General features: G+C 43.3%; 4 protein-coding genes, 1 long non-coding RNA gene, 4 other non-coding genes and 1 pseudogene across 21 annotated transcripts; 9 read left to right on the top strand and 1 right to left on the bottom strand.

The window, feature by feature from the left end:
• Positions 1–32880: 32880 nt before the first annotated feature.
• On the bottom strand, positions 32881–262781 carry PREX1 (phosphatidylinositol-3,4,5-trisphosphate dependent Rac exchange factor 1). Of its 2 annotated transcripts, none has more exons than XM_019484535.2 (40): positions 262537–262781; positions 169920–169991; positions 164578–164700; positions 155557–155661; positions 151332–151433; positions 134895–135056; positions 127905–128038; positions 123899–124014; positions 122559–122708; positions 114978–115125; positions 109013–109113; positions 105497–105600; positions 104676–104725; positions 100078–100153; positions 92768–92840; positions 89495–89637; positions 78897–78989; positions 70960–71108; positions 68953–69038; positions 67243–67376; positions 66183–66354; positions 64519–64706; positions 63865–64026; positions 63072–63282; positions 61360–61639; positions 59479–59685; positions 54795–54883; positions 54211–54293; positions 53479–53569; positions 51183–51311; positions 50382–50423; positions 48303–48520; positions 47163–47262; positions 45835–45978; positions 44971–45085; positions 43750–43816; positions 42941–43128; positions 42187–42289; positions 41476–41543; positions 32881–39069 (listed from the first exon to the last, which is right to left on the bottom strand). In XM_019484535.2, exons 1-40 carry the CDS (start codon positions 262675–262677, stop codon positions 39027–39029), a joined length of 4962 nt encoding a protein of 1653 aa, XP_019340080.1. In that variant the 5' UTR covers positions 262678–262781; the 3' UTR covers positions 32881–39026. The 2 variants fall into 2 exon arrangements, with proteins under 2 accessions (XP_019340080.1, XP_014465005.1); XM_014609519.3 differs by having other exon boundaries at positions 61360–61636.
• Positions 132296–132375, top strand: LOC132243428 (U4 spliceosomal RNA; annotated as a pseudogene).
• A 64219-nt stretch (positions 262782–327000) lies between the features above and the next one.
• Positions 327001–383896, top strand: ARFGEF2 (ADP ribosylation factor guanine nucleotide exchange factor 2). Of its 4 annotated transcripts, XM_019484534.2 has the most exons (40): positions 327004–327271; positions 342000–342030; positions 343999–344122; positions 345349–345495; positions 346360–346539; positions 346978–347197; positions 348042–348113; positions 348458–348606; positions 348800–348930; positions 349536–349770; positions 350059–350158; positions 351717–351856; positions 353154–353262; positions 354676–354877; positions 355483–355594; positions 356254–356459; positions 357534–357618; positions 357705–357873; positions 359125–359276; positions 359675–359803; positions 361801–361959; positions 363507–363654; positions 365376–365475; positions 366600–366640; positions 366728–366897; positions 367541–367692; positions 367848–368020; positions 370478–370638; positions 371487–371617; positions 371719–371848; positions 372943–373078; positions 374017–374155; positions 374241–374295; positions 374578–374692; positions 375056–375186; positions 376771–376939; positions 377737–377875; positions 378475–378592; positions 380043–380268; positions 382536–383896. In XM_019484534.2, the coding sequence occupies exons 1-39, from the start codon at positions 327133–327135 to the stop codon at positions 380217–380219; spliced, it is 5376 nt and encodes a 1791-aa protein (XP_019340079.1). In that variant the 5' UTR covers positions 327004–327132; the 3' UTR covers positions 380220–380268; positions 382536–383896. The 4 variants fall into 4 exon arrangements, with proteins under 4 accessions (XP_014465151.1, XP_019340079.1, XP_014465150.1 ...); XM_014609664.3 differs by having other exon boundaries at positions 357705–357864; positions 380043–383896; XM_014609663.3 differs by having other exon boundaries at positions 380043–383896.
• A 3439-nt stretch (positions 383897–387335) lies between these two features.
• On the top strand, positions 387336–421700 carry CSE1L (chromosome segregation 1 like). Its single transcript, XM_006275905.4, has 25 exons — positions 387336–387441; positions 394183–394278; positions 394932–395074; positions 396978–397079; positions 397734–397879; positions 398174–398264; positions 398521–398628; positions 399585–399677; positions 404794–404961; positions 405048–405177; positions 405916–405981; positions 406851–407053; positions 407645–407729; positions 408889–408950; positions 410724–410860; positions 411031–411134; positions 411877–411974; positions 413909–414059; positions 416147–416355; positions 416917–417014; positions 417248–417333; positions 417909–417990; positions 418910–419056; positions 420008–420239; positions 421142–421700. The coding sequence occupies exons 2-25, from the start codon at positions 394194–394196 to the stop codon at positions 421229–421231; spliced, it is 2916 nt and encodes a 971-aa protein (XP_006275967.2). The 5' UTR covers positions 387336–387441; positions 394183–394193; the 3' UTR covers positions 421232–421700.
• Positions 421701–431197: 9497 nt separating this feature from the next.
• Positions 431198–474021, top strand: STAU1 (staufen double-stranded RNA binding protein 1). 6 transcript variants are annotated; one of them, XM_059733164.1, is made up of 16 exons: positions 431199–431333; positions 437873–437939; positions 448078–448354; positions 449742–449866; positions 452004–452160; positions 453149–453287; positions 454016–454181; positions 458875–458973; positions 460424–460636; positions 461218–461361; positions 462236–462382; positions 464336–464408; positions 468886–469205; positions 469867–469989; positions 472204–472289; positions 472973–474021. In XM_059733164.1, exons 3-16 carry the CDS (start codon positions 448162–448164, stop codon positions 473058–473060), a joined length of 2073 nt encoding a protein of 690 aa, XP_059589147.1. In that variant the 5' UTR covers positions 431199–431333; positions 437873–437939; positions 448078–448161; the 3' UTR covers positions 473061–474021. The 6 variants fall into 6 exon arrangements, with proteins under 6 accessions (XP_059589150.1, XP_059589147.1, XP_059589145.1 ...); XM_059733162.1 differs by having other exon boundaries at positions 460406–460636; XM_059733167.1 differs by lacking the exon at positions 461218–461361 and having other exon boundaries at positions 431198–431333; positions 460406–460636.
• A 17265-nt stretch (positions 474022–491286) lies between these two features.
• LOC106738387 (uncharacterized) lies at positions 491287–496603 on the top strand. 4 transcript variants are annotated; one of them, XR_001373734.3, is made up of 7 exons: positions 491287–491427; positions 491708–491811; positions 492455–492498; positions 493479–493595; positions 494090–494204; positions 494964–495007; positions 496326–496603. It is a non-coding gene; the product is annotated as an uncharacterized LOC106738387 (long non-coding RNA). The 4 variants fall into 4 exon arrangements; XR_001373733.3 differs by having other exon boundaries at positions 491288–491427; positions 493499–493595; XR_009464319.1 differs by lacking the exon at positions 493479–493595.
• Positions 491512–491608, top strand: LOC132243437 (small nucleolar SNORD12/SNORD106). Its single transcript, XR_009455011.1, has one exon. It is a non-coding gene; the product is annotated as a small nucleolar SNORD12/SNORD106 (small nucleolar RNA).
• On the top strand, positions 492551–492640 carry LOC132243434 (small nucleolar SNORD12/SNORD106). Its single transcript, XR_009455008.1, has one exon. It is a non-coding gene; the product is annotated as a small nucleolar SNORD12/SNORD106 (small nucleolar RNA).
• LOC132243436 (small nucleolar SNORD12/SNORD106) lies at positions 493885–493979 on the top strand. Its single transcript, XR_009455010.1, has one exon. It is a non-coding gene; the product is annotated as a small nucleolar SNORD12/SNORD106 (small nucleolar RNA).
• LOC132243435 (small nucleolar SNORD12/SNORD106) lies at positions 495063–495152 on the top strand. Its single transcript, XR_009455009.1, has one exon. It is a non-coding gene; the product is annotated as a small nucleolar SNORD12/SNORD106 (small nucleolar RNA).
• Positions 496604–500776: the final 4173 nt, after the last annotated feature.

Here is a 500776-nt window from a genome sequence, read left to right as displayed (position 1 = left end):
ACAAAGGACTGGATGTATTCAGGTACACAGGCAGACATCAGAAGTTTGAGACATACAAGTGGATCTGGCCTCCACCCCTGTACTAGTTGGTCCTTTCATCTTCTGTCATTTCCTCGGAGAATCAGGAACAAAAAGGAAAAATGAAGTCCAGAGGTGCATCTGGGGAGTAATTATACCATTATTAGAAGGTGACATTGAGTGTGACTGCAAAGTTTAACCAAGTTACTGAAGGGATCGGGGAAGAAAGCAGGCTGGGTGGAAAAAGCAGAGGGACGAAAGAGGTTGTGAATAAGGAGTGATCAAAGAGAAGGGAGAATGAAAGCTCTGTGGTTATAAACGGCTTGAAAGAGCATAGATGATTATCAGAAATAGAACCAGGTACAATAGTTTGATTTAAAATATTAAATTCAAAGGTAAATCCAGAATATGTCTATTGCAGAGGACTTGAAAATGATATTTTAAAAATGCTTTATTCCTGCTTCCCCAAATGTCTGGCTTGCCAAACATAAGTGGAATTGCATACGTTATCTCTGCATGCAATTTTATGGATTGTATATACAAAATAGTTTTTTGCAGGAACAAAAGGCTGATTAGATATCCAGTTTTTGTGTGTTCAGTCATAATTATGTGCATAATTAGTTATGCATTTGCATGATCAATTTCTTGCTTCATTCTGTGAAAAAAGGCCCAGTGGCCAGGGAATTCCCAAGTGGTTCAAAGACAGCTTGCATCTCTGAAGCATCTGCCCCTTCCCTGATATGGGATGCATCAGGGAACACTGAAGAAAGAGGAGGGGTTTTTCTTGGGACCACTCCTACAATATTACCTAGAACTGCTTTATGTTACATCAGGGACAGAATAGATTCAAGATTAAGAGGAGCAGAAGAATGGCTTAGAGCAGTAGTTTTCAACCTTTTTTAGTCTAAATACCCGGTGGCCAGATGCTGAGCTGTGGGGGAGGGAGTAGCATGCGGCCGAACACCAAGCAGTGTGGGGGTAGGGGGGTAGCGCATGGCCAGACACGGAGCAGGGAGGCAGGGATGGCACGCGGGCAGGTGGGGACAGAGCGCCTCTACCTCCGAGGAGCAGGGCCAGGGCAGGGCAGGGAAGCTCACCAGGCTGGTGTGTGGCCGTACCGGTGCTGCCCTCGCCCCACCCCGGCCCTGTTCCTGGGAGGTGGTGGCACTCCATCCCCACCTGCCCATGCCCCCTAGGACCCCCAGGTGTACGCAGACCTCCCGTTGACAACCCCTGGCTTAGAGTCCCCTTCCAGTTCCCCCACTGAGTGGAGGTCTGGGATCTGGCACAGAATTTTCCATTCTCTAGCATCACTTACGAAATCTGTATGGATGTGTAAGAGAGAGGAAGAACCTCATAGTCATATATATGGCGTATGTATATAGTCCAGTAATGTTTTCTAATATCTGGAGTAGGATATTTGAAGTTTGGACTCCTGAATGCTATCCTTGGATCTGCCACTGAAGCAAGTGTGACATCGGACAAGTCATTTTCAGGACAGTAATTGTCAGCCAGCTTACATACAGACACATTTGAAGTGATCAGAATTTTTCCTGTACTTTGAAGAGGAGACAGAGACAGATCCTTAAATAAAAGGAACTATAACCGTTCTACTATTGTTCTAATTCTTCTTCTAATGAAATCAGCGGAAGTTTCTATATTGATTCTGGTAGCAAACAAAATTGGACCTTCTATTTCTTTCTTTCCCTCTCTCTCTGTCCAGCTATAATACATACTGTTCTACTAAAAGCTTATTTTTATACAATGGGAACTGGCCATTGTAACTTTTGCTGATATCAGATTCTTAAATGATGTTGTATTTTTAAAGCTTGCTTTTACCTAGGCTTGGTATTTTTTACACTGAAGCACCATCTGCCTTTACTTTACTAGGCTGTGCAATATCACAAAAGTAATAAATCATTCCATCCTATAAAAAAATCATAATCTTTAATGATAGTGGCAGAAAGAAGAGCGGTGCTTTGAGAACTGTAGGAACACACTAAAGGGATCTCAATAGCCAATCCATTTACAGTGAAATATATGGCGGGTGGTAACGATGGATCATCACATTCTTGTGGCTCATAAATGATAATGGCAGACATGGGCCATCAACTGCAAGGCCTTGGAGTAAGCCTATTTTTATTCTGCATGACTGGACTAAGCCTGGGAAATCTAGCTTTTCAAATTCTGTTTCTTCTCAATTTCATATACTTTGCGGGGAGGGGCAGAAAAAGTGTTTTTATCTGCTCTTTTTGGTTAGAAATTCCAGAAGCGTGTTGCCTAGTATTTGACCTTCCTCTGCCTGGCTACCCAAAGATAATATGAGTTGTGCCTGTAGTGAGTAATTACTCAACCTGTGTGGCTGTACCCAATCTAGCAACTGAACCACTGCATGAGGTTTCTCTTTCAGATGCGTTTAGTTGACTAACAACTAAAACAGGGTATGGGGAACAATATCCCTGTCTTTTAAAAATATTGTTTATACTTAGACCTGCCCCAAAAGTCAGGTTTCATAGATTCATAAATTCATAGATGTTAGGGTCGGAAGGGGCCTCAATAGATCATCGAGTCTGACCCCCTGCATAGGCAGGAAAGAGTGCTGGGTCTAGATGATCCCAGCTAGATACTCATCTAACCTCCTCTTGAAGACCCCCAGGGTAGGGGAGAGCACCACCTCCCTTGGGAGCCCGTTCCAGACCTTGGCCACTCGAACTGTGAAGAAGTTCTTCCTAACGTCCAATCTAAATCTCCTCTCTGCTAGCTTGTGGCTATTATTTCTTGTAACCCCCGGGGGCGCCTTGGTGAATAAAACCTCACCAATTCCCTTCTGTGCCCCCATGATGAACTTATAGGCAGCCACAAGGTCGCCTCTCAACCTTCTCTTGCGGAGGCTGAAAAGGTCCAGGTTCTCTAGTCTCTCCTCGTAGGGCTTGGTCTGTAGGCCCTTAACCATGCGAGTGGCCCTTCTCTGGACCCTCTCCAGGTTATCCACATCCCTCTTGAAGTGCGGTGCCCAGAATTGCACGCAGTACTCCAACAGCGGTCTGACCAGCGCCCGATAGAGGGGAAGTATCACCTCCCTGGACCTATTCGTCATGCATCTGCTGATGCATGATAAAGTGCCATTGGCTTTTCTGATGGCTTCGTCACACTGCCGACTCATGTTCATCTTGGAGTCCACTAGGACTCCAAGATCCCTTTCCACTTCTGTGCCACCCAGCAGGTCATTCCCTAGGCTGTAGGTGTGCTGGACATTTTTCCTCCCTAGGTGCAGCACTTTGCATTTCTCCTTGTTGAACTGCATTCTGTTGTTTTCTGCCCACTTGTCCAACCTGTCCAGGTCTGCTTGCAGCTGTTCCCTGCCCTCCGGCGTGTCCACATCTCCCCATAGCTTTGTGTCATCTGCAAACTTGGACAGAGTACATTTCACTCCCTCGTCCAAGTCGCTGATGAAGACATTAAAGAGTATTGGTCCAAGGACCAAGCCCTGCGGGACCCCACTGCTCACACCCCTCCAGGCCGAAACCGACCCATCCACCACGACTCTCTGGGTGCGACCCTCCAGCCAATTCACCACCCACCGGACTGTGTAGTCATCCAAGTCACAGCCTCTTAACTTGTTCACCAGTATGGGGTGGGATACCATATCGAAGGCCTTCCTGAAGTCTAAGTATACGACTCAACCCCTACTCCTGTGTCCAGGCATTTCATAACCTGGTCATAAAAAGAGACTAGATTAGTCAGGCACGATCTGCCCGCCACAAACCCATGCTGGTTTCCCCTCAGCATAATTTGTCCTGCCAGGCTCTCGCAAATGTGAGCCTTGATAATTTTTTCAAAGACTTTACCAAGGATGGAGGTGAGACTGACTGGCCTATAGTTGCCCAGGTCCTCCTTCCTCCCCTTCTTGAAAATGGGGACCACATTGGCCCTTTTCCAGTCCTCCAGGACCTGGCCCGTGTGCCACGAGTGTTCAGATATTCCTGCCAGTGGCTCTGCAATGACATCAGCCAGTGCCTTCAGCACCCTCGGATGGAGCTCATCCGGGCCTGCCGACTTAAAGGCATCCAGTTCTTCCAAGTGACTCTGCACCATCTCAGGATCTATGTATGGAAGTCTGGCGCCTTGCTGCTGCCTCTCCACAACCCCAGTGAGAGACTTGTCTTGCCCCTCGCTTAGGAACACTGAGGCAAAGAACTCGTTGAGGAGTTCAGCCTTATCCCCCCTGTCCATCACCAATTGCTTCTGCCCATTTAGTAGGGGTCCTATTCCTTCCTGGGCCTTCCTTTTACTCCCTATATATCTAAAAAACAATTTCTTGTTGTCCTTTACTTGGGTTGCCATCCTCAGCTCCGTGGTAGCTTTGGCCCGTCTAACTGCCTCCCTACAAGCACGAGCAGAGGAGGTATATTTGTCTTTGGTGATCTCTCCCTGTTTCCACTTTTTATGTGCTCCCCTTTTGGCCCGTAGGCTGCCCTGGATTTCTCTGGTCAGCCAGGGAAGCCTCCTGGCCCCTTTCCCTCTTTTTCCTCGCATCGGGATTGTCTCCCTTTGTGCCCTTAGGATCATTTCCTTAAGGCACAGCCACCCTTCTTCACCCTTCAGTGATGCTCCCATCACTTCAAAACTCCTACTCTGCAGTGCATCCTTGACTAATCGCCTGAATTCATTGAAATCAGCTTTCCTAAAGTCTAGCACTTTCACCTTACTAGTTACCTTACCCACTCAACATCTTATGAAGAATTCTATTATTACTAATATTATTATTTCCTATGATTAAACAAAAGCAACAGTTTTGATTTAGCTCAAAATGCTTCACTTTTTGTTTTTAATCTAAATGTTATCAAAATATGACTTTTGTAAATTTCCTTTCTTTTTTAATTTTTAGAAATATTTATATTTAAGTCTTCAGGAAATTGTTTCTGTTACTTTTCACTTTTTACTTTTTCCATTTTTAAAACACTTTCCTAGTTTTCTGAGGGAAAAGAGAGAAAAAACTATAAAACAGCTCAAAGCAAATTATTTTTCAGCAAAGAATTATCCTTGTCTGACTTTAAAAAAATAGAATTTTACCGGTTGTATAACTTGCTGTAAAAGGACAAAAGTAAACTCCTGTAATCGTTCACATAACAATGATATTCCAGACCCCGTTCACTAGAGAGTTGGGAGCTATTCCACAGAGTGCTCAATCTTGGTCTTACTGAACTCTATTGATTTTGATGAAACCATGTGTTGTATATTCTTCAGGGCACTCTTGTTCCAGTTGTGAGCGTCTTATTAGGGGTTTTGTCTGTCACCATGAGACACACATCTAAATATATTGATACAAGTGCTGCTGCTAGGGTTGTACTGAAGTGTGCATGCAGCTTGCATTAACATCATCAGGGCATATCCCAAGGAACTACTCAGATATGCACAAAACAATAAATACAGAAATATTCAACTGAACAGAAATCTTCTGATAACAGGCAAGGGTTTCAGACCAGTGACTAATGTGTGTTTGTGGATGAACAACATGGGTATAAACATTTACGTGCTGGTCATGTGGGTCAGATATTGAATGCACAGCCATGGATGTATGAGCTCAGGTCCATGGCTCAGGGGTGAGTGGCCTTGGGTGCTGACCATCACAGCAGGATTTAACTTTTGGGGATGGGGCATGAAGGGATTTTGTAGATCCGCCAGCAAGGTTTACCTAAGATCCAGATGATTTCAATATGACTCTTTAATAAATCATGGCTGTGATAAATAGGTGGTTTATACAGGTTTTTCTTTGATGATCTTGTAGCTGATGTCTTAAGCTAGGATAAGATCTAGCACCTTGTCATTCAGTATTCAGTTATTTCAATTATTTCAGTTATTCTCGCACCCTCAACACCTTCAGTGCTCATAGGCTTTACTTTGCTTCTATTCAGAATGCAGGGCAGGATGGCACCTTAGAAACTAATTGTTTCAAAGAGGTGCATGAATGTTCATAAGCAACAACCTACTTTGTCAGATGTCTGTTCCTAGCATATTCAAATAATACAATGCATATGCAATTAAAGACTCAAACCCCTGTCAGCAAAGGCTGAAATGACCTTAAGTACATATGTCTGGCATGTTCATGTCACTTGTTCTTTGTCCTCAAAGGTTTACTGGCTCCAAATTCTTCTGTTTCCATGGCCAAGCTTGCAAGCAATTAAAATAGTGGCAGACATCATTTTTAACTACATGGGTAATGAGACCAAATCAGGTCATAAGTCATTTGAGACTACATTGATATATATGGTTAGCCATGTGTGAACTACTGCTTCATTAATTTATAAACCCTTTTGACAGAGCATACAGTGTGGTGGGATACAGAGCATACTGAGGACCTGTGGTCAATAATATAGCCCAGGCATCTGTTATATGCCCCTCAAAATCAGATGACTGAAGTCAGTGCACTAACTACAAATATAGGGGGGCATCTCTTTCTTCAATGAATACATTGGTTTAAAACTATGATTAGAACAAGGGGAAAAAAAGAGTAATTTTTTTCATATTTGAAAATTACATTTTCCACTACTTTAGACAATCCAGGGATAATCTATAGCTCTGCTGATGTTTTAGTATCCAAAGTCTGACGTGCAAATAATTTTAGATACGGTATATGATTAAGAGTCTATCTATCTATCTATCTATCTATCTATCTATCTATCTATCTATCTATCTATCTATCTATCTATCTATCTATCTACTTCAAATTTGTCTCCAAATACCTTTGAAGAAAACAATTTATTGAGAAAAATAGCCTTGTCCTTGACTAGGATCAAAGCCCTCTACCTCTTACTGACACTGCCTTTCCCATTTCACGGAGATGTTGATCACTTCTGCATTGCACCATTACGATGTCATCCAAAGAGACAACACATATCACAGAGTAATCCTGCCAAAACTGAAGTAATTACTCTCTGAAAAATGACAGGCGTGTTATTAAGGCCATATGGCATTACACATAGTTGGTATAATCACTAATCGGAAACAGCAGCATTTCTAGGACATGAATGTTTGGCAACATATACCTGACTAATAGCTGTTGCATTGTAAATATATGCATTCATTGCCAGGAAACCAAGGAAACCATCTATTCTTAGGAGAATAAGTGCATCTTCTGGGTAGCAACACAAATTATTTGTGGGACTCAAGATAAAAATGACACTTGCCATCTATTTTCTGGTCAATTAGGATTGAGGATAACCCTTAGGGCAGGCTGGCTAATCTATTTCATTAGCATTTTTGGTGTGGGTGTTGATAGCAAATGCACTTAGTACATAGGCAATACAAAGTTTTCCTTTATTATATCTGATCTCCTGTGTGGCTACTGATGCTCCCCTTGCCGCCCTGCTGCTGCTGCGAACAAATTAGTAAAAAAACTAAAAGGATGGTACCAGTTTCTGCTAGGGGATCCTGCCTGCAGTACAATTGTTTTCTTACTGTGGATCTAGGAGACGTGGAATCTATATAAGATAACATTTGAGAGTCTCATTTGGCTCTGATGGATCTTGCATTATTTTAAATAGGCTGTTGGTTCGGAGAGTGCTTTGTTGCCACCATAATGCTGGGCGTGCAGTAGAGCAGCAGTTTTTCCTTTCTCAGTGCTGCAAATCTGATTAACATTAGGCAGGGTCTGCTAGAGCTAAGGAGAGCACATCTGAATTTGGTTTTACAAAGCAGCTTTACAAAGCAATTCTTTACTCAGGGCTCAGCATCCTATTGTCCATAAGAGTCTTCCCTGCAACAGGGTAGAAACCTGATTTATTTAGCATCTGCTTAGCATCTGACGAAGTAGGCTGTTGCCTACTAAAACTTATGCTGAATAAGTTAGTCCTTAAGGTACACCCTACCCCACCTTCAGCCTATTAACAGAAGAAAACTTGTATATAAACTTAAGACCTATATCCTCTCCACTGATCGTATTTGACCTTCATCCTGAGAGATTCACTGTGACATGATAGCTTTCATGGCACACGTGAAAGACTGGCCTGGGCCAAATTCATCCCTAGAGCAATTCTGTTAACTTAAGTAGAATTGATCAGGAATGAATTGGGTTCTCTGTATTAAAATAGATAGGTAGTGCAAGAGTGATGTTGTTGCTGTGATAGTCCAGAAATGATGCAAGAAGCAAGGATTTCTTAGGGTCATATCTTTTATTGGACCAACTGTGGAGTTGGGATAAAGTTAGACAAACTTTCGAATGTAAGACATTCATCATCAGGTCTCTGACCACAGGAAACCAAGCACAGCACTGTGAAAAAAAAGCAGAGGGGAGGGACTAAGAAACGTCCCCCACCCAAAACGTGCTTTATGGAAGAAGAAATGTGTTACCTCAACCTGGCTCTGCAGTGTCTGTAAAGATCAGGTACTTCGGCAGGGCTTTTTGTCATTTTTAGTTAAATTAGCTAATTTTCCAATTAGCTATTAGTTAAGAATGCCAAAAAAGCCGCACTAAAACAACTAATCTTTACAGACGTCAGGCAACCTGGGTTGAAGTAATGCACTGCCTCTTCTGGGCATGCGCAAGGCTTGGGGCAGGAAGTTTAAAGTGCTGGATTTGGGGGGGGGGGGGGTTTCACATCTGCAAGCACCCATAATTAACAATAGTTCTGGTAATGACAGTTACAATCTGCACAATAGCATCATTCCGAAAACTGAAATTCATCTACCACAAAATGCTAGTTGTGGATGCTCAGTGCCAGCTCTAGGTGTGTCAAGCTGGGCACCTTAAATCAGTAAACACTTTTTTGAAGATGTTGGCCTTAGTCTTTGTATGCCTCTATTTCACCATTAATAACACAGAGCTAGTAAGTTCCCAGGGGAGCTGTGAGGATCATTTACTTAGTATAGTAAAGGAGAGTTAAGTAGTACCATGAATATAGCGTGAACTGTATGTTCATGGGACGCATAAACTTTCCATTCTCCTCTTTAACCCCATAAATTGCTTCCCTGGAGCTGATGGCACTTAGCCTTTGATTAATTTTTCTTTTTCTTTTGGTCTCTCAGAAATGCCACGATGAAAAGCCTCTGATGTTGTTTTGATATTTGCCTCATGGTGCTCGTATTTTATGCTTTTCAGGTGCAGAACATTTTCTGTATTTTCTCATGCTTGGAACATACATTGTTGTCAGAATCTTCTTAATTGGCATGCAGGCTTTTAAAACGCGGATTGCCCTGGTTTTTTTTTAAGTCCAGGAAATGGGAACAAAATGTATTTGCCATGGTCAAAGTGTGACAGAAGGCCAGATTAATAACTAGAGTTGCTGTAGTACTTCCATGATGCATCAGAGATGCATCTGACCCAGAATAATTATTATTATTTTACTTCTCATAACACATCCCAAGCATGAGAATTATCCTTTATCTGAGAAGAAAGCAAGCACTCTGGTTGGGACAATCTAGGGATGTAATTCTGTCTTTTTCAGTTTAGAAGAAAGGAGGTCAGAGAGGATAGCAAGTTTTCTGCTCTTGAGGGCTAGGGATAGAAGTTACACACAAACCAGTTTAAGTGATCAGGAACTGGTTTAAACCTGTAACAGAACAGAAGTTCAGTGCACTGAAACCACTTTCAAAATCAAAACTGGTCTAAGATAAACCTTGATGGATGTAGTATCAGACTGAACTGATTTAAGTCAAACTGGTTTATGGAACGTCTCTCCCACATCCCCTCCCGATCAGCTCACAGCATCCCAGGAAGCTATGAAGCCCTGGACTGTGCTCTCTACTCCAGTGGAGCAGGGCTGGTCCCACCTCAGCTGTCATTGGGGGCTTTTCCATCTCCCACATCCAGGAGCTGGGCCAATTCTCCCAGGCCTGCCCCCTCCTCGGCCTGGTGATCGACCTGGCTCCCAACTCAGACGTGGGGAATAATTCCCCCCACTCCCTCCCTCAGCTAGTCCGCCAGCCAAGGAGGGGGTATGGCTAGGGTACTCACCTAGCTCCCGGCTCTGGGTGGGCTGGAGGGGAGAGAGGTAGAAACACCCCTCTGTGGGCTTCCCCCCTTTCCTCTGCACCAGGGAAACCCCGGCTGGTGGTACAGTGCAGGGAGGTTTCCCCCCATGCCCACTCCTCAGCCTGTCGGAAGCTGAGGGCAGGCATGGCTGGGAGAAATCTCTGGGCTCCCAGCTCTCAGCAGCGATCAGCAGGCTGGGAGGTAGGCTCTAGTGCCCCCAGCTACTGGTATGGGCCACTTCAGGGGTCTGGCTGCCTTTCCGGTTTGAAAGGTGAAGATCAGTTCACTTGCTTATCGGTTCAATTTAGGCAGTTTATAGAAAGCTGCAAAGACCGAATCAAAGCCTTGGGCTTTTTGATTATTTGTACTTAGCCAAGAGGTGCAGAAGTAGGAAAAGTAGGTTCCTTTTGGAGGTCTCAACTCTGGGGTAGAACTTTTAGTTTTTTGTGAAAGGGGTTAACACTGCTGTTGTGCTTGAGTGAGCTGTCAGGTTAAATATGCTTCTGGAATGAAGCCCCTGGCACAGCCTGTTTAATGCATAAGTAATATATGCATTCAATGGAAATAAAATGAAATTATATGTGCATTAAGTGCGTGAGCTGCAAAACCCTTATGCCATTTTTATTGCTAAGGTTGATGAGCTTGTGCATGAAGCAGTGTTCCTCCAATACAGGGCACAAGTCCTTAGGTGTTTAGAGTTGCAGTGCATCAGCACTGTATGTCAGTGATTCTGGTTCTGGGAGAAAATACGACATGAATTGTACCACTTCCTTGGAGACAAGAGGCTAAGTGGCAGATGTGCTGTAACTCTCACAATAACAGGGTAAGGTTTTATACGTGGCAAACTTTCTGCAATTGCAGGCATTCCCATACAAATCAAAAGCAGTCATAAATGAAAAGGCATGTATTATGGGCCTGACCCACTAAAGACAATAGGGAGATTCCTAGTGATGTCTGTGGGTTGTGGAGTCTGCTGTATATGTGGAGTCTGCTGTGGGTTGTGGAGCTTGCTCAGAGAGGTCTGCCATGGTGTTTAGGTCCTGATTTCAGCAGTTGATTATTTTAACTTCCCTGGTACGTCCTCTCTGTAGATGAGAAAGCTGGAATTTGCAGTGTTTACCTTGGCTGCAGACAAAGAAAGCTCCTTCATAGAAATTATGTCTTTTGCTTTCTATAACTGCTATCTCTGGGTTGCTGACACTGGGTGCAATCCCCATTTCATATAACACCATATAGCTGTAGTTCATAAAGGAAAAAACATCCAGATAACATCCCCAGCCTCTGGATCTAGAGAGGTCTGGAAAATTCCTGAATAAGTCAGACAAGCTGCTGTCACTGCCTGGCAAGTGAATATTTTCTGTGCTGAAGGGCATGACAAAGCAGAGGAGAGAAGGAAAAAAACATCAAACAAGATTGCAAAAGTGAGGACATCTGCTGTTTAAAGACAAATCTGGTGTAATTGGAGTAACTGAAACATGGCCAAATCAGGAAATAGCCTGTAATATTGCATTACCCTGATACAGAGTTTACAGACCAGCCAAGTTCAATGAGAGGGTGAGGAAGAGATGTGACAATATAAATGAGGAGGGACACTGAAGAAAGAAATGGCATTCACATGGATGGCAAAGCAGAGGCACCTTGAACTCGAGGCTAGACTGAAATGGTAAAACAATGATAATAGAAAACAATTACTGATCTTCCAGGGCAAGGTGAGAAGAGAGATCAGGAAATATTTATGCAGATAGAGGACTGGAACATTGATCATAGCAGACTGCAATTACTTTGACATTGACTAGAATGAGAATTATGGAGGGATTTAGGAAACAGAGGATATATTTATTGACAGATTTCCTTAGCCTGTGTTGTTGGCAGCCAACAAAATCAAAGGTAATTTTGAAAGAGCTGAAATAGTTAAGAGAAGGAAATCATCTGCTGACAGCAGTCACCGGTCTGGAATTATGCTAGAATATTAAGACAAAAGGGATCTGGTGTAAAATCAAGAGTCTGCTTCTGACTTACAAAAACAAGAAGCTCCAGAGAACACTTTTTTGTATTGTAGTGGCAACTTCTGAATGAGATGAGCATCATTTCATGGGATAATACATCCCCTTTCTAGGCTTTCCTGCCTTTGATGGGAAAAAGACCCAATCCCAATTCTGTCTTAAAAAAGACAGACTCAAGTGCGTCTTTTTGGTTTCTAATTTTTAAAATCTTGTTCCAGAACCAGTATGAATGCCAATACTGGGTGACAAATGATCTATAAGGTTGAAGTCACAGTGGAGTGTATAGTCAAGGGCCTCATTTACAAAGACAGCCAGACACAAAGGCCTATATGTCCTCACTGACATCCATTCTTTGCCCAGGCCCCACCCCTTCCACCCTTGCAAGTCAGGAAATACAGGCACATACAGGTACTCCTCACTTATCATCATCCCGGTTAACATTGTTCTCTTATTATGTTGCTGATCTATTAGAGAACATACTTGTTTAAAGTCGCTCAATGTTGGGTTATAACGTTGTTCGGCCGCTGCCTATTAGTAGGTAACTACTGTGACATAATTGAATTCCCTTAACATTGTTTCACTTAAAGTCGTATTTTTCAAGAAGGTAACTACGATGTTAAGCAAGGAGTAGCTGTATATTTTAAGAATGACCACTCCTATAAGATAAGTTAAGCGAGGAGTAGCTGTATATTTTAAGACTGACCACTCCTATCAGATTTCTAATGCATAGTGTTTTTTAGCTTATCTTTTTCTACGTGTAGGTTCTACTGAGACAGAGAATACAACATGTAACAAATTTACACTAGAGTAATTTGACTTTAATATGGGGTAAATGTGGAATGGACACATACTATATAGCCTTAAACCATTCAAAGCCATTGGTATATTATTCCACTCTCAGATAAAGTTACTTCACAGATAATGTGAGAAGCTATACACCAGTGTAAGTTGCCCTGATATACTGGCCATGTGTGTTCCTAGTTCTAGTTAGTTTTATTCTAAGGTAGCTGTTTGCTGAATGCAAACAAGTTATTATTGGTTCACCAGCTGTCTAGTAGTGAGGTATTATAATAGCACCTTCTGTAGACAACTACAGTGATCTGGCCATGGCTGCTTTAGACCCTGGTGTACCTTTTCTTCTAGGGTAGACATGTTGACTATCTGCACTGAAGCCCACTGACATCACAGTCACTGCTGAGCACCTATATGAAGATGTATAAGATCTAAGAAGTTCTTTAAGGCAATCATTTCTTTAGTTTACATATTAAATGAAGCAACTGTTTGAGTCCTGGTGTGACGGCCACCATCTTGGTCAACGCATGAGCCAGGCATTTCTACAGCTGAAAGCACAAGCTGGTTCACCTTAAGCTGTAGTTTTCTAAACAGGGCTGTAAGCCTCTGCAGACTGTAACACATGCTCACTGGTTGAATACACCAGCACTTCCATTTGTGAGAGTGTTACTGTGCATGAGGAAAAAGAAGCACTAGTGACCTGCTATCCAAGTACTTTTAGACATATAAAGCAGTGATAAAAAAGACCATATTTCACTTTATATAAATACTACAGTATTACCAACTTCTTTGCATTCCCATCCCATGCTCTTTTATTGTGACCTCTCAGACTTAAAAAAATATGAAGTGATCTAAAGAAAATTACATGGATTCAGTCAGGATGCAGAAGGGTTTAAAAGAAAAACCAAGAAAGAAAAAAATCTATGTTTGTGCCAACAAAATTAAATTGTCAAAATGACAACAAAAGCCCAGTGGGATTCAGTAAATAAGCAAGAAACAGTATTGCATATATATATAAAAGAATAGAAAAGCTGTTTAAAGAAACTCCCTGAAAACAGTAGGTAAATACAGGCTAGTGGAAGAAAAAATATGAGCTCTATATATTTACCAAATAATATGCAATGTTTAACAGTAACACTTTTTAAACTGCATAGAGTACACTATAAAGCAGATAAATATTAATGCAACCTCTGGCATTTCTCTCTCTGAATTCTAATGAGACGGGAGGATAAATATCCAGCAGAGAGATAATGTGGTCTCCCTCCATGCTGTTTTCAGTAAAATCTGGTAGCACGTTTAAAGTTAGGTAACACACACGGAGGTGCTTGACCCAGGGGTGCATTTTCAACTCAGCAGGGGACTGGGGGCTGCCTCTAATTTGCATATTGCCTCTGCTACCATCATCATTAAAGGCCAGATTGTACAAAATGTAGGACATATTGACCCAGACTTATACACAAGCAAAGTCTAACTGAAGACAAGGGAATCACTTGAATGCTCACTACTCTAAGGGTTGCCCAGTGGGACCCTTAACATCTAATCAAATTCCCATTGGAGTCAACAGAGACTCGTTATTCACTTAATGGGAAGCTGAAAGGTTGCCTTAGCACCAAGGTGCCAGCCTGCTCATCTGAAGGGAGATCTGCTGGCCCTGCAGGCTTCTACAACCTTCATAGCTAGGGTGTGGGCAGCCATTGTCAAACTCTGTTGGCCCCAGCTACAAAGGCAGCATCTGATATATTCTGATCAGTGATACAAAAAAGAAGGGGTACAAATACAGCCCCAGTCCTGCTGCCCTTGCCCAGTGACCTGAGTCACTGAAAATATTGCCAAAGAACAACTTAGAAAAAGAGTTGTTGTGCCCTTTCTTCCATTTGCACATTATTGTTGGACATCTCATAGGTTCCAAGTCTGTGTTTGAAAGCCCAATGTTTGCTGCAAAAAACACTTCATCTAGAAATATTTAATAAAGGGCTTCTTATGAGCTGTTTTCTTGGAGTGCTCACTATTCACCATTTAAACTTTTAACTTTTACGACCAGCGGGACACACAGGCCATGTTATAGTTTTCCATTTATTGGGCAAGATTCTCAGTTGGTGCATATCAATGTAAGTCTTATTGGCTGGAGGATCTGTTTCTGTGACACTTATATTTCTAGTACAGATTTCAGTTGAAATTTGAAATGAATTAAAATGAACACTCTCTACTGTTCACCCAGAATACACTGTTTCTGTGGAGAACCCTGGCTGGTTACTCATTCAGTAGAATATCTGTGGAAACTAATCTAAAAAGAGGGGGAAACACACAGCATCAAAAGAATTTTCATATTTTTTTTTCCTAGCTTTTGCTCCATGAGTAAGGATGGCTGCAACTTTCTCAGTGTTTCTTGTATGAGATACAAGAAAAACTCTTGTTGGAGTACTGGGTCCAGTTCTGGGCGCTGCACTTCAAGAGGGATGCAGCTAGCATGGAGAGGGTCCAGAGGAGGGCCACTTGCATGGTCAAGGTGCAGCAGGGCAGGCCCTATGAAGAGAGGCTAAAGGGCTTGAATTTATTCAATCTCCACAAGAGAAGGCTGAGAAGGGATCTGGTGGCTGTTTACAAACTCACCGGGGGGACCAGCAGAAACTGGGTGAGGCTCTGTACCACCGGGGTTACTAGGAATAATGGCCACAAATTGTTAGAGAGAAGGTTCAGACTGGACATCAGGAGATTTTACTTTACAGTTAGGGATGCCAGGCTCTGCAATGGACTCTCAAGGGAGGTGGTGCTCTCTCCTACCTTGGGGGTCTTCAAGAGGAGGCTGGACAGATATTTGGCTGGGGTGTTATGACCCCAGCATTCGCTCCTGCCTGGGGCAGGGGGTCAGACCTGATGATCTGTTTAGGTCCCTTTCAACCCTAAGCACTATGAAACTATGAAACTATAATACATTCTGGAGAGTTTTAAGGACAAAAGGATAAGCAACTCCAAGTCAGGAAAAAAGCGTATCAAAGACAGTTATCCAACATACAGAACCAATGTGTTCCAGGGATTGTGCAATGAGGGAGAAGAGGAGGGGAGGGGGTTACTACCGAGGTAAGGAACTTGGCACTTCCATTCTAAGTTACCACCTCTCATCAGGTTTGAGATGGACAAAATCAGCCCTCTTGGCTTTCCTAAAGGCATTTATGTGCAGACGCAGAGGATCATCACAATCCAGCTACTGAGAAGTCTGGAACCAGACGTCATGTACTACAAATTGACCTGTTTTATTCCATGAAGAAAAGGAAAAGCAACCACTGAAAAATGTCAAGCCAGGGAAAATAAATTCATGTTTAATTAAAAACTAAGCAATATTTATTAGGTCAAAGCACTTCCACTATGAGAATACCAAATGAATTTCAGTTAACAGTGTAGGTCCACCCACAGGGAGGAGCTGTCATTTTTATATATCTCTATGGACTTAGGCAAGTAGATTGATTCATCTTTCCAACGCACGCCCTTTATAATACGTATCCATCCTTACATGCTGTATTACTGAACAGCCACTTCCAGACATAATCACAATGCGAAGGTCATTTGCTCTTTCTGCAATGTGTACACATGAATAGTGTTTACTAGAGAGTTTTTATTTGCAGTCCTGTATCTATTTGTCAGTTTTTCTCTCTCCCTAACTAAAAAGATGGTGAAAAAAATCACAACAATAAGAAAAAAGCTCGGCTCTGTTCCTCTAATTGCATGGAATTTAATTTTCTTAATGTCGCTCGAATATGCCATATTTTTTGCTTCCCCCACAAGTAACATGACTTGATTCCATTACTAATGGCCATAGTTCAAGATGCTTTCAAATGCAAAGGGAATTAGCACCATCTACTGGCCACATGAAATCTGTCCATTCATCTGAATTGCAGCTTCACAAGCTGCTACGGGATGAAGAGCTCCTCTGCAGGGTTCCTGTTTGTCACGCTGCAGGCCATTCAGAAAATGTGACCAGCGATTATATTGTATTATATGTTCCCTGCACAGCCTTTCACAGTATCTGATAAAGTGGACTCTATCCCATGATAGCTTGTGCTAGCTATATATATATATATATATATATATATATATAGTATCTAGCTATCTATCTAGCTATCTATCTATCTATCTACTTGAGTAACCCACAATAGCTTGAATAGCACAAACTATCATGGGCTATGCAAGTAGATATATATATATACACATTTCTACAGTTGTAGATAGATCAATAGATCGATCGAACAAGCTATTGTGGGCTAGAGCCCTAGGATCAATCAATTGATCTATCGCTACAGAAGTGTGTGTGTGTGTGTGTGTGTGTGTATCTACTGGATTTAGTCTATAAGGTGCAAATCTACCCAACCCTCTAGCTATGGTATCAGCCACTTGTTTTGATATGTGGATACCAAAATGATACCCAGCCTATAGACAGCAGATGGCATGGTCCAGTGGACATGGCCCACCCGGAAACTTTGAATTCTTTACCTGGCCTTAACACTGTCTCAGTGCATGACTGTGAGAAAATCATTCAGTCTCTGTCTACCCTTTTTATAAAATGAGGACATTGATACTTATGCATCTTTGTAAAGCACATTGAAATGCATGTATGGAAAGTTTAATTTAGAAGCTAATTATTATTATGTGCCTAACAGATGACTAGAAATGCCCTTTACCAGCTAATTCAGATGTCACCCCTACCTTTCAGTACAGTCTGTCCAGATTCTGTTCACAATGTGCACTTCTGCATTTTACTTCCATTTCCAGCAATCACCACTTCAGCACTATGCATCCTAAGGCTCATGGACCAGCAGGGGTTAACAACTGGAGGAGCAGCTGAGTACCATCAGCTAGTCATTTATTGCCAGTAAATGCCTTATGCTATCATTATTGCTTAAATAATACTTCTGCTGCTGCAAGTGAATGGGGGCAAAGAGATTGGCCTTGATTTATGAGGGACGTACATTTCTGTAAGGTATTTATGTTTCCCTTAAGAGTCTAATCTCTGGTGCAATTAATTCTTCTGTGTTCTTTCTTTATTCTAGTAGAATGGTGTAGGTTGTAGGGAGCAAGTTGACTTTATTATTAACTTGGTTTCGAATATGTTTGAAATTTTTGTTTTAGTTATTGTGATCTCAAAGCACTTATACACCAGACATTTCACCAACCAGTTACATGCAGCCACTTCTTAGGTAGAATGTGCCAGCTGCTAATTAAAAGTGGATCTTCTGCAGTGCAGATGTGAACTGCATATTGAAACACCAGGAAATGAGTACTGGCAAGACAAGGAAATGCAGGAAACCCAGTTTTGCTTTTATGAGAAAGTGGTTTTTGACTCACAACAAGAATGAACCTGAGGGTAACATATTGCCATGTATCATGTTGGCATATGCTTATTTTTAAGTCTGCATCTACTTAGATGCATTAATTCTGAGCCCAAATTTTTATCCACCACATATGTAATAATATACCAGCTATACCAGGGTTTATCACTTAGGTACAAACACAAGCAGGGGCTAAGTGAAACAGTCCCTTGCTCTCTGTTATAAATTGTGCCAGGTCTTGCAGGCTAGGGGACATCATGGTTGATATTTTGTCATGCCCATAGCTCTTTGAAAGCAATGAATAATTACTGGGGGTTCTTTCATGTACTTGATAGCCCTCCAGAACATCTTACTTCTTGAACTTTGTAGCCGCTGGTAGGCTTAATCCAGAGCTTTTGCGTTTCACTAGGTCAGCTGCACAGACCACAGATGTATTATGTTTGCAGCATCCCACAGAGGAAGAAGTAACTTGTGTGCAAGCCCAAGGACATATAGGATGACAGCAGACTAGAAAAAGAAGAAGAAAGATACAATGAGAAAGGTCTGTTTTATTATCAACTCACATTTCCTATGGAAACCCCAGGATGGGTGACAGTCAAGTCGTGAACACACAGGCAGCATTCTATCCTTTTCCCACGTTGGGGTTCCTAGGATGCCTTTATGTATCCTTGATATCACAAAGTTCATTAGCATAAGCTATGATGCCCTTGTTAGTAGTCTCTCATCCTCATATCTTAGAGTTCATACATTGGTAAATTCTTTACTCTTAATATCGGCTACTGGTTAGTATTACTATCACATTAACATGTGCTTACTGCTGTGGAGAAATACACTTAGCATTTCTTGGCCACAGCCTTGCTTTTACTTATTCCAAAAATTTTCTATCTTAAACAATTCACCTATTCTGTGCATGTGCCTGGCTGACTCTATCACCTGGTCACTACTTTACATGTTGTCCTGTGGCTATGAATTAAATACTGGTCATCTATTTTTTGGTATCTTGATGCTGTTTTTTGCAAACTTAGATTACCCTCTTCACCTGCAGGTCTTTGGCTCTGTGCATCTCCTAATTACATTACAGCGCTGCCATTTCTTACAATGACAGGTTGCTTCTTCTGTAAGCAGATGGCTCTTATCACTGAACTGTGTTTTCTTAGGTGCAAAGCCTGATAATAATAAATAGATAAACAAAAATGATAATGAAGTTGATCATGGACTTGTGTTCAGAACAGCCTGAAAAGGCCAGGAGGACAATTGGCTCAAAAATAAGCTTTCTGGCATCATTATTATTATTATTTCCACTGTGTGAAATCCTCCTTCTACTTCCTAGTTCACCAGAGGCTTTCAAGAATGTGATATTATGCAAAACCAGAGGCATAAAGAACTCTCATTGAAACTCACAGCATCAGGGAGGGTCACAAAAGGTTTTGTTTTAACTCTGTAGTTCACCTCCAAACTCTTCACAAAACCACAAGCTGGCCTGTCTCAGGCTGGAAGCCATGAAGGATGATTCCTGTTGATTGCATATTCCATTTTAAAGCACCCTGCTTCTGTTGGTCATTGGATGGAGCCAATAAAAACAGCATGACTTTTTCACCCTTCAGATTTACTGCCAGTGCTATACTTATCTGAATCTCAATACAGCATGGGAGCTACAGAGCAAAATAATATGAGCCTTTCTGCTGAAAAATATTGCTGTTATTATTTTTATAAAGGATCCTTCATAGACATCATAGGTAGCTGAGAAAAAACCTGAGACAGAGAAAAATTAAGGCTAGCCCCAACAGTTCAGCAGGTGAGGTCTCTACCTTGGTGATAAAGACAAGGTATCTAAAGACTTAAATAGGTGCTTAATGGGAGTTACCAAGGCATTTGATTTAGGTGCCTAACCTGCCTAAATTTACATTTAAGCACATGCTGTGCCTTAGAGGCTATAAAAATGAACTAAAGTAAGATTTTTCAAGAGTTGTAAGTGATTAGACAAACATACAATACTCAGTCAACTTGATGACAGTTTTACCTGTAGAAAAAGTGAGCAAAACCTTCTTTATTAATGCCTACCCCAAAAATCCCAAAACTGCATCAACAGCATGGATGATGGTCAGCCCCTAGAGCTATTATTGCTAAAGAAGCAACAGTGTGTGTACAATACACTGCTTTTATTTATCAAAAACATTGCTGATTAAATGAACTATCACTTCTGGAGTGGCAGACTGTGGAGGAAAAAGAAAACAGGAAAAAAGGAAATAGATTATTTTGAAAATGTGAAAAATTTTCTCCTTTGTGTTAAACTGTGCTTAGCCTTCGCTGCCTGACTGAAAACAGACCTGTGCCGTGTAACTGCAGTACAGAGGACCAAGTTCTGCTTTCAGTGACACAGATGAAACTCCTGCCGGCTTCAGGAGAGATGTAAAGGATTGAAGGACAGAGCCCAAGATCTTTTAGATCCAAAAAGCCCTGGGTGAAGTGCATCTGCAAGATCCAGTGCTCATCCTTAAGCAGCAGTACTAAAGGAGGTTGGATTAAACAGGCAAGGAGAGCACCTGAGAGAAACCAGCAAAGCAAGCACCACTTGCACTGTTTTCAAACAGGAAATGAAAGAATCGCTCATCTACGTGCAATTGCAGGGAAGAAAAGAGTCCAAGATGATTAAAACATAGCGTGCCCTTTTAAACCCAGTTCTTGCTGAAGCTTTTAACGTTCCTGTTTTTTTATTACAAGGACTGATGAACTGTTAGTGACTGGTAAGAGAGAGGATGGATTATGCACTTAGCTTACCATCTGACTAGGTTAATCTTCCAAGATGCAATTTATTCTGAGTGCTAACTATAGTGGATTTAATAGAACACAGTTAGTGAGAAACCTGAAAGCAAATACTTTCTTTTGAGAAGCCTCTCAATAGTTGAGCAAATCTCACAATTCCAGGCCTTTGCCATCCTAATGCAACCGGGGTATATGGAAAAGACATTAGATTCCAGTGGCTACTAGTGTCAGCTTCTGTTATTGGTGCCACTGCTTTGGATATGTACAAGCCACGGTTGTTGCAATATTGTGAAAGGAGAGTGAGAGTGGTGGTTTGTGCAGTGTATTTTAAATCTGTTTTGAGTGATGTTGTGGTTCTTTCAAAGAACGCACTTTGCTCTGTGTATTGGTTCTGGGGCACATATGGGACTTCTTAGTTTGTCTGAAGATTTTTATGGACTGCCATCTGTCTGAAGCTGGCAAGGCTGAACATCTTTGAAACCAGTTCCTGGGCATCTCAATAGCAGTCCATCATCCACAGGTCCCCCCAGATGAGCAAATAAAGTATTCTCACTAGCAGGGTATTACTGTATATAACAAATCACATGGATGACATCACATGCATGTATAGTGAAATTAATTTTTAATAAGTACTCTTAATAGTAATCATTCAGTTTTATCGATCCAAAAAAATACTTTCCAAAAAGCCATTTCCTGTGAATACTGATGTTTGCTCCCTGCTCATACTCATTTAGAAGCAGCAAATTCCAAGAGATCACCTTGATTTTGTTTGACTTTTGAAGGCAAGAAATAATTTCACACCTGTTTGAGTGTTATTCAACCACAGATAAAAGTGATCACAGTTTGTGGGAAAGCCATTTTAAAGCAGCTGCAATTAACTCCTCTATTTTAGCATTAAATACCCCTCACATCTTGTTCCACCCTTGCTAAATAGAGATTTTTCTTCTGTGTGTGTGTTCAGTTGGGGAAATTAATTCTCTTATCACTCTGGAGGTGGCTGTGTATGCGATGCCACTGAATATAAATGGGCCAGCTCCAGCTAGGTGTAAACTGGCTTTGCTCTATTGAAAGCAAGAGCTGATTTATAGCAGCTGAGTTGCCCTGGTGTTTACTTTATGTATTTCTGTTTTTGAAGGCCTATTAAAATTAAATGGAATTGGAAATTCAAATCACTTGGGCTGTGTTGAAAATCAAAGCCAGCCTTTCTAATGCACTTTCCTTTCAGTGTTGTATGGAGGCCCCATCATCGTGAAGATAATTCCATACATATTTTTCAGGAGGGACTGTAAATTGCTTGCTGAGTAGGTTTTTAGGTTCTTTTTTTCCCCTCCGGGGTTTGCAGCTCAGAATGTGTATTTTTAGATAAAGGATTAGCCCAGGACAATACCCATGTCCTCTCGTTATTTTCCTTGAAGATGAATCCGGTAGTATAATTTCAAGAGCAATGAAAACTTAGAAAAAGAAGAATGTTCAGGTGCAAGAGACAAAGCCCCGGCAGCAGACAGTGTGACAGAAAACACGGGAGCTCTGGGGAGGTGGCGTCGGCTGGTGAATAGCACGCCACACTGAGAAGAGGAATTGGCTCTAATCGCGTCCTGCCATTGGCCTGGTAAAATCACTTAACTTTACTACATACTGCAGTTTTGCTTTACATAAAATATAATGAAGTTTACCAGCCTGCAGATGCTAAGCTCTCTGCGGTTGCTAAGGATTATTAATGCAGAGTTATAATGAAATTATAGCTGTGCATCTGTTACTAAATGGCAAGTAGGAAGTTTTCAGCAACCTGAATTGAGAAGAGATAATAATAAATTGGATTGAGCCTGTGCAAGTGATGGCTACTTGTCACAAATTCCTTCCACCTGCCTGCTTTAATGGCTGGAAAAAGCCTGTCATTTAACTTGAAACCAGCAGGATTATTACTTACTGCTGCTAAACACTGGTTTTTCCAGGAGATTTCTTTAACATATTTTACAGTTTTATTATAGCCCACATGTAAAACTCTGGCTAGAAGAAGCAAAGCTAAATAAATATGCACCCATTATGAAAATGTTCTGTGACTCCAAAGCTATTGATAACAGTGTCTGATTCTGAGCATTACTTCTGAGGTTTCTTAATGAGAGGAGACAAAGGAAGCACACTTGAAAGAGAAAGAAGGACAGAGCTTCCCCATGACAGGGAAGGAAAAGCACTGGAGGACAACCAGTAGGGTCAGGTTGATTAGATCTGAAAAAGAAGGGAGGCATACTGGTTAGTGCTAGCATAGGATTAAGAGTTGGGTTCAAATCCTGCCCATCACAAATTTCTGATGTAGCCTTGGCAAGTCACTGAGGCCTAGACCCCCAAAGATATCAAGGGCCTAACTCCAACTGATTTCAGTGTTAGTTGCTTATATAGCTTTGAGGATCTGGGCCTCACCTCTCAATCGGAGGGATACGGGGGGAGGAATAGTACGAGGACAGCAACACTTCTGTACCTCCCATGCTGTATCGAATGCATTCTCTGTCAGGGCCACAGGAAAAGGTGTTGAAAGTCAAGACATGAAATGATGAGAGCTGGGATAAGATTTCTAGATGTGTGAATGGAGAGGGAAAGCCGGTTGTTAGATTGTACAGAAGACTGGGTGAAATTAAGGCAGAGGGGTGGTGGTGTCCTCATCAACTGAGAAAGGAGGTAATCTGTGGAACCGCCCAAGACAAAGACGGTGCACCAATAGTCCCCAAACTGTGCTGGCTCATGAACAAGACTGAGCAAGTAACATCCTGCTAACAATGTCATAGCCTGCTCTCCTTGTCAAGCTCATTTTTAAATGTTAATTTCCTGTGGCTGTGAGCACCAGAGCTAAGTTTTAGAAAAGGAAGGTGCAGAGCCGGGCAGAACAGAGTGGGGCCTGCACACTGGTGCCAGAGGATGTGGCCAAGTTAGTTAACCCTTCTCAGGCTCTGCAGCCACCACAATTTTCTATAGTGAGTGGAGATCAAAAGCCTTTAATTCAGTGGCAGCTGCAGAGTCAGGGGAGGCTTAACTTGGCTCTTGGTGGTAACACATCCTCTCACTGCAGTGTCCTGCCCTTACTCTGCTCTACCCTGCTATGTTTTGCCACTGGGGGGAGGAATCAAAGACGAGGTGGGGTGCTCCATGCACCCCCTGGATCCACCCCTGGCGTGAGCAATTTTGGAAGGTCTCCCAGGAAACGTTGCCTCTGAACCACTGGTTAGGGGCCACTGCTGTTGAATGCATAGGAGCATAGGTAGAACCCTGTAATAGTAAGGTTATGTGGATTAGGACCAAATTCTAAATGCATTATTCAGGTCAAAATAGAATTGCAGTTGAAGGCAAAGATAAAAGCAGAAAGCCCTGGCTCTCACATTCACACTTTGACCAGTAACTTGTATTCTCCTCTTTGCAAAGTCTTCCTCATTATCTAGGACGACACCATTCATCTTAGAACAAAAATGACTCGCTTAATAAAAATGCCACTTTAATGCCCTGCAGACTCTGCAAAGAAAAAGGGGAAAAAAAAAGGTCTGTTTTTTAATGAATTAGGATGAAAATTAGTAATTAAGGTTTGGATCAAGTGATTATTTTCCTGATCCTTCTTAAAATTAAATTTGGTTAGAAGCACTTTGAGGGCAATGAGCGGAGAATCATTATTATTTAATCAGCTTTAAATTACTTAAATAATTACTTACATGGGTAATGCATTTTCGTCTTCAGATAATTAAAAACAATTATCGTGGTTTTATCACAGTTTTAATGTGGAAAAATCAAATTCATATTATTAACAGTGCTTGAAAACTTGCTTTTTTGGAAGGAATTTTTCTGCAAATTATTGCATGAGAATTAATGAAGCCACCCCATGAACACCAGGCTCAGAAATGAAGGATTTGGAAATAATGTATCATTTATCCCATATCCCATAAGAACTCGGGCTTATTTTATTTTTCAATTTATTTTTATTACAGTTTTGTGAAATAATAAGCAACTTTATAGTCAGCACGAGACCTAATGTGTCTTGTTATGGGAGATAACACAGACCTGGGGCTTTATTTCTTTTTGCTTACCCTGGTGTAAATGAAGAGCATGTCTGCTGAATTCAGTGGGGTTGCAGTGTCATAAATAATGTCTAGCCCGGGCCTGGCAGCACAGCTGGGTATGGACAGGACAGGAGCACTGTATTGAAACTTTTTGAATAGTGCAGACCACACTTCAGTATAGATATTGGCTGGGGAAGCACCTGCCTTTCAGTTTACAGATACACAAATCACCTTATTTCCCATTTATAATAGCACAAAATCATCCCCATGCAAACTGCTTATTTGCAATAGGAAGGTTAGTGGGAAAGTGTACAGTATTTGTTAACCTATCTTTTAATGCAATTTAATAACTGGCAATAAGGAGGGGAAGCCAGCAACCTGTGACCAGTCAGCTTTCCACCGATCACCAGAATGAGCTCCATGGACTACATTTCTTTCATTTTCTACTTAGAAATCAGTTTATCAGGGGCGTGAAGTGCAATTCATGTCCACAGCTTTGGCTAGGCCCTTAGTACAGATAGGAGCTAATTCCTATCACAGTTCAGATGTCCAAAAAGGAAGGGAAGGGGGTTGTTTCAAATTCATTACACTTTACAAGCAATCCTTCCGTTCTCTAACGTGTCTTTGGTGTAAGACTCCATAGGCTTTTCATCTGCATCTGCCTCCACTGGCCAATCAACACAGCACATTCTCACACCCCTAGACACTCATCTCCTGAGCTCAGGTCTTGTCTCCTATTGTGGATTCTCTTGACCCTTTCTCCGTCCACTAAAGATGCTCCTTTATCCCCATCTCTGACTTCCATGAACAGAATTTCTTCCCCTTACCTGTTCCCTAGGATATTACCTATCTTCACTGAATCATAGAATCGCAGAAGTAGGGTCGGAAGGGACCTTGTAGATCTTCAAGTCCAACCCCCTGCCTGGGCAGGAGGAAAACTGGGCTCAGATGACCCCAGCCAGGTAGGCATCGAGCTGCTTCTTAAAGACCCCTGGGGTAGGAGCCAGCACCACTTCCCTTGGAAGTTGGTTCCAGATCCTAGCCTCCCTGACTGTGAAGTTGTTCTTATGGATGTCTAATCTAAACCTACTCTCCAACAACTTGTGGCCATTATTCCTTGTTATCCTGGGGGGCGCTAGGGGAAACAAGGTCTCAACCAAACCCTTCTGGTCCCCACCTAGTGAGTTTATAGATGGTCACCAGGTCCTCCCTCAGCCTTCTCTTGTGAAGTCTGAACAGGTTCAGGTCCCATAGCCTCTCATTGTAGGGTCTGCCCTGCTGTCCCCGGATCATGCGGGTGGCCCTCCTCTGGACCCTCTCAATGTTGTCCACATCCCTCTTGAAGTGGGGTGCCCAGAACTGAACACAGTACTCCAGCTGTGGCCTGACCAATGTCACGTAGAGGGGGAGGATCACCTCCTTGGCCCTACTTAAGATGCACTTGTGGATGCACGATAGGGTCCGGTTAGCCCTGCCAACAGTGACCTTGCATTGTCGGCCCATGTTCATCTTGGAGTCAATGATGACTCCAAGATCTCTTTCTGCCTCCGTGCTCTCAAAAAGGGATTTTCTCATCTTATAAGTGTGCTGCCGGTTACTACTGCCCAAGTGCAGCACCCTGCACTTGTCAGTATTGAAACGCATCCTGTTTTTGTTAGCCCACCCCTGCAACCTATCCAGGTCTTTCTGCAGTCTTTCCCTCCCTCCCTGAATCTCCTTTTTAAAATGTGCCCTTTCTGCAAGACCCAAGAGCATTGCCTTTTAAATAAAAACAACATGGTCCTTCTCATTTCTGGGTTTCCCAATGAGTCCCTTTGTCTTTGTACTTCCATTTTGGACTGTCAAGTCTCTTTGTTTCCTAACTAGAAGGTCCATAGGATAATGGAACAAGCTGCTTAGGGAAGTTGTGTAGGTTTTCAAGAAGAAATTGGGTAGTCATCTGTCTAGTTCAGGGATATCCAACTGGCAGCCCAGGGGTTATACTGCCGCCCCTGAGTGCCAGCCTCCACCACTCCTCCCATTGCTCCAGCTGCAACAGCAGCCACAGTGTCTGGGTTCCCCTCAACTCCTCCAGCTGCTGCTTCCTGCCTCTGCCCCAGACTTTATGTAATAGTATATAATGTAAGAGGTTCCATATGAAAATTGCTTATAAGCGACAGGGGTATAGGTTGTAGCTGTGTTGGTCTAAGGACATAGGCAGACAAGGTTCTTTGGGTGAATCGGATATCTTTTATTAGACCAACTTAAATAGTTGGACAAAAATTCGTAAGTGGCAAGCACACTTCCTTGGACCAAGCAGCACAAAAATATTTCTAAGCCTGTTCTAAGGAGGTAGTCTCCTATCAATCTATAGTACTTAAATATGCCCCCTATTATGGTAGTATCTGGGTACCTCACAATAACTTTTCGTGTGTGTGTATCTCCTTGCAGCACTGCTGCTACAAGGAGCATTTTTCTAGCTTGCCACTTTTACCATATTGCTCTTCTTTTTGTGTCCTTCCACACACGCCATTCTCTATTACATTAAGCATAGCTGCTTATCTTCGCTTACAAGGCCTTTCAGCAGTTATTCTCCTCCACACCCCGTTACAGTTCCTACCGCTGATAATTTTCATAAAATGTTATAAATTTTTATAAAAGCACCTTTGTGCTTCCTTGCATGCTGTTACTCTTACTTGGAAGGATCTCCCTGGAAACGTCCACAAAGCTACTTCATTATCCTCCTTCAAATCTCTCCTGAAAATTCACCTCAGCTATAATGCTTACAAAAAACTTCCAGAATGTCACATTGGCAAGTTTTTCCCAACATGCAGCCTGAATCATCTCACTTGTTAAGTTTCTTCCTTTCCTCTGTCTTCACATTAAACAGAGAAAGAGCAGTATGAAGCTTCGTATATTGGACGTTTGGTGAACTGCACATTTCATGCGGGATTATTTGAATTGTAATAGAAGATAAGTAGGATGGCAATATTGTTCATTTTGCTTTGCACACAAGAAATTCTTGCATTCATCCAAAATCTGTACTTTAAGACCCTGAAACAAGGGGCATGTCTGAAAGTAGAAACTGGCAACTCAGCAGTATTAGTTTCATAGTTCATACATAGCCTTTCTGGGCATAAACATAATGGCAGGAAATAAAGGGTTTTTATTGGAACTCTATAGACACCAGTAATACTCAGCCAGGACTCTAGCCTAATTGGAAACTGGTATTTTGGGGAGAAAAAAAATATAGTGTGTTAATTAAATGGCCACTATAAAATGGAGCTTCCCACACAAAACAGCCAGCCATTAAGTTTAATGAGAAACAACTTGTAAGAAGAGGAAATTAATTGAGTGAAGGGGATTGCCAGTCTTTTTAAAGAAATTCAAGCACAGCACTAGGAGAGGAGGAAGCAAAACTGAAAAATAAGCCTTTGTCTTTGCTATGGAAGAAGGATGGACAGGCCAAGGTGGGCCTGGGGGAGAGAAGGTGGCCTTGGACTGCCTTGAATCTAGACCGGTGGGATGGCAGGCTGGTCCTCTGTTATAAAGCAGAGCTGTTGAGACCGAGAGTGGGCAGGTGCATGACAACCAGACCCAGACTGAACCAAGGTCTACAAACCAGCATGGAGTCCTTCCATCATCCTGCCCTGTGGGTCCCACCAGTTGCTGTGGGCCTGGATAAACTACTGCCTCTTTTGTGTAGGTGGAGATGATGGGAGGGGTATTATCATACATGTCCTTGCTACTGTGTACTAGATTTATTGTGTGAAAAGCTTAGTTATTCCTTACCTCCAGCCCTTGGGGCATGCCTCAATCATTTGTTTATAGTGGGGCATTCCTGTTTTGCAGATTTAGTGTGCAGGACTAGGACCATGTATATAGTGGGAGACACTGCTGATGGCACTGATTTCTAGGGCTGTGAGAAGCTTCAGGTGGTGATTTGATTTGGAGGAGATAGAAGGAAATTCAGTGGCTGAATCTCTGAACCCAAATCAAATCAAGGGACCAATTTAAAGGTCTGAATCGATTCAAAGCTCTCTGAATCTTTAGCAAAGATTCGGAGAGCTTTGACGATCCAATCAGTCCCCGGTGGCTGCAGCAGGGAGCTGCAGCCACTCCGAGCTGGTAAGTACTAGGGTCGGGAGAGGGGAGAGGAGACCATGGGAGGACCCCTGACAGCCCCCCTGACCCCCACCCACTCCTCCAGGCCCCCTCACCCCCCATGGCTGCCCCTGCCCGCCCCAGCTCTGTACTTTAAAAAAAAGCCCTGGTGCTCCCTGGGTGCTGCTGGGCAGAAGGGCGATCCCCGATGCCCTCCACTGTCCCATACTGCATGGGGGGCCTCTGCATGAGCCCCCTCACTCCCGCCCACCCCGCTCCCCCCACGGCTGCCCCGCCTGCTGGGGCTCTGGCCCTTTAAGAAAAAAAAAAAGCCGAGAAAAGCCCTGGGACTCACCGCTCCTGGTGCAGCTTCAGGGCTTTGGGGGCTCATGCAGAGCCCCCACATGGCGTGGGGCAGCAGGGATCGCCCCGCGCCAGCAGGAGTGATGAGTCCGGGGGTTTCTTCAGGTTTTTTTTTTAAAGGGCCGGAGCTGGCCCGTGCAGAGCACCTGAGAGGGGGCTAGGGGACCGGGGGGGAGGGTGTGGTTCAGGGGCTTGTGCAGAGCCCCCCATGCAGTGGGGGGCAGTGGGGATCGCCCCCCACCCAGCAGCACCTGCTGAGCTGGGGCTTTTTTTTCCCCGAAGTGCTGGGAGCTGGGGTGGTGGATGGGCCTGGCCTGGCTGATTCGGCGATTCGACTGCTGCCAAATCTCCGAATTGGATTTGGCTAAACCGAATCAGGACAGTGATTCGAATCACTAAATTGAATCACTGTCCCCTGAATCAGCCGAATCTGAAGCAAATGCTAGCCGCTTTGCACAGGCCTACTGATTTCCCTTCCAATCTGCCCAGTTCCAGTGGGTTTATGGCTTTCTTCACACTCCAGAGCAAAGAGGAACAAACTGTGTGTAAGCAATTAGAAATCACTGATAAAGCCTGAAATGTAATTAAGAGAAGGGGCTTATCAGAGCTGGATGGATGGGGCACTTGGCTTCACCAGCTGCTTGTGCAAGACAGGGCATGGTCTAGAATTCAACAAGAGGTGAAGCTGGTCCAAGGCACGTTCATTCAGTATGTGGTACTATCTCAGATGCAGACATCAAAGACCATAAACGGAGAAGGCAGCTGAGCAAGGAGAAGACACCTACTAAATAGCTGTATAATTGACATACTAGAAAACCAGCCCCTAGGAAGTGAGACTGAAATCTACCCCAGGGGCCCTGAAAAATGTGTGAGAACTATCAAGAAGGAAGCTACATCTCCCTGGAGACTTGAATGAAACCATTAGATATTGGTTCACAACATATAGCAGGTGAGAGAGAGTCTGTGTTGATGTCTGTGTACATGCTGGATACACAGACAAGTTTTTTTTTTTTCTTTTCCCTGGTGCCCTAGGTCTCAGGCAAGCTAAAACACTAGTAAGCTCTCCAGAAAAACACAGACAGAATTGTTTCCTAATAACCCAGCTAAACTGTTTCCTAGAACTAAATAAGGCAGAGGACTAACTTCAGAATAACATGGCTACCTACCACTCTCTAGAAATAAATAAAAGCCTCATAACAATCCCAGTATCTTGCAGTAGTCTGGTTATGCCCGCATACAATGCAAACAACTGATAAATTTTCTTTTTTTCTCTGGTAAAAGGGAATATTATTTTCTATCACATTCCCCATCCTGGCTTCAGCCCACAATTGGGTAATACATTGCTTTATTAGTACAAGTTCTTCAGTCTAGAGTTGCATTGCATGGGTACTTGTCCTCATATACTGTCATTTAGAGATATCATTGTCTACCTTCTAGCAGCTGATGTGCTGGACCTTTGCTAGATTGGGGCTAAGGATGCAGCTGGCTTGGTCACAGTCTAGCTCTTAGCTTTGAAGACCAATGTGACAAGATGCAGAGATCTTAACTAATTTCCAGCAAGTAAGGGGTTAACTTCCCCTACTTAATTGCTAGCTCCCTGCTCAGGTGATGATCAGGAGGATGCAATTAGGTAGGGCTGGGAAGAAAGGGCCAATCAGGTTCTCTAGATAAGGGGGAGGGGGTGGGGAGACAGAGGGGAAAAGATTCAATAAAAGTAGCTGCTGAGGAGGCAGCTGGAGATTGCTTAGAAGGAAGGGACTCTTTGCTATGGGGCTAGATTGTGGGAGAAATTTGGTTTGCTTCTACATACCTAGTCTTGGGGGCTTCTGATCACCTATGTGGTAGGGATACTTGAGACCAAAGCTTGTGAGGGGATCTTTGCTAGCTGACTTTTCTGTAGCTGAACCTAAATGCCTGAGCACCTGATAATGCTTCATTTTCAACTGCTTTCCCAACCTAGCATGTTGGCAGGAAAGGTGAAGGGGCCCTCCTGCTGAAGGGTCCCCTTATTTCAGACTGCTGCCTATGGCAAGTTAGTATCAGATGCACCCAGGCAGATGTGCTCCTTTTGTGATTTTATTTCATTTTTTAAATAGAATAAAACAATAGAAAACTTGAGGGGGTTTAAAGGTTAAAACAAGTTGTTTGGGAGTAGAGACGATGTGGAGTCAGCAAACAGTGACTCAGGCTTGTTCCTTATGGATCCCACTGAATGAATGATGCTGGTGGTAACCCTTTATTTACACATTTCAGTTCACCATAAGTAGGGTAGGGAACTTTTAAAAAGAAATAAACCAACATTAAGATCTGAACCCTCTCCCTGATGCAATAATTTCAGACTATTTCAGTTTGGGACCCAAATATCTTGATTGCATGGACTGCAGTAAAACTAACCTCCTTCCTGATGTGCTGGTGGCCATAATGGGATAGAGCAGGATTTATCCTCTACTTTTAAAAGGAATGGCAAATGTAGCTACACTGAGAGCTGTACCTCCTTCTGCACAGTATTTCTCTTTACTCCTATAAACAGATAGGAGTGCAAACTGCTAGAGCTTAAGCAGAGGCCTGGAGGAAATGAGAGGACCCATCATCTCATACTGTCCCCTCTCCTTTCCTGAGAGCTTGCAGAAGCTAACCCAGAGGGGTGTGCTCAGGATCTGAATAATTACCTTGTCAACAGGGTCTTTCACTGGATCATCTCAATCCCTCAATGCTGTAATTAAACCTGTGAAGCCCTCTGGGAGAGAGGAAAATGCAAAAGCCAAGGGGTATTGCCCAAGGAAGTTGTAGATGCTTATGTAGACTAGAAAAACCCAGAGTGGGGGACCAGCAATGTTGCCTTTTACTGTGGATCTGCTTCACTCCTCACTCAAGGCATGACTTGAGAACAATTCTTATGCACAGGTGGGGAGCCCCACCTTAATCATGAGGAACAGTCTGTATTCATGGAGGGGACTCTACCAGGAGTGGTACACAACGGCCTGAGAGCATGGGGCAGACCAAGAAAGCTGTATTTGCTCTAACATCACATTATCTTTCAGCTGTAGCATTTCTCCATCCATTTCCATTTCCCTTCTCATTTCTCAGATATGCAGGCCTTTGCTGGGTTTCCTGGGGTGCTTGTTCCATGATGAGAGAGGCTTGAGGTGATCTGGCAGGGGACACGGAAAATTCTACTTTCATCCTCCCCATAAAACAATAAGGATTTGGGCTCCAAGTGCCAACGTTTCTTTGCAAGAAACTTTGGTGCCACAATTAGCTCTGCTTTAGTGGGGACTGGCCCCAGCGGTTTTAACAGCCTGGCACTAAGGGCTGGGAGCTAAAGTCAGTTCCTTCTGGGGGCTATGCCTATCACTCCCTGACCCCCCTTCAGCCCTGGAAGAACATCTCATAGTAGAGGATCCATCCTTCTATGTATATAATCATTCCTGAATGGCTCTACAGAGTTTAAATAAAATTGAGCAAATGCACTGAACTGACAGTAAACCCAAAATGGACGCATGTGGATTAGACATTACAGCAACACAAAGTTGAAGATCAAGGTATATTAAGACTTGCCATCCCAAGGTAGGAGACACATGCTCAATTCAAAATACAAAACATCAAGGAAAAGGTAGCACTATTGATACAACTAATAAGAATCCCAGAGTTACTTAGGGAAAAAACCTCACGGATTATGTACAGAATTTTTACAAAATGTTTGATAATGCCAGTTCTAAAAATTTTCTATAAAAATATCATCTCTGGACTTTTTTTCCCTAAAACATGAGAAGTTTTGTTGCATGCAAAAATATACAGTACAGTTTGTATCATTTCGGCATCCCCTCTGAAAAGGTAACTGTTCTTAGGTGCAAAATAATCTTGAAATGCAGCAATAGGAGAGTAAGCAAGCATACTTGAGACTGAATGGCTGATCTTCCATGCTAGGGACTCTTAAACTTGGTTCAACCAGTGACTGTACTGGTCACTGCCAGAACACAAAGCCCATACCTCCTCTGCTTAAAAGGGAGCAGAGTACAGCATCCTCTGAAACAAGTTTTTATTTTAGTGGCATCATATCAGTGTAAACGTAGAAGCAGGGTGAAGAGCCAGGTGCTTTAGTGCTCCATCCAAATGACGAAGACAAGGGTTGATTTTCTTCAGCTTTTTGGACACAACCAGCATATAATATAGGACCTGATTCCCCTCTCACTTACACTGGTATGAATCTGGAAGCCCCTGAAATAAGTAGCATCACACTGGTGTCGTACTAAGACGGAAGAAGAATCAGGCTTCAGATAGGAAATGTGCGTTGGTTGGCTTTCTCAAGCTTGTTGCTGCCAGTTCTATATTTATGGGAATTAAAAGTGGATTTTTTTTTTTTTATGATTCAGTGGGCACATCTACACGTGCACATTTACTGTGCAGGAACCAAAATTACTGCACAGTATGGGTGTGCATCTACGTGTGCATGCCTGTACTGTGCAGTAAATATGGCAACTTACACTGACTTCAGTGTAAATTTGATACCTGCATCATGCAGAGAAACTAACTGCACAATACACTTAAGCCAGAATAAATGCAAGTGTAGACATGCCCAGTATGTTGCTTGTCCCCTTTGTATGCAGACGGTCATTTTTCAGATGAGTTAGAGAACAAGAATAATGCCACTTGTGGCACTGTCAGTCTTCAAATCAGTTCACAAGCATTAGCTACTGAATCCTCCAAACTCCCTTAGGATGTAAACTGGTACTCTCATTCCTATTTTATAGGTAAGGAACCAGGGTAGGGGAGGATAAATGATTTGCTCAAGGTTATAGAGAGCAAGAGTCAATGAGATTCAGTTCTCTAGAATTCTGGTCCTAGGCTCGTAGTCAGGCCACTAGCACTTTCTGTTTGCATTTCTATTTTAAACAGGAAGGTAGCACTAGCATGAGTTCTAGTGATGTTACAGTAAGGATGATCCAATTGCTAATATACAATGCTAAGCAGGGGACAAGTCTCTTGGCCCTGTTTAGCATGGTTTTGCATTAGACAGTATCAATGGAACAGAACTTGAGATTGCAGGATAATGGACAGAGTCAAGGCCATCTTTTCCGAACACTGGCCCTGAAACCTTCCCTCTGCCCTTCAGAGCATTTATTTCCGTTAAGCTAAATGACTACTGTAGATCTCCCTTGATGAGTAACAGAGTGACAGCTTCTCATTTGAACACTTAACTGCTACTAATTTAGAGATAAGCTGTACCAGGTATTTTGACTAAACCAAGACCACCTATCTATAAATCAACATCCTTTGCTTTTGTGAGTAAGCTGGTTCTGATTAGCTGAAGTTTTAATTTTACCAGTGAATAATAGTCAGGTGTCTAGGAGCTCATTGGCTGCCTCAGACACCATTAAAGATGATTTATCACACCAGACATTATGACTATTTACTGTCTTAAAAGCAGGTATCTTCCAAGTGGTATTTTCTTTACATTGAAATGCTGATTGTTAGCATTTAGTGTTGTAAACCTTCCAACCACATTACACATGACATAATTAATCCTCACAACAGCCCTGTGAGGTAGGCACATGAACAGTTCCTTGTTCTTGATGAGGAATTCAAACAGGCAGGTTAAGGAACCTACCAAAGTGTCAACAGGCTTAGAATTTGGGACTTTGGGATCCCAGTCCTCTGGTAAGACCTGCTCTAAGTATGTGTTGATAAAGATATTTTCTGCCAGCAGAACACATATGTTACTGGTGACTTGTTTTTTCAAAATTTCTGAATCTCTGGTTATCTCCTCTTAGCCCTTCTCTCTGGGGCCTTCTTGCATTTTCGTAGGAGAATGGGAAGGCATTTGATCCTGAAGGTGTCTCTACATTAGGGCTAGGGACAGCAGTTACACATACACTGGTTTAAGTCATCAGAAACTGGTTTAAACCTGTAACAGAACAGAAGTTCAGGGCACATAAACTGGTTTCAAGATGGCTGAAACTGGCTTAAGGTAAACCAGACTTAACTGGACAGACTTAACTGATTTGGGTCAAATTGGTTTATGAAACTTCTGTCCCAGACCCCTTCCTGGTTCAAATTAAATCATAGTCCTCCAGCATCCCAACATGCTCTGCAGCTGTGGGTGGGGCTGTGCTGTCTGTTCCAGCAGAGAAGGGTTAGAGGGACGGGGAGGCAGGGACTGCCCTCCCACCCAGGCAAACCCCAGCTGGGGTTTGGGGCTTGGGAGGGGGGTTAAACTTCCCTTCCCCTGAGTACAGAGCTACACTGCCCTGCCCTACTAAAAGTTTACTGATGGCTGTGACTGTGGACTATAAATCCCAGAGGCACCTGGAAGCAGGAAGAGGAAGTGATGAGCAAGCCTGCAGAGTTCTGCTGCTCTGAGTCTGAATTGCAAACCCCAGAGACCTGTGTGTTCGCTTCCCAGGAAGAGGAAGTGGACACACAGCCTATACTACATGCCAGGGAACTTCTAGCACCCTCTGGCTTCTGGCCTGAGACACTGCAGGTATGTGGCTGTATTTCCTGAATCAAAAGTGAATGTCTGTCCAGTTGTTTCTCAGTTTAATCTCTGCAACTCACACTAACATACAAAATCTGGATAAAATTCAGCCTCAGGCTTTTTGACTGTACTTTAGCCTTTGAGATAGAAGAATACCAGTGTACTACATCAGCTCATGGTATGGACACAGCTACACCAGTAAAACTGTGTTTTGCAACAGGACAGTAAAACATCTCCTCATAAGCAAAACTAGCTATAGCTCACATCTATACACATCTTTGCTAATACAACTCCAACAGCACCGATCAACACAGCTATGGCGGAAGTCTGTAGTGTACAGCTGACCTGATCTACAGAAGTTCCAAACCAGGGAAAGTCCACTGGGCAGATTGGGGACTGACAAACTATCTTCACTTCCCTTCTGCATACAATGAGCAATTTTCTGTGGTGTACCATGGAGAAGTGAGGGCATGGTAGGGTGATGGCCAGTGCTTTCACTCAGTATACAAATCAGAGGACAAAAACTTGGAGGCAGGGCTTTTCTCTACTCCCCTCACAGCCAGCTATAGTAGATATGCCCCACTTGCAGGGATGCCCTGAGTCTCTATCTAACTCTACTTTACCCCTGGAGATTCTGTGGCCCTGCTCTGCTGTCTTCTTTTGTAGTCTGTTCAGCTGGGCTTACTTGTGCAGGATCGCATGCAAACTCTGCATTTACACAGCATCAGAACAACAGATCTGTCCTGGCTCAGTAAGAACTCTGAACTGAAACCACATCTGTAGGTAGCACTGCACAAACAGGAAGAGCTCAGCACCACCCAGTTTGATTAGATCTCAAATGCAACTTCAACTTTTGACCCTTCCTAGCTCCAAATTCTGTTGAACAGCTGAAGAACTAAAAGGGTATGACTTAGAAAAATAAAATCATATCCTCTTGTAATATAAACAACACTTTAATAATAAAAGTTCTATCATGTCTGCAATGAGAATACCATATACATTTCTATGTAAAACAGTGCATGGTGCAAATGCCCTCAGATCATCCTCTATGCACCTTAATGTGTAGGACTGAAAAAATGTGGGTCAGGTGCCTCAGCTGGCAGTACGTATTGGCATAGCTTCACTGAAGTCAGTAGAGTGTTATGCTGTTTTATGTTATGAGGATCCCAGCTCATGCTTTTTTTCTATTTACCGAGTGCGTCTATTAGCCTTTCCTTTTAAGTAGCTAGTTTTGTAAAGAACCAGCACTTTTTTCCACCTCGCATGGCAAAATTAGCTTGTCCAAGATTGCCAAGAAGTACAACAAGTCCTCTGAAATACTTTTCTTGCTGATCTGACTGTAGTGCAAAATGGATGCTACAATAATGAACCCCTGTCTGGGACTTGGGACTTCCACTAACCTCTGCTATTTGTGTGCTCAGAAGGAATAGGTACAAGTAAAGAAAACAAACAAAAGGTCTTCCTCTCACAAAAAAATTATTTTGATGCAAGGGGGATGGAAACACAAATGATAAAACCATTTTAAGAACTCAGGCAGCTTAAAACAACCCTTTATCCCCATCTCATGATCACTGTTTTGTGGTTAATTTGTAGAAATCAAATTTAAAAACAGTTTCATAGCCTAGTGGGAGGCCTAATACTTGGGCTGGATTGGATTTGTTAATTGAATACATGTAAGTCCATTAATGCCCTGCTCGGAAAAAGGAAAACCCCACAGATACTACTACTACTACTACCACTACTACTACTACTACTATTAAAAAACCCTTCTTTTTCATAGAACACACCTCACTTTAGAGGGCTTCTGGACTTTCCCAACATTCAGTTGTTCTATATAAGACTGGGGTTGCTTTATAGTGAGAGAGAGGAATGTTAGGTCTCTCCACTATGGAAAGTGGTTAGCAATGGTGAATCATATTAAGGCACTCACACCCAAAAAACATTATTTCTGGCCTGAGCCCACTGACATTTCCGATTAGTTTCAGCCAGTAATTTGGAGAAAATTACTGCACAAATGATAATACTGAGAGACTGGAGACCATTTTTGAAATAGAAAAAAATAAAGTTCATTATATACACAATTCCTTTTTTTCCTTTTAACTTAAAAGATTTCCTAAAACATCTTAGCTATATTAAAGACTACTTAAATAATGAAAGACTTTAAATAATGTAGATTTTTTTTTTTTCCAGTAAACTAGGATGGGCTGTATAATTGCCAGCATAATGGTCCCATTTTAAACAATATATTTTTTATTTAAATCTTGTATGTATAATAACATGTACCAAAACATATTCCACTCCACATAAATAAGTATAGTTTTCTGACCTGGTTTTAAAAACTACATCTGTTCAAATAATCAGATTATAAGACAGCATTTTTTTCCTTTGTAATGTTTCCTTTAAAATCCTTCATTTCCCATGTCGCCTGTAAAATATTACTGTATTTCCAGAATACATCATTGATCATTAGTAAGAAAAAGTGTTAAGCCCAAACCTGAAAGCTGCAGTAAGTTAAAGGAAGTAAATGTTAAAGAAGTATTATGGAATGTATACTCGGCAGCATAGAGAGATTGGTTCTTACTGGGACAAAATGGAAAATGACTCCAGAAGAAATATTTTATGTTCACATTTGAATAAACCAGACTTGTGCTATTCATTGTTCAAATGTGCAGGTCAGGATATTAAAAAGTGGTATTTGTGATGCTGTTACTCAAGGCCACTGACCAAAATTATGCTGGCAATTAAATGGATGCCAGATGCATTATTGTGTGGACAGATGCTCTCTGTCTTGGATTGTTTTTACCACTGATCTGTAACTTGAAGTTCACGACGTTCAGCCAGCTGCACAACTAAGTCATTAGTAAAGCTGCAGTTCCTTGACATGTAATTGCCAACTTGCTAGGCATCTGGCAGAAGGGAGTTCTTCTGACTCAGCTCTAGGAGGTTTTAATTTGAGAACTTCGCCAACAAGCCCAGGAGCCATCAGGATCCCTGCCCGGATCCTGCGGGAGTAGAAATGCAGTTTCTTCGTGTACGGGTCCAGGCGTTCATCTCTCTTTACCAAAAGGGCAAGACACCCAGCACCATTTCCCTGTCTCTTGAGTCAGTGCCACCAGTGTCAGTTGTCATAGATTTGCAGGCAGGGTTGCACTCTGCTGAATACTTTAATGACTCCAGAATGTGGGTGTCTTTTCATTCTTATAAATCCCCATCTACAGGTGGCTGGCATAGCCTGTAGAGCCTATCAAGACAGATTAATAGTCAGTATTATAAATGTCAGACTAATAAAAAGTTATTGGCATTAGCATGCAACACTCAACTCCTCCTTTGTCAGGCTTCAGTAACACTCACTGATAATCTGATGGCAAAGATACAGCAAGTTCTGACTAGCAGGTTTGCAAACTAAAAGTGCCAGTAGCAAATAATTAATTAAATCACTTTACAGCTATTATTTTAAGAAAATATATCTTTTTAAATTATATTGGTTCTTCCTAATTCTTCTGTGAAATTCTAGTCAGATTTTGGCTCTTCAGTGGAAGGCAATCCTTTTTTTTTTTTACCAGTTTTTCCTGGACATATTTAACTAATACAGAAATCTCATTCATTGCTTATTGATGTGGTTGCATTAACCTTAATTGCTAACCTTGTTTGCAGAGACACTTAAAAATAACAAACTGGAGATGAGGAGAAAACCCACTTTGATCATCCTGTCTATATTTCCCTTGTGTGCAAGTGTTCCCTATAGTATATTCTCTAGAGTTTTGTCCAGCTTGGATTAAATTAACTCAGAGGATGGGACTTCTATGACTTGCTTTCTAAGATCATTACACTGGCTTGCAAGTCTCGTATCTAGGAAATATATTTCCTAATAATTAACCTAAATTTAGTTTAACTGACAGTAATCTAATCTACTTCTGCTTATTTTCATTCCATTTAGTCTTATGTACAACAGTGATGAAATAAGCAGATACCAGCGTATCCAGGCTTTCAAATATTGTTTTAAATCAGTCCTTTAACCCATAAGATATATTACTTTCTCTGCTCCGCTACACATTGTAAATCACAACTACAGACTCTACTACTTTTTTATCTTAAAATATGTAAGGTGCGTTACAGCCTTAGGACCATAAAATTAGATCTTAGGGTAATGAATGTTCATGACAAGGGAAAATATCACCACTCCTACAAATCTCATTTCTTGACATTTGGGAAATGGCAGAACCTAGCATAGAGTGCATATTCATCCCTTATTGAGATGGCAATCACAATTCAAGAGCTGGAGAGAGGGAGAAAATAGCAGGTCCCAACTATTGTTCCCTCTGAAAGGCCTCTGGGAAAGCAAAACAAAGTCGAGCTTGGCTACAGGGCACTTCATCTGAATCTCCAGCCTCTAATTCTGTGTTGCATGCTTGGAATAATCTCCAACACATCTGAAAGGGTGCAAGTGCCAGAGATGGAGGAGTGTTGTGCAGGTGCTCCACCAGCATTTAACTAGAGTAATGGGATGAAGAGAAAAAAATTGGCTACCAGCAAAAACTTCTTGACACTGAAGTACGCTGAATTCCTATCTGTTTCAAAAGGGGACCACATAAAACATTAGAGCAGGGATGTACTACATACATCCCACCAGTATAATATCAATGGTCCAGCAACTTGGAGTCAGCCAAACTGCAAGTGTGCAGAGGCACCTTCCGCTGGAAACTATAACTTATAAGTGGCGCTCAGTGAGTTTGAGTCTTGCACTAGAGAATAAGCCTACACTTACCCAGGGGGATAGTGTAGAGTGACCCCCTAACCCAGGGGGATAGTGTAGACTGAACTGCTTACTTCTATTCTAGGTGACTAAATTGGCTTGCCTTACACATGTAGCCTTTACAGCTGGTTCACTGACGTCTAGCATAGACCAGTGTGATTTGGCTTTTGTATGGTATGAATGTTTAATGACACTATAATGGAACAAAATTAACTTTCCCTCTTAGGAATGTGGAGAGGTAGGAAATAGTCAAATACCACTCTTAATATTAGACTATTTTATATTATTTTAAATTATATTTCTCAGGAAGAGACCGAGCATCTCCCATTCCTATTAGAATCAGGGGACTTGCAGGCCTACATGGCCCTCTGACCCTGATATGGATATAACCTTGGGCAGCTGAACCTTCTAGGTTGCATTAATACACAGGCCCAAATTGCTTACTCTTAAACCCATTCTGCAATAAATCATTTGACACTGCAGCTATTCTGAACACTTTATTTGGCTCTAGCCAAAGTATGAGTGCATGCATTATTGCTGCATATTTGTAGTCAGATTTGTCATTCAAGAATCTCTGCAGAGAAAGCTGTCAGTCACCAAGGTTTATCAACTCACTGAAAGTGGCACAAACCAGTAGAAGTGTTTTTTTTTTAGACAATGCAAGAATCCTAAAAGTCAAGGGTGACTGGCAAATGAGCTTGGAACAAAATTTTTAAAATATAAATGCACTTGGTTTAGACTAGTGATGTTTGGGACAGTTTTCCATATTGCTGCTGATTGGTTTTTTTTATTCTCTTTTTTATAAGGAATTTCAGCACTAGTGTAATGAGGCAACAGCAATTTGGATAATATGTTATACCACTTGGATAATATGTACCATACATAATAAGCTACCTGGGTGCTGATGGCGGCATCTGATCCATCACTTTGAGGTTTTTAGCAGAGATTTCAACCCGTGGTCCCTAAGGAAACACAGAATTTATGTCGTTGGCAATATCAATAAAACATTTGAACCCTAAGGGAAAAATACTGTAACAGGAATATTTCTATTTGAGAACCCATTAACTACTTTTAGAAGCTCTGGAATCTACTGGGTATGTGCATTAGTCATCTGTGTTTATGCAAGATGAAAGCTGTCCCAAAGCACTTAACAAGCAATCCCGTAAGAGTTCGACAAAGTAATGTTGTACGATAACATCTTTACTGTATATACTGGATGTTAATAAATACATTATACAACCTACATTTTCAAGGGACAGTCTCATGTTTTAGATGTTTGTGCATGTAATTTGCAGAAGCATGTCTGCATATTCCATATGTTTTTTTTAACATCCATGCAAACACTTCAAATAATGTACATTCATGCATGCACTTCAAATAACCTAATGGCTGGCTACAAGATTCAAATCCTAGCACTTTTCTTCTGGCAAGTTTGCATGCAGTTGCTTGAATTTTAGTGTCTAGATGTGGGTCAAGATATGAACAAAACTCAGCTCCTCAAAGCAATGGATTGGTATTTTAACAAAGAGGCCAGAAGAATGAAAATGTGTGGCCTGCCAGGAATCCAGCTAAGAAAATGATCATACCAGGGGTCTAAGTACTCACTTGCTTTCTCATGATGTCTGTAGCCTGCATGATGCACTTGGGTAAAAGTCCATGGCTTCTAGCCAGGATGACTGCTTGTTCCAGGGACACATTCAATGTACTTCTGGACATGGGAGACAAGGGATGTTAAATTCACAAATCAGAGGCACCTGGTTAAAAATTATTTCTCTTGTAACAATCTTATCTTTTTTGTTTCTGATTTTTAACAAAAGTGCCTAATTAGTTAGTGCACGTGAACTTGGCAACTGCACAATTTTAATGTTTACTTTCTAGGTTTTCATTTGAAAACAACTGTATAAGCCAGTTCAGTCACCCACCTCTAGCCTTGCAACATCTAAGTCAAACTGCATTTCCTTCTGATCTCTGATGGAGCTATCACATAGTTATGTCTCATTTGTGGTTCTACATTGGCTCATGTCAACTATGAGCTAAACTGTTCCTCAATTGAGCCACTGGGGCCATTCAAAGAATGGTACTGTTAGTATCCACATTAATACTCCAAAATATTTTAAAACCCTTTATTTGACATGGATTAGCCTCTATTTTATGACTGAAAACCATATACATTCAAGATCCGTCACAGTACACAGCTCCTCAAAGTCACAACCTAACCTGAAATAGGAAATGCCAACGTCTTTTCATTCCTATTTGCAGTGGTTGCAGCGTTCTAATTCCTTGAAACTGGCTTAAATAGGCACCTTGCTGCCATATACAGGAAAACAAAGCTCTTACCACAACAATCCCAAAATCTCACCTCTGCATTCCTGTGCCACACATGGTAATCTGACATGCTCCAAGCCGATAGCAGAGCTCTGAGGATATAGGCAGCAGACCAGCTCCTGATATGTTACTGCTGGAATATCCTGGTTGGGTGGGTTTTGTGTTAATAAAAGACTTCATCAGTCTGCAAAGCTCATCCATTGCGTTAATGGGGCGAATAAGCTACACAAGAACAATAAACAAATGCATCAGTGGCATATTCACTTCTTTGCTTAAACAGTTATTTGGAAGGATATTTTCTCCCATGTCTAAAGATAATGTCTGAGATCTATAGCAGAGCCAGTACCATAGAGTAACAATTATTTACGTTGTACAAAAAAATGCACAAGCAGAAAATAAGTGTTGGGGCAGTTCACTGCAAGTGATCACAAAACATGATATAGTCTGTTTCTGCAGTAACTTGCTCCGACTGCTTTTTATTAAAATAATGCCTTTCCATCCCTTTGCTTCTCTATGTGCAAAAGATAAAAGAAAACCATGTGTCTGACAACACTTACTACTGAATTTATCTTTATTTGTTATTTTACTGTAGATGATAAAACATTCTCACATACAAATTAATTGTTTTTTCCTTTTCTGAATTCATCTTAGGCCTCATCTCTCTGAAGTTCAGTTTCAGGTTCAGTTTTCCAGAAATAAGCTTAAGCTGCTTGGGGCAGGAACTGATTTTTTGGGTATATATATGGGGGGGTTGCAGGGGGGAAGTTGTACTCTACCTATATAACAAACTCCCAGTCCATGGTTGGGCTACCCTATCATATAAATAGTAAAACTGAATAATACCTGGTCAATTTTCACTGCCGTAGTATTGGAATCAGTGGGCAGATTGGATCTCTCAAGGTAAAATGTCCTGCAGTTAGACATTAAGAATTGGATTATCTCATTTCAGGCACATATACATGCATCACTACCTACTGCATACTACATGCCATCTCTGATTGTCTCAGAAAGAGAACTGCTGTCAATAAAAATAATGTTTCTTATTGAGGCCCTGAATTACTTGTTTTTATAGCAACTGAGTTTAAACGCAACATTTTTAGCTCCAGTCAAAAATCTGAACTCCAATTAGATGGAAATTGCTTCTGGCACAGTCCAGTAATCCAGAAGGACTTTAAGCCTCCCTCCCCCCCCCCCCCCCCCCAAATAATTTAACGTTTCCAACCAAAAATGAAACCCCCTCCTACTTCATTTCTAAGAAGAAAAAAAATATAAAACAAAAAAAGAATATCTCTTTTGCCAAAAATCTCCTTTACACCAAAGACTCCCTGGGAGTATCTGCACGTGCTTATTAATGCGCAGCAATAAGCTCCAGAGCCAATTACTGTCAAGCGTGCATCTGTACATGCATCTGCCAGGTACGCATCTGCATGTGCACCCAGCATATTGAGCCAGGGTGGAAGAGCTCCGGCTGGCAGGGAGCCCTGGGGATCAGTCTGCCAACCTAAGGCTGCTCCTCCCAGTTCCACATGCTGCAGAGGGGCTGGCTAGGGCATGAGGGTGCTTCAGTGTGGGGCTAGCTGGCAGGCAGCCTCTGCAGTGAAGCACCCTCATGCACCAGCCAGTCCCTCCAGTGTATCTACAGGTACATAGCTGTGGAGTTTTTTACTTGTATTTGCAAGTACTTATATTTACAAGTACTATCCTGCTGCAGAGTAAAAAAATTAAACTAATTAGCTGCACAATAAATATCTTAACATCTACACATGCACCCCTATTAGGCTCGAGTAAATCAATTTACTCCACAGCAGGATAGTACTTGTAAATACAAATACAAATACTGTCCTAATTCAGAGTAAATTAGTTTACTTTAGCCTAATAGGGGTGCATGTATAGACACTGAGATGTTTACTGCACAGCTAATTAGTCTATCACAGTAAATATCTTGTGTAGACATGCCCACTATGTACTAGATATGGAAATACTGGCAAAGAAAAATGTAACTTAAAGGTTCTCAGTAAGCAGCACCCTTTTAGCTTTTTTTCCTGGGAAGGGAACATGAGATACCTGAGTTTACGGTAGTACTGTTGCACTTTTTCAAGTGAGGTGCCATTAACCTGTTGCTGAAGTTCTTCTACAGACAAGCCTCCTAGTTGTAAATGGCTCTCCAGGCTTTCAAGAGCTGCAAAAATAAAGGGTTTTTTTTTCCATTTTTTAGTGTTTTTGGTTTTGTTTTTCTATTTGGCTATTTGTCTTTCATTTCCTTCCTTAAGTATGTGGCTGTCAATTCACATTAGATACCAAGCTTGTAAAAAGGAAAACTAAATGCCTGTATGCCCAGTGAAAGGTGCGTCTTTTAATGAACCATTTTGCTATCCTAAAAGGTCAGGGCTCCTATGGTACCAGATCACTGTAATATCCTAGTAGTAACTCTCTGAAGGAGGTATCCTAGACTAGATGCTACAATGCGGATCAGTGAGTCCTGCAGAGGTCCCTTCTTTTACAGCCCAGATTCTATGAACCAACATAGCAGTATATGCACACATGCCTGTTTTAGCACTTTTGGTCTGTGGTGTAGGAATATGGGAATTTCCATGCTAAATTAGACAGGTCTCTTTAATCCAGCATCTCATCTGACAGTGACCTGGAGTTTCAGCGAGGCTCAAGAGAATCAACATCAGGCAGATGTGGGGAATAATCAGGTTCCTCTGCATGGCTCATGTTAATCGCTATATCCTATGAATTCCCCAAATATGTTAGAGCGATTTCTCCTCAGCATGACAATTTCCAACTAACTTCTTTATGTTGTCAGTTTTGCTACAGTGACAACTCTAGGGTCATTCCTAGAGGGTCATTCAATAAACCCCTGGATATGGAGTAACTAGCTGTATCTGCCATCACATCTGTCTTTATAAGGAGTCTCACAGGCACCTCTTGTAAAGAGCACTGCATGTAGCTTCAAGCTTCCCCCATTCTGAAACCGGGAAGGCAGTTTGGAGAAGTAGTAGCTGTCAAGATACAAGATAACCTTCAAGGCCTGCCGACTTCCTTCAATGTGGTAGAAGATGTGAGTATCTGGAGAAACAAAGATGGGATGGTTGTTGTGTTACCAAAACAAGAACAATACTTCAGTGTACCATTTAAGAGCATTTCACCATGGAACGTGAGAAAAATGACAAGGAAGTTACTGTTTTTTAGAGAAACAAAATATATTTAGAAATGACTGATGTGATAGTTATCAGTGCTGATTATTTTTTTCCTCTGGTGTGTCTGTCTCGCTATTAGATGGTAAACTCTTTGGAGCAGTTCTCAAATGGAGCAATTGTGGGATGATCTGCTATTCTGTACTTGCACAGCCCTTAGCCCTGTTCTTCATTGCTTCCTAGACATTATTGTAATAAACACAGATTTATAATTTTAAATCAATAGGTTCCATGACAGCCAGTGTTGGATGAGAAGGGGTGGGAAACACTTTGAATTCACTAAACTTGCTCTTACAATCACCATCAAATATCTGCCTGGGTCCTATTGTGATTAGTGACTAAAGTGTAACAGGAGTTACAGACTTCATCACGGTGCTTCCCACACTGCATGTACCTTCCAGCTAAATATACGAAAGGCCTTGGAGGAGGGGGTAATCAAATAAAGATGACAGGCTGAACATTGGAACAAAAGGGGAATTTCTTGGCCTCAGAGGTAAATCACTTTCAATACCGTCATGGAAACTGCCATAGGATCTTTGAAACCACTTTGGTTTTTCAGGTCTTATTTAACTAATTATGCACAGAAAATATGATGGTGCTTAATATGCAACTTTGGAAGGATTAAAAAAAACTAAGTAGATGCTGGTTTGATTTAAACCTGCAGTTATAGAGTCCACAAGGTCCAGAATGGATGCTTAACCAGACAGTACTTGACAAGAAATGCTTATCTAGCTGTCTGCTCTCAGTTTCCCTTGCATACGTGTAGTGTAAGGCCCAGCAGCAGGCAAGGGTCATGGCTGTGAAAATAAGCTCACCAGCAACATGCATTTCCCTTCTGCTACAGAAATGTAGAAATCTGAGTGACACATTGGGCTGAGGTCTTGAGCGCCTTCAGCTTTCATTACATTCAATGTAAGTTAAGGAAATGTAGCACATCATAGAAGACATGCAACAAATCCCAGGACTGAGCACTTCTCAGAGACTTAAAACTAGGCTGGAAACTAATCAGAAATGTAAGTAAGAAAGAAGAATTTCATAGCAACTTAAAATTCTCACTTGCTACAAGGCTTTCATCCAGCTGCTTGAAATAAAAGGCAACCTTGTCCAGCTCTGACAGGGTCACCTGGATGTCTTCCAGCATTGTGTGCTCCTCTTTCTGCAGAGAGGAGAAAGGGCTTATTTATTTCTATCTATGAAGCAGAGAAATACAGACATGAGAGGCATGAATATGGGATGGGTCAATGGATGGAGGATGAATTGTGAAGCCAGGCTTGGTGGAAGTGACAGAAGGCCGTTTTCACCTGACAACAGCATGAAGCCTGCTTTGGTTGCTTCCGCCCCAATCTCAGTGGATAGGGGTTCATCTCCTAGAAGCCCCAGAAATATCAGTCCTGCTCCTGCAGCCTCAGAAGAGAGCTAAGGACTGAACAGGTCCTGGAGACTGAACTGTATCCTACACCTGACTTTGGAAGCAGGCTTACTCCACAGCTCCCACTTGTTAAACCCAATTTCTCCCCCCAGTTTTACATTGCTTTTCAATTTATAATTATGAGTCTAGCTTGGTTGGTGGTATCAGTTGATGGCCTTTGCCTAAGAGTTTCCTACTCGTAGTAGGCAAGTGGATTGTATAAGACCTGCTCCTTCAGTGTGGTGCTTCCAGGTCAGGCTTGAAACGCACGGTCAGGGCAGGTGAAAAAGCTTTTCATGCCACTCCCTGAACCAAACCCAGGTTTGTGACTGCTCTCAGCAAATGCAGAAAAGCTCATATCTATACTTCGCCCTTAGCTGCTGGAACGGTGAGAACCACTTTTGGCTGCTGCTTGAAATGCATCTTCTGACCAGCAACCAGCAGAGGGCAACCCTCACACATTAGTAGTGCAGTCCGCAGTACACAGAGCAGCATTACTCCAGATACTAAAACCATCACTCAAGTATCTCTCTATGACTTTTCTGCACATTAAATTTCAGCAGTAAAATGTGCTCCCCTGGCCAGGCCAGCAGTCTAGTGTTGGTGTGGGGCCAGTGCCTGATGGGTGGCACACTAGGAGCAAGATGAAAGCAGGCACTTTGCAGGTGTTGGAGATGGTTCCTAATGTAGATAAAATAAGGGGCTCTGGCCAGGTGGTGAGTGGGAGGGAAGTGTAGTTGGCTCTGACAAAGACAAAAGAGGCAGAGCTAGGAAACCCAGGCACTTACCACTGTGGGGGACAGCAGGGACTGGTAGTTGAGCAAAACCCCAGTGGCTGCTATCTGCTCCAGCCACTTCTTGCTGGCATCCCTGCTGCTCTCCTCATACTCCCCATTGTTGTTGTATCTGTAGTTGAGAGCAGCCAGCAGCTGCTCAGAGAAAGTGCAAATTGCAGCCACGAGGGACTGGCAGAAAATGGCATCTCGTCGCAACTGCAGCGCCGTGTCTGCCAAGGAGAGAAGGGAAAGAGGCACAACGAAGTCAAGCGGATTTTGCCTTTCATGCACCGTTGAAGCCCACCTCCCCATCTGACATTTGGCTTGTGCTGTAACCTGGCATCGATTTGATGGAGAACTTCCTTCTGTTGTCTAAGGGGCACAGGGTGCATGTGTGCTTTAAGGATTTCCCTCTCCCCTAAATCCTTGTCAACACCCACAGTCCCTGCACTCCCTTGCCCCTCCTTACTTTAATGATTTTTCTCAAAACAGTGCTCAAGAAGAAGAGGAGGTGGCATCTCTACTTCCATCCTTGGCCTTTAGTGATTCCACTGCTCTAACCCATCTGCCTTTAAACCTTCCTCTTTGCTCAGGGCATTAAATGGCATCATGTGGTTCATATTTCCCTGGGCGAATCTCAACAGTGTTAACTCTCTGCTTCCACTCAGCCTGCCCGTGAGTCATCCACTGGCTAAATAAATCCTGTCATGCTTAAGGGGATTGTAGCAAAGAGTGGCACATGAATAAATGAAGAGCTATTTTCAGGCACTCCCTGGTTTCTCTAGTATTCACTAGGGCTTCTCTTGTTCCCCCAGGAGTGTTTTTTGGAGAAAGCAGCCAAGTATTTCACACAGAGGCTTTGAAGATACAGATGATTTTTATAATGAAGCAGGAAAGGAACTAAGACAGAAAAGACTCAGGGCTGTATCTGTAGACCAAGGCAAATCCTCCATGCACTATTGATGGTAAAGCAAAGAAAGTTTAAAGTTATTCTAAAGGCAAGAGAACCCTTCAGTGAAGTAAGGCCAGTATAGCCAGTGTTGCCACCTGCTCCTCCTCATAGGGGGCTTGAAAATGCTGTCCAAGAGAGGTGTAGTCAGAGACCTAAGGAATCGGGGTTCACAAAAGCAGACTTTGTGGGTGCCCTACCTAACACCATGGGCTAGTTTAAATTAACGTAAACTAAATCATGACTCTGGGACATGGGAAAGAAGTGTAAAGCCACGTCTGCTTCAGTCTGTGGAGCTGAGAATCAAGGCCCAAATTATCAGCCTAAAACCTTTAAAAATAATCCAGCAAATGTTTCAGCTTGTTGTTTGTTACTTAATACATCTTCTATAGACCCAGATAAACCAAACGTATGCTTAAATGTAGAAACCAAGTAACTGCACAAGTAAAATGGGAAGTCAATCACCTGAAAATATGTCAACCGCTTGCTTTTTTTTGGCTAACACAGAGACTGGGCCTGTAATGTACTTAGATTCTAGCTTCAAATTTAGGGTCTTAACCTGTTTCCCTGAAATAACACCGTTCCCCTTTGCTCATTGGCTTCAATGATAAGCCCATGTGGCTGTTGTTTGCACTGTAGAGATTTACGTGAGTTGGTTAAAAAGCAAAGTGCACCCTAAAAAGCAGAGCAAACCCCTTACTCAAGGTCTGCTCAGGCTGTTGAGAAAGCATGGTAAATTTGAAAGTAAACTGCAATAGCTTCTCATTTTTGCTGCCTCTCCCCACCACATTCAGAAGCAGCAGAGGTCACCTGGACTGAGGCTTACGAAAGAGGAAGATGACGAAAGGACAAAAGAAACGGTGCTCAAGTGACATTAACAACTGAGCAGGTGACACCAGAGTGACCTATGCCAAGTCAAACCAAAACTAAGCTATGACATTATTGAGATATAAAGGACTGCCCAGAATGAGTTCAAGGGACGACACAATGTCATCAGCAAGCCAGCTACACTCGATATGCAAAGATAACAATAGCTGGGTGATGGAAAAACTTAAATGCATGTGTGGGTACAGACCTGCCAGCTCAGGACATCAGTAATGCTGACAACATTTTGCACAATGCACTAAATCAAAGGCCCTTACCTGTGCATTTTAGCAAGGCCAGAAGCAGTTGATTCTTTCCATCTAGAAAAGTAAAGACAAGAAAAGCCCAAATAAAAACAGTACCAAGCCCAAATAAAAACAATATGATTTGCACCCAACTAACAGCACCCCATTCCTGTTTAGCACAGACCATAATCTGCAGTCACACAGATGTTTGATACAACAGGAAGTGAAGCATAAATCAAGCCCTGTAATAGGTTAAATGCTACACCAGCTACCAGGAATTCCTGGGGAAAAATTTGTACATGTGGAGGAATACTTATGAAAATGACTCTGACCAGGGCCTTTAATTTGAGAGTTAGATCTGTTCAGACTCAATCAGCCTATTTCAATTCTACCAGTGTTTTAGTCTGAAGCAATGGTCGCAATGGTTCAGATATTACAACAGCTAATTAAATCCACCACCTTCACTCCATTCATTTCAGGTTCTGCCTCTCCCTCACTTTCATTTGCTTTAAATGTTTTTAAAGAAGACCGAGGCAAGCTGGTCAGCCTGACAGCATTCTGTCCAGACAGACTAACAAAGCAGAGTACAAGAGGCAGAACAAGTTCCTTCTGATCATGCAATCCAAAGTAGTGGTGCTGCAACATCTCATCACTGAAAAGACTACAGAACCTACCAACCACCTGCTCTCCTCACTCCCCCCTCAAGTCCCAGTAACCAAGAGGTGATTTTTCAAATAACCTCATTAGACTTATGTGACAAAAGGAGGTTTACCCTTTTAACCCTGAAACTGAGGGTCCAGTTTCTCTCCCCGCCCATTCTCCCATTTCACAGACCTTCCACGTGTTTTTGTATAGTTTCGACAAGGTTCTTGATGCACTGTGGAAGGTTCCAGGGATCTTCTTGGATGCTGACTTGGATATTATTCCGACACTTCATTGTTGTTTCTTCCTTTTGTTTAAATTCTGTAACAAAACAGAGTCTAGGTCCAGCAGTGGAAAATGCTACAAAGCTCAGAGTTGCACATTAGCTATGTTACCTGCATACAGGTTCAATCAACTGGATACAAATATAATATATAACCCCCACCAGCGAGGGAGGTAAATGACTAATTCCTATAGCCATATAACAAGCAGTCCCAGCTGATTATATGCTAAGTACCATGCTCCAAGTGGTATGCACACAGTTCATATGCACAATACATGGGAAGTGTGTGCTAAGTTCCTTCTGCAGCATGTTACAATTGTATCTTGAGAACGAAAGTTGCAGTGCATTCCTTTTTGTAATCTCTGTTTTTTTATAATGGGTAGCCAGATACATCTGTGTCCCTTATGTCCTCTTTTGGATGGAAGTAGACCAACACTGTAATGCTGACTGTCACAGTCCCTTGCAGCTTCATGGAAGTTATGAGCTACTTTGCCAGATAGAAGCCTAACTTTTAACTGAAGAGGATGAGTTCTATTGCTCGTGATGCAGTTATTCAATTTATCAGAACTGCCTGAACTCAGTGATAAAACATATGCCTACACACATACATTGGCGATGCGTAGGGGGTGCATGCAGGTGCACGTGCCCCCCCTCCGATTGGTGGTGCACCCCCTGAGAGAAGCGCTGCTGATGGCATCTGCAGGCAGTCACCGCTCGCCACCTTCCCCATGCTCACCACCGACGGTGTCTGCAGGTGGTTGCTGACCACTGGTTGGCAATTGCCACCCCCCTAGCCACCTCCCCCCACCATGGCCGTCTGCAGGAGTTCCCCACTCGCCACTGCCACTGCCCCCTCAGCCTCCGGGGACATGTCGTTCATGCACACATACATATATGGCACGTCTACCTGCATACATACATTGGCAGTGCACCATGGCGGTGTATACTACATGGGACGCTACTGCACAGTCGTTTCTGTGCGTTTGTTTAGTACTTATATTAGCAAGTACTAAATAAATGCACAGTGACCAAAGTTACTGCACAGTAGTGCTGTAAAACGTCTTTTAGGTGACACTACTGCACAGTAGCCTAATACTACTGTGTAGCAGTGTATTAGCACTGTCTGTACTGTGATTGTCTTTGTAAGAGATGAGTGTTTTAAATTTAAACAAACAAACTTAATACTATAAGAAAAATTATGCAGGGTGGCCGCCTTTTCCTCACTGCATTCAAAGAGTGTGTGCAAGGCCAAACAGGTTTCTACATTTGTTAAGTGTAACATGAACACAGCTTTTCCAAACACTTCCCAAGCCTTCCCAAAAAACATCTGTTGTCTCTGAAAAAGTGACATCTGCTGCTTCTAATATGGCTGATGTTTTTTGGGAGGAAAAGCAAAACCAAATAACACCACAGCACCTGAAGTGCAGAAAAGATCATAAAAGTTTTCAAGTTTCAAGAGGGGAAGGAAGGACAGCAAAACTTCAGGACATAATAAAGTTCTATCTCAGAAGGGAAGAAACTGCATCCAGGGCCCTAAACCCTTAAGACCAAAGTCCCATCTTCCTCTTTTAGAACAAGAAACACAGTATTGTTTGCTTGCTCACCATGAAATCCAGTTACTCAGGTGTCTAAATGAGCATCTGTGTCATTTGAGGATGAGTTTATGCTGGCAACTACCCATCCCTTGAAAGAAGCAGAGTAATTCCTTAAGCAGGCTCATGCAGGCCTTGTTGGTACCACTTGTAGGTTCCAGTAACTGATACTGTATCAGCTTGGCAGAATGCCCCTTTCCTGTGAGCCTGACCCATCCCTATTTCATGTCTTCTAAGATGTACACCTCTGTACTGCATCATACAGAGGAGTTGGGGCACTTAACAAAATCTCTGGGCCATTCAGAAAAGCATGTTGCAGGGAAGTGCTGCACTCTGCCCAATGTGAAAATGATCAGTGAACAGTAAATCACACCAATGGTCACCCATGTTTGTGTCCCATTATTGTGACATCTAACTCACTAAAATATGGACTAAATTAGTCCCATTATTATAACTATGTATAAAGTTTTGGTAACTGTGCAAGTAACTTGTGTGCTGATTTGCTGCTTGCAGTTGCACATGCTGACGTCTGAACTTCTGTCCCAAAAAGATAAGATTTCTCTGTGTCCTGGGAAATTACAATACTCAATATAGCCAACCCTGTTTTGTTTACCTTGCAAATTGTGATCCATTGGAAAGTGCTTGGTTTCTTCAAAGGCCTTTGTTATCACTGGTCCTTTGAGGAGTGCATTGATAGCATCAACCTGCAGTAGGAATTTTTGGTTGGTCAGTGCCACTTACAGAAGAGTTTTTGCACAGGTCATTCATGGAAAAGTGCCGAAGCAGTAACATTTGCTGTATTTTTTAAACTAACTTAGAATAATTGAGCTGGATGCTTCCACACTATTGTCCATATCTGCTAATCTTAATGGAATCTTACCCATAGCAAATAACATTAAACTATCCAACTCTTCCCAGCTGCCTGATAGTACATATGGGTTAGGCAACATGCGCAGAAGAGTAATAATCTAGTGCTGGACTAGAGACTAAGGGGGATAAAAAAAACCAAAGGGGTTAAACAATATAATTCAATTTATAAATTTCATAAAGACATGCCTTGGTTACATTCTTTTCCAAAGTTCCATACATGAGGTCCATTTTGATCATTCTTATTAGAAAAAATATTGCTTTTTTGTCATTTTTCCCAAACCTTTTGTGATGATTCTGAAACTGCAGGACAACCCTGTCTCAATCACAAGGTGACCTGAATGTTGGTTGAGATAAAACTGCTTTCTCAAACTCTCCCATACACAGTTCTCCATATCTTATTCCACATCCTTGACAGATTGGTTTCCTCCAAAATTTGGTGTCTCAGTCTCAGATAGCTAATAGCTAGCACATGTACCTGGTTAAAAAGATGTTCCAGGCAACCATGCAGCTTGTCCTGTTTGTCTGAAGGAATCCTCATGTCATTGGGAAGCTCATCACCTAATTAAAAGAAAGACAGATGGTTTCTATAAATCATGTAACAGCTTCAGACTTCTCGCATTTTTGTGATGTGGTTACAGCCAGACCAAAAAAGGGGGGAAATCCCTTGTGACATGAGTTTAACTGTAAAGAATAGTAGTCGTCACTGTGGTCGTTCTGTTCCAGTAACAGAGCAGCGAAACAGCTCCGGTCCATAGACCATAATAATTGTGACCTTTAGGACGTGCAAGTAACCTGTTTGCAAAGAGCCTCTAGCTTATTTTCTCCGCCACACCCCATGATTTCAGTGGTACACTGAGAAAATGACAGATCTCTCGCTCTTTCATTATCGTGGGATTTAGTTTGGTGCTTTGACAAAACCATTTTTCCAGCAGCGCATCCAAGAAAGCACAACCAGCAGAGCCACACCGATGCACGGCCTTATGTGTTCTCTGATATTGGAGAGCCTCTTATATATGTATATATACATATAATATATATGTGCCTCCGGCACACACTCACCTGATCCCATCTCATCGCTGCCGAGGTAAGAGCTGTTGCTCCGTACGCTGGTGTAGGACAGCACCGAGTCCCGATTACTGTTACACTCACTGGAAAGAGAAGGAAATTGCCTCATAAACTGGCCTTACCCTGGGCATTTACTCAGGTTTTTTTCCAAAATCTACTCCACATACCCTAAGAAAAAATCCTTTAGTCATTTAATAGGGATGTTAATATTAATACTCAAGTAAGGGCTGAATAAATAATTCAGTCCCAAGGATCTTGGTGAAGCTTTGATTTGTGAGCAAGTACATTACAAAGAAGGAAGACTGATTTGCCCGCTGGGTTTCTCGTTACACTCAGGGCACAGGGGGTCCACTACAGATGCTCCAGGAATGTGGTAAAGGAGACGCTACCATATAATGATTAAATCTCCCTGATCCTGATGGAAACGACCCAGATCTCAGTCATCCTTCCCTAGTGTAAGCTAATGCTACAGAGGCACAGCTGTTAAGGTTGGATAAGAAGAGTGTAGGTACATTATATAGGTGGAAAAGCGGGCATTGTGGAACTTTATGCTGTCATGCTACTTTCCTGCCCACCCATTTCTACACCTTCCGTCTCCTCACTGTGTCTCTAAGCTGAATAAAAATACTGCAAACCTAACCAGAAGGCTTCTGTTATTTTGCTAGTCTAAGAATGAAAATAGTCACCCTATCCCACTAAAGGCATCAGCAAAGTGTTGAGTAGCACGCTACACCTCTAGAAGTTCTCCATTAAAATCTAAAGGGTGATAGCAATACATAGAGCATCACTACTGCAACACGAATCTCTACAAACCCTTACAGGAAAAACTCTGTGTCAGATCTGTGGCTTCTAACTGTCAGTGAGAGAGGAATATAACTAATGCAAACAAGGTATTTTCTTATCTGTAATGTTCTCATTCTTATAGCTGCTCAGTATCCATTTTGTGGATCAGAAACTATCAAAATATGTTTGATTTCCCCCTTGAGTAACTATTAGATCAATTACGTGTACTTTAATTGTCTGCTTCTGTCTTGTAAAGATAGGACACAATAATCTTTTTCATCTTACATTTCTGTTTAAAATTTTGGAGCAAATGACAGCCCAACAGAGACTTTGCCTTTGATCTCACTACATTCCCCAGAACAGATTAGGTTCAATTACAGAATCCTTTTAAACAAAACAGAGTGCAATAGTGGACTTTCTATTAAACGAAGAAGAAAATTCTTTGTATTGCATTAATATAGTGCCAAGGCACCTAGACAAGTTTTCATTTTAGGATGGACAAATGCCTATTAGTGACAAAGCTAAACACACCAAAGTCACCCTACCTGGCACCTAGACCTGGGTGTGACCTAAGAGAAAGCATTTTTCTCTGCATGTTAAAAATAAAGGAAAACAGTTGCAGAAGAAATATGAATATGAATGCTTCTGAATCAGACTTTAGAGTTGATGACATCAGTGTTTTCAAATAAGAAAGGAAAAAGAAAATGGCACTTAAAATCAAATTGTTATGGTCTATTTTTATCATGAATACATGAACACAGCCAACATAGCCTGAGGTTTTCACGTAAATGTGAACATTTGCCAGTTTTTTTAAAGTTTTGCGGTATTTGTTTAATAAATTGTCAGCAGTCAAGGATGGTATCAGATTCATGCAACATTTTCCATTACTGATGATGCAGTGAGCTTATTTACAAGCCATCTACATGCTGAAAATGTACCACAGCACATAAAGTATGACGAGATCACACGGGCTAGCATGAGTGACTGGTGCCTCCTGAATCTGGGGGGGCACCCGCAGAACCCGTCAACGGCGGCAGCCCGGGGGGGAGGGGGCACCAGCTCTACCGACAGCATGAGTGTCAGCCGTCAAGGAGGACACCGGCCCCTTCAGGGGAGGCACGTGCACCCCTACCAGTCGCCTATGTGGGCTAGTGAAGAATTCCAGATGCTCATCAAAAAAAAGTGTTTTATCAAATACAGTCAGGTCTTTTGCAGTCTAGAGTCAATGCTCAGGTATAGCCAAAGAAATCTGGAAAAATGACTGGCTTCATTAGAAGACTTGCAATATCAGAATTTAGATCTTTGCTCCAGAATCAGGAGCAACCAAACAGGACCTAGCTCTCACTTGGGGCCATCCATGGTCAGCCCCTGCTCCTGAGGGATTATTCCAACCCAAAACATTCAAACATGGGTTCTGATTCTTCACTGCTTTGCAACTTGGGTTTACACAGTCCAGACAGAGTGCAGAAACAGCAGTGCCAGCTGCAAAGCGGTAGGGAATCAGACCTGTAACGTGGAAGCTTCTGTGATGTGTGCTTAATTACTCTAATCATTGTAACTCTCTCTAGAGAAATTGTCTTTGTTCCTTTGTGGAGGACCAAGCCCACAAATGCACATTCTTCTCCATTAGAAAATGAAAGGGGCAACTTGTTTCATCTCTTCTCGGGCCTGCTTTTAATATGTCCTCTCCCATCAACAACGTTTTGTGGAGTGTGAGATTTCAGCAGCAAATATTCCAGGAGAAGCAGCAAGTCAGTCATGTCTCAAAAACACAATTTTGAGACACCTGAATAAATATTTGGGTTTGTGGTTTCAAAGACCCATTAAAATAAAAGGCTGGATGTCCATTTCTGTTTCTCAATATTCTAGGCTTCTGGGAAAATTGTTCACAGACTTGAATGGAAAAATCCTCATACAATAGCAGCTATTATAAGATCAAGCTGTCTGCAAACTGCTGAGCTTCTGTGGTTCACAGTTACATGGCATAGGAGGAGAAAGAGTCACACTAGACTTATTGATGCACAAAGAGAATTTAATTTTCTAAAAGTCTTGGTTTTGCGGGGTTGTTATGGGGAAGGAATTGTTGCTCTGCTTTATCTCCACGGTAATAAATGCCATGAGATTTACAGCTGGATGTCTGCTTAATAAAGAGCTTTATTTTTACTACAAAATAAAGGACCAGCTTGGAAATAATGTTTTTATACATCATAAAATCCAAGCCCAGAAAAGCCAGCTCTAATCTGGAGCTGGGTTTACAGCTGGGCAAGGATTTTCAAAGGACACATGGGGGTTTGGTGCCTAACTTCTTCAGTTTGCACTGAAAATCCCGTTTGTGGTGGGCACTGCTGTGTTCCTCAAGAGGTGGGCAGCAGCACTAGCAATTATACCGGGCTGTGTGCCTGAGACCAGAAGCTAGTCCAGAGTGCTAGCACAAAGAAAATTCACCTTCTTTTAGCCTCTCCTGAAAATTTCAACTAAAACTTCCAAGAGTGGCCAGAGGCTACACAGGACCCCGTACAAGAAGTAATATTAGAGCCACTGTATCTCCCCAAGATCATGAGAAACGCACCACTTTAAGACCTGCTTCCATTAAGGACCTCTGCAGGGTCTGCTGGAGCCCATGATAATAGGTCACCTGCTACACTACAGCTTGAAGTGCACATGCAAACCCCAGCTGGTTAGCACTGGAAATCTAGCAAAGTCTTGTTGGAAGATCATATATGTTAGTGGAGGATCATATGTTATGGTATCATTTAACACACCACACTTACAAGGGTATGGTCTTATAATGTTTCCAGGAAAACAAACTCCCCCTGCCAGAATCATCCTTGGTGTAATTCCGCCAATGTGAACAAAGACACCAAGGGTAAATCTCTACCTCAGTGTTTGCCATGGAGAGTCGCATGGCAGTTGATCAGCCCATGGTGCGTAACCACCCAGAGAGTGGTTATCCTTTCAGCAGAGCATCACATGCATATTTACATCAAGACCTACAATCCAGTACATGCCTTTCCTTTTCTTCTTTTCTGATGTATTGGATGGGACCTAAAACCACAAAGCCCAGCACAGCTTCATTGCAATCCTCCTGGTGAGCTCTTCTGAGAATAGGCACCACATTAAAACACTCTACCCTGGAAACCTCAGACTGATGCCTGCCTATTTCAGTCATACAAGAGAGAACCACTGGTGTAATTACTACCAAAGTCTAATCTTATTTTCTGTGGACAATGCATCTGAGGTGATAACTCTGATTCAGATACAAAAACTGCTAGTGGATCTAAGAAACAGGCTAGTTTGCCTGAAACCTGGGGTGAATTCCTCCAGCCCATGCTCTGTCTGCTGCACTGGAGAACAGAGAGCTCTTCTTTGTGACCTTACATGACTATCTGATCTTTGGACCTCGCTGTAAATGGATCCTGTGATAGCCTGTGACACGTGAACCATGTCAAATTGTTGAAGTTGTGAATCCTGTAGTGGATACACTTAAATGCAAACCATATGAGCAGCAATTTGGGTTCATTTCTATAGTCGCTTACATCCAAAAGAGTCTGTCACAGGCTTCTCAGAGAACAGATTGAGATCTTGAGTATACAGGACTAGAGCCATTAATTACTGGATACATTTAATAAGCTCAAAATGACTTCACAGGAGTTTTGCCTGTATAAAGAGTCAAGCTTTTAGAATGCAGCCCAATGTTTGTACAGGGCTTTTAGAGGATAAGCTAAATAAATGTATACTTTCTAATGCTCAGCATTTGATTTCAACAGCATTCATCTATGGATCAATACCTGATTTTTCTATTACTGACCCAGCCTCAAAGAGTGAGCCCCAATACCTAAATTAATATCTTAAAAATACTGTGCGAGTGGGGAAACCTATATATTTTCAAACCTACCTGTAGGAGTCTCTGAAACTCATTGTGTCGTGTCCGGAGTCTTCTTGATCCTCCTCGGAAACTTTGAAACAAACCTTCTTAATGCCACCATGCTCAGCTTTGTCAGTGTCACTCTCTTCTGCCCCCAGAGAAGGTGGCGATGTCTCATCAGTGGATGGAGGTTCACATCCACTAGTTTCTGTAGGTTCTGTTATGGAGGACAAAAGCCTGAAAGGTAAAATGCATCACTCAGTGTTGGGGTAAATGACTGAATCATGCATCCATTACTGTGATCTCAACCTAACCACATCTAAAATCAAAAGCAACATTCTATGATTTGAGCTGTATGTAAACTGAAGCTATGTGAAGTCAGCAAGTTTGATTTACAGGAGTTCATGAACATCTTTTTGGGTTCTGAGTCATGTGATTTCACAATAGCTAATTTTTGTATTTATACAAATCCTTTGATGCAATGTTTCACTTAGCTAAAAATGACCATGTCCTTATTGAGGCAGGGTAAAAAAAGCACAAAGTTGTCCATAACTCACTGAAAAAACCCCCCAAAATTACCCACGTTTACCAATCTACAGAATCAAGTTAGAGCTACTTTCCTTATTAAGCTTTCATTTTGAAAGTTTTCTATTACTTCAGATAAGACCTTTCTCTAATGCAGTGATTTGATGAAAAATTAGCAACACGAGTCTGTAGCTCATAAATGGAATAGGAATCCTTCTAGTCTGATGCAAAATATAGAGATGCTGGGCACATGTAAAAGTGAAATTATTTGCTGAAATAAATTCTCCCATAGAAATAGTCTGCCTGCCACCAAGACTAAATGAAATATCCCCTTGTCTGCATCCGTTCCCTAACTAACACATGGTGTTTTCATTAGACACTAACTGGCACTCCAAAAGCTACAGGGTATATATCATAAATCTGCCTGTCACTGGCCGAAAGAGGGTGGTTTTTAGTCCCTATTTACTAACTTGTTGAGGAGATTTTGTTCTGCTGATACTGGCTTGACTCTTGCAGATTTTTGCAAATGCCCTGTCTGCCAAGCTGTGATCATATTTATAGAGACTTCTTTCACTTGCCATACTAGCCTGACTCCAGCGGTTAAAACCCAGACAAATAGGGATGGAAGGCAAAGACTGAGCCCCTGCTGTTGTTCATCTGGGAATCAGAAAACATCTCCTGCTACCCAAGCAGGGTGGGTTTCATCACAGTGCATAGCATCACACATAGTCGGGAGCTAAATTCACACAGCTGACACATAAGCCTTGGCCTGTGTCATTGATTTCACTGCTTAGCATATCCCACCATCTTTATACTGAGCTAATGCCAGCCTCACTATTTCTTCCACTTTTCTACCTATGCTTTCATCACTGTGCCTTACCTATCCTAAAGGGCCTTTTAATCCCAACTGGCCCAGCCAAAATCTCAGGGAAAGGGATTTTCTTTATATAGCTCCAAGCTTGTTGCTGGAACTTAATATATAATAGGAATCTGAACCAAGATAGGCAAACTTTGGCTCTCACTGGGCGCATCTACACAAGACACTATGGCACAGTACCAACAACAGTAATAACGGCGCAGTCCACCGCACGTGTAGATGCGACCACTGACTTCTATTCAGTGGGTGGAAAGAATGGCTATACTCTCTCATTACACAGGTGGAGCTGACAAGCGTTTAAGGGATGGTTCAGCACATGAGCAGGTCTGGCCTTTTCCACCCTGAGAGGCAGTGTAGGGAGCATATATATGTCTATATAGAGTGTTTCACAATGTGTGCTGAAAACGCACGATATTTTCAGATGTTTCATGCTCCAATTTTTCAGGAGGATGCCTCCCTTCTTTAGGGAGCGCTCTCTGAAACACACACACACAGGTTTCCTTACTCACTTATTTATCTGAAAAACATATTGCTTCATCTCCTTCACTGCAATGTCCAGTTTGTTAAAAAGCTGCAGGTAAGCGTCTTGTATCTCCCGGTCTTCTTGTTTCAGCAGAAAGCTGAGTCCCCGTTCCTCCTGGCTTGCTCCCCCATTCTGTTGGCCAAAACCACCATCATATTGTCCATGGGGGTTGACATAGTCATCTTCTGGGATGAGACATCTCCACGATGGTGCAGCCATGGTGGTGATGCAGTGTTGAGTATATAAGACTGGATTTAAGGTACCTACTGAACATTGAAGGAACTAGTTAGTAGGGCTCTGAAATGCTGAACCCTTTCCCAGTACTGATGATTTTCACTCAAAGGAAGTTCCTGAGGAATATAATAGGAAGTAAAGCAATAGGCTCACACAGAAATTTCTGTATAATACTCTACTGTTAGAGTATTATAGAGTGCCATAATACCCTACAAGTGTATAGCTTTTAATAAGAGAAAGTGGTCTTCCCTATGGGACTTCTTTAACTTCTTAGAAATTCTATAGCGAACATACTTAGCTTTTTGAAGTAACTACAGTTCAGGAGAAATTATGTAACTAATAATGGCCCATCCACATCTGTGTGGCCATAATTTTAGCTTTGGCTCTTTCTACTTCTTTCCCAGACCTGAAGAAGGCTATTTTGTGCCTGACAGCTTCTAACATCTCTCTCAACTAAAAGATGTTACAAAAGAAATCTCACTTTTTATCACAAAACATTTTGTACATGCTAATGAATTCAGAAGCACAGCAAAACCGGTACTACTGAATGTTATTATTCTGGCTTTATGGAAACCAATGAGAGAGAGAATAACTATCATTTTTGTGAGGAAAAGTGAAGAATATTTTCATCTGGAAAGTCTGGCAAGAAGAATGCCAAGAGCAGAACTGGAATGTGACTCTGTTTTTGGGAATAATTCTGCCAGCTCTCATGAAAAGTGCTGCAAAATCTCACACAGCTGCAAATGGACATGGTATTTCTTGACCCCATTTGAAGAAGGTCACCCAGCCTTCCTTAAATTGGACAAATTAGGTTTGCAGAGATCTGTCACAAGCTCTTCTGCATGCTCCTTTTGCTGGGCAATGATAGTGTCCAAAGTGCGTTCGGTGAGATTATAATCATGAAATACTGCAACACAAATAGTTGCCTTTCTGGGCAAATACCATGTAGCAGCCGTATGTTAAAAGAGGACTATTCCAATAGCAAAGAACCTCCTGGCACCAATGTGTAGGATTACTCTATGCATAAAATTACCTCTGAAGTTACTTTAGTAGTAACTCTACAATACTATAATCATATTGGCTATTTAAGATTTCCTGACCATTCTGATTATGGTTCATCTGTACAGTGTAGCACCACTTAGCCTCATTGCTTTTCTTGAAGTCAGTAAGTCAAGTCTTCTAAATAGAAACAACACCCTAAGGATTTAGTTGCCATGTGATTAATCCTGCTGTTTGCCTGTTAAAAACACTTTGACCTAGGACCCCACTATGTGCCTGACACATTCTATTATTTAACACTAATCACACAGCCTGCATGTCATTTTACTGTGCACATTCTGCAGGAAAAAACATTTGTATCGCCAAGGTTGCTTGTCTTTGGGTCTGGACTCAAACTGAGAAGTAGGAAGGACAACTCATCTTTCATTAGATAACATCAGTGAGGCTCTAGGAGTTAATTAGCACCTTGTTCTGGATCAAGACCAATTATAGAGGGCTTCCGTCCAATGCGAATGCTGAACGACCTTCCTGCTGAGGTAGTGTTTTTGGGGTATGACACCTCCATGAGGTTAATGTGGCAGTTGGTAGGGCAGAAGTCCATGCTGCTGAGGGGATGGGGCTTCATGATGGCTTGCTTGAAGGCTGGGCTCACCTTTGTTTTCAGTTCATCTGCAAACTGGGGAATTGAGAAAGCCTGCATGATTCGATTTGCAAAAAATGATGGTTCAGCATAGATGCTTGCTTTCCCCAGACAGCCCCACTTTGCAACAGTCCTTTAAGCTCTGCCATCCCTGATGTAGCTATTTGAAAATGAGCACTAAAGAGATATGTAGAATTGTTTTAAAGTCTTTAGTGCCAAATTTTCAAACAATTCAGGTAACCAGACAGAAAGGAGGCTTAGCTTCTGTATATAATTCCTGTAACTGGGCAATCAAATGAGCTTCTGTATATAATTCCTGTAACTGGGCAATCAAATGAGGCCCATGACAGCTCTCGGCTGTCTCGGCTACTCATTTCCATAGGCTGGCATACATTCTAGCCAACAGCAGCAGCAGTGTGAGAGCAGCTTTATAAACAAGTGTCTACTCCATATTGCTTGTACGCTAAGCGACTCCCAGTCCTGTGTTCAGAGCACTAGAACATTTCCCTTCAAAGCAGTTAATGATGAATAAACACACAGCACTGAATACTCAAGCATCTATTATTTTGATAGTTTAGTATTGTCCCAAGATATTACCAAGATCTAGGAGTACTGTACCTTTGTGTAGCTGGTGAACCTTTGGCTGATACTTTCCAGCTTAAAGTCACACATTTGCCGAAATTCATACTGGGGCATGGTGGTCATTGCATTGCTTAAGGAGATGAGCCTCTTGCAGTTCTTTACAAAATGATTGTCATCTGCAGCAAAGGCCTCTAAAATCTGCACGAGGAGACAGAATTCCAGGGGTGCAACACTGAGAGCAAGGTACATGGCAAGATTCTTCTAGTGACTAAACCGTGGACACCCCCATGTCAGTATGTTTGAGGAAAATGGCATGTAGACCAGGTAAAGCCCTCTCAATTGTCCCCAGGAAGATGATCATGCTTAATCTTAAAACTTCCAAGCTCTTTGGCAGAAATTTTCAGAATAAACGATATGCTCAAGAAATGTTTCCGAGTCATTTTGTACTTGGGAATGTTTTGTGTGCCTCTCTTGCTGTTTCTGCTACATTGTACCGTGGGTGATACCAATAGCAATACCAATAGCAATATCATGTTTTATACACTCATTCTAAACAGTGCGTTCTAGCTAATAGTTCAAAGTCTGCTAACAGTATAACATGCTAACAAGGGCACCCAGCCAAACACAACTAGCATGACTGACCCAGTGATTCTGCTTAGAGGAAAGCTTGCAATACACAGTAGCTGGTACCTTTGCAGTTAGATCGAAACAACCCTTTGGCTCTACAATTTTCTCCAGGACAAAGCATTTGATCCCTGCACTGCTGACATATTCGTACACCACCCCATGCTCCAAATGGGTGTTGTCCACAGTCAGGCTAATGAGGGGAGTGTCTTCACTGAAGATCAAAGGAGAACTGAGGGGCGACGGTGTCAGGACTGGAACCAAAAACAAAGGCAAGTCACTTGCTGATACACTGACATGCAAAAGTGCATGCAAGCATGTGTGCATGTGCACACCCACCCACTCACCAAGAAAAGACATTACATTGAGTTCTGTTCAAGCTACAAACACCTGACACCTGGCAGGGAATATCAAATGGGAGGTCAAGTACATTTGTTCTGTGTCCTTCAGGAAACATTTTGCAGCTATTGTTCCAACTTGCAGTTCATGCCCAGATTCCTCCTGACAGGTGCAGCTGGACCAGTAGGGATTTCTCTACCATCCTGCCAGAGGACAGCTTTACACTCCAGTCAAAATGAGTCTCACCAGAGAACTGGTGAGGAGCATCTCCTGGTGGCCTGTTCTTATCCTTTTACTGGACCACAAGGAGGAAGGGAGGGAGATATTCCAATATATTTTCATTTTACATAAAGAAACAGACAGTATGTGGTAGAAATGAATGGTGGGGGGTCTGATTCATGCTTAGAACATAGCCCTGTGGATGCTTGTGTATATCAGGCACAGGAAGAGTCCTGCTGATGTGAACGTGTAATAAAGTGTAACTCTACATGGACCAGGGTATCTGAATCTTCCCCTGAAGGGTTAAACTTCGCCATCCCAAAAAATCAGGCCTATGGCTTTGTTAAGCTTTGCTTAAGTGTTCTGGTAAGAATAAATGGTGTATTTGTCCTAGGCAAAACAAACACAGTAAATTAGATGGGGCCCACAAAACCAAAACATCAAATGGTGCCAGGATGTCTCAGATGAAGAACCTCTCTCCTCATCTTTTAGCCTGTTGTTTGCATCTCAGCGCTGCAGCTTACTCTTGAGTGCCAGGAAATCACATCCTGTGGTCCCTAGCTCCAGTCTGTATCCCTTGCAGGCCCCGTTGAGTACCCACAGCCCAAAAGTATGTCACTCACTACACATGGCACAGGAGATGGTTCGTTCCATGAAAAGTCTTTTCGAGTGTGATGGATGTTGATTCAAGTCTCACATGATGTGTAATTAGGCTGGTTTGTGGCTTGACGTCACAGTTACCAGCTGAACAACACCACTTAGAACATGCTTTTACAGTGTGTGACTCCCCAGTCATTTATTGTAGAGCACAGCAGTCAGTAGACAATAAAAAGCAGATGTATGTAGAGTGTGTTTTCCCCACTTACCTAGTTGTGCGACACTGATACTTAGAGAGATTCCCTATGGCACCCACAATAAGCCCACAATTATTTACTCTTATCTTCTGTCCACAGTGGAAGACATTCCTTTCTGTCAAGGGCCACAGCTGTTTGGTTTCACATCCCAGTTTTATGGTCCTTGTGCAAGTATCCCTGGGAGGCCTTAGTTTGTTAGAGTGCTTACTGCTATTCCTATAGCAATAAATATATTTCACAGGTCTGTTGCCTTTTGTCCTTCTTTGGAATCAAAGTGTACTGGCTCTCCTACCTTCACAAAAACAGACTTTTCTTTACCTGATTCCTGATGGCTTTTATGAAGGGGATCCAGTTCTGCACTCTCTTCCAATAAGAGGTCTCCCTTAGTGGATTCAAAGGGGCTGCCGTTCACATATGCACTACCTGCTGATTGCTGAATTCTGTCTTCTTCAGCATCTTCATGTGTCCTGTAAACCCACTGGTACAGTCCCTGTCAAGAGAGCAGGAATGATAAGAAGCACTACCCTCAGGCACAGGGTTAGGGTTTTGCACATTCCCACTCTGCATTGCTTTTAGCCTTCTGGTGATACAACAAGCTACTGTGGAATATTTTTAGGTCCTAGTGGCTATTGTTGCATATATGGTGTTTGAGGGCTGAATTTAGTCTACTGACAATTAAAGCCTTGATGCATTCACATCCTGAAGAGCCAGGGGCTTGAGCTAAACACCGAGATAAAAACACCTAAACTCACTGGGGGAAGAGGGTGGGACTTTGAATCCAGATGTGAATCTTCTAGTTGATCCCTGTCTCCAAAATGGACAGAAGTAGACTTCCAAATATAACCCTCCCTCATCCTCACATTGGGAGTGTATACAATCTGGATCTAGGTTGGGGTTCAAATTTGTAGCTACAGCCTATTCAGCTACTGAGGGAAAGACTACAGTTGATGCTTATTTGCAGCAATACCTGGTAAGTGAACAACCTCTTACCAGCAACATTTCCCTTGGGAATATTTTCTTTACCATGAAATCAGATGAAATTCCATGTAACATCAGTAGTCACTTCGGAGCAACAGAGCACTGGGGCACTAACCTGTTACTACTAAAAGGGATTGACTGTATTTAGTTGTGTCCACTTGTGATTCGTAGGCTAGGACACTTGTGATTTGTAGACATTTCACAATTATTGGCTACATTCTGCTCTTGCTTTCAGCCTGCAGTTTTTTTACTTACACTAGATTTGGTGTGAATCAAACAGATTGTTTCAAAGGTTTGGTTTTCGATATTTGAAGGGCATAAGAACATATTATTAACTTCCTCCTCCCCCCACCCCACTGCCCTTAAAAAATGTTTTAAATTTCCATATTCATGCTCTTACCAGTGACTCCTGCCTGTTTCTGTATGCTGTAAAGTGATCCAGAACATCCATGTAACTTTGATTCATGACATTATTCCCATTAACTTTCAAAATACACTGTCCTGGGTGGAGTCCTACTGCCGCAGCCTCCGAACCTGAAAAAGAATCCGGCGAGAGTTGTTCGGACAGCACAGCGATTGTGAACTATGGAGAAGATCCAGAGAACCGAGTGAAAAGAGGAGCGGGGGGACAACAGGGAGCACTCACGTGGTCTTACTACTACTTGACTTAGAGAAGTTTGAGGAAGAGGTTATAAAATAGTTTGTATGTAACAAAAAGCACTGGGAACAAGAGAGTTTGCCTAAACCTAGATACAGTTGCTACCAAAAGCAATTGAAAATCTCATGGGGAAAGCTATCTTTCAAGAATGTTAGTCTTTCCTTTCTGAGCTTGTGCTCACATTGACTAGGGTAAATTTGTACAGCAATACAGTTTGCAGCTTGTTGCTTGTTAATTAAAATAATCTGAATATTTACCCACCAGGCAATTTGCAAGAGCCTACATACCAGACCGGGGTGTTAATTCCACCAGCACAAGACCAGAGTCTGGCTAAAGTCCACACTCGCACCACTGAGATTTAGAACAGAATCTCACTTCTACGTGTCTATATTTAACACAATTATTAGTTACTTTTTAAGCAAAGTTATCCAAGAGTTACCACTATTCAAAGTATAAATGGCACTTTTTCTGGTAAAAGTCTAAGAAATGAAAAGCTTTCTAAGTAAGGACATTGCAGAGATGCTGCAGCATTTTAGTTCTTACTAATAATGATTATTTGTGCTAGTAGGAAGGTAAGGAAGAAAAAATGCCCTGTTTCAGGGAGCCATGGGATGAGGAGGCTTTACATGCTTTTCCTGAATGCAATGTACATGCACATACTAGCACTGAAGGAAGGAAGTGGTGTACAACTGAAAAGGCTTGCTCTTTACTTACACCAAAAATAAAAGCAAACGCAAAACTTTGTTTGTGGCTTAGATCAAATTTCCTGTACAGCACTAACAAACACGTCTCTTGCCCTCTTTATATCCCCCTTTCAAAAGAATGAGGGGGTCCAGCTTCCCTTTCATTGATCCTGGTGTAATTCAGGAATGATTCCACTAAAGCCTGCAGCGCAACCTGTTCTGAAGGAAAAAGCAGCTCTCCCTGGCCTGCCTCAGTCTGTTGAGTTATTGTCAAGTTCATAAAGATGACTTGGTCCATCAACCTGAGAAGACAGGAGTGGCCCCTAAACTCCAACCTATAATAGCTCAAACAATGATGGTGCTTCCTTCAACAGCCCTTTGACAGACAACAGCCTGCAATGTTAACAGACTTCTCCTGGCTCTGACCAAAGTAACTTCTTGCTTCCTTTGGGTGGGGGCAGCCACGCAATGCCTAGCTTTTAGAATGAAGCAATACTTAAGCGGTACGTTAGACCAGAAACTCTGTGGGGCGGTGGCTGTCTTTGCACTCCGTGCTTAGACAATACTCAGCACAACTGACTTCTGGTGCGTGACTGTGGTGTGCAGGCACTACAGCAATTCTGATAATAGATAATAAGCAGAAACTAATTCAAATGTAATGTGCGGTGTTTTTAAGGCCTCCAGATGGACGATAATATAATATGGCGCCATCGCTGTCCTTAGTTGGTTGTATGTTGAGCCATAGCTATACCGCACTCTCTTTGCATACCTCTGCCAACAGCACGGACGTATGGTGGTTCTGCTCCCCGTAGCTGGAAGCAAAGTGCTTCGTGGCAGTCTGGGATCTTAATAATCCTGTAGAAAGGCACGAAAGAAAGGAAAACAGCATCTCAATTCAGACCTCTAGAACCACGTGCATGGCGATCAATGTGAAAGATCTTTCCTCTGAGTTTTATCCCAGATTGTTTTAAACAACTTTGAAATAGACTTTAAAAAGGGATGAGTTAACCACATAAAGTAGCCTCTGACCTACCAGAAATTTATTTTGCTGCCTCAGCCATATTTCTGTGGAATTATATTTTAAGGAGATTTCCTGCAGGTTTAAACCTTGGAGAATAGTGTTCTGCATATCCACAGGACTGGTATGGCACAGGCAACTGTAGCACAAGCTTCCTTCAGACTTTCCAACCTGTTCAGCTGCCTCTAGACTGAGGGAATAGATCAGCTGGCAAATCCACTCACCCCCTGGCCTCCATGTTACAGCGACAATGTGAATTTCAATTAGTATCAACTGAGGTATTGAATTATATGATATGGACATCTGTTTCCTAGGAACTGGACTGAGATTCACCATTCATGTGAAATACCACCAAACTAACACCTGCTGGAAACATCCTCTGGCCTTGGGCTGGATTGGAATAGGTGGCCAAGTGATAAAATGCACCATCTGCAACAACCAGACTGCTGAACTATCCGGCTGTCAGGTTCACAATCTTGTTTTGTTGATTAGGTTAACTGCAGAAGTGTGCGCCTTACAGGATGTGGCAGGAATATAACATAACACACCATCATCTGTATTTCCCTTTTCAACTAATGTAAAATGTAAGGCAAAAACAAACAGTGAAGCACACAATATTTAAGCTCTCATTAACACAGAGCTGACTTCTTACACTAGGCGGTTTTCCAAACTGTGTTTTCTCTCTGGAATGTCATCGCAGTTTATGAAAATTAAAAACTAAGGACAGTTGCAGCATACGTCTCAATGCTGAGTACAGGAAAACTGAGAATATGGTGGGTTGCCTGGAGAAAGACTACAAAGCCAGATTTAGTGAAACAACAGCACAGTGTTTTGTGGATAGGAGGCCAACAGGACAAAACTCCTGTAATTCTCAACTTAAAAGGAATTATTTCTGCTGAGGTTTCTCAAGGCTCCAGAGACCCACATATCTTGCTGGCTTGCTTCCTTAGCATTCAGAGTGAAACTGCAGGTTGTATACCACGGGGAACAAAGACCAGTAGTGTTATCAACTGTATGAATTAGCTGAACCAAACTCCAGCCTTGATATTTTTGGGGCACTCTGGTGCAACTGATGGGATATTCTGAGTCAATTAAAGCCGGATACATCTTTTAAGTACATCCAGCCTGTAAATTAAAAATAATTGATGCAGGAAATTCCTAGTTGCTCATTTCTACAAATAAATTATCTTCCAGGCTGACATAAAGGCAGCTGTGCTTCTTAACATCAGGATCTGGCCCATGCTTTTAAAACGAATGTTTAGATTATGGACTACAGTTTTATGATGGCAGAGGGTTTAAGTCTATGACAAATTCTTGGCTTCATAGTTGGATAATACATGAAGTCTTAATGGGACCCAAATGTATTATGGACCAAATATACTAATAAGCACTGAGATGGAAACCAGTCCAATAAGCAGAAGTACCCTGCATTATTTTCTTTCAAGCAGACCTAGTGCTGGGTAGTCATCTGCTGCTGACAAATTTACATTCCTTGTAATTTGATTTTATTTGTGCACAGGAAAACTAAGAGTTAATTCCTAATTTACACATAATACTTCCCATCTTTTTTGCAGAGATGCAAGGATCATTAACAAGCATGATTCGTGACTTTCTAAATCTATTTTAGAGGCCACATTTGTTCTCTAATTGAATTGCAGCATCCATTGTGTAAAATGTTTATGCGGTTTTTATCATTACAGGCAGTAATTAAATTAATGTCTCCAGAAAATCACTTCTGCCTGTCCCTCAGGCACTTACTCTTTAGTCTTAGTGGCCACCAGTAGCCTAAGTGGCCTCCGAGAGCAGAAACACTGGTTTAAGATGGTCTCGACCTCTGGAAACGGGCGCAGGAATACCAAGTCCTCGTTAATGGAGTAAATCTTCCTTCCTATCTGCAGGCCAGCCATCTGCAAATGGAACATGAACACAGGTCTATGAGTTCAGGAAGCAGACTGCTAGATGCAACCTGCTACAATGACTGACCTCCAGTACTGTATACAAAGCTTTTCTTTCATTGCCTGGGTCACCAAATCACTTGTCAGCTACACTTAGCACTTCAGTGTGTCCACAACTACAAAATAATCAGTGATGCCACTTACGTTCTAACAACACTTTACATTTCTGCTGCACTTTTGAACAGAGGATCCCAGACTTGCCTCCCTAGCCCCTGTGAGGTAGGGAAGTATTACAGCCTACAGCTTAGTAAGCTGAGGCACAGAGGCAGAGAACACAACTTTTAAATGATTAAACTTAGACACATAAAACACAGTTAGCCAGTTAGCGGGGCCCAATTTACATGGTTTATGTAGGTGACTTGGCAAGTGATGTTAAGAGAAATTACATCCATTTGACAAGATCTGTTGTCTTGGGCTATGTATGTTTGAGCTCATCCTAAACTTGCCCTGAAGTTTTGGAAATTGGAGTTCAAAATACAGTCCAGAGTCCCAAGAATTATTTAAAAAAAAAAAAATCAAAAGTAAGGAAATACAAATATCTGGTTTTTGTTCTTTGCAGCACAAAGACAATAGGAGCTGGTCCACTAAAAATGTGTAATTTTTTCTGGCAAATCAACTACTAAAGAGAAAAAGCGTCAAATGCTCCCTTTGGTTAATTATTTATATAAGTTCAAAACAGCACACAAACAAAACTTCCTTCTCTTCTGCTCTTCTATCTTTGTACCTGGCAAACCTTGATTCATCCTAATCCTATACCTCCTATATCTAACATACCTAAAATTAGCATAGCTCTTTTTAGCCCTTGGTAACTGGTGGTTTCTCCTTCTCAACTGCAATAAATTCTGGGAATAAGCCTGCTAAATGAACTCCGGACAAATAAATACACTCCACTGGGCTGCAAAGAACTGCAAACGTATTTTTGCAGGTTAATTTGTCTGCCACAGTGTATAATTGGTCTTTTAAAAAGTCCTTTTTTATTAATCATGAATAATATATAAAATGGGTAATGCGAAAATGCATACAAGTGCTTTTGTTTTCATTTAGAATAGTCTTTTTAATATTTTGGTTTATAATTACTTGTAGCTTTGTAGCCAAGTGGCCATTTCTTGGACATGGTTTGTTCAAGTACTAGACACATGCTTGTCGTTTGTTTGTTCAAATAAAATAGTAAACACGCCTCCCAGAAAAGTAATCACAGAATCATAGAAAATTAGGGTTGGAAGGGACCTCAGGAGTCATCTAGTCCAACCCCCTGCTCAAAGCAGCAGTAGTATCCCCAACTATATAATCCCAGCCAAGGCTTTATCTAGCCAGGTCTTAAAAACCTCCAAAGACAGGAGATTTCCACAACCTCTCTGGATAACCTGTTCCAGTGCTTTACTACCCTCCTGCTGAGAGAGAGTTTTTCCTACTATCTAACCCAAACTTCCTTCACTGCAACTTGAGACCATTGCTCCTTGTTCTGTCATCTGCCACCACTGAGAACAGCCCAGCTCCATCCTCTTTGTAACCATTCTTCAGGTAGGTGAAGGCTGCTATTAAATCCCCCCTCAGTCTTCTCTTCTCCAGACTAAATAAGCCCGGTTCCCTCAGCCTTTCCTCAGAAGTCATGTCCCCCAGCCCCTAACCATTTTCACTGCCCTCAACTTGACTCTCACCAATTTGTCCACATCCTTGCTGTAGTGGGGGGCCCAAAACTGGACACAGTACTCCAGATGTGGCCTCACTAGTACCAAATAGAAGGGAAGAATCACTTCCTTTGATCTGCTGGCAATGCTCCTACCAACGCAGCCCAGTAAGCCATTAGCCTTCTTTGCAACAAGGGCACACTGGCTCATATTCAGTTTATTGCCCACGGTAAGCCCCAGGTCCTTTTCTGCAGAGCTGCTGCCCAGCCAGTCAGCCCCCAGACTGTACTTGTGCATGGGATTGTTCTGTCCTAAGTGCAGGACTTTGCACTTGTCCTTGTTGAACCTCATGAGATTTCTTTTGGCCCAATCCTCCAATTTGTCTACGTTTCTCTGAATCCCCTCCCTACCCTCCAGTGTATCTCCCCAGCTTGGTGTCATCTGCAAACTTGCTGAGGGTGCACTCCATTTCATCTTCCAGGTTGCTGATGAAGATATTGAACAAAACCAGCTCCAATCTTTTTCACTATAGTTACCTTCTGATGCATTTGTGTGCACCATTCCCAAGCCATTTCCAAGATCAAAATGTGGAAATCTGCACAGCTATAAATATCCTAAATATGAAAGGGTTCAATAAAGCGCCCAGGTGATATGGTTTTGTTTTTCTTGGTTTCTATGAAGATGACAACATTTCTGGGCAAGGATTTAGATGTGGTCTCAAGATGTATGCTGGGCTAGTCATATGACTCTTACGCAGGCTGATCCCTGATATGAAATTCCATGCAACCGCTCTCATGATCATGGCCTTTTGATGATGGGTGTGTGGAGAAAGGAAAATCTCTTCAAATGAAAGTATTTCAAACTGACACTTGATACTTATTCTTGGTCAGAAGAAGAAGAGTTTATTACAAGAATCTCACTGCTATGAATCCAAGGGCAAAAATCTGTAAAGATGAACATACACCAAAGGTCAAGAGTACCCAAACTGCGGTATATTTACCATTGGTGTACTAGAGAAAATATACTGGATCCTCAAATACTTTCCAGTTGTATTAATCTAAAGTAATTCCACTAAAATTACTGGAGTTATCCAATCCCCAGAGTCTCTGAAATCCTAATCTGGATTGAAGACTGACAGTCCATCTGAAATTCAGTGCACTATGTTTGGGCGCTATAAAACAAAGTTCCCTGCCCTGTTTTTTCCTTGGGACGTGTGAAAGCAGGCAGAGGATTTCAAAATGGGCTACAGCTGCTGAGCTGGCACAAGACCATATGCTTGCATAGCTTTGTAATATCAAAAACTAATTAAAGAGCCCAGAAATGTAATGCAGGGCTTTAGTTCTGAGCTTCAAATCTTGGTGAGCTGACCTGACAGAGCTCCACTTCAGAAAAATCTGGATTTGGTTCCTTTCTGCGGTAATACTTTAAGGTCAAGTTGAAACGACGGGCAGCTGGTCACAGCTAGTTTGTCTTGGAAGGTCAAGAAAAAGATTCTTTAGAAAACTATGCTTCTGTTGTCTCAAAACACAAACAGATTTTCAGTGCAGGATGTTCTATAGGCAGCTGGCCAACGGGAGGACGAAGGGATTATCTGTCAGGCAATGGTTTACTGCAGAGGTTTACATTTATGAAGTCTCTGGCCAATTGATGTTGATTTTGAGCAAGAGCTGGAGCATAGGCTTGGCGTCTGACTACCACAAGGAGAATACAAAGGTCATCTAATTATACTATTTAACTTGTAACTTAAAATTCCTATTCATGGTTCTCCATTGTGTCTAAATCAATCTGCTTATTCCCTCTGTTTGCATCTGCTTAGTCACTACAGAACCATAAAGAACAAAAGCAATGAATATCCAAGCAACCTGCAGGACAGACAGGAAAGACAAGCTAATGGCTAGAATGCTAGTCTGGGAATTGTTTTTTCTGTCACAAGCTTCCTGTGTGACCCTGGGCAAGTCACTTAGATCCAGTTTCTCAAAGGTATTGAGGTTCCCATCACACTGATTTCAATAGGAGTTAGAGGCACTATTGTGTTATCACATAATAACAACCGGAAAAGCCCAGAAGCATGGGAAATGCCCATGGTAGAAAACAGGCATAGTTATGCCTAGATCATGCCCAACCAGTGGCTACCCAACCTCCTCTTGAACACCTCCAGTGATGGAAAGTCCACAACTTCCCTAGGCAGTCTATTCCAATGCCTCACTATTTTCACAGTGAAGGAGTATTTCCAGGCATCCGATATAAATTTACTTTGCTGCAACTTGAAGCCATTGGTTTCTGTCCTCCTCTTTGCAGCAAGAAATAAATGGTACTTTCTGTCTTCTTTCCAGCAGCCCTTCAAGCCTTTGAAAACTGCTGTCATGTCCCTTATTTAAGCACCTTTGCTGCAAGCTGAACATGCCAACTGCTTCAGCATCTCCTAATATGACTTGCCTTCCAAGCCCTTGATTATCTTTGTTCCCCCACTCTGGACCCTCTCTAACTTACCCATGTCCTTTTTACAATGCAGAGTCCAGAACTGCACACTGTACTCCAGATGAGGCCTAACCAGTGTGAATTAGAGAGGCATTATCACCTCCTGTATCTTGTACCTAGTGCTTCTACTGATGCAGCCCAAAACAGCATTGGCCTTTTGTGCAGCTGTATCACACTGCAGACTCGTATCGAGTCTGCGGTCTACCAAGATTCCCAAGTCATTTTCGGGAGACCTATGATCCAGCCAGGTATCTCCCACTTTGTATTTATGTTTTTGATTATTCCTCCCGAGGTGTAGCACCTTGCATTTGTCTGCATTGAACTTCATCCTGTTAGCTCTAGCCCAACTTCCCAATCTGCTGAGATCCTTCTGAATTGCACTCAAATCCTCCGATGTGTTCACAATCTTTCCCAGTTTCATGCTGTCCACAAACTTGCTCAAGAAGCTTTCTATGGCACCATCCAAATTAATAAACACATTGAACAGCACCAGGGCCAGGACAGACTCCTGTGGGACTGACTCCACTTGAAACCTGCCATTCTGACATGGAACCATTAATAATTACCCTTTGCTTATGGCTAATGAGCCAATTATACACCTTGCAGTAGTTTTATCCAGCCCACATTTTTCCAATTTGTTTATGAGAAGATCATGTGGGACCTTATCAAAGGCCTCGCTGAAGTTCAGATACGCTATATCTACAGCATTCCCTCATCCACCCAAGCAGTCACTTTGTCAAAGAAGATCAGGTTTGTTTGACACCATTTGTTTTTCATAAATCCATGCTGCTGCTTGTGATCAACCTTTTCTCCTTCAGATGCTTGCAAATGGCCTTCCTTAGGATATGCTCTAATAACTTCCCAAGTATTGAGGTGAGGCTAACAAGTCAGTAGCTTCCCAGGTCCTCCTTCTTGCCTTTTTTAAAGAGGGAGACTACACTGGCCCTTCTCCAGTCCTCTGGTACCTGGCCTGACTTCATGGAGATCATTGCCAAGTGTTCTGAAATCTCTTCTGCCAGTTCCTTCATGACCCTGGGATCCGCTCATCCAACCCTGCTGACTTGAATTCATTCAGACCCAATAAAAGCTCCCTGTGCCTTTTGTTATCTTTTCTCTCAGCTCACCCCTTTACCTTATCCAGATAATTCTTATTGGGTGTCTGGCAGCTTAATATTTTTGTGAAGACTGAGGCAAAGTCGCTGCTGAGTAGCTCTGCTTTCTTTGTATCTTTGGTTAGGAGTCCCCCTGGCTTGTTAACAGAGGACCCACAGCTTCCTTGGTCCTTTGTTTCTGGCCAACATACTTCTAGAACTTCTTGTCTTTAACCTCCTTTGCCAGGTGCAGCTCGTTCTTTATCTTTCCCTTCCTGGTTTTGTCCCTGCAGGTTCCTGCTATTTCCTGGCATGCATCCTAGGTGATCTTCCCATTCCTCCATTGCCTATATGCTTTTCTTTTGCATTTGAGGCATTTTAGAAGCTCCTTGTGCAGCCACATTGGTCTCTCGCCAGTCTTCTTGTGCTTCTATCATGTTGTGACAGTTTCTTGTTGGACTTCCAATACTGTGACCCTTAAAAGCTCCCAGCACTCCTGGGCACCTTTATCCTTCAGTCTATCCTCCCATGACACCTGCCTACTGACTCCTTGAGTTGGATGAAATCCACCTTTTTGAAATCTAGTGTCCTGATTTTGCCAACGTCATGCTTTCTCTGTCTCAGGATCTGGAATTCTAGCATCTCATGATCATGATCGCTTCCTCCAAGTTACCCATCACCTTCACATTCTGCACCACTTCTTCTCTCTTGGTCATGACAAGATCCAAGATAAATGATCCCCTACTTGTATCCTCCACTTTCTGGAAGAGAAAGCTGTCCTCCACACAAGTTAGGAACTGGTTTGCCATTTTATGTTTGGCTGCATTGTTCTTCTAGCAGATGCCCAGAAAATTGAAGCCTCCCATCAGTATCCTCCCACTGCTTTTGGATAGATTTGTCACCTGCTTGAAAAGTGCATCATCCACCTCCTCTTCTTGATTAGGTGGCCTATAATAAATCCCCACCATTATATCAGTGTCATGTCTTTCATTTTTCATCTTCACTCAAATGCATTCTGCTTTGCTGTCTTCCTCCTCCTGGAACGTATGTATGTGTTTTTGACATTCAAGACAACACCACCACCTTTTCTCCCAGCCCTTTTCTTCTGAAACAGTGAAATCCTCAACATTCACATTCCAGTCATAAGAGCTGTCCTACCAGATTTCAGTGATGCCAATTAGATCGTAGCTCTTTTCACCGGCTGCAGCTTCCAACTCATGCTGTCTATTTCCCATACTTCTCACATTTGTATATATGCATCAGATGTATTTTGCATTTTGATCTCCTCGCTTCCTTTTTGTGCCACTTGTTGCAGTCATGTAGCTCTCTGGCCCTTTCCCAGAGTTGAGTTGCTTCTTTGAGTCCTTTCCCCTCTGGACCGAGTGCTCTGCTGCTGGAGGGTTTTGATCACCACTCCCCCGTGAAACCTAGTTTAAAGCCCTCCTTACTAGGTTAGCCAGATGATGCCTAAAGATGCACTTCCCCATTTTTCATCAGATGGATCCCATCTCTTGATAGCAGCCCTCCTCCCAAGAACATCTGCCCATTGTCAAAGAAGCCGAAGCCTTCACTTTAACACCACTGTCTCAGCCACATGTTCACTTCCAGAATATGACGACCTCTGCCTGGACCCCTCCTTTTCATGGGAAGATCAATGAGAGCACCACTTGTGCTCCAAGCTCCTTACTCTTCCTGCCAAGAACCTCGTGATCTCCTCTGATTTGGTCAGTGTCATTCTTGACAGTAGCGCTAGTGCCTATGTGGGCAAGCAGGAAGGGGTAGTAGTCTGAAGGATGGATGAGCTTTGGCAGACTCTGTGATATCTTGAATTTGGGCTTCATGCAGGCAGCACACCTCCCAGGCCTCCAAAACTGGAAGACAAATTGGTGCCTCTGTGTCCCACAGCAGAAGGGAGTCACTAACCATCACCACGCTTCTCTTCCCTCCTGGTACAGTGGTTCTGGAGCCCCTGTTCTTGGGGCCTTGCACTTCTGGCTCTCTAAGCTCCTGCATCTTCTGCCTCATGCCTGCAGATGTCCTCTCCTCTGCTTCTTCCTCAGCAGTTCCACTGCAGAGTATTTGAACACGGTTGCCGACTTCAATTCACCCCTCTTCAATCCTGGTGGCCCACCTTCTTCAAGTAGTCACATGCTGCCACTTAGTCCTTTGTCCTCATTGTCCTTTGTCCCCTCCAGTACCAGCCTCAGTAACTCTTGTCCAAGTATTTTTTCTGGTCCCAGATGAAGTGAAAAGGCATTAAGATGAAATGAAAAGGCATTAAGAACGGGTCAACTGGTTATATTAATGGAGAATCTCCAATACAATACTTCCTGGTTATCAACACAATACCAGCTGATTAAGAGCAGTTGTTTGTTATCTTATCTGATGTCTGGAGTTCTGGATCTAGAAGAGCCAACACTTGCCATCGTTTAGCTGCCATTAAAATGAAACAAGCCAATGAAGGATGTTTCTGTGCCTTTTCAAAGAAATTTCTTCTTCCTGCTACCAAAAGGGAAATGTTTATGAATGCTAGATGGTCTCACCTCAGCAAGAGATCCTCGCCGCACCGACTTCACGACAATTGCTTTGTTCTTCTCTTCTATGTCAAAACCGTAGTCATCCTCTTCTGGCAAAATCTGAAAGACAAAGAGCACTGGGTATTGCTTTATCAGCATGGAACAGTATTTTGGAAGGAACTAAAGGAGTCAGAGTTGAGTTAAGAGGCTTTTCACGTCTAAGTCACTGTTCTCATAGAATTTAAGGCTAGAAGAGACTATCAGTCTAATCTATACAAATGCCATAACATTTCATCCAGTTTCTCTTATGCTGAGTCCAGTAACTTGTGTTGACTAAAGCATAGTTTCCAGAAAGCTATTTCAATATAGGAACTTTAAGAGATGAAGAATCTATTCTTTCCCCTGGCAGTTTGTTCCAATGAATAATCAGATTAACAATTAACACAGTTTGCCTTATTTCTATTTGGGTTTGTCCAACCATTGGTTCTTGTTAAGCTTTTCTTTCCTAGATCAGAGCTGATTAGTACTTAGCTCTTTTTTCTCTGTAAAAATATTTTATAGACCACAATCAAATCACTTCTTGAGCTTTAGATAATCTAAATAGTTTTGAATAGGTCCCATGTAATACGTAGTGATCAAAAGGTGGAATCGTAACTGCTCTGGTTGTCTGAGTCAGATGAGTTTCCAATTGCAATCCTATTGCAAATAATTCTTCACATCAAATAAGCTCACATCCCATAAAAGGCAATCCTCTTATTCTTTTAATCACAGAGGTTAAATCCAGAATAAATTATAAAAGAAAATAATTTCTGACTTGTGGAATTCCTCCCTTCCACAAGTCAGGAGAAAAGCTCTCAGCTTAGCAAGGAAAACTTGAACTCCTGCTGTCTATTCTGCACCTATTCTGTTGGGAATCTGGCACATTTTGCCTGATCTATGATGATTTAAATAAGCCTTGCAAATATTTTTGGAAAATTTACCAATCCAGGTCAAAACTATTCACTTGCCATATCTGATGATTAATTAATATAAAGTTCTAACCAGTTGCATTTCAATTAACTTTACACATTTAAAAGACATTTGATAAGTCAAGAGTTGAGATTAAAAAAAAATGTTGCCTATAATCTAATGCGTCAGTAGGAGAGAAAAATGGCAGAAGACTAATCCTTTGATCCTCTTGACATCTGCAGTGCTGAAAAACACTTTTTTTTTCTATTGGAGTCAATGCCATTAACTTATAAGCAATTTCCTGCGGCTGTGGTGGTTCATCACAACAGAAGATTGAGGAAATAAAATCGTCCTTCCCTGCAGGTGCCAAAATCTATGGGTACAAAATGATGCATTGCTCTAGAACACCTGCAATTAAAAAAAAAAAGCCCTCTCCGGGAGCTGTTCCAGTAAAGTGGGAGATACCAACGGGAAGGCTCAGTGGAAAGTCTGCTATGCCTGGTTCTTCCCAACAAAACATTTTTCAGAACTGCTACTTAAGCATGTTCGGTACAGAGACTGCCTTGGAAAATAAGGACGGTGCTAATAAGATTTTGTGCTAGGACTGAGTAAGTAACATGTATTTCAGCCAAACACACTGGACACTTTTTTTTTGCCACAAGTTTGGGACTCAGTTGAAAACTACTAGGACTGCTCTCCCATCCAGGTTGTCATTCTCACTTGGTGTTGGAGAAAAATATTTGGAGATACAGCCTTATAATTCCCAGTTACACTAATGGGAGTCATGTGGCTGAAGACCAGCAATATAAACCTGTTAGAAGAAGAAAAAACCCACTAGGCTGAGACAGGTTATTGGGGGGGAATGCATACCTTGAAACAGCTCTATTGGAAACGATGCTAACTCTCGCTGAAAACATATCCTAGTATTCTCTGATAACATGGCAAAAGTTATAATCATACACACATGATCAGCAGTGACTATTCTTCAAGGCAAAAATCTGTATTCTTCCAAACTTGCACTTATGATCCATACCTTAAGAACAAGCTTCTCTTTCTAATGCCCATGGATGTCAAGAGCAAACATCACACAGTGTCATACACAGAGGGTTTCATTTGCAACACCTGAGAAATTGAGTGCTACATGCACAAAAGCATGCCTAGTTCTGTGAAAATACCACTGCTGTGCAAGGAGATGTTTCATATGATGCCATTTTTCATGACCTGCCTGCCCTTCTCAGTTCCTAAATAGGACAAAAAAAGAATTCCCTAAAAGCAGAGAGGGGGGAAATGCATCTATATTAAGAACTTTATGATATGGTGATGAAACTATTGTATATGCCACTGCTGTTCCATAATGGTGGTGGTGTCATAGTTGTTTCTATTGTATATGCCACTGTTCATGCCTAAAGTTCCAAAAACTTTATTCAGGGATTACTTTTATTGCTGCCAGGCAACACAGAGAAAGCTGTGATGTGTTTGTTCTCCAAATGATGAAAGAACAATACTTTACAATTCTTCTAGAAGATAACACTTTTTGACCCTAAGGATCCCAAAATATTTAAAGAGACCTTCCACATATACTTCTATCATCACTGAAATGCAGTCACTCTGGGGGCATAAAGCAACAGTTGTCTAATACCAAACAGCAACAGCATGCAGCAATACACTACAGAAAGTAAAGAATATCTGACTGAACTGGGAGAGGAAGTTTAGACAGGGAGAACAGATTATAAGGGAGTTTAGCCAGGACAGAGAGAGATAAAATTTCCTGAGAATAACCTAGTATATTTGTCTGTGTTACATTTGCTTTGTTTGCAAGAAGAGGGATATAAAAAATAAGAGTGTGCTTGTTTTACCACACAATACTAACTTCTCTGTAAAATCTTATTACCACTCAGAGCAGTTACATGATCTGTTGTTTGCTTCCTTCTTTTTGATCATTTTAATGCATGGGTTTGAAACTGGGATCTGCAGAACATGCACTGGTTTTCCATGCTGATCAGATCAGTTGTGTGCTGCTGACTTCTCCTCTTTACTCCTAGCCACTAAATTCCATTAAAAAGCCAGCTAAAAATATTGGACTACTTCCCTTATACTGTTTTTCTATTTAAGCCGGGATGTCATATGATTGTGACTGAATGGAGAATGGTGAAGGCATAGTTATTACAAGATGGCTCATGTTACAAAAAATGGAGAACCACTGCTTAATATAATCACTGGAATAGACACCATCTTCAGAGCACAGTATAAAAACCATCTGCTCATACAAACTCTTTCCTGAAGTGGGGCTGTGAGAGAAGCCATGGTTACCATTTAATGCTATTTTGACTCTAATACTGGTCAACCCATTTTGCATAGTTAAACAAGTGGTGTCTGTCGATACAGTAGTAAAAAGTATAAAATAAAATACATGAAAAATAAAAATATAATGAAATAATCTACTTTGTGTCAATGCCTAAGAAGCTGGTATGGGTCAAATAAGCAATTCATCTCTAAACAGAGTTTTTTAGACCTTTAGTGTCTTTGACGGATGACTCCTGGCAGAAAGGACGATGCCTCTTTGGGATCAGACAAAAGCAGAAACTGCAAGTTTATGCTAAGAAGAATTTTAGAGACGAAGCCTAAAGGGCAGTGTTTGCCTTTGCCGACAGAACCTGAGACACAAGTCAAGTGAATCAATTGGGTCACAAGCCAATATGAAAATATGTTGGCAAGAGAGAACTTGGCATAGTGTTGGGTTCATTGCATGGTGAAAAAGCCTGCTCATCAGCCAGAGGACCTTCCTTCAGGCTGTACACGTGTTAAACCATCCTCACTCCCAGGACATCAGGTTGCAGTATAGTCTACCTGAATAAACAGTTATACTGAATGGCTTGCGGCTTCCTTTATCTCTGATTGACCTCTGTGTCTGCCATATTCCATACACAAATCCACATGGGCTAAACTAGCTGCATCTGCTACTCCCCTCACATACATACTTTCCAGTTGCTATAAGCTGGTTATACAATTAGAAAATGTGGAAGCATGTGGAGGAGCTCCTCTCACTTCTACTATGTTTTTACTTCAACACTGTTCCCTCTGGGCAAATCCCTATTACTAAGGCTTTCCTCCAGTTTTCTAAATTTGGCCCAATAACTGTATTTTTAAGTCAATCTTCAGTTATTAATTCTGAGTCACTTTTTCCTTCCCTTCTTTAACACTGACCTACGTATGCCAGCTTATAATGCAGTTCCCATGAGTCTCCAGCGAGCAAGACTTGCTGCATAGAAATCTGTGGATATGCAGCTCAGCAAAAGGTACGGATATGATTGAAGTGAATTAACTAAAAGCTGCAAATACACATGAGTGGGAGAACTCCTCCAGCGTAAACCCAGCTCTGCTCTAAGTCTTGCTGAAGGAAGCACTTGTCTTTGAGCTGCTACGCAGAGCTGATCAGGAATTTTCTGACAAAGCACAGTTTGGGCAGAAAATGTCAGTCTGACAAACACCAAGTGTTTTACAAAAATAGATTGGGTTCAGTGAAATTTTGAAGGACCCCCGACTCCCCCCACCCTGGGGTTATTGGGTGTTTGCCTGGTTTTTGGCTACTTCACCTGGTAAACTGCTGGGGATTCCAGGACCTCAAAGGATCCATGGCTCTGATCAGCGAACCACATTTTGAAATGTCAACATTTCCCATTAACCGGAAATGCCAAGACTCAGCCAGCGCTCCTGCTTTAAACTGAAATGGTACAATCCTCCTTGGCAGCGGGGAAAAAAGAAGCCAGGTTCCTTCCCGTCTGTGATTTCCAGACTGGACTGAACGCAGAGTAAGTGAAAGGCATAAGAGATGCTACTTTTTACTTCAGTGTTTCTTAGGGTTCTCAGTGACTGAAGTTATACCCGTATCACAGTCTCCACTTCCCCTGGATGACAGATGCCTTTAATTATCCATTTGCCAGCCCGGCTCTTTTGGAACTCGGAGAGCTCTGTGGGGTAGTCTGTAATTAGCAGCTCTCTTCCCGAGGTGGTTTGTAAATCAATGATTTTGAATTCCCCAGCTTGAATAGACGTTGGTAGGCTGGTGTAATGAAAGGCAAGAGAGAGGTTCTCTTGCAGAAGCTGTAGAGAATGAGGTAATTTTATATTAACGCAAAACACAAGAATAATTGTCCTGAAATGAGTAAAGAGTGAAGCGATTTTATCAGCGTGTGACTTTAGTGGGACTTTATTTTAATTATGCAAATGACTATTTATATATGAGCTGAATAAGAAAAACATATCTTACTGGGCATGTCTACACGTGGTATTACCATGCATGGATAAACTCTGGAGCAATAAGCTCCACAGTTTATTCATGTGCAGAATGTGGAGCTGGGTTGGAGCATCCCCAGCTGGCAGGGGGCTCCAGGGGTCGTCCTGGGCTACTCCCTCCAGTCCAAAGTGCTGCGGAGGGGCTGACTAGGGCACAAGGGAGCATCCGTGAGGGGCTAGCCGGTCGGCAGCCTCCGCACTGAAGCACCCTCATGGCGCAGCCAGCCCCTCCAGTGTCTACAAGTGTGCCGCTGCAGTTTTTTACTCTGTAGCAAGATAGTACTTGTATTTACAAGTACTGTATTTACAAGTACTATCTTGCTGTGGAGTAAATTAGTTTACTTCAGCCTAATAAGGGCATGCACGTAGATGCTGGGACGTTTGCTGCACAGCTAATTAGTCAACTGTGTAGTCAATGTGTCATGTAGCCAGGTCATGCAACTCACGTAGCAAACTGTGTCATAGCTTTATCAGCCCATCTCATGGGAATGCCATGGTTTTTTGGGCTCTCTCTCAAAATTGCTAAGATAGACATGAACTAATAATGCCATTTAGTAGCTTTCAGCTTAAAATCTGGGATAGTAAGGTGCTACTTAAACAGAAAAAGTACAATTACTATCAAGTACTAAGTATAATTAGTCTATAGTAGAATGGTTTTTGAAAATGGCGCTAAGATAGCAGTCCTCCATGAGACAGGTCAGTTATGGTGCTCTCATTCTGAAGTTGTGAAAATTGAGACAGGGTGTGCTCCAGGAGCGTGTGTGGGTAGGGGGCGGGGGGAGGGCAGCACTTTAATTACAGCGGCTCTGAGAGCCACTCTAAAGCACCCAGAGCATTATGTATATCAACATCCCCATGCTGAAAAATGATGGTGGGGGCACTTTAACTAAAGGTCATTGAATGAATGATACATGTGATGCCTGAGTCTGCTGGAGCACGGTAATTACTGTGCTCCAGCAGACTCAATTAATCGAGTAATTACACCGCATCAGAGCAGCCACCTCCCTGCACATGTATAGGTGCCCTAAGCAACTGACTCAGTCTATGCTTAGAGCTCATATCAGTAACAGGATTAGAGCCCAGGTCTTCCCTGCTCAAAGTACTATCTCCTGTCTTTCTTTGAAACTGGCACTAAAATGCTAGCAGGTGATATTTTTGGCATAGACTTACAATATTTTTTAGTCCCCTACATGACATAAGGCCTTTTGAAAATGGGATCGTGTCATTTTGAAAAAGGTACCAAAGGAGTCTGGAGGCTGTATCTCAGTAATGATGCGGGAACCTCTGACGTCTTCCGTAAGGATTGGACAAAGGATGGTGGGAAAATTTTGGTGTCTCCCAGACACAGACAGGACACTGGAGGCAGGGCAGGGAGCAGGGTAAATAACTTATAAATTGCACACAGAATTAAATTTCTGAGAAACAAAGATATGTATAGTTATATCCCTGAAAGATTCATAAGAAGTTATCAGCTCTGGGTCTTCTCTTGTCCTAATGCTAGACCTGAAGAGCAGAAGTCTAGATCGGGGTCAGCAACATTTTTGGGCCGAGTGCCAAAACCCCGCCACAGCCTGGATTTGAAAGGTGTTGGCATGCCTGGGGTGGATGGCGGGGTAGCTCTAAGGAGCCTGATCCTTACTGGGGCATCACAGTCCTGGCTCCTTCCCTGCCATGCTCCCTGAGGTGCACGTGCAGCTGCTACCAGCAATGAGGCGGGCCAGGGCTCTGGACCCTGGTGTAGCCGCTTGCAGACATGTGGCTGTGTCTTGAGAACAGCCCAGGCACTGGGCAGGCCCCTGTAGCCCACCACAGAGCCAAGCTGCTCACAGCAGTCATGAGCTTGCAAGCAGCTGCACTGGGATCCAAAGCTGTTGCTGGCAGCAGTTGCATGCATGCCATAGGAAGGGGCTGGCGCTGTGCCACCCCAGACCCCTTCCCTACCGTGCACTCCAAGGCATGCACACATACAGCCACCACTGGCCACAGAACCCAGGCTGCTCGCAGTATGGCTTGCAGCTTCCCCGCTCCCTGCTCCGAGCAGCCTGGGTTTTGTGGTGGGCAGCAGCTGCCCAGTGCCTGGGCCAGCTGTGGTGTGCCGAGCAAAACAGCATCTCGTATCATGCTCTGGCATGTGTGCAGGGGGTTCCTGACTCCTAGTCTACATCCTAAGTTAATAGGGAATGCTGTGATACTGATACAAGCCTAGTATCTGCAGGCAGTCTGAAGGCTTAATTCTCTTGAACTATGAAAAGAATCCTGTGTATTTTTCTAGCATGCCAAGATTAACGTCCTCAAATCAAAAACAATTGCACAAATAAATGAATGTAAAACTTTGTCTGAAATATGTCTTTTTTTTCCAACTTGGACTCACTTTCCTTCAGCAACTGCAATTTTCATTTGTCAGGAGGCTTTAGTTGTTTTCTTCCTTACAGGGAAAGGTCATCTGAGATAGAGGACTAGAGAAGTATGCTGAGTGTGTTCCCGTTAAACAATTTAGATTACATGGCTGAAGCACAGTGCAGTTAAAAGCCAACACAACCTGCACTGTAGCCCACAAAGAGCACCACAGAAAGAATGAATTGATGCAGAAAAGCCCAGTTAAAAAGGCACCAAGATGGGGATGTTCTGCAGACAGAGAAGCATAAGGATTCCAGCTACTATTTATCTGCTATGCAGAACTTGTCTAATAATTCAAAAAAGCAAGGCACAAATATTTTCATAAATAACTATGATATGTTTCTTGTGCTGTTCTTTGTGGCATCCTTTTCTTCTCAAATATACAGGGCAGCTGCTGATTTATTTGTGAACCTGTCAAGTGACTAATTACTCATGCTAAAACTGAGCTTCACTGCCAATCTGGGCCAGTAAGTGTGTTGCTTTTTATTCAGCGTTTATTATTTTGTTACTAGTTTCAAACCATCAGCTCTCTGGGAAGGGAGTGTATCCTTCTCTGTGTTAGTATCTCACCTAGTACAATGAGACTTTGATCTTGATCAGTGAAGTAACTTGCAGTTTGGTGCCCTGTGCAGTGCATGGGATATTAGGAAGAGTGAGTGCCTACCCCCTCAAATAGGGGCTCCTGCAAGTGTGGTGGCAGTGAGGGCAGTGGCATGTGCTCTCTACAGGGCCACCATTCTGGTGCCCCGCTCGAATCAGCTCCTAGGTCGCTGCCCTGCTCGCACCCATAAGTCTACACAACTGGTCTCGACTGAGGCATTTGGGAACTAAAAGAGTAGCAATGATAAATATTTCTCCTGTTTTTAAACCTTTCAGTTCCAGTTATGGAGTGACTTAGATCAGTCAAGTTAACGATAGCAAATAGACAAAGCAAATGATTCACAGACTCTACAGGCTGAAACGGTATTCACACAGATGTAAACTAATGATAATGCAGTAACAGAAACCAGGATCAATCAGATCTGCCCACTGCTGAGTTTTAATGGGCTCCCTTATGTTGAGGGTTAATATATTGCTTTTGTAAGGCACTTGCCCTTTTAAACAGCAGTCCATTGCACTGGAGGAAAGAAAAGTAGAAGAAATGTGCTGCTTCATCTGTTTTCCCATAAAACTCGCCTCTCTTCAGAAGGAAGAAAATCAAAGGAACTTGAATCAAGATTGCTTCCTGTGGATGAATATGAAATTGATCTCTGATTGCTTTGCAAAGTGCAAGAAACAAGCCCAGAGCGCAAGTATTTGGCGATTAAGCAAACGATACCTTTAACAGCTTCCTTGTATGAAGAACTTTCTATGAGAATGAATACAATAGCCTGACACACAGTTCCTTAACACTGCATACAAGGAGAACAAGAGCTAAAATATCATTATACAGTGTTCCCTGGAGGTAAGATAGCAACAGGAAGGAATAGTTTCTGTGAACCACCAAGGGAAAATCTTCCCTGCTATAATGGACCCCTGGATCTTTTTTGTTGTTGTTAATCTGGCCTTTCTTTTCACTCCTGAATTCTACCAAAACTTGAAGGAAGAGGAGTATGGGCCCTTGGCCACCAGTAGTGAATGGTGTCTCCTGGACAAATAGTGTCCATGTTTGAACAGAAAAACTAGTCCTCATGGAGTGTGTGGGGAAGTTTTAACTAAATGAGCATCATAGGTAGGGTGACCATACATCCCGGTTTGGCTGGGGCAACCCCGGATTCCATAGGCCTATCCCAGCCAGCTGGTTAAAAGTCCCAAGCCAGAGTCTGGCAGGAAGGTAGAGTGGCATGGTGTGCCAAGCAGGTGGGTGGCCAGGCATCACTGATGCTGTGTGGGAGTAAGGTGGGTATACTGGAGTAGGCAGCACCCCACCCATACGTGCTGGGCCCAGGGTGGTGCCCGCTCCAATCCACCTGGCTTGTTCCCACACAGCAGCAGCAGTGTCTGACGACCTGCCAGCCTGGTGCACCATGCTGCTCCACCTTTTTGCCGGACTCCAGCTTGGGACTTTTGACCAACCAGCTGGGACCAGTCTATGGAATCTGGGACTGTCTGGGCCAGACCAAGATGTATGGTCACCTTATTCATGGGGTACAAGCACTGGTTTAAGGGTAGCATGAATACTAGAGGTGCACTGATATATCAGTCTATATCATAACAGCATCAATAAAAGGAAAATTGACATTATTGGCAGTTGGCGTTTTTCACTGATGTGGCTGATAATATTACCAATAAATGCCATGTGCATGTGCGCAGCTGCAGCATGCATGTAGCCAGGAATGCAGCCTGGCAGCTTGGAGAGCAGCATTTGACCATTAAGTCTGGGGGGGGGGGGGAGGAACATGGGGGAGGGAAGGGGCATGTGGGGAGCAGATCGAGGCTCCTCCATTGGGGAAGGGAGCGGGGCAGGGACCTGCAAATGAAAAAATGTTGGAAACCATAGACATCTGGAACACAGAATGGCATAACCAGCCATTGGTCAAAAACATGACTCTCAGACATTTTTAGATGTCTCCAGCCTAATTACAATTCCCAGGCTGGCTATGCCATTCTGTGTTCCAAATGTCTATGGTTTTCAACATTTTTTCATTTGCAGGTCCCTAAAAAATTTTGAATGAAGGTGTGAACCCCTTTTGAAATTTGAAAGGGAGGTGCAGATCCCTTTGAATTGTAAGTGTGGCTAGTCACATACTTTTGATTGGTCATAATCAACTTTCATGGACCCCTCAGACATAGCCTGTGGACCCCCAGGGGTCCATGGACCACAGGTTGAAAACCACTGGTCTAAGGCAATGTTCAAGAGAAGAATTATGATGAATCAAAGTCAATTGCAAGGTACAGTTGGGGAATGTGATTTCCAACCAAGTTATTCATTCTCCTATACTGTGGCATAAATTTATGTTCATAGAAAGATAAATATAACAGTGCCTTAAATTAAATGCATCTCTTACCAGCAGACTTTTTGCTAGGATGTTTTCAATGAGTTTGAAGTCATTGCGCAATTGCTTGCTCTTGGAGCTCGTACCCTCCATCTCCTCATCAGCATAAAAGCGGAAATAGAGGGATTCATCCTTGAATTCACTCTTCTCCAGGACTGCAAACCAAAGGTAAGGACACATGTATATACATGTACACAAAGAGAGAGAGAGAGAGAGAGAGAGAGAAACCTAATTACTTCTAGAATAGAAACCACACAGGCTATTGCACACTCTGGGCACACTTTCCTCCAAGCTGCTTGGTGGATCTGGGTCTCACGTTTGGATCTCCTGACACAATGGAGCCCTTTGGAAGAAGTGTACTATGTAGCAAATTATTAAGCATTATACGACTTGCCTGATGGTGGTTGATATTAGTCTTAAGTCTGAAAACCCCTAAAGGGTGGAAAGTAAATGTTACTTTCAGTCTGAATTGGAATGATTCACTGGACATATGTTGAATTGTATTTAGTGGTCTAATAAAGTAGAAAGCCATATGAATATGATTTATTTTCCTGGCATGGCATCTATAACACTGAGGAGAACAATGGGTGGGCTCACATCTCTGGGAGCTATATTGTCCTTGAACTGTTTCAGACAACAAGGGAGAGTCCACACATTTTTGCTGACAGCACGTGTGGAATGAGTGTCTTGGAGAATTGGGCCTGAGAGAGAGGTGCACTAAGTGCTTAATAGCAGCTTTATAAGCCAAATCCTAGTTCCCAAAGAGCACCATAGTGGACATCACCCTCCCCATCACACTGAGCTCTACAGCTTTAAGACACGTCCGCTTCTCTTATTTTTCCCATCCTGGCCCTGGCTGCTCATATCCAGTGGGCCTACCCTTCCCTGCAACCCCTTTCTGTACAGAGCACCTTTTTCATGCAAGACTTCATGAAATCTCCAGAGCAAAACTTTATGTCCACTATTCAGCTGCAATCTGGAGAAATTCCCATCGGTAAACACAGGCCCATTGTGAGGCTTACAAAGGCCAGTCAGCTCCACACAACAACAACAAAAATTGGCTTTCACAGTAAATTAACTTCTTAGCAGAATCTCTCTCCTTCAGCAGTTTTTTGATTGCTTGTTTGGCTGGGATACGTAGAATTGGATTGGATGCAGCAACTTCCTTGGGAGATCTGTTCCATCTTCTGGGGCCATGTCAATGGTAGCTCCTATTACAGCCCAAAGAAATCTCTGGATAGTCCCTGATCCAACCCACAGCAGCATGCTCAGTGCTTTCCACTCCTTCTCCCCTGCCTCCAGTTCCTGATTCACCTTTAAGGGTATATTTTCAGGAAAGTTCTGTTTGTCTTTATATATATTTGAAAAACATGGTGTTTGTATGTGGCAACATACTGCAAACCCTCACAGTGGCAGGAGCAGACCCAAAAGTCTGCTAGAGAAAGGAACTCTACAAAATACATTCTCCAACTCTGCCACCAGGTCTGTTTGTGTGTGTGCATCTATCTACACATGCAATTAATGTGAAGCAATAAACTCTGGAGCAGTTTGAGTCAGAGTAAACTACTCCCAGGAGCAGCGTCTATATGTGCGTCCTGGACAGCAGCAATTTGAGCCAGGGCAGAGCAGTTTACACCTGAGCCACTCCTGCCCTGCCTGCTGCAGGCTCCGCGTGGCGGTGTCAGGTGGTGGAGGGGCTGGCTGAGATACGAGGGTGCTGAAAGTGCAGAGTTGTGTGGCTAGGAGGCAGGCAGAAGTCTGGCCCCTGGCTGGCTAGGCTGATTGGGCACAATTTACACCTGCAGTCAGCCTTTACACATGTGTTTAACTGTACTAAATGACTCTGCCATAAGATAGTACTATCTTAGTACTATCAGTTACTTTACCAAGGCCTAATACTGTTGCATGTATATACGGTGACGCTTTACTCCACATCTAATCAGTCTACTCCACAGTAAAGCACGTGTGTAGAGGCAGCAGTGTGAAATGAAATTGTGTTAACCAGGGTGGAGGATGAGAAACAAAGTTTGGACCTTTCCTACCTTCCTTTTATTAAGGGTCAGCCTCTGAAGGTCTTTGCTTATGTTGAGTAGGACCTTACTTCACCAGGGGCTTCACTGATTTCAGTCAGACATTGAGCAACAAGAGGCTACGCAGCATGCATAAGGTACCAGAACCTGATCCAGAATCTGATCCACCCACTCCTCCCCCTCCAGCTTTCAAGCCCGGGGCAAGAATTTCAGGCTGAATTAAAAAGAGAGTCAGTTTCTATACAGTGACTTTCCCGAGTTCCCTGACTGAGATCACTTGCCAGATGCAAGGAGAAAGCTGTGCTCTCTGCAGTACCAGCTCCCAGTCTCTGACAGGGGCATCAATGGAGAGCAGTTTAATTCAAAATCTAAAGCCCCCAATGATTAAACACTTCCAGGACCCACACTTCAACCTCAGATGTGACTTTCTGTTGGCTTTGCCTATACCTTGGACCGAAATACTCATCAGAGAGACAGAAGCTTTTTGTTTTGGGTAACGGGAAATGTGGTGATTTTTCTATTGAATTCCCTCACTAATTGCTACTCCTCTCTGACATAGTGGTTTGGGATATTTCTGTTGGGTTTCCCACTCACTGCTTCTGGATTACTCTGAGGACATGGGAGATGGCAGAAACTGGGGTCATTAAACAGCCTTTATTTTAGAGCAAGTTCTTCCCGCTGCCTGGGTGCAAAAACAATATGCAATAGCGATGGGAAACAAAAGGGTAAGAAAGACCTCAAAACACAGGGCAGAGCTTGAGAATCTGGCACCAGTGAGATGGTAACCCCGGCAGCCCAGTGCTGAATGCTGCCAAGGCAGGAACTGGGCTGGGAAATCTTGGCACGTCCTTTACTAACAGCTTCCCGTGTGAGGAGTCAGCCTGGGTTAGACAAGTTCACTGCATGTTACATGCAAAACCAACTGGGTGCATTTCAAGACACCCTTTAGCATCTTAGATATCCAAGGTACGGCAATTATAAGGTCAGTGCAAAAAATATCACTCCTCTATGTTACTTAGGTACACCAGTGTTCACCATGACTATTATGACAAGCGGAAACCTAAAGGAGAACTACCCTAGGCAGCCAGTGTGGGCTCGGAGCCTGTGGTATTTCCCCTGGGTCCTCCGGAGCTGTCGGTATATCCGCATGTACAGTGCAGTGTATAGGAGAGGGATTTGCAGATATCCCCAGTTAATCTGACTGAAATGAGAGCTCCTTTAATTGGCTATGGGAAAGGATATTGATGTGAATTACCATGATGCATGAAGCCATTATTGCAGAGTCCAACACCCAGCGCGACGGCTTCCTCCCGAGTCTGACAGTCTCCCTAGAAACAGAAGGATAAATATTACACCTCAGACAACTTCCTCATCTAAACGATTTCCCTTCCCTGCAATATGGCTTGCGGCTCTGAAATTAGCAGGGTGCTCTGTGTAGAGAACAATAGCAAGCAATTAAAATAGGCCTCCCTTTGCCTAAATCCTATTCATTCCTATATATAGCACCTCTTCCGTCCCACAGGAATTGGGAGGACAAAGACCAGGCCTCTGGAAAGCAGCTGTTTTACCACCACAGATGCATAATATTACCTCAGTGCAGAGACTTTTTTTCTTTTCTTTTTTCTTTTTCTTTCTTTTTTTTTTTACCAGCAATCATGATAAAGTCTGAGTTCAGTTCCCATTAGCCTCAGACAATAAAACTCATTCTCAGGCAGAGAGAAATATTTTATCTACACTCAAGCCAAAGGAGAAAAATTGCCTGAGTGAATGCTAAAAGGTCAGATTAATTAAACTTCTATGTTACTCTGTTTTTCACATAATCAGACCTGCAAACAAATTACTCACTCATCATCTGAAGCTGTCAGACCTCCATATTTCAATATAGGTTGCAAAACATGATCCACTGGGCAGGTTTACACGTGCACCCGACTAAGCAGTTGTTACTGTGGCAGTCATTTAGTACTTGCTTTAGCAGTAACCACCGGTACTGCGCAGTCCCAGCACCACACAGGTCATTTCCAACCCTACTGCGCAGGAGCAATGAGCTACTACTGTGCAGTAGTGGCAGCCTCACGGTTCATGCCTGCCGACACTACATTGCTGTAGTGACAAGCTACGTTGCCATAGCTCACTGCTACAGCAACGAAACATCTCATGCAGATGCACCCAGTGTGCAATAAAATGAATGCACAAAACTGACTAATCACAATAAATGCCCAATATTTGCATGTGCAGCTGCTCTTGCATGGCCACAAAGGATGCTTTCTGCTGGTGACTCTTCTGGTCACTGCCAGATCCTGCACAGTGCTGAGCATGGCCTGCAGCTCCACTGAAGCCACACAGAACTGCAGGAGTTCAGCAGCGCTCAAGATTGGGACCTTGCAGAGGGCTCTTTGGCTCTTAACTCTTACCATTTCAAGAAAACCAGGACAGGAACAAACAGTGAATGACTAGATTCTACCCTGCAGACCTTACCCAGGCAGCCAGGTCTAGTACACAGCAAAAGTTCCCACTCCCGAGGTGCCCCCTCTGCTATAAGTTAAAAATCAGTGATATGATTTGCATATATTCCCATTTTCCTGACTTGGCGTGCAGATACTTCAGCACGTTTTAAACTAAAGAGATCAGGCATCGCATCAGTACTGGTAAAGCTGTGGCAGCACAGAGTTTAGTGAAGGCTCTAACAGCTGCACAGTAAGCCAAGAAAAAACTTGGGTGGTAGGCCTTCAGTGAGCCATATGCAGCCATGGGCAGACTGCTCTTGATATCCAAGCTGGTAAGGGTGTCTGTGCTGCTTTGTTGTCACAGTGATAGAGATACACCCTTGTTTGCATTTGGGCTCCCCACCTATAGCGACTGCATGACTGAGCCACTTTTGGACTCAAAGAAAAAGACATGATACCTGCAAAACAAAAAGCCATGCGTGTCCCTGCCAGGAAACAGTGTGACTACTCCAGGGTCAGTCCATGTCTGTAACATGGAGAGCCAAGTAGAGAGTATCAATATACGAAGCTCAATTTTTACTAAAAATTAATTCCAAAGCTTTGCAAATGCTTCAGCATCCTGCAACGTGACAACTCTCAACACTTGCTATGAGCTATTTTAAAGAGCAAATGGAGAATTTATTAGACACAGACTTAACGACTAATTTAATCCTCCAACTGAGAGTAATTTGAAGGGGAAATGTCTTTTGACACCATTCTTAAATTAGCCGTTGGGAATCTGGTTCTCTTGCAGGCAACTGCATACTGAAATGTCTGTGTGGTAAGACGGTCATTCTCAACGAAACAAGCTCAGCTTCAGAACATATCCCTTGCAAACATGTTCCTTTCAATTTTAGGGAGTTAACTAAAAAACTGAATATTACAGATCCTTTGTATATGTTTCTAAATATTATGCGACGCTCTCTCCTAATGTAATGAAAGCAGTAATGTAAAGTAATAAAATTTTAAAGGGCACTTAACAATATATATATAATTCTCTATAGATGCTATATGTTTTTTCCTCCGGAAATGGCACGCAAAACCTAACACACCATGGTTTTACATCCAGTTTTGAGCAAATGGATGACTCACTAGAGTTTCACAGATGGTAACTTAAATTTGAGGTGACAGAAAAGGGGAAGAGTGAGAGGGTCAAATCAATTGGCTAAGAGAGTCATTTTTGCAGCAGTACTGTGCTTACCATTCTAGTCGGGGTGCATATAACGGTTGGCTATCAGCTTCTTTTGGTCACTGTAGCTGATAATTACAGCCGTGTGCCCAGAGCGTAGTCCGGTCTCTGCGCCCTGCCACCAGCCTGAGCCCGCGACAGACTAAAGATCCTGGTGAGCAGTAGGAGAGGATGCTGGGGAGCAGTTACAGGGTGCCATGCTCAGCAATAAAAGGACTGTTACTGGCTCCTGCTCCTGCCCTGGCAACACTGTGCGTGCAGCAGGGGCTGCACACTGGTGGGGTAAGGCGCCTTTGCAAAAGTGGCATCTCCCCGGCAGCCATGGGAGCTCAACTGTATGGGGCCTGCTGGCACTGAGGCAGCAGCATGCTCTGGGGCTCCAAACATGCCTGATGCTGCTGTCCGCCCCAGTACCAACCTGCCCACCCAGGATGGCAGCACAGGCTGAACGGGGCTGTAGGTAGGAGCCATGGGCGAGGGGGCAATGTGCATGGGAATAAGGTAGTCAGTCATCACCTTCTTCATCGAAGACTGGAGCAGGCAGGAGGCGCACGTGTGTGTGTGTGTTTGTGAAATGCAAAACCAACAAAAAAAGGTTTATTTATGTCAGTAGTTTAAAATGCCTTCCACTGTTACTATTGGTTATCAGATCAGCATCAGCCAATCATCAGCTATCGATAATGGCCAAGAAACTCTTTATTGGTGCACCCATACGTTCTACCCTTTGCTTTCAAACCTCCTAAACTAGCCTTACATTTGGTGTTCTCAGGGAAAGTCTGCCTGGAAGTGTGTGGATCAACTTTTGGTATATTAGCCCACGTCATCTCTGGGGATTTTGATTCAAATTCTGACTCAAGTCACAAGTGAATTAGTTTTGGCAGGATCAATACAGTCTCTAATGCGGTCCTGTAATAATCAGACAATCATTTCACAGTACTGCAGACTGATCAGGAATGCTGAGCTGTGTGTTTATTATTTTTAGGACATCCACAGCTCATTGAAGTCAAATTCAAGAGCACAACACCTGCTAAAACTAGGACACTTATCTCGGCTGGGACCCCCTGGGAAGCCATGCTCTACCTGAAGAAGAAACATATTCCAGCTCCAGGCTATATAATGCCTAAATGCAGATTTTTGGCTTGCTGCACCAGCCACCTGATGACCTGAGTTGACTCAGAAACACCGTCTCCTGTAAGGAAATGATGTGCCTTGCTGATACTGATTTCCTCCACCTCCACTCTTCCCCCCTCAGTTGGGGAAGTGGCTGCTTGCACAGACTGATAGTACATTGCTTATGTACTGTACAGGAAAGCTCTGTGTTGGCTTGAGGAAAGGATGGCATAGATAAAGAGAATGCAGGCATACATATAACAGACTTATTTGTCATCTTATACCTATGTGTATGCCCAACAAAAGCTCTTCTCTTCAACAAAGATGCAAATGCTAGGCCAGATTTTTGGCTGGTATAGACCAGCATTGTTCTATGAAAGTCAATGAAGGTATGCTAACATACAGCAGCTGATCCAAAGGAGTCAGTGTGCACCACCAAAGTTAAGGTGTTTGACCAAGAAAAAGGAACCCGGACAGAGTGTCCTTGAATGGCTTCTTGGGGACTCCCCTAGCTGGGGTAACTTTGAGTAGTCCTGAAGCAATTCAGAGTGGCTTTTAGCTGATCCCAGGATTGGATGGTTTTAACAATGGCCACCTTTGCCCCAATCCCTCTATTTTTATACTTTACTGGTATCATTTATCCTTAACTGTCATTCTACTGAGTCTTTGGTAGTTGATTATTTTCTTGTAGGCGCCTTGATAGAAATAGCCATTGACCAGGTATTTGGAAAAACAAGTGCTGTTATAGATCAGTTGAGGTAGGGTGTACCACATACAGGTGATAGTGTAGAAGAAAAATATGATTATGGGACAACAAACAATGATTATGGGAACCTCTTCCTTGTTGATATGTTGAACTATTAAGATACCACCAACTGCAAGAGCCCTGCCTCTTGTCCTGGGGCTTGTACTTATCTCCCCTCAGCCAGATATCAATAGAAAGTCAATGAGGTTGGATGATGAAGGGTCTACTGGTTTACCTACATGAATGCCTCATGGCCCTTCAAGAATTATCTTTAAGACTGCTTGAGGCCATAATAAAATTCAGAGCCTCTTTCAGCACAATTCTGGAATCTAAAAGACATTTCTCCTTCTGGGCTGTGCCTGCTTAGGCTCTCTCTCAGGTGACCCACTGTTCACAGGATCACCTGAGAAATGCCCAGTATAAGTTAAGTTACAACAATGTCCATTTTCATCACCCCATTACATTGAAAGAGACAAACAGCTCTATCTTCCCATCAGCACTTGGGCTGGAATTCATCTCCCTCCATTGTCACAGATTCTGGTGTGTTTTTGTGTCTGATGCAGAACATGGCTTGGAAGCAGAAAGAAGTAAACTGAGAAGAAATCCAGCCATAATAAGCAACGATAAATACAAAAGAGAAGTCAAGCAAGATCTGCATTATATCTCCAAGTCCTAAGGAATTTCCTCGGGTGGCCACTCCCATGCAAGTACTCTTATGGTGCTATATATGCAGCACTAGCTTTTCATGGTGCACACATTAACAGGCCAGAGGTGTTGAGTCCTTACATATCCATTGACATCAGTGGAGCCACAAGTGCTCTGCCCATCTGATAAACAGTCCTATCCTGTTTATCAGACTCAGAGTAGGTGACATATAAGGGATTATTATATGTATCAAATTTAAATGTACACAAGGTTAAGTGTCATTCAGGACCAAAATAAATGTAAGTGTTGACAAAGGCATGAAAATATAATATGCCCCAGGTAGGGCTCAGGGTCTCTCATAGTAAAAATATATATATTATTCCTTGACAAGAAAAAGAACTCTTACTCATCTCCTGAATAGTTGTAAGGGCCAAGGAAATGAAAAACAGCCTTGTCTGTTAGTAAAAGCTCCCCCAGACTTTTCCAACCCAAATTACAAACAGAAGGCAACCACCATCCTTCAAAAACTCTCTTGAGTCATTCAATTTTAAGAAAACAATGATCTACTCTTTTCTTACAGTATTTGTAAACCAAACCATGATTTTCTGCGTTAAAGTCATGTTACAGGTAGTTTGTCAAAATTAGAAAGTACATTTATTCAAAATCTCTTTTTTGTGACTATGTTTAGTTATGAAATTATATTAGATGCCTCAGCCAATCTCTTAAAAACTAGTACATAAAGTTAAACCAAGAAACAAAAGAAGTGGGTTGACTTTTCAAGAGCTAAGCACTGAGCAGCTCCCACAGAAACCAGCAACTACTAAATCCAAACATGGTCAACCTGGTGTAAGAGCCCATACAATGGCCATGCTTTTTAAGACTTTAGAAGCAGAAATCTGATTCAGTTACATAAATGGGAGTTGGAATGAACCCTAGATACAAAAGTTAAATATTGGAAATGTTCTCACTGGTTAATTGTCTGCTAACTAGAGTTTTTCCTTCTCTACAGATATGTGAGTAAATATATGTGTACATATCCATACTCCTATTTCTGGCTTTACACATAGACACATAGACAATCCAATCCAATCCTAATGCATGAGGTGTAAAGGAAAGTTCAGTGAACAAATCTCAGGCTGAATTAATCTACCCGAATGAGGAAAAGGAGGGGGGGGGGGGAAAGACGTAGATCTGAAGGAAATCAATTATTTATTTTGCCATTTGAGTCCTCCTCTTGCCTACAGCGCTGTAATTAACTACAATCAGGCCACATTAGACTGATTCAATCTCAGCTTTTTGACCACAGAAGCCTCCTTTTTCTCAGCTTTCCAATAAGTGGACCCTGTTTAGCCACATGGAACACATTTGACAGCTGCAGCTCTGCTATACCTGCTTTTCTCTTTTCTTCAACAGGCAATGAATAGCTCACCCAGCCCCCCTCCTCCCCCGCTGTCCTGTGATAACTGAACCATAGACTGTGTCTTAAATCACATTTGTTTTACTAATATAAAAGATGTCAAGTACAATTTTAGGGAATTTTTCTGAAGAAGAACATTCCTGATTCTCAGGAGACCACGTCTCATGCAAGCTAAGGCCCTGATACATTGCTTGGGTAAAGCAGAATGCAAATAAGGCCGACCTAACATTGACATCTTGAGGATGAAAACAGAACGTACAATCTGATTGTGTGATGAAGAACCACACTGTATGCTCCTTGTTAGCTTGCACTGACAGATTGAAACAAGATCGTAGTTTCTTTGGTTGTGTCCTTTCTCCCAGTTTCACAAGGGTAAATATGGCATTGCTCCAGTTTCTGAAGGCAACGAGATAGATTCTGTCCTTATATATCTTGGTATCAATGGTGTAACAACTCAATTTCCACTGAAGTTATACTACTACATAACTCCACTAGTGTAAATGGGAACAAAATCTGTCTGCGCCTTCTAATCACTCACTCTATTTCATACTCCGCTTTCTTCACATCCTTTCACAGCATCTGGTGAAGTAAGTGCACTTTGGATTATGAAAGCTTGTGCTCACATATAGATCTTATTTAGTCTGCAAAAGTGAGTATCTACCCTACTTTCTGTGTGCCTTCACAGTCATAAAAGTTAGAGGTGAAAAAGACCTATGAGAGCATCCAGTTTATCTAGTATTCTCCTCTGTACAATGCCAAGCACTGAGTTGGCACCAAGTAAATAGTAATAACAAACATTCGAGTACAAGAAGTCTTTACATCACAATTTTTTAAACACATCCTCGTGCTGTCTAGCCATACCACTGTTTTACTCTCTTTAAAATGTTTGACAATGCAGAAATATTGTTGAGAAAATCAAATAAATCTCAGTGACAGTATTAAACATAATGACTGCTGTTTCTTTACATTTCCTTACCTGTGCGATCAGCCAATCCACTAGTTTACTGGCAGGGATTACTGACTTGTAGGTCTTCAAGTGGTAGTCTCGGTCTCTGAATCAGAGATTTAAAGAAATATTAGTATAAAAAGGTATACATTTCTGTTAGACTGGATAACTAATTCCTACATTTTATGCAGGAAGAAGAATTATAGATGGAAAAAACCTACGAGGTTAATTCAACCATTTTTGATCTGTGCAGCATTGCAGATAATAGAATACAATTAAAAAGGCAGAGGATCTTTTTTCTCAAATAATAAAGGAAGGACTGAATTTAAAGTAGGGACCTCTCATAGCCTGGATGAAAAACCCATTCCAGGCCAACAGCAGATACACATTTCTGATCATTTTTTTTCAAAAGTTCAGAAAACTGGGTTTTGTTTCAAGCACTCCCCAGTGGGGAGAAGACAAACAGGAACACGAGACTGGAAGAGCCCTCTGGGATCATCAGTCCTGTCCCCTGTTATCACCAGTTACCACATCTCATATAATTCCTTTCACAAATCTGTCAAACTCCACTAAAAACAGTAAGGTTTATTGCTTATGTCCCCAAGCCTAACTGCTCAGATGGTTAGAAACTTCATTCCAGTTTAAATGTAGTCGCATCTTGTTTTTATCCTTTTTTTGTTGGGCCAACAACGTCCATTAGACTGAAATTCCTTCTCTTTCTCTTGTGTTTGTGAAGCCCAATCTCATTCCCTCTCTGCCTTCATTTTGCTAAACTAAACAAGCTAAGTTCTTCTAGTTGTCTCATCTGTGGTAGGTTCTCTCCTTTTCCCTTATTTTAATACCCATCAAACATGTTCCAGTTTGAATTCATTTTTCTTGAAAGTGGCTGCCCAGAATTGCAGGCAGTGTCCCTGGTACAAGTATACTTCTATGATGTTCTCTGATGTATAGACAGTTTTTCATTCTTTCATTCAAAAAGTGATATTGCCAGTAGTTAGGCTTTCTAATATAGAAGTACTTGTTCCCCTACGATCCTTCCCTCATCTACAGCACCTTCATTTGTGAAGCACGTGTATAAATCATTGCTTCTTAGTGGTTTGCTCTACCCTGTTTCAAGATCATAGTGGAGATATTGATGGTTTAGAGTGGTTGGAGAATTATACAAACACTGCAACTCTACAGCACGAAGGATTAAGTAGCTCAGGACAGCAGGCTATAAAGATTTCCACCTCCTAGGTCTCTAGACCTAATCCAGCCTTTGATAGTAGCAGATTAAAACAGTTGCCATTTTATGGCTACTCATGGGCCCGTGTGAAATGAGCTTGGGGATCTTGATCCAGTTCCTAGGTCCACATTACAAAAGCCATTACCATAATTCATTTGCATGAAGTGGCTCACTCTTGTTGACCCTTTTCTCCAGACAGGCCAAATACTGAATGAGCCATGGAGAATGAATTCCCCTTTCAGTTGTAGCAGTGATCCTTCTCATTGAAGCTTGAGGTCCACTAGCAAAGCTGTGGGAGGGAACCTTTTGCAGGCCCTGCCCGGACAGAACTGTTTTGTAGCTTAAGGAAAGACTTCAGTTTTCCATTGTCAGCCCAGCCTCTTTCATTAGCAGCAAACCAAATGAATTAAAAAAATGTAAACGGGAAGGAAAAATCTAAAATTGAACCAACAAACAAAATTCATCCTGCCCAGGTTTTTCTTTTTGCTGGTCACCTACAAATGCGATTGTGCTGTGTTTGCCTCTTTTAAATTAATTCAGCAAAAATGCCTGTGTGTTCACATATAACCCAGAGAGAGAAATTAGAAAGGGAAGCAGCACTTCCAGAACTTCAAAACAGCGTGATGGTGTTTCCAGATATATGTGTGTCCTCAGAACAAAAAATTATCTCTGGAGTGCTTACACACAGTTTTCAGCCCGTCTTCCAGTAATATGCTACGTCCAGCACAAAGCTGTGGGAGTTCTCAGGGCAGGTTTTCCCTCTCACACTCTTATCAAAAAAAAATGTGCTTTTGAAATGTCAGAACAATAAAAAGAGCATGAAAATATTGAGGGCTAATGAGCAGGGGTTTCCAATTTGTGCGAGGCAGCTCCTAGCATTTTAATATTAGCACCGACATACTAAGAGAGCTTTGAAATCAGGATGAATGAGCTAACATTTTACTGGCATTGAGATCTTGGTCCAGGGCCCAGTCATTCACTGCTTCTAGTTAAATGCTTGTCAGGATAGATGTTTCAGCATTAACTCACTGACTTTCTCTACCGATTTAGTTAATATGAACTGAAGGCTGAAAATCAAGCACAGTGTGCTACTCAGGCTCATCAACTGCAGGTGAGGCTAATAAATGAGTGGCCACAATATGGAAACATACCTTGAATGTGTACCAAAAGCTCCCTGCTTCAGCCAAGCTAAAGTAGCCCAATGCTCATCATTGTCTCCTGCCTAGATAAACAGGGCAGCATTGTCTAGCACTCACAGATTAGAGCCTAGGCAGTATATGAGTTCTCCTGTCCTGACAACCATCATTGTTAATTGAGCTGCCTAGTCCATAAATCTACTAATTTTCTGCACAGGTTGCTTCCATCACTATATAGCATTTATACCTGTATGTTTCAAGCCCAGCAGGCTTCCCTCCATGTTAAAAACTAAAGCCTGCCATGAAAATGGGTTCCACCAACCATGACAGCAGGAACTGTGAGAACAGTAGAGGATGCCACACAAAGTAATGATCCAAAATGGGTACTAGATTAATGCACTGCTGCATGGTTCCAGGGAGCTGCCTCCAAGATGAAGGACGTGAGCATGGAAAACACAGGTCCATCACAAAGCAGTGGAAGGAAGAGCCTGTTGGAGGGCCAGTGACATAGGGAGAAGAGTCTGAGTGTGTCAAAGATAGAAGACTGTCCAAGGGGAGCCCAAAAGTTTTGAGAGGCTGTAATTTTTCATGGGTCATCCAGTTTAAAGACACCCTGTCATTAATATTGACAGCGCTGAATGGAATAGAAAATCTTCTCAAAGCAAAAATAGCGCACTGTTAAAATGCCACAAGATGGGCCTGTAGTGGTGGTTGCTTTCTTCCTTGCTGATCACACACATGAGACTGCTGCATTTAGCAAAATCCCGCTCATGCTGCAGGCACCCCAGGGTCAGTGACATTTTTCTTAGCCTGACTTACCACTTTCATTTCCTGCTTTACATATGAATTACTGTCTTAATAGCTAAAGCCTACACATGCACACGCACAAACACATATACACATATGACCCAGAACTGTCCCTCCCAGAGTAACTGTGATTTCAGCTAAGTGGAAGGAATTATGATTGATTAAATGTGTCTATGCTGCAGATTCATTTAGCAAGACAATGGCCTATCGTCTGTATTGGAACATCTGCTGAGCAACTCAAGAACAAGAAATGCACTCTGATCAGACCTACCATATATGTTTTTCCAGGAGGGGTTATTTTTGTCACCAACATTTTGTGATGCTTAAAAAAAATGGTTCCCATGACACTATTCAATTCTCAGTCACAAGCAGCTGAAAAGGACATCCAAATTATTCAAACAGGGGCATGATACAGTCAGTAAGTGCAGATCTTCCATCACAGGGAGATGGAAGGAAGAGCTTCCTGGAGGGCCTACGCAATGCACTGGCATTTGAAAATCTTGTCTCCTGCATCTGGGTAGCTGGTTAGATAGTCAGCTAAGTTAGCTTTCTTTTTCCTGAGCTGAGTTTTGTTTGCCTAAATGCACTCCTTTTAGACTAGTTTCCTGCAGACTTCAAAGAGGGTTTTGACTTCAGGGCTTGTCCCAAGGTGATTTTTTTATGAGCCCATTGGTTCAGCCTCTGGATAAATCTACATAACTTAGGCTAGGAACAGATGCTGCATTTGTCCTGGAGTAAGCTGTGCCTGTGTTTACTCCAAAACAGAGAAGTCCCAGGATTGGAGTGTACACACATCGCCCTTCCAATCGGGTTTTAGTGAGAGGCTGAATGAGCTGCTGCTTTTCTGCATTGATTCAATCCCAGTACAACTGTTTAGACACACTTCGAGATGTCCTAAGACAAGCTTTTAGCACTTCTTATCCCATGACCCTTTTTAGGGTTTGTCCCAAGACAATGGACATGGACGTCAGAGTGATCACAATTAGTCCTAGGACAAAAATGGTTTCTCTCAGGATAAATGAAACATCTGTTTGCAGCCTTAAATAGCAATAAAACAAACAACTCAACAATCCCCAACCTCATCTGCCCTCCACAATCTACTACGAATCACTAGCCACTTATTAAAACCACACTGTATCTCCTTCTGGGATAAATAAATGGACCGATGTCACACTATCAAGGTTTCTAGGTTAAGGGCTGGGGTAGACAGCAGAGAGAACGAACCCCAGAGAAAATCCCTGGATGTATTCCTACAAAGTTCAGTTCTTGGTTCCTTCAGCAGCAGAATATCAGCTAGTCTCAGCAATGGGAATAGGATGGCAGTATAGGAAACTCAATAATCTGGGCAAACTGTTTTATTATAGGTTGCAGAGAAAAGAGGTAAGATTTCAAATGTTGGCCTCTTACCCCTTTAAAAAAAGCAGCTATAATATGCAAGGAAGCCGTGAATGTAAACTTACTTTATCACTGGAATGTAAAGACTGTGCAATCGGCAGTAGAGCCTCACACCCTAAGGAAAGAGACAAATGAGGCATTATAATGTTTTACCAGATCGAATATGTGTTAAAAGCCATGCAGAATAATTAGTGCTACACCAGGAATGCAGCAGCAACTACTCATTAGGAATTATATTTGCCAATATTTCTAGAAACCTCCCTAGCACCAACAGTGTTTCCTCCTCCTCCCCCATTGCCAACACAGGGGTTTCAAACCTGCTCTCCACAGCCAACCTCCTTCTCTTCAGCAATCCAGTGTGCACATGCTATGATCATTCTCTTTGCCCATCTTTTTACCCATCTCCTCCATCTAAACTTTCCTTGTCATATCCAGTAAGGATATCCATTAATAATGGTCAAATGGAGGTCACTGTAACTCACATTAAATAAATATAATTACCAGAAAAAAAGCTGAGTATGTACATGCCTATGATACATCACCCCTCTTGTAAAACCATTATGGCCAGATCCTCAGCTGGCGCTGGTTGGCCTATTGTGGTCTTGCAGAACCTACTGCAACCACAATATAAGTAAATAATCATTTATCATTGGGTTCTGCTTCCTCTCCTTATCCATGAGCTAGTCTAATGTAGCCTGAAAAAATGGGAGATGTGAAGAGTGAAGAAGACAGAATGTCTCCTGCACTATCACGGTGCCAGCTTGATACAGCATAGCAGTTTCACCAACATGAGGTATAAATTGGTCACAGCCATAATGACAGAAAGAAAATTCTGTAGCTATTATGCATGGCTGTTATCTCGCTCCAGCCCAAAAAGAGCATGTACCTTGGACATGATATCTTCCAATTCACTTCTCGGCTTGTAAGTGCCATCATCATACCGGAATCTGTACATCACCTGCTCATTCTTAAACTGGTGCTTATCTGAAACTGAAACATAAGCACAGTAATTAATAATCACTTTATTTCAACCCTGCTTGCCATTTACTGTGCCAGTGTGACATATCAGTAGATAAAGAATCACAGTGGGAATCTATTATTTCCTATAGCATCTCTAATATGAAGGCAGACTTTTCAGGTAAGCACATAGAATTACTGGGTATAAAAAGATTGCACACATGCATTTCTGAATGGCTGGGCCCAAAGGAATAGTCTTCCAAACTGCTGTAACTTCAATAAAACCAAAATATCGCACAAAATGCTATTCTCTAAACTCTTATGTTCAGTCTGTTTCAGTTATTTAGTGTTTTGCTCCACTGAAGTCAATGGGAATCTTTCCACTTATTTCAATGAGTTTTGAGTCAGACCCTTGCAGATTTAGTAATCCAACTGCAGACAACTTAGTTTTATGGCAATCATCTTTGCAGCTGCCACCGGAGTATACATCATTTTCAAAAGCAGCGAGTATTCTGGTGGGACACCAGGGTACTTGTTTTTAATAGTATGTTCATGCGATAACTGATTGAATTCAATGGTGCTCTCCAGAGACTACTTTCTTTGCTAAAATGGCTAATTTTATAGTAGTGAGAGTAAGATATTATTGTGTTGTGCCACATTTTAATATAATAGTCAAAGAAAATATGCTTCACTGGGCAGGGGCGATGGATAAAACCTAGATCCAAATTATATATATATAAGTTGGTCTCATGTCTAAAATGCAATCTCTTTTTAGGGGGCATGTAGGAGAACAGCTTTCATATTGAAGAGTAAATGCATAAACAAATACAAGCACACACACAGCTCTAGTTCCACAGTCCAGGATAAGTATTAAATCTCAAATTAACCAACAAAATAACTTGTGGATTTGTCAATGTGAAGCACAGATCTGCAGCTGTTCCCAGGTTGGTTTCAGGGGCACCTGCTTCAACCCAAGCAAGGAAGCAGATGTAAAAGACTAGAGAGACACAAGAAAATAGAGCCAAGGGCAGTGAGGAAAGTTGAAAAAGGGGGGCTACTGGCTCTAGTTATCCCTGCCTTTTCTACATGGATATATATGCAGCCAGACCTAGGTGGTGGACCCCAGGTTTTCTTCCTTGAAGCTCCATTTACTGGGCTGGTGACAGTTCCTAGCAAACAGATTTTTAAACAGATTAAGCTACTTGATACTGAATAAGTTTAGATAGTGTTTAGCCAGCCTGTAAGAACGGCGACAGTGACACACAGTTAGCTTCACCCAGCTTAATACTAGCATTTGGTATGAGCTGTGGGGTGGAGAGGCCCAATGTTTAGAAGACTGAACTTGCTTCCTTGTGGATATCTGGGGCTAAGAGTGATCTTGCCTAAACTCAGTGCATCCCTCATCTCTGGGTGTCCTAGAAGTCAAAGAGTTGGCTTTGGTAGGATGGAACAATTGTCCCAGAGGCTAAAAAGGGAAGCTGGCTCCATGATGCAGAACACAAACACTTCTTATCCTTATTCCTTATATGTGAATGGACTTCTGAAGTCCTCTGTGATGGCTACTAGCTTCCCCTTCCCTTTGACATCTGCCCACTTCTGAATCTAACCGAGATCTGCTGACAAATCCTTTTGATTCTTTGTGCCTAGAAAAGGAGTAGGACAGGGTTCTGATGAAACTCCTTTGGCTCTCTGCAGCAGATACAAGGCCAGCACTTCCACATTAGCAGGCCCAGATAAAGGAGCTGAGATTAAAGAAGAGGAAAAGGAAACAGCAGATAAGATGGAGAAAACTCAGCATTCCCACAGGTCAGAGATCCACTATGGCTGCATTATGTTCTGCCTTGGCCATAACCAAGCAGGCCTGGAGATCAGCATTTCTTTTCCCATAAGCGAACACTTTATGGCAAGTGAACAGCAAAAGATAAGGCGTGTTGCCTAATGTGAGGCAATACTGCATGCTTCAGTCTGAACCTCCTGCTAGATAAGGAGACAGATCATGGAGTGTTTTTCTCCTGTAATGGTTTGCCAAAAAAATCTCAAAGCCTTGAGGGATGCTTCTTCAACTGAAGCCAGATCTGCAAATGCTTTCTAGAGTTTGCTTGTTGTTAGCAGGAGGCAGTGATGTTAAAAGCTCTATGTGCATGCAACATTTTAAAAACTCATAGGGCTCTGATCTTTCTGGAAGGTCTCTGGTGGACCTGAGTAACTAATTACTTTGTCATAAGGGAAAGACTGGGTATTTGAGCACTTTTGAAAATCTGCTCCATTAATTTGGTGCCCGAATGGGAGCCAATCTCCTCTGAATTGGGCCTGTAGGATGAATGAATCCGGTCTCCTCTGAATTTGGCCTGTACATGAATGAATGCATCTGCACCTGGGCAATGGAAATATATGTGCTTTGAGAACTGTTGGTGCTGCTGCTGCTTGTTGGCTTACAGCAAAGAAGGATAACAAGCGCCCTTACTTAACACTGTTATAATCGCCTGGAAGACATGCTTGTGGAGCTATAATACCAAGAGATTAAAGCAATACTAGTCTAATTAAATAGCTACCCTACTTAAATTGGATTGAGAAAGATTGCTGAGAAATGTGGCCATCGGGCTTTAAACCATCAAGGAATAAAAAAGCTTATTTTATTTGATGTGCACCTTCCAGGCACATACACCTGAATGCTAGAAATAGGGAACCTGCTGTTTAAACTACATATGCCTGAGTTGCTCTATCTGTTTTCTGAAATGGCAAAATAATGGAAAACAGCAGGAGAAATCTGGGTTTCAAAGGGCAGGATGGACAGGAAAACTTGCTACTTCACTATAAAAATGGGGAGTGGACTAGGTTTCTAAATAGCTAAGGTGTGCAGCAGCTCATACAAACAGCTTGTGCAAAGTGGCCTAAGCACTTTAATAATCTGCCTAGGACTTCAAGGAGAAAGCTTGTCCTCTGGGTTTAATCTCCCAAGTCACAGAATGCATTACTCAAGAGAGAAGCTCTTGGAAATTGAGCTAGAAAGAACAAATCCTCTCCAACAACTCCTTCCTCTAGGGCTGGAAATCTCACTGGCAGGAATGAGGGGGAAATGCTGCCTAACACCGAACACTCCTCAGTTGTGCAGCTGCTGAGGATGAGCCTCATTTTTCAGAGAAAACTGTCAAATGTCTCTCTGCCCTACCTTCTGCAAGATCTTTTGAAGGGTGCTGCAGGAAGTGTGAGGAGATAAACAGATAAGGGCAGGCTCAGGGTCTCCCTGCGCCAGCCCGCTTGCCTGCCCCTTTCCACCACACAAAGAGGTAAGCCCTGTAATAAATTAAGTTTTTTAAATAGGGTGCCACTCAATTCACAAAAGTTATGGAGGGGTGCCTCAAGTCTGACAAGGGTTGTCTTACGTCTAAAAAGGTTGAGAACCACTGCACTATACTCTCCAGTACATAATATCTGGCTCACTCACCATGATGAATGATACCATTTTCCAACAGCGCTTGTCCCAAGTTGACTCCTTCTTCTGGTTTGCTTATCTCCCCAATCTCCATTAGCCAGGATACAAACTCACTGTAGAGGGAAGTAGAGCAGCAGAAGTAATTAGCTTTCTCCCCCTGAAGGTAAGCTGTCACATGTCTCTACACTGCATCATCCAACTACAGGTGACTCCCTTCCTGAAGCAACCGTGACAGTTATTGTATAGGGAGAGGAATGATGATGCCTCTTTTGGATGGCTGGATTATCCACATTTCTGGAAGCATGAAGTGCATTTCCTATGGGGAACTACTCCCATTGTTCCCCTTAATTCACTATGGGCACATCTGCACATCACCCTACAGCGACATAGTGATCACGTGGGTCTACACATGATCAACAGCTACGCTGCTGTAGTGGCGCACTCCCCCATTTTAGTGCACTATGGCAACGTAGCGGCTAAATCTAACCATGCACCACGCACATGGCACAGTACGGGCGATTACTGTGCCATGCTTTAGTCTAATTTCCAAAAGGAAGTACTAAAGCAGGGGTCAGCAACCCCTGGCACGCATGCCAGGCATGGCACACGAGGCCATTTTGCTCGGCATGCCATGGTGAGCCCCAGCTTTGGGTAGCTGCTGGAGCCCGGGCTGCTCCCAGCAGGGCTTGCAGCATCCCAGCTGCCTGCTGGGAGCAGCCCAGGTTCCCTGCTGGCAGCAGCTACCCAGAGTCAGGGCTGGCTGCATCCAAGAGGCTGCAAACAGCTGCGCCAGGCTCTGAAGCCCAGACATCAGCTCTGTACCGATGTGTGCACCCGCTTCGGAGCAGCGCAGAGCTGGTGACTGGGCTCTGGAGCCTGGCGCAGCTGTTTGTAGCCAGCCTGGGCTCTGGGCAGCTGCAGCAAGCAGCGGGCAGGATGCAATTAGCTGTGCCGGGCTCTGGAGCCCAGTCACCAGCTCTGTGCTGGCGGCAACAGCGTGTGCACCTCAGGGCAGACAGCAGGGCAGTGCAGGCCGCCCCAAGGTGAGCTCGCAGTCGCCACCAGCATGGAGCTGGTGACTGGGCTCCAGAGCCTGGCGCAGCTGTTTGCAGCCTTCCGGCTGCAGCTGGCCCCGGCTCTGGGTAGTTGCTGCCAGCCACAGAGCCCGGGCTGGGGGCAGGGGCTTTGGGTGGGGGGCACAGGGCAGCAGGGCAGGGGGGCAAGGGGCAGCAGGGCTTGGGGGCCAAGGGGCAGCAGGGCTTGGGGGGCAGGGTAAGGAAGAAAGGGGCACAAACAGGGCATCCTGCCATGTACCCCTGCCCTCATTTTGTTTTTCTGGCATGCCAGCACTCTGGCACCTTCCAAGGTAGGCATTGTAGGGGTTTTCGGCACTCTGGCCAAAAAAATGTTGATGGTGATGTGTAGACATGCCCTATAAGTAGCAGATTCATGTAAGGAAAGATTGGATATAACAGATATGTATTTGATGGTGTAAAATATGGGCTTAAATGGCATTACACCAAGCAAATGAAAGCATAGTCCCTCAGAGTTCTGGCAAAGCACAGTTAAAAGTCCCGCTGACGGGTTAATTTAGTGTCACTATATTAAATCTGGTGCCTGGTTTATAAATAAATGATTGTCAATCCCTTGTGCCCTACTAAAAGTTTATAGTAAAGGGGATGCTGGAGCATGCAGAGCTGCAAACAGGGATAGAGAAAAGACAGTGAACATGGCTAGATACATAGTACGTTGGCACAACTAGAAAGACAATACATGTAGAACAAATAAACATTGCCAGCCTGATGAATGGGAGACTGCCAGTGTCCTGTCAGTTTAATTGGGGATTACACTAGAAATGTGTTAAGTTCATAGAAAAGAACAAAAGAAATATTTGAAAGCAAAGCAACATATGGGAGATCTGAGCTCAATAAACCAGTTGGGCACCTGCCAATTTGTGTATGGTTGTTGCTTATCAAAACCAGCAACAGTGTCTACAACTATGGGCTTTGAGAGTGACATTTTCAGTATTTCTGGGTTTATCAGCAGCTGCCTCCTCCCAGCCTAGGTAACGTTTGTGTTTTCCTCTGAGAACAACAGAAAGCTCCAACTTCTTAAGTGTCTACATATAACTGTAATGGCAAACAAAAAGCAGTGAGACTGATTCAATACCCCAGTGTAATCTGATGGAAACCAGTTTGAAGAGCTCCTATCACCAGAGTAGTGCAGTGATGAGTAAGATGCTGCATTTGAGAAGGGGAAGACACATGATGTCCTAGTGATTCTGAATCGCTTTGAGAAGCCAGACTGGATAAGGAAATAAACTAGCCAGAGGGATGAAGTGGGAATCAGATGATCCACACCCATTATACAGAACAGGACGTGTTACACAATTGTCTGAAGTACGCCCTATTCGAGACCTACACACCAAGGAGTACAATCATGATTAGACAAGAGACACCAGAGTACCATTGGCATAAATTGTCCACTGATTTCAGGGAAGCTATGACAATTTACACCAGCTGACAATTTGCACCCAGATCTGAGTAGGATGCTATCACTCTTACAGTTACTGCTTATTTCATTAGGAATTGCATCCTTGGACTTTGCTGGGATTGCTCAACACAACACTGTTTTCATTAAATACAAAACCCCAAGTGCTGATGGCAAAAAAAATTGAATCCTTCACCCAACTACTTGAAACGCTTAAAAGTACAAGCTGTTTTTTTAAAGTACTACTTTGAGATTTCTATGGCATTTGGTTCAGAAGTAAAACTAGTAAGTGTTCGCTCTCCCAGCTTAATAAACTCTGAGAAATGTATGATCCAGAAATATTCCAACTCTTGTTATACAGATGCTGGACTGTTGCCAAAAAAGCATCTGCTTGAAGGCAGTTAGAGCCCTGCAGGATCATCAAGGACTTTACAGGATGATGGAATTTTAACTTGACCCATTTGTTGGGGAAAAGCATTCACATGGATTATCTTACTGAAATGTTTATGGACATTAGGCAATTGCATGTGAAAGGGGCCAGCAGACAATTGAGTGACCGCATGCACACAAAATTACCGGTACTTGATTTCTGTACACATCTCTAATGACTCTGGATCTGACTTAAACTAGCAACTGAACTGTGCATTAAATATGACCTAAAATATTTTTAAGGAAAACTCTTTGAGCATCTAATTCAGTCTCATGCATCTGTATCTCAGCTCCTCACTGCCTTTCCTAGTGACTGACTGACAAGGAGTAGTACCAACTGGCTCAAAGAAACGAGATATACTACCCTTCTTCACTTCTACTGGCTGAGAGAAGTGAAAAAGAAAAGTGAGCGTCCCACAGCTTTCACAAGTTGTTCAGAGTGTTTGCCTCACCTCCAGGAGTTACTTCACATACTCTGTCCTTAACACATCAGGGGTTAGATTTCCAACCCTAAGCTTTTACTTTTGCTTACACAAGTACATTGAAATGTGCAAGCAATTTTACATATGCAAAAGCAGAGTCATAAGGTTTCAAAGTACTGATATCCTTGCAACAGACTCTTCCTTCATTTGGGGCAGTCCTGGGCAATAGTCTCCCATGAGCTGATATCAATATTGTGACCTTAAGGACGTGCTTGAAGCATTTTCTCTGCCTTCCTCTTGAGCAGTGGTCACCAACCAGTGGATCTCGATCCACCAGTAGATCTTGGAGCTTCTTGGCATCGATCCGAGGCTGGAGTAGGGGGCTGAATGCCCGTGTGCACACCCCGGCCCAGCGGGTCAGTCCGTGGGGGAGGGAAGAGGTGGGGCTAGACCGAGGCCTCTGCAGTGAGGGACAGTGCCGCAGAGGCAGGAGCAGGGGTAAGTTGAGTCAGATGGGACCTACCTGCTGGGGAAGTGCGCCCCCAAATATTTTTGTCCCTCTGCCTCAATCTGCCCCCCCACTTCCCTCCCCGCAGACTTACCTGCTAGGTATGGGGGAGGGGGGGTTGCAGTGGCACACAGTAGATCTTGGGTTGCTTTTAAATGCCAAAGGTGATCTCCTACTTAAAAGGTTGGAGACCGCTGCTCTTGACCATATGCCTTGACTGAGCTGGGAGAATAAAACTTGCTTCAGGAGTCTAGAGTCAGACATCCAGATGACATGGCTGGCCCAGCAAAGTTGATGTTGGATGATCATCACCTCAATGCTTGTGGTGTTTGCTTGCAAGAGGATGCTAGTGTTGGTGCATCTGTCTACCCTCCGGATTCAAAGGATCTTCTGCAGGCAGCACTGATGGTACTTCTCCAGTGACTTGAGGTATCTCTACCCTTGTTGGTAGGTCTACCCTTGTATGTTGTCCAGGTCTCAGCTGGGTAGACAGATGCATCAACATTAGCATCTTCTGGCTGCATCATCTTGGCCGACACTCATATGTGCCACAAAAAACCCAAACCTGTAGGCACATTTCAATATGATTGGGGGCTTCTTCTTTTGAGAACCTAGGCAGGAACTGCCAGAGAGTGTGTGCAGGTCATAAATAAAATGAATCATTCAGAAAAAGTCCACAATGGAAAAGCAAGTTTACAGAAGGTGAGGACTGAAATGCAACGCATCCCTTGTATAGCTAGGTAAGGCCTGTGGCATCGGTATGCTCTATGTTCTCAAGACCAGTCAAACTGGGGTTGTTGCCAGGCAGGATTGAGGGTAATGAGCAAAAGGAGACATGGAACACTTAAGGACCAAAAGAAATGTCTTTAAAAAGGAAGGGAATAACAAGAAATCTCTACCTGTGACTTTGGGAACTAAGCAAACTATGGGGGCATCAGCTAAAGACAAACTCATCCCAGTCTTTTCATCTGACTGTTTTCTGTTGTGCATAAATTGGAAAATACTATGACCTGGCTCACAGCCAGAGCCCAAAGCTTTCCATGTGAACCCACAAAACATAAAATCAAATCAAATCATCACAGGATCCAAGATCTCTTGCCATACCAGGAATACCAGCCTGTCCTTAAAGACTGCCTTCTGTCAGGCATGAAGATACTGCATCACTTCCACTCCAAGAACACTCGAGGCCAGATGCATGCAAACTGCCTGGGTCTAACGACTGTGGGCAGGAGGGAGGGGAAGTGACTGGATAATCTATCCCTCAGAATTGTTTTTTCCCGGCTGACCATTTTAATTGTAGCTGAAGCAGAAAAGTCTCCTCAGGTCACCCAGCCTGCCTTTCCATGAGCTGTGTATGACATTTCTTTGTGACTCTCCATGAGCTGTGTGTGACATGATCCCGGCACCTGTTCCTGCCTGGGGCGGGTGGTCAGACCTGATGATCTGTTTAGGTCCCTTCCGACCCTAAATACTATGATACTATGATTTCCCTAAAATAGTCCCACCAGTGTTTTACCTAATCTATTCTCAAATAACCCCATCCTGGCACTCTGGCCCCTTCCCCAGAGTCTCTCTTTCAAGGCTTAATCTCTGTCCCTGTTAATCATTTCCTAATGTCTAGCCTAAATATAAGAAACATTTTCTCATGCAGAAAAGTCCTTTTTATCATGTACTTGTATCGAAGTCTTGAGGGCTCTTGTTCATTTTAGACTGTCTCCATTGAAGTCTCTGTCTTAGATTGCCTCTCTCTTCTACTGGAACAACACTACTGAGTTCATATATCAGCCATTAAGCATCCTCTTCTGAATAAAAGGGGAAACAGGTGGGCTATCAAGGCATTAAGCATTTGTAAGTTTAAATACCATTCCTTATTCCTGCCATGTATCTGAAATACCTGTTCTGAATTATTCCACAATTGAATAAGCAGCCATTGTACAGCCCAGCAGGGCAATAAATAGGAATTAATAATGAATTTTAATAAATTGTAATTGTAATGGGGGTTATGACCTTTCCAATTAAGTCCCATCAAAGCACATTTGATCTGTCCTCGCAATACCATCTACTGAAAACTCACAGGCCCTTCTGTTAATTGGTATGAAAGGATCTTTTCAATCCAACCACCACTTACTTGCCAAGAAAGCACTTGGGAACAGTGCTTAATTTTCTCCTCCTGTCTTTGATAAGGTTCACTTTCTTGCTCATCATCTTGTGATACAGCTTCTCTCCTTTCTCTGCAATCATGACGTATGCATCCCTCTCCATTCCCAGTTTCAGACCTGGAATACAAAGGAGGAGTTCCCTCAACAAACTCAGCGCCAAGAGAGCTGAACCCATCCAGATGCAAAGTGGCAGCCACATGAAAAGTTAGGAGTTTACTGCGTAGGCTACTTCCATGATCATGGCTAATATGGGTCCTTTCCTGATCTCATTATATGCAACTCTCACTGGTGGTGTACAGAAGAGCTTGCAGCCTTTTCTCATGTTTCCCATGGAGATCAGCAACAAGCCCCACGTTTGTGGCTCTATGACAGAGCACAGTGGTATCAGACACATGCAAAACTTTGGGCAAGCTACAAATAAGATACTTATCATTTCAAAATTCATTTGTTATGATGTCACCTTTAGACATTGAAATTGCCTTCATAAGCTTTGTCTGACGTGGCAGAAATCTTTTCAGAATGTGATGGCTGTGTTGAGTATTAATTCCTCAGCCTATCCCATTAATACACCATTTACAAATGACACTATGCTAACAGGCACACTTGGGTAACTATATCATGTGTGTCCACATGGAAATTTTTATTTTGCTCAAGAAAGGGTCATGGGAGATTTTAACCTCCCAGTTATCAGTTTCAATGTGGCCCAAATTAAATGTGACTGAAAGTTGCAATGGGTTTAAAAGAGCCTGTTTTTCTCATTCCAGCTCCTAAGGAATATGTATGAATATCCCCCAAACCACCATCATGAAGGCTAATTCCCTGGCACTCTTCATTCAGTTTTTGAATGGGCCATGGAATATGCTGTAAGTTCCTGTCCTCAGAGATGAGGGTTAAGGGCCCTGGGTAAGAACGGTTGCGTACTTGTCAACTGTGCAGGAACCTTTTCTAGAAAAGAACAAGATTTTGCTTTCTAGTTATATTATTCTAGCACCTTTTATGAGTAATGGATATATTTATAGATTAAAACAATAGACTAAAAGCCTAGGTAGAGAATATTTTTAGCAATTTCCAATGGATGAACAGTTTGCCTTTTGTATCTAGATCCTTTCAAGGGTGCTGCAGGGTGCCACAATGTTAGCAATGTAAGGTATGCAAACAGGATTAATAAAATAAACTCAGAGATTCTCAGTAGGAATTCATAGTGTTAAAATATTATGATGTGAACTTTCTGAGTTCTCTGCAATAGAAGAATAACTCCATTCTTTATCTGCGGTCAAAAAATTAGTGAGAACTGAGAGCTGGCATTTTCCAAGTGGTACACTGGAAAGTGGTTCCCTCCCCCTCCACTTTCACCAGGACAGACTTACCAGATGCACGCAGATCTCCATGCTGCCGGGCTATGCACATGTATGGGCATTTATCAGCCAAATTATCAGCCACATTAGGCCAATTTCTGATATAATCAATTTTCTTTACATTGGTGCTGATCTGATATTGGACCAATGTACAGGTGCACCTCTAAATTTTGGTATTTGATTTTGGGTTTTTTATCATGGAAAATCAGAGCTCCCCCTGCCCCCATCACTCACAGAACGCAGGTCCAGGCCCCTCACTCCCAAGCCACAGCCCCTCCAGCCCTTCTGGTGCTCCACACTCCCCTGCTACGGCCCCCCCCCACCCCTTGTGGTGCTCCTCACTCCCCCACTACAGCCCCCCAGCTCTGCTGGTGCCCCTCATCTCTCATCCACAGCCCCTGCCCACCCCAGCCCTGACAGAGAGGGCCCCCAGCTGCCAGGGCTATGGGGCCAGGGAGCTGGGTCCACAGCCCCATGACCCTTGCAGGCAGAGGCAGTGGCTGCTGCAGTGGAGCAGAGCACAGAGCCTGGCTACCTACCCTGCTGCCTGCTGCAGTCTCGGGTGGGGGAGAGGGATGGCTCCCCGCTGTTGCGCACACTCCCGGGGAGGCAGGAGGGACCCACGCCCCCCAAATCTGTGCACAGGGCAGGGGTGAGGCAGGCTGCCGAATGAGGGCTTGGGCTCCCCACCCTACTGCCCCTCCCCTGGGACCTCCTCAGCCCAATGGGTGTGAGCTGGCATTGCAGGGCACAGTGGGGCTGGGTGAGGACACTTGTTGCTGCTGCAAGCTCCATGTTGCTGTAGCAAGGCATTTCCTGCCCATGTGGCAGCAGCAAGGGTGGCAGCACAGGGTTTTGGGCAATGGCACAGGCCCACAGTGGGCAGCCCACACCCAATCCCACCCCATGCACAGGTCTGGGGGGCACAGGTCCCCCTTCCCCCGGGGAGTGCATGGAATGGCGGGGACCCAGCCCGCCCCCTCAGACGAGGTGCCTGCAGCCCTGTCCCGCTCCTTGCCAGGGCCCTGCAGCTGTGCATTCCACCCCAGGCCCCAAGCCCCACGCACTGCCCTGCTGGGCAGCATCCCCAGCCTTGCCCAACTCCCTCCCTCACTATGGGGACCTCAATTCCGCCCCCCACCCCCCGACTTACCTGTGGGAGCTGGTCTCCAGGCTGTGCATATACATGCACATGGCGCCCCCTGCCAGACCGCCCTCCTCCCGGTGCCCCCCAGCCCTGTGCAAGCTGGAACTCTGCCAGGCTGCAGAGAGCTCTTTGAAAGGCCGCAAAATCCACAGGTTTCTCCATTAAAACGAAAAATCCTTGTTTTCCTTGAGTAAAGGGGGAAATCCATGTTTTTCTCCATTTTTCCATAGAAAATGGAAAACCCAGATTCCTGTTTATTACACAGATTTAGTGCATGTGCTTAAGAAATGAGTCTTATGCAACATTTCATCTTGCACAGCATTTGTTTCATGTATCCAATATCTGGTTAAAGGTTTTGGCACTGCAAGCCTGCTGGCTCTTTGCCACCTCCCTCACCATCCCATGACCTGATTCAACTATGCATGCTGACATATGTAGCCAAGGTTAATTTGCAACGTGAACTTGTGATAGAAAGCAGCCTGTGTAATAGTACACAAGTTTCACTCTGGCCTTACATCACTGAATTCCCTGCGCTCTGATGTCAACAGCGGCTGGAATGCACATTCTACCCCTCTCATCCTACAGGATTGGGAAGTTCACCAACCTTTTAATCCAAACACTGATAGCTTGGTGACCTTTCAAGTTCTTTAATTCCAATGAAGCTTTCCAATAAGGTCTGGAATGCCTACCCTAATAGCTGTGCTTATCTGGGTTTCCTGTCATCAGGTACCACACCATAAACCAACATGACAAAAAACAGCAGAAAAAAATCTCAAGAGTGGCCAGCATTGCATGAAAAGCTTTTGCTTCTCTGATCAAAGTTTTCTTGTATCTTCCCCTTGATTTTTGTTTTTATGGATGTGTACTTTTGGTTTCTTCAGAGTTATTTGCGCCAGCCTTATATCATCCTGTATTTGGGAGGCGTAATAACAGGAGCTGATATTTATCATCAGTGTCTACCTAAGGATTCAATAGCAATCTACACATAAGTTCCATGTCATACCCTCAAAATAGGAAGGTACTATTTCCCTTGTTTTACACAGGCACCTAGAGTGGGTGAGATCATAACTTGCAAAAAGTGACCAACAATTTCAGACACATCCATTCCGTGGTGCCCAGCTTAATATACCTCAGGCCTGATTTCTAGGAGTGCTGAGAGAACCTGGAGCTGTTTAGTGCTTTGTAGTACTTCTAATAATCAGGCCCAAGACATCTCAAGCAGCTAGCTGCAAAACAGAGATGCTCAAAACTCTGGGGTAAAGCATCCACACCTGAGGACAGCAGGGTGATCCAGGCAGATCTTGACAGGCTCAGGAAATGGGTGGATGAGAACCTGATGGTGTTCAACACCAAAAAATGCAAAGTTCTCCACCTTGGGAGGAAAAACCTGCAGCATCCTTATAGTCTCGGCAGTGCCACGCTGGTTAGCACTACAGATGAAAGGGACTTGGGGGTCATTATTGACCACAAGATGAACATGAGCCTTCAATGTGATGCTGCAGCTAGTAAAGCAAGCAAAACACTAGCTTGCATCCATAGAAGCTTCTCAAGCAAAGCCCAGGATGTCATTCTCCCCTTGTACTTGGCCTCAGTGAGGCCGCAGCTTGAGTACTACATCCAGTTTTGGGCCACACAATTCAAAAAGGATGTGGAGAAGCTTGAGAGTGCAGAGGAGAGCCACGCACATGATCAGAAGTCAGGAAAACAGACCTTATGATGACAGGCTGAGAGCCATGGGACTCTTCAGCCTGGAAAAGCGCAGGCTCAATGGTGATCTGGTGGCCACCTATAAGTTTACCAGGGGTGCTCATCATCTGGGGGAACGTCTGTTCACTAGAGCATCTCAAGGGATGATAAGGTCAAATGGTCACAAACTCCACCGTGACTGATTCAGGCTAGACATGAGGAAGAACTTCTTTACTGTCCAAGTCCCCAAGGTTTAGAATAGACTGCTGCCGGAGGTGGTTCAAGCACCCCCTCTGAACGCCTTCAAGACACATTTGGATGCTTATCTTGCTGGGATCTTATGGTCCCTGCTGACTTCCTGCCCTTGGGGCAGGGGGCTGGACTCGATGATCCTCTGGGGTCCCTTCCAGCCCAAATGTCTATGAAATCTATGAAAATTACTGGTTGCTTTTGAACATACTGACCTAGGCAGCACACAGCTCATTTAAGAAATCAGTTTATGACAAAGCCCAGAAGAAAATAGATATCTTTTTGACTCCCAAGTTCCTGCTCTCCCACCCAGGTATCTAGCCTCCAAAACAACCCTCTCACTGGAGGACAAGCAGTCCTGTTGGGTGCTCGTCCAAACAAAATGGATGCTTTGAAGGTTCATCCATCCCCACAAACAATGGACATTTTTAGGTTCTTAATACGCAAATATTCTCACCCTTGTCATGAGAGACAAATAGAAATCAAGGACACAGAACTGAAGTCAGTCTCTAAAAAATGTTCAATGGATCATCAGCAGCTCTTGAGGGAGATATAAACAGTTAAAATATGCATATTCAATGCTTTCTCTAATGGAGATCTCTCATGTTTATGACCATCTCTTTTGGGGCTATAAAACTACATAATATATTATATTATGATGTGTGTATGCATGTGTGTGTTTAAAAACAACTCAGATCAGCAGACATCTCAGACACACCAGAAATCAGCCCTTATCATTAGGATGCTCTAATTTTTAACCATCCCTGTGGTTCTGCTCAGTCTGTGACCTCTCCGTTGGATGGATCACCGCTCTCCTGACTAACTTCTTGTTTAAACGTGAATCTTCTTCTTCCTCTGCTGTTTTTTTTTTTTTTACAAGATGCTTTGTGAAATTTCCTTAGCACCCAGGGGCCCATAAAACAAGAGCTTTTTATGAAATGAAGATTTTCTTGATCTTTACAGCAATGTAGTTTAGTGCTCGGAGGTTAGCTCTTGAGACAGGAACATCATTTTATGAAATAAGACGCATAAAATAGCACAAAGGGATCCTCTTCTAGTAAACTATGATGCAAAACTGATCAATGAATAAGAGACCTGTCACCCCTAATCGTTACAACACAGTCTTTGAAAAATTAAAATGCTCCCTATCACTTGCCTTCAGGGGTATTCCATCCCTTAATGATTTCAAGCCTTAGGTTTAGAGTTCTCTTTAATTTATATCATGGCTGACCTGTATTCTGAAGCTGGCTCTTTGCTATCATAAGAAGGTACCTTGGGATTCATGTATGACAAGGTACATTGTAAATGATTCCTGCATTTCAAGTACTATAATGTCTACTATATTGGTTTTAGAAGCGTGCAACCAGGAAAATAGCCAGAGCTTTGAGGGTCAATTAAGTTCAGTTAATGCAAGTCTTCCAATGTGTGTGTATGGGAGGATGGAAGGACCCATGCTTTAGTCCATGGGTAGGTAACCCCTGGCACACATGAGGAGCATGGTATGTGAAGCCATTTTGCTTGGCATGCCACAGCCGGCCCCAGCTTTGGGCAGGTCCCTGACACACAGCCACAGAGTCCAGGCTGCTCACAGCAACGGGTGGGGAGGCTTCAAGCCCTGTTGCAAGCAGCTCAGGCTCTGTAGCAAGCAGCAGGAACCTACCCAGAGCCTGAGCTCTTTGCAGCAGGCAGCGGGGAGGCCGCAAGCCCTGCTGAGAGCAGCCCGGGCTCTGTGGTGGGTGGCAGGAGCCTGCCCAGAGCCTGGGCTGCTTGCAGAGGGCAGCCACAAGACTGCAAGCAGCTGCACCAGGGTCTGGAGCCCTGGCCTGGCTCGTTGCTGGTAGCAGCTGCATGTGTGCCTCAGGGACCATGGCAAGGAAGGGAGCCAAGGCTGTGTTGCCACAACAAGGATCAGGCTCCTCACGGTTCCCTTGCCATCCGCCACTGGCACACCAAGTCAAAGTTGTAGGGTTTTTTGGCACTCGGCCCAAAAATGTTGCCACCCCCTGCCTTAGTCTATGCCAGGGGCCACCAAAGGTCTCACACCAGCTCTCTGTCCATACCAGAATATGCACTGTTCTGCTACGAAGTCTTTTATTATAAAAACTGAAGCTTGGATTTTAAAAGCACCCTAAAAGGATTAGCATCCTGCTCCCATTAAATTTCAATGGAATCTGCATGTGTAACTCCCTTCTTCCTATAACAATCCCAGTCAAGATCCCTTAACACTTTACAAGGTCTGGGCTCGATCAGTGCCAGTCCACTCACGTAGTTAGATCTATAAATGAGGCCACACACTGACAGTTACTTCCACCCACACAGGTATGCCTGCAAAATAGGAAGCCACTTCTAAATAGCAGGTCAGACTCTCCAAAGTGCTTTACCAAAATTAACCAACACCACTTCTGTCCATGCCCTTCAGAAGACTGGGAAACCATCTGAGTATTAAAACAATTTTTCTGAGGCTGCAGGAGGAGTCAGTGTCTGAAGCTTATTGATCAGGAACTCCTGACTTCTTGTTTTAAGTTCAGACTCGGGACACCTCAGCTTCATCTAATAGCACAATTTCAAAGACCAGCCTTTTATGTTTAGCTCTAGCAGAAAGTATAAAATAACCCACGCTTTTGCATAGCTTTGTCACTGTAATTTTTGTCTGAGTAACATAAATATTTCCAAAGGTATCCTCCTTGAACTCTTTTATTTATTACATAAAAAATAGGTCTCCTCATGTCAGGATGGGTTTGCATCACTGCCTGGACAAAGGCTGTACATTCACCAGATGTTATTCCCCCTTACAGGCTCCCTTTGCAAAGAAAACTCTTTCAGTCTGAGTCTATTTTTTTCAATGTTCTTCAATGTGTGGCAGAAACAGACCATTTGATTCCTGTAACTAGGATGATGCATCAGCATCAAACTGTCCAGGACTAAATTCAGAAGCAGCTACCTCCCCACTTGAATCTTTTGTCATTAACACTGGCCAGTGCAAACCCATTATCACATGGAGGAAAACTCGGACAATAAAAGACGCTCTCACAAACACACACGCATATATGCACGCACAGTGACTCTCTTGCACAATTCATTCAGAACAGCTAGAAGATATGTTGGCCACTTACTCTCTCTCTGTTCCCTTTCCTTGATTATAGCATCCAGCCATTTCTGTTTGTCTTCTGCTGTCTTGGCCATACAGACAAACCATTTGTTTTTGGCTGTGTTGTGTATCTTCCAGCCATTTGTCACTGTGTACCCGTTGCTGTGGTAATCTGCTGCAGAAACACAAAAAACAGCCCAGAGTGAACGGAAGGCCTGGCCCTTTAATGAAAATTAATTAGCCTTGGACATCTTGGCTGAAATGTCAATATGTAAACGTCAGCTATTCAGGGAGTGCTGAGCATGACCAGTTCTCAGCATCTCCGATCCCTGTGAGCAATGTTTAGTACCTCTAACAGTCTAGATGTTCGTGTTAGTGCCTATTTTTAGGGCATCAAGTTTGACAACTTTGTCCCCTGTACAAACTATCTGAAACTATGACCGCTACAGAGGTGCAAATCCCACTGACAGCAATGGGAGTTCTGCGTTTGAGCAGCCGGCATTAGAAGAGCTCAAGCAAATCTTCTCCAAGAGTGATGTCAACAGGGGAAATCCATAGGGAGTGTCTTGATGGCTTGAAGCCCACTGAAAGACGCACTGACCTATTTATATCCTACATATAATGACTGCTTTGTCCAAAGTCCTGCCAAGGACAGTGAAGTGGGACATTATCCATGTCTATAGACTAAATCCCTAGAAAAAGTAAACTAGGTTGGGCAGCAGCAGTCTTGTCACTAGTAACCTTGACCTAATATGCCTAGTGGAGATCCCTTTCAGTCTCCATATCCATTTGCTCCAGAATCTCAAAAGCATGTCAAGAAGAAACATGTTATAGCTGCATTTCATCATGCAAAAGCTTTCAAGGTATGTTTTAAATAAAGTATTTTGCCTCAAAGTATCATGAGTAAAAGACAGTCTGACTGCCAAGTTTCCCTAGTCTCAGCTTCCTCAGAATCCACTGGATCCTCCAGTTCAACCTGGAAGGCTGTAAGGTCATTTTCAATGTCATCTTTGCCAGCCTGCAACCTTTTTGGACATAATATCAGTCCAGGACTAAGTGCAATAATAATAGAGAGCTGCTGTGATAGCCAAGGATTTGAACTGAAATCCAATTCTACCTATGCCAGATCACTAGGACAGTAACATACACATCACAACCATATTTAATTTCTATCTTTTGTGAGTGGCTTAAGATACAGGCCAGCTGTTGACAAGGAGAGAGACTATATTGGGTTATTCATCCAAGGCCTCATTAAATATCCCAAGGAAGGGCCTGGACTGTAACCGGATGTAATACTTCATATGTTGATAGCAAGAGAAGACCTGGCTGTGCCGTGTCCTTAAAGGAAGATAATTGATGTCTTACCTGTCCCATCTTCCACATTTTCCACCTCCATGACTTCTGTGTTTATTCGGCCCCTGAAGATATAGAGGGATCCATTGATTGATTTGGTCCGTTTAGAAGCCTTTTTCCCAGCAACTCTGCAATTAGGAATCAGACATGCAATTAACCTCTCTCTTCATGATCTACTTTCCTGCCACCAGGGAAAGACTGGATTTTCTGTGTGTCCTTGGTTTTTAAAATAAATCTTTAAAATAATTTGTGGTAATCATGTCTGTAATTGAGTTTATTAGCTACGAGAGTGATGACTAACAAGCACAAAAAAAAGCAATAAAAAATTATTAAATGAAATTCAATGAATTCAACTCGTGGTTGCACGTATACTGTTACTATGCCTGTGTGTGTAGCAGATAATACATTTTCTTGCTTTAAATTTGATGAATATTAGAAGCAATATGTTCTGCGTATAAAAATGTCACGTGAACCAAAATTTCCATATCATTCCAATGTCACTCTTTATGGAATAATTCTAATTTAAGAAATCTATTGGACAACAAGCAAATAATAACCATGCTGGAATATCAGTGTAGGAAGGTTTCATGAGAATTTAAGGTTTACTTGTTGTGGACTAGAACCACTTGAAAACATCAGCATGGATCATCACTGATGCATCTGAATTCAAGGTGATTATGGTAAGAAACTTTCAATCTCATGTGGTTTTAATGCAAAATGTTAAGTATGGCCCCCTATTTGTTTCTTCAGTCTTTGGAAACTTTTAAGTGCACTAATTCTGAAATCCAAATTTGTAAGGAAAGCTACAAAAGACTGGTGTCACATGGACTTCTACATGCATTTTACTTGTCTCTGCATGCTGTACTCTTGAAAAACATCTTATAGCGGATCACAGTTTATATCCTTATCATTAAATGTAAAGGAGTGACTCCATTAAAAGGACTTCTTAAAGATTTTTTTAAAGCCTTTTTTATGGTTTATGTCCTGGGTCTTTATATTAGCACAGTGATTCTCAACCAGGGCTGCCAGGGCAGATAAGCCATTGCTCAGACTCAGGTTCAGGTTCAATCCCTGCCTAGCCATTTCCCTTCCCCCACTGCCCAGACCCTGTGCACATAAGTAAGCACCATAATAATGAAGTTTGTTTCTGAAACAGGCTGATGCTCAATTTACAAAAGTTATAGAGAGGTGCCATCGATCTAATGAGGGGTGCCTTGAGTATAAAAAGTTTGAGAACCACTGATTTAGAAGTTTAAAATCAAATTGGCACCTACTAAGCGTTAATTGGCTCTGATATCTAAAAACAACCCCACTATCTGAACCAAAACACAACCAGTGAAATCATCACTGTTGAGATGGCTGGTGTCCAAACTCTGTAATGTGAAGGGGTTGCTGTGGCCACTTGCCAAGAGCCCACAGGGTATAAATAAAGCTGCAATTAAAATCAGCTGGTCAGAAAAAGTCTCTTGAAATGAAATTTCTGCACAAAATCTGGGGTGGAAGGTGGAATTGTAAATTTGTCGTGAACACGTTCTTTCCATTTTCTGACCAGTGAGGGTGATAAATACAAGTTGGTGATGACTGGATGTCTACATCCAATCAGACCGACCAGGCCTGAAATCTTCAGGCCATTAGATCATTTCCTAAAGAGGACTGGGCAGATTCATAAGAGAAGCTCTCCTGGCAGCCTTAATGAAGTCTTTTGGATGCTCAGCCTATTTCCCTGAAGGAAGCATGTTGTTTCTAACATCAGGATTTAATTTAAACAGGAGGCTAGCCTGCTTCTAAAGTAACAAAACAATACTCAGCCCCAAAAATCTATGTCATCGATTTGGCAGACTTCTCCTCGGCTGCTGCAGAGATGAGACAGCAAACCTGCATGTCAAAATGTAGGTCCTGATTCTGATCCCACTTTACACTGGTGTCACTCCTTGGGGCTCCAGGCGGTCTGCTTCTGATTTACACCGAAATGAAAGCCCACAGTGGCAAATCAGAAAAGTGCAGCATTTTGTCTCATTACTGCTCATTGAGGGCGCATGGCTTGAGCCTTGCCAACAAGGTTCTTGCCTTAAAATCAGAATAACCAGACCAGTGAAAATCAGTTATCAATGAAATCAGGATCAGATCATTAGACTTCAAAGTAGGCACCACAGACTGTTTTGAATTTCATAACATCTGCATCCCATTAGTTTAGTCGTTTGTCATGTGGCTGGCCAAATGGCCTTGCTATCAGAAGCACGTGGACATCCATTTCCACTCTGGACCAAATTATAAATAGCAGCCAGACAGGGGAAACATCCACATTTTAGAATAGCCCTCCCATCCCTAAATATATCTTTCATATTAAGTAATACTCAGCAGACCTCTTAGAATACTCAGCTTTTTAATGGAAATCAGATTTTGGAGATTTGGACAGGTTGTGCAGCTTTAATAGAAAAAGATAAACAACATCGATCCTTTAGGGAACTCAGAGTGTTACAGCAGCCTCCTCCGATCCCAAGCCAAACTACAGAGTAGTTCAGTAATGTCTGATGTGCAAAAACAGAGAGACTTGCTTAAAAGGCCCTGGAACATTTTGTTTCCTAAAACTTAGTATTCCGGGAAAAGCGCATGTACAAGGGAGCGGCTGAATCAACCTGAACTGCAAACAGACCCGGAGACCGGGAGTTCTTAGACAAGCTGGAACTGCGCCACGCAAGGTCAGATGTAGAGTGGGTTGGGAAGTTTCTAACTGGAATATCTGTATATCAGAGAACCAGTTTCACTGCAATCTAAATGTTCCATTGCACACGTTGATTTTTGACAGAAGTTGTGATGGAAAGGCTTTTGTTGCTTTGTTTCAATGATGTCAGTGATTTCACTTAGATAAGGTTCAAAATAAGTTCCCCTTTGCTGCTTCATTTGATTTCGTTTAAACTTTTCTATTTTATTATAATATTAATGTACACTTGCATCCAATAATTCTATATTCTGACATGTCAGCATGAGCAAAAGAAAATATTTGGACATTATAGAAACAAAATGGTTGCCTATGTCCCACTGGGAACTTTTCAGAGTTTGCATTCCACAAAAATGGCAGCATTTGGACATTTTTGAAAATATTTCCTGATATAATCCAAATTTCTCATGGGATAGACCTTTCGGTCTCTCAGCGCTCCAGTTAGAAGCGCCATGCTGAATAGGAGGCCTCCTTCACCGAGGACTGTAAAGAGCACGCTGAGCCAAGAGCTGGGAGCGGCATAGGGGAAATGAGAGGAGATATCAGAGTTGGGATCACAGGAACCAATGAATGAAGACACGTTTGGAAAAGAAGGCAGCAGGAGAGTGAGAGCTAAGCAGCAAAGACAGAAATGGACTCTGGAAAGGTGAATGAAGACAGTAAACTATGGGCTAATTCTGCAGTAGACGTGCCTTGAGCTTAAGGAGAGCCTTGCACGAAGTGAATGAATAAATAAAAACAGCTAATACTAGTAGGGCTATAATGCATCGCTGTTACTGAGGATAAACTGCAAACACTGACTATCTCTTTATATCTTCTCCTCTCTGCTCCTATGCCGTGTGCTTTCTCTGGACTTTTCCTTTCATTGTCATTGCCCAAACCTGGCTTCAAGTCTTCTGTCATGCTGCCCTCATATGCTTGGAACAACCTCACAATGAATGTTGGCAAAACGTCCTTTTTCACATCACTCCTCGAGACCCATCTGCTCTGGGAAGCTGTCCAGCTCTAAGAGCCACACCTCAGTCCGTGGTTTTCCTGCACTGTATCAAGTCATGTCTTAAAGCTGCACATTTTTCAGGGCAGAGGGACTCGGTCACTGTTTGGCACATGGACAAGACTACACAGCAATTTGTCTGTCCACGAGACTAAATGGACAAGAGTAGAAACAGACAAAAGGAACAGATTATAAACCTGTAATTCAAGACCAGAGGCTGATGGGAACTAGAGTAGATGCTCAGGAGTGGCTTTTTCCCATTGCTGGAAAGCCTACACATGACAAGACTGGAAGGATGTGCTCACCTGGATTTCCGCTTGCAGTAGACCAGGAGGTTATCAAACAGGAAAAATGTTCTCTCTTGGATGTTTCCAGCTGAGATTTTTAACAAAGTCCCTTGGAGTAGGAGCTGTGTGCAGATGTCTGTCAGATTGGACCCCTAGAGCATAGAAAACCAACTGTGTTTATTTTGCCTTTTTTAGAGTACAGTTAAGCTTAATTATGCCCTATCTATGCATCAGCCCATCTTATTTAATAAGTCATGAGAACTGCTAAACAGTGGACTTACCATACGGGAGATGGTCCTTAATTTCTTGAGGTGACCATATATGCAATCTTCTCCCAGGTGTTTAAAAATATCCCTAATGAAATGCCTCTATTCTGTGATTTCCCTGTTCAATACAAGGGGCCTTTCTTCACAAGAAATCCCTTTTAGTCCCTCTGTTCAGAGCATCACTCATCTTCAGCCTGGCACTGCACGTAAGTGGTGGCTTTAAAGATGCCCTCTAGAAGGGCATTGGAGCCTCCTTTGCCATAGTCTCTCCTAGCCATCTTTCCAAAACATGATCCTACCACAGAACCTGTCTTCCCAACTCTGCTGTCAGCAGTGCTTGAAACTGTTCTCCTTCCTCAAGTTCTCAATACACGTGTCCAAATTAGAAACAAACCCCCCCAAAATCATATGGTTCATTTTCTATGAGCCAAGTCCTGGACCCATGAAGGGGGTCTATGTGAGTCTATCTGTGCAAAGTGATTACAAAGCTGGCTGAGCTAGTTGCCTGAGGAATCCCTGGCACAACGAAGTCTCTGGGTGATGTAAGGCCACTGCCACTGGTTCCAGGCATCCTTATGCTACTGTATGGAGCATAGCTAGGGAAGATGATCCCAAGCTAGTTACCCAGGGCACCTGTAGCTGAGCACAAATGCAGGCAGGTCTAGCCGTGCTCCAGTTTCATCTGTGAACTACCCAAGCCCAAATAATAAAGGAATATATGCACTAGCAACCTATGGCCCACAGGCCAGAACTGGCCCGCAAAGATCCAACCTGCAGTATGAGATCCACTGCATGCAGCTCAGCCCAGTGCATTCCCTTCTCTGCCCTTCACCACCACCCCTGCTCTCTCTCTCACCTCTCCCCTATGGAAAGTGTTATTTATTCTCTCCTTCCCTTTAACTCCTCCCCCTCCGCTATCGCAGGTACTGTTTGCCAGAGGCAACCTCTCTCCCTTCCCTCCCCTTCTCTATCCTCCCTATGACATTGGCAGCCACCTACCTCCTGCCTTCCCTTCCCTCCACTCCACTCCTGCTAGGGGGAACAGTGGCTCATGCCAGCAGCCAGGTTGCAAGTGCTTTAAAAGTTTGCCACCCCCTGAAGTACAAAGTATACAGCTTCCTTAGATGCTGCACTGTGCAAAACCAGTCAGTCCTTAGTCTTTATCCATATGATGCTAGGTCTAATATTATTTCACAGGTGCAGAGGCATCCTACTAACAAGGATCCACTTACAACAAATGCCCGGAAGCAGTGGCGGCATTTGTCATGTATTTCTGTATTTGAAATTAGTTTGGAAAGAAGAATAACTTCTCAGAGCAATGTCAACTTCCTTATCATTCCTTGACATAGCAAATAAGGAAGCACATTAGATAATTTGATCTCCTGACTTGAGTCTTACTGGAAAAGAGAACTACAGTACCTTTGGATTGCAAGACACGCATTATCAGCTGAACAATTTGATTTGCAAAGATTCTATTATCTTCATTTTCACAAGCTTCCTATCCATTATATCCACTCACTCAGACCACAAGCACCTCTGTGCACAAAGAAGGAAAAAGTCATCTTCATGCAGAGGTTCAATTTCCATACTTTGAATGAGATTTACACCATGCATTCAGTACAGGTGAAATCTTACTTGCTGTCCTTTCTACTGGCTGATACTATTAAGCTACCCAGGAAAAATCAATTAAATGAAAACCAGATTTTCTAAACGTAATATTGCTCCAGAAGTGTGAACTACACTTTGACTGCATTGCATTCAAAAAGGATTCTTGCTACCTCTGCTGTACTTTTCAAACTCTGTTACACATCTGCATTTCTGTACATTTGGATTTTAAACTGGGGGGAGTAAGCTCAATGCAATATTTTCACTTGCTGTACTGACATAGTTTATAGGCCTGTGCAAAGTGGCTAGTATTTGCTTCAGATGCGGATTTGGCCAATTTGGGGGACTGTGATTCAACTCGGTGATTCGAATCACTGCCCCAAATTGATTCGTCCAAATCTGATTCAGAGATTCGGCTGCTGCTGAATGGGACGAACCTCTGAATCAACCCCATCCCCCGCCTGCTCTGAATGGCTGCCCTGCCTGCTCTCCCAGCTCCTGGCTCTTTGAAAAAAAAAAAGCCCCAACTCGCCAGCTGCTGTCGGGCCGGGGCGGGGCAAACCCTGCTGCCCCCATTGCCCCATGCTTCGTGGGGGCCTCTGCCATGAGCCCCCCGCCCCCTGCCTGCTCTCCCAGCCCCCGCATGGCTGCCCCACCCACCCTAGCTCCTGGTTCTTTAAAAAAAAAAAAAAAAGCCTGCACTCACCAGCTGCTGCCTGGTGGGGGCGGGGGGGAGGGCGATCCCTGATGCCCCCCACTACCCCGTGCTGTGTGGGGAGCTCTGCCACGAGCCCCCAGAAGCCCTGAGGCTGCTGCAGCAGCAGGTGAGTCCGGGGTTTTGGTTTTGTTTGTTTGTTTTAAAGAGTCGGTAGCTGGGGCGGGCAGGGCAGCCATGGTGGGGCTGGGAGAGCGGAGGGGGGTTGGAGGGCTCATGGCAGAGCCCCCCATGCACCATGGGGCAGTGGGGGCAGAGGGGATTGCCCCCCCACGTGGCAGCAACCAGTGAGTGGGGGCTTTTTTTTTTAAGAGCTGGGAGGTGGGGTGTGTGGGGCAGCCATGGAGGGGGACTGGGAGAGCTGGCGGGGGTCAGGGGCTGCTCAGGGGGGCTGGGAGAGCAGGCAGGGGATGGGGCCTAGCAGGGGTCCCCCCCATGGTGTCCTCTCTCCTTCCTCCAGCCCCCATCCCTTACCTACCAGCATGGAGTCCAGGTCTAGCTCCCTACAGCAGCCAGCGAGGACTGCCTGAATCCGCAAAGCTCTCTGAATCATTTCTGAATTGATTCAGAGAGCTTTGAATCAATTCAGACCTTGTAATTGGTCTCCTGATTTGATTTGGATTTGGAGATTTGGCCACTGAAATGGGGCAAATCTCCTCCAAATCGAATCAGCACTCAAAGCTTCGTGCAGCCCTAATAGTTTATCTTCTAAATAATTAGTTGAGGCCAGCTTAAAATTGCTTGTGATTCAACTTTTTAGTCTGAAGATCACTTGTTGACAAAGTCAAATGGCCAAATGGAGCACAGAGTAAAGATTTCTAGGTTTTCACAATCATGGTTCCTGACAACAACTGGCATATAGAAGTAAAATTGGAATAATGTTCTGCAGCAGTTGAGACCTGTAACTGAGAGGTTTTCAACACCAACAGCTTTGCAGTGACAATAAGGCAAGCTCACTGATCAAGGCTGGGTTTTTAATATTTCCAAGGGAACTCAAGTGATAGAGAAGGGATAGGAAAAGCAATGAGTAGCATGAAATTAGAAGAGACCTGTCTTTTTCTTAGTATTATGCAAGAATCCCTGGGTGAAACTCCCTGTTCTGTTGTTTTATGCAGCAAGTGGCATTGGGGAATCAGAACGGCCCCTTCCCACCTTAAAATCTATTAGGCTATGAATCAATATTTTTATATCTCCCTCATCACTGGTATCTGAAAGGCTTTGATACAGTTCCTGTGGGGCGCTGACTGATTTGCTCTTCATTTATGCCAATCAGCAAGGCTTTCAGTTGTAAGTAACAGATTGGGGAAGATTTCTGTGATTTTCTAGGAAATTCTTTTCAGGGCAGAAAATAATTTCTCACCTTTTCAAGTGGGATTGGGCTGCAGGTAAAAAAAAAAAAAAGTGACAGCCAGTGGGCTTCCAACTTAAAGTTTATTATGAAACGATTGACTCAGTTTTCACAAATCATGCTGTGCCAGAATTGTGGGTTTCTACACATATCGGATTTGTGGAGCCCAGACTTTCAGCATGTACCAGCTGCACAGTGAAAACAGTCCACAGACACTGATTAGCAAGACCCTCTTCCAACTGGCAGTCAGTAGATACAAAATAGAGTCAGCATAAAAAAGTTGGTTGTTCATTAAAAAAAGAAAACCCTCCCTACAGGGGTGCCCCTCCTTTGCATCTTTGCTATTCACCTCTTTTTACACCAACCCACTATGTTCTCAGACAGTGGTTTGGTTTGAGAACCAGACCATGAATCAAGTGAAAAAAACAGGTTGTTTGATATTATAATCTATACAATATACTACGCAATACTACGATACCTTGCAGTGGCAGTATCGTAGCCCATGAGGCCCAGCCAAGGCATGATTATTGCTAGTTGAAAACTTATCCCTAGGATTTAGCATTGTTCCAACTAGAGAATGAACCTGAGTAGACCATCTACTCAGAGTGTGGTTCTTCAGATGTCTCCTGGTCTCTCATTATATTATGTCTTGGAAACTAAGTGAAATAACATTAGACCAGGACTCTGTTCTAAGCATCATACTGAGCACGGACTACAAAGCAGCGCTGCTAATGCAGTTGTTAAAGAGCTGGAATCAAGGAACTGCTCTTAAAATGAAGTTTCAGAGGATATAGAAGGGTGAGAAGGAAAAGCAAAGAGTTAATGCAGAACTGGAAACATATTGTACCATTTCATGTGTTGAAAAGGGGGATGGTGGCACTAATTACATTGGGATGAAGCCTGGAGATGGGGTTGGGCGATTGGCAGCAAGTGCAAAATCAGGGAAGCCAATGAAACTGTACTGGTTTGTTTAACGAGAAACAGTAGACAAGGCAGTACCCCTTCCAAATCAGATATACAAATCAAAAGTAAACTTAGGACAGAGTTTCTTGAACTTTCTCCAGAAATCTGCATTGCTTGGTAATGCAGCAGGATGCTATTCGCTTGCTCTTGACAATGTAATGGTCTTTGATTAAGCTTGCCAGGAGCATGGGGCCTTGCTGAGTTAGAATGAGCATCATGTACCTAAGCCCCATGAGTTGCCAACCTTTCAGCCTCCACATCAACACCACTGGGAAAGGAACATCTCTTACTTTAAAGGGAGATTAAGATCAAAAGATTAACTGAAAAATGGAACAGAAATCTCCCCTGCTCTTTCCCTTCCCACGCCCAACTCTGTGGCTGGTATCATTGCCGTATGAAAGGAAAACTATGTGTTTAGTTCAGCAACTGGAAGTTTTCATAGGCTGGGAGCCCTTTTCCCTGGGAATAACTATGAAATGCAGTTGAAAACCTGGTTCTGAATTGCAAATGGCATCTGTGTCGCAGCAAGAGGCAGCCACTTTGGTCAAAGGTGATACTTTGTGAGCCCTTGGCAGCATGGGAGTACTGGGTAGGAAACCATAAACCAGTTTGCAACTTGCTTCAACATGTTTCGGAAGAATTGCCAGATGCGTTTAATATTGATCTTTTACTGTGATACACAAAGGCACATCCACCCTGTCTTAATAAGCCAGTAGGAGCCTCAGATCTGTTATGCAGCTTGCTGCCTGTGAAAAACACTTTTTACCTTTTGAACTTACACACTGATGGGCTGAGCGACCTAGGTGACCTTGTTATAAAATAGTGTGGATAAACAAATCTGAAACTCTTCTCATCCCCAGAACGTTCCTGTAGGTTATTTAAACCCCATTAAAACACAAGAGTGGTTTGGGTGTTTGTTTATACATGACATCACAGACGCTCATCACAAAAATCACTAGCAAGGCTCCAGGGTTCAAGACATCCCTCTCGCCTTGTTGACTCCAAACGCCATCAAACCTGAAATGGCTTTAACTGCTTCTGGGAGTCATATTCTACTGAACATTATCTGGCTATGTCTATTGAGCTTGCTATCCAAAAAACACACAGCTGGATAGCCGGGTTGCTCTTATGTCTTCAGCTCAATGCCAAGAACATCCTTCAGGGAAAAAATGAGCAAGGTTTAAAACAAAACAACAAAAAAGCCGCCCTGGAGCACACCCAAGAGTCCAAACATGAGGAAGTTTATGTGACCTCTGGAAAGATGTCCTCCACTAAGGAATCCTCAGCTGGCAACAATCAGCCTGGATGTTTTAAATGTCAGGAACACTCAACTCCCGACACCAAGCTCTCCATGAGGCCATTTAACACCACTAACTCCCTATGGTGGAGTAAGAATGAGCTGTACATCTCCCTGAGGGTTCCAGCTCTGCTTATCAAATGCTGTGGGGTAAAGACATCAAATTACAAAGCTGTCAACCTTTCTTGAACTGAACCTACTGCCAGACTCCACCACGGGATGGCTCCTTTACAGAATTCTTCCTTCTCCCTGTCCCTCGCTCGCCCTGGCTTTCCATCCTCTTTCTCTCTCCTCACGCCCTTCTCTTCCCCAATATCAAGCAGTAAAATACCTCACTAGAATCACCCCGTAAGTTACCTGACAGCAGCAAATATGTCTGTTTTCAAGTGGGCCCTTTTTGGACAGAAAACCTTTATGAAGACAGAGGAGCTCACTTTGAGATTCCTAGGAAAAGTGAGAATTCACAGGAATGGGGAGAAGAATGTGTCCCAAGTAGACCCGCTCTGACTTCACCCTCTGGACTTGCATGCTCCTCAGACCAAATTCACCCATTTCAAATTTCAATTCCTTTTATCCTTTACAAGTGTCCTTCTTCTATGATCCATTTGTTCTGCATCCAGTTAGGAACAGCTCATGTTCCCAATATAAACTAGATTTTAAACCATTCCAAGTGATGCCACCCATACCTCTAAGTGCATTTACACACTGCATAAGACACGCTGAGATCTGTGTACACAATGAGTCATTCTGCTCCAGCCTTTTGAGTGATGTAGGGTAAAGTGCCTACAGGGAGTGTGCTGATTTGCCATCCTACCTCCCATCCTTCAATGTGGGACTGCAGCTGCTCAAGGGCTTCTAGCTTCTCCATCTGCCTCTTAGTCTCATTGATATTTGTGCAGACAGTCTTCATTGCCTGCAATGCATTCTGGACTGCTTGGTGATCAGGATGCTTAGAGGGCGTCCTCTTAGCTAGTTCCTGAAAAAGAAAGGACATAAGCAGAGTGAACTTTGAATGACATGTGGGAAATGCAATTGCTAACACGGGATTAGGGGGCACATGCATAAGGAAAGTGTCCAGAAGCCCTGTTGAATTATCAGAGCAAAGTTGTACATGTGTCGCTACAGGTTTTGTAATAACTAGATGCTGGTCTCTAAAAGATGTTATTGCTGTAACACTAATGTCATTGTTGGGCTCTTGCTAAATGAGTTCAGGCATTGCATGATGATAAATATGACAAATGAGGGAAGTTCCTACCGAACATTTTGTGCTGCATTAAATGTGCTAATGAGAACCAAGCTCAGCTAAACTAAATAATTACGTAAAAAACAAGTGACTTTCCACAGCTCTCGTACAAAAAGACATGTCTGAACAACAGGCCCAGTCCTGGCTTCATCATAGGCCTGCTGAATGCTGCATTTCTCATTATTTCAATGGTGCAGGATTCAGCCCAGATTTAAATTCTCACCTCAACAGCCCCTGGTGAAAAAATAGAAGTTGCAGAGGCTGTGCTCTTTTGGAAATCCAGCCCTACATGGGCAGATGCCAGTCTGAGTTCCCTATACAGTTCTATAAATGAAAGCAATAAGGTAACATCTTGGAAATCCTTGGATGAAAGACATTTCAACACAGCATTTAAATTAATCCTCTTCAGTTAGCTCAGAATATCAAGGGGAAAGTTGAGGTACAAGAAAATAAGCTTCTTGCCCAATGGTCACACAGCAAGCCAGTGGCAGAAACAAAAAGTCCCAATATCCCTTCTATACAACTAGATAGTTCCCAATGGTCAAAAGGCCTCAGTATCATCCAAACAAGAGCAGACAGCTCCCAGAGAGGAAAAGCCTACCCCACAATCTAGGGTGCGAATGAGAAAGGTCTAGTTAGCAGCAGGACCTCAGCAGGAGGGCTTCCTTCACCAAGTGCAGGCAATGGGCATGTGTTGTCTGGACTGATTTACATAAAGATGAACAAGTCCTCAGCTGTGATAGTTTCCCAAGAGACTGCAATTCATTCTGTTCAGATCAGAGTAGCCCAGCTAGCCACAGCCTGCTGGGACACAACGATGGGAATACGTTGGACCCTGACAATAATCACGAATGACAAGGGTCTGGCAAACAGCAGAGCTGCTGTCAACTCGTAACGAATCATTTTTCAGACCAATGATATTATAAAGCCAGCCACAATTGAATAAAAGGTTCATTTAAAACCTTACTGGGGTTGGCAGTTTCCTTTGGATACCCAACTTGGTGTTTTAAGAGCTGCATTTTTAGCCTGGCTGGAATACTTCACTTTTTCCCCATATTCTTTTTCTTTTTAATCTATTTTTGGCTGTTTTTAAGTCCTGTGGCTGAATGTCAAACTGCTGCTTAGCTGCCACACACTGTATTTCCAGAGAGGGAGCTAGCACATTTAAATACAGCCAGAGTTTTGACCGAGAAAACCTAATCCACGGCTCCCACACCCAGAGACTAAACATCTTCCATCCAGCGTAGAAGAGAAAGGACAGTGTAGTGGGAAGGAGACTGGTGCTCAGTTCTCTGTTCCTCCTAAGTGAACCTGGGCCAGATCCTATCCTATTAGATGCCTAAGAGTAAATTGATTCCACCCTGAAAACCGGTTAACAGAAAAGTTGGATGGCTCCTGCTCCTGCTCATTGCTTTCCCTGCCAAAGTCATAAGGCATGTTACAAAAGTTGGTGTAATAACGTTTTTTTCAGCATGAGTTAAGTGGTGCTTTAAGGTCAAGCCCCCTGGCCTGCTGCTGATACTAATACCAGCATTAGCGTGGCTGAGTAAGGGCACCCGAAGCCGAATAGTTTGTCCAACAGCTCTTGCAACTGTGCCGTTGGTTCAATAAAAGAGATCACCAAGAATCCCTGTACTTTTCCTGAACCATCATAGCTACATTACCACTCCAACCCTATTGCACTTATGGGGTTGGGATTCAGCAGTTCTGTTGCAACAGCCCATCTTTTATAATCAAATCACTCTGGTAATCCAATCACTTGGTGCTGCTAATCAGATCATTTTGTGGTGCTTCACTGTTGTTTCACAACCCTGGTCAATACTACATAATGCCGGTGACAGAAGTTGCCCCTCATCACTGCAGGTTTGCATGCATCCACACAAAAATGTAATAGAAACTGGCAAAAACTAACCTCTCTGCCCCCTGCACTAAACATCCCTTTCCAGTGACACAAGCCCTCCGCAGACAAACAGCTGTCAGGAAGACGCCAGTACAGATGTACTCCGGTGATACAGTGACGTCAGCACCTGTCTGGGCAGGACCCCGGTCCCAGGCAACTTCTTTTTGCCAACACAGCTTCTCATGGGGAGGAAATGCAGCACATGCTCTCATAACACAGGAATAACTAGGCTAGATCAAATGGGTAATTTAAGTGTCATTATATGTGCCAAATGTTGCTATAAAGACAACCCTTACTTTATCTGTGCCCCATCTGTAAAATGGGGATTACAGCACTTCTCCCCCACCCCTCTGAAAAGAAGTGCTGTGAGGATAAATACACTGAAGAGTGTGAGACGTCATGGCAGCGAGGACCAAATCAGCACCTAAAAGAGGGCACAATTCTGAGCATCGTTGTCTAGAGATTTTCACAGCTGTGATTGTATTGGTGAAAACTAATGAGGGTAAATTAAAGGGGCACAGTGTCAAAATTAAAAAAAAAAGGCTTTTGAAAATGCTAAAGAAATAATAACAATATTTTAAAGGATGGGACTGGGATACAGGAAGCCTGGGCTCCAATTCTGCTTTTCCCCTGAGACCTCCTGTGTGCTACCTCCCATGAGACAGCAAATGGCCTATTTCATTAATGTTCATAATTTATCTTGAGATTTTGAAGTGCAGGGTACTGCCAGTATTTATTTATTAACTCTTCTGATTTGCATAACCTTTTAAATTGAAATCTGTGAATAGAAGCTAAATGATTTCCGCACTGAGCCATCTTCAGACAATGCAACAGATTGTTCTCATGAGAATCAGGATGCATGGTATCGCATCCTCCGGACTCATTCCCACGAACTGGTTACCATAGATGGACAGGTCTGAAGGAATGGATGTGACCATCCATGTTTTTATACTGGAATGTCACTGCACACTGCTATGCAGGTTTGTAATAATGGTTACAAGTGAAATTCAGAAAGCCTTGTTTTAAAGAACAGACCCAGAAATCCCAATCCCTGGGTTTTGTTTGTTTTTTACAGTTTATTAAACTGATTATTGCCCTTTTGTCGGTGGCCCTTTTTTGCATCATGAATGGAACAAGCTGTTTTGCGAACTTACACTGAGCTACAGATTTTCCTTCTATAATTTTCCTTCCCAAACATTATAAATGGTGACTGACAATGGCTGTTGTCAGACGGGTGATGCAGCGGAAGCATATTGTGCTGACAACTGGGAGGACCATTTAGGGAGACGAGTTAATGATCCTAAACTCTAGGGCGATTTACAGGCTGAGTAACATATGCAAGAGGGAAATGAGCTGGCTGCCACAACAATCGCAGAAGGAGGTCCCATGGGAAGGCTGTTCTTACCCCACTGGGGCTCAAGATAAGGTAGGAGAAGAAGATTATTGAGAAGGAAAGGTGAAAAGAGGAGCGTCAGCCATCAGTTTGTCAAACACTGTGTTAAATCTTTCTTTACCTCTCATTAACATTGTTGCAGTGTCCTGCTGCTCAGTCCCACACGCCGCTTTGGAAATGTATGTGCATCTGTTAGCTCTGTCTAAACATCTCTTTCTGAAACCACACCATGTGGATGTGAAAAAAACAGCCCTTTGTTCAGAAAGGCCTTTGCAATAAAGACCAACAGGAATTCAACCTTTTCCAGTAGAAATGATGCCAACAAACAGGTGGATGCTACCTAAATCTGCCCAGCCAGGATATAAGTAAAAAGGTATGTCTTACCAAAGACAGGCAAAAATGCAGCTCCCTCAGACCTGGCACAGAGCAGAAAGAGTGATTTGAAGAGTAGCTTAAACCGCTCTGTAACACCTGCCTCCCCCAAGAAAGCAGCGCCCATGTTTTCTGAAATGTAGCTTTGGTTGCTTATTTGTTTTAGCAACAGATCTATGACATGCAGGGAGCCGGGTTTTCTATCTGCCATGGAAAAAAGCACTAAAACCCAGATTTTCTCACTGTAAGGAGAAAAACCTTTAAAGGAGAAAAATGCGGGAAATGGTGGGTTTTCCCTTGCAGGCTGGCAGAGTTCCAGCCTGCAAGGAGCTGGGGGGGCAGGAGGAGGGCGCTCAGGCAGGGGAGGGTGCCATGTGCATATGCACACGCACACGTGCACATGGCCGCCAGGCAGCCTGGAGGGAAGCTCCTGCAGGTAAGTCTGTTGCGGGAGGGGGGTGGGATTTCGGCTCCCATAGTGAGGGAGGGAGATGGGCAGGTCTGAGGCTGGGGCTGCTGCCCAGCCCAGGTGGTGTGTGGGGCTTGGGACCTGAGGCTGGAGTGCGCAGCTGCAGGGCCAGGCAGGAAGCAGGAAGGAACCAAGACCAGTTTGTCCGGGGATATGGGGGGCTGGCTCCCTGCCACTATGCGCACTCCCGGGGGGAGGCATGGGGGGCATGTGCCCCCCAGATTTGTGTATGGGACAGGGGCAGGCTGCCTGCCGCAGGCCCAGGCTCCCTGACCTGCTGCCCTCCTGTGGGGCATCTTGGGCCCAGAGGGCAAGATTTGGCACAGCAGGGAAGAGTAGGGTCAGGAGGGAAAGCTCAGTGCCACTGTTGCAAGCCCCGTGCCACCATGGCAGGGCATCCCCTGCCTTCCCAGCAGCAGTGATGGGCACAACTTCACACCACCATCCTCACTGCTGCTGGGTGGGCAGGGGGCACTTCACCATGGCAATGTGGGGCTCTCAATGGCAGCACTGAGCCTCCCTGCCCTGCTCTGCCCTGGCTGGACCGCAGAGGCCCCCGGGGGTAGGGCAGGAGAGCAGGGAGCCCAAGCCTGCAGTGGGCAGCCTGCATCTGCCACCCCCCCCAATGGGCTCCACTGCAGCCATGCCTCTCATGGAGAAGGGGGAGCTGGACTCCATGCTCCTCTCTGCCACAGCAGCTGCCGTCTCCGATGGGTGGCAGCTGGGGCTCAGGCGCTGCTGTGGGGGGATGTGGACCCAGATCCCTGCCCCTATTGTCCTGGCAGCTGGGGGCCAGCCTTTTCCAGCAGTGCTGAGGGAGTGGGGGGGGGGGGGGCTGTGGTTGGGAAGTGAGGGGTATCAGCAGGGCCCAGGAGGCTTTGGGTAGCAAGTGAGGGGCACTGGCAGGGCCCAAGGAACTGTGGGTAGGGAGTAAGGGGCACTAGAAGGGTCCAGGGGCCTGTGGGTTGGGAGTAAGGGGCACAGGCCGGGCGGGGGCTGGAGGTCAGGAGTGAGGGGTACCAGTAGGGCTGGGGGGCTGGAGGTCAGGAGTGAGGGGCAATGGCATAGGCAGGGCACCAGCATATCAAGGCTGCTCAGCACCACAAAGTTGGTTTTTCGGGGAGGACAGTCGCAGCTGGACCCACAGCACATCCTGGTGAGTGAAGGGGGCAGAGGGAGCACTGGTTGTCCATGATAAAAACCCAAAATCAAACGCCAACATTTTTAGGTATTTATAATTTATTTTCTTACAGTGATTGAGGCACTGGTAGGTTTCCAAATTGCTTTAAAATTGTAACCATATCAAGAAAACCTTGTGTTCAACTGATAGCTATATATATATATATATATATATAGCAGTGTTTCGTTTTAATCAAGGAAAAACGTGGAGTTTGGTTTTAAACACAGAAAACCAGAATCCCTGATGATAAGGAAACACCTGTTTGCCACTGAAAAACACAGAGAGAGACCAGATGGCAGGCTGTGGTGAGAATTGGCTTATCCTCCAGAAAACCCATATATGTTTGCCAGGCCTGAGCCAAGTGACCAAATATCCTACTTAAGCACTGCTATCCGAAGGTGGTTGCTGCTGTTGCTGCTTGCGGTAAGGAAGCCCATGTAGGAATCTGTAGGACAACTCACAAAACAGATCAGCTCTGCATCCATGGAGGAGTTACTCTCATCCAAACCTGCCTGCAACAGGGAAATGAAAAACCTGAGATTTATACAGCCTGTAGCTGTACCCCTGTCTGCAGGTTTCTTCCAACTGAAAAATAGCTTGTTGCAAACACATTCTTTAACTTAAATCTTGGAAAGCATCCCTCCCTTCTCTTGAAAGGGATCAAGATGACAAGAGTCCTGTCAGGACTGGACCCCTGCCACATCCTATTTCAGCATCATTTTTACAGCTTCAAACCTTCAGCACCACCAAATACCCTAATATTTCATACAGGTAAATATATGCTCTCTCCCCTCAGTCTTGTAGCAGAAGCTCTCTGGCATGCTCACGCATTCATGTCTGTTGGTATTATAGACAGGAAAGAGAGATCAGTGGCTTGGGTCTTTAAGTGAGACTTGAAACCCTGCTCTGCCTCAGTCTCTGTGAGACCTTTAGCCTCTCCTATTCCTCATCTCCCGATGTGTGGAACGGGGAGATATCAGCGCCCAACCTCCCAGGGGTCTTGGGAGGATGAATATATCAATTAACTGGGGGAATGGCAATGGAGACGTATAGATGGTACCATGGATGATATGGCATCTACGCATAACTCCCCTGTACAATTGGCCAAAGATACAACCTTGTTACATGTTACACTATTGTGTTTCAAAAGCAGAAAACCCTCTTTAGCATAAATCTGTCTCTGTATGCAAAGGATATTTAGGAAATGTACTTAAATTATGCTGTAAAATTAATTTCAGCTTGCCTTATTTTATTGCCTCAAAACCTCCTTTAGCACAAATACTTAAGCTTTTTAAAATGCCATTATATAGTTTTGCTTCTGTAGCGGGGTTGAGACAAACTTGAAGAACTTCCCAAAATGTTTGACACGCAGAAAACCCACATCTTCCCCTCTGGTGTCAAATGCCTTTTCCATTTTGGTTCATAGCATTACCAAAGAGGAAGAGGAAGGAGCAGCCCCATGGTTTTTTTTTTTAAACATGCCTCTTGCAAAGGCAGAACCCAATCCTGTCTGACAGTTTTGTGATTTATGGGTGTCTTGACTCTCAACTGCCCTGCATCTCATGCTGTCAGTGACACCTGTGCAAAGAGGGGATGGTATGCTGCTCTCATGGTGGCAAGAACATTGACAGGCAGGGAAGAAGCAAGCCTGTTAAATCTTCAGTAGGCTGGAGTTGTTCTGTGAGAGGTTTGTGAGGTTACCAGATGATGTGGGGTTTCTTTAAAGTGTCCATGTTTGTCTGGTTTTGCAAAGCAGGCTTTTTTTCTTTCCCTTTTTCTAAATCTGCTTACTGGCTGGTGAGAGACGTGACATCCCTGTTGAACAAAAGACTTCCTTTTGTCCACAGACCAGGTACACTGCAGACAGCAGCACCACCAGATTCCCCCATACTGTCCCAAAAGCTTGCAATAACCTGACCTGGAGGTGAGATCTTCTCTTTAAAGCACTTTGTGCATAGAGCTGGGATCTTATTTGCTGAGTGCAGCCCCGCACTCTGATGGTGATTTTAATTAGGCATCCAACATGCCAATCACAGATCTAAAAACCATGATGGGTGGAGGGGAGAAAGATGTTGCAGTCACTGTATAAGACTGACCACAGCTCTTCAGTTCCACAGTGTGCACCTAAGCACATCCTGATTACTCTGCAAATAGAGACAGACGGTTTTGCTTTCAACAGGAGTTGGGCAAAAGGGTACATCAGTAAATGTCAGGTATCAAAATAAAAGTATAGAAATATCCATTTCATATTTCTATCCATATCCACATCCAGCTCCCATTCTCCCAGTTGCCACCCTTGAAAGTCACTTCCCAAAAAACGTGTACACTTATCAAATTCCACCTTAAAACCAGTTAGGTTTCTGCCTCCCATTACCACTGCAGCTCTTACAGAACATCACTTTTCTGATGTTAGAAGTCTTCTAATTTTCAGTCTAAATTTATTCACAAACAATTTATTCCCATTATTTTCATGGACAGGTACACTTTAGCTTAAATAATTCCTCTCCCTCCATGATGTTCCCCTCTGTGACGTATTTAGAGAGAGTAATCATATCCCCCTGCAGAATGTACTGAAACCTATGGAACGACTCACACGGACTTCACTATGAGTTGGTTTGGATGTCACAATAACTGAAATCAAATATGCATTGCTCCCTTTGGTAATAGCAATTTGCAGGCTTATTTTGGGGGGGAAAAACAACACAAAGCGCCATGTCAACAGATGCAGCCTGTGCATTGGGTTTCTAAAAGTTTATTTCTGCTTTTTTTTCCATCCAAATATATCAAAGCTTAAGAAATGTGTATGCATGAAAAGTCCATGCCACCTAGTGCAAATTTTCTTTTGAATTCTACCTTGCCTGTGTAAACTGTACTTGCTGAATATTTTTTGCATGCTCAGTGCAGAATTTGGCCATAGAAATAGAGAACTTTATGCATGACTAGCAAAGAGATCAATCACTGGTTATGCAACACAGTAACTTATGTATTTTGGTTGTGAATGCAGCTTACATAGCTCAAAGCTGAAAGAATTTCAAATGCCTGATATAATCCAAATGTAAAAACTGAATTACATGAGATAAAAGGTAGCACTGCAGAGAACACACTTGAACATGAGCAGCTAATTAGGTGTGATTGCTGAACTTTAAACTAAAAAACTGAATGCTACACAGGAAGATGTAAGCACCAGAAGTGGGAGGGAGGTGAGCAATGCAGATACACAGAGGAAGCAAGAGGTTTTTCAAATGCAAGCCCAGCTTTCATACTTCCTAGTAGAAAGGATGTTATTCTGCTAAACTGTTCTTTTAAAAAAAAGGCTCTACCAGCCTTCTTCCTCTGCTCCCCAAAATGATCATCTCTTCGTATACTTACAATTGACAACTGAACATATGTTTTTGCTGTTTAAAATTGCAAGGCTGTACATAAAAAGAAGCCCATGCCGCCGCCTCCTCCTCCTCCTCCATGCATGAGAACATTTATGACCCTACCATATATTCTGCACACAGGAATGTTAACTCTGCACATTGATTGCAGCTGCAAATCATGGCCTTCCAGGCTGTCTGGTTTGCACCACAAACAAGGTCACGTGTAAAACATGGTTTTAGGTGTATATCCTCTGAGCTCCATATTGAAAACCTTAAGGGATAGAGATAGCAAACATACCAATTTCCTCTGCTAATCACCTCAGGAAGGCACGCTAACAAACAGTTTAGCACCAAACTGTATTTGGAACTAATTCTACTCTTTAAAAAAGCATGTGTGTAATCATATTTTTCTGGGGTTTATTATTACTATTTTCCACGTATTTCTTTCATGCAGAAGAAGGGGAAAGAATGAGAGAAATGTGAACACTTATTATACACCATGTGCTGTCAAATCTATGAAGTAAACACACTTGAAACATTAAAAACGTGCTTCACTTTTTCAGTTTTCATTTTTCACTTAGTTAACAATTATGATAAGAATGGGTCAAAACTATCTGAGACAAGCGTGACTGCTAAGGTGGCAGTGTTACATTAATTTACGAACACACATTTTTTTACATTTCAGTTTCAGATTGAATAGGGCTAGATTTTAAATCTTCCATGCAATATTATGAACCCAACTGCACTTTGTATACCTGAAGGCTACGCAGTCATATTAAACTCTAGCTAATTAGAAACGTATTATCTTTGAAACCAGCTTTTAAACAGGGAATAAAGGGAAAGTTGCAGTTTTATCCTATTCTGTATCTGTTCCGCTGGCCACGCTGCTCTGCATTTCAAAGTTCACATGCTACATTCATTAAGGCTTGCCTGTGTCTCGTTGTTTTGCTTTAGCTTTCAAGTGAATTCTGAGTCTGGCAGGTCAGTTTTTGCCTCCAGGTTCTTCTTTCTCTCTTAGGACTTATGAGTCTCCCATCACGCGGCAACACATAATTACTACCGAGAACTTTCAAACAGCTATGCACATTATAGGACATGGAAAAAGATGGACTAGAGCTTGAGTGCATCTGTCTGGCTGGACACTTAGTAACTCCTAAACAGAATATGCATAAAACAGGAAATATTTATAACCTCTGTGACATGCATTAGACGATCAGGCGACTCCAGGGGTGGGGTTCTCATGTGCTGCACATTCCTGTTGTGTTATGAAGTAGGGCACCGAGAAGAGAGCCTCTAATCCCCACCCCCCAGGGGTGTGATTAACTCATGATCACCACTTCCCCAAGGTGCTCTTCTCATTGATATAAATGCTCTTTATTAAGGGGAAATGGCTATTTTTGTGCTGAGACTGGCTTGCACAACAGCTGCTTCTACTCGTAAGAAGTGTAGTCCTCACTAATTAATGTAGAGTCATACAATTGTTATCAGAGAGACTGAGTGCTGCCTTTATCTCGCTGTTTTGCTAGTAGTATTTACGCAGCAAATTTTCCAGACTACACATCCAAACTGGATGCTCAGTCACATGTACAGTATGTACTACCAAGGTCCGTGCGGTGGGTCTTTGTTTCTTTTCCTCTGAAAGAACTGAAATACCTGGAACAGAAAGCACTTTTCTCCCTGTTTAAGTCAACAGTCCCTTTGAGCCTATTCTCCATGCTTAAGAGACAATTCATATTATCTCATGTACACATATGGAATAGCTCATTGCTAACAAATGATTAGTGGGATATTCTGAATTCCAACATCCTAAATGCAGACTCCAAAATCTTTTGCTAAAATGCAACAGTATCAAGAAAGAGGGGAAGGAAAGAAAGGAAGATTAGGAAGACTTTGCACCAGGGTAAAATTAATGAGCAAGCCAACAAATTCTATGCTTAATCTCTTACACAGTAGAGATGTTGCCTGAAACAGGCAAAAGCTGTATGAGGCACATTAACAGGACTATCATTATTGTTCTACCCACACAGACACTAGACAACAGCATTCACGTTTCAGCTTTAAATTATTTATAGGATTGGATTTATAGGACTTAAAGTGAATTTAAAGAAAAATAAGAAAAACAACAACAACAAAAACCCTGCTCATCTCTAGAGCTGTACTGGTGGATCCACATCTTGTGAAATTGCAAATTAAAATAGCATCAAGCACCAACATTTTAAGTTATTTTTCAGTCCCTATCATTTATTGGTTCAGAAATGAAGCAGCCTCATCAGGAGATGAGGAAGTACAAGATTACCCCACTGTAAAGTATCATAATGCAAACTGGAAATAATAGACAATATTGATGCTACTCACTCCGAGCCTGTCTGCACATGGAGTTATTTCCGAAAAGCTATTTCTGATGAACTATTCCAGAATAATTTCATGTGTGGATGCTCTTGTTCTATAATAAGCATGTCCACATTTAGAGTTAATAAAGAAGAGCTATTTCACTTTAAATTTGCACCCTGATTAAGATCAATGTTCATGTGTACACGGGCCCTATTCCAAAGCATCTTATCAATACTAACTACTTAATGATAGACCAAGTACTTCAGGTAATGTTCAAACACTTCAACTGTCTTATTTTTCTTTGCTAATAAGAATAAAAGGCTATTGCTTCTGATATCTAAGGAATTCAAATACATTTCATAGAATCATAGAAAATCAGTATTAAAAGTGACCTCAAGTCATCTGGTCCAATCCCCTGCTCAAAGCAGGACCATCCCCAACTAGATCGTTACAGCCAGGGCTTTGTCAAGCTGGGCCTTAAAAACGCCCAAGAATGGCAATTCCACCACCCTGTTGGCAACCTGTTCCAATGCTTTGCCACTAGTGAGAAAGTTTTTCCTAATATCCAACCTAAACCCCCAATGCTGCAATTTGAGATCATTGCTCCTTGTTCCGGCAGCAAGCATTTGCAAACATTTTTCTAGTATCGAAGTATTCTGTGTCAAGCCAAGGTCATAGATCCAGTGGTGGAACTGAGAACAGGACCAAGTTTCCCCAAGCCCCAGTCTACAAAGCTAGCCATTAGAGAAAAATGCCTCTCAGCTATGAAGGAGAAGACAAAATAGCAGGTAAGACTTAAAGATACCAAGGTTATATTAAAGTTATATGAACATCTTCTTATTCATAAGCACCTGCTAAGGATAAAGTAAAAAAGGAAGGCAGAGAATAGCCTCTTTGACCTTGCCAGTCAACAGGAACAAAACTATTTTTTTGCCCTGGGTGTAAGAGAGCCCCCAGAGATATGAAGCAGCTATTCCAAAGTAACCGCCACATCTCCATGGTTCACACTTCATTTGGGAGCTCCATTATTTTGACCATCTGATGCTAAATTTTTCAGTTCTTATTTAGAAAAAAATAGCAGAAGTTTGGAATGTCTGCAATTTTGTCACCATAAACTCATTACCTTATGAAAAAATCATCACCTACACGTTCAGAAGATTGAGGATGTTTACTGAACTGAAAGACATCCCCATTAATGGCTCACTCTTACGTGAAGAGGCTGAACGGAAACTGAATTCCTTTCAGCATTTTCCAACAAAACACATTTGCCTTCCAGGAAACTTTCAAAATGAACAGTGTGTAATTTAAACCAACCTGGATCCAAAAAGAAACCTATAAAAGAATGAGATGCAACAAATCAAGACTTTCCATCTAGGGCATATTTATAGAGCGTTGCCTTCATGGCTACTTGTTTCATAAGAATATTTAGGACTGGTAAGGAACTAGTTTGGCAACACCAGAGTCCTCTATTGGGAAGTCAGCACAGACATCAAAATCTTAGGGTTTCTACAGATGTGCTCTGATGTATTCTAATTAGAACACATCACAGCAGACTCGATTAATCAAGACTGCTGGAGTGTTCTAATTAAAATGCTCCAGAATGCCTCAGCATCATGTGTATTAAGCCCCCCTGCATTTCAAAATGGCTGCTAGGGGGCTTTAACTAAAACACATCAAATGAGCTTTAGTTAAGGGGCCCCCATGGCCATTTTGAAATCTGGGGAGCTTAATTTAATACACATGACACTGAGGAGTTTTAATTACAGCGGCTATCTGGGAATCACGCTAATTAAAATAGCCCCCTCCCAACCCTGAAGCACGTCTATAGGTACCCTTAGTGCTATTCCTCCCATGACCTTAATTCTGACCCAGAGGGACCATTTCTAGGAAGGAGAGGCTATATTAGTCATTAGGTCTGCTAAGTCTTTGCTCTGCCTTCAGGGAATGGAGATAAGTTCCAGTTAGGATTTTCATGATACACACACACATCTACTCTAGGGAATGAATAGAAAGCAACAGCTCACTTCAAAAAAGGCCAACAAATTGTTATCAGATAACCATGACTTTGGTCACAAGTGAGTTGAGTAGATTTGAGTGTGAACTTTGAGGTATTTATTTTAATTTTTTTCTCAAGTTTTGCTTTTCTATAGAACAAGAAATTCACTTTTAAAGCAAAGCAAGAGAAACTAGCCTAGAGATATGGACCTCTGAGCTCAAGATCCATCCCAAGCACTGAATGCCTTAGACCAGCAAGTGACAGCAGAGTAAAGAAAGGGAAGTCAGAGGGTGCCAAAAATCCTTTGTATCCCTGAAACTGCTACCTGACAATCAAAAGTGACTGTGTGTTTCAGATGTTTCTATAGCAACCATCCTCATGGTATTTGAGTAGTAGTGCACATCCAATTCGTCTTTTAATGAAGATGCTGAGAGTTCAGGGTTTCTGCAGTACTTATATGTTACACCATTCTGATATACTGAACAGCTTTTAAAACAGAACATAATTTCTATTTGTATGTCAAATTTCAGCCAAGGGGTAAAAATCTCTGTAGATCACCTACACAAATTGGTTTGTAAAAATCCATGCTAAATCATCATATTTTCCAAACAGCGTAGGAATTAACCAGCCTTACTCAGCACAGGATGATTCAGCGGGTGAGTCTGACCAGACAGAGATGGAAAAACGGAAGGGACTGAGGTTGTTTGAAAAAAAAAAAAATCTCCAGACGTGTGCCTCAAGTACAGGAAAAGAGAGGCAGCTAGGCACCTCTACATATAGGAAACAAATCGCCGTATGGGGTCAGTGCCTTTCATTTTCTTCTGGAGTCCAGTGTTTTGTGTCATCCAGCTCCAAGTAGGTTCATCAGGGGAAAAAAAGCCAGGAAGCTCCAGATTCTCTAACTAGCCATGGACACAGGACAGAGCAGGCAAGGGACCATTCCTATCCAAAAATCATATCAGATCATATCATGCCCTGGCCTCTCTGGTCATCCTGAACTATCTCCAGCATGACCCTCGCCATCCCTAACAAGGCCCCTGGGCTAAGATGCTATGGGCAGGAAGTTTAGGAGACTATACTTGCTGGGAACTCTCCCAGAGAGGCTAAACTACAGGATGCTTCCACAGCCTTCACCACCTCCTGGGCCTAGATGAAGAGCAGAGTGGGAGCAAAGAGCACCGAATGGGAACAAGAATCCAGTCACTGCTATCCTTTTTTATAAAGACTTTGGTAATAAGGAGAGATCCATGAGCATCCCTACGGCTCTCCAGAGAATCCAAAGAATCTCAGATTTTCCGCCTCCATCCCCATGCAGTTTAATTCTATCATAAACACAGCTGGGAGCCAATCAAGAAACACACTGCAATGTACTAACCAAGTAACAAATAAACACTATGAAGTTCCTTGGTCAGGAATGCAAACAGCCCACACTTCTAGATCCCCACTTCCTCTGGTCTGTTTACTCTAGCGGATGCCATAGAAGTCCTTTTTCTGTGCATACCGACATTGCTCAGTCACAGAGCAACTCCACAGGCTAATGAAACACCAAGTGCTCCCAATAGCATCTCATTTAAACAATAGAGTGCACTTCCATATACATGAGGCATCATTCAGACCACGTTTCCTATGACTGGCTTTGTATCTGAAGATACCTGGGGCTGGTGCCACATGAGAACTTCACAAACACAGGCCAGTGCCCTCTCTCAGCTGTTATTTACATCAAGGCAGAAATGTTCACAAAGGTCTCACTTTAGTGCCCTTCATTTCTGCACGCATTGTTGTTCACGCTGCCTGGTGCATGCAAATCCTGAGTGCACTCAAGTCTGCCTTTGGGTTTGCCTATGTAAAGTGGTTTTATGTGCAAATCTGAACAACTAAGTCCACAAGTCTTAGAGCGTGAAAGCTTGCACATATATGTAATCCAAACACATGCAAATTTGCACATGCACAAATGGAGGGCATGTTTTGAAAACCTGGCCCTGAATATATCCATCATGTGGCAGGGAAAGCATAATACAGCAGTAAATAAACAAATGAGAGCAAAAGGGCAAGATCAAGCCTCCTGGCCTTCATCTGTGGAGTGACAGCCCTTAGGCAGGTGAGATTAAGGGAGCCAGAATTACCCTGAGTGGTGTGAGTGGAACTCGATCATTTTATCTGCCGAGGTAGTTGCACCAGCTGTTTCTGGAATCTTTACTTTCTTCCTTCACAACCCAAATGGGGACCTTCCTTTAGGGATCAGAGTTAGCTGCTGCTTTTACTTTTTGTGTCTATAAATATATGTGATGCTTGGGAAAGATAGAAGACTGCTATCCCTGGAGACTGGCTTCTGTTTTAAATACAGAACAGAACGACAAAGGCAGAGGCAGTGCAAGCTCCCCCGGGCTGCTGGCTTTTCTTTGCAAAGTGCCCTGGCCCTGACCCGGATGGATGAGAAGTTCAGTCTGTAAAGCCCTTTCATGCCTTGGCCCCCGTGCTGAGACTGCCAACAAGGGGTCCAATTAGCACCAATTGCAGGGGCGCGTTTTGCAGTAACACCTGTCTATTGGGAGCTGTGCCGAGAGGACCAAGCGCATTTCAAGCAAGCTGCCAAACAGCTGTCATATGGTAAAGGGTTTTAATCGCTACTGACCTGGGCAGATTCAAACAAGAGATCTAGCAATGAAAGACTTGGTATCACATTACCAGTCCCCTGAGTCACCCAGTGCCCCAGAATACTGATACAATTTTGTCTGAACACAGCTTTTATGAAGTGGCTAGAACAGCAGTTGGTAAACAGCGGAGACGCTTAAGCAGGAAAGCATTCCACGGCTAGGAAGTCATCGGGTGGATGCTACCATTACCACTGCAGTAATCTCTAGCCCACCCAGTGTCGGGCTGCACCTAGAAACAGGCATTTTCTGCAGCTTGGACTCAAAGTGTTCAGCTTGGCAATGTGGGAGGGTAGAAGTGAAGCACTCCAGGAACAAAGCGGGCACCTGGAGAAATTCTTTGCTAAATATTACCTTGAGGAGAAGTGGATATTTGCAAATCCTCTGAATTGGAGTCAGCAGATAACCCTCCAGTGGAATGTCAGTTGTCTTTCTGCCTCCCAGGAGCATGCAGCTCTGCAACCAGAAAGGAAAAGACACGTTACCTTTGGCCCAAACCTCCCATGCACTCTTTGACAATAATTTTATATCTCCATAGCACTGTCCACTCATAAGGGCCTCAAATCACTTTAAAACCATATTGTACAGGAAACAGAAACTGTTTCCCCCCATTATTGAAAGGCAACAACTGGCTAACAAAGACTGCAACATTCAACAATAACCACAAATGAATAAGAGTATTCATCCCTATGAAAACTGCATGTGAAAATCTAGGGAGGCAGACTGCCATTCCCAAACAGCGGTCAGCTGTGCAGGACAAGTCAGAGCTCGGTGCCACAAGGTTGTCGAATCTTTTATTTATTTGTCCAAGACCTTTTATTTATGCATGAACAGCACCCAAGGTCCATGCTTGGGTCTCTTAGGCACAACCACAGAACAAACAAATCCCGGGACGTCATTCTCCCCCTGTACTCGGCCTTAGTGAGGCCGCAGCTGGAGTACTGCGTCCAGTTTTGGGCTCCACAATTCAAAAAGGATGTGGAGAAGCTTGAGAGAGTCCAGAGAAGAGCCACGCGCATGATCAGGGGTCAGGGAAGCAGACCTTACGATGACAGGCTGAGAGCCCTGGGGCTCTTTAGCCTGGAAAAGCGCAGGCTCAGGGGTGATCTGATGGCCACCTACAAGTTTATCAGCGGTGATCACCAGTATCTAGGGGAACGTTTGTTCACCAGAGCGCCCCAAGGGATGACTAGGACGAATGGTCACAAACTACTACAAGATCGTTTCAGGCTGGACATAAGGAAGAATTTCTTTACTGTCCGAGCCCCCAAGGTCTGGAACAGCCTGCCGCCGGAGGTTGTTCAAGCACCTTCATTGAACACCTTCAAGATGAAACTGGATGCTTATCTTGCTGGGATCCTATGACCCCAGCTGACGTCCTGCCCTTTGGGCGGGGGGCTGGACTCGATGATCTTCTGAGGTCCCTTCCAGCCCTAATGTCTATGAAATCTATGAAATCTATGAAACAGCAAACAGTAACAGTTCTAACAGAGAAGCAGCAGTGCATAACTGGACCCAGGAGCCTCTACTCTGATGTCTTTTTTTTTTTTCCTTTATCCTATTTTCTTTTTCTTTTTCAAATTTTTATCTTTTCCTTTCTTTCTCTCAGTCTCTACATCCTTATTTGGTTGCATCTACTGAAAAAAGAAAAGATCTTTGTTATTTAAAGTTCAGTGAGGTGTTGCAGCTCGGCTTATTCTGGAAACCAGGGACAGTTGTCACCTGCTATATCTGAGTCTTGAAAACAGAGGACAAACCCAACCAGCATTCTGCAAGCCTGGGGGGAGGTGCGGAAAAGGACTGGAGAGGCTCCTACCAATTCCAGTGAGGAATTTAGGATTGCAAGTCTTATTAGAGGCTCTGAGCTCTCTAGGTGTCAGTGGGAGATGAGTCACTGTGGAGTCAGGCTGCGTGAAATAGAAGTGCTACATTGCCTGCACTTCAGGAAACGTCATGAAAATATGAAGAGAAGGTGTGCAGTCACCCAAAGAGACCCTATTAGCTTATTCTTCCACTTACCTAGTTCCCATATTAATGTTAATGATCACCTATATAAGTTTTCCAACACTGAGTCACAACGATATTACATGCATAGCATTAAAATAAAATGGACTCGCTAGGAATTGCATAAGCTGTGTCAATGTTGGAGCTATAAAGTTTTCACGTACAGGACAGGAAATCAAAGTGAAATTAGAACAGATTTGTCCTCTGCCTCCCACACAGTCTCACAGCCCAAACATCTGAACCCATTTTTTGGTTTTAGGGTACTCCATGGCTTCCAGACAGAGCAGTGTCCAGGGACATTTCTGTACCCAACTCAGTTGGCACCCCCAACTCAGTTTTGATCATATGTAATTAAGGAAGGTGATAATATAAACACTCCGTAAAACATAAACTATGCTGAAATATAAGCTATGCTGACATCGGGCTGATACAGCAGGTAAGAAAACCTAAATCCAAGTCCAACAACGTCCAGGGTGAGAGAGAGGAGCAAATGACATGCCACCTGCCTTACACACAAGCTTAGCTCTGTGCTCATTTGGAAGGTCCCTCACATTCAGGCTACCCTCAGTCAGCAAGCAAAATCATTTCACAGCCAAATTTGTCCCTAGTGTCTGGAAACAGTGGAGTGAAGGGATCCACAACAGCATCACTTCTCAAATTATCACCTAAGCCAGATAAGTTCACCTTTTCCTGTTAATTTAAGTGAGCAAAAAATCTCAAGGCATATTTGAGTCAGAGCCCCTGACCTTCTCCTTGCCCCACTTCAGAAATGATAAGCTTCTGGGGAGTTAATTCTTCCACATTGACCTGCTGTGGACTTCTTGCACCTTCTTCTGAAGCATCTGGTACTGGCCACTGTCAGAGAGAGGTCCTGGAGTACGATGGCCTTCCCATCTAACTCAGTCTGACAATTTTTCTGTTCCTATGTTTTGATACTCAACGCTAAATCAGGGCAGGTTTGCTCCACAGCTCATCCCAGTTGCATTTGTAAGGGTCCCAAACCCTTCCAGTAAACTGAAATCACATTTCAGGTCTATAATGAAGCTTCAAAACCCAGCCAAGTTTCACTGACTTGCTTACAGATTTCATTGAAACCATTCTTCCCTGTGAATTGTTGTTTCTAGTGGTCCAGAAATCTACTGAAATCGGGCAGATTTGGGGTGAAGACTTAACAATCTTTCTTTTTAAGCAGGTTTCACATCATTCATAAATCTCCCCAGTAGGCCCACGTAATACACTTTTACACAGTCTCCTGTAAAATAACCATTCTTCAAGCTATTTGGGATCAGTGATGCTGGCCACCAGCTCATAATGTTCTCAAATTTCCATGTATCCCATCTGATTCCATCCCTTCCCCGCCTGACCACAGACCCAGAATTGCCCTTTTATTCTTGCTAACTTTTTCAGGCACATTCCCCTATTTTCCTGAAGTAAGACCCTTTATTTCAGCAGCTGTGAGGGGGCACTCAGGCCAAATCTAGTCTGACAAGCAATGCTTTGTATTCTAATGCTGGCTTCATTGCTCTGTGACATTAAAAAAATGGCATTCTGAAAAAGGAGGGGTGCTGGGAGGAATTACCACAACCGAGCAAAGGACAGGCATCAGCATTTTTCCCATATTTACATCTATTTACACCTTCTGCCTACTGAAGCCAGCAGCACAGATAAAGCTTCCTGTTGTCCCAATGAACAGATGCAGAGAAAACTCTGGACAATGGTTAATATATCAAATAAAGTGCAGCTCATATTTAGGGAAGAGCTGCATCAATCAGTTAGAGCAGGGTTGTTCAACTCATCTGGGCTGGATCTGGACTGTGGTGTTTGTCATGGGGCACATGACCCATGGCAGAGAGGTGAGTGGCAGCAACATTAACCCCCCCATACTGACCATGCTGCCATGGCTTGCCATGCCGCCAAAAGTCACCTCTAACAGGGATCTCAATATGGAAAGTCAGTGGCAAAAAGACCAGCACCCCTGGGACTAACACCACTGCTGCCTGCCCTATCAATGCTGAAAAGGTCCTCCAGGGTGGTCTCAACCCAGAAATTTGGTGGTGGGTCAAGTACCAATCGTATTAGCAGGGCCAGCACTCAGTGGTTGACACAGAGGCTCTGGGAGCCACAAGAGTTAATGCCACAGCTGCTTAGCCCACTGCAGAATATCCATTCCCACGGGCCATGATATAACCATTTATGGGTTGCTTGAGGACTCTTGGCCACCGTTTGGACAGGCCTGAAATGTCTGAGAGGGACCTACTGGGGTTCTAGTCCCAGTCTGTTACTAACTTGATAAGTGCCCCATGTCATCATCTGTGGGGCAAATCCTTTTCATCCTGAACCATAACAAGCCTCCTCCCCCAAAATCACACCTACCAGGGCTGAGTTTAGTTCTGTGCCCCCAGTTCACCAAACAGAAAAATGGCATCATTAATTCCTACTTTACCAAAGGGCTGTGAGCCTTGAATGGTTTATGTCTGTAAAGTGCTTTCCGTTCCTGAGTTTGGAAACGTGAATTATGGCAAGTACAGCACAAGATCAGATTGTTAAAGCGACGAATACCACAGGAGGTGCTTACCAAGAGGAATGCTCTCACTGGGGGAATCTTGTTCAATTCCATGAGGAGCCTGAGAGCCTTCTCATGGTTGCTGCAATACTCCTCGTACACGCAGAACTTGTCTTTCTGCAAGAAAAAAAAAATGAATCCATGTTGACCCAATGTGCAATTCCAGGGACAGACCTCGTTGGCATATTTTGTCTCAAACTGACTCAAATTCTTTACAAAGGAGCATGAATTTAGGCATAACCCTATGGAGTACATTTAGCAGTGTGATCCTTTATAGAGATATTGTTGTCACTTTGGTAACAAAGAGTTGTCTTCCTCTACTTCCTTACTTCTTTATTATACATTTGCATGATCCTTCTGAGCAAAGAGGCCTCCTAATTGGAAACCAACCAGTATTTTTCTTTAATGCATTACTGAAAGAGGTAGACTCTTTGCTGATACAGAGTCTTGGGTTCATTTTTAGGTGGTCTGAGCTATTTGAGGAGCAACCCCATTGGCTTCTTAGGCCAACAACTGGAAATTGCCTGCCTTTGAGTAGGGGTCTACTTAACTCCAAGCAAGACGAAGCAATTTTCGTAGCCTGGTCGCAGATATTGTGGGCATTTCCCAGCAGCCCTGCCCATTGGCAGAGAGGCATATGCCATATAACTGAATATCAAATGCAACAGAAAGTAAATTATATCATATAATTTATTATATTGGTATAAATCTAAATATTAAATTTAAATCTAAATTTAAATATATTAAAAATATAAATGTGCATGCAATATGAATTGTAAAGTATCATCATAATTTATTATTATATGTAGTGCTCTACAAAGAGTTCAGAAGTACTAATTAATGCTAACCTCAACAGAGACATTTTCACTTCACTGACTGGCGCCTTCACTTACTCTGTCACTAGCAGACAGTAACTCTCGCTCATGTGATCTATGGCTTCAGTGACTGCCACATTGTCTCTGCATTGTGGTAAGCACTGGGACACACTAAAATAGTGTATTATATAAATAATATGCTTTTTTTCATCATTTAGGATGATTTCCTGGGAAATAGCAACCAATGCAATATTTTCTAGTGATCGAGGACAATGCTGGTCTTTGCAGTTTCTGCGAAAACTGCAAATTAAATAGACCCCTAACTATGAAAGAGACAATCAGTTAACTGGCTCATGTCAAGTATTTGGCCAAGCAACAGAAAAGCTATCAGTTTGTAATTCTAATGCAGCAATGAGTCAATTGTATGTGATTGCTTCTAGGGATTCGATCAAATACAAAAAAATACTGCAGAAAAGGAAAAGAAGGGAAAGGGAATTCAATAAAATGGAAAAAAATCACACAGCACAAAGAATAAAGTCGCACATGCAACATGCTACACACTCCTGCACCCTATGCCACACCCAAGAACACACCTACTGAAATCAGATCTACCTATTACCATACAAGGGACAACGGGCAGCACCAGTTTTCTGCTTTATTTAAACCACCAGAACGAGTGTGACAGTAGAATTCTTCTTAATGAAAAGGATCCAACATGCTGAGCCCACTACAAGCAGCAATAACCTGGAGAATGCCATGGAATATTTTACCCAAAAAAAGCAATAAAAACGGTTTTGAGCATGAATGGATTGGATGGGAAGCAAGTTATTCCATTCATGACTGATGGGACAGACAGCCATGCTGTGAGATTTCAATATAATATCTAGTAGACTAAAAGGAGGTCAGAAAGAAGTACCAGGAGCTATATATGTGCATTAGTCTCTAGTCCGGTAAAGTGATTCAGAATCTAAAATGATGAAAAGATGCTTGGAAAAACTATAGTTTATCCTGTGCCTCTCTGACCATCTCACCATCAGGGTTTCTTTTGAAAACAGTAATTTCCTTCCTACTTGAAGTTCTCTAAGTGTAGCACTGACACTTTTAAATTCTCACTTAGGATCTTGGCATAAATGTATTCCATCTGGATCCCCATATCTGCTGTGAAGAAGATCAGTTCTGAGCACCCTCAGCTGAAGATTAGGTACCTGTAGAATTTACTTGGGTTTATTTAACATCGCTATGACAGTTCCAAGTGGAAACTGTAGCTGATTGAAACAATAAAGTAACAGATCTGGGGATATATATATGCACCTACAATGAATTCTCACCCCTGGCTGAATCCACATGAGCATGGACGTTTGGTTTCCCAGAGACAACTAAGAAGCAGGACACCTTCTGCCACAGCTAGTTGTCTCTGGTGCCATGTGGCAGGTTACCCCAGGTGGGGTAGGGGAGGCTGGGGCCATCACTGTGATAGCCTGAGAAGCCTTACCTGGGGTCCTGGGGCTGCACAGCGGCAATCCTGCTGCTCAGAGCCTGGCCTGCAGCTGGAGCATGGCTCCAGCTGGCCAGGCTCCGGTTTTGAGTGATGTGCGCTATCCCCATGTGTGCCGCTCTGGGTTTTGTTTATTTTTTTGTGGGTTTTTTTGATGCCTGGATATCCAGGCATCAAAAAAAACAACATCCCTCCCACTCCCTTGCAGTATGGAGAACAGCTGAATGAGTGGTATGTGGCACCACAGACATGTCTGCAGTGCTACATACCGCATGGCCACGCTTATCTGGATGCAGCCCCTAGGTCCACATGGAAGTCAAACTGTTTACATTGATTCAGTAGTATAACTTAGCATTCAGGTCAGTAGCTCAAAAGCTGGAGGTACATGCTCAGGACCTAAATAAAAAGCTGCTATGATTTTTGTCCCCTAACGGGCCACTGATATGATGGAGCACTCATTTTTGCTTTTATTTCTGAGCAAAAAGCTAGGAGTAAATAGATTTCTGTCCAAACATAATAATCATGGCATAAAGTAACACCCGCAAAGAGACTAGGGCAAGATGCTAGAAAGCAGAGGCTCAGGATCTGTACTCCTCAGCTACACATCTGGATTTACAGCTGCAAGGCTCATGTCAGTATTTGACTTTAATGCTGAGAAACTAGATAGAAACAGAGGCACCTGCCCAACAGATGCAGGAAAAGTCAGGGCTGAGTGCACAGTACAGCAGGATGGTGGCAACCGGGGTTGTTCCTGCCTGCACAGCGGCAGATGCCGACATGTGAGTTTCTCGCATATTTGCGCCCCTCAATTCTCCTCGCTCCCTGGATGCGCACAAGCAGCACGCTTGAAAACCAGCTTCCTAAAAATAGCAGCCATTAACACGACAGCATCCATTCAAGTTCAAGAGAGGAGCCTGCATTAATGCAACACGACCGAATGACATTGCTCAGGTTTCTGACTACAGCTCTGTGCTTGACGTTTTGGGAGGTTATATTTAGCTCATGACAAAATCCCCTTGCTATACTCAACTCACTACAATAATTATACATACAAACCAGAGTGCTTTCATCAAGTCATTTCCAGCTGTCCTTCATGTATAAAACCCACAAATATGAGCGCTATGCTTTAATTTATTCAAGTGTCTGAAGGGTTTAATTTCCTCTCTGGGTGACACGGAGCTTTTTTTCCCTCCACGAGGAAATTGTCAGTTACATAATTACAGATGTCAGCACTGGGATTCTGAGCCCATGGTTACTACAACCTTAAAGGACAATTATGGTCAGGCAAGTGACTGTGTAAAAATGGCACCTTCTTACTCAGCACATCTGCTGAATCCAGAATCAGACCTGATGACTTTGGTGCTAAAAATAAGTTATAACAGCTCTCAATTTGAACCCTCCAAAAACTTTGTTTTCCCACTTGTTCTCTCTGCTCTGCATGGAGTCCTAGAAAGAGTTGGGCAATTTGGGAGCAAGCAAAACTGTTCATGAACTGGTGCCATATTTGGCAAACTGTTTTGACTGAAAATAAGTAAAGGAATAACATTACATATTCTGTTTTGACATTTTAAAATGAAACATTTCAAGTTTTCGTTACAAAATCTTTCTGAAATAAATGGCTTTAGCTAAAAGGTTTGTTTGTTTGTTTGTTTCAAATGAAATATTTCACTTTGGACTAAGCAAAATATTTCAGTTGACCCTAAGCAAATCAAAAAAAAAAAGAAGAAAAAATCAATCATTCACACAGTTCAAGTCCTGGAAATGGGAAGGGAAAGATGTTCCCCTCTAAAGAGCTTCTAGACTCTACAATCCCAGTTCATCAAAGCATTTATTCACATGCTTAACTCTAAGTATGGGCTTAAGTCCATCTCTATTCAGGAACTCAAGTATACTCTTAAAGTGGTTCAAGACTTCAGGGGATCTTAAGCACATGCTTCAGTGCTTTGAAGGCTTAGGTCCTAGAAGAGGGAATATATATTCTATTTAAAGAGCTTATGGAGTTGAAAAGGAGCACATGTCTATCTCTAATAGAAATGTATACAGCTCCACTTCAGCAGCTCATAATCTTTACTATACTCATCCTCACAATACTCCTGTGAGATGGCAAACTGCTCGTATCCTCATTGTACGGAGCCAGCACTGAGACACAGAAATGAAGGGGTAAGGCTACTCTGCACAGTACTAAAAAGACTCGACTGTTTTTAGTTCCAGAACTTGCACTTGCAGAGCTAACATAGGGGATCTCTGAGCAGTACTGCCTTGTGCTGTGCGGACACACCCAGAGAGACCAAGTGACTTGTACAAGATCGACCAGGATGTCTATGACAGAGCAGGAACCGAACCTCAGTCTCCCATGGCCCAGGCCTGCATAGCAACTGTTGGGCCAACTTTCTTAGGAGTGAAAAGGAGAGAAAGGGTTCGGGCTGCAAAGTAAGTTGCAGGATTCCAGTATAACTGAGAGATGCTAAGAGATCACTGCAGCAGAGTTGTCTGATCATATCCCCACAGTAAGGTCAAATCCCAGATGCATCTAATTCAAATACATAGGAGCCCACAAAGCTGATGGGACTAAGTAAACCACCAAGGCTGGCTGCCAGTGGTATCTGTCTCTGAGGCATCATATCTACATTCTCTCTCTGACACTCCTCCTTTAAACCAGCCATTTAAGACCTTTCAGACCCATAACAGGGCTAGCCAGGTAGCTCCTTGTCTGGCTGTTATTACCACTGACTCAAGGAAGAATGAAGGAAAATGCGAAATAATTGCTCACATAGTGTTATACATATAGTTTTGTAGCTGTTGCTTGGCCAACTGGAACTGGTGTGAAAACAATAGAAAACGCCACTGCCCCAAGTAAAAATAACGGAGGATGCAAAGTCTTATTAAAGAACTTTGGTTTTTCGTTTCTTTTCCTTTATAAAATCATGAGATATATGGAGGCAGATGTTGTTCAGGCTCTGAGATTACATCAGCATCAGTAGGTAGTTCACTACGTTCCAGGAATCTGCACAGACTTCCTTTGCTGTTTCCACCCAACATGAATCAGCTCTGGCAATAACAGGGAGACCAAGTTCTGGCCAGTTCAATGATCTGCCCTGCATACAGTTTGTCCATGGCTGGACAAAAGAGAATCTAAGATAAAGTGCGGTGGTTTGGGGGTTCTGTGTGCACTCAGCTCACAACACTTCACACTTCATTTTGAGTGTGAAGTTGGTTTAACTTTATGACATTTTGCTTCCATATTGAGCTAAAATTCTCAGGAGACAAACAGGAACAATTATTTCACCTGGCACAGGCCTAATAATGGTCATCCATTCACGACGACTATCCATTCCAATGGAGAAAGAGATGATTATTGCCCAAATAAAGCCTGTTTGTCAAGTCTACAGTCACAGTTCACCTGAGAGGAGTCTTCAGTCTGATAAAGCTGATCAAGAAACCACCTGACAAAGGAGGTTCCCCAGTCAGGAGTCCACCACTCATTTTAGAGGACAAGTGGAAGAGCAAAAAAAGCACTGTCTGCAGATCTCATAAAAAGACGGTGATTCAGAGGACAAGCCACATGCAGGAGAGAGAGGATCCTGGAAAGACTCTGCCATAAACCCAAGGATTGTTCAAGAGTGTTGAGGAAACGGAGGCAGGGAAACACACATAGGCATGTTTTCCATTAATTGAGGTCTGTATATCCCTTGTGCTACACAGAGTAACGACTGATTGCTTTTTTGAAACACTCCCACCTGTCTGTTTGCTTCAGCTATCACACACCATTGCAGAAGTGAACTATGAAGCCAGAGTGCCTAGAAGATTGCAGTTCTGGTAAAGGGTGCATCAAAACCACTGGAGAGTTGAGGGCAGAAGGGGGAGGTGGAGAAGCAGAAAGTTAGTTCAAGTCCCAGGGGTCTCGGGCAGCAGGATGCAAGAGCCCACTGCTGAAGGAAAGTGCCACATAGAGAGCCTATGCCCAGGAAGTGCACAAGAGAGGTCATGAAAAAAGCCTGTGCTGCAACCTTGTCAGAACAAAAGAAGGATAGGAACAGACAGGCACAGAGAGGTGGGATCCAGACACAGCAGCAGCAGGGGATGGGTAACACAAGAAACCTCAGGAAAAGTGTTTAGTGCTTTGTAAGACCAAGGAAGTGTCAGAAAAATATAGTATCATTAGCCTGCAGGTGCTTGATTCCAGAGCCTACCCACTCTATTTCCTGACCTTACAAGCAGTTTACTTTCTTTTTTTTAACAGCTAATTTCTTTGGGAGAACATCTGTGCTAACATCTGGCAGGTGACACGGAAGTGGTACTTGTAACTGGAATGATGACAACCCTGTGATTAAGCCAAGTGATCCTGATGGAAGATACAGTGTCACATTCAGGTTGTACAGGCTTTATTTTACTTCCTCATTACTAACTCCCCTTGGGACACTCTGCAAGCTGACTATAATCTAAAACAATGGGGCAGCTACACTTCGTATTCACAGAATCTTTAATAATATTCACATGCAATATATGGTGGGGAATGATTTTCTGTGGCTTTTTTCTTCAGCATTTCTTCCAGCTTTTTGGTTGGGTTTTTTTGTTGTTGTTGCTTTTTTGGGGGGGTGGGGGGCGGGTTAAGACAAGGAAAGTAAAAGGCAAACCCAGACAAACACATCTGTTCACAAAGCACATTGGCTAACGTGGACTCTGCAAAACATTCAACAGGTGTGTCCTCAGACTTCATCTTTCCAGGATAATTTTTGGCTTTTCCTTTTCCTGCCTTCAATGTGGATCAAGGGATCCATCGTGCAGTCTCCTGATGGCAAAATGCTGCACACTTTTGAATGAAACTATGGAACAACTCCACAGAAAACCTCTGGGACCACTGGCAGCTGAATTAGATGCATCTGGGACTTTTCCTTAGTACAGCTTTCCCACACATGCTACCGATACACCAGAACTGTTCCAGTTAGGAAAGTGGTAACCTTCTTTGAACACCCGCAGATCAAGAAGCAGGTGTCAGATATTTGTTAGTGAATTGTGCATTGTGGCAGGGCATGAGTCTTCCTTCAAATGTACCTATTTACTCCTGCAGGACCTCACATCTCTTTTCCTGCACTAGTCTTCTGTTGACTCCTTTTTATCTATTTGCTACAGTAGTCCCAGCACTATCCTTAGAACCAGAGCCCTACCTCTGGCAGGACACCCATGCAGTTATGGATAACCCAACCTTGCCTGCACATTCAGAATTGAAAGGACTTTGGCTCATTTCAGCTTGTGGGCTGCTGGACTTTGCTTCTTTGAGACTGTGGGACGGCAATGCACTCAACACTTTTCAGTGTGAACTGACGCAGAATGTGTCAGTTGGTTAGTCCCTCTACAAGGAAAACTGGCAGCAACGCTCATCTCACTGGCATTGCTGTTTAATCATTTCTGCATCATTACACATATCTGTATCTTTTACTCATAAGTAACATTCCATTTATTTATCAATTATTAAACAGTAATAATGTTTTTCAATGTTACATTTGTACACTGAAGTATAGCCTAAATTTTTATTCATAACTTTCTACACCAGGGGCTGAATTTGGGAGGAATGACTAGATAATAACATTTCTGGGTCTTCAGTGCTATTTTGTGACAAACCACACAGTTATACAGCATCAACCAGGAAATGTTCTATTTTGACACCTCCATCTAATGCACATATTTAAAGTGCGTACATGCTAAAGAGTATATCCTGTTGTCAGGGAGGGATGCTAGGAAGCGTTCAAGGCATAGATCATGTTCCCCTGGGTGTTTTGCTCAGCACCTGACAGAGCAGACCCACTTCTGACTACAGCTTCTGGACACTGCCATTAGTAAGAAAGTCTAGTACCACTACTGTTTTAATAAATGTCACATAATAATGAGCTACCAAGTACACCCCTGAAACATAATCATGAGCAAACTCATGCAAAGGGGCCGAGGGCCAAGGTTCTATGAACATAACGAATGGCCATATAACTTTTGCCTATTCAGATTCAGATACACTATGAAGCCCAGATCCTCAAAGCACAGTGGAATGAAATCTGATGAATAATTACTGCTGCCAAATGAGGTTACTAGAGTTTGCACCAAATATGTTACAAGAGAGATGGGAGGTTCCTACTTTTCAAATCCCTGAGAAGAGCGGTTGCACATAAAAATGTTTGTACAACTGCATTTTGTTATACATAGAAATTGTGTAATTGTTCATGCAAATGAGCTTTATTGGTTGCATATATTCAGATTTTGAAAATCAGGCCTTCGTTGTAGAGTCAAGGAGAAACACTACAGTGAAAACATCAGCTTTGAATTCCCTGGTGCTTATGAATTTAAAACCTCAGTTTTATTTCATATAAAAGCATACAGAGTTTTTTGCACTGGTTTAGAATTGTGCTACTCTCCTGAAACCTTTAGAGCTAAAGCAAATAAACTCTCAGCAATAAAATGTGATCAGCCTGGAAAAAAGGAAAGGAAAAAAGAAATTCTAGGCAATGGGAAAAGGAAGAGTTTCTAAAAATACCTCCTTATTTAGCTGGGTTTGATGTGGTTTCTATTGTTCTAACCTCATTCACAAAGGTTTTTCCCACCCCACACAGAACTTTCATACAAGATACACATTGTCATGGTACAGCTACAAACCTTAGAGATTAGGGCTAGCTACGGGGCACGGGAGCGTACAACAGGAAGCTGCAACTGCAGATAGCATTAAGTCATTGTACTCACGAATTTTAAGAAAACATTTCCCAATTCATGCTGAGACTGAGGTTCTGGTTGTAAACAAAATTCCAAGGCAGTAAGGAACTCCTTGTGCACGTCAAGAATGTCTTCAATGTTGGAAAACAAGATCTGAAATATGAAGAGAAATCCAATGTTAACTACAGAAGCAGGTTGAAGTGGTTTATTAAAGGAGTGCCTAAGTAGTTTCTGTCTAGTAGAGCAAGGATGGAGGATGGTGGCTGCATTGTAAAATGCTTATGGGGAATGGCTGATTAGCCACACTCTCGGCCTTCCCCCAGGGGTGCTACCGGCCTGTGTAAATGAAAATGAACTTTTTCCAAGTACCTGAGACTCATCAACAACAGCTTCTGACAAAACTATTGGAGGTTCCCCACAAAGTCACAGATGGTAAATGTGGTACACCATAAAGATACAAAGGATACAGGCAAAGAAGTCATTGACCTTCTCACTCATGAGAATCACCTTTCTAAAGAAAGGGACATGACAGGTTATTTGGATATCTGAAATCCTGTGGCTATTAAGGATCTTACAGAGCTTTTCTGCATAAGATGCTGAATTGGTCAGAATTTCATGGACAAATCTGAAGTTATTCTTCATATCCTTTAAATAAGTGACTACACTTAGCCATCCCATTTCATCTGACCCTGCAATAAGGTGTCCAACTCTCTGCTGCCAAACAGCTTGTATTGTCATTCACGCATGTTGTAAAATGTTTCCAAATCAGAATAGTGGCATGTTCGCCCCCAGTTAGTGTTCCCTTTGACTAACATAAATGTCCATAAAAGGTGCAAGGAAATGGAGACTCAGGTCTTTAATTTGCATTTGAACAAGTGAATATGTTGGTGCAAGTTGGGAATTTGTGTCTTCTCATCACTAAATAAGTATTCTCTAGTTGTGAGAACACACTGCGTGTGTCTCTTATGATAGTTGAGTTCAACTGCTCAGACATCAGCACATACAGTCAATTTTGGTCTAAAAAGAAAGCCAAAGTTGTCTAGGAAAAAGGTGCAATGCACATGCAAGCTGGTATTGTTTTTGTTTTTATTTGGCTTGTTTAAGTTATTTCCCATATGAAACAGGAAGGAAAACTTCGAAGTGTAAGTGTGCACACAGCAGCAGAGAGCACGGTACTAACTGAAAGAGTCCCGACTACAGTGACTCAACTATATTATGGACACTGGCAGCCTCTAGAGAAGCAGTTCCCAATTTTTTTCTATAATGATCCCACTTCCAGCCTTGCAACTTCACTTTGGATCCAAGCCTGACTGCTATAGCTGACTTTTTGCAGGATTCATGACTCACTAAGTGCCACAACCCTATTTGGGGTCACAACCTCAATTTGGAGAGCATGGTATTTTCTCATCCCTTTCCTTTACCCAGGCCTGTTTCAAAGGGAAGGTATGCAGTAAAGTCATCGATTTCTCACACTGAAAATGGCCTCCTGGTTTTTGCTCCATCATTAAACAGCACATTTGTATAGTAAATAATGTCAAGGAGCTTGGCCTCAGAGAAATGGCTTCCAGTTTCCTGACATTCACTGAGCAAAATGAAGGAGGTTCAGAGCATCCAGCCCTCCCTGCAACATGTGTTACTAGTCAAGGTGCACTGTCACACTGCAGTTTAATGCACGGTATTTGACCTGTTGACTGTGATGAGCTGCGTCAGCCTGAGTGCATCTACTCAGGGAAAGAAAAACCTAGACATTAAGTCCCACTTCTCCACTAATGGGTACGATGTCTGGTCCCTCATTAAGGCCAATTTATATCTGGATCTCACAAGGATATGCAAGATTGAGGGTTGAAGGAGCCTTCCTCTCTGGACAATACAATTCTCTCTCCAGGTTATTTAAACAGGCACTCCCTTACTTCTATCCACTCTATGTGCTCCAGCATAATAAGCTGGATGTGCAGAAGAGAGTATGCTGAGTCTTGCTAAGGCTTTACTTTTGCACGAGGAGATGCAGTGCCCTCAGGGCTACCCCACTGGGACACGGTAGTTCGGCATGATCCCCATTGCAGATTCATGCCTTCAGGTTTCCAACAGACATTCCAGTGCAGTGGATTTGCACTGGTGGGCTTTGAACTCAACAGAAGAAAGAAGAAGAAGGAGCAGAGAAATATTTTTCTCTCCACAGAGGGGGCTGTTTGTTTGCTTCCAGAAAATCCCCAGTGCAAATCCTAGCAGAACGGAGCACGGTTCCATTGCTCATCCGTGACTCATGTTATATGTTAGCCTCTGTCTGCATGACTGCCATAAGCTGTGCCTGAAGGAGATTAGCAAGGAAGAGGAAAACAGCTGTCAGGCATGACTTTGCCCTTCAGAAGTGGTCTTCATGGGAGTATTTTTGAACCAAGGAATAACTAGTGTGTAATCCACTCTGTTCTGTACTGGCCAGTGGGATTCAGCCTGCAGCCAGCATCTTAGACAGCCAAGGTCATCTGAGGCTAAAGGAGGCAGAGAGACCCTCCCCACTTGTTCGATATGCATTTGCCATTTTCTAGAACTATGCAGGGCACACAAAAAGCTGTGCCAACTTAACTATTTCATCACAGCTATAGTGGTACACCCACCCTAGTCTGAGTGCAGCTACATTGGTGTACAAGTGCTTTATATTGGTAAAGTTACACTCCCATTGGGAAAGGAGAAGGTAAAGCTATACTCCCATGGGGAAAGGAGAAGAACTTATACCAATATAAGGCACTTCTGTATCAGTGGAACTATGTCCGAATGAGGAACTGTGCTGATAGAAGCATAATGTTCTACCGGCATAATTATAATTAAAATAATTACACCAGTACAAAAACTATCTAGACCAGGTTTAACACTGGGCTTGGTATGGCCACTCTGGATGTAACACTAGTGCCCCAGGTTCACCTGACTGCCCAAGATGTGGTGCTAGTACTTAAGCATTATCCCGGCTGGTTTTAAGATGCACTTTTTTCTTCCATCTAGACTAGTGACAGTCAAAACACTCCTGACTTTCCCCTAGACATTCCCACAGCATGAAGAGAGAGAGGAAAAAACAGGCTCAATTCCCCAGGCTGCCAAACCATTGGTACACTCTCAACAGTACCATCCCTCCTGGTGCCAGTTACTTCACAGTTCCCTGGTAACTCAAGATATATAACATAACTGGGCAGAGTGCCCCTACAACATGCCAGTGGACAGCACAAGGAAGAAAGAAAGGAAACTTCTGGCTGCAGGAAAGACACTGTAACTGCTTCTGATGGGAACAGAAAGATAGAAAGAATGCTCCTGCTGGTCGGGGAAGCTGTACTGCTGTGATCCCATGTAAAGGCACCAGGAATTGACTCTTCATTTCAGATGGGAAGCTCTGTAATTGCAAGCTGGGTAAGGTAACAATGCCCATGAATGACAAAGACTCTCTCAATCTGGACCCTATCCACTCTCTCTCACAAAAGCACCCTGGGCTTTCCAACTCTATTAACCAACTCCAAAATAGCACCTCCCCCGAGAAGCACAAAAGGCCTTTACACACTCATACCTTAAATCAGCATACAAAACAACATGCTCTTTTGGTGGTTGCATTTGATGGGCATAAATTATTACATTTCCATGAGATAGGAATAATACTGGCAATAATAATATTCATTGGCACCTTTGGTTGCTCATGATTTCCTGCAAAAAGAGCTGTGTCGGTTTACTCGTTTTACTCCTGAATTTATTGTGTAGGAATTTTGCAGCATGTTAGGATCTGTAGTTGTTGATCACTGATTATTACTCCCTGAAACACATACTAAACTGGCAGGCCAGGCTAGCTCGTATTGGGGTGCTTGTTAAAGGACTCTAGGTGACCTGCCTTGACACTGTTCAGAACTGCAGTGTCGATGGCCTGTGTGTAAACTTCCCTATAGCCATTTCACCACTTTTTCCTTGGGCTGCCTCTTCACCTGTGGAAAAATTTCCCATTTTGAGACTGTGATGTGATCTCCCAAATTATCCTGTGATGCCTCCTGATCATTTCCAGGCAGTAGTGAAAAGATCAGTGAATAATTTGTGGAAGTCAGAGTTTGCCATAGGTCTAAAAGAGACCACCAAGTCATCAGGCTCAGTCCCTCCATATTTTAAGCCACTACATCACATAATCTCATTCAGATCCCCATTAAGCTTTATCTGAACACTAGTTGGGTTACAAACCTTTACTGTAATGCAACTAACTGTTCCAAAACCACATTCTCTCTTCTACTTTTTTGCAAAACCCCATTTGACTAACCCGCACCTCCCAAATCACTTGCGCCTATTCATTTTTGCTTTCTCCACGCATTCACTTATCTGATGTGTACAGAGTGCGTTCTCTGGAGCAGAGATTGCAGTGGTACTTGACTGTACAGTGACTAGTGACAAGGCCCCTGACCACTGGCCTGGGTCTCTACGTACTATAGTAATATTAATATATAATTGTATTAAAAAAATATGAAAGAAACAACCCTGGTGATGCCAACCCTGCTCAAGCACTGATAAGAATGCTGTTGCTCTGACATAACTCCATTAGCGCAGGACCCTCTGCTCTGTAATGTCAGCAGCAAAGCTTCTCATGAATTCAGCAAGGTAGGACCAGAACTTAATTCTGTGCACGAGCCTTAGTTCAGCGGCTGTTGCACTACCACTCCCTTTTCTGCCTGATACAAATTTCACTTGTCTATGGCCACATCCAGACAAATGCGGACATTTAGTTCCCTGGGGACAACTAGCAGCAGGACACTTTGTGCCACTGCTAGTTATCTCTGGGGGAACACCAGTGAGATGCACCCTTTGGCATATGGCAGGTTACCCCAGGTGGGGTAGGGGAGGCTAGGGCCAGCAACTGTGCTGGCCCCAGCTGCCTTATCTGGGGGCTGGGGAAGCTGCAGCCATGTCACTCCTGCAGCTTGGAGCCTCGCCAGTGGCCAAAGCATGGTTCCAGCTGGCCAGACTCCAGTTTGGGGCAGCACAGTGCTGCCTCCATGTGCACCACCCCCCTTTTTTTCTGCGCAGGTTTTATTGATCCCTGGATCTCCAGGGGTCAAACCCCGCAATCTCCCCCCAAGGTAGCAGCATGGGAAACACCTGAATGTGCAGTGTATGGTGCTGTAAACGGGTCTGCGATGCCACATACCACACAGCTGCACTCATTTGGACACTGCCTATGTATCCAAAGTTTGTTTTCAACTAAAAAGTCTGTAAGCAAACTGTCACTAAAAACAAAAAATGGCTATTTAATTCCTGGTTCACTGAAATGTTCATGAATAATCTATTTTCCAGGATTGCTTGCCTCCAATTCTGAATTCTTTTCTTTACTAATGCAGTGAGAAAGCTGGAAGGAGTACCTTGACATTCTCCTCTGTTATGTGTTTCTCGGCTTTATCCACAGCATTCTGTCTGATTCTGTGCAGAAATGCCTACAAGAAAAGAAAAAAAGGGATTATTTTCCAATAGCCTGATGTGATATCAGTTCACAGCTTGAAACTTCTGGCTTCCTGTTAGCATCTAGTCATATGAAGAGGGTGTTGTAACCCAAAGGGTTTCCAGACTCTCAGAATTGAACCATGCACCAAATCATTACTTGCGCTCTTAGAATCAGCTCTGCATTTTGAGTACATAGACGGCATTTCCTTAGAGATGTCTGAGGTTTTTTCCTGGTAACAAGTGTCTTTCCTCAGAAGCTCTGCTGACACTTTTTGACTGAAATATCTGTTACCACCAGCACCAAAGGGAGGAGATGCTTGTTTATTCTCTTGAAGGTTTCTCCTCCCTCCTCTGAAAGGCAGCTGTTCTGTTTTTAGGATGCAACGTGCCTGGCTCCCATCAAGAGAGATGTCAACGAAAACGTGTGCAAGGAACAACAAAGTACATTCGTGCTGCTGAAGCAAAGGCAAGCCTGAGCTAAGTACTGGGGTTACAGACAATCTTAGTCTCAGCACTTGGGGAACTAAGGGAAACAGAAACCTGCAAGCAGGGCCTGTGAGACATTTTCATTTCTACTACATTAAAAAATTCAGGCAAAGCAATCTCGGGACTTTCTGCTCCTGCTGAGACCACCCCCAACTCTGCACACCTTTGACTTTACAAGCCAGCCCAACAAAGAGCTCAGGACTAGACACCAATGGGTAGGGACTCCAATGCTAGCCTTCAGATTCCTGCTCAGGCCCAGGCAACTGATAGCGAGAGGCCGTCTGTATATGCAGTGACAGCGATGGCAGTTTGCTTGATCCAGCTGCGATAATTCAGCAGAGCGCGCTGCTGATGGGAAGTTTAAATTCTACATGGTGCTTAGCAGCCATGAGTTAAAAGCTTCTCCTGAAGTGAGGAGAAGGGAATTTTACCCTCCCCCAGGCGTCAGCAGATGGAGACAAGCCCCTGCTGGAGGTGGGGGAGGCTGTCTGATTGGAGCCCAGCGAGGACAAAATCTACTGGGATCAATTAAAGTGACCCAGACATAAAACAGGAGAGGGTTTTTCCGGTCTGCCCTTGTTAGTGGTTTCCACGCTTGCTTCTCTTGCATAAGGCCTGGGCCCTGGGGAATATTGTGGGCAGGAAAAAAAAGGGGGACTTTTCGTACTCACCTGAGACAAAGCGGGGATGCGTGCAACTCCTTTGTATTTCTAATACAAAGCTGCCTCATTACAGTGTTATAATGAAGGGCTTGTAAAAGGTGAACAGTTTTAAGCAGTGTCTGTCAGCTGAAGCAAACTCAGCTGCTTTCTGATCCTGCCTGAGGCAAGGCAACTGCTCACTGCAGTACATGGAGCTGTGACCAACCTTGCAGGAGCTGTGAACCAACCCTCCAGCCTTCTCATCACTGAAAGCCTCTCCCCTCTGGTGTCTCAGATAGAAGAGCTTGAGCATGATTCACCCATTGTTGGTCCACAACTGGGCCAAAGGGAAAAGAGTATGCAAAGGTGCCTGAATGACAGGCAAACTGCTCTAAGATGGATGGGGGAGGTCCAGATACTTGTTCTGGGGGGTGGATTCTTAACCACCGGCTCATGAACAGGTGTCAGGGGTCCCAGTCACCTCCATCACCCCCTACTGTTGAACAGGATGCTTGAACCCAGACAGACATGAGGAAATTGGAGTGGACTCTCTGGATGGAAAAGTTCAGGAACGGCTATTTTAGTGAGCAGAATGTTTTTTCCTGGTGACTGAGGAGCCATTCTATTAAAAAAAAAAAATCCAGCCTTAGCAGCCAAGGCACTTTACCAGTAATCTTGCCAATGTCTGCTGTGATGTTAATATGCTGCCCAGCTTCCTGGCAGCAGTCAGGGAAGCCTCAGGATTGTGTGAGACAAAGTGTGCAGTGTGATGAGAAACAGCACTAGGATTGACAGGAAAGGGGATGGAGGAGATGATGCCTTCCCGCTCCAATACTGGGCATGATAGCTGAGCGCTATTAATCAGGCATCTGATTTACATGTTTTGCTCCTTCATATATAAACCACCAGCTCCAAAGAGATAAGATAAGTGGAGATTTTTCCCTTCCTTTAATACAGACTCAAATCTCTGTTTGAAAATAAATCCAATTGGAATAATTAATTAATCCATGCAATTAGCAGCTCCACTGGTGACTAATATTTACCAATATATTAGTCCCAGCAATGTGTATTTCTAATAATAGAAATCTGGTAAACAGAAGGTACAAATCACATTAGCTGTTACATCTAGTCAAAAAACCAGAGCCTGTGTTACCGGTAATTTATAAAACAGCTTTTCTGGGATGCCTGTCTGAGAAAATCACTTTAATATGTGTGCATGTGTGTGAGAAAGAGGGAAAGGAGCTGGCACACCAAAAGAAGCAAGTCTGAAAAACAGAGACACAAAGAGAGAAAGAAAAGAAAGAGGGAAAGATATATGAGGAGAAAAACTAAGCGTCAAATTTAGAAACAGATTGTCAGGTCTGATCCAGCCTTCTGATCATCTTGATGTGTGTAAACAACAGTATTTCCAGCGCCACCAAAACAAGACAGTTGTTAAGAGACAAATGTAGTTGCCAACTTTCCAAACTGTTACCATAAAAATCCAAACTAGCTGGATGCAAAACTATTTGTTCCTAGCTTTTAAATCCCCCTCCCTCTGAAATAAAAATCTTTAATGATGTAATCATTTAAACAGAACAGCGATTCTGCAAGCAACTCAACCAGCTGAAACCACTTCCTATTCAACTATTGGCACAAGCTCAAGTGTCAGCAGTGCATAGATGTCACCACTGCACATCTTTTGCACTTAACACCAACAAATGCACAAGATGCATAAAATCATAGAAACATAGACAATGAGAGTTGGAAGGGAGCTCAGGAGGTCTCCCAGTCCAAGCCCCTTCTCAAAGCAAGACCATCCTCAACTAGATCGTCCTACCCTTTTCTTCATCCTCTGTCATTACGTTGCCTCCACCATTCAGTAAGGGACCCATGCTTTCTCTGATCTTCTCGTTCCTGACATACTTGTAGAAACCCTTCTTGTTACCCTTCATGTCCCTTGCTAGCCGCAACTCCAATTGTGCTTTGGCCTTCCTGATTTCATCCGGCCATGCCTGCATGCCTGAGCAAGACTTTTATACTCCTCCCTAGTCATCTGTCCAACCTTCCTCTTCTTGTAAGCTTCCTTTTTGTCTATGAGCACAGCAGGTCAAGAAGAGGATGGCCCCTAGTTGGTCTCTCCAACACTTGCACTAGGAAGTTGTCTCCAGTGCTCTCCAAAAACTTCCTAGATTGGCCGCGCGCTGCCATATTGCCCTCCCAGCAGATGTCAGGGATAAGGAACTGATAAATGTGTGAACCTGCACCTTTTCGGCAGCTGGCCCAGGGTTGTGAAAGTCACTCACTGGACACGTCTGAATGACCAGGAATTTCACCCATTGAGTATAAAAGACAAAACTCACCCATCTCGGGGGTCGGACTCGATGATCTATTGAGGTCCCTTCCGACCCTAACATCTATGAATCTATGAATCTATGAATCTGACTTGTTGTCGCTTTACAGAAATTATATAAAAAAAAAACTATGGGAGGCCAGAGGGAAAGCATCAGAGCTTAACTCAGACCATGTAAGAAAGTTATAATCAACGGTTACAGTGGTCATGTGCTTGGGTGCCACAGTGATAAGCCTGGGATGGATGGACAGAACAGTTAGGTACCGTTCCCATTCTATCTGCCCACGTACCCTGGGTCTCCTTGAAGACATAAACTGAGTTTTTTAAAGCAGCCCAAGCTCAGTGATGGATTTCTGCATGCATGACAGAAAAAGAGATTCATGACCCACAACAAACCAGCAGACCGAGGTACAGCCCAGATCAGAGCACTAGGCCAAAAACAGTGTCTCAAAGCAAATGGGAGCTTTTTAGTCAATCGTGCCAGCCAGACCAATAGAAGTTCCTTCTTCTCGTGCTTCTCTTGAAAGCATGCGTATAAAACTCCATGTCCCCTCTTGTTTGTTTGCATGCTAATCACTAGGAAAAGAGCTCATTGCAGAAAAACAGCTAATGAAGGGTTTGTTTTTGTTTAAAGCCCTACTGGGTGTATCAACCTAATATTTATTTGCACACTGTGACTTGTTGCCGTTAAGGTTTGCAGGCTTTCCAGACAAAGCAGAGCTAGTCTGATATACCACGCACCATACATGTTTGCTCAAGGTGCAGAGCCTTGCAGGATTCGAGCAAACCTAGAGCTACCAAAGAGACTAAGAAGTAAGAAGTGAAATATCACCATGTCACCAATCTGCATCATGCCTGTTTATAGTGATAGGAAAAACAGTCATCTCCATCCTAACACAGACACACACAGATGCACAGAATCTTGAAATATGAAAACAGAAGTGATATACAAATTTTCTTTTTCACCAAGCCTAGGTTTCTGTTTTTATTTTATTTTTTAAGGTCTCCTCAAGCTCCATGGCATTCAATGTACTACTCTTCCAACAGTCTGAAATTCAGTTAATGTGAATTATGCAACTCTGAACCCTTACCCTGAATGTAACATTCAGTTTAAGGCAAGAATTTCTAAATCAGAGCTGTTCCCAGATCGATAATGATGTTGAATTCCTTCTGACATGGGTTTTGAACAGCTCTTTTAACATTTCCTCTACTGGGAAAAGGGGGTGTTTTACCATCTGTTAGCTGGTATCTGTTAACTAAGATGTAGCAAACATCTTGTGTGGAGAAGGCAAGGTACTCTTAATAAGTGCCAACAGGTCAAGGTAAACATAAATTAGGGTCTAGTTACAGTGTGTCAGTTGACACCTGGTAAAAGTATACCTTTTTGCTGTGTGGACATGGCTTTACACTGGAGTATCTTTCTAGCCTCTTATCTCCCATGGATTGTGTATAAGATTTCAGGGGGTGCACGCCTGCCTTTGTCTGTTGATGGCGTTGATAAGATGCATGGGCTTGAGGGAGCGATCCTGGGGTTTTCTTGAGAGATGTGAAAATTAGCCACAGTGCTTTCTCATTTTATTACCATGGAAGCCAAGAGTGTGAAGTGTTAATTACAGGAATCGTATAATTCTTTACAATGCTAAATAGAAAATGTGAGCTCCCTGGGGAAGAACGACTGTCCTATTTCACTGACAACTTGTACTTTCAACCTTGGGCGCTACTTTACAGTGTCCAGGAATACACAGCCCTATTTTATCCCTATGTAAAACAATGACACAGGAAATGTTTCATTACAGAAAGCCCAGACAGGACCTAAACGGGCCGGTTCATGCTTCTAGCCCTCCTGAAGAGGTCACTGCTACCTTCCCATGCCTGTGTCCCTTCAGGTGATCAGAGCAGCGATGGCTCAGTTATTATCACCACTCCTCTACACAATATACTCGAGTAAGGCACATCACCAAGATTCTTGCCCAGGAAATCAGTGGGGAAGGGGATTTTATTAATAGGGCAATTTAATATGTATATTATTATTATGCAAGAAAGAAAAAGGAAGGCAGAGGAGTTTCTGCAAGGTAAGATTAGATCTTTTTGAAGAACAGCCGCAGAGCAAAATAGGACAACTCCTACTACTAATCAAGATAACAAGAGCATTTAGCAACTCATGCTCATTTCAGCCAAATCAGCAAAAACTCTTTCTACACAAACCACTAAGAAGGCTTGTTAAAAATCACACTCCCCTCCTATAGCATATCACCCCCGACCTCAACAATACTGATTTCCAGAGAAAGGATGCTCACAACCACACTCACCAAGGGAGTAATAATGTTCCTACTGGAAGGACAGATCATAAAATACGCAAACTACATTGTGGTAGGTCTTAAAACAGAAGTTTCCTGAAAGTAGTCTACATTGAAAAACATGAAGTAATGCAGGCTATTATCTCAAATCAATGACCGGGAGCTAGATAGAAATAGAAACCAGAAATGGGATAGACACTGGAAAACAAAGAAAGAAGACTCTGTAGCCAACACAATGGAGCAGAGACTGAAACAAGATACACACTCAACTTCCCTGCCCAAAATACAAATCAGCACGAGGAGACTTCCTCAAACCTTCAGAAATAGTAATAGGTTTCTGACTAAACAGCTGTGTGTCAGCCAGGGAGAAATGAAAGAGAGAACAGAAACAACCATATAGCACATGGGGCAACAAGCCACCAGATCTGAAAATGGACATTTCTCAAAGCAGGCCACTGCGAACCCAGGAGGGACAGAACTGTATTTTAAATGAAAGTTAAACTTCCGATCTCACCATGTGACTCCTTTCATTGGGGCCCTCATCATAGGCTGACACTTCCTATGCCCTAATGAGGCCCTGCCAACATTGGGTAAAACTCATCATTCCCATAAAGATTTGAACCACAATTTGAATACATGATCCCTCTTTTCTCATTGCTCCAGTGAGTACTGCCACTGCCCTTGGATGTTTGACAAAATGTGCTTTGGATCTCCTGGGACTCTGCTATTACGCTGGTATAACTCAATTGTCTTCCATGGGGTTGCTTAGATGCCTTTGGGAATAGGAGATGCATTGAAATATATGGATGTGATATATTGGAATATGTGGATGTTTTCTACTAAACGCTTGCTGAAATCTGAAGTTTGAATGCAGGTGCATCCTTGTTCATTTAGTAATTGCTAGCCCTGATCCTCAGCAGAAGGCTTGTATTCTTTTGGATATTACCATATACACAAGTCATAACCCAAACCCCAGCAGAAATTACAGGAAACATGAATATCCTGCATCCTTCAGCCAATAAATGCTATGCAAATTACAGGACTTGTTTGCAACTGGCGTCTCAAGCACTATCATGAATGATCTCAAGATAATTTTAACAATGACAGGGCAGGAACTATACAAATAATTCAGTATGATATAAGACGTTTGTTCACATTAATGTTTTTCAACTCCATGTATAGTCCTAAAGAAAAACAGGCCTTCAGATAGTCCTCTCTCAGTAAATTGGAAACCATCTGAATGATGAATTTTAATGAAACCCTACTCTTGTTAACAGTCACTATTCAGTAAAGTATCAAGTAATCTGGGCTGGAGTTGAGATTCTACTTCACTTCCCCAGACCTCACGTGTTCCAGTTTTCTGGGCTGTTACAAAAAGACTGAGTTTCAACCCAGACAGACCTGATGTTTAGTAACAGGTGAAGTGGCTCGTATGTAAATATGAGTATACAGTCTGTAAATATTCTAAATATAAATGTAAATATTCTAATATTTTTCTGGCTGCAAACCAGTGTATAAATGTAAGATACTGGGCTAAATTTAGATTTGACACATACAGGTTTTACAAGGGTGCAGTTCCGTTTATACCATCAAAGCTGGAATAATTCCTGTAGTATCTACAGAATTATACCAGTGTAAAACCAGTGTGAGATCAAACTTATCGTTAATGTTATTAGTTATGATGCCCCTTCTTGTGTTAATTGCAGAATTCCTGAATCCTGCTATTTAAGCTCTTACTAGTATAAATTTTAAATGAGCCATTTCTGATGAAGGGAAAAAGGAACCTAGGGATATCTACAGTGTCAGTTGAAAATCTTATCAAGAAATTCTTATTTGCAGTATTTGATGTATGGCGCGTATTTTCCTTGATATCCTTGTGAAACAATGAAGAGTTACAGCTAAGAGAAAGAGCAGAGCTGTAAGAGGAGGCTTAGATCTACAGTGACACTATTTCATCTACAAACAGCTGAACAGAGACTAGCTCGGTAGACAGAGGTGTTTAGTGGCTGGAAATAGCCTCAGAGTATTTTACTGCCCTAATTTTGGCATCCTGTTCATTATACTGGTTTCAAAGTTTCATGGTTTGCTGACCATTTATCCATGTACATACACATATACATACTTACATTTTGATCTACCCTCCAAAGAGGAACTGAAATGCTCACTACTCATAAATGATTTAAAAAAACAAAATGTAAATCACATACAGTACAACTTGTCAAGCAAGCAACCTATAACAGCTGAGCTGCTGCCTGGATTTCTGCACGGTGCCTCTGCATTGCTGTCTTCTCAGCAGAGTATCAGATCAAATTCTCTATATTCAGTTTCCAGATGGGCACTTTTTCTCTAAACATAGAAAGCACCTGTATAATCTTGGTTTATAGGACATGGTGTGATAGGAATTAATTATAATCACCTTGGCTTCAGTATATACCTCTCGCTATCTTTTGCAGGCAACTATAAAGATATCTATTATGTCTGCAAGTCTCATAACTACTCAGAAAAAAGTTATTTCTTGCTAACACATGCATGTGCACACACTTTTTTCTTTCTAAGAAGCTATTTTCTTCATTCCAATATCTTTACTTTTTAGGATTCATGATCCATATCACATCGTAAAAATGGATGTTAATGTGACATACGGAACAAACTATCTGCCCTTAAGAAAGGCTTTATAACCATCTTTAAAAGGCTTATTCATGCATTGTGGAACAGGGTGAAGCAGTAGAGGATAGGCCCATCTTCAGTCACAAGCTGCAAAGGTAACACAAGGGAGGGCTTTATTTCCCAGAAGCACTGGAGGTACCACTTCCAAGAATTCTTTTTAGCTGTACAGATAGGTGGGTGATATAACTACTGTAATAATAGCTACTGTATGTATATTGCAAAATCAACACTATGAGAGAAACATGAATTAAGCCTAGACCCAGCTTTTGCTCCCACTTTGTAACATGACAACATATGATGAATTACATTAAGAACTGAGCAAAATATGGGGAAATGAACAAAACCTCAGCTGTTTAAAACACTGTTCCATATATCTGTGTGTGTGTGGGGGGGGGGGGGGGGGGCAGACACACAGACACACAAATATAGTGTCTGTATTTTGGAAGTGAGATGTGGCTGCTGCCTATACAATCCACATTCTTGTGACATGTCCAAAGATCCAATACATTTATCCTAAGCCTTAACTAACCCTGCATTAAAAAAGACTACACATGTATTACTATCCATGTTTGACATATCTAATGTCCATTCTGTCTGTAGGTCCATTGCATATAATACTGAAGTTGACAAAAGAGGTCTGCAAAATCATTTCAATAGAGCCTGAGGGAGTTAAGCACTAGGGGTGTACGAAATTGGCCATATTCAATTCAGATTCAGCCCGAGTCAAGGACAGTGATTTGATTGATTAATTCGGATCACTGTCCCCAATTCGATAAAATTTCATAGATGTTAGGGGATGGAAGGGACCTCGGAAGATCATCGAGTCCGGCCCCCTGCCCCAAGAGCAGGAAGTCAGCTGGGGTCACAGGATCCCAGCAAGATAAACATCCAATTGACTCTTAAAGGAGTCCAGAGTAGGTGCTTGCACCACCGCTGGAGGCAGTCTGTTCCAGGCCTTGGGGACTCGGACAGTAAAAAAGTCCTTCCTTATGTCCAGACTGAAACGGTCATGGAGGAGTTTGTGACCGTTTGACCTTGTCATCCCTTGGGGCGCTCTGGTGAACAGACGTTCCCCCAGATCCTGATGCACACCCCTTATGTACTTATAGGTGGCCACCAGATCACCCCCGAGCCTGCGCTTTTCCAGGCTGAAGAATCCCATGGCTCTCAGCCTCTCATCATACGGTCTGCTTTCCTGACCTTTGATCATGCGCGTGGCTCTCCTCTGCACTCTCTCTCAAGCTTCTCCACATCCTCCTTAAATTGTAGAGAATCCAAATCTGAAGATTCGATGCTGATTTGGAGAATCAGCGATTTGGCACTAGGCATGATTTAAATGTTTTTTCTACATATCTTGAGGTACCAGGCACGGCTCATGAGTGCTGTGATGCTGGGGCGGATGGAGCGTCCTACAGGCATTCTCGGGGGTCAACCCAGAAGTGGTCCAGAAGTATTTCCGGTCCACTTCTGGGTCTGCCAGGGAGCGCATGGGGGACCCCCCCTGTCCCTGCCCTGGCTCATCTATTGGCTGCGGGGGGACCCCGGGTGCTCCCTCCAGACCCAGGAGGCACCAGTTGTCAAGACACGAGGGGCATGGGGGGGGAGCCCATGCATACCGTGGCAGACCTGGAAGTGGACCAGAACTACTTCTGGTCCACTTCTGGGTCTGTTGTTGAGCATGCTGGGGAGCCCCCGCACTCCTGTGGGATGCTCCATCTGTCCCAGCATCACAGCATTCATGAGCTGCCTGGTACCTTGAAGTATGTAGAAAAAACATTTAAAGCTGTGTCTATGGCTGAATCGCCAAAACTTTCCAAATCTCTCCGAATTGATTTGGAGGGTTCTGATTCAATTTGGAGAGATTAAAAGGTCTCCTGATTTGATTTGGATTTGGAGATTTGGCCACCGAATCAGGCCAAGGCTCTGCTGAATCGAATTGGGGACCAAAGCTTTGCACAGCCCTATTAGGCACCTCAATCTCATTTTGTTCCCTTGAAAGTCTCAGCCAAAAATGTCTAGATTGTGTCACCGCTCCCTTTGAACCACTGCTGATTTACCTTGACAGCACCCTTTTCACAGCTGGTGCAAGAACAGATTTCCAGGGCAACTAAAGAAAGCAATAAAATTGCTCTGCTCAGGAGCCAATTACTGTCTCTTAGCAGGCATATCTACATTGCACATTAGCACATCATGGCAAAAGCTGTGCTAACGTGCAAATGTGCAGTAGAATTAGTCTGCTGCACATAGTATCACAAAAAAAAAAAGCATCGGCGCTACCGCGCAGTACCATCAGTTACTGTGCATTTAGTTAGTACCTGTTATCACAGGCACTAAGATTAATGTACAGTAACCATAGCACGTTAATGGATATGTAGTTGCATCCGCTATATTCAGATTGCAGGGATTTCATTTGTAGCTGCAAATTGAGAAATCAACATGCTCTTACATGTACAGTCATATGCATACACGTAGTGGTAATCAGGACAAGTGAATTTTGTGACCTGATTTAGTAAAACTTCTCAGGGGAAAATTATTTACAGAGCTAGCTAGGAAAGGACCTGCTTTGCACCTTCATTCCCATTATATTAATGTTTACATCTAAATTCTGCAAAAAGGCAGACAAAACCCATTCATGCATTTATAGCAAAGAAAGGTGAGACCAATGGGAAGTGAGAATAACGTGTGGCTAGTCTCTCACTCCAGAAAGAGAGAGAGAGAGATCCTTTTCTTATAGAAAGTTTGTTTTTGTTTAAATTACAAGACCACTTCTTGAAGTGAAAGACTGGTTTCTGCAAATTGGCCTGTTTCTACTTTTGCCGCACTGCATTAACATCTACTGAAACTCCCCTCCTAGCCAGTACTGTTTCCTGCCTCAACTGTGGCGGATTCCACCTTAGTGGCGTCCCCAAGTCCCTAGTCTGCAAGTTCCAGCTCCTGCAGAATATTGCTGCCCACCTTCTTCAACAGAGAAAGAAAGACGACCAAAGTCATCCCACTGTCAAGTGGTTCTGCTGTCCCCCTTTATTCCAGGGTCCTGGTGAAAACTGCACATTTCATGTACTATGTTCTCCTCAGATGTTAAACTGAAGCAGATAAAACCACTGGAACTTCTTCAGATTACAAAAACATTTTGGGCATTTGGCCTAGATAAAGGGCTGATATTTTGGGGACATTTTTATTATCAAACTATCTTTCTGCTCTTTCACTTTTGAGTGATTCTGTCTTAAATAGCAAAGATTATCAGTGAATGCTGGAAAAGTTTCCAGGTGAAAACCAGCCTCATTGAAATTTTGAACAGTTTGGAAGTTTTAACATAGATTCTAGTGGGGCTAGGACAACACTCTTGCTGTTTCTACAACATTTTATGATTATATCTGATGAAGAGAAACAAATGAACAAGCCAAAGGAAATCCCACGCAAGGCACAAGAAGGGTTCAGCTGTTCTTGTAGATATTAGCCTGTGGGTCTGCGGACCACCTGACAGTTACTTCAGAGGTGAGCAGAAATTCACAATTTCACTTTCTAGGGAGAGGCTTAAACAAATATGACGCTAGATTCCCAGCTGCTGGAAATCAGTGCAACTCCACTGACATCAATGAACCTTGCAGCTCTTCGCACTTCTGAGGAATCTGACCCCCAGTCTTCAGATTCAATTTGTGCAAACTTGCCATGTCATTTCAGTTTTCCAGATCTGATGCATTTTCTGAGAGAATTGAAACATGTGAGATTCAGCTAATTTCTACCAGTTTTGCAGCCAATTTTACTGAATCTCCATGAAAATCCAGCATGCAAGCCAGGATCCCTCAAAGGCTCATCCTTTTAGATGACACAAGCCTGGTTATGTTTCAAGCATGTTACAAGATCCCAGTTTTATATTTCATTAAGAACACTTTGCTCAGCTCTGTCATGTGGTTAAAGAGTCTAAGAAGTAGCTCAGGACACTTTTACACGTGCTTCAGGGTGGCAGGGTGGGGGGAGACTTTAATTAGAGCGACTCCAAGAGCTGCTTTAATTAAAGTGCCGCCATGTCTCCTGTATCGACATCCCCCATGCTTGAAAATGGCAGTGGGGGCACTTGAATTAAAGCTCATCCCCTGGATACCAGCATCAAGGCACAGGTTTCCTGTTAGCAAAACTTTGCTATTGAAATAACACTGACAATCTCAGAGGTTGTATGTGGACCCTGGACATTTAGAGCTAGTGCTGGAATAAGGCAACAGTTGCTATGAATTTAAGAAAAATAGATGCTGATTTCCAAAAAGGGGTATCAGGGTTAATACAGCAGGTGTCGTGTCCCTTACTATACCTGACCACCCCTCTGCTCTACGTGTGTGCACGCGCGCACACACACACACACACGTATGTGTACACGTGCACATGTGCAGGATTGGATCTATGAGACTTACAGTATGGAGGTAACATTTCTGAACCAGAAGGCTATCCAAACAAAAATTTCTGATGTAACTGCAGCCTCCATAATTATTTCTTCTCTGAAGCTTTTCTTAGTGGCAAAACATCTACGTCAGCTTTCTACCAAAGGTCATAAAAACTTCAGGGGTATTTTAAAGACCTGTTTATGGCTAGGAACCAGAGCTCTGGTACTAAACAGAAATGTTGGATTGGCCTAGTCTCTGGCACTTAAAATTTTCTGCCAGGAAAACTTTGTTAAGTGGCTGTGATAGGAGCTCAGCTTTCTGTGGAGGTAGCAGAAATGGTCTGTGCCGTACTGGGATCCTCGTTCTCATAGCCAAACAAGAGAGACCGTAACACTGAAGCCTGTCAACATTTTCTGAGAAGGGCAACGCTTGACAAAAATCTGTCATTTGGTGATAGGGCTAAAGTGGGAGGAATGCCACAGAGTGCCAATAGGTATGGTGGGACCAGTACTGCCCCAGCCTTTCTATGATGAAGGCAAGTCAAGATGACTGGTTGAATCTGGGAACAACATAAATAAATACCATCAATTCCTTGCCCTTTCATCCAAGGTGCCCTGCACAGTTTGTGGTTAATAAATATGGGGTGGGTTTTTAAAAAGCAAAATGCATGTTGAACTTCCCTGCTGTAGATTCTTGCACCTCATAAAACTAGCAGGCCATGTCTATTTACCTGTCCACTGCAGAATTAACAACCTCAGGGCAAATGGAAAAGAAACCAAATCCAGAGAAGGACATTTACTCCCCAAATCCCCCAAAAACAAGGAATAGGGAGCCTGACCTTGCTGCCATTTATATCAATAAAGGCATGATCAAGACTCTTATTTGGATATTTATTCTATCACAATGTGTTGGTTATGCCAACTGCTTACATATATTTTCTGAGGAAGAAAAGTGTCTAAATTCAATGCCCTATTCTGAAGTTTGAGAAGAGATACAAACCATTTGTTTGCATTTTATTTGTAATTTATTTCACCTAAAATCAGAACAGAAGGAGTTAAACACAATATTTTTGGCCAAGTCAAACAGCTAGTCAGAAAAAAATTCAATGTACAGTGAAATATTTCTGTCTTATTTGCTTTTTAGTATTTATTTTGCAACCTGCCAGGCCCCATGGCAAGCTTCTCACCTCCCCACCCCAGCATGGAAACTTCATCAGAGGGTTTGTCCACACTGAAGACTGCAGAGCTTTGCAGAAATTCCTAGTTCAGACACTGGAAGCAGTCTATGACCACCTCTGCTACCCAAAATGACTCATTTAAAGCTAGCTCAGGTGGCTCTCTGCAACACTGCAGACTGTTTGTCAACATGCCCTGTAGCCCTAGGCCCTCCATAGCCTCTCTTTCTCTACAACTTCATGCTCTCTATTTTCCTCCCTTTACGTAAACCTTAACATTCCTCGTCAGTCTGGCATTGAGGCTTGGAAACTTTCAGCGGCCTTCAGCCACTTGTTCTTGTTATAATTGGCACAGCTACTATCACCAGTCCTCACCCACCCAGTACTGCAATCAGTTTTCACCAGTCACTAGAGGTGCAGACAGAAGTTACATTTGTTGTGTGATCAGCAGGGATCCTGGTTTTCCGTGATAAAAAATCACAAATTCTGATAAAAACTGCAAATTCTCTGATAAAAATCCCAAAATCTGTGGTTAAAATGAAATGCCCTCCACATTCCCCCGCAGCTGCGTTGGTGTCCCTCACTCCCCACCACAGCCCCCAGGCCTGCTCGTGCCCCTTGGCCCCCCACCCACAGCCTCTTCTGCCCAGCCCTGCTGGAGAGGGCCCCCAGCTGCCAGGGCTATGGAGCCAGGGACCCAGGTCTGTAGCCCCTGCCTTGTGCCCCCCAGATCTGTGTAGGAGGTGGGGGCAGGGTGGGTGTGCACTGCCTCCACATACATAGAGGAAGTGTGGCCAGGGCAGCACGGAGCTTACAGCAGCAGGCAGCTTTCATGCGTGGCCTTGCTGTGCCCTGCCACACCAGTCGCATACACTGTGCTCTGGAGGGCATGGGGGACGGTGGCAGGGTGCGGAGCGCAGCGTTTGTGACACAGGGTTTGCAGCTAGTCAGGCACTCCGGTGGGAGGGGGGGGGTTGCAGTTTCCCCGCTCCCGGATGGAGTGCCTGTCTGGCTGCAAACCCCACTCCCGGCCAGAGAGTGCCCAAGCTGACTGGGGGCTGAGGGAGTGGGGGAGCCTGCAAACCACTCCACCCCCTCCTCCTGCAAACCTCCCCACTCCCTCAGCCCCGAGCCACCTTGGGCACTCCCCGGCTGGGCACTCCAACCAGGAAGGGGGGGTTGCAGCTGGCCAGGAGCAGCGGGGGGTTGCAGCTGGCCGAGCACTCTGGCCGAGAGCAGGCAGGCTGCAAACCCTCCTGGCCAGAATGGCCGGCCAGCTGCAAACCTCACTGCTCCCTCAGCCCCTAGCCAGTTTCCACCCCCCAGCCCTGCCCCACAACCTCCAAGCCCCACTCACCTCCAGTAAGAAGAGTGAGCCTGAAGTAACCTCCAGTAAGTGCAAGTGTTGGGCCCCGCCCTTCCCCCTCTCCCCTCTGGGCAAGGTTGGGGCTTTCCCGCCCCTTTTGCAAACAGCTCTTGTAGGCTGGAACCCTGCCAGCCTGCAGAGCTCTTTGCAAAAGGGGGAAATCTGCAGATTTCTCTTCTAAAAGGGAAAAATCCATGTTTTCTCTGATAAAAATTGGAAATCTGGGTTTTTCTCTGTTTTTCTGTAGGAAATGCAAAACCTGGATCCCTGTGATAGGCCCCCTGAAAGTGCTCTACACCCATGCCATGACACATGTGCATGGCTGCAGAGCGCTTCAAAAGTGGCTGATCACATGACAAATTAACTCTTATCAAATGAGGAATCAGATGAAGGCGCTCCACTTTGGAGCACCTTAAGGAACTTCTGTTCCCTACGGTCAATTTGTCATGCAATTGGGGCTGGGTTGATGGAGCCCAGCCCTACCCCCAATGCTATCTGCAGGAAGGGAGGGGTCAGAGGGGCAGGGGAGTGAGCTTGGGTTTGCCCAGCCTGAGCTGGAGAGTGGAGCATGTGGATTGGAGACCCCTCAGCTCAGGCTGGGCAAACCCCAGCCTGTAGCTCATTCCCCCTCCCCTCTCCTCCCTCCCCACTCCATTGCTGCAGACAGCTGGGGGAGGTGGGGCAGGGCTGGGGGAAAGAAGCGGCTCCTCTGCTGCAGGCAGGTTCAATCCCACCCTCGACTCAACAGGTAAATGCCTGTGGGGAGGGGGGGCACTCTAACTCATGGCACTTTATGTAAAGCACCATGAATTAGAGCAGGAGCCTGTACATCTGTCAGAATCCTAAGGGGTACGTGCAAAAATTACATTTAAATTGACCTAACTACAGTTAAGTCAATCTAAATGCAGATCCGTGCAGGCACTCAGGGAGATTAAATTGGGCAAAAAATGGCAGGCTTGGCCTAAATTAGTTCACCTGAGAAAGTGAACTAACTTAGATCAGAAACAGGTTCAATTGATCCGGTGAACATTTGCACATACTTGGAGCTCAGCTGTTCACCCCAGCCCCAGGATTATGCTCTTCCTACCCCCACAACTTTATTTGGGCTATTTTTAGTCCCCTCCAAACCTCCCCGCCCCCCCCCCCCACACATAGCCCACCAGGCCCACTTCCCCCCCCTGACCTGCCAACTCTCCCCCCATGGACCTGCTAGTGTCCCTCATCCCACTTTCCCTGCCCCTCTTCCCCAACTTAAAGTAAACTGTGTGCTTGTAGACAAGGTGTGGTGAATGTCTGCACATACCCTAATAAGTTATTTTTAAGCTACTTCAGAATATCCTTATCTGATTTGTATAACCTTGCTTCTGTCTAGGAATGTAGACATGTTTACCTGGAATTACCTACATATTTATTCACAATTGTTTCTTTTCCACTAAAGAACATCAGCCCTGAAGCTCTGATAGTCGGGACACTGATATATAATCAGGAGCAAAGGATGGGTATACATAATGAAGTGCTTTACAAATATTGACTTTAGTCAGCCCTACAACACTCCTCTGAAGGAAGTATGTTTATCTGCATTTTGTAGATGAGGAAAGAGCTGCAGGGAGCTTAATGCCTTACTCACAGCCCACATGGAGTCAGAAGCAGACAAGAAGTTTCTGATTTTCTGGCTGGTGATGAGACCAGCAAAATACACCTTCATCTCAAAATAATGTGAAAACCTTATGGGAGTTATCCATGCCCTTTCCCTTCTTCAAAGACTGCTGCTTTGTCACACCATTCATGCCAGTAAACCCAGAACAAAATCCTGGCCCCACTGAAGTCAATAGGATTTTTGCCATTAGCTTTCATAGAGCCTGGATTTCACTCCTGGCCTCTATTTTCATTTCCAAAGAATATGAACAAGGACATGCTTCTGTGGTGACTAAAACTCAACTGTCAATATAAGTGGTGTTTCAAGGATTTTTTTAAAAGAAGCGTTATCTCTTTATAGAAAAAAAGGGCTCTTTTCAAAGGTGTATTCCTCATGCATGCAACTCCCAGAGTATACCTGGCAGCAGAGGGATTGTGCATGCAGATCCCGGACCTTGTAAGACAGACCATAGGCTGAACTGCACCTTTCAAAATCTGGCCAAATAAACTTCCTTACATGCAGGTTTCAAAGGGGAATTAGAAGAATGAGCCTCACAAGTAAGTTTTACGTCACAAGTCATTAGCAAGAACAAACAGTGCAGCTGATGAAAAGCCGCCTGACGCAAGTACAGTAGCTGCATTCCTTACTAAGCACAAGGCAGCATTGCCTATGATCTCATCAAAAGGAGAACAGTTTAGCCACTGGGATGCAGGGAGACACAGCTGTCACAAACGTTCACACCCTTTTTGTCACACTGGGCGCAAGGTCCCTGAGCACAGTGGCAGATGCCCACGCACCTGTGCTTCCACCTGAAAGAAGTGCTCAGTGAAGATTAAACTGGACAGACAGGCAAGATAAAAATGTTCCAAGAATAAGCAAGATATCCCCAAAATCCAAACAAAACCATGAATCTTGGGACTGTGAACATCTTTCTGTAAGAGGTGATGGACTCTTTCCTTTTCACAGGCCCTCCTTGTTTCCGGACAAAGAACAAGACACGCATGCTGAGAGACAAGCAGGGCTAGAAGTAACTCCAGCCCATAGAGCACGTTGGAAATCTCATGGGAGCTACTCCTTGTGAGATTTCCTGCCCAGTCTTACAGGTTTAAGAAATCTGACCTGTTCAGAAACGTGTCTACAATTTAAGGTGCCTACCCAGATCCACAATCTGCACTGTAGCCCAGTGGTTTTCTACCTTTTAGACTCACAGCACCCCTTGGAAAATGCTAGTTCTAAGTTTTCACTCTTTATTCACTATGGAGTCATCATCATCATTTTTCTATTGCAAAGAACTAAAAAAAGGCCACAACGGGTCAGAATTGTTTTTAACACTGTAGCTTCTTCTTTGAAATCTTTGGATTTATCTTGTGAATCATGTTTGTGCGCTCAACAGCGCTAACTAACATTGTGTGGCATGCTGCAGCACCCCTGAAAGGATCTCAAGGCCTCCCTAGGGTACCACGGCATCCCAGTTGAGAATCATTGCTGTAGCCACTGCTAACAGGAACCTGTACCACGCCTTCCCAACCAAATGGGAAATCCTGTCATTTTGCCTGATCAGAGCGCTTTAGTCACCACAGACAAGAATGTAATCTAAATATATTTCCTGTCCCACTCCCCAGAGCCGGCCAGAGAGCTGGGTTTCATAGTTCCTTCTACTGCACATTTTTTTTGTCTTGACAGATTAAAGAAAAGCTTATTCTCATTGTGGCATTTCTTCTCTGCACACATGTTCTCACAGAACACAATCATATCACACACAGCCTCCAACACCAGCTTCCTCTGAATCAGGGCAAAGAATCAGACCATTATATTTTATACATAAAGGGGAAGTTGAGGAGGAGAGAAGCTTGCTAGTGTACCCTGAACTGAATGGCTCCAGCAAGTGTGTCGCCCTCCCCAGTATTCCTGTGGCTTCAGACTAGTTTTAAACATTTATGAGGGCAAATTAGATGTGCCCTTGGACTCTATCAGGATATTTTGGATTCCATTTGCCATTACACAGACTATGTGAAGAGCTCACCTGTCTACTGCCCAGGGCTCAAAAGCCCCGTGCTGTGTGCATATAGATAACACAAAGCCTGAGCCACGTGGGAAATGCCCCTGAAGTGAATGTATATTCAAATACTTTTCTAACAATTATGTACACTAAAGAGTAAGCGCTACTGAGATATCTGTGAGCACTTTCTTTACCAAGTTATGAAGTGACACAAAGGAGCTGGCCATAATCATTTTGACTATCTTTTTTGATCATAAGCAAAAACAAAAATCAAACCAAAATGTTCTATTTAGAAAATGTCCAATTTTTAAAGGTTTTTTCAGTTAAAACCACTGAAATGGATTTTGATTTGAATTCATGAATAGCATCCCCCTGCCACAAAAGTAATTTTGGGGTGACTCTACTATTAGCTGAAAGTAAAATTGTCCAGCTCTAAGGGGGTGCTTCCATCCCCTCCATTTCAAAGAGACTTCTCCCCACAACTCCCAGAGAAGCTCGTTGTCCATATTTACATTGTTCTGAAACCTGCCCAAAAATACTTCACTGAAGCCGGAGGACCAGATTTGATGCCTCTCACGCCAGTGATGTACAATATCTTTTCTAGCCTTCCTTTAAAGTTGACTGTATTACATCACAACGAGGTACAAATCAGGTCCTGCATGCTCAGCAAAAGATCCCTTCTCTTTTTAACAGTTTCTTCAGCAGAAGAAATGGCCTCCTTGCAGCAATGGTGCAGGCTTCATCCATACCTGTGTTATGAACAGTTCTTGTATCAGCAATTCAAGACACCTACCGCTAAGGCAACCCTCTGGAAATTAGAGCAAATACTCTGAACACCCACTATTTGACCACCCTAGATGATCCCTGGCTTTGGTCCCCAAAGACATCCAGTCTTAAGAATTGCCTGGGCTAAGAAAAGCACATTGAACATGCAGTCTACGTGCCAGTGCACTGACTGGCTGTATTTAGAAGCTCTTTCATTCAGGCTGCCATTTTCTCCTCTCCCTTTTTCCCCCTCAGCTGTCCTTTCATTAGCTCTTGAATAGTAGCACCTAATTTCTGGCCAAGAAATGCACACAAGGAGTTCCCTTTGGAGCTGACACCCTTGCTATTCAGCCTATCTGTCAGCGCAGGCGGTCTCCATCCAAGTCTAATGGCATCCTCCACCACCCCGGGGGCTGCCTGCACTGCATTCCCCACATGCCCCTTCTCTACCAGCCCACAGAACAAACTTCTGAACGTGCTGCCAAACCCCAGGTCTCCTACTGCTCTCCAAGGCCAAGGCAAATAGCTTATTTAACACTTCACCCGCCAAGTTTATGTACTGGATTGAATTTAGCTTTTGCAAGAGTCCTAACCGCATCTGTGAATTCAGCTGAGTGCCAGTCACAGAGGGCTCACATAGAGCAGCGCTTTTATTTGTAATAAAATATTTAGAGTGGAAAAATACCCCAGAATTTAATAAAAGCAACAGTCTCAAGTTGCTGGTGACTTGTGGTGCATCCATTGAGATGCTCGGAATTCCCTACATAAATAAAACTGGATTTTCAAGTCCTGCCAGTTAAATAAATGCCAGTTTTAAAACAGTGTTGTATATTAAAACAGTAACCAATTTTAATTGAAAAAGAAAAGCTAACTTTTAAGTGTGAGGTACTGCTTTGTAAGAAATAGCTTCTACTTTTGTAGGTGTATTTGCAGCGTTGTTGTGGCTAAGTAGTTGACTGTTCACAAGAAGTCCAATTTGTGTGTCCACCCAGGGTAACTGTGAAGGCTAATATAAGGGCAAAAATGTACATGCAAAAATGCATGCAGGCCTCCAGCTTCTGGTTATGAAAACCAAAGTGCTGTTTCCCCACTGCATCTTTTTTGAAAATCCCTTATCAAACATGCGGTGGATGAAAACAATAGGGTTTTATGAAAATAAGAATTACTCTTAAAAACCTACAAAAATGAATAGGTGACATCTTTACTGTATTTTTCTTTGGACCATTCTGTACGGTATGAGAGCAGGAACAGCATGCCGGACGTGCTCCGCACCAGCTGTACTGACAAGACCCCTTGAATCAAACAGGACTTTGCCATAATGCCGGGAATGCAGGAAGCACACCAAACAGATTAGACAGAGTCCTCTGGGTATGCGTCTGCATAACACCTAGCGCAATGGTTTCTTCTTTTTACATCCAGTCCCACCCCTCACCCCACCCCAGTCGCACCACAATACAAATAGTTAGGCCAGGGAAATCATTTTCAAAGCAACCATTCCAAAGACAAGGTAGACTAGAAATGGTAGTTGTACAGTAAGGATGCATGCCTGTTCCACATTTCTGCAGCCAACAATAATTATAATATCGGTGCTGCTCACAATGTGATATGGGATGCAACTAAATGAGCAGAGCAGAGAGGAAGTTTAGCGCAGAAGGGCATATGAGCCATTTTTAAGTTCTTCAATTATGCCCACAGGGAAACAAAGACACTACTTCTCATTTTCAGCCATTGACTAGGCTCAGCGCTTAGCATATCCAGAGTCTAGCAGCAAGGCAACATCTGGCTCAGCAGGCAGTTTATTAATCAGATCACTCATAACCAACCTCAAATGGGGTTTCCCTGGACTAATGAACAAGAGATTTTTTCCTTGCTTGGTTCACACCCAACGGAGTTTTGCCTGGAGGCCAGAAAACAGACTATGGAGTCGCTGCACTCCAGTGACTGTCACACCAAAGGGATACTGAAGGCTGTTTCGAGATCTGTGAGAGTGTTTAGAAAGACATTTCTAGCACTAGATTAATATAAACTGTCCTCATTTCTTTTTTTTTCTGGACAAGGTACTAAGAACGTTAAAGCCCTTTCTACACTAAGCCATAGGTACCAAGTTAAGCAACCGTGTTTCAATGCAATTTCTGCATAACTAGATGGAGATCAAAGCAAAAAGGAGTGAATGCTGGCTACAGCTCTCTCTCTTCTGCTAAAAGCAGCAACAGTTCCCCTTTCCTCTTCTCAACCTCCCTCTCCCTGTTGTCTGGCATGGTAAGAGCCCTCTCTCCTATTTCAACCTACTTCAAGCAATGTGGCATCCAGGCACAGATCTAAGGCACTGTCAACTTAAAGGAAGTGATGCTAGATGGGATTAGTTCTTCTTAGGCCTTCTAACACCCTAGTCAAGACAAAGCAATTCAAATGTAGAACATGTTAAACTAGTTATGCTGAAGCCTGGGGGTGGGAGGGAAGTCTTAACTAAAGTCTTAGAAGGTGTTAATTAGACAACATCACACCTTTAAATCCTAGCATAGATAAAGTTAAATGATTTGGCCAACCAGTAAAGGGAAGGGCTGCTGGGATGCAGGAATGAGGGTTTCCTGTGCTAGGTTACTGTCCTGAGGACTCACCTTTAGGCTGTGCTGTAAACTGAGAGGCTTAGTGAAAATCCTGCGGCTAAAACCCACGGCTGGTGTGTGGATAAAAAAAGTGTTAATTGTGTGACATAAGTATAGAGCGTGGAGGGGAGCTTGGGGAATTTATGTTATGCCTACAAAATCACTCAGGAAACTTGCTTGAAAACAGCCTTCTGTGTACAACATTCCCTATTCACTACAACACAGCATGAGTTTCCTTCAGTTCAGCTCTGCACGGGCTGCTGTGAAAGGGGGCAGCCTCTTTGTTTTTTAAATTATTTTTTTAAAGAGCAGTTTAGTGGTTTCACAAACAAGGTGGGAATTTTCCAGAATTTATGACAAATTCTCTTAGTTACTGGGGGCTTTCTCCCTACGTATATAAGAGAGTTTCTGGCTTCTTCCTTATTCTCTCCCACAGCCAATGTTCACTGTGTGGTGATGATATATAATGGCCTTTTGGAATTTGGAAAGAATTTGGAATTTTATCCCTGTGTGAGCTGTGTGCCAGTATACAAAGGGTCAAAAAGTCCTGTCTCTCTCATTTAAATATAGAGAAGGTTTGGAGGTATAATTAAAGCGTTATCTACAGTGGTATTGCCTTCTGTTATAACCACAAGTGGGCAGGCACCAGACATCAGCTTGGTTCCACCCAAGTATGCCAGTGGTAGTAAGCCTCAGTCTGGGCTGGTGCAATTTCCTTGCTTTTGTAAGCTGTACGGTTACAAATGGTGGCTTTGGTTCGCCTATAATAAAAATATACACAGGTTTGGCTTTACCAATGGTTGGTCAACAACAGCCATCTCTAGAATAAGTCCCTGATGTACGCTGCTCCTTAGTTTCTGTTTAAAGGCCATGGGCATGGGCTCAACTAGATATAGATTATCCAGTCAGGGTGTTTGATAAAGAAGCTGTGGATCCCTGAGAGGAGAGAAAAGAAGTACAAAACCTAGAAAGCTAAGTGAAGCCCTGAAGATGCTGAACCAATCCTTGAAAAAACAATCTGGGCACGCCTACACGAGATGCGTTAATGCGCATTAGCTTAATTTAATGTGCATTACAGGCACATGTCTCAGCACGCATGCCCTTAATGCACACTGAAAATGGTTAAATTAGGTTAATTGCACCTAAATTTGATATCTGCAAATTCAGTTATCAAATTTAGTCGCAATTAGTTAAAGTGCATTAATGCATGTGTAGATGTGACCCAGCACCAACTTTATTGCCAGGTCTGCCCAGCCACTAGGGGCACATGGCAGGGCTGTAGGAACTTGGCACTAACTTTAGTGCCAAATCCCTGCACATGTAGACATCTGCCATAAGCCGCTTAATGTGCATTAATTTTAATGATGCTTAAATGCACGTGTAGATGTGCCCTCTATAGCCCAGTGGGAAAAAAAGGTCAAAACCAATAGCAAACAAGACCTTTATAGGCCACTACACATAGCAGTCTGATAGCAGACCCCTGTTCAAAGTTTTACATATAAATAGACAAATACTTATCTGTTACATTATCGGTAACCACACACTAGAAATATAAAACAGGAGAAATTAAGCACAAAGAGAGTAAAAAACAAGAACAGATATGAAATGCTATGAAAAATGAGCCAGTAATAGTACAATAGGGAAGGGTTTTTATGATACCAATACCAGATGCATAGCTGAGAGAGGTGTTGGAAAGGCTTTCAAGCACAAAACACTCTTCTTCAGGTTATTAAAAAGATATCACAAAAAAAACCTTGCCCCTCATACAATTCCTGGACCACCATGGCTACAGCACTCAGTAATAGTAAACATTATTAACTCCCCCCCAAAAAACACTGATGCTTGGTACCTGAAAACCTGTCTAACCTCCCCCCAACTATACAGTTGGTCCAGTAAAAGATATCACCCACAAAAATCCATGCCTCTTGTACTTTGAGATACTGTAACACACACACTGGAACCATCTCCTTGCTATATTCTCACATCTAAAATTTACTTAGAAGTTTCTCAACACAGAAAACATCTTCTTTTCCTATTACTTCTGAAAAGTATTGACCACACTTTGGTGCACTGTAAAAATAATAGCTAATAACTAATGTTACAAATGAGAGACTGAAGCTGAAAGAAGACAGTCAACTGGATAACCAGTGTGGAAGAGAGACACTTGTATCAAAGTCCAAAATACAAATTTGAAAAAAGGAAGGGTATGATAAAGAAACTTCCATTAAAAAGCACAGAGGAAAAATGCAAGGAAGAGAAAGAGAGAACAGAAATTGTAATAAGCCACATAATGAACAACCCATGACTGAACCAGCAGCTAAAACAATAAACAGACACAGGGCTGAATATGCCCAAATGTTTTGCTAATCCAAGGACCTAAGCTGACTCACCTATTTCATACATTTGTGTCTAATTCAGAAAACATTTGGGTCTAATTCAGAAAAAGCACTTACGCACATGCTTGAATTCCACTGAATTCAGAGGGACTTAAATGACCCCAATTCAGCACATGCTTAGTTTATAGCACATCTTATATGCAGCACCATAAAATGCAAGTGCCAGTGTATAATGCTAATTCTGATAAAACATGCAGAGTTTATCATATCAGTAAAATGCACCTGAACTCATTTGAATTCATAAGAGGCCAACACTACAAACCAATACAACAGCCTGACAAGATGGCTGGGTTTCCCCCCTCCTTCCCAACAAAGGTATGTGCTTTAAAACCGCTTTTGGTTTTCACTAGTACTTGAACCCTATACCACCATACTAAACAATGAGTTACTAGAAAGGTCATTCAGTCAATAATTTCTCTTTCAATTTACCAATTAATCCTGTGTCTCTTCTGCTAAGGCATCCAAAGAGTTTACTGGGTTACATTTATTATACTTGGAAGCAAAACATGGTAAAAATGTGACTGCACCCAGAAGTCCATGTGCAACCTCACCATGACTTTTGCCAACTGGAGCAGAAAGAACAGTTGAAAAAGCAAAGCATTTTTCTACTGTTTGCCAGATGCATAAACATCATATAGTGCTTCTTTATTTATTAAAGACATTTATTTGGGTTTGCAGAGCTATATACTACTGAACTATCAAAAAGTCAGTTTGGCAGGCTAGATCCTATCAGGTGTCAGCATATAGGGAGATGGACCAAGAAAAATAAATATACTCCTTTTAACTCTGTTTAAAGCCATAGTGCTGGGTGATGGGTGCTAACTGCATGTCCGTGGCATGCATACATACATACATACATACATACATACATATAGCACCCTTTGAAGAGCAGGGATATCACAGAAGTCTACAGTAGCTATTACTTTGGAAAGACACAACATTCTGGACTGGGCAAAGCAGGGATGCTCAACCCCAGGCTGCGAGCCAAATCTACAAGGCTACCCATGGGTCCAAAAATGTGGTGATGGGGAAGTGATGGCAGCTAATTTCCACCCCCTTCTGCCAAATTTCTGGACATGTGGGGAATCCTTCAGGACAGAAAACATGGCCCTGCATGCTAGATAGATCATGCAGGGCTCGGGGGGTAGGGAGGAGGGGGGCGCGGGCATGGAATCTGATTGGGACACATGGGATCCACCTGCAGGCTGTCCCCACGTCACTCATCCACCTGCAGGGCCGAAAGGTTGGGTACAACTGGAGTAAAGCATCAAAAATAGTAATAATCCAGCTGCACCATCCCAGCTAACTACCCCAACCTATATTTATCACAAAAGACCAACTCCCTATATTACCTCCAAGCTAATCTGTTGCTCTACACTTCTTCGTACTCTGCATTGTGCTATAAATGATCACTCCTTATTTAAATGCACGTGGTGAACTAGAGTAATTTTAAAGATTTGAAAAATGTTGACCTCAGTCCTGAAGGTGACAGCCTCTTACGTTTTGAGCATTAGTGTTAATTTACACAGCTTTCATCATGCTGCTTCTGTTGCCTTGTCAATTATTGAACATTAGGGCAGATCTCCTTCTTTCTATCTCTTACCGCTAGAGCTGCCAACAATGCTTCTAATTACAAAGGAATTGTCACAAACCAAACTTCATCTTTAGAGCAGAATTTTAAAAAGACAATAAACAGGGAATCAAGGAATGTCAGATTTCTGATGAGAAACAGTAATTAAACTTCCCCTGGTGCTATCTGCAAAAGATAATGCAGGTGATTCATCTAATGCTGACCCTGGTGATTAATTACAGTCCCTCTACCTAGAACCCTGACCTAGCACTGCATTTACTTTTATTAAACAAAATGTTTTTAATCTTTTTCTTAATTAAAAGAAAAGAGACCACATCTCATCTGACAATCTGTGGCACTAACAAATCACCATCTTATATGAAATGTCCTCCTTCCTCCACGGGTGATGCTGCGATATTTCAGTGCCTTAAGTGCTTCATCTAATAATCATTTCCATTTAGTTCAGAGGATTCCTTTTTGAGATCTGACTGCTGAAGCCACAAAATAACCACATGGTTATTTCAATAAAACCAGTCTTAAGTGCTTGCTGGGTTTGTTATCTTTCCTGAAAACTCTACATAACTCATCCTTAGTGATTTGAAAGAAAAGTGAAAAAGTACTGCAAATGTGACACGATTGAATTAATTTGAGCAAGCCACATAAACAATGCTAGAATATTTCCAGTCTCTACTGTAAAACACATGAAGTACAATTAATGTTAAGTGGGCTGCAGCTAATCCAGTTCTGAACTGTAATTCTGAGAAAAACTTTTACAAGTCTTGACTAAAATGTATGTGTAATTTTTTACCAATAGGTTATAAATCACTGTACTGACGGCTGGAAGAACAAAAGATGCTATAATGGATGTTGAGGCCCACTGCCTCCATCAGAGAGTACCCTGCTAAAATTTTCTTTCTTTGGAGACAACCTCAAGATGCTCTGTCAACAGCTAAGTGTGGGTTAATGCTGCTTGCAGATGTTAAAACAAAACAAAAAAAAACCCGGCACTTTACTTTAAACTTCATGTACCCCCATGCAGAGCCCAGAAAAAAGGCATCGTGTTATCAGAACTGGCTTGCCCAATGTCTGTATAGATTAGATGGGCTGCAACTGATGTGATCTTTTTTTCCCCTGCTTTACAGTAAGGGAAAGAGTTGTGAGCAACTCCAGTGTCTACTGATGTTAACAAGTCTCTTGATGCATGATGAAGTCAGGAGGAAATTGCTCTCCTGCTGGGAGAGGCTCTCCTCAGGCTTCACACAGAGAGGATAGAAGCAAACCCCACTCTGGTTCCATGAAATCAGTTCAGGAAGGTCTTTCTGCAGCCAGAGGCGACATTAAATTGCTTTATTCCTTTGCCTTGCATCTCTCCAAGGTACACTCTGAACAACACCGTGCTTCGTCAGAAACCATTTGGAAAAGAAATCTTCATGTTGCATTGTTAAAGTGCCTGTGTTTCTTGTATTTGATGCTCCAGGTGTCTCTTCTCCCTATTGTCATTGCCTCTCAGCTAGAGTCTACTATAGTAGTAATACAGGCAGTCCTCGCACTTACGGCGGGTTACGTTCCTGGAAAAGGTGCTGTAAGTCGAAACGATGCAAGTCGAATCTGATTTTCCCGTAGAAACAACGTTATAATAGGGGGTTACATTCTTGACCAAGAGCCTGATGTCCAACATTTTATAGAAATGACCATAAACACCATATTTAAATCAACTATTTAATCAACTATAAATGATATATAATGTACAGTACAAAGCTTTCTAAAGTGTAGTGTATATAAATCAATTAAACAGGGCAATACAGTAACTAATCACATAAAATTTTATTTAATCAGAAGGTGAAGGAACACCTTCATCAGGGTCGTGGAATTCAGAAGGGCTTCTTCGGGGAGATTTTGGGGAGACTAAGGGCCACTTGATGGGTTTTCGAGAAACTGATCCACGGACATTTGTTTTGCTGCCCTCGTTTTCTCACTGTACATTTCCCTGTAGTGCTGTAAGTGCGAGGATCCAGCGCAGTGAGTAATAACATAGGTATAAATGGTGGAGCACCATAAGTCCAAGCGCTGTAAGTTGAGGACTGCCTGTAATAGATTTTCTGGAGCCAGAGGGGCAAGTTTAGGTAGGATCCCCTTGCACTCCTCTTTATCCTCAGCACCTCTGGTTCTCTGTTGCTCTTTCACAGCCCTCAGTTTCATATCAGCAAGGCAGGTTTTGATATCGCTTGCTCTGGAGGCCACCTATGCAACTCCTGGAATGACCTAACATTGGTTCATGTGACCAGTGAACATATGGCTTCTTCAGAAATCACCACAGCCCAGCTTGGTTTGATTCAGTTGAATTTCTTTGTAGTTAATTACTGGTAAGAGTTGTAGTAGATGTGTTCAGAAAGAGCCTGGAAAGGCATACTCAGTGCAATCAACAGAAACTCAAAAAGCTATCAGGGACCATTCTTGTCACACAAGCAAAGATACCTGTGGCTGATATCAAGACACCCTAATAACATAAATGCACACAAGCTCATGTACAGACACTTGTACAATGTATACAATAATTCTCCGCAGCATCCCACTTTCGTCAGCTGTTAAACAGTTCTGCTTTAGGAAAGGAATTGCACAGGAAATGTCAGGAGACCTCCCTCTCATTTGCCTCTCTCCAGAGTCCTGCTTATTTTTACACTGTGTCTTTTTTGTGTATTGTTTCTACAGACTGTCTCCTCCAGATGCTTAAAACAACTTACCCAGCCCACCATAAGGGAATTAATCACCCCCTCTGAGAATGCATAGGATTGTTTAGGGGAAAATATTTTGACTTGATTAGAAATGCATTGTCTTTTGATGTCAAGGGTTAGCTTGTATTGTTCCCTGATCAAAATCTACTTCTTGTTGCTTGGCTTAAATAGGCAACCATGCGTTAGAACCTGCTCAGTTTTAATCCCACCATTACACTAGTGCCATTTGAAATAAGAATAAAAAATTGTAAAAGTCCTCCTAGGTAGAAATGAAAATTCAAATTCAATTTTTCATTTCTGCCTAGGAGAACTTTTACAATCTCTGCTCTCTCCTATGTCTGATGAAGGGTGAGCGTGCCCAAAAGCTTGCATAGAAATCAAATAATTTGTTTGCAAATATCTAGTTGGTCTAATAAAAGATATCACCTCTTCCATGAGTTTTGATTCTTTCTGCCTCTAGACCAACACGGCTACAACCTGACACATTTGAAATAAGATGCTTACTTCTCTGCCTCTGTTTCTCCATCTGTACAATGGAAATAATAACACTGCTCTCTACTCATTTAGAGGATGGATTAAATCATTTCAAGTGCTAAAAACCAATACACATTGTGAGTGAAATCCTGACCCCACTGATGTCTCGAGGGGTTCTGCCCCTGCCTTTTATAGGACTCAAAGTTCACCTCTGAGAAAGTTTCTAGTGTTCAGACCCTACCACCTTTCTGCAACCAGCTGATATGTTTTATGTTTTATGTCTTTGTGTGTGTGTGTGTGTGTGTGTGTGTATGTGTGTGCACATGTGCGTGTGTGTATGGGTATAAGTGTGTGAATGTATGTGTATTTTTCTCCAAATTAATGCATCTGGTTTGAGAAAAAGCCGTCCATTCTGTAAGGTAACAACTAATAAGAAAGAAAACAGAGGTGTTGTGTATAAGCAAAAGGCAATCTAATCTACCTATTTTTACATGAAAAAGATGGGATAAATGTTATAAGTCACAATGAAAGGGGGCTGACTCAAGGAAACTGCTAGGGGAGAAAGGGTAGTAAGTCGACAGGCCAGCGAAACACAGAAATGGATCTGTCCCCTCGCTGCCAAATGACAGCTGATGAAAACAACCCTCGGGCTTGAGGGTCCTGGGCAAGCATGGAATTTACTACACATTTTAAACAAAGTAATGTGATTAGCCCTTCTGAAAGCAGATGCCTTCTGAAGAAAACTTCTTATCTGTGACATGAAGAGCAGCTCCTCCCTCCAAAGCTATTCCACCATTGACAGAGGATAAAACTCAGAAAAAGTATTATGTTGCTCTTCCTTTTTTCCACCTGTGAATCCAACTGAGGGGACCAAAAATAATATCAAGAATAAATAATAAATATTAATTTGAATTTCCCTAAAACCTAACACCTAAAGGAAACCTAAGCAGTGTATAATCCGTATGTCTATCAAATCCTTTAAGATAGGGAAAGTGTTATGCCCCATCATCCCACTCCCCTGCTTCCACATCCCACAGACATAGAGGAAATTGCATGGAAGTCTGCTTTGGAGAGAGGACGGGCTGTGTTTATTCGGTGGTTGCAGGGTGTAGTATTGTTGTTTTTATTATGTTCAATTCCAGTAGCCTCAGGCTGGGAAGCAAAGTTCATAGGAAGAAAAAGAAACTTGGCAGATTGGCTCAAAAATCAGAACAAAGCACCAATTTGCTCATTGCTTGGAACATGCAGGGAAATGCCCTCTTCTTAAACAGGAACAACTGGTGACTTCTCTGGTTCCCAGACCTAGGGTAACACTTGTGATGCGTTCCCTGTTTGCCACTTCTTGCCGGGACCAGAACCATTTACATTCCAGTAGGGGAAGAAAAAGATACCCAGCCCCACCCACCGACTTCAGTTTAAAAGGCTTCATGACAAAAGATTAAACAGACTCACAGATTCTTCTGTGTAGCGTAAAGGACATAATAATTCATTTTGTCCAGTCCTCCATCAGACAGGCCATAGAAAAAACTAGTCCCAAGCTATTAATGCCCTTTGTCCTAAAACTAGCTATGCTGACAGTGAGGATAAGCATGTTTATGCCAGGCAATGCCAATCCATTCCTGCCTGGGGCACTTCAGATACTCAGACTCCCAGTGCACAAATCTTTGACCATTTTGACTAAAGAGGTTCCCTAAACAACGCTGCGTGTGGCTGGCTGCAGGTATGACAAACCAGGCATTTCACCACTGCCCCTAGTCTGAGAGTCAATCTCCCTAATGCTTTTAGTAGGCACTGCTTGGCAACTGGCACTTATGAATCACCCCCCAACAGGGAAAGCTGGAGCCTTACTTCTGAGCTGGCTGCACTGACAGGGACTTGGCAAGCAGCTCTGCATTCCAGGAATAGGAAAAAAAATATCTAGACAATGTCACTGAAGATGGCAGAAATGTATGGCTCTTCTCGCCATGTGAAGCAGACGCTCCTAAAATCACTGGTTTCTTATTCACCCTCTAGTCCACCAAATAGATTAGAAAGCTCAGCATCTTGATGGCTGCCAGAGCAAGCCAACTGCTGCTTCTCCTGCTTACAGGTCATCAGTAGGAAGATAATCTCCTACCAAATTCATTTCACATCCCATTACACTGTAACGAAGATGAAAATATCTTCTCTACTGTCTAGATGGACAGTGGGGTAGAAAAAAGTAGGTATTATGACTCAGAGATCACGCTGTGTTTCCCAAGCTGATACTTCTGAAATGGGTTGTAAATTCAGTGGGAGTGCAAAGAATAACTAACTAAATCAATAAAAGCTGTGCTTATATCTTTTACCATAAGATTTCAAAAATCTCCTTTTACAAAAAATGTAATTAAATCTCCCCACACCACTACGTTTTTACAGTTCCCAGCCCTTGTATGTCACTCCTAGGCACTAATAATATAATCCTATTGAATTTAGGCACAGAAAGTTTAAGCAATTTGCCCAAATGTACACCCTAAAGTCATTAGTAGAGATAACCACTGAATCCTCATGTGCTGATCCCTCCCTGTTAAAGAAGACTCCTTGTAACATCCTACAAATACTGGGCAGGCTGCGATAATATGAATGATTCCAAAAATCTTTGAAATCCTGGGCTCAAACCTCCTAGCCTGCACAGCTGCAAAGCACAGTTGTTCAGTATCTCAGTGTTGTCTAAGTTATTGACTATTCTGAGAGCCGATGATCACTTATTCTACCTGGTGATGGGGGATAGCCACAGGCAACCATGAGCTAAATCAGGTCTGTAATAGATACATGGGGACTTTATTCCACTGTGGAAATTCTCCCTTTTATAACATCTTGGGAGGTAGGATGTATGAGCCACTGTGCTATTCTGAGTGTGGAGGGGGTTTTCGACAAGAAACAGGCTTTCTGCTGCTTGATAAACTTACAACACCCATTCTGAAGTTGGGCTGCTCATATTATATTCTGGTTTCTTATCTGTTCACTTCCCTGTTTCTGGGCTCTCACTAAAAAATCTGTGTTTCTTTTCAAAAGTGGAAAAAACTGAGGAAATAGGGATGGAGTCAACCATTGAAATTTGTTTCTCTTCCATTATCGAGCGTGACAGGGAAGGGTGGATGTGTGCGTGAGCCTCCACATTTTCCTTGATTTCATTTATAGAGTGAACGCTCACACGGTGCCGTCAGCTGTCAGCTTCCAAAACTGACAGCTGCCCAGCCAGTTAGTCACCCTATAATCCACAAGGAGCTGCTTACTTGGACTGGCAAGCAAAAATTAAAGCAGCAGCAAAAGTGCAACTGAAAACTGTTCACCGATCTTCTTCACAGATGAAAGCAATGAACAACTTACCTGTAGGGTTGATTTGAAGTCCAACAACTCACCTGGTGGGTTGATGGACAAAATAGATCCCAGGAGTATTAAACTTTCCAAAAAGTGCTTGCTTTTGGCAACAACAAATATTTTACAGGCTTTATAAAGGATCTTTTTTCTTTCTAGTGCTTTTTTGGAACAGCTTAGTGAGAAACATTTAAAGATTTACAGTCCCTTTGATGAGTCCAGAAGAGTTTGATTTAATTTTAATAATCCCAAGAAGAGACCAGCATGCCAGGAAGGCAAACTTAGCTGACAACTGCACCTTTGCAAAATATTAGGCACAGCTACAGAAGAGATTTCTTAGAAACAAAGCAGAGAAACAAGAGACTGATAAAATGAAAACCACCACCCCAATCCAAAGCCTTGGACAAAGTCTGAGCTGAAACTTTGTGTGACTGGATAAAGCTTGGTGGGGGAGGGGATCGCCTTACTTTTTCATGTTCACACATCTCTCTACTCCAGGGTACAAAAAGGAAGTGAAGGGATGTGACAATACCACAAGAAAAGACAGTTTCATGCAATTTCCAGCCAAATGAAGATGTTCAAAAAGCTTTCACTGAAAAACTGAACCCACAGGTTCCTACCCAATGGTTAGCTTCCTGAGTGTTATTAGGGGTCATCTAATAAAAAATGGGCTCCAGGACAATTAAACTGGTCCAAACTTTTATGTGGACACTTATTTTAAGAGTGTCCTGTTTCAGTTTTGGGTTAACAAACTCCTAACTGATTTAATGAACCTCGGTTGATCTGACAAGCAATGCCTCAATACACTCTGTTTTGGAATTGGTGTATCTAGGCCATTATTTAGGGGTCCAAATAATTATACCAGCCTGCCTGGTTTGGATGCAGTTATATTGACTTAAAGGTGCTTTATACCATTACAATATATTTATCTGCATTTCTAGGAAAAGCAACATAGGTATGAATAAATTTATGCTGGCATACCTGTGTTCACACTAGCTAGAGCAGGGGTGGGCAATTATTTTGGGCAGAGGGCCGCTTACTGAGTTTCAGCAAGCCATCGAGGGCTGCTCAGGGCAAATTAATATTAATTTTCTAAATTTTTTAGGGACCCCGCAGGCTGGATAGAATGGCCTGGTGGGCCGCAACTGGCCCCCGGGCTGCATTTTGCCCACCCCTGAGCTAGAGTGTTGTATTGCTTCAAGTATGGGTGTTTTGGCCTTGAAGATTACTAGGAGAAAGAGTCCAGTTTTTCAAATATGGACAGAGAAATGGACAATGTTCAGCCTCCTCAATACAGAAAAGTTGTACTATTTCAGGCTGAAAATGTCCATTTAAACCGATTTAGTTAAACAGGTGGAAACTTCTATGGGTACAGTCTGATTTCAGCAAAAAAGTGCCTTATTTCATGTTACTTTAAACCCATTCCCAATTGAACTTAGCTAAACTCCAGTCAGCCTCTCTCAAAGTTAACCAAAAGTTTTTGCAAGTTGGTTTACACTAGTGTTAATAAATTCATTTTGAATCCACTTCCAAAGTTAAATCAACACATCTGGTTGTGTGGCATGGATAAGTGACAGTGTGCAAGGAGGACAGCAGGGGGTCAAAGGTGATGTAGACACGTTGAGCAAGAAGAAGGCTGAAGAAACAACTGAAGAGGGAAGCTGATACAATTTTCATGCAGGGCTACATGAACGTGCGTGCCTCCAGCTCGTCCTGTCAGTCTCTGCTCCACGCCAGCTCCTTTGAACCTTTGTCGGGCTCCCTCCTACTTGCATAACATTACCTACAGCTCTTTTGATTTAGGATCCTGCTTTAGGCCCAGTCTCAATGCTTGTGTTAACCTGTTCTCCTATGCTGCTTGAACTGACGCTGGCTCCTGAAGGGCACTGACTCAAGATGCACTCGTTCTGTGCATGGCTTGAAATCTGGGAAGGTATTTATGGGGTATGTTATTTTATTGCTCCGGTGTCACGTCAATGTCAATGTAGCATAGCAACACCGCGATGGATTAAAGCCTTCAATCTCTCCTAGCAACCACCATAATTGATGCTACCTATAAACCCTCTCGTAGAAAACACAATTATGATCCCCCATTGTTCCAAAGCCCTTTTGTTATTCATTTAGGGCCACGTTTTTAGTTGCTGCAGAAGGAGAAAGTAACACTTGCTCCAGCTGAGGATCTATTCAAGAAAAATAAAGTGCAAGTCAGTTCAAGTCCCTCATTGGCAGCATACTCAGCGCTTTCTCGCCATTCATTTAACTAACAGGATGATAGTGTTAAGAGAAACAGGATTCAGCTCTGGGCTTTTATCTGGAATCAAAGTCTCCAAATATGCCTCAAGAGGGGGTCTGTCAGTGTAGATGTTCTTAAAAACTCTCTCTTCCTGTAGCTAGAGAAATGATGACATGACCGGCCTGTAACTGGGATTTCTAATAGCCTCCAAAGAAGTTGCTGCATTAAACAATGCTATCAGAACTTGCTTCCCCACTGCTCTCCTGGGAAGTATTCACCAGCAGTTGTAAGTCTCCTTCACAAAGAAAGAAAGGTTCTATTACCAAAGTGTCACATAGCAACATTAGCCTTCCCTGACCCAGAAGCATCAATTTTACATTACAGTAACGATAGACTGCCGAGGAAAATCTCCTAGCACAGGAGCTATTCCTAGCAGGATGTCTCTTCTGCACACACTACATTTCTCTTCTGATAGCTCACATTTCTCTCTTTATTCTTGAAGTCAGCTCAACCAAAATTTACAAGTAGATCAGTCCTCAATATAAAAGCTGCAGGAAGCCTGACAGTGAAATGCAAGCAAAGTTAGCAGCAGTTCAGGGCAGTCAAAAAAAGCAGAAGCGAGTATTATTCATATTTCATTTTAAATAGGACCAGAAGTTGAAGAGCACAGATGTCACAAGGAAATAAACTCCACTTTCAAGAAGTATGGTTGTAACTGGTCCCACAAAATAATTTAGTGGTTTTAATCATAATACACAGGAAGGTGCATCAGATGACAAGATGTCTGTCAGATGCATACGAGGCTCTTAAGCACTGCAGTGTAATTAAAAGAACCTTGAAAGCAATATGAAATATTGCAGGCAGCTGAGGTAAAGATTTTGGAACTGGAATGATCAAGGCCTTTGTGTTCCTAAGGAAACCAGCCCCTCACCCCCTTCCTTTCATTAACGTCTCCCTTAGAAATGTCAGCCCTGAATCCTCCCCAAAGCATTCAGTAACACTCAGGCACTGGAAGCTTGCCTAGAAAGTTGTATCCTGACCTAGCAGGGAGGGACTTTTCTCCAGGGCATTCAAATTGCCTTGGCTGTAAGAAACTCCATCACAATGCTAGGAGTCCAGAAGATACCAGGGGGTGAGTCAGAGGAATTGTACCACCCCTTTTTACAACAGGCAAAAAAGCTGAGACCCTCTGACCCAAAAAGATGGTGTAATAAACACATACTTTATACATTCCCTTTTGCACTATTTCCAGTACTGCATATGCACTGTTTGTTTCTGCAATTTGGTTATCCTAGTTACTTGGTATGCATGAAAATGTATTCATATCATGCACTGATTACCTATAGTAATAGACCCGGTTTTGCAAAAAAACCCCAAAAAACAAAAACGTTTTAAAAAGTGACTATGTTCTAATACACCAACAAAGAATTACAGTGCAAAAACCATACTGTCTCAGAGCCAGTGTCCCAAAGAGTCCTGAATTTAGGGACTCCATCTTCCCACTGAGCAAGAAGGAATTCTGACTTGCTATAGCAATTCGATCCCAGATTTCCCTATTTCCCTTATGATGAGCAGGATGAACATTTCCTGGAAAATACTGACTCAATAAAATAGAAGCATTTCACAGGAACATACTAATTTTATCTAAATTTTCACTGAAAAAAATATCAACTTTTTTGTTTCAATATGGCTGGGTTTTTTTAACTTTATTATACATAACAGGGTACCAAAAATAATAAAAATGATAAAGTAGATACAAGTCCTTTGACATTACTGAAATGAAATGATCTTGTGTGGTCATTTTGATATTTTCTAAACATTTTTTTAAGAAATTTTATTTCATGGGAAATTCTGAATTTTTGCCAGTTTAGTTTAAGATGAAACATTGGAAATGTTTAGGGTGAAAAATTTAGGATGACACGTTTCGGATGAAATTCTGGAATTTTCCCATAGGGTAGGATGTAAGTTCTGCATTTCAACCACTTCTACTCGTACATTTTTCAGTCCTCACAACCTCAATAGGCTATAACACATTTGTAGACTACTGTCATTTGTGTCTACATTTGTAGACTACTGACATTTGTGTAGCAATACACAAATTCACAGAGATACAGCTTTCTCAGATTTGGTCATTTAGTTACAGAAACCTATGAAGCTGTTTAATACAGAATTTGTTGAGACATGAAATCCTACTACTCAATAGCACAGCCTAATTGAGTTTACTATCCAAGTGATACAAATCTCTGCTAAAAATATACCTATTGAATGAAACTTGCAGCAGCTCTTTCAGTAAATTCACACTGGCTACATATTACTGCTGCACTTGGAAAGAGATTTAGATTGATTTATAATTGTAATCAGGGGTTCTATTAAGGGCTATGTATTGATGCTAGCAATGACTGAGGTTCTTGTAATAAGCAAATGCAGCTGCCCTTGACAATGGCCGGACAGGTCTCTGTGGGAGAAGAGAGGATTGCATAATGAAGTTAATGAGGTTAGTCTAGAGTGAAACTTGAATTCTGTAAAACAAGCAAAGGAAGACACGCTGTCTTGTAGAGGCTCCGCGTGAATGCACATGCAGTCCATCTCTCATCTCACAATAAACACCAGGAAGGCTTTCACAATGAAAGACACATTGCCACGTTCCTAAACCAGCAGAATTTTTTCCACGGTGTATTTTTAATTTCATTTAAAATATTTTTTTCTATGCCAGTACCAGACTGGAAAGAAATGAAACCCCAGTGTGGAAATATTTATTTAGTTACAAAAAGCATGAGCGGCGAGGAAGTTAAATCCACTGTGCTGAAACTTCACTATTCAAAACCTCACTTCCAAAATGAGGGAAATGCAAAAAACCAAACAAGCCATATGGATGATGAAAAGTATATTATTATTGTTATTGTTGCTATTGTTATTACTGTTGTTGTTATTAAGTTTCCTTAAATTTTAAGGCGTACTTGAACAATAACTGAGGAAATAATAATGAACCTCAGAGGGAAAGAAAATGAAGCCAAGGGCCGTGTCTAGATGTGTAGTGTGTGCACTTGCAGCAGCACAAATAATGTGCTGCTACTTTGTGCCACAGCGCACGACCCTGCACATGCACTTTAGTGAGGAACAAACTGTCCCACTTCGAGCAAACTGCCCTTTCCTTATTCCTCCCGGCTCCTGGCTCCTACTAGTAGAGGCACCCTCTGGCCAGCAGTATTTTGTCTCAGAGTATTTTTTTGCTACCAAGAAATCCTGGTAGCAAACTTTGCCCTCGCACTGCAAATTTGTAGTGCAGGCATGTTTTAAGGTTCTGAGCATGAAGTTTGTGGCACCGCAACTCTCTCTGCGGTGCCACAAGCCACACATGCCTCCATGTCTGAACACAGCCAAGTGTTTAAAAAATAGAAAGCCTAACCTTGAGGTTGCTAAGTCCATATTTAGATACCTTCAGAAATGCTGAATGCCCAGCATCTCAGTTAATTCAATAGTACCTGACAGATGCCAGGCACTTCCAAAAACCAGGCAGTTACCTGATAATGGATTTCTGCATCTTGGCTCCAGGCTCTCTGCAGACTCAGGAATGTAAGTTTAGCTCTTAGTAGCAGTCTAGCCACGATGGGCATTTATACGCATACTTCTTTTCCTGTGACGCACCGGAGATCTGCCACTTCAGAGCAGGCTCAAGTAATCGATTAACCGAGTCTGCTTCACACGTGAGCTGAGGCGAACTGCTCTGCGCCGTGCACAGTTGTATAAGCGGCGAAATGCGCAGCCGCGCAGCCGCGCACAGAAAATGGTGGCAGTGCGCTTTTGAACTGTACACCACTGCCATTTTTTCAGCGCTGACATGCATTTAACCGCTTATACAACTGCAAGCGTCACAGCACCGGACGCTTTTCAAAGCGCCTTGCACTGCAGCGCTTACATGTGTAAAAATGCTCATTAGCACAGAGCTCAGCATGAGCTTACTTACCTTGCTTTTCAGCTCCACTGATACCGCTGCATCGGTTACACTTGGCTCTTACACTCTGAGGGTTCATTACTACCATGACGGTGTGGGACTGACTGGTTAAAAAAAAGTTGAAAGCTAAGATTCTGCAAAACAGGTCAATGCTTGGCGAGTGTAACAGTGCACCCCGAGCTCTGGTGTCTGTTCCTGACATAGAGGGCTAAGTTCTGGGCTCCTGTACACCCAGGAAATCCTCAGACTCCAATCAAATTTAACTTCAGGCAGAAATTGTTGATTTTGCTGCGTATCTTTCCTGTTAGACTGATATATGTTCAGGTCACTATTCTGGCCCAAATGCAGGGGTTACTGGAGTCCAGGTGATCTGCTTTGTGAGTCCTGATTCAACCAACTTAAATATGTGTTTTTTGTCATTAGTATAATGATTTTTTTCTGTATTTTTGCAACTGTTGTGGCCTCCAAAACACAGTTCCAAGATCCCCAATGCAAAAAAACCAAGGCTTCAGGATCTGCAAGTAATTAAGAAAGTGAACTCTCCTTTGAAGCACGAGAAAAGCGCGTGTTCATTTATCATTTTGCTTTGTTCGTGTTGTGCATGTACAAAAGCCCCCATTCAAATCACTGCCCGTTGTAAACATTCTGCATGAACAAAATGCAGCTCCGCTCATGGGAGCAGATTTCCAGAGGAAACCAGAGAGCATCAAAAACCCGCTGAGGATAAAATGCAGTTTCACGGGAAAGGCCCACCCTCATCCTATCTCAGGCATAATCACATTTGAAAGGCCCGTGCACAGAGAATTGCTCAGCTGTGCTTTACGCTCCCACGAACACATGCCTTCTGTATCAGCCAGGAGGCACCGCGAGGTTACAAGGAGATAAGGGAGCATACAGGAGGTGAGCCTCGTTTAGAAGCAGCATTCTGCAAACAAGCAGGCCACAATGAATGCACGGTGAAGTAAAGAACAGTCTTTCTCTTAGATGAGCAAGCAAAAAGTCATATCCACTCTCATCCATAGTCCAAAAAAACAAGGGGTCTGATCCCTGCCTGCGTCACTACAATTCACCCCTGTGCAGCTCCACTGAGCCCAAAGAAACCGCATCCAGTGGTCCGTCACATCCACTGTGCATGCGCTCCCCGCGCAGGCAGTGATCACTGAGATCGCTGATTTAGCACGGAAACAAACAAATGGCAGCTGTTGCTCTGTTAGAAATGGAGTAAGAGAAAATCCTTCCAGGTCGTCCTCAGTACAGAGAAGGCTGCCCGCAAAAACAAGACAACACTAGATTGATCTTTTGAGCCAAAATCAAACGATTTTGCCTACGCTGGCGAGAAAATCTGAAGTAAGCAGCAAATCTGAATAAAGTTAGCAGGGCTCTTCTGGATTTTCAGTCTGACAGCAGAGAAATGAAACAGCCTCTTTAACGTTCACCCTCTATTGCAGCGGTTCCCAAACTCCGACAGAGTGTGCACCACCAATTTAAAATGATACGTTAAGTACCACCAGCAAATTTTTGAAATATAAAGTAATTATAATAAATCTGTTAATGCATACCACTGACAGGTTGTCTGCGTACCACTGGTGGCACCCGTACCACAGTTTGGGAACCAGTGCTCTATTGCAAAAGAGTAAAGAGTTGGTTAACCCTCCCACTTTTCAAATATATCAGGCAGTTGTGCAGTCAGATCATCCTCCTGAATCACATCTTCCCTTACTCCTCTCTTGAGAGGTTTACCTAGATTCAGGCCCACTCATCAAAGTCTTTTTAACATCCCTCCTCTCCTGAGGGTAAAGTTGACCAATGTTTCTTCCACTCTGTTCAATTTTTTTTTTTTAATTTGCATCCGTGGCCAAAATAGCCAAAACTAATTCCAAATCCAAGTGTCCAGAACCATAAGTGGCCCTACTCCTGGCAAGCATCTTCCACCCGCAGCTTCAGATGGTTCCAAAACCTTTGGTGGGTGTCCTACTTGCAAGCCCAAGCCCAGAGGCTTGGGGTTCAGATGCCCCTGAGTTTTGCTTGCCCTCAGCCATACGGCCCTCTCAGTAAGCACGGGAGGAGACTCGCATTTCCATAAACTGGGCTTAAAGCCGCTGCACCTCGGCAGGTACCGAACCAGGCCAGAAAAGCAGTTCTCCTGAGGTGCGGGTCAAGAAAATTGCCTTCCTGGACACAAATACATGGTATTTCCCCTGCCAGGTTAAGAAGCCACGATGCTTATCCTAAGCCTCTTACTCAAGCACTGCCAGGGTTAATCAATCAAGTATGTGCTATGGGATGTCTCCCTTTCCCTCCTGTACTCTCTACCCATGGGAACAGCTATGCAGCCCTTGAGAACCGCACCCCTAAATTAGGGTTAGCTTCCTAGGATGTTCTGGCATCCAAACCTCTTCTATTTATACCATGGCTTGTGATGTGGCATTAAATATGTGCGTCCAAAGTGCTGGCACTTGGAGGACAGCACCACCCACAGCATCTGCTTTGGCAATTATGCCACTCTGGACTGCTTTACAGGGTATAAAACAAAAGAGACAAAGGTGCTGTGTTGTTTCACGGGCAACCATGGGTATCTCCTCTGTCCCACTCCTGCCTCTACCCCTCTTTAACGCTGAACTAGGAGGCGCAGTGGGAAGTCTGCAGCACCACGAGGAGCCACGTATCTACTGCAGCCAGTTTCCAGGGACTTTAGGTTTATCAGCAGAGGTGAGATGAGGAGAGAAAAATCCTGTGGGAAGAGAGACTGCCAGACACTGCTGAGCAGTGACTCTAGTACAGAGACAGCTCTGCCTCTTGTACATCACAATTAGACCCAGTTGTTCAGCATTTTCAGGCACAGGAGAGGCACAAAACCCATAGGACTACTGTGGGCTCAGTTGCGTTTCAGGGCCAATTGTTTTCATTTGAACTTAACTGCTGGGTGCAAATAGACAAAAGAAGAGACTATCTCCCTGGCTCCAACAGTGCAACGAGGCCCCTGAGAAATTGATTTTTAACTCTCCTCTAGCTACAGTGTTCACATTTTTTAACACAGCCTTACCAAAGGGATGAGCGGTGGAAGAAATGTGTGAACACAGCAAGGATCCTGTTAAGATCCCTCTGTCTGAACAATTATGTCCTGGGTCAGTGGTGGCGAAGAACAGTCCAGAGGAGGCGGCAACGGCAGCAGCAACTCCTGATCAAAATGGAAGAGCCGAACACTGCTCAGTGCTCCAAGCCAACGGTGCCCAACCTTCTGGCTCCATGGGCTTGAATGAGTGATGCAGGGTCAGTCCATGGGTCCAATCCTGTTCAGGCTGGTCTCTGGGCTCGATACCATACTAATCCAGCCATGCGTCAAGATCTGACCACACTCTGGCCTGATCCTGCACACCCAAATCTGGCAGTGTGCTAGTGCGATCTAGCACTCAAGGTCATGTTCTCCAGCCTGTGGGGCTCCCCATGGATCCCAAAATGTTGAAGTAGGACAGTGGCAATTAATACTGCCTCCAATCCCCCACCGCCAAATTTCTGGACCTGTGGGGAACCCTACAGGCCCGATGACATGGCTCTGCAGGCTGGATGTGGCCTTGCAGGACAAAGGTTGAACACCCTTGGTAAGCCATGTCTGGAGGCTTCTAAAGGAGTCAGAAAATCATCAGATAGTCAAACAGATAGTCATCCAGTTCCCTTTAGTAAGAAGGAAGGGCTGGCTCAATGAAGGGAGGAATTAAAAAGCAAAACAGGAGGAAACAAGCATTTAGCTAAAATGGGTTTAACACTGAGAGCTATAGAATTATCTGTTTGCATGTGAATGCTGCTTTTCATCATAGCAATGCAAAAGACTTTCATCTAGACACAGTGATTAATTAATGCCCATATGTTCCTTCCAAGGTAGGTATTATCAGCTTCTTTAGATGAAACAGGAAACACAGATGGATAGTGACTTACCTAAGTTACATGGTAACCCCTTGGTAAAACTGAGAACAGAAGCCAAGAAGTCTGTATCCCAGTGTTGCTACAGAGGATGACACCAATGGGAATGACCTACCCTTATCCGTTTCCCACTCTCCCAGCCACTTCAGCAGTAAGCTACTAAAGAATATGTCTGAATTATTTCTACCATCAGTAGAAAATAGCTAATGAAAGTGCTGATTAATGGATTAATAAATTGGATTAATGAACATAGACAAAGTGAAGGGAGAAGACAGAAGAGGACTTTCTAGTACGTGGGTAGCCTCCCATTTATCAGGGACCCTACCCAAAGGAAAAGGTTAGCTATATAAGTGATCTTCCATGATTTGAGGGGTTGAGAGAAACAAAACTATGATTTCCCATTCTCTCAAACTGAAAGCAGTTTTCAAAATATAAAATCAAAGAGGATTCAGAAGGAAATTATAACAACCTGTTAGACTGGCAGTGTGTCCACCTGTCAGTTCATTCTCATTTATTTATCATGTGCAATGCCACTTCAGCCAAATACAGAAGTAATAAAACTCCTGACATATATGAGGAGTTAAAATTTCCCTACTGCTATGTATTCTTGATGAGTTTGCAACAAACCACCTTCCTGGGGAGAATCTGATTCTTTTAGAAACTCCTCTCTCCAATGGTCCCAGGTGAGGAGAACTTACTGTCAACCCCCTGCTACCTTGTGAAGTCTTGCCTTTTATTCCAGTGAATGTCTATAAAAGCATCTCCACTTGGCTGCCTCTGAATAACACATGACAACAGATGAGCAACACTGGGTGCCAGGGGAGCTCCATCTGACTGACTGAATGAGATCGCTTGTCTTGCTTTAGCTTTCAGAAATGGATTTGAGGTATTAGAACTGCACAGATAACATGAAAGGCTCAGATCATTTTAAAAAATGCATGTGCCATAAAAACACAGACCATCATGTGACTCAGTCAGGACTGGAACAGTACTCAGTGAACCAGCCAAATTCTGCTCCGAGCTTTCCCATCAGAAATTCAATGAAATATACTGATTGCAGGATCTGGACCAGTCCTTCTAAGTGACTCACCTGTCAGCACAACCACCCTGATCTCACTCTAACTGCCTCAGTTACTTATTACCTTATAAAAACAGCTGTTGGATCAGGGACGGGCAATTATTTTGGACAGAGGGCTGCTTACTGAGTTTTAGCAAGCCATCAAGGACCACATGACAGGCAGCCCAGGGCAGATTAATATTAATTTTCTAAATTTTTTAGGGGCCCTGCGTGCTGGATAGAATGGCTTGGCGGCTCACATCCAGCCCATGGGCCGCATTTTGCCCACCCCTGTGCTAGATGGACAGTTACTTTTCAGCTCTGCAGAGTAAGTCTCCTGTTTGTCCATGTATAATCTGGGCAGTATCCACTACTTTGCATCTTCCCTACATATGCATGCACATGCGTGTGCACACACACACACATGCACACACGTACGCACATGCACACACACACCCCTGCCAATACACAACAAACCTAATGAAAATTTCGATTTTTCTATGTCTGCCTTCCTGGTGCACCTATCAATATGTGAATCAATTTTGTTTTTGGGGATGGAAATGGAGTAAGGGTATGCACCTCTTCACAGACACTGGACTAAGCCACATAAGCTGCTAAGCAGGCATCCTATAGTGACAATTCATAGATTCATAGATGTTAGGGTCGGAAGGGACCTCAATAGATCATCGAGTCCGACCCCCTGCATAAGCAGGAAAGAGTGTTGGGTCTAGATGACCCCAGCTACATACTCATCTAACCTCCTCTTGAAGACCCCCAGGGTAGGGGAGAGCACCACCTCCCTTGGGAGCCCGTTCCAGACCTTGGCCACTCGAACTGTGAAGAAGTTCTTCCTAATGTCCAATCTAAATCTGCTCTCTGCTAGCTTGTGGCCATTGTTTCTTGTAACCCCCGGGGGCGCCTTGGTGAATAAATACTCACCAATTCCCTTCTGTGCCCCCATGATGAACTTATAGGCAGCCACAAGGTCGCCTCTCAACCTCCTCTTGCGAAGGCTGAAAAGGTCCAGGTTCTCTAGTCTCTCCTCGTAGGGCTTGGTCTGCAGGCCCTTAACCATACGAGTGGCCCTTCTCTGGACCCTCTCCAGGTTATCCGCATCCCTCTTGAAGTGCAGCGCCCAGAATTGCACGCAGTACTCCAACTGCAGTCTGACCAGCGCCCGATAGAGGGGAAGTATCACCTCCTTGGACCTATTTGTCATGCATCTGCTAATGCACGATAAAGTGCCATTGGCTTTTCTGATGGCTTTGTCACACTGCCGGCTCATGTTCATCTTGGAGGCCACTAGGACTCCAAGATCCCTTTCCACCTCTGTGCCACCCAGCAGGTCATTCCCTAGGCTGTAGGTACGCTGGACATTTTTCCTCCCTAGGTGCAGCACTTTGCATTTCTCCTTGTTGAACTGCATTCTGTTGTTTTCTGCCTACTTGTCCAACCTGTCCAGGTCTGCCTGCAGCTGTTCCCTGCTCTCCGGCGTGTCCACATCTCCCCATAGCTTTGTGTCATCTGCAAACTTGGACAGAGTACAATCTTCCACCACTACTGACCTGGGCTACTATATTTCATTGCCGTATCTTGCTTATATGTGGTTTGATCTTGTTTCTAACCCAAATGGGTGAAAAAGAGAAAGCAAGTGAGATCTGTTGGGTAGAAAATGCATAAAACACAGACTTGTATTTCCACTGAACCCCAAAAAATCCACATCTGAGCTATGTGCAAAGTCTAGTACACAACTCTTTCTGTCTCTGAGATACCCAGTCCCAAGGAGGTTAGAGTATCCCTTATGCCATGTTCAGTAAATAAGTAGCATGTCCTGCTGAATATCACTGGCATTGGCTACACAGGATACCCAATCCTTCGCATCTTGTTGAGCCAGGTATCTCCATTCATATGCCACATGCTGTGTATGGTTTCCACTACATGACTAAGCTCAGTAGAACTTGTTCCCTCCTGACATCTGTGGGCCAGATAGTCATCTGTCTCTGATGAATGCAAGAGAGAAATGAGATGCCAACTTACACCAGCTGACGATCTGGCCCCATACTAACTCATCCCTCCCAATTTGAAATCCTCCCCACAACCTTCTCTAAGATACTGGCCCATATTAATCAGTTTTCCTCTCCATCTTGTCTCTCCCTTTTACAAACTGCACCCACTCACACACATTTGCTTTAATCTATTAGTGCTTTCAATGGGAAGCATTTTGTTCAGTGCTTGTGACACTGCATTTATTTGAATTCTGTGCTATAAACTCCAATGCCCTTTGGCAAGGAGCTGCTAATATGCAGCAAGTTATTGTGTAATTATTTCCACTAAATCCTTACCAGCTAAGTGTTCTACAAACACATCGACCAAAGCCAGAAGACCCATCTCCACTTCACTGTATTTCAAAACCGTAATAATATGTGAATAGGGGAAGAGGTATCTGGCAGCACTGCTGGGGGAAGAAGATGAGAGCCCGGTTGAAGGAAGGGACAGCTGGAGTATATCTGACATGTCCCTCCTCTTTGGTGTTACCATATGGCTGCTGGTGTGGGATAGCCACAAAGGTGGCCTTTGATGCATGTCAATTCCAGCTGTTAACATGCAATCAATCTTGCTAGGAACAAAAATGTGTATTTCCCCTGCTCCTGCTTCATTCCCATGTGAATCTAAAGCTTCATTCCTCCGGTTCCACATCAACACACTGCACATATCCCAAGTGGTTATCAGTTTATGCTATAGTAAGAGCACAATAAAGCACAACCTGGACATTGTCCCCATGACCGAGTAACTGAATATTCACCCTGTTTATTTCGTGTTTCCCAGTCATCTTTCAGGATCTGCAAAGAAAAGTTCCAAGGGCAGGGGGTGGAAGACTTGTCTTATTAAGCACCAATTGTTCCAACAGGCTCTACAAACTAAACAAGATAATTATCACTTTGACTCAGAGCAGCCTTTGCCAGCAGGGGTAATGCTGCCATCACAGACTTCAGTGACAGCAACTTCACCTAAGGCAGGATGATTCCTACCCGCTCAGTCAAAACCCTTTGAATAAGGATGACTACTGGATCTAGAAGAATTTGCTAATTGCAAAAAACCTACTAATAAACACTCAAACCACTAATCCATTAAACACATGAGTGATGCAAAGTCCAATTAGCAGTTTCTAAACTAAAAACCACCAGCGAAGGTAACATGATAGCATCTTTGCTCCTGAAGTTTCACAGCCACCTGTCACCGTCTGGACACGTTCAGCCAAATTCACCCCCACTAAAACTCTGTCAACTTCAAAGAAGTTGCACCAGGACTGAATTTTGCCCAGGCTTAAAAAATTGTTTTCAAAAGCTAGGAATAAAGAGTGCAAGCTATAGGCCATAAAGGAAGAAGAGAAGATGCATTCACCGCATACTGTGAATTGGGAAAAAGAGGCCTAGTTCTTCCCTGTGTGGTCAAGGGACTGAGGTGGCATCAGGATACTTGGTTTCTGAGGGCAAAATGACAAGTTGTGAGAAACTGCATTTCTATTTAACATTAGCAAAGCATAACCTGTGAATAAGTAGGGACCAAATCCTGAACCTTCCCTCTCCCCCCCACATCCCTCTATAGCCACTGAGTGTTACCCTCAGGATATGTCTCTCATTTAAGATAAAAATCAACTCAGGTAACAGCCACAAAAAGCAGAAAAGCCATGTAAAGTGTTAAAAGGCCACCCAGTGAGAAATGGGAATTAAAGAAAACTGGGTCCCAGCAATGAACAGGATGTGGAGAGCCCCTCCCCTGACGGCAAGGAGGCTTAGGATGAGTTATAGCCAAGGCTTGGAGCCACTTAAAGGACTTCACTGGTAATAATTCCAGTTTGGGGCTCAACCAGCTATAATGTAGGTGTTTCCCCTAAAAAGCAAAGAGAACTCAGTTGGAGCGGGGAGCTGCTAGGAAGAGACTGTCTCCCATGACGAGCCCTAAGGGAGAGGGAGGCAGGAGATTAGGTGTCTCCTATGGCAGACAGCAGCAAAGGCAGACAGCCTGAAGGTAGACAGGGAAGGACTCCAGGAAGAAAGTGTGGCCGGTCAGCACTTTGAGAGAACCAAGGAAGGATAGCCCCAGCAAGGGTGGAAGACCTTTCTGTTTTGTTTCCTCTGGGATGAACATCTAAATTTATTTCAGGTACTTCAGCAGGTGGTAAGAGGAAAGGCTTCCTATCAGAGCCTCCCTTGGAGGCAAGGCTGGCCTGAGAAAGAAGGTCCTGATACAAGGAGAACTGAAGTCCCTGGGGAAACTGGGAAAGAATGAGTAATGCCATGACATGCCCCAAGAGGGATGTGGAAAGGCCAACCCTGCCCACACTATCGCACTGAGAGAAAAGAGCAAGAAGTAAATGGAGCCATTGTTTGAGAAATATGATGTCTGAAACACTGGAGCAACTTCTAAAGGTGTTTACTGAGTACTGTCGGCCCAGAGGGAATACTGCACAGAGATACTGCTCTGTTACCTCCCATCAAAGAATGGAGCTGGGAACATGCGTGTTCACACAAAACTAGAGACAGCATCAGTTGTGGGATGCATGATCCAGATGACAAGAGAAATTGTTCCGAGAAACATCTAATCCTGTAAAAATGCTTCTGAATAGCAAGGGCTGCTAAGCAGTTCATGAAAAAGATCCCAATAATAAATGTAGTTACTGCAGAAGTACACAGGCTTAAGATGAAGGAACCCAGAACCCAGGACAAACAGATCGATTGAGAATTTGGGAATCATGGTCCAGCATATCAGTAGATATATAGAGGAATGAAGCATAAACGGTGGCCAGAAAAAATATTAGTTATAGGCAACGGCACAAGGGATGTTGGAAACAGAATAGCTGTGTGTCCCATTGCTGCAGTTATCTCCAGTGTTAAAAAGCAGCTGCACATGCAGTCATTGAGAGAACACAAGACTTCAAAGGAAGGGAGGGATGCCTACTTGCAGTGAGACCATAGCAGATCCAAATGCTTGCGGTGCATGTGCAGTGGAGACGATGGCTGCCAGCCATTTTGCTGCCATGTTTGCAGCTGTGCTATTGAATCAACGATCAGTTTGATTCCAGTTAAATTGTTCAGCCAGCTGCAAAGTAACCTGAGCACCAGTGATAACCAAGAAATTTACACTGGAGAAACATGCGCAAGTGCTGGTGGTGTACAATAATACTGTTCTGAGGCCACTGGACAAATGCAGGCTGTTGGTAAGAAAACCACAAAACAGGAGATGACATCGTCTACATGCAATGGTAGATGACACACATAGGAAGACCACCTGCTCCAGGGCAACAGGGGAGTGCAAGCCCTGGATTTGATTGCAGTAAAATATCAAGAATATACTCAAGATGTAGGGCAGGGGAGAGTCATCATGAGTCCTGCCAGCTTTCTAACAGAATACAAGGGCATCTTTCTAAAAGGGGGATATCTGTAGGTAGGGATCTACTTAAATTGCAGTAAGACTAAACAATTTTCGCAGGTTGATCTCAGCATAAAGAGCAAATTCTGTGGCTATTTCCCGGATGTGCTCTGCTGGCCAGGCCCCCGGCGTTGACTGGCAGAGAGGCCCTGGTGGAGGAAGACAGACAAAAGGGTGGCCGCCGTCTGGTATGCCTGCCCTTCATGTGGCCCCGCCCCTTGCTGCTGATTGGTGGAGAGGCCCCAGTAGGGAGAGGAGAGATGAGGGGGTGACCGCCATCTTGTCTGCTGCCCTATATGTCACCCTGTGAAATCAACTTAAAAATAGCTTTAAAAAACCATTGATTTCACAGTCAATCCCAGCTGTGAAACTGCAAAATCCACAAAATCGTAAATTGAGTAGACCCCTACCAATAGGGCAGCTGAACTTAGAAATATTCCACTCTATGCAGCCAATTAGACTACTTACACAGAGAATTAGCCCTGGGGAGCCACTGAAGAAGAAACTGGAAGGCCTCCAAAGTAGAGGTACTATTACACTTACTGACATTTAGTGCAGAGTGAATCTGTATCCTGCTAGCAGCGAGAAAACCTTCAGGTGAACTGCATTGATCCAAAACCACTTAACAGACCACAGGAAAAGAAGTCAGTGCCCATTACCATTGGTACAAGACCTGCTATCTTATCTGTCAAAGGCAAAAGTCTTCCTTGTGATGTTCAAGAATGGGTTCTGGCGCACACAGCTAGCTGAACCAGCCACTCATCTTGCAACCTATACCACGCCTTTTGGCAAGCACATACAAATACCCATGGACTTCAGGCCAGCCTAGAAAGCCTTCTATGGTAAACTGAGCCAGGAGCTATAACTAAAGGGACATTTAGACTGACACTGATGAAATTCTTGTTGTAGGAGGCAATCTAAACAGCAGCCACTCCTAAGCAGGTAATTGGAAGTGAGATACTAGGCTCAACATAGACAAGCTGAAAGAGGAGAATTAAGCTTCTCTGTACTGGACATGAGTGTTGGAAGTTTTGACCAGGTCCCAGAAAAAAAGAGAGCGTTTAAAGACATACTCAAAGAAAAATTAAAAGAATTCAGCAATTGATAGGGATGGTCGATTTTTTCTGATTTTGTGCCCACTTAGGTGTTTAACGTGTGACACCACAAAAATAAGCATTTGAAACATTAAGCATAAGCAAGACACCAGTCCTAATGTCTTGGGGAGAAGCCAGAGCTAGCGTGTGATACCTCAGAAAGACGCTGAGCAGAAACACTGATGCAAAATCAGGAGCTCATAGAATTTATTCATAGAGTCCTGACTGACATGGGGAGGTGGTACATTTGGATAAAAACTGAGCTGCCGGCTGTGTCCTTTGGAATTAAATCAGTCCAGAACTGGACATAATGCAGATTCACAAGCCATTAGAAAGCATCATAAGGAGGCTACTGCTGAGTGCGCCCAAGTAACTACAATCCATTATTGAGGGTGCAGTGCTGTAAGACGCAGATAAGATGGTAGAGACAATGAGCAGGATACACCTTTGTGGGACAGAAGGCAGGCTATCAACATCCTGCAATGCCTTTGCATTTCCAAGGGAAGGCTCCAGGCAATGCACCAAGCAGCAAACAGACTGGGATGCTATGGGCAGTTGTATAATTCACAGTCAGGATGGCCAGATCACAAGAAGCAAGTTCCACAGCAGTTTGTCCCCTACAGTTACATAAATCCACTGGGATTACTGCACACACAGCACATTGCTTAAATGCTGATATAGCGGGTGGAATACAGGCTTCACACCTGAATATAAAGGAAAGTCTAAGAGGTCAAGTCAAGGAGTCGGCTTACTAGTCGGCCAGGAATGCCTCACTGAGAGCATCCATGGAACACAGCAAGGTGTATAAAAACACAGCAACTGGCAACAGAATAAACCTATAAATCCTAGCCTGATCCTGGTAAAAAGTCAAATTGACAAACTCAATCTTGACAAGAACAACATAGTTGCAGTAGATTACTGCTCCAGTGTCAAGGGCGAGAGACAGAAGTTATACATAAACGGGTTTAAGTGATCAGAAACTGGTTTAAACCTATAACAGAACAGACGTTCAGTGCACATAAACCAGTTTCGAAATGGTGAAAACTAATTTAAGTGGCCCTGCAGGCATGTGTCTACATTTCTGCAATCAGAAATGAATTTCTATTCACTTGCTTCTTGGTCCAATCTATGCAGGTTAGACTAACCTGAAAAGACTGAATCAATCTAGGCGCCAGCTTTTTGAACATCTGTACTTAGCCCAGGAGATGGATGCACTGGAGCACACTCAGAAAAGTATGTAATCAGGTACCTGAAGGCGCATTTTGCAAGGCGCAACATACCTGTTGCACTGTACTCAGACAACTGCCCACAGAGTGCGCTGAAATGATTTAGCACTGAGTGGTAATTTGAGCACAGGATGCCTTCCCTTCGGCACTCACAAAGCAACAGGAAAGGTGAGCCAGCAATAAAGGCAGCCAAGAGAGGAACGGCAAGGGCAAACAGGGAAGGAAGGATCCTGACCTGGCAGTGTTGGACTATCATAATATACCCTCACAGGGATTAGACAGTAGCCTAGAAAGCAGACTGATGAGCTGGAGAACCAAAGGCAATAGCTCAGGAGGTGCCTCTCCTCCAGCCTTGCAGAAGAGCGACAGACAATGGGTAAAAGCAATTCAGACAATGCCAAACTCAGAGGCAGCCTGCTACAACAAAAGAGCCGGGGACCTGAGGTTACCACGCAGGGGAGAGCAAGTAGGGGTACAGCTAACAGATAGGAGGACAAGGAATGGCAAAGGCTATAGTTAAAGGCAATAATTGCAGAACACAAAACAGATGAGGCAGCGACAGTCTCAGGACAGTGAATGCAGAATGATAGTACAAAGCACTGGTAGGTGACCAACACATCCAGACAGGCAGAAGAACCAAGCACAGGACAAGGAGAGCGCTGAAAGCCTCAGCTCTTACTTGGTTTCACGTAAGGAAGTCAGAAGCCAGGGACACAAACAGTATAGAAGAGAAACAGGGCCCCACCGAACAGAAGGAAGGCAACCACAGGGTGGAAAGGAGTCTTGTATCAATGATAATACAAACAAGGAGTAAAAGACTGATTCAAAGATCAGAACAATTGGAGGCCGTAGAAGCCACAATGGGCTGATAATAAAGGTAAGGTCTCTATGGCCAACTATGTACTGGAACAGTGGTCCCAGCGAGTCAGCAAATGTTTATACAAAAGGCACAACAAAAGAAATATTAAATGGAAAGATGTAGGGACTTGTGTGGGGTTTGGAGAGGAGCACACAGGTTACAAGAGGTAAAAGTTTGGAGGAGATGCCAGGAATGAGTCTGTAAGCATGGGTTTGAATGCCAGTTGACACTGTCCTATCTGTCCGTAATAACTCTTAGTGGCAAAAGAGCTCAGTTCTGTAGGCGGAGTCCTCTGACATTTGTATGCAACACATAGTTCATGACCCGGTGGGGAAGGGGGGTGCAGAGCCCTACCATGGCAATGGAGCTCTGGGAAGCACCAGACCTCAAAAGTGCAAAGTGCCTGGTTGGAGTGGGGATTAAATGCCTGCTCCCCAACTCCTTAAAGGGGAACATGTGCTCCTTTTCCTGGCTAGACAGCCATTTCAGCCTTCATGTGACTTCCTCCTCACTCCAGTTAGGCTGGTAGCCTTGTGAAATCCTAGTTCATGGGCACTGCAAGGGCATTCAACCCCCTCCCCCCCTGGAGGTGGAGTGGAAAGAGAGAAGTTCTTTGTGCCCTCTCTGCACCACCAGCCCTCGGGTAGCCATGCAGAGGCCAGGCCCAGTCTGGTTCTAATCATGGCTCTGCTCTTTATCAGGGAAACTGCAAATGAGACCTGAGGTTGTTTAGCAAAGAATGGAGCTTGCCCTCCTCCACACACAAACACAAAAGCAACAGAATGACAGGTCTGGAGCCCTGATGCTCCTGCCTCTTAACACATGAGCACTGGGCCTGGGTGCTTAAAGAAACAAGGATCAAACAGCTGCATGCCACAGGGTACTAATCTATTCCAGCAGTTCATTTTAGGCTGCAAAGACAATTTGTGCTGCAGCCTGAAAGGCCTCACAAGATAAAAGGTTTACGCAGGCAGATCACAACACAGTCCCAGTATTTTGTGATTAAGTCATAAAGAAGACTGCACACAACAAACTCTATTGCATACTATTTCCAAACACATGGAACAAACTGTCCTCATAAACACAGAAGAAAAAAGTAACAAATATTACAAACAGAAAGGGGTTTTTTTTCCTTTGTGCGGCCTGCTTTGTATGAGACCAGATACCGGCCAGTGACAGCGGAGAAGCGGTCTGACCAGCAAAAAGGCGACCTGCTTTTTAAAATGCCCAAACACAATCACTTCACTTTTGGAGGCTGTTTTATTTTCTAGTCCCACTGAGGTCCCTGATGTTGATTACAGGCAGCAAAATACCCTGAAATAAGCTTTCCCTAGGGCATTTCAGATGAATCCTAGTCTCAAGAGACTGCCACCCTGGGTTTTTTGGTTGGTTTTTTTTTGCAAACCTAAGTTCAGAGAAATACTGACAGGGCTTTTCTAAATGAAAGCAAATTTCCCAACCTCCTGACACTCACTCAGAATGAAATCTTAGCCCTTCCCAGCCAATTCTTGCCTCAACCTGCTGAAACTGTACAGGGGATGGTACTAGAACTATTTAACCAGTACCAGCCACTTTCCCTCATGCAAACCCAAGGAACACAGAGCAGGATTAGGCCCTTATTCATGCAATAGCCGTCCACCCCACTGCAGAGATCAGTGATCCAAATCTGTGTCTAGGGCAACCAAATAGCCCAAGAGTGTTTAAAACCAATCCAAGTCGGTGCGGCTCCACCGTAACTGAACCTTACTCCTCACATATCCCGTGGGTCAATTCCACCTTTGCAGTAGCATCACTAAGCCCCTAAAATGAACCATCAGGTACAAAGCTGCACTTCCAAAGGCGAGGATATCAATTCCCAAAGAGCCCCATTGGTGTGCAAAGTCGTGGTTCTGGTTAGACCCAAAGGGTTAAAAAAAAATCATGGATCATCATCATGCCAAAACATGGCACTATTTTAAAGATGAAACCTGGACTCTTTTTGTTCCTGAAAGTCAGCAAGACTGGCAGGTCACCAAGCCAGAGAAAGTTGGCAGTTTAGGGTGACTGTTCACCAGACAACAGTGTGTGCACATGGGATCTTCTCATTAAAGACCATGTTGGGCGCTGTCTGTTTCCCAGCCTTCCAAGCAGTCCAGGATCAGTGATCAAAGAACAGCCTTCTGTTGACAGAGGTCAGATTTCCACCCAGCTCCCCCAAATGTCTGCAAAATTTACGGGTGGGCACAGTGGGCAAAGATGCTGTCTGATGTTTTGGGGTGCAAGGTTTGAGACCCATTTAAAAGCCAGCTTTCATGTCTTTTTCTAACCATTAGGAATGTTTGGTTTGCTGGTGATTGCAGCAGTAAGTGAACCAGAACTTGTATAATTGACTTTGTTGTAAATCACAAATACAACTGAGAATTATTTAACAGCTACATTTACATTGTGGAGATAACTTGCAGACAATTGCTATTAGGCAGCTAAATATCTCCTTTACAATGATGACTAATCCATGCAGGGCTGTAACAACAAAAAACTATTGGCTTTGCATCAGTTTCTGGGTCTCCTCCCTGCCAAATGATATCAGGAAAGGCTGTTTGTTGTCCCTGCCGCAGCAGCAAAGCACAGCTCATTCCCTGAGCTCCAGCTTCATTTTACATACAGAAGAAATGAAGTAGTCTCTAAATTACAAAGAAACTAAGAAAGAAATCAAGTCAGGGAGATGACTAATGGGAACTGGGAGCATCTAATCAGTTAAACAGCAAGGAGGCTACTGGTTTAGTCCTCCTCTTCCCTTACTTCCATCAAAATTATTTCAGATGTCACAGCAGCCGGGTGTTGAACTGCAGGAATGTGGACAACCCTGGACAACTGATTTTCACTCACTTTTCACAGCATCCTGGGCACATGCTAGCCCCTTTTATTAAAGGATATATGTCAGTTTAAATAAACGTGCCCTTATTGGAAATCTCACTCTGCCCTAGCAGTCATAGCAAAAATTAAAAAGTGAATGCAACAATTTTAATGCACGGTCTGTCTCCAACTTACAAACTAGAGTCAGGCCCATAGTTTCTACACAGTCCTTCACCTAATTTCAGCTATTAATTTCAGTAAATATGCTTGTGGAAAGACTGGCAGTCTGGGAGAAAATCCCTGCTTTTGGCTTGCCAGATAGTCCCAAATTTTAGTGCTGTGGATTAGAACACGATAGATTTTGGAATGGATCCGAAGGAACTGGCCTTCAACTTCCACAGGCCCCTACAAAACTAACAGGTGTGCCAAAATACAGCGCAATTACATCTGACAAGACAGCGAGCATTCAGGCACCTACAGAGTCCCCAAAGTCCATCGTGCCTGTTCAGCTAGTGTGTTGCTGTCCATAAATTGGGTTGTGACATGCACCAATATGAAAGGCACAGCGTGATACGTCTTTCACCAAAGCAACTTTTTTATTTGCGCTATGCTGATAAATTCCATTCTGATAGAGCTTCTTTGTGTAGACAAGCTGTAAGTAAAGACAGGATAAGGTTTACAGTGGTAAAGGTGTAGGGCTACAGAGAGACAGAGAAAAGTGGCATTCAGGTCCAACTGCAATGCAGCGGTGAGGATGTTTCAAACAGGACTCAAGACCACAATGCTGCTCTTGACTCACGCTTTCACCAAAACGGGGGCCCCATGGCTTGGGCAAAAATATATGCATGACAGCACCTCTAATTTGTGACTGCACTTACCGCAGCATCACATGCAAATGGTGGTCACTCCCCTTGCAAATGATCACAGTTATCAAAGGAAATGGGTAAGGCGTGCGGGGGACCCTCAGTTGCCATACCTAGATGTCAAATCATTCTCTAGTTTTCAGGAAAACTGAATGATCTGCTATGTGGCAACTTTCATTCTAAAGAATTTCAAATACTTCACAGGCTTTTAGCTGATGCTCAAAGGATGACCGCCCTGGCTGGCTTGAGACAGGGTGGTGGGTGGGACAGAAAGGAGTGGGCTGGGATTTTTTTCTCACCAGGCAGCAGAGGTTACTATGGACACATGCAATTATGAGCAGACAGTCACTAGGAGAGAGGCTGAACTTTCACCCTGCAACCTGAACAAAAAGGATGACACTCCAGGAACCTTGTGGCAAACCCACAAAGCAGCAGCCTGATCCCTTCACAATGTCTCTGTCCTGGAAAATACATTCAGGGAAAAAACCTTGCTGGGCACATGCACTTTTCCAGAGCAGAATAGGAACCAACTGAGGGTTATCTAGGCAAAAGATCAAGAAAAATTCAAGCAGCAAACAACATACTTCCAAGCCAAACAACAATCGAGGTTCACAGAGCCTCGCAAAGCTCTCCGAGAGCCTGGCCTGGGGAAAAAACTCTTCTCCCGCCAGAAAGGGGCCTGTCGGCTCGGCACCGTGAAATCGAATAAAACCTCCCTTTGTGGCAGCGTCCAGCAGAGAGGGACAAAGGGCCCCTGCCACAGCGGCATTTCTGAATGACAGAGGCCTCCAACACCTCCCGCACCCCTCCCTCCCCCCAGCAGCAAATCCCGGGAAACTGAGTGCTTATTCATGACTTGGGCTCCATCCATTTTCTGAGTTTCTCCCTGCATCCTCCAACGCTGAGCGTTTAACAATATCTTCTTTTAGCCCGTCTCTTGTCTCCCACTTCCGCATTTAATTGCAAGTTCATGGGTATTAAGTGGCCTGCACAGCTGAACTAAGTCATCTTGATTTGAAGGCTCCCTTTCCTCAAAAAGGGAAACAGTCCTTCCTCTGTTCTCTCTCCTTCTTTCTCTTCTTCCCCTTGGTTCTCTTGCTCTGATCATTTCCCTCTTCCTCTCTCCCATTCTTTCTCTCGGTCCCTATCCTTTCTCCCGTTCTCCCCTTCTTCCTTTGCCTCTCTCTGTAAATCATTCTGCTCAAGCAGCAGCTGATTTTGCAAGCGATGTCTGCAGGAAAAGTAGTGATGTGGCTCTCAGGACACCAACCACCTGTCTCCAAAATTGCACATTCCCTGGCTTCTGCTGGAATTCCCAATATGTCAGTGTTTGTAGCAAAACAAAACTTGACTTCTGCATAGATTCAATCTGTGTGGAGGGAGGCTGGTTTAGTTTAATAGGTATGAATGGCTGGATGCAATGTAGCTGAGCCCATCCAGAGGTATAACATCCCTTCATAAAAGTAGGCTAAATTCTACACCGCATAGCCCTCAAAGGAAGATGTGTGGGCTTAGATGTGATTTCCATGATGGTTTTCTGTAGCTGATCTTCAGAGAAGTAGCAACAGCAATAGAAGTAGCAAGGAAGATTTTCATACACAGTTTCATAGTGCTTAGGGTCAGAAGGGACCTAAACAGATCATCAGGTCTGACCCCCTGCCCTGGGCAGGAACGAGTGCTGGGGTCATAACACCCCAACCAAATATCTATCCAGCCTCCTCTTGAAGACCCCCAAGGTAGTTTCATACTTTCATAGTAGTTTCATAGTAGCTAGGGTCAGGAGGGACCTGATCGGGTCAGGAGGGACCTGAACAGATCATCTAGCCTGACCCCCTGCCACAGGCAGGAATGAATGCTGGGTTCACAAGACCCCAGACAGGTGATCATCTAACCTCCTCTTGAATTTGCCCAAGGTAGGGGCGAGGACCACTTCCCTGGGAAGTTGGTTCCAGATTCTGGCCACCCTAACTGTAAAATATTGCCTTCTGATCTCTAACCTAAACCTATTCTCCATCAGCTTATGACCATCGTTCCTCGACACCCCAGGTGGTGCTGGGGAGAAAAGAGCTCTGCCTATTTGCCGTTGATCTCCCCTGATGAGTTTGAAGGCAGCCACCAGGTCCCCCCTCAGCCTCCTCTTGCCAAGGCTGAATAGCCTCTTGACAAGGCTGAGTATGTCCCTCAGTCTCTCCTCGTAGGGCCTGTCCTGCTGCCCTCTCACCAAGCAGGTGGCCCTCCTCTGAACCCTCTCCAGGCTGGCCACATCCCTTTTAAAGTGCGGTGCCCAGAACTGGACGCGGTACTCCAACTGTGGCCTGACCGATGTCGCATAGAGGGGGAGTATCACCTCTCTGGACTGGCTTGAGATGCACTTTTGGATGCATGACAAGGTATGGCTGGCCTTGCTGGCAACGGTCTGGCATTGGCGGCTCGTGTTCATCTTGGAGTCAATAATAACTCCAAGATCCCTTTCCGCCTCTGTGCTTTCAAGAGGGGAACTCCCCAGCCTGTATGTATGCTGTGGATTCCTTCTCCCAAGGTGGAGCACCCTGCATTTATCTACATTGAACCCCATCCTATTCTCATCTGCCCACTTTTGTAGTCTGTCTAAATTTATTTGCAGCCTCTCTCTCCCTTCAAGTGTGTCCACCTCACCCCACATCTTAGTGTCATCAGCAAACTTGGACAGCGTGCTTTCCACCCCCTTGTCCAAGTCGCTGATGAAGATGTTAAGCAGTGCGGGCCTGAAGAACAAGCCCTGGGGGACCCCACTGCTCACATCTCACCAGGTTGAGTACAACCCATCCACCACTACCCTCTGGGTGCCCCATCAGCCAATTTTTTACCCCTACAACTGTGCAGGCATCAATGCTACAGTCGCTTAATTTTTTTATGAGAATGGGGTGAGAGACAGTGTCAAAGGCCTTTTTAAAGTCTAGAAAGACTACATCCATGGCGACATCATCATCCAAGGATTTATTTACTTGGTCATAAAAGGCAATCAGGTTGGTCTGGCAGGACTTGCCTTTGGTGAACCCATGCTGATTGCCCCTGAGCATGATCTCCCCAGCTGGCCCCCCACAGATGTGCTCCTTGATGATCCTCTCCAAGATCTTCCCGAGCACCAAGGTGAGGCTTACAGGCCTATAGTTACTTGGGTCCTCCTTCCTCTCTTTCTTAAAAATAGGGACCACATTAGCTAGTTTCCAGTCCTTCAGCACTTGGTCAGATGACCAAGAATGCTCATACAGCCGGGCCAAGGGCTCTGCGATGACCCCTGCCAGCTCTCTCAACACCCTTGGGTGGAGGGCATCTGCACCTGCAGATTTAAAAATGTCCAGCCCTTCCAGAAGATCCCTAACTACACCTGCACTGACGAACGCCTGACAGCTATCCCCGAGATTGTCCCTACCTCTGGTAGGTGGGATGTCCCAGTCCCTGTTCAAGAAAACAGAGGCAAAGAAACTGTTAAAAATATCAGCTTTCTTGGCTGGCATAGCCACAAGATTACCATTCGAGTCCCTACATTGGCTCTACATTGGCCTACATTGCCTGGTGCCCTCTTCTTGCTCCCAATGTACTTGAAAAAGGACTTTTTGTTGTCCTTAATCCTGGACGCTAGCCTGAGTACCATCTCTGCCTTGGCCTTCCTAACAGCCCTCCTACACTCCCGGGCCAAGGAGGAGTACTCCTCCTTGGTGATAGCTCCTCCCTTCCACCGGCTGTACTCCCCCCTTTTAGTCCTCAGGCATTCCTGAATGCCCTTGCTGAGCCAAGGGGGTTTCTGAGCACTCTTACCCCCCTTGCTTCTCTCAGGGACTCTTACCCTTTGGGCCTGGAGGATCACCCCCTTAAGGTACGACCATCCCTCGTGGACTCCCATCTCCTCTACTTTCTGGGACCTAAGTGCCTCCCCCGCTAATCTCTGAAGCTCATTGAAGTTGGCCCTTCTGAAGTCAAGGGCTTTAGTCTTGCTGTAAGCCCTTGACATCCTGTGCTGGATAGTGAATTCCAGCAGGTGATGATCGCTATTGCCCAGGTGGTCAAGGACCTGCAGTCCCCTCACCAGGTCATCCCCCGTGGCCAGGAGAGAGCACCACCTCCCTTGGGAGTCCATTCCAGATCCTGGCAGCCCTAACTGTAAAGTAATATCTCCTGATGTCCAGCCTGAACTTTCTCTGTAACAATTTGTGGCCATTATTCCTAGTAACCCCTGGTGGTGCCGGGGGGACAGAGTCTACACGCACACACACACAAACACCCTCCAAATGATCTTAAGCATTCAAGCCTACACCCCACTCAGTTCCCCCAGCACAGCCCTAGTTCTGGCCATGTAAACCAAAGGAACGAACACAGCAACAGGTGCGGGTTGAAAGGACCTTAGGGTGTGTGCTGCATTCAACATACATCAGCTACTTATTAAAAAAGATAAAGCAAAGAACTAGTGCCAGAACCAAAAGCCACAGTAAAACTGAAGCCATAGCCTGGAGGAACTTGACACCTGGGTATAAAACCCAAATTGCGACATATGTTAACCCAAAACTTCACATCTATCTTCCTTTTTGCTCCTGTGCAGTCACCCATGGAGCCAGGATTATGTTTGGGAAATACAGAAAAATGTGTTGCAAGAAAAAAAGAGTTTAAGCTCCCAGGCACATGTTCAATTTTAGGCGTGATATAAATATGTCACAAAATTATATGTGGAATAACTGTGGCTCACTTCATTATCACACCTTAAATTGAGTTGCGTGTGTGGCTGGTTACTATTTAAGGCATGAATAACCTGTTAATCGCATCTTAAATGTAATGAGTGTCAGCCTAACAAACTAAAAGGCTAATGTATCAAGTTACTGATACACTTACTGCCTGTTTGACTTGCATTCTGTACCTGATGAGTCCTGATCACTGTATTCCTATGTTGCTTGCTAATGTGACTATCATGCTAACAGGACCTCCAGTAATTTCCAAGGTTAGCAAAGTATTTTGCCAAGAAGAATGAATTACACTTCATTCTATCTGTGAAAACACAGAGAGGTAAACTGCCTTGTCCAAGTCCTACAATGACTCATTGAGAGGGTTGGGAACAGAACCTTACAGTGATACTCTCACCCTAATAAAATGAATGGCAAAACTCCCTTTAATTTCTATAGCATGAGGATTTCCCCCCATTTAGTCTGAAATTCCAGTTCCCCTCTCCAACCAATTAACAATGCTACAAAGCTAGGTTAAGAAATAATAATAAACCCTCCTAAGTAATCCCCCTGCTACTGCCAGAGACAACTGCTCAAGGTATCACAGAAAAATAGATACAATTTTTGGACCAAATAATTTTTCATTGGACAATATGGTTTTCTTGAAGTCAAAATGTTCTACAAGAAAAATATGAATTTGAAGTACAGAAGTGTTTTTTTAAATTATTTCCTGACTGGAACTATGAAAATAATTATTTTGAAGCAACAGTTTGAAGTTACGCCTATACAAAACCCTATATTTTGAAAGGTGAATATTTTCATACAGGAGATTTTTCCTGCAATTTTTTTTGCTGGGAGACACTGCATGTTCCAATCAACCTTTAAATGTCAGATGTTTTAGTGATGATAAACTTGATTTCAGCTGCTTTGCTCAAAGCAAAGGGGCACCAAGGTGGCTGAACTCAATGATCTTCCGAGGTCCCTTCCAGCCCTAATGTCTATGAAATCTAATGTCTATGAAAGACACCAATATAAGGTGGCACTAGATGGAGGGATATTTGGAAAAGACATGTCTGTATATTTAAAAGGTGAGGAAATTAACACTATTTCTTTACCGTCTGATGCTGCAACTGCAGAGGGGTTTCAAAAGCATTTATATTACTGGTTTTAGGTAGATTAAACCAGCTGAAGCATCAAGATTAAATAATATGCACTGTCTATTGATTGCCATTTGCAGACCCCCACCGTTTAAACCAGTGGTTACCAACCAGTGGATCTTGATCCACCGGTAGATCTTGGAGCCTCTTGTAGTAGATCTCAGAGCCTCTTGAAATCGATCCAATGCTGGGTGGGAGGCTGAATGCCCACGTGCATGCACGCGAGTACCCCAGCCCAGCAGGTCAGTCTGCGGGGGAGGGAAGGGGCAGGGGCAGGGGCTAGATCAAGGCCCCCCCGGTGAGGGACAGTGCCGCAGAGGCAAGAGTAGGGTTAAGCTGAGTGGGCCCCAGCCGGGTGGGACTTACCTGCTGGGGAGGTGCGCCTCCAAATAATTTTTTTCCCCTCTGCCATGATCTGCCTCCCACCCCCCTCACCCCCCACAGACTTACCTGCTGGGCGGGGGGAGGTGGCGACACATGGCAGATCTTCAGTTGCTTTTAAATGCCAAAGGTGATCTCCTACTTAAAAAGGCTGGAGACCACTGATTTAAACCAAAGCTTGGCCCTTCACTGTAATGGGCTATCAGAGAGGGTATCTGTCACATTTGGAAATCAGTGATGACTTCCACAATGACAATAGTGAAAAACCAAGAGAGGTGTAGTGAGCCTTAACTGTTTGGCTAATGAACTGAATTTGACATGTAAGGTAAAAAACAGTGTTTCTTAAATCACACTTACTTATTTAGATTGTGAAAAATCAAATCACTGGCCGTATATTGTGAGGGTGGATCTTTTTTGTTCAAGAGCCACAATTAATAAGAAGTCAGGCAACTTTCACCAATTCTGGAAATCTAAAGTCTGAAGGCCTGAAACAATAATGTTCCTCTCAAAAGATTTGCACTAATAAATCAGCAGTGTTACATTGACATGCACTCACAAGAAGGAGCCCAGGGAAATATTCTGAACTTGCCCCCTTACCATTCCACTAAACCAGAGGTGGCCAACCTGGCGCAAGTGCCACAAGTGACATGGGCAGCCTCTTTGTGTGGCACGCAGCACAGTGGCAGATAGCGGAGGGAGCAGAAAGCAGACCAGCAGACTGAGTACAGCAGTGTTTCGCAACCAGTGGGTTGTGACTCAAAAGTGGGTCACAAGAATATATGAAAGGGTGGCAAACAAACTTTAAAAATGGATTCTCCTTTAAAGAGGAAAAACTTGGGAAACCGTGGCTTTTCCCTTGCAGGCTGGCAGAGTTCCAGCCTGCGAGGGGCAGCTTGGGACCCCCCTGCCCCAGACACCCACCCCCTGCCCCACACATTGGGGGCCTGGGGGAGGGGGCCAGCAGGTCAGGAGTGAAGGGCACTGGGTCAGGACTGGCCATTGATGTTTATAAATGGGTCCTGCTACAATAAAGGTTGAGACCCACTGGAATGGAGAACACAGGGCAGGGAAAAAAAAGCAGAGCAGATCAGGCAGGGGATCAGAGTGGTGCTCGGGGAGGATGTAGGGCTTAATTTGTGGCACACCTGTGAAAAACATTGGTCCCCAATGCACTAAACCAAAAAATGCATCCAGAACAATAATAATGGATCACATACAGAACTACAGTCATAGGAAGAAAATCCAATCTATCTTGCTGCTTTTTCTGCAATTCTTCTGTATCTCTAGACTAGAAATACTCAGGATGTACATTTGGTTCCTCACAGCTCAGCATGTAACTCAATTCTCTTACTTGAGTCAGTCCACACAAAGACCATTTACAACAAATACAGACATGGGGATGCACACACAGGTATATATGGAGACAGGACAATAACTAAGCTAAACTCTTCTGGTAACAGTGTGAACTTCTTGTCTCATCCTGACTATGTTGTGATCTTTATTCCACTCCTTTGATAAGTGAATTCGCACCAACTTGTTAAACACGTTGCTGCGGTCTAATCAGAGGTTGTGATTTACAGTAGGACGCTATGGCCCTGTCAGAGCCATGGCCCTACACCGACCTACTCAAGTAACTGATCTATGAGCTGTGATTCAAAAATGACAAGTGATTTTGATAAAGGCGAGGTATATTTGCATCTTACAGACTAACTAAATCAGAGATGTATAGCATAAGCTTTTGTGAGCCCAAGCTCACTTCATCAGATGCTGTGTTATTTTGATAACTTGAGAAGACTGAGACGATCTGTGTAAATCTTCAGCTTGGAGCAAATGAGTAAAGAGAAGTTATGCATGTGTTAGAAGTGGCCAAAGGATGCTGTCCTAGCAGAATGCAGTAGAATTTCTCTTGCTCTTTGCCTATGTTAATCAGCTCAGCCTCCTATCTGCCCACCCTCCTTCTTCCCAAGACACCTAACAAAGTATGAAGGTTTTGTAAGCACTGAAGCAGGGAAGCCGAATCGCCTAGATGTACAGCACATCAAAGCCTGTTTCTGTTCAGCAGATGTAAATAGCATCTGGGAGTTCCCTGGAAAAGCAGGATGTTCAGCAGCCTGTCATCCACTGTTTTGTGCAGCTTGGTGCAGATGGTCAAAGCCAGCTTTTACTGAGGTCTCCACCCTGAATTTGGAAGACCAAGAAATATAAAAAAAGGGACATTATATTTCTGTGGGGTTTTTTTCTTTATAAAGAGCCTTGGAAATGTACCCAGTGCCAAGTGAACACTAGGAATGAAGGCCTCTCAGACATTTTTCCTGATGATCACCAGTTATTTATTCTCCTTGCAGCCATCCATGTCTAGACTTAAGGTCTGGGCAAACAATAGCTTGTCTTTGGAAAGATTTGGGAATACTTCAAGTTTCTGAGGGCTGAGGGCAATGCCACCTGACCCAGTCCCAGTGTTGATGGCAGTGGGACATCTCACATTTTTCCTGCTGAGCAGCTAGCCTGACCTCTGGCAATACACTGGCATATGAAGGTCAGTGCGGTACAGTGGACTAAGCAAGGGGCTTGAGCATATTTCAAAGAAGTATCCGGTGAAGCCATTCTAATATAAGAGCCTGACATGGCAATCCTGGTGGGTAGGGATCTTTGCAGGTGGAAGGTAGATCTTTTTGCAAAAACATTTTACAGACACACCAAAAATCCTGTGGCTGTGCCTTCTGTAGAGTTTTCATGCTAATGGATTAAAAAAAACCCAGCCATTTATTTAAACCAGTTTTTTTGGCAGGGGTACTATTTTTTTTTCTGGTTCCTGAGTCCTTAGGATAAACTCCTTTCACAACAGATTACAGGTCTAGGAAAAAAGTATGAAAACCAGCCGTGCAGATGTACTCGTCCAGTTCAGAGACTGGAAAGAATGGGAAGAAAGGAGGAAGCAGTGTGGAGAAAACAGAGGGTGAGAAGAGACGGGATATGACAAGAGGTTGTCATGGGAGCCTGAAATCAAAATGACGTGAGCTGAGTGCAGGTACTGAGCACCATGAGCCCAACTTTTCCAGCACGTGCATTGTTAAATAAATGTAAATGTCTTTTTTCTGTGGCTGGCATACTGATGGCCACAAATTCTGAGAAACCACATCCCCTGTGTGTCTCTGGCCAGCACTAGAATCCAATGCTTCTTGATGCAAAGCCAGCTGTTATTATTAATGGATTTGCTAATTGTTATTTTATTATTTATCATTAAAAAAAATGTTATTCTTATTAAGATAAAAGACTTGAGAGTGGCCTGGAAATGATTATGTGTAGTACGTCATCAGCAGAACACTTTCTAAAAAAAACAACACTTGGGTCTGGGCAGCTTTTGGACACTGCCTGACCTGCTGTGGCAAACAAAATGAATTCAATCCCACCAACTCCGGACATTTAAGGAAGGGTGATTTTAATACTGCACAATTAACCATGAAACCTGAAATGAGATCTCCTGAAAGCAGCCGATCAGGCATATGCTGAGGCAGATCGTATCTTGCAAACAGATTTCAGAAGCAGACTTTAGAAAACAGCACCATCTGGATCAAATTTGCAACTCTGTTCATAAATAAGGAGGGGTGGCTTATGGCACCACTGCAAGTGTATTTATAAAGTGTGGGAATATCAGGCCAAGGAAGGAGAGCATTCAAGAAAAAGGTGTGGTTTACAAGAGTTAAAAATGCAGCTGTACCACAGAGGAGACAGTGCCTAGAAGTCACTTCTAAAGAGTAGTGACACTTAGTAGTAGGTCAATCTAGTCCAACCCCCTGCTCAAAAAAGGATCATCCGCAACTAGAACATCCTAGTCAAGGCTTTGTCTAGCCGGGTCTTAAAAACCTCCAAAGATGCAGAGTCCACAACGTGGGTAACTTGTTCCGGTGTTTTAGTACCCTCTTAGTGAGAATTTTTTTCCTAATATCTAATCTAAACTTTCTGGACTAAAACAGAGATACTAACGATGTGATACCTAATCTGCACAGCAAAGTCTACTCTAATATGTTGGCATCGTTACAAATTTCAGTGATCCAGGAAAGCCGGGAGAGCAGAATAATAGAGCCCAACACAACTGCGAGGATCTACAAATGTTGAGGTACACCTGACAGTGTTCCAGCGATCTGGAGCTCCAAGAATTCAGGCAGACAAAACATCCCACTGCCTCTTTTGACTCCAGCGATTACCAAAAATTCATGAGCTTGCAAATTATTCCAGTTAGGAGAAAAAAATGATGATGGACTCCACTGTTTTCTTTGATATGATCCCATTCCTTTTCAAATAATGTAGAGTCCTGCTTCCCCGACTACAGCAGGAATCAAACAAGAGACAGTGCTCCTGCTCATTATTCCAAGCCTCTTTTCCAGTCAGCACTGAGCCAAAATACTCTCTACCTTAGCTTTTGTCGGGATCACATTTCTGGTGCTTGTTGTGACAGTGACCTTGGCTTTTCTACACCCATTCATATGATTTTCTCTTGCTTATCTCTCTGCTTCTCATCTCTCTTTCACAGATAATCAAACATTCGCAAAGCAACAGCCAGTGAAACTCTTCTGCCTACATATGACATGCATGTGTCCTTGTCTTGGAAGATAATATGGGGTGGAGGCTCCTATTTTTTTAGCTGATGCCATAAAAAACTTAACTCTTTTGTTATAAAAATCTTAAATGAAGTAGGAGAATAACCACACAAAACAATACAGGATAGTGAATTAAACTGTGCAACGTGCACTTAAAGAGGATTTTAACCTTGGCAAAAAGGCTGCTGAATGAATCAACCAAAAAATACCATGTAACTCAAGCATATTTCCAGCCTCAGAGGTAGACTTCATTGCCCTACTGCCTGATGTAAAAATCTCTGAGCAGGTAACTATTTACCAAATTACAGTTGCCACTTGTGCCAGCTTTTCTAAGATTGTCCCAATTCTGAGAGGACACTTCCACTATCTTTATGGGCCTGTTTCCTGGTCTAGTACAATGATGTCATATCACTGTACAAAACCTTAAATGTGGCAAATCCCCACCTCAAGGCATTTATAATCTAAAACACATTTTCATATTTACTGAAAATTCTTTAGAATCACAGACAGTCAAGCCAGGACCTGCCTTGGATCTCACCTAGTCTGATCCTCATTAAATTAAGCCAGACTTTCACTTCCAGCAGTCCCCTCAATAGTTATCTAATCTTCCCCTGACTCCTGTGATGGTGCTTCCCTCTCCGGAGCCCTGGTTCCAGATGCTGCTTCACCCTTCAGCAGCAAATTGAATTGGTCTCAAATAGCCTCTGATAACCTAGGGAAGCTGTTGGAAAAGCTTTCTTCTATTGTTTTATCTCTACCAGGGTCTCCACCCGACCTAGATGTTGAAACTAACTGAATGATAAATACTCAGAAGAGTGGATGGGTGGAAGGATGAATGTCAGAGGCAAGCAGGAGTTGTTAACCTTCCTAGAACTCCAGTAAGAAGTAATGATAGTCAAAAACTGGCTTACACCAATCTTCAGATCCTTCTTTAAAACCATTCGTATTCTCTACGGGAATGATTCTACCACAGTTGTTCACACCAAGTAGACTCTTCCTCTGTAAGTGGTCTCATTTTCTTTACTGAGATTTCTTGCAAGGTGCATTGAGGCTTTGCATAACTGCAGCAGACTGGCTGCAGATTAGTGTAGTTTTGATGAAAGATCCGAGATTGGAGCAACTCCCTTGCTTGTGCGTAAGACAATAAAAAGTTGACAGGAGCAATGCAAATACCCGCTATGCACCAGGAGCCAGTTAGCACTAAGAATAATGGAGACCCACTAGGTGTATCTACACATTAATTAATGTGCTTTTGTTACTGTGCATTAAATTTAGTACCTCTGGATGCCTATACACAAGCAAGGAGGCTGCTCTGACACGCTGAAAATCCAGTGTGTCGGACCAGACTTGATTAAATGAGTCTGCTGGAGTGTGGCAATTACCACGCTCCAGCAGCCTCCCACATCTCATGTATCAAGAGTCCCTGCACTTCAAAATGGTGGTACGGGTGCTTTATCTAAAGCTCACTTGAGTCTAGGGTTACCATACATCTGGGTTTTCCTGGATATGTCCTCTTTTTTGGCCCCCTGTCCTCCTGTCTGGGCAGGTTTTTAAAATGCAAGCAAATGTCTGACTTTTTGCTCTGCCCCTGCTTTTCCTGGGCAGTTCCAGTTTGGCTGCTTGGGGCTGGAAGCAGTGATGCAGCGTGACTGGCTGTCAGGGAATCACATGCTCTGCATGTGGCTCCTGGCAAGCTGCTGGCAGGTAAGAGAGACACAGAGAGTGTGCACATGCAAGCTGCATGGGCAGCAGGACTGGGGGGGGGGGCAGGGGGTTGTGGGTGGGAAGTGAGGGGCACCAGCAGGGCTGGGGAGGCAGGGGGCTGCGGTTCAGGAGTGAGGGGTACTGGCAGGGCTGTGGGGGCAGGGTATAGTGGGTCAGGAGCGAGAGGCAGCAGCAGGGCTAGGGGGGCTGTATCTTAGGAGTAAGGGGCAGAGGCAGGGCATGGGCATATCACTCCCCCACATCATACACCTCTTTCCCCTCTCCTCCTCCTTCTTCCTGCCCTCCCCCACAGGTGTCCTCTTTTTTGATACTGGAAATCTGGTAACCCTACTGATTTGACAAGCTTTAGATAAAGCACCCTTGCTGCCATTTGAAGTGCGGGGACACTGATATGCAAGACCCGTCAGGAGCCTTAATGAGAACGGCTCTTGGAGCTGCTCTAATTAAAGCAGCCCTCCTCCACTTCCAGAGTACATGTATAAGCACCCTCTAATATAGGGGTGGGCAAAATGCAGCCTGCGAGCCGGATGTGGCCCACCAGGCCATTCTATCCGGCCCACGGGACCCCTACAAAATTTAGAAAACTCTTCTCCAGAAAAGTCACTGCTCTAGAGAAGTCTAGGCCTACAGTAGGAAAGGAAATCAGAGGGGATGAAAGTGGGCTAAATGTACTGCCTAAGCTAAGAGACACAGGACTAGTAAGGGGGGAGCAACAGCTGAGGACTGACATACATTAGTTTAGCTGGGGGGGTGGGGGGAAGGGCAGAACAGGTGTCCCAACATTTTCTTAAATGTCCTCATTTAAAAAAAAAAATCCCAGTAACAATTAGTGCTTGCTAAATTTGTCTAAGAAACAAAATTTACCAAGCCCCATTGGCTTCACATAGACATAACTAATGAATAATAAAGGCACAGTATTTGCAGGAAATACCTGTGGTCAATGCACCTTATCTACCTGGGTATCAGGACTGGTAAAAAGAATTTCCCTGGCAGAAAGCCTTCCCTTTTAAAGAAACTTTAAGCAATATATTTACCTAGTTAATCTCCTCAAGATGTAGAACTATCTAGCCTTCCAGTACTGCGGCACGTGACATGCAATTCTATTTTCACACCTGTGACTGCTGATATTTTTAAAGCTGAATTCCAGGATCTAACACATACCCTAAGCGAGTCTCTAATTAAAAGGTTGCCTTCATTTCACTTAGTTTTCCCACAAAATATACTGTAAGTGTCTCTAAATTGGCAAGTTTATTCTGTATTTGCTTTTTCAGATTTCACCTTTGAAGAAGTCTGAGAAAACTTCAGAGTGACTCAAGAAGATAAACTCTACCTTCTAAATTTAGACATGTAGCATGCTAAGTCCCACTGGGTGCGTCTACATGTGATGCTATGCCACCATAGCAATGCGCTATGGCAATGTAGCATCTGCGGACAAAAACCGTGACACCATAGTGACACTCTCTCAGTATAGTGCACCACTACAGCGATATAGCAGCTAAAAATAACCATGCGCTGTGTGTATGACACAGTACAGGTTGTTATTGCGCCATCATTTAGTACTTCCTCCAAAAGGAAGTACTAAATGGTGTCTCCTTCCCGCACTGTTGTTACTGCACCATCATTTAGTACTTCCTTTTGGAGGAAGTGCTAAATCAGGGGTGGGCAATTATTTCGGGTGGAGGTCCGCTTACCAAGTTTTGGCAAGCCATCAAGGGCTGCATGGCAGGCAGACAGGGGCAGATAAATATTAATTTTCTAAATTTTTAGGGGCCCCGTGGGCTGAACAGAATGGCCTGGCAGGCTACATCTGGCCCCTGGGCCACATTTTGCCCATCTCTGTGCTAAATGATGGTGCACTAACAACAGTGCCGTAGGGGTATATGTAGACGTGCCCACTGAATATTAATGAGACTGAGGGATGGAGAGATAAAAAATAAAATAAAATAACCAGAAAGGGAAGTTGCCAGGAAATCAACTGATCTTTTTCTACTGTCCATACTGAATTAAATATATAAACCAAGAGCTTCAATGATGAAATGTAAATCAGACACTAAGAATCCTTTCAACTTTCAAAAATGTATGAGCTGCACAGTTAAGAAAATTTATTTTATTAATGGTATCTGATTTTAACCAGGTAGTGTCCCATTAACTCATAGGAGCTTTTATAATTTAATTCTTCTTATTTTATAGCCTACAGGTCTTTTCCTCACACCGCTGTACTGTCTCCCTGCAGACTTCTCTAGCCACATAGTCTTCTTATGGGCTGATTCTTAAAAAAACAGACTGAGCTGGGATGATCTAGGTGGGGCTGGTCCTGCTTTGAGCGGGGGTTGGACTAGATGTGACCTCCTGAGGTCCCTTCCAATCCTAAATTTCTGTGATCCACCTGTTCATTCAACAAAACACTGCACATACTCCGGAGTATCTCCTTTATGACTCCTCCAAGAAAAAAAGAGAATCACATTCACCTCCGCACAGCCCCAAATAAAGCCGTTCAGACAAGAAGCCTAGAGGGAAGTCTGGGTTTGCCAGTGTTCGAGGCAGGGTCAGCAGTGGGGTGGAGCAGAGGAATATGTGTTCACCAACTGGCATTTCTTATGCAGTTGCACAAGATGCAGGCTGCTCTGTGATTATTTGCCTTCTCTAAAAAAGTGAATCTCAATCCTTGCTTCCTCAGATTGAAAGCGTTAGTCTTCTTCACTCTCTTTTTAACTCCTTATTCCCATTTTCTGTCAGGGCTGAGGGCTCTGCTGCAGGACACATGAGTTGGTTATTCAAAAATTATGAGAGGTTCTTGTGTGTCCTTCCTCTGAACCCAGGCCCTGTCCTACAACTGTCTTCCAGTTATATCTGCCTCCTCAGTGTCACTGCCTCAGCCTCCACCACCGCACTTGTAACTTGAATTTTTCCTCCGTAAAATATAAATAAGACTCCCTTACCAGTATTACCCCAGGTTAGTTTTAAATAGTAAGTAGGAAAAAGCTTAATTTGACTTCTTAGAGAGAAAAGAAGAACAGCAGCAATAATTTATGTCCCTCTGACATCTTATTAAGTAAAACAAAATAGTACTGTAAAACAGTCTAAAATTTATTTATTTTTGTCTAAAAATCAGCTCCTAAAAGCAAAGAGCCAGGAATGTAGGAAGCACAAATGAACTGCTGGGCCAGGGAAGCATCATATAATATTTAACTTCCTGCGCTGTGTATGCATGAAAGCCCTTCATAGCTCTCCCCAGACTCTGCCTAGATTTGCAGCTGATGCATGCCTTAACAGTTGGTGCCACACATCAGTAGATTATGAATTGGAAGCTAGGAATGCTATGTAAACCCATCAGGGCTCTACATTAATCTTCAGTAATATCCAACTATTTGCTGCCCAGAATGACGAATGCCAAAATTCTCACTGCCTCAATCTTAAAGGTAGAAAAAATATTCAATTATATACTAGAATATATTTATATAGAGAAAGCAGATCTATAAAAAGTAGAAAGAGAAATGCAAAAAAAAAAAAAAAAAGATGCGGTGTGGCATGGAGAGTTTAAACTGCATAAAAATGAAATGAATAAATCACACCCAACTCCCTCCTGGCTTCAGGGACATACCTATACCAGCACCTGTTTGCTGATCCCCTCAGTGACTCAGCTCTGCTGACTTAAGTGTTCAGGTGAAGAAGAACCTAAAATCCACTTGGTCCTGGAAGGAGAGATTACCCGTCCAGGATACAGCACCCCTTACTCAAGTGTAGGTGGACCCAATATCAAGGTGGCCAGGCAGGAGCTGAAGGAGGATACATACTCTTCTTTACTGCTGTAGAGCACCCAAGTCAAATTCTAGCCCCCAAAGTCTTTATCCCTCTTGTGCATTCAACTTATGCCACTGATTACACAACAACCCCATTTCAGAAATGTACTGCCTCTACTTTTGCATCCTGTCTGCCTTGTTTTAGTTTGCACACACATATCCTCCACCTGAACCAGAGCTGCAGCCTTGTAAAACCATTAGGAAATCATTCTTATTCGAATCTACGCTCTCCCCTGGTCCTTAACAGTATGCCTGCACCAGGTCCCTGATGCTTTTGGGGAAAGGATGCTCTCAGGCACTCCGCATCCACATGTTTCTGCCTGCATGCGCAAAATCTAGAAGTGCAGCGGTAAAGCCAGCTCCAGGGACATCCCCTAGGCCACTCTTGCAGCCTCTTTCTCTGGTGTACCGGAGAGCAGCCAAGCAGCTGTGCAGTCATGTACAGGTTGGGCACATGCAAGTTAGAGAGAGATCAGCAGAACTGGTCTCTGAATGGGCTGTTTTGGGGAGTGCAACGTAGATCTTTGAACTGTTTACTGGCATCAATCTCTGCCTCCATGACAACTTCCCTGCTCTATAAAAGTGATGGCCTATGAGCTGCAATAGCTCCATGGCTTTATATCTTATATTAAAACCCTAAAACTCCCCTACAATGAGATACAAAACATGGAAAAATGATGTTTTCCAGCTTTCAAAGTCTCTCTCTTCCCTGAAATATGTTCTGCCTGAAACCAATGAGAACCTCTTTGGTGGGTTTGGAAGTCTGGGATGTAGGAAGTTACACACCTACTGTAGATCCCATTTCAGTGCTGATTAAAGAAAGATGTGGAGAGAGAGCTTGCTATACAGTTTCACTCAGTGTCACAACTTAGGGCCCACATTTGAAATCAGTTTGAAACTGATATGGAGCTTTTCCTGCCTCACAAAGGAAAACAGCCCTGCAAACAGGGACAAGACCAGTGGAAAAATGTTAATGATTCATCATGCCAGAACAACTAGAACTACCATGTTTAGGGGAAAATTATGTCAAGAAAGTCTATATATCATTTTCAGCCTTTTTCTTCCAGGCCTCCTAAGTTCAGCCATCCATTTGCTAATGACCCCAAGACTCCCGGCAGCTCAAACAAGGCTTCAAATGAGCTGCGGTCTGACAATGGTATCCAGGCTCCCTGGGTTCTAGGTCAAGGGACGCTCTCAAATGTTATTGTGCAATCTACCCCAAAATCTCAAAGGCATTGTCAGCTCTCCCACAGGGAAAAGACTGAGGGGAGGATAACAACAAGAGAGATAACAGGATTAGGAGAAATGGGTAAGACTCAAGGCATTGGTTGACGGGTAAAACGCTGGGAGAAAGGCCTCTTTCGGTGTGCACAAGACCTTTTCCTTAAAAACAAAGTAGGAATGCAAAAGACAGCTTTAGAGTAAAAGGAGTGTAGTTAGAAATAATTCATTTCACCAATATTTCACTTTAATGCATATTAAAATGACTGGGTTGTAAATCCCTAAATAAGAAGCTTTGCACTGAAAAGACCAAGGGACTGCTATCTCTACTGCTGGCGCTTGTATGCCAGCAGGGTCATAAAAGGAATATGCCCACACCCAAATCCTCCTTCACATTTAAACACCCTCCGGCTTTTGTTCCAGCTTCTTGTTAAAGCCTTAATCTTTCTGACCACATTTTGTCAGCTCAGCTGGGACTGCTATTGACACAGCAAACATAACAAATGTCATCACAAGCCCAGAAAAAGTAGTAAACTGAGGCAGTCACAGTTTCTCTCTCTCATTGTTTTTCTAACTTCACCTACTGCGAATTTTTCACTCAGATATCTTCTGCATTTAACATTAAAATAAAAATTAAAACCTAAAGGAGACTATTGCTTGGCTCCAAAAAGAAAGTCTGTATTTGGGATATGCCTTCACTACAACAGCAACTTCTGCCCTGAATCTGAATATGTAGGTTAGGGCCAAGTGGGTGTGAACAACCACAGAGCACAGCCCTATATCCAAGGCAGGATTCTCACCCGTACTGCACATACTAAGGCCTCCTGTGGGCTTCCCAGGGTTTTTTGTGCTGCAGTAAGCTGAACTGCTCTCCAGTGAATTCTGGAGGAACCTGTCTATCCTTCTGGGTAGAGGTGGGAAATTGTAGGAAAGTGCAGAAGAAATAACAATACTTGAACCAGTGTTCTGCAAAAGAAGCAGCCCAAGTGAAAGCAATACCCAAGCTCTAGCCTGAGCTACTAGTCCAGGGTTGAAGCACCCATAAACTCATGCGAGAGGATTTTATTTGTGGACAGAAGTGGGGTTTGAGACCCCAAATAATAGCCCATAGTAAACTCTGCAGTAAAGACATACTCTTGCAACACAGATGACAGAACTATAATAGAGACCAAGGTTGGACTACATTTCCACTTCTCATCTCAAATTTCACTCTGGATTGGAAATCTGTTAAGCAACAGCTTCCTTTTTCCAGTATCTCCATATTTCCATAACCGGTCAAAACCAAGAAGTGCCAAAGAAACTGCACAAATGTAACAGTGAACACAGAAGTCAGCAGCAGAAGTCCAGACAGGTCAAGCCACAAGACACGTGCCCTTTGTTTCTGTCTGTTACAACCTCACAACTGGCATTGCACAAGTCAGACTTGGTTCTGCACCTCAAGGCTGGGTTCACCTCCTGAGAAGTGTATTATTCACTGGTGTTGATGAGTCCCTTTCAGTAGCTCACACACATGCACTGTATGCAAACAGGCAGACCACCAGAAATCTGGGTATGCATTTGATGAGCTGCATTATACTGCAGCTCATCAAATGTTGCATAACTGCCATCAAATGTGCATGACTCCAATAAGCAACACTACACTTCTTACTTTCACTTGTATCATTCATATAAGGCGGGAAAGATTCTGGCTGAAGAATGAAGGAACCCAGCGAGTACCGCAGGGCTGCAGCAGAGAAAGCTTTTCCAACACACACTGTTCTAGCAGTGAGCTTCACGTGCAACCAGAAGAGCCTCTTCCTTGGAGTGAGCAAGTAGTTAATCTCCTTGACCCCCTCAATTCTTAGCCTGTCTGCTGAGAATGTCAATAAGGATGCCAATTAAGGCCAGCTGTGTTGTGGACACTTGTCCTCTGGGAACTGGGCTGGGACCACCAACTCATTGTGCCTGGGCTGCCAAAGACTTGTCAGATGGTTGTCAGAAGGGTGAATTAAAGAATTAGAGCTCCTTTTGCACCCATTTTCACTAAAGGGGTTTATAGTTTGTGTGCTGCCATTTTTCTGTGTATTCTCTTATAAAGGAGCAAAGGATGGGAATCAGGAGACTCGGCTTCTGTTCCCAGCTCTGCTACTGGCATCCTGTGTGATCCTTGGGCAACTCATTTCACCTCTCAGTGCCTCAGTTTCTCCATTTGCCAAACACAGCTGCCCTACCAGAAAGTACAGGTTGAAAAATACTGCATAAATGCAAAGCAGTGTTATTTCATCTTTATTTTTAATCCACTTCAAAGCAAATTGTTTCTTCTCTCAGTCAAATGACTTTTCCAGGATTTTCTTCCATTGAGTTAAGCTGTTTCCTGATACCACGCTGCCCCGGCAGCTCACCCAGAACCACATTAAAGGAGAACTAACATCACAAAGCGCTGCCTCCAAACACACACCACCTGGACACAGCAACTGTGGCCACTGCAGTATAATTCCTGCTGCCTAGTTGCAAATTTCAGTTCCTCTGGTTATGTGCAATAACATTTTGATTCATACTTACTTTCCAAATACTGCGGCCGCTCTTAGGCAATTGGTTGGGAAAGATGCAGCCGCCTCTGTTGTGCAAAAAGAGCCCGTGACACATACTTCTACAATGTAACAGGCAAAGTCAGTCCAATGGCTGTTCCTTCTGGTCTTGTTTTATGTCAAAATGCTTATTAAGCTGTTTTCAAATGAGGAAGGTAAAAGATGTCAGGGCAAAATGCTCTGGATGTGTCTTGCAGATCATGCTGCTTATATTCAACACACATCCTAATCTTACAAGTGGCTTGGCAGCTGCTGCAAGGGTGCCTTGAAGCCAACGATTCCAGCACCATGAAGGATTAAAACCACTGGGAGCGCAGCGTACTGGAGTTAAGCCCCTGCCCTGCAGAATTCAGGGGAGAATTGTGGCCTATATATTGTTCCCTTTTTTTTTTCTTGGTCTCAACATGACCTCTGAAATTTGCTGAGAACCTTCATTCCAAATAATTTTCCCCACAAGGCAAAGCTTTCTCAGCCTGAACTGCTCATCAGGTCAAAAACAAGACACAACAGATTACATTCATTATTTAAAGAGGGACAGTCTTAAAAAGAACAGCAAAAATTTTCTTTCTTCAGGGAATATTTTCTTCACTGAGTAAATACACATGGATTTTTAGTTTATTTGGCTAAAATAAAATAATGTAAAAGAACCATGTGCAACTTCTAGCATTACAACAACTGCAGTCACTCACATCCGAAGTTTTAGAGAATAGTAACACATTTTTAAAATCCTTCTATACCCTCCATGGACTCAGTCCAGCCAATCTTATGGATCTCTTCTCTTCCCTTCCTGCTCCTATTATTCATCCACAATGAATCCTCTCTCTGGCTACTTCTCCTAAACTGCATCTTATCATCAGTTGTTCATGTTCTCCTAGATCTCTCTCTCTCTCAAAGATGGTCCCTTAAGCAAATCCTGCTTCAATGAGAAATGCATGATAGTGAGCTTCCAGAGCTCACGCAAGGACTTAACAGAAGTCATGGGCCAGCCCAGAGTTTGGAGCTAACAAAGCCAGTTGCTTTTCAAAACCAGATGCAGAGGACACTAAAATATGAATTGGGTTTTGTCTCATGTAATGTGGTATCAGCACAGTTTGCAGTGACCAACCCCAACTTGTTGCTTGCTTTCTCACTTTCATTTAATCAAAACATACTGGCACAGAAAGAGAACCACCAGTGACGAATTAAGATTTATTGGGGTCCTGGGCAAACAGAAAATAGGAGCCCCCCCCAGGTGAGCGCAGGTTCCTTCTGCGCCTGCCAGGAGGCTGTGGCTAGACCCGCCTGGCCTCCTCAGCGTGTCCAGGGTGAGCCAAGCAGTGTGAGCGCTGCTGACCTGAAGGTGCCCCGGCCCCTCTGCCCAGTGGGTGTTGCGTAGCTGGGGCTGCAGTCCCCTAGCAGTGTGGGATGGGCTGCAGCCAGCTTGCGGGGGGTGAGGGGGGGAGATTGGGGCATGAGTGCCGCCCCCAGCTGCCCGTCTGCCCCTCTTCCAGCTTGGGTGGGGTGGGATGGGGCTGCCCCATCCTGTCCCAGCAAGTCGCCCACAGACAGCAGGGAGTGGGAGTGGGAGCAGGGCCTCCTGGCAGCAAATGGCCCCGGGAAGCCACTGCCACCTGCGGGGAGCCCTGTGCCCCTGACCCTGGCCCGGCTAGAGGGGAGGAGGTACACATTGCCCACCCCAGATGCCCACAGCCGGGATGCCTGCCTGGGCCGTGCTGCTCCTAGCACCCCAGGCGGCCCCTGACTAGCAGGGGCCCCTGGGCCCGGGGCCAATTCATTAATCCGACCCTGGAGCCACGCACATGCAACAGGAATATTTGCACATGCAGAGCCTGTCTGGAGCCAGCAGAAGGGCCAAGTTCTCTCCAATCCTCTGCTCTTTTCTTCTTTAAGGAATCAAGCCCCCATCAACAGAATGCTTACAGCAAATTCAGCGCTGCAGCTTCCTTTTCCCTACCTGTCCTTCCCCTTTTGTTTTTTGTCTTGTCAACACCCACAGTTGTACCTAATCTGACCCTCCCTATTTCTGAGCACAGAAGGCTGGTGAGGTGCCAGAGAACAGGGTAAATTTGCATCTTATAAACTAACTAAATAATAGAGAGAAACAGCATGCACAGGCTTTCATAAACTCAAGTCCACTTCATCAGATGTACCCCATTCCAGCATGCAGCAAGATGTCATAGAGACAACACGTGAATGCCTGTTCATAGCCCTTGATCTTCCTTGATGAAAAGGGGAGTAACACAGAAATAGCCGGGCAGAATTCAGTCTAAAGGACCCCCACGTACTGCCTGGGCTATCCTGGTTCACACTCATAATGGCACTTAGAATTAGACAACCCTGTGTGATGCTGGAGTCTGTCTGTACTCTCTGGCTGCCTCTTCCTCAGTTCTGATCTAGTCCTAACCATATTACCCGTATTCCCTTCCATCTACTCTCATCAAGACACATAGAGAAGAGGCATGAGGTTCAGATGAAGAAAAAGGGGAGAGAGAGCAGAGGTATGAGATTCAAAGGAAAAATTGGGGAGGGACAGAAATTGGCTAGGGAAGGCTGGCAAAACCTACTTAAACCTTCCTCGTCTGGAGCCAGCCTTTCCATGTGACAACTCAGCCATGGAAATAATCCCAGCCCTGCTAGCCCCTACACAGGAAGAGGCCAGGACTAGTGATGGAAATTGTTTGACACAGCAATCCCAGTTCTGCTAGTCACATGTGAGCAAGGCACCCTAGGGTGGGGAATGGAACTCAAGTCTCTCACCCAGTGATACAGAGTATTAACCACTAATATATAACACAAGATCAGAGAAACAATTCTCTTTCTGCCTTCATGGATCATAATCCTTCTCCTCTGTGACCTAGAGATTAAATGGTAAGGGCCCATTGATTAGTATCTACACAGGGCTTGTTCATTGTGTCCACAGTGACCAGGACTCTATTTAAGAGTTTCAGTGAGCCCAGAATTGTACTAGGTCAAAAGTTTTATAACCTTCTGTTACTGCACCTTCAAAGGAAAGGAGGGGGGCTTCCTCCACCACCCACGACAATCTTAGGAGCAAATGGCTCCTGTGAGGTGATGAATTCAACATAATTGTCAGATTAGGCAGCAAATCCCCCAGGGACCAGGGGCTCTGTGGCTAAAACCAAAGGACCTAGCCTAAGATAAGAACACAGTAAAATACAGACCCCTTATTATCACTCCATTCTCAAGTCTCTGTGCTCTCCCTACTACTTAGCTGACTTCTACTATCAGAGAAAGCCTCACATTATCAGTGGTATAGGTCTAAGGACATAGGCAGGCAAGATTCTTTGCGTAAATCTGATATTTTTTCATTAGACCAACTCAAATAATTGGAAAAATTCTTCTTTGCAAGCTTTCAGGTACAAATACCTTTCATCAGGCTGAGGAAGCATCTGCCACAAAGGAAGCCTTAGACTGGTTTATTGAGGACAATTTGATATCTTAGGAGAGTTAGTGTCTCTCCCCTCTATATCAAATCCAGCCCTGTTCCACAGTGTCCAAAAATGGGCCCCTATGCAAAAAGAGTTTTGCAAGTCCCAGACTGCTTCAAAATATATAACAGCCCACATCCCAAAAAAACATTATCACTTGGTGGCCATTTAACTAGCAGCCTCAGCAGTAAGGCTCCACCGACATTAAGACTGTAAAAGACTGCAGAAATGGTCCCTCCAGGGCACGGCTACAATATACTGGCAGAACGATCAGTAACAGCGCTCATGACAGACACGTGTAGAATATAACATCAGGAAGCAGGTCGGCCGGTATTACCAAATCTTTGTAGCCTGGCCATATCAGACATTTCCTCCAACACCCTGGCTGCTGTGAGCGAAATACTGACACATGAACTCAACTGCACACACAAATCAGACAGCTGAACCCCTGACGTGGGCTTTAGAGAGCCTAGGAAAACTTGGTTCTAAATGTTAGAACTAAAAGCTATACAACAGACAGCCTACAGGAAAATGGTCCAATTGTCTGGATGTCAAGAGTATTTGCACCTCTATTCACTGAATGTAAAGTTTATGGGCCCGCTGAACACCAACTAGCCTCTGATTTTATAAGAATGATAGTGCCTGCCAAAAGGGGCATGCAGTTATTTTACACAGGCAAACTAAATGGTTACAGAAAAAAACAGCCCAACCTGTCTGCACAAAATTGGGACCTGCAATTGCTAAACTAAGAGTGCAAAACCAGAGACTAGCATAAGACTGGCTGAAAACTGACCTCACAGGCCAGTGAAATCAATGGAGTCGCAGCAGAGATTAATTAGACTCCTTTGTCTCACTGATGTGGTCCCATAATAATGACATTCTGGAGGAAGTTGATAAGGTCCAGTAATCAGTCAAAGGCCTTAGATGAACCAAATGGCTGTACGGATCAACTCTGTGTGCCCTCTCCATTACTTTGGGAAACCCAGCCTTGTTCTAAAATAACTGAGGGGCAGAAACCTTTCCCTCTTTCAAAATCATAAACCCTCCGCTGTTTTTGGGGGGATCAGGCTATCAATCAATTCAAGATAAATCTGTGAACTCCAATTGTGTTAAATGGAAGCAAGGTTAGGATTTTATCCACAGGCTACATGAAGCCCAGAATCATCAGGCCCTACCTATCTTCTGTCATCAAGCTTCCAGTGACCCGTCAAAGCTGCTATTCACCTGCAGACATTCACTATCTCCAGGCCTGACATCTATCTCCTGGCCTGCTATCAGCTATTTAAATGGGAGGGTATCCTTCTAATGAGTGGGGTTCTGCATCCCCCAGTGGAACAGCCCGCATAGGACTGTTTTTTTCCTCTGGCCTCGGGATCTGCCGTTCCGAGGGACTCAACGAGCTTTTACCTAGAGGTAGGAGGAGGAAACAATGAACAATGCAGCGTTTTAGACAATGTAACCACCCTGGGGTTCTCTCCCAATTCAGTTCTGCCACCATACGCGTTGTCCACTGCATCATGACTTGCTCACACAGGCAAGAGACACCACTTAGGGAGCAATTAGGCCTTTGATCTGCAACTAGATGTAAGGTCAGGATTCTGCTCAGGTCTTTACCGCAAAGATGGATGCAGACCGAAAACCAGGCCTCAACTTATGGTCCAGCCAACAACAGGAGTGCTGAAGAGGCAGCACCTACACACAGAGAAAGAATTCCCTTGCGTTGCTTTGTGACTAAGAACCGACACATTAATGTTCTCAGGGAGGGGCTGAGAACGCTACACTTGCCCCAAAGTGTGCTTCAGAAACTAAATTGCAGTGTTTCCAAATTAGTCACAAGTTAATAAGGGAACCCAAGGTGGGAATCATACTCTCATTCCATCCTCTGTGAACACAAGCATGGTAGCCTCCCCAAGGGCTAGACCATGTGATGTGAAATACAGAAAACAGCTATAAATTACTTGAGAGCGGTAATTAGCTAGGTGAATGGTTAGCTACTGTACCCTCAGGGGAAGAAAGCAAAAGCCAAAAAATTGAGATGCCTCTGTTCCTCACCTTTTGGCTTTTTAATTCAACTGGCCTTCATGCAGCATGGAGGGCAACCTCCTTGCTGATTGTATATTAATAAAAAGGGATCGTCCTTCAATTTAGGGCTTGTAGCAGAAGTACCGCTATGTAAATATGGATTAAGTGTCCCACCACAATACAAAAAGGATGGGAATAAGCTGCAGCACTAATGAACTGCACATTCCTTCCTGTCATCCAAAGTACAAAATAAAAGGTTCTGGCTTTTCCACAGCTGAAAAGCGACTGCAGAGGAACCTTATTATATAGTCAGAGGCAGAAAAAGACAAAACAGTTTATGAAGATTACAGAGATCTCACTGACAAGACAGATTTTTCCCGTCAAGGGAACTGCTACTAGCAAATCAAAAATATCCCCAAAATAGCTAAGTCCATGGGTATTTAATCTCTAAAGGGCTCTCAAACAGGGAGCTAAAAGGATCTTAGAAGTGAAATGCCATAGCAAAGGGCTCGGGCAGACAAGAACTCAGAGTCAAATCAGGTCTTTCCAAAAGACTGCTGCCAAGGAAAGACCATGCTCAAACAAAATATCTGGCTCATGGGATGAAGCAATAAAACCCAAAAGATCAGGAATTCTAGGCCTGGAAGGAGCATGGAACAAACAATCCAGGGTTTTATTTTCCCCTTCTTTTTTCTTGCAACTGTCTGAACAGAAATAACAGGCAAGCAACAGAAATGATTAATTTCTAGCTGCTACTCTCATGGGCTTCTCTTGTCACTCAGACATAATGGCTCAATGCAGGCACTTGGGAGCACTCTGTTCAAAGCTTCAGATACTGCCTCAGAATTGGACACATTTGATTCTGAATACAGTAATGTGAACCACATGTAATAAAGGCAAGTGCAGAGCTAGGGCCAGATTCTGAAAAGGAGACTCAGTTTTTACAGGTGCGATTTCCCAGTCACATACAATTGTGAGTACCAAGGCCATTATTTCAAAATGAGGACTCCCTGCCCGCTTTGGCCCCTTGATAGCGCACAGAGAATTGGAATGACATAAATAGGCCCTAAAAGTGAAAGATTTCTCCAAGTGCTACAGAGGACAGCCATGCCATCTCAGGACAAGCTTGCAAAATCTGGTGCAGAGGACCACCCTAGGTTTTGGCTGGAAGAGCCACAGTACTGCAGAGGTTGCTGGCAGGGAGGCAGCTTATAAGGCAGCCCCAGGAAGCTACTGTAATTCAGACTGGACACCAAGGCTCTCCAATTTACAACACAGGTCTCAGGCTTCTGAAACGGCTCAGGATAAGGAGGAAACCAAGGTGACTTAATAAAAGTCCCCATAGGTCCTTCCTACTGGGCTGTGTGTTTCATGCCGTAGCGCAGACACAGCAGGGAATCTCACCCTAGGTATCTACGTGCTAGAACACTCCTGAAAACCATCCGTTCCTATGTCTAAAGGTTAGCACTGGCACAGAACACAAACTGGCTTAAAATTATTGGAACAAATCCAGCGTCTTTCTTTTAAGGCACGGGATGAATTACGGAATCATTTAACCTACCCATGAAATACAGCCATTTGTGCTCACACCATGCAGCAATAATAATTTAGAAGTGATGAGAAACAAATGGATCTCTCGCTATAAAATATTCTCAGTGGATAACAACTAGTTCCTCTTCATACACAGCTTGGAGTTGGGTGTCCCCTGCCTTCAAGTCATACAGGGGAATGTTCTTTCTATTAATCTTCCATAGGTGGGAGCCAGAGACACCCTCACTTTTAGTGATAGTTGTTTTGTTTTTCTTTCTGTGAGTCCATAAAGTCAGAGCCCAGGGTCTCTGCCCCTCCTCTGCACACACCCAGCTGCTGGTCTGTTTCTGCAAGGGAGATTAGCTACAGAGGCACCAGAGTGGCTGGGGAAAATCACTGAGCAGCCACCAGCCCCCTGCCCTCTTTATAGATAATGACACATGGTCAGACAACTGGCACCCTTGAAGTGGCGGAGGGAAGGGCCAAATGGCAAATGGGCAGACTGGTGGTATTACTGCCACTAAATTCTGGTCTTCACGGCAGGCAGCAGAACTATATTTCAGGTTAGATGCCTTGATCTGGGGGAAGCGGCAAGTACAAAAGACAGTAAATGAAAAAGAGTGGCCAGTAAAGTGCTGGGCTGGAATTAACCAAAGAAAATAAGAGAAAAGACAGGTTACACCCCTTCTTTCTGGTAGTGGCTGGTGAAACTAGGCATGAGGACCAGTATGATTAGTTCAAGGCTGTTTTTAAATGAACAGGCAATGAGCTAACTGGAGTTGAGCTATCCTAGGGATTCCACTTCTCATCTTCTAAATTGTGTTCGTACAGGAGCAGGCAGTGCCTTAAAACAAGTGTGCACATCCCCTTGTAAAAAGTCATCCCAACTGTCGGGCCTGCTGTGGTTGGTCACCCAGATTATCTTCACGGGTGACCAACCACATTTCTGAATGCTCCAAACCAGACCTGAGAAAAATTTTGTTCTTTATAAAAAAACATAAGAGCTTTCCAAGCTACATTCTACAAAATAGTCCTCTAAGCCACACTCAAAAAAAAGCCACAGTTTAAATATTTTTTTCTGGCTTTGTGGTTCCTTACAGGACTTAGTGTGGGGTTTCCAGCCCCACGGTAAGCAGCCTGAGATCAATTTCTGACCAGATTTTTGTGAGACGTGTGGGATATGTTATCTGGCCAAATTGTGCACTATTTTATTTTCTGAGACTATCCTGTACTATTACGGCTATGCAATTATGAAGACTTTATTCAACGACAGCAATAACGCATGGTAACTATGCAGTTCTCTTTATGCAAGAAACCTGCAGTACTTCTTTGCACCTTAATTAAAAACCTCACAACACCCTAAGGGATAGTTATTTTTCACACCTAATTTTTCAAATGAAGAAACCCTTGCTAAAGTCTCAAAACAAATCATTCACAGAGTTAAGCATATAACTTTGTAATCCTGATTCTCAAATCTTAGCTCTAGCCCCTTAGACAGGTCCCTGTTGGCTTCTGATTTACTCTGTGAGGGGAGGGCGAGAGATTGCCAGCTACAAAACATCAGAAACCTGTAGGGCTTCCTCTAGGTCACCATTCATGTGGAGGTCACTGTCATCAACATCAAGAGTCAACCCTGCGGTGCTCTGAGCTACAAAAGGTGAGTTCCATAGGAGGCATCAGAAACATCAGAAACAAGCATGAAGTTACCATGGGAAGTAGGCAATCTGTTCTGCGTTCTTCCACCACTATTTTAGAATTAAACTTCCAAAGGTTTTCAACTTTTTTCATTTGCAAATTCCTAAAAAATTTAAAACGGAGGTGCAGACCCCTTTGAACTGTAAGTGTTGGGTGTTCATAGGTTGTAGACATATTGGTCTAGAGGTAAAGGCAATCAGGACTAATAGTAAAGATGATATATTAGACCAACAAGACTTTTGCAAAAAAATTAAAGAAGAAATTAAAGAATTTTTTTTTGCAAAAATGTTGGTCTAATAAAAGATATCATCTCTACTACGAGTCCTGATTGGGTATTCGTATTGACTCATCATAGTCATATTTCACAACCCCCTTAGACCAATGCTTCCCAAACATTTCCTCAGCATGACCCCATTTATGACCCCATTTCCTCCCTCGCGACCTGCAGCGCACGCCACCCCAGGTGCCCCTCACTCCTGACCCACAACCCCCTGGCCCTGCTGGTGCCACTCATTCCCTTATGCACAGCCCCCTGAAACACATTGGCCCACAGCCCCCTCATTCCTTGCCAGTGCCCCTCACCCTCAACCCGCAGTCCCCAACCCACCAGGCGCCCCAGCCCCAGAACCCCAGCTGCTGCCAGTGGGAAGCGGCAGCTGCCGTAGTACAGAGCCCAGCTTCCCTCCCACCACCCCATCCTCCCCCTGCAAGCAGCACAGTGGGAGCACAGCCCGTGGTGGGAAGGGGAGGGGTGCAGGCTGCCTGCTGCAGGCTCGGGGCTCCCTGCCCTGCTGCTTTCCCCCCGGGGCCCTGCAACCCAGCAAGCAGGATCTGGCATGGGAGGGAGTGCCAGACTACCATGGCCACCAAGCTGAGGCACACCCAGCCTGCCCGGGCACAGCTCTGCACCACCACCACACCTCACCTTCACGGTAATGGCGGGCACAGCGCTCCCTCCTGCGCCGGGTCCTTCCTACTGGGCCGCAGAAGTGGCTCCTGCCTGGAGCTGGTCCAGCCCAGCTGCAGCCTTGCGACCCTATCCACTGATGTTGCGACCCCATTTGGGGTCATGACCCACGGTTTGGGAATCACTGCTTTAGACATAGTCTGTGGACCCCCAGGGATCCATGGACCACAAGTTGAAAACCACTGCTTTAGAAGAACACCTCTTTTTTGTCTCATAGAGCAACTCAGCATGTAGGAGAGAGAGAGAAACATTTTATTGTATCTATTTCTTTTAATAACCCTTGCATTTCTGACAGAATACTATCCACTGACTACTCAACTGCAGAAAACTGATGTTGCCCCACTGGCTTCAGTGAAGCTGCACTGATTTACACCAGCTGCAGTTCTAGCCATTCCAATTTACCAAAGGGGAGACAGATATATCCAATATATATTTTTTTCTTTTTTTAATTGCCTGCTTGTTTCAGTTTCTATATTCTGGGGATTATCTGCAGTAGGAAACATGAACTGCCTTCCACCAGTCCCTTTCACCAAAAACTTGTGACAAGTGTACACAAATCATACAGGCCTTCTTCCAGGAGGCAAAGGTTATCTGTGGTTAGTAAGCCTGAACAAGGGCAGGAAAGGAAACCACGCCACACCTCTGAGATAGCTATCTGAACATCCAGTCTTGAATGCAAACAAGATTGTGAAATATTTTTAAAAAATCCAAAACCTAATAACTGCTACCTATCATATTTCAAGACGGGTGGAGTACAGCATTCAGAGATCAGATTGACTATAACTACAAAGCAAGCAACAGAAAACGCAGTAGGGTTCAGAACAAAAATATTTTGAGTCTATAGGATGTGGTCTAGTTTATTGGCTGGCATGTGTCCTAACATCATAGTTTAAAAAATGGTAAGATGAAGGAAAACTTCTAGGGTCTATTAAAAAGGATTGCATCATGCTCTAATTAATGAGTTGGCAACCTATGGCCCATGGGCCAGGTCTCACTTGCAAAACCCCTGGACATGGGGCTCTGGTGGTTTTCAGGGGTAGGGGGTTTCAATAACTGCTGCAAGGAGAAGCCATAGCTGCCACAGCTTCCTTCATGCTGCCATGGATAGAAGAAGCAGCAGTAGCAACAGGCAGCTCAGCTCATTTATCCTGGCTCTGACCTGAACTGGGTCATTCTGGCCCAAAGCCTGAAAAGTTGCCAACTGCTACTCTGGCCTAAAAATAGGCAGCATGTAATTACTTCTCCTATATGATACCTGTGTTTGATATCAACAGTTTATGTTGAAAAAATTCTCATACCTGCATAGTATGCACAGTGGTTGCTCACACTGACAAGTTTATTCTGTCATTTTGATATTAAAATGGTGTAAGTTGGTGACTTGATTTTGGAAAGGTGTAACCTATCATACAAGTAGAACCCAATTTGGCCATATGTGTTTGCCATTACGTGATTTTATAGCATGGTTATGGCACTAAATTATACATGCAGCTGCCACAAGTTCAGTGAGGTCAAGGGTCTGCCCAAAATGCATAGCTAGTACAGTATCCACATCTGCAATGGTATATCCAGTAAATGAAATCATCTGTGTGTACATCAGATGATTAAAGATTGGATTGGGTTGGACATATACCTCTATATAATTATGTCTAACTAGTGTATGCCAGTATTTAATCTACTCATGTTGCCACAATAAATGAATACGTCAGATGCATAGTAAACAATATATGGTAGCTTTCATATCTCTTTTACTAGAAATCTAGCCCCTAATCACTACAATAACAAAAACTACAGTTTTGATTAGGGGTACTTTGAAATAAGTATGCACATCTCTGACAAATCATGAGCTTCTCTTCTTTGAATTTTAAAATAATTGTTAGTACTACTGAAGGGTCACAGATGGACAAGACAAGAGACTGTATCTCAGAATAGATACTGCACGAGTGGTAGCCAGGCAGGCCTCCCTGCACTATGCCAGTGTGTTTCAGTCCTCAGTAATCTATTCCTAGCGACCTGCTTGGTCCTTGGTCTTTCCAGAGGCATCCGCTGGGCATGCCAGCAAGGCTGCCATGATGCCAGAAGAGATGGTGGTTTTGGAATGCACCAGACAGCCCATGCATTGGGATTATCACTTCATTTCATTTCAAGCTGAACACAGCTTCTCATTTTATCACACTGAGCAAAAAGGCTAGGGAAAATGTCTAAAATCCCAGTAAAATGTAAAAAGTTCTGCAAACTGATATAATGAAGAGAGTTAATGTAAGCAGCAGTGAAACAAAGAATTCACTGAATCTTGAGGTTCTGGAGATACTGAAAGTCCTTTTATGGTCTATGATCTCACCAGAAACCCACAATAGAATTACCTCCTTTCTCTCTAAAGCTTTATTTCATCAGTAATTTTCAGTAAAGTTCCACTAGTCTTTGACATGTTTTCCACCTTATTTCCTGCTTGATCAATATCCCTATAACTATGGCAACAGCATATTTCCACCATCTCGCTCTAATTCCTCACTGATTGCTTAAAGAGCTGCTGATGTGTAATGGAAAATTTTGGTTATATTCACACCAGGAATGGCTTCAATGGAGCTATAATTGTATGAGTACAGTTACTCCCATGCATTACTATTTGCATGGCTGGGACTTCATCTCTTAAGTCTTTACACTTATACAGCATTTCTCCAGCAGGATTTTGTATAATATCTACTTGCAAGAATAGCACTGGCTGGCAAATAAAAGGTGGAACAACATGTGTGTCCACACTCATGATGAAATCAACAGCCACAGCTGTGAAATCATAGCTCTAGTGATGAATTGCCCATACTTTGCCTTCTTACAGTGTGGCAGACCTTAAATTCAAGGAAATCATAGATTTCCCATGCTCAATAGAATGCAAAAAATCAACTTGATACATCAAGTTAATATAAAATCTAGACTTTGTTTAAAAATTCACAATGTTAACTGAAATGAAGGTGAATGGGAGAATTTGTGTACAATTTTAGAAAAAATACAATGAAAAGCTGTTGTTTTTGTGGGATGTTTCTACAATATGGTGCTACAATGTAGCATAATGCAATTCCAGAAACAAAACAAGACAGGAATAAAATGAGCTAGCAATTCCTTTCATTGTTCGACACACAATGAAATGCAGAAAGTTAAACAGCATAAATGGAAGAAAGTTAATTGTCCTTATTAAATTCAGAGGGAATACGCTTAAAGTATTAATAGTAATACGGTACACCAACACTAAATAAATATATGATTATCTCGGTTGGAGTTCCTTTCCAAACAAAATATGGTATTTTATTTAGAAAGGCAAACAGTTGGGACTTGACAGCTTTGATCAAATGCCTTTTCCATTTGTGTAACTTCTTATTTCTCAGGAGGGAAAAAAACAGTTTTTCATGGTGATTGTCACAGTTTTTGTTAGGAACCTAGAGTACGCTCTGTTCTGTAACTTCCATGATGTCCACTTTACTGAGCCATAGAAGCAAAATAAAAGCCATGGAATCTTTTATGCAGAGCAAATAAAAGCTGGGCCTCTGTGTGTATAGGGACCCCCACCTAGCTTAGGCGAGTGAGGTCTCTAAGGAGGAAGAAAAAAAAAGCTTTCCTTAACTGCTACATGACCACGACATATTAGCTTTTCTAAAAGAGATAAAAACGCTCTTAGTTACTTTGATTTATTGGCATCCTCATAACATCAAATACTTAGGAGATTCCTTTACGTTACTGGAGAAGACAAGGAGGTTACTGGTAGAAGGTTGCTTCAATATTATGAACAAACCCATAGAATTTTGTCATTTGTTTTTTTAAATGTTTATTGAGAAATGAGAATACTAAATGAGGACTAGGGCTTGAATGGCAGCTGCTTAGCAAGAGGCATGCACTCCCTCCCCTGGCTCATGCCAAATCATGCCATCCTTGTTTACACAAAAAACTCTCCCTGAGGATTGTGCTGGGTAAAGACAGCAGCATTTAATCTTCTTGTATTTCATTAAACTGATATTTAAGTTTTATAACCAAGGAAATCTTCATTCCTCATCAGGATTGTATATCTCATCTGCGAATGGGAACAAATTTGCACACGAGCTGGAAAATCAGCTTCTGAGGTCTTGCACAGTGAGATACTGCAAATATGTTTTCCTGTGATTGGGCCAATGAGTCTATTGCATCCAGAAATCCAGTCAATGCCAGTAAAATTCACACCATAAAGTGAAGGTGAACATATTCCACAACAGTGCTTGAATTTTACACTGACTTTGCATGGAGGTAAATAACTTGTTGCACAAGGTAGAAGAATCAGGACTATGGATGGCAAGTAACAGTTTTTAGGCAGTAGCATCACAGCATCAAGAAAAAACCAAATAAATAAGTATCGTTGACTGAGGCATTCACAAGATCCAGACAGATTTTTCATTTTAAGAACACAGTGCCAGCTCTTATTTTTATTACTGTCATAGAGCACTATCCTTGCCCTACACCAACTGCAAGCCCACTCAACTCCATTGATCAACCTGCCCTATAAAGATGGAAAATACCTATTACATCACCAGCTATCCCTTGAGAACCACTGCAGGACCACTATCTGCAGTACACATCCTAGTGCTTCTGGGCAGTCTAGTTTAAAGACAAAATCATGGGACTTCCACAACTTTCCTGGTGAGGATATTCCACAGGCTAATAAAACTCCTTCCTACATTCATCCTAAATTTTACCTTTCTAAATTTTACCCCATTAGTCCTAGTTGTATCATCATAATGCCATACTAAATCATTCCTTTCCTTTCAAAACACCTACACCACTCAGTTGGTAAGGGATGAAGAAAGTACTGGCACAATTTGACTCAGAGTAACTGGGATCATTATTCAGGACAGCACATTAGCACTTCAGCACTTGCTTAAAGTTAAGTACATATTAAGTGGTGTCCGGCCTAAAGATGGATGTTTGGTCATCTTGTCTATTCCCCAATCCTGTATTCAAATATAATTACTGAAACCTGAACTCTTCAGTGGGGTAAGATTACAAAGTAATAACCAGACCTCTCCCTGCAATAGTGGAACCAATCAACACCTAGTACCAAAGTGACTGAAAGACTTAACTGCACGGAAATTGAATTAGGTGCATTGTGTCAGGATTCCCAACCAGTACCTAAGGCATATTAATCAACACCACTCTCTTGAAAACTGTCAGCTTAACCAACATAAATATATGAAAAGCAAGATTTAGTTGTAAAAAAATTAAAATCCTATGAATGATATGGATATACATTTAATTGTAAAAGACAAAGCTAAAATATGCCTGGCTTGATCCTGGCAGCGACTGGCATTTCATCCTGCAGAGGCAAAATTGCAAATTCAGTACTTAGGACAGAGGAGTTTTTCTTTTGAGTTTTTTGTTTTGTTTTGCCCATAGGGCGGGGTGGGTTTTTTTGCAATGTGTAGCTTTTTAAAGAGGCTGGTCACCCAGAAATAGATTTTTGTTTTCAAACGAAGTTAACTGACACTTTAATTGGAAGCCTTCTAAAATTACAGACTCTTGTTTCTGTGTTCCACCAGTTAAGAAAGAAAAGGAGGATTTAAGTAGATACTTGCTCATAAAGCAACTGCATACTTTTCTCTGTTAGACTTGGGCAATTCTGAAAAACCCTAATGACAAACTCATTTTAAAAAAAGAAAAGAAAAAAAAAACCAACAGAAAGGATGGCTCAGAAACTGTCCCAGGTCTCAGCCATTTGCACAAAGCTAGAGTTTAATCCTGAGCTAGGAAAACACCAGAAAGAATTTCAGCCTTGCCCAGTCCCTCACCAATCTCTGCAAAGATTTCCCCTGCTTTGCATCTTCATCTGTGGGTGACCAGTTCCTTTATTCTCTTTTTCTTGTTGAGGACAGATCTGTTCTCTAGTAACTTTTCTCGCAGGCTGCTCTGCTTATTTAGGTGAAGGATGAGGAGAATCATAGAAAATGAGGGCTGGAAAGGACGTCAGGGGGCATCTAGCGCAACCCCCCTGCTCAAAGCAGGACCAGCCCCAACTATCTCCTCCCAGCCCCGGCTTTGTCTAGCCGGGTTTTAAAAACCTCCAAGGATGGAGATCCCACATCCTCTCCAGGTAGCCTGGTCCAGTGCTTCCCCAGCCACCTCGGGAGCGAGGTTTTCCCCCAATTTCCCCTGCTGCGACTGGAGCCCAGGAGAGCCCTTGGGCAGGGCAGGGGCGCGGGGGCTGCTGCGGAATCCCAAGTCCAGCTCCCAGGCGCAGAGGGAGCGAGCTCTCCAGACGGAGCCCGTCGGCGGAGGTGCCGGGGCGAGAGGATGCCCGGTCCGGGAGCCAGGGGAGCAGGAGTTTCCAGGCGCGGGGCAGGAGGCGGAGAGACTCGCGGGGACGGACAAACCCCAGGCGGCCCCGGCGGCCCCCCGCGGCACTCACCGACTGCAGGAAGCGGAGGGTGCCCACGTAGTCGCGCTCCGTGCCCAGGATCTCGTTGAGGACGCAGAGGCGGAGGCGCAGCTGGCGGTCCCCGTCCTTGGGCTCCGGGCCCGACGGGGCCCCCGGCGGCGCCGCTTCCATCGCGCCCGGCTCAGGCGCCCTCCGGCCCCATCCCGCGCCGCTCCCACGGGAGCCCGGCCCGGGACACGCCGAGCCCGGCCGCGCCGCCGCGCTCACTGCAGCGGCGAGGGGAAGCCCGGCGCCCAGGCACCGAGGGAGGGAGAGGGAGGAGGAGGAGGAGGCGGGAGGAGACGAGAGGGAGGGACGGAGCCCGGCCCCCGAGGCGCCGGCTGCTCGCAGGAGCGCGGCAGCCAGGCAAGTGCAAGTGTCCGGGGCGGGCGGAGAAGCAGGCGCCCGGCCCCGGCCCCGGCCCCGCGGCAGCAGCGCGCCCAGAGCGGCCCGGCGCCGCACACCGAGGGAGGGCAGGCGCGGGGAGCCGCCGCTCCGCACCCCGGCACCCGGCTCGCTCGCTCCACGTGCAGAGACTGAGGGAGAGAGTGCGTGTGCGTGTGTGTGTGTGTGTGTGTGTGTGCGCGCGCGAAGATATACATGCAAACATCTAGATATAGACATACATGCAAACATTTCCGGAGCGCGCACAAAAACCAACCTGTGTGTATATACACACAGATATGTATGTATCTGCACACACATCAGAGTACAAACACACAGAGATTGGTTTCTGTGTGTGATTTCTGAATACGTGTGTCCATTTGTATGTATGGATTGATATTTGCTTTCATCTCTGCACATTTAAATACATATGTCTACACACACACACACACCTATGTATGTATACAGATGTATGTATGTGTGCATATATACATCTTTGGACATATAACTTTATGTAGATCTGAAAATATAGGTCCAAAGATACGTCTTTGAATCTCTATATATTATACATATAGATCCAAAGATATACATCCAAAGATATATATATCTAGATATCTAGATATACATCTATATAGATATAGATAAGGTATAGATATATCTTTGGACGTATATTATATATATAATATAATATATAGAGATTCAAAGACATGTATCTTTGGACCTATATTTTCAGATCTACATAAAGATATATGTCCAAAGATATATATACACACACATATGTATACGTATGTATGTACATGAACATATTATTATACAATGCATGTATATGCACATATATATAATGCATAAATATGTATGTATGTATGTATGCATTTCTTTGATGTATACATGGAGAAAACCAGCTTTTTTGTTTGCCTTTCTGTGAGTGTTTATTTCTGCATGTATCTGCAGAGGTTCTATGGTGTGTGTTGATGCCTATGCTTGTGCGCGCGCACACACACACAAGCATAAACACACAGATATACATATATCATCCTCATCAGCTATTGCTGGATAGGAGGAGGATGCGGGGGAAGGAATATTAGTGAGTTTTAAGGTGTCTGAGGAGTCCAATCCATGTTCTGCAATTTTTTTACAGATATGACTGGGGGGCGCACAACTGTTGGCCAGGATGTTGTGGGCTTTCCTTCCTCCTCTGCTGTTTCTCGGCTTCCTCAGCAAAACAGTTGGTTCTCTTTGAAGTGGGCTGTAGCTTGATGCATGGTGCTGCACCATTGAGACCTGTTACCAGCCAGCACTCTCCAGTTTGTAGGGCTGATGCCACCCATCTTAAAATATGCTTTCAGGGTGTCCTTGTTGTGCTTCCTCTGTTCTCTGTGGGTCCTCTTACCATGACTAAGTTGAGAGAAGAGGACTTGCTTTGGGAGATGGCTGTCAGCCACTTGCACACAGTGGCCAGCCCAGCAGAGTTGATGTTGCATGATCTTTGCCTCAGTGCTGGTTATGTTAGCTGCTGAAAGGATGCTGGCATTTGTGCAGTGGTCTTCCCAACTAATGCGAAGACTCTTCCTGAGGCATCGCTGATGAAACCATTCGAGACACTTAAGATGACTTCGATGTCACCCACGTCTCACACCCGTAGAGGAGCATGGGGATAACCACTGGGATGTAGACCAGGATCTTGATTTCCATCTGCAGATCTGAGTCAGCAAAGACACAGCGAGGCAGCTTTTGGAAGGTTATGCTGGCACAGGGAATCCAATGTTCCATATATAGATTCATAGATATACATACGTACATATATATACAGACACATATACATACATACATATTTCTATGTCCAAGAAATGTTGTTGGATCTATATGTAATAATATACTGAAAAAAACAAATCCCAATATATCCAGTGATATACAGGTTTCCCTCACTTTATGCAGTACATGCGTTCCTGGAAAACAGCACGTAACTCGAATTCGCATAAAGGGAACCCACTTTACAATGTAACAAATAAGGAGATGTTCCAAGACCTGGACTGTACTGACCTCCGGACCCATTTCTACCACTTTTACAAGACAATATTGGTACTCACTAACAGCAGACAGTGCACACAAGCACAGGGCACTGTCATAATGGGGATGACAACTACAGGAGCGAGGAGCACAGATCCACATAGGAGACTATATTTTGGTGTGCGTCACTCTGACTGCAGGCTTCCACCACACCGATCTCATAAGAGTGAATTTACCTCGTATCTAATGAATATTTGGTATAAAAAAGGTCATAAGAGCGAATTTGCACATACAGAACCCGCATAAAATGAGGGAAACCCGTATGCACAGAAATAAATACACTTGCACCTACACAAAGCGGTATGCATGCAGGAAAATACACTTTAGCATAGAAACACAGACACAGACAAACCAGCCTGTCAACAGATGTGCCCAACAAGAAATAAATACCAGTAAACAAATGCAAACAAATCAGCACTTACACATATGCATACAAACACCCACAAACAAATATGGACACACAATGCAGTTTATCCACAGATATATGCAAAGATAAACACAAACCAATATGTACATAAAGAAAGGTACACAAACATATTCAGAGCACACACAGACACCAGCTAGTAAGATGGGCATGGTGGTACACAGAGATAAACACATACAAATGTATGTGCACTAAGAAATACACACAAAAATATATACAGGGAAACAGAGAAACAGAGATACACAAATATGAACAGAGACAGTGCAATATATGTGCATATGGATTATAATTAAAATATGAACAAGTTAAGCAATACATCCACAAAAACAAAGTAAAGCACCCTATATATATGCATTTTCGTGAAGGTGCACGTACATATGCAGAGACGATCTGAGCCGGGTGCGGGGCCCAGGGCAAATCAGCGTGTGCGGGGCCCTGCCCCCATATGCAAGGAAGCTGGCGGCAGATTTGGTGGTGGGGGCTGACTGGATGCACTGGATTCAGCAACAGATTCAGAGGCAGTGGGGTGAGGGGGCCGGACGCGAAGCCAGTGGCAGCACAGAGGTGCCGTGCCACCCCACTCAGCTCCACGGGGCCCCCAAAGTGTGGGGCCTGGGGCAGTTGACCCAATTCACCCCCCTTCCCCCAGGAGGGCCCTGTACATGTGCTTGCAGAGGGATAATGCTGACACAGTTTCACAGGCATATACAACCAATCACGCATAAAAACACATTTGCAACAAAACCATACATTTAAAGCTTTGACATCCAACACGTGAGAGCATCACCCATTTTTACCATGGCAAAACACACAACAAAGGAGAAATACAAACAGAAATATTTTCCTAATGTGAGCACAAGTTGCTGACTGATTTGCTTTTAAAAATAGTTCTCACGTAGTTGCATGTGCAAAATATGTGCAAAGTGTGTTGTGGACTAGGAAACAGTGAACGCAACTGGGCTAATCCGCAGCTGGTAGAAATCAACATAACTCATTGACTTCAAGAAAGCGAAGTCTGTTTACATTCGCTGAGAATCCGTCCACAATGACTTCACTGAGCTATAGGAATGCAGCATAAACAGATGTGCATTCTTCAGACTACCAGTACTAAAAGATATTTATTCCACTTTTAAGTAAGGAAAGCATAATTTAAAATCTCAAGAGAAAAGGATTCAATACAATGAAGAAATGCTAACAGGGCAAACTTTCATGTGACACCAGATCAGAGAAAAAAATATATATCTAACATTATCTAGCTTATTTAATATTGCAACATAAATACTGAATAAAACAAATGATCCCTTTCCTCAGGCCAAAATAAAATGGTCCTTACTTCCCAGGACATCTTAGTTTACCGTACACCTTGTTCCTGCCAGATCTCTTTAATTCTAAGCATTAGGAAAGTTTTCTGTTTAAGAGCAAAAGATGATGCCAGTGTAAGATACACCACTGTCATCCTGCCGTTTGATTTAAGCTCCATCTCATATTACATGAAATAAAAACTCTCTCTTCAATCAGGATACAGTTTCGCTTGACTGCAGATTTGTGGTTTAACCAAGGGATCTAAGCCATGTTCTGCCTTGGCTGTAAAACAGTGTCCATGATAATGGTGTGAGGATTGTCTAGATTCATAGATTCATAGATGTTAGGGTCGGAAGGGACCTCAACAGATCATCGAGTCCAACCACCTGCCTAGACAGGAAAGAGTCAGATACCTATCCAGCCTTCTCTTAAAGACTCCCAACGTAGGGGAGAGCACCACCTCCCTTAGGAGCCCGTTCCAAATTCTGGCCACCCTTACCATGAAGTTTTTCCTGATGTCTAGCCTAAATCTGCTCTGTCAGTTTGTTACCATTGTCCCTTGTTACCCCAAAAGGCGCCCTGGTGAACAGAGCATCGCCAATCCCTTGCTGCATCCCCCAATGAATTTGTAGGTGGCCACAAGAATACCTCTCAGCCTTCTTTTGCAGAGGTTGAAGAGGTCCAGGTCCCTCAGTCTCTCCTCATAGGGCTTGGCTTGTAAGCCCCTAACCATACGAGTGGCCCTCCTCTGGACCCTCTCGAGTCTATCAACATCTTTCTTGAAGTACGGTATATGTATTTTCTATATATGGTCCAGTACGGTGCCCAAAACTGGATGCAGTACTCCAACTGTGGTCTGACCAATGCTGCATAGAGGGGAAGTATCACCTCCTTGGATCTATTTGTCATGCATCTGCTGATATGTGATAAAGTCCAGTTAGCTTTGCTGATGATTTTGTCACACTGACGACTCGTGTTCATCTTGGAGTCCACTATGACTCCGAGATCCTTTCTGCTTCTGTGCTGCTGAGAGGCTCACTTCCCAGCCAGTAGATGTGCTGGATACTTTTGCACCCTAGGTGCAACACTCTGCACTTGTCCTTGTTGTACTGCATCCTATTGTGTACTGCCCACTTTTCTAACCTGTCCAGGTCTGCCTGCAGTCATTCCCTACCCTCTGGAGTGTGCACTTCACCCCACAATTTAGTATCGTCTGCAAATTTGGACAGAGTACACTTCACACCCACATCCAAATTACTGAGGAAGATATTGAAGAGTACAGGTCCAAGGACCGAACCTTGCGGGACCCCACTACCCACCTCCTTCCAGGTCGATACCGACCTGTCTACTACCACTCTCAGGGTGCGACCCTCAAGCCAATTTGCCACCCACCAGGCTGTGTAAACATCTATGTCACAGCCTCTTAATTTATTTGTAAGAATGGGATGAGATACCGTAACGAAGGCCTTGCTAAAATCCAAGAAAACAACATCCACCTCTATTCCTGCATCTAAGCATCTTGTGACCCCATCATAGATTCATAGATGTTAGGGTCGGAAGGGACCTCAATAGATCATCAAGTCCGACCCCCTGCATAGGCAGGAAAGAGTGCTGGGTCTAGATGACCCCAGCTACATACTCGTCTAACCTCCTCTTGAAGACCCCCAGGGTAGGGGAGAGTACCACCTCCCTTGGGAGCCCGTTCCAGACCTTGGCCACTCGAACTGTGAAGAAGTTCTTCCTAATGTCCAGTCTAAATCTGCTCTCTGCTAGCTTGTGGCCATTGTTTCTTGTAACCCCCGGGGGCGCCTTGGTGAATAAAACCTCACCAATTCCCTTCTGTGCCCCTGTGATGAACTTATAGGCAGCCACAAGGTCGCCTCTCAACCTTCTCTTGTGGAGGCTTCAAAGGTCCAGTTTCTCTAGTCTCTCCTCGTAGGCCTTGGTCTGCAGGCCCTTGACCATACGAGTTGCCCTTCTCTGGACCCTCTCCAGGTTATCCGCATCCTTCTTGAAGTGTGGCGCCCAGAATTGCACGCAGTACTCCAACTGTGGTCTGACCAACGCCCTATAGAGGGGAAGTATCACCTCCCTGGACCTATTCGTCATGCATCTGCTGATGCACGATAAAGTGCCATTGGCTTTTCTGATGGCTTCGTCACACTGCCGGCTCATGTTCATCTTGGAGGCCACTAGGACTCCAAGATCCCTTTCCACCTCTGTGCCACCCAGCAGGTCATTCCCTAGGCTGTAGGTGTGCTGGACATTTTTCCTCCCTAGGTGCAGCACTTTGCATTTCTCCTTGTTGAACTGCATCCTGTTGTTTTCTGCCCACTTGTGCAACCTATCCAGGTCTGCCTGCAGCTGTTCCCTGCCCTCCGGTGTGTCTACTTCTCCCCATAGCTTTGTGTCATCTGCAAACTTGGACAGAGTACATTTGACTCCCTCGTCCTAGTCGCTGATGAAGACATTAAAGAGTATCGGTCCAAGGACCGAACCCTGCGGGACCCCACTTCCCACACCCTTCCAGGTTGAGACCGACCCATCCACCACGACTCTTTGGGTGCGACCCTCTAGCCAATTCGCCACCCACCGGACTGTGCAGTCATCCACATCACAGCCTCTTAACTTGTTCACCAGTATGGGGTGGGATACCGTATCGAAGGCCTTCCTGAAGTCTAAGTATACGACATCCACCCCTCCTCCTGTGTCCAGGCGTTTCGTAACCTGGTCATAGAAAGAGACTAGGTTGGTCAGGCATGATCTGCCCGCCACAGACCCATGCTGGTTTCCCCTCAGCATAATTTGCCCTGCCGGGCTCTCACAAATGTGAGCCTTGATAATTTTTTCAAAGACTTTACCAAGGATGGAGGTGAGACTGACTGGCCTATAGTTGCCCGGGTCCTCCTTCCTCCCCTTTTTGAAAATGGGGACCACGTTAGCCCTTTTCCAGTCTTCTGGGACTTGGCCCGTGCGCCACGAGCGTTCGAATATTCCCGCCAGTGGCTCTGGAATGATGTCGGCCAGTGCCTTCAGCACCCTCGGATGGAGCCCATCCGGGCCTGCCGATTTAAAGGCATCCAGTTCTTCCAAATGACTCTGCACCACCTCAGGATCTACATATGGAAGTCTGGCGCCTTGCTGCTGCCTCTCTACAACCCCAGTGAGAGACTTGATGTGCCCCTCACTTAGGAACACTGAGGCAAAGAACTCGTTGAGGAGTTCAGCCTTGTCCCCTCTATCTGTCACCAATTGTTTCTGCCCATTTAGCAGCGGTCCTATTCCTCCCTGGGCCTTCCTTTTACTCCCAATATATCTAAAAAATAATTTCTTGTTGTCTTTTACTTGGGTTGCCATCCTCAGCTCCATGGTAGCTTTGGCCCGTCTAGCTGCCTCCCTACAAGCACGAGCAGAGGAGGTATATTCATCTTTGGTGATCTCACCCTGTTTCCACTTTTTATGTGCTCCCCTTTTGGCCCTTAGGCTGCCCTGGATTTCTCTGGTCAGCCATGGAAGCCTCCTGGCCCCTTTCCCTTTTTTGCCTCGCTCGGGGATCGTCTTGCTTTGTGCCCGAAGGATCGTTTCCTTTAGGCACAGCCACCCTTCTTGGGCTCCCATCCCATCAAAACTCCTACTCTGCAGTGCTTCCTTGACTAATCGTCTGAGTGCATTGAGATCAGCTTTCCTAAAGTCTAGCACTTTCACCCTACTAGTTACCTTACCCACTCGCCGTCTTATGTTGAATTCTATTATAAGGTGATCACTGTCTCCCAAATGGCTACCGATCTGGAGGTCCCCTATCATGTCATCTCCCATTGCCAATACCAGATCCAGTATGGCATTCCCCCTAGTGGGACCATGTACCTCCTGCGTCAGGTGGAGGTCCTGTACACGGGTTAGAAACCTGCGTGAGCGATGGGACCTTGCTGTCTGCGTCTCCCAGCAGATGTCCGGGTAGTTTAGGTCCCCCATGACTACCGCCTCTTTAGCTTTTATGGTCTCCGAGAGTTGCCTCAGGAGCCCCAAATCTATTTCTTCCTCTTGGTGTGGGGGTCTGTAGCAGACCCCTACCACCAAATCCCTTTCTCCTTGCCCCCCATGTAGCCTAACCCACAATCCTTCTACTTCCTCAACCTCGGATTCTGTCTTGATGAGGGTTGATGTATATTGCTCACTGACATAAAGTGCAACCCCCCCCCCACTGACATAAAGTGCAACCCCCCCCCACTGACATAAAGTGCAACCCCCCCCCATGAACATGAAACCAGATTGATCAGGCATGATCTACCTGCTACAAACCCATGCTGGTTTCCCTGCTGCATTATTTTTCCCACTGGACTCCCACAAATATGATCCTTCATAATCTTTTCAAAGACCTGTCCAAAGATGGAGGTGAGACTGACTGGCCTATAATTACTTGGATCCTCCTTCCTCCCCTTCTTGAAAATAGGGACTACGTTGGCCCTTTTCCAGTCCTCCAGGACCTGACCTGAGTGCCACGAGTGCTCAAACAGCCGTGCCAGTGGTTCTGCTATGACACTGGCCAATTCCTTCAGTACCCTCAGATGTAGCTCATCCGGGCCTGCTGACTTGAACACATCCAGTCCATCCAAGTGACTCTGCACCAAGTCAGCGTCGACAGTTGATGGGCTGGTGTCCCTCTGATGCCCATCTAAGAACCCATTAGGAGTTCAGACTTGTTCAGGAACACCGAGGCAAAAAAACTCATTGAATACCTCAGCCTTGTCCCCCCTGTCTGTCACTAATTGCTCTAGCGGGGTTATGTGTTGATTTGAGAAGTTGCCTTAACAGCATGAAGACATGCTTTCATTTAATATTACACCCACATATATGTGTATTATACAGCACAGGGCTATAGCTCTCCAGTTGTAAGTTCCACTTGTGTCATCTGGGTAGCACAAAGGGAAATTAAAATTGTCCTAAAGGACCAAGTGGGGATATCCCTGGCATTGGGGAATGCCCAGGAAATATAAAATCAGCATTACTGGATCAAAACCACCTGCTCTCAGATCCCCAGGTGAAGGGTCACCACCATGGCTGGAAGAAATGCAGAGCATAGTTGTATTTTGGTAAGATGAGGCAGTTATAATGGCTCCTAAAGTGGCCATCACTTCTTGTTAAATCAGCCTCAAGATTTCTCTAGCTTGTACTGGGGCCCAAAGTGATACATAGCTGTCCTCAGAGGAGTGCTGAGTGACCCGGAGTGGTGTTGAGTAACCCCCCTCCTGCCACCACAGCACTGAACCACTCTGGCTTTCCCTGCAGGGAGCATGCCCCGGGGTAAGCAGTGCAACTGCAGCCCCTGCTCCGGCAGCCCAGCACCTGAGCCATCAGTCCCGGGAGAAGCGGGCAAGGCTTCAAGAATTGGGGCGAGGGCTGCAAGTACTATGCCAGCGAGGTGCATGTAGCTAGTGAGCCACGGTTCACTATTGCTCTATTCACACACACCTCCACCCTCCCCACACACACACAAACTTTATCTTCTACACTTCAACACCATAGACAAACTATGTACTAGTAATATTAACTATTGTGGCTTCTCCTGGAGTGTGTCAGCCTCAGACATCTCTGCTCAAAGTGTGAAGAAAATTGTCACAGTAGAGGCGGGTTGTCTCCACTGCAGGAAAAACAGTGGGAGAGATTGGAAAGCAAAGAAAATCTTGTGACACTAAGGCCACATCTACACAAGACACTGATTGCCATTTACAAGTACTAAATGACTGCACAGTAGCCAGCATTACTGTGCAGTAGCGTCACTGAAACAGCTTTTTGGTAACACTGGCTGCGCTGTAGCTCATTACTACTGCACAGTAGCATCACATCACGCCTCATGCCACATGACGTTACTAAGCAAACAGTAACGAGCTACTGCACAGTTAGCGTCTTGTGTAGACATTGGCCTAAGTGCCGTGCAGGTCTGATCTGTTTTAAAGAAGAGAATCATGGGGGATGTGGGAACAGCTGCAGTACAGGCCTGTAGAGATGTAGGAACAAGTGCTGCAAAACAGGTCTGATTAGGCCCTCTCGTATTGTTAGGATCATAGGAAATCAGGGTTGGAAGGGACCTCATGAAGCCATCTAGTCCAGTCCCTTGTTCAAGGCAGGATTGTCCTTGACTAAACCATCCCAGCCAAGTGTCGCTCTAATCTGCTCTTGAAAACTGCCAAAGATAACACAGCTTCTCTAGGTAGCTTGTTCCAATGCCTGACCACCTTCACAGTCTGACAGTTCCTCCCCATCTCCAGCTTAAATTTCCCCTGCTGAAGCTTGAGGCCATTGTTCCTAATCCAGTCCCCTATAGGCACAGAAAAAAGCTCATCTCCATCCTCTCTATAATCACTCTTCAGGTATTTGAAGACTTATCAAATGCTCCCTCAGTCTTCTCCTCTCCCGACAAAACAAGACTCCTGAGGAAAGGCTGAAAGAGGACTGTCTCCCAGGTCCCCCATCATTTTTGTTACCCTGAGCTGGACTGTCTTCAACCTGTCCACATCCCTCTTGAAGCACAGGGTGCAAAACAGGACACAGGCCTGCAAGTGAGGCCTTACCAGTGACCATTCAATTTAATTTAACCTTCTCTTTACTTCCAAAGTCAATGCTACAGCTTATTTATTAAGTGGTGTGTGTCTAGGCAAGGTCTAGAACTCAAATTTTGAGAGATCCTGACATCATTTCAGTTGTTACCTTTTCTTCCTCTTTCTCTGCTCGGAGAGCAACAGCAACATCCCCAAAGCTATGCCCCCACCCTGTGGCTGAATCAGAAAGTTGGTAACTTTTGAAACTTGGTAGGTTGCCAACCGCTTTGTGTTACCTTAAAAGTCTGTTAAGAATTTAATTTCCCTTTTGCAAATGCCAACACAGGAGAAATCCACACAATCAATGTGACGTTACAACTTAATGGGGATACCTTTCTGTTGATGCTGCTGGTGAACGCCCCAACTTCCTGACTGTAACATTGTGAGCTATCCTGTGAGCGTGTTCAGCTATTGTCTTAGGATGCCATTCCATAATGACTAAAGACATGTTACCTGTGTCTGATAAGCTCCACAAGTGAATAAAATGCTTTAATTCTGGAATTGGTACTCATGCCTTAAGGATTTCTTATAAGATGTTCAAGTTCAAGTTTTGGGAAAGAGTTACATGTCACATATACAAGCTTCACTGTAAGGGCTGAATGGGCTCACAGGGAGGGAATATGATTGAGCAGTGAGACCAGGGTGCTGGATTCAGAATATCTGGGGTGCATTTCAGGGTCTCCCGCTTTCCCCTTGGCCTTGCTTAGGCTAAAAGTCAGTGCCTATTTTTCAGTACTGGTCCAACTGTAATGGTGAAAGCATTGGCATAGCTCTGTTGTTTTTACTGCAATATGCTTGCACATGTTGTCAATGGTACCAAACCAGACAAGTGTGGTTACTGTAGTTGACTGAACTCATCATGCCAGTGTATATTGTCCATAATGGCATGTGATCCATTTATTGATACTTTACACAACAGTTTCCAATGACTAGTAGAGAAGCCATAATAATTTCATGACCCCAATAACTTACATAGGGAAAGTGCATCTTGATCAACTGAGGGACATAACCAATGGGCATCTGTAAATAAGAGAAGATCTGAGTTATTTCATTCAAGTAGTGATGAGCTTGGAGCTGAAAGCACAGGGCTGTGTCCTGGCTGGTAACACCAATGTCTCTTTGCATATGGCCATGAGTTCTTTAGGACCCGGGCTTATTTGACCTCCCCTTCACCCTAACTGCTAATCTGATTAGCAGCACTCCAAGTCTGGGAGATGAGAAGCAAAAAGTAAAAGTAAGATTTTGTTCTGAGAATATTCTTTCACTTAAAAAAAAAATACCGCGACTAAAATGTTGGTGTGCGGGGTACATTTCTTAAAAAGGCTTTACTTTGTAGGGAATTTGCTCAACTGAAAGGTTGTTTTATTTATTTTTATTTCTAATTCTTCCTAGCAAGTCAGCAGTCCTTTATAAAAGTGTCTTTGCTTTTTAAAAATGCATTTACCTTAGATACTCACATGGTCTTCACTTTAGACTGGGAATTTTATAACTTTACAGTATAGTTTTTCAGTTTAAAAGGGGAAATTTGTAGACTGCCAGCCGGGGGTTTTCATCCTTAAAGAGAGATTGCATGTTACTAGAATGGTGCTTCTATTCAAATGTTTGTTTCTATCCTTTTTTTCTGTTTGTTTTGCTTTCGTCTGTTTCAAAAAGGAAATATTTTACTACAATAACTGCTTAATCTTAAAGGGAACATTAGTTGCCTTTTTTTTTTTCAACTGACACTGATAAAAATAAACTGAAGCAACTGACTGGTTTGTTAAATAAATAGGGCATCCAAGATTATAACTGGTGTGAAGTGTCAGATGCTGTGGGTTGCCCTTATTTTCATAAAGATGTAACTTATGTGTATGGTTGTAAATTATTTGGGGTTGTACAGTGTCTACCACAAAGGGCCTAAGACCTCCAAGTAGGTACTACTACAGTACAAACAACCAATATTAGTGAGTTGGATCTTTATTTGTATGTTGGCTCTATACCACTTCACATGGTCAAATTCTATGTTGGTTTGTGTAGATGCTGTAAAGTGAGCATTTGGGTATAGTGTGGGGAACTTGCTGTGCTTACCTTGCCTGAAAATAGTCTTTAGCATTATTGAATTTACCTTAGGAGCCAAATAGAGCCTGTAGCCTGCCTATTTCTTTTTCTCTCTTTCAACAACCATGCATTATCCCATTCTGAGAGGATGCTTATTCAGCACTTCCTTGCCTGCCTTCCCATAGCTGTGTTATTCTGTAGCAGTGCCTGCTGTTCTAGGGACTTATCCAAAGCCCATTGAAGTCAATGAGATGCTTTCTGCTGTACTTACTGGACTCCAAATCAGGCCCCTGTTCCTGGCTGAGCAAAACTTGCCACTCATGCTTAGTTTGGCAGTGGTGTGGTTAGAAGGGTAGATGTTCACTACTTTACATGTCTTTCATGACCCTTTATCCAAACGCATATTGTGTATATGATTTATATGAACCAATCCCATACATTTATTTATTTTCTGTGGTACTAAATAAACTCCAGCCTCACATGCCTTGATTTGTGAAAGTGTTTATACAGCTTTTCAGTGGAATTTACTGCACCACAGTTTTGCAGTTTATTGAACCTCTCTGTGGTCAAAAGTATCTGGAGAAGAATAGAGAGTGTTGGAAGGAGACTATGAGAAAATTGAAGGCAATAAAAGGTGTGTTACTTCCTATCGAGGATTTCCCATTTTTTAATATCTTTAAGACTATGTCAGAAGAGCAGCCCACTTGTGGCTACTTGTATTTTACCATGCACTATAGTTTTGCAGATCCTCATTGTCAATATAGGCCACCGAAAGTGGTCATATATACACAGTTAACATGCATTTGCCTACAACAGTGGTTTTCAACCTTTTTTCATTTGCAGATGACTAAAAACATTTTAATGGAGGTATGGACCCTTTTGGAAATTGTGAATGGAGGCACAGACCCCTTTGAACTGTAAATGTGGGTATTCACTTACTTTTAATTGATCGTAGTAATTTTTAATGGAGCCCTTATACATAGTCTGTGGACCTCCAGGGCTCCATGGACTACAGGTTGAAAACCACTGGCCTAAAGACATCCCATGTGCCCATGTAACTCATTGCTGAATTCAGGTTCACTCATTGTATTAGTAGATTTGGCAGCAACCCATGGCACTTCCAGAGGGCTGTATCAGCTAGTGGGGCCCATTCCACAGACGATGGCCAAGGCACCACCTACCGAATGAGGCATTACTTTCTTACCAGGCTTTAGAAGTCCTAAGTGACTTATAGACACTGTTCTATGGGTACTCGCTTATATAGTCTGTTATTAGAAGCCTTTTAACAGAGCCATATTCAATGGTTCTTGCTGGATGAACCAGTATCTATTTTGGTGGACATGTAAGAGAAATAGAGTGCTAAAATCTAAACCCACAGTGATACAGATCAAAACTGTTTTCTCTGAAGTCAATAATTTGGTGGACATGTAAGAGAAATAGAGTGCTAAAATCTAAACCCACAGTGATACAGATCAAAACTGTTTTCTCTGAAGTCAATAAAGTTTCACTAGTATGAAGTCAGTAAAAGTGAAATCAGAATCCAGCTCATGGGCTTGTGTCTAGTGAAGTACTACAAACGTTAATACATTCTGACTCACTTCACAATGTGAAACATATGTAGTACATCCCAGCTCAGCCAAAGAAATGCAAACTATGGGCAGCAACAATCTTTAAATATCTGCATTAGGCTTATACATGGTAGCAATTGTAAGATATGCATTTTTCAAAAATAGTTGAACAGGGTATGGTCAAGGTATCTCACTAACTGACGTGATACATTGAGTTGCTCTTTTGAATTGGTATCAACATACCATTATTGTATTGCCCCCTCTACAATACACGTGATGGTGGTTCCTCTTCTTCATACAGCTAGGGATATTTTATCTTAATCTAAATATTTTAACTATTTTAAATCTTTCGTTTAAACCTTTGTCTCTTCTTCAGCGTGTTCTGTTAGTTCGGCAATAGGGTGCATGCTGCCTGAAAATCAAATACTTGTTTTTAAATTAAATTAAACTTTTGCATTCAGTTGATCAATACAAGATTTTGAATATGTAATTTAAAAAATATGTATTTACTTATTTTGTGGGATGTAATAAGAGAGTCCCATATATTTTTAAAAGCATATTAAATTGCTACCAGTCCCTACAAACGCACACAACCCCTTAGCTGGCTGACAACTTGTGCACAAGCTTGTTAGACCTTGAAACAGCTGAGTTTATAATTAAACAGTTTATAATGAAATCTATGATATAATAATAACAACAACAACAGCCTAATGGAGCATACATAATTATGTCATCTGTAATACACTCTGGGGTACATATGCCCCTGTACAGTACCTTCTATGTACAGGAACTGTGAAATAAAAACAGTTATTCAGAACACAGTTTCCAATAGGCCAATACAAAGGGCCAGCTTTGCTCTTTGTAATGTTGCACAAATCCAGAATAAGTCCTCTGAAATTATTGAATTTACTCTAGATCGTTTTAAAGGGGGATTCTTGGTAAGATGAGAACTGGTGGGCTACACAATGAAATAACACAAGCAGTGATGTAGAGGAGCCCCTGCCTGCGGTTAAGTTAAGGGATGGCTGGGGTCATGCACAATGAAAAGATACACCATCTAGTTGTCAGGAGACAACCCATAAACTGGTTGTTCCAGATGCTGAAAGAAGAATGGAGAAGGTTGATATCAGCTCTGAGGATGCCCTCAACAGGACCGGACAGAGAAAAAGAACAAGAGTTACTCACTTTAACAAAGGGACAAAGTGAAGGTAAAGATAAAGAAAATATTTTATCCTGTACTTACCTATAAATACAACTTTGTTCATGACAGAGCATTACATTTTAGTATGTACAGGGTAAAAAAGAGATCTGTCCAAAGTCTAATGGGCACATTAACCAACTCAAAGTGCCCATTTTCTGTTTTTAGTTAGGCTGAAGTAAATTGAGTTGCCTCCGGGGTCACTGAGAACAGAATCTGGACCCCATTGATCTGAATCTTTGCTCATCATGATTCACTGACTTTTGTACAAACACTGCTGGCTTATTCCACAAAACCAGGCTCTTTATTTCGTACAAATGAATTATCTGAAAGTAAGATAAATTGTGTTACTTTTTGGTGAGCTTTGCAGAAATAATTTCTCAAGATCTCACTCTCTGGGAACCTTACCTGACAGTAGAGCATTTGCATTTTCTTTTCCAGCATCAGCATAAAAAATACTTTAAAAAGAAAACTCCTCAGGTTGCTTGACTACAAAATGAACTTGAATGAATACAAAGAGCAAAGAAACAGACTTGATAGGCAGGACTGGAATAAATTCTCTCAGCCTGATATCAGGATAACTGTATCTTGCTCCTCTCATAAGATTTTAAAGTACTTAATTAATTAAAGCTTACAATACTTCAAGGGAAATGAATGTAATTATGTCCATTTAAAGCTAGGGAAACTGAGGTAAAGAGTGCTGAAGTGATTTGCTCAGGGACACACCAGAAGTCAATTCCCACTAGCAGTAGAATTCAGAAGTTCTGATTCTTAGTTCCCTCCTTCAGCCAGTAAATCCCATTTATAAGGGATCGACACAGGTTTTGGGTGGCAGGGCATTTTTTCCCTAAAGGCTTTCTCACTGTTGCTACCTCCAGTTCACTTCCACCAGGGTACAGCTACCCATACTGGGAGTCCTAACAAAATTAGCACTCCAGCTGGTGCTACCACCAATGCATTAGTGGAAAAATCCTATTGGAGGTACAGCTATATGTCACAGAGGATTCAGTCAATCAGGATTTGAGAGAAGAGGTGGGGGCACTTCCACATCTCTCTTATACACTTTACAGAACACAATGAAAAATGATGAATTAAAGGAATGATACAGCAAACAAATCACACATTGACAACTTATTGTTCCACTAAACCAGGTGAGATCATAAGCCTCGGGACCAAAGCTCCCTTGATACATTCATGAATTTGGAACCCCTAAATGGAACTATGAGATCAATGAGCTTTGGATCAGATCCTAAAAAATATTTTAGGGAAAAGAGATGCATTATTTCATACATCATAGATGTAAAAAAGAGTTTCTAAAAAAACCCTGTCTCTTGATATTCCTCTCTCTTATTACACCCATTTTGACATCTCCTATCCTTCCTACAACTGATTCGCTTCATTTGTTGTATGGATGTTTCCCTCCTTTTGCTCTTCCTTGATCAACAGCTTCTCATTTAAAGCTAATCACATAAAAAGTGCATAATTGGATTTTTATGATTCTCTTTCCTGACATCATGATTTTTAATTATTTAATGAAGAGCTCTTGAACTTAGAACTAAGTTTCTGGTTTAATTAATCAAAAGGTCTTGCTCAGTTCAAGGTGTTTTGGTTTTATGGCAGTTTACTTTGTTAGTTTAATGCAAAATCTTTTTCATATATAAGTATTTCCATAAAAAATATCCTTAATCATCATTATATAATCATGCTGCAAGTTTGAGTCTGCTCCTGTTACAGTCAATGGTAACTGCTTCTTTTGGCTGGAATGAAATCAGGTCCATACTACCTAAAGCAAAATAACTACAACTGCTACTACAACTAGAAACATATTGGCAATACAAATTCAAAATGCTTGAATTATTTTTATATTGTTGAAGAATTGAAATGGGTCTGATTTTTCTGAAATGCTCCTACTAACATAGGTCTTCCAGTTTAAACTCTTTCCCCCTATGTAATTATTTACAATTTAAAATTCTATGTACTTTTAGCTACCAAATTATTATTATTTTATTTCATTAAGTTGTGGGGGTAGGGGAAGAAGGAGTAAAGCAACGCTGAACAGAACTGCAGGAAATACTGCAAATACCATACTGTTGCAAAAAGAATCACCCAGACATAGAACAACTAAGCAAAAGTCTATTCTTTCATTTTTAACTCTGTGAGTAAATGAAGCAATAATGGACACAAAAAATCATGATTAGTTTTCTTTGTAAATGACTTCCTTCTAGCTGCAGGCTCCTCTCTTGTTATTTAGCACTAGTTGGTTCATTTTACAAGACACCCTCTTGCATTCATATCAGCATGACTAATATATAAGAGAAAGTAATGAAAAGGTAAAGTCCATAATTATGAAGCTAGTTCTAAACTTTTGTGAGGCTTTTTTTTTAAATAGAACCAGAAAATAAAACCCATCTTGATCATGGAGAAGAGAACGGGTGAGCTGAGAAGCATTATTTTAATAGACAGGTGATATATATGCTATCTATTCTCCCATTCATCCCATGTGTTTTCTCTCATGTTTTTTCTCATCTGCAGTACCATAGAAAGGGTGCACCAGCTCTGGGAATCCTTGCACTGCTTGGGCACCAACTTGGGGAAGTGTGGGGAAGCAATAAAAAGTGATAATTGCAAAAACAAATCACTACTGGCCCTGTGCAACAAGTGCCAGGCTGTGTCCACATGCTGCTGCTCATCTGCCATAGTGGCTCAGGGGTGTAAGTTGTAGCCGTGTTGGTCTATGGACATAGGCAGACAAAGTTACTTGGGTAAAATGTGATATCTTTTATTAGACCAACTGATACATTGGAAAAACTGTTATTTGCAAGCTTTTGGTCACAGGCATCCTTCCTCAGACATAGCCAACTCTCCCTACGCCTGAGGAAGGGTGCCTGTGCCCAAAAGCTTGCAAAGAACAATTTTTCCAGCTTTTCAATTGGCCTAATAGTGGCTCAGGGAATGCTGATGCCAGAATCTTTGTTTCCAAAGCTCTTGGCTTCAACATGTGCTCAAGCGCTCTGCTGGCTGGGGGAAGTGTGGGGTGAAACACATGTTTAAGTTCTGATCGCTCGTAAATGATTTGTTAAACTCATTCCCCATCAGTTAGGATGGACCCTGGGGTAAGGTGGAGGAGGGAAACCTCATACGAACTTTTGTTGCAGCATCAGACATCTTCTGCCTTGATACCTATTTATTCATTGTCTATGATCATTTGAATAAGTTATAATGTATTCTGTCTTTAATTATTTCCATCTGCCCCTTAGTAAAGATTCTTTTAACTCCTCCTGCAGCTTTTAATGCGAGAACTGAATAACTTTATGTGCCTTTGTGACCCTCTTTCCTTTACATTGTAAGTATACTGGAGCTCCATAGAGTCATACAACACTGATGTGATATCAGGGTATTATAGTGTTTGCTCTGTGCCATTGGGTTCCAGGGATGGGGCACTCACTCAGACCTCCATACCTTTGAGGTTCTGTCCTCAAGTCACCATTCAGCAGAGACTGGTGGGGTAGTACATAGCTGTTTCTTTATTAGGAACAAGATTCAGCAACTCACACGCTCACAGCTTGCAGGGAGACCTACAACTACCCACCACCACAAACTGCACCCACAGGGCATCAGGGGGAGAGACTGGGTCATCCCACTGCTGGCCCTTTAAAGGTACATCCCATGTACCACATTCCCCTTCGTTACTCTGGGAGCTCCCTCTTAAATAGTTGGATGTTCATCAGGTGCTACTATAACATGAAACGTTTCAGGATCGTGGAACCAGAGGTTGCTAGCACTTGTCTTACTGGTGGGGTATAGTATTTACCGCTATCCCATGATATAGTCCTTGTACTTCACAGGCAATCTCACCACAAATCCACTCTTAGCTTGCATGGTGTCAGCAGGTTCCTCCGGGGGTACTGGCGGATTCTCTGCAATGTGATGAAACCCTTGCTCGTGGTGGTCTGCATCTTCTTCTGAAGTTTGTTCTGCTGCCGTCTCCTGGGGTACATCGACATGTTCTTCTGGTCCTGTTGAGTAATCCTTTCTTAAGTATCTTCTGTTCCTCCTATAAACATTACCACTGGGGGGTTTTACTACATAGGAGCGCGGTTCATCTCTTTTTGCTGTGACGGACACTGGTCCAACCTGTACTTGTTTGCATCCTTACTTTCTCCCTCTGTCATAGAGGTAGCAAGAATGCAGCTGTGCGGTCGTAGGGCTTTTTTTGGCACCTTTGAAGGTTCTACAACCTGTGGGAGGCATTCGACAGTCATGTAGGAGTCAGCTCCGCTCTTGTAGCAGGGAGGATACTGCTCAAAAATCTCCCCATCAGAAGCTCCGTGGGTGCATACTCAAGACCGGTAATGGACACATGCTTCAGATCAAGTAAAGCCAGATATAGATCAGAGCCGTCCTGCAAAGTCTTCTTAAAAATTCATTTGATGGTCTGAACTGTGCATTTGATGGTCTGAACTGAGCCTGCCCATTGGATTGTGGGTAACCTGGGCTAGAATGGGTGATGGTTATGCACCAGTCAGTCCCAAATTGTTTCAACATGTGACTTGCAAATGGCATGTGATCACAGACAATTTCTTGAGGTATGCCATGGCGAGCAAACACAGACTTCATTTTGGCTACTACCATGCCAGCTGTTTTGCCTGGCAGGTGCAAAATGTCAGGGTACTTGGAGTAATAGTGGACTACGATCAAACAAGACTGTCCCCATAGGTCAAAAATGTCTGCTGTCAATTTTAGCCAAGGCAGGTCTGGGATCTCAGGTGAGATCATGGGCTCTTTCTGATTACTGGGCTCTTGACAAGGTGCACAGAGGTCGCAATCTGTTGCTCGATGTGGGCATTCATTTTAGGCCAATACATGATTTGTGGAGCTTGCACTTTTGACTTTTGTATGCCTTGATAGGGTGAGTGAAGCAATGTCAACATGTTGGTCCCCACACCGCGTGGAATAATTATTTTCAGCCCACGCATAAGCAAATCATCCTGAATCCAGATTAGGTCTCTGAGAGGCCAGTAGGACTTTAGTTCAGGTTTGACTTGTTTTTGCCTGTTCGGCCATCCATTAAGATGCTGCGCTGTAAGGGCTTGTAGGTCCTTGTCAGCCTTTGTGTGCTCCTATAACGGCTGGAGCAACTGCTCACTAAGCGTCTCTGTTTCCGTTGGATGGTGAATCACCTTTTCTGAGTGGAAAAGATCAGGTTCAGGAGGGGGAGTGAGTGTTGTGGTTCTAGAAAGTGTGTCAGCCACTAACATGTCTTTGCCTTTGTTAGCTTGATTGCCCATCAACTTCACTGGTGGCTTGCTTTGTTTTTGCAGTACTCTGGCTGCTTTGCTTTTCCTTGACTCTGTGCAAGTTTGCTTCTGCAGACATAATTCTGGCCTGAGCACTTGTGAGAGCCTTTGCTCTGCAGACATCCACAGGCTGTGCTAGGGTGAGGGAGGGATTTTGCAGAAGCCTTTCTTTGAGTTTGCAGTCAGTTATGCAGAAGACAATTTTGTCCCTTAACATAACATCCTCAACAAGTCCAAATTCACAATGCTGTGCTCTGCTTCTGAGCTCTGGAACAAAATCATCCATGCCCGCAGCCTCATAGTATCTAAGTTGCCAGAACTGATACCTTTCAAAGACAGGGTTTTTTCTGGGTTCGCAGTAGTTCTTGAATGCTGCAAACACCTCTGCAAGGGTGTTGTTATTAGGGTCTGCAATCACCCCTTGCATGTTGTTATACATTTCTAGAGCTTTATCCCCAGTGCAGTAAAGCATGTCTGTGATTTTTATAATCCTTTGCCTCTTCCTTAGCCTTAGTGACTGCAAGGTATAATCGAAGCTTCGGTTCCCGTCTCCTCCAATTCTCCCCAAGATTTCCAGTAAAGGACAATGCTGGTGGAGGTTTGAAATGCTCTATTTTTTTTCTTTGAATGAAAGCTGTAACCCCACTTAATCAGGATGCTGGTGACTCCACCAAGAGACAGGCCACTGCTGACACCATCATAGTGTTTGCTCTGTGCCATTGGGTCCAGGGATGGGGCACTCACTCAGACCTCCATACCTTTGGGGTTCTGTCCTTGAGTCACCATTCAGCAGAGACCGGTGGGGTGGTACACAGCTGTATCTTTATTGGGAACAGGATTCAGCAACTCACATGCTTGCAGGGAGAACTACAACTACAAACCACCACAAACCGTACCCACAGGGCATCAGGGGGAGAGACTGGGTCATCCCAGTGCTGGCCCCTTAAAAGTACATTCCATATACCACCAGTATGCCTTCCTATCTAAAAATGTAATAATGTACCAGGCCCATTAAATACTAAATTAGCCTAGTTGCACTACCTAACCAATTACAAAATCCCTGACTGTTAGAGCCAGGACAATTCAGTTTTATAAGCTACCACAGTGCAAATCCTTTCACAAGTATAGGATTGCAGTGATGTAACTGAGAGGAGAATTCAAACTGGAGCTCCCATACATTTATCCCATAGGAGCTGCAGTGCCTTGCACCAGTTCAGAGTCTTTGCTCTCATCTCAGTGTAGGGGGTAGAGTTGTTTTGTTTTTGGAGAAAATATCACCCAGCTCCAATAAAATACCAGTGTTAATCGATTAAAACCATCACAACCAGAGAAATAGGAGATAGGGAATGACACAATTCTTTCTTCCTCTGGTAAATTTCCCACAGAAAGGTTAGAAGTGGGTGCGGTATTAAAAACACTGTTGAACTGATAGTATCACCCATGAGATTACAAAACACTTTCATTCAGATCATGCTGCAAACACTGTACAAGTCATCACAGAAAGCCAGCAACAGCAGATGGAGCACTTGGGAGGAGGCTGTCAGGCTCTGCTATGGGAGATGGGACTGCATGTAAATACAAATGCAGGCACACAAGAGATGGGCATTGAGCTGGACATGGAAGGAAACAGAGCAGATATGGGCTTTTTTTACAGGTTTAGTTAGCAATTCAAGTCACAGCGAAGTCTGCAAATGTGACAATTACAACCCTTATTTTAGAAGCTCATAGTTTTGGGGAATATTTCCTTTTTGGGACAAAATATTGCATGCCTGGTCTTCAGTCCAGAGGTGGAAAATCTGAAGACATTTTGAACAGGCATGTTTGAATTTGGCACAAGTGAGAAAAACCACTTTCCATTTCCTGGTTTAAGAAAAATATCACCATGTAGATTTAACTTTGCATTAACATCCCTTTCTGCATGTAAGAATCAACTGGATATAGCAAAGGTGCCAGGAAAAGCTTCGTTTAAACATAAAAGCCTCTCTGAAGTTCAAGTGGTTTCCTTTTAGCATGTGGTTTGTATTTTATAACCCATTGTTAAAACAGGTGTGACGTGAAGCAAACGTAACTAGCTAAGGAATACTGTTTTCTTTCTCATCTTAGGCTAGACTGTGCAGCCCTTACACGTGCTGGTTGAACACTTGTTCATAAGACTTGCATGATTCAGCCTTCTCTGGAGTTTCACATATAATGAAACAGCAGGTCTTGGCTGGACTTCCTCTTGCAACTATTATCCCATTGTAGGGGGAAGGGACCACATAATCTCCGCAGGAGCTAGCAAGGATGCAGCACTTCCTACAGCTTCCCAGACCACATGGGGGAAGCATGGAGTGAGACCTGTCACCTGGGTCGGTGTGGGGATGGAAAGAGCTTCTTGATCTTGTCTCTGCCCTGCCTTTTTGGCATAGTTATCACCAGGGATCCTTGTTTTCTCTGTTTAAAAATCTTAAATTCTCTGATAAAAACCCAATATTCTCTGACTAAAACCCCCAAATCCATGTTTTTTCACAATTAAAATGAAATGCTTCTATATATCTATACTGCACAGTTGAACACAATATTTAATTGATATATTTACAGTTTTAAAATTTGGAAGTGGACTGATGCCTCAATCATTATAATAAAATCAATTCTAAATACCTATTATATTTTGATGTCTGTTTTCTTTACCATGGAAAATCAGAGCTCCCATTGCCCGCTTCACTCACCAGGATGTGGGTCCAGCTGCAGCTGTCCCTCCCCACAGCTGCTTTGTGGTGCTGAGCAGTCCTGATATGCCAATGCTCTGTTCCTGCCCATGCGGTTGCCCCTCACTCCCAAACCACAACTCTCCTAGCCCTTCCAGTGCCCTCCTTCCTGACTCACAACCCCCCCGGCCCTGACAGTGCCCTTCACTCCCAACCCACAGCCCTCTGGCCCTGCCAGTGCCCCTCACTCCCAACCCACAGTCCCATGGCCCTGCTGGAACCCCTCAGTCCCAACCCACAGCCCCCTAACCCCTCCAGCCCTGCTGAAGAGGGACCTCAGCTGCCAGAGCTATGGGACCCAGAGGTTTCTGAAGCTGGAGTAGAGTGCAGAACCCCCACCCACCACTACAAGCAACATGGGCGACTGGTGCCTCCTGAGTCTGGGGGGACACCAGTGGCCGATTGCCAACTGGGGGGGGTCCCCCAGCGGCCAATCACTGATGGGGGGGGTCCACCAAATGCCAATTGCTGATCCCGGAAGTGCCACCGGCGCTTCTCTTGGTGCCCCTGCTCACCAGCCAATGTCAATCTCAGGGAGGGTATGGGCCAGCACTTCATTCAGCACCCCACTCCCTGGCTGGAGAGAGCCAATCTTGCGGGGGGGGGGCATGTGCCCCCCCGTTCTTCCTGTATGTGTCACCTATGGCGGGCAACACAGCCAGAGCGGAGCTGAGTGGAGCCTGTGGGAGGCAGGGGAAGATGTGGGCTGCTTGCTATGGGGTCAGGGCTCCCTTCCCTGCTGTCCTCCCCCCAGGCCTCTGTGGCCCAGCAGGCAGGACCTGGCATGGGAGGGCATAGAGGGGCAAAGAGGCTCAGTGCCACTGACACTGCCACTTGGAGCCCCATACTAGCCATGCTGCCAAGGTGAGGCGCCCCTGCTCATCTGGCTGCAGCAGGGGCAGTGGTGGTAGCACAGAGTTGTGCCCTCTTGCTACTGATGGGTCGGCGGGGGGCACCTTGCCATGGTGGTACAGCTGGTGCAGGGCTCCCAGCAGCAGGGTTGGTGGCACCAAGCCTCCCTGTCCCACTCTGCCCCTCCCATGCCAGGTCCCACATGCTGGGCCGTGGGGGCCCTCAAGGGGAGGGCACCAGAACAGGGAGCCCTGAGCCCGCAGTGGGCAGCCTGCATCCTCCTGAGTCCTGTGCACAAATCTGGGGTGTGTGGGGGGGTGCCTCCATGCCCCTCTCTCTGGGAAAGCGTACATTGCTGGGCAGCCAGCCACTCCACCACCCCTTGGACGAGCCACCTATGGCTCCATCCCACTCCCCCCTCTGGGCCCTGTGACTGCACATTCTCACCCTGGCTGGGCAGCGCCCCCAGCCCTAAACTCCAACCCTGCCCCACTCCCTCCCTCACCATGGCCACCTCAATCTGCCCCTCTGCCCCCACACATTGCCTATGCCCCCTTCATGTTGCTTATGCCCCCTCCCCCATAGACTTACCTGCAGGCAACCGGGGGAGCTGCTCTCCACCACTGCCTGGCTCTCCACTGCTGCCTCACACACATGCATGTGGCACCCCATCCCACCCCCGTGCAGCCCCTTGCCAACTGGAACTCTCACAGCCTGCAAGGGGAAACCCGTGGTTTTCCATGTTTTTCTTCTTAAAGGATAAAATCCAAGTTTTTCTGCAAATGAAAACCCCAGATCCTTGGTTATCACCCCAGCCCTCACACAGTACTTCTTTCAAGAGCAAATATTTGTGCTTGTCCTATCTCCCTGCACATCTCTATAGGAGAAGGGCTCAGTGTAGCCTTTAATGCAAGGACTAAAAAGATGCCTTAAGTTTCAATTTTATCCCTTATGCATCAGTTGACAGCTTTAAACAGCATATGGGTCAAATCCTGCTTAATTACCTGGTTTAAACAGTAATCCTGATGAAGTTACTGGGCCTACTTCCACTTTCATTGCAGTTAATGGAGCTAGTCACATGCATAAGGTAGGCCTATTTTGGCCCTAAATGCATCTTACTGGTTAGCTTTTCTTTAAATAACTCGTTTTCCACTGTGTTGGACAAAGTTTACCAAACAATTTCAGTTTCAAGTTGAGTACACTAACCCTCAAACCCTGACGGTTTATGGTTCTTATGTTTCTTAGTCAACACCATACAATCCAACTCAGTTTTTGTGCAGGACTTTTCAGACAAGTTGTTTCCCAGAGTTACATATCTTAGTTACAGAGGTTAATATGAAGAAAGCAGAGTAATTAAAAGATATGTTTTAAAATTAAATCTAAGAGCAACACTGATGATGCTGTTGGATATTGGCAGGCTCGTTGTGCAATGCTTCCTTTAATCGTTTCATCTCTTTCTCTCCATCAGAAACGATTTAGCTTCATTTGTGATTTGGGGTAGAGTTTGTAGGAGAGATGCTCTGCAGTAGAGAAGGAAATTTACTTGAAGTAAGGATGCCCAGAGATATGTGAGACATGCAACTCTCATTAGGTTAATCTCAGCACCAGAGGAGGACTGAAAGAACTGAAATCAGAACCAAAGCCCTTTCCTCTAAATGAAGATCCTTCTAAAGAAAACGAATTAGCAATTCAGGAAAAAAAAAATGAATGCAACAGTAACAGAGAGAGGAAGGCATTCCTACCAAGAAAAGAGAAATAAATCATCTGACTCCTGAATTAAGGAGCTAAAAAATAAGCTTGAGCTGTGCTTGGTCAAGAAAGCATGAATCCTGCACACGCATGGGTAAAAGACATGTTAAGTGATAAAAGCCAGGGACATATGTTGGTAAGATTTTCTCTTCTAAGAAAAAAAAGACAGAGACTTGATCTGAAGAGCAGCTGAGAGATTAAAGAGAATGACATTTATGTACTTACTTCCTGTATTGTTAACCACGGTTTCTGCTGCAGCTTTCCCACTAATAACCAGAAATGGAACAGAAGCACAGGACCTACATATCATAAATGAAAAGCAATCACTACAGAAAGAACACAGCAACAACACAGGCTCTTTTCTTCTTTTGGGTGTGTATGTGTGTGTGTGAGTGTGTGTGCACGCTCCACTGTGTTCAATTCCTTGCAGCTTTAAATAATGATTTCTTCAGCCGCTATAGACAGGGCCTTAAATCTCTTTGGTAAGAAATTTTGCTGCCTCCTCCATTTCTCTATTTGTCTATTTCTCTATTTGACACTACTTCCTTCCCAAAAGAAAAACAAAGTTTGCTAAAATACTGACTTTTCTGATGGCTGGAAAGATTATATGTTACTGGTCAGTCTTGTGGTATTTAGATAAGTGTAGTCTTAACAAGTGCCTGTGACATCAGACTTGTCTGGTATAGGTACATCTCATTATTGCTAGGGCTGTGCGAGGCTTCAGACCGCGCTTCGGATCTGGAGAAGCTTTGAACGCTTCGGCATCCGAAGCAGCATGTCTGGATCAAAGCGTTGGCTTCTTTAGGCTTTCCAAAGTCATTCAGAGCTTCCAAAACACTTCAGAAAAGCTTTGGAGCCGCTTCAGAGATCCAGTGATAGGGTATAATGGGGAATCAATGAAATATCTGCTAGCCCCTGCTGTGGCCACGAAGCCTGCCAGCTGTCAAGGAGGTAGGTGCAGGGGGGTTCTGGGTTCTGGGGCCCCCATCCATGGGAGTGATAGGCCTGTGGGTTTGTCGTTTTGTAGGTGTTAATTATGTGTTAACAAGTTAATTAGCAAGAATTAACACCTACAAAACTACAGACTAAGGAGAGGAAATAATCAATACAGACAACTGCCCCAAGACAGAGACAGTCAGGTGCACAAGCACCCATGTCACGAGTTTTGCCTGTCAGCAGCTAGAGGTGCAGGGCCCCACAGGCCCATCATGCTCCCATGGATGGGGCTGCCCAGGCCACGCTAGGTCCATCACGCTCCCAGGGATGGGGGTTCCCAGAACCCCCATGCACCGATCTCCTTGACAGCAGGCAGACTTCGTGGCCTCAGCAGGGGCTAGCAGGCCTGCAGCTTTCACCCTGCTGTGCCTTAACACACGCAGTGTCACCCATGTCATGAGTTTTGCTTGTCTGCAGCTTGAGTTACAGTTTCCCCCAAACCCCTCCACTTATCTCCTTGAAACTTGGCAGGCTTTGGGGCCTCACCAGGGGCTACCATCCCTGCAGTTTTCACCCCCCTGTGGTATAACACATAGACGTGACATGTTTTGTTTTCAAGAATTTGGGGTGCAGTTTCCCCCAAACCCCTGCACCGATTGTCTTGAAGCCTGGCAGACTTCATGCTCTCATCAGAAGCTACCATTCCTGCAAGTTTCATCCAAATCAGACAAAAACCAACAAAGTTATAGATATTTCATTGATTCCCAATTATACCCTATGGCCAGATCTCCAAGGCGGCTCTGAAGGCTGGATCGAAGCAGGAACGCGGTCTGGATCTCTGGATCGGATCACTGGCATCCAAAGCATCTGAATCCGAAGCCAGATCAAATAACTGCCTACTCGCACAGGCCTAATTATTGCCCCTGAGGGAAGAAAGATTGCAAGTGAGTGATTATCCAGCCATTGGTCTTCATTTCTGTGACATTTAGGAGTGTCTTTCCACACAGTTAGGTCTCTCATGTCTCAGAAAAAGGCAGTGATCGGTGAGCATATTTTTCCTCACCCATGCTCTCATCCTGGATGCTGTTCTTTAAATAAATGTATAGGTGTATTCAGAAAGAGACGCTGCTCCTAAATTTCCTATATATCCAGTAATACGAAGACTCTGAATTTTTTTACTCTTGTCTGGATACTTTTTTAAAAACAACTGATTGTAAAAGGATCAACTCATGCTCAAACCTGAGTGTCTAAATTCACCTAAATCAATGTAGCTTAATTTTCAGTGCTGCTGATCTCCTACCACTCTAGCTGACTTTAGTGAAAGCTGGCATTGTTCAGTGCTTATGAAAATTAAACCAGTTTAAATACCTGTGTGTGGATTCAGTAATCTAATTTAGGCACCTGAGTTTGAAAGTCTCTGCCATAGATTCATGTGTGTGTCTATTTTCTGAAAAGTTTATGTTTTTATTAGTCTTTGATGGCAAATGGGTTTAATTTCATTCACAATGTACATGCTGTGCTGTTGTTACCCATTATCTGCTTTTTGGCAATGGTTAGAGACCCCATTCAGAACTAAGACCACCTTGTCCTGAACTCTCTACAGTACATAGGAAGATAGAAGTCCTTCCCCAAAGAGTTTATACCAGTGGTTCTCAACCTTTTTACACTTGAGGCACCCCTGAGAAAATGTCAGTTCTTCGTTTTCATTCATTTTTTGACTATAGAAAAATAATAGAGCAATTCATCTGTTGCAAAGAACTTAGAAGGGCTACATGTCAGAATGTTTTTAACTTTATATATTCCTATCTGAAATCTCTGGGTTTATCTCGTGAATCATGTTGGCACCCTTTGGTACCCTTGAAAGGATCTCAAGACACCCATGGAAGTTGTGGCACCTGGCTGAGAATCCCTTGCCTCCTGTTTGACTTCAGGTGGGCCCCCCTGGGCTGTTAAAAATGCAATTTCATTTGTCATGGCAAAACTGGGGGGCTTGATAAAATGGTGTGTGTGTGTATGTGTGTGTGTGTGTGTGTGTGTGTGTGTGTCACAAAAAGTCAATGTTTTCTTTGAGGAAACAAATTCTGACAATTTCTGCTTTCCACAGAGTCAAAGAATTCAGCCATATCTTTCCTACAATTCTATACAATTTATGAATCCCATAGATCCTATTATTCTGTTAAGGACCCTAAAGTCCCTTTCTCAGTGAACTGTAGAGTTTCCATTGTTGTCAGTGAAAGATATATGCAAGCCCATGGCAATTAATTGGTGCAAAAGGCCACCATGATTTTAAGGGGATACTAAGAAGTAAGAAAGAGGAAGCCAGGGCATATCCCATGCTACTGCTGGGATGTCATCTCAATCTCATATGTGAACACAGCTCCTTGATCCTCTGGGTACTTTAATTGCACTATAAATGGAATAACTCTTCACAAAGTCCCCAAATACTTGAGGCCTTTGGAGCTTGTACTGGTGAGGACCAGAGAAGATCTGTGCAGCTGAACAGATAGGGAAACAAGAATGGGTCCTGGGGGGGACAGGGACAGTGTATATATAGCACACCATTAACAGAAGGGAAAACAGCTACTGTAGAAGCCAAGCAGAGAATAAATCCTGGTGGAAATTATTATAAATGAACAGTGGTTGGGGGAAAAGGTAGCTTGAGGGAATTTCTGTTGCTAATACTCCAGACTGGACTGAATTACTCTGTGGGGCAGAGTTGGCTTCCCAGGTCCTTTCCTGCCAACTCTGCAACTCCTGTAGTGTGAGCTTCCTTCCTAATAATAAAAGTGTAACACTGGCTTTGGTGGGGAAATGTTATAAGGTCTAGCCCAGTCACTCAGTGGGGAGCACCTGGTCACTGGGCAGAAATCCAGAGAAAAAATGACTTGCTGAAGAAGCAGCTTATATAAACTGTGTCCACCTGTTAGGGCCTGTGCTCTCTTGATTTATGTGTTTAGCTGTGTACATATCTTCTACAACTAGCTTGATACATGAAGTTCAAAGTCATGTTTGTAGCTTGCACTGATATTCTCATACACATACACACACAAATGATTGCAGCTACCATGCACAGACTCACTCTCATTGTTTATGATTGTGTCTCTTACTATTTGAAAGGCTTTCTTTTTGGTAGAGGTATCATCTATGAATACATCCCATGCAGTATGATTTTGCAGATGGTATTGTTCTTGCTGATGAAGACTTTGAACTCCCCATATTGCTGTTAAATACCTATGATGAATTAGCCAGGGAACTGACCTCCCCCACACAGTCAGTTGGTTAATCCCATCATAAATATTCTGAGAGAAAAGTCCCAAAGGCTCACAACCAGCTTTTAGAGTGACATGTAAAGCCTGTTCCTCTCCTACTCAAGTCAGGGGCAAAATTCACTTTAATTTCAATGAGGTCAGATCATAGCTTGCTGAATGTGCTTGACTTGACACTTGAACTGTCTGCCCTGTGAAAGTAAGGGTTTACATTTTGACATTGTATTTTGGATGAGAAGCTTATGTGTTGAGAAACTCCAGGAGCTGCTGGGAAAGAGTAAATCTCAATTTTGACCAATTCAAAATTAAATAAACTAACACAAACCAACTCACTTTTTATTGTAGTATAATAAAGTTGTATAGGCATGTACACACCACTAAGCCTGAGATTTTCCTTTTTTCCATACATCAAAAGACTATGCATTTCTCCCTTTTAATGGAGTCCTAAATAGTTCTTTGCTCATATGGCTGATTTCTACTGCGTACCCTTCATTTTGGAAGTTCCAGAGAAGCTGTCCTTCATCAGTCATAACGCAGCCCGTACTTCCCACTGTCACTTGAAAAATAAATGTGTTTCCTGTTTTCCTATGAAAGTGTAAAGGTGTTATATGAGGTGTGGAAAAAATTACACAGTCACTCTTTTTACGTAAGCTAGTGGGTGAAATCATTCTGATTTGGGCCTTATTTGAAAGGGAATCTTGGCCAGAATCAGGTCATTGCTGAGTATGGCTTACTGTTCCTTTGAGGAGGAGGTCACATCTGCTCCAGCACTCTACTACTCTGTGTAGCTAAGATTTGCGAGAAGCTGAGCTTTCTTGATCAGTTATATAATAATTATTTAATACTCCATTTCAAGTAAATTTGTAGCTTTTGTGACTGCAGAGAAAAACTTGAAAACATGAATCCTAAAGGCTGAAAAACCTGAAGGCAAACCACCCCACCCTCCATTTTTTACATAGTAAAATCTTATTATTTTTAAGCTGTCCATGATTTTGGGGGGGGTGGATCAGTCTCCTAATTTATCAGTCAATGGAGTGAACAATAATGAAAAGGTCCATCAGAAAAGAGGAATGTCAGCTTGGGTATCGCTTTGAAATGCCACCCTCTGCATTCCCAAGGGGACACCTTATTCCTACCTTGCTGTGGTGTGGAAAGTAAAAGGATGGCATCTATGTAGTAGCTTTTCATTTGTGCATCTTGCCAAACTGCACTTTGTGTGGCTACATAAATACAGACCAGAGACTATGATTTTCATTTCACCTACTGCATCTTTAATGGAGCTAAGCCTTTTTGCCAGTCTGCCAAAGGGAGATGTGAGTCATTTCAAGATAAAGAGGGAGTCACACACTGTGCCCTCACTTGCTGTCCAAAAGGTTTGTATTTGTTCTTCATTGTTTTCCTTAATCTGTAGTAAAAGCTCTGAAACCTGGAGCAACCAAGCTTTTGCTTGTTGCATATGAAGAATGCACATAAACCATTAAGAGCTGATGAAGATCATCTCATAGCTCACAAAGGCATGTCAAAAGAGACATCCAAGAGACGAAGCAAAAGTCTGAGACCTTTATGCAACTCTCCACCTTCATCACTGTAAGGGCTCAAGTTAAATGGAAGCCAGATCCAAACAGCCTCTTGGCCAACAATATTTTTTTGCAGAAAAGAGCTGCAGTCTAAAAAACACTGGAGAACATGCTGATGTAAAAACAACCTTACTCCAGCATAGGCTGGGAGTGGTGTGGGGATGGCAAGCTCTACCCAAAGATACATTACATTACATTGACAAGCAACAACTATGTTCACTGCTTCAAGAGTGGCAGTGATAGCGACCCCAATTCTTTTTAGCTAGATGAACAAGTGAGCAAATTTTGGGCTGTATGATCTATGGGAAGAGATGAGAAAGATTAGTGGGAGCACTGAAGAAGCATCAGCCTTTGAGCATGTGAGACAGAACTACAGGGGATTTCACTTCTTGTGAAACTATTATGCACACTATCTTCTTGGAACAGTGGGTGGTTTTTCTGCATGGCTTTGGCTGCCTCTTTGGGGAATGACATCATGAAACGAGCTGCAGCCTCTACAGCAAATCAAAGCAGCACACCTGCCAACAAGTGTGTATAGGAAGCAAGGGAGTGAAGGTCTTTGTCCAGGCTCCATTGTTCCTATTGTGAAGAGCTTAAATGAAGCTGGATGTCTGCAAATGTGTTGGTGATATTTATGATTGGTCGACTTAATTGGTGTGGAAAGGAAGTAGCACTTCCATTTTTCTCTCCAATTCCTTCTGCTTTTTGTTATTTATAGAAAATATTAAGTAACTGGTACCCGTACAAAGCACACTTGTAATCCCCAGTGCTATATTTTAACATGGCCAACATTCTCAACTACTGTAAACCATGCATGGGGAATATAATGAAAAACCCCTGCAATGTGTGGCAGCCTAAGAGTAGTGTGGACTCCAGCAGAGGTTCAAATACCTGGTTATTATTAAAAGGCCAAGTACTATCTTATGACTTGTTAAAGCTGGGAGAGAAAAGACAAATTTTATTGCATGGTAAAAATAGGGCAGTGTTTCATATAGCAGGATTCTTCCCACCTGCTTTATATTACGAGACAGCAGTCATATCATGTTGGAGAGGGATACTATTTTTCATGCTTGTTCCCTGAGGTAAAGATATTTTTTTTTCGTACATGTTTGTATCATGTCCAGCAGTGAAGTGCAGCCAATTACCTGTGTATTTAGATGATGCAACGTGACTGATTTTGAAGACATCATCTATATTGCCACAATATCTTGCTCTCTAAGGATCTGGCTGATCCCAAGCTCAAAATGAACAAATGACAATTCATAAACTGCTACACTAGACAATAGGATTGTGATTTGATGTTGCTGTTTCTACCATTTTCGAATAACTCTGCCTCTCCTTTTCCCCTGACTCAGAGACATTGATTCAGATTTATGAACTGAATGTTGTTACAAGCCTTCTGCTCTATGAACTGTGATACTAATACTCAGTTGCGGTAGATGCCGGTGGTTAATGTATGGAGGTTTTACAGTTGTGGGATGCCGTTAGATGCCTGATACTCTGAAAATCTTGTCCTGTGTCATGTGTGCTGATGTAAGGCTCCTTGGAATCTAGCAAGTTGGCTTAAGCTCACGTTCCGTGAACATGTGGATGCAACCAGATTAGAAACCTCTGCTCAGTACTAGAACAAAGGGGAATCTTGAGATGAATGGTGGCATTATAGTTTTGTCTTCATTATGAAAATAACAGTCTGAGAGGGACAATTCTGTCCATGTGTCTTGTTATTTTTCTTCCAAGAGACTTGAGTGGGTTCAGGGCCGTCCTCTGATTCTGAAGTTCTCTTTAGGTCAGCTGTCCTTTGACTTTCCTTTCCCTTCCCTTTCCTCAATGCCCACAGACACTGAGGAAGATGCCTTGCTTAATCAGGAATGCAGACAAACACCCACCTGTCAAAGGGCATCTGAGCACATTTGGAAGGGGTCTTTCACGCTTCTCACTTTTGACAGGTTGTGTGCGCATTGTGCCCTGGGAGCCTTCAATCTTCAATTCGATGAGGGATCCTGGAATTCAGGTGACTGCACAAGAAATTAATGTATTGTGGCTAGTAGGTAGGGGACTACCTCTCTTAATTCCACGGCAGTTTCATATCCATTCAGCAGGGTGAGTAACTGAGAAAACCCCATGTGTGTAAATGAAATCTATTCTCTCCCTACCTGTAGATCAGGGGTAGGCAACCACCAGCACACATGCTAGAGTGTGGCATACAAAGGCATTTTGCTTGGCTCTCATGCTTCAGGGAAGGGGCCAGAGCTTTAATGTTTAAATGCTTAAATGCTGCCACAACAGGAATTGGGTCACTTGTTGTTCCCCTGCCCTCTGCCTTGCAAGTTGAGGTTGTGAGTGTTTTTGACACTCTGCCCAAAAACGTTACCAACCCTTGCTATACATGCATCATTCAGACTTTAGTTTGTGGTTTGCTAATACTGTGTCTATGGGACCTGACACTAATTTTTTCATACTGCATGTCACACCAACAAAAAGAGGCTAGAAATACATGACCACATGCAGATTAGGAAGGCAGGAAATCATGCAAGGAATAAGCAGTTGCAAAAAATGCTTAACACAGTGAAAACAGTCTTTCAAGGGCCACATTTTTAAAGGGTCCTCAACCCAGCCTCTGATTTTTCATGCACAATGATATCCACAAGAATATCTTGCTACCTTCTCATTTATGTATGGAAAAGATGTTATGTGCAAAATCAGGCTACAGTTAAAAAAAAAATAAGAAAGGGAAAGAGGAATAAAATATTTTAACCAGTTTCATCAGGTAGGTTTAATAAGTGGCCCAATAGCCCTCATACACTCTAAACTCATCAAATGCATTGGCAGATTCATCTTAAACAGTCATTATATAAATAGCCACAGGACATCATTTTGAACATTAAAAGACACTACACCGTGCATAAGTGTGACCACTGTATTAGTCATATGTGATTTATCTACATAAAATATCACTTTGCACAGCACATTAGTTAAACGTGGCTTTTGTTACCTCTGGTGCCTGTGAATAGGATTTTGCAAGCTCTACGTGTCTTGCATGAGAATACAATTGTAAGTCATCTTTTTGCTCGTAGTTCATTTTCTATCTAAACAAAGACTTCCATGGAGATAACAGGGTATCTAGGGCAAAAGGCATGTTGAGTGTTTGTGGAGGGAGACAAAAGTTGGGGAGAGGAAAGGACAGGAGGGGAAAAAGAGAGAGTGAGAAGCTGTTTGAAATGAACCCTTGGAATGGGCCATAGAAGAGGAGCCTCCCAAAAGGTAAGGCAGGGCTGTCTACCTGGCAGCCCATAGAGGTGTGAACCTGCAGTCCCTTGGCTCCCCACCTGGGTGCTGCTCTCCCCATTGCTTCTGCTGCTCATACTGGGGTCTCAGAGCTCCCCCTTCATCTTCCCCCTTCATCTTCCAACTTCCCTGGGGGTGGGGTGGAGCAGTGTGGCCAGGCCGATAGGGCTGAGGGAGCCTGCCACCAGGAGTTTTTGACCAAGCTGGGAACCCCATGCAACATGGTTGGGGAGGTGGTGGTCTCAGGTGGTTTGGCACTGTGCAGGGTGGCAGGGGGACCACATAGCATGGTGGTGATGCGCTGGTATGTTGCAGCAGGAGCCTGTGCAGCACAGTGCATGACCCAGGAAGCATGTGACATGTGCAGTGCGGGCAGACTCCCCCAGCCACACTCAACTGGACAGCCCTGGATCATTATTTAAACTCTTGGAATTATAAAGTGTCTGCACAGAAATTGGGACATACAAGGCTTAGGACAGAACTGGAAACACGTTTGATGGAGGAACATGGGAGGACATATCTACAGGTCTCCATTCCATTTAAGGCCTCAGGGAAAATTGCTTAAAGACTCCAAAATGTGGCTCATCGGTGCTAGTTCTGGGACCTTTGGGTCTTGTGTATGCTATGGAGCCTCAAAAACTATAGCTGTGTCAGCATAACTACATATGCAGACCACTCTTAATGTAGCTGCAGCATACAGGAGCAGAAGGGATTTTTGGTACATGTTACTACACCACCTCCTCTTTCATTGGCAGAACTATGGCTAACCGTGTAAAAGTAGCATTGACTAAGCCATAGATTTTTTGCTTCACATGTGTGAAAATGTGTTTTTTATTCTGTGTAGAGTGATTTCTGTAGATATAATTCTAAATGGCCTGGGTGCACTACAAGCCAAATTTTGCTTGTAAATATGCTGGTGTGACAGACTGTGGTACTTGTTGTGGTCTGTTGGAAATGGCCACTATCCTCTCTACAAATTTCATTATGTTAGTGTGTGTGATCAAAGGTTATTTGTACATTTGTAAGCTTAACGTATGATTTTGTTTCATATTTTTGAGAGAGAGGAACAGGAATGAGATGGTTCACTTTCTGGACTTAGATCTCTGGTGCCCCCGAGTGGTTTTAGCCAGAGCAAACACGGGCTGGAAAAAATGTAATTACTAAGACTACTGTTTCCATTTTTGGAAGAGAGGAAAAAATATTACACATATGAGCTGCAGAAGCATTCTGAGTACAGGCATTCTGCTTTCCTGTTATCAACTGGGAATCCTAATGCAGATGAACTGTCAGCTGCTACAATATTATTAGACAGCTTCAGTGCCATATCCTCTAATCATAGTTAGCATCATCTCTAAGTCTGCATTTAGGCACCCAAGTAAGACGCTTGATTTTCAAAAGTAGTTGAAAATCCCCAGCATCTCCCACAGTCTCCCACAGTCCCCAGCATCTCCCCAGCATCTCCCACAGTCACCAATGGTAATAATTTGTACAAAGTGTGGAGTCCCCTATGAATTATTCCAAGGAAGGCCTGATTTTTAGATGTATTGATTAAGTCAACTTCCTTATCCAATTTCTGCTTTTTTTGTTATTGATTGTGTGTTTCCATGGTGCCCTGAATTTGGTTTAGTAAATGCAACATAACTTGCATGGTGATGCGATTTTGAAGAAGTAAATGAAAACATATTCTGCATATGAATCATTTTCCATCACAACTAGTGTCCAGCTGTTAGTATTTGAAATTGAAGCTGTGCTTGTTAATTGCATGGTATTGCTTCTGGTCTGTGGTTGGATGAGTGAGATTCCAGTCAACCTGAGAATGGCTGAAAGAACCACCAATGCAATTTAGCCATGGGGAACAGATAAGCAGGATTAGAACATTTGAAAACTTTTCCTTTCTAGACCAGGACACCATGCCAAAACAAAATCAGTCTACTTTGCATATTATTGTCTTGAGTGGAATTTATTAGCATCATATATACACAAATCTCATACATATTGGGTGCTACTTGCAAAAGGTGCAGCCAGATCTCTCTCTGACTCATTTTGTTGCTTGCGTGCAAGAGCTGTGCAAGAGCAAGAGCTTTGGAAGAAACACCAAACTCTCGCTGAGATTGACGAACTGATCAATTTGCTATTTTAAAAGTTTATGACTATATTTGAATGGGGGAGGGAGGAAGACAAAAAGAAAAGAGGAAGAAGATTCTATTTCACTGTGCATGAAAGCAGAAATGAAAGCAGCTCTGAGTTGTGATCACATTGCTGTGTTAGGAGATCCCATTGCACCCCCACTTGCATGTGTGCACAGCTGGTACACATATAATAACATACCCCTTGATAAGGAATAGGATGATACAACCAAAAAAGCTACCACATAAATAACAGCACTGATGTTCTCCATCATGGACCCTGTGCCATCTGGCCAGTTCAGGGGGAAGCTGTTATAGAAATGCAGTTCCTTATGGCATGAATATAAATATTTCTCTGAGTTATTTTTATTATAACTGATGGAAGTCCTCTGAGGAAGGGCTGGTTTATCCAATAAGATGTGGAAATACAAGATAGTATGATATTATGAGTGGATTTCAATCCAGTACTAACTGACTCTCCATGCTGCATTTTCCAGTTGCTTAGCATTATTAGTGTTACGCCTATGAAAAGGAACCTATAGATTTTAACAAATGGCTTGATTTGGTGAACCTACCAGCACAAAGCCTTCTTTGAAGACAATGGAAGTAGCTTGGAGGGAAACCATTTAAAGAGTGGGAAGGATTGACAACGAATCATCAAGGCTGGGTAGATCCCATGGACAAACAATATGGGATGTGTGGTGTCCACTGTTTGTACTTGTGGGCAGCCTATTTATAAGTGTTGTGAATGGGCTTGTTAAGGAGAGTGGTCCACAAAGCCTTGTGAAAGTGTATATAGACATTGTCAGGTGCTGCCTATTGTCAGACAAACCTTGGAAATGACACCTGCCTGTCAAGTGGCCCATGATTTGATAAAGAGTGTTTTATTTCTGAATGGCCATGTCTACATGAGATGCTGACTGTGCAGTCATTACTGTGCAGTCATTTAGTACTTGTATAAACAAGTGCTAAACGACTGCTCAATAACCTGAGTTACCACACAGTAGTGCTGACAAACATATTTTTGTGATGCTAATGTGCAGTAGCATAATACAACTGCACAGTAGCATCATGGCATGGGTTTTGTCATGTGATAATACTGAACAGGAGTATTGGGCTATTTTGCAGTTAGCATCTTGTGTAGATGCAGCCAATGTTATTCTTGTGACCAGTCTACATCCTTAGATGCAGAGTTGAAAGGGAAACTTTTTCTTGGTGTACAAGCCAAAAAAATTATCTGTAAAACTGCTAGCCCCCTCCTGTATCTGAAAACCAAATGAAAATCTGCTTCTCCCATCAGCACTAACCCTGTCCCACAGTAAAGATCCTTTACTAGATCAGAGCTGAACTGATAATTTGGTAGAGAGCATGTAAAGCAGGTTAGAATGGAGCCTGCCCTTCTATTGCTTTATTAGTTCTGTATTTCTGTTGACAGAAATAAAACCCTGTTTTTGTCAATGGACTAAGCAGCTGTCACTCAGGAGAGACTATAGAGCTTTATCTTCCTTTTCTGTCTGTCACTTTTGTATCCCTATAAATCCACTGCCTTTAGTAGAGTTACCCCTGAATTATGGTGCTGAAAGTAAGAGGAGAAGTAGAAATACAGACAGCAAAAGCAAATATGGACCGTCCCCAGAAGATCACTTGTGCGGAGCCACTGATCATAAACTCTCTTGAAAAGGACATATTTGAGAACCTTAAACTTGCAGGTTAGATAGAAAATGCCAGGACATTCAAGTCAGCACTGTGTGTCACATACAGCAGAAAACAGAATTCAAAATGTGTAGGGACTGAAGCTTCTTCCCTTCTCTGTCCCTTTTTACATGTAGTAAATAAAATTCCCAAAGAACAGGCTAAGTAGATCAATAACAGTTTTTAAAAATTGTACAACAGACATCTGGGCAGATGTTTAGGTTCTGTAGATTAAGAGAGCCTGTTTAGACCAACTAATGCTCTAACATACCAGATCCATTTTTTTGAAAGAAGATTCATAAATGCTGAAATATAATGCAAGAAGAACCACATCAGAACTCAGTAAGATGCATCTTTTAGCACAGGTACAAGAGCAACTGAGCTGAATTTCTTAAGCCTGGTCTACCTGCCTGTACAATGTACCAGCCCATTAAAATCCATGCTGTTTATGGTGATTAGGGCTAAGTACAGACAGTTAAAAAGCCCAAGGATAAGTTGATTCAATCTTTGCAGGTTAGTCTGAGCTGTGTAGACTGAACCAATAAACAAATAAATAGACATTCACTTCTGAGTCCAGAAATGCAGCCACATTCCTGCAGGGGCCCAGGCCAGAAGCCAGGAGGTGCTAGAGCATGCCTCCTTGCTTGGCTGGAGCAGACAACTTGGGCCAAAGCTAGCCCACCCACCCTACAAGTGGGGCAAGGTCGGGGGCGGAGGAGGGTTTGCAGCGGAGGTGAAAAGCATCCCAGGATCCTGGGGGACTGTGAGTTAACTTGAATCTGGAAGGGATCTGGGACAGAAGTTCAATAAACTGATTTAACCTAAATCATTTAAGTCTGATACTCCATCCAGATTTCAGCCAGTTTTGAAAGTGGTTTATATGCAATGAACTTCTGTTGTGTTACAGATCTGAACCAGTTTCCAATCACTTATACTGGTTTATGTGTAACTTTTGTTCCTAGCCCAGGTGTCTGAAGGCCATTCTCAGCTAAGTTCACTTTGAATTCTAACAAGATGAGGCAAGTTTACTAAATGATGTTGACTTCAGGAAAACATAGGAGCAGCGATTAGGGAGTTTTCTGGGAGGGTCTCTAACTTTTCATGAAAACAGATTATTTTCTTAGTATATAGAGAAACTGATCAATTGTAATCATGAACAACGCGTGCGCCTGGAGACGGGGTGGGGTACAGCAACCGCCCGCAGGCAACGGTGGCGATGGCGGCAGTGGGGGTGTGGCAACAGCGACCAGGGAGCTCCCACAGGCAGCCGCAGCGGTGTCAGCGGTGGGATGGGGAGAGGTGCCACCAGCAGTGTTGGCAGCTAGGGAGGAGGCATGGTGAGCAGTGACAGCAGTGTCAGCAGCGCTTCTTTCAGGGGGCGCACCGCCCATCTCAGGGGGTGTATGTGCACCCATGTGCACCCCCTACGCATCATCAGTGATTGTAATCCAGAGGTTTACCGTCCCATGGACCATTGTTTTGCTACAAAAATAACACAGCTGACACATAACAACACAGGGTTACAGACCAGTAGCTGAGAAAACATGCAAGTGATTTTAACACAGCTTTGTAAGGCTGTAATGCAGCTTAACATTTTCAGTCATTGTAGCTGGTTAGAGTCTCCAGCCAAGAAAAACAGGTCGGTATGATATGTGGATTCTGTTACAGAGATTTCAGCTCCAAGGATATCAATTTAATGCTGCCGGCCTGGAAATAAACTGTTTTGACATTCACTGCTTCTCATATTAACCTTTCCTGGCTTGGACAAAGTCATGCCTGTCAGTGCCATTTACTTCCAAGTGGCAGCCAAGAATTGATATCCCTGAGCTTGGATCTCTCTGGAGATTGGACATGCTGGAGCATCCCAAGTTATTGGGATTCAAGTAGCCTTTGAATTTATGGTAAAGGGCAAAGAGTCTAACTGACTCCAGCTATTAAACACAGATGTCTCAGCATGGGTGATGGCTTAGCCTGTTGGGGAGAGTGAAAATAGAACTATCAGAACCGTCTGGAAAGCAGAAAACTAAATAAGCTCATACAAGCCCTTCTTTGAGTTTTACATGGTACAAGGGGCATCTTCCCTTCATTCAGCCCCATGGCCCAACAGCATTATTGGCTGATTTACTGGGAACTGCCCCCTCTACCTCATTTAGCTGGTTTCCCACACTCCTGTCCCATGTGGCATGGGAGCTATGTCACAAGAAGGAGTCTCAAAACTCTTTCCTTCCACAGTTTTGCATGTAGCCAGTAATAACTGCTACCCCATGTGGGATAGACTGAATTTCTCCTCCTTTACCCTAGCTCTTGCCAAGAAAAGCAATGCACAATTCTTTCGAAGCAATTAATACTTAAGGAACTCTGTTCCCCCATCCCATTTATATGAATTTAAAATCACAGGCCTCTCTGGGAATCACTACATCATAGTACTGAGAGGAGGAAACAAGGTCTTTCTCCTCTTTGCAGTCTAGGCTTCTTGACAAGTTATCAGGCCACAGCTGTTGGCAAATGGAAATGGACAGCTTAGGTCATGCATAAAGAAGAGTTCTGTTTCTATTTAATGGTCCAGCATATGGATCACAGACAATCATATGGAAATCAAGAGAGAATATTGCACATAAACAAGTTGTTGCTTGAGCTTCTGCTATTGCTCTCAAGAGGTAAGTCAGTGCTGCCCAGAGGTATGTGGTTAAGTGGAACTGGAAAAACTAAGAACCATGCACACTTCTCCACAATCCTTAGCTGGTTACCAGAGGTTCAAAACGAGTTTTCATGTCTGCTTTCTTTTTCTGCAGCTCTTCAGTTTGTTCTTCCCTTTCCACATGAACACAAGTTCTGATGCTGACACCTTCAAAGCTATATATCATTTTATGCTACCTGTTCAATACTACTATGCAGATCAGTATGGCTGGGCACTTGATGTGCCTGCCATTTTGAGTCAGGTAAGCTGCAGAGCAGAGCCACCAGCAGGTGGGGTCAGGTCTAATCAAGGAGTTGGCAGACCCAGGGACTGACAGGGGAGGCTGATCAGGAGGACCACATGACCGCAGGGAGAGTGCCTGACTGGATGAGGGCTGGGTTGAGACAGGACATAAGCCCAGACCATGAGAGCAAGATGGTAGTAATGGAAGCTGGGGGAGTAATACCACTTAGCCAAAGGACTGCAGCTCCTGAAGGCCATCTGAGACATGTGGAGGTTTAAGGTAGGAACTATGGAGATGGAAGAGGTTTCTAGGGACCCAGTGAGCACGTCCACAGTCCTGAAAGGGGATGAGGGATTGCCTGGTGGGAGAACACAAGAGCCCTGAGGAAAAGGGGGCTGTCTGCATAGGGACCCTAGGAAAAGCCAGACCAGCCTGGGAGAAAGAAGGCTGAGGGTGCAGAGGCATAGAGAAGCCAGACAAGCCCTGGGAGAAAGGGGTCAAGGGCACAGAGGCTTAGGAGGAAGCCAGGCCAGCCCTGGGAAAGCAAGGGCCAAAAGGAGAAGAGTACCAAATGACTGGATCCCAGAGAGAGGCCAGGTCTGCCCAGAAGGAGTGGAGCACATAAGAGGCCTGGAGAGAATCTAGGCCAGTCTTGGGAGAAGGACTGAGAGTCATCAGGTCTAGGAAGTGACTGGGTGGGCCCAGAGAGGGGGCCTCAGCAGCTGAGATCAAGCTGTGAACCCAGAGAGTGGGGCTGGCATGATCTAGGTAGGGCTTCGAACCCTGTAGAGAGAAGGAGATATATGAAGGGGTCCAAGAGGGTGGACCCATAAGTGAGGGAGCTGATGGCCAGTACACTGACTTCAAGGACCTTAAGTGACCCATGCTGAGGCCCATGGAGGGGCTGAAGGGTGCAAACACACCACAGGAGGTAGACAGAACTGCACAGGGCCTGGCACTTTGACTGGCCTGATAGTGGGGCCAGGGCCTCGGGTGTCTGAAGGTCTCTGTGGGAGGAACCACAGCTGAGAGCTAGGGGTCAGGGTGAGTACAGCTCAGATGATGATGATGGCTGATTGAGCCATATGAGGAGGAGGGCTTGAGGACAATGGGTATGAGTGCAGATTAGGGCCAGAGGTGGTGTCAGAGACATGAGACAGTGCCAGAGGTCTGAGCTGAGTTGAGAGGCTTGGGCCAGTATACAGTCCAGTGAGGGGCCCAAGTTAGAGTGCCACCAGGCATGATGAGTAGGATGCCATCTGAAAGGCATGTGACACAGTGTAGAGTAAGCATGGAGCTGTGTGATTGGCCCATAAGCCCACATCCACAACTATGTGGTCAGTATAGTAAGATCAGAGAAGCCTCCTGCAATATATACATCTATTTACATCAAGGTGTGGCAGGCGAGAGCAGGGCAGACTGCCCTTAGAATGGGGTGGCATAAAATGTTTTTGGGTGCCCAGTTACCACCCTATTACATGCAGCAATTCTCAGCCAGGGTACTGTAGCACTCTTAGATGCCCTGTAGCACTTTAAGGGTACCAAGGAGTGTCACACAATGTCAGCTCTATTAGGAGTGCAAACATGATTCAGAAAATAAACCAAGAGATTTCAAATAGGAATCCTCAGTGTTAAATCTGTTCTGACCTACTATGGTCTTTCCAAGTTCTTTGCCACACAAGAATTGCTCTATTATTTTTCTGTAGTTAAAAAAATTAGAAGGGCTTCTGAGGGCTGCCTCAAATCTGGTGAAGGATGCCTTGTATCCGATGAGGGGGTCCTTGAGTCTAAAAAGATTGAGAACCACTGATCTAGTGACTATAATAATGTATACTTAGACATACCATAGATTGGATAGACAGATGGATGGATAGAATACAGAGACAAATCTCTCCCTCTCCTTCTATACATTCCTTCAAATTCTGTTTCCAGCTTTCCCCACTCTTTCTTTCATTATTAGAGTGGACTGATTTTCCATTTTGTGGGAAATTCTGAGATTTTTGATCTTTTTTCCCCATTCCAAAATGAAAGAAAAAACACAAAAGATTTTTAATAGTTTAAAAAAAAATCTGAAGAGGTCTTTTCATTACTTTTTTTGTGCTCGACCCTATGCTTTCAGTAGCTTTCCATGTCTTCAGAACCATTCACCCTTTTTTCTTCCTTCATATATTTAAAAGTTCTTTTACCACAAAGCCCCTTATTCCCCTGATCTCTTGCCTTTGTATTGTTATCTGCTTCATGGCTTCCTGTAGGCTAAGATTACATGTACCCTTCTGGCTAACATCAAGTGAGGAAAGGACATGTTCTTCTACCATCCTCCCCATCTGACAAACTGACCTGCCAGGCATGGAGACTAGATCTGACCAGATCCCATACTAGTCAGTGCAGTGGTAGTAGGCAAGGTTTTTGATTGTATGCCTTGATGGGTCTTATGAGTGGAGTCATAAAGGCACAGTGACTTTAACTACCTCAGCTCTGTGCAGTTACAATGGATCCATGCACGAGACACATTTAAGAAGCAGGGCCCTGGAGCACCAAGGTAGGGTACGCATATTTAACAAACAGAGGGCGTGTCCAAATGAGAGCATCTGGACTGGCCCCAGCAACCTTATTTGGCATCCTAGGGTCTTCCTGGGGCTCCATTGGCAGCAATCCAGCGCATGGAGCCTAGTCAGCGGTCAGAGTTTAGCTCTGGGTGATCAGGATCTGGTTTTGGGCGGTGCACGCTGCTGCCATATGCACCACCCTGCTTTTTTCAAGTGCGAGTTTGAATCCTGTCGCACTGCAACTCAGTGAACACCTGCATGTGTGATGTGTGCAGTCTGCACCACTGCAGCACCATATACCACATGTGAACGCTCGTCTGGACATGCCCAGAGTGCATTATAGCTTACATAAACGTGGGGAGTTGTTCTTAGAAATAACTATGAGTTTATCATAGAGATGCTGAACATCTCTCAATACTATCATTCTAGTAGGTAACAAATGCATGCATTGATTTCCTATACATTACCCCTACTAGAGAGGAAGTGTATTACCCTGAGTCCAGAAAATCCAAAATCTGCTGAAACAAGCACATCACATTAGGGGTGTGAGAAGAAGGCCCTATTCAGTTCCAATTCAATTTGGAGAGATTAAAGGGTCTCCTGACTCGATTTGGATTTGGAGATTTGGCCACCAAATTGGGCTGAATCTCTGATGAATTGAATCAGGGACCACAGCTTCTCACAGCCCTACATCACATAGCCTGCAAAAGCTATTTGTGGTGACCAGCAGTGAGATGTGCTGATGAACAGGAACACAATTTGCTTCAGAAGAGCAACAGTTAGTTTTAGGAGCAATGAATTTGACATGAGAAATGGCTTTGGGAGGCCCTGCAGCATCCTTCCATGGCTGTAGGCAGAGACAAGCTAGTGGTACAAAATGTCATACCAGAGCATGCTTGTCTGTCCTGCATCTGGTGAGGAGGCCTTGGCCAGGCTGCCTGGCTGTCTGTACTCTTCTGAAGAACTAACTCAATGGGAAGGAGCACAGCAAGGCTATACAAAACTCTCTGTCTGTAGCATGAAGCAGATCACTGTGGCAGAGCACTTGATGTGCCTGCCACATTAAAAGAGGTCAGGCAGCTTGCAGAGCCACTGGCAGGTGGAGGTCAGGGCTAATTGCAGAGTCAGTTGACCCAGGGGGCTGGAAGGTGAGGCTAGGTCTGATCAAGGAAGTCACCTGATTGGAGGAGGGTTGGGTGTAGACAGGATATAAGCCCAGACCCTAAGAGCAGGGCTGGCAGTAACATTTTGGGAGCTGGTGAAGGAACATCATCCAGCAGGAAGGCTGCTGCTCCTGATGGCCAGCAAGGAGAATAACATCTGTAACATCCAGTGGTTTGGGTAGTAACTAAGCGGTTGCAGGAGGTTCCTGGGGATCCAGTGTGGGGTTCAAAGCCCTTGGAAAGGGACTGAGTGTCTGAGGCCTATTTCATAGATTTCATAGACATTAGGGCTGGAAGGGACCTCGGAAGATCATCGAGTCCAGCCCCCCGTCCAAAGGGCAGGACGTCAGCTGGGGTCATAGGATCCCAGCAAGATAAGCATCCAGTTTCATCTTGAAGGTGTTCAATGAAGGCGCTTGAACAACCTCCGGCGGCAGGCTGTTCCAGACCTTGGGGGCTCGGACAGTAAAGAAATTCTTCCTTATGTCCAGCCTGAAACGATCTTGTAGTAGTTTGTGACCATTCGTCCTCGTCATCCCTTGGGGCGCTCTGGTGAACAAACGTTCCCCTAGATACTGATGGTCACCCCTGATAAACTTATAGGTGGCCATCAGATCACCCCTGAGCCTGCGCTTTTCCAGGCTAAAGAGCCCCAGGGCTCTCAGCCTGTCATCGTAGGGTCTGCTTCCCTGACCTCTGATCATGCGCGTGGCTCTTCTCTGGACTCTCTCAAGCTTCTCCACATCCTTTTTGAATTGTGGAGCCCAAAACTGGACGCAGTACTCCAGCTGCGGCCTCACTAAGGCCGAGTACAGGGGGAGAATGACGTCCCGGGATTTGCTTGAGAAGCATCTATGGATGCAAGCCAGCGTTTTGGTCGCTATACTAGCCGCAACATGGCATTGCAGGCTCATGTTCATCTTGTGGTCAATGATGACCCCCAAGTCTCTTTCTTCCATAGTGCTAACCAACATAGCACTGCCGAGCCTATAAGGATGCTGCGGGTTTTTTTTCCCAAGGTGGAGAACCTTGCATTTATCGGCGTTGAACACCATCAGATTCTCATCCGCCCACTTGCTGAGCCTGTCCAGGTCAGCCTGGATCATCCGCCTGTCTTCTGGTGTGGATGCTTTGACCCAAAGTTTGGTGTCATCGGCGAACTTGGCCAGTCCGCTTCTGACTCCAGTGTCCACATCATTAATGAAGATGTTGAACAGTATGGGTCCAAGGACAGAGCCCTGGGGGACCCCACTGGTCACAGGACACCACGATGAGTGACTTCCATCAATTACTACCCTCTGGGTCCGACCCCGGAGCCAATTTTCCAGCCAGTGGATCGTGGGGGACCCAAGGCGACAATTGGCCAGTTTCTCCAAGAGACGATCATGGGACACCAGATCGAAGGCTTTTTTGAAGTCAGGATATATGACATCAATCTCATCTCCCTTGTCCAGATGATAGGTCACCTGGTCGTAGAAGGAAATGAGATTGGTCAAGCAAGACCTACCCGCAACAAACCCATGCTGGCTATCCCTTAAGATGTTGGCGTCGGCCAGTCCATTAAGGATGGCCTCCTTAATAAACTTTTTGAAGATCTTCCCCGGGATAGAAGTCAGGCTGATGGGCCTATAGTTAGCTGGATCCACTTTCCTCCCTTTCTTGAAGATAGGCACCACGTTGGCCTTCTTCCAGTCTTCGGGCACTACACCAGAGCCCCAAGAGTTTTCAAAGATCCGCGCTAGAGGCTGGGCTGGGCTATTGAGGGACCAGGTGCCCTGAGAGAGGGGCCAAGTGTTTGGGAGACCTAGTGAAAGGTCTGAGTGAACCCAGTGAGTGGGGCAGAGTGCAGGGGCCTATTGAGGGGTCTGGATGAGCTGAGAGAAGAAGGGGTGGTGTAGGAAGACCTATGGTGGGCTCAGAGCCCAGAGAGAGAGTGGAGTGATCTATGTGAGAAGGCAGACCCACAGACAGGAGAGGGCTGACAGCTGGAGGACTGACCTTGAAAATTTCAACTGGTCTGCATGGGGCCAGGACCCAGGAGGGGCTGAAGGGTGAAATAGACCAAAGCACAGAGTGGAAAAGCCTGGAGAGCCTGGAGTCACAACTGAAGTGGGGCCAGGGCCTAGGAGAGGCCAGAGGTCCTTGTGTGGCCACAGCCAGAAGTGGTCAAGGGGTATGCAGCCTGGGATGATGATGGCTGGTGCTAGACCATCTGATGAGGAGGGATCAAGGAAAGGAGTCAGAGTGTGAGCTGGGGGCCAGAGATGGAGGACTCAAATGGGAGATACGGCCAGGGGTCTCAGGGGTTAGCAGCCCAGGAGCAGCATAGGACATCTAAGGGGGAACCCAGTGAGAGGCAAGTAAGATCAGGCTGGCCTGAAGACTGGTCCTGGGTAAGACCTGAAACTGCACCCTACTGGAGCTGGTTAGCTTGGTGGAGCTGCCAGCCAAGGCACTGAATGGGGCCCAGGGCCAGGGCAGGGAGTGGGATGATGCTACAGGCAGCTTGTCCAGGGAGTGGGGTGGGGAGTGAGAGCCGCGAACCCACAGCAGGCAGACCATATCTGCCCTTGCCCTGCTGGGCTCCACTGCACCTGTGGTGGGGGGAGAGGAGAAAGGGAGAAGAGGTGGGCACGTACCATCCACCCCCAGCCTGGCTGGGTCCACCCAGCCTTCCCCGCGGGGCACAGGCCCACCCCACTTTTGGCAGCGGCAGCACCAGGGAAGGGGCCTCTGCCCCCACTGGAGTCCAGTTTGCACAGGGGGGAGAGGATCTCCAATTCTGTGTTTGCCCAGGGCCCCAGTAAATGTTAATCCACCTCTGACTTGAGGGAAAGGTGAGGATAGGGTGCTGGAAACCTTCAGCTCCCACTGCCTTGTGGGTTACCCCATGGAGGGGGAAGGCTAGCGGAGCTCACCCCAACAGAAAAGCACTTGGCAAGGAAGACCATGTGGGTCCAGATGCCCAGAGAGGGGCTTTAGTGAGGCCCAGTGAGTGTAGTGGGACCAGAGGGGTCCAGCAACCCAGCGAGGGGCTGGGATTAGAGTGCAGGACCAAGTAGGTCTGAGGGCCTGGGGAGTGGCTGGGAGAGTGGAGAACTGAGCTGACAGCCTGGAGAGGGGCCAGGAGGGAGACCAGGGGGCCTGGTAGCCAAGGAAATGGTTGTGTGAGAGTGAGGGGTCTGAGGACCCAGAGAGGGGCTGGAGGAGAGACTGAGGGGTCTGGCAGGCCAAGAAGGGACTGTATGAAGGTAACAAGAGGTCTGAAGGCCCAGAGTGGGGCTGACAGAGGCCAAGGTGTCAGAAGGCCCAGCAAGGGGCTGTATCAGAAATAAGTAGGACTCCTTCTTGTCAGCACAGAGGCAGAAAAGGATCTTGGAGTCATTATTGATTCCAAAATGAACATGGGCCACCAATGTGGGGACACGGTCAGGAAGGCTAACTGCACCTTGTCATGCATCCACAGATGCATCAAGAGCAGATCCAAGGAGGTGATCCTCCCCCTCTATGCGACACTGGTCAGGCCACAGTTGGAGTACTGCATCCAGTTCTGGGCACTGCACTTCAGGAGGGATGTGGCCAGCATCGAGAGAGTGCAGAGGAGGGCCACTTGCATGATCAGGGGGCAGCAGGGGGCAGCCCTGGGCAGCCCTACGAGGAGAGGCTACGGGACTTGAACCTGTTCAGCCTCCACAAGAGAAGGCCAAGAGGGGATCTGGTGGTCACTGACAAACTGGTCAAGGGGGACCAGCAGGCTATGGGACCAGCAGGCTGTTCCCCCGAGCACTACCAGGAGTAACAAGGAATAAAAAAATGGCCATAAGTTGACTGAGAGTAGATTCAGGCTAGACATCAGGAGGCACTACTTCACAGTCAGGGTGGCTGGGATCTGGAACCAACTTCCAAGGGAAGTGGTGCTTGCTTCTACCCTGGGGGTCTTCAAAAGGAGGCTGGATAATCACCTAGCCAGGGTTGTTTAACCCCAGCATTCTTTCCTGCCCATAGAAGGGGGTTGGACTTGATGATCTGCTCAGGTCCCTTCTGACCCTACCAATTATGAAACTATTAAACCTGTAAGGATACCATCTGCGAGGCATGGGGCATGGTGTATGAAGGTACGGAGCCACGCAATTGGCTCATAAGGCCAGGACCACAATCCGGGTGGTTATTATAATAAAACCAGGTCAGCCTCCCACACTCTGTATTTTAACTAACATCAAGGTGTGGTGGGAAAGAGCTGAGCAGACTGCCCATAGAGCAGGGTATTTAAAAAAAATGTTTAAGTACTCTGTGACAGTCTCAATGAAAAGAGTCTGAAGAAACTCTTCCAAGCCTGGTGACTGGACAGTGTTTCCCTTGCTGAGACAGAGCACAGAAGATGCCTGAGAAAGCTCTAGGAAAGCACAGAACCAGGGGAAATAGCTTTTGTCAAGGATGAAAAACTGGTAGGGCAGAAAGAACAGCTGAATAGGTCTGTAACAAATGCTTCTCCTGGGGTAGCCATGATGCTCCCTGGTGGCTACTTAGCCTCTGTTCTACCCTGTTCTCAAGACTACCTCCCCTTCTCCTTTCCTGCCACATCTTGGTATAAATATGTGTTTAGAAATAGGAGGCTGCCCCAGGGATCCCTGAATGAGATCTCACCCACTCATGAGCTATGATCTAATTGCTCATCACCTTAAGGGCCAACTTTCTGGCCTCCTCAATCTCCCTTTCTAGCCATGCCCAAGCCTTGCAGATATTATCAGTCTATTAAATCACGACCTACTTCCAGGCCCATTTAATTCAATGGGGTCTCTAGCCCTGTCTCTGCCCCTCTCTGGGGCAGTGTTCTTCAGGCAAGTCCACAATATTCTACTTGCCTGCCCTACTCCGAGGCTCCAGTGTATCCCTGGTGTGAGTCAAGAACTCCTCTGCAGTCTTCCTACTCTGCATCTCTTCCTTCCATGGCCTCCAGGCCAGACTGCCTGGTCCAGCTCAGGCCCTGGGCTTACATACTCTCTAAGCCTGGACCCCTTCCAGTCAGGTGCCCTACCTTGAGTCCACTTGAGCCCTGTCTGCAGCCTTCAAGTAACAGGAGCACTAAGCCCCGTGTTACAAGATCCCCGAGGAGAGGACTGTATGGGTAGACTCTTGGCTCCCCACTAGAGTTGACTTCAACAAACTAAAGTGAGGTTACAAGGTGTTAAACTGCACCCACAGTAGGAGAAAGATGAGCATTAGGTCAGAGTTATCTAACACCCAGCAAGCCAGCCTAAGCTCAGCTCCCTTGCCTAACGTAGGCAAAGCCAGAGAAGAGATGTTTCATCTCTTCAGGATGACGTGTGTGAAACTCCCAGGCAACGTTTTAAAACCATATGGGTTGCAGCAATACAAGATGCCATACTTACAAAAAGAGTGCGGGGTTAAAGAAGGAGAAGTGGTCTTGTATTTTGTAAACACTCAGATAGATAGGTTCCTTTGTGGTAGTAGAAGAAAATGTGCAATATCTTACATTTCTAGGGAATGTTCCCTCTCTGGTCCACCGTCTTCCTCTCCTCTTGACGCTCTTCTAAGCACTGTCCATAAGACCCAGCATACATCCTGCTTCCTACCTGACTCTCAGCTGTCATATTTCTTGCGTTTCTTTGACAGCTCTGGTTTATTAAGTCCAGACAGGTCTCCACATATCCATTCCCCTATACAGGTGTATGCACCTTTGTCTCCAGAGAGGGATAAGTTCATCATATGTTTTCCTCATCACTGCTTTAGATAAACAGGTCAGGTTCCTATGCACCCTTTGCATTTTGCCCCTTATTCTCATTTACATTTAGGCTCCTTCTATACTGTTTTGGGTTTAAAGGGGCCCCTTAAAGTGAGCATCACAGTTCAAAGAGGTCTTAGTGTAAATGGGAAGCAGACTCTCTAAATAAGTATTCTGTATTCTGTTCTTTTGTCTACCCTGATAAGCATACTTTATCTTGCTCAAGCGTTCAGTGAAGTCCTAGTTGCCTTAAAAGAGACTGGTTTCACTTGCCTCATAACTTCTTCTTAGCTGTATTTCTGCTCAGGAGCACAGATTCATTTTAGACAGCTTATATGCAGCCTTTCACAATCCCAACAAGAAATGACATCTGATTCTGCCTTGTGGTTAACTTACACTGGCCACATCCTGCTTTCAGGAGAACACTCACCCCAAAGTGTAGTCTTGCCAACATGTAGGATGTAAACCCCATAACTCCTGCATCTTCTATAATGGATCAAGTCTTGAGCCCAAACACAAACAAATGTTTGACTAGAGCACTCCCTGTGTCAGTGCATGACTCTAGGCCACAGGTAAACTTGATCTTTTATTTATTGTTTTTCCAACTCTCGTTTTCTCTTACCCATGGACTGTGTGTTTCAGCCCATCTGCCTGACTGACACAGGGCCCATCTTCCTTTCTTTTTTTCCATCTTAGGATTTTTCAAGTTGAGAAAATAAAGCTTGAATTCCATTAATTCTTTTCTAACTTTGTTCTAGATGTAGTCAGTCAGAAGAAATTTGAAATTGTCACTTACAGGGTTTGGGTTTCATAGATTCATAGATGCTAGGGTCGGAAGGGACCTCAACAGATCATCGAGTCCGACCCCCTGCATAGGCAGGAAAGAGTTCAGATGACCCCAGCTAGATGCCTATCTAACCTCCTGTTGAAGACCCCCAGGGTAGGGGAGAGCACCACCTCCCTTGGGAGCCCGTTCCAGACTTTGGCCACTCTAACTGTGAAGAAGTTCTTCCTAATGTCTAGTCTAAATCTGCTCTCTGCTAGCTTGTGGCCATTATTTCTTGTAACCCCCGGGGGCACCTTGGTGAATAAAACCTCACCAATTCCCTTCTGTGCCCTGGTGATGAACTTATAGGCAGCCACAAGGTCACCTCTCAACCTTCTCTTGCAGAGAATGAAGAGGCCCAGGTGCCCCAGTCTCTCCTCATAGGGCTTGGCCTGCAAGCCCTTAACCATACGAGTGGCCCTTCTCTGGACCCTCTCCAAGTTATCCACATCCCTCTTGAAGTGCGGTGCCCAAAACTGCACGCAATATTCCAACTGCGGTCTGACCAGTGCCCGATAGAGGGGAAGTATCACCTCCTTGGTTCTGTTCGTCATGCATCTGCTGATGCACGATAAAGTGCCAGTGGCATTTCTGATGGCTTCATCACACTGCCGACTCATGTTCATCTTGGAGTCCACTAGGACTCCAAGATCCCTTTCCACTTCCGTTCCACCAAGCAGGTCATTCCCTAGGCAGTAGGTGTGCTGGACATTTTTCCTCCCTAGGTGCAGCACTTTGCATTTCTCCTTGTTAAATTGCATTCTGTTGTTTTCCGCCCATATTTCCAACCTGTCCAGGTCTGCTTGTAGTTGTTCCCTGCCCTCTGGCGTGTCCACTTCTCCCCACAGTTTTGTGTCATCCGCAAACTTGGACAGAGTACACTTCACTCCCTCGTCCAAGTCGCTGATGAAGATATTGAAGAGTATCAGTCCAAGGACTGAGCCCTGCGGGACCCCACTGCCCACACCCTTCCAGATCAATACCGACCCATCCACTATGACTCTCTGGGTGCAACCCTCTAGCCAATTCACCACCCACCGGACTGTGTAGTCATCCAAGTCACAGCCTCTTAACTTGTTCACCAGTATGGTGTGGGATACCGTATCGAAGGCCTTCCTGAAGTCTAAGTATACGACATCAACCCCTACTCCTGCATCCAGGCGTTTTGTAACCTGGTCATAAAAAGAGACTAGATTAGTCAGGCATGATCTACCTGCTACGAACCCGTGCTGGTTTCCCCTCAGCATAATTTGTCCTGCCGGGCTCTCGCAAACGTGAGCCTTGATAATTTTTTTGAAGACTTTGCCTAGGATGGAGGTGAGACTGACTGGCCTGTAGTTGCCTGGGTCCTCCTTCCTCCCCTTCTCGAAAATGGGGACCACACTGGCCCTTTTCCAGTGCTCCGGGACCTGGCCCATGTGCCACGAGCGTTCAAATATTACCACCAGTGGCTGTGCAATGACGTCAGCCAGTGCCTTCAGTACCCTCGGATGGAGCTTATCCGGGCCTGCCGACTTAAAGGCATCCAGTTCCTCCAAGTGACTCTGCACCATCTCAGGGTCTACGCATGGAAGTCTGGTGCCTTGCTGCTGCCTCTCTACAACCCCAGTGAGAGACTTGTCGTGCCCCTCACTTAGGAACACTGAGGCAAAGAACTCGTTGAGGAGTTCAGCCTTGTCCCCCCTGTCCATCACCAATTGCTTCTGCCCATTTAGTAGGGGTCCTATTCCACCCTGGGCCTTCCTTTTACTCCCTATATATCTAAAAAACAATTTTTTGTTATCCTTAACTTGGGATGCCATCCCAAGTTGTTTGTTGGGGTTTGTTTGTTTTTTTTTGGGGGGGGGGGTTGTCATTGATGGGGCATTTGGGTTTGCACTTGCCCCACAGAACAGAGCAAATTAAATTAGATGGGGCTCAGTCAGTGAGATACGCTGCAGAGAGGATTTGATAGCCTTTGCTATAATACAGATACAGTGAAAATGGGAGGAGAAGCATCTGAGTCATCACAAGCACTAAAAGCTTCCCAATTAATTCCCTCCTAGGTACCCAAAAACCAGTCTCCAGTCCTTGCTTTTTGGGGCAGGTTATTGAAAAGTGTAATCAAATGCCATTACACGGTACTATTTTAGCCACCTAAACTATCCTTTCTCCCCTTGGGGGCTCCAGGGAAAGCTGTTCACTCAGCTGCAGTGCAGTTGCACTTCAAAGAGTCAAGACCTACAAAAAGGTCTATAATACTGCAAGGTATTTCTACAAGTTCACAGTGTATTTTGAAAATGCCTTGTGCATTTTACTAGCCCAGCATGCAAAATATTAAGCCTTTTCAAAGCATTCCTTTAGATTTGTAGAAGCACACTTCAGTTTATGTACAGATAGAGCACAGGGCTGGAATGAGCACTTTTAGGTAGGGGTGCATCAGTAAAGATTTTTTTGGCTGATACAGACGACGGCTGATTATTAACCAGCCATATCAGCTGATACCAATCTGATATGCAGCCTGGCAGCTTGGAGAGCAGTGTCCAGCTGGTAAGTCTGTGGGGGAGGAGGGGATGTGGTGGGAAAGATTGACGCCCCCACAGTGAGGGAGGGAGTGGGGCTGGAGCAGGCGCTGCCCAGCTGGGGTGGGGCAGAGCATGGGGTGGAGCTGTGGGAAGCTCATCTGGGGGCATGGGAGTGGGGGTCTCTTCCACCGCTGTGAGCTTCCCTGGGGGAGGCATGGGGGGCATGTGCCCCCTGGATTTGTGCATGGGATGAAGGTGGGCTGCCCACTACAGGATGGAGCTAGGGGCTGCACCAGCCTCTTCCCAGCAGCGGGGCTGGGCCAGAGCTACACTCAGGGGGGGTAGGGGCGGGGTGATGGTGGCACTGGGAGGGGGACTACAGGGGGGATACGGTGAATTTTGGGGCGGCAGTAGCCCACCCCATAGTGCCCCCCCAACTAGGACAAGGCTGGAACAGCCCCTGGCCCCAGCCCACAGTGAAAGCTAGCCTTTGCCCCGCACACTAATCCAGGGGGCACATGCCCCCCATGCCTCCCCCGGAGTGCCCTGATCTGCCCCCCCACACACCCTTCCCCCTCCACAGACTTTCTGGCAGGAGGCTGCTTTCTAAGCTACCAGGTTGTACTCCTGTCCTTGTGCATGCTGTGGCTGTGCTCATGCACCAGCATTTATTGGTGACATTATTGGCCACATCGGCCAAAAAAAGCCAATTGCCAATAATGTCGATTTTCCTTTTATCGGTGCCAATACAATATGGACCAATATATTGGTGCACCTTTACTTTTAGGTTGTGTTTCCCTTTCTATTGCTGCCTGTCTTGATAACTTGGGTGCTTAAAGCTTGGTTTTTTTCATAGGCAAAATGAATGTTAGGAACCAAATTTAGCTCTGTTTTAATTCTCTTAATTTCAACGGCAGAAATGGAATTTAGCCCTTTAATACTGGCCTACCCTACAGTAGGGCTGTGAAATTTAACTTTCCCCTGGACCCTTGGATGGAACTGGCTAGACATTATTGTTGAAGCTACAGAGTAGAGTTGGCTGCATTCTGAGATTGCCTTTCTGCAAGCTTCAGGTTTTGTAAATGAAGCATCAAACCCCCTCCTTAAATTACTGCAAAGACTGGTAGAAATGTTTCTATTAAATTAAAATGCAAAGTACATTTCAAAAAGAAATTATAAGCTCACATCCTTCTTCAGTGTTTCTAATTCAAATTTTGCAGGAGGGGTAATGATGAGATGCTTAAGATTAGGCTGACCATAAACAACAGTGAAATGTACTCATCTCTCTTTAGTGCCTGAACTGATTAAAAATACCAAAAGTGAATGGCACAAACAGAGAAAAGTAGATTAGAGATCAGCTTTTCAGACAATTAGACATGAAATTGTAAATAAGGTTGCATGTCCAATTGCTGTGCGTGCCTGCAGACTGTGTGGCCAGGTGCAGACATGGTGGGGTTGTTGGATGTAGCCGTGTTGATCTAAGGACATAGGCAGACAAGGTTCTTTGGGTAGATGTGATATCTTTTATTAGACCAACTATATATTATTTACACATCTACCCAAAGAACCTTGTTTGCCAGGTTAAAACATGTATCCCTGAAACATGCAAGATATCTCAGCTACTTTGGAATGAAAACTTTCTATAAAAAAGAAGCAAAAGTCCAACTCCCAGAGACCTGGAGAATTCCACCCCTGCTCCAGCCTTTGTTTGATCTGAATTTTCATACCTGGAAAACAACCTCTACACAAGAGAACTGCCTCAGCCAGGAGATACATTCATCAACCCTCCCCTCTATGCAATAGAAATTCATTTTACCAAGAAGGAAGAAAATTTCAACACCCAGCCTGCCATCAGACACCATGGAGGTAAGCAGACTGCTCCAACTTTTATTTGAGCCTAATTTGCATACAATTAGCTTTTTCACCCAGGGGAACCTATAACATCTTTCTATTCTCCTGTACAATATGAAGTTTCATTCCTACCTGGGAGAAATATTACAATCTGTGCATTCTCCTTTGCCTGAGGAAGGGAGCGTGAGCCTGAAAGCTTGCAAATAAAGACATTTTTTTTACAACTATTTAGTTGGTCTAATAAAAGATATCACCTCTATGAAGAGTTCTGAATACAGGTGCAGACATTACACTTTTTCCAATGTAAGTGGTTGGAAACTGGTCTACAGAAGTTCAGTGCACATAGTTTAAAAATGGTGGAACCCAGTGTAAGATAGACCTGGACAGATGTGGTATCAAATTTAATCAGTTTAGGTTAGACAGGTTTATCAAACTTCTGTCCCAGGTACCCTCCCAACTCAAGTTAGGTCACAGTCCCCTGACAGCCCAAGAACCTTTGTGGTTCCCCCATTAACCCCGCTTCATTGGACGGGTTGGCTACCCTCAGACTGTGCTCTTTTGCTTTGGCCGAGTACCAGGCAGGCCTGATCCCCAGGCTATCACAGAGCTGAGGCAGCAAAGCCTCTGCTCCCAAGCCCTGAATCCTGCCTGTGCCTATCAGCTGGGCAGGGCAGGCAGTGGGAGCAAAGGTCCCCACCCCAGCCCCCCACAGCCGGGGGGGGGGAGGGAGAAGGAGGGCTGTTTGGCGGGGACTTCCCCACTTCTCTGATGCTTGGCCAAGCTGGCCAGCGTGACTTTACTCCTCCACTCTGCTCTCCCACTAGCTGTCAGCAGCATGGGGGAAAATGAGACCCCCATCCTGCCTCCCCAGCAAGCACAGGTTGTGGGGGGCAAGCAGCAGGGGCTCTGTTCCTCCCCTCCCCTTGCACGTGACTGCTTAACAGCTACAAGCAGGAGCTGCGGCTCAGAGCTGCACAGTTTCCACTGTGGCAGGAACTGGGAGTGGGGAAGAGGAAGGGAGCCCCCCCTACTATGCAAGGTCCCCGCAGTTTGCTGGTTCATGTTTGGGCCCATGTGGCAGGGTGCTCTGATCCACCTCCCCACCCTGGGTTTCCAGCATGGCGGACAGCCATATGTGAGTCATGGCTCTTGCCTACAGCTATCAGGTATTTGGGTGGGGAGTGGTGGGAATGGAGCCCTGCCTTCTGGCTTCTGCCAGTGCAGGCATCTGCCTGCCTCCCGTCCCCGCCATGAAGGGCGAACAAATGTTCCGTTCACTCCTGATCCAATCTATGCACCTTAGAGAAACCTGTGTAGATTGGATCAATTCTGCCTTGGGCTTCTTGAATGTCTGTACTTAACCTGTATGTGCATGCCAATAAGGCTACTATGACAGTGGTTCTGAACTTTTTTAGACTCAAGGCACCCCTCAGAAAGTGCAGGGTCTTAGTTTTCACTTGTGTTTTGACTACAGAAAAACAATAAAGCAGTCCTTCTGTTGCAAAGAACTCAGAAACATTTTCCACCGAAAGAACACTTTTGGCACTATATAGATTCCTGTTTGACATCTCTGGGTTTTATCTTGTGAATCAAGTGTAGGTGTTCGCACATGTAACTGTACTCATATAGTGTGGCACCCTGCAGCTCCCTTAAAAGAATCTTGTAGCATCCTGCACTGTGTGAGAATCACTGTCCTATATTGTTCAAGCACTTAGCTCCATAACTATACTCATAAATAAGGGGGAAAAATCCCTCATGGTTTTCCTGAACCCCTTACTATTGTTTCCAAGTGACTTACTTCTGTGTCCATTCTGAGACCTTTCTAGCCGTTTCTCCTCAATATTGTACAATGCTCTGTTTAGTGCTGCTATTTCCACCCAAGTCCTACTGCATAGGTTGGGTCAGTAAAAAAAATAAGTTCCTTTTTCTTCTGCTTTTCCTGCAGTTGCCTGGAAAAGTGTTCTGAATTCTTACCTTTAACACATTCTCATGGACACAGAGGGGCAGCCTTCCATCTTCAGCTCCCTCTGTGCAAAAATGAAGTTTATTTCCTACCTATGGGGACTTTTTATCATCTTGTACCATCTATACTTTTTCCAGAGCCTGATGAAGGGATCAAAGGATCCTGAAAGCTTGCAGAAAAGGACAATTTTCTTGCCATTTTCCAGTTGGTCTAATAAAAGGTATCATTTTGGAACCAAGAGTTCTAGTTTTTTGTGTACCTTTAACATTGCCACCCAGACTGCTTTGGTTCTGTAGAACATAATGGAGATGAATGCCTGGAAAACATAATCCTTCTCAACCACAAAGAAACGTTTTCTCATTTTCACTACAGAGGTCACAAAAATGAGAACCATGGAAATGTAACGGCCCTATCTGCTCTGGGCACCTCGGGGAAACAGTTCTGCGGAAGAGGAAGCTAAAAACAGAGCCTTCCTCAAATCCAGTAATCAGCTCCTGTGCCTGCAATAGCTTACATTTCTTCAAACTGTGCTAGTTTCCAGTTATCCTAACAAATATAGCATTATGGCTTTTCAGTTGTTTCCTTTGGCTGTGTGCAAAGTGTTTTTGAAAGGCAGCAGAGGGAGCAGTGTGAACTGAACATCTTTAACTGGCACTTCATGACCTTGACTGACTGGGGGGCCATATTTTGCAACTCTGTAAGGCAGTTGGGCTACCATGAAAATGATATGCAGAAAAAAGCATTGTTGTAAAACTGACATGAGAATCTTTGGTTTGCATTTGGGAGGTAACACGCGCATGAATTCCACACTGCAGACCTTTTCCTTCAACAATGTAACTGCTAAAGAAAAAACACAACATACAAACTCCAGTTGTCAGAAATATGTGTGCAGCAGTGTATCCAGCTATATAGCTCCAGTGTAGCTAAGACATCCAGCTGTTCATAAGTATCTGCATTTAACATCATTGCACAGCACTTTAAAAAAAGACTAGGCATACAAATGGGCATTCAAGATAGAAAATATTCTCCTGTGTTTTGGGAAATAACAGAATAGAGAATGTTAAAACAAAATGTAGCATCAGATTTTATTCTAGAACATCCCAAATAATTAACAAGTTAAGCTTTTGTAGAAAAACACCCAACAAAAAACAAAATCTGGGTTATTTAATATTCTGTCATGTGGAGCATTTTCTGAGCTGTCTAATAAAATCAGTAGTACTACAGAAGCTCACATTATCAGCTGCCTTATATATGCAGGATTGAGAATTTTCACAGAAATCATGAATTGCTAATACAGTTATTATGAAGTGTCAAATTTATCGCTGGTGTTAAACAATAAAATCAATGGAGTTACCCAGGAAATGAATATGGCCCTATATTTCCAATTCAAATTATAACAACAGTGAAGGTACTCCCTATAGGTAAACCTGAAAATTGAACTAAGCAAAGAAACAAACAAAAAAAATCCCACATTGTAGCATGACTTCCAGCAGAATAAATCCAAACTGGGGCTCCAATCCTGCTATGAACGCACTGTCTGAAATATTTTTATAGTGCCTGCATTGTAATTTAGACTTATTCCACATTGTTTACCTCTGTTATTCTAATGTTCTCATCACAATGATATCCAGCTACCAAAGTCTTTGTGTTTGTTACCAATGGTTGTGAACCTCTAGAATGAGTAATCCTGTGATATCATGAGTGCCAGAAAATCTATTCTTGCACTGAACTAATGGACCCTTTGTAGATCACATTTTTGAATAGGTTAACATTTTCTGATTGACCCTTTTTGTATAATACTAAGTATGATTTGCATGTATTTCTTTTCTGCAGTCTATTCTTTTATGAATGCCTCACACAGCTTGATTAGTAAAGGATTTTAATACCTGTTCTATGTTCACATTTCCACCTTTAACCTATAAAAATGATTATATGACGCCTGGCAGTATAGCATGCTAGCATGGTGCCAAGGTTGATGGACAAAAGGCTGTTAGTCTTGTCAAAGCATGCTGAGTCTGAGTCACTTTGATTGTCATCAGCCTGAAACTTTTCCTATAACCCTGAAGTTAATCTAAGGTCTCAGAACATGTGTTTTGCCCCCTACTATGTGATCTATAACTTGAAAATTTAAAACTAGAGTGAGAATCCACTTGCTAATAAAGGATTGTTTTCTCTAAGAAATTTCCTTCTTCCTATTCTCAGTCAGGGAAGTAAGGTCTGTATATTTAATTTTCTCCATGTGTTCAATCACCTCCCTTCCTCTTTACCATTATATGTACTGTAACATCTGTTCATTTCCCTTACATCCAGCTGGCCTTCTCTGTGGATCTGTATAACTCCTCTCCATAGAAGAGAATAGCTTGTGTTGTCTGTATGCCAAAGTTAAGTCTTTCATCCAAAGGTCTCTGAGCATTTTATGAGCATTATTAATAAATGAAGCCTCACAACTCCCTCTCTTTAAAGGAACTAAATATCATTATTTACTCAAAGCAGATAGCAGCAGGGGCCCAGCCAAGAACACGGGGTGTACTGCAAAATATTTTGAAGGAGATTCTGATAGAGAACAGTACATAGGTGGCCTGGGACAATACTTTTTAGGGATGTGGGGGTAGGACTTGATTCTTTGTGAGATTAACACATACCAGTACATGAGCAACTGAAAAAACGGGAGGAGATTGCAGCAAGGAAGATTTAGGCTGGAGACTAGGAAAATGTAGCTGTACGAGTAGTGAAGCACTGGAGTTGGCTTTCTTACAACAGGGATCTGGAGGTTTTCAAAAACAGGTTAGATCAGTGATTCTCAACCAGGGTGTTGCAGCACTTTGGGGTGTCTTGAGATCTTTTCAAGGGTTCTGTGATGTGCTACACCATGTTATCACTGCTAGGTGTGAAAACATGATTTACAAAATAAACCCAGAAATTTCAAATAGGAATCCAGGGTGTGAAAAACATTCTGACTTGTGATCTTTCTGAGTTCCTTGCAACAGAAGAATTGCTGTATTATTTTTCTGTAGCCAATAAAGTGAAAACAAAGAGATGTCATTTTCTGAGGGGTGCCTTGAGTCAAATGAGGTTGTGCCTTGAGTCTAAAAAAGTTGAGAAACCACTGGTTAAACAAATATTTGAAAGGATTAGTTTTAGTGTACTTGATTCTGCTCAGCACAGAGATGAACTTGATCTCTTGAAGTTCTTTCTTGCTGATGTTTCTGTGACGCTCCAATTTTTAGCAATTAATTCTCAACTCATTTCTTTAATGAAAAGGAAACTTCTGACCATCTACCCTGCAACTACTCCAGCAGACATTCCCCTGCAGGACTTCAACTGTTCTGCATAGTTTTGCCTTTTATTACACTGCACATTTCCCTTCAGCAAGGAGCTAAACCTAGTGTTAGCTGCAAGAGAATGGTTATAACTAGCAGGTTTTCTCTGAAGTCACACCCTTTTAGACTGTGACCTCATTACTAATCACACTTATGTCACACCCATTTCTGGACTGGAGATCGCTAAGGAAAACTTGGTCTTAAGATGGCAGCAAGCCTTAAAACAGTTTCTGAAAGATGCATTTTCCACTTCTAACCTTTCACTAATAGCACTGACCAGTCCCCTTCCTATTTGAGTTCTCTTTTAAACATTAATTGAGTCCGGAGTCCAGAATGAGCAAATCTGTAGTAATGTGTTGGCAGTGGGGTTGGTCACGGAGTACCTCTTTACTCTTTCCTCAAAGTCAATATTAAATCAAGGCCATAGGAAGTATCTTTTGGATCTGAGTTCTGCTAACCAAAGGTCCATTTATGCCATTTGGAAGGATTTGCGTAAGCCCTATTGACCTAGATATATTGAGTCATGTAACAATCTAGATAACCTAACAGGCCACAGTAGTTTCAGCTGGATAATGTATGCTTCACTTTTCTGTCTGAGCCCATTGTGTAATGTTGCTGACACAAATGAGGCCATGCATTTCCACGGTGGTTTTAAGTGGCAATCCAAGCATGTGGCAGGGTTGATCTAAGTATGCAGTAAAAGTTTTTCATAGATTCTTTTAAAGAGTCTAGAAATTAATTTTGGCTATGATGGGCTTCTATTGCTGAAGTGTAAACATCAAGAGATGAAAACCCATGGGTTAGCAAAAGGGATTTAGTGTCTAGGATTTTGTATTCTGTTCTTAGTAACCCTGCCTTATTGTGTGACCTGGGCCAAATCTCTTAAACTTACACTTTTAGAGTTTCCTTATGTATAAAATGAGACTGATGCTGTAACAGTTCATTTTACAAAGCATGTTGAAATGTTTAGATTAAAAGGATTAAAAGGCTGCAGAGTAGTATGTTAAGTAAGACCTTAATTCAGCTTTCTTTTCAGTGCTCAGAATTACGTTTGTACAAATAGGCCATGCAATAAATTGTATGGTACACACTAGACAGACAAGGCTCTTTGGGCAAATCTGCACAACCTTGTCTGCCTATGTCCTTAGACCAGCACGGCTACAACCTACATCCATGGTACACACTATTTACATGTGTCACTTTGGGACTGAAAAAAGACTATGTGCTCACCCAAACTTAATGTAACTAGGCTCATTATGTAGAAAATAGCCTATCTTTCTGTCACTGCTGGGGTACTAGCAATCCTGCAAGTGACCCCTCCTGTCATTTTCAAGGCTTTTAATAGACAGTTTCATGTTTGATATTCAAAGCTTGAAAATTACTGGAGCTCACCAGTGTCAGGGCTGCTATCTCCCCTCATTTGCAAGGTTTCTAATAGTAGCTCTGAAACTGCCCAGTTCCTATCATTTCAAGGTTTCTGATAGTAACCCTTTAACAGTTGCTCCCCGGTCACCATATCTGGCACTGATCGTTGTCATGTAGGCAAACAGAGAGCACTGTAAAATGCTGCTGAAAGATGCTACTTGTCTAAGTGGTTTCTATGTGCCCCACTGCTATAGAGGCCATTGAAACAAAATGAAAATTGTAAACAATATGTACGTAGTGTTGATTAAAAATTAATGTTAATTGATTTAGTTGATTAAAAATAAATTTTATTTCATTTTAAATAGACCCTGTTTTGGTTTCTTTAGTTATCCTACTTTTTCCTTCCATTTCTCTTTCTCTTTTTCCTAATGGAAAGAAGAAAGCTAAGGAGAGAGAAAAGGGGGGGGGGGGAACGGGGAAAAAAAATTATTTGAGTAGGAATAGATCAGAATGATTCATTTTGATGAATTAAAAAAAACTGGAAGAAAAAATTAAAACCTCTTTTTTTTTTTCCCAAATGTGCTGAGGCATTTTATGAGAACCTCCATCACATGGCAATGTTGCCCGGCAGCGAGCGGGTTACCGATCTAACGAACCTCACGGCAACGCACCCAAAGGACACGTTCACGGGACTAAGCTAAGAGACCGTGCTGCCTCCATGCCTTTGAGACTGGGGTTCACCCCGTCACGCTCCTGACATGCAACGGCCCCTGCACGTGTCCACGTGAGGGGACTGCCGTGAAGCAGCCGTGCTGGGTTTTGGCCTAGGCACATCCACGCTGTCGCCAGCGGTCAGCACCAAGACGGCGCCTCCTGACTGGGCCGAAGCCTGGGGGCAACAGGACCAGGCCAGTTAGAAGAGTGCGAGTGTGTGTGTGTACATGTGCCTATGTGTGTGTGTATGCACGTGTACGTGTGCCTGTGTAGGTGTATGGGAGAGGTCTATCTCACCACCTCAGAGCTCCCCCTCCCCTTCCCCTCGCCACACCAAGCCCCGCCCCTCTCCCCTCTGTCCCTCCCCATTGGCAGCCGGAGGCGGCGGGGTCAGAGGTCAATCTGGGAGGCGGTGGGGGGAGTGAGATGTCAGAGTCACGTGACGGCTCCAATATGGCGGCGCCGTGTCCCTGGAGCTGCGGCCGCTGCTGAGGGAGCCGCGTCTCTTCCGGATCATGGGCCGTAGCCTGTGAGCGCGGCGTCGCCCGTTCCGCGGGGGGCGGCGGCCATGCAGCCCCCGGCGCGGGAGCAGGACACGCGCACCAAGAGCATGTTCGTGTCCCGGGCGCTGGAGAAGATCCTGGCCGAGAAGGAGGCGAAGCGGCCGCCGCACGGGCAGCTGCGGAGAGCCTGCCAGGTGGCGCTGGGTGAGTGCGCCGGGGGTGGGCCGGGCTCCTGCGCCGCGGGGTCGGGCTGCGCTGCCACGTTGGATCCTCCTGGACTCTGCACCTCCCAGGGAGGATCCCCGGCGAGGGGAGAGGAGGGGGCGGGCTCGCTCCTCTCCACACACCTCTGGGAAGCAGAAGCAGGCTGGAGGCATCTCCACAGAGAGAGGAAATGCTGCAGATCGTCCTTAGGCTCTTCCCACCCTGGTGTCCCCCCCGAGTCAGATCTGAAGTGGGTGGTCGCTGGCTCCTCAACTTGATCAGCAGCATTATCTATCCTGCTGCTGCTTTGACATGTGCCGTGTCCTTCCAGCCAGGCAGCACTTGGAGGTGGCCATTTGTGTGGTGTCAGCTTTGGGGGGGCACCTCAGCTGCTTTCTGCGTCCCCACTGCTTTATTTTAGAGCTGATGGTCTTCCTGCAAAAGTCATTTGCCGTCTAACCAAAGCTGTCCCCGGCAGTTTTGGTTGTGTTCCTATTTTTGAGGGATCACATCAACTTGAAATCAAATTGCAGTCGGTATTGCATACTGGATACTTGAGTGTCTGCACAGGTTTTTTGCACCCTTGTCGTTGGGTTTTTTCTGTTTTTGTTTTTTTTTTCAAAGTTTGTATTCCCTATTACTGTGCAAAAGACCCAAAAGGGAGGAAAGGACTAACTGAGTAGGCAGGGAAGAGTGAAACTTTACATTTAGCAGGATACAAAGTCCTGTTAAATGTAAACAGACAGAAATAGTGATGCTGGCTTCTGCTACTTCTCCCCCACCCTTGTACAACAATACTAGGTGTTAATTGCAATGACAGTATGAGAAGAAGTATATATAAGGGGTTATACATACTTACAGTAATGTGGTAATTTTGATTTATATATATGGCCTGAGCACTAAATTAGGAAAAGGGCCCTGTGCTGTCCAATACACAGAAAAGATCTCTGCCCTGAAGAATTCATAATCTAGGGCTTCCATCCAGCAGCTGCATCTGTGCGCCCAGATAGATGTGTTCTTGGACCTTGTGACAGGACTAAATAATAATGTGTAAAAGACAGAGTGCGGAGGAAAGAACGAAGGGAGTTCTTGAGATAAGAACACGTGTCCGTATATATATGAGATGTCATAATTAGCATTATTCCTTTTTTTTAAAGTTTAATCCTATTTAATTTATATTGATTAACATACTTGCTGCCTACTGGTAAGCATGTGGGTTTTGGTTTCTCACTATTCTCATTGCTTTCTTATTTGTAGCTTTTGAGATAAAACAGAAAACTGAAATCCTCTCATGAAATCAACCAATGTTACCTTAAATTATTTGTTTTCTCTTTCACTGGGATGGTTCTGCTAATGAATAAATAGTAAAATTGTGCGGGTGTGTTTTTTCTTTTCTTTTATTAAACTGCAAAATTAAAAAAAAAAAAAGTGTAAAGATAAATTTGTGGTTGAAGATGATGGGTTTATTTAATATAATTAATGCAATTCCTCTTGCTGAGAATCCAGTGAGGGTGATATAAAAGGATTCAAAGTGTTGATGTGGATGTGTGAGGGAGAAGAAGATAGTGGTGACAGGTATCATGAAGCTGAAATATATACTTGAGTCATCTAGTCTAATCCCCTGCACAAAAACAGGATGTGATCTTCCTAAACCATCCCAGTCAGACTCATGAAAACTTGTCCATCCCTCTCATGAAAACTTGGGTAACCTGTTCCATTGTCTTACTGTTTTGACACTAAGGAAGTTTTCCCTGAGTTGTATTCTAAAGTTTTTCTGCTGCACTTCAGATCAGTTGTTGCATCTCTCTATGGCAAGGGAAAAATGTTTCTCTTTCCTTTACAGCAGCCTTCCAAATATTTGAAAACTGATATGGCGTGCCCTCCTCACCAACTTGTGGTAACTGTTCTTCAAATTAAACATACCTGCTTCCATTCGATTTCCAGCTTGCTTTTCAGCCTCTTTTTAGTCTTCATTGCTCATTTCTGGACCCACTCCAGGTTGTCTATATCCTTCTTAAGACATACTGCTCAGAATGACTCCGTGTTCCAGCTGAGGCCTGAGCTATGTTGCTACTCTTACCTCCTGTGTCTTTCCTACAGTGCTTTTGTTTAACTTTCTTCTTTTCCTTTTTTGTCAGTTATGGCATCTGCAACAAACAAGCTGGAGTATAATTATTCTAAATTCCATTTATTATAGTAGTAAATTGTTAAATAAATGAAGGTTTCTTCAGTTAGATGAATTACTGGTATGCTAACCTACAAATTTGTAAGTGAGGTTACAAAACACTTTTATAGATGTCACTTGTGCTACCCATATGATTGAAATACATGGTGCACCTAGGGTTGGTCCCCATCCTAAATAAGTGGGGAGGTCCAGGCCCTCTGTTCATTTGCTCTTAATTCCTTATTAAGCACCTGACAGAACCTCTCCATGTTAAATGAGTAGATATGAATTATGTAATAAGTTAGAACCATTTAGCACTAAAATAAATAACTTATTCTAATATCTAATTTTAAGACCACACTTCTGTAACTCTTGTGTTTATATATGGGCTCAATTCAAATGAACTTTTAAATTCCATTGCCACTCTTAAAATCAATGGACAGTTTTAGAAGATTTGACCAAGTAATGTGTCATATTAAATTGATTTGGCATTGGGGCAAAGGGGAGCTTGATCATGCTTGGCTGGTCCCGTAACACTAAATTATTCTGCCAGTTATATCTATCTGAGCTTCATATATCTCGGGAATTAAGAAATCCTGTAGATACACTACAAAAACCTACAGAAAGGCCCCAAAAACCTCCTCTTGCCCCTGTTCCTTGTTATATTGGTGAAAATCTAATGGGAATAATACTTATCTGAAATTCTGAAACAACAAAAAGTAAATATAACATTAGTCTGCTGATGAGAGGATGGAAATTCAAATGAATTGCTACATTACAATTAATGTTGTAGTTACTCTTATTCAGAAGTGGAGGTACTATTTCTCTGTAATTTAAAGAATTTTCTGGCTTTTCTGACAAAATTCCTACTGTCCCCAGTTAAACTCAGGCTAATATATTTTTTTTAGGGACTGCAGAACTACTGATGTCTAGCATAAATTCCATGAAGGGAATGAGAAACAAATCATATATTTAAAAAAAGGCCAGAGAGGAATGAAAGGGAGTGTCTAAGGCATGTGAAATGTTTTGCTTGCTATGCCCAGTAACACAATTAGTTCCTGTAGACTTTTCAAAGTCTGAGGCATAGAGCATTGGGTTAGAATAAATGGAGTTTGAATAGATTTCTTCATTCCACCTTTTGCTTCAGTGGTGGATGTAATAGTTGCAGCTTGTACTCATAGTGCCAGTAAATCCCAGGAGAGACTGGGAGAAATGGAGCTTTTAAACAGAGGAGGCTTTCTGTTGTGCTCTAGGGAACAGTGTACATAGGAAAACCAATTTTCAATAGACAAGTACCTAGTACTTTCTATATAAATAGTTGTTTGATAAACATACTCTAGATATGAGACTCCTGAAGAGTTACAAAGAGACATAGAGAAAACATATGACGGCAGTTAGGGTGGATGCAAAGCCAGTCATACCTCTGGTTGAAGTGATACTTGGCAACAGGCTGTGATAATCTTCTCCGTGGATCCTGGTTTTCTCTGATTAAAAACCCACAAATCCACGATTAAAATGAAACATCACTAATATATATAGGTATCAGTTGAACACAATGTTTTATTGATATATTTACAATTTTTAAAGCAACTGGATGCCTACCAGTGCCTCAGTCTCCGTAATAAAATAAATTCTAAATACCTGTAAATTTTAGCATTTCATTTTGGGTTTTTTTATCATGGAACATCAGAGCTTCCCCTGCCTCCTTCACTCACCAGGATGTGGGTCCAGCTGCAACTGTCTCCTGCCACTGCTTTGTGGTGCTGAGCAGCCCTGACATACCAGTGCCCTGCCCATGTTACTGCCCCTCACTTCCAAGCCACAGCCTCCAGCCCTGCTGGAGGGGACCCCCACCTGCTGGAGATATGGGGCCAGGGACCCAGGTCTGCAGCCCTCTGCAGCAGTGCCTGAGCTCCAGCTGCCACCTGTGGGAAGCAGCAGCTGTTGTGGCAGAGCACCGTGCAGAGATTGATTTTCCTCCCCCACGAGCGACCCAGCCAGAGCAGAGCCAGGGTTATAGGGGAGGCGGGTGCAGGCTACCTGCTGCAGGCTTGGGCTCCCTGCCCTGCTGCCCTCCCCCAAGGGCCCTTGTAGTGAAGCAGGCAGGACCTGGCACAGCATGGCAGAGCAGAGTGGGGCTAGGCAAGGAAGCTCATTGCTGCCGCTGGGAGCCCCACACCGCCACGATGAAGGACCCCTTGCCTGCCCAGCAGCAGTGAGGGCACAATTCCACTCTGTCATCCGTGCTGCTGCCACTGTACTAGGTCCTGCCTGCTGGGCTGTAGAGACCCTAGGGTGAGGACAGGAAGGTGGGGATCCCCAGTCCCACAGTGGGTAGCCCGTACCTGACTCTGCCCTGTGCACAAATCTGGGGACGTGTGCCCCCCTCCAGAGTGCATGCTGCAGCAGGGAACCATGCCCTTCCTCCCCACCCCACCCCAGATGAGCTGCCATGTCTGTCCCACTCCCTGCCCAGGCCCTATGCCTGTGCGTGGCCCCGGGCCCCACAGCAACTGGGCACTAGCCCTGCCCAACTCCCTCCCTCAGTATGGGGGCCTCCCATTCCCTGCAGCCCCTTTCAGGCTGGAATTCTGCCAGCCTGGAAGGGGAAACCCACCACTTCCCCATGGTTTTCTCCTTTAAAGGAGAAAATCCAGGTTTTACCGCATTTTTCTGTGGCAAGTGGAAAAACCCTGTCCGGGTGTTTTAAATGACAGCCAAGTAGCGTGATCTTTGCCAATGGAGGAAACAGTAGGTATTTTATATTTGATGTTTAAGGCTTCTGTTAACATGTGCTAAGGTAAACCTTTTATAAAATCAGATTAGCCAGGACACACACTTGCTACCTGTCCTGTATAACCTTCTGTGGCATCCTTGAATAAGAAATTGCAGTGTGTAACATCTGTACTAAAATTCACAATCCAGTTAGGTAGCCTGTTAAAACAAAACCCCAGTCTTAAGCTCTGACTTCTTGGAGATGTCTACCTAGCATTCAGTGTAGACAGCAGATGGGTTGTTTTGGGGTTTGTTTTTTTTAATAATACCTTTTTCCTAGTGAAGACAAATGTTACGGCCTCTTGGCCAGCATCTGTTGTGGAAATTGGAGCCAGCAAGGTGTGTCATGTTGGCAAAGAGAGGGTCTTGCATCACTACCAGTAGGTTTCTCAAGAGGGCTGGTAAGGTGTTGTTTGCTCTACAGACTTATCTTTGTGTTAAGCTTTTTTTGATTCATGGAAACCTGAAAATGTGACTGTTACAGACCAGCAAGCACACCGTAGTTTTGCTGTGTTTTAAAGACTTTTTCTTTAGAGGTGCATTGCTTGATTTTCTGTTTAAAGCTGCACAGCTTGCAGTGATGCATTGTATGGGAGAACTTTATTTTCTCCTGGAGATTATGAATGTAGAGGTTTGACTTTGAGGGTTCTCGCAAGTCAGCTAGTGCAGCCAGTCACACTTTGCATTTGATACTTAGTCTGCAGCCCAAGTGCAGTCACAGTATGGATCCTCCACAGCTCAGTGACATGCTGTTTCTGTGGCAGCTTTCATATAGCTATGGCTTTGTTGAGAGGCAGTGCAAGAAGTTGCTAAAGGCCATGTTAGGTATTCCAGCTGAGGTTGTTACCTAGAGAATGTGAAGGCATGAGATTGAACAGGGAATGCACCAACTGCAGAAGGAGCTGCGGGAAAAGATGCTGTTGTGAATAGATGCAGTCTCTTATAGTGATTGAAATGCTTTTGGTTCAACAGCTGTTCTAGAAATGACCTACAGCCAAAGCAGGGACAGTATATTGTGGAGATGGGTATGTGGACATACCCATCTCCACAATATTGTGGACCCAGAGCTGTGCAAGGAACTTGTGCTGCCCCTGGATATATGAGCATAAGAATGAGAATGGCAGTTACAAGTTAGAAAAGCACGGCTTTCCCCTTTTGGAATTTGACTGTGGCTAATTTAACTGCTGGCAAGTCCCGTGGACATTGTGGTGATGTGGTTTGGCAACAATTTCTCTATCTTGCTACGTACACTGAGTTATTTGTGTATGAAGCTTTAAAATTGTTGTGTACATACATGGCTCACTCTTCTTCAGTTTCCAAGGAGGTATATTGTCAAAAACCATACTATTCATTTGTGGGGTAGGCCTTGGTAGATCAGCAGTTTGGGAAACCTTTTTCTAAAATAGGGGTTTCTAACCCTCGGACCGCGAAGGGTTGGCTGCCAGTCTGCAGGAGGGTTGGCTGCCAGACCGGAAATTCGGAAGTGACTGGCATACTGTGGACCAGCAGCCAACCCTTTTTTTATACTGAGTATAAAAAAGGGTTGGGTGCCTGCTCACAGTATGCCTGTCGCTTCCAGTCCACAATTTGCCGGTCCACAGCATAAAGAGGTTGGGGAACCCCAGTTCTAAAACACTGGGGAAACTCATCCAGATCTTAGCTAGAAAGCTGTTGTTGAGTAATGTAGGATTTGGAGGCTAATGTCTTTGGGGCTCCAACATGAAAGGTACTTTTTGTCATTTAAAAAGAGAGTGGAGACTGGCAGGAACAGTTCATACTACAGCAAGACTAATGAGTAGCAGAAATTCTCCGCAAAAAAAAAAAAAAGTCAAAGAGATTATTGCAGTATCAAGGGCACACATTAATCCTAGCCAAGTCTCTGCAAGGCCGAGATTCTTAAGAATTTTCCATCTTAAACATACTGTTTGAAGAATAAGAACAGGCAAAAAAAAATCTTAGTTTCTATGTATGGCCTTCTGTATGCCTCGAAGAAGCAGACACTTGAATGCAAAAATTAACATTCACTAGTCCTTTTCAGTTTATATAATAACAGAGCTTTGAAGTTCTCTTAACTTTCTCTTCTAAATGCTTCTCAATAAATCAACAACTATTATAAATTGTACATTTTTATTTTAAGTGTTTAAACTTTTAGCAGAAAATCCAGTTCTTTGGCAGGTATCTTTTTCGATTTCTTTTTAGGGAAAAAATTCTAAAATAAGTTACTTTTCCACTAGAAACTTTTGTTTGAATGTTGCTCTGATCTAGTTTCTTGTGACTGAAATGTCTCTAGAGTACGGCTTGGCCTGATACAGACTACAGAAAGATTTTTGAGGTGTCCAAGCAAGGAAAAGCCTTTTTCTATGCAGTGGTATTGGCAGTAGGTTTGGAGGGATTGACTTTCATCACTTCCTGGCAGAAATTAGTTTTGTCAAAGTGTCTGTAGCTGATTGAGTGGGGGTAGGGGCATGGAGAAGGGAAGCGGGGAAAAGGTGATTGCTGAGTATAACCTTAAGAGTAAGGGTCAACCCAACTCAAGGAGGTGCCTGGATGATATCGTGGGGCTGGCCATCATTTTCACAGGCTGATTGTGGTGCCCCCTGTGGCAGAAATGCCACCGTCTGTGCCCCTCTCCAGAGATTTGTCTCTGCCAGCGGGAGAGGCTGGTGTTGAATCCCTCGGGGCGGGGATCTCCCTCCCTGCCTACATGACAAAATCCCAGTGCCTCACGTGTGGATGCTCTGGTCACCTGGGGAGAGGGGGGGAAAAGCCCAGCCCAGGCCCAGGTAGCCAGTGATGCTTTCTAAATTGGTTGGCTAGTGGCCAGCACTGGCAGCTTCCACTGGACTGGGCTGCTGAGGTCAGAGAGGTTATTTAAAGGCCTGGGCCAGGAAGAAGAGAAGCCATTAGCCATGCAGGCATCCAGGTGAATCTGAAACTGGCTCTCTCCTCATAACCGCATGCTCAGAGTGCCTTGCCTCCAGAGGGAAACTCCAACCACCTCCGGATGATGCGAGTGAGTAAGCTACTCGAGATCAGGCTAGTTATTTAGTTTACAGTAACTCAGCTGCGTGTTTAAAAGTCTACCATCAGCCACACGGGTTTGCTCTATGGGATTCCTTTGATATTCCTATGATACTGCTCTACCTTTTACCCTGTTTCCGCCCTACCCCCGAATCAATAAAGTTCTCCTTGTGACCGGTGTGGGAGACTTATTGAGGGGTGGGTCTAAATTATGCCGAGGAGGCCCCTTAGGTCTGTGGACTAAGGGAGACTTTCCTAATAAGCCCCAGACTTGGGGAAGTGCCCCAAGTGCTGGTATTGGGTCCAGTACCCATTGGACAATCAAGCCTGTGTTTTCCAAGGTGCGCAGAGCCAGAATCGAGTCCAGAGCCTTGGATGGTGGCAGCAGACACCCCAGGCTAGCGGGTGTGCTCCAGGGAAGGGGTGGGCCAGACGTGTGGCACCCCCGGGAGGCACTTGGAGCCTGGAAGGTGGTCGGGCGCAGTGAGGGGTGGGCGGCTCAACGCAGGAGCGCCCCTTACTGGCCTGCCACACCCTCCCCGGCCAAGGGGCCTCAGTGGCCCCACCCCTTGACACTAATTGGTTGCAAGGACTGTCTGTCATTTGTCCCCGTCACCCATTGGTAGAGAGGGGCAGGACCGCAAAACAGGCAGCATTCTCAGCCAATCAGCAGTGAGGGGTAGGGGTGATAGTCATCTTGGGCTTCCCTTTGGTGTCGCCCCCCCCCCCCCCCCCCCCCCAAATGTGTTACATGGCTAGGCTGTAGTACCATGGGGACTGCTGGCTTACTTTGGGGAGCTAGCTTTTTATTTTTAGTCAGGGTTTTTTTGGTTTTTGGTCTGGTTTTTTTTTTTTTGGTTTTTTTTTTTGCAATTTCCACAAAATCACAGTTTCATTAGGTCCCTACCTACGAGTGGATAGCTTTAATATGATGCCCCTGAAATGTAAAAACAGAGTAGTTTTAGTGACTGTTCTCTGCATCTCTCAGTATATTTGTCATACTTGAATGCTGGGGGCAGAGGGGAGAGTGCAGTAATTAATCTAAATACAATATACTTTTGTGCACTAGGAATACAAGTGACACTATTAATAAAATGTTATAAATAGAAGCATGAAGCATGTTGATAATAAAAATTAATAAAAAGTTGTGGTCAAACAGCTGGTGCATAGCACTAGCATTTCTTTTTGGTTTTGCTAAATCAAAACTTTTTTCCTTTTTTAATTAAAAAATTTCTGGTCCTGATGGGGAAAAAGAGAACCACTTGAATATGTCTCAGGGCAGATTGCCTGAATCTGCTCATAACAGACCCATCTCAGAGAAGTGTGAAAATACGTGTCGCTTCAAGAGGGCATGAATTCTGGAGCCAAAGCTTAATTGAAATGTTAACGTTAACTTGTGTCATTGCTTTAGAAATCCAGGTCCTGGGATTGTGGGCATAGCTTGAATACTACTTTTCTTTGCCAAGTCTCTCTCTTTGGCTTTGGTATACTGTACTAATAAAGCCTGTGCAAGTGTTTTAAGCATTCTGTCCCCATATGCACAAACAACTGGCCAATAATAAAGATTTAGACCAGCATAAAGATGAGTGAAACAGGTGCTTGATCAGTAATTTGTTAGATACTTTTCCATGATTTAGCTGCCAGAAAAATTTGTGGCATGCTCTTAGTGTAGCTTTGCCTGCATAATTATGCCTCCTCTATCTAGATTTCCTTATTGTGGCATCTAAATCCCAGAACTAAGGATCTTAATACTTTTGTTCATAAAACATTTGACTCTACTGCTTGTTTAGCCTCTGTTCTTTGGCTTCCTTTATACTTCTTGCAAATGATTTCCCATGATTTACCTTTTCCTTTCTTAGTTATATTCCACAAAGGAATTCATAACAGGGTTAATATTGAGCTTGGAAGAGTCAGGACTGAGGTGGTGTTTGTAGCAGCTTTCTCTAACAACAAAGGAAGTAGCAAAGGCCAGTACTATTCAGTTAGAAATGTCATTTTCATCAGTCAGCAAATAATTCTTTTCTGTTACCTGCAGCAGTGTTTTGGGGGAGGGGAGGGTGGAGTAAGCCCACAACTCTTATCCTTTTAAACAAAAGTGATTATATGCAAGATAAGGCAGTTGAGCAGGGGAGGCAAAGCTGAGATCAAACATGGTTTGAACAATGGAAGGCTTGTATTCCATCCTATTTGTGAGCCAAGTATCAGCTAGCGAAAAACATCTAATATAATAAAAGCCTTAGTCTGTCTGTCCGTAATGCTTTTGCCCAACTGTGCATGTGTTGATTTGGCTGGGTGGGTGGGTGGGGCCAGCTGAGTTCAAACAGGAGCCCTCCGTGGCCGCCACTGCCTCCTGCAACCTCCAGTGCGGCAGCTCCTTCCATCCCACCTCCACAGAGGCTCTTTTTAAGACTCCCTGCTTTTTTTAAGCCCCCTGATCACTGTCCAGGTGGGTTTTTTTTTAATCTGCCCAGATGTCCGGGATTTCCCTTTGCTCTGGGAGTAGGAGCAGGGGGAGGGCAATGGAAGGCAGCAGGGAGCACACAGGGACATGCTTGCAGCCATGCGGTGCTCCCTGCTGCCTCCGATCGCCTTCCCTGGCTCCCACCCCTGCAGCACAGCAAAATCCCAGATATGTGGTCAGGGCAGGGGGAGCAGCGGCTGCAGCTGTGACAAGTCAGGGGGGCGGGGAGGGTTGCTTGTTTTCCAGCGGGGGGGGAAAGGGGTGAGGGCCAACGGGGGCAGCACAGGTGCCAGTGCCTGTACTCTAGGGGCTGAGCAGCCACTGCCTGGGGAGGGGGGACAAGGAGCAGGGAAGAGGGAGAGGGGCTGTGGCCTGGCTGCCTTGCAGGGCACTGCAGCCCTATCCCAGGGCGGGAGTGGCACAAGCCTCCCCTCCTTCCCTCAGCCTGCACTGGGGCTGGACATGCTCCACCACTGCCTGTGTGAATTGAAGCCACCGTGCTCCTGGTCAGGCAGGACGGGGACTGAGAGGCACTGAGGTGGGGGTGGGGGACTGTGGGTTGGGAATGCAGGTCACTGGCAGCATCACGGGGCTGTGGGTCGGGAGCGAGGGGGCACCAGCAGGGACAGGGAGGAGGGGCTGCAGGCTGGAAGTGAGGGGCACTATCATGGCCCAGGGGGCCAAGGTACTGCAGTTTGGTGAGTAAGAGGCACTGGCAGGGCTGGGGTCAGTGGGTTGGGAGTGAGGGGCAGCAGCTGGGCTGGGGGACCTGTGGCTTGCCAGTGAGGGGCAACAGAATGGGCGGGGCCACCCTTCGGCACCGGCCATGTAAATACTCCTTTGAAATCCATCATTCATGACGGGCAGTGGCCAGTATGAGAGAAGTCTCATTGTGTTAGAGAGACTTGAACAACTCATTTCCAGGCATGATGGTTTCAGCGAGTGTTTAATCCTTGACTTTAGTTAACTGTATATAAAAAGAAAACAGTAATTTTCAAACAGTTGAAAGGAAGGCATTTTAGATGATTGCGTCAAGTTCTTTTGTGATGAACTGGACGTTTAATTTGCATTTTAGTAACCTGTTTCATTTTTCAGAGTCACCATGAATACAGATTCTAATTCAGGGGTGGGCAAAATATGGCCTACGGGTCAGATCTGGCCTGCCAATTGATTGTATCTAGCCTGTGACTGCCCCTGTGGTGCTTTGCTTAGGCATGTAGTGCCTTGCACGTGTCCCCACGGCCACCACTGCTTTCCTGTGTTGCCTGCTGCCTGGAGGGGTGCAGCAGGAGGAGGAGGAGCTGCTGGAGGTTGGGGGGAGCCGAGCAGTACCCAGATGACTGCAGAAGCAGTGGGTGCAGCCCCGCCAGGAAACTGCATACTGGCCCAGGGCAGTGCCATCAGTGGATCTGGGGCAGGTGTGGATGGGAGGATGGTGTAGGCTGCTGCAGGCAGGAGCAGGTGAGGCTTGGTCTCATGCGGAGTGGTGTGGGGCCAGCTGCAGGCCAGAGGGGAGGGAGGGACACAGATCACACCTGCACCCTACTGCCTGGGTGGGGTGAGCTCTGCTGCACATGTACCCTGTTGGCACTTGGGAATAGAGGGTCTCTAATCTCAAATATACCCCTGTTACTTACTGATTGTTCTTATATAAATTGCTTTTTCACGCTGCTTTCGCATTTTACAAATGACAATAGCACTAACTCACTGATCTACTTCTTGGGCATTCTGTGATAAGTTCTCATTTATTTTGAATAAAAAGGATATTCAAAGGCTATATATATACATGTAAGGAACAAGCCATCATCTAAAATGCTGACTTACTCTACCAGGCAGTGGGCTCCCTGTCTAGCTGTACAAACTGAGCTGCTTATACAATAAGATTCTGTGGGTGTATCTACATGTGTTATTAATCCAAAGTAGGCTTACTGCACAGTAAAAAGACTGTGCAGTAAGCCTACCTGGGAGCAGATTTGTTCACAATGGGAGAAGCCTGGTACAGGGCTGCTCCTGCCCTGCTCTGCCCCCTTGCAGCAGCCAGGGGGAGCTCCAAGCTCCTCCTGGGTGCTAGCCCAGGGGCTGGCAGGAGGTCTGCCAGGGGTAGCAGCAGCTGTCTCCTAACCCCATACACATTGGGAGGGGTCGTGATATGCACAAGGCCAGGAGACAGCTGCTGCAGAGCTCTCCTGCCCCCGGCACTTGGGGATAAGCCCCATGCCCAGTGGGGCTTTGCAGTGCAGCCTGGGGCTGTCCAGAAACTGTCCCGTTCTGGGGCATGTCCCTGCCAGGCTGTGTGGAGAGTTCAGTCCTCGCTTGTCCCCCAGATTAGTCAACTCTGCAGAGGAGCTGGGACAGGGGACAGAGAGCTCTCCAGTCTTGCTGATTAGCTCCTGTGGGGAACTGGGGAAATGAGCAGCCCCAGGACTGAGGGTTCCCTATCCCCTGTGGCTCCTTGGTGGCTGGTCTGACTAGGAGCAGATTTGTTCCTGGACAGCATCTACATGTGTTTTCCTGCTCAGTATCTACTGCACAGTTAATTTTACTACCTGTTTTTATGGACTAGCCAATTGTCCATCAAGATTGACAGGCGGGGGGGGCCGCTTCCCTCACCCTCACCCCTGCAGCTTCAGAGTTGGGCCCATTCTGCCCCCCCACCCCCCACCCCCTTTGGGGCTGTTGTTGGGGCATGGCAGCAGCAGCAGTGGTGGGGTGCTACCACCATGCCCCCTCATGCCCTCTCCCTCCCTGTCAGATTTTGTCAGGGCCTGGTGTCTCCTCGCTTGCTGCTCCCTCCCCCCCTCCCCCCCCCCCCAACATGTCAGGCCCTTCCCTTGCTTCTCATCCAGTTGGGGGAGTGCAGGGGAATGGGCCTGCTCCTCCCCTCCCTCCTGCTCCATTGCCACTGCCTGCAGTGAGTAGAGGGGTAGCAGGCCAGCTGTGTTGGCCTGGCTGTCTCCCCACCCCTACTCTATCCCCTGTGTCCCCGCCATCATGGCAGCACTCTGCCACACCATCTCCTGTCTGAACACTCTTGGAGCACTCTGGTTGTTTGGTTGTCAGTCAGTTGGAGTGCAAATAAAGCATTATGGACAGACAGACAGACAGACTAAGGCTTTTATAATATTAGAATAGTAGCTAATTGCACAGTAGACTAATTTTACTGCACAGTAAATATGAGTACATGTAGATGCTGTGCTTTGCTGCTCAGTAGACTACTGCACAGTAAAGTATCTGGTGTAGATGCACCCCATGTGCATTCTGTCCTTGTCTTATGCTGCTAATAGCAATAGAAAATGTTAGACTAGATCAGCTAGATGGGTCTTATTGCCTGTGTTTTGTTTGCGCTAGCATTTCCTAGAAAGTGGGAGAAATCCTTTTAAATTTTTCTTCAGGTGAAGTCCAGTAGTGGATCAAATTCTCGGGAGGCCTAGTGAGCCTTGAGGGTTTGATTTGAAAGGAATTGGAATGAGAGTGGAAGTATTTGTTAACTAACTATTTTGGCATTGCTGAGAAACTTGCATAAACTCCACAAAAACAAAGTTGGGAGATGACGTTCCAATATTTTAAGAAATGCCATTGTATTTTTCTTTAAAAATGGGACTGCTGTTTAATGAAGCATGGAAGAGGTTCAACCTGTTCAAAGTACTTTGAGAGCTTTGCTTGGCAAGTCAAACTCTCATCAAACTCTAACCAACTGTAGATGCCACAGAGAGGCATTGCAGTTGCCATGTGTTCTTGAATTACATTGTGGGCCAAGTGGCCCAGTATATAGTATCTGCACTTGAACTTAAGAGCGACTCGGGAGAAAAATATTTGCTGTTCTACATAGGCTTTGTTACTCAATGTGGATGGTGTGTTTCAAAGTCTACCAACAGGTAATATCTGCTGGCTGCTAATAGTAAAATCATAATCATAGTATTTGAGTCCTGCAGGTGTCTCAGCAGTTTTCTCATCTCCTGTTTTACTGTCATTTGCATAATGACACTTCTGAGAATGAGGAAAATTTATTTGCTTATGTAACTGGCATTGTCCATTGGGGGTTGCAAAGAGTAACTATGAAGTGAATTGCCTATCATTTGGACTTAACTTTGTAACTGGAACTAATATGGCTAATAGTAGCAACTCAGTGGAGTTATGGTCCACGATTAGATCCAAATGCTACACTAATAAAAATAATCATATTGGGATGTTAAATTGATACCACTTTCAGCAAGGTGATGAAGTCTCTGTTGATACTTCTGGAAGCATCATGCTTTCCATGGGGTGCTGCAGCACCTTCATTATTCTTTCTTTCCTTTTTTCCCCAGATGAAATAAAAGCAGAGCTAGAAAAGCCAAGGTAAGTGTCTAATTTCTACATCATGTTACAATTTTTATTTTTGACCATTTGTCAACATCTACATGGTAGTGAATATGCAAGTATCTAAGTAGTAATAGGTGCAAACAAGTTATTGGAACAAGTTTATGAATGTGCTCCTGGCAGAACAGGGTGATGGGGGGGGGGGGGGGGGGTGAAATGTCCTAATTAGGAAATACTTGTGGCCCTGGTAGTCGAACCATAACTGCTATTGTAAGTCAGATTATTGCTACACTTCCTCAGGATGTGGAAAATTAGCATCCTTTCTTTTAACTGGATTTTTCCTTCAACAGATTATGAAGAAATTGTGCATGTTAATGAAGTACACTTGGTGTCTCGTGTGTTCAACTATGTATGCTATTATTTGTCTGGACCAAAGATACCAGTTCATAAAAGTGTTTAATTAGATATCTATTAATCAAGTCTCTGAATTTCTTTCTAGCATTATCAACTTTGAATTTGAATTGAAACTGAAAGGTGGGATGGTTTTCATGGAAGAAAGTGTATGGGGTTTTTGTATGAGATCATGAGCACTTAAGGATTTGGTGCAAAACAAAGTATTTCACTAGAGATTTGTACACTCCACAAGCTTTTTTCAGGATAGCAGAAGATGTTTAATAGCTTAGACTGTGCTTTTTTACTCGGACTATATTAGTTGTCTAATAAATTATCAAAATATAATCCAGAAGCTGCAGTTTATTTTTTCTCTGCAAAGTTGGAGAGAGCAATTGTTAAGGCCTGTTTACTACTTATCTTTAATAGGATCTGTTTCTAATGAAACACTTTGACAGCAAGGTGAAAAAGCATTATTGATTTCAAAATGGATAAATAGCAATCAAAACTTGTTTGTGGAACTCAGTCATGAAGATCTGTCCTTTGTCTTGCTCAGATTTTAAAGGCATCATTGTCTTACCTAATTCTGCTACTAAGAGTAGAAATATTTATCTTGGTCTCAGTATCCCTCCCCACCCCCCCAACTTGCAACCTGGAATTCATACTTCGCCCCCAGCTTACATATCAGGAATTCATACTTGCTTTCTAAAGAACCTACAAAAATATGGCCTGCTGGCCACAGACCGAGCATTTCATCCATTTATTAGCTCTCTGCTTCTCTTGGAAGTTAGTTGATATCCAACTATTTTCAGTTAAATTGGCAATTTAACTAGAATAACATGAAATATCACTTTGTATGGTCCTTTCTGTACCTGCTCTTCATGGCTGCTACACATGTGCTCAGAGGGTGGGCATTTTATTTAGAGTGGCTCCTGGACAGCTGCTCTAATTAAAATGGCTCACTGTCACATTTATTGGGCCCCTGTTCATTTCAGAATGGCTGTGGGATGCCTTATCTAAAGCTCATTTGATGAGGTTTAGATAAAGCGTCTCTGGCCATTTTGAAATGAGGGGGCTTTATACACATGATGGCAAGGTGATGCTGGAGCTTTCTAATTCGAATGAAGAGCAGACTCAATTAATCAAGTCTAAATTAACTTCTTCACCTTTAACGATTAATCAGTACTGCTGTGACACATTCTAACTAGAACACGAATGAGTGTGTCTGTAGGCACACTTGGAGAATCACTGAGGAAAGAGTAGGCTTGTTTTCCCCCCTCCCTCCCCACCCCCCACTTCTCATTTGTATTTGTTAAAATTAGGAGCAATTCTACTAAAGCCATGATATCTTCAAATAAAATGCATGGAAAGTGAATCGGGTTTGTGTGTGCTATTGGTGATGGACATATCAAAATGAATAATGGAGAGAGAACTTAAAGTCTGTTTTTGGTACACTGCTTGTAGTGTGATTTGATAAAAGTGTGTGTTTAGTTCTTTGGGGACAAATCTGCATGTTCTTTACATAATGCTGACTCAAATGGCACAGAGCAGTCATTTTGATGTGGAGGAAGTGCAGTCATTTTTAGGACAATTACTTTTTTTTCCTTCCTAACTCAGACAAGGCACTGCTGCCCCACCAAAAGCAAACTTCATTGAAGCAGATAAATATTTTCTTCCATTTGAGCTGGCCTGTCAGTCAAAGTCCCCACGTATTGTCAGTACCTCACTGGACTGCTTACAGGTGAGTCTTCTGTTTAAACTTGAATAATATGAGACATGGGCAGACTGGCAGGTATAAAATCTTGACATTCACTGTAGAAATCATTAGGGTGAAGGAGTTAGTTTAGCCAGGATGCATACAATTCCCGAGTTGTACTATTCTGCATTTACATATGTACACGTAAGGCTTTACAAAACATGGTTGAAACTGCTCTGTGCTGAAAGCGGACATTGTTAAAGTGGGAAATGTGTGCAGTTTCCCTTGGGGTCTTCCCCAAAAAAGGTCGCTTTCATTTGGTCTTCACTTGAAGAAGTTTCTGAACTGAATAAATATGCATCAACTGCAGATTCATTTTGTTTTTGTGCGTTTCAACATTTTCTGTCACCGTGTAAAGCCTTTTCCATAAAGAGTTGCAGCAGATACAATAGCCCCATTGGAAGTGCTTGTATCAAACTCAAACTGCCTTCTAGCGGTTACTTCCAGTCAATTGAGTTTTGCATGAAGGATTGATCAGATGGTTGGATTGTGTTCCCTTGTCTTCTGTCTCAAATGAGTTTAAAAAAAAAATAACTTCTTAAACAGAATTAGTCTGTCTGGTATTTTTAAAAACGAGCCCTTTGAGTTGTTATTAATGTCAGCAAATGGTGATTAAAGACCTATATTTTAATGGCTGTAATGCAGATTGATATGATGAAGTCCTTTTGCGTCATGCATAGCAATTTTAGACTGGCACATTGCTTGCAAAGGAGGTGCTATATTGTATCAATATGGAAAAACAAGTTTCAAATTCTTTAAAAGTGTAGTCTGCCTAGAACAGGTGTGGGCAAAGGGGAGGATCTGACTGGTAGCTGGACTCCATTTCCCAGCAGCCCTTGCCCACATCACTGCAGCCAGTTTCCATGGAAGGGCTGTGATGGTGTGGGACTGGGTTTCCATGGAGACTGGCCCAAACTTTGCTGGTAGAGGGTGCGTGGCTGGGCAGAGAGCTACCCTGGGACTGGGGCTGGGATTTTGTGGTGATGGTGGTCTGGAGCTGGGGCAGAGCCATGATCCACTACCTATGTGCCCCAGGGCATAGACCTAACCAAGTAGATGGGTTCATATTTTGTGAAAAGTCAAGCGTCTCCTCCTAGAACAGTCCTGTTAGTTCACGGAATCGTATACTAAAAAAAGGGCTTCTGTGTTACCCTGCAGGTGTTTGGTACTTGACAATGTGTGATGTTCTAATTTGTATTATCTCTGCTTAGAAACTCATTGCTTATGGGCATATCACTGGCAATGCTCCAGATAGTGGAGCTCCTGGAAAACGCCTCATTGACCGGATAGTGGAAACCATTTGCAATTGCTTTCAGGGACCTCAAACAGATGAGGGAGTTCAATTGCAAATAATAAAGGTATTTCACTTTGCTATTTCTACGTTTACTTTAAGAACTTCATTTGCTTAATGGAAGATTCCTTCATCCTGTGCTTTAAGGTGCGACAACAGAGTTCTTAAATCTGGTACTTCATTTAAGGACCAGTTTCTCCACTTGTTGCACTTTATCCTAGCCATAGGCATTTTGGGAGGCTGTCAAATCAGTAAGGAATTGGGGGGGTAGAAAAGAAACCACCAGGGTGGGGGTGGAAAGGAAACCACAGATGAATAATGATGATCAAACTATAAAATCAGAGGTAGCTGTATAAATGGCTTCTAAATTTCTTACCTCTCTGTGTGATGAAGCCTTGACGTGCAAGTTTCATGTGTCAGCAGTTGAGAAGAGGAATTGGCTGCTAATCCTCTTGGCTTTTCCCTAGGTTATCATTAGTCCATTTCTCCTCTTATTCAGGACTATTTGGGTATTGCAGTTGATGGTAAAGAATTATTGATTTGGTGAATGTTGAATAATTTGATGCTAAATTGTTGAGATTTCTCTTGTCAAAGATGGGAATCATCAAAATAAGTGACTGCTAAGACAGGTGCTAGAGGTGGATGTAGAAAGGGTTTACTTTGACAATAAATCTTCTACTGAGGCAAACACACACTGATTTGAGAAATAGCTGCATAGAATCGATCATCCAGTATATGAAAACACTTTAATTATTCCAATTAAACTTCCTCCAATTTAAATGTGGCTTCTTTCAGTCTTTATAAAGATGATTATGTGAATGGCTGGGAGTAGATGTGCCAATAACAGTCACAGCTAACTTAGTTTAAATCTACTAAAATATGGCTGTTCCTATGTATTTAGATTTGTTGTACTCTTTTGTGCTTTTTTCAGGCTCTGCTTACTGCTGTAACTTCTCCATATATAGAAATTCATGAAGGAACAATCCTTCAGACTGTTAGAACCTGTTACAACATCTATCTGGCCAGTAAAAATCTCATTAATCAGACTACTGCCAAGGCTACCCTTACTCAGATGTTGAACGTTATTTTCACACGGATGGAAAATCAGGCTGTACGTAGCTATTACCTTTTTACTGATCTATCTTCTCTAATGTTGGTGCCTTGGAAAAGGAGCCACACTATTCTACTTTTTGTGCTACCATAATTGAATACCTCTGGCTTTAATAGTGAAGAGCGCTGAGTCCAGATTCTGCACTTAATCATGTTGAAAGCCACACGCTTCAATCAGGTTTGAAGTATGTTCCTGATAACAGGATATGACCCTCTGTCTTCCACTTAATTCTGCATAAACAAATTGAGAGATGCTGCAAGCTTACAACTAGAGCAGAAAGAATTAGTTTTAGCTTTAATCAGCTAATTGTCCTCCTGAATTTGAGACACTTGGTATACTTTTCATGATGTATATCCCTGTTTGATCCTTTAGTTACATTAAGTCTCTGCTTTATCATGTTGCATCTTAGAGAGAATTTCTATCATGCTGGTTTTTTAGATACAAGAAGCCAGAGAATTAGAAAAAACAAATCAACAAAAATCCCAATCTCCTGTGATTCAAACTGTAGCAGAGTCTCCAAAGATTAGTAGACTAAAGCACAACCAACAGGAAATGATGCCTTCAACCCCTGCAAAAGGAGATTTAACTAATGGGGAGCCTGAGAGTACAGAAAATGGAGACCAGAAGCCAGAGAAACATCAGACTTCTTCAGTTTCTGGTAAATAAGATCATACTGTCTCTGCTGACTCTCTTTGACAATGAGTTCTTCCATCTTTTGTCCTTCCTTGTAACTCAAGCCTATGTTGCTTTAATTTCTTTGTCAAAAGAGTGATTGTGGCAGTGAAGTTATTGAAATGGGGTTTTAATTTTCTTCGTGTATGAGTGTTGTCACCTTTTAGTTGCCCAACCAAATATTCCAGGACGCTGCCATTGACTGCAGTACCTTTTAAACTCATTAGTAAATGGGATATATCTTCCTTGGAACTCAAAAACATTCTCTACCAGATTAAAATCATTTACCAACAAATCCAGTGTTATATTTTGTAGTAAAATAATGGTGTTTGTATATGTAAGATTTGCATTGCCTTTTGATATTCAGGCTGTGGGTGAGTGGGAGGGAAAATGGAAAGGTGAGCTATGGTATTTGGAAACATCAGCACTAAGCTTGGCGTTGGCCCTCTTGGAAGAAATTGTATGTGATGTCTTTGTATGCCCTGGACCCTAGTGAATACACACTAAGGTTCCACAGGCAGCTTGTACTTCTGGAATTTCCTAACTTTTGTGTGCTTGGCTTGGCAATCTCCATGTCCTGTTTAAGTAGGGTTTTTGACATAATGTGTAAAATAGTGTAATTTTAACAATAATTGAAGCATAGCATTAATATTTTACTGCAGTAATTAAAAATATACCTTTCCTAATGTAGAGTATCTCATGCATGTATGTATTTTTATATACATTTAAAAAGGCCTTTTAAAATAGATATAAACTTGCAGTATTCTTAACCCTTCTGTCCTCCTTCCTCCTCCCCCCTCCCCCACCATTTTTTTTTTTCTTGGTATCAGAAGAAACAACTGAAGGGGGACAGGAAATGATTAAAGACATCTTGGAGGATGTGGTCACATCAGCTGTTAAAGGTAAAATCTTCTATTTGGGAAGAACCTTTCCCAAGCAGTTGTATAGCTGTTTGTCCAGTGTTTTTCTCTGCTATCTTAAAAACTACACGCCTTGTCAAGAGCACCTAGTGAGCCATTAAGTAGAAACACTCAGCACCCTCCTACACACTAGCTTTTAGTGCATTACAATAACCCTCCTCTGGCTAAGGCTAAGACAGATTCCCTAAGCCATTAGCGCTGATTCTGTGCATCAGCAACGGGAGTGTCACTTGTACACACAAAGCATTTAATCACACAGGATTAATATGGAACCTAATTTATTATTGCAAGTATTTACCTTGTTTTTCTGGGGCTTTTTTTTTAAGTGTCTGAGGAGAAGCACGTATCTGAAACAGTCAGGGCCTCATCAGAATCAGAAGCTGTGGATCTTGCCCATTCTGGTTGTAGCAATGAAAATGTACAAACAAATGGAATTCCAGATGACAGACAATCTGTTTCCTCTACAGATAACTTGGTAAATAACTTTCATGATTATTGTATTAGTAATATTTTACTTTTGGGGAGGAAAGATAAGGCAAAAATAATCCTAATGTTGCTTTCTTGTCAATTTGGTTTAAAAAAAAACTGGGCTGTACAGGTACTCTGTAACTTGTATTGCCTTTTTCAGCTGTTCCAAAGGTTTCATTTTATGGTTCTTGATCTATTAGGAAACAGATGTACCTGGACCTCAAGCAGCTGCCAAATTCTCCCATATCCTGCAAAAAGATGCCTTCCTTGTGTTCCGGTCACTGTGCAAGCTTTCAATGAAACCCCTTGGTGATGGACCACCAGATCCCAAGTAAAAACATCTTATTAATTGAATCTTACTTCTTCTTGGAAGCTGTTATGAGAACAAAATGACTTGAATTCTATATTACTTTATAGTACAAGCCTGGATATCCAGAGCTACTTCCCTATTTCAGATATCTAGATGGTTGTTGCAATGAGAATTTTCTCTGTGATGTAATATCCTTGGATAATTCCCAGTGTTTGATGCACAATACTCCAGAAAATCTTCAGTAACTCTTTAACAATGACTCACCAGTTCTGCAGTCAGTCAAAGTTGTGTTGGCAGTAATATTTCTGAAGTTCTTTAGAAGGCAATACTCCTCCTGTAATTCAAACCCCATGTCTCTGTTCAGATAGTGTGACTGACTGAGTTGTGAGTTTCAGATGTTCTGTTCCTAAAGGATAGACTCCCAAATAAAAAATGTAGCTTTGCCTGACAGTGTCAGCAAGCAAGCTGTCTTCTCTGAAATGGGCAAAGACGATGCTCACTTCCATGCGTCCACAAAGAACTGCTATAGCTACCACGTACTATGCGCAAGGATGCATTTATATGAGAGAGATAACGAACGTGACTTTAATTTTAACAACCCTCTTTTTTTTGGCTTTTGTCCCCAGGTCCCATGAGTTGCGTTCTAAAATTGTGTCCCTTCAGCTGCTTCTCTCAGTATTACAGAATGCTGGTCCAGTTTTCAGGACACATGAAATGTTCATCAATGCAATCAAGCAGTACCTCTGTGTAGCATTATCGAAAAATGGAGTCTCTTCTGTACCTGATGTATTTGAGCTGTCTCTTGCCATTTTTCTCACCCTGCTTTCAAACTTTAAAACCCATTTAAAAATGCAAATTGAGGTAAGAGAGCTTTGTGTTCATTTTATATGCAAGATGTTCTATATTAATTAAACCAATTTACCTTATTGATAAAAGGCAGCGTATAATAACTTTAAAAATTGTCACTTCACAATTTTGCTTGCTGTGCAAGCTGGTGGCCTACTGCTTTCAAATAAAATTACTAATGCATGAGATGAAGCCTCGTATCCAAGCAAAATTGCTATGTAAAAAATGAATATGCTCATTTAGCTGTGTTGTAAAGCTTTTCAGTAGAAACATTCAGGTCCTGTTCTCATTTTCTTTGCACAGGTTTTTTTCAAAGAGATCTTTCTGAATATATTGGAGACCTCCTCGAGTTCTTTTGAGCACAAATGGATGGTGATTCAAACCTTGACTAGAATTTGTGCAGGTATTTCATTGTAAAAGTAAATGCCTGTTCTTCACGATGTAGAATTATTTATTTCGACTTGACAGTGAAGTGGAGGATGTCCCAGGGAGGTGGCCCTCTGCTCCCTGCCCCCCATCCTCTATCCTCCTGTAGCCTCTTTCCTCTGTCCCCTTCTGTCAGACCCTGCTTTCTCTAAGCATATGAAAGTGAGGGGCAAATTTGAAAATGCTGACTTTTGAACCAAACATTCCAATACTAATTTGCACATAAGCAAATTACTACAGGTACCCATAGCCTTCATCCAGAATTGATGCATTCTACCCTTTTTGCAAACTGCTGCAGGTTTTAGTACAGGTATTCCTTAAACACACAAAAGTGCTACTTAAAAGTACATTCTTATACATAGTACAAACTATGCATGATATTGGTTCAAAGCCAAAAAGCTCAATTTGGAGTGTGTGTGTGTGCATGCTCCAGATTTCCCCCACCAAGTATCCATTTGCTAATTTGCCCCCGCTCATAACTGGAACCAAATGTTTTTGTCCCAAGTCCTGGGATCCTCCAAAGACATATGTCCAGAAGAGGCAGGAGGCTGCCTGATTTGACTTTGCCTCATGGAGGGTGGGGACACACTAATCACATGTGACAGACTGAGAGAGAGACTACAGAGCCTCTTGCCTACATAGACATTTGGTGATGTTTGCCAAATGGGAATCAATGAAATGGGAAAGAATGGTACTGTTCAGCTGTGAGAGTGAAGAGGAAGTTGAAATGTATGCCAAATAGTGGTTCACTATCAGTTGAAAAAGAATCGGTGATGAGGAGGACTGTATGCAATGGGCATTATCACATGCAGATGGGCTGCACTGACCTGTTCTTGTGGTAGGAATCAACAACTCAGCCTTTTATCTAAGATCAAGCATTTTTGACACCAAGAGAAGGGCATCAGGCCTGGCCCTGGCCCTCCTAGTGCTGGCATAGTATTACATTACCTCCAGGCCTGGTGCCAGTTCTCTGTGGAGAGAATACCTGCTGGTTTTCTGGGGGTTTTTTTGTTTTTTTGTTTTTTTTAAAAGGACAAAAGTTCCCATCAGCATGTTTGCTCAGTATAGGCTATGTGTTTTATAGGCATACTCAGTGTTGGCTGCTTCATAATTGTTTTCCATGGCTGAGCACATGCTACTTCTGGCAGCAGGTTAATGATAGAGACAGTGTATTTTAATGAGGTTTTCTTGTATGTGAATACAAGATGAAGGGTTTTTACCCCCATGCTGACTTGGGGGGAGGGACAGGGGATTGGGACCTTGTCCTATATGCAAGTGAATATGGTAGATTAGTGGTAGCAATAAGTGTCGTCTTTTTTCTTTAAGCGTCTTTCTCATTCATTTAGAATATTGTTAATCAAGAAATTATTCAAAATTGTATAGAGATGCACAATTGTACAGATAGCAAACATATTTAAACCTGACTGGGATCATTACTTTGTAATGAAGTGTCATCTGTGTGTGTATGTGGCTTCATATTAGATTATGACATTGAATTCTACTAATCTTGCTTTCTTGGTTTGTTTTTTTTAAAGATGCCCAGTGTGTGGTGGATATTTATGTTAACTATGACTGTGATTTAAATGCTGCTAATATTTTTGAGCGCCTTGTAAACGACTTGTCTAAAATTGCTCAGGGACGGAGTGGACAAGAGTTGGGAATGACACCTCTGCAGGTAAGAGAGAGCCTTGAAGACAATATAGCACTACTCTTCCTTTTTAAGACCTGCTTACTTTGTCATTTACTAGTGCTTCTTCTGGTTTAGAGTGCAGCACAGCTAGTCATTTGACTTCTATTGTATTGTGTCATTAGGGTAGTAATCCTGTTTCATTTCCTAATGAATTGAGCTGGCTAGAAGCCCAGTAATATAGTGTGAGTATATACAAGTTCTGGCCAGTCCTTTTGTTAGGATGTAGATGGAAAATGTAATGCTTCTGTAAAGTGAGGCTTACCACACATGACTGAGACATCATCTGATTTTTTGTATTGCATGCTCCCCTCAGGAACGTCCTGGGTTAACAGAGCCTTCGTTAACTGTAATGTAAGGCTTTGGTATCACTAGGGTACCTCTACATCACAAAGGTGATTTTCCCTCCCTTTTAAAACAACACGTTCCCAGTCCTTAAAGGAACGATGGGGCACAACTATGGCTTTCCAGTAAGAGCACATGTATTCTTCCGATTACTGAAAGTAAACCATAGGGACTAGTCAATGGCAGTATTCATCCTGGACATGACCACATCTCCCTGCCACAGTTGTAAATTCAGCAATATGTGACACTTACCTCCTTTTCTCTCTTTTTACTCCCCCCTTCAGGTCAGGAATGAAAATAATGATCAGGGTGTGCATTGGCAAAAGAACATAGTGCAGTTAGGATGCATGTGCCTGTCTGTTTGTTTGTAGGGTTTTCTTTGGTTTGGTTTGTTTCCTTGGATTGTTTTTAAGATGGAGGTGACCTGAGTTTTTTGTAAGCCTTTTGCTGGTAATATAATCAAGGTAAAAGTTAAGAAGTACTGTTAGAAACTTTAGATAACAAACCCAGTTCTGGTTGCTGTATCTGGATTCCCATAATCCAGCCTGGGCCAAGAGCTCTGATATCCTTGCAGTGTTTTTCCTGCCTTCATGATAAAATTGGATCAGGCTATTCTGGTATTTCATCTAAAGTCTTAAAACTACCACTTGACCAACAGTTGCTTGGTAACACAGTTGTCAGTTTGAGATTATGCAATCTTAAAAAAACAAAACCTGACTTTAGACCTGAGTCGTGAAAACTTTCTACTATTAAGATTCTTTACATGAGTTTTGTTTTCTAGGATTTTCTTGATGCGACTTATTTACGAGTAGGACTTTTTTAACCTGTTGTCTTGCTCTTTGTTTTAGATGTATTTTGTATTTCATTGTGCAACGCTTAAGTCCTTTAATATCTTAACCTGGAACTGTCGGGTACAATTGACTCTTTCTTTTAAATATAGGAACTAAGTCTGCGGAAGAAAGGTCTGGAATGTTTGGTTTCAATCTTAAAGTGCATGGTAGAATGGAGCAAAGACCTTTATGTGAATCCCAACCATCAAGCCAGTCTTGGTGAGATTCTTTTTTTAACTTTACACCAATATATGTCTAGCATGTAGCACTCTGATCAGTGATGTGTACTTGAATTTTCACAAAACCTTCTTGCTGTTTCACAGGAAGTGTTTTGTACAGGTAGACTTCAAGGAGAATGGGAAAATGGAGAGTATGGTTATAGAAATAAGATCTTGCAGTTACTTGGTTTAAGCACGCAGTCTCTTCCTGTAACTAACTAAGGTCATTCCTTCCTTTTTTTCTCTTTCTGCTAGATCCAGTAATAACATAGTTTTAGGTTCCTTGGGGCATGGACTTTTCCAGATGTATTTTTAAATCACACTTGTGGAAGCTTGTAAGAGTCTCAAGGCTTGTGCATTTCTATGAAAAGTGAAGTTTCTCATCTACCAAGCCCATAGGGATTAAAAGCATAAATGGGGGAAAATTATTTTTCTTAGAAACAGAAGAATTGAGTTAAGCAGGAAATGGTATAAATCTATAACACAAGTTAGGCTGTGCCTATTGAACAGCCACCAGCTTGCTGTGTTTTGAGTGCTTCACTGAATCCATGTACTTTGCTTTAAGTCTGAGCTGAATACAGGCATAGCCTCTGACTGCCTTTCTATAAGCACTTGAGATGCAAGTTTTCTCTTCCCCCTTCTGAGTGCTAAGGCTTCCATGGTCCAAACACCTACCCCCTGAGATTAGTGCCAGCTCTCTCTGACTCCACAGGACTTGAGCATGACCTTTTTCAAAGCTTCAGCCTCATGGGCACTCTGGCTTTCAGTTTTACTTTTTCAAAGAAAATGTGATAGTGCTTGATCCAACCCCTTCTTAAGCTCATGGCTTCTTCTCCAAATTGTGGAGTATCTTTTCTCCTGAAGACTCCTTGAATGACCAATCACACAATCCAGAAAGAAGTCCCTCTGATCTGAAAAACAGATTGGGGGAGAAGGATTGCTTTGTTTTTCCTGCCATTAACTTCCTGTTAATTCCTTTTAAAAGCTTGTGCTAACACCTGGTTTCCATGTATTTCATCTGGAGATTTCCATTCCCTTAAACCAGTGGTTCTCAACCTTTTTTAATCTTAAGGCATCCTTGGAAAATACCAGCTCTTAGTTTTCACTTCTTTTGACTATAGAAATGGAATAAAGCAATTCTCTTGTTACAGAGAACTCAGAGCCCACAACAGGTCAATCTCTGGGTTTATCTTGTGAATAATGTTGGTATACTTAACAGTGCCAATGCTGTGTTACCCCATGGGACCCAAGAAAGGATCTCAAGGCAGTGCAGCACCCTGATTTGAGACTTATTGCCTTAAATCATAGCCCTCAGCAGAGAAATGTTTTTGTGGGTTTTTTGGACACTCACACAGTCATGTGAAATAAGCTAATTGCTTTTATCAGATCTCTCATATTCTTTGTCTACTCTCAGGTTCAGATAAACCTTCAGAGCAGGAAATGGGTGAAGGAAAATGTCTGGAAAGTGGAGGCAGAAGGAGCAGTGTAAGTTCCTTAGAGTCAACAGTGTCATCGGGCATTGGAAGTGTTGGCACCCAGACTTCTGTCCCAGATGATCCTGAGCAATTTGAAGTCATCAAGCAACAGAAGGAGATAATTGAACATGGGATAGAATTGTAAGTTTGGCTGTGTCAAGACAATTTGAATGTCTGTTGGATAAATCTTTACTGTTACTGTATGTTATAGGAAATACATGTGCTGCATTTACAGCTTCAAGTGACAACTTTTTTTACTAGCTGTTGAAGCTAATGCCTGAGATTACTGTAACTAGAAGCATGTGCCATCATTGCCTTTTTATGGTTTCTCCTCTTTGGGCTGATTCTGTCACAAAGGAGAAGAGCTTTTGGCATAAAGATGTGACTTTCAGTCTATAGACAAACTCTTCTGCCATTCATGTTTACTTTGTGTTGTCAGCTAAATGCAAAATCCTTTTTATTTTTTTAATGCATGCACTACTTATGCTAGCATTTGGACAAGACAGGTTTTCTTTTTAGTAAAATCTTGATTGTCAGGACAATGACCCTTTCAGTATTGCTGACTTTAAATATACTTGGTGGGATCTCTAGAGTGACATAATTAATTATTACCTTTTGGATTTTTTAAAAATATATTTTCCTTTCTTTTTCTTTAACTGTGAACCATTTATATTTTGAGAAATGATAACTAAATTTAGACTACAGCTTTGCTTCTTTTTTTTTCTATATTGTGCCTATGTGAATAGATTTAATAAAAAGCCAAAGAGAGGAATACAATACCTGCAGGAACAGGGAATGCTTGGCACTACAACAGAGGAAATTGCACAATTTCTCCATCAAGAAGAACGCCTGTGTTTTGTAAGATTGAATGTCATGTAAAATAAATTGGTTAATGTTGTTCTTGACAAAACTTACGCCTATGCCTCCAAGCAGCTCACGCTGCTCTTCTTCATATTCCTTTCTTTCTTTGCCCTTTTTTATTCTTCTACCCTGACATCACTCTCCTGCTTTATACACTCCCTCCAGTTTTGTAGCACTCTTCTTTTGGGATGGGATTTTCCTGGTGCCTCTTAATGCTGTGGCTATAACTATGCTGACTGTGCACTTTTACTGGTATAGGAACATCATTATACCGTACAAGCAAATACTGCTAGTGTGGATAGGGCTATAACAGCAAAGCAATGCGTTTTGTACTAGTGGAGTAAAACCCCCCTCCTTCCTTTTCTCTTCCCCACATTGTTGCCACTCCATCCTACCGACTCATTGAATGCTTCTAATTTGAGCCAGTAGCTCAGTGGCATTGGTTTCTAAAGGTAGTGCTAATAAATAGAGTGACTGACCATGCAGAATACTGTACTTAGAACCTTCCATGTTCAGCAGTGGCACTGCCTGCAGTGAGCAGCATAAACAGTTTATAAAACTGACTATAACGGTTATACCAATAGCTTACTACAGCATAAATAAGGTGCTAAAATTAGTTTGGTGTAGAATATTCATAACTCTTTTTGTGTGTTTAGACTCAAGTGGGTGAATTTCTAGGGGAGAATAACAAGTTTAACAAGGAGGTGATGTACGCCTATGTAGACCAGCTTGATTTCTGTGGGAAAGACTTTGTCTCTGCTCTACGGATATTTCTGGAAGGTTTCCGATTGCCAGGTGAAGCCCAGAAGATTGATAGACTAATGGAGAAGTTTGCAGCTAGATACATTGAATGCAACCAACGGTAATTCAGTGTATAATATTGGATAAATACTTTATGAATGGCAATCTTGCTGGCAGTCTGTAGCTAATGGCCGATTCCCTCCCACTTGTAAGGCATGTTGGCAGGACCCTAGGTATAGGTTTTATGTTTTATTTTGTTGTTGGGGTTTTTTTTTGGGGGGGGGGGGGGGGGGGGTTGCTGTTACTACCATGATGACCTAACCCGTGGTTAAATAGGAAAACTTGACTTCTGAGACTTTCCCATGAGACATTTTCTAAATTACTGTGAAGTCTTGACAGTATGGGCATTTCAGAGGAAGTTTTCTGATATGTATCTGGGTACTAATTGATCAGCAACCCCTGAATACCTTAAGTGCTATATATCCTGTTTATCAACTTTCAACTGATCAGGTGCAGGACCAAAATTTGATCAGCATTACTTAAGAAAAAATTAATAGGAGCATTAAAAATGTGACTTGTGAAGTAACTTATATGTCTGCGCAATGAAGCATTTTTCTACTTGCCTTCTGCCACTCGCCAAACATGCATATACTTGCCACTTTGATATAGACCATTTCACTCTAAACTTCTGAGTAATATAACTTGCTTCAATATGTTGGCACTGATTTAAGGCTAGATGTTAGTGTTGCGCCTCTCCTCCTGCCCCACAGATTGGTATTATAGTGTCTGTTCTTCTAGAAATAATTTTGAAAACCTTAAGTGTCATACAGAAATATGATTATTCACTAGTGTAAGTGCTTGTGAATGCAGAAACCTAGGAAGGATAGTAATGCGTATATTTTTTTTAAAAGCCTTTCTTAATGTGACTTACATTTTTTTTTTTTAAAGCTTCTCTCTCCAATGTATTGGCTTTGTTGTAACTTTCAGTAGATAAGTAGGAGCTGGCCCTATTTTTAGTGTTAATAATTTTAATATTGGAGACTAAAGTGATAGATTCCTTGTTGGATTCCCCCCACCCCTGCACACCCCTTTTAAGAGTGTACATCTTTCCTGCATATGCAAATGGAATGAATGATCCAGTTGAGATGGCCTCTAAAATCTGTTTTTTGTGTGTTTTGTTTTTTTGTGGTTTTAGGCAAACCTTGTTTGCTAGTGCTGACACCGCCTATGTTTTAGCATATTCTATTATAATGCTGACAACGGACTTGCACAGTCCTCAGGTAGGAAAAAACTACTTACATAGCTGGTGCTAGGGCTCTTGAACTTGCATTCAAAATCTGACATCTGCATTTCATCCTTTTGACAGGTAAAGAATAAAATGACAAAAGAGCAATATATTAAAATGAATCGCGGAATCAATGATAGTAAAGACCTGCCAGAGGAATATCTGTCCACCATTTATGAGGAAATAGAGGGAAAGAAAATTGCAATGAAAGATACAAAGGAGTATGCAGTTTCTACCAAGAGTAAGCCAAGTAAGATTTCATTGGACGCTCGAATATAAAGTTCTGAGCTTCTTCTAATGACTGTCATTCAAGAATTAGCATGCTCTAATTCAGTTTTGCTAACACTTCTATGGTACATAAGCAGCATCTGGGGGACACTTCAGCCACTGCTAAAATAAGGTCAATTCAGAAGGTGAAAAACACAGCAGGTGCTTATAAGAAGCCAGCACCAAGCAACAGTTAAGATAAAGCAATGAAGATTAATGTTACTATTTTGAGAATCAGAAGGGTGTTAAAATGCAGGAATATAAGTTGGCAGTTGACCTAGAGGAAATAGCTAGCAGTTCTCCTTGAAATAGTATGTGACTATTGCATATTGTACCCTGCTTCCCAGTGTCACTTGACAGTTCAGAGTCTTACTGCTTGCCTGAAAGAGCTTGTCTCAATTGATATGGTGAAAATAGAGGTTGGAGGTGATTAAATCATGTTTGCAGAGTGACCTCTTGCCTAGAATGGGTGAGAACTTCAGGTGTACTATGCTCTGAATAACAAACTGGACATTAGTTTAGTACTCGCTCTGAAAGAAAAGGGACAGGCACTGAACCTCCAGCATCCACTTCCTTCAATAGGTGGGTGTTCCCTGGAGGTTCCCTATTCAGGTAATGGTTTTCTAGCTTAAGAAGTGACTAAAGTCACCAGCTGAGGAATTATAGTGACACAAAAGAAGTAACCAGTGATTTTAATAGCAGGATCTGTTTGGTAGACCTTGGAGCAGAAACTGATAATCATGTTCATAGTAACTAAATGAATATTTAAATAAAATGTGACTAGGTTATAAAAGCATAATTAAAGACCAGGCAGACAAGGTTCCTTGGGTGAATCTGATATCTTTTATTAGACCAACCCAAATAGTTGGAGAGTAGTTATTAAGCAAGCTTTCAGGTTCAAAAACCCTTTGTCAGGCTAAGGAAGTTTCAGCAGTTGGTGTATGCTCTTCCTGGATAGAATGAAAAGTCCATTTCATAGAAAATGTGGAGCACAAGGCATGTTAAGGGAAGAACTGTATAACTGTCTTGTATCATCTAGTGGGTGAATTTCTGCATTAGGCAAGGCTTTGCCTTGTTCTGGAGACTCATGGAAAAATTCTTGAGTAAAATATTAACGTATCTGAAAAAGTTTTCATAAGCTGCTGTTTATCAACGGTCTTCACTTGACATCTGTGATAGCTTAAGTCAGGAGTTTGACAGAATAATTTTATCTATTGTGTCATGTTCTCCTTAGATGTAGCCAATGAGAAGCAGCGACGGTTATTGTACAACCTGGAGATGGAGCAAATGGCTAAAACAGCTAAAGCCCTCATGGAGGCAGTAAGCCACGCCAAGTCTCCTTTTACAAGTGCCACTCACCTGGAGCATGTCCGGCCCATGTTCAAAGTGAGTGTATGGAATTCTCTGTGCACCTTTTGGTAGGGCAAAAGATTTTCTTGAATCCGAAATGTGTAATTAACAGGTGTTGGGACTCTCACTGAAAGGTGCAGTGAATCTTTTTCTGATTATTTGGCTGGGGTGTTGCATGCTGTCATATGAGTCAGACTCACGGATACAAAGAAAAGAACTAGGAGCTTTGGAGGGGGGAAATGGACCTTGTTTCAGGGCAATGCCAATATATAGAGCTAAAGGAAAATAGCAAATGATACTGAGAAGAGCTTATGTAAAAAGTTACATACCTGGTTGGCACTAGTTGCCTCCAAATTAGTAACTGCTTTTGGAAGAATTGGTTAGTCAGCAACGAAAACTAAACTTACTTACAAAGGCTTGTTTTTTTTATCTAGCTTGTGTGGACTCCATTATTGGCAGCTTATAGCGTTGGTCTTCAGAACTGCGATGACACAGAAGTTGCATCTCTCTGTTTGGAAGGAATACGATGTGCAATCAGAATAGCCTGCATTTTTGGCATGCAGGTTTGTATATAGTGGATCTGATCTGTGTAGATCTCTAGAAACTAACATGATGCCGGAAGAAAAAGGAATTTTAAAACTGATTATAAAATGGTGTTATCTCACAGCTTTATATAGTATAGAAGGGGATGACGTGTATTTTCCACTAGTCACCTCCAGCAAGTTTAAATGAAAAAATGACTTGTTGACTGGAATGTTTTGTCACCAGAAAGATTTTTTTTTTCATTTTGATACAGTCTTGAAGTGTGAATATTGTAAAATATGTTTCTTTTTATTCTTAACTATCAGATGACCCCCATTGATGGGGTATCCATTAAGTTCACTTGCTAGCTTGTCTCCAGTTCTTCCTTGATGACCAGGGAATAGAGACCTGCACAGGTTGCATATTAAAGGCCCATTTCCGACCCGCACCTGATATTACAGATCTGGACCCAAACCTGCAGCGTGCATTAGCAACATCATTGTACTCATGCACCAAGGCAATCTACTTTAAAGCAAACATGTACAACCTGACCCAGACACATTTTCTAATCATTCTGCTCAAGCTGCTGACAAACATGGAAAAAATCAAACCACACTTTATTGGAAGAGGCAGTGCATTAGTTCAACCCAGCTCCATAGTGTCTGTATTAGATGGGTGCTTTAGCTGGGCTTTTTGGTGCTTATAGCTAAAGCTGATTCAATTGGCTACTAGATCAGGGGTCGGCAACACTCACCAGGTGTGCCAGAGCATGGCATGCATAGCCATTGTGCTCAGCATGCCGCATCTGGATGGGCTTTGGGCAGCTGCTGCCAGCCACAGAGCCTAGGCTGCTTGCAGCAGGCGGCAGAAAGGCTGCAAGCCTTGCTGTAAGCAGCCTGGGCTCTGTGGCAGGCAGCAGCTGCCCAGAGCCCAGCTAGATGTGACAGGCAGCCATGAGCCTAGAAGCAGCTGCACTGTGGTCTGGAGTCCCAGCCGACTCATTGCTGCGCATGCTTTGGGGATCAAAGGGCAGAATTTGGCCTGATCACAGGGCTGGGGGAAGGCGCTCGCAGATGGGGGTGTTGTCGTGGGGGCAGCTGCCCTGGGCAGTCCCAGAGGGGGGCCCTCCTCCTGTGCAGAAGCTCCAGCAAGCCAGGTCCCTGCGTGTGTCCAGTGCCCAGTCTGCAGCAAGAAAGGGGCTGGGCTGCCCCACCCCGTGTCCTGTCCCCTTCCCTGCCGTGTTCCCAGAGATGTGGCTGCAGCTGCTGCCAGCAATAAGTGAGGCTGGGGTTCTAGATCTTGGTGCAGCCACTTGCAGGGGCTTGGCCAGAGCCCAGGTTGCTCACAGCAGACAGCTGCAGGCAGCTGTGCTGTGGTCAGAGCCCCAGACCTGTTAGTTGCTAGCAGCGGCTGCACATACGCCTTGGGGTGGACAGTGGGGAAGAGGCCAGGGATGTGCTGCCACAACAAGCGTTGGGCCCCTTGCCGCTCCCCTACTGTCCAGCATGCCAGCATCTTCAAAGTCCAGGTTGCTGGGGGTTTTTGGCACTTGGCTCAAAAATGTTGCTTACCTCTGTATTAGATAAAAGCCCCACTGAAGCACCCGATCCATGCAGACGTTGAACAAGCCAGATCCAGGTGACATGATACCTCTTCTGGTTATGCGTTAGAGTTGGTGTGGGGGAGGTTTAAGCGGGGGAGGGGGGTCACATATGTCAGTGAGGCTTATTCTGACCTGATTCTAACCCGAAATTTTTTTTTCTGACCCCCCGCCCCAAACTGTAGAATGTGAACTAGTTCACATTCCAATCTGAACCCGACATGCTTTTGTGGGTCACCTAAGGACAACTGTGGGTACCCAACTCGATTCAAGACTCTGCCAGGAAATACTCTACTGTAATTGCAAAACTGAGAGAGGGGGGTGGTGGGGAGGGCAGGAACATGGTCAAAATAGGGGTGTCAGGAGGGTTTTGTGCAACCCAGCATGGCTTTTTCTTCTATGCTTGCAGACTTGACTTTTCTCATTTCTGTATTCTAGCTTGAACGAGATGCTTATGTACAGGCCCTTGCTCGCTTTTCACTGTTGACTGCCAGTTCCAGCATTACAGAAATGAAACAGAAAAACATAGACACCATTAAAACACTTATTACAGTGGCTCATACAGATGGCAACTACCTTGGGAATTCCTGGCATGAGGTAAATGCTTGGATAGCTAGAGCACTTGAAGACTTGATGTGCATCAGTAGCCTCAACATTTTGTTCATTTAGCTTTGTCTGCTATTTGTACAATCTAGAGGATTCACAGCTGCAGCCCTGGGAAGCTTTACAGATTAAATTCCCCCTCTTACAGAAGTACACACTGGTATCCGAATCTGCAGTGTCTGACATATGTTTCTAACCTTTAGAATTGTGAAGGCTCTTAAAATGGGATCTGGGAGGCCAGTCCTGAGGTGTGTCAAGATTGTTAAAAATGCTCTTCTCCTTTATGGGTGTTAAGTTATCATTAAATTTTGAGAGAGAAGCCAACTTCTGAACCACTGAGTTTATCAAACATATATTAAAAAAAATACTCTTGGTATATAATCCTCAAGTCTTCCTTCTCACGCTTTGGCAACTCCTACAAGGCAGCTTCCTTTGTCAGTGCAGAAATTTCCAGGGAGAATGGGAAAACTGGCAGGATTAAATTTAATTTAAACTGAAAGCAAGACTACTGCAGTTTCATGCTTTCTCAACTGATTAGATAAGATTTCCTCCCCCCCCCCCCCAACAAGTCTTTGCTGATCAGGAGGAGACTGATAGGAATCGTGCTGGACCTTACTTCAGATCTTTGTTTCAGCTTAACATGCAACAGAGAGGCTAGGTTTCAGCTTTAATGACAACACAGAGGCTTAACTAGCTTGCAGGGTAACAAGAGTGCATGCTTGTGCTGTTGAGGGAATAAACTCTACCCAGTAGGTCCTGTTCCTTGTAAAATAAACTTTTTAAATGAGGCAGTGAGGATGGTTTTGGGTGCCCTGGCACCACCCTAAAGCCCTGGGTTCTGGGCAAGTGGGTCTGAACAGTCCAAGGGATGCTCCTAACATCTTTACCACTTTGTTTCCATCTACAAAGCAGGCTTGTCTACTCAGCATTGCTAATGAGCACTCCACTGTGGGAATGACATTGTCCTTTGTCTCTCTGGATCTGCCTTTTAAGGGCCCTGCTACATGTTCAAGTTATAGCTGGATAGAAACCAGCTATAGAGTTGTTACATGTTTTCAAGCATTAACTCTTTATGGCTGGTTTGCTCTTTTTATAGCTGGATAGTTATTTATTGTGTGATAGTTACCTTGCACATGTGGCTAGTCTAATTTATTGCACAGGTAACCAGTTAGTTGTGTAATATATGCAACATGTAGCAAGAGGCCTAAGATTCCCCAAATCCAGCTGCAATTTTTAAGTAATGGGAGCCCACCCACTTACCCCTATGGGAAAGGAAATCTACTGGAGAATAATAACTCCAATTGTTTACATATTAAGCTTGGTTTAGCAGCTAGAGAACCAGGGGTTAGATTTCTAGCTTCTGATTTCACAGTTGTCACTGAGTCATTGTGATCTTGGTCATTTAGAATAACTGTATTTGCAATAACATTTGTCTACATCACAGAGGTGTTGAGACTTAATATTAGTAAAATAATTTGACCTGTAAAATTCATAGTAAAAGGTGGTCATAGGTACTTATGTTGTTGATGCATGCTTTTTAGATCTTGAAATGCATCAGCCAGTTGGAACTAGCACAACTTATAGGAACTGGGGTTAAAACACGATACTTATCTGGCTCTGGGCGTGAAAGAGAAGGCAGCATTAAAAGCTATACATCTGGAAGTGAAGAATTCATGAGCCTGGGACTAGGTAAGATTAATCTCTGACACTTTACAAGCTTGCATTTACAAGTAAATTAAATCTAAACACTTAACATGACAGATGATAAATTCCTATGAAATGTTTGAAGCAGATAACTATGAACTAACAGTGGAGAGTAGTTTTACTGTGATGAATAAAAGGACCCCACTGCTTCAGCTACTCCAGTAATGATTACCTAAGTATGTTCCAGCTGTTTTAAATTGGTTCTACGAAGTTACTTTTATAAAATTCCTAGATGTAATTGCCTGTAGAAAATTTTGAGAATGTGGTTATGACTCTTTCAGATATAGTATGATATAGTTTTGTTACCAATGTTAGTTTACTTTTTTTCCTTTGTTTAGAAATAAAAATATTGCAATGATTTAAAATCTTTATGTACTAAACTTTTGATGGCACCTAGAAACTTCTGTTTAGAATACAGGCACTTGCAAATTTCATACTAGATACTTCCATCATCCATCCTAGCGTGTATTTTATATTCCACAAAATGGGGTTCATGCACGGAGAACTATAGGGAGAGAAAAGTTTCTTCATAGAAAAGATTTAATATAGAAATAGCAGAGTGTTTTAACAGAAGCAGTAACTACACTGGCATGTTTGGGTAACTAAACTGCAGGTAATCAGGGTAATATCTCTAGGCACCTATACACATACTGGACATCTGTTCCAGTGTGTGCTAATTGGCACATGGCGCAGACTTGATTAATTGAGTCTACTGGAGTGTGCCAATTAACATGCTCCAGCATCCTCCACATCATGTGTATTCAGTGTCCCCGCACTTCAAAATGGTGGCGGAGGGCGCTTTAACTAAAGCTCGTCAAAAAAGCTTTAGTTAAAGCACCCCAATCAAGATTTTGAAGCATGGGATGCTGTGGGTGCTTTAATTAGGGCAACTCCTGGGGAGCTGCTCTAACTAAGGTGCGTGCTATTTCTCCTTCCCCATGCACCCTCCATCCCAAAGCTTGTGTAGAGACACCCTCTGGTTCCACTATAGATAATTAATTAAAGTTCATGCACTTGTTTATAGGCTATAGCAGTGGTTCCCAAACTTTTTCTTTTGTCTTTTACCACGGCCTGGTGGGAGCGGGACAGGGCATGCGGAGCCAGCTGCCTTCCTCCTGGGGCTCCCCCACCATCCAGTCGTAACCCCGGAAGTTTAGCTGTGACCCTGGAAGCTGCTTGTCTGGGCTGAGAGATGGGGCTCTGAGCACAGGTTCATGCCATGACCCCGTAACCAACCTGGTGGTTGGGAACCTTTGGGTTATAGGAACAGCTGTCACAGATTTTTTTTTTTCCTTTTTGTTTTTTCTTTCCTTTCTTGCTCTTTTTTTTTCTTTTTCTGTTTCATCAATTGAAAACTACTGAAGATGATTAATTTTCATGCAGTCCTACGATGCAAAACCTGTTTCATTTGAAACAACATCTCTCCCTTTCGAATGAACAAATGAATGCATGTTCATGTGCTCATAACTTTATTTTACTGTTAACTTGAAGCTAATCTTCTGGAATCAAATATATGGACAGTCAAGAAATACTGTTTTGAGATTGGGTTTTAAATATTATTAATATCACTTGTCCTGTATGAATTTTGGAAATGACTTGGGAGCAGCAGCTGTTTATCACCGCTTCTTGTGTAAAACTGAACACACTATTTATTGATAGTTAGGAATCCATATGATGTCATTTGTCTCTGAATATTCTTTTTCCAGGTAACCTTGTTGGTGGTGGAGTTGATAAAAGGCAAATGGCCAGCATTCAAGAATCTGTAGGAGAGACTAGCTCACAAAGTGTGGTGGTGGCAGTGGACAGGTATTGTCATTAACTCCTGTAACAGGATCATGTGCACATCGAATTTACCAAGCTGTCCTGATGTTTGTTTTTAAAAACAAACAAATAAAAAACCTGTTGACTCTGACTGGGTTTTCAACTTTTGAAGTTTAAAACCATTATAAGAATCTTGCCAAATCTCATGGATCTACTTCAGTACATTATTTCAATCCCAGAGAGGAAACATGTTTTCCAGTGAACTAGTTGGTTATTGACACTGATTGCTGGATAGCCAGAGGGATTATTTTGCATAAATTCAAATGGACTTTGAGGGTGGAAATATCATATGCATATTCTTTTCTTCAGTCCTTTACTGCTGCAAAATAAATTGGAGGTATTGTGTTGTATAGCGCACAAGAACCAATTTAAAAAGCACATAAATTACTTTTGTATTGGCTGTCTGCTACATAAAGCATGTCCTGTTATGTTTGTTTGCTATCTGCTACTCTAAATTTACACTTTTTTTGCCTCTGCTGGGTCACAGATCCAAGTTGGGTTCTCCGAAATCCCTAGTTACTGGACATGTGTCAGTATCTTCATTTTACTAGGCTAGAGATGCTCAACCCCCAGCCCACAGAGCTCTTGCCCTGCGGTTAGTGCAGCTAGAGCTTCTAGCACTGTTGTAGCCTGACGAGGTATCAAGTGGCACCCAATTTAATGCCTTTTAGTGCAACACTTTCCCCCCCCCCCCCCCCCCCCCCCCCCCCCCCCCCGGCTCAGCCTCTTAGTAGTTTTTAACATGGAAACACCCTGAATGATTGATGTATTTTTTGGCAAAATAGTTATTGAGGCAGTGCAAGCCTGCACACATCCTTTTAATGTGCGTTTTGGGGCATGAGAATAATGGCATACCCTGGCTTGGTAGATGAGGATGCTCAAAAAGCTCCAGGCTGGGGGAGGTACATACAAGTTCTTGCCATGGTGGGAAGGTGGTAGTGCAGGGGGTTGAAGAAAGCTCATGAAATAGAGGAGAGGGTGAGAGAGTAGCATGCATGGGGCTTGTGGGATGCCATGGAGGGAAGCAGCTTAGCTTCTGTAGGACAAATGAGTTACCTCTTTTCAATACTACTTAACATGTTAACCACATCTTCAATTTTGTTCCACAGAATATTTACAGGATCAACCAGGCTGGATGGCAATGCAATAGGTATGTATACTGAACATATGGTGAAAAGGACCATTGCAGGGGAAACCATCCCAAACTCACGGCCTATAATATCTGTTTAACATTCAGTTGACTTTGTCCGATGGTTGTGTGCTGTTTCCATGGATGAGCTGGCTTCCCCCCACCACCCACGCATGTTCAGTCTACAAAAGATAGTGGAGATTTCATATTACAACATGAATCGCATTAGGCTGCAGTGGTCAAGGATATGGCAAGTGATCGGAGATCATTTCAATAAGGTACTTAAACCTTAAAGATTACAGAATATAATCTTACAATGCCACTTGAGTTCAGGTGGAATAATGTTTAAGGAGAAATTCTTGGCCAATATTGTGCATCATGGCTTTAAAGGGTTCTTATGATTCAAGTGTCATGGGTTTGGGGATGTATGGATCAACATGGATTGAGTTAATGCTTTTAAATACTCTGCATGAACTGAAGAAGTCATGAATATCTCACATTTGTATCATAACTAAATCTACAATCAGAGTACATTATGGAGTATGTAATCAAAGAGAAGGAAAAAGATTCTTAATTCCTTAGCTCCATTGTTAGAAATAATGTAATGAATTCTCTTTGCAGGTGTAAACTGAGTGTTTGCAAACTTGAACAGTTTGCTAATTCTCTAACCCAAATTTTTTCCATGTCCTAGTCTGGTAGTGGTATACTACTCATTCCTTTAAACCACCAGTTTACAAATTTCTGTGTTTTTGCATGGCATTGTTTGTTTGTAACGACAGTCTAGTTACCTAAAGGATGAAGCATGGAAGCCCTGTGCCAGCATTCTTCAATTAACTGTTGGTCTGAAACAGTTTATTGAAGAGTTGACTTTTTTTAATGTATATTGGCATACATAGACACACACTTTTTTTCCCTTACTAGGTTGGCTGCAACCCTAATGAAGATGTGGCCATCTTTGCAGTTGACTCATTAAGGCAGCTGTCAATGAAGTTCCTTGAGAAGGGAGAGTTGGCCAACTTCCGTTTCCAGAAGGACTTTTTGAGGCCTTTTGAGCATATTATGAAGAAAAACAGGTGTGCGTGTATTAAAATTTCTGCTTTTGCTTACTTTTTGGCCTTGCTTACTTTTAAGCATCTTAATGTGACTGTTTAGATTCTCTGTGGCAAATAGGGAATGGCACTTGACGTGGTGGTTCATTCTTTTTTTTTTTTTTTTTTTTTTTTTTAAGATCTCCAACTATTCGTGACATGGTAATACGCTGCATTGCTCAGATGGTCAACTCGCAGGCTGGGAACATTCGCTCAGGCTGGAAGAATATCTTTGCAGTATTTCACCAAGCGGCTTCAGACCATGATGGGAATATCGTGGAGTTGGCTTTTCAAACTACAGCACACATAGTTAGTAAGTAATTCTTGGCACATGGATCACAGCAGCAGTTCTAGTTCACGCATTGTATGCTAGAAGATCCTGTTTAAATAATGGGTTTGTTATTGTAGTTTTGGGGTTTGGCTTTTAAATATCCAACTTGCTAAAATTATTAGGGTAGGTTTTGCATACTGGTCTAGCTAGAACAGCTCCAACACTGTTATAACTGCTCTGCTTCTCTGACTGACAAAACCAAAATGGCATATTACGTCTGATCTCTAAAGTAGTGCTAGAAAATATCTAAGCGGAATGCAGGAGGGTGTATGAAATACTTTAACAGCATGTGAAAGGGTTCTCTCAACATCTGAGCACCAAGATACATCTTTCCCAAGAGGTGGACTTGAAAAAGTGGTAGGGGGTGAGAGAGAGGTCCTGCTTTTTGTAAAGGTAGTGCTGGATGCCTTCATTATCTCATGGATGGCAAGAGGGGCTGAAGAGTCTTTCCAGTTGAAGGAAGAACCATCTCATTCCTCTGGCTGGATAATTGGTGGGGGAAGCAGGTGGAATAAATCACAAATGACTTGAGTGTTGGGCCAAGTTGTGCTGTAACTTTTTTTTCGCACGCACACAGTGAACTCTGGTATTTTGAAATGGCCAAAGATATGGCTTCACAGATATTAGGGCTATGCAAAGCTTCAGCCACTGATTCGATTCAGTGGAGATTCGGCCCAATTCAGTGGCCTAATCTCTGAATCCGAATCAAATGGAGAGACTTTAATCTCTCTGAATTGATTCAGAAAGATTTGATGATTCAGATATAGACACAACTTTAAATGTTTTTTCTACGTACTTCAAGGTAGTAGGCGGCTCGTGAATGCTGCGATTCTGGGGCAGATGGAGCATCCCACAGGAGCATGCGGGGGTCTTCGACACGCTCAGCAGCAGACCCGGAAGTGGACCACAAGCACTTCCAGTCCACTTCTGGGTCCACTGGGAGGCCCTCCTGGCACAGTGACTGGTGCCTCCTGGGTCTGGAGGGGTGCAGGGGAGCCCCCCCAGCATGCTTGGCAGCAGACCCGGAAGTGGACTACAAGTACTTCCAGTCCACTTCTGGGTTCGCCACTGAGCACACGTGGGCCCACCTGCGCGCTCCTGTGGGACACTCCATCCGCTCCACCATTGCAGCATTCGCGAGTCGCACCTGGTACCTCGAGGTATGTAGAAAAAAAACAAAACATTTAAAGCTCTGTGTCCAAATCATTGATTCTCTGAATCGGCATCAAATCTTCGGATTCGGCCGAATCGAATCGGGAACAGTGATCTGAATCAATGAATCAAATCACTGTCCCCAATTTGGGCCAAATCTGAATTGAATATGGCCTGTTTTGCACCCCTGACAAATGTGCTTATTGTAGAGCAGTGATTCGCAGAGATGGTGCCATGGCTCACTAGAGAGCAAATGTGGTGTGCCTGAGAGCCCTCTGTGTGAGGTAAATGCTCTCCTCCCCAATCCGGTACCCTGCATTGCTCCAGCTTATGCCGCTGGCATTTGCAGCTGCTCCTTTGGAGATTCGTCATCACCACTGTTACTGCCATCCCCTGCCCCCCAGGCAGCTTCTGTGCTGCTTGCCTGTACCCCATGCTGCCAACTGTGTTTGCTGCAAGCAGGTGGATGCACATAGGGAGCTGTGCTTTGTAGCCTGGTTCATCCTCTTCACTCCTCTCGTGCTTCTGGTGCTAGCAACCTTTAAGTGACCTCGGTTAGATTGGTGATTCTTTAACTTTTCAGCCTCAGGGCCCCCTCCATATCTTCTCTGAATTTAGATCCAAGTGGCTTTTCAACTAGGGTACCATGTAATTCAGGGAAATTTATGGACGGATGCCTTAAAGCTAAAAAAGTTGTGGACCATGGTATAGAGACTAATTCTTTGCTTAAAGGAAGGTGTATTTGGTGTCATTTTTAACAGTATATTTCAGCATTTTAACCACAGATATAATACACACACGTGCGTATGCATTAACCCCTCCCCCCTTTTTGTGTAAGAGAGAAATTTGTCACCAAGTGTCCCCTGTATATTTAAAAAATTGAAATACACTGAAAATGAGAAGTGGCTATAGATACAGTTCTATTAAATTCATACAATAATCTAATAGAATAACTTTTGCAGCCTTCAGATATCTGGATCTCCTGGATTGTAGGCAGAAACTTTTAGAGTAAACTAAGGTTCATGTTGATTTGTGTCTCTCCAAATTCTAAATTGTTGTCCTGTTCTCTTACTGCATTGTCTGAGGGTTTTGAAGGCCATTTGACTTAGAACAAGAAAACTGATATAAAGCTTTAAATTGAAGCATATGTTTAATACTCTGGAAGTATTTTAATAAGTAACTGGCCTCAGAAAAACTTAGATTTAATGAAGCTATGACAAAGAAGCAGTTATAAAAGACACCTTTTAAATATTAATATTCTGTTTCTTTCTCTTCTGTTTTCCCCAGCAAATATTTTCCAGCAACATTTTCCAGCAGCAATAGATTCATTTCAGGATGCGGTAAAATGTTTATCTGAATTTGCCTGTAATGTAGCATTTCCTGACACTAGCATGGAAGCCATCAGACTTATTCGTTATTGTGCTAAATATGTTTCAGAAAGACCACAGGTAATTTATGCTCTGCTTTCATGTTCTTCTAGTATCTTTTAATGCTAAACCAAAATTACTGTGAAATGAAAAATTGTTTTTAAACCAGACTTGAGTCTAACAGTGCGTTGTGAAAATGGTTACCTAAAAGTAGATGCCAGTTTAATATTAAAGGTGGTATGCTGGTACTAGTTTGTTGCCCCCTTTTGAAAAATGATGAAACTTTTGGTTTCAGCTTTGTGTGGTTGAAACCAATGTAATTTAAGCTGAATAATGTGATTTAAGCTGACTCTTGCAACTTTATGACAATTCAAAAAATATGAAATTTGATTCCAAATGTGGATTATTGCAAGCTAAATTTCATGTTTCATTATTTTTATGCCTTTTAATACACTGGGTAGAAGCTTAAATTGTTCTTTGTGGAGGTCTTATTTCAGGAATATGCAATATGGCAATAATTTTGTTAAAAAGATCCTGAAGTATTAATTACACTTGCAAGATATGCATCCAATATCTATGTAACTGCACAAGCAAAACATAAAACGACTTGCACAAATTATGTGAAGGCAGGTGCAGTTCAGGAGTCCATCTGAAATTTGATTCCATTGTATACCAAAAAAATAGGGTTTTTTCAAAGCTAGATGAGGAATGGAGCTAAAATGAGTCTTTAACAGTATTTGTGGATATAATTAGAGGAGTGAACATACTGAAATGATATCTTATTGCACACCTAACTAATAATTCAGCTTTTAACTTCTAAGCTCTTTTTAAAGATTTTAAGCTCTGATTTAAAATAGTCTCTAAAGGTGCATTTTTAAAGCTGACTTTTTTTTTTTTTCTTTCTTGCTGCCTACCCCAATCTTTCTTAGGTATTAAGAGAATACACAAGTGATGACATGAATGTTGCTCCTGGAGACAGGGTCTGGGTCAGAGGATGGTTCCCTATCTTATTTGAACTATCTTGCATCATTAATAGATGTAAATTAGATGTTCGGACAAGGTAATAAGAATATTTTGCCTTTTGGGTGTATTCAGTTATTTGAATGAACAGAGGCCCCCATTTGAGCCTTTGTGCTTTTTATTGTTTTCTTCTTCTCGTAGAGGTCTGACTGTGATGTTTGAAATAATGAAGAGCTACGGGCATACCTTTGAAAAACACTGGTGGCAAGATCTCTTCCGAATTGTATTTAGGATTTTTGACAATATGAAACTCCCTGAACAACAAACTGAGGTAACAAAGGTCTTCTGGGGACAGTTTTTTGGCTTTAAAAATCTGACAGCTAAAGACCTAGCTCCACATGGGCAGTGGTATCATAGGTATTCATTCTCCAACATGTCATCTTCTGAGATTTGCCTGTTTCCCCTTGAATCGGCACTCCCCACTGTGCACACGCAGTCCCTGCACTTACGCGCCACTGGAGGGAAGCTCCATGCACTGGCGTCAGCTGCCTTCACTGCTTCCTGCTGTGCAAGTCCTGGGACTCTGCCGGAAGTGGAGAGGAGCCCTGACCCCTACTTCCCTGTGGATTCCTGGGACCTGTGCAGCAGGGACCGGTGAAGGCAGCCTGCTCCAGTGCCTGGGGCTTTCCTCTTGTGGCACATGAGTGGGGGCTGTGCGTGCATGGTGGGGAGTGCTGGTGATAGAGGCAGCCTGAGCAGGCTGCCCCCCTCACTGCAGTGTGCACCACTGGCCAGAGCTGCACACCACTGGGCAACAGCACCTGCACCAGGCTCGAGCGCCTCCTGCCTGCTGCTGCTGCGCCATGGGGGAACTGTACAGAGGGTCCCCACGCCCCCCCCCCCCACCATCCCTCACACCCCACAAATGCCACACACCCACACCCTGCCCTAATATCATCCCCCACACGCACATCCACCCACAGACAATACAAGACTAAGAATTTATTTTTGAGTTATTATGCAATCACCTCCTATATACACTACGCAAACAAATGACATATTTTTCTGTAACAAAATTAAAATGTTATAGTAGATGTTTGACTTTTAATGCATGATTTGTTTGTTTTTTTTTTCTGGTTCTAAGATGGCAACCCCCCCCTCCTAAAAGGAGCATTTCTGGGGAGCAAGGGGAGGGACTTCAGTTGGCAAGGGTCTGGGTTAGGAGTGGGACTTGTCCCAAGATGACAACAAGGGGGGGCAGGGTAACTATCAAGGGGCAGGACTATCCATGTGGTCCTCAAGCTCACCAAACCTCATTAAGTGGCCCTCCACCTGAAATAATTGCCTGCCCCTGCTGTATCAGAACCTGTTCTCTCCATTCACTTTGTACCACAAAGAAATTAAAAGCCTCTCATTTTCTTACAGAAATCTGAATGGATGACAACTACATGTAACCATGCACTTTACGCAATCTGTGATGTATTTACACAGTTCTATGAAGCTTTAAATGAGATCCTTCTTCCTGATATATTTGCACAGTTACACTGGTGTGTAAAACAAGGTAGCTTATTCACATACATATGTGTGGTGTTAATTTGATAGACCTTTTATAAACATGTTAGCCTCTTCTCAAAGAAATTAAAGCAGGAAAAACAAAGCACTATTTATATATCCATGAATAACTCGTTTCCAAGGATAATTCCTTCGTGCCATTTAGTTAATTAGCCTTTCCTGTGAATGTTTCTTGTTTTGCTGAGCATGGTGATACTTGGAGCTTGACTTCATTTTGCTCTGTCATGAATTATGTTGACACTCCGCCATTTAGCTTTTTTTCTTTTGTCAAAAACTAGTTTTTCATCCTTGGCTGGATGAACAAAGTACTTCATTCTCTTACAATTTGAAAATAACCCCAATAGTCTGTATATAGCATCCTAGAAAGTTACTCTTATGTAACTATTTATCTAAATAATCCAACTCGTATGTATGTCATTTTTTTAAGTTCTTGTGTAAACTACTAACATGGAATGTTTGTAGGTGGTTAGGAGGGCGGAAGTAATTTTGAACTTTTAAATTTTTGTCCTTAACCTACATACATGGGAAGAGTTAAGTCTGTTTGATCTCCTGACCTCCATCCAGTATAGTGTCCTGGACTTTATTCCCAGCTCTGCCATTAATCTGTTCTGTGACCAAGACAAGAGGCTTCATATCTCAGCCTCTTTCTTTGCCACCCTTTTTGTCCCTTGAATCCTGTCTTCTCAAGGTTGGAATTCTTACTACCTTTATCTCCCATTTGGTACAAAAGAGCTTTACTCTTAGCGGTATTATAATGCACATTCATTATGACTGCAGTTTGGTAGGCTTTGAGCTATTGGTGGAACTGTTGCTTGTACCAAGTCTTCACATTATAAAATGTGCACAACTGTTAGTGAATGTTTTAGTTCTTATTGTTTTATCAGGCAGGCTTGTAGAATCTAATAAATAAGGGTAATTTATTTACAGATAATGAACAGCTGGCTCGATCAGGTACCAATTGTCTAGAAAACTTGGTAATACTAAATGGAGAAAAATTCAGTCCTGAAGTTTGGGACCAAACATGCAATTGTATGCTGGAAATCTTCAAAACCACCATTCCTCATGTGTAAGTTAGCTCAAACAAAAAATTGATACAGTATGTGAAGTCGAGATAAATGGATTTATGATATTTTCTCTCTTTCTCTGTGAAGCCTGCTTACGTGGAGACCAGCAGGAATGGATGATGATGTTTCTGAAAAGCATTTGGTAAGAATGAATTTGCGCCATTTAATTAAATTTGGGGGTGGGTGCAACTAGAAACATTTAGTGTGGTAAATGTATTTGTAAAGATAACAGCTAAACCTAGCGCACTGCATTACTTTGTATTTAGACCAGTGGGAAATAGGAGCATCAAATGCAGCACAAGAACAAGACATTTATAGAAATAACTTAAGGCCAGGATTGATTTAAATAATCAGAAAAGTGAGGGCTGGGACAAATTAAGTATATTGGATTAATGGAAGTTCCTGTGATACTGTTCTCTTCTAGGATGTTGACTTAGATCGCCAGTCTCTGAGCAGCGTGGACAAAAATGCTTCAGAAAGGGGACAGAGTCAGTTTTCAAATCCAACAGATGAGAGCTGGAAAGGTGGTCCTTATGCAAGTAAGTATGCATTTTAGTGTCAACTTCAGTTTCCTCAAACACCTAGTCATTGGCTTAAGCAGTTATTTCAAGAAAAGAGTTGCTCTCTAGTTTTTGGAGGGGGTGGGTGGTTAGGCTTCTTTACTTGGAGACCTAAGGCATTTTAGGATACCTGAAAACCTTTAATGAAAAATTCCTAGCCAAGGTATGGTCTAAGCTTTGCTTCTACTATGGTTATAATGAAGAAAATGTTTCCTGTGCAATGATTTAAAGATAATTAAAAAAATAACGGGGTGTGAAGAAGCAGACCTAAATGATTTTTGGAATGTCCTATTTGTCTATCATAAATTACTTCTAAAACTTAATATTGCTGTATTCCATCAGACCAGAAACTATTTGCCAACCTCCTTATTAAGTGTGTGGTGCAGCTGGAACTGATACAGACCATTGATAGTATAGTATTTTATCCAGCAACTAGCAAGAAGGAAGATGCTGAGCACATGGCTGCAGCTCAGGTAAGGACTCTTCTTTGCACTGTAGTAACAGACTGTATGTACTATCCTTTTCCTGAAAGAGGCATTTCTTTTTTATGCAGCTCTGAAGACAGACTCCAGTTTGTTTTTATTTGTGGCTTTAACATTTTCATTCTCTAGAGGGGAGTAGGGAAGGTGATTTATTTCTTTGCTTCCTACCTATCATAGCAGATAAACTTGGCAAGGGGCCATGGTTAAGTGCCAAAACTTAACTTATAATGCTTATTAGCAGGTTGTCTATGGTAAAAAGGTTCTTTTTTTAAAAGTTGAGTTCCAGTCATTTGGTCTTCAAGGGAGTGTACACAGCCCACTATTTATTCCATAGAAGGCCTGGGTTGGGGTTTTGGACCAGAGGAACCTTATCTGTGTTAATGCTTGGTTAGGTACCTCTTACTTTTATACTGCGGTAGAGAAGCATCTGACATTTGGATGATGTGCTTCATGCCAGTTGGTCGGTATGCATTTATCCAGAAGCTGGTGCATTTCCTTAACAACATACAGCAGCACTTAGACATATGGAATGAAATATCTGGCTAGTTAACTTGTCTGGCAGTCTCTTTAGTAGGGCTGTGCAAAGCTTTGGTCCCTGATTTTGATTCAGCCCGATTCGGTGGCCAAATCCAAATCGAATCAAGAGACCCTTTAATCTCTTCGAATTGAATTGGAATCCTCTCAGTCAATTCGGAGAGATTCAGAAAGATTCAACTATTCGGAAAGAGACACAGCTTTTTAAATGTTTTTTTTTTTTTCTACATACCTGAAGGTACCGGGTGGCTTGTGAATGCCAAGATGCTGGGGTGGATGGACCATCCCATAGGATCATGGAGGGGGCTCCCCAGCACGCTCAGCAGCAGGCCTGGAAGTGGACCAGAAGCACTTCCAGTCCACTTCTGGGTCTGCTGGCAAGTGCGCTGCCAGTGCAGAAGTGGACCAGAAATAGTTCTGGTCCACTTCTGGGTTCACTGCTGAGCACGCAGGAGGCGGGGGGAGCCCTGCACTCCTGTGGGATGCTCCATCTGCCCCAGCATTTCAGTGTTTATGAGCCATACTGGTACCTCGAGGTATGTAGAAAAAACATTTAAACATTTTAAAGCTGTGTCTGTTGCCGAATCACTGATTCTTCAAATCAGCATTGAATCCAAATTGAATTGGCCCAATTTGGACACCCCTGCTCTTTAGAAACCTACAGATCATGAATCAGCCCCAAAGGATATGTGGTGCTTTGTATCATTCGGCAATGATTTTGCATTGTCTTGAAATAGAGATCTTGCTTGGTTCCAGGTTCTCTTACCAATGGTTGATATCAACGCTGCACTTTTTTTGCTAGTATATTTGTAAAAACAAGGTACTGAATTGCAGGACAGCACTGAAATGCACAGAGACAGCCCTGGCATCTTCTAGACTTATGGAAACATTATTAATCATATTCTGCTCTTTTAATAAAGTTCACATGTATCTGCATTGATAAACTTGGTCTGGTTTTACACCAGTGCACGGCCTGTAAAGTGTAAAAGTGAGGGTGGGTTTAGCTCTGTTTTAAATACAATCTTCTCTTGCTTTATATAGAGAGATGCCCTGGATGCAGATATCCACATTGACACAGAAGACCAAGGAATGTATAAGTACATGTCTTCACATCACCTCTTTAAATTATTGGATTGTTTGCAAGAGTCTCATTCATTTTCCAAAGCCTTTAATTCCAATTATGAACAGCGAACTGTCTTATGGAGAGCAGGTAGGCATATCTTACCTAGTAGGAATCATGTAAAAATGTGTAGCATTGCAGAAGCATATTTCTTCAATTGGACTCAATACTGCCTTTTTATTAGTACTTAATCACATAGTACTTCAATGATACATTTAACCCTTTAGATTAGGTGGCTTTTGATTATTCCTTCAATTTTGTAACTAAATACCTAATTCATTTCCACCATGGGGGGGAAAAAATGTGACGGGGAAATAGTGGATTTAGTTGCCAGCAATTCCAAATTACAATTTAGAAATCTATTTTGGAAGAGTTGCTAGTAAGAGGTATGCAATTTGGTTCCTTTTGTGGAAATGTCATGACCACAAATCATTAGACCACCTAGAGAAGGCTTTTTGCCATTTTGGTCTTCTTGTGTGTTTGCATATTTTAATGAAACTATATAAAATATACAATATGCAATTCCAAGGCAAGTGAGAAGTCTTTTCTGTGACTGCATCTGGAAGCAATAGTGAAAATCTCCAAAGAGTTTAGAGGGAAACCCAGGACATACCGGATTACAAATCTGAGCTTTGCAGTAATGGGCAACCCTTATTACCAGTGGATCCACATCAAACCTTAGAGAAGTTGAGATGTTGTGCCTACACAGGCTGAAAAATGACCGTATCTTTTTTTCTTTTTTTTAATATACACTGTATGTTTGTCATCTCTCAAAATGCACTACAATAGGTTTCTCCACTCTGCTGGATCTTGAACTTCAACTTTGTTTTTCCTGATTTTAAGCAAATGTAGATGGATGTTCCAATGTGTAATTAATTGATTTCTAGGGTTCAAGGGTAAGTCAAAACCCAATCTTTTAAAACAAGAGACCAGCAGCTTGGCTTGTTGCTTGAGAATCCTCTTCCGAATGTATGTTGACGAAAACCGTAGAGACTCCTGGGATGCGATACAACACCGACTTCTAAAGTAAGAATGAGATATTACATAAAAATCTAGGGCCTCAAGATGTCTCTAACCCCAAGAGATTTTGTCGGTCTAGCTGGACAAAGAATTCATTGGGCCATTGAGACAAAGTTTATCAACCCCTCTCAAATGAGAGAAATTGGAGGCTCATGCTGGGTTTGGAGGGGAAATGTTGGTAGAGCTGTACCTGTTATGAGGATCAGGAAAGGATTTCACTCTCCAGATTATCAGACTGATGCCTTTTTAAAAACAATGTTCTTGTAAAAAAAACAAAAACAAAACAAAAAAACTCATTACTGGAGCAGGAGGGAAAAACCCTTGGCCATCATACCAGTAGCAAGCATCAATTTTAAAGCAAGCATTTATGCCAACTACAGTCACCTATAGCAACTCCCATAAACTAAAATCTATGGAAGCAAACCACTGTACTTGCGTAAAGCTAACCGATTTGATTGGAAATATTCACATGCAAGTGCAGCTCATTGGGGAACACAAACTACTGCAGTCACAAATGGGACACACAATGTGTACATGCTTTTTTCCCCTGTATCTTAAGGTTTGTATGCTTATGAACTAATTAATTTATGAATACTTTCTTCTAGTGTGTGCAGTGAAGCATTAGCCTATTTTATCACGGTGAATTCAGAAAGCCACAGAGAGGCCTGGACCAATCTCCTATTGTTGCTGTTAACAAAAACACTAAAAATCAGTGATGAAAAGGTAAGATAAGGCTAGAAACCAGTTGTATTTACTACCAGATATAGCAGGGGTAGGCAAAATGCGGCCCAGGGGCCAGATGCAGCCCACCAAGCCATTTTATCCAGCCCACAGGGCCCTTAACAAATTTAGAAAATTAATATTTATCTGCCATGGGCTTCCTGTCACGCGGCTCTCGATGATGGCCGAGATATAGTCTCTGTCATACCTTCATTGCTGCTAAATGTTCATTCAAGTGTCTGATCTTGCCATCTGTTAGTAAAAATGTAAATTTTCCTTTTGCAGAAGTTAGATCAGTTTTCTTAATGTGTATTTTGCAAGCTTGCCACAGTACATACATGAAGCCTTGCACTGATTCCCAGAGCTGGGGCAGAGAAATATTTACATTTTGTTAATGATACTTATGGCATATTTATTTGTACATGTGTAATGTAGTTACAAGGAAAAGTTTACATTGTACAGCTTGCATTAAATCTGTATGGTTGTGAAACTATGCTAAACTTAATGAATCCTGAGCTTATATTTACACTGATTTCCTGCTAGTCGATAGTGATGGAGGTTTATCACCATGCATCATGTCAGTGTAAACTAAAGCACTTTGGTGATATTGGTACTCCTTGCAGCATAGTTCAGAAAGGTAAAGTTAAAGTAGCCCAGTTTTCTTGGTGATTTGTTTTAATTCAGTTACTGCAACAGCCTGTTGACAAACTTAGGGTTACCATACATCCGGGTTTTCCCAGACACGTCCTTTTTTTGGCCCTCTGTCCTCATGTCCAGGTGGGTTTTTAAAAATGCAAGCAAATGTCCAGGTTTTTTCTTTGCCTCTATTTTCCCAGGCACTAGCAGTTTGGCTGCTTGGGGCTGGGAGCAGCAGGCAAGATGATTGGCTGGGGGGGGGTCGGGGGTCATGTACTCTTAGCTTGGGACCCAGCAAACTGCTCTGAGAGAAGAAACGTGAATAAACTGTGTGGTTAGCAGGGGTAGGGGCTAGGGTGCTGGGAGTTCGGAGTGAGGGGCACTGGGGAGCAGGGGCTTAGGAGTGAGGGGCAGTAGGGTGTGGGCATATCACTTCCCTTCTCCTCCCCACAAGTGTCTCTTTTTTTGAAACTGGAAATATGGTAACCCTACCAAATTTTATTAAGCCAACTTTTCAAAATATATAGTCTTTAAACACTTTTTCATAGCAATACATATGATAATTACAGTAAGAAATTCTGGACACTGCAATACGTACTGGTCTTGTCTCATTATCATGTGGTTTGGGGAGGTGCTGTTGTGGCTTTTCAGGCATTTTTAATGAGAAACTGCCTTCCCTTGTTGCTGGAGCATCTGGTGACCGTTCCCACAGTTCAGTGGAGTACAACTGGGAAACACAGTGACAAATCCTAAATTTTATGCCAATAAGTGTTCTAGGGAATAGCCATAACTTGCATCATGTTATTTTCCATAACAGTTTAAAGCGCATGCTTCAACGTATTACCCATACCTATGTGAAATCATGCAGTTTGACCTGATTCCTGAGCTCCGAGTTGTGCTACGGAAGTTCTTCCTGCGAATAGGTGTAGTGTTCAAAATCTGGATGCCGGAGGAGCAGTTACGGACAACTGGGACCCCCTTACCTTCATGGTAGCCTCAAGTAAAACTGGTCACTGCTGCTTACTCGCAATGCTTCAGCTATGGTACGTTCAAGGAATGGATTCAAAAGGAGAAAAATGATTGGTACCTCTCGGCAAGCCAAACTGATCAGGAAGCCATTTTATTTTCTCTCTCTCTTTCCCTTTCTCTCTTTTTTTTAAACAGATTTGTTTTGCCCACCCTGACAAAAATGGCTATCAGCAGTGTTCATTTTCTTTCATATTGTTGCTTACAGTTAATACAGTAGGTGTATAAAGTCTGTTTGTTTCAATGTTAGTCATGCTTATGATCAAGTCTGTCTTTTTGAATCTGTTATTTCAATTGTTCAGTCTTACACTTCCTAGCTAATTTCAGTAAATCTGCTGCAGACAGTTTCTTAGTGGAAATTACTCCCCCTGGAAATATTGAATATAGTTGTATAGGCTTGTGATGTTAGCACGTGTTCATAATAAAATATATATTGCAGTGGCTAATGACCACCGAAGATCATGCTGGACTTTTTTTTTTTTCCTGTGTGTACACATGACTAGAACAGTTAGTGTTTTGTTGTCTGGCTGTAGATGATACCAGTTTGGAGAAAATTTCCCCCCCACTCCTTTCCTCCCCCCCCTCCCCCCCCTCCAATTAACAAGTTATTTTTACAATCAGTTTTGAAGCAGTGGTTCACCTTCCTACAATTTGGTTTTTATGGAAGGTTTGTTTTGCATCAAGAATACACAGTAATACGTATTTTAATTCAGCTCGTGAACGTTTCGTATTTGAAAGCACTGAGTTGGAAAGCACTTTAAACTTTCCATTGACATTTATACATTGTCTGATCATGGAAAGCGCACCTAAAATAAGGTTACATTCAAGAATAGGATTATTTGAGGTTTGGGGTTTTTTTTCTTTAAAATAAAAGTGCACACTGAACAAATGAAATGAAAATGGTATTGGTTTGTCAACCTTTTCCCTTCTGAATATATAATATATATATATATATATATATATATAGATATGTATACATTTAGTAGTACGGATGTCTATTTAGCCAGAAGTAATCTATCTTTAATACATATCAGGATATGTCTATTTTTACTGCAGATCTGAGTATTGGTTGTTTTTTTAATGCCTCATCTTCCAGGTTCTGTCAGTGTATTTGTGGAAGAAAAGTAAATTCTAGTTTCCACCAGGACTGCTGTAGTTTAAATTTTAAAACAAGCAAAGTATTAAGCACACATGTACTGCAGTATAGTTTCCAATATACTTTCTGTTTGGAAGCCACAAAAAAGAAGCCTGTGATTAAACTTTGAAGTTTCATTAGCCCTAGTGATTTACATTTTTGTAAGGCCAGATTCTAGTGTTCTAGATTTGTTAGCAATTCCTGTGATGCAGTATCAGTTTTAGTTGAAGTACAACAGAATCAAACCTTGTCCACAGTATTATCTCTAATAAACAGTTTAGAGATTCGACAGAAATGGCTAGATTGAAAGATAGTAAAGGATATGTATGGTGGTGAAGAGTCTGATCCATCTTTCCAATATGTTATTAATGATGTCAGTTCAGTTTTTCTAGTGTAATTAATTTTCCCACATTCACATTTAAGGGAGTTCATTTTTTGTGGGATTTTTCAAACGGTGCTCTTCAGTTAATTGATTTTGTTGTGTTTATACCGCATGGGCTTTATTATGGCCAGAAGTACTCTAAGGTTTTCATGTACCTTATTTTCTTCTTTTAAAAATTATTTTTTCTACCAAAGAAAGTCAATTGCAGAGTTGTTTTTTTTATTACCTTTTTAAGTATACAGTAGATAAGATAGATAGATATATATATACACACTACCTATGTAGAAAGGATCATATGGCTATAGTTTACTCGGAATACAGATGAGTAATTGCATATTAATTGCTGCATTTGAAATTATTATACATCCTTTTACACTGTACTGTAAATTGTATAGTCACTTATTCCCTGGTACTGCGTCATTTCATCAACTCCAGTAAACGTCAGTTATTTATTCTTTCATTTTGGAACTGTAACGGTGAATTGAAAATATACTTTTTTTTCCTGCCCTAAACTTTAAATAGAACGGTACATTTTTCCTATGTTTGAATGTTTTAGCATTTTATTAATGAAATGTACAATCCTATCTCCTGTCAGAACATAACTTTTTTAAGTTGCTCCTTCTGTTAGGCAGCATAAGAGCATTGCAATTGTCTTCTGATTTGTTCAGATTTTACAGATTTTTTTTTTTTTTTAACAACTGTTGCATTCTAGGCTTTCTTTCATTACAAAATTGCGTTGAAGCACTTTTTTTGTTGTTTGCATACAGGGTTTATCCAGATACTAAAACTGAGGATCTTTCTTGATGTTGGAGCATCTTTAAGGCAGCCTTAAGTATTCCTTTACTTATTTAGGAAAGAGTTTTTTATCAGTCTGTCAGCAATTAAGAAATTAATCATATGACATCAGAATTATAGATTTATGCTGTATTGCATGGAGAGCAGAAACAGTGTAACAGTCTTATTCCTGCCTCCAAGACTTCTGATGGTTGATTGTATATACTAGATCAATAGAGAATGGTGCATCAGTAACTACACTGTTCAAAACACTTTTTTTACCAGCTGTTTGCTTCTCTGTACCTTTGGAAAGGCCATAACCCATGGGCATCATTATAACAAAGCTGAGAATGCTCTGTCAAAACTCCAAAAGTAATCACTACTACACTGGCTTGGATCTTGTGCCAGGTTCTGCTAGCAACGACTCCCACTGCTTGTGGTAAAGCTTCTCTTTGGCTTTAATACGACTATGTTTGAGATTGGGGGTCCATGTTAGCATATCCAGAAAAAGATCTGGCACTTGTATGCAGTATATGAACTCTATTCAGGCATTGCATTTTAAATGTGTACAAGCTAATTAAGATGTTATGCAACAAATTATAGGTAAATATAAGTTCATAACAGTATAAATGTGGAGGATCTGCATGTTCTTATGATTTTGTTTCTCCTTAATGGGACTCTTTCAAGTGGGTGGGCATGGGAAAAATCTTTTTCATTTGGTAATTGGGATAACCCTGAAAAAACCCTCTTCTTGTTTCTTTCACTTGTTCTGGTGCAAGAGCATGTTATGTTTTGACCCTTGGCTTTTTCTCATTTCAATTTCACTAATTCTATTTCTATAATATCTAAAATATAGGCAGAATAAGAGTCTGGAATAGCTCCTAGGTAAAATGTCTGTAATTGTGTAAGCAAGCCAAATGATTTAAAAGAATGGAAAAAGGAGGTAAATTGTATCCTTGGCCTGAAGTACAAGTGTGTTTTGGTTTTTTTTGTTGGTTTTTTTTTCCTTTTGTCAAAGGCACAGCTACCTTAACATCTATGATCTCTTACATTTTTTCTGCCACTTTAAGGAAAATGTACTTTCTGTGCAAAATGTATGTCTTACCTATTTAAAATGCCTAAATTAGTTGCTAGTTACTTTCATAAAGATCTCCTTATTAAGTGCATTTTAATATCAGTAATTTAATGAACAGCATTCCTTGCCCAATGGATGTATACATTTTTTGAGAGAATAGCAGAATTATTATATAATATGAAAAGCTATGTAAAGTTTTCTACATAAAATTATGTATAATACTGTTATAATATTCCATGCTTTAATCGGGTGGTAAATCAATAAAATTTTAAAGCTGAAGTTTTGCTTTTTAATTCAGTGGTTAAAATTTGTATGAAACTGTTTGCTGTATTCTGTTTGGAATATAACCATTCACGGGTACAGACTTCTTTTGAGTCTTTCATGTATGTTGAGTAGCAAATGCATGGAAATAGTGAGTTAAGAAGTGTAACACAGAAAAATATTTTTTTCCCTTAGAGCTGACATGGAAAGACATTTTTGGCTAGTTAACCACTCGTTCTGCTCATTATTAGCAATGGCTTTAATTAACCCAGCGATTTCCCAACCTTTTTAGACTCAAGGCACCCGAGGGTTGGGGGCCAGGAGGGATGCTAGCTATTAGTGAAATTTAAACCCTTCACTACTGAAATAAAACAATTCTTGTGTTGTAAAGAAGTGAGACCAAAAGAGGTCAGAATGCCTTTGACACGCTGGATTATTTTAGATATCTGGTGACTCATGTGTAGGCATGGCAGTTGCACACCTAATATTGCACAACACTCCCAAAATGATTTAATGGCTTCTTGGTTGAGAATCACTGACTTAACCATTAATATAATGGAAGGGTGCTAAACCATCCATAATTTAAATCATTTAAACTTATGGAATTTTTTACCATTTTTTTTTTTTTTTTTTTTTTTGAGGATGTTCCATGTAGGTGGCAGCTTTTAAAAGTACACAGAGTAGCTCACTATTCATGTTTCATTAAATGTAAGCTACTATTTGTAAAATTCCCTCCAACTCTTTTCTATGAAGAGCAAAAAAGTGCAAGTCCTTACTTACTAAGTTTGCATAAGAGGTTTCCTTTCCTAGGCTTCATTTCCATAGAGCAGTCTGTAAGGAAGGGCTGGATGGTAATGCCTGTTAATTCACTAATCAAAAAGTCTGCTTTCTTGATCAATACCCTCTTCAAATTACAAAGCTCACTAGAGCTGTATTTTTTGTAGGGGCCTGGCATGTTGAGATTAGGCAAAACATATTTCCTCTAAAGGTAGCCTGTAAATAGCAGATTCCTGCCTGCTCCTCTAAAATGTTAGTAAAATGAGTAGTTTTTGTTTTTTACTTTTTAACATGAAATACAGATGAAGCAGTAATTGAAACAACCAGCTGATTAATTTATGGTTTTAAAATACCCCTTGGGCACAATTCTAATATTATAAAAGCCTAAGTCTGGCTGTCTGTAACACTTTATTCGCACTCTGATTGGCTGATGGAAACAGCCAATCGGAGTGCTCCAAGCATGGGGGAGTGCTGCTATGATTCTGAAGCCCCACCAAGGACAGAGAGAGTGGGGAGCAGAGGTCGGCAGTGCTGGCCTCGACTTCCCCACCCCGCTCCCTGCAAGTGGTGCCGAGGACCGGATGGTGGGTGAGGGAGCCAAGGCCAGCAGGTCTGGCCTTGGCTTCCCACCCCACTCCCTGCAAGAAGCAGAACAGCGGCAACATAGGGCATTAGGTGGTGGCACTCCATCCCAACCCCCTTTTCTCGTCATTCTTGATGGGCAATTGGCTAGTTGTAATATAAAACTGTTTCTCTCCTCTCCTGGGACAGGTAGAGATCTTGTCTTAATCTACATCCATATTTTGTAGTTCTGCTACAGTTGCAGCAAAACACTAGTTTTAAGGGTTCTCAGTTTAAACTCTTCCCACTGCATTGCTTCATATAAGCAAAATGTAAGCTTAGGTGAAGCCCTAAGGCAGATAATATGCATTTTGCCAAAAGTACAAATTCCTTACCTAAATTTTCTAACTTTTTGTTGATTCCTTTTCTTGCCCTAGCAGGAAAAGTGTCATGGCTTTGAGAATAAAGGAAACTAGCTTCCTCGCATAAAGAATTAAAAGGTTCCATACCAACTGGCCATATTAGAAGAATCACAATGGGTATACTACAGTAGACTGTCCTTTATCAGTATGTCTTCAACATGTTGTCCTATTAAGAGAATGCATAAGACTATGCATAAAAATTTATTGTGGTGGTTTGTCTTCTAAAACAGCATTGTTTTAGCTTAGTGATGCCTAGGGTCAGTATCACAGGGTGACTTGTTTTGCACTTCTCAATTTATTATGTTATAAGAATTAAGTAGTCTTTACTGGAAAATAGCATTAGAGGAGACTTCCTGGTCTATAAAGCCCAGTCTTCTCCTATTGCAAGCACCCATGTACTATAAATTCCTCTGAAATCCTACTGGAAGGCTGTTCCAGAACATCCAATCTCTGTTGGCTAGAAACTTTCTCTTACTTTCCAGCCTAAATGCAGTGGGTCTTAACCTCCTTAGACTCCATCTACCCCTGGGAAAGTTCTAGCTTTTAATTTTCACTTTTTTTTGCCTAAAGAAAAATAGTGCTGTTTTTCTGTTGTAAAGACCTCCAAAAGACTGCAACTGTGGATCTCTATTTGAAACCTCTGGGTTTATCTTGTGAATCATGCTTGTAAATCCAACAGTACTAACATTGCATAGTGCCTGTTGTTTTTGTTGCTGAAGTCTCGGGAACTGGTGCCAGCAAAAATCGCAGGTAGGAGATTCTAACACTAATCTTACCTTCAAGACTAACTATAGGCTTGGTAGTCTACAACCACCATTCTAACATGTTTTGGCCTAACAGGTACATGAGACCAAGTGTTAAAAGCATTTGTGTCTGTAGCAAAGTAGGTGGCATACCACACAGACTGCCCTGGGCTGTTCACTGAGCTTCTCCATTTCCATTTCAAAACAAATCATCTGTAACCTCCCACCTGGGCTTGTTACACAGCTTTTCTAGGTGTTCCTGTTCCAGCCTAATCCTGGTACTACACTACTTATACCTAGTACCCATCTGTCAGCAGGAGAGAGCACCTGGCAGAGTTTGGCTCAGGTTCGCTAGTCAGGCCTTCTCCAGCCACCACCTTAGCAAAGCCTTTGTGCGAGCAGTACATATTTGCTAGTGCCCCCGGGATGCCTATAGCCTAAAACACTCCCTCCGTGGGGTTGCCAGGCCCCCCAGGGTGCTGTTTCCCCGGCTGAGGAGCACTGGCTCGTGGCGCTGCTGGGCTTGAGCTTTCAATGGCAAGAGGGGGGCAAAAGTGGCGCTGGCTCCTGTGGCTGCCCAGGCTCCGGCACAGCAGGCACGGAGAGGCGCTCACCGGGCTAACGCAGGGCGCAGCCGCTCGGGTTTCTGACCGCCCGCGGAGGCAGGGGCCAAATCCCAGCGGCTCTGCGCGGTCACCCGCTGGGATGTCCCGAAGGCGCCGGACTCCGCTTCCAGCCGCAGCGGCTGCTCCCGCTTCATGCCTGGAGACGAGACCGGGTCGCCGCACGCAGCTTAGCGGGGAGCCACTGGCAGTTTGCACGTGGGCTGCACCAAGCCCCGGGTGCATTGTGGGAGGCGACCGATGATTGGCCGGGGCTCCTCTGGAGGCAGGCGGACGCGGATTGGTTCGAGCCGGGCGCGTTCCAGAAGCTGGTCGCCGATTGGCGCGTAGGGCCGTGCTGCGTGATGCGGTCACCGCGCCGGCGCCGCGCCCTCTCGCTGAGGTTTGAATGTGAAGCGGAGCCGGAGCGCTCGGAGCCGCCGAGGGGGACGTGTCAGGTGAGACTGAGCCGCGGGGCGGCGCGGGGGGGGCCTCGGCGGCGCGACTCTCCGGGCGGCATCTCTGACAGCCTCCCCCGCCCGGCTCTGCCCCTCGGCCCGCACCCGGGGCCCGCGGCGCAGGGGGAGGCGCACACAACCATGCTGTCATGGCGCGGGCCCGCCTCTTGCGCCTGGGCCCGCGCCCATTGGTCCGTGGGTCGAAGGAGAGCGCGAAGTGCCTTCGTGATTGGCCCGCACCCCTGTCAGTCGAGGGCGCGATAAGTTTGTGTGGCCTGACGCGAGGGGCTGCTTCAGGTGCTTACCCCAGGCCTGGAGCGCGCGGGGCCCGTCCTCGTCCCCCCATCCTCCGGGCGGGCTCCCTGCGGGGGGCAACGCCGTGCTCGGCCTTGTCCGCTCCCCCCACGTGCTGCTTAAATTCAGCAGACCTCCCCCACCTCTCAGGCTGGGCCTGGCTTACCTCATCGAAGGGCCTCCCTGGGCCGTTGACAGGGAGGAGGGCGGGTGTCGCCCCAGGGAGCGGACGGGGCCAAGGCTTATGCGGGGAGGAGAAAGCCGTGCTGACGGAGGGAAGGCCTAGTCCAGAGCTAGGGGCAAGGCAGGAGGGAGCATGGCCCCCCCCCTTCCCCTTCCCCTTCCCCTTCCCCTTGCATTAATGCTGGCTGGGAATGAAAGCAGGGTCCTAAAGATGTGGCGCAAGTCGTGAAACCATGGCCCTGACAGGGAGACCCCATCAGATGGTCAACTGTAAGACTCGTGTGCACCGCCCTGCGTTCAATGCCTTTATGCTTCTGTTGCCCATCCGAAATGGGGATGGGATGGTAGCTCCACTGAGGAAGTCAATCCGCTGGATTGTTGTTTTGGGAGAAGGTCGAGATGCAGTAGTGGGGAGCAAGTTTTTAGTAGAAGTGTGTTGATGTATCAGGTCAGCACCGATAACAGGAAAATGTAATATTATCAGCAACTGGCTTTATTTGGCCAACAATGTCACCGATAAATGCCGCATGTGCATCTGCAGCTGCTGCATGGATGCGGCCAGGAGAGCAGCCCGGCAGCTTGCAGGGCAGCATCTGGCTGGTAAGTCTGTGGGGGAAGGGGCGTGGGGAGAACAGATAGCCCCCACTGGGTGAGGGAGGGAGTGGGGCAGGTGCTGCCCAGCCGAAGTGGTGAATGCAACCCTGCGGGCAGCTCATCCTGGAAGCACGGGGGGGGGGTAGGTGGACAGAGGATGGCTCCCCAACATTCCATGCCCCCCAAGGGGGACACGGGGGGTGGGGGGGGGTATGTGCACCCCTTGGGTTTGTGCACGGAGTGAGGGCTGGCTGCCCACTACAGACTCAAGATCGGGATTGTGGCGGCCTTTTCTTGGCTGGGGGGGGCTGCCCTTGGGGCGGGTAGGGATGGGGCGGGCTCAGTTGCACGGGGTGGGCAGTGGCATGGCAGCATTGGGAGGGGTGGCTGCAGGAGGACTGTGGGGAACTTTGGGGTGGCTGTAGCCCCCCAACCCAGTCCCACAGCCACCCTTGCTCAGGACATTGTGCTGTGCTGCAGCTGAACCCGCCCCACCTTGAGCACAGCCCCAGCCCAGCTGCTCAGCTGGGAAGAGGCTGGCGGAGTCCCTGGCCCTAAGCCTGTAGCAGGCAGCCCACCCTCGCCCCGCGCAAAATCCGGGGCGGGATATATGGCCCTCATGCCTCCTCCAGGGGTGCACCCAGTGGTAGGGAACTGCTCCCCATCCCTCTCCATACCCCCTGGATGAGCTACCCACTGCTCTGTCTCATACCCCACCCCGGGGTCGCATTCACCACCCTGCCTTGGCAGTCCCTGCCCCACTCTCTCCCTCACTGTGAGGGCCTCGGTCTGCCCCGCCCACCCCTTCCCTCCCAGCAGACTTACTGGCCAGACACGGCTCTCCATGCTCCCTGGCTGCATTCCTGTAAATCAGCTATTGGATCAGTATCGGCTGATATAGTCGATTAATAATCGGCCATCAGTATTGGCCAAATAAATCTTTATTGTGTACCCCTAGTTTTTAGTTGTCAACTGTGATAAAATATTACCAGCAGTGATAGCTGAGAGGAAGCGGAAAATATCAGAACACAAGACCAACCTTGCTGCAAGTGTGTAGGCACCATCCTGTGCAGCTGAGTGTGATGGTCTCCAACTGAGTATGAAAGAGAAAAAGGGTTTGTCTCTTTGTTTTTTGAGAAGGCGTGGCAGTAACTGGAATACTAACACACAGAGACCCCTCTCTGTCTCCTCCTCCATCTCCTGTCAGATAACCTTGTACAATCAGTTGCTTGGCATTATTTTTTTCCAGACATGGGGGTGAGGGAGGGGAATCCCACTCAGACTGCTATGTGACTCCACTTTCTGTCTTGCCACTAGGGAAATCCTATACTTCTTTTCAAAGTACTGTTGCTTGGTGATCTAGAATTAAGCACTAACTTTCCATGAAATTCAGATCTGATAATTGATATAGCAGAAATGCAATGTTCTCCAAATTACTTTTGTGGAATTTCATGAAGAGAAGACTAGGGAAAAGGAGCAGTATGTCATGATTGCTTTTTTTTTTTCAGCTGATATACCAGCCCTGAGTTAACATGGTTTTCTCCTTGAAGGATTATTTTAGTATGTCTCCATTTGGATATTTAGCCAGAGAAAATTTCAGAAACATTTTTTTCTGCTCTAGATGTACTTGTTTTCTTTAATATGCACCTTGAAGCCTTAATGTTATGTCTTTTAATATAAGAAAAGTTGCTGATAATATTTTGCCACAGTTTGCAACTAAGAACCTGCTCACCACACTTCATGAATAGATCCATTGTTGTTTAGCTGAAGCTGACATGAGCCTTTTTATTTCAGGGAAACTTCTTATATATGGGAAGCAAAGGTGTGGAAAGGGACCATAAAGGGACTTCATTGTCTTGTTGTATGTGATGGCTTTTGTTATCTGATGGTACAGGGATCCTAGGAGAAAAGCCCATCCTGCTCTGGAGAATGAAAGTCTGAGATATAGGCTATCCAATGATCTAACACAGCTGTCCAGCTGGCAGCGTGTGGCCTGCATGTGCCCCCCAAGGTGTTAAACTGCAGCCCCTAGGCTCCTGGTTTGGATGCTGCTCCTCCCTTTGCTCCCTTGCTGCTCTCGCACCCTCCAGTTTCTCATGCCTGCCCTCACCCTTGGGAGTTGGATTGGGTAGAGCTGGGCAGGCAGGGCCGTAAATGGCACATTGGAGGCTATGCATTGCAGTGGGGAGTCCTGAACCACTTAGAAGTTGGACAGCCCTGGTCTGACAGGAACAGATACAGTCTGAAGAAGTTTTGAAAGTCAGGAGATTGCCAGAGGATTCATAATTGTCAGAGTTAATTGTTTCCTCCAGGAGTTTCTAGGGAGGATAGACTTGTAGAATAAGAAAATAAGGACCTGAGGCTGACAGGAACAGAACTGGCAATTAGTAGTCAACACTTTTTTTTAAATCTTTCACAAGAATATCTCTTCTTTCCTAGTGGTAACAGCAAAGGGCAAGAACAGTATATGAGATGAGAAATAGGAAATAGAGAAGGAAAGATGTAATAAAAATGAAAAATCAACAAAGCATGTCTTGTTTCTGTCAATCTTATCCAGTGAGTGAATGGGGAAGTGGACTGAGAGGACATTTGAAGTGTTTCTTACCTCTGTGGCCATTGGTTGAAGTCTACACATGTAACAAGTAAAACAAGTCTCAGGATGGAGAAATATGTATTATATAGCTGTGTAATAACTTGCTATCAAGGTCTGGGCTTTGTGCTGCTACTGTCAGCCTGCTTATTTCACAACAGTAGGTTCTGTGACTTGAAAGAGAGATTTATGTAAGAAAGTAATTTTTTTATTTATTTTACTGAGATGGGTGGATGAATATAATTTGTCAGTCCCAGTATTGTTTTTTGTCTATTACATTGATTGTGATGGTTGATATCAGATAATAAATGGGACCATAATTTGGAGGGGTAAAACTCCAGAGAAAAGTGAGGCCTGTTTTGAAGGCCAGGGCATAAAATGTGCTCCATGTAATGGCTACCCACAAACCTGTTCAGAAGAGCTTAAGTATAGGCACTTTTTTGCTGTCTCTTTAAAATGGTGAAAGTATACCCTTTTAAAGGCAAAAAAAATACAAGCAGTCCTCAACTTACAACATTTTGAGTTGCACTGAATGGCACTTACAACGTTTATAAATTGACACCCTGTTTCAACTTTTTGATCAGTTTCGACTTTACGACACTTGATCCAATGCAACGCCATGCCAGCAAACAAGTTCACTGCGTCACCCATCTCCCTGCAGAACATCTGTCCAAACTTCTTTAGACACTTTCTTTAAGAAAGCAGCCAAGACTCCTGAGAGAGACTCCAGCCAAGAACCCTTCAAAAAGTCCAACCAAGGGCTCTTCAAAAAGTCCAGCAAAGTCACCTCAAAGAAGTCCTTCCAAATCAATATGATTGCTATTTACAATATAAATGCATTATGTATCTATATTACTCACCTATAATTGATTGAGTACAAAATTCTGGGTTATTTTTGGTGAAAAATAGGATATCAGGCCTTGATTCAGGAACCAATCCCACATTTATAACATTGTTTCCTATGGGAAAATCGGTTCTGAGTTACAACGTTTCAACTTGAGGAGCGATGTTCAGGAACCATTTGTCCTAAGTCCAAGGACTGCCTGCAGTTCAACAAAAGGTAGCCTCCAGATAAGGCCTTGAGTTCATACAACAATGCTGGAATAGGATGCTTGAGACATCTATTTAGGTTACAGAAGTTTCCACTAAAACTCAGAGAAGTTTCAGGTCTGTGTGTACATAGAGCTTTTATACTGAGCAATACACACAGCTGTTAGCAACAATTGAAGTATCTTCTTGTAAGTTAAAAGGTTATAGAACAGTATAGAATTCCAGGATCACATTTGCCAAAATAGTAGAGTGAGAGTGCTTTTTGCACTGTCAAAAGAAAAAAGATGGGGGGGATGGAACAGTGTACCTATGAGAAGGAGGGGATGGGGGGGAAAATGATCCAAAGCAAATTGCCAGTAAAATATGCTTTGATTCAAGTTGGGTGACTGTTGTCAGTTGTAAGATTGCCAAATAATTTCTGAATGTAACACTTCACTGTGATAAACTTGGGAGAGTCTAGGAGTGTGAAAAGAGAATGACAATTTGGGTTTGTCTACACGGGGAATCTTCTATTCCAGAATAGCTCTGTGTGTCAGCACTCTTAAGTCTGGAACAAGTGTTTACATGTGGAATCATTTTGTAATAGCTATTGCTCTTTAAATTTACCCATACCCGAATCAGAATTACCTTTTTAAAGTGTGATCAAGCTCTTTGACTGTGGCTCAGTACACTTTTCTGTTTATTGGAAATCCATTGTGCACTGGATTTCCACTGGAGTCTTAACAAAAGAAGGCTGATAAAGCAAGAGTCAGTGCTTTGGAAAACTTATCTGTTCTATCTGTGGTTCTCTAGGACTTTTGATTTAATGGACAAAAAGCTTGTGGAAGTTTTGTATAATAAAAGGAAGAGCCACAATTTCTGCTTTAGCCATTTAATTTCACAACAATTCCTGCTTTTGTTGGGAGTGGGCATATTTCGTACACAGGTGGTCGCACGCTACATCAGATTTTCAGCCAGGGTGTATCAAGACCCTGGGTGCTTTGAGATCCTTTCAGGGGTACCATGGGTGCCAATTAATGTTACCATTGTTATCATGTTCAAAATTTCTTTACAAGTTGAGTACCAAGGGTTTGAAACGGGCTCTCCCCACAGGTGGTACCGTAGCAATCTTCAAATACCGTCTTGATGTTCCATCTTGCTGGGGTCATCTGATCCCAGCAGTCTCTCCTGCCCAAGTGCAGGGGGGGCTGGAGCTGATGATCTGTAAGGTCCCTTCCAGCCTCAAACAACTATGAAACTATGATTCACAAGATAAACCCAGAGATTTAAAATAGAAATCCATAGTTGTAGCCTTTTTAATTCTGTGCAACAGAAAAACTGCTTGTATTTTTCCGTATGCTCAAAAAAAAAAAAAAGAGTAAAAACTAAGAGCTGGCATTTTCTGAGGTGTGCTTCAAGTTTATCCAGCGGTACCTTGAGAATGTCCAGGAGTGCCCCAAGTGTAAAAAGGTTGAGAACCACAGCACTACACATTTACACCAGTGTAACTTGTACACAGATGTAAGTTACACCACCATGTAGAGTAGATAGATCAGCTCTCCAGAGGTCCTGTAATAAGTCCTGTTTCAGTGCTTTGCCATCAGGTGGAAGGGGAGTTGATAACAGCCTGTTTGTGTTCAGCAAATGACTACCCTGCGATGCTATGGACTAGAGCTGCCAATGCAGGTGTGGGTATGCTGGTGTAACATGATGAAATAACCTCTTGCTCACAAAAACTTATGCATCTCTGATTCAAGTATTATGTAAGGTGCATCTCTACCTTGCCTTCTATCAGTGTCAAGTTATGCTTGACTTTCCAAGGAACATCTTTACTCTGGAGTACAGTGAATTCTCTTGGTATAGGGCTATATGTACTGTAAAGGCAGGTTATATTGGTATAAATGTGTTGTATGTCCACACATTGAAATTGCATATCCCAAATTATTTTGTATGCAGTCTCCTGACAAATAGATAACACAGAACTTATTTATATCTTTCGCTTAGAATGGATTTTTTTTGTTGCATTTTTGACAAAATTGCTCTATGTTTAGGTTTTGCCAAAATGGAGCTCAGCGATGCCAATTTACAGACGCTAACAGAATATTTAAAGAAGACATTAGATCCAGATCCTGCTATAAGACGTCCTGGTAAATGTTTAACAATATATAGCTCTCGGCTGAAACACGTGAGATCTTTTTCTTCTCTCTGCTTAAGCTGCCATTGAAGTTCGCTTGGCATGATGTTCTTACTTAAAAATGATTTTGGACTAGTTCAAAGGAAGTGTGTGAGGGTTGCATTTAAATATAAACAATCTCTTTAACTCCTTTCCCTATTTCTTTTTTTTCTGTTCACATATTTCCCCATTTTGTGCTCTCTTATCTGTCTTCATAATGTTTTCACTGAAAATAAGTAATGCTGTTCCCACACATGAATAATGCTAATTAAAAGTAATCCAGGATTTGCTGCTAGAGGGTTATGGCTGTTTAAAAAAATGGTGAGGATGCAGTATTTCCACAGCCGGCTTTGAATTCAGAGCTTTTGTTTGCAGTCGAAATGCTGACAGATACTTAGAAATAGCACAGCTATAATTTTTTTTGTTGAAATAAAAATTCATTCTGTTCACATACTTTGATTCTTGAAAAGTGCTGATGAAATATTAGGCTGCTGATTACTAACCAGTGGCCTTTCTCTTTAAGTCAACATTGAAAAATGATAAGACTGTAGAAAAGAAGGTTCTGTAGGTTTGATATATATGCTTTTGTTTGGGGTTTTTTGCTAAACTCTGCATACTCTTTTACAGCGGAAAAGTTTCTTGAATCAGTTGAAGGAAACCAGAATTACCCGTTGTTACTTTTAACGCTGCTGGAAAAATCACAAGAGAATGTCATCAAAGTTTGTGCCTCTGTAACATTCAAGAATTATATTAAAAGAAACTGGAGAATTGTAGGTATTTTAGTTACTAGTTGTGTTAAGATATAATATCTTCTGTTGATATAGAATATAGATACTTTGAGACGATGGATAGAACATCTTGGGGGAGAGGTGGGGAGGGAAACAACATTTAATGTTACCAAGGATTGCAATTTCAGTGTTGGTGACCCTAAAGCCTTAATTTTATCTCCTTGTACAAGCACTGGCATTGCTGTAACAGATGAAAGAAGAAAATGTGGTTTTTTTTCATATGCATTTGTGCTAAAAGTGCAATACAGGATGACTTAAGCCTGGTCTAAACACTAAATTATACCAGAAAATGTGATATGACTTCAGTTAAAGAAATTCAAGAGCATTTTCCCTTTGGGCTTGGCCAATTGAGGCATTGTAGTTCAAACCTGTTATTCCTTGTCTTGTGATTCTGAAGTATTCTAGGCTGAAAATATTTCAGCTTTTAATGAAATTTCACTTACAATGGAAATTATTAATTAGGAGATTTTTCAGAGGCGCACACAGCAGCTAGAAGCCAGAACTGTCCTGATAGTAATTAGATGCTTAACTGCTATTCATAGAATCATAGAAAATCAGGGTTGGAAGGGACCTCAGGAAGTCATCTAGTCAACCCCCCCCCCGCTCAGAGCAGGAACATCTCCAACTAGGTCGGGGTAGGCAGTTATTTTGGGCAGAGGGCCACTTACTGAGTTTCAGCAAGCCATCAAGGACCACATGACAGGCAGCCCAGGCCAGATTAATATTAATTTTCTAAGTTTTTTAGGGGCCCCGTGGGCCGGATAGAATGGCCTGGTGGGCTGCATCTGGCCCCTGGGCCACGTTTTGCCCACCTCTGAGCTAGATCGTTCCACCCAATCTAGATCATTCAAGCCAGTTAATCCATTAATTAAAACTGATTACTATTAATACATTTGATCTTCTTTTGAAGGTATACATTTGTAAATATTTTCCCAGGATGATACAAACTATCATAAACTGACTTTAAGTTAGAATTTGAATATCTAGTGACAAGTGAGAGACCTTTTTTGTCCATTTCTGTTTGGTAGCCGCAGAGGGGCTAAATAAAAATTTCCGCATATTCAGTTTCTTTGGTCTAATATTTGTCAAGTGTTTGACGCACCTACTTGGTTTGTGCCTCCACCAATCAAGTACTAGCAGGCCCATCTCTGCTTAACTTCTGACAGCAGACAAGATTGGTCCATTCAGTCTGGTATGACCACAGAAAGAAACTGTATGAAGTAATGACAAGTGTTACACCTTCACAGTTTATTGCAGTGACATTTATGACTAAAATGTTTGTCTACTGGTGTCATATCAGAAAAAATAGGTCAGATTTGAAGCAGAAATCTGCTAAGGCTCTGTGCTTCGCTGCTGCTTGGCAAGGAGGATCCATGCCCAAAAGACAATTACAGAAGCATTCTTGTGTGTGTAAAAAGAGCACAAGTCACATTCCTCTTCATATGATTCTTTTATTCTGCAACATACAAAATAGTCTTTAAAAAAAATCCTGGGAAGCTGCAGTTGTATACAACAATATAATTACTTGGGGTATAGTATCCAAAATGACTTAATTCATTATCAGTTTGGTGCATGCTTAACTGCATTCAATAGAAATGCCTCAATTTATTTCCAGTTCAGGTTAAAAGTGCTGTGAGGTGATTGGATAGCTCTTAAAACTAGCAATTCTGAAGAAGAAAAGTTGACTTTTTCTGTTAAAGAAACATTTAACTTTTGCTGGATTTTTATAATAGCTCCAACATAGTTACTGACATAGTCATTGATAAATTATCAGGTTTGTTTTGTTTTACATTGAGTTTCCTTTTAAATGCAAGTCAGAGCTTTGACTCGCTTTACAGAAAAGTAACATGTCTGTGATTTTTTTTTTTTAATGTTTTTCTTTCAGGTTGAAGATGAACCAAACAAAATATGTGAAGCAGACAGGATAGCTATTAAAGCCAACATAGTACCCTTAATGCTTAGCAGTCCAGAACAAATTCAAAAACAGGTAAGATGATAGAAAAGGAGGTGAATTAGATTGTTTCAGTGAAGCTTTTAGGTTGTAGAAGAATGCTTAGAGGTTCTCCTTAGGTGACAGACATCCGTTTTGCTAGACAGTGAATGTATGCATCAAAAGGGCTAAATAGGTTTAGGGGACAAACTTTTACGATAAAAGCAAGTGCAGTAAAAGCTCTGTTATCCGGCATCCCCCAGGAATAAGGGATGCCGGTTAATCAAATATGCACTATCTGGTTCACTCCCTGGCGTCAGTGTGCTGGGGGACAGGGAGGGGGGCCCCATGCAGGCTGCTTTGCCAGGGGGCCATGGACTGAAGAAATGACAAAGAAAAACTCAGCTCATGGCAGCGAAACCGGAAGTCCCCTGGAAGTGGTACTTCCAGTTTCACTTTTGTCACGTCCCTCGGATGCTGGTTAGTAGAGTTCTCCAGCTAATAAAGTGCTGGTTAACACAGCTTTTACTGTAGGTGAAATAGAGTAAGTTACAGAAGAAAACATCTTTCTCAATCTGTTTAGCTTAGTAAGTAAAAGTCTCTTTCTGGGTTTTTGTCATGAATCAATCACTGTAATGTCTAGTACTGTTAACTGGGCTATTCACAAATGGTTTGCTGCAACTATATAAAATGATTAAATTTCCTTTCCAGTTAAGTGATGCCATTAGCATTATTGGCAGGGAAGATTTCCCTCAGAAATGGCCAGACCTGCTGACAGAGATGGTGAATCGCTTTCAGAGTGGAGATTTCCATGTCATTAATGGGGTTCTTCGCACTGCACACTCTTTATTTAAAAGGTATTAAACATTCAGCATGTGCATTGCACAGTATCTACTCAAATGTATAAAGCACTGCTTCTTGAATTTTGTCGAGATGTTAATTATTTGTGGCTTCTAATTGAAGCTACTGACTTGGTAGATTTAGGTGGTGTTCAAATCTAAAACCTTACGGGGTCTGTTTTTTAATGTTAGCAGTTCTTGGATTGGCTTGACTAGACTAGTGTCAAAGAGAAGAGTTTCTTAGAAATGATTGGATACAAGTTTAATTAGAATGAAGCGTTATGACCTTTTTTTATACCTTTCATTTGTCAGGTACCGCCATGAGTTTAAATCAAACGAATTGTGGACAGAGATCAAACTTGTCCTCGATGCCTTTGCACTACCTTTGACTAATCTCTTCAAGGTACAAGGTTATTTTTGAGATTTTTTTGAGCTTGTTTGAGGGATGTTTTAACATTTAAAATTGGCTACTATGAATTTTTAAAAAAGCAGAAGCTATTTGAACTTGCATTTCACAAGGAAATTGGGAGAACAGAACTAAAACTGTCAGCACTATGAAATGGCTTCTGAATAAAAATATACCATTACATGACACTGTAGTACTTCAATACATTGGCAGAAAAATCTGTGGTACCTATTAATTCTTTTCTTTTTTCTAGGCCACTATTGAACTTTGCAGTACACATGCAAATGATGCCAGTGCTTTGAAGGTTCTCTTTTCTTCTCTAATTTTGATTGCAAAGTTGTTCTACAGTTTAAATTTTCAGGTGAATTTCACTTTTCTTTTGGCTCTGTACTGATGATAAATGCTGTTTTGCGTGTAGCTTGGAGGGCTATGTTATCAGTCAAAATAATAGGTATTAATCCGTGTTATGGTGATGGGATTAACCAACACGTGAAATAAATCAAAGGGCATTCAGAGCTGAATGGCCCGTTAGTAGTCAGTTTCTGCCTCATTTCTTTCTGGTCTATTCAAATATCAAGGAAATTGGAGGAATGTAAAAGCAACTAGTTTAAATGTGTACTGCAGAGGACTCTCAACAGCCAGACTCCGAGTTTGTAGGCAACTCTGGCACTTTAAATCCACGCTACAGTTGTTGGCGTGACTGCAGTTCCTTGTGGGCAAGTCCAATCTTCACTAGAACTAGTTTATACTACTCTAATAATAAAGTAATATTATTCTCTTATCCTAGAGACAAGATCTGAATTGCACTGCTATAAAATAAGCATATCCAATTTTAACGCTAAGCTGCCTTAAACACTTCAAAGCAGTGACATTGAGTACAAGCCCTGCAAGTATAAGGTTTTGGAAAGAAGAATAGGATTGAGCTAATGGGGTAATAGAAAGGAAAAGATTCTTTATCGTAGGTCCTCATGCTTCTTTGGAGGAGAAAACCTAACTTCCTTTCCTTGTTTCACTATCTGTTAAAGCTGAGTCTTGTAGGATATACTTTGGTTGGTTTCTGAAGTGCAGAATGTTAGATTTAAAAAAAAAAGTACTGAAGATAAAAGCTATAGTCTGAAATGACTGTACTGGGACTGTTGCATGATTTTCTTGTGTCCTGATGCATCGTCTTTTGAGGAAGTTGACTGCTGAGTTACCCTACAGTGTACAGCATTCACTGTGACTTTTCATGATGTAGATTAGACTAGTCTATCAAACTGGTGTAACTAGAGATGAGTTTTAAAATGAGGACTTATTTTCATATGCTTTCTATCACAGGATCTTCCTGAATTTTTTGAAGATAATATGGAGACATGGATGACAAATTTCCATACTCTTTTAACTTTAGATAACAAACTTTTACAAACTGATGTAAGTATTGAATAAAACTTTGAAGTGGCAAGTCTGTTTGCAATGGGGAGGAGTGAATGAGGATTGCATTATCTAAGTGTCCCAAGTTTCCTTGTAGGTCAGGGGTTTTCAGCCTTTTTTTAATAAGTGTACCCCCGGCAGCCCCCTTTTTAGTAAGTGTACCCCCAGGTACACCCGAGGAGGGGGTGGCAAGTGGCTGGATGTGGAGCGGGGAGGGGAGTGGTGGCTGGCCAGACATGGAGGGGAAGAGGGGGCTGGTGAACAGCCAGATGCTAAGCAGGGGAGGGGGTGGTGAGTGGCCGGACGTGTAGTGTGGGTGTGACAAGCGGCGACAGTATAGCATCTGTGCAAGTGCGTGCAGGGTGGCAGTGCTCCATCCCTGCCTGACCCCGCATACCCCCTGGGACCTTTCAAATTACCCCCAAGGGTACATGTATCCCCAGTTGACAACCCCTGTTGTAGGTGAATGTAGTGGAGGGTGTACTGTCATTAACAGGGACTAAGTCTTTAGGGAGGTAGAGAGCCCCATAATTTGAGACATTTGGGCTTATTTTCTACATTGCATATATGGAAATGTCTGACTTGCATCCACCATTGTGCTTATGCAAATGAACATATCCTTTTGAATCCATCCATTTTCTGAAATTAACTGATTAGGAACTGTGCATCATGTAGCTCTTCGGTATAACCAGAAACATGAGAACTATTGAGCTACCTTTACCCAATATGCATAAACTGCAAACGTATAGAACAGGGTTGCGTTAAGGAATATTTGCCTATGTCAAGTAACTGAAAATATAGGTTGCTTGTCTTTGTGTTATCGATATCACCTGATGTGGTATAAATCAGCGTTTCCCAACTGGTGTGCGTGTCCGGGTGTGCTGCAGCATTTTGGGCTGCAGCCACACCCCTGCCTGCTGCTGCTGCAGATACAGACAGACAGGGAGCCTGGCTCCAGTCAGGTGGGGGCTGTGGCTCCAGCCCAAAATGCTGTCCAGCTGGGTGCGCACAACGCCCACTTTATTTCCCACCCCCACCCCCCGGGTCAGGTGGCTGCATGCCCCCACATCCAGTGTGCCACGGTGTTTTTTTTTTAGGTAAGTATGGGGTGGGGTGGGGCAGAAAAGGTTGGGAAATGCTGGTATAAATATTTTGGTTTAACATTGGCTGCTGTTAAACCTTTTCAGTTTAACAGCGGTTTCCGTTAAACTTTGGCATCTGTTCAGTTACTCATTTGTATAAGTTTTAAGTGCTACAGTAAGCAGCAATCAAGAATTGAATCCTTTTTTAAAAGAATACCAAGGTACTTGATTTGCCAATGTGTTCTAGATGGTGGTAATACAGTACTTTGCCACTTGATGGAGCCACCACATTTTTTTAAAATGCTGCTTTAAAATGTATGGGGCATATATTGAGGATTCATAGATGTTAGGGTCGGAAGGCACCTCAATAGATCATCGAGTCCGACCCCCTGCATAAGCAGGAAAGAGTGCTGGGTCTAGATGACCCCAGCTAGATGTTCATCTAACCTCCTCTTGAAGACCCCCAGGGTAGGGGAGAGCACCACCTCCCTTGGGAGCCCATTCCAGACCTTGGCCACTCAAACTGTGAAGAAGTTCTTCCTAATGTCCAATTTAAATCTGCTATCTGCTAGCTTGTGGCCATTGTTTCTTGTAACCCCCGGGGGCGCCTTGGTGAATAAGTACTCACCAATTCCCTTTTGTGCCCCCTTGATGAACTTAAAGGCAGCCACAAGGTTGCCTCTCAACCTTCTCTTGCGGAGGCTGAAAAGGTCCAGTTTCTCTAGTCTCTCCTCGTAGGGCTTGGTCTGCAGGCCCTTGACCATACGAGTTGTCCTTCTCTGGACCCTCTCCAGGTTATCCGCATCCTTCTTGAAGTGCGGCGCCCAGAATTGCACGCAGTACTCCAACTGTGGTCTGACCAGCGCCCGATAGAGGGGAAGTATCACCTCCTTGGACCTATTCGTCATGCATCTGCTGATGCACGATAAAGTGCCATTGGCTTTTCTGATGGCTTCGTCACACTGCTGGCTCATGTTCATCTTGGAGTCCACTAGGACTCCAAGATCCCTTTCCACCTCTGTGCCCCCCAGCAGGTCATTCCCTAGGCTGTAGGTGTGCTGGACATTTTTCCTCCCTAGGTGCAGCACTTTGCATTTCTCCTTGTTGAACTGCATCCTGTTGTTTTCTGCCTACTTGTCCAACCTATCCAGGTCTGCCTGCAGCTGTTCCCTGCCCTCCGGCGTGTCCACTTCTCCCCATAGCTTTGTGTCATCTGCAAACTTGGACAGAGTACATTTCACTCCCTCGTCCAAGTCACTGATGAAGACATTAAAGAGTATCGGTCCAAGGACCGAGCCCTGCGGGAACCCACTGCCCACACCCTTCCAGGTCGAGACCGACCCATCCACCACGACTCTCTGGGTGCGACCCTCTAGCCAATTCGCCACCCACCGGACTGTGTAGTTATCCACATCACAGCCTCTTAACTTGTTCACCAGTATGGTGTGGGATACCGTATTGAAGGCCTTCCTGAAGTCTAAGTATACGACATCCACCCCTCCTCCTGTGTCCAGGCGTTTTGTAACCTGGTCATAGAAAGAGACTAGATTGGTCAGGCATGATCTGCCCGCCACAAACCCGTGCTGATTTCCCCTCAGCATAATTTGCCCTGCTGGGCTCTCACAAATGTGAGCCTTGATAATTTTTTCAAAGATTTTACCAAGGATGGAGGTGAGACTGACTGGCCTATAGTTGCCCGGGTCCTCCTTCCTCCCCTTTTTGAAAATGGGGACCACGTTAGCCCTTTTCCAGTCCTCCGGGACTTGGCCCGTGCGCCACGAGCATTCGAATATTCCCGCCAGTGGCTCTGCAATGATGTCGGCCAGTGCCTTCAGCACCCTCGGATGGAGCTCATCCGGGCCTGCTGACTTAAAGGCATCCAGTTCTTCCAAGTGACTCTGCACCACCTCAGGATCTACGTATGGAAGTCTGGCGCCTTGCTGCTGCCTCTCTACAACCCCAGTGAGAGACTTGTCGTGCCCCTCACTTAGGAACACTGGGCAAAGAACTCGTTGAGGAGTTCAGCCTTGTCCCCCCTGTCCGTCACCAATTGTTTCTGCCCATTTAGCAGGGGTCCTATTCCTCCCTGGGCCTTCCTTTTACTCCCTATATATCTAAAAAACAATTTGTTGTTGTCTTTTACTTGGGTTGCCATCCTCAGCTCCATGGTAGCTTTGGCCTGTCTAACTGCCTCCCTACAAGCACGAGCAGAGGAGGTATATTCATCTTTAGTGATCTCACCTTGTTTCCACTTTTTATGTGCTCCCCTTTTGGCCCTTAGGCTGCCCTGGATTTCTCTGGTCAGCCATGGAAGCCTCCTGGCCCCTTTCCCTCTGTTGCCTCGCTCGGGGATCGTCTTGCTTTGTGCCCGAAGGATCGTTTCCTTAAGGCACAGCCACCCTTCTTGGGCTCCCATCCCTTCAAAACTCCTACTCTGCCGTGCGTCCTTGACTAATCACCTGAGTTCATTGAGATCAGCTTTCCTAAAGTCTAGCACTTTCACCCTACTAGTTACCTTACCTACTCGCCGTCTTATGTTGAATTCTATTACTAGGTGATCACTGTCTCCCAAATGGCTACCGATCTGGAGGTCCCCTATCATGTCATCCCCTGTTGCCAATACCAGATCCAGTATGGCATTCCCCCTAGTGGGACCATGTACCTCCTGTGTTAGGTGGAGGTCCTGTACACAGGTTAGAAACCTGCGTGAGCGGTGGGACTTTGCTGTCTCCGTCTCCCAGCAGATGTCCGGGTAGTTTAGGTCCCCCATGGCTACCACCTCTTTAGCTTTTATGGTCTCCGAGAGTTGCCTCAGGAGCCCTGCATCTATTTCTTCCCCTTGGTGTGGGGGTCTGTAGCAGACCCCTACCACCAAATCCCTTTCTCCTTGCCCCCCATGTAGCCTAACCCACAATCCTTCTACTTCCTCAACCTTGGATTCTGTCTTGATGAGGGTTGATGTATATTGCTCACTGACATAAAGTGCAACCCCCCCCCCCCCTCTCTTCCCCAACCTGTCCTTTCTGTACAATCCGTAACCCTCAATATGTACCGCCCGGTCGTGGGATGAATCCCACCAGGTTTCTGTTAGCCCCACTAAATCATAGGTGTTTAGTGCAAGCAGGAGCGCTAGTTCATCCTGCTTGTTCCCCATGCTCCTAGCATTAGTATATAGGCACTTGAGCCCTGCGACTGGTGCCTTTGCTGCTCCCCCGCTCCGAGTCCCAAGGGGCTCATTGTTTCTTACCTTCTTGATTCTTACCTGTTCTGTAGTGCTGGTCTCCCCATGGCTTTCAGGTTTCCAATGCTCGCTCTCTTCAGGCTGGTCTGTCCTTGTGGGTGCCACATGGTTTGGTGGTCCACAGCTTCCCCTGCCCTCGTACTCCCCTCCCCCCGGGATGTGCAGCCAGACTCCTGGTCACCTGTTTATACCCTCTTTTCACCATACACAGGGTGCATCTATACAAGACGCTGACTGTGCAGTAGCTAAATAATACTGCGCAGTACAGTGTCACAGCACCAACAGTGCTAATATATTACTGTGTAGTATTATTGGGCTACTGTACTGTAGAGTCACATAAAAGATGTTCATTAGTGCTACTGCGCAGTAACTCTGGTTACTGAGCATTTATTTAGTACTTGTACAAATAAATACTTTTTATTTAGTACTTGTATAAGAAATGCAGAGTAACCACTGCACTGTAGTGTCTTGTGTAGATGTGCCACTGAGCATGTTTTCCTGCTATATTTGGGGAAGCATTAGTGCAGGTTTAAACCATTTGGAGGGTGTAGTAATTTCTCACTTTCATATTTCTTTTTAAATGTAGTTACTGTAGTATAAAGTTGTGACTTGTACTTCTGCATAAGACACTAAAATATATCAGCTCCAGGGAAATGGTACTCAGATTTCTACTCTTGTATTTCAAACTTCCAGACAAAAAAAGCAGTGCTAACTCCAGTTTTATTTTGATATCTTACTATTCACTGGTGTTGAAATTTGCATGTTTGACATTTTTAGTTTTGTTTTATATAAGGATGAAGAGGAAGCTGGATTATTGGAACTGTTGAAATCACAAATTTGTGATAATGCTGCTTTGTATGCTCAAAAATACGATGAAGAATTCCAGCCCTACCTGCCTCGTTTTGTAACAGCAATCTGGAATTTATTAGTCACAACAGGGCAGGAAGTTAAATATGACTTGGTAAGCTAGTAATTTTTTTTTTTGTATAGAGTTTCAGAATAAACTGGTCACCTGAGTTAAAAAATGACTCCTTTTATGTGTTCTAGTTGGTAAGTAATGCAATCCAGTTTCTGGCCTCCGTTTGTGAAAGACCTCATTATAAGCATCTGTTTGAAGACCAGAATACACTGACAAGCATTTGTGAAAAGGTTATTGTTCCCAACATGGAATTTAGAGGTAACTGCATTTTTTCCTTTAAAAAAGAATCTTATTGCAGAAAGGACTAATAAAGGGCAACTTTTGAGTTAGTGGCAATTGTGTTGCTTTCATAGTGATCATGATGGGCCCTATGCATTCTAATGCAACCCAAATCTTTGTAATAGTATGCTATGCTCTTGGGTAACCTGTTGAGTTTCTGTAACCAAGATTATATTTAAATTTGTGATGAAATAAAACTAGTAGCTTGCATTTAAAGTGAATAATGGTGCACACAAACATTTACCTGAACAGGCTTTCGTGATTGATCCTTTCAGCTGCCCTGGGAAGTTCCCATTTCTCACGTGTGTTTTAAATATGCTTGATATTGAATGTATCCTGCATTTTTCTGTACCAGGATAACAGCTCACAAAAAAAGTTGTGCCATCTTGATTGTTTGAAGCATTTAAATACAGGTTAGATGAACACTTGATGAGAAAGTTCAAAGAGGAGTGATCGATCCTGTTTTGGGAGGAAATTGGACTAGATAACCGCTTTTGCTGCCCTATTACTCTCTGATTTTTTATGACTTTAAGAGAGAAGTGTCCTTTGAAGCACCAATCCCATTGTGCCTTTATTAGGTGACTCAATACAACTTGTTTCCAGTAATTTTATAGATTAGAGTAAAAATATAACCATGGACACAAAACAGATTCTTATTGTCGTGAAATGAAACTCAGTAGTGAATCTGAGTGAAAATGACTTATACTTTCTCCGTAGCTGCTGATGAAGAAGCTTTTGAAGATAATTCTGAAGAATATATTAGAAGAGATTTGGAAGGATCAGGTAATGCACATACTTATATTAAGAAGGCTTGATCTTTGCTTCAGTTCTTTAGAACTATATTTAATCTACTGAATCTGGTCTGATCTCTTCAGTTGGAAGGTCCATTCTAAGCTCAGTCATAAGAGGCTTTACCCAGAGCTTGATCAGGGAGTAGCATGTCCATTGCATATGTTCAAAATAAAATCACAACTTTCTCAGACTTTTTTAAAAGTCAATTAATTGCTATGCCCCTTCATCTGCAAAGGTTTTAAATACCATTCATATGAAAAATTGGTCACACATCAGATATACATTTGATATCTTCAGAATGAACTTGAAGTTTCTACTACAGAATTTACATAAAACATTACATGTTATGTGTACTTTGAAGTCACTTGGAACATAACGAAGGCATTCTGTTACGTCTGAGTCCTTTCGTGTTAGTTCCGTTTGTCATAAGTATATTTTGTTTGATGCCCAAAATAAATTAGAAAATGTTTTTCTTTTGAAAACAAAAGTTTTATGAGTTTGTCCTGAAAATTGCTAGCCTATGTACCTCATTCTTTTCATTATAAGTCGTCTTTTTGACCTGAAATTTCTTGTTTGCCTGTCAGAATTATTCAATGGGGAATAATCTGGTCTAGGTGCTGACAACATTATTGAATACTTTTTCCTATTTCCTGGAATAAGGGCTTAAGTCTGTTCAGCTCCTCAAGTCTGGTGCATGGATTCAAACATGTCCATTCTTTGATCATAACACAATAGAATATTTGACCTGATGTCATTCTTGTAAGTTGTTGGGAATTCAGTATAAGCAGCATGATATGGGTATGTGAGTTGGATCTATTATTCACTTTTTCATATTTAAGAAATGTTCTTTTCTCATATAGATATTGACACCAGGCGTAGAGCAGCTTGTGATCTAGTCCGTGGCTTATGCAAGTTTTTTGAAGGACCTGTAACAGGGATTTTCTCTGGCTATGTTAATTCCATGTTGCAAGAATATGCAAAGAATCCATCAATCAATTGGAAACACAAAGATGCAGCCATTTACCTTGTAACATCCCTGGCATCCAAAGCTCAGACACAGAAGGTACTTGTACCTGCCTTTTTTGTTTTACACCAGCTATACCCAGTCTGACTTTGTCTATTATAATTCATTCACTGTACAACAATCTGTTAACATGAATCTGTAAACCAGTACATAAAATTTACATTTTTCTGGTAGTGGGAAAACTGAAACAGTGATTGTATTTGACGTGTCTAAATCTTGAGGGGGAAGCTATTGCCATAGCCAGAATTGGAACTGGGGAATACCTCGGTCCCTTCCTTTTGGAGTACACTGCATGTCAGTATCAATATTTAAATTAATAGGCTTTTAATATTTGATATCTAATAATAATGATACTACCTGTGATATTTTTCTATCCTTTTTCAATTCAGAACTGTTATGCTTGAGCCTTTAGCACTGCAGCTAGAAACTGGAGGCCAAAACAATGTACAGAATCACTTGGATAGAGGATACTCTGTTTGAGAGTACCAATGTAGTGTCTAGACAGTGTGGTGATTTGATTGCTTTATGAATATCTAGATAAAATTGAGTGTCTTTATAAAACCACTTGAAAATCAGCCAGAAGGATAGATGAATTATGATGTCTATAAAAAAAATGACTTTCTTTTCTAGCATGGAATAACGCAAGCCAATGAACTTGTAAATCTGACAGAATTCTTTGTGAATCACATTCAGCCTGACTTAAAGTCAGCCAATGGTAAGTTTTGTATTCCAGTATTAGTATGAAACCCTCTTTATCACACCAAGGTTTCTTCAGCTGCCACTTGACTCATTAATAACATTTCTTGCATGCAAAAGTCTGAAGAGTATTTGTTTGGCCACAGCCCATTCCTACCTACATTTGGGTAAGGTTCAGAAATTTGGTTGTTAGAGGCTAAATACTTAGTTTTATGCTGCAGAAGTTCATTCTGTTAAAGCATTTGGTGGGGAGGAGGGAGCTTTTTCACATTTCCAAAACATCTGATCCATGATAGAATATTACCTTCTTCCCAGAAATGCCATCTTTCTAGCAGCCAAATTTATACAACTACAGATATAACATAGTGACTTTTGGTTATTAGAGGTGGTTAGAAGCAGACCTGGAAGAGGAATCGCTGCATGAAAGAGTACAGTTTGAGTTGTATACACATTTGATATTTGCCAGAAACACATATTTGTTTATTTAAAAAAATCTCTAAGCTTGGTGTTCAAGTGTTACCTTGATTGTTCAGTTTCACAGAATGGTGGCCAGTGTCACATAATCTAGCTGTGGATTAGGGTGCTGAAAAGCCTGCCAGCTATCTCAGTCCATAGAAAAATACTTGATCCTAAAGTAGTCAGTATAAAGCAATGTTTCTCAACCTGTGGGTCATGACCCAAAAATGGGTCGCAAGAATATAAGAAAGAGTTCCAAACAAACTTGAAAAATTAATCAGCAAACTTGAAAAATAGTTTTTCCTTTAAAGGAGAAACGCATGGGAACCTGTGGCTTTTCCCATACAGGCTGGCAGAGTTCCAGGCTGCTTGGGAATGCTTGGCCCCCTCTCCCTCCCTTACCCCACATACACACCCATCCCCTGCCCCACACACTGTGGGGCTGGGGCCTGGGGGCAGGAGGTAGTGGGTCGGAGGTGAAGGGGCAGTGGGTCAGGACTGGCCATCGATGTTTACAAATGGTTCTGGTACAAAAAAGGTTGAGAACCACTGGTATAAAGGAACAAATTTGTTTCTGTGCTGTATCAATGCTCTTAAAGCACTGTGCTCAGGTAATAATAAATCCACTGGGCTGCTGTCAACTCTGCATGTAACTTTATTACTGAATATAAAGTTTATAAATAATAATGGCGTAAAGCTTCTACTATGCCTTTCATTTACAGTGAATGAATTTCCAGTTCTGAAAGCTGATGGTATCAAGTATATCATGATTTTCAGGAACCAAGTAAGTTGTTTTTTTTGTCTTTAATATTAAAGTTGTTTAGTTTGCAGTCGTTTTATACTTTCAAAAACCTAATTAACATATTCTGTCAACATAACACGCAATGTTATTTCAACCACTGCCAGGTCCTTCTTGCTGTAGCTGCCCAGAGCCCACCCTTGGGCTGCCCAGCTGCTCCTCTCCACCACTGTTGCCACCACCTCCAGGCTGCCCAGTGGGGCAATGGTGGCAGTGTAGCAGAGTTGCAGGGCAGCCCAGCGTCTGTAGGGCTCTGGGTGGCTGCAGCAGAAATGGCCCAGCAGTGGCGAAGGGAAGGGGCCGCTTTTCCCCCACGCTAAGCAGCAACTTCTGTCCGGCTGTTGCCGCTGCTCAGCATGGGCAGGCAGTCTGGAGCGGGCTGGGTTGGGGCTGTGCGCACGGGTTCCAACTAATCTGTATCTGGTCCGCTCCACCGGACCAAGTTCAGAGCGGGCGCGGGGTGAGCCGGGGTCAGGACTGCGTGTGCAGGTTTCTGCCAGTACCCACAGGGCTAGGGCCTGCGGTGGCAGTAGCCAGAAGAAGCTGCCACCACCTGGGCTGCCTAGAAAGGCAGTCCAGCTGTGAGGCTGCCCCAGCCCCTCTGCGTACCCAGGGAACAGCAGGATGCACCATGGGACAGGCAGTGGCTGGGCTAGGTGGGACAAAGGGACCCACTACAGGCTGGGTAAAGTCCCTACATGTGCTGGATGCGGGCCATATTTTGTCCACTCCTATTTTAGTCTGTTAGGTGGAAATATACCCTGCTGTCTGCAACAACTGTATAACACAATCCATGATGGATTGTTAGTTCTTAAAGTGAACATAATTGGTATAAAAGGCTTATTAATCTTCAGTTTATTTGAGCTGTGCAGGTATTCGTAGAATAATGAACATTTAGTATTTCATTTCTAAGTGGCAGCATTTTATGATCCTTAGCAGTTCCAATGAATTTTAACTAAGCTGTGAGCAATGCCCTTTGTCATGACAATTTTAACAGAGAAAGGACCTTCCCTGTCCCCAGTCCTTTTTTTTTTTTTTTTTTTTTTTTTTTTTTTTTTTTTGACTTCTGAACAGTAAAAATTGAAATTTTGAAATGAAATCCTAAATTATGTCTCTCTTTTTATTAAGCTTCTCAAGGTTCAGGTCTTTGTCTCTGTTAAAAAAAAGGGGGGGGGGGCATGGGGAGGAAGGGTTGATGTGAAAGTAGGCTGATTATACGCTACTAAAGTCAATAGCTGTAGTGGGAGCAGAATCTAAAGTCTCACGAAACCTCCTGCTTACTCCTTATGCTAAACTGTATCTCACTCAGTAAATGCTTCCATTTTTAAAAATCAGTATCACTACACACGCAAAGTTACATATACTGTAGCAGTTACAGGTGAGGAGAAGAGTATTGTATTTAATTACAGACATAGCTAGCGGATTGTAAAAATGATCACGGTTAAAGAAAAATATTAACATAGAAATTCTTGGCATAATACATGATTAATGAAAATTGTTTAAATAATATTGTGACTATGTGGATGTTCTGAAGAGTGGTGATTTTAAGACTTAACAATCAGCTAGGTAGCCCTTGAGATGTTGGTTTATCAGGATTCATAGCTACTGGAGAAGCCTGCCAGAGATTCCTTTTAGTCTGCTGCAGAACTTCCAGTTTTGAAATATTTATCCTAAAGCCTGGTTCATTTTAGAATCAGATGCCTGTATTTTGAGAAAATGTCTATAAATGGTTATGTCTATGATGCTATGTTTTTATAGGTACCTAAAGAACAACTTTTGGTGTCTATCCCTCTCTTAATCAATCATCTTCAAGCAGAGAGTATTGTGGTTCATACTTATGCAGCCCATGCCCTCGAGAGATTGTTTACCATGAGGGGAACTAACAATACTACACTGTAAGTTTCTAATTAGAAATAACTTTCTCATCGATAAGTGTTTGGCATTTCAGGTTCTTGAATTTCTTCATATAGGTGTATCCTAAATTGTTCAGTTCTTAAGGGGTTTGTGTATGTGCTTTTTCTTTGATAATATGTTTAAGCATTACAAAACTTTTTTTACTTTACAGCATTACAAATACAGAAATGGCACCGTTTGTGGAAGTGTTGCTAACAAACCTTTTCAAAGCACTGACATTCCCTGGCTCATCAGAAAACGAATACATCATGAAAGGTAAGAGCTTCAATATTATGTTTTGAAAGACTGACTTAATTTAAAAGCCACTAGCTACAAGTCTCTGAAAGTCAGGTTTTCCAGATGTGACTTACACAGACTTCCTACAATGTTTGCATTTGGTGCATACCTACTCTTATTAAATAGAGAAGAATTAATGTAGCTCAAATATATGACCAAGAAAAATAAAAGTAGAGTGGTCTTGCACGGGCAAAGAAAGTATTGTTGGATGCGATGAGTAATTAGTTTAGGAGCAGGAACCAGAGCTCAGGGTAGTACCCACCTGATTGAGCTACAGAGCTATCCCCCCCTCTAGCTTGCTTTCCCTCTGATCCCATGAATCTTGCATTACTTTCTGTACAAGTGCCCTGCTTCTGCAGGAGGATTGGAGCATTCTCTCAGCCCTGTCTAGCCTGTAGCTTTATTCTTAGGATACTCTCTTTGGAGGTGGATTTTGATTTTCTCAGTCTTAGACCTTGGAACCCATGTCTCTCACTTCCAGGGCAGGTGTTCTTAATCTTGCTGGGACTAGTAAGTGAAAGGGCTAATTTTCCTCATCTTCTCTTGTTTACCAGTTGTAAACTTTTCTACACGGGGACTATCACAATTAATTCAGTGAGGTTCTGGTCTTGGCTTAGGTTGGTTCTGTTATAACAATGATGATAGTAATTTGAAAAGAAAGGATTTGTGCTTTTCAGTTCATCGTCATAAAGATAAAATTCTGTCTCATTTTATTTTACAGCAATCATGAGAAGCTTTTCACTGCTACAGGAAGCCATAATCCCATATATCCCTTCTGTCATCACTCAGCTTACACAGAAACTGCTGGCTGTCAGTAAGGTACAAAGAAGGCTGTCTTGGCAGAAAGTTTTTCTCAGTTGCTGCTACTGCTTAAAAAATAATAGATACATAGGATTGGTTATGCTTTACCAGCAGTAAATAATAAATTGCCAATCGGAACAAAAAAGCAGCATTGTTTACATTTGATGGACTTCATTCTTCCTACTTAGTGGTGGAATGTTCTCTTTCTAGATGTCCTTTCATGGGTGGTTCCCCCATTTTCATTTGAAATATAAGTTTTTGCAGCTATGCTTAATTATAACAATTTTTCTGATGTGAACTTTTGTTTATAGAAACATGCTAGCTAGAGGTGCACCGATACGTCGGTCTGATTTCGGATCAGCACCCCTATAAAGAAAATTGACTTGTGTGGGAAATCAGCTTTTTTTTGCCTGATGTGGCTGATAATTTGGCTGATAAATGCCCCGTGCATGCGCACAGCCACAGCACAGGACGTAGGTGGCGAGAAGCACAGCCCAGTAGCTTGGAGAGCTGCATCCAACTGGTAAGTCTGTTGTGGTAGAAGGAGAGGGGGGAGGAAAGAGGAGGGGGGCCAGATTGAGGCCCCCCCCAGTAAGGGAGGGAGTGGGGCAGGGGCAGGTGCTGCCCGGGCAGGGTGCAGGACAAAGCCACAGCTCGTCCAGGGGCACAGGGCAGCTCCATCCACTTCGTGCACCCTGGGAGGACATGGGGGATGTGTACCCCCAGATCCACGCAGAACAGGGCAAGCTGCTGCTGCAGGCTGGGCTGGGCTGTGCTGAAGGTGGGGTGGGTGGCAGTACTGGGAGGAGGGTTTGGGGGGCTACAGCAAATTTTGGGGTGGCTGAAGCCCCCCCATGGTCCCCTCCCAGGACTGCTGCCACCCAACCCAAGTGCAGCCTGGCCTAGCCCCCGCTGGGAATAGCCCAGTGCAGCCCTGGCCTCAGCCTGCAATGGCAGCCCACCCTGCATAGATCTGGGGGCACATGCCCCCTGTGCCCTCCTGCGCTGCTTGTAGCAGCGAGAGCCGCCCCTCCCCCTGCACCCTCTGGACGAGCCACAGCTCCGTCCTGCACTCCACCCCAGCTGGGCAGCACTTGCTCCTGCCCCACTCCTTCCCTCGCTGCGGGGGCCTCAATTGCCCCCCCCAAGCCCCTCCCCCTACCCCTTTCCCCACAACAGACTTACCAGCTGGACACCACTCAAGCTGCTGGGCTGAGTATCGGAAATTGATCAACTGATCATCAACTGATGTGCCTCCTTAAAAATTAGCTATCGGTATCAGCCCAAAAAATCTCTATCAGTGCACCCCTAATACTAGCAGATAAATCTGGATTTGTTAATCACATACTTTTTTCTTACAAGTGTCTTATTTTTCTTTGTCCTGGAGATTTTTCAAACTAGTCCTTAGTTTAAACCAGTGTAATGTACAGTTGCTAAAAATATTAGCAAGAAAAAGAAACTGCTCTTGGTCTGTTTTCTTCTCTCGTGATCACTGCTATTTTTTTTGTCCAATTAGATTGACTATACTTACATGTAGTGGTTCAGTCATGTAAAGACTGCAAACTACATTCAGTTGCCATCTAAAAACAAACAGCCCCCCTACAAACTTCAGTGTGGGGAATAAATGCATTCTAAAACTGAGTGGTTGCTTACATAACTGAAAAATAGTTAATTTTTTTTGTAGGTATTTTTTGTCTTGCCATTACGTTTTGTACTTTAGCTTACGTAGTTCTGAAAGCTGTGTGTGTATTTCCAAAATGAATAAGAACTTCTCATGTTGAGGGTTTTTCCTGCTTATCCAACACTAAGGAATTATCTTCATTAGAAAATTGAATAAAGTTTAATAGCGGTATCCCTTGGTAAAATTTAGATTGCTCCTTTAGTTATGTATGCAGGTAGTTGACATAGCAAATTTGACTCGATTGTTTGTTTTGTTCACAACTTTTTTCTAGAATCCCAGCAAACCTCACTTTAACCATTACATGTTTGAATCAATATGTTTGTCAGTAAGGATAACATGCAAAGCAAACCCTGATGCTGTCGGAAGCTTTGAAGAGGCTTTGTTTATGGTGTTTACTGAAATATTGCAGAATGATGTGCAAGGTAAACAAATAAGCATTCCTCCCTAATACAGGGGCAGGCAATTATTTCAGCTGGAGGGATACTTAATGAGTTTTGGTGAGCTGTGGAGGGCCGCGAGGGTAGCTCCGCCACTTGACAGGTGCCCCGGCCCCCTGGTTGCCATCTTGGGACAGGAAGTCCCACCCCTAGCCCCTGGCCTTTGTCACCAGAAGGCCCTCCCCTTGGCCCCTGGAAATACTCCTTTTGGGAGGGGAGGATTACCACCCTGGAACCAGAAAAAAACAAATCGTACACTAAAAGTCAAATTCCTACTATAACATAATTTAATTTTATTACAAAAAATATTTTGACGTGATTTGTGTTTTCGTAGTACATGTAGAGATGACTGCATATTAACTCAAAAATAAAGTCTTACTCTTGTATGTTGGGTGTGGTTGGGGTTGGGGGTGGTGTATGGAGGGGGTTTGTGAAGGGATGTGGGGGGGTGTATGGAGGGGGTTTGTGAAGGGATGTGTGTGGAGGGACCATAGAGTATGTTGGGGGGGTGTGGTGTTTGTGGAGTGTGAGAGGGTGGGGGAATGTGGAGGTCCCCCTACACTCTCCTCCCATGGCGCAGTCCCTGCCACTAGCAGCTGCAACAGGCAGGGCTGCTCAGGTTGTTTGTGCCTCACACAAGCACTGCCGCTGGTGGCACACAGCTCTGGCCAGTGCTGCACGTAGTGGCAAGGAGTGCAGCCAGGCCGACCCACCTGTATCTTGTGGGGCTCCCCACGGTGCGGGTGCAGCTTGCAGCACTTGTGCCACCAGGGTAAACCCTGTGTTATGTAGCCAGCTGCCTTCCTTGCCCTCTGCCGTGCAGGTCCCAGGACTCCATGGGGAAGCAGGGCGGGGGCTCCCCTCCACTTCCCAGGACCTGCATGGCAGGGGGCTCCCCCTGGTGGCATGCAAGAGCTGGGAGCTGCACATGTCGCAGGGAGACCCATGCGATATAGGTGGGCCAGCCTGGCTGTGCTCCTTGCCACCATGTGCAGTGCTGGCCAGAGCTGTACGCCGCTGGTGGCAGCACCTGTATGGGGCACGAGCTACCCAAATGCCTGCTGCTGCTGCTGGCAGTGGCAGTTGTGCGCCATGGGGAGGATGCACCAAGGGGGGTTGTGCACCCCCCTTAACCTCCCTCACACCCACACCCTGCCCACCTGAGTTACATGCTCGCACCACACCCCTGGGCAGGGGACCCACACTGCTACCAGCCCCAGCCCCGTGCTCTGCGCTTCCTCCCAGCTGCAGCTCCCTGCCCTCGCCGGCCGCCACTTCCTTACCTGGTGCCTGGAGCAAGCGGGATGCTGGGGGAGCCAAGCAGGTCCCCCAGTGGCTGCAGCAATGGCAACAGCAGCCTCATCCAGAAGCTGTGTGGCAGGGGGGACTGTAAAGAACAGCAGGAAGCCTCACCATTCTGAAGCATGGTGGGGGAGAAGGGGTGGAGATTTTTCACAGTGGAGAACAGCAGGCCCCCCCCACACCTCTGACTGAGGGACCCAGGAAATCTCGCCTCTCCCCCAGAGATTGACTGATGGCTATCTGTCAAACTGCAGGGAGGGGCGATTATTTCTGGGGGCCCTCGGCCAATCAGCACCATGCTCAGCCTATGAAATTGAGGGGGCATCCATCTCAGTTTTGGTAGGTCCCTAATTATAAAGTATCCTTGTGACTTTTTTCAGTAGAAGTGACATACACATTTAAAATATAAGCATCTTGTTTTAAAGCTAGCTAACATTAACTTACAACCCAATATCCCTGAATTTGCCTGCCAAATTTTTTTTTTTTTGGCGTGGTAACTACTAAGTTTTCAGGTTTATTCCCTACTCAGTTGCCTTGTGAAAGATCCAAAAGGAGAGGAAATTTGCTATATGCAAAAGGGTCCTGAATACATGTAAGTAAATTTGGGGCAGTAAAACCTTTCCTGGATTCCATTTGCAGAGGCTTTCCCTGTTACTTATTATCGTAGTGTTAAAAAGAAAAACAAGAAGGGGAAGTTGTTTTTATCAGTTGCTAAAGATCCTTTTCATTAAGTACAGTGCAAACTGTCATTTTCTACTTTCTCTTAACAGAGTTTATTCCATATGTGTTTCAAGTGATGTCTCTGCTTTTGGAAATGCATAAAAATGAGATCCCATCATCCTATATGGCACTGTTTCCTCATCTTCTCCAGCCAGTACTGTGGGAAAGGACAGGAAACATTCCTCCCTTAGTGAGACTCCTCCAGGCATACTTGGAGAGGGGTGCCAGTACAATAGCAAGTGCTGCAGCTGACAAAATTGTAAGTTGGGTTAATTTGGTTGCAAATACCTCTCTAGCTTTCCTGCTTTACTTGTAAGATAAATGATTCTGACATGCTTCATTGTACTTGAAAAATTTTAGTAAATAGCAAGGTTAATGCAGAATTTCTATTCTCACTTAAAACAAGATTTTTTTTTTTTAATATAGTAAATTGAAGATTACAATGGGCATGTCTACTACACGTCACCGTACAGTGACGCTGTTTATGGCACCATGCTTTAGTACTTCCCTTTGGAAGTACTAAAGCACAGCGTAGTATGGGTGGTTACTGTGCCATGCACACAACGCACAGGTTGATTTTTGCCACTATGTCACTGTAGCGGTGTGCTATACCTGGGGAGCACACTGCTATGGTGACATAGCTGGCAATTTTGTGTAGACATACATGATAAAAAAAAATAAAAAAAAATAGAATGGAATTATGCGTTAGTTTTAATTTATAAACGTTTCATTATGGCATATGCATTAAGAATACAGTGAAATGTTTCTTTGAGGTCCAGTAAAGTGTTATTTTGTTGTTTTTACTTTGGTTTACTTACAGCCTGGATTACTAGGTGTGTTCCAGAAGTTGATTGCTTCTAAAGCTAATGACCACCAAGGATTCTACCTTCTTAACAGTATTATAGAACATATGCCTCCGTGAGTATAACAGGTTTACCAAGTGTGTGTAACTAGGTTCATATTTCACTACTGAATGCCAGCATTTGTTCATATCATGTTTATATATGTTGAAAGATATAAATATGAAATGCAGTGATCTAATGTCAAACTTTCAATTTAAATAAACTTGAACAATTTTATATACACTTGTTATAAAGTACCATTAGTAGGATGCTGTAGTAACTTGAGTAATGTTCCCTTTGAATCTCTAGTGAATCAGTTGACCAATACAGGAAGCAAATCTTCATTCTACTATTCCAAAGACTTCAGAATTCCAAAACAACAAAGTTTATCAAAAGTAAGTTCTATGCCGTATGTAATTTTTTTGATAAACCAGAGAGCGCTATCATTTAGAACATGCAGCAGACTAAATAAATATACCATAGGACCCTGAAATGGCTGAAAGGGATATCTGCATGAGCTTAGTAGATTTGTGTTTTTCTTTTTAATTCTTTTCTTTGTACCAAAATATTTTGTATTATCAAAGTGTTAGAGTGATGTAGCCATGATGTTCCAGGAACTATGCAAGAGGCAAGAATTTGTTTGAGGTGATAGCGTATTGTACCAACTGTATGGCTAGAATAAAGTTAAGCAAGCTTTTTAATGCAATGCATTCTTCATCAGTTCTGAGGTTGTATTAGTGGAGAATCACTGTGCTAGATAAACAGTAACTCTTAGTTTCCCTAACTAATAGTTTATATTCCTTTGGATTGGTACTTCCAGTCCAGTCAAAAAAAAAAAAAATTGTTAAATCAACATTTTGATGGAAAGAGAATAAAATTAAACTGTCTGCTGCTTTTTCTAACACTTGTGTCATGAAGTCATTTGTTTTTATGTGCTGTTGTCTTAAATTGACTGTTTTTCTTTTAATAGGTTTCCTAGTCTTTGTTAACTTGTATTGCATAAAATATGGGGCGCTAGCTCTTCAAGAAATATTTGACAGCATACAGCCAAAGTTAGTATCATTCTTATATAAGACTGTGTATTGCAGATGGGGGGTTGTTTATTTGTTTTTTGAAGTGGGAAGTAATTGGTCTCCTATCTGAAATCCAAAAGATAATACCTGCCCTCACATGCTTAGTTGTTTTTCTCATTATTCTCAGGGAAGTGGATTATGCACTGAAATTTCTGACACTATATCAAAGGCTTTATGTAGGTGTGGTTCTTTCCTGAATTATTCTGTAGTAGCTACAGTATTTGCCAAAGAGGAACCTGAGAAGTGGACAAAAGATGTTCCTGGGCTCGCTCCCTCCCTCCATGGGCCTCTACAGAAGTTCTGGCTTTGGTCATCTATGGCAGGGATCAGCAACCTATGGCCGATGGGCTGCCTTCAGCCCACAAAGCGATTTTTATCCAACCTGCTAAGCATAACAAAAAAATAAGATTTATATATCCTGCCATTTAGTAAGATTTGTGCAAGAATGGTCATTCTGGTGATGGAATACCTTAACAGCTGCTGCCTTTAGCCCACTTTAGGATGAAGCTGTTAGTGAAAGGTTACTGACCCCCTGATCTGTGGTAGTGCAGTGATGTGCTGATGCTTCCAGTTACTGCTCCTTCCCTCTGCCCCTGGAAAGGTGGTTTACCTTCTAGTATAGCAACCTTCATTTACATTACAGTAGTGTAATATTACTATTAATATAGTGAACTCATTAGCTTAGTTTACTAGTGATATCTAGGAACTATGAAGTGATATGTGATTCTGCTCTAGCTGGAAAATTAAACTTGATTTGATTTGCATTCTGTTCAGGTCAACTCTAATTCCATAGTGTTCTTCTTTAGATTATAGATCTTCTGAAGATTTTGTATGTCTTTTAGTTTTTTAATTGGCATTTTCCCATCACCACTTACCATGGTATTCAATATCACAATAGGATGTTTGGAATGGTTTTGGAGAAAATCATAATTCCTGAAATACAAAAAGTATCTGGACAAGTAGAGAAGAAAATCTGTGCTGTTGGCATTACAAAAATATTAACAGAATGCCCTCCCATGATGGACACAGAATACACAAAGCTATGGTAAGTAAGAACATCTCCTTACGTTTGGCAGGTGAAGTTACTAGTTTTTTGCCAGAGCAAACGAGTATACTTGATTGCTAATGCTTTTTTAAAAAAACTATTCTAGTTTTACTCTCTTGTTTATTATGAGGGGAGTATTCACAATGTTTTTGGTAAGAGTTTTGGTTAATACTCCTTCAAAGCAGATGCTTTGAGGCTACATAGCCAGGGATATAGCAGTGAATGGGGTAGTTAGGACCCTGTCACGGTTCATGCCTAGAGTTCCTGCTTGATCGTAGGATGTTAAGTCTTCCTAGTAATTTGGGACTCCAGAGGTAAGTTGCTTAAACTTTTAATTAGAATGACTGATATTAGAGGTAACATACTATAAAGAAACTCTTGCACTAGCAGAGTGAAAGGATTAATTTAGGAGTGTTGTAATCCTTAGGCACTTGAAGAAAAATTTTAAGCTATCTACAGTCTGTTACACTTACAAAGACTGCATCTGTTCAAGTCGAGACATGTAACCAGCTGATTTGTTTGAACACTTAGGCTAGGTACAGACATTCAAAAAGCCCAAGGCAAAATCAGTCTTTTTTATGCAGTTTTCTGTAAGCAGTGTAGTTTAGATTGGTAGGAAACAAAATGCATATTTGCCCTTGTGAGAAGGGGATTATGGAGGGACACAAATCTTAGATAGTGTTCTGCCATTTTTAAACCAGTCTATGTGTACCAAACTTCTGGTAGGGGTATAGATTGGTTTTGTATGCCAAACTTCTGTTCTGTTACAAGTATAGACAGGTTTCTGATCACTTATACTGGTAAAAGTATAATGTGTATACCTGGTCTTACTTCCTTGTTGGTAACTACTGAAAACTGTGAAAGAAACTCTGAGTTGGAATGTTTTTTAACTCTGCCCTGTGCTGACCTAGTGTGATTTGTATTTTTGATTTAACCTCTTTTCCTGTGTAGGACTCCTTTACTGCAAGCCCTGATTGGTCTCTTTGAATTGCCTGAAGATGATACTATTCCTGATGAAGAACACTTTATTGACATAGAAGATGCCCCTGGATACCAGACTGCATTCTCTCAGCTAGCCTTTGCTGGGAAAAAGGAACACGATCCTGTGGGTCAAATGGTGAACAATCCGAAAATCCACCTGGCACAGTCTCTTCACAAGCTATCTACTGCATGTCCGGGCAGGGTAAGTGACTTGACATATGAAATTTCCCATTGTACAGAGAAAGAAAATCCTTTTCATAATGAATCTCATGGTCACCAAGTCATTTTGCTAATAATCAAGGCTGTGTGCGCCAGAATCAGAAGTCTGAAGATGGTTTCTCTTATTTAGTCTGCAGCCCGGTTACTTTGTTGTAAGTTTTGCTCTGCCATCCTAAGAAGTCAGTACATCTGCATCATCTGATTATGAGATGATCTTAAAATGTAAATTTCTTCACTCTCTTGGAAGAAAAGAAACTTGCAGGGTGAAGATATGTTGATAATTAGATAATGCATTTACTGAATTTATGAGGTAAATGATTGGATGAAAAACAGAATTCAGAGCAGCTTTCCAGTGCCATGGACAAGCTTAAATAGAATAGCAAACTGACAAATTAGTAACTATAACTGTTATTGTTGACATTGAATATCTTTTAGGCAGATTAGGTATGCCTGGACATAGTAATAGATTGCAGTTAAATGCATTAAACCACAAAATATTTGTTTTCATAACATTAGAGGTCTTCAAGATTCTGAAAAGCAGAGATCTAGGAGATCAGGGTAAGACTTGCTGTACTAAACCATCTGCTTTTATAATTGGAGGCTTTTTGTATTTATATTTCTTATCCCATTCAAACTACTGGTAAAGCTGCCTGTGTATAATTGTAATATCAAGGTAAATAATGACAAATGCTGGGAAATAAGATCTCTGCTAGCAGACAATTTCTTTGTTACAGAACCTATTCTTTATGCTGGAAAAAATCATTAATGTCACAATTGCATTTTGGTTTTACACCTGGTGTTTTTAGATCAACATGGTTCCTAATGAAGTAATGGTCATTTTAATGAATACACATGTTAATGCTTCTACCTTATTTTATGTTTAAGGTTCCATCAATGCTGAGTACTAGTCTGAATACAGAAGCCTTGCAGTATCTCCAGGGATATCTCCAAGCTGCAAGTGTGACACTGCTCTGATTGAAAAGTTTGACAAGCAAGATCAAAAGTTGTTTCTCATAAAGATGGTTGACATTGACTTTGTTTTTAAGCAGAACACAGACAAACTGAAGCAAGTTGCTACTTCAAAATGTATTGCAGAATTCATCGTGTAAAATATAATAAATGTTGCTTTGAACAGAAACTGAAAGAAAGAATTAGGCGGTTCATGTGATCATAGATAAGAGGCAGATGACTCCCATTCCCAGTTTAATTACAAAGGGAGTAGTAGCAGTTTTACTGTATGGGATTGATTTTTTTTTTTCTTTGAGTTCTGCATTTGCAGTGTTTGGATAACATTCTGAAATGTATGGAGAACATGAGCTGTCAACTCACTTTCAGTCACTAAAAATCCTTTTTGTTTTGATGTTTGTCCTTTGTATTTCTTTTGTCTCTTTCTTTAAACTTTATCTAAATTGTGAATAAATAAGAACTACTTGTTTAAAATGTCTACTAATGTGCACTTACTGTTTTTAAAATACTCTAATCAACAGAAAAGAGGATTTTAAAATTTGGTGCAGAACATGGTATGGGCCTGTAAGGCTTCTGCTTTTACCTCTGATAATACTTCAGATATAGCCTAGCACCTTTCAGAGCAACACCACAAATATATTTGGAGGGAAATCCCAAGTAAGTTTACTCCTCTAGTAATAAAATAATTGGTGGCAATAATTGTGCTTAAAGGCATCTCTGGCTTTTGGGCAAGCATACTAATAATGCAAAAGCATAACACTCCCTGTTAAAATTTAATTAAAACCAGGATTCTGATGTACTAAAATGAGGTTATGTAAAACAGCTCTGGTGTGCCTTAATAAAGTTGTTTTTTCTCCACTCCCTTCAGATTTATATTGGCCAGATTTTAGCTCTTTAATTTTAGTTACATTAATGCATAACTGGCTTGTACATACGGTTATGATTTTGCTTGCAAATCTTCAGTTACACATTTTAACCTGGAGTATTTGAAAATACCAAAAATGTCTGAAAATTGGACAATTAGGCTGTGTCCAGATGAGCACAGCTGTGCAGTATGTGGTGCCACAGACATGTCTGTGGTTCTACATTCAGTTTTTCTTTGTGCTGCAAGGGAGCAGGGGGGAGGGATATCCAGGTGTCAGAAACACTGCGCAAAAATCAAAAAGTGGAGTAGCACATGTGGCAGCAGTGCATCCTGCTCAAAACCGGAGCCTTGCTGGCTGGAGTCACACTCCAGCGGCCAGGTTCTGAGCAGCAGGATCACTGCTGCAGTCCTGGGAGGCCCCCATAATCCCAGGTAATGCTGCTGGGGCCATCCCAGTGCTGGCCCTAGCCTCCCCTACCACACCTGGGGTAACTTGCCATGTGCCAGAGGGCATGTGGCACAGGCATTCCCCAAGGACAACTAGAGGTGGTACAAGGTGTCCTGCTGCTTCTTGTCCCCAAGAACCAAATGTCCACACTTGTGTGGATGCAGCCTTAGAATACTATCAGCGATGACACAAATGAAATTGGAGGGACCTCTAAAAGAAGAACTAGGAACCAGTCTTAGAAAACATCAGCATTGTTGTTTTAATGATAGACTGAGGGGGATTAAATTTAGGACCCTTGCAGACAGCCTTCTGGAATCAAAATCTTTGCAGAATTCATAGTGGCTCAATCAATGGTTGTCAACTGGGGTGAGGCTCCCTCGGGGGGACCCGCAATGCAGGCAGTAGCCCTGCTGCAGCAGCTGGGTAAAACTGCTCTGTATGTAGCACTGAAGCACACACGCACTCCTCCCTGTATTGGAGTCTCTGATAATCCTAAAACAGGCACGAGAGCAACCCTGTGCTGTAGCCCTTCTCCATCCCGCAACACACTCCTGAAAACAGGAACATGGGAAAGTTCCATCTGCCTCATGTCCTGTTTTTGGGAGATGCTGTGCAGTCAGACCAGGGCAGGTTGTGGCATGGGATGGCATTAGGATTATTGGAGAACCCTAATGGAGGAGGAGCAAATGTGTGCTGCAGCTCTTCCTGATCTGGCTGTGCGGCAGGTACACGGGGCAGTTTTACCACCTCTTACCACTGAAGCAGTTGAGCTTCTTTCAGTGCTGTTACATGCTCTGATGTCTTGGCTGAACTTGTGCCACAGAAGTCTAACAGCAGGCTCCTTGACAGCAACCACCGAAGTAAACCTGGCACACTGAATTCTCAGCACCAGTGGAGGTACCTGTGGAAATGGTCCTAGAAAGAGAGAAGATATTAACAGACCTGGTCCCTTTCATTGGGTGCCTACATGTGCAGGGAGGCTGGTCCACCAAGTTGTAATTACAGGGCATTTGAGCAGGCTCTATTAAATCAAGTCTGCTGGAGTGTGGTAATTACTGCACTCCAGCAGACTCCAGCTTCATGTGTATCACCATTTCTGCACTGAAAAATGGCAGCAGGGGCACTTTAGCTAAAACTCATCAAATAAGCTTTACTTAAAGTGCCCCTGCTGCTATTTTTCAGGGCAGGATCAGATGCATGTGATACTCTGTCCACTTTAATTAAAGCAGCTCTTGGAGCCACTCTAAAGCGCCCCCCCACCACCCCTGGAGCATGTCTATAAATGCCCATTGGTACCAGTCATAGATTCAGATAGATAGGAATCAGCAGGGCAGTCTGTCCCTGCTTATGGTGGAGAACTGTGGCCACCTGAAACTATTCTCCACAACATCCTTACAGGGATGTACCAACTTCCAGTTTGATAACAATAGATACTGGAATTTTTAAGAAGCACCCCCTCCTCCTCTCCACCCTCCCCCAGCATCTTCAATAGCTAGTAAAGAACCGCCAAACTGATAGCCTGTCCTCAAAACTTTGGCTTTTGTGGAGGAAACAAGCATCTTGGTTGTCTCTGGACCAAGTTCAAAACAGCTGTTGTAACTGGCACTGATGCTGGTTCTGAGACACCAACATCTGGTGGAGGAAGAATCAGAACTCAGAGGGGAACTCTCTTCAATCACCACTGGCTATTTCATTTCCTGTATTACTGCAGTCTTACCAGATGAGCCAAAAGCATTCCAGAATCTGATGAATTTAGCAGATATTCTGGATATACCTCTGGGGTAATGCAAGGGAAACAGCAGAATAAGTTACTGGTTGTTCTCCAACCCCTTTGGGTAGAATGACCTTGCTGATCAGGGAAGGCTCATGCTTCCATCCCTACAATCTTATTGTGTGCTGGTAGGTGAAAACAAATGCCACATAAGGACATAAATACCTCTTGTAACAAGCACATTCTGGGGTCTCTGATTGTCCAGAAGCTGTCAAAGCAACAGACAGATTCTATGTTCAGCGAGAAGGAACTGAAAAAGTTGAATATTCTTGGAAAGTTTACTTTTTGGGAAGCTTTTAAGGTTCTTCCATCAACAGGTGTTTCTAAGAACATGACTCTTTTATGAGACTTCCACCCTGATTAGCAAGCTTCCAAGTACTTATGGGGAGGCATGTATTTCATGCATGACACAGACATCTGTCCTTCTGCCTATGTCCTTTTATAAAGCACTTGATGCCTTGGAGGTGGGGACAAGACTATGGCTATGGCTGTGATGAGGACATCATCCTGATGCCAGACATATGCCATCCCTTGTGAAAATGAAGTAAATAGTAAGAACTTTCACTTTCAAATACACCGCAGTACAGTACTCATTTAGGGCAGCACAGAGCTCATGTGTGAATCAATTTACCCTGTCAAAAAATGTAACAGTTATGGTTTTCAAAAAAAATTTCACTTGCTTATATGGCAAAAATGCAAAAGTAGCTTAACAGTTCACCTTCAATTAGTGAATATCCTTTAATAACTAAAGAGAAGTAGTTGCTATGACCTTTCATTGGATTCTAAGAGAGACTGGAGATGCTTCACTACCTAAATTGGGAAGCACTGGAGGGGACTTTGAAAATGCAAGACTGCCTAGATCAGTGATCTTAGCTGGTCTCAATATTAGAACTTTTTCATGCAACTGAATTTAGAACACAGCTGACATGACTGGACCTCATACAACCTAAGTGCCTACATGTTTTTAAAGTAATGTCTTTTGAGGAACATAAAGTGACAGGGCAAGATGAAATTCCACTGCAAACTACTACTGTGGTAGGAAAAAAAATGATGAGCAGAATACAAGCGCGACTACCAAAGTTTGTTAACATGTTTAGCTGCCTGGTGGAAATTTTTATTTTTCAGAGGCTATGAACTGAACAGCGCAATCTGATTTTATGACCGTTGTAGTTAAAGCACTGCTTTGAAACAATTATCTAAAGGAATGCCTGACTGCATGGTAAAATTACAAGAATATTTTATTGCAAGTCCCAAATGATTGCTTCACGAGCCACCTGAAAATATGGTATTTACTAATGTAATTACAATATTGTTCCCTTGATCTTTTTATGCAAGGATATCTAAATGCTTTAACTGGAAAATGAGTCTATGGCCTTTTTGTTGCTTAATAGTGTCTAAAAATAAGATGACTGGTCTCTGAAAATCTTTTGCATTACCTTTTTAGAAACCAGGCACTTACTATGGCAGTGGAAGTTATCACACACCTCTAATGATGTTGGGGGATGAGGGGGGAAGGGAAGGGTTGCATGTGTTGGGTCTTTGAGACTTCCCCCCACTGTTTCCTCAGATCTTTGATTTGCAATTGTATTTATTTAAAACTGTTTGGCTTTGTTGTCAGGCTACACATTCTTTCCACTTTCAGTTCAGGCCTCACTTTATTCGCAGTGTTTCAAGAAAAATAATAATAAAATAATATAAATAAAGCACACACACTGGGCATCTTTAAAAAAACATACAAACCAAGAAAGCAAGATTAGTAGAATTCAATGTCATAATCTAATATGAAGCCACATACACACATAGATGACACTTCATTACAAAGTAATGATCCCAGACAGGTTTAAATATGTTTGCTGCCACACAGGGCCATGTCATCCAGCCTGTGGATCTCCCCTTGGGGATAGAAATTTGGTGCTGGGGCAGTCATGGCAGCCCTGGAAGCTGCAAAAATTAAGGCTGCCACCATTCCCCTGCATCAAATTTCCCAACCTGTGGGGAGTCCAATGGGCTGGATAATGCAGCCATTCAGGCCAGAGGTTGAGCCTCGCTGATCTAGTGTATCTATGAAAAAACATTGGCAGGTGATTTTGTAAAGGAGAAATTGTCACCTATGCTTGCTTTTGCTTTCCCCCCCTTTTTATTAAATACAATATTAGCTATAGATAAAGATATGGAACTTAGGAAATTATGTTGTTTAATTCTGTTTGCTTTGATGGAGTGTTGTGATGAGAGATTTGGGTTATTTCTATACACTCCTTCACATTTACTTAATAACTAAACTATTTATCCAAGGTGTTTAAATTACGCAGACTGCCTGCAATGTTCTTTGTTTTGTTTTTTTTAACTGAACAAAAGCAAAAATTACTGATTAATAGTTTAGTGAAGGAATCACACAGAGCTTTGAATGCAACATTGTAACTTGCATTGTATTTTTTTATCTGCTGTGTGAGGGTAGATGTTTCTGAATTGGAAGTTTCTCCTAACACTTCTCCTGCAAAACAGATTTGACCTTTTCTAACTGGTCATTGGGTGAGGGAGCAAGGGTCAGGGGAAAAGGTTCTTTGAAGATAAATTAACTTTGGTATCATACCATAATTTTGCTCTCCTTTTGTATGCATATGTTATATAAAAATATTCAGTTTGGGCATTTTTAATGTGCTAAAGGAGCCGCGGGCAGGGGGGTGCTTTAATTAGCGAGCCATGCTGATTAAAAGTGCCCGAATGTCATGTGTATCAGTGTCCCCCACACTGAAAAATGGCAGCGGGGCACTTTGAACTAAAGCTCATTTAATGAGTCTTAGTTCAAAGCACCCCAGTGCCACTTTTCAGCACAGGGATGCTGATACACGTGACGCAAGAGGCTGCTGGAGTGTGGTAATTTCTCTGCTCCCACAGACTCAATTGATTGAGTCTGTTCTGACCCACTGGATTTCCAGCATGTCAGAGCCAGCTCCCTGCATGTCTATAAGAGCCCATGGTTTTGCTACCATAAAGAAAAAGCTTATAGGCTGGGGAAAGCTTTGTCTCCTACAAATCTTAATTATCCCTATTTTACATTTGTTCAGTGTCATGGAGCTGCTTTTGTTTGGTACACATCCATAGGAACCTTTCATCACTTCCACGAACAATTGGTCAATTGTCAGCTGCTGTTGTAGTTTTCACCTTTGCAATATCCTTTGAAAGAAGGATCCTGGTCTCAAAGGGCGTGCCCAGACGAGTGCGCACACGTGTTTCCCTGGGGACAAATAGCAGCATCACATAGTTGTGCCGCTGCTACTTGTTTCCAGGGAATGTCCACGCATGCACACTGTGGTGCGTGGCAGGTTGCCCCAGGTGGGGTAGGGGAGGCTGGGGTCAGGTCTTAGGGGCCTCCCAGGGCTCCAGCAGCAGAGATCCAGCATGTGGAGCCTGGCCAGCAGCTGGAGTGTGGCTCCACCTGGGCAGGCTTGTTTCGGGCAGCGCATGCTGCCACTAAGGCTGTGCGAAGCTTTGGTCCTTGATTCAACTCGGTGGAGATTTGGCCTGATTTGCTGGCCGAATCTCTGAATTCGAATTGGATCAGAGGACCCTGTAATCTCTCCAAATCCAATCAGAACCCTCCAAATCAATTTGGAGAGATTTGGTGATTCGAACGTAGACACAGCTTTAGATGTTTTTTCTACATACCTCTAGGTAGCAGGGGCTCATGAGTGCTGAGATGCTGGGGCGCATGGAGTGTCCCACCAAAGTGCGGGGGGAAGGGGTCCCAGTGTGCTCAGCAGCAGACCCAGAAGTGGACCAGAAGCACTTCCACCCACTTCTGGGTCCACTGGAGAGCGCACAGCCCCCCCCCCACTGCTCGGCGACTGATGCCTCCAGGGTCATCGGGGAAGGGGGGGTGGTGCCCAGGGTCCACCCGTGGCTGATCACTGAGCCAGGGGGGTGGGGGGCGCAGGGGGCCCCTGGCACACTCTCTAGTGGACCCAGAAGTGGACTACAGTACTTCTGGTCCACTTCCAGGTTCGCCGCTGAGCATGTGGAGGGCCCCACGCACTCCTGTCGGATGCTCCATGTGCCCCAGCATTGCAGCATTCACAGGCAGCGCCTGGTACCTTGAAGTGTGTAGAAAAACATTTAAAGCTGTGTTTATGGCCAAATTCCTGATTCTCTGAATCAGCATTGAACCTTCAGATTTGGATTTGGCCGAATCAAATCAGGGACAGTGATCTGAATCAACTAATCGAATCACTGTCCCCAGCTCAGGCTGAATCAGAATCTGAATCAAATAGGGCCTGCTTCACACACCCCTCCCTAACTGCCACCACACGTGTCATCCTGCTTTTTTCAGCTGTGGGTTTTTTACCACCAGGATCTCTGATGTCAAATTAGCAGCATGGTGAATGCCTGCATATGTAGTACATGCGGTTTCCAGTGCCACAGATGGGTCTGCGGCACCATATACCACGTGTGTGCTCGTCTGGATGTGCCCAGACTCAATCTAGTATAGCAAATGTAAAATTACTTGAGGTTATGGATTTTTGCCTTGATATGCAGAAATATGAAGTTTAGAAGTTATGTTCTGCTTAAAATCTGCAAAATCAATAGATTCATAATTCTTTTTTTATCTGCTAGCAAGCTAATATTTAATTAATATGACTGAATTTATTCCATGTGGTTAATTCAAGAGGGTATGGTTTAAATGTTAATTTACAAGAAATACTCAAGCCAAGGTTTGTCAGTGGCAATTAGTTAATGGCAGCTTCTTTGATTTTTTTTCAGCTATTGAAGACCAATACAAATTAAAAACACATATGCAAACCAGACAAAGATACAGCTGCTTGGACCATTTTTACATTCCAAAATTCAGATTCCTTTGACTTAAACAAAATAAGTTCTGAGTGTATAAAACACAAATGGATGTCTCATTAAGCCGCTGTCATCACTTGAGTGTCCAACTTGTATTTTTTTTGTCTTTTATCTACCCAACAGCAGTTGACTCTTTCTAACAAATGGCAGTACTTATAACTTGTGTGTGTATCTTCAGTGTGATCACACTTCTTTCATTTTGGAATTCAATGGGCTTTAAAAGAAAAATTAATCTTTCAGAGTGATTCTTTGGTTATTCAGTATTTGAATTTGCTAGAACATCAAAAATGAGGTCTAAGACTATGCAAAGACCTCTGAGTGTGTGCGCTGAAGACTAGATCTTTTCAGAGAGCACACAGCACAGCAGCTGCTACTTGATCATCTTAAACACAGCAAATCCCTACGTTAAACTCCCAGAACTGAACTGTTACGTTTCTTGTTTACTTCAGGCTATATTCGCTACTAAAATGCATGCATTTCTAAGCAGAAACCTGGTGTTTTAAATAAAATTATTCCACTAAGCCAGAAAGGAAGGGGGGAAAAGAAATTTACTGCTGTAAGGAAGAGCTTCTTTAAAGTAAGGGGACCAGAATCTGGAGTGGACTTCCCAAGGAGGTGGTGCAGTCCCCAACCTTGGAAGTCTTCAAGAAGAGACTGGGCAGACACCTTACTGGGATCATTTGATCTCAGCAGTATTCCTGCCCAGAGCAGAGGGGTTGGACTTGATGATCTTTTAAGGTCCCTTCCAGCCCTTAATTTCAATGATGATGATGATGATGATAAAGTGTTTACTACAGGAGCATTTTCATTCCAAAAAGCATAATTACAGTAGTGTTAGAACAGTGATTCTGTGCAACCCCCCCGAGCTAGGCCACCTTGAGATCCTTTGAGGAGCGAGCGCTGCAGACTGCCACGCAGCGTTAGCACAATTAGGCGTGCAAACATGATTCACAAGATGAACCTAGTTTTCAAACATGAATCTGTTGTGTTCAAAAATACATTTTGCCCTGGTGTGGTCTGACTTCTTAGCAGCAGCAAGATTGCTCTGGCATTTTTTGTGTAGTCAAGAAACAAGCAAAACCTAAAAGCTGGCATTTTCCAAAGGGTGCCTCAAATCTATGGAGAGGGGCGAGTCTAAAAATAGGTATACAAGCACTGTAGTCCCGATCATCCAGGAATTGCCAGAGAGGCAAGGATTTTTGGGGGTGGTGTCTTTTAAGATCCAGCTCATCCAAAGCTAGACAAGCTTCCCCACAAAAGGCATTCTTCATCAGATCACTTTTTGCATTAAAAAAAAAATTGTCTAACTTGATCCCAACTCTTGCCCAAGTACAGCTCTTGCTCCGAAGCTGTAGCGCGAGCGATGCCCCCTACACCCGAGGATCTCTTGTCGGGAAACTCTTTACACAGGAAGAAGAGCACACAAGCATCCTTATCTCCATCTGCAAGAGAAGACTTGTCCACCTGTGCGGGGAGCTTTAATGAGAGCACCGCCGCGTCTCGTGTATCAGCATGCCCGTGTTTGAACACGGTTTCCAGCGAGCACTAGTTCACACGCCCCTGCTGCCACGACGGGTGGTGATCCAAGAGGCTGCTGGAGCGCAGCAACCACGGCGCTCCCGGAGGCTCGAGTCGTGGCTCCGCAGCGGTGGAAGTCGCCGCACACCTGCAACCCGAGCGGGCGGGAGCAGCCTCGCGCCACGCCGGCGCCCGCAGGCCACAGCCCGGCCCCTGGGGGAGGCTTCGAAGCCTCGCGGCTGCACGTGGCCCTCCCAGCAGACTGCAGTGCATGCTGGGAGCCGTAGTCCCGCCCCCGCAGTGGAACGGAGGCATGCGGGCGCCGCGGCACGCCGGGACTTGTAGTCCGCCGAGGGGGGGCGGGGCCCGGAGCCGGTCCGCCGCGCGATTGGCTGCGCCTGGCCCGGGGGGCGGGGCGGCGGGCCGCGGCGGCCGTCCCGGTTGGCTGCCCGGCGCCCCCTGGCGCTGTGCCGTCACTTCCTCCCCGGCCGGAGCTGGCCCCGCTCATTCTCTTTAGTGTTTGCCCTGTGCCCGCCGCCTCCCTCCGCACCGCGAGCCGCCCCCCGGCCCCGGCCCCGGCCCTGGCCCCGGCCCATGGACTGAGCCGCCCGCCCGCCCGCCCGCCCGCAGCGCCGCCGGCCGGGAGCCGCAGCCCAGGTCGCAGGTGAGCGGGGGGCGGCTCTGGGCCTAGCGGGGCTGCGGCGGCGGCTGCCCCGGGCCCGGCGGGGGGGCGGGCGGGCGGGCGGGGCCGCGCGCTGTCGGCGGGACTCGGCCCGGGGCGGGGGGCGCGGCGGCCCCGGGCTCCCCCAGCGCTCCCCGGCGCCCTCGGCTCCTCCCCGCCCAACGCGTCGGGAGGCCGGGGAGCAACAGGTCCCGCCGCCCCGGGGGCTCCTGCTCCTCTGCCCGCCGAGCCTCGGGCCTGGCCCCAGGGCCCCTGCTCCCCGCGTGCGTCTGAGGGGCCTTCGTGGAGAGACACCGGCTCCGGTGGCCGCCGAGCCGTGTTGGTGCGCTGGTGCCGACTCCACACGTGCGTCGGGTGCGCTGTTTGCTTTGGGGGCAGAGGGGCTGCGCGGCTCCCTCCCCTGCCCTGTGGTTTTCTACTTTCTCCTCCGCTCCCCCGTTAGCACGTGGCGTTTCACGGGGGTCGTAGGAGCGTTACAGCAGCCACCCCCCTGTTCGGGAGGCCGTCCGGACGTGTGTCGTGCCGGCTTGGGTGTCTTAACCTCGGTGGTTATCCCACAAAGTTGAGCTACTGTCAGACTGGCCGGTATCTGCGCCGCGGCCGTGCGGTCGCCGCGGGGTTGGGGCGCAGTCGAAAAAGCGTGGGGGACGTCGCTGATATTATGGAGGAACAAAAATTCCAGCCTTTGGAGATCTCGGTTGTAAAGCCCCGTGTTCACTGGCGTATCGAGCAGCCGTGACAATGGTTTGTCTGTCTGGAACAAACGATTCTAAAAAAGGAGTTCGTTTGGCCCTTAACTGCACTTTCGGTAGTTGCCTTGACAACTTTCCTTTAGATGTGTCAGTGTTAGTATTTATGTTGATTATTGTGGTGGATGAGGCCGAGAGAGAAGACATACGATTTATTTCTATGTTAATTGAAATTGTTAGCCTTGAGTGTATTATCAAACCGTGGTGTGGTTTAGCAAAGTAAACTATATTTAATTTAAAATATGTCGTGATGTCAACTACCCAAGTTTTACTGTAGCGTTTAAGTGTTTATCTCAATCCTTGGCCTTAATTGTGTTGCCTCTGTTGGGTTTCATACTTGTATTGCGTGCTTCCAACACCTGATATCCTCATCTGCCAGGTCTCTGTTCTGCAGAGCCCTTCTTAAAATCTACTTAGAATTTTTGTCAGCTGCTTTTTTTTTATCATTAATCCTTTGCACCTTCTTTCCTGATTTGTTTTGTGGTTTTGTCCTATTCACAGTGTTTCCTGCCCTGCAGAGTTCACTTCTTATCTGCATTCATGAAGCATCACGTAAATTATCAGCTGTATACATTTTGAGCGTCTCTCATAAATACTAGCTTAGAGATGTTCCTTGGCTAATCAAGATCTTGTCAGAGACACCTATTTCCTTTTTAAAAGTTTGTCCAAGGATGAAACCTTGCTCAACTGAAATGTTTTTGCATTTTTGTAACTCATTTTGGTCTATAATTGGCAGATAAAGAACTAGCACCTTTTTGTGGCAACTGTTTAAACCTTTCTGTAGCAAATATGTGATTATTTTGCTTTAACATTATAGAAGTTAATCTAGATATTAACGTTAGCGCAGATTTGTACTGTGGTTGGTTATTGGATATATTGGGAAATGAGCCCTCTCTGCAAAAATGATTATTAATTTTGGAAGAACAATTCCATATTTCCATAAACATTAGGGAGGCTCAGGAGTGAAGGGCAGCAAGCATAACTATTAGTCCTTATTATTTAAATATCTGTTAAAACCATGTTTCTAATCTGTATCTTTTTTTTTTCTGCTTAACTGCCTGATCTTCCTCAACCTGAAGAAAGGGGACCTGGATACTTGTCAAATTCACTGCAGCTAGGAAGTTACAAGGCTCATGTGTTTTCCAAATAGCAGTGGGAAAGGGAAAACTTTTGAGCAGACAACATGCTGGGATGATTGACTGGGGTGAAAGAGTCCACAAGTGGACCTGAAGTAAGGGTTAAAGCAAAGGGTAGAATTGTAGGATCCTCTTTTACAGTCAGGATGCTTTTTAGGAGACAAAGGGAGGAGTTTCATATTAGCTCTGGTTTGTAAGAAATACACTTGAGAAAATAATAGGCAGTCACCAGCAATGAAGTTAGAAATGGGCAATAATGACAAATGGTCGTTGGATAAATTCCCAAATGTAGCGTACTGCTACATCTTATGCATGTTTGATGTATTGTCCCTGACAGACTCGAATATGATTTCTTTATGCATTGATAAGCATTGAATAGTTTTTTCATGCCATTAAGATATTCAGTTAATGAGAGATGGAAGCCCCAAATAGATTCAGAAATGGCATTTTGGCATGAATTGCCACACCCTTTGTTTTGCAGGAGCTTATAGTATTGTAGCTGGGTTTCAGGTCCTCTAGAACCGCAGAGGTCCCTGTTGTGCCTCGGACATCTTGCAGGATGCCATGCAGGTCAGTGAGTGCTAGCTCCACAAAGGCACTTGTGCCTGATGGTGATGCTCAGATATCATCAGTTACTTTTAGGTGCTTGGCCATGACAGTGGAGGCCACAGCCCTAAGTTAGGTTCCTATGTTTATACTAAGGGATGCGAGGCAGTCGGGTACGATTCACAACGGCCAGCATGAAGAAACCACAAGTTAACGAGTTAGAAGGTGCTGAAGAGGCAGGTGTATCTGCTATCCCACTTTTTTCTTGAACTCAGTAGCTCTTGATTCAGTACGCAGGTGAGATTGAGGTTCACAGGTATAATCCCTGAGAAGGGTTTTGACATGTAAGTCATCCCACTTTGAGGCTGGAAGGTGGCTGACATTTCTTATAAGAGACCCGGTGATAGGACCTCTTTATTATATAATAGCCTGATGCTTACAGCCTTTTCCTGGGAAGTGAGAAACCTGGGTTTAGTGCACTTCTCAGCCTTGAAGTGATTTAAATCCATGTCTTGTACTTCCAAGGAGAGCATCCTAACTGCTAGGCTGTGATGGGGACACTTCTCATCTTTTCTGTTGATGATCTGCTCTGTGCAGCAAAGAGAGAGATCAAGAATAAGCATAGCTCTGCCCCAGGGATAAAGGCATCATCTAGGAGATGGGAGTCCTGGGTTCCAGTCCCTGCTCCTAGGACTAATCATGTATCATATTCGTTGAATGGAAGTGGCCGTGGCTGCTGTGTTGTGCTGAGCTCAGTATTTCAGTCTGTATTAAGTGTGGTCTCAATGTGCCTACAGAATTGAGCCCTTCTAGGAACTAAGATGCAGGGGCATCTAGACTTAGTCCATTTGCCAGTGTCCTTTTGTGGATCTCTGTCAGATCTGTGCTAGCAAAATGGGGATGGTAGCACTTCCCCCACCTCACACGAGCATGGTGAGGTTAAATACAGGAAGGAATGTGTGGCACTCGGTCTGGAAATGTTGTCCCTATAAATACCAAAGGTAAATCGGTTTGAATAAATCTTTTATGTTCAGTTCTGCTTACTGAATTAACAAACTGTGGTATAAGCACTCCTGTTTTCTTCAGTATACCCCAGTCAAAAGTTTGGTGTTAATGAGAAGAAAGTAGTTTGTCCCCGTGTAACTTGTACTTCCAATAATTCAGACTTTTCTTGATATTGGGTAAGCATAGTGACACAAAATAGGCTGCCTTACTATGCCTCATTAATTAGTTACTATTTGTGACTCCTTTACTTAGTGTTTCTAGATGAAATCTGGTAACCTTTTCAAAGAAAGGTCACACCCATTCAGACATTGGTTCCTAGAAACATGTCAGCTTGAACTAGCTTCTAGTAAATGCATGTCCTTTTAAATTATTATCTCATTTTTATAACTAATGTGATCAAGGGGAGCATATTCTTTAAGCTCGGGGACTTAGAATTGTATTATCAACACATCATCGATTTTTCTGGCAGTCATTGAAAGGCAAGAATTAAGAAAACAATACATTTGTAGAACTTTATCAGGTTTTCTAAGAATCTTTTTTCGGTTTTCTCAAATGGAAAAAGATATATGATTTAATTAGATGTCTTATCTCATAAACTTGCTTTGGAAATGATTCCTCAGCCTTGTGATTGGACACAAAGGGTTTAAAGTGTACAAGTGACAGATGTTAATAATATAACAGCTTATCATTTGAGGAATGCTTTTAGTTTTTTAAAATGTCCCTAAGCAATGTATTTGTAACTTTTTTATGTAATTAAATTGTAATGTTAAGATACTGTATTTTATGTAGAAAGGTGTTTTTTTTCTGATGATAATTTCTATAAAATCTTGTAAGTGTAGAATAAACTAGTTTTGGTTCCTCTAAAAGGTACCTAAATAATAGGAATTTCACCATGTCTTGTACAGTTTTCATTGTGTAGATTGGCGTTTGTCAGTTGATTTTATGTGGCCAGTGACTGTTTTAAAAAATATACCAGTACTTGGTGAGCATTCTTGAATTGCCTTATCAATGCCCAATGTAATGGGGAGGTCACTTCATGAATGAGGAAGGAGTCTAAAAGGACAAGTCCAAGCATTTAAAAATATTCTGCTACCGACAGTATTAAAATCATTGGCAACCTGTTTTGGAGGCTGTGCTGTTGACAAAGCGTGTTCTTCTTTCTTTGCTAGACTATCTAGGTGGGGGGAAAAAAGGGAGAGCATTTTAAGCTTTGGCTCTACCAAGATTTTTGTGTTGGAAACTGTAACACTAGTCTGGGACTTAATGTATCTAGAACTGATGTGTCAAGAGAGTGTCATAACTGCATTTAAGATGCAATATCCTATGAACTATCCAGTCTTGGTAATACATTTATTTTATTCAAAATCACACAGCTTCCATGTATCCAACTTTTTGATAGCATGTGTAAAATGGTAATATGTAACATAATTAAGGACCCTGTCCTGTTGCACATCAGGGCTAGAAATTCTTCAGTGGATCTGTGAATATGCATTAAGGATCAGTATATCTCTGCCAGACACAGGTCCTGGGATTTTTTTTAATGGAGGAAACCTGAACCTTGGCCTTTAGTTTCAGTGCTTTATTTGTAGATGCTTTTATATGTTACTCCAGTACCTGAATATTTGCTTGAAATATTAAGCACCACTTGTGTGTTGGGGTGAACTTTAACTATTTTCATAATATGTATGTGCAAAGAGGTGTGTGTGTGTGTAATATGGGAAACTGAGGCAGAAATGAGCAAAATGACTTGCCAGAGTTTGCAAAAGTAGTTTGCAGTGGAACCAGTAATAGAACCCAGATCTTCCTGATTACTAGACCGATTGTTTAGCCAAAAGACTATCATTTGCTGATAAAATAATAGATAGCACCTGAGCCAGAAAAAAAAGTCTCAAGAACTGGCAAAACTGGATGATGTTTGTGTAATATCTGCAGTCAGAATACAACAGATTGTGTGGAGTTTGTCTAAATGAAAACTGAATGTCAGATTTCATTCATACAGAAAGCATTTATTTGTTAAAAACTGTTTAGGTTATTTTTTTACCACCTCTTTGGATGAAAAATCAGAACTCAGTCTGAATGCTGAAACTGTTGCCACATTATTACTTTCATTAACCTTTGACAAGAGTTTGCTTATAGGTACTGAATCTTCAAGCAACTTGCAAAAGCAAGTATAGGCTTCCTCAAAAGCAGTTTACACGTGGGCTCCATTTTTGTCCCTTTCCTCCTACTGCATGATGTCCTGCATCTCACAAGGACTTGTTCAGAAATATTAAGGAACCTGATCATGGTACTAAAGCAGCTTTTATAAAAATCCTGCAGTATACTCTTAGAGTCATTCTCTATAACTGGCAGCTTTGTATGCACCTTTCTTACCTTAATGTCTGGAGAGATGCTTGCTGTTTAAAAACTATTGGAAGTTCCTTTGCTTTACTGCATTACATTGCTACTGGTTTAGATGGTGATTATGTTCTGTTTCCTTATCTGTTCTTAGTACTCTGACATTAATTCTCGTGATTGTCAATCACAAGAAGCACTTGTTATTAAGCATCCCTTAAACTAAAGCAAAATGAAAAGTGGGATTGGTGGAGTCCACAATCTGAGCTCCCTCCCCCAGATTTAGGGAAGTCACTTGGGGTTGGAAGAAAAAAGTAATGTGAGGAAAACTGCCCAATCAAGTTGAAGTTCTTAGTTAAAAATTATACTTGCTTGCTAACTTTCTCAATGAGGGCATAATGCATTTTCTTGTCTAAGAGTAGAAGTTTTACAGGGATTAGGCTCCCTATTCTCTAAGGCCCCTTTGAATATGACAGCATCTGGGCTTGTTTTACAATGCATATATTGAATGGATCTTACAAAACAGGTGATGGAAAGAAGCTTAAAATATGTGGTTTTCAGAAGATTGCTGTTACACAGTTCCTAAGGAATTGTTTCATAGCTATACTGTGGAATATTTTAGCCTAGCTCTTATCAGAAGTTTCTCCGTTGCTCCTGATAATGCTTTTAAGCAATGAGAAGTTCATGATAAAAGTTAAAATACTTTGGTAGCTTCAGAAAGCAAATAGCTAATGCTGCATTTTTCTTTTAGGCATTCTCCAACATAAATACCCTACTCAGCTAAAACCAAAACTTCACTGTCCCTGGATCACCTAAAGGTACAGGAAGCTTACTTTAAATATAGGATTCAATAATTTTTATCTCTGTTAGTATATTGCCTTTTCTTTGTGTAAATTAAGGAGGCTTTGAACTGATAACATTCTGTTATACAGTGGAAAGAGATGTTTTGGCTAAAATCTCCCATTTTTATTTGCAGCATCTCTGACAGTTCTGACACTGAAGAAATTTAGCGGAATTGGTTATTTAAAAAAACTTTTGCCCACAGTGTTTTCTTGTGGGAAAATTTGAGTAATTTTTGGCTGAGTGAAGTTGGGTCCTACACTCAACTGTGATCATTTCCTGCTTGTCTGCATGTAATGTGATAACTGTAGATTTTTAAGGAATATTCTAGGAAAATTGGGAAGACTTGAAGGAGGGAAACTTAATTCCATGCATCTGATTAGCCTACCCCATTTTAGGCAGGTCTGTCACTGTCTTCAGGTTCAAGAGCTGGTCGATGGCTGCCATGTTAACCATGTCCCCTTTCCATGATTCAGTTTTGTTCATTGTCCAGATAGTTTGAAGTGTTGATACCCTGAATGGCATATTCCTGGGCAATAATATGAGACTATGGGAAATCCAGGACACTGCTCCCCCCTCCCTCCCTCTCCCAAGTTAGTGGTGCTGCTACAGGCAAAGCAGGAGCAGCCCTGTACTGCCCCTGCCAAAATCTTAGCAGTGCTGCACCTCTTCCAGCCTCTGGTTAAGCTCCAGTAGAGTGATGACAGGGGGGATTTGCCCACAGAGAACAAAAGCCCCCTGTGCCCCCCAGTGCAATCCTGGTGCCCAAGTGGAGGACCCAAGTGACAGCTCCGGGGTCCCAAACCTGCTGCAGCTGCACAGGTGCAGGGTAGGAGTAGAGGTGGCTGGCCCTGGCAGGATAGATCCAGCCAGGGCCACAGTCCCAGGGCAGAGCCTGGAGCTGCCTCCACAAACAAAGGTCCCTGGCATCTGGTAGGGGTGAAGGGACTATGTGGCTTGCTGGTCCTGACTCAGTTGGGCTGCGAATTAGCTGGGGCTGCGGTCCCAGGGGGTCCGCTCTGGACAGCTCCCTGGCTTCACCCCGCTGGGCTGTGAGCTGGCTGGGGCCGCAGTCCCAGGGTAGAGCAGGGATCTGAGCTGCCTCACCCCCACCCTCCTCATCTGGGCTCTGCACAATGGTGACAGCCACTCCCCGGTCCCAATTCTACTAGAAGTCCCAGGGCAGAGCCTGGAGCTGCCCCTGCAAACGCAGGTCCCCAGGAGGCAGGGAGGGAGCCTGCTCCCTACAGGGCAGGGGTCTGAGCCATCCCATCCCCACCTCTTCCTCACCTGGGCTCCACATGGCAGCGGCAGCTCCTGGTCCCGACTCTGTTGGGCTGTGAATTTTATTGCACGCTCAGTAAAATCAGTCGGGGCCAGCCTTAAGGGTGGGCGACTGCCCAAGGCAGCAACATGCAAATGCAAGCAGCCAATTCTTAGGGACATTTGTTTGAGTTTTTCCTCTACTGGCTGGGACCCTGGGACAGCCTGTGAAATTTGGGACTGACCCAGTGAAACTGGGACATATGATCACCCTACATATTCCTCAGGCAGAACGAAGAAATCATTTAATGGTCTTACAGACTTACCTATAAACATGTTAAACCATGAAAGCCGCACGGCCCTGGAGGCTGGGGGAGCACGGCGAGCTCCTGTAGGCGGTGGTGGCAGTGTCAGTGGTGGTGGCAAGTGGTGAGCTCCCGCAGGAGGCCATGGTGCTGGCGGGGGCGGGTTGGTTAGCACTGACCAGTGGTTGACGACTACCCGCAGACACCGCTGGCAGCGGCGATCGGGGACTGCCTGTAGACGCTGGTGACTGTTGTTGTTGTCGAGCAGTGATTGCCTGCAGACGCCGCTGACACCTTTTTGCAGGGGGTGCACAACCAAGTGCAGGGGGTGCACATGAACCTGCATGCACCTCCTATGTGTTGCCAATGTATTGAACAGTCCTTCCTGAAGAGAGGAGGAATGGGAGAACAGCACTTGGAGCTTGTAGGGAAATGGACAGTTGCAAGGAGTCTCTGGGATGTGCAAAGAGATCAGCTTATGATAGCAGTGACATGTCTGACTGCCTGATTTAAGAGAATCTCAATGAGAGGAAGGTTGGGATTCAGAATAAAACTTCATGTCTTAACTTCCATGCTACACCAGTAACAGTTGTGACTTCAAGCTTCAGTTTTATCATCTGTTGCTTACACTTGGCATTTGAAAATATCTTTCTAAATTCCTATGCAAGTGCAAACTATTGTTTAAAGTATTTTCCTGATTTACATTAGAAAGTTATCAATTTTCCCTTTGTACATGATGTTTTCCTAGTTTTTTTTTCACTTACATGCCTCATAAAATGTTAATTTCAGCCTTTCCAACACTGGTGTGTTGTGTGTGTAGTTGTCAACTCGGAACATCCTAAAATCAGTTACAAGATGTACGGCATCTTTCTGAGAGTTATGTTACCTTTTAATAGGTGCTAAAATACAGCCTCTAGTTAAGCAGTTGCTTTGAGGGGAGCGCCAGTCGCCAGAACTTAATGAGCACATGTGCAGATCAGTTACATTCATTTAAGATACTTAAGTGGCTAAATTTCACTAGCAGAATGCCCCTGTTGTTGGAGGTTGTCAGACATGACTGAAGTAGGCTTTACAGACTCTATATTTTATGTAAAAGTTCTTTGTAGGCCATTCCTGTAGTCCACACTTTATACTGTACTGTTAGCAGTCCAAAATTATCAGAACAAGTACTGTATTTACTAGAATCTACAAAGAGGTTCCCCCTGCAATTAATGTTCAAGGAGTAGGGAGAGCCCCTAGTCATAGATTCAAGTACAAAGTGGTGGGCTGGGGGATCAGGGCCAGAGCCACAGCTACTGTTTTGCCTCCGACCTGCAGGCCACTCTGCCTCTTCCCCATCTACCCTTGCTCAGCTCTGGCCCACTCTAACCTTGGCCACGGAGGGAGCCTCAGCCTGGCCTGTGGCAGCTCTTGCTGGGCCCTTAAGCTTGGACTGCAGCTGTTACTAGGCCAGTCAGGCTGGGGCTGGAGTAAACATGCTTCATACCCCAGGGTGGAGCAGGGTCAGAGCCTGATGGAGCCAAGGTAAGGGCAAGGGAGAGGCAGAGGCTGCATTGGAGGGTGGGGGGAAAGGTGGCAATGGGAAGGGGTTGCAGGGGAGCAGAGGCAGTGAAGGGGACAGGCAGCACAGGGCAAGGTATGCCAGAGCAGGGGTCAAGCTGCTTGACCCTTCTCCCACCATTTGCCCCCCTGCTACAGCGGTGGGGGGAGGTGCATTTAAGACAACTCTCCCATAATTAGATTCTATACATGGAAAATTATAACCAATTTATCCATTTAGTGTAGAATCTACTTATTGTGGGGTCATCTTAAATTCAGAGTCATTCTGGATTTGAGTAAATACAATAATTGGAAACATTAAAAATGGAAACAGCAAGCCTACAAAATCTGTTATCAATTCATCCTTTGCAGTAAGGATGAATTTTTGCAAACGGAGTTTTTAGGTTCTTCCGTTACGGAATATAACTGTTTGTTCTAAAACAGTTTTGTATTAGTTGCGTGCATGCTTCCTGCAAGTTACCTTTAGATTTTAATATAAATGGGCCTAGCTTGAGGCGAGGGTAAGGGCCAGACATGGTGACAAAAATGTATCAAGGTGCAAACAAATATCTTTATACAAACATTTGATTCCTTGATAGAGGCCCAGGTAAAAGGATACATTCACTGGAAAAAGTTCCATTTGCAACATTTCTCTGTTCTCTTGGTTAGCGGAAATGGGAAGGCAAGTAAAAATTTACCTTTGTAGATTCTTTAAATTCTCCCTTATTGGCAGATGTTTCTGCCACCGAGACTAGGAACAACCAGTACATTTGTCCGTGGGCATGTTGTGTCTTCGTTTGTCTGGGTACAGAAATATCCTGGCATTGGTGCGTACACACATTGCTACTCTAATCGGGACTCAGTGAGTAGTTGAAGGCACTGGTGCTCTTCTGCCATTGTAGTCCTGGAATAACCATTCAAATGCCATTTATGATGTTCCAGGATAAGCTGTTGTTACCTATTATCCTAAAAAGAATAATTTTTTTCCAGATTTATCCTGGGACATTGGGCATGGATTTCTGAACCACTGAACTTTGTCCCAGGAAAAAATGGTTTATTTGTGGACAAAGGTGATGTCTTTTTGTAGCCAATGATGGAAAGGAGCTTTTGCATGGTCTTGCTTTGTTAATTTTTCTGGCTGGCTATCTTGCTCTTGTAGATTCAAAGCCATTTACATAGGAAGGGCATGTGAAATTATCCTCACTTTTCAGATGTGGAAACTGAGGCAGAGAAAAATTGTTCTGAACAGAGAAGCAAACTTTTTAATAGCTGTTGCCTAAAACCTTACTAGTCTGCTTACTGAACATGACAGTGTCCAGGGCCTTGCCTATATAACTCCTTAGGCTTTGAAGAAATGAGCTATGGCCTATGAATACGTGTGCAGGTTTTGTTTTGTTTTTGGTCTGTTTGTGGAATGTGAACAGCTGAAGTCTATTCACAGTTGGATCAGTGTCTAACACCTTATTGTTTCAAGCACTTGGATGTGAGCTGGAGTCTCCATAGAATTTGTAGATAATGGCTGAATTGTCTGTCTTGAGCATTGCTCCAACTAGAGGTGTTTGAAAGGAAGCCTTTTCAGGCTATAACTCCTGGTGGAGACTGATCTGTGTAGAACAGTTTCAACTGTGCATACATGTGGAGCTCTATCATCTAGTTTTCCACAGTAAATATAGACAGTGAGCTAATAATATCCTGCTTGGAGACTTGCTTCCGTGCAAAATAAAATGCTAGGGCAGTTTTGGAAGAGCTATGAATTTGGTCTGATCAGAGTGCCATGCCTTGTGGGCAAAAGGGGAAGACGCCAGTATGTAAGGAGATTTTGAAGCATTTATTACAAATGCTCTATGCTAAATCAAAATATAAAGAGCCCTCATGCTTGACATCGAAAGAAGACATTGGCTTATTCTCTACGGTATACACTGGTGTCCTTGGGAGTGTTGCTGCAAGTGATTGTTGCAGACTGAAAAGTAGACCCCCGTGCTGGAGTGGTACAGGAAGATCTATTGGAATCAGCGCGCACACAATTCTGCAGCCTTTCTCTTGACTCCATCTATTCTAGGAGATGCAGCACTCTTAGCAAGAAAGTGATTTAAAAGGAGTGGCATGGGTACTAAGGTGCATGGTTGACAGCCCAGAGGTTGCAAGTTCAAGGCCACAGCAGAAACATTTGTAGTGCAGCCCTGTCAGATGCCAGTGAATCTGCAGATTCTGCTAAATACCTCATCAGAAAGATATGAAAAAGGAAAGAAAGTGATTTAAAATATTCTAAACTCTCTATTTGGAAAGGAGTGGGCTCTTGTGACTGTTCTCCCCAGAGTCTTGTAACAAATCACCTAAAAAAAAAAAAAAAAATTGTTCAAGAATGAGGAGATGTCTAGGTGACTCTGAAAGCATGGTGGGAAGTTTGCTTTTAATGAGAAGCCTAAAATGCTTGTTTTGCAGAAATGCAAGATAACAACTCTGAGATCCTAGCTTTTGACCGAAGTGTAAATTGTTTGCTTGTAAGTTGATTTCCTTCCCCCTCTAATTTCTAATAAAAACAAGTCTTACACCATTTTAAATTTTATTGCCGTCCATAAGCATTCACCAAAACGTGTTGCATATAGAGATATGCAGAATGTCTATATTGCTGACCTGTTCTAACACCTGTTTCCAAAAAGAACAGTAAATTTAATCTTTTGCTGCAAGTGAAAGCCAACTGCAACTTTTCTGAGAAGATTCACAATCTGCGAAGGTGTGTTTTGTGCTGTTTCTACATTTTGGCAGTTGAAGAGGTGCAGTCATTTTCATAAGTTAATATGAACTTGACTCTTGTATGGTTAAAATTATCCAGAATATAGTTTTATGGTCAGTTTAAATAAAGACCATGATAGCCACTAAAATGGAATTTAGATATTTAGCCTTTAGTATGTGTTATCCTGCAGGTTATGGTGTGAAGTTAAGCTTGTTGGAAGAAATACTTATCTTCTCTGAGAGTAGATTAATTTTAACATTGATGAAATTTAGGTAGGTAAAGTTATACAGATTAAAAAGTATGCTTGTTAGTAAATCTAAGTGCTGACTTGAAAATCTGTGAAAGCTTTAATAGGCATCATGCAGCTTTAGAAATAGGCTTAATAATTCAAATGCTCTTCATCCTCCAGTGAACAAAATGGACAAAGTAGAATACAATGAGAGTAATCATGGAAGTATGCTCTTGATAAAACCGGGGGATTCCTTTGGTGATTTCCTAATTAGATTAAATATTGCACTTCATTACTACTTATACACTAACAATATTTGTTCCTAGGATAATAAAAGCCGAAACGTCTTTGGAACCACCAGCATTTCAGATGGCTATTCTGAAACAATGCGGTGAATTTGCAGTATAGGAACCAGAAGTGCTTGCTTACATTTTAAAGATGGCTAAATACCTGCTGAAAGATTCTGCTTTATCCTTGAGGACCATTTGGAGACTCCAGTTGGAAGTACATGTTATGATCCACTCATTCATATATACACCTATATATAGATTATATACAAGTGGATCATAACATCTACTTCTAACTGGAGTTTCTAGTGGAATTTCTTTGTAGGAAGTGTATTTTTCTTGTTCATGTGCTAGCTTGTTTTAAAGTGCAAATTAAGATGTGTGAGAGATGCCAGCTATCAGATTTCCTCTTCCCTCTTAACTAGTATGGAGGCAGTGACTGACCGAAGAAGAGCTCTTTGCTTTAAATATGAGGGACATGAGTAGTGTTTTCTGTCAAGGGTCATCCACTATAAAGCTACTTTCTACAGCGGTCTGAACAATCCTGAGTCTGATCCACAAGCTATTAGGATATTTTGTTTGTTTATTATTTTTGTTTTCTCTTAAAAATGTGGATTAGAAAACACCTATAAATTATTTTGCTTAAAGTGACATGGCGTTGGTTGAGATGAACTGATTGGTATGGGGAGGAGTCAGTAATTTAGCTCTGCATGGTTTGTGACTCTTTGAGCTGTAAGATCTTATGCTCTTCACTCGGCCAATAATTTTTTTCACTATATTCAAGACTATTCAACACTTCTGGTGCTACGTTATTTTTAATTAGATATTAGAGTTAAATACCTCTACTCTGGAGCCACCTTCTAAATTCGCTCTATCTTGGTCTCCAAGTGTTTTGGGGTTTGTTTGGTTTTTTTTCTTTTTTTAACAAAATATTTTCATGAAAAGCTTACTTGCTAGACTTAAGAGGGTAAGAAACGTGAAACTTCTGTAAATTTTGATAAGCAGCTGTAGATGTTCTGTGGCATTTAAAACTACTCTGCGTGCAGGAATAAACTAGTTTTCTTTATGTTTGATGCATTTATTTTTTCTGTTGCATATTGTAAAGCATTTAGAATGAATCAGTCATTGCATTTTAGGTTTTTTGAGCTGTGGGGCTGAATTATCGTGCTGGAAATGTTCAGAATTAAGAGTGTGTACGTTATTGATCCAGGGTTTAAACGCATGCTACTTGTACAGTGTATAAAAGTCCCTATTATATTTGCTATATTTTTATATTTAACCCAGTGAAAAGGGAAACCTTCACCTCCTCATTATGTCATATTGTGAGCTACTGTAAAGCAGAGTGGAAACGCACAAACTGTTGAACACACACAGCCTTGTACAAAGTCTCCAAAGACAGGTAGAGAATGCCTGTTAGAGGGAGTAGAGGTATTTCCAGTAATGGTTGCGCTATAATCCCTGTGCAGTTCCTTTTCAAATAGATATGAAAAACAATATAATCAGTTCAGTCAGGTGAGGATGAATAGCTCATTTCTAGAGGAAGGGCCTTATTTCTCTGTAATTTAGATGATAAAAATGTTTAACTTTAGTCATGAGCCAAATAAGAATATTGTCTGTGTAATTAGGATATGTAACAAGTGTATGGGAACCAAAATCTTAAAACCGAATCATTAGAAGAATTCTTTTCTTCTTTACAGAGTAATTTTTAGTATAGGGAATTATTAAAATTCTTATTCTTAAATAAGATGTTAGCCCAGTTATCTAAACTTCATTCATAATCAGTTGTAGATCTCAAGAAACAATGACTGCCTTGGGTGAGAGCATGGAACCAGAATTAAGAGTATTTAAAGGGGACTTAATGGAGATGCATCAAAAAATTTACAAATATGAAGAGAAGGATCAAAATCAGTGAGTTTAGTAGATTAGAACCCCCCAATAGAGAGATCCATTTACCTGAAATTCCTTCAGATACAAATATTGTATGACTTTCTGGATGTGTCAGTGTAATGAAACAGGAAAGTTTTGAGTTATTTTGCAACATTACATTGCTGCCTTCTGCAGCCTCTTTTTTTTCATCAGTCCCTTTTTTCAAAAGTATTAATGCAAATATCCTTATGTCTGGATATTCTTGAATACAATTTCCTGCTACAGGTCTTCCTCAGTACTAGTTAAAGGGGAAAAAAAAAGATCACTTTGCCCTCTCCCCCTGCCCCCCTCCCCGCCCCCTTTATATCGGGAAGTTCCTTCACAGGCTCAGAATTTAAAGCCTGCGGAACAGTTGTACTGCTGTGGTGCTTGTAATAACACCCGGGTGGTTTCTGGAGCAGTGATTTCACTTTTATTTTTCATCATAAAGTTATGATAGCATAAACCTCTGCCAGCTAGCCTTGTAGAAATCTGCATTTGGGATGAACATGTGTAATAAATATTTAACTTGGCAGTAAAAAATTATTTTGAATCAGTAAATGGATGGGTGGATGATAAATGGTTATTGGCAGCTTGGCTTTGGCAGGTATGATTTCAGTATGCTAGCGTATATTTAGGCTGGACTGTCTGGACATGAAGATGGAATCCTGTTATGTATGACTGCAACACTATCTTGAACCTGTTAGTAGAGAAAAGCTCATCACGCAGTACTTCGCATTGAATTGTTCAAGTTTGTCACTTGGTTACTTCCAATTAAAATAGACAGTTGTTTAAGAGGCATTGCAGCATTTGGCTAGAGGGCCACAAAGCTGAGCAGTTCTGCCCTGACATTTGAACTGAGAATGAGGGAACTTCTAATTCAATTAGAGAGAATCTTCAAAATTAATATAATTTGTTACAAAATGTATATGTACTTCTGCCTGCTGCCTTTCTTGTTACAGTTACTTAAGCACTTCCTTTTAATTCCTTTTAGACCAGGGACGGGCAATTATTTTGGGCAGAGGGCCGCTGACTGAGTTTTGGCAAGCCATCGAGGGCCGCATGATAGGCAGCCAGGGGCAGATAAATAGTAATTTTTTACATTTTTTAGGGGCCCCGCAGGCTGGATAGAATGGCCTGGCGGGCCGCATTTTGCCCACCCCTGTTTTAAACCATTAATTTTATGGTCTTTCCATAAACATGTGTAATCCTTATTAAATTTAGCAATTTCTGCATTTGGAGATAAACCTAACATATACACTGTGGAAGTCTGGGGGTATTTGAAATTTTGACTTTGCTCATTGCCACCTACATAGAAAAAGTGAAACCCCTTCTGACTGTTCTGGAGTGTGTTTTCTCTGAGCAGTAGTTTTGTAAATGGTAGCGTGATTACCTACCCGTTGGAATTATAGGCTTTAATGTTAAATGGCAGAAAAGATGAAAATCAAATCCTTGAAACTTCTGTGTTAAGTATTCCAGCAGTGACTGTCAGGAAAGGTAACTGGATTTGTTTTGTAAGTGGATTCAGTGCTGATGTAGAAAACAGATGGGTAGTTAATCTTAAATGAGCAAGCATAAATTAAGCTTCTGTAGTTCATTTCTGTTGTGTAAACAACCAGCATGAAGCTTAAATTCTAGGCCATGTGGATTTTGAAGTATCTTGTTAAGATTTTAGTGATGGAAGTGGCTTACTGTATGCAATATGGAAACAATGGACATTTTAAGACTCCTTATACTAGCAAAATAAATGCAATGCAATGGATGCTTTATATGTAATAGTTCATTCATGTTCTTGAATTATTGACGGTTAAGTATTTGGTATAATTGTCTGTCTATCTTCCTTACAACTTTTAGGTCAACCATTAGGCTCCATCGCACTGAACTAATCTGCATTCGAAGCTGTTCACCTGCAGTAATTCGCATTGGTTGGAATTGAACATGTCTCAAGTTCAAATTCAGAATCCATCTGCTGCCCTTTCGGGGAGCCAAATCTTGAATAAGAACCAGTCTCTCTCTCAGCCTTTGAGTATTCCTTCTACCACTAGTTCCCTGCCCTCTGAAAATGCAGGTAGACCTATTCAAAATTCTGCTTTACCCTCTGCATCTGTTACATCCACCAGTGCAGCTGCAGGTAAGAATATGAATGTATGTCTATTCTTAGCTTTGTTTTATGATCTGATACGGTTGGTTTCTGGTAGTTTCATTTAATAAGGAGCAATAGTCTCAAGTTGCAGCAAGGGAAGTTTAGATTGAATATTAAGAAAAAAACGTTCTCATTAGGAGGGTGGTGAAGCACTGGAACAGGTTACCTAGGGAGGTGGTGGAAACTCCATCCTCGGAGGTTTTAAAGGCCTGGCTCGACAAAGCCCTGGCTGGAATGACCTGGTTGGGGATGGTCCTGCTTTGAGCAGGGGCTTAGACTAGATGACCTCCTGAGGTCCCTTTTGAATTTTAACTTCCTATGATTCTGTGGCACTGAGGAACTCTGTTTCACACGCTGTTTAAAAAAAACCGCAAAACAAACCCCCCCCAACAATCTCCTTCCCCCCACCCCCCAAAAAACAACAAACCCTGCACCAACTCTGTTGGCTTGCCTTGTTTTATCCCTGTTTAAGCCAGTGTTCAGGTTTGTTTAAAGTTTTTGAGAGAAAATGCTACCTGTACTGTATTCAAAACAAGATGACATTGAAGATTTGACAACACTTTACAAGGTTTATGTGGTGTTACAAGAGTTTTAAGTACAGTATTTGAAACCAACTGGCAGTCTTTCATTTATATTTGACAGCACAGGGATTGGAGTATGTATGAAAGGAGCCCTTGTTATGTTAACAGTTTTTTTTTTTTTCCCCCAAACCAGAATAATACTACTTTTCCACAAGTAGTGCTGTATGCAGCCTTCATGTATATTTGACCATGTTCATAATAAACAATGTAATGAAGATGTTGCATAATAAATAGTAGTACTATCAAAATGTATAAACTCATACTTTTTTAGAAAAAATGCAAAACAGATAATGGGAGGTGGGGGGGTAATGAGACTAAACAAAAAATTGTGAAGTTGGGTGGGGAAAGAAAAGCCAAGAACTAAGACCTGGCACTTCTAAAAATGTTTAAAAGCAAATTATCACAGTACCTGCTAAGAAAACTTGGTAGTCAGAATATATTACATAGATCAAAGTTGAGACCACAACCTCTTAAACTTCAAACCAGGTCTCTAGGTGCTGTGGTAGATGTCTTTTGAAAATTAGCTTCTGTAGTTATTGTCAGATTTGTGATGTGTGTTGTTAGAATGTAACATTTTCAACAATGCTTTACATAGCTGTTCTTGGGGAACCTCTTAATCTGCCTGATCTTCACCCATTTGAGAAATAGCTGGGGATCTCTGTCCCAAAACTGGAAGGTTGCATGTTCTTATCAGCCCTTCTGCAAGGGTGCAACAAATCTGATATTTGATTTTTTGAGAACTGGAGCAGTCTTAATGTCCACCTGGTCATTTATGTCTCTGTCTTATTTTCCAGCTCCTTCTAACATGGCAAACCCCAAAGAGAAAACCCCAATGTGTCTTGTGAATGAGTTAGCCCGTTTCAACAAGATTCAGCCTGAGTATAAGCTTTTGAGTGAGCAAGGTCCAGCTCATTCTAAGGTAATTATTAATATAAATGCCTAAACAATGTGAGCCATAAAGAACTTTTGTGACTGGAAAGACAAAATATGTAGCTCTTGTGCAGCATAATTTGCTGTAGTAGCGGTACAGGTAACTTAATGAGACATGAAAGATACTTTAATACAGTTCAGTTTTCAATACACAATTCATACAATGGGTATGCTGAAGTTGAGGAAGGTAAGATACCCATTTGGATTAAAACTTGTCCCTTGATAACTAACTTTAGTAAATGGCTTATTTATGTTCTCACAAGAGATGTGTAACGTATTTGAGACTTGCATTATACTGTATGGCCTAACTACAGCATTTAACAGTATTAGCAATTGGTTCCTAATATAATCCCCACCTTTGACTTTATTGCATGCTTGCCTTTTGTGCTGAAATTGTCTGTGCTCTTCCTGACTGAACATGACCGAGGCAAACCAACATCTGAGTAGGAAGAGAGTGAAAATACTTTTCCTTCTCCAAAAATATAAACTGATTGCACCCTTAGAGAGGCAGTGAAAATGGTTGAGATCCGACTGATTTTTTTATTTTTTTTTTTTTTTTTTTCCTTCCCTTTTGGCAAAATACTTCTCAGTCAGAATGCTAATGCCCTTATGGAAGGTGGAGTCAAGGAGTGCAAATATAAGCTCTGATGTGAAAATCTCTCCTGGGTTATATTCAGTTAACTACTTACTCTTTTAGAACTGTAAACAGTTTCTTCCCATATGTATAAAATACCTGTACACTTTTCTTTGCTAACTGCTGTCTTGTAGCTGAGGGCAACGTGAAACTCACTAGAATGGGGCTTGTTGGGTTGGAGAGCCTGATTTTAGTCAATTTCACTTAACTGCCAGCACACAGAGTAGAAGAGCTTTGTAGGCCACTCTCTCAAACAGACCAGTTAGGTCAGTATAAATGTCTTCAGATCCTTATGGACTTGGCGGTGATGTACCACCATTGCCCTACACAGACTTTGCATGTCCCTGACATTGTAGATTACTAACATTTTGGCAGGCTCTAGTAAATATTTTGTTCCTCTAAATGCCTGCTGTTAGCATTCAGATAGCTAATATATAGGACTAGCAAATATACAGAACACATTCCTGACATTTGGCAGGGGGAAAAAAATAACAAGGCACTTTCTTATCACCTTTTCACTGTGCGACTCCTGAGTTACCACCACACAAGATAAATCATCTTAGATTTTTTTGTATACATTTAACACTAGTTTCCCTTTAAGTTGTATTATATCTATGCTAGGTGAACGTGCTTGGGATAGAGCAAAATCAACAAGTTTTCAAAATGTTCAGCAATCAGCCCTGTTCCATTTATTCTCTTACGTCTTCAGCTAAAGGCTCTATATGCAAAGCATTTTAAAAATCATGAATACTAGGGAATAGTGTTCGGGGCAAGTGATCGTTTTGTCGTTCTGATCAAAATGAAGCTTCAACTATTGTTGGGAAGAACATGGTTTGCGATGTATCTGATTTACTTGAGAGAACTTACGATAATAGGTATCTTTGTGCTTACAGTGAAGTACTCAAAAGTACTTATATTAGGTAAACTTGTGTAAAATAACTGCGTCAACGATTTGGGGGGGATAAAACATTATACCTATGGCAAAAGTTGTTATTCCTGAGAGTGGCTTAAATATCTTTGTTGCAGCGTTTGGAAAAAAATAGTGTAAAATTAAAGTGTAAAACAAAAAGTGAATAATCGATGCAAAGTAAAAATAGACGAATAAGTAGTTACATTTCAAAAAGGTTATTCAAGATAAACATATGGGAATTAAAAACCTCAGTATCGCATCATAAATCCCCCTGCCTATCAACTTAAGTACATGTTGTGGAGGCTGCTGAGTGAGTAGTTCGGTCCATTAAAACAGTGCAAAGGTTTTTATTAATCCTTGTACTCAGTAACTAGGAAAAGGTACAGACAACTACTATGTTTGGAACATGGTGGCCAGTATATTTTAAAGTTGTATCGTGGACAATGACGTTCTTTAGTTTGCAGCTACTAAAAAGTAACTTCTCGAACTAGAGGGTGAGGCATATTTAAGCAAAAGGTCCTAACAGCTGAGGTGAAATTATGGTGTGGGTCATCATAAAGAACTTGCATTTTTCCTATGCAGGTGTTTACAGTGCAGCTGACTCTTGGGGACCAGCACTGGGAAGCTGAAGGAACTAGTATTAAAAAAGCTCAACATGCGGCAGCTGCCAAAGCATTGGAAGGGACAAAATTTCCTAAACCTACAGCTCGTCCATCTCGTAGCGAAGGAAAGAACCCAGGTATATACAAGGACTGGTTGTTTAAAAAATATTTATAGGCTGCTCACCTCTGAACTTGGTGTATATATTGGCACTGCTTAAGGTTGTGTTTAACTTAGTGAACTTGAAATGTTGTTGTGGGCAATCGCCAACCATTTTACAGCTTGTGGTTTAGTTTTTCCAATTAAAATGAAATTGTGACATATATCAAATGGAAACATTTTAATAGTGAACAGAGACTAGATATGGATATAGACACATGGGAAGTTCAGAGATGTTAGGTTATATTTTAGTGATGCTTTTGGATTTTGTGCTTCCTTTTGAGAAATCTTATCAAGGTTTGCTTGCCCTGGTTAGACGCTTCTAATAGTAATGGAGTTTTTTTTATTTTCACGGGTAGGTAAATTTCTATGACAGTTTTGATAGCCCGAGGCTCTATGATGTGCTTTGTTTTTAAGAGTATCTGTAGAAACAAAACAAATTAATATGCTTTTGAGAGGTTTTTATGAGAACTTCAAGTTTTATGCATGGATTCTGTAGTAAGGTCTGTAGAGAATATATTGTCATTAGTAGAGCCCAGATGCTAAATTTGATTAAGTGGGGCCTGTTTATGTTGTGAAACAAAAACTTCTACAAATCATGTGTTGTAAAAAAAAATATACAGTACAGCTGCTTGTTTATGTAGAAGAAGGTAGGTTACATGCGAGAGAGAACCTGTCTCTTCTGTATTTTTTCTCATAACAGTTAATCAGTGGTATTGTAGAAACACTGTAACGTAACAATTTGCCAGCACCTAACAAGTTCAGGTGATTTCCAGCAAAATTTACCCGTCATGTTTTCACTACTTCCATCTGTATTCATATTCAGAACCTCAGTACTCATTATTGTCATAATGCCTGTGCCAAGTATTCAGTCCCAATTTGCTCTCCTTTTGAAGCAGTATTGGCATTTACCTAGCTTTACTCTGCTGTGATATTTGGACAACTATCTTCTATTTCTCTTTATTTAGATAGTGTAACCCCCACAGTGGAGCTCAATGCACTTTGCATGAAGCTGGGAAAGAAACCTATGTACAAACCTATTGATCCTTATACAGGGATGAGATCCACCTACAACTATAATATAAGAGGTGGTGCTTATCCGCCACGGTATGTACCATTGCTTTTCTGTTTGTGATTCTGGACTCTTTGAACTTCTTTTCTCCTTGTGTGCATGAACCAGGCTATATAGGAGGTTCAACTTGACCTTTAGGCAGTTTCTGTTGTTAGTGGTTTATGGAACTATCACTTTACCAAGAATCCCCCAAAATTCAGGCATTTCCAATCATAGTCTCTCCATTTTTCTTTCCTCTGGGTGAGGGAGAAAACAAAAATTGAAAAGGGGAAATTGTTTAAGTAGTGAATTTATTCATTTAAGAGCACTTCATAAACAGTCTGTTTTAGTAAGTAAACAAAATTATTTCCTCTTTTACTATAGTTTTAAGTGAGAAGGAAAATAAATCCAACAATTTAAGACTTTTTTCTGTAGTTGATTTGGATGTAAGTCATGACATTGATATGGAATATTTCATTTGAGTGCAGAAGTTCATTCTTCTGAGCTTGGTAAATCATAAGGCTTATAAAAACCATATTAGGGTGTCTTGCTTCACAGAAATGTTTGCTTTTCCTTGTCCTGTTGTATTGATACTAAAAGTCTACCAAATCGTTCAGACTTTAAGCTTAAATATTAAAGCCATTTTGAATATATTTAAGAGTGTCATGTTGAGCATTGGTTACTGTCACGGGAAACTTGTGGTTATATAATTTATGTTCCTAAATGTTTACTCTGTAGCTTACAAGCAACTTGCAGACAGGCAAAGTGACCTCTCTGTTTTTAGGTACTTTTACCCATTTCCTGTTGGACCCTTACTTTATCAAGTTGAGCTCTCTATTGGAGGACAGCAATTTCATGGGAAAGGAAGAACAAGACAGGCTGCTAAGCATGATGCAGCTGCTAAAGCACTGAAAGTTTTGCAGAATGAGCCCCTGCCTGAAAAACCAGAGGTAGGAACTAAAGTTCAAGTATCTTAAGTGTGAATTGAGATGCCATGACATGTCAGATAGAAGTGATTTTAAGTATTTTTTTCTAAATTAAAAGGTGAATGTACTTCAGATTGGAAGACTTCAGTGTGTGAGTTGGTGTGGACTTGCTTAGTGTCCAGTGGAAATAGTTTCAATTTTAGATGTCTTTCATAAATGGAGGATTTTTCCAAATAAGTTATTTTCATTGCTTTGGCTATCATAATTCCTGTTGCATTGCTACCGCTGCCTAAATAAGGTCGCATAAGCATCCTTAATTCTTCCATTTCCTAGTTTTTCGATGATTGAATTTATAGCCTTCATGGTTTTTTACTTCTTGCACATAACATCACTGTATGTGCATGTTTTTCCATGCACTGTACGTGCATGTATTTATTCCATTTTTCTAATGTTGTTTTATGACTATATTTAGACTTCCAGTGCATTTTAGTAAATAAAAATAAATCAAAAAGCAGATGTATGCTGAGCTGAAAAAATGAGGAAAAAATCCTTGCACCCTGTTTAGAAGGTGAAAATATACTTTGTGACATGAATACAAGAGGCATTTTAGCAGCAATACTTTGGTTGGCCTGGGGGCAAGGCATTGAAGGGCCATTATGGATTAACTTGCAGTTGTCAAGTCTATGGATAACAAAGCATAGTCTTTTTCTAATTTTCCTGCAAATTTCTGCTTTACTGAATAGATTGTTTCTAAACATTTTTTAAAATTGTGTATGAAAAGTTGTCATCTCTAAGTATGAAAACTAGGTAAAAGCCATGGCCTCTTTAAAAGCTGTAGGAGTTTAATACCTTCCATATAGTCAGAATTTCTCCTGTAAGTTTTAAATCCATGGCTTTTTGACAGGTGTGTATGGTTCATGTGCAGCAATGATGCTCAGGTACCAACATAGCAGCTCCAAAGAGTAATATTTGAACATTTATTTTGTCCAAATATATAGCACTTACGGCTGGTTATCACGATTGACAGGCCCAAAAATAAATTTATCTTTAAAAGACAATATTCCAGTTGTTTAAGGAAATATTGGCTAACACAAGAACCACCCTGAGACGTCCAAATCCATTGACCTACCACAGGGACCTGAGTTACCCAAGGAGATTAGATTCTCTGCTCACAGTGCACACAGGTGCAGCACTGAACTGACAGCACAGGTGTTCATCCATAACCTAAAACCGTGGTAAAAATTGAACTGCACATCCTCTAATTTTGGCATTATCCCTAGCTAATGCTTGTGCATACTGCATCTTTAGGAAGCTCTAATGCAAGGTCTGGCAACATATGGCTGGCCAGTGGATCCATGGGATCTGGCCCACAGAGTTGAATGGCTTTGCTTGTGCCCATGCCAGAGGTGGGCAGCTTCCATCCACACCTACACTGCTGCTTTTTTCTGTCTGGTCTAATGCAGACCAGGTGTTTTCAGCAGTGTGTCAGCAGCAAGTGGCCAGATACTGCTGCTTCCCCAGACCCCTCACTGCTGCTGTGTGGGCAGTGAGGAGCTGTGCTAGAGCCAAGCTGTGCCCCCAGGCAGGGGAGTGGGGGAAGGAAAGTGGAGAGAAGTGGCAGCAGCATGGATGCAGTTTGCAGATATGTGGTCCCAGCACTGGAAGCTGTAGCTAGGAAGCAGCGGGGTTGGGAAATGTGTCAGTGGTATGGGCACAGCTCACAGGTGTGGGGATAAGCTTTCTGCTGCTGATGTGCCGCCAAAGCCACCCAGCCTGCATTGGACCGCAGCAGAGTTGTTGTGGCCTGTAGCTTGTGAAAGGTAGCAGAGCCCCTGCGCTAAAGAGGATTTTGGAATGTGTTCACAGATTTGTTCACACTGCTCTGGGCGTGTCTACACATGCATTATTAACGTGCTTTGGTTAATGCTCATTGAATCGAGTAACACCATTGTGCGGTACTAAGAAAATTCGCGTTAACTAAAGAGCATGGGGTTCTACTCCTGTAGAAGTGCTGCTCGGCTGCTCCAACATGCTGTAATTACCGCGCTGCTGCATCTCGCGTATCGGTGTCCCTGTGCTTCAAAATGGGGGTGGGGGTGCTTGAAATAAAGCTTGTTCAAACCCTGAGCTGCCACAGGCCCTGCAGACGGAGCTGCGGCCTCTCTGCCTGACTCTGGGGGGCCACGGTTTGCTGGTCCACGGCCAGTTCTGGGTCTGGCAGCCGACCGTGCTGCAGACTGGCAACTGGATTGAGAACCCCTGCTTTAGATGATTCAGTGTTTGTCTTCCTGTTTGTAGTGCAGCAGTTCTGGAAGCACCTGTCTGGACAATCTATAGCCTTTCACTTGAAAATAAATAGCTGTTTGGAGCTGTATGTTCAGTTTTCTGGAAAGGGACAAAGTCTCTCTAAAATATCACCTAGTCCTTTGTACAACTGTACTGAACGACAGGACCATTAAATGTAGTAGCTCTAATTGAAGTGGACAAGAATGCATGAATGCATTTGGAGTTACTTTAGTGCTTTACCTTCACCTTCTTGCCAGGCTGATAATTTCCTTGTTAGGAAAGGGAAGATTTAAACAATTTTACTGTTCTTTAGTTTATATCAACCTGGATATTTTTTGTTTCCTTGTATTACTTTATAGGCTTCTACTCTTTTTTTTTTATAAAATGTTAAAGGGGTATTTTTATGCTGTTGAAATGGTGGTTTGCTTTTTTTCAAATTACTAGCTTTGTTTTTGTAAAATATTCTGTTTCAGAAGTTGTGAGTACATGCAAGCTGAAACTTCTTTTATTCTGTTAGTTGGCATTATGCTGTTGACTTGCTTGTTTTAGATGCACCCTCATTCTTTAACCATTTGCAAACATAGTTTAGAGCTGGAGCACACACCAGCACACAACACAACTGATACCAGTGTAATAAGCTCTGGGATGTTTCTTGGTGCATACTCCTTTATACAGCATAAGGAGGGAAATAGTTAATTTAGTTAATAAGAGGATATGCTTGTCTATAAAAGTATGATGTTAAATACATGTGAGTAATCAAAACCAGAATATATTGAAAAGTGCAAGGAATAAAAGATATTTTAATGTGATTAACCTCCAAACTGAGACACTATCACTAGAGATGCAGGCAGTAAACTAACATTTAAGCTCTTCAGTCACACCTACAGTAACTCTTAAAATGGGCTTTCAAGGTCCTTTTGATTAAACAGTGCTGCTAATTTTGAACCTACCCACTTTGCATTTGAAATCAGAGAAGTTTTAGAACTTGATTGTAAAGTTCTTTTGAGTCTCAAAAATGTCAAATCTTGGAGCATACTGCTGGGAAGGAAGTGCTCTGCTTTTAGTACTGGTATTGCCTGAACAGCTCTCAAACACAACAGTTCACTGTGCATGTACCACAGTCTTGCACTAGTGCATCATTTGACCTCACTCTCTGCAAATATGTATTGGAGAGTTCTACGTACATGCCTCAACGTAGTTAGGAGTTCAGAGGCTGGAAATAAGTGATACCATACACAGTACTGAGAAGACTAAAAATGTCAGGCGTTTGCCCTGGAAAGTATCTTGGGATTTACACATTCCTCTGGAGTGCTTGCAGCTTAAGCACTTAGTGTAATGGTGCTTTGGGCAGAAAAAGAAATCTGCCTGAAGACAAGTGCAAATAGCAAGTCTGCTTTATTGGTCACTCATTCTGGGTTTAGGTTTAATGGTGAACAGTAAACTAGATTTCTGTAATCCTTAAAATAGTCGAAGATGGTAGAAGCAAAGAGAGAGGGAAAGTTTTTTGGGGGGGTTTTTTGTTTTTTGTTTTTATTAAACTGTTTTTACTAAATGAGACATCTCCAGGCTATTCCTCTAATCGTAGTTAAAGCATCTAATCCATTTTCTAATCTTCTGGTGTTTGAGCTCTTGTTTTTTGACAGTTCCTCTGTGCCTGTAGTCCTTTCTATATCATAGCTTGGTAGCTGCAGCCTTACAGTTTCTGCGTCATTGCCATGCCTTTTAAATCCACTTTTTTATCTAGTGCACAACAACAGCAGAGTTAGACTGTAATCAAGGTTTTGAAATCCATTTGACTGGAGATATACACACGCCTAGCGATGTGACCAAATTAGCATTAATGCCCTTATGGAAAGTGCATGATTTAAGACTCAGCCATTTGATTTCAGGCATTTTGCCCATAGTGCACTGTAACCACTTCCTATGGTTGTCCAGATGGAATGATTAAACAGAGGCATGTTATGAATACATGGCTGCCCCCAGAACTAATTAACCATCACACATTTGACTGGCCAGTGCTTGGAATCCAAATTTTTCATGCCGATATGGTCTCACTGGGTTTCATACAAATGTCAAATTAACTTGTGTAACTAGCTTCTCACAAGTGTTTCAGTTTTAAAAAGTGTATGTCACACTTGGGTTTGTCTTAACTTTTCCAGAAATACATTTTAAGCCTGCTAGCTTTCAGAGAGCCTGTTTTCCCTTCCTTCAGTGAGCACATATGCAAATTTGAAGTTTTATCAGCTTTTACATTAAAAACCATTATTGAAACAAGGTTCTTAACTTTAAGTGTCTGCAGTACGTGCGGGATATTTCTATGTTCTCATGTAGACAGCAAAGGTTAGACAACTTGATTTGTGGGTTCAATAAACTGGTTGGATGACTATCATTCAGCTAGCATGCTCTTTATTTAAATGTGTGCTGCTTTTAGGTTAATGGAAAAGAACCAGATGATGAAAATCTCAATAAATCTGAAATAAGCCAAGTTTTTGAGATTGCACTTAAAAGGAACTTGCCTGTGAATTTTGAGGTATGTTTATTTTACAAGCTCTAGAGTTATATTTTGTTAGAATATTGAGGATACTAAGATAAAATGATCTAAAGCAACTTATTTAGACAAGAACAACTGACTTTTAAAGCTGCATGTTAGTTGTGAATATGCTTTTATCCAAATGAGTTTCAAACTGATCATCCCAGAGCTAAATGGTTTAAAAGCGGGTGGGGGGGAAGACCACTTGTACCCCAGAATTGGCAGGCCACACAAATCATAGCACACATGAGTAGCCCTATGTGCTATTGTACCAGGCTCTTTGAAAATTTAACATAAGATCCTTTCATTATTGAATGAGTCTCTTTACTTTACATCACATGTACAGTTAGAAGAGTGAAAACAAAATTCAAATGGGGAAAGAGCTTAAAGAGTCTCTCTATCATTGCATAATTGAGCACTGATGTGAATTATACACAAGGTATAATTCAAAACCCCACAAGCAGGTTTCCCTTCTTGAGTAGGAAGTGGGACTGTATAACATTAATCCTCAAGTGTCATCATGGGTTTCCAGTTTCTCAAAATTGCCCTTCTGGTTTTCAGAACAAACTCTTTGGTCTCATTCACTTACATTCCTCTCCTTTACGTTGTCTTGGATGACAGCTGCTTCCTGCCCCCTTCTGACCATCTTAGTTATCTTTTAATTTATTACGTACCAGAGGAACATCCTTGTTGCACTGAAGTATTAGTTTATTCTGTTGCTATTTTTGCTGACATGGGTTACTTCACTAAATTGACTTCTAATCTGTTTCATGAACACTTAAATTGTTACATTTTCAGTATTCTTAAAAGTTTGGCACAGACTTGATTTTATTTTTTTTTAAAGAGTGCTATTTGGAAAGTGCCAGTTGCCAGTGATCTTAATTTGTACTAACGTTTGTTGTCAAGCTTTGTTCTACGAGTCAGTATTTGGGCATTTGGTGGCTTTAATATGTGATTGCAAATAGACAACAAGCCTATTTTAGAGCTAGTAGTTTGAAGGCAGTGCTGCCTCCAGTGTCTGTACTTCTGAACTAAGACTCTAGGTCCAAAAGAATTGCTTTGTCTGTACTAATCAAATCACTGTAATATAAATCATTGGGTGGAGATGTATACCCAAAAACAAAGTTAATACTCTCTTCTGAAAGAGTAAAACAGTAAATGAAACATGCTAAAGACCATTAATTCATAAAATGTAAATTCTACTTCCTGCTTGCTGTGCATGCACTTTTCTAGGTAGAATTATTTAACAAATTTTGCATGGGTGGGATGATATTATGCTTAGTGGTCATGTTATTAAATAGCCTCTTCCTGGATCATTTCAGGAATGCTATCTCATACAAATTCCCCCTTGCCTCTAGTTCTTGTGAATGAAGTTTGCTATAAACATTGTGCCCTACCATTTTTAATAAGTGTTTATCACGCTTTCACTCAGTTTTTCCCTCTGAAACAGGTGACCAAGGAAAGTGGTCCTCCCCACATGAAGAGCTTTGTAACCAAGGTGTCGGTTGGGGAATTTATGGGTGAAGGTGAAGGAAAAAGCAAGAAGATCTCTAAGAAAAATGCCGCAATAGCAGTCCTAGAAGAACTGAAAAAACTGCCCCCCCTTCCTACGGTTGAGAAAATGAAGCCACGAATCAAAAAGAAAACAAAATCAATAGTGAAAGTAAGAAATACCTCCCTTTTTGGACCCAAATTTTGTTGCTGAAAAATGTCATAATGTGTGGAACATTCCCAAAATTGTTATAAATGCCCTTTTCACATGCTGAAAGTTAACCAGCGGTCTGGTACTACAACTGATATATTAGTTATTCACCATCCTCAGTTAACAGAGCTCACTACTGCAGTAGCAAGGTAGTTTATGTTGACTTCCAGATGAATGAGAAAATATTTGAACATATGCTGTATAAACTACTAGACTAGTTTTCAAACTTAAGGAGACCAATTTATGGATTTCTTGCAGTTGTGCCACCTCCATCCAAATCTTTACCTTTAGCAGTAGTCTCCAAATGTTCAAAATAAGCTGAACTTTTGCTATTGGTAGCTTATCTAAGAACATGATCAACTATGTTTTACTACTATTGCTTGGCTATTGGTATTGCTCTTACACCATAAACCAGGTTTTGGTGTTTTAGGGAACCTAATGCCTACAGTTGAATGAATGAATTAATTGGTACGCTACATTTGGAATTGCTGTACAATATTTGCAAATGTCAGCTTATTTTTTCAACATTGTTTCCACCTTAGCTGCAAACAAGCCCAGAATATGGCCAAGGAATGAATCCTATTAGCAGACTTGCTCAGATACAGCAGGCCAAAAAAGAAAAGGAGCCAGAGTATATGCTCATCACAGAACGTGGTCTTCCAAGGCGCAGGGAATTTGTTATGCAGGTTTGTATATTGATTTCCAATCTTTATATGTGTGTCTTTAATTATTTTTAGTTAGGGTTACCAGACTTTGAGAAAGATACATGTACTTAGTAGTACTGCATCTCCAAATGCATTGAGCTCATTAAGAAAAAAAATCTCCATCTGATTCCCTTGGAGCAGGATAAGGGCTCAAGAAGGCAAATCCTTCTTCCTAAGTCCTGTTAAAGAGGTAGTTGAGATGCTGGAAGGCAAATTTTTAAATACATCATGCTTGCATACATTTTTCTTAAACACAGAAAAATACTGCCAAATGATGATAAAAAGTGCTTTGTTTTTGTAATGTGTGGACATTGAAATGTAGAAGTTTATATCTTTTCCACCAGCTTCTTTCTTTTCTTAAAAGTACTGTATTCCAAAATATCTTCCTGCATTGCAATATCAGATAATATGGTAGCATTTGTTTGGCACTGGTTGTAGCAACCCAGTGGTAGCTAGTGCTAAGATATCCTCCACCCCTCTTTCTTGTGCTGGACAAGGCTGAAAGCTGCCACTGTGCAAAATAGTTTAAAATCTTACTGTCCTTTTATTGTCATGAAATTTGCATAGTTATAAACAATTATATTACCTTGGTGCCTTATTTGAATATAGATTTCCTGGGCTGATGCATTTAAACTAATGCCCTGGAGAGATCAAGTACTAAGCTGATTATTCCATGTATTTGTTTCTTGTCCTGTGAAGCCTATGATTGGTTACAAATTTGTTCAGGACAATAAATCAATTCAGCCAAGTCTCTGATTGCTCTGGCCATATGGAGACAAAACAGTCATTTAATGAAAATGTTGTTTTTATTTTCATGAGACTTTATTTGCTTTTTCTTTGTCCATATTTCTTTCAGGTGAAAGTTGGTGTGCACACAGCTGAAGGAATGGGTACGAACAAGAAAGTAGCTAAACGCAATGCAGCTGAAAACATGTTGGAGCTTTTAGGTTTCAAAGTCCCTCAACCTCAACCCCCTAAACCAGCATTAAAAACGGAAGAGAAGGTAACACATTGATTTTCCTCATCTGGTGTTCCAACAAAAACAATGAAATGAGTAAATACAAAGTGGGTAAAAATCAGCATAATACAGTGGTGCTCATTCTTTTTGGCTGGTGGGCTGAATACAGCCGGTGCACCTAATCTAGCATCTGGGAACAGGCATGGTGTGGCCCCATCTGGCCATGCAGAGGGGAGCAGCCTAACTGTTCCCATTGCGCAGGAGCAGGGGACTTTGCTTGGCCCAGATCCAACCCTGTGGGGGAGGAGATGTCCCAATCTTGCAAGAGCAATGGGGTGTGTCCTGGTCCCAACCTGGCCAGGAACAAGGAAAGGGGCGAGGGACAAAAGGGGGTGCAAGTTGGCCCTGTATGGAGGGAAGGGGGTGTACCTGGCCCCAATCTAGTCATGCGGGGGGAGGGTTCTGGCCTGGTTCCTACCTGCTCCGTGGGACTTAATTTTGGTGTTCCCCTGCTGCCAAGTTTCCTGACCCGTGGGGAGCCTTGTGGGCTATATTCCAAGCCTGTGTGGGCCAAATTTGGCCCATGGGCTGGAGGTTGAGCACCCCTGGTATAGTAAGTCTACACTTCTCACTCTAGCCTGCTGGACAGGAGGCACTAGTTAATATGGCCACAAGAAATTTAAGGGATGCCAGTGAGTGCTGACTATAGGATCCCAGGCTCCCTGAAAAAGGATAGGCGTAGCTCCTAGAGGCAGGGTCCAGTTGGAACATAAGGTACCTGGGCAGTGCTATATCTACTCCTGACTTCTGTGAGCAACCTGGCACCAGAGGGCCATGTGATGTGCTCAGTTTCTACAAAGAATGGCTCAGAGCTTGTGCAAGTAAAACCGTTGTTTTTTAGGACCTACATGTTGCCAGGCTTATGTCACACCCTGTGATAACATTAATTTTACGTCACTTTTTATATTAGGCTGGATCTTTAAAATACTTTTCCTTAACTGAAGCTTGAGTTCTTCCCCCAGTTCACTTAACAGACTTCAGCTTGATGTTCAGAATTAAAAGGGTTTTACCTAACTTTCTCCTTTAATGCACCAGTTTTGCATATGTCAGTGCATCTCTATGAGAAGTAATCAGTATGTTAATTTAACTGGCCGTTGCTCAGTAAAGTTCCTTAATATAGGTCTAACAAATAACCTTTGTCATTTAAATTTCTTTAGAGGGCGTGCTAATCTTCCCTAGATATCATAGAGGTTCAAAATTTGGCTTAATTCGAAGCCATGAACCAGTGGACAGATTTTTTTTTAAATTTGTTTTGCCTAACCTGTAACATCCTCTCCCCAATAGGACTTCCTTTTGAAAGGGTGTATTAATCTCAGGCAGATCTTATACATACAACTTTAAGTACCCACACTAAGCATTATTCTATCCCTGGTATAGCTTCACTTTTTACTCACTCAGCAGTGCTAGCTAGAAGTATCCAGTTCTGAACTTGGGTGTTTCTTTATTGCTTTTTTATGGTTCTTTTATAGTCATAAACTAAATGTAATTTAGGCAGCTATTTTGTATACATCACTTAGGTTCTTGCATAGTTATCTAAAAATTAAGATTTGTGTAAACCAGTGTTTCCCAAACTTTTGGTTTCAGCGGTACACTTACCAGGCCTCTCCCATCCCATGGCACACCAGGTGAATGCGGGAGGGGGTGGTGGTGCATCTGAACACAGTGCATGGACGCTAACTGCTGGCTGGTGGAGTCATGCCCCCCATCTGTCTGTCCACGCTGGCGACAGGTGGAGGGTGTGGCTCCAGCCCAAAATTCCACGGCACAACTGGACGTGCCTCAAGGCACACCAATGTGCTGCGGCACACTGGTTGGGAAACACTGGTGTAAACCCCTCTGAATTCTTTTTTTCTGAAGTTTTCTGACTTTTCACCTAGTTGAATAGTCTAGGCCATGAAAGCTTTGAGGAAAAGTTATTGATGTTTGGGTTTTTCTTAGACACCAGTAAAGAAACCAGGTGATGGAAGAAAAGTAACCTTCTTTGAACCAGGCTGTGAAGAAACTTCAACTAGTAAGTGACTTTACTGAAATGAATTTGGTCCTTTATGTGCCTCAAGCTATTTAATAGTTATTTGGAGCAGGCTGGTGAATCACCTGTGTTTTTTTTGTTTTTTTTTTCCAACATTAAGGGTCAGCCTCAGGCACTGGTATGCTTGAGAGAAGTAATTTAAGGCCCATTTGTAGGTCGTCCTCAGTATGGGCAATGACAGCACAATCTTTGGCATACTAAAGTTCCACAGTCAGGGCTGATGTAACTTGGGTCTTGGCATGGAGGTGGGAAAGATTGAAAAGGTTCCCATCCATCCTATACTCAATGCCGATGCCATGTGGCAGGCGGTCACAGCTGAGCATCTTGATGACCAAGAAAAATGGAAAACAGAATCGGTGTGATCATGCAGCCCTGCTTGATGCCAGTTTGAATGGCAAAGGGCTTCATAGTGGAGCCACTGCATAGGATGGAGTCAGTCATTTGGTATTTCCCTAGGCAGCCAAACTTTGATTAGATCTTCCTAAAAGCCTCACAGTTAATAGAGTCAAAGGCTTTGGTCAAATCAATAAAGGCCACATACAGTTCCTGATGTTGTTCGTGGCACTTTTCCTAGATCTGTCGGGCTACAAAAATCATGTCCATGGTACCCCTTGACAGTCTGATGGCATATTAAGACTCAGGCAGATTTTCCTTGGCAAGAGGGAGCAGTCGGTTCTGCAGAATTCGAGCAAGGATCTTTCCAGTGGTGGAGAGGAGGGCAATACCTCAGTAGTTTCCACAGTCAGATTGATTTTCCTTTTTAAAAATGATGACAATATTGGCATTCCTTAGGTCAGTGAGAATTTCCACAGCGTTTCAGATATTAAGAAAGTGTGTGGAGCTTGTTGGTCATGGTTTCACCACCAACTTCGAAGACCTCAGCTGGTATGCCATCAGGGCTGGATGCTTTGTTTGTTCTTCATATGTCTTGTCACTTCGTGGACTTCTTCAGGGGTTGATGGACTGGTAAGTGCTTCTCTTACTGGATGCTGCAGATGGATTTGACAGTTTTATCTCATCAGTCACTGTTGGTTCTCAGTTTAGGAGCTTTTGGTAGTGCTGCTTCCAGCATTTTTTGATAGACTTCTCTTTGAGAAGTGTATTGCTGTCTTCAGATCTAAGTGGGATGGCCCAAAAATTTCATCTACATGCAGCCCTGACTGTACTGAAGAAGCTCTGCATGGCATGACTGTCAGCTAATTGTTGGATTTCTTTCATTCTCTTCCTATCGCTTGTTTTTGATTTCTCAGTTCTTCCTCTGGGTTTCAGATTTAAGCCATTGATAAGTTCCTTGCTTCTGACTGGATGTAGGCTGGTTTTGCCAGTCACAGAAAGCCTTTCTCTTCTAATCAAGAAGGGCTTTGATCTCAATATTGTTTTCATCAAACCAATCTTGATGGCGTTAGGTGAAAAAGCCAATTGATTCTGTGCAAGCCTCATAGATGGTCTCTTTTAGACCTTGCCAATCTTCTGCAATGCAAGTGTTATCATTTTCAATCTGAAGATTGGGGAATTTCTTACTGAGATGTGTTTGGAGGGCTTTGCAGTATCTAGGGGTTTGAAGGCATTTGATGTTATACTGTCTTCAGACTGATTTGGCTTGCTTTGATGTTTCAACACAACTCTGGACATGACTGTTGTCACTAAATGATGATCAGTCCAGTCATTGACTCCTCTCATGATGTGCGATGTGGACATCTTTTAGATCATGTGCTCTTAGGATGACATAGTCAAGGAGATGCCACTGTTTCGAGTGCATGTGTTGCCATGTTGTTTTATACCTGCCACATTGTCTGAAGATAGTGTTAATAATCTCAAAGTCATGCTCTGCACATTTATTGAATAAAAAATGTTATTGGAATTATCCTTGCCTACTCCTTCCTTCCCAGGGGTGCCCCTCCACATGTTCAGGCCATGGCCTTCTTGCATTGAAGTCTCCAAGGAAGATGATCTTGTCAACTTTCAAGCTGATAGAATTTCATAAAACTGTTCTTTATGTTCTTCCTAGGCATTGAGTGTTTGAGGCATATGCACTGATGATAGTAGCAAATGAATTGTTTGTCAGTTGAAGGCAGAGAGTCATGAGACTCTTGCTAATGCCAATGAGGAATGTAATCATTCATCTGACAGTCTGGTTCTTAATGGCAAAACCAGTGCCACGTATTCACCTGTCATTTACAAATTTACCTTTCCAGAAGAATGTATAGCTAGCCCCCCTCCCCCCTTTCAGTTGGCTTTCGCCTGCATGTCTGGTCTTGTTGAGAGCAGAGAGATTGCAAGAATTGTCAGGTGACTGCAGCTGTTCTGCATTCAGGTCTGTCACTGTTTGGGTCATCTAGTAGGGTTTGCACATTCCAGGGTGCAACAGACATTTTTACTTCTTGACCACAATTAGAGTGATTCCCCTGGAAGTGGCTATCCAGTCAGGTAAGGTAAAGTGGGCCAGTCTGTTTGGAGCACCTTTTCTAGCCCCCTTCCCATGTGGGGTGAGCAGAGGGGATCCTAAAAAGGACTGCTCTGTCACAATCTCTGTCACTATCATGATGGTCACCATCATGTGATCACCACCTGCACATAGATCCATGACTTGGGGAATTCCTGGTGATCACTACTTCTGTCCCCTGTCACTTGCCCATTGCCACAGGACTTTGTAGAAGTTATAGGTATTGGTATTGGTTATTGTAGTAGATGTTGGACCAGTGAGAAGCCTGCGTGTGATCTGTTTATGTGAGGAGTTTGTCGCGCGTTGACACCCGCACAGATCTTGGCAGAGGAGAAACCTGTGTCAGTGGAAAGGAGATCCAAGATGGCTGGGTTTACTCTTCCACTGTTGTCGTCATCCACTTTTGCAGCCATTGAGAAGTATGCCTGCTCCACTGTTGAGGTTTGTGTCATGTTGGACTGCTCTTCATCTGATACCTCACCACTATGGGTGACCCTACCAGCAGTACAAGACTCCTGACAGCGTTGCTCTTAGGGTCATCAGTACATGCAAGCTTCCCCACCCCATCAAAATGGCAGTCCATGGTGACTGTCTTTTCATAACCTCCATTTCTGAACTTCTGGCCAAGGCCTGTCGTCTTACTATTAGGCCTGTGCGAACAGGGAAGTATTCAATTCGGATTTGGAGGACAGTGATTCGATTCGGATCACTGTCCCCAGTCGATTCAGCCGAATCAGCTTTGGAAGATTCATCACTGATTTGGAGAGATTTGGTGGTTTAGATCAGCCGGGGAAAGGCAGACACAGCTGGGCGGCTCCCATGGCTCCTCCGACTGTGCTTGCCTTTCCCTGGGGGGAGGGGAGCCACGGGAGAAGCCCCCATGGCTGCTCTGCCCAGTCCCAGCCTGGTCCCAACACCTTTAAAAAAACAAACAAAAAACAAACAAAAAAAGTCCTGCACTCACCAGCTTCAGCAGCAGTGACCGGGGCCCCTGGTGAGGGTGAGGGTGCATTGTAGGCACTTCTTGCTCTGGGCGGCAGCAGGGCATAGCCCCTGCTCCCAGAACTGCCGTGCCCGCATCAGCGCTAGGAGTAGGTGCTCTGGCCTGCTGCCAACTGCCAGCCAGTGCGGGGGGATGCGGGCATGGCAGTGCTAGGAGCAGGGGCTATGCCTTGCTGTTGCTTGTCCCCTTCTGCGTGGAGCAAGCCGTGCCTGCATCCTGTGGGCACCCCATCCCCGGCTGGCAAGTGGCAGCAGGGCAGAGCCCCCGTTCCCAGTGCTGCTGTGCCCACATCCCACGCCCCAGCCCCCCCCCCCGCCCCCTTCCCGCCCTGGCTGAGCAGCTCCAATCCCAGCCCCAATTCCTCCCTCCCCCACACCTTCCCTCCCCCAGTCCCAACAGACTTACCACCTGGAGGCAGCTGTGTCAGCTGCCTGCTTAGTTTATGGCTGAATCTCCAAACCGGCTGAATCTTTTCCAAATCGATTCGGATGCTTTAAGAATTTGGAGTTTCGGTCCCCGAATCAGGCCATATCTCCTCCAAATTGGGCTGAATCTCCTCGGAATCGAATCAACTACTGGAGCTTCTCACAGCCCTACTTACTATGCCTACAGTACTTGCTAGGTGTCCCGACAATTGAGTGGTGCTCATAACTGTTGTGACTGAAATATAAGACCAGATTGTGGTGCCCTCAAGTTCATTTGGAGCATGAGTACAGCAGTGAGAGATCCTAGCACTCGCCTAGAGAGGTGGGTCAGGGTACTTAGAGATAAAGGGGCCTTCTAGCAAAAGTGGATATTGTATTGAATAATTGATTCAAAACAACTGAGCACTATAAACACTGTCTGAAGTGTAGCTGAACTGCTGAAAGGGAGTCAATTCTAGGAGTATGTTAAATTTTTATTTTAATGTCTACAAACTTGTATTTAGAGGCTTATAAATTACTGCATGTATGTTGACATGTGTCCATTATAAATGGCTAGTATCTATTTAACTTGTACTTCGGTCTTTTCAGGTAATAAAGATGATGAGTTTAGGATGCCTTATCTCAGCCATCAGCAGCTTCCAGCTGGAATTCTTCCCATGGTCCCTGAGGTTGCACAAGCTGTAGGAGCCAATCAAGGACATCACACCAAAGAGTTCAGTAGGGCAGCCCCCAACCCTGCCAAGGCTACAGTAACGGCCATGATTGCTAGAGAGCTATTATATGGTGGTACTTCTCCTACTGCTGAGACCATATTAAAGAATAACAACTCATCAAGCCACGTACCCCATGGACCACTCACTAGACCCTCTGAACAGTTGGACTTTCTTTCCAATGTTCAGGGCATCCAGGTAAATGTTTGGTTTGGGGCATATCTGGAAAAGCAGTGTCAAGCTAGTTTGGAACATTGTTTCATAAAGATTGAGATGCTTTCTAAGTGCTTTATTTTATTTCAGCGCTAATAACAAATCTTTTTCTTTTTAAAATAGAAACTAAGTTCCATTTTGTCAAATTTCCACATTGTGGGAATATTCAGCTAACCAATGTTGCCTCTTCCACACACTAAGTTTTTTGAAAGATGTTTGGTACTTTGATATTTGCTGCGAGCTATAAATAATTCATCTTGCATGTTCCCTTTAATCAGAATTTGTATTTCAATTACTGGGTTAATTTAATACATAACATGGTTTCCATATTTTTCAAAAGTATAATACGAAGACATTAAAATGGTAAATATCCTTGATAAGAATAAAGACAACAATAACTTTTATACAGTGCCTTTCTTCCAGAATGCTTTCAAAACTCTTACAATTGTTTGAGAGCTATTGCAGAGCAAAGCTAGGCTTCACAGTAAATGCTCTTACTGGTTTATTTTCTAGGCAGAAGAAATGTACAGATAGAGAGAACATGGTTCCATCATATAAGCCAGTATTCTAACAGATAGTGGATGTGATATATTTACTTCTCAATTTGAGTGAAAGTAACTACAGCACTTCTCTTTATTTTTCTCAGGTTGAATATAAAGACTTTCCCAAAAATAACAAGAATGAGTTTGTATCTCTTATAAACTGTTCCTCTCAGCCACCACTGATCAGTCATGGAATTGGAAAGGATGTAGAATCTTGCCATGATATGGTATGATAACTACTGTTGAAATGCTTTCTTCTTGGTTCTGCTCTGAGAAGCAAGTGCAGCTGATAAACCAAGACAGTGTTTCACAGCTGTATAGCCAATTACACAGCATTTGTTTCATGGCTATATTTTTGTCTGATATGGTACAGTTTTCAGAAGTAGTCCAAGAATAATTTGAGTAATGCATGAGGAATTTTAAAGGACACATTTACCATTCTTGTCTATGCACAATGTATTTGCTTTCTTACCGTAGATGCAGGTTTTCTTTAAATATTTTTTTTAAGTTTGATTGAATGGTCTGGTAACTCTTGAGAACGGTGAATACCACTTTGCTCTAACATTTCTTCAGTTTACACCTGCTGGGAAGTAAACCAAGATGCAAGAAATGCAACTCACCTTTAGATATCATGAGATGCTTTCAAATCTGTAAACTCCTTCTTTTTAAAAGATTAATGGTGTTGAAATATATCTTTACAAAAGATTAGTTTCCTAAACTGCAGACTTTGAGAAGAAGTGTCTTTGGGCATTTATACACATACCTTTGTCGTCTTGGACGTGCCAGAGCAGATTCGATTAATAGTGTCTGCTCCACATGCGAGCTGATGCTGGCTCTGCATCGCATGCATTTATATAAATGGCAAAACATGTGTCAGTGGTGAGAAAATGGTAGTGGTGCGCTTTTGAACTAAAACATCAGTGTTTTAGTTCAAAAGCATGTTGCTGCCATTTTCTCAGTGCTAACATACATTTCACCATTTATACAAATGTATGTGCCACAGTGCCAGGCACTTTTAGATGTCTGGAAAGTGCAGTACAGTGTTGGCGGTTTGTATATGGTCTGTTACAGTTCAAAGAAATTTTCATTCTTGGGTTGTCCAGCAGGAACCTGTTCTAATGTGCAACTTTAGAAGGTTAGGACAGCACAGCAGGTTTTTAACTCTTAAATAGATTTTCTTAAATATAGTGTTGTTACTTCTTTTACATATCTCAGTCTCCTGTAGTGATTTTATGGTCTTAAATTTTGCAGGAGTTTTCCTTTAATCTGACTTCTGTCACTTCTTCAGTTTTGAAGTTTTCCTAGCTACCTTCAAATCCAGGTCTAAAGCGTTTAAATACACAAACCAGAACAAGTGGCAGATTTGGGGAGCAAAAAAACCCTGCCTTACAGAGTAACTTTTGGCCTTATGCAGACATTGTTTCTACTGGGAGAGTTGCTGCTCTCCCAGGAGAAACCTCATGTGTACAAATGTTCAGGCTTTTTCTCTCAGGCTGCAAATGGCCACTACAGGAAAAAATTGACCTGGGAACAACCAGGGATAAATCACTCCCTGGAGAGTTTTACGTGCCATGGCTTCTCTCAGAAGAAAACATAGTCCTCCAGCTCTTTCCCTACACACTGCTGCGATCTGTCACCAGGCAGACTAAGAAAGCCTGCAGAGCATGCTGGGACTTGTACACAGCCCCTCCTTTCCTTCCTTCTTTCCCCCCTTCCCATCCACTGCACAGTGTTGACACTGCAAGCCCTCCACTCTTCAGGGCTTTAGCATTCGAATGTTTGTACGCGCGGCTCTGGGTAAGTTTCTCTATCTGGAGAGCAAACCTAAAAGAATTCTCCTAGGTTATTTGAATGTGTGTATGCAGCCCTTTGACTGTCACGGCACAAGCTCATACACTTTACGTATACAAAATTATAATTAATCTTAAAGCAAAAATATTTAAAAAACAAAATCCAAACCTATCAGCTAACCCAATGAGATGACTTTTTCTATATAAGCTTTTTCACATAAATAGCCTGTGGGTACTTGGTTGCTAATCACACAGTACCCATCCATGTAATCAGTTGTTTTCTCCAAATGTGATTTGGCTGCTTGCTTTTCCTGCAAAATGTCTTCTGGTTCTGTTTATTTTAACCTTTTTTCTGAGCTGTCTGATTACCAATGTATTCATTTCTAATGGCCTCTGTAGGACACCAGGAGCCAGGGCAAAGTGTTAATTGGGTACTACCTTGTTGTTATTGTTCCCTTCACTAAGGAAAGCTCAAGCTATGCTACTAACACTTAGTCTTGCAAGTTGGTTTTTAGCAGGATTTTTTTCACTGTACTTCAGTGTTGGAGTAAAGGAATTTAGACAAGACTTTACTGTTAGCCAGTGGGCACTGGAAACGAGCGTCACCAAATGAATTAAAGGCCACCAGTTAACTAAATCTCTTTCCTTTAGGCTGCACTGAACATTTTAAAGTTGCTGTCTGAGTTGGACCAACAAAGTACAGAGATGCCAAGAACAGGAAATGGACCAATGTCTGTGTGAGTAAAAGCAATTTTTCTAGAGCTAAAGTCAAATTGGCTATGACCTATAATGGATTAAGGACAAGTAGAATTTTGTGTCTCAGTGAGGGAGGGGGTTGCCAGGAGAATTATAATAGTGAGTGTTAAATTGTCATCTCAGTAAGAGAAGAGAATTGGTTTTATGATGCCTTGTAATTTTCATGGTGTCACATGCAAGTTATTGGGTTCAATACAAGGACAACAGGGTAAAATTTTAATGGCCTCTGTACACGGGATCTTGGATTGCTTGGTCCCATTTGGCCTGAAACTATGATTTGATGGGTCTGTAAATGCATGGTTCTTTTCTAGTTGCTTTAACAAACCTTGAGTTGTTCCTCTTTTTGGGAGCTTTCTGATTACACAGCCATAACCCAAATGTCTGCGTTAGATGCAATCTCTCAGCAAGATGCTATTATGGAATTGTAAATTATTCTCTTTTTTTATTAGAGCAACTTTTCCCTGCCAGAAGGTGAGATAATTAAATAGTAGAATGGGTATATGCATTTTATCTGTTAAAGACAGATTATAATTATAAAACCTGTTGCTTCATATGACTTTTGTCATTTGTCTGTAAATCTTATTTCATGGTTTAAAAGTTTATGTTGGTTGAAATGGTGTTCCCATATGATCATCTGAATTAACAGGTAGCTTCTTGCTTCCAGATGTGTGAAACAAGAAATGGAAAGCGACCCTCTCCTCAAACCGGCTAACTCAAACACTTTGGGACAAACACTGGACAGCACTGCCTAAAAAGGCTTTTGACTGGACCCAAACCTGAAAGCACCAGAGAAAATCAAATGCTTCCTATTAATGTAACCTAACTGTTTTAGAGTGCTACAGTCTTTACAACCTACTGTAGTATCTAAATCATAACCGTTGCTTTCTCTTCAAACAGTGATAAATTTTTAGTTTCATTATTGTTTTGATTGAAATGACACTATAAATTTTTCATTTAAAAGTTTCTTAATTGTATCTAGAACAAATAGCACAGTTTAGAAACTTTGTCTTCTGAGACTGACATATTATCTGTGAACTAACTTGAGAAGATCATATCCATGTATGTAGTTATTTTGTTTTTACTGAAAAAAGGAAAGTTTCACTGGAAACAAATTGTGTGCCCTCCACTTTATTTAAAAAAAAAAAAAATAGTAGTCCAGGATCTTGGCAAGCCAAGCTTTATTCTCCAACGGTTGTATGAATTAAACATTTTAGGAATTTTAAACTTTGTTTGATCATTTTTGGTTAATTTCTAGTTTTCTTGAGGGGGGAGCGGGGGGGACTTGAATGCAAGAGGAGTCTAAGTGATTTCTGATCTCTGTTTTAAAAATTGTGTCGTATATATCTATATTATACATATTATATAGATATATATGTCATGGCACACAGCTCACTACATTACAGGATATGATCTCAATGTAGTGCATATAAAACTGCAGATTGATTTTCCTTGAGTGCTTTATACTGTTTAATTACATCTCCATGTAGGGCTGAAAAAAATTACCTATGTTTATATATAAACTGTGTTGCTTTTGATGTTGTGTTATTGTGCACACAACTGTGCACAATAAAGTTTTCTGCATATGGTCCAGGTAAAGCACGATAGCCTTGCAAGTTAAGTACTGCTTCAGTTCATTGTTTACGCTGGAATTTTTTCTCCCCATGGAATGTAAGTAAAACGTAGTGTTTGTCACCAATAAATGGTAATATTAAATTTTTTGGGTTAATTTATTCTTGTATGCCACTACTGGGGTTGCTTTTTTAATAGGATTTGTAATGCTTGTGATATAGTATGGGCAGTAATGTAAAGCTATGAAGTAACTGTACAATGGTTGATCAATAACCTATAAATAACTACATTTTTAGTAATGTGGAGGTTGTGACGCACACTAGCAAGATCAAGGAAAATCAAAAGTAATATGGGGGGACACTTTGTCTTTGGTGCCACAATGTCTTAGCATATAAATACATTAATGGGAGCTTAAAGTGATTTAAAGTTATAACATGATTTTGAAAGGAAAAAAAGTGGTATGGCAGCTTGGAACAGTTTTTGAAGCTTACTCTTTACTTTTAAGTTTCCTTGCTTGCTCTGTAACTTTAGTCATAACCTTAGCCTTGCACTTAGTAATTTTGGGGGAGTAGTACTTTAAAAAGCAAAACAGAACAAACAAAAAAAACCCCAACCAACTTGCCCTTTAGCAACAAAGACTGTCACAATAGACTGACACCTAAATATATCAGTTGGATGTGAACTATCTTAAATGTGTATTTAATTGGTAACCTTTAGAAGCACTTCTTAAATACCTACTTGTATGTGTAGTAAATGTTATGAAAAACACCTACTATACATACCGGGGTTTTTTCAAAGCTAAATGTCTCGGCCGTATTAAAATGTATCTTGTTCACATAGAAAGCAATTGGCCATATCAACTGCTTACCAAATTTTATTAAATCAAAGTTGTTCTTGATCATTCTAAGCATAAAAAGCATTGTAAAGTTTTTTTACATTTGTAGAACTAAAATGCTGTAAATTTAAAAATTAAAAGAAACTTGCTAGGCTGAGACTTTGTATTGCAAATTCTTACAACCAACTTTGAAGTGGGTGGCAAACTAGATTGGAAAACAGGTGCTGCACTGAAAGTGATGCAGGTGGTCACCCTGAACTTACGCTTTGCAGTTTAACCTTAGGCAGGGCTATGAGCATGCTCCTGGCTATTTTGGAGCATGTTGGTAGAGATATATAGCGGGCTCCCCATCATTCTTCACTTAAGACTACAGAAAAATATGAAAAAACTTTTATGCCATCAAATACCTATGCTGTTCTGGAGATGCTGCATACATAGCATTGTATGTATGTCTTGTATGCTGTGTACATGGTAAGGTTCCTCACCCTGACAGCTTGGAATCTATGTCAGATGAAGTAGGTCTTCAAATCATGTGCATCAGTCTAAGTGGGGCAAAGAAGGCTTCAAGGGAAAGCACTGTGTTCACATGAGGTTGTGGTCACTTGACCAACCTTACAGCCTTATTTATGATCCACTCTTAATATAGCAAGGACCAGAAAAGACAAGTGTACAAGCAGCTCTTGTATAGCACTTCATCAGTGCATCTCAAAGTGCTTAACAGTGGAGGTAAGTACTCACTAATCTGTTTTACAGACAGAAAAACTGATCTGTACAAGTGAAATGACTCGACCATAGGGTAGTAGCAAAGCTGAGAATGGACTGTGAGTCTTTTAAGTCACGGTGCAGTGCTCCATTCACTTCTCTGACTTTCTCTCTGTTATAGTTCTTCTTAAATTCCTAAAAAAAAAAAACAACCCCAAAAAAACCCCAACCAACTTTTTGGAGGTGCTTGTGATTCAGATAAATGCTATGGGACAGTGTTACAGCAGAGTTTAGCACTGACCTAACTCTTCCACTGAAATCAAAATTTCATCCTCAATCTATAAACCTGCTTCTCTAACAAATCTCTTGCTCATGACCCTGATAAAAAAAAAAAAATTCTCTTAGCCTGTTTACTGTTCCAAAAATGTTCCTTTGCATCAGAGGTTCTTGGCTTTGATGGTTTTCATAATTTTTTTCATAGCATGAGATTTTGTCAAACAGGCTTACCAGTCAAGGGGCCTCTTCTAGTCATCTTAAAGTGATTTCTCATTTTGCTAGAGGATTTATTTTAATCTTTCTGTATCTTTCTTTGAGCATTTTAGGTCCTGACATGATCAGTATGTGTCCTGGATCTTACTGCTTTTTTATTAAGAAAGTCAGTCATGCAATTCAATTGTTAGAGTGGATTTGCCTTTAAAATCCTGATTTTGAATGGGATTCATCTGCCTTGAAACTGTTATGTTAATAGTAGTTGACAGTTGTTTACTGAGGCTGCTTGTAGATATTAAAATATATTTTAAGAAGTGGCAGTTTACTTTAAACTCAGCATGTTCCTGCACCAAGCCCAGCACATACCCAGAAGAAGAGGCAGTGTGTTAGTTTGACCTGGCTCGTCCAACATCTGTATAGATCAGGTGCTTTAGTGGGGCTTTTTTGGCACTTTTATCTAATAGTTGATTGAATCAGCTTAGGCTAAAAGCGGCAAAAAGCCCCATTGAAGTGCCCAATCTGTGCAGAGGCTGCAGAGCCAGGTTGAAATAATATGCTGCTGCTTCTGGTAAAACAAAGTTTTTGGTTTTTGTGTTTTGGGGTTTGTTTTTTAATGTCTGCAAGCAGCCTGAGACTCAGAGTTCAAGATGGCAGAAGAGAGACAGCACTTGGAGATTTTATAACTTTGAATCTTTTTAAAGCCTGGTATCTGTGGTTTGCATTATTTTCTTCCAGGCCTTTTCACACTTTCTTTAGGAAGGTGTTAGGGTTCTTTAAGTTGCTTTTCTAGAGTGAAATTATAAAATAGTCTAGAACTGTTTCATTGTCGCAGTTTAGCACTTCCTCTGATACCCTGGTGGAGCTAGACAGAGGCTTGGTACATCATGTGCAGTATAAGTCCGATGGTAGCTGCCATCCTCTAAAGTTCATAGGCCTCTACCAGAAACCATTGCTAATCTGGTATTTCAAATAGTAAGCTGCACTCTAAAGACCATGCATGGTGACTAGGAAAGTGATGCATTTCTTGAGGGAACCAGTGCATTGTCTTATTTTTTTTTCCTGGGTGGGTCAGTGTATTCTGTTTGAGCTGGAGAACAGCAAGACTTTAAAAGAGAAGGAAATTAAAGCCAGTCAGGGAATTCTCAGCATTTCTTTTTTTTTTTAGAAAATGTTGACTTGTTGAAATCACCAGGAATAAAATTTCCAGTAGGAAGAGTTTCCTATTTCCAGGATGAAATTTCTTCTCAAGATCAGAGAGACCCCAGCATGATTAACAGCCCATTAGAATTAAGCTCTTACCTGGAAATGGCAGACCCTAGTTCAAGTCCCTGTGTTGTCCAGTCTAGTTCAGACAAGGCGCAAGAATCCTGGGTGTCTTATACTCAATGGGATTGTACTAACCACTGGACTTTGAGGTCTCTGGGAAGTATAGAGGTCTCGTGATTTTGTGATAGAAATAGGAAGAGCTTTAGTTTAATGCAAACTAAAAACACATTTCAAGCCTCTGAGTATTTTTGCTAAATAGCACACTTAGTGCAGCTTGAAAGGATCATCTTTTCCCTCCTGACCTCAGATTTTTTGGCAAAATGTGAATGGTATCTTTTTATGACAGCCCTAACTAGACAGAAGACAACTGAGAACCAAGTAGAATCCAAGGCTGCCATCTTTGTTTTCAATTATCCAGCACGATTTTAGTGAGAAATATGTAAGCATAAATTCAGACATGCCATTAAGTTTGACTACAGTTCCCCTTACTATCACCTTAGCTTTCAGGCTAAAATTCCCAACTAGTTTATGAAACAGTCATGATGTGTGGGTGGTTTTTTTGGTTTGTTTGGGGGGGGGGGGGGTTTGCTTGGTTTGGTTTCCTGCTCTTTCATGTAGAGATGAAGGATGGGATTTTCAAAAGTCCTAGAAGAGTAGTTAAGGAACCAAACCCTGGGTATTAGTGCACACATTTATACCATTTCTCTAACCTTCCTTGCTCCTTGTAGTTATTACATATATGCTTGGTGTCTTCATTGTTCTGAAAACCTGCGCACAACAATCGACTAAAGTGTGGATCGATATAAGCTGTGACCCTAAGTGCTTCTGCATTGAACTGATTTTATTCAGCCTGCTCTTCAGCAGAGTTTAAATTGGTAACATCTTCTGGAAAATACTCTTCATCTCCCTTGATGCACAGTTGCATTTTCTTCCTTTTGTCTGATATTCAGGTATATGCAGCTGTCAGTTCTCACGAATTTGTGAGAGAGAACTTGAACATCCTAGAGAAGGGTGGGGGGGGCTGTATCAGTAATTATAATTTGAAAGATTTCATTGTTTCTTTATTAATCAATCAGTTCTTTAGGGATTTTCTTTTATCTTCTCTATCCAAAGAAAGAAGTGATCTTGAATGCCACTAATACAATTATTTTATATGACTAGAGCTGCAAACGCCATACTGGTATTAAACCAAATTTATCTTCCCTCTTTTCAGTTTGCTAAATAGAAGATGTGTTAGATATGAGGCAGCCTACAAGGTAACCCATGAAAGACTTTTTCCAAGTGTTCAACTATGGTATTTCTGATATAGATTCATAGATGCTAGGTTCGGAAGGGACCTCAACAGATCGAGTCCGACCCCCCACTATGAGGGCAGGACAAGCCCTACGAGGAGCGACTGATGGACCTGGACCTCTTCATCCTCTGCAAGAGAAGGCTGAGAGGTGATCTTGTTCAAATTCTGCCTACAAATTCATTAGGGGGACGCAACAAGGGATCAGAGATGCTCTGTTCACCAGTGCGCCTCTTGGGGTAACAAGGAACAACGATCACAAACTGACGGAGAGCAGATTTAAGCTAGATATCAGGAAAAACTTCTTCATGGTAAGGGTGGCCAAAATTTGGAATGGGCTTCCAAGCGAGGTGGTGCTCTCCCTTACCTTGGGGGTCTGTAAGAGAAGGCTGAATCTGGCTGGGGTCATCTGACCCCAGTTCTTTCCTGCCTAGGCAGGGGATTGTACTTGATGATCTGGTGAGGTCCCTTCTGACCCTGGCATCTGTGAATCTATATCAGAAATACCATAGTTGAACATTTGGAAAAAGTCTTTCATGGGTTACCTTGTATGCTGCCTATTGTAAAACAGTGTTTTACCTCAATCATATTTACCATTCCAAACACCAACATAGTATCTCATATTTAAAACTATCTTGATTTTTTTCAGAAGGTAGACCTGGGCTTCACAGGTAGGAGATATCAGTTTCGTGGTAAGAGACAGAACTTTCTGATGTGCTTCACACTAGAAACAAATGCATCCGGTATTTAGGAGCAATTGGACACCTGTACAGACCAGTTCTCTGCATCACATTTTAACTGCAAATTAAAAAAGAGTTTTAACGTACCACCAGAATGAATTGGTGTGGATGCAATTTCCTGAGTGGTAATACTTACTGCTTGGAAGCTGCTGCAAAATAAACCACTCAAGATGCATAGCACAGGCTGTTTACCAAGTATTCCATTCATTGCTTTTGCTCTTTTTCACACGGCAGCTTGATTGTAATGGGGGAAGGAGGACCTCCACATCTCACCTAGAAACACAATTAGCAAAATCTTCATTTAAACAAAAACAAAACCTGTAATTTGGGGGAAAGGAGATTTGTGAGGATACTTCTGCTAAAAACTGCAGGTAGGGAGGAAAGTTTGTCAGCCCTCCCTTTTTTAAAGCTTATTAGGTAGATCCAGTTGCATCCATAAACCTAAGGTCATTTATACACATATTTGTCTGCTCTGACATGCCGGACATCTGGTGTCAGAGCAGACTTGATTAACTGAGTCTGTGGAGCATGCGAGCTGATGTGCCCAGCACTGCATTGCATATATTTGTATAAATGGCAAAATGCGCATCAGGGTCCAGTCTCCTTTTGAAGATCTCCAGGGTAGGGTGCCCGCACCACCCCCTACTGGGAGTCTATTCCAGAGTCGTCTTCAATGTGTTTTAGTTCCAAAGCATGCCACCATCACTTCCTCAATGCTCATGCACATTTTGCCATTTATACAAGTGTAAGCGTCATAGTGCCGGGCACTTTTAAAAACATGTATAAATGCTTGCAGTGTCCAGCCTGCTAAGCTGTTTTAGTAAACCAGATAAAAGCTTATTGAAGATGTACAACTTCATGTCCTCATGGTTTAAATTAATTCAGACAATCCTGTCTCCCCTTCATAGTTTCATAGTTGGTAAGGTCAGAAAAGACCTGAGCAGATCATCAAGTGTGACCCCCTGCCATGGGCAGGAAAATGCTGGGGTCAAACGACCCCGGCAAGGTGATTATCTAGCCTCCTTTTTGAAGACTCCCAGGGTAGGAGCCAGCACCACTTCCCTAGGAAGGTGGTTCCAGCTCGTAGCCGCCCTGACTGTGAAGTAGTGCTTCCTGATGTCTAGTCTGAATCTACATTATTCCTTGTTACTCCCGGTAGTGCTTGGGGTAACAGGGACTCTCCCATTGCCTGCTAGTCCCCTTTGGCAAGCTTATAAATGGCCACTAGATCCCCTCTCGGTCTTCTCTTGTGGAGGCTGACCAGGTTCAGATCCTGTAGCCTCTCCTCATAAGGCCTGCCCTGCTGCCCCCTTTGACACTTTCTAGTAGAGGTGCACTGATGCACTGGTCCATATTGTATCGGCAGTTGGCTTTTTATGGCTGATTAATGTCACCGACACATGCCGCGCGCGGCCACAGCATGCATGCAGCCAGCCCAGCAGCTTGGAGAGTAGCATCCACCTGGTAAGTCTGGGGGGGGAAAGGCGGGGGAGGGAAGGGGTATATGGGAGGGCCAATCAAGGCTCCTGTGATGAGGGAGTGGGGCTGGGGTGGGGGCAGGCGCTTCCCAGCTGGGGCAGGGTGCAGGACAGAGCTGTAAGCAGCTTGTCCAGGGAACAGGGTGGCTCCCATCACTGCACACACCCTTGGAAGAGGCATAGGGGGCATATGCCCCCCAGATGTGTGCAGGGTGAGGGCAGGCTGCTGCTGTGCACTTGAGGCTGGGGGCAGGGCTGGGCTCTTCCTGGTGGGGGGGCCTGGGTCAGGGCTATGCTTGGGGCAGGTGTCAAGAGCGCTGGGGGGGGGGGGGGGGGGGGCTAAGAAGTGGGCTACAGCCGCCCCAGAATTTGCCATAGCTCCCCTGTGGCCCTCCTTCCAGCACTGCCACCCAGAGCACAGCCCTGGCCCAGCACAGCCCCACCCCCACTGGGAAGAGCCCAGTACTGCCCCAGCCCACAGCAGCAGCCTGCCCTTGCCTCGTGCACAGAACTGGGAGACGCATGCCTCTCCCTGGGGTGTGTGCAGCGGTGGGAGCCACCTGCCCCCTGGATGAGCCACTCACAGCTCTGTCCTGCACCCTGGCCTGCCCCAGTCCTACTCCCTCCCTCAACATGAGGGCCTTGATCTGCTCCCCCCATGCCTCTTCCCTGCCATTGCCTGCCCCCCCCCCCCCCCCCCCGACTTACCATCCAGGTGCTGCTGTCCAAGGGCTGCATATCGGCAATCGGATCAGTATCGGCTGATATGGCTCGTTAATAATCGGCCATTGGTATTAGGCCAAAACATTTTTATCGGTGCACCCTTACTTTTCTAGTAATATTTGCGGAGTTCCTCATGCTAGACCAAAAGCAACTGCAGTTTTTTGTCAGCTTCTAAACTTGTGTAGATGTGATGTTTCTGTGAAATAAGGGGTTGTAGTTGCTGACACAGCAACGTCTATTTATATTTAGAAGGAAAGGCCTGATCTTTATAGATGGAGACCAACCCAGTCTATCATGGGAGCCTTCCCTTTCACAGGAAGGCAGTCCTCGTCCTTTGTGTCATTGTCCAGTAATTCCACTCTGTTTTTAAGGATGTGCTCTTGGAATGTGAAACTGCCACAAAATTGGCATTGCTTTCCTGTTCCTTTCCTGCATGTGTCCAAATACCATTTCACATGGTCTGGCCTGCCTTTTATCCTTCAGAGGATGGACTGCCCCTACTTTAAGTTTTTTGTGACTAAAGATTTCTAGCTCAAAATCCATCTCAAGGGATGCTAGTCTGATTCAGTTATCTGCCCTTTCTTAAAGCACATGACAGAGTTTGGCAATATTGTTAAAAAAAAAAAAAAATGCAATAATAGTTCAGTAATATTTAGGAGCAAGTCCTCCAGGTGAATTAAAGGTGAAACTAATGGCACTATTATCTGAGCTGCTGAATTGTGTGGAATTGCTATCAATGTTTGGCATGTCTACTGATTTCTAGTTCTCAGCAGGTAGTTACAGGTGGTCTATCTTGTTCCCCCAGAAAAGACCAATTTAACCTGACTCCTGTAAGAAAGACAGATTGGACACATTCAGCAGTGAATCGGATGTAAATAATTGTATCTGATTCCATGTCCGGTGAACATGCCAGTGTTGGCAAAACAGGGGCCCCCAGGGTGGGTTTTCTTGCCATTAATTCCTTTGGTTTCAACTCCTGGCAAAAAGCTTTGTGGAATCCAGATACTGCAAACTTATTTACAGGGAAGAAAGAGGCCCTAGCTGTTGGCACGTGTATTGAGGGGGGCTTATGCTTATTGGGAAAGCTCCATGGTGAATGAATAGTAATTACCTTCTTGGCTAGGGCAATGGCCAACGGCTGTTCTCTGAAACAACAGGTTTCCATGTGCTTCGCATTGTGCTGCCCATGGGCTGACAAAGGAGACTCCTGTGACTTCCTCAGGTTGCTTCCTATAAACTGCCTCAATCTTATGGGCCAAATGCTCTTAAGTAATTGGACTGACTCTAGTATGTTGTGGTTTGTTTTTTTTAGTGAGCTTGACTGACCTTAAAACACTCTTCCTTCTATTGCTCACTTCAAGTCCTTTTTGATTCACTACGCTGGTCCATAATTCCCTTTGTCTCCTTTTTATTCCCCCAAGAATAAGGTCTTTTACAAGCTGTGTCTGTGCATAAACCAAAGGTACCAGGGAGCCTACGGAGTGATTTAATACCCTTTGAGGCCAATGGGAATCACCGGGCTTCTGATTAGATCCTACAAGCCAGACTTTTATAGTTTTTAGATGGCAATAGATGGCTTACGAAACATAGATTGCTCTGAGCTTCACTTCCCTGAGCCAGTCGGGTCACTGGAACTGTAAATATAGAGGTGCATTCAGGGTAATCGCTCCCTATTGCTACAACCTTATTCTCCTTGCTATGAGTATTAAAGTTGCTCATTTAATGTTTTCCAGATGGATAGTAAATATTGCCATTTTACCTTGCAGGGATGCATAAAAATCTTACAATTATAATAAAAGGGAGCCACCTGTCTCTCCCTTATTTTGGTGGCTTTGTTTTCCAGCCTTTCATTAGGTTTATCCTATTTTTACTGTACCTCCAAAGCAATGTTTTATGATGCTCAGGAGCATGTGTAGAGGTTATAGCACCAATAAGCTACTGTGATATGCAGATAACTGACCAAGGTGGATAAAAATCAATGTTTTTAAAAAAAATCAAAAAATAAAAGCATCTATTTTTATTTAAATCATATTTTTTATTTAAAAATAAACTTATATAAAGATGGTTTTAATTTATGTTAGAACTCAAAGATATCATAGGGAATAGGGATTATAACTTCTAATTGTATACTACTTGAGAATATATTCATGTAATCTTTTTAGAAGTTTTATAAATAGGTCATAATAGGCCACGATCTATAGTAGGGGCCCAATCTTATAGGGTTCCCAGAGGCTCCCCTATAATAAAGATTACAAAAAACCACCCAATGGGACTCAGTGCTCAGTCTAGAAGATCCCATTCAGCATCTCTGTGATGCTTAGTTTCAGTTCTCAAGCTGTGGATTTGTGTCTCCAGAGATCATAAACAGGCAAGGTTCTTTGGGTAGATGTGATATCTTTCATTAGACCAACTAAACGGTTGGAAAAAATTATTCTTTGCAAGCTTTTGGGACAAACACCCTTCTTCAGGCATAGAGAGAGTTTTGTCGGCTCCAGAGTTAACATCCCTGTTAACAGCAGTATATGGAGATGAGATAACAGACCTGATACCCACCCATCCAGCCCTGTTGTCTCTGTAAATTTGTGTACACACAGCCAAGCTCTTACCTTGCTCTAAAAGTGAAAAGTGTTAAGAAGTTAAATAAATAAAGGATATCAAACAAGGATTTGTAGAAAACAATGATTAAATCAAGGCTTCCTGACCAGTGATTTAAATTGATTTGATTTAAATCAAATCCGCCCTGTAACTGGCTACTTGCAGTAATACTCAAGAACATTTGAAACAGTTCAAGTAAATAATTGAGTGTGTTATCCCAGTGGACAATTTTCTTGATGTATTTAATTTCTGTCTAAATTCCAGCCATTTAACAAAGGTCTTCCCATCATTAGGAAAATACAGTGGAGTATGGTTGGGATTTGCTGAGTGGCACACAGGAGCTACTTGTCCAAATACCAGCAAAATTTCAATGGAATTTGGGTGTCTTTCATAGATGTCATAGATATTAGGGCTGGAAGGGACCTTGGAAGATCATTGAGTCCAGCCCCCTGCCCAAAGGGCAGGAAGTCAGCTGGGGTCATAGGATCCCAGCAAGATAAGCATCCAATTTGCTCTTGAAGGTGTCTTTAATTGTAAAATTTTTACAACTTCCACTGGAAGAGTCCAAAGTACAGCGTGCTAAGCACTAGTATCCCTACTCTGAGGATGGGGCAGCTGAGGTCTTGGAGTATACTACTACATAGCGAAAAACCAACAAGGAACCCTGTGCTTATGTACCACTATACACCTCCCCAAATATTTGTCAAGAACTCAAAACATCTCTGGGGGGAATTTGGAGTCAAAGGGAAACATACCCTTTGATTTCTGCATAGGAAAAGCTCTGCTTCCATGGAGGTCTATAGCTACTGAACTCTACGCCAGCTGCTGCAAGGCCTGAGATTCCTGCTATAACTGCAGTGTAGCCACAGTCCACTTCGACCATTTTTTAGAATGAAAGACTTTGATGGTCTGCAAGGGAAAAAAAATGGACAAGAGATTATTTATTGGTACTGAAAGCTGCTATTACACTTGCAAATCTGGACACACCTTTGCAAGGTCCCTTCTGCTGACGCTTTGCTAGAACTTTTATTTCTAATTTACTGCAAGCTAAAAGCCTTCTGGGTCCACATTACTTCAGAGCAATTCCTCCCCCCTTTTACTGGCTCTTTCTCCATGATGTGAACATAAGATGCTTCTTAAGGATTTGGGAAATTTCCCCCAAACTTGAGGGTGATTAGTTCTGAAGTTTTGGAGGTAGCTTGTTTTACAGAAGTGGGACCTGCTGTGCAGATCTTGGCTCTAACAAAGGTCGGAGTTGTTCAGATCCCAGGTTCTGTTTCAACCCCAGGTTTAGCTAAACGTTTGCATGCTAAAACCCTCAAAAGCTCCCATGGGAAACGGTAACGTCTGGTTTGGCAACGTGCAAACTTTTCCTGATTGCATTTTTCCATGCTTGGGCACTAGAACAAAAGAACGCCTGTATCTGAGGCTCACTTTTAGAGAGCTGAAACTTTGTCTCTGCCCTTCGGATGCTGCTGAAGGCTTTGCATGTTACAAAACAATGAGACTATTCAGTAGTAGAGTTATCAGAGACACCTTCCACACCAACAGCTTATTGTCACATTGGCAAGAGTAAGGTTAGGCAATACAGTGACTCCAATGCCACCACTGGCTTTCCCTATCATTGATGGCAGAAGAGCACATGATTCCTGATGTACGCAAGGCAAAAACTCTTATACAGACATGGCCCACATGCATCTCTATAGCCAATGTTGTGAAAAAAGCATCTGTGCCAAGAAAGCAAGAACTTAGGGCAGTTGTCTCTGAGAGAGCTGTCCTGTTGGCTAATGCATGAAAATGGCTGGAATCCAGCAAAGCTTTCATAGGTTGGCAGGAGGCCAGCAAAGCTCTCCTAGAGAAGCTCTGTCTTCATCCAAAAGTAAAAAGCAAAGAAAGCTGAGGTATGTTTGAACTGTTCCTTGTTTTGTTTTTTCAGAAAAAAATTCTCCTTCCAACTTCAAAGTCCAATCTGAGTTGTAGGACCATATTTAAATACTGGGCTAGCAAAGAGACTCCTCACATGATTCGGGCATGAAAAAGAAAGAGGAATGTTAACAAGAGAGATCAAACCCATTCACTCAATACTATTCTGTGCTGAAGCCAGTTGTTATCGAAGCCTCTCCCAATACCCATTTCCTGCCAAATGAAGAAACACTCGTGCCCATTTAAAGTTCCTTTTTGTGGCTGTACTTGTGATCTGGGTTTGTGGTGTAACAGGCTTAGTTTACCCTGCAATCCTCTTAAAATGTCTTTCTGTTTGGTTGTCTTTTCATCATCTTTCGGTGCTCTGGTGCTGGGATTAAAGGGATCCAGACTTTATTCCACAAGTCTGGAGTGATAAACCACTTTCCAGAATTAGTTGCCTAGAGTCGCAATTCATACTGGAAAAAACATTTTGACTTGAACTTTAATTAGGCAGTTTAATGATAGTGCATTGTGCATGTCTGTTCCCACTTCTGCTATGGTCTTGCATGTGATCCTGGGTGAAACCGCACAGGATAAGTTATTCCGGAGGGAGCACAGAATATCTCATGCAGTGGTTCTCATCAAATTACCTCTGGATATATTTTCATGTACTGTTTCACGCATTTGCAGTATTTCTCTTGTTCCCGTTGGCTTTTAACCAACCTCACTTAAACCTCTTCTTTAAGTTGCAGGACATGTATATCTTCAGGTTCATTTTGAGGTGGCTGCTTTGTCACTGGAATCGTTTGCAAAAGAAGATTTATTATGAAACTCTGGTTGGTTTGTTTACAGACCCTGTGAATCCCACTCGAGAGAGCTGAATGACCAAGCAGCTATTGATCTCTCCGTATAACCGGTATACACTTCACAGAGGGGAAACAGGCCCAGCTTGGTTATATGTCTAAGAATGATACGGCATGAATCTACAGTAGACTTGGCTGCAGACCCTAGGAACATGTGCTTCCTCTGTTCAGACCAATAAGCTCCTTGCTTTTGTAGCATGTGGGGTTCCTCAGTTTTCCCCATGCTCTCCTTAGTTGCATTATCTCTCCTCTTTGACTCCATCTTTTTAGTTGATCTTACACCGACAACAAGAGGCTTCTTTTTTGCTTGTGAAATCCTTGGAAGCCGCTCACCCATGTAGAACGGCTCTGCATTACCCCTCTCACTGGAAGGGGCATGCTCTGCTTGGCTGACCTTTCTGAATGTGAACAGCTGCACTTGCTCTGCACAAGCAGTGCAGGAGATAATGAAGGTATTTCTCAGTTTGCACAGGTGCCATGTGGCACCCTCAATCAAAGGAGCTCTGCAACATATGGATGCCTACTGGCTTCCCATTCCTAAGGTGAACTGATAGGGGTAAAATCACCCTGCACAGCACTGCCTGAGTACATGGCTGATAAACTAGATGATTCTCATTTGAAATAGGTGCTTCACTCTCTACAGGTGTCAGTTTACTTACTGGAGAAATATTTAAAGGGATCTCACCATGACTTCCAAGCCCCTGAAATTGTCTGATATAATCTTTGACAGAAATTTCTTCCTTTGTTGAGTGGACTAGATTTTTTTTAAAAAGGAAGTGGGGGGGGGAGGATTTGGAAGACTGGAAACTTTTTTGCTTTGGTATTTTTTCTCCATCCTGAGCTCTGTTTGAGTTTTTGGAGTTTGTAATTAATGGCTCAGGAGCTGTTTTTGTTCTGTGCTGTTGCACAGTCCAGCACAATGGGCTCCTAGATACCGCTGCACTACATACAGCACCAACAATAATTCCCTGGGTGAGAGAACCCAAATTATAGGAGCCAGCTAGCCCCTGATCCAGGTGTACCCCAAGTGAAGGACCTCGTTTCTCCATAGAGTGGACATTCAAATCTCAGATCATAAACCATTGTAGAGTCCAAGCGTGGAAGGGCTGTGAATATCAGCTCGGTTTGAATCAAGAGGCTCTAGTTTTCTAATAATTCAAAATTAGACCACAAAGCCTTTGCACATTGGATCATGTTGATTTGTCAATTAATTTAGTAGCTGTTCTCTGACAGTGACTGGTGTGGGATGCCGCTGTGGAAGTTAAATCCCAAATAGTGAGGGACCAACTTGCATGCTTCTTTTTAATGGGATTTTTCTCTGTTCCAGTTGGTAGCACTTTCAAATCTTGCAGTACAAGGACTAATAACTATTTCTTTTCATTTTACATAAGAGACAGCTGCTGCTGGTGCTATTTTTATGGCAATATTAATCTCTAGCTAATAAAATGACTAGTACATCTGACTGAGATAGGAGTGAACAAATCTGAAGCAACATGTCTGTTTCTGTGATCTAAGCTGCACAGACCAAAGAGCTGGAAAACTCGGGCTCTTTGTTCAACATTGGAAAGATGGGAAATGACTACTATGGTTAAATCTATGACCCAAAATTCAAGAAAAACTGGACAAAACTGAAAACCAGATCAAGGATGAGTATAATGGTTTAGCAAGGTCAGGCAAGGACAAAAGCATACAGGCTAAGTAGGAAAGGAATGGATAAGAGAATTTAGAAAAATGAAATGTTTTCAAAGATAAAACTTAATGGAGGGACCTGGAGATGTACTGACTCACCAGCCTAATTTCAGTTCCTAGAAAGACTTGCTCGATTCCTGGAAGGATGTAGCAAGAAGAGGGTCAGTAGGACTTTATCTTTGGTCCATGACTATTCAATATTATTATGAATGACTGGAATAATAGACTAGAGAGTAGACTTATTAGATTTACAAACAATATTGAGCTGGAAGCGGGGCTGCAAGCACTTTGGAGAGCAGGATTAGAATTTTAAAAAGACCTTGAATATTGGACAAATGCCTGAAAAAAGGAAGAGCTCCAACAAGAGCGAGTGCAAAGTACTACAGTTAAGTTGGAGACGTCTAATGCACAAATACAGACTAGAGAACAAGTGGCTAAGCAGTAATTTTGATGAGAAGGATCTGGGGGTTATAGGAGTTCACAAACTGAACATGTAGCAACATTGTCATAGTGTTGCAAAAAAGCCTGCACTGTACTGGGATGCATAAACAGGAGTATCAGATATATGACAAGTGAAGTAATCATTGCACTCTTCTCTGCTGCTCAGTTTTCAGTGTCATGCTTCAAGAGAGAAGTGAACCAGCTGGAAGGAATCCAGAAAAGAGGAAGAAAAATGATCAGAAGGCTAGAAAATATGATCTGCTAGGAAAGGTTGGAAGAACTGAGTTTGCTTGGCTTAGAGGAGACATGATAACAAGTCTTCATATACATCAAAGGTTATAACTGTTTGTCATCTCCCCTAGGGATAGGGCAAGAAGTAATGGGTTTCAACTGCAGCATGAGAAATTTTGACTAGATGTTGGAGGCAAACATCTTTCTAAGTGTAAACTGAGCGTGGGAATAGATAACAGTACTGGGAGAGGGTAAAGGCTGGAATCTCTGACCTAAATCATCAGCTGCCTCCCATTTTATACAGAAGGAAAGGAGGGCCTGGAGAGGATCATTTAAAAATTATGAAAATTACACAAAAAGTAGAGATACAGCCGAAGGCATGCTTTATGTTAACGCTTTTGAATGTCTGACCCTAACTAATTTACTGGGGTTGTAATCTCAGAAGCAGGTGTCAGAAGTTACCTTGCCCAGTACTCTCTATCCTTAGTTTAATTACTAAACCACCCAAAGTTGCAAAAAGCATTTCAGTTTCCTTCCACTGCCCCCAATCAGCTCAGTTACTTTGTGGTGAACTTCCCCCATATGTACAAGTCACATGGTGTTACCCAAACTGGACAGATGCAGAGAGCCCTCGCCCTGCTACCAGCCCTTGAAGAGGTGGGCACTGCTGCAGCATGGCTTGAAGGCAGCAAGCAAGTGTCCTGTTTTGGATCAAGGACTTCCCACAATAGAGGGACCTGCCAGCATAGTCCTCTTGTCTCAACTGGAATCTGCTTGCTTTGGGGTCAGAAAATAGGACTTTGGCGGGGGTGGGTGCTGCAGTGTGAGTAGAAAAAGACAATGCCCGTCACCAACAGCATCAATAGCCAAGTAAAGTAGGCACGTGGAGACAGAGTGGCTTCCTGAAAGTTGCACAGTAGCTTAGGACCGAAATCCCTACTCACGGAATCAAGTGGCCTCTCAAGCATCTTAGCTTGGATTTGCCATGGTCTGCGACACTTACTGCTTACCTGAAGTGAGCATGCCCATTAGTCTTCATGGTCCTTTCCAGAAGTTTGGCTAATCATTGCAAGACGAACCTCTCTGTGGCCAGCCCAACATTATTGATACTGCATGGAGGTGCGTGACTTGCACTCTTTCTATGGTGGCATCCTGTGCCCTTTTCCTGGCTTACATAGCATGTGTACATGTAGGCCTCAGCCCCCAGCTCCTTCACTTCCATTGCAGTCTTCTGGAGGCCATCAACACCTGCGTCCTGCAAGATGCGCGGCACCTCCCGGAGCGAATTCTAAAGGGAAAAGCCAGCGGAGCCCTTTCTCCCTGGCTGTCCCTTGCTTTGAGCAGAGGTGAGCAGCTGTGTCAGTCTGAAGTCAGGTAGAGCCAGGGAAGGGCAGAGTTGCACCTTTACAGGCTGGGAGAAAGGGCAGAGTTGCACTTTTACAGGTGGCCGTGGCGCTGTTGTCAGCGGGGTGAGGGGTGGCGAGCATTGACTGGCAGTCAGTGACCACCTGCAGATGCCGCTGGCCGCAGTGATGGTGTCCAGCAGCGATTGCGGACTGCCCACAGACACCATCGGTAGTGACGGGGGTGGGGGGCGAGCGCCTGCAGCAGTGCCCACAGCGCCTTTTCACAGGGAGTGCACCGCCAATCTCAAGGGGTGCACATGCACCCGCGTGCAACCCCCTGATGTTGCCAGTGGCTACGGACCAGGCCCAGGGCCAGTTGTTGCACTTCCAAGCACTAATTGTGCAGCTGGCTTTTTTTAATAGCTGGATGGCCTTTTTTTTATGGCATGAGAATTACTATGCCCGTGCAGCTGGTCTATGTTTATTGCACAGGTGACCAAGGGCCAAACTGAATGAGACGCAGGAGCTGTCGGGAACCCAGGTCCCCCTCAGCCGGGGCCACTTCACAGCTGACTTTTCCTTGCTGATCTCAGCCTCCCTGGGAGCCAGACGGGATCAAGCAGCCCCGGGCCCATAGCTTCCCTTGCCTAGGCAAGGGGGGGCAGACGAGCGCGTCTGTGAAGGGCGGCGGGGGAGGCCCCCGGTGAGCAGCAGGAAGCAACACGTGGCGCGGCCCGCGCAGGACTACATGTCCCAGGAGCCCGCGGGCGGAGCATGCGCGCTGAGGCTGGGGGGGCTATAAAAGGCCGTGCGCATTAACACGCGGTCTCTTCCCGCTCGGGCTCGGGGCAGGTTCGCTGTGTGCCGCAATCCGCCGCCATCCGCCCTGGTGCCCGGCTCCCGGCGCCTCCGCCGGCGGCAGCAGCGTGCCCGAGCAGCCGGATCCCGGAGAGGTGGTGAGTTTCCCCCCCAGCTCAGCGCGGTGGCCCCCCTGGAGCCCCTCCCCACCGCGGGGCCGTCACGTGGGACGGCGCCTCCTTGCTGCTGCATGTGATGAGGACCCCCTTCTTTCCCCATCTGAGCGACAGTGTTGAGTCCTCGCTCCTTTTCAAGCCAAGTCTTGCCTGATGCACCCGCCGGGAAGGGCGCATCGTGGGTCGCGCAGGGGCTGAGCTTTCCTTAGCGCTGATCTCGGCTTCTCTCCTCCCTGGGTCCGTGCTGGACACGGGGCCGTAGGACCGCACGTGCTGGACATGGGTGCAGCCCGGAGCTGGGACGTGGCTGGGTTAATGGCAGGTGACCCGTTCAGTCGGCTTTGGAGCTGCTGCGTGGAGCGAGTGGTGAGTTTCTGAGTGGCCTCCTTAGTAGGTGAAAATCTGGGCAGGAAAATGGGTTAACTCTGTTCCTTGACCCCGTGGCAGGGGTTAGTGGCTCACAATGTGTCTGCTGCTTGGATTTGCTTCCTCACACTATTTTTACTGTTACCTGTCGTGGTAAATGCAAGGCCATCCTGAGATCTGAACGGCCCCCGTTTTCCAAAAACCATGCTTTATTTAGCCTTGGTGCTGTGGCTCTGTAGGTGACTAGCGAACTGCCCCTCCAATGTCAGGTTGAGGTAGAATAAGTGTTAGCTATATCCAGGTTGGCCACAGTATTGTCTTACCTGCATGACTGTGTTAGTGCCATGACAGGAACAGTGCTCTCCTGGCCCTGGTGCTTTGGAGAGAACCAAAGCAAGTGGCGGGTACTATATTTCCCAGGCTTTACATTTCTTACACTCAAAGTCCTTCTAGGGGCCCAGTCAAATATTGGCTTAGGACTGAGTGTACTTCTTGCTGACACAACTCCACTTATAACTGTTAAATATTCTGATACTCACAGCAATTTTGAGGTTGGGAGGCTAGTGGTCTAACTAATGTCATTCAACTGCATTCAGCGGCTGCTTGGAATACTCATGAATTCCCCATGTCCCCTCTTCTGCAGGGAATGCCAGGCTGTGTGCACGTAGACATGAGGATCTGCTGAAGGTAAATGCATGAGATGTTTTAATTCTAGACTTGCACCGAAAGGGTCTGTCACTCTGTGGTATATGATGACTTAAACTTTTTTCCCCATCATATCGGCTATGCTGATTTCTTGAATTCAAGCCAAACTGTCTGATTCCACAGATGCAAAAAAAAAAAAAAAGGGGGGGGGGTGTTGCTCTTCACTTTTCTTTCCATGTTAAGAGGCATATAGCAAAGTACGTGCCTATGCATGCGTCTTTGAAGGTAGACGGCACTTGCGGGTGCTGTTTGTATATATGTTAATAGCTTACTCATATAGCATTTGAGCTACAGGAAGCATTGCATGCATTTTCGCAGTCCAGTGTGAAAGACAAAACTTTTTTTTCGTGGGATCTACACTAATGATGAAGGGATTCTTGTGAGAGTCCAAAATGGAATGGATTTAATCAGTATCACTATAGTATTAAAAAAGGCCTGCTAGAGTTCTTTTCAAGATGATTTGGGAATAATGGGTCAGTGATAGGAAGATGGGATTCGGAGCTGGTCCTGCCCTGCAGCTTTCAGTGACCAGGCAGAGGGAGAGATCCCATGGCAGAAGCAGGAGCTCAGGCCTGTGAGGGGACTACATTTCCTAGGTGCCCCTGGGTGGAGCATGTGCATTGAGGCTCAAGGCTGTATAAAAGGCTGTGCATGGGGCTCACATGGTTTCTCTCTTTCTCTCTCTTTTTTTGCTGGGCCTCGAGTAGGTGAGCAGCGTCTGCCCCTGAAGGGGCTGGTGCAATCCACCACCACTCTGGCACCTGCCCCTTGCTTGGCTCCCACTGCCTCTCCTGGCTCCTTGCACTTCCCTCGGGTTGAAACCCAGCACCGGTGTCTGTGATGATAGCTTTCTTTTTCTCCCATCAAGGTGTTAGTGCTCACTGTTTTGCTCAAGCCAGCTCCTGGTTGATGTGTTGACACGGATAGCCACAGCTTCTTCCCTGGCCTGTGCTTCTTACTAGGTTCTCCCATCCCTCCGCAGGTCCGGTGTGCTGGAGCAGCAGGGGCCAAGCAGTCAGCGCAGGGCAGGGGACCCGCTCAGCCCTGCCATGCCCTGTGATGTTCTTCCTGGAGTCGCAGTAAGTCCCTGAGTGAGATCGCTCTAGTCTGTGTAGTGGGGCTGGGACCCCAGAGAGGGTCTGTAGCATCCCTTCAGGACACTGCTGCCCTCCCCCGGGGCTTATTAGTCCTCCCTGTGGCTCCTCTGCCCTCCGTAGCTCAGGGCTGACCCCTGCTGTCCCCAGGGGAGTACCTGGGCAGCCTGCTGGCAGATGCCCTCCTGGGGCCAACACTTCAACCTAGCCCTGGTTCCATGTGGGTAGCATGGTTTCACTAAGATGAGCACCACATGGCACTGAGCTCCTTCCTGCTGGTGTATGTGATGACTTCTTTTCTTTCCCCATCTGAGCGACAGTGTTGAGTCCTCACTTCTCTTCAAGCCAAGTCTTGCCTGATGCACCAGCAGGGAAGGGCCTGTCCCTGCTCACTCACAAGATTGAACTTTCCTTGGCACTGATCTTGCCGCCTCTTTTTGTCTCTTCTCTCTGGGTCCATGTTGGACATGTGGCCATAGGACCTTGCTTGGTGCAGACGGGTGAAATGGTGAGCTGAGACAGCTGGAAAGTGGCCAGGTTAACAGCAGGCAGGCCTGTTAACTTCAGCTTTGGAGCTGCTGCCTGGAGTAAGTGGTAAGTTTCTGAACGGCCTCTTGTCTGTGGTCCTTGGTAGGCTAAAATCCAGCCAGGAAAAGACCTGCTTCCCCATGCTGTTTTCCCTAGAATCACTTCCTAACTGTTGTGGTTAACAAAGCTATAGTGAGATGTGAACAGTCCTAGTTTTCCAAAATTTGTGCTGTATTGAGCCTTGGCTCTGTGGCTCTGTAGGTAACCAGTGAACTGTACCTGAAATGTCAAGTTGAGGCAGAGTAAGTTTTACACTCTGGTGCCACAGCGTTGATTTTTACCTATGTGACTGTGTACTGGTGCCATAGCAGGAACCTGGCCCTGCTGCTTTGGGGAGAACCAAAGCAAGTGACGGGTGTTATATTTCCCAGGCTCTGCATCTCTTGCATGCATATATTCAGTCCTACTAGGGCCCAATCAAAGACTGGCTTAAAACTGAGTGAAATTCCTTCCTTTACAAGCTTTTGGGCACATAAATCCTTCTTTGGGCTGAGGAGAATTCAGAGATTGTAAAAGTCCTCCTCAAAAGCTTGCAAAGAGGAAATTTTTGTTTGTTACTTTAGTTGGTCAAATAAAAGAGATCACCTCTGACCCAAGAGCTTTGTATATCATCTTTCTCAGACCAATACAGCTACAAAATAAATCCCTGTTAGTTGTTGTAGCAATTTTGAGATTGGGAGGCTAGTGGTCTAACTAATATCATTCAAATGCATTCAGCTGCTGCTTAAAATACTCATGAATTCCCCCATATGATCTTTTCTGCAGGGAATGCCAGGCTGTGTGCACGTAGACATGAGGGTCCTCTGAAGGTAAATGCATGAGAAGTTTTAATTCTAGGCTTCTTGGACCAAAAGGGTCTGTCATTCTGTGGTACATGATGACTTAAACTTTTTTCCCCATCATATCGGCTATGCTGATTTCTTGAATTCAAGCCAAACTGTCTGATTCCACAGATGCAAAAAAAAAAGTGTTTTTGTTTTTTCTTCTCTTCACTTTCCAAGTTCTGTGCATACTTACAAACCTGCCTGTGCATGCATATAGCAAAGGTATACTCCTGTGCAGACTGCTTTGGAGGCAGACGGCACTTGAGGGTGCTGTTTTCATATATGTGAACACTAGTTTGCTTGTATAACATTTGAGCTACAGGAAGTGCCGCATACATTTTCAGTTCTATATGAAAGACACAGCTTGTTTCCATGGGATCTACAGCAATGATGAAGAGTCTCTCTTGAGTTCTGAGAATCCAGAATGTAAAATGACCTGGGATTTGGGGTGGGGGGCAGTGGTCTAACCTTTTTGTGTCATGTAATGCCAAATATCAGCAAGCACACTTTTGTTAGGACTTGGAGTCCTCCTGAGGCTAAAAGATCCTTGTCCGGACTTTTATTTTTAAAGATTTTTAGGGATCAGGTTTTCCAAAGCACCTGTATGCTGCTACTAGAACCTAAATGCCTTTGAAAATCTGGCCCTTGGTAATTGGAGTTAATGATGATGGCATAGGACATGGCAGGGAAGCTGAATTAAGGGGGAATACTAGTTGAGATTCATAATAATATGTTTAACACGATTTGGCTTTAGCTCATGAGCAGCTTGTTAAACAACCCTTCAATTAAGGTTTAGCATGCTGTGTTGCTGTAGGTCTTAGCAAGCAACTACTAGTGCAGCTACCACAGTAACCCTCTGTGTGGTACAGGGGTGAAGTGGCTATAGGTAATTGCCTTTTCTGTCTCTAGTTTATATCATGAACAGCCACAAAGGCTGAACCGTGTGGTGGTTTGAGTGCAAGAGAGAACTTTTAGTGCATGTGACAAAACTGCTATTGTTGGCTCCATGCTCTGTGCTTACCGTCCTCCCCAACCTGTAGCATCCAATTCTTCAGAGCTGTGCTTGGCAAATCGCTGAACGTTTTTGATTTAGTAAGCACAGACACGCCATGCTTTAGTGTGGTATGAGGACTTCTCCAGAGGGACGGTCAAAAGCACGTGGTCCTTTCATACTTAATAAAACTAGCTAAAGACCTCATGGATAGCACTCCTGTCTAAGCTTTCAGATCAAAATCCCAATTGGAGTCGGTCTCCAAAATCAGCTGATGTCAGATAACTAAATGTTGATTCTTTCTCTTGACAGGTTAAAGAATTGCCAAAGCAGAAGCTGGCCCACAGGCTGTTTTATCTGGGTGAATTGGAAAGTTCTCCCCTGCTTATCACATGTATACTTGCCAAACAGACTGAAAGTAACCTTTGGTCAAAGTTGCTGTATCCATGTCACCCCACCACTCACTTCTTGACCAGATATCCCTCGAACTTGTGGAAAACAAGAAATATTTAATGTCCTGCCTCCATTTAAGAGAAGCCAAGAGCTATGAATGTCTCAAAGTTTTGTGAGAATAAATTAATTGGAATGGATTCGGGAACATTCTTTATCTTTCTATGCAGTAACGTAGTTAAGTGCATCTAGAAGGGCTGCATTCACCCTATGCAAGATGGTTTCAGTCCGCTTGTGCAATGTTAACGGTTCTGGGGTAGATTGGCTGCACTGCTGCATGGAAGGCCTTGTAACTGAAGCAGAACCTGGGTTTCTGCAAATAATCATTTGGGCATAGGCCCTCCTTATAGGCTTCCTGACTATCATGCGTCTGCTTGGCTTTCCACCTGCAAAATGGAGTTTGAGTGAGTCTTCATAATTGGGGGGGGATTTGGCTCAAGAGCTGGGTCTTGCTGTCTGTTTGTCAGCTGGGTGTGAGCAGTTGCTGCTTCCTGGGATAAGGCTGTACTAACATCTTTGGAAGCTGCTAGACGCTTGGGTGAAAGGGAAAACAATGGACGTGGGGTTGCCAACCCAGTGTGGGGCACTTGAAGACATGTACAGCAAAGCAAAATGCCTTGGGGCAAATGGGGGAAGGGGCTGGGGCTGCACTGCCACAAGGATTGAGCCCCTTGCAACTCCCCTGCAATCTTCCTTGAGGTGTGAATGCACTTGGATGCTGTAGTTCAAGCAAAGAGCTGGGCTGGGGTTCCCCAGCCCTTGATGCAGTGGTTTTCAGTCCACCTGCAATTAGCCCAGGCTCTGTGCCAGGCTGCAGGGGCCTGCCCAAAGTCCAGTAGGTGGCTGGGAGGCTGCAAGCAGTTACACTGAGGTCTGGCTCCTTGCTGGTAGGTATATGCACACATGGGGTGATGGCCAGGAAGGTGCTGGGGCTGTACTGCTGCAAGGACCAGGCCCCTCACCTCTATCATCTCATGGCATGCCAACATCTTGCGAGTCAAGATTGTGTTTTTGGCACTGCCCAAAAATGTTGCTGACCCCTGCAATGGACCAGATGCTCTTATGACCAAAACTGAATTGCGCCTTTCAATTACCTTTGCCATTTTCTCCTCTCCCTTAACGTAAGCTAGTCTGAGGCCCACTAGATACCTGAAAGGCAGTCTTGGTTTAGGCTTATTCCTCTTCATAGTTGACTTGCAGATCTGGATAGGCATAGTCAAATGCATGCGTAGCAGCAAAAAGAGAAGGTGTCTTGGGGCCTTCCAAGTACTAGATTCTTAAACTCTTTATGACTTCAGGATCCTAAGTGTCCCAGAGTTGTGTAGCTGTATACATTTCTGGGCTCTGGTGCATGCAGAATAGGAGCGAATGGGTGATGCTTGTTTCACCTAGGTAGCCCAAGGTTTAGGCAGATTTAGCCTTGAAGCTTGGTCTCCAGGTTGATTGCAAACCTGGGGCCTGCAGCTCCCAAGTGGTGGGAGGGAATGAAAATGCTATTTAAAAGCCCTCCATGTAGGAAGTACCCACTGCTGTCATTGTGTGGCACATAAGAATGTCAGTGTGCTCCCATTGAGCTCCAAATGATTGCTGAAAGCTTCATTTATTGAAAGTTAAGCTGGCTTTGTCCTGCCCTTTTTTTCTATCACTTTTAATCCCCGGGAATGGACAAAATAGCATCTAGTATAAATATTAGTTTGGGTCAACCCTCATGCTTCTATGCAAGCCTAGCTCCAGTTGCAGCATGGAAATCGACTCGGGACCTGTTGACTTGCAACCTGTTGGGCTTCTTGTCTACTCCACTCTTCTACCAAGGGCATTGGGATGTAACGGGAATGGTTCCAGTCTGGTACAGGGGTGGTGTCCTGTACAGCAACTTCTACCACCGTCCCTGGTGTTTACAGAAACTGATCTTGACCTCTTGAGTTTCTGGGCAGGGAATATTGCCAATGGCTACTGCTTCTTCCCTGGATCTATGCATTGCTACATCTTGAAAGTAGTGAAAGGGGTTCCAGCTACTTGCACCTTTTTTTTTTTCTTTCTCTTTTTGACTTCTGCAGAAATAAAAACCCTGTCAGACTCACAAATGCTGCTAAACATTGCAAAACAAAACAGCAGGACATAACTCCTAGATCTTTCCCCTTGAGTCCATCTGTGTAAGTGCACCTGATAAAGTGCTATAGATGGGAGTGATTGTTGGCTTCTCATTTTAGTTTGAGTGGTCTTATTTCCAAGCTGAGGCCCTCTCCTGAAGTAGTCTAGCTCAAACGCTTCTGTTTATCTCAACTCTGCCGCTGTGGGAAGAAGATAATGGCACTAGCAATTGTTCAGTCTTTTATAAGATGGTGAATTGCATGGCAATGAGAAAACAATCTCCTATTGCTTGCCACTTCATTTCTTTTTCCCCCCAGAAAATGTCAGGACTTCTTATTCCTGCATTGTGTACGTGCTTTGTGTGATGAGCAGAGCAACAAGTGATCAGTTTAAACCAATGTCTTGCAGCTTTCTTTTTTAGTTTGAATCGGAGAGTGTTTCCTACAATTCACTGAATGGTAGTATTAGATCTTGTGGCTCTGGCTAAAACTGATAGCTAGTGTCACTGTTTTAGTGACAAGACTGCTTAGGAATGCTGTAGCTCACATTATTCTAGGAACATCCTCTGCTATACCTGCAGGCTAACTTATTAAAACCACTAAATAAAATATGTTCCTGCTTCAGCAGGTATATAAAGGCTCAGCCTGATGATAGTAAACAGATTATCAGCTTGGGACAGGGGATGACAGCTCTGCTTCCTCTAATTTACAGAATTTGAGTCAATATATCTTATAGTTGCCAAAAGCTGATCCTCAGTCCCAAGGCTATTTCTTAACTGGACTTATTCTATGCATGCGCAGAAACTCATGGGAAAGCCTGGCTGCTGGCCTGCATGAAGGCAAATGTGACATGAAGCTGTACTCTTAGCGTGAAGGCTGTCCACAGTTTGCCATGCTTGCTGGATGGTACACAGCAACTCAGACAAGTTTTGCTGCAAGCAAAAAGCCTATAAAGCATCATGGTAGCTCCGCTGCACCTTGACAGCTGTTTGGCACAAGTTGAATAGGTGACTCTGCCCCTGCGTGGTTATGTGGTGATAAACAACCCAGTAACAGTTTTGCATTCCTGCTGGCAGTGCAAATGAGGTAATAGCCCCTTTGGTTAGAGCTGACACTAACAGCTGGGACGTGTTCATTAACCTGCAGCGTCTGGAACGGCAGGATCCAATGCAAACCACCAGTCTAATGATGAAAGTAGCTGCTGCCAATGTGTTACTTCCCTACATTAGCACAGCAGGTGTGTGCATTAGAGATGTGTTTTAAAAACAGGTCTCCTACGCCAACCTCATTAGAGTCCCAAAGAGCCAGGTTACCTTGCAGTTGTGGGAAGCTAACATGTCTTTAAAGTCCTGGGCCTGTGCAAACCTGTAACTAGTAAATGTGCAGTACCTGCTAAATATTACAAAGTGAGCCACTTCTGCCTAAAAGCAACTGGGGGCAAACGGTTGGGACTCTTAAGTGCTGCTGTGACTGAGTTAGCAGTAATTCCTCATGCTTCAAAAGCAAAGAAGCAGAGAAATAGACTGAGGAGATAGTTAAAAGAATTTCCTGCAGCAGTTAAGAATGTGGCCTTGTTAGTTTAGTGCCTAATAGCAAAAGCCTAATTAATACTTCGCTGGAGTGGTAATTATTATAAGTACAGGTTTGCAGGGCATTGCCACTAAAAAAAAAAAGCATAGATTCATAGATTATAGAGTTGGAAGGGACCCCAAAGGATCATCATGTCCGACCCCCTGCCCCAGGCAGGAAAAGGACGGAGGTCAGACGACCCCAGCCAGGTGCCTATCTGGCCTCCCTTGAAGATGTCCAAGTTAGGTGATAGCACCACTTCTCTTGGCAGCCCGTTTCAGATTCTGGCCACCCTGACTGAAAAATTTCTTCCTAATGTCTAACCTGAATCTACTCTCCAGTAGTTTGTACCCATTATTCCTAGTTACTCCTAGGGGTACCCTGGTAAATAGCGCATCTCGAACTCTCTGTTGTCCTCCCTTGATAAATTTACAGGCTGCTACACGGTCTCCCCTCAGATGTCTCTTGGGAAGGCTGAAGAGATCCAGATCCCTCAATCTCCCTTCATAGGGTCTTGCACGGAGGCCACTAATCATGCGGGTGGCCTCCTCTGGACCCTCTCCAGATTCTCCCTGTCCCTCTTGAAGGGCGGCTCCCAGAACTGGCACAGTACTCCAACTGCGGCCTGACCAACGTCGCACAGAGGAGGAGCAT

Source organism: Alligator mississippiensis, chromosome 9 (genome assembly GCF_030867095.1).
Source record: "Alligator mississippiensis isolate rAllMis1 chromosome 9, rAllMis1, whole genome shotgun sequence".
Taxonomy (NCBI): domain Eukaryota; kingdom Metazoa; phylum Chordata; order Crocodylia; family Alligatoridae; genus Alligator; species Alligator mississippiensis.
This window is presented reverse-complemented; position numbering and strand designations above follow the sequence as displayed.

What these genes read in the sequence shown, in the direction of transcription:
- CSE1L (XM_006275905.4), top strand. Translation starts at nt 394,194, where the DNA reads ATGGAGCTCAGCGATGCCAATTTACAGACGCTAACAGAATATTTAAAG. An exon ending in CAGAACAAATTCAAAAACAG is followed by an intron (nt 397,080 to 397,733) that starts GTAAGATGATAG and finishes TTTCCTTTCCAG; the next exon opens with TTAAGTGATGCCATTAGCAT. An exon ending in GGAACTAACAATACTACACT is followed by an intron (nt 410,861 to 411,030) that starts GTAAGTTTCTAA and finishes TTTACTTTACAG; the next exon opens with CATTACAAATACAGAAATGG.
- ARFGEF2 (XM_019484534.2), top strand. Translation starts at nt 327,133, where the DNA reads ATGCAGCCCCCGGCGCGGGAGCAGGACACGCGCACCAAGAGCATGTTC. An exon ending in GTGGTGGTGGCAGTGGACAG is followed by an intron (nt 365,476 to 366,599) that starts GTATTGTCATTA and finishes TTTGTTCCACAG; the next exon opens with AATATTTACAGGATCAACCA. An exon ending in GAAAGGTGGTCCTTATGCAA is followed by an intron (nt 374,693 to 375,055) that starts GTAAGTATGCAT and finishes GTATTCCATCAG; the next exon opens with ACCAGAAACTATTTGCCAAC.
- PREX1 (XM_019484535.2), bottom strand. Translation starts at nt 262,677, where the DNA reads ATGGAAGCGGCGCCGCCGGGGGCCCCGTCGGGCCCGGAGCCCAAGGAC. An exon ending in CCCTCCGCTTCCTGCAGTCG is followed by an intron (nt 169,992 to 262,536) that starts GTGAGTGCCGCG and finishes CTTTTCTTGTAG; the next exon opens with GCATTTCTGCACAGAATCAG. An exon ending in GGATGAAAGCCTTGTAGCAA is followed by an intron (nt 45,979 to 47,162) that starts GTGAGAATTTTA and finishes TTGTTTCTCCAG; the next exon opens with ATACTCACATCTTCTACCAC.
- STAU1 (XM_059733163.1), top strand. Translation starts at nt 448,162, where the DNA reads ATGTCTCAAGTTCAAATTCAGAATCCATCTGCTGCCCTTTCGGGGAGC. An exon ending in ATCCACCAGTGCAGCTGCAG is followed by an intron (nt 448,355 to 449,741) that starts GTAAGAATATGA and finishes CTTATTTTCCAG; the next exon opens with CTCCTTCTAACATGGCAAAC. An exon ending in TAGAATCTTGCCATGATATG is followed by an intron (nt 469,990 to 472,203) that starts GTATGATAACTA and finishes TCTTTCCTTTAG; the next exon opens with GCTGCACTGAACATTTTAAA.